Source organism: Saccopteryx bilineata, chromosome 7 (genome assembly GCF_036850765.1).
Source record: "Saccopteryx bilineata isolate mSacBil1 chromosome 7, mSacBil1_pri_phased_curated, whole genome shotgun sequence".
NCBI classification, from domain to species: Eukaryota; Metazoa; Chordata; class Mammalia; order Chiroptera; family Emballonuridae; genus Saccopteryx; species Saccopteryx bilineata.
Window position 1 is genome coordinate 81,371,468 of NC_089496.1, and position 480,773 is coordinate 81,852,240.

General features: G+C 43.7%; 2 protein-coding genes, 2 non-coding genes and 1 pseudogene across 7 annotated transcripts; 3 read left to right on the top strand and 2 right to left on the bottom strand.

Moving 5' to 3' along the window:
• Positions 1-5,647: 5,647 nt before the first annotated feature.
• On the top strand, positions 5,648-421,276 carry PLCE1 (phospholipase C epsilon 1). Of its 4 annotated transcripts, XM_066238785.1 has the most exons (34): positions 5,648-5,954; positions 12,310-12,543; positions 47,381-48,916; positions 175,897-176,185; positions 234,538-234,854; positions 299,649-299,794; positions 304,381-304,639; positions 308,938-309,143; positions 321,553-322,228; positions 336,271-336,453; positions 338,254-338,371; positions 339,856-340,009; positions 343,121-343,243; positions 343,329-343,465; positions 346,096-346,334; positions 347,992-348,053; positions 348,136-348,301; positions 351,853-351,960; positions 353,610-353,726; positions 356,530-356,688; positions 367,758-367,887; positions 375,303-375,424; positions 376,490-376,607; positions 382,520-382,651; positions 383,745-384,035; positions 391,566-391,729; positions 392,943-393,204; positions 396,502-396,620; positions 398,868-398,996; positions 405,781-405,990; positions 412,694-412,852; positions 415,036-415,251; positions 415,581-415,783; positions 419,497-421,276. In XM_066238785.1, exons 3-33 carry the CDS (start codon positions 47,732-47,734, stop codon positions 415,761-415,763), a joined length of 6,879 nt encoding a protein of 2,292 aa, XP_066094882.1. In that variant the 5' UTR covers positions 5,648-5,954; positions 12,310-12,543; positions 47,381-47,731; the 3' UTR covers positions 415,764-415,783; positions 419,497-421,276. The 4 variants fall into 4 exon arrangements, with proteins under 4 accessions (XP_066094882.1, XP_066094881.1, XP_066094885.1 ...); XM_066238784.1 differs by lacking the exon at positions 12,310-12,543; XM_066238788.1 differs by lacking the exon at positions 12,310-12,543 and having other exon boundaries at positions 339,856-339,964.
• Positions 9,758-9,833, top strand: TRNAT-AGU (transfer RNA threonine (anticodon AGU)). Its single transcript has one exon. It is a non-coding gene; the product is annotated as a tRNA-Thr (tRNA).
• Positions 16,855-16,930, bottom strand: TRNAA-GGC (transfer RNA alanine (anticodon GGC)). The gene has a single exon. It is a non-coding gene; the product is annotated as a tRNA-Ala (tRNA).
• Positions 387,537-388,552, top strand: LOC136310667 (large ribosomal subunit protein eL29-like; annotated as a pseudogene).
• Positions 421,277-425,839: 4,563 nt separating the features above from the next.
• Positions 425,840-456,547, bottom strand: NOC3L (NOC3 like DNA replication regulator). The gene is made up of 21 exons (XM_066239304.1): positions 456,432-456,547; positions 455,254-455,461; positions 452,037-452,169; positions 451,113-451,270; positions 450,465-450,518; positions 448,031-448,161; positions 445,661-445,822; positions 445,381-445,474; positions 442,390-442,565; positions 441,877-442,005; positions 438,562-438,693; positions 437,095-437,175; positions 436,007-436,107; positions 434,539-434,611; positions 434,388-434,451; positions 434,229-434,300; positions 433,363-433,544; positions 431,504-431,632; positions 430,199-430,296; positions 428,014-428,098; positions 425,840-427,689 (listed from the first exon to the last, which is right to left on the bottom strand). The coding sequence occupies exons 1-21, from the start codon at positions 456,438-456,440 to the stop codon at positions 427,564-427,566; spliced, it is 2,397 nt and encodes a 798-aa protein (XP_066095401.1). The 5' UTR covers positions 456,441-456,547; the 3' UTR covers positions 425,840-427,563.
• Positions 456,548-480,773: the final 24,226 nt, after the last annotated feature.

Consider the following 480,773-nt stretch of genomic DNA (forward strand, 5'->3'; position numbering starts at 1 on the left):
CAACCGAAGTGTCTCTTGATAGAGGACTAGATAGAGAAGATGTGGCACATATATACAATGGAATACTACTCAGCCATAAGAAAGATGATATATTGCCCTTTATGACGACATGGATGGACCTTGAGAACATTATACTAAGTTAAATAAATAAATCAGTAAAAGCTAAGAACTATATATAATTTCATACATAGGAGGGATAAAAAAACTGAGACTCACAGACATAGATAAAAGTGAAGTGGGCATGGGGGGAGGGGAATAAAGAAGGATAACTATATGGTGATGGAAAATGATTTGACTTTGGCTGATGGGCACACAATGCAATCAACAGTTCAAATGCTATAGAGATGTTTACCTGAAACCCATGTAATCTTATTGATCAATGTCACCCCATTAAATTTAATTTCTAAATGTCAAAAAAATTGTGTTTTGGCCCTGGCCGGTTGGCTCAGCGGTAGAGCGTCGGCCTAGCGTGCGGAGGACCCGGGTTCGATTCCCGGCCAGGGCACATAGGAGAAGCGCCCATTTGCTTCTCCACCCCTCCGCCGCGCCTTCCTCTCTGTCTCTCTCTTCCCCTCCCGCAGCCAGGGCTCCATTGGAGCAAAGATGGCCCGGGCGCTGGGGATAGCTCTGTGGCCTCTGCCCCAGGCGCTAGAGTGGCTCTGGTCGCAACATGGCGACACCCAGGAGGGTCGCAACATGGCGACGCCCAGGATGGGCAGAGCATCGCCCCCTGGTGGACAGAGCGTCGCCCCTGGTGGGCGTGCCGGGTGGATCCCGGTCAGGCGCATGCGGGAGTCTGTCTGTCTCTCCCTGTTTCTTGCTTCAGAAAGATGCAAAGGAAAAAAAAAAAATTGTGTTTTTATAATTTTTAGTTATGGCTCCTTGAGATAGTTGGAGCAGGTCCTACGTTTTGCTGATAGTAACTCTGAACCAAATATTATAATAAGATTCCAGAATGTTTCAAGGAAAAAAAATAGATGCATTTTCTGTTAAAACATTAATAAGATATTTGCAATATTTAAAGGAGGTTATGTTTTTTATTTCATTTATTTTTTTTTTTTCTGAAGTGAGAAGCGGGGAGGCAGACTCCTGCATGTGCCCGACCAGGATCCACCTGGCATGCCCACTAGGGGGCGATGCTATGCCCATCTGGGCCACTGCTCCAATGTGACCAGAGCCATTCTAGCACTTGAGGTGGACGCCATGGAGCTATCCTCAGCGCCCAGGCCAACTTTGCTCCTTGGCTGCGGGAGGGAAAGAGAAAGACAGAGAGAAAGGAGAGAGGGAAGGGTGGAGAAGCAGATGGGCGCACATCGAACCCGGGACATCTACACGCTGGGCCGATGCTCTACCACGGAGCCAACTGGCCAGGGCCAAGGAGGTTATGTTTTTTAAGTACCTTAAGTATAAATGAAAATACAGTTCTGAGTTTTATTTAATTAAGAAACCCAGCTGGCCCTGGCCGGTTGGCTCTGTGGTAGAGCATTGGCCTGGCGTGCAGAAGTCCCGGGTTCGATTCCCAGCCAGGGCACACAGGAGAAGTGCCCATCTGCTTCTCCCCCCCTCTCCTTCCTCTCTGTCTCTCTCTTCCCCTCCCGCAGCGAGGCTCCATTGGAGCAAAGATGGCCCGGGCACTGGGGATGGCTCCTTGGCCTCTGCCCCAGGCACTGGAGTGGCTCTGGTCGCAACAGAGCGACGCCCCGGAGGGGCAGAGCGTCGCCCCCTGGTGGGCGTGCGGGTGGATCCCGGTCGGACGCATGCGGGAGTCTGTCTGACTGTCTCTCCCCGTTTCCAGCTTCAGAAAAATACAAAAAAAAAAAAAAGAAACCCAGCCACGGCTGGTTAGCTCAGTCAGTTAAGAGTGTCATCACAAAACAACAAGGTTGCGGGTTTGATCCCTGGTCAGGGCACACAAGGGAAGAAACCAATGAGTGCATGACTGAGTGGAACAACAAATGAATGCTTCAGCTCCCCTCCCCTCTCTCTCCCTTACTCTATCTCCCTGAAAATAAAAAAGAAATTCAGCCCTGCCTGGATAGCTTGGTCAGCTGGAGCGTCGTCCCAGAGCGTGGAGGTTGCAAGTTCGATTCCCCAGTCAGGGCACATAAATGAGCAGCTCCAGGTTCCTATCTCTCTCCCCCTGCCTCTCTCTCTCTCAAAAGAAAGAGTAACCCTTATATGATCCAAGTGCTTCACATAGTTAACTCATTTAATCCTCACAACTACCCTGAAGGGTAGAAATAGTTTTCAAAAGAGAAAAAGTTAGGCACAGAGAAGTAAGTAAAGTCTCTGAGGGCTCATACCTGAGGGTGAATCTCAAATTTCAACTGAAGTGGTCCCGTGCCAAAGTCTGTGCCCCTAATATGGCTATATGAGAGATAATAGAATTATTTCTCCTTCTTCACTCACTGTTCCCACCCTCCCTCCTCCACCCTCCCTCCTCCACCCTCCCTCCTAACACCTCACAGAAGTAGAGCCACCCATTACTTTAACAAGGTTGTTTTTCACCAACCTCAACATGGAAAGCTCATTTCTGGCCCTCTCCCCACTGTCTGAACTCACTCACTCACGTATTTGTAGACAGCTGGTAAACCTGGTCCAATCTCATGCTGTGACTGAATGGCAGGAAGTTGCAACTCCTAAACTAAGGGCTGCCTTTTTCCTTCAGTTCTGCCTTGGCTTTTTTTTATTTATTTATTTTTTTTATTCATTTTTAGAGATGAGAGGGAGAGAGAGAGAGAGAGAGAGAGAGAGAGACAGAGAGAGAGAAGGGAGGAGGAGCTGGAAGCATCAACTCCCATATGTGCCTTGACCAGGCAAGCCCAGGGTTTTGAACCGGCAACCTCAGCATTTCCAGGTCGACGCTTTATCCACTGTGCCACCACAGGTCAGGCTGCCTTGGCTTTTAAAACGACCCAGATATCTGTTGGCAAATTCCTCCATTTGACAATTAATTAGCTTCTCTTTAACGAAGATCAATACATTTGTCAAAGGTACCTGTACTGAGTACTGAGTTGCTAACCGTGTGTTAGGAAGGTTTGTTTATAAATGGGTTAACTGATGGCTGGCTGGTTGAGTGTGGCAAGGGGCCAATCTTTTTTTTCTGTAATATGTGCAGTAGGAGATGTGGGGCCTCCCATTGGCATCAACAAGCATGAAGTCAGAGACGAGCCCCCCGCCCCCATCTGAAAAATTACAGAATGGAAGAGGAAGAAAGTAGGAATATAATTTTATTTCTTAAAATGATTTTATGACTTAACTTCTGTAGTCCCAACGTTTACAACTTATTAAATCAATTTCCATCGAATGGAGACTATTATGTAACAAGTTCAAAAGAGATGTGTGCTCTCTGCTGAAATTTCAAACATAGACGCAGATATTTAAATCAAGTTCCACAGCATAATTTTTTGGGCTTTTTGTTGTTGTTGTTTTTGAGTGTACAGAAAGGTCTTGTATACAAAGATGCATAACTAAGTTTACTGAAGCTGAATTTTCCATGGAAACTGCCCAGTGCTCCCCCAATTCACAGGCACTTTATCTGACAGTCTTTCTTGCTCCAGATAATGGCTGGCAGCAACCCACAGCATGGAGGTTATAGGCTGTACTTTTGAAAAAGTCTTGAATGGAGCCATTGTTCCCCTGAGATGGTCTGCATGTTTCACTGAACGGAGAGCAGGGTGTAAAAAAGGCACCTTGTATGCAACTGTTGGCGAGGTTGGGGAGTGAATTAAAATCTCCAGAAAGTCTGGGCAGCGCTGTTCAGAGGAGCAATGAACCCTCTGGAAGCACTGTTAGCTCAGACATTCCAATGCGGTGAGGCAACCTCAGGGACTCGGCTCCCTCCACTCTAGTTTGGAGAGGGAGAGAGGGGGCGAGCAGAGAACATTGATCTGGACTTGCTCTCTTTGCAAAGATTTGGGGAAGGTGCCCTTTTCCAGGGATGGGGTGATATTATCACACTCAGATAACTTTCCTGCCCAATGGGCCTAGACTTGCCTTGAGCAATAACGGTGCAATGACTCATTTGGAGGATTCAATGTTAACTGCTTGTGTATTCACCAGTTTGTAACAATCTCCTAATTCCCTTGTGCCTTTTTTTTTTTTTTTTAAATACAATTCACTAGGAACTCCAGGTGATTGATGACATTTGATTTTGATATTACTATTGCTAGATTCATTAAATGCATTATAAAACCATAATATAAAACTTTATAAAATAACCCACCTGATGGACAGTGCAGGCTCAGGAGTTGGAGTGAATGGCAATTTCTGATTGCTCCAAGATCTGAACTCCTAGTGAACAAAGTTTCCTCAGAGTCTTCTGCAGAGACTTTCCGAAACCAGCTCACCAGGGAGGAGGTAATGTTGATATTCATTAAAATTCTAGTGGTAAGAAAATAGCAAAAACAGTTTAAGGACCAAGCTGGCATATTTTTCTTATAGGTGGAATTCTTCGGTGCCCTCCTGTGCATTCTTGCTCCAAAGAGTCATGTGACCTCGAGGCTCCAAGGAAGGGAGGCCACTTTTAACAGTGGCCTGAAAGAAAGGGTCAAACTTGAGCAGGAGGAAAGTGTGTGGGACGAGGTGGTGATGCTCCAGCTTGAAGCTCAGGCCACGGACAGGTAGAGTTGGAAGGGAGAGACATCATGTTGGGTGGTCCATATGAAGAAGGACACACTGGGTCCCTACAGTCAGAGGGAGTTAGTTTGGAAGGCAGTTGGGAGCCATTGGAGGTTTCTGCACAGAATAAAGCTGTAGAAGAGGATGAATAATGTGGCTGCAGTGTGAGAGATGATTCAGTCCAAGGAGAGGACAGATGGGAGGGGTTATGGGCCACAGAAACTGGTCCTGACGGATTGTAGGAGATGGCGTCAGACCTATGGAAGGGTCGTTTGTTATTAGAACAGGTAAAGAAGGAGGTGGAAAAGGTTTGGGGGATAGGGAGGGGGATGACTGATTTTTCTCGAGGTCTCTGGCTCTCCTGACTGCCAACTGGATATAAAAGCCCCCTCAGCGTGCAGGGAAGCTCACGGTGGCAGAGCCCGCCGTTTCCGGTGAGCATCTCCATGCTCGCTTCGGCAATGGAAGGGCACTGGATTTGGAGTCCATACACCTGGGTGGCCACTGTTCGCAGCAAAATGAGTATGTCCAGAGCCTGGCACAGCACCGGGCACTTGTGGTGCTCAATACATATTTGTTAAACGCGTAAACGACCGAACGGAGTGGAGACTTGAGCGCTGCCATTTCCTACAGCAACCTTGGTCAAGTCATTTAACCGCCAGGAGCCTCGTTTTCCTAGCAGCCTATCGAGCAGGGACGGTCCCCTGGGGGTAGGTGTGAGACTAAATTCCCGCGGCCTGAGGTGTCGAGTTCCCGACCTCCCCGGAGCCGGGCGACCCGGCCGCTCTCCCGCGGCCCCCGCCCGCGCCCGGACCAGCCCTGGGCTTTGGGGGCCCACTCCCGGCGGGGGTCGCGCTCCCGGAGGCCCGGCGCGGGGGAGGTCGGGCAGCCGGCCCGCCCCCCGCCCCCGCCGTCTCCGCGCGGCCCGAGCCCGGGGGCGGGTCCGCCTCAGGCCGCTCCCCCGGCCGCCCGGCTGCCCGCGGCGGCGCTCGCGGCCTCTCTCACCCGGGGCGGGCGAGTTCTGGGAAAGCCCGGCCCAGGGCGGGGGCCCGCTGCCGCCGCCGCCCGCGCCGTCCGGGCAGCGCGCAGAGCTCTGCGGGCGCGGAGCGAGGGAGGGCGCCCGGCGGGGCGCGCGCGGGGACGCGGGGCGGGAGCGGCGGCGGGCGGCGCGCCCCGGGCTCTGCCCCGGGCACTTGCCTGCTTCCTGCGCGCTCCTGGCAGCCTCTCGGCCGCTGACACATAGTAGCGGGGACACCCGACGCCGCTAGCGACAGGCGCGTCGCCGAGGGACGCTGCGCTTGGAGACTCTGGCGCGACTGGCCAGAAGAGGAAAGGTGAGGAAACGACTCGGTGGCGCGGCTGGCGAGGCAAGGACAGGGCAGAGGTGGGCTTGTTACCTCTAAGTCCGGCTCCGCAAGCCCGGCGGGTGTGTGATCCCCGACCCCGGCCCCGCGGGGAACTGCGGCGGGCGGCTCCCGAGGGGGTGCAGGTCAGCCCTCGTGGGCTGGGGACACCCCAAGTGCCTCCCCCTTCAGTCCTTCAGACGTTTGCCTCGGGTCACTCCGTGTGCACTGTGTGGACGGAGCTGGCCAGTACAGAGAAGGAAACTGTTAGCCCTTTTTGCAACAGTATTTCAAGGAAGTGCTCAAGAGATTGTTCCTGGAGAGATTTATCTGTATCGAGTCCTAGAAAATACAATACTGGACGTGGGCTCACTTTAACTGGTAACTCCAAGTATGGCTACGTCTGTTTTCTTCAAGTCCTCTAACGCTTTGATCACGAATAACCTACAAGTGGTGGCTAGTGGTAAACTCACAATGTAAACTTACGGGGTTGTTTTCCCCCTCGCCTGGTATTTATAAGCCATGAAACACTTGGTTCAATTGATTCAACCAATTATTCAGTGTCAGAAAGATTCATCATTTAAAGATTTATCAGTCAGCTCAAATAGATGTTAAGTAGGACTCACTTTATTGGGAAGTTTTATTTGTACACGGTTCATCATTTTAATTGCATTATGCAGAATTTGCCAGTAGGTCATTGAGATCCTTGCAGATTAGTGCATTTCCTTGTGTTTCTTGTAGGAGCCCCTTGTAGGGACAGGGTGGGGCCACTGCCACAGAAGGGGCCCAGCTGAGGCCTAGAATGCTAGGGAGGATTTTTGAGAGCCTGCCTTGGGATTTGGATACAGGTGACTGTAGATACCAGTTCAGAGGCCCAATTGTCACTGGGGAAAAGCTGAGGTGGGCTATCTCTGGATGCTGTATGCAGCCACGTCTTTGCAAATTCTTTCTGAAGAATGCCTGATGATGTTGTCATTCCTTTTCCTCAGTGCTGTTCCTGCCCCATGTCACCATTCTAAATCCTAACCAGCCTCTAAACTGAGCTTTGCTGCTACAGTGAGGCCTTCCCTGATATTCTGGCTCCAAACAGTCAACCTTCCCCTCTTCTGATTCCTGCAGCATTTTATTTTCCCAGCCTTTCTCCCCTCTACCTTCTTTGAGGGTTATTTATGTGGACGTCTCATTCTCCCCTTACTGAAGGCATTAACCGTGGCTTTCTGGGCACTGTGCTTGCACCTAGAAGGCCCTCTAGAAATAATTATGGGCTGGTTTGAAAAGGTATGACTTTGGTTCTTCAACACAAATCTCTACTTTGGAGAAGGAGAATATAATCAAAAGGATTTAGAGAAAAAGCATAGTATCTGCCATTCTCACTGTCCTCCACTCACAGTCCCACAGGGGAAATTTTCCTTATGCACAGGAGCCATGTATAATAATTATCTTTGGTCCAGGACTTGAGACCAAGTAAGAGGTGAGATTGAGCTGGAGGGATGTTCTCCCAATCTTTCTAGTAACATAAGCTCCTTGGTTGTGCTCCAAGGTTGATCTGTGTCATTAAAAATTCTTTGCTCAAGGAGGTTGTGGTGAAGCTAGATTCCAGCGAAGGTGGTTAGTTTTCTTTTTCTGTTTACAACTGTTACTAATCACAGTCTTCTCTGGGGTTTTGTTGTATACTTTTAAAAATTCATTCGATGTGTAATTTGTTACCTACAAATTTCTAGATGAATAAAGGAACATTGGGAAAAATTGTGCATGATGTTTTGCAAAGCGGAGAGCAGGGGATGTTTCCCATACCTGGGCAAGAGGAGGCATTTTCACAGAGTAAGGCTGCTGCACACACGTGTGTGTTGCTGGCAATCCCTACCTTGCATACACCTGGCTGGCAAGCAGCCGAGAGAGGATAACAGCTGCTTCGTTTGGGGGCTCCTTCTCTCTGCCTGGGCTACACCTGCTTGGAGAAGGGGGTGTCCAGGGAAGCACAACAATTTAGAGATTCTGGATTCGGAAGGAGAAGGAGAGGGGGAAAGCCAGAAAAAGTAATAGCGTCTTAGAGTGTGAATTTGTTTGAGCAAAGTTGCTTTTGTTCTGACATTTGGTTGAAATACTGGCATTGAGCAAGTGGGAATTTGGTTGGGGAGAGGGAAGACAAGTGATTGGAGGCATGGTAGCCCTGAAGAAGTGCTGGGAAGTATTGGGGGGGCTTGGGGAAGCGTAGAGCCCAGTTATATGCTTCCTAGAAGAGTGTTGCAGATGGGAGTGGAGAGTAGAAAACGAAGAAGGGTGCAGATTGCAGGCTTGGTTGTTTTTTTTTTTGTATTTTTCTGAAGCTGGAAACGGGGAGAGACAGCCAGACAGACTCCCGCATGCGCCCGACCGGGATCCACCCGGCACGCCCACCAGGGGCGACGCTCTGCCCACCAGGGGGCGATGCTCTGCCCCTCCGGGGCGTTGCTCTGCCAAGACCAGAGCCACTCTAGCGCCTGGGGCAGAGGCCAAGGAGCCATCCCCAGCGCCCAGGCCATCTTTGCTCCAATGGAGCCTTGGCTGCGGGAGGGGAAGAGAGAGACAGAGAGGAAGGAGGGGGTGGGGTTGGAGAAGCAAATGGGCGCTTCTCCTATGTGCCCTGGCCAGGAATCGAACCCCGGTCCCGCGCACACCAGGCCAATGCTCTACCGCTGAGCCAAACGGCCAGGGCCTTGCAGGCTTGTTTTTTTTTTTTTTTTATAAACACTTTAATTCGTCTATATTATGGCTTAGATAGATTTTCATGAATCAGATTGGAACCCACCCTTTATTGCTGTGCTGTCCAGTGTGGTAGTTACAGGTCCCATAGACATTTACATTTAAAATTTATTTTTCTCTCCTGGTGAGAACTGTGTACGTATTTTTATTTCAGAAACAATGGACGGACATGTTTGCTGTGTATCTCACCTACAGCGTTTTGTAACATATGGAATATGGACTGTCTTACCATTACAAAAGCCAAAAACTTCTGATTTTGGACTAGAGAGTATGGAGATGGGAAAATAGAGGAACTAACATGTTAAGTAACTTGCATGAAGTCATAGCAAGGAGGTGCCAGAGCCGGCATTTAGTCAGAACAGGCTGTCTCCAGAGTTCATTACCTTGACCACTGTACATCGACCTTTGGGCTCATCACCTAAAACAAATGACTGACTCGTTTTTGGCTGGATGAAACCAAACAGCTTTCACTCAGCTGACTAGAAAGTCTCAGATAGGGCTATGGCTAAATTGTTTCACAGTTGAGGTTTTGAAATGCTATGGATACTTAAACCACTCCAAATAGGCATGCTTAGCAATTGTTTAGCTTGCCCCTTTCTGCCTTGTGCCAATCACAGTTGATTTTGAGCCATTTGCCAAATGAGAAGTGGTAGGTAAGAGGCCGTTCATTTTGGGCATTGGTAAAACACTGGGCCTTTGTTAAAACTTGTGGCACATGGCCTTTTTTGTACACTCATACCTTTTATTTCTTTTACTGAAAGAGGGACAGACAGGGACAGACAGACTGGAAGGGAGAGAGATGAGAAGCAGCGGTTCTTCTTTGTGGCACCTTAGTTGTTCATTGATTGCTTTCTCATGTGTCTTGATGGGGTGGCTCCAGCAGAGCGAGTGACCCCTTGCTCAAGCCAGTGACCATGCAGTCAGGTCTATGAGCCCGAGCTCAAGCTGGGGACCTCAGGTTCTAAACCTGGGTCCTCAGCATCCCAGGCTGATGCTCTGTTCACTGTGCCACCGCCTGATCAGGCTGTAAACTTAAAACTCTTGTGGGGTAGGCCCTGGCCGGTTGGCTCAGTGGTAGAGCGTCGGCCTAGTGTGCGGAGGACCCGGGTTCGATTCCCGGCCAGGGCACACAGGAGAAGCGCCCATTTGCTTCTCCACCCCTCCGCCGCGCCTTCCTCTCTGTCTCTCTCTTCCCCTCCTGCAGCCAAGGCTCCATTGGAGCAAAGATGGCCCGGGCGCTGGGGATGGCTCTGTGGCCTCTGCCTCAGGCGCTAGAGTGGCTCTGGTCGCAACATGGCGACGCCCAGGATGGGCAGAGCATCGCCCCCTGGTGGGCAGAGCGTCGCCCCTGGTGGGCGTGCTGGGTGGATCCCGGTCGGGCGCATGCGGGAGTCTGTCTGACTGTCTCTCCCTGTTTCCAGCTTCAGAAAAATGCAAGGAAAAGGAAAGAAAAAAAAAAAAAAACTCTTGTGGGGTAGAAGTCTGGAGATTGATTGGTTCTGGTGTATACTGACAGTTGAACTATGGGTAGGACTTCTACCAGGAGCCTGAACTCTGGTCACCCGCCAGGGTTCTGATACTTCCTGGTATGGTTTCAGAGGAGCTGGGTCAATCTGACTCTCTGGGAGAGACTGTCAGTTCCTCGCTTCTTTTGGAAGTTTGACTAGAATTGCAGGGCTAGTCAGGGTTGGGGTCAGCAACAGACTTTCCGCTTTATTTACCCAAGTAGTGGCAGGCCTGACTGGTCCCTTTCAAGGCTTTATGATCTATAGCTACACTTGAAGAAATTCTCAAGTAATCCCAAAGTTTCTTCTTTGAATATGAGAAAATGTTCTGAATGTTTAGCCGTCTATGCAGACGTTTTAGTATGAGCTATGCAGGTAGGTCCCCCATCTCTGTACCCAGGCAGCATGTGTACCTCTTGTGGCCCAATCTCCAAGACCAGTAATGATCATGGTACCCCACCCAGTTATAGTGACTTCTAGGTGTAGGGACAGGCACTCTATTGGTCACAAACAAGGGCTCTAGAATCAGAATTACCTGGGTTTACATAGGCTTTGCCACCTACTAGCTGTACAACTTTAGACAAGCAGTTAACCTTTCTGTGAAAGTAATTTTAGGAGGTTGCTATGAGGCCTAAGTAAGATAATTCTATAGTACTTTTCATAGTGCCAGGCATATTGTACTAAAAAAGTTAGCTCCTAATATTGGTGGGTTTTCCCTCTGGTCCTACCTATATCTTGGCAGTCTAATTTTAGGCTTTGGAGAGGCATGTGTGGTAGGCTAAATAATGTCAGTGACCTCCCAAATTGTCTAAATCTTAATCCCTGGAACCTTTAAATATGCTACTTTCTGTGACAAAAGAGACTTATCAGATGTGATTTGAAAGATTTTGAGGCCCTGGCCGGTTGGCTCAGCGGTAGAGCATCGGCCTGGTGTGCGGGGGACCGGGGTTCGATTCCTGGCCAGGGCACATAGGAGAAGCGCCCATCTGCTTCTCCACCCCCCCCCCTTCCTCTCTGTCTCTCTCTTCCCCTCCCGCAGCCAAGGCTCCATTGGAGCAAAGATGGCCCGAGCGCTGGGGATGGCTTCTTGGCCTCTGCCCCAGGCGCTAGAGTGGCTCTGGTCGTGGCAGAGCGACGCCCCGGAGGGGCAGCATTGCCCCCTGGTGGGCAGAGTGTCGCCCCTGGTGGGCGTGCCGGGTGGATCCTGGTCGGGCGCATGCGGGAGTCTGTCTGACTGTCTCTCCCCGTTTCCAGCTTCAGAAAAATACAAAAAAAAAAAAAAAAAGAAAGAAAAGAAAGATTTTGAGGTGAGGGGGTTATCCTGGATTATCTGGGTGGGCCCAATCTGTTCAAGAGGTTTGTTATAAAAGGGAGGCAAGAGGACCCAAGTCTCTAATAGACGGTAAGGGTAACGTGAAGAAGGGGTCACAAGCCAAGGAATACAGGCTACTTCGAATAGCTGGAAAGATAAGACAAGTTTTTCCTTAGAGCCCAGGAGGAATGCAGCCCCGCCAGCCCTGACCCCCAGAACTGTAAGATAAATCTGTATGGTAAACCACTGAGTCTGTGGCAATTTGTCACAGCAGCAATAGGAAACTGATTTGGTATGGAAGAGAAAAAGGAAAGTGGTCGGGGTGAAGTGAAACTAGCAAAATAAGAGAACAATAATAGGCAGCATTTAGTGTAAACCTTGCTGGGTACTGTTCTTTGTATGTTGTACCCATCATCCTCACACAGCCCTCTGAGATTTTATTATCTGCATATCACAGAAGACGAAACCGAGGCACCAAGAGGTTAGGTATCTTGCTGCAGGTTCCACAGCTAGTGCAGGGGGGAGCTGGCGTGCGCATCCGAGCAGTTTGGCACTCTTAGTTTCCCACACTACTCCCAATGGCAGGCATTTCTGTCTGCTAAGTCTGACAGTATCGCACCAAATGGTATGTGACTCTATGTAAGGAAAAAGCAATATATGTGTCTGCAGGAAGGAAGGTGATACATTCCCCCCCCCCCCTGTCCCCCGCCACCACCAAACAAAAACCTGGTTATTGAAGTATTTGGTAAGGTTTGCTATTTCTGTTTCGTGTACTATGCGTGGACAGCTCGAAGCCAGAGGACGCAGGCTCTGGGAGCAGTTCCTGTGCTGGCCTCCTGCTCACGCTCCCACCTCTGTTCCCGCCGCAGCCTCCCTCGCTTACCACAGACCGCTGGCCCCGGTGCCCCGTTGGCTCTGCTTCCTACCTCTGCCTGTTTATTGGATTCGCATCGTTCCTGACTCTCTGTTCCAGCCCGGAATTGCACCTCCTCTGGCCCCTCATATGCTCAAACTTGAGATGGTTAGTGTCAGGGCCCAGATTGTGAGGTACCTCTAGCTGCTGTCGGGGTGGGAGAGGTATTTTTGCCTTTCTCCTTTGGTTTAGCTGGCTATTGTTGGTTTTCCAGTTGTGTTTCTGATGTCTCTCAAGCGCATAATTCAGAGTGATATTGGTTTGGACCAGGGGCTTTCAAATTGTGTTCCAGGAGCGTTTGGGGCCTCGGCTGCCTAAGGGAGATGGTTGGCGGCGGGGACGCCGGCCTTTCACTCTGCTGCCACAAGCAAGCCCTGCTATTCCTCATTTTACGTATTAAGTTCTGCCTCAGATTTTGCATGAAAAGAGGTTTGTAATGCCAGAGAGAGAAGAAGAGGAGTTTGAGAAGAGCCAAACCCAAAGTCAAGACACTATACATAGGACAGCAACTTTAGCCCAAAGACTTGGATGTGTAAGAAATGTAACTCTTTTTTTTCTATAATTGCATTTTACGAGTTTGGGATCTGGAGCCCAGTTGCTTAGATTTGTTTACATCTTGGCTCTACTACTAATATACAATCTGTGTGACCTTGTGCAAAATACTTGGGCTACTTGGTAAACTTCCTCATCTACCTAGTAGAGAGGGTAATAGCAGTACCTACCTAATAAATGAGATAACTCATGTGAAGGGCATGAGTTAGAACACTGCCTATTGTATATCAGAACACTGCCTGATATACAATAAGAATTCAAGAGACGCGAGCTCTCGTGATCACCTTTATTATTACCGAGTCTCCCAAGGCAATGGCAGAAGAAGAATCTAGCCTCGTCTCTTCACAGAGATTGGCTCTTTGGTGATGCTGCAGCTGGGGGTCTCCCATCATTCCTCTCTTTGCCTGGTGTCACTGAAATGCCCGTCGTCCCCGACCACAGGAAACATCAAGTGCAGTGACCCAGGGCTGCTTCTCACGGAGACAGCAGCCTTCACCCAGAAGGCCTCCCTGAGGTCTCACCGCCTTCTGCCAGGACGCAGGGTCCCTTCTGTTTTCAGGACCTTTAGCACTTATCTTTTTTCCTCTCCTGCCTGCCAGCCAAAGGGGCCAGGATGGAGGGAGAGAGGGAAACTCCAGTCTTCTCTCTGCAGCTTTTCTAAGACATTTGGTCTAGAATTCCGATTTACTGCTTTTGAATCATTTCCCCTTTGCCCTTAGGGCATAAGAAAATAATCAAAACAAAACATAAACATAAGCAGGGTGGCTAAAGTTTGACAGAGTTATTGGTCAAACAGTGCCATTATCTACTTAGCGGTGATATTGCTGCTGGCACTGTGGAGGGGTATGCTATGTGGCAGCCCGTTGAAATGTGCTCCATTTATAAAAATGCTGGAAGATCTCCTTCAGAGAGGCTGATTATGTAAACATCAATCCAGAGTTATAACCAAACCTGGTGAACATTTATGTATATTTATGGCTAGGTAGGAACAGCTACATTATAATAATAAAATGGTAAGGTTGCTGTATTCACAATTGAGGAAGAGGCAGAAGCAAAGAGAGACTTTGTTTTGATGACTTCATTTTAGGTTTAAAAACTATGTAATATCACTGACTATGGAAAATCTAGGGAATGGAAAAAAAATGATTGGGAAAAACACATGTGACCAAGTACATACTATACACATCTGGGATTAAAATATCATATAACACAATTTAATTTGGATATCGCTGGAATTGGTTCAAGTTACTGTCATTTCTAAAGAAAGTTTCAATTCATTTGCTATTAGTAACACAAACTCAGATTTCATTGACGAACGTATTTTCACCTGTGAAATGTTTGTCTGGAAGAACTGAAGCGCTCTCTAATAGCCTAGTTTGTCCATCTCAACGAGGTGGATAAAATTCACAGAAGTTAAGTGTTTTGGCATGAAATTGTATTCCTTTTTTGCCTCCCCAAAGGCAGAATGAATTTGGATGACAAGGCCGAGCTTGAACCTCACTTGGTCTGCAGTTATGTTAAATGCTGGGGTCTGAGCCGTTCAGATTCACTTTCTCTGCTACTCGGGCTAATTAGTTCCCAACTCGGCCTGGTTGACTGTGCTTGAGGTTTCTTTTTCATTATGCCTCTGGCACGGTTTTAAAATCCACAGGGGGAGGGATTGGTAAGGCTTAAGGCAGTTGTGAAAGAAATATGCACAATTAAATTATTGTAAGAGAGGAAGTCAAGAACTTCTTGAGCTATAGGTATAGATAGGAATGATAAAAATTTGTAAAAAGAACTCTTAACAAGTGACTTTCCTGTGCCATCAGTGCAATACAGCAGTCAGATAGCCTTGCAGAATCTCTCTTGTCATCGCCTGGATCTTAGTCTTTGACTGCCCTGTGCTGACTGAGAATGGGCCAGGCCTCACCAATGCCAAGTCATGGGATGGCTGACAACAGGTGAAGTGTGTTCCTTACTCAGACAGGCAAGCCCAGATCAAATTAGTTACAGAAGTTAAGAGAGTGTGGTTATTTCTAGCCATGCTGTGTATTTGTAATGAATTATCACTGTATAAGCAGCCAGGTATAAAATATTTATATATCTCTATATAGGAGATATTAGTTTAAAAGAAAAAAGAATCTTTAGTTCCAAAACAACTTTATCAACAAAAATTCTATCCTTTAATTATTAATGCAGACATGTATCTGTTTATGATTCACTCATTACTTTTTTATTGTATCCTCTGACATCCAATATGAAATTGAAGGCCAGAAAGGAGGGGACCCAAGTGTGGCCGTTTAGATTTTAAAGTTGAAGAAACTGGTCTCCTGAGAGACTCAAGGTTTTGACCAAAGTCATGTAGCTGGGAAGTGGCAAAACTGGGACTTTTGTTTGCTTCAAACAAAATTGAGATCATACTGTAGCTATATAATACACAACTGTGGATTTAGAATTCTTTGCTTAATAGTTCTCATTAAGGTGTTCCCACACCAGCCTGACCAGTGGTGGCTCAGTGGATAGAGTGTTGTATGGCCAGTAGTCACCGCCATCATGGCCATTCACATGCAGGTTCTCATTGGATTTGGGCAGATGGTAAAGAAATAGTGGAGCCAAAAAATGGTGGGCCATTCCTTTATTCAAGTCTCATACCTGCCGACGAGCAAACACACAGGGAAAACACTTCCCTCTTCATTCAGAGCTCACAAAGCCCTGACACATAATCCAGTTTCACAACCAGGAGAATCTTCTCCCATTTCTCCTAGAATCAAAGGCCTCACCAGTCCCAAAGTCCCTCACCTCTGGTTCCCCATCTGCACTCACTCTGCCAACATGGCTTCTTTCTCTGCAAAACTGGCTTCTCTCTCTTTCCTTCTCCTTCTTCTTCCTTTTAAAACTTTTCTGGCAGGAAAACCTCTCCTCTAGCAAACCTTAGCATAACAATGGCCCTTCCCAAGCAAGAAGGTAATTTGCAGTTGCACAGGTCACATACCTGGCGCTGCCCAGTGCCATTTTTAACAAAGTGAGCAAACTCAACACAAATTTTACAAACTCATTTGCCCAACAGGTGTTGAGCTGGGACACTGAGGTCCCAGGTTTAGAGCCCTGAGGTCACTGGCTTGAGTGTGGGCTTGCCCAGCTTGAGCACAGGGTCACCAGCACTGGCTTAAGTGTGGAATCATCCACATGATCTGGTGGTTGCTGGCTTAAGCAAGGGGTCACTGGCTTGGGGGAGCCCCCCACCAAGGCACATGGGGGAGCCCCCCCATCAAGGCATATATGAGAAGCAATAAAGAAACCAAGTGCCACAACTATGAGTTGATGCTTCCCATCTTTCTCTCCCTCTCTCTCCCTTTTTCTCCCTCTCGCAAAAAAACAAAAAAGGAAAAGTTTATTTTTAAATAAAAAGATGTTTCCACACCAATGACTGTTTCTAAACCTTGATTTCAGTGGCTGGTTCTTACTCTAATGGAGGGCTTATGCTTTCACCTATCATTGGATGCTTAGTTGTTGATTTTCCAGTGTTTTTTCTACTTAAATAACCCTTCATTGTCCATGTCTCTAATTCTTTATTTATTGCAGAGTCATAGAAGTGGAATTACTAGGTCAACAAGATGATTTTTTTTTTTTTTCCTGAAGCTGGAAACGGGGATAGACAGACAGACTCCCGCATGCGCCCGACCGCAATCCAACCGGCACGCCCACCAGGGGCGGCGCTCTGCCGCGACCAGAGCCACTCTAGCGCTTGGGGCAGAGGCCAAGGAGCCATCTCCAGCGCCCGGGCCATCTTTGCTCCAATGGAGCCTTGGCTGCGGGAGGGGAAGAGAGAGACAGAGAGGAAGGAGAGGGGGAGGGGTGGAGAAGCAAATGGGCGCTTCTCCTGTGTGCCCTGGCCGGGAATCGAACCCGGGTCCCCGGCACGCCAGGCCGACGCTCTACCACTGAGCCAACCAGCCAGGGCCTCTTTATTTATTTTTTATGGCAGAGAGAGAGAGAGAGAGAGAGGAACAGAGAGGGACAGACAGGAAGGGAGAGAGATGAGAAGCATCAATTCCTCACTGTGGTACCTTAGTTGTTCATTGATTGATTTCTCATATGTGCCTTGACCAGGGGGTACAGCAGACTGAATAACCCCTTGCTCGAGCCAGCGACTTTGGGCTTTAAGCCAGCAACCTTTGGGCTCAAGCCAGTTACCGTGGGGTCATATCTATGATCCCACACTCAAGCCAGGGACCCCTCGCTCAAGCTAGTGAGCCTGCGCTCAAGTTGGATGAGCCCACACTCAAGCAGGTGACCTTGCAATTTTGAACCTGGGTCCTCCATGTCCTAGTCCGACTCTGTATCCACTGTGCCGTCTCCTGGTCAAGTGATTACTTCTCTTTTAAATTATAAACTTCTGGACATTAATAACAAAGAATGAAGATAATAGACCTTTTTATTTTATTCTTGAATTTGATGAAAATGTGTAAAGCTAGTAGCCATGGCCACCACCACAGCTGCCTGGCCCGTGCAGGTTTGTATTTGATGCAGACAGACAGTAATGAAACAACAGAGCCAAGAACTGGTGGGCCATTAGCTTTAATCCTAGCTTGCACCCGGTGAGCAAGAAATACACACAGTAGGAAAACACTTCCCTTTCCATTTAAAGCTCCCAAAGCCACTGACTTATCCAAGTTTCCTAGAATCAAAGGTTCCTACCTCACCAGCCTTATTCACCTCTGTTCTCCATCTCCTTCTCTCTTCACAAACTCTGCACAAATTGGCTTCTCCTTCAGCACTCTGCCGTCTTTGCTGCTTTTCCTCTCCTCCACGTGGCCTTTCTCTGCTTTCTTGCATGGGTTCCTCTACCCCATTTTTTCTTTCTTTCCTTTTTTTTTTTTTTTTTTTTTTTTTTTTACAGAGACAGAGTCAGAGAGAGGGATAGATAGGGACAGACAGACAGGAACAGAGAGAGAAGAGAAGCATCAATCATTAGTTTTTCGTTGTGATACCTTAGTTGTTCATTGATTGTTTTCTCATATGTGCCCTGACCGTGGGGCTACAGCAGACCGAGTAACCCCTTGCTCAAGCCAGCCACCTTGGGTCCAAGCTGGTGAGCTTTGCTCATACCAAATGAGCCTGCACTCAAGCTGGCGACCTCGGGGTCTCAACCTGGGTCCCCTGTATCCCAGTCCGATGCTCTATCCACTGTGCCACTGCCTGGTCTGGCCTCTGCCCCATTTTATAGTGTAGAAATCACAACCTTTAATCCAATATACAAACAAGGAAGTCTCTGATACAGAGTCACTTAGGGTGGGAAAGGCTTAGTCTTAAAACTAAGCCTTAGGCTATAACGACCCTGCCTGCTTACAGCCTGTCCCCCACACCCAATGCAAACTAATAGTGAGCAAACATATATATCATATTTACAAACTTATTTGACCAACAAAATGCTTTCCATGTTTACTAATCAGTATGATGTTGGCTTAAAATAGTTTAAATCACTTTGAGGAAATAGTTTTGTAATTATAGATTTTTTTTTAATTAAAGGGAGTTGAATTTTATGAAATGCCAGAAAAGTAACCTTTGAGATGATTGTATGCTTTCTTCACATCTGACCTACTGATGTGTTAACAAATTCCCTGTCATTAATACATATTACATATTTGCAATCTTGTTGTGGCAGGTTATCATTTTGTTAATGAATTATAGCTCTAAAATAGAGATTAATCTAGAACCCATTTAGATTTTACTTTGGATTTTTAAAAACTTAACTTTATTTTCGTGTGGTCATCGAAGGTTAGTATTAAAGTTAGTGGGCTGCTCCTGAGTATGCATAGACTGAATTCCAGGAGACCTTTTGCACTTTTTCGAGAGTGACAGGGGCAGCTTCAGATATAATTAATGAGAAGCTGGGGACTATGCTCAGCTGGGAGACAGTAAGGAGAAAAAAGTGCCCACTATACATTGGTTAATTGGGGATTGTGCTCTTGGAAAAAGTTATAATGTTAATCAAGGGTAGCCTCTAAATCAGGGGTCCCCAAACTTTTTACACAGGGGGCCAGTTCACTGTCCCTCAGACCGTTGGAGGGCCAGACTATAAAAAAAACTATGAACAAATCCCTATGCACACTGCACATATCTTATTTTAAAGTAAAAAAACAAAATGAGAACAAATACAATATTTAAAATAAAGAACAAGTAAATTTAAATCAACAAACTGACCAGTATTTCAATGGGAACTATGCTCCTCTCACTGACCACCAATGAAAGAGGTGCCCCTTCAGGAAGTGCGGTGGGGGCCGGATAAATGGCCTCAGGGGGCCGCATGCGGCCCGCAGGCCGTAGTTTGGGGACCTCTGCTCTAAATCGCTCTTCCTGTGAGATGGAAACGGAATGCCTTATGGAATGCTCTTAAACTGGGACACTTGTATTTTCTGTGCTTCTCTTACGGTAGGATTGGACTCTGCTATTAGAGGGTTAGGCACCATCCTTGAGGATTCCAGACACCGAATGTGGATCTCCTTTCTGTGGTGATGGGAGGTTAAATATTAGGCCAAAGCTTGGGCTACATCATTACCTGTTACAATCTAACAGTAGTCAAATTCAATGTCAACTCTTAGTTTAAGTGAAAGATTAAAATAAAAAAAAAGTGTTTCAAAAAAAAAAGTGTTTCAAAGGCATATAGAAAGGAAGAGAGAAAGCAGTTATAAGACTTAAAAATATTAAAGGCCAAGAAATACCTTAAGGTTTTCTTTTTTTTTGTATTTTTTTTTTTTTCTGAAACTGGAAACGGGGAGAGACAGTCAGACAGACTCCCGCATGCGCCCGACCAGGATCCACCCAGCACGCCCACCAGGGGCGATGCTCTGCCCACCAGAGGGCGATGCTCTGCCCCTCCGGGGCGTCGCTCTGCCGCGACCAGAGCCACTCTAGTGCCTGGGGCAGAGGCCAAGGAGCCATCCCCAGCGCCTGGGCCATCTTTGCTCCAATGGAGCCTCGGCTGCGGGAGGGGAAGAGAGAGACAGAGAGGAAGGAGGGGGTGGGGAGTGGAGAAGCAAATGGGCGCTTCTCCTATGTGCCCTGGCCGGGAATCGAACCCGGGTCCCCTGCACTCCAGGCCGACGCTCTACCGCTGAGCCAACCGGCCAGGGCCCTTAAGGTATTCTTGAACCAGAGCCTGTAGGACTGAGAAACTCACCCAGAGATTTAGCTACAGTGTCAGTGTCTTTGTGGGGAATTTGAGAACCTGGGACTCAGATATAAGGAGGCAGTTGGTTATCTCTTTACCTTAGCTTTCTTCAGACTCTTACTACTTGCATGTTATCCCTCATTCTCTGTTTTCCCTTCTTTTCTACAATTTTATTTTTCCCCAACCTTCTCTTCACATCTCTCCAGTTCTTCTACATTCAGCAGTCATCTTGAGTCACTCCCGTCAGTCACTCTGCTGGCTGATGGGGATGCTGGTGAGCGAGACTCCCCACGGGTACTGCCCACCTGAGTTTACCTGAGCCAGATGCTGGTGCAGGTGAGAGCCTAATAATTTCTGTAATTTGTGAAATAAGAGGCTATTCGCTCTCCTTTTCACAATATTTCAGGCATTTATTTATTTATGGAAGGGTACTATCCAGCATCATGAATGAAGAGTCGTTTATAAGTTGTAAAATCTGACAATATTTCGTTGAAGGGGCTTGGTTAAAACTCTGTGCCTTGATTCTTGAGAAAGAGGCTTCTCTTGCGGCTTCTTGGAGTTTACTCTCGTAAAACATTGTGTCATTTTTTTTTTTTTTTAATTTTTTTTTTTTATTTATTCATTTTTTTTAGAGAGGAGAGGGAGAGACAGAGAGAGAGAAAGGAGAGACAAAGAGAGAAGGGGGGGAGGAGCTGGAAGCATCAACTCCCATATGTGCCTTGACCAGGCAAACCCAGGGTTTCAAACCGGCGACCTCAGCATTTCCAGGTTGACGCTTTATCCACTGCGCCACCACAGGTCAGGCCATTGTGTCATTTTTGAAGATTTTTCCTTTTAATTTGAACGCTGGAAACAGAGCTGCTGGGAGCGAAAACTGTACGTTCCAGAGAATGGAATAGAATTGCACAAGGAGAGGCAGTGCAGAGGCTCAGGGAAAAACGTGAGCGAATGCCCAGGACGTTGGTTGCCACTGTATTGAGGAAGGCATTCAGGTTCACCTGTAGTAACTAGTTCGCACAAATGCTCTGCTACTGATTTATTATTGCTTTATTACACTCTTTGAAATTGAGGACTATTGGTTGTTCCTGTAGAGAGGATATTGTCTGTGTTTCTAATTCTATACCCAGGATTTGCCATTAAAGATTTTCCGTCCAATTAGGGACAGGGTCCAAATACTTGAGATTTTCCCTGTCCTTACCAAGAAATGTCTGAGTCCTGGCCCAGCTGTTTACATGGCTTGAATCCAGGAGAGGGAGCTCTGGGCTGGAGTTTTGTGGTGCGGAGCGATGGCTTGACTAAGGCAAGGTGAGGTGATGAAAAGGATGGGAAGGTGTTCCTGCCCGGGAAGAGGTGAAGCAGTGCTTAGAGTGCCCGCTCACAGGAGAGCAGTCGTTGGCCAGGCTGTTAGGCAGGGTCTCCTCTGAGGCTTTCTCTTTCCTTGTTCGCCCATATATGTTGGGGTCCTTTAGAATTTTGACATTCATCTCCATGAGCTGAGTTTCATCTTTACATCTGTGATTCCAAACCTTTCTGTAGCCTGTTCCTCACTCCTGAGCGCCGACCTATATATCTAGCTGCCTGTGTGGCATCTCCCCCAAACTAGTGTCCCCATTTGAACTCAGTCTTTTCCCAAACCTATTTCTCTAGTGTTCCCCATTGCAGTGAAAACTTTTTTTTTTTATCATCAACCCACTTGCTAAGAGCAGTCGCCTCAACTCTCAGAGGTCACCACCATTGAGTCCATGGTTTCTTAGTGCTGGAGGCTTCTCTGTCCCAGTACTCCTCACACTTCCCTACCTTCCGTTTTAATGTCTGTTTTCCCCACCATACCTGTGGTGGTGCAGTGGATAAAGCATCGGCTTGGAATGCTGAGGTTGCTGGTTTGAAACCTTGGACTTGCCCAGTCAGGACACATACGAGAAGCAATTACTACAAGTTGATGCTTCCCACTCCTTCCCCCACCCCCTTTCTTTCTCTCTGTCCTATCTTTAAAATCAATAAATAATGTCTTTTAAAAAAATTTAATGTCTGTTTTTCCCAATAAAGCAAATGTTCCATCAAGCCAGAGGCAGGGATTTTTGTTGGTATTCACTTCTGTTATCTTCAAGCCCAGCACAATATTGAGTCTGTGACAAAGGTGCTCAGTAAATACATGCTGGTTGACTATGAGTGGAACTTCCTGTCCATTCTGCCTCCTACATATCTCTTTAGTCAGGCAGACCCCAGTTTGAAATCCAGCTTTGCTGTTTACTGGCTAGGTAACCTTTATTAAGTTTTCATTTATTCATTCATTCGTTCATTCATTCATTCATTTATAGGCCCAGTTGATTGGTTCAGTGGATAGAGCGTCAGCCCAGTGTTTGAATGTCCTGAGTTCGATCCTAAGTCAAGGCACACATGAGAAGTGACTATCTGCTTCTCTTCTCCTCTCTCTCCCCTTTCTCTCTCTCTCTTCCCCTCAATTGGTGGCTCAGTTGGTTCAAGCGTCAGCCCAGGTGCTGGGGATAACTCAGTTGGTCCGAGCGTGGCCCCAGGCACTGAGGATAGCTTGGGTGACTCGAGCATTGGCCCCAGACGGAGGTTGCCAGGTGGATCCTGGTCAGGGAAAATGCAGTACTATCTCCCCTCCTCTCACTTAAAAAAAGTTATTTTGAGATAATCTTTCATTTACAGGTTAAACTATTTTTAATCTCAGTAAGCATCAGTTCTAGAATCAGGAAATAGACATAATTGTCATACTTACCTGATACAGATTTGTGGTGAGGATTAAATGAAATAAAGCATGTAAAACATTCTTACCGTGTTTGACACATGCTATGTAGTCTCTCCTGGTATGAATGTATGTCTGCAGCTGGAAGGTGGGAGGCCTTCAATACAGATGAAGAGGTATGTGTTTTATCTTCAGGAAGGTGAAGATCCATGAGACTTTCCAACAGTGTCATGGAAAGACCATGAGCTCTGGAATCAACAGACACGATGTCAGATAAAAACTCTACCATACAATAGTTGTGAGGCTTTTCACAAGTTACCTAACCAGTCTCAACTTCTGTTTTAAAACCTCTAAAATTAGGATAACAAAACCTTGTACCAGGAATTGTTATAAGGTATAAATGAGATGGTTTAAGTTATTTTCTGGAGGGAGGAGGGGAGTAACGAGGGGCAAATATACGATGATGAAAAATGATTTTTTAAAAAGTTACTCTCTTTCCTCCAGTGATAAGCTCTGGGTTCCCTTGAAAAGCGATCTGTAGTCCAGTGATCTGCCTTCGGCTCATTCCACTTTCATATTTTTATTAGGTACTTGGATGAAGGCATAAAGCCTCATTTCCCAAATTTTCAGGTGGCTCAAAGTTGGGAGGATAGCTAATACAATAAGTGAGGCTCAAAATGACTTCAACAGCTGTAAGGCTGGGCCTTCACTAAATGGGAAATCTAGCAGGTAGGTCAAAGCAGTCAGCGGCAAAGAAGACCATTTAGAAGGTGATTCCACTAGTCTAGGTCATGGATGGACAGGATGGGAACTGGGTTGGTGTCAATAGCAATAAATGGGAGTTAACAGTTGGGGAGAACTTTTTAGGAAAATCATCAGTATATGAAAACTAACTGGATGGATGTAGGGATAAAGAAAGCTGGAGCCCTGGCCGGTTGGCTCAGCGGTAGAGCGTTGGCCTAGCGTGCGGAGGACCCGGGTTCGATTCCCGGCCAGGGCACACAGGAGAAGCGCCCATTTGCTTCTCCACCCCTCCGCCGCGCCTTCCTCTCTGTCTCTCTCTTCCCCTCCCGCAGCCAAGGCTCCACTGGAGCAAAGATGGCCCGGGTGCTGGGGATGGCTCCTTGGCCTCTGCCTCAGGCGCTAGAGTGGCTCTGGTCGCAACATGGCGACGCCCAGGATGGGCAGAGCATCGCCCCCTGGTGGGCAGAGCGTCGCCCCTGGTGGGCGTGCCGGGTGGATCCTGGTCGGGCGCATGCGGGAGTCTGACTGTCTCTCCCTGTTTCCAGCTTCAGAAAAATGCAAAAAAAAAAAAAAAAAGAAAGAAAGCTGGAGATGACCAGGAAGTTTCCTTTCTGGGCTCCTGGGAAAACAGAGGTGCTAGTTAATAGAAAGGAGGAAGTGAGGTGGAAAAATTGAATTATGGAGAAGAGGGAGGACAGTGGTCTGATTTTGTGCACGGAGTGTTGGCTCTACTCAACAGGAAATTGGAAAGCAGGCTTGTAGCTTGTGGGAGAGGCTGTGTCTGGAAAGAGGCATTTGGGAGTCAGCCGCAGAGAGGTGATAGTGGAAGCCAGGTGGGAGGGGATGGGAGAGCCAAGGAGTGGCAGCTACTCAGAGTCATTATTAGCATTGTTGGCTCCAACTTAAGATAAGGAGGATAAACAAACCTTTGCCCAAGTGGGGCTAGTTCTACTGCCTGCCTCCGCTCTTTAACTCAGAGCAAAGGTCTACAGGATGAAAAAAACATCTTATATAGTAATTTCAGGTTTTAAAAATTCTATCTATTTTTATTTTTAATTACACAAGTAATACATCGATGCATTCTTGATTGTGAAGAATGTAAACACTACAGATAAAGTAAAAGCTCCTGTTAATCTCTGTCCGATTCTACTTTCTTTTTTAGAAATAATCACTTACTAGTTTGGCAGATGTCCTTACAAACTTTCTGTGTGTGCATTTATATGGTTTGAAACAGACAGACACATGTAGATACACTTGTGTTTTGTTTGGTTTTATGTAAGTGAACTCATAATGTTTTGTTCTTTATTTTTATTTTAAAAAATGAAACTATGTTTTGAAACTTTTTCTAGGTAAATTTATCTAGCTCTAAGTCTTAAAAAAGATCTGTTTTTCTGGGTATGAATGTACCATGTTTTATTAATTATTCCTTTGTTGATGGGATATCCCTTATTTTCCACTTTCGCATCTGTTCTATCCTATAGATATTTATGGCTTTCCATGTTTGGGAGACTGTCAAGGGAAAACTGGGATATGCTGGCAAATAGTGAGCCAGGGGTTTATAAGCTATCCGGGCAACAAGGAGTACCTAAGGAAGAAGGCAGGCAGGAAATGCTGCTTGTTAAAGTTGCCACATGCTGTGGTGACTTCGGGGAGGAGATCTCACTCACTGTGGGAATGCTGAAATAGATGGGGTCGGTAGGATGGACGATTTGTCTAGGTTGTGTAGGATGGAAACATGGATGGATGATTGAAGTGCATTCTACTGCCCCTTAGCGTCCTAGTCCCATCACCTCCTAGGCGGTCAACTGCTAATACCATATTGACCTTAGGACGGGGAATTTCTGTGTCAGGCTCAGCCACTTGCTGTGTTCAACTTTGTCAGAGCTCTCTCAGTGCCATGAAGCTGAAGAAGCTGGAAGTAGTAGGGTGAGTGGGAAAAACGAGACAGGAACTTTCACCTGGATCCCTAGGTCAAAGCCAGTGTTGAAGTGATTGATTGATTTTGGGAAAGAGTGGGTTTTTATTATTTTCTTAAAGATTTTTTTTTTTTTCTAACAGAGGCAGAGATAGACAAGGACAGACAGACAGGAACGGAGAGAGATGAGAAGCATCAATCATCAGTTTCTCTTTGCGCATTGCGACTTCTTAGTTGTTCATTGATTGCTTTCTCACATGTGCCTTGACCGCGGGCCTTCAGCAGACCGAGTAACCCCCTGCTGGGGCCAGCGACCTTGGGTCCAAGCTGGTGAGCTCTTTGCTCAAGCCAGATGAGCCCGCGCTCAAGCTGGCGACCTCGGGGTCTCAAACCTGGGTCCTCCCGCATCCCAGTCCGATGCTCTATCCACTGCGCCGCCACCTGGTCAGGCTTAAAGATTTTATTTATTCATTTTAGAGAGGAGAAAGAGACAGAAAGAAGGGGGAGGAGCAGGAAGCATCAACTCCCATATGTACCTTGACCAGGCAAGCCTGGGGTTTTGAATCAGCAATCTCAACATTCCAGGTCGACGCTTTATCCACCGCGCCACCACAGGTCAGGCAAGAGTGGGCTGGGTTTGACAATTTTTTTTTTTTTTTTTTACAAATATTATCAAAATGAATATATTAAGTTCAAATTTCTCTCTTGAGAGCCCCTAAAAATATATCTTCCTGTGAGAAACTGTACATTGTTCCCTTTTCTTTCGAGTGCATGGGAGTTGAGGCAGGTCCAGACGGTGGCAGCTGGGAAAGGAAAGGAAGGGGAGCCCTCTGTTACACCTGTTTTACCCTCTCTCTCTCTCTCTCTCTCTCTCTCTGTCTTTCTGCTTTGATGCTTGAAATCACAGCATGTCTCATGAGCATATTTGAGGTATAAGTATTTTATGCAGAAACACCAGGGCCCTAATTTGCCTTCGTTTCTGTTGCCTTTACTCAGAGCTCAGAGGAGCTTCCACTTTGGGTTAAAGTGCAGGGAGTCACACTGGTTCTTCTTCCTCCTCTTTCCTGTGTTCAGCACTGCTCAGCAGCTGCACGCTCTGCCAGGCTGTGAAGAAAGCTGCACCATCCCAGGGCGAGGCCGCTGGATGCAGTTCTGAATCAATGACATCTACAGCCCCTGTGCTCCTGCATGTGTGACACGTCTGGCTGGGAAGTTTCTTCCCCTTGGTACCGTATTTCCCCATGTATCCCATGTATAAGACACACCTTAATTTTGGGACCTGAAATTGGAAAAAAAAAAGTATTACATAAAGTTATTGAATTCAAGTTTTATTCATCATAAATTTTATACAAACTCCTCATCACTGTCAAAACTCCCATCCATTAGCTTGTCCTCATCTGTGTCTGATGACGAATCACTGTCTTCAACAATGAGTGGGAAAACAAGCATGAAAAAGTGGGAAATGCAAGTAAAAAAAAATCTACAACCACTGTATAAAATGCACCCAGTTTTTAGACTCCACATTTTTCTTAAAAAGTGCGTTTTATACATGAGGATTTGTTTGGGGTTTTTTTGTATTTTTCTGAAGCCGGAAACGGGGAGAGACAGTCAGACAGACTCCCGCATGCGCCCGACCGGGATCCACCCGGCATGCCCACCAGGGGGCGATGCTCTGCCCACCAGGGGGCGATGCTCTGCCCCTCCAGGGCGTCACTCTGCCCTGACCAGAGCCACTCCAGCGCCTGAGGCAGAGGCCAAGGAGCCATCCCCAGCGCCCGGGCCATCCCTGCTCCAATGGAGCCTTGGCTGCGGGAGGGGAAGAGAGAAACAGAGAGGAAGGAGGAGGGGATGGAGAAGCAAATGGGCGCTTCTCCTATGTGCCCTGGCCGGGAATCGAACCCGGGTCCCCCGCACGCCAGGCCGATGCTCTACCGCTGAGCCAACCGGCCAGGGCCCATGAGGATTTGTTTAATCTACAAGCCTAGCCCTGCCCGACTCAAGTCTTCTGCTTCCAGCACAGTGAAGTCTGGATCATCTTTTTCTTTTCAACTTTTTCTACTCCCAGCCAGAGGGACTGGCCCTCTACATCGCCCCCGCAGACGTGAGTGTGAAACAGCTCTGATCTGCTGCCTGCCCTGGAGTGGCTGATACCACTTCTCTGGGGACATCTCTCAGCCCCTGTCCCCCTGTGCACCCGCCCTTCCTGTCCCCCTGTGCACCCGCCCTTCCTGTCCCCTGCACTCCAGACGCTCCAGGAATCAGTAACCAATGCTCTCACTACTCAGCACTCCCTAAACGCAATGCCTGGCATTTCCATTCTGTGCCTTCCCATGGGCGGCTCACTCTTCCCCAGCCTTCTTTCCTGGTGCTTTAAATTCAGTTTAGATGTCAGTCACTCTAGAATGCCTTCCCTGACTCCCCCCAGGCCAGATTCATCTCATTGACTTTGAGTTTTCAATTTAGTCCCTGTCTCCCCTACTCCACTGTGACAGCCTATCACTTCTCTCTCTCTCTCTCCCTCTCTCTCTCTCTCTCTCTCTCTCTGACTGAGCCCAGACCTGGAACAAACAGGCACTGAGTTCATGCTTGTTAGTCCAGCTGACCCGTCTTCGCGGTTCTTGTAGGTTTGCCTTCCTGGCAGACCCTTGACTTTCTAAGTAGCATCTTGTTATTTGAGCCCCTTTTATGAGAAAACTCACTGAGGGGCCTTCCCTTGTCATAAGTAATTCGGTTGCATTCCGTTTGGATGGATCTGCATGGTGGAGAGTCATCATTTTAGGTTTCGGACCAGTCTGTCTAGGAGGAATAGAGAAGTGAGGAGGGGCCACCCCACTGTGCCAGGGTCACGGAAGCGGCCCCTCAGGCCCTCAGGACTTCCTGAACAGCCCTTCTCTTCACGAACCATAGCCCCACCTTGTGTGGACTCTTTCCTTTTACAAAGCATCTTGGCACACCTGATCCCGTTTGACCTTTTATACAGATCACCTCGGGAGGTAGAAAGGGCCGATCAGACAAGGTGAAACAAATAAGGTTTACTCATTTATTTAACCCACAAATATTTATTGAGTTCCTACTATGTCTCCAGTGAAGCCTTGGGAAGATGGCAGTGAACAAAACCAGTGCATTCCCCGCTCTCACGGGTTCTGGTTCTAGTCAAAGGAGCCCAACAAGTAACTAGTGTACAAATAAATAATAAATATCATTTCCAGTGGTGGTAAATGCTCAGAAGACAGGCAGGCAGGGTACTATTACAGAAAGTGGTGGGTGAGAGAGAGAGGCGGGCAGCTGCTGTAGAGCAGGCAAAGCCTTTCTGAGGAGATGACATTTGAGCTGAAATCTGAAAGGTGAGAAGAAACAGGCCAGGTGATGGCCGAGGGATGTGGGGGACTGCTGAAAGTCCAGGAGGAGCTGGCGCTGGAGCCCTGAGGAAGGCTCTCCCAGTGTGCCTCAGGCTCTTCTCCCCCTCTCTGCCAGGTCTGTGGACACCCAGGAGTATGCCAGGGGCAAGCAGAGGGCAGGCAGGGGATGCAGTGTGCTTAAGTGTGCTGGGAACCCTCACAAAGCCAGCTCAAAGCTGAAGAGGGGCCACCTGAGGACCAGCTTTGGTTCACCTTTGTTCTCAGTCAGCCTTTCCTTTTTTTTTTCTGAAGCTGGAAACGGGGAGAGACAGTCAGACAGACTCCTGCATGCGCCCGACCGGGATCCACCCGGCACGCCCACCAGGGGGCAACGCTCTGCCCACCAGGGGGCGATGCTCTGCCCCTCCGGGGCGTCGCTCTGCCGAGACCAGAGCCACTCTAGTGCCCGGGGCAGAGGCCAAGGAGCCATCCCCAGCGCCCGGGCCATCTTTGCTCCAATGGAGCCTTGGCTGCGGGAGGGGAAGAGAGAGACAGAGAGGAACGAGGGGAGGGGTGGAGAAGCAAATGGGCGCTTCTCCTGTGTGCCCTGGCCAGGAATTGAACCCGGGTCCCCTGCACGCCAGGCCGACGCTCTACCGCTGAGCCAACCGGCCAGGGCCTCAGTCAGCCTTTTCTTAAGGGGTCCCTTAGGACTAAACCTCACCTCTTTCCAGATCAGCAGGAGAGTATCCGAGGCACCTTCCCCAAGGCAGCTAAGAGGTTAGCGTCATGCCATTTTTTTCTTTATTGTGGTAAAATATACATAACTGGATATTTACCATTTGAACCATTTCTGAGTGTACAGTTCAGTGGCATTAAGTCCATGCACATGGTTGTGCAGCCATCACCACCATCCATCAACAGAATGTTCTCATCGTCCTGAACTGACACTGTACCCATTCAACAACACTCCTTTCCACATTTTTTAAAGCCCTTTTGGATTATGGGTGATGAGGACATTAATGCCATCTACAAAAGTCTCTCCCTCTGGTGGATAGTCTTCTGCTGAATGGAGTATCTCTCTGTTTAGTCTGAAGACAACTGGTACAAAAATCTCCTGGTTGAGGGCAGGGAGTGGGAAGGGGTGCCTAGTTAAAATGCAGATCTCCTCTCTCCGCCCTGAATGGGAATCTCTCGGGGTAGCAGTCAAGCAAGTGCATTTTCCCAAGCCCTGCACATGATTCTGACGCCAATGTAAACGTGAGAATCGCTAGTGTCAGCCTCAGAGGAAGAACACATGGGGAAGAATATTAGGCAGGGCCGACACGTCTTGTTACGGGGAGCTGTTGGCCCGGATTTGAGCATCTGCTTCACCTGGATGAATAACTCTGGGCAAGTAGCTTAATCTCTCTAAACCTGTTTTCTGTTCTCTACATTGGAAATGGTGGTCATGGTATATACCTCACCACAGTTATGAAGGTTATGAAAGATTATACAGATGGGGCACTCAAGTTGGTGCTTTACTTGGAAGATGTCAGGTCTTGAGGTAGCATAGAGGTGGTGGAGTGACCCAAGAGACTGCTTTACACTGGTTATGTTTTCATAGTTATGGCTAAAGTGACTCTAACCATACTGTTTTGGAAGTGCTTTTTCTTTAGCTGTCATTCCACCGCAGGAAGGCAACTAAGGGTATTAGTTGGGATAGAAATATATATATATGTGTGTGCCTACAGCAGTTGAGAGGGTAAAGCGTTTTTTTGTTTGTTTGTTTTTTGTTTTTTTGTTTGTTTTTACAGAGACAGAGAGAGAGTCAGAGAGAGGGATAGACAGACAGGAATGGAGAGATGAGAAGCATCAATCATCAGTTTTTTGTTGTGACACCTTAGCTGTTCATTGATTGCTTTCTCATATGTGCCTTGACCGCGGGCCTTCAGCAGACCGAGTAACCCCTTGCTGGAGCCAGCGACCTTGGGTTCAAGCTGGTGGGCTTTTGCTCAAACCAGATGAGCCCGCGCTCAAGCTGGTGACCTCGGGGTCTCGAACCTGGGTCCTTCCTCATCCCAGTCTGACGCTCTATCCCCTGCGCCACCGCCTGGTCAGGCGGTAAAACGTTTTTATTGAAAAATCTTTTCAGAGATGGGTTCACATGGAGAAGTTCCTGAAAGGGATGGCCAGTTGTTTGCTAGTACTGCATGCAGTGCTTCGCGGTGGGCACTAGGAAAGGAGATGAGCTCCCGGCACGGGTCCCAGGTGCTTACCTCCGCCCTACCTGGGAGCAAGGGTGGTTAAAGGTTGTCTAAGAATGTTTTGTAAGGTTGGTGCAGTAGTAGTTTAAGAGTAAGGCTCCCAGCCACTGGACAGAAAAGCTTCCTGAATAGAATGTGGCTCTGCAGAAAGGAAGATGAGAGGTCTCAGGAATGAAGTGAGGGCAGATAGGCAGGTTCAGGGAACAGAGGACTAGACCATCCTGGCTGAGCTGGGTGTGAAATGGGTGGGTTGGAGAGGCTTGTTTTGGTCAAATACTCTCAAACCTGGCTCCATTTGTCCCTCTTAAGTACCATAATCACCTAAACCTCATAAATAGCCCTTCAATAAATTTCAAATGGGCCCAATAGTTTTATGGACCACTTATATGTACTTGGTGTCTACATAAAATCTGGCACATAGCAGTTCAAAAAATATTTGTTGAATAAGTGAATTAATGAATCAAACCCTTTGGTTGACCAGTCCTTGGAAGATAGATGGAGCAATCTAGAAGTTATTCTCCAAGAATAGGGCCATATTTACAAATATAGCAAACAGGTGAGATTATGCATGATTTCAGGGGTCAGGGCATATAATTTTCTGTTATCTCCATTTTAAAATAACATTTTGAACATTGGAAAAGATATTGCTGATGTTATATAGATTTTATGACATCTAAATGTTGTTCCTTTGGACAATATAATATCAAACAAAAGAAGCAAAGTAAAAAATGGGATATACAGTATAATTTCAATCCTCTAAGATGTACATATATTCAATGGGGAGAAAATTGAAAAAAAGTTCTTAACAAAATTAGGACTTACCTAGTTATCTTTTCTACTTTATACTTCTTGGTATTTATTAAATTTTCTATAGTAAATGTGCTGTTTTATTTTTATTTGAGAGAGAGAGAGAAAAGAAGGGAGAGAGTGAGAAATATCAAGTTGTAGTTGCTTTCACTTTTAGTTGTGCATTGATTCCTTCTCCTATTGCCTTGACTGTGCAAAGCCAGTGTGCCCTTGCTCAAGCCAGCGACCTTGGGCCGTTCATGCAAGTGACCTTTGGGCTCAAGCTGGCGAGCTTTGTGATCGTGTGGACAATCCCCTGCTCAAGCCAGTGACCCCACATTGACAAGCTTGTGCTCAGACCCAGCGACTTCGAGGTTTCAAACCAGTGACCTCAGTGTTCCCAGTCACTTGATGCACTGCGACTACGAGTTTAAGCAACTACGAGTTGATGCTTCTCATCTCTCTCCCTTCTTGTCTCTCTCTAAAAATAATAAAGTAAAATGCTTTTCATCTGCTAGGGCTTTGTGAGGGAACCTCTATGAAACTGGAGCATTACTTAGTCTGGAAATGTTTTACTTGGTGTGATGATGAAATACAGGCTAGATATCAGGTGGTAGGGAGTACAGGAAGCACAGCCATGGAGAAAAGAGTTTGCAGGAGTTGAATCATATCTTATTTTGATGAAGTCAGGATCATTTTACTGGGAGACTGTAATGTGAGAATGTGTTAGGGTAGCAGCATGGTTCTATTATGTTTGGCTCATCCAGGGTAAGTTCGTTTTCATCGCATGTATTTTTAATTCTTTGAAAAGACAATTACATTAATTGAGGAATGACGTGTAAATACCAGTTTGAAAAAAAACAACATTTAGCAAATAGGTGTTTTGTTGTTGCCTAACGCAATTCATTAAAAATTGCTTGTAACATGAGCTATAGGTACCCCAGCGAGACGGTGGCCGCTGGCTGCTTGAGGAAACCTGTGGTATTATGGGATGGGTAAGGCAAGGCCTTCCGGGGAGCCCCCCTGGGTCCTTCCTGCTTTTCTCTTCCCCTTCGTTGCAAGGCTTCCAAAATGTGCTGCATTGACCTGGTATGAGAACTTCGCAGCACCTGTCTAGAATGGTTCTACTACTTCTGCTTGCTGGGATTATGTTTAATGAGGGCAGAGTAGCCTGAAGGTGCCAGCCAACTCATGACTTCATCCCAGGTCCAAGAAACAGCCAGGACTCCCTCTCTCCTTAGTTTTCTCTCTGGCCTGTCTTCTCAGGGCAGAGTCCTCATTAATAGACTATTACATTCCCTGGGAAGGCTTTCTGATGACTTGAGTCTATGCTGATTTCTGCCATCTCTGTCTTTATTTTTTACCCATTGCACAGCTAGTATATACATAATTGAGTGATTTCTCTTACTTTTTAACTACCTGGACTATACAATTCAGTATTTTATTTTTATTTCTTTTATTTTTTCAGTATTTTATGATGTTAGTTTATATACTTAGTTTTTTTTTAAATGGTTCTATAATAACAAATGATTTTCCTGTAGACAAGAATTTTCTCTTCTTGTAAAGTCATGTGGTACCTTGCTTATGTGCTAAGCATCCAGTAAACTTGTAAACCTTAAACATTTACTTAGTAGCTTGCACCGGATGAAATAAGGACAGTTATCCATACTAACATACAAATGCTTTTCTACCCAAAGCAATAAGTGAGCAAATATTTACTGAACCTTTTTCATTATTGTAGTGAAAGATGGTTTACAAGAATTGGACATGGTCCTCTATCAGGTAGTAATTTTTGTATAATTACTCTGGAGATAATGATAATTATAATGTGATCAGATCTTTTGCCTGTTTAAAAACAATTAGGTTGATATCTGCTTATTATTGAGTTATAAGGGTTATTTTTTATATGTTCTAGATACAAGAACTTTTCAGGTACATGTACTATGAATATCTTCTCCCAATCTATGGCCTGCCTCTTTGTTTCTTAATGCAATTTTTTTTTTTGAAGAGCAGAAAATTTAAACTTTTATTAAGTTTATTTTACCTTTTTTATAATGGTCTAGTGCCTTTTGTAACTTGTCTGAGAAAAAATTTTCTCTATCCCAAGGTCATAAACATTTCTATTTTCTTCTAGAAGTTGAATAGTTTTAGATTTTATGTTTATGTCTATAATCCATTTTGAATCAATTATTGTGTGTGATGTGATATAGGGGTTGATGTTTGTTTTTTATTTGGATCCAGCACCATTTATTGATTGTCTTTTTGCATTGAACTACCTATCCACCTTTGATGAAAAGCCAATTGAATGTATATGTGTGGGTCTATTTCTGGACTCTATTTTATTTCATTGATCTATTTTTATCCTTATGTTAGTAATACGCAGATTACTGTAGCTTTGTAGTAATCTTGAAATTAGGTAATATTTGCAGTTATTTTGGCTACTGTAGTACCTTTACATTTTCCATGAATTTGCAAGATTGCTTCAATACTTAAAAATCAATATAGTTTACCATGTTAACCTATTAAAAGAGAAATATCATATGGTCATCTCAATAAAAGCAGAAAAAGCATTGGGCAAAACTCATTTTTGATAAAAAGTTCCAGCAAACTAGAAATACAGGGGAATATGCTCAGTTCAATAAAGGACATTTAAAGACACCTGGAGCTATATCGTATTAAAGAGTGATGTATTGAATGCTCTCCCTTTAAGACTGAGGACAAGGCAAGGTTGTGTGCTTGTCACACTTGTATTAGCTTCAAAATTGGAGATCCTAGTTAGTGCACTAGAGCAAGATAATATAATAAAAGGTATACATTTTGGAAACGAAGTAAAACTTTCTTTATTTGAAGACATTGATATCTATGTAGAAAACCCTAAGTCACCTACAAAGTATCTGCTAGTAACAATTGAATTTAGGAAGGGAGAATATAATGTATACTTTCCAATAATCAATTTTATTTCTGCATACTAGCAGCAAACAACTGGAAAGTGAAATGTAACATAATTTCATTTGCAATAGCAGCACTACCATAGGAACACGTTTAACAGGAGATGTGCAAGCCCTCTATACAGATAAATACAAAATACTGCTGAGATAAATTAAAGAAGTGTATGTGGCATGCAAGTGTTGGTGGACACGTGGAGATTGGGGAGAGTTGCATACTCAGAACATGAAAACTCTCACTCTTTCCCCCTACCTTGTCCGATACACCTCCTTCATATGGCCATTCCTGAGCTCTGTCTGTTTATAGTGAATCCATGATCTGTGTTTTAGCTTCTCAGCCATTGCTTTCGAAGCAGCACTCACTGAAACAAAGTGGCAACAACTGTAAGTCTTCCCTCTGGGCTTCCCTGCTCTTCAGTATCATAGCTTTTCAGGTTCTAGCTGCCTTGGTAGCTCCCCAGTACTTTCATGAAAGATCTCAGATGAGCCAAAAATTTTTGAGGGACTATGAGAAAATGTTTGTTTTAATAATCTATTAAGAGTACATATTCAGATTGCAAGACCATGCATGACTTGACCTTCCTGTGTAGACTCCAAGGGGTTGTGTTGTTGACTCTGCCATCACCTGTATACAGTATGGCCAGTTTATACACCACCATCCTCAGCCTCCTGCCAACACACTTAGTTCAGCTGTGTGACTTTCTACAAGTGACACACATGTTGTGAAAACAGCCTGGTAAGTTCGTTCTGATGTAAATGTCACCCACAGCGGAGACAGCTGCTAGGCCCAGCTATCACACAATATGTCGTATTAATAAAAACAATAAGCATACAGACATTAGTTTACCTAAACACAATTTAAAACCAACGTAATTCTAGGGCACATCTCACTCACATTTTTCTTTAAAGACTAGTAGGAGATCATAGAAGTTTTACTATAAAAGTATGTCAACTTAAATATTAGCTCAGAAGATACTAAATATTGTTTTATGCAAAGCTTTTACATGACAGTAAAAACAGTTTTGAAATGGCGAGAAAGAAGATATATGCATTGTACATATACATAGATATGTATTCATATATCTATGGAGAGAGACAGCGCACTAGCGCTAGCTAGCTAAATCATGTTTGCACATTGGAAGCTTCCATATTGTTAAGATGTTATTTTTCTCCAAATTGATAGCCTGATTCCTGCAGGACTTTGTAAAAAAGAAATTGATGATATTCTTGAAGATCAGGTTAAGGTTTGGATTTACTGATGTGGTGAAAAGAGTGTCTGGGGAAGATTTTGCTGAAAATCATATGGGATGGATTGAATTAGGAGGTTAGAATTGGCAGACTGGAAGCCCTTAAGTAATCCAGGTTCTAATGGACCAGGATATTTGGGTTCAAATATCAATGGAAGGGGAGAAGAGAGTAAAATGTCTATGGAGCTCTATTTGCCTTGGGACTGTGCCAGGAATGCAGGGTGCACAGTGTCTATAGAACTCCAATGGAAAGATGCAAGGTCTTTGCTCTTCAGATGTTCTCAATCCGTGCAGGGGGTCTACATAATCCATAGCTGCAGTACAGCGTGCCGTGACATGCTGCGCTGTGAAATGTAGGAAGAACTACAGGAAACATAGATGAGAGCCACTAATGGTGACAGTAAGTCTCAGGGAGGGCTACAGAGAGGAGACACCTTTTAAGCTGAGTAATAGAGTCTTAGTACAGTTAGAAAACAATGGGGAGAGAAACGCACAGAGGTATTAAGCGCTCAGCTGGTTCAGTAAACAGCAAAAAGACCAGTGTACCTGCATATCTCTTCCTTAAGGTCAGAGGTGACGAAAGCTGGAAAAACAGACTGAGACTAAATCATGGAGGGTCTGCTACCATCTTCTCTTGCCCACTTTTCTCTCTTCTCATCCCTCTTATCAAAAATGTGTACCTTGGCCTGACCTGTGGTGGCGCAGTGGATAAAGCGTCGACCTGGAAATGCTGAGGTCGCCGGTTCAAAACCCTGGGCTTGCCTGGTCAAGGCACATATGGGAGTTGATGCTTCCTGCTCCTCCCCCCCTTCTCTCTCTCCTCTTTCTCTCTCCACCCCCTTTTCTAAAAAAAAAACAAAACAAAAAAACGTGTACCTTTGGGTGCATGGGTGTGTGTGCACACACAACTCCAGAATCTCTTGATGTGATTGTACTACAGTGAAGGGGTGGGAGCACTGTGAATGTCACACATCACAACCCTATTTCCCTCCACTCTTAGTGTTTTATGTTCTACTAGTTTCTATAACCCCGTGTTTCTGGGAGAGTACTAGGGAGAGAAGGGCTGATTTGCAAGCTGATTGGAGACTGTGTTTGTAGTGAGGATTTCCTTTCTTTGTGAATTTTATAATTGAGAATTAACCTGTTATAGACAAACGTTTTTTGTGAACCTCCACTTTACTATGTTACCAGTGTATTAGTTCAAAAATATTTGTGTACCTTTCCCATCTACCTACTGGTCAACTCTGATATCTAATATACAAAAAATATAAAGATTAGGGTATCTCTGGGTTTTCCAGGTCACAAGTCTAGCACCTCAGACCGAAATTCTTCTAATAAAAAGAGTAGAAGTCACAAAGGGTTGTCTTTGGGGTCGTGGGAAAGGACCCAGATTAGTATACCAGTGTCTTTGGGGAATGTTTTAAAAGCTTTGTTTCTCTATGAGTGAAGGGATTTTCATCACAATAGTTCAGAGAAAGGAGGTCAGGAGGGAGTGGAAGCGGCAGACGTTCAGTGGTGAAATGAGAGTGAAGACCAACTCATCGTGAAGTGCTCGGGTGTATAGTATGCACACTGACAACTGCGTGCGATGTGAGCATCAGGTAGGAGAACGGGAGGAAAGAGTCATGCAGACAAAATGTTTTCTTTAATCTCTTTGCAGAGAGGGATTTAGGGAAGAGAATGCAAAACTAAATAACTCTGGCGTGGTTGTTTGTCACACAGTACTCAAAGGGACTCAAAAAATTCTGTTTAAAGATGCAAATAGGATTATTAAATTCTGTTACAAGGTTTGACAGTTACCTAGAATTGTTTTTCCATAATAGTGAAATTTCTGAAAATCTTTCTTTTTTTTTTTTTTAAGATTTTACAGAGAGAGAAGATGGGAAGGAGTGAGAAGTATCAACTCATTGCTTCTTCACTTTAGTTGTTTATTGCGTGCTTGTCATATGTGCCTTGACTGTGCAAGCCCAGGGTTTTTTTGTTTGTTTGGTTTGGTTTATGTGGTTTTTTTTTAGCGAGAGAGACAGAGACAGACAGGCAGGAAGGGAGAGAGATGAGAAGCATCAGTTCTTCATTGTGGCTCCTTAGTTGTTCATTGATTGCCATCTCATATGTACCTTGATGGGGGAGGGGGTTCAGCAGAGTGTGTGACCCCTTGCTCAAGCCAGCGATCTTTGGGCTTAAGCCAGCGACCTTGGGGTCATGTCTGTGATTCCATGCTCAAGCCAGTACCCTGCACTCAAGCTGGGAGCCTGTGCTCAAGTGGGCAACCTCAGGGTTTTGATCCTGGGTCCTCTGTATCCCAGACCCAGGCTCTGTCCACTGCACCACCACCTGGTCACAGAAACCCAGGGTTTTGAACTGGTGACCTCAGCATTCTAGGTCAATGCTTTATCCACTGTGCCACCACAGGCTAGGCTCACTTTCTTTAATTGGATGACAAATGTTCCTCTAAGAAGTTAAGATTATTCATAGTTATTGTTTTCCTACCTCTTTATATTTCTTTACATTGTTCCTTCTACTCAAAGTCTCCTTTTTCTCTACAGATGTAATTGCTACCTCTCTGTATAGTTCTAGCTCAAATCCCTCCCCCCCCCATCAAAGCTTTATTAATCTCTTGGTTCATGACCTTCTTGGCTCCTGAACTCTGTAAAATGTATAGATGTATAATAAATAATTGAGAATTGTCCGATAAAATAGTTTTTGTTGTTAAGCCTCACCTCTTTCCAACATCTACAATCAGAAAAGATAATATGGTTGTTCTTAATATTTTTCTAATTTAACTATTCTTTTTTTTTTTTTTACAGAGACAGAGAGAGAGTCAGAGTGAGGGATAGACAGGGACAGACAGACAGGAACAAAGAGATGAGAAGCATCAATCATTAGTTTTTTGTTGTGCATTGCAACACCTTAGTTGTTCATTGATTGCTTTCTCATATGTGCCTTGACCGCGGGCCTTCAGCAGACCGAACAACCCCTTGCTTGAGCCAGCGACCTTGGGTCCAAGCTGGTGAATTTTTGCTCAAACCAGATGAGCCCACGCTCAAGGTGGTGACCTCGGGGTCTCGAACCTGGTTCTTCCGCATCCCAGTCCGACGCTCTATCCACTGCACCACTGCCTGGTCAGGCTAATTTAACTGTTCTTAATGACACGAAGGATTTCATTTGGTTTAGGAACTTAAAATTGGAAACATATTAGGAATTAATAAATATAATTTTTCCCTGCAGTGCAAGAATTTTCCGTACAACTTCCTTATTATATTATATTTCTGTAGTCTTAGAAATGTCATACAAATACTCTGAACCTCATCCATAAAATGGAGACGACAAAAGTACTCACCTTTATTACTTAGGAGAAGTTGGATGCAAATGACAGAAAACCTAAAATAGTTGTGGCTTAAACAAAATAGATTTTTTTTCTCTTCCCCTATAATCCAGAAAAGAGGCCCCAGGCTTCTATCTTGTTTTCTTGATATGTGAGGCATCCAATCTCATCTTTACCTCATGATCTAATATGGCTACTCTAGCTCCAGACACCATGCCTTCCTCTACCAGTGGTCAGCAAACTCATTAGTCAGAAGAGCCAAATATCAACAGTACAACGATTGAAATTTCTTTTGCAAGCCAAATTTTTTAAACTTAAACAATATAGGTAGGTACAATCCTGATCGAGGTAGTGCCCACATGTGGTATTTTGTGGAAGAGCCACACTCAAGGGGCCAAAGAGCCACATGTGGCTTGTGAGCCACAGTTTGCCGACCAGTGCGTCTAGCCAAAGAAAAGAGAAAAAGGAGAAGGAAAAGAACATTTTCTCTCTCTTAGTTGCAAACCACTTTGGCTTATATCTCATTAGTAGTAACTTAGTCACATGACTACATCTAGCTATAAAGGAAGCAGATAAAGGAGTGGCTATCTGCTTGACTAGAATTCAGTGGTTCCATTATCAAATAAAATGATAAGTTTTGAGGATGATTAGCAATCTCTGCCATCTTACTGCTATTGTTGTTTTAAAGATTAAATGAAATACATTAATATGTATACTATGCTTAGAACATGCCTGACACATGATACATGCTCAATAAGTATTAGCTATTGTTTTTTATGATTAATTATTATAGGCAGTCATCATTTACTCTATTGTTTATTTAACACATGTGAACACCTGCTATGCTGATCCTATGCCTCTCTCTATTTAAATCCCTCTATCAACAATCAGAAGGCTACCATCCAAGATGGCTTGTTCTGTGTTGAACAGCTGTAAAAGTTAGGGAGTTCTTTATCAAACTAAGCCCAGACATTTCTACCCGATAATTTATTTGTTTTGGCCTAGATCCTACCTTTTAAAACAATATGAAACAAGGCTATTTCCTTATCTCAGCTCTTCAAATATATGATGATTGCTATTAAGCCTCCCACTTAGTTCTCTTGCTCTAAACAGGCATTTTATTAACTCATTTATCTAGTGATATAGTTTGGCAAATGTTTTCTGTAAACAGCCAGATGGTAAATTTTTTTGGCTTTGTAGCCCCAATAGTCTCTGTCACAATTTTTCAACTCTACCATTGTAATGCAAAGGCTGTCATAGACATTACAGAAATAAGTAGCCATTGACTATAAAATTTTATTTATAAAAACAGATAGCAGTCCAGAATAGGCTTTGGGCTATATATAGTTGGTCAACAAGGTTATTTGTGACTGACATTTCCCTATCCGAAGCTAAAAACTTTATGTTACTAATGATTTTTCTCATACTTTTCATTGATTTTTCTTATCTTACTACTTTGGCTAGGATTTCCAGGAACCCCTACATATTCATAGCTCTACTTCCCAGCCACTAATTTTCCTCAATATATTATTCATCCCATTTCATCTTAGCTTGGAAATACTACTTGACAAGTGTCCTCTCTTGTTGCCATATTCTTGGCCCACACATTCTTTGACCCCTTCCAGGCTGGCCCTTCTCTAATGTTTTCCACAAACCTGTACACATTAAGAAAAGAAGAATCCTGGCCCTGGCCGGTTGGCTCAGCGGTAGAGCATTGGCCTGGCGTGTGGGGGACCTGGGTTCGATTCCCGGCCAGGGCACATAGGAGAAGCGCCCATTTGCTTCTCCACCCCCCCCCTTCCTCTCTGTCTCTCTCTTCCCCTCCCGCAGCCGAGGCTCCATTGGAGCAAGATGGCCCGGGCGCTGGGGATGGCTCCTTGGCCTCTGCCCCAGGCGCTAGAGTGGCTCTGGTCACGGCAGAGCGATGCCCCGGAGGGGCAGAGCATCGCCCCCTGGTGGGCAGAGCGTCGCCCCCTGGTGGGCGTGCCAGGTGCATCCCGGTCAGGCACATGCGGGAGTCTGTCTGACTGTCTCTCCCCGTTTCCAGCTTCAGAAAAAAAAAATACCAAAAAAAAAGGAAAAAAAAAAAAGAAAAGAAAAGAAGAATCCTTTTATCCATCCCTTTCTTCAGCCAACAGTCTAATGTATTGTAGCTATAACTCTAACCTAACCCAGCTTCCCTCAAAAACAACCTAGGGCTACCCAAGAGGAGGTAAGTAGAAAACTAGCATTGATCAGGCACTGCTGTTATATGAAATATGTGTGCGTTTATCCCAGAGTTATAGAAATGGAAAGTATAACTTGAGATTGATCATATAAACAGTTCATTATCATGCAGCTGAAATTGAAGGAGTTAATCCATTATATATCTGAAATTCAAATGCAAGTGGACCTGGTGAGTAGAGTATGCACATATGGCAAAAGTAAATTTAACAGCATGTCATTGATACAACAGCGGATGAACTTTGGTCGTTCTTCTCATAAAGACATTTACAGCCTGACCTGTGGTGGTGCAGTGGATAAAGCGTCGACCTGGAAATGCTGAGGTCGCCAGTTCGAAACCCTGGGCTTGCCTGGTCAAGGCACATATGGGAGTTGATGCTTCCAGCTCCTCCCCCCTGTCTCTCTCTCCTCTCTGTCTCTCTCTCTCCCTCTCTCTCTCTCCTCTCTAAAATGAATAAATAAATAAATAAATAAAAATTAAAAATAAATAAATAAAGACATTTACAAAGCAAAAAATAAGAAATATTTGCCCTGAACTTTTGGTTTTCAGAACATTTCTTTCATAATATTATGAAATAGGCGATTTTATTTCTAATTCACAGGAGAGGAAGTCAGACCCCAAAGTGGTTATAATATTTGCCTAAAGTGCACGGCACCAATGCCTTACTGTTTCTCTGTATGAGAGTGCACATTTGATCTTCTCCAAACAGTCCGCCCCACCTCTTTATCTGGCTAACTCCTTGTCTTTCAAAACTCAGCCCAGTCATCATCATCTCAAGGAAACCCTTCCTGGCAATCACCCTCATCTTGTCCAAACCATCTGATGTAGTGGCTCTTCCTATTTGCATTGTACCTTAAGTGATGTTTTATTAGCTTGTAAGAAAATCAAGGGAAGATCCCTGCCTCATTTAATTTTGAACTCAGTAAATATTTGTTGAAAGATGAAATAATATGAGATGGAGCCAAGTCAGCGCTCCAGAAAGTCAGCTTCCCCTGATGTTGCTCAGTCCTTATTACAGCTGAAGGCAAACCAGAGACCGCAGCCTTCCAGAGACAAATTCAAAAGAGGGTCCTCCCAGAAGCCACGGGTCTGCAGCCAGGGTATATCAGAAATTCAAACTCATGGGTGTCGCACTAGATAGAAAAGAAAGCAGGATAACTCTAGTAAAGAGCATAGTTAAATTTCTTGGGTTTGTATCCTGACTCCACCATTTTTCAGTGGTGTGATCTTTGGCAAACGACTTAACATTTCTATCCTTTGGTTTCTAATCTGTCAAATATGGATAATCATAGACGTTATCTGTACAAGTTATCAACTGTTGTGCCAGAAATTACCCTAAAACTTAGTGCCTCAAAACAATAAGCATTTATAATCTCACAATTTCTGTGGGTCAGAAACTTTGCGGGGGAGGTCAGTTGAGTGGTTTTTGGCTCAGGGTCACTTATGAATTTACAGTCAAGATGTAGACTGTGGCTGCAGTCATGTGAAGCTCTGATTGAGGTTGGAGGATCCCCTTTCAAGGTGGCTTACTCAAGCGGCTTTTGGCAGAAGGCCTCAGTTCTTGCCACAGGGAACACTCCTTATAACATGGCAGTTGATTTCTCCCAAAACAAGCAAGAGAAAGAGCATGGAAGAAACACCAATAAGTTTTATGACCTGGTCTCAGAAGTCATACACATTTACTTCCACCACATTCTATGTGTTAGAAGGAAGTCACTAAGTACAGCCCACATTCAAGGGGAAGGGAATTAGCCTCCACCTTTTGAAGGAGTATCAAAGAATTTGTGGGGAATTAGCCTGCACCTTTTGAAGGAGTATCAAAGAATTTGTGGGGGGGAAATATATATATATATATATACACACACACACACACACACACACACACACACACACACACACAGTGAGAGAAGGGGAGACAGTGAGACAGGCTCCCACATGCACCCTGACCAGGAACCACTTGGCAGTCCCCACCTGGGGCTGATGCCAGATCAACTGAGCTATTTTTAATAGCATCTAAGGCTGATGCTCAGACCAGCTGAGCTATCCTCAGTGCCTGGGGCTGTCACTTGAACCAATTGAGCCACTGGCTGCGAGAAGGGAAGAGGGAGAGAAGAGGGAGAGGAATGGGGAGAGAAAGCAGATGGTTGCTTCTCTTGGGTGCCCTGACTGGGAATAGAAGCCAGGACATCCATATGCTGGGCTGACGCTCTATCTACTGAGCCAACTGCCATGGCCAGTGGATGTATTTTAAAACCTTTACACGATCTTATATGGCTAAGTAATAATTACATGAAATAGTAATAGCAAATGCTTAGAATAGGACTTAAGCAGCACCTATTGAATCACCTTCCTCATGGATAATAAAAGGACAGATTAATGGTCAAGCACTTGAAAAATTATCCTAAAAAAGTAGAGCAAAGATATTGACACCAGGTTAGTGCCATAAGCCATTAACATTATCTATATAGTTCTTGACATGAAAAATTATTCATGTTTTGAATTTTAAAAATCAGGTACAGTATGAACTGATATTTATGTAATTATATACACATATCTCTCTATGTTGATGCATAGGGAGCATTCTGGAAGGAGTTTCCTCAAAGTAGTAATAGTAGTTATCTTTGGGTGGTGAAATTTGTGTTAAAAAAATATTTTTCCTTTGTGTTTCTGCATTGGTTGAATTTACACTGAGCATATATCTACAAAAATAAGAGAGGCATTTTCCAAGGACAATAAAAACCAAGTTGGGCCCTGGCCAGTTGGCTCAGTTGTAGAGCATCAGCCTGGCGTGCAGGAGTCCCGGGTTCGATTCCCGGCCAGGGCACACAGGAGAAGCGCCCATCTGCTTCTCCACCCCTCCCCCTCTCCTTCCTCTCTGTCTCTTCCCCTCCCGCAGCCGAGGCTCCATTGGAGCAAAGATGGCCCGGGCGCTGGGGATGGCTCCTTGGCCTCTGCCCCAGGCACTGGAGTGGCTCTGGTCGCAACAGAGCGACGCCCTGGAGGGGCAGAGCATTGCCCCCTGGTGGGCAGAGCGTTGCCCCCTGGTGGGCGTGCCGGGTGGATCCCAGTCAGGCGCATGCAGGAGTCTGTCTGACTGTCTCTCCCTGTTTCCAGCTTCAGAAAACTAAAAAAAAAAAAAAAAAAAAAAAAAAAAAAAGGGTTACATTGGGACTTATAATATACATCTTTAACTTATGACAGCCTGCCTTTAAGTAATATTATAGCAGTTCATATAGAAAATAATCTTAACAGTACATTTTCATTTCCCTTTTCATGAACTCTCTGTTTTGGTTGCCATATATTTTACTTCTGCATTTGTTAGAAACCCTATAGTATATTGTAATTATTTTAGCTTTAAATGTTCAATTATCTGAAATGATGTGAAAAGTAAGAAAAATCATATTTACCTACACATTTAATATTTTTCATACTCTATTCCTCTGCCTAGATGCTATCTGCTATTATATTCTATCTATCTGTATTTCTATCTGTTATTATTTTTCCTTGGCCTCAAGGACTTCCTTTACCCTTTCTTGTATGTAGATTTTCTAATGATAAATTCTTTCAGCTTTTGTAAGTCAAAAAAATGTATTTTGGTTTTGTTTTCAAGTGACATTTTAGCTGGGTATAGAATTTTAAGTGGACAGTGTTTTTTCTTTGAGTATTTATTCTACTCTCTTCTGGCTTGTGTCATTTCTGATGAGGAGTCTGTTATCATCTTCATCTTTGCCCCTCTCTGCTTAATTTGTCTTCTTTCTCTAGCTTCCTTAGCCTCATTGAACTCTCAACATTTTTTTTTTAGATCAGTCACAGCACTGGGTTCCACCCAAGTTCCATGTCTTTCCCTGTAGCCTAGAAACTCTCAATCTATAAGATAGGGCATATATAGGGCTCACCCAATTCCTTCTCCCCCCCAGGGCTCACTGTTCTGTGTTGACTATTGTTCAATCTCTGAATACCATTTTTTTCTTTTTTCTGATTTTTTTTTGGTCGTTCCAAAAAAAAAGGATAAATTTGATCCTTATTACTCTATTTTGACTGGAAAGAGAAGTCTTGAAATATTAAGTCAGAAAAATAAATACCTGTAAAACATTACAACTAACCTCTTTTTTATCTTAAAAAAATTTTAAAAATTTGTTTATCTGTTTGATAGGCAGGCAGTCCCCAGGTTATGAACAAGATGGGTTCTGTAGGTTTGAAAATGTTTAAGTATTGCACAGAAAGGTAAAAATAAATACTACATGAAGACAAACATCTGTCTTAAGTTGTATTTAATAAGTAAATGCACCTGTTTCAACTTATATACAAATTCAACTTATGGACAAACCTATCTCGTTCATGACCCGAGGACTGCCTGTACAATATTCTATTAGCTCCAGGTGTAAGATATAGTGATTAGACTTTTATGTAACTTATGAAGTGATCACCCCCATAAGTATAGTACCCAGCTGACACTAAGCATACTTATTACAATAATAATAACTATATTCCCTATGCTGTACTTTACATCCCCATGACTGTAAAACAAACTTCTGATTGCAAAAGTCCTTTCCCCAAATTGCTTCATATTTTGCATTTACTTATGAGTTCATTTAAAGAATTCACTCAAGTGGGATAGTTGGGTCAAAAAGGCAGTTCCATTTTTAATTTTTTGAGGAAACTCCATACTGTTTTCCACAGTGGCTGCACCAGTCTGCATTTCACACCCTTGCCAGCACTTACTGTGTGTTAACTTGTTAATGAGAGCCTTTCTGACTGGTATGAGGTGATATCTCATTGTGGTTTTAATTTGCATTTCTCTAATGATTAGTGAGTTGAACATTTTTACATATGCCTATTGGCCATCTGTATGTCCTCTTTGGAGAAGTTTCTATTCAGTTCTTTTGTCCATTTTTAATTGGATTGTTTACCTTCCTGGTGTTGAGTTTTAGAAGTTCTTTATAAATTTTGGTTATTAACCCCTTATCAGATGTATTGGCAAATATGTTCTCCCATTGTATGGGTTATCATTTTATTTTGTTAATGGTGTCTTTTGCTGTGCAAAAGCTTTTTAGTTTGATACAGTCCCATTGAATACCAAATCACTGATTCAAAAGAACAAATGCACCCCATGTTTATTGCAGCATTGTTTACAATATCCAAGATCTGGGAACAGCCCAAGTGTCCATCCATGGATGAGTGGATTAAAGAGCTGTGGTACATATACACAATGGAATACTATGTGTCCATGAACAAGAAGAAAATCTTACCTTTTGTGATGCCATGGATGGACCTGGAGATTATTATGCTAAGTGAAATAAGCCAGGCAGAGAAAGACAAATATCATATGATCTCACTTATATGTGGAATCTAATGAACAAAGTGAACTGAGGAATGGAATAGAGGCAGAAGCAGGTCACAGGGAGCAGAGGGACAGCTGTCAGAAGGAAGGGGGATGAGGGGATGGGCTCAGAGAAGGTGAAGGGATTAGTGAAATTATATATATATATAACACAGAGATACAGATAACAGGACAGCAAATCCCAGAGGGAAGGAAGGAGGGTGTTAGGGGGAGGGAGGTAAAGGGGGTATAGTGGGGGACCTGGGATGGGGTTGAGGGAGTTATATTGAATGGAACACTTGAATACATGTTAACACAATAAATTAAAATTAATAAAACTTTTTTTAAAAAAGAAAAAATGTAATAGAAGCTAATGTTCTATAAAATTAAAAAATTTCATCTAATTCCACAGTGTTTGACATTATACCTTTTTCTTCCAGGAAACATTCAAACTGAATTTTTAAATCATTTAAGTTGGTGTTGGATCAGAAGCTACAGAATGCAATCCCAAATTAAAGTCTTCAGAAAAATTGCTTTAAATAACAGAAGAAAGAAAATTGATCTACCACTATAAAACCCTCATCTAGAAAAACATACTTCACACGATAGGAAGTTAAAACTGGGAAAATTTATCTGGCTCTTATTGCGCCTGAATCAAAGGTACTGTCACTTTTTTTCTCAGAGGAATTTTATATCTGAGATTATTTTAATAATCAATCATTTTACTAAAATCTTGACATGATCACCAGGGACAAGAAACAGCAGTAGGTAAAACCTGTGTGTTGGTCAAGATGACTTCTGAAGAAATGGCAGCTTCTGTTCTCATACCTGTGGCTCAGAGAAAAGTGGTGTCTTCTCAGGCAGCTGTAGAGGAAAGCAGTGAAAAGGCCTCGGACATCAGTGTCAGGCAGAGTGGGCAGACTTCTCATCCCATCTCAAAGCTGAACAAACTTAAAGAACAATCTTCTGGAGACAACAGGCCTAAGATTGTCTCAATAGCAAGGGAGAAAATAATGAGCGATGAGAACAGTAATGAAAAGTGCTGGGAGGAAAGCGTGTCAGATTCGGTGGAAAACCTTAACATTAATTGCAACAACATAATAGAAAATCACCAGTGTGGTCTTCCCCAGAGCCGGCTTTCTGAAACATGCGATTCTGTCACAGAGGAAAGCCTGTGTTTGGAAACTGGAATCCCTTCTTCACTGGAAAGAAAGGTATTCCCTGGAATTCAACTGGAAATGGATGGACCTCCCATGGGCGCTAATCCCGTAGGAAATCAATCAGCGTTCACAGAGGACGATGGGGCACACCCTGACAGCCACATGGAGGGATTTCACTTTCATTATGAGCTTGACAGAAGAATGGCAGACCCTTTCTGTGCCCTATCAGATAACTTGATTTTGGATGATTGTGGAAACTGTGTTCCGCTGCCTGATGTTGGTGAGAAGCAAAAGAAAAACTACATGGCATGTACTTGTAAACTGATGGAATTGGCCAAAAGCTGTGATAACGAGAACAAGCATCTACGGTGTGATCATTGGGACACCGTGAATGCTGAATACTTGTGCTGCAAAGGTTCCTGCCCGAAGGCCAATAGGGTATGTTCGAGCGACAGCTTTTGCAGAGAGAATTTTACCGCTAGTACATCTGCTAAGACCTTTCTGAGCCATTTTGAGGACTTCCCTGAGAATTGTGAAGATGTAGAAGATTTTTATAAAACTAAAAAGGAGCGGTCCACTTTGTTAGTGAGGAGATTTTGTAAAAATGACAAGGAAGTTAAGAAATCTGTGTATACTGGGACAAGGGCAATTGTGAGAACCCTGCCTTCTGGCCACATTGGGCTGGCAGCTTGGAATTACATTGATATGAAGAGAAGCGGTCTCTTACTGCCTTGTGGGAGAGAAACGGGCCAGCTGTCGACAGTGGGGATTAGGCACCATGGGAGTCCGTGTCCGTCAGAAGCCCAGTGGTATTCGGTAAGAGTTAGTCTCTTTTGATCATTTTTTAAAGCCTTGATACTTCAAAATCCAAATATTTATTGTCTTAATTTGTGGAAAATGTTAAGTTCTATCAAATTATGATTCACAGGGGAAGCATTTGTAGATTTTGGAGTCAAGTAGACCCAACAAGATACTCCAGTTGATAGCTGTCAAGATTGAGTTAAATCTGCAACAATATAAGTAACAAAATACACATACATATGTCATCAGGAGTGGAGAAATTATGGAGGCTTCCTGGTTACTGTGTGTGGAATTACAAGACAGAATCCTGATAGTGGAAAACTCCCACTGAACATATAATTGTGTCCTTTAGAGATACATGCCTGTGTCTTCTCTTACCATGTTTTCAGTTTACAAGGCCTAATGGAACTTACAATCTGGTTTCCTCCATTTTCCAGTCAATATTCCCAGTTTCTTCCCTTTTAACCTTCTTTGTGCTGCGGACCGCCACTTTGGCAATTCGTTGAAGCCTATGGACTCAGAATGTTTTCAGATGCATCAGCTGTAATACAAAGTATTATAAAGGACACAGATTATGTGGATATACATTTATCAAGATATTTTTGAAATTGTGACATGGCAGGGTAGGTGCTTCTTGATTCACACACTAAATGATGGTATCCGGTGATGCGCTAACTACCATAATTTCAACGTAGTGATGTATCCAAGGAGGGAATGGTCTGCCTGAGACTTTCCCAGTTTTATCATCCTGAGAGACCTCCTAGTCCTGGGCAAACCAGGGCAGGTGGTCACAGTAAATATAAATACTATTTTAGGGTCTCTACCATGACTATAATGTATGGAACTATCTGTGACTTCTGTTGCTGACAAGATCACAGATACTGCTGCTGAAATTTGTTGCCTATATTCATAATTGAAGGAAATGCTAAATTTCTAACTGTCACAGTTCAGTGTTTTACAGTTCCTTAAAACATGGCCCTGTAGCCTGACCGGGTGGTGGCGCAGTGGATATAGAGTTGGACTGGGATGCGGAGGACCCAGGTTCGAGACCCCGAGGTCATCAGCTTGAGCACGGGCTTATCTGGTTTGAGCAAAGCTCACCAGCTTGGACCCAGAGTCGCTGGCTGGAGCAAGGGGTTACTCGGTCTGCTGTGGCCCCACGAACAAGGCACATATGAGAGAGCAATCAATGAACAACTAAAGTGACGCAATGAAAAACTAATAATTGATGCTTCTCATCTCTCTTCATTCCTGTCTGTCTGTCCCTATCTGTTCCTCTCTCTGACTCTCTGTCACTGTAAAAAAAACAACAAACCCCAAAATAGTGGCCCTATAAATAAATACCGAGTCTAGAAAAACATCCTTTTTATTGAAATATGAATAGCATATGTTTACATTCATCATCATTAATTATGGTAGCTAATATTTATTGTGCATTTTACATGGGCCAGGCATTGGGCCGAATAATTTATTCTTGATTTCATGCAATCATCTCAGTTACCCTGTGGTATTGGGATGATAAGTAACCCCATTGTATTGTTAAGAGAACATAGTCTCAGAGAAGTCATGTGCCTTGTCCAAGTTCACTTAGCTAATAAGTGGTATGACTAGGATTGTAATCCAGGCAGCCCACACTCTTAGTTCCTCAAGATCCAGAAAGAAATGATATTTAGAGTAAGCTTTTAAAGGAACCAATTCTGTTCATTTATGCATCTGTTGACTTAGCAGCCACACTTGCTGATGCTTAGGTATCTCAGACTGTAGCTATGTTTGATATTTACTTATTGGATTTATTGAGGTTCTAACCTTGGTTATTTATATGTTGGGATCAGTATCCAGTCCCAGACCTTCTGAAGATTGCTAGGATAGGGCAGAAAATGAATTTTTTTTTTTCAAAGTTCCACTGGTGAGTCTATGATTCTATGGACTTTGACAAGGAGCTTAAACTGAGCTCTTGGGTCTTCATTAGGACATTTGGGGACTATTTCCTCTGCCGTAAAGACCCTGACACTGTCTGCACTGCCAGGAGTGTCGGGGCTGATCTGGGAGCCTGCCGGAAAAGGGTCAGCTGGCAGGCCCTTCTCTCTGTGCATTAGACCTTCCCTTCACCCTGACAAGTGTCAGCAAGTTTGGTTTTGCATCGTCACCTGATACCCCATGAAACTTGAGTCACAGTCAAGTTGGTGTCAGTTACGCACGTGCTTCCCAGCTCTTCTGACTGAGTGCTGACTTTGTCCATGCAGGAAGAAAGAGGTTCATCACACCAATGTGTCAGCCCCTTTAAAAATGCAACCGTTTTTGCATTCACATTCACCTGAAGTTGAACATTAAGAACACAATAGAAATTTAAATATAGCAAAGTGATTGGAAGTCGATTGCTTGAGAACCACTGGGACAGTTTCCCCCGCACACTTCCACAGGCGTGAGGATCGTGCCTCATGGTGTATATTGCACACACATTCTGGCAAGCCGGGACTCCTCATCCTCCGGTTCCGGGAGCCCAGCCGCTGCTTCTGAGAAGGTCCTTAGCTCAGATCTGCCCTTTTCTGTCCGTCAGAGGCCCTGGGATGTTCATCTCCAGTGAAAAGAACTGAAGAGATGATGCAGATCATCTCCTCCCTTCCAGTCTCTGGGGGCTGGGAGAGGTTGCCACACCTCTGTCAGAGGGAACTCCAGGAATTTCTCTCTCCTCTCTAACCGGGTTTCTGGGAGGCTGCGGCACTGTTTAAAACTTTTATTTATTTATTGAGTTTATTGAGGTGACATTGATTAATACAATTATATAAGTTTCAGGTGTACAGTTCTATAAGACAGCAACTGTACATTGTAGTGTATGTGGTCACCACCCCAGGTCAAATCTCCTTTCCTCGTCACTTATCCCCTTTACACTCCTCTACTTCCCTCCCCACCCCCTTTCCCTCTTGTAATCACCATACAGTTGTCTGTGTCTATGAGTTTTTTGTTTTTCTTTGCTTAATCCCTTCACCTTCTCACCCAGGCTCACCATCCCCGTCCCCTCTGACAGCTGTCAGTTTATTGTGGGCATTTTTATTCATCCTTAACATGAAGCTGGGGGCCAGGCTGGCTGTCTTCCAGTCCTTTCTCTAGGGGAATTTCTGAAAGGGAGAGACCTGTTTGTACGTCTATACCATGGCAGGAATGAATCAGTATTTTCTAAAATATGGTGTTCTCCCTGTTTCTTGTTTTTTAGTTTTGAGTCTGGTGGAATCCTTCTCAAAAGTTGCACAGGAGAATTATAGCCACTTTCCCCCAGCTCCTATAAATTGCTTCTTCAGCTAAAGAATGCAAACTCTAATTCTGTGCTCGTGGTTCGTTTTCTGATTATTTTACATATGTCCCCCAATCAGATTGTAAATGTATTACGAGCAAGAAATGACCCTACCTTTTTTATACTCTCCCTAATGCAAGTCTAATGCCAAGTATAGAAAACAGGACAATGTCATGCTAAGAAACACAGTCCCTGGAAACAGCTGGCACTACCTGGTGAAGAGTGAGTGCCACTGCTCTCATTCTGGTCACTTATTACATGCTTTGTCATGACCATGTCCCCACCCCCCACCCTCTGCTCTGGGTAGCTTCTCACACAGAGAAGTTTACAGCAGTATGAATTTGAATGTATGTCCCTCAGTCTATGACAGGGGTCCCCAAACTACGGCCCGCGGGCCACATGCGGCCCCCCAAGGCCATTTATCCGGCCCCCGCTGCACTTCCGGAAGGGGCACCTCTTTCATTGGTGGTCAGTGAGAGGAGCATAGTTCCCATTGAAATACTGGTCAGTTTGTTGATTTAAATTTACTTGTTCTTTATTTTAAATATTGTATTTGTTCCTGTTTTGTTTTTTTACTTTAAAATAAGATATGTGCAGTGTATGTAGGGATTTGTTCATAGTTTTTTTTATAGTCCGGCCCTCCAACGGTCTGAGGGACAGTGAACTGGCCCCCTGTGTAAAAAAGTTTGGGGACCCCTGGTCTATGATGTGGTCATTTGAACGATCCTTCACACACATTAAAAAAAAATGTGTTATTTGTCCAGTTAGTTCCTTTGCCTCACTTAAAATTTTTTTCTTCTGTGCCTTCATCAAAATGACCCAGTTACTTTATATTTGCACAGCTGGATGGAGGAGAATGAACTTGAATGGGAGACATTAATGAGGATTAATGCTGGCTGACTAACCAGATTAGTGTCCTCCTCCCCCTGCTTGTAAAAAATTAAAACCCTACGCCTTATCCAGTTACAGCCACACTCCCTCTCTCCTGCTTTCAATTTATTGGCTCAACAATACGGTATATTTTGACAAGTGGCTAAAGTGTCCAGGTTAAAGATTGGTTAAGGGTGTTTTTCCTTTAAAAAAAAAATTCTCTCTCTGCCTGAATTTCGGGGAGTTTAGGTACCTGGAGTTATTCTGAATGTGAAGTACGGGAAGTTCCTGCCTCTGCTGGAATCATCCCTGTAACCTGAGTTCTGTGTGCGCTGAGGGATGGAACGTGAGGAAGTGAAGGTAGCCAGGGCAGAAAGTTCTTCAGCTCCTGTAATTATCACTTTATTTCCTTGCTTTGACCCACAAGAGGATTTAATGTACAATAATATGTACAGCAAAATTTTTTAAAAAAATGAAGTTTTGGCCCTAGCCGATTGGCTCAGTGGTAGAGCGTCGGCCCGGTGTGTGGAAGTCCTGGGTTCGATTCCTGGCCAGGGCACATGGGAGAAGCAACCATCTGCTTCTCCACCCCTCCCCCTCTCCTTTCTCTCTCTCTTCCCCTCCCGCAGCCAAGGCTCCATTGGAGCAAAGTTGGCCCGGGCGCTGAGGATGGTTCCATTGCCTCTTCCTCGGGTGCTAGAATGGCTCTGGTTGCAATTGGAGCAACGCCCCAGAGGGGCAGAGCATTGCCCCCTACTGGGCTTGCCAGGTGGATCCAGTTTGGCGCATGTGGGAGTCTGTCTCTGCCTCCCCACTTCTCACTCCATACAAAAATAAAATAAAAATGAAGTTTTATTTTTAAAATCAGAATAGAAAAACTATAAATTAAAAAGGAGAGTCAAAGCCAGCTTCTATGTTGCTAGTTCCTTTTTTGCTTTCTTCCGTCTAAAATGTGTTTCTTCACATTTTTTTCTAATAGAGAAAATTATACTTAGGAGGTAATTAAAATTTTCTTGAGTGTTTAACATAAATACCTTTGTTGGTATTTATGTCCTTGATTCTGTCTTTTCTGTTACATGTGAATTAAAAATTCATTTTCTACGTTGTAACTTTTATGGGTGATCAAATATCCGTTGAGCCTTGCTGTCCAGTGTTATAATAGATGGCTGTTGAAATAGCAACATGTCTTGTTTTCTTGTCTGGAAATTTGGTCTCCCTGCATCTTGGGTACAATTTGAACCTCGAAATAATTAAAATTTTACAAGTGCACAATGCTAAGCTGAAAGCCTATGCTTGGTGACATGCCAGGCCTCCTCTTCCATGACTAAGGGTCATGTCGGGTTCATGTCATGGGTACAGGACGGTGCTAGCCCCTTCCTGCTCAGCACAGTGAAAGGGGATGTAGCTCCCAGACAATCCCTGTGCAGTTTAGTCATGTCTAGTGCATCCGTGGAAAATGTGACAGGTTGTCAGAGGCCAGCTCTGTGATAATTGGATGACTTTCACTTATTAGCTGCATTGAGACAGTTTAGGGTAAATTTACTTCCACACTTTGTCATTATAAGAGCTCTTTTGCTAGGATTTGGCAAAAAAAAAAAAAAAAAAAAAAAAAAAATGAATGAAAAATGCTGGCCCTGGACTCTAGTTTAAGATGAATGTATTCATGGCCACTGTTATTTTCATGTTAGCCTTGGGGCAGGATTGGTATTAGGACTTTTTTTTTTCCCTTTCCTTTTCCCCAGATGTTCTGAATAACGGGAATTGGCAGCTGGCGAGTCTCCACCCCTGGAAGGGCCATGGTTAGAATGAGGCCTGAAAAGAATCGGAATCCGTGGGCAAAGATAAGACCGTTAGACGGGGGGCTGTATCTGAGCCACACCCTGCATCCTTACCCGGGAGGAACTCAGGCTGCCTGTAGTGATGAGTGACACTAGTATACCTCTCCCCTTGGTCCCCTCCTTCAGAGCTGATTCAAGAATAACACTATAAGCCCCTCAGGGCCTATAGGCCTCTGGGAGTGGTACAGAGGTTTCTCAGGTGACCAAATGATTCAGCATTCAAGAATTGATGCATCAAAGGGGGTGACGGGGTGACCATCCCCTGACCCTTCTATCACTAGACCAACTTATGGCTCAGTCAGGGCCTTTCCTGAAAAGCTATTCTCGGACAATAGTGCTGCATCATTTTCTGGCCCTGAAGAGCCCCATGACACCAAAATGGTGCCACGTCCAGTGGTTCTTTGTTCTAGCAGCTGGCTTAGACATATTCAGAGCCTCAGATTAAATAAGGGCCCTACAGAACTCAGGCATCCAGTTCTCAAACCCCAACACTCAGCCGTTGAATTTCACAATTTGGCCATCACCCTCAAAACCTCAGAAAGAAATCAGCAGAAAACCACTCTAGTCTTTAGCGACACAAAGACACACTCATTTTTCAAGGGTTAGGAGACCTTATTCTTTGAAACTCTTGAAGGGAAGGAGAAATGCTTTGATTTCTTGTTGTTGTTTTAACAGCCTTATTGAGACAATTTATATAACCATACAGTTCTAGTTAGAGCATAAAATTCAGTATTTTGGTATATTCACAGGTACATGCAAACATCACCACAATTTTAGAACATTTTCATCACCTCAAAAAGAAACCCATGCCCTGAGCTATATCACCCACCGTTTTCTCAATCCCTTCATCCCTTCCTGTCTCCCCTAGCCCTAAGCATCTCCTAATCTGTGCTGTGTATAGACTTCTCTAATCTGGACTTTCATATGAATGACTCATATAGTCTATGGTCTTTGCGACTAGTTTCTTTCACTTAGCATAATACACACACACACACATATAAATATATAATTTTTTTTTTAAGTGAGAGTAGGGGAGATAGACTCCTGCATGTGCCTCGACCAGGATCCACCTGGTCGAATCAACTGAGCTATCCTCAGTGCTGGAGGCTGACACTTGGATCAACCAAGCTATCCTTAGTGTCTGGGGCCAATGCTCGAACCAGTTGAGCCATTGGCTTCAAATGGGGAAGACAGAGAGAAAGGGGTTGAGGGGGAGAGAAGCAGATGGTTGCTTCTCCTGTGTACCTTGAGTGGGGCTCAAACCTGGTACATCTGCATGCTGGACTGACACTCTATCCACTGATAGGGAGGAATGCCTAATATTTTTAAGAGTTAAGGTTCTATCTATATTGTAGCATGTATTGGTACTTTGTTACTTTTTATCACATTCCGTTGTATGAATATACCACATTTTATCTATTCATTCATCAGTTCTTGGGTATTGGGTTGTTTCTACTTTTTAGTAATACTACTGTTAGTAATAAACTTGTCCATGAACATTCCTGTACGAGTTTTTATGTAGACATATGTTTTCATTTCTCTTGGGTTTATATCTGGGAGTGGAAACTGGGTCTCAGAACTGTGTTTATCCTTTTTTTTTTTTTTTTAAACAGAGTTGTAACTGTTACAACCCTTGAGGATTTTTTTTTAATTTTTAATTTTTAATTTTATTTTATTTATTCATTTTAGAGAAGAGAGAGAAAGGAAGAGAGAGAGAGGAGAGAGAGACAGAGAGAGAAGGTGGGGAGGAGCTGGAAGCATCAACTCCCATATGTGCCTTGACCAGGCAAGCCCAGGGTTTCGAACCGGCGACCTCAGCATTTCCAGGTCGACGCTCTATCCACTGTGCCACCACAGATCAGGCCTGTGTTTATCCTTTTGAGGAACTACCAGACTCTTTACAAAGGTGCTGTGCCTTTTACATTCCCACCAGCAGTGTGAGGGTTCCAGTTGCTCCATATCCTGACCAACAGTTTTTAGTGTCCATCTTTTTGTTTATAGACATTCTAATGGGTATGAAGTGATATTTCATTGTAGTTTTTACTTGCATTTTTCTGAAGTCTTATGATGTTGAACATCTTTTCCTGTGCCCATTGGCCATTAAATCCTTTGCCCATTTTTTTAATTGTTTTTTTATTATTATTGAATTCTTTATATATTCTGGATATAAGTTCATTATCAGATATATAATTGCAATATATATCTAGGTATCAGTATAGATTTAGGAATAGTGAATAAAAGTCAAGAGAATGGCAAAGAAGCTTTACAATTTTAATGCACAGTGAAACTGGTTAACCATTTTCTTTTTCTTTCTCACACTGCACCACCAACAACAACTTTCAAGTAAAATATTTTATCTTCTCTCCTAAATTATCTCCAAACTGTAGCCAGCAGAGTTTTTTCCTCCTCTTCTGCCTGAAGTTGTTTTTCTCATTATCCAAATTCTGTACTCAGGAGCACTGGCAGAGAGCAGAGTGTCATCTGCGAACTTGTGCATTACGAGGAAGGTATCCGAGGCAGCGGTGGTTGAGGAGGGACCACTTCGCAGTCATGGTCTCCAGTGTGCACAGGGAGGAGCAGGGCTAAGCCTAGGGTGAAGCCAGTGAGATTCCTAGGGCGCATAATTTAAGGAGGTACTCACTCTCGGGGTCTCACAACTGCTAACACTCTGTTTACTAGTGAGCACCTCCTTAAATTATGAGGTCTAGGCAGCTCGCTTTTCTCACTCTATTACCAGCTGTGGATATGAGAGTCTGTGGAAATAACTGGTTTAGAAATGCATATCATCTTCTTAGTTCAGGAATCGCCTTGACTAAACCCCCGTATAATCTTAATACAGATAGTCTTAAACTATAAGCTAAGAATGGTTCCTCATTTTTTGTTTGTTTGTTTTTAGTGAGAGAGACGGAGACAGACAGACAGGAAGGGAGAGAGATGAGAAACGACTCATAGTTGCAGCACTTTAGTTGTTCATTGATTGCTTCTCATACGTGCCTTGGGGGGAGGTTGCTCCAGCTGAGCTAGTGACCCCTTGCTCAAGCCAGCAACCTTGGCTCAAGCCAGCAACTTTGGGCTCAAGCCAGTGACTATGGAATCATGTCTATGATCCCACGCTCAAGCCAGTGAGCCTGCGCTCAAGCTGGTGACCTTAGGGTTTCAAACCTGGGTCCTCAGTGTCCCAGGTTAACACTGTATCCACTGTACCCCTCCAGTCAGGCAAATGGTTTCTTATTTTTAAAGGGTTCAAAAGAAGTATAATATTTCATGATGTGTGGGAATTATATGAAATGCAAGTTTCCGTGTTCACACTCATTCTTTTATCTATTTTCTATACCTGCTTTCTTCCTGTAACAGCTGATTTGAGCATCTGTGATCACAACTCTATGGCCTGCAAAGACTAACATACTTATTATCTGGTCCTTTACCCTCATCATAAGCTAAAACGCAGCTCTCTACCCGGCTAATTCCTACACATCCTTCAGTCCTAAACTTGGTTTTCACATTCCTCCGTGGCCCTCGCTGCCAGCCCCTCCCCCACTACAGACCCCAGTTCAGAGTTTCTTGACAGTCGGTGCTCATTGCATATTTCTTGAATTATAAATGAAGAAAGGCGATTCCACCCATTACTGATGTCTCCCTTTCTCCTTCCCCAGACCAAGCGCTTGTGAGCTCTCCTCTCCCTGACCCTGAGAGTTTGGAACCAGTTCCTTTCTGTAATACCTAGGACAGAATGAGAATTTTTTATTGATATTCAGAAAGGTCTTTTTTTTAGTCCTGTGAACCCAGAGATCCATGTTTGTCACCTCCTCAGACATGGCCTAAAAGACAAAGAAGGGACGTGCTTGGTCCTCCTTATTCCTGGCCACCATGTCAGCTGTAAAAACCCTTGGGAGGCCCTGGCCGGTTGGCTCAGCGGTAGAGCGTCGGCCTGGCGTGCGGGGGACCCAGGTTCGATTCCTGGCAGGGCACATAGGAGAAGCGCCCATTTACTTCTCCACCCCCCTTCCTTCCTCTCTGTGTCTCTCTTCCCCTCCCACAGCCGAGGCTCCATTGGAGCAAAGATGGCCCGGGCGCTGAGGATGGCTCCTTGGCCTCTGCCCCAGGCGCTAGAGTGGCTCTGGTCGCAACAGAGCAATGCCCTGGAGGGGCAGAGCATTGCCCCCTGGTGGGCAGAGCGTCGCCCCCTGGTGGGCGTGCCGGGTGGATCCCGGTTGGGCGCATGCGGGAGTCTGTCTGACTGTCTCTCCCTGTTTCCAGCTTCAGAAAAATACAAAAAAAACAAACCAAAACCCTTGGGAGAGTTTCCAAATGGTTTACATTTGTCAGGGGACACCTGAGACTGCTTTCTGCAGTGGGCCGAGGAGGAAATGAAACTCCCTCCTCTCCCTCCTCTCCCTCCTCTCCCAGGATCCCAGAGCTCCGTCCCTGCCTTTCCAAACCCCCGGAAGGAATCAGCGTCTTTCTCTCAGTGGTGGTCAGGGATATGGTTGGCGGTAAAGGGCGGGGGTAGCATGCTGTGTGTTAGTTAGGAAGATCATTCCTGGAGTGTGGGGGGTGTCTGGCCAGTTCCTTCAAACCGTCTGACCCCCTAGTACTCTCATTAGTAGACCTGAGGCAGCACCTCCCTCCCCCAAAAAAGGACCCAAATATCAATTCCAGCTCTGCCACTAACCAGTTGACACGTTTGGGGGTTTTAGTTCCTTTTGGTATAAAAGAAAGTGAGGGCAGACATGAAGTAATTGCCTGCTCTGTGTCAGATAATGTGTATGTAATTTGCATATTTTAGCTTAATAAATTATAAATTACACATTTCCTCTTAACTCCAAAAACCTAGCGTCTATGACTTCCTGATTTAAGTCCTGACCCTGGATTTTGTGTGGAGTGAATATTTTACTTCTGCCAGCAGTGCCTCCAGGAGGCTTGATTTAGAGAGTAACTTGCTACTCTAACACTAAGGGGAAGGTGAGGAGACGCATTTAGCCTGGGCTAAGCTGAAATGCCTGTCCAGTAAAACACAGGCACCCAGTGAGCATTACTGGGTGCCAGACACTGTGCTTCCAGACACCTTTCCTCTTTCTTTTCACCTTTCTTTTTTTTTTTTTTTTTTGCATCTCCTCCGAAGCTGGAAACGGGGAGAGACAGACAGACTCCCGCATGCGCCCGACCGGGATCCACCCGGCACGCCCACCAGGGGGCGATGCTCCGCCCCTCCGGGGTGTCGCTCTGCTGCAACCAGAGCCACTCCAGCGCCTGGGGCAGAGGCCAAGGAGCCATCCCCAGCGCCCGGACCATCTTTGCTCCAATGGAGCCTCGGCTGCGGGAGGGGAAGAGAGAGACAGAGAAGAAGGAGAGGGGGAGGGGCGGAGAAGCAGATGGGCGCCTCTCCTGTGTGCCCTGGCCGGGAATCGAACCTGGGACTTCTGCACGCCAGGCCGACGCTCTACCACTGAGCCAACCGGCCAGGGCCTCTTTTCCCCTTTCATTCTCTTGGCAACTGTCAACAAGGTCGATCCTATGAACATCCCCATTTCATGCCTATTGCAAGTAACGTGACCAAGGTCACCCAGTGTTAGGAATTGAGCCCAGGTCTGGCTGTGTCCAAAGCCCATGCTCACGGTCGCTCTTCAGAAGTTCCTCTGCAAGATTCTGATGCAACTCACCTCTATAAATTGGCAGAGGTTCTGTTCTCTTATTAAATGTGCAAATGTTAAGCTGGATGAGTCCTTGCGCTGTTTTTTTTTTTTTCAGATGTGAGCTGGGCGTGACTCTTGGATGAAATGGGAGACGTGGGGAACAATACCAATTCTTAATGTGAGGGGTTGGTTGGCTATTGAAATGGCTAAGATTTATTTTTATGACTCAGCCTGCTAGGGGAGGAAACCAAGCCCGAAGGTTTGGATTTTTTACCGAATTGCTGTAATTTAGAAGTACATCTTAAAAGTTTTATAAGCAAGTAAGCAAGGACAAAATCCAAAGAAAACTGCACATATCTGACTCAGAATCTATAGCTTATTCATGATCACGCTGAAATGACCAAAACGAGTGGGAACATAATTTAGTGTTTTTCCATTGTAATTTCAAGTTTTCTGTGATCTTTCAAGGATTCTGACCAACTAATCTGAGATGAAAAATACTACTCGGTAACATTTCTTTCCATAGTCACACCATTAAAATGAAGTTTTCACCTACTTCACAAGGTTGTGAGGCTGGAGAAAAAATTGAGCTGGTTTTGTATTCAAGCACTTAACCAACATTATAAAATGTCCCTCCAATTATAACTTTTCTCCTTTTTATTCTCTGAGGATTCAGAATGAGTTACCTGGGAAAAGGGGGTCTTAAAAGCTATTGCCGAGGCAGCTAAGCAAAACCAGAGTCAGCTGTTTCCTCTCATAAGTGCTGCAAGCATTGAGTCGAAGCTGCTTACCAAAACCCGACCCTCTGGTTTCCCTTTCGTGATGCTGGCCTAGTTTTAATCATTTCATTTTCAACTTGATATTAGATACCTTGTATCACCGACACCTACTTCATCTTGTCCCTGTGTTTTAATCAAGAATCAATTTGTCAGTAGACCACGTGGAGTTGCCTAGCTTCAGAAAGATTTAGCACCAAATTATAAACGGTGACACTTGAATAGTGAGTGTGGATGTGTTTTGAGAGCCAGCATGTGGGAGTTTGGCAGTTGGAAAGCCCCATGGCTTCAGTTTTTCCAGATTGTGTACCCTTCCATCAAACAGTAATTTCTTAGCCTCGAAAAACTATCTTCTAGAACAAGGGGAAAGTTCATTTGAGTTCTAAATTGGTGAATCCAAAACTTACATAGTAGCAAACACATTACTTTTCTCTTAATGAGGCCAAAAAAGAGGTCTCAGGCCCTTGGTGGATCAGCCAGTTCTCCGTCTGGTGGCCACAAACCAAATAAGGGCACTGTAATGATGGTGTGACTCTGGCATGGCTGATTTTGGTGAGGGTCATGCTATTATTGTGGCAACCACATTTTCCAAATAAAACGTTGGCTGAGAACTCTTTATTGAGAGGAGAGAGGGGCAGAATATTTGAAATTGAGGCTGACCCAGGAAATCGAGAATGAATAGTCTTGCTGTCTATCAGTGATAATATAAAGGAAAAAGAAAGTCCGTGAACGAGTGCATATCTACTCTACTGCTAGAGAAATCAGAGTCTCAAAACGAGAGACTTGATAGTGGTGGCACCGAATAGTCCACATGTAAAGACCATTAGAAGCCCAGAATGGAATCTACTAAGTGTTTTCCTCAACGGTTTTGTTTTTCTGTATTTTTGGCAAGTACCTCGTTAGCTACCATGCTTTGGAAGTCTGAAGGTAATTAAATGGGTTTATTTAAGTACCAGGACATGCACAGCTAAATAAGAGATTTCCCTTTCTAAGAAGTCACATTGAAAGGCTGTCCGCATTTTCCATTTATGCTTCCATTATGCAAAATATCTTAACCCTTTGAGTTTGGATGGAGATTTTAGAAAGAGAATGCTGGCTTTCATCAGTATTAATGGGTGACTGTAAAGGATAGGGTTCGTTTCATGGAGGGTCTTATAAACTGGAGATGAAAGGGGAGGTGTCTGGAAATGTTTTGAACAAAGGTAAAATGATAAGTTCTGTATTCAACACAATTTGAACACAAATTGGCCATCGCTTCAGAGTCTTGCTCACTGCTCTCCTTCACAATGGAGCCCATTGAGTTCTTTCAGTGTCGATGGATAGTTCAGAGGCACCCACAAACCTGTAATGCACCTTTGGTTTAGACTCAGTCTTGTGAGCACAGGGCAGACTGAAATGTAGCCCTATCGCCCCCACTTGTCTTGGACACGTGCCCTTGTACAGAGTACAACATGCTCAGCTATGCAAGGTGATCCCCGAAGAGAAGGAGAAGAGCTACTGAAACCCAGCCTGGTGGAGTCCATGCAGTTCCAATGTTCTCAAATATAAACAAATTAAAACGGTCCGGTGTGAAATGTTTTTCTGGATTAATATAAACTAAGTCTGTAGATGAGTAAAGAATTCTTGAGCTGGAAGCTCTATCTTCTATAACTTTTTTCCGTCCCTGGTTTTGTGGATAAAGCAGCCAAGGTCTTATACAGGTGCTGTCGCTTGACCAGATTCACCTAGCTAATGACAGAAGACACAGAACAAGAACCTGGGTCTCCATAGACTCAGTCCCCTCATCTCTAAAGTAGGATAAACATGTATGATGCAGACTGTCACAATAGTAGGTGCTCTGTTGACGTCAGAAATGGAATGTCTTTAGATTCTGGGAGGTGGCAGTTCCTGATACAGCAGCTGTCCTGGAGGAGTTCATGCTGAGATAGTGGAAGCCGATGTGCCTATGCTATCTTTCATGTGTTGCACCATTTCCTCAGATTGTCAATTATTATTTACAGTTTTCCCAGATTGGTGGGTTCACAGTTTATCAGTTTTTTTCTGTGCTGTCTGCTCCATCCCAGTTTCCACAGCTTAACCTGTTCCAGTTCTTTAAGAAGCTGGCTCATCTTGTTGCAGTAACATTGTCAGTTCTTTAAGTACTCAGAGATGCCCTTTCAATTTAAATGTAGCCAAGTTTTGTGAGTTCATTTCTCCCCTTAGTCTAATTTCTTTCCATCCTTCACTTGGCAGGTAGCGCTCTCTGGTTAACGACCATAAGTTCTTCAAAGCATTCAGAGCAGTTGTGGGATCCCTCCCAGTCTCTCAGGAGGGTATTTTCCCTTGTTCTTTTTCTCTTATTTATTGGAAGCAGAGCCCAGTGTGAGACACTGAGCCCAGTAGGCGGGGCCAGACCTGGCCCAGGAAGAGCCTGTATGGCCTGGGCTGCAAAGGATTGAGCCAGAAATTCCAGGCTCATAAAACATCAGCACTGGAAGGGCCTTGGAGACCATCAGGTCCAACCCTTTATTTTACAGAGAAGGAAACTGAGGCTCAAAGAGAGGCATTGGCCTTGTCCAAGTCTGGCTAGGCATCAGTTTCAGAGCCAGGTCTGGAACCTTGGTTGCCCTCAAACCAACTTTCTCCTACCCTGTACGAGATGCCAAACACTATGTCTGACTCATAAAAATGGAGCTGAACTGCTTGAATTGTAACTGTTAAGTTATTGACAACTTTAAGTTCAACAGTGGTTAAGTGAGTCCAGGCACCAGGCTGCCTGGGTTCAGATTCTGATCCTGCTGCATACTAGCTCTGTGAACTAGTGAAAGTTACGTAACCCCTCTGTGCCTCTGTTTTCTCATCTCTAAAAAGGGGATGATAACTGAACTTTCTTCTTTGTGTTGTTGTAAAGATGAATAGGTTGTTATACATTAAATTTTAACACGCATTAACAAAAATAGTCTTAAGTTTAAAGCATTTAGACAGTACCTGGTACTACTTTTGTTGTCGGTTCTCAAGCCTCAATTTTTAATCAAAATTCTATTTTATTTCTCTATAACTAGAGATTTTTCTCTAGGGATTCTGTTGGAATAAATTTAAATTGTGGGATACAGTGTCTCAGTCTTGTAAGTGTAGCATGGGGATTTGTATAGTCCGAGAAGGCTTCCTGGAGGAGGAGGTAGAATATCCACCAAGTCCGGCCGGGAGGTAGAATTGTTCACCTTCCTAGTAGTGAGAAGGCAGACTGTTCCATTATAACAAAACTGTCTGCCTTTATCACTTGGTCGAGTCTATGTGACTTATTTCAAATATAACGTTGATTTCAGAGACCTTTTGCTTTTTTTTTTTTTTTTTTTTTTTTTTTACAGAGACAGAGAGAGTCAGAGAGAGGGATAGATAGGGACAGACAGACAGGAACAGAGAGAGATGAGAAGCATCAATCATTAGTTTTTTGTTGCGCATTGCGACACCTTAGTTGTTCATTGATTGCTTTCTCATATGTGCCTTGACCACGGACGGGCCTTCAGCAGACCGGGTAACCCCTTGCTTGAGCCAGTGACCTTGGGCTCAAGCTGGTGAGCTTTTTGCTCAAGCCAGATGAGCCTGCACTCAAGCTGGCGACCTCGGGGTCTCGAACCTGGCTCTTCTGCATCCCAGTCCGAAGCTCTATCCACTGCACCACTGCCTGGTCAGGCTTTTTTTTTTTTTTTTGTATTTTTCTGAAGTTGGAAACACGGAGGCAGGCAGACAGACTCCCACATGCGCCCGACCGGGATCCACCCGGCACGCCCACCAGGGGGCGATACTCTGCCCATCTGGGGCGTTGCTCTGTTGCAACCAGATCCATTCTAGCGCCTGAGGCAGAGGCCATGGAGCCATCCTCAGCGCCCGGGCCAACTTTGGTCCAATGGAGCCTTGGCTGTGGGAGGGGAAGAGAGAGACAGAGAGGAAGGAGAGGGGAAGGGGTGGAGAAGCAGATGAGCGCTTCTCCTGTGTGCCCTGGCCAGGAATCAAACCCAGGACTCCTGCACGCCAGGCCAACGCTCTACCACTGAGCCAATCGGCCAGGACCGCTATTTTGCCTTATACATTATTTTTCCCCTAAAGAAATTATTTCAGCTTGACTTGGGGTGGTGAACACATAGAACATTGTACTTCTGTACTGTAGAATTGTGTACCTGAAACCTGTCTAATTATGTTCACCAATGTCACCCCAATACGTTCAATAAAAAGGGGGGGCAATTATTTTACATAAAATTTAAAGTGATGTCATTTATCTCCATAGAATAGAAATTTTCCTGTTTTATTTTCAAAGTACCTATTGTGAACATTGCTTTCTATACTTTGCAAAAGCTGTTGACACCATGTGTTGATGTGAGGAGGCAAAGAAGGCCAGTACGTTTGTTTGTGTAGTTGGAATATTGCTTAGGCTTAAAAAAGAAGGAAATCTTACTCTTTGTGACAGCATGGAGGAATCTGGAGGGTTATGCTGAGGGAAATAAGCCAGTCAGAGAAAGACAAGTACCATATTATGATTTCAGTCATATGTGGAATCTAATGAACAAAATAAACAAAGTATTGAATAGAAACAGACTCATAAAGAACAGACTGACAGCTGTCAGAAGGGCGGAGGGGTTGTTGGGCTGAGTGAAAAAGGTGAAGGGGTTAAGAAAAAGGTTGAAGGGATTAAAATTGTCTTTTCTTTTTTGTAAGAGTTCTTTTGCTAAAGAAAATTCTTAATTTCTATAGTCAAAAATTTATTAAAGTCTTATTTTATGGTTAGTGGTTTTTGTTTTAAAATTTTTTTTCTCCACCTGAAGTCTAAAAGATACTTCTTCCTTTTTTATTAAATTGAATTTGTTGGGGTAATATTGGTTAATAAAATTATTTAGGTTTTAGATATACTTTTCCATAATACATCATCTGTACACTGCACCATGCATTCACTTTACCAGGACAATAAAAGATATTCACCTATATTTTCTACTAAAAGTTTTATTTTTGACATGAAATTCCCTAATTCATTTAAATCCTTAATTTATACAAGGTGTGAGGCAGGGCTATAATTTTAATCTATTTCCATATTGATATCCATTTTTTAACTCTAAGCTGACTTGCCACCCCTGACACCAAAATTCTATACATCCATTGGCCTTCTCTGAGCCCTTGAGTACAGTTTATTGGTTAACTTATTCATCACTGTGCCAATAACATTAGGAAGTCCTATCCTAACAGGGTTTCTTTTATCAACATGTCCTTACTATTCTTGGCCCTTTACTCTTTACTATTATGATGATGCTGATTGAAGTAGAACACAGATATAGAGAAATATACAAAGCGTACAGCTCAGTGTATTTCACCATGTGAACACAGTGATGTAAGGGGCCCCAGAATCAACAAACGCAACGTTAGCCTCTGGAAGCCTTTCTTATATCCTCTTTCAGTCTCTCTCTATCTGCCTCCCCCCAAAGCAGCTGCTCCAGTCTTCTAACACCATCCATTCATTTGCCCTATTTTTGCACTTTAGATAAATGAATCCATAGTAGGTACTATTTTGCATGTCTTTCTTTACCAACATTATATCCATAAGATTTATCCATATTGTTTCATGTAATTGTAGCTTGTGCATTCTCATTGCTTTTTACTATTTCAGTTTATTTCATGGATATCCTAGTCTTTTATCCATCCTACTGTCAATAGTTATTTGTTTCCCAGTTTGAACCTGTTATGAATAATGTTATTCTGTGCCTGACCTGTGGTGGCACAGAGGATAGATACAGTGTTGACCTGGACGTTGAGGTTGCCGGTTGAAAACTCCAGGCTTGGCTGGTCAAGGAACATATGGGAATTGATGCTTCTGCTCCAACCCCCTTTCTTTTTCTCTTTCTCTCTCCTCTCTCTAAAAGGAATAAAAAAAATCTAAAAAGAAAATACTGCTATTCTGTTCCCTGCCAGCCTTTAATCCTTGCCTGGGTTGGTTCCCTCTTCCTGTCATGCCCCCACTTCCTTAATACTCGGGCCATTTTACCAAACCTTAGTAATTATGCCCCATCCCTTTTGTGCACCTTTCTTAGGCGACCCAATATACCAGGTTATTATTCTCTGTCATGGTATCTAACCTCTAAGCCCAGGAGTTGAACCCTAAGTACAATCCTCAGAAAATTTTTTTTCAAAATAAGTAAATAAATAAAGTTTTACAAAATAATTATCTAGAAAAAGATTATAATAAAGTCTAACTACTTGTCAAGAATGAATCTGAGACATTTTTCCTAACGGTGTAAACATTGAGTTCACTTGTAGGTATATGTAAGGGAAGTAGGGAATAGAAGGCTTCTAAGAGTTCATGTAAGTTAGAGAGAGGATTGGGACGACCAACCTCCATTTCATCCTTCTTCAGGAGAAAGTGTAGGTCGGGGTGGTCAAAGCATGGTGTGGTGGAGAAAATGGCCACGGTTGTCAATGACCTGTGTGCTTCCGCCGTAGTTATTGCCAGTTTATGGGATGAGATACTTGAGAGAAGTTGAAGCAGAAGTTTTTAATGCTGTCACATGGCCAGGCAATGGAAATTGTGGAAAAGGTCTCTACTTTTTCAGATTGAGAAATTTGAAGGACCAAAGGGCTCTGTAAATTAGTAGTGGTTGGAAATGCATCATTTTCTTACTAATAGGATAAGGCATCTGAATACATTGAATTAGAGGATGCTAAGATAAAAGTAAAATCCAACCCAAACAAATAAAAATAATTGTAAATGCTGATTTGTTCAAAAAAGTAAAGATTCTCAAACTCAAATTGGAAACATTTCAACATTCATTGATTGATTTATTCATTCAGCAACTATTTATCAAACACCTACTACTATTATGTACTAGGTATATTAATGAACTAGAGAAACAGTAGTGAATAAAATGGAAATGTCCCTGACTTCCTAAAATATATTAATTGGATTGTAGGTTCTGCTGTCTTGTTAAATGACCAGATATTATATAGTCAGATGCTGATGTGTGATAAATAAAGCAGGATTCAGAAATAGATGATTAAGGGGAAAGAGGTGGTATTTTAATTAGAGAGGTAAAGAGAAGAATTTTCTGATTGGGTGATATTTTATCAGGAAGCATTTGGGGAATGTATAATTTTCCCTTTTTTTTTTTTTTTTTTGTATTTTTCTGAAGCTGGAAACGGGGAGAGACAGTCAGACAGACTCCCGCATGCGCCCGACCGGGATCCACTCGGCACGCCCACCAGGGGCGACACTCTGCCCACCAGGGGGCAATGCTCTGCCCCTCCGGGCATCGCTCTGTTGCGACCAGAGCCACTCTAGCGCCTGGGGCAGAGGCCAAGGAGCCATCCCCAGCGCCCAGGCCATCTTTGCTCCAATGGAGCCTCGGCTGCGGGAGGGGAAGAGAGAGACAGAGAGGAAGGAGAGGGGGAGGGGTGGAGAAGCAGATGGGCGCTTCTCCTGTGTGCCCTGGCCGGGAATCGAACCCAGGACTTCTGCACGCCAGGCCGACGCTCTACCACTGAGCCAATCGGCCAGGGCTAATTTTCCCATTTTTAAATGTTTTTAAGCTCATAGACTTTCAGTTACTTAGAAAAAAATGAAATCATAATTGCAGAAGAGATTCACTGTCTTTCATGAGTAAGGATCATGCTTTAGGTCCTGGCCGTGGCTCAGAGGTAGAGCGTCAGCCCGGTGTATGGACATGCTGGGTTTGATTCCCAGTCAGGGCACACAGGAGAAGTGACCATCTGCTTCTCTCCCCCTCGCTCTCCCTCTTCTCTTCCTCTTTCCCTCCAGCAGACAGTGGCTGTATTGGTTCGAGCATGGCCCTGAGTGCCGAGGATAGCTGGAATGGAGTGTATCAGCCTCAGGAGCTAAAAGTGGCTCGGTACTTGAGCATCCAGATGGGGTTGCTGGGTGGATCCCGGTCAGGGCACATGAAGGTTTCTGTCTCACTGTCTCCCCTCCTCTCACTTAAAAAAAAAAAAAAAAAAAAAAAAAGAAGCATGCTTTAAGCTTTTGCCAGCTGCTTTGGTGTATGTGGTAAACAAACATCTGATTCTTCGTTATTAGTTCATTTTTTTTTTTTTTTTGGTATTTTTGTATTTTTCTGAAGTTGGAAACAGGGAGGCAGTCAGACAGAATCCCACATGCGCCCAACCGGGATCCACCTGGCACGCCCACCAGGGGGCGATGCTCTGCCCATTTGGGGCGTTGCTCTGTTGCGACCAGAGCCACTCTAGCGCCTGGGCCAGAGGCCATGGAGCCATCCCCAGCGCCCGGGCCAACCTTGCTCCAGTGGAGCCTCGGCTGTGGGAGGGGAAGAGAGAGACAGAGGGAAAGGAGAGGGGGAGGGGTGGAGAAGCAGATGGGCGCTTCTCCTGTGTGCCCTGGCTGGGAATTGAACCCGAGACTCCTGCACACCAGGCCAACACTCTACCACTGAGCCAACCGGCCAGGGCCCGTTATTAGTTCATTTTAAGAGAAACTGATCTAGCTGAAAAAAACTATGCTCATCAAAACGAAACACCATTCCATAAATTTTGGAGATAAACACGCATATCCCAGAACTAGTCAGAGATTTTTGATTGTGGTCAAACCAGGGGAACCAATGTTGAAGACCAGTGGGCATTATGAAAGTATTATATTTCTGATTGTAAGAGCCCTAAAAGTAAAATGTAAAGTCACCATTAGTAGAGTAAGCCTAGGGTCAGAATTGAAATGTGCTGTGGCTGAAGACCTCCATACTGCTTGAGAATAGTGAAGAATGCCAAACATTGACATTCTCATCAATGTCATTAAAATTGAATAGAGACAAGCAAACCACAGTAGACCCGTGGGCAGGTAGGCTTGTGGCCATTTGGCTCACTTCTTGGATGCCTTTGTTTGTATTTTTCATATATTATCTCCCTTACTAAGGCTTTAAATTCTAAAATAAGGTAATAAGATATTCCTTGTAAAGAAAAAATGGTGTATAAAACTGTAGAAGGGATTGATTCTTGCTCCAATTACCTCCCACCCCATTCCAAGTTAACAGTTTGTTGGTTCTGGTTCCAACGGTTTTTGTATGAATTCTATGTAGATTTTAAGCTTCTGGGAGGCATGGCTTTCTTATTTTACTTTGCAACCCTTTCTACCTGGAAGAGTGGTTTGCAAAAAACGAGTTCTCAGTACATATTTATTTGACTAACGATTAAATAGGGTTTGGGAGGGAGAACGCCCAAATGGAAACCTAGAGGCTTATGAGAAACCAAAAGCAATGTTTTCAAAGTTCAATTCAGTTTTATTTGACAAAAAATATAGTTAATAACCTTTGAAGGAACACCGATTGGTCTTTTTCTACTTGTTCTTTCCCCCTTAATATGAAATTATGAAGAGATAATAAATAAAACCTTGAGAAAAGAGACCTTTGATTTATTTTCCCACCTCCTCCTTCTCGGAGAGGGAAGAAGAGGTAGAGGGGGAGGCTGGGCAGGACAGGAGAGGGCCCCTTGCACTAGATAGTCTCTTATTCTGTACCAAATTTTATTTTCTAAGATTTGCTGTGCAGTATTTTTATTGGGTAATTTCTTTTACAGATGTTTTTGGAGAAAGTTGAAATTATGCTAGTAAAAGCACATGTAAAACTCCACATTGAATTTAAATGTACTGCATTTTATTTCCTTAAGCACAAGGCAAGGAACTCACCCCTTCCTTCCTTCCTTCCTTCCTTCCTTCCTTCCTTCCTTCCTTCCTTCCTTCCTTCCTTCCTCCCTCCCTTCCTTCCTCCCTCCCTCCCTCCCTCCCTCCCTCCCTTCCTCTCTCCTTCTTCTTTCTTTCTTTCTTTCTTTCTTTCTTTCTTTTTCTTTCTTTCTTTCCCTTCCTTCCTTTCTTTCCCTCCCTCCCTCCCTCCTTCCTTCCTTCCTTCCTTCCTTCCTTCCTTCCTTCCTTCCTTCCTTCCTTCCTTCCTCCCTTCCTTCTTAATTGAGAAACAGAGCAAAAGGGATGAAGAAAGTTCAAAGAATCTTTTACTACCTGGACTGGAAAACTAATTATTGTTCTGGGAATAAAGAGCATGTCTTTTTCCTCATTATCCAGTAGTTGCCTTTATACGAGGAGGAGTAACTTTGGAAGACTAAAAAAAATACAGCCTTAAGGTGTGATTTGTATTATTTCCCCAAGGTTTCATTTTTATTTTATTCTTCTCCAGCTCCATGGTTAAATGGTTATTTGGTGCTTCCAAATTGAAAAAGCCTGGAGTGCAATGAGCCATTTGCCGCTTCTGATAAATGGCCATGGATATACTTTTAATTGCTCCTGGTGAACCTGCTGTGTACTGTCCCAAGGAGTGCTTTCTGAAGGGAAAACTTTGGGAAGGACCTCCATTTCTCTGAGTTTTCATAACAGTGGAATGTGTTACACAGGCAGCCGAACTAGCAGTTAAGAGCTGGGCTCTGGAAGCCATCCCAGCTCCACTGTTAACTCGCACTGGAGCCTTCAGAGATTACTTACTTGATCTCCCTAAAGCCTCCACTTTTCTCACCTATCGAATGAGAATAATGAAAATAACACCTAACACAGGAACTCATGAGGATTTGGATCGCTGAAAAAGCACTAAAGATAGCACATAGAGATTGTTTCAACAAATTTTAGCTGCTGCTATTATGATTATGATCTCTACCACTATGACTACTAAAAACAGGGACTTGTGAAACTCTGTAGTGGAGGAATGTGCGTTCTACAGCTGAGCAAATACACAATCCCAGTACCTTATTTAGCATACGTAATGTTTTTCTCTGCTAAATGGTAGTTGTTTGTAGTTCATTGCCCCTCCTAGACTGTACATCTTCTGACCTCTATTATGCATTAGTCTTTGCTATGCCAAAGATCTTCAGGGTAGCTTGCAGTGAGCAGGTCCTCAAGCAAAGTTTATTGAATTGTGTTGGAAAATTATAGGTGGGGAACTGAGTTCCAGGATGAGGGCTCTGTCTGAGAAATATCCTCACAGTTGTTGTATGAAGGCCAGCCATGGAGGTTTGGGGTTCCGCATTCCAACCGGAAGCTGGGGCTGCCAAGGTGCTAGTCACCGTCGTAAGAACAGCCTTCGAGTTTCGGAATGAAGTCGAAAAGTAGGGCAGATTTGGAAAACAGAATTAGTCCATTTTACATGGTGGCCAATTTCTTTAATTTTTTTCCTAGTAAATATTTTAAATTCTAAAAGTAAATAGTCAAAATCTGAGATTAAGATTTGTAAATTGCCAGAATCCTGGTTGAAGAAACAGGCAGTGAGAGTGTCAGTACAAGTGATCAAATCCTCAAGTGAAAAACGCAAGTCTGAGTGTCTCAGGATGTAATTAAGAATGTCTTACAACCTGAGGTTGGGGACAGTCAGCTCTACGAGCTTCAGCTATAGATGATGTTGGTCTCACTGATCTTTCCAGCCAGTGAAGATAAAATCAAACCTAGGCACACTGAAATAAATCCAAATTCTCTGTCTGGCCTGTAAATGAAGAGGTGACAGGTCCTTCCTGCTAACCCCTTGAAGTCCAAAAAGGGTTTGGGAAGAGAGTTGTTTGTATGGAAAATAACACAATAATTAATAATTAATAATATTTAATAATACAAGAATAAACTCTCATGTATATCTCACATCTTTATCCATTCATCTCTTGATGGACATCTAGGTTACTTATATATCTTAGTTATTACTAGTAATGCTTCAGTGAACAGAAGGGAGCATATATCTCTTCAAATTAGTTTTTTTGTTTTCTTTGAATACCCAGAAATTAAATTGCTAGATTGTATGCCAGCGCTATTCTTAATTTTTTTTATTTATTTTTTTTACACAGAGACAGAGAGAGAGTCAGAGAGAGGGATAGACAGGGACAGACAGACAGGAACGGAGAGAGATGAGAAGCATCAATCGTTAGTTTTTCATTGCGTGTTGCAACACCTTAGTTGTTCATTGATTGCTTTCTCATATGTGCCTTGACCGCGGGCCTTCAGCAGACCCAGTAACCCCTTGCTGGAGCCAGCGACCTTGGGTTCAAGCTGGTGGGCTTTTGCTCAAACCAGATGAGCCCGCGCTCAAGCTGGCGACCTCGGGGTCTCGAACCTGGGTCCTCTGCATCCCAGTCCAACGCTCTAGCCACTGCACCACCGCCTGGTCAGGCAATTTTTATTTTTTTTGAGGAATCTCCACACTGTTTTCCATAGTGATGCACTAATTTACAGTCCCACTGCAAGTGAGTGGTGGTTCCCTTTTCTCCACATCCTCACCAGCACTTCTTATTTGTTGATTCATTGATGAGAGCCATTCTGATAGGTGTGAGGTGATAGCTCATTGTGGTTTTAATTTGCTTTTTCCTGATGCTTAGTGATGTTGACCATCTTTTCATATGTTGGTTTTCTTTCCCAGTTTAGGAGAGTTTTCAGCCATTATTTAAGTTTCTGTTCCTTTTTTGTTTTCTCCTTATGGGATTCCTGTAATGCAAATGTTTCAGTGCTTGATGTTATCCCAGAGGTCCCTTAAACTATCCTTTTTTTAATTTTATTTTTTGGCTGTTTTTTTTTTTCTTCCAAAAATTAACTTTAACAGGGTGACATTGATCAATAAGAGTACATAGGTTTCAGGCAAACACTTCCGTAGCCTTCAAACCGCCAACTATGCTGCACACCCATCACCCAAAGTCAAATCACCCTCCATCACCTTATATTTGTCCCTTTCTACACATTTTTTGGCTGTTTTGATTGTTTGATTTCCACTACTCTGTGTTCCAGGCTACTGATCAGTTCTTCTGATTTAGCTAATATGCTGTAGAACGGTTCCTTCTAATGTATTTTTAATTTCAAGTGCTATATAAACATCAGCGGTTATTATTGGTATATTAATTTGGGGGGAGGTCAGTACAGTCTGTCAGTTCTCTTCCCTTTTCAAGATTGTGCCTGTCTATGGAATCAGAAATTACAAAGGCAGAGATGTCAAGAACTACAACAGCCTTTTCCCCAAGTGTGTTCTGTTGAGCTCCAGGTCTGCAAAGTATTTTTTTGAGCCAAGCATTCCATGATAACCAAATCTGAGAAACACTCCATTTCCTATTTTTGCTCTCCTCTTTGCTCCTATGGAAAGCCATAGTACACATGAATATATGAAAAATTCTTAAGAACTTGTTTGAATTACTAGATTAAGTTTTCCTGGCCAAAGAATAAATAGGCTATGAGCAAAGCTGATTTGTGCATCTTCCTCCTTCCCTTAATCAAATTAAGCAGAATTGAGTGAGTTATCTAGAACATGGGTGATGACCCGGAACCCGAAGGGGCAAGGCTGGAATCTAGAACAAATCACCTAACTTGTCTAGTTCCTCCTCAGTAAAATAAGGATGGAGGATTAATTATGCTTTAAAGCAGGGGTCCCCAAACTTTTTACACAGGGGGCCAGTTCACTGTCCCTCAAGACCGTTGGAGGGCTGCCACATACAGTGCTCCTCTCACTGACCACCAATGAAAGAGGTGCCCCTTCCGGAAGTGCGGCGGGGGCCGGATAAATGGGCTCAGGGGGCCACATGCGGCCCGCGAGCCGTAGTTTGGGGACGCCTGCTTTAAAGTCTCAGTTCTAACATTACTGATTCTATCATTTACTTTATTATAAAAGTCTAACAGAAAAACTTCTCATAAACACAGCTTTGCCAAAAAATTATAACAACAATCTAAACCAAAAAATAATAATCAAGTCTAATCTGCTGGGCCTCTAAGAAACGATTAGGTTTTGGGAATTTTTGAATAGTCCCATAACATGAACATGTGCACATATTGGCATATATCTTGTGTTGATCTAACTGTCTAAATGTCAAGTTCAGGTGTATGCTCCTGTATTAGACCCACAGGGTGGTGAAAATGCGAAAAAGGGAAAGGAAAAAAAGAAGTGTGGCTGAACGCACAGTCATGGTGGAAAGCAAGAAAACTAGAGTGTGGGCCCTGGCCGGTTGGCTCAGTGGTAGAGCGTCGGCCTGGTGTGCAGGGGTCCCGGGTTTGATTCCCGGCCAGGGCATACAGGAGAAGCGCCCATCGGCTTCTCCACCCCTCCCCCTCTCCTTCCTCTCTGTCTCTCTCTTCCCCTCCCGCAGCCGAGGCTCCATTGGAGCAAAGATGGCCCGGGCGCTGGGGATGGCTCCTTGGCCTCTACCCCAGGCGCTAGAGTGGCTCTGGTCGCAACAGAGCGACACCCCAGAGGGGCAGAGCATCGCCCCCTGGTGGGCGTGCCGGGTGGATCCCGGTCGGGCGCATGCGGGAGTCTGTCTGACTGTCTCTCCCTGTTTCTAGCTTCAGAAAAATACAAAAAAAAAAAAAGAAAAAAGAAAAAGAAAACTAGAGTGTGGAAATGAAGGTGTTGAGAACTTTGAATGACATGGGGCTAATAGGCAGGCCCTGGTACTTCCTGAGCTTGGAAATGACATTATGAAAGGCCCGGTGTAGATGAATTTCTTAGCCTGTGACACATGGGATAGATTAGAAGAGAATTGCTGCGAAAGCCAGGACTGGGGCCTTGGTAGCAACTTGATGAGCTCAGCTAGGACTATGCCGGGTGATGAGCAGAGAAGTGTAGAGGGCGGGTTGTTGGAACATGGTAACTCATGAGGTCTGACTGTGGGGGGGGGGGGTGGAGGAACCCGTGGTTCCTCAAGGGTGGAGATCTCAGAAGAGGAAGTGGTACCATTGGCGGTGACAGAGAGAGGGTATGCAGCCGTAGTGATTTATAGATAAAATTATGATTTTCACTAGATACGTTGAGATCTTGAGATGTAGCAAAGCAGCCCAATGGAACTGGCCAGTAAGCAGGGCAGACTTGAGCACATTGTGAAGTATGACTAAGAAAATAAAAATACTCCATTGCCTCTCTTATCTGAAATATTTGTGTCACATGCTAATCTTTTTATTCATTGTACTTGAAAGGTACCTTTGCATTCCATTTACTACCTCTTCCATCTTGTTTGAAGCACTAAATTTATTACAGTGCTTCAAAACGTTTGACATCCTGCTTTTTGAGTTCTATTTTATCTCTTTATGTTTTAGTAAGTATAATGAGTGGTCCCTGTTTCCGCTCAAGTACTGGGCCTTCTTCCCCTGCTCAGGATGGCTTGTTTGTTTGTTTGCTTCCATTGCGGCTTTTGGAGAAGTGTCTGCATTTGGTTAACTTGGGCACACTATTGCATCAATTTATAATAGAAGCATTATTTGCGGAGGGGGGGGGGTTGCCTTCTTAAAATAAAAAGGCTGCTAAAGTAATATATCCATATGGGCACTTTAATTTTCATTATTTTAATGGTTTGTGGAATGTAGGTCAAGCTCCAGTGGTATGAGAGGCAGTGTGGCTTTGAAATAAAGCTTACTACGTGCTCGGTCTTGGTCCAGTTACTTTCTCTCTCTGAGCTTCTGCTTTCTCGGCTGAAGAATGAAGATAATTATACTACTTATTTCCTAATGTGCCTGTAAGACCTGAGTTGATACAAATAAAGGTTTAGCACGCACACATGCACATGCATATACACACTCTCACACACTCATGGTGCCTGGCACCTAGTAAGTACTCAACAAATAGGTACTGTTGTTATTATTATTATTACCATCATCATTATTATTAGCAATGGAAACTATGTAAGGTCTACAGTTGCTAAAACTGGTTAGAAATTTAAATTATTTTTAAAAATAAAGACATATGAAAATAGGAGAATATTGGAAATCAGATTAGTTTGCTCTAAATGTCTGTTTCTTAGTTTTGTGAGCTTGGCAATAATTTACTTTCCCTGTACTTTAAAGAAATGAGTACTTTTGCAGCTTGCCTTACATGAAAATTACAAGGATTAGTGCATTTATATTGAACCTCTGGACTCTGATTGCAAAGTAGGAAATATTTTTTGCAGCTGTGAAGCATTAATGTTAGCATGCACACAGGCACAATTACTAGACTTAGATTTTTTTTTCCTGCCATTTTTTAACTTTTATGAAAACCTTACTGTGTTTTTTGGTTGTGAGACTAAGGAAATCGCGGAGAACGTGCCTGCAAGGGTTCCGGGAGGAAGAAGCCATGGACAAGGGCCCTGGATTCTTAGCATGGCAAGCTGCAATCAAAACCTGTTGTACTTGTTTCTGGTCTGATGAAAATTTCTGCAAAACATGCTTTTCACTGAAAACAAAGCTGGAGAAACCAGTTGTGTAGAAATATTATGACTGGTTGTAGTAAACGTAAAGTTTCTTTACTGGAAATAAAAGATTAGCTTAAGCAGGTCATCTCTAACACGTGGTTCTCCAGGAAATGGAAAAGACCGTAGCAAACCAACACCATGTATCTGCAGAGATGAAGATTGAAGTGTACCAAAGATCTGGTCCTTAAGAAAGGTGCCCACAACAAATGAAAAGCAGTGGTTAACATCACACAAAACAGTAGCTGGATTTTTTTTATGGTGTGTTTGGCAATATCTGACGAAAGAAATTGCCTGGTTTTTGTTTTATTTTATTTTTATTTTATTTTATTTTTTTTAATTTTATTCATTTTTAGAGAGGAGAGAGAGACAGAGAGAGAGAAGGGGGGAGGAGCTGGAAGCATCAACTCCCATTATGTGCCTTGACCAGGCAAGCCCAGGGTTTCGAACCGGTGACCTCAGCATTTCCAGGTTGACGCTTTATCCACTGCGCAACCACAGGTCAGGCTGGTTTTTGTTTTAGATGTTCAGTCTGGGATTATGGGAATGACATGTGGCAATGTGATAGCCAGGATCTCAGACAGATGACATGAACATCCTGTAAGAGTTGGGGAGAAGGTGGTGGTTCATTGTCTACTCTAAGTATAGGGCAATGAGATACCCAAATCTCCTTCTTCCCTACTATGAAGGTGAGGCTTCCACATAGGAAAATAGCAGAGTATGTGATGTGTTAAGTTACGAAACTGCTGTAAAGGACAGGAAGGAGAGTGGTGAATAAGGTAGTGATGCATGGTCTGCTCACAGCAGAGCAAGTGTGAAGAGAGCAGGAGGAAAAAGAGCAGGAAGAAAGCGAGGAGGTAAGGAGGGTCAAGTCCAGGTGAGAAAGCCCTGTGTTTGGGGGCTTGGGCCTAAGGTAGCAGGAGGGGAGGGGGCAAGGACTGGTGGGTGTGATACCAGGGATGAGGCAGCAGTGGAAGGGGTTGCTTCCTTCCATGAGGAGATGAAAGGAAGTGAGGACAACAGAGAAGAAGGATGCTTAGAAGATCTGCTAATAAAATCGCATGTTTTTATGAAGTTGAGAAGTACAGAGCTGAGAATCCCTTGACGATTCATGTGCTTTCCTGGAACCTGATGCGTTGCCAGGACCAGCCATAGAACACTGTGGTCTGGAGAGTGAATGCATAAAGATGGCAATTGACTATGTTGTTCAGAGGCCAACATAAAATCTGGGAAGGGCCTTCCAGCAATGGAAGGTGGAGATTAGCCTCCATAGCTGTCACCCTCAAATTTTTCCATTTTCTTCTTGAAAGCTAAAAATACTGTCTTTGAAATCTGAAGGCAAGAAAAATCAAGAAACCATGAGCTAACACTTACTGAGTGTTTACCATAGACCGGGTATTGTGTCAATTACAATATAATGACACAGTAGACATATAGCAGACATGCTTCTAATATGTGTTGAGCGAACTGGATGAATGAGTGAAGAATGATTGATTCTTCCCAAGGAGTTTTATGAATTGGCACATTTTTGCCTATCCTGACCCCATTTACTTATCATTATTTATTTATTCACTCAACAGATACTTATAGAGATGCTAGGGGTGGTTCATCATTCATAATGAACAAGAAGATGTAATCTTCTGGGGTTTTTTAGACATGCCATTTAGTGAGAGAATGATACATTACATTAATTAGAGTTGTGATAAGTGTTTGAAAAAGTAAAGGGTTCTATGGGGCCTAACCTAGTGGGAAATGGGGTGGTCAGTGAGGGCTTTTGTAAGGAAGTGAGGTTCAGTTGTGTTCCAGGAGGAGGAGGAGTAATTGTTTAAGTCAAGGTGAATGGGAGGAAGCTGAGGAAAGAGTATTCCAGGTAGAGAAAGCAGCTTGTACAAAGGCCCTCAGAAGAGAAAGAATGCAACACACATTGCAATTCTGAAGGAAGACCGGAAGCAGAGCAGCAGGGGTGGTGCCTGAAGATTGTGAGGAGGTAGGCAAGAGCCATGACTGGGAGCCTCGGCATTCGTTTGTATGATCTGTGATATTTCTTAACATCATGGCCATCAACTCTGCACAAGGACATTCTTGCCATATTTTATGTTTCTACACAATTTACATTTTTATCACTATAAAAATTCGTTTGCCTTGTCTCCAACTCAGAATGATCACAATGACCAGACCCCAGAGAAATTAATTTTGGTAAGGAAGGCTACTTTGATGGCTATTCATTGATTGCTTTCTCATATGTGCCATGGCTGGGGGGCTACAGCTGAGCCAGTTACCCCTTGCTCGTGCCAGCAACCTTGGGCTTTAAGCCAGTGACCTTTGGGCCCAAGCCAGAGGTCATATCTATGATCCCATGCTCAAGCCGGCAACCCTGCACTCAAGCTGGTGAGCCCGTGCTCAAGCCGGGGACCTCAGGGTTTTGAACCCTGGGTCCTCTGCATCCCAAGCTGATGCTCTATCCACTGTGCCACAGCCTGCTCAGGTGATGATGATAATCTTTACCATGTGGATTTGATAAAGATAAAAAACGAAACAAAACAAAATGACTGTAATAAAAGCACTGAGCACAGAACTTGGGTCATATTAGTTGCTCATTACATGGCCATGTTTGCTGAAATTTGAAGAGTGTTTGGACCCTCTGTATCATAGGAAATAGTAACCCAGCCTTTTTTCTACTTCTTCTTGACCTTCCTCATCAGAGCCTTGAGCAGTAACTAGAGTGAGAGTTCAGTGTTTTTCATGTTTTGTTCTCCAACTGCTTTCTAAGAGCATGACCAAAAGACTTTTTTCTCATTCCTTGTTCTACTCTCCAAAGCATTTGACATCCATGTTTAGTCCTGGCCTCTGTTTTTCACTCAGCATTCCTTAAGGAAACTATCTGTACTTAGCTCTTTTACTAGCTTTTTCTGTCACTCTCCACGTGTATATTTCCTCCCCCAGCTGTTCACTCACCCTCTGCTTCTACCTGTCCTGTATTCTGGATCTTTGCCTGCCCTGTTCATTGAGATATCTGATTACCATTGTTTCGACTATCCATTAATCTGGTCCCAGACTCTTAGATTACACTGGATTGGTGGTGCCAGCATTCCTTTCCCTCCCTTTCCCCTATTGGCTCTGGAACCAGGCTTGCCTGTGACACCTGCCATCTGGGGAAATGTAAACCTGGTTTTCCAGGCCTAGACCCAGACTCGTGTTCAGCCTTCTCTTGGCCTTCCCTATGTGTAAAATGTCATGCTGTTGCTGTCTTTATTTCTTAAATTAGAGACATGACCTTTGGATTCATGTCACCAATTCTCTGTCAGCACACTGAAGACGGATTTCTCTCTGCATCATTCTTTCTGTACTTTGGTCAGGTTGCAGACACAGAACTTATTGCATCATATTTGCCTGCGCCATTAAATTATTAAATCTCTGAGGACAGTAATTGTCTGTACTTATCTCTGTGTTCCAGCATTTAGTTCAAATCCTGAAAAATAAAAGAAGACCTTTAATTAATGATTTTTCAGAATTAATTGGGAATTGTCAGCCTGCCAGACAAGCCAGGGTCGATCTCCGCCACTGGGGAGGAATAGGACCCTTGGCTGCTAGTGGGCAGCAAGGACCTTGGAACAATTCCGCAGATGGTACTGTCAGCTTCAGATTATTTGCAGGGAGTGGGTTCTACAGAGCAAGTGACATGGCCGCCCTCTCTGGTTGGGGAGGATTTTCTACATACTGGCACAAAACGTAGCGGATCAATGTTCATAGCCTTTCCCCTCCTCTAGACTGTTTCCCCAATGTGCCATTTGCTCTCTCTTCCAAGAAAAGTAGTATTCCGGCTGGCTGAGAGAGAAGCTAAGTTCATCTATAGAATGGTGGACCCCCAGGGGGAAGAAGAAGAAGAACAGAAATCACAGAGATCAATGTGGAGAGAGAGTGAACTTGGGGGAGGTCGTGTTGCATTGAGCACTCTGCAGAAAAGCAAATAAAAGATTTGACTTGGGAATAAACTTTCTCTATATTTTTAATTGCTCTTTCCCTTGCCTGGCACATGGAAAGTTTCTCAAACAAGACTTGTTGAATTAATTCCTTAAGTGTTCCTTAATTATTGGTACTGTATCTTCAACAAATGGTAGTACCCCGACTGTAGGCCTGTATTCACAGCAGTCACAGTACTGTGGAGTTAGAGGCACAATCTTTTGATACCACAAGTCCTGTGTGGTTGTGTGTTACTGAAAAGCAAGGGAACGTGTACTAAAGCAACCCCAACTTCACAGTGAAACGACCGTGCCCTGGTGTGCAGTGTTAGTTCAGGACCAAGGACAGCATCCATTGGACGCTCCCCTTCATGGTTTAGTACTCCCATGGTTGTGAGTTCAACATCCTGGGCCCCTGTCTTTCCATTACACCTACTATGCAACCCTCCCAACTGGAATTACTCCAATTACTGTCTCCTCCATTTCTAGACATGGATTGCCACGCACTGCTGGAGAGCAATGTGTGCCCTTGCATGACAGATACACAAAGTCACTGTCTTATCAGCTTCAGCATGCAGCCCTAAAATATTCCTTGTCATCACTTTCTACCTCACGCCTCAAATGACTATTCCCAACCCACATCACTCTGGCTCTATACCTTCGCCTGCCCTTTTAGTCACAGTATATGACTCTGCCTCCTGCTTCCATGAGAAATTGAAGTTACAGGGTGAGAATTCCTTTGACTTCCTTTTTACACTCATTTTTCTTTGTCCGCTCTCAAAAGAGAAGGTATCATTTGGCCTTCTCAAAACAAATTCCTCTGCCTTTGCTTCTGATTTCTCTCCCCATCTCTCTAGGTCCTCCAGGACCAGACCTTGTTCCATCAGCTCTCCTTCCCTCTGGATCGCGACTGGTTCCTGCCCAACATACTGATCAGTGTTGTGGACAACGGCGGGATTCCATCATAGTCACATGGGGCCCTTTTTAAAGAGATATAGATAGACAGATAGATAGATAGATAGATAGAGATATAGCTAGCTAGATAGATATAAATATATATGCCTATTCCAGGCCTACTGAATCAGAGGTGGTGAGGCCCTGGAATCTATATTTGTAACAAATATCCCAAGGTTGGAAAACACTGTTAAAAACTCAGCCTATATTCTTGCTGCCCCCAAACTATTCTCCACCCAGGAACCAGAAAGACCTCTCTGAAGTGCAAATCTACTCACATCAGTTCCTAGAAAAAACCCCTCAAGAGTTTTTAAAATCAGGATCAAGGCAGGATGCACTTGCCATACTCAAAATGGTTACTTTAAAGAGAGTTTAATAAAGGTGATATTTATACAGGTGGTGGTGAGGAGTAAGCATACAAATCAGAGCTAGGGCAGCACCCCAGGGCTAGCAATGGGCCCTGAAAGGGTAAGAGGAGGGGGAGGGCTGCCTGACCTGAGTTGTAATTACTGGAAAGATGCCTCCAACCTGCAGCAACAACAGGAAAGGAGAAGGGAAAAGAAATATCCCTCCCCTCTCTCCTTCTGAATTTGTCCCAGTGTTCCCCACTGGATGAGGAACAGGAAGCCAGAGTTGTAGTCAGTATTGGTCAGCCTCAAGGGCATGGAGCGTGATGGAGAAGGGAGCGGAGTGGGAACTGAGGAAGTTGGGGAGAGGGGAGGGACACATAAATATAAGTTACTAAGCATGGGTTACTTTTTTTCTTTCTCTTTTCTTTTTTTTTTTTTTTTAATCAGAGAGAGGGCTAGATAGGGACAGACAGACAGGAACGGAGAGATGAGAAGAATCAATCATCAGTTTTTCGTTGTGACACCTTAGTTGTTCATTGATTGCTTTCTTATATGTGTTTTGACCACGGGCCTTCAGCAGACTGAGTGACTCCTTGCTCAAGCCAGAGACCTTGGCTCCAAGCTGGTGAGCTTTTTGCTCAAACCAGATGAGCCCACGCTCAAACTGGCGACCTCAGGGTCTCGAACCTGGGTCCTCCGCATCCTAGTCTGATGCTCTATCTACTGTGCCACCACCTGGTCAGGCTAAGCATGGGTTTCTAACTAGAGCTCGTAGGGGGCAAACCCTCATGGTGGCACATATTGTCCTCTTCTATCAGGCTGTCCCCTCTGCCTCCCGTTCTCCCCTGCAGCCTCTGTTAGGCTACAGGGGCTCTGGGCAGTTACATGCTTTTTCTGGAATGCCCACTCTGTTCTTGTCCACCTAACGACTGCCAAACTTTGTGCAGAAGTGTGCTTGCTTAAGTGACACCATCTCTATGAAGCCTTCCTTAAGCCTTCTTACCAAATAGAATTGGCCACTCCTTCCTTTTTGCTCCCAGAATAACCCACGCATGTTCCATTATTATAATAATAGTAACATGTACAGAGTGCTTACTCTGTGCCAGGCACTGAGAAGTTTGCATACGTCAAGTTTAAATTCTCATGACACATTTATTATCCCCATTTTACAGATGAGTAAACTGGGATATGGTGTTAAGTAAAATTGCACTAGATCACCCTTGCAATCGATGGAGCCCAGATTTGAAGCCAGGCAGTCTGTCTCTAACTGTTAACCACTCTGCCATAGAGCCTCATGGCATCAGTACCATTTGACTGCATTAATTTATTTACATATCTGTCTTCCTCCACTAAACTACAAACTCACCAAGGATAGGATGGTGTTTTATTTATCTTTTCCTCACTACCCCCTTGCCTGACTCCAGTGCTTATTAGCACAGAGCTTGGCAAATGGAAGATATTTAATAGATGATGAATAAGCCTGTCCTGTGGTGGCACAGTGGATAAAGCATTGACCTGGAACGCTGAGATTGCCCGTCTGAAACCCTGGGCTTGCCCAGTCAAGGCATGTATGGGAATACTATGAGTTGATGCTTCCCAATTCTCCTCCCTCTTTCTCTCTCTCTCCCTCTCTGAAAAATAAAATTAAATTAAGATTAGATGATGAATGAAAGGAATGAATGAGGAGTAGAGGAAAAAGAATCTTTTATAAGCATCCTCTCTTTGCAGTTGAGAAGGCTGCAACTGAGAGAAAGCCAAATAAGTTTCACTGTTATAACCTATTCTGTAATTTCAATCCGGCTGTGCGTGACTACAAAGCCCATGTGTCGTCATTGCCCCTCCACCCATCATATCAAGTTGCATTCAAGAGGAATACAAACCTTGAATGCTATACAGTTGTCCCCAGATAAACACATGGCAGCCTCCTGGTTCATTTTATGGAACTGGCATAACTCAGATAGTTCAGTGAAGATTGAATACCATTTGAGGACAAGACCCAAAGCAGAAACTCTACTTAGGAATAATAACCTGACACTGGGGAGTGGACATGGGGATATGGGACAGGAAGAAAGTTCTAGGTCAGAATTCAAGGTAATATTCAAAGAGTTGGTATTTAAGAACTGTAGTTCTAGAAGCCCCAAACTTGCCTCTTTTTGATACCTTGACTTGAGTAAACAAAGGGTGGCCATGATTTAAGGAATGTGTCTTCCAAGGGGTGTGATGGAGTTTGCCCAGAGCCAGATCTACAGGGCAGCTCTCTGGAGGCCCCAGTTCTGTAAGGGGTACTAAAGTATTACTGTCACACACTGGAGATAACATACCAGTTAATTCAGCCTTCCACAGACAGCTCCTAAAATGACTAGAGAAGGCGGAATTTGTTCTTTCTCATGGGTAGTCTTCTTCCATCAAGTAAAAGGTGTTCTATTCAAAAACTGTTTTAAACCATGTTCACCAGTGCTGGCCACTCCCAGAAGTGAGTGAGTGTGCAGGCTGTAACTGCAGCCAGGGGCATCAGCATCAGCTCAGCCAATGGCCAACTATCATCAGCAGGTACCATCAACCAGTTCTGAAACTGTGTAATACAGGGGTCGCAAACCTTTTTGGCTGAGAGAGCCATGAACGCCACATATTTTAAAGTGTAATTCCGTGAGAGCCATACAACGATCCGTGTACATTACGCATTATCCAATAAAAATTTGGTGTTGTCCCGGAGGACAGCTGTGATTGGCTCCAGCCACCCGCAACCATGAACATGAGCGGTAGGAAATGAATGGATTGTAATACATGAGAATGTTTTATATTTTTAATGTTATTATTTTTTTATTAAAGATTTGTCTGCGAGCCAGATGCAGCCATCAAAAGAACCACATCTGGCTTGCGAGCCACAAGTTCTCGACCCCTGGTGTAATGCCTGGCATGATACTGACTTATCTAAATTTTAAACTAAAGTTAAGCTGTCTGGCTGAGAAAAAAAATACATGCCATCAACCAGTATAATAAATCCCACTTTTAGCATAAAGAGTGAGGTGTGCATTTTCTTATTATTTGAAAGTCAGTTTTTGTTCTTGCTCTAACAAATAAATGTTGAGCAAATATGTTAAGAACATCAGTGTAATAAGTGTCCAAATGTCCAATATTCCTGCTGTGAGCCCATACCCTCTGCTAATAACTTCATCCTAAAGAGGAAGAATTAAGCTTCCCTCTCTTTACCAGGAATGTTGATTCCCAGGTTGGGCCAGTTTGTTCTCCTAGTGCCTTACATTTGAGTCCTTTCCTCCCCTTCCTTTATCTCAGTATATGTGCTGCCTAAACAAGAGGTCCCTTTTCTATATCTCAATTCAGGCTGCGATTGTGTAGTTACTAGATCAATTGCCTCTGTGGCATTCTTTTTTTTTTTTTTTAAGTGAGAAGAGGGGAGATAGTGAGACAGACACATGTGTCCCAACCAGGATTCACTGGGGCTGATGCTCAAGTGCTGAGCTATTTTTAGTGCCTGAGGCTGAGACACTCCGACTAACCAAGCTATCCTCAGTGCTCAGGACCACACTGAAACCAGTTGAGACACTGGCTGCGGGAGGAGAAGAGAGAGAGAAGGGGGAGAGGGAGGAGTGAGAGAAGCAGATGATTGCTTCTTCTGTGTGCCTTGACCAGGAATCAGACCCGGGACATCCATACTCTGGGCCAGTGCTCTATCCACTGAATTACTGACCAGGGCTTTCAGGGCATTCTAACAGGTTACTCTTTGGCATAGATTTTTTTTTCTTTTTTAGTGAAAGACAGACAGACAGGAAGGGAGAGAAATGAGAAGCATTAACTTGTTGTGTCACTTTAGTTGTTCATTGATTGCTTCTTATACATGCCTTGACCAGGGTGCTCCAGCTGAGAGCCAGTGACCTTGAGCTTCAAACCAGCGACCATGGGGTCATGTCTATGATCCTACGTTCAAGCCAGTGACCCCACGCTCAAGCTGGTGAGAATGTGCTCAGGCTGGATGAGCTTGCAGTCAAGTAAGCAACCTCAGGGTTTCAAACCTGAGTCCTTACCATCCCAGGTTGACACTCTGTTGATGGCCCTACCACCAGTCAGGCAATACATTTTATCTTTTTTGTAAACAAATATTCACGGCCATTTTATTTTTATTTTTGAAATTTTAAATATTTTAATTTTAATTTATTGTATTGACATGGTTTCAAGCGTCCCATTCAATATAACACCCTCAGCCCCCTGCATTGTGCCTCCCCATGTCCCAGGCAAAGTCTCTTTTCATTCCCATTTCACCTCCTTTGCCTTTACCTCCATCCATCCCCTCTTTCTCTCTGGGACTTGCTTCCTGTTGTCTGTATCCTTGTGTTATGTATATGTAATTTGGCTGATCCCTTCACCTTCTTTGATCCTGTGCCCTCTTCCTTCTTCCCTTGACACCTGTCCCTCTGCTCCCTGTGACCCTGCCTCTCTTTCTATTTTGTTGCTCAGTTTATTGTGTTTGTTAGAGTCTACATATAAGTGAGATCATATGATAGTTGTCTTTTCCTGCCTGGTTTATTTCACTTAGCATAATCTCCAGGTCTATGCATGCCATCGTGAAATGTAAGATTTCTCTTTTCCACAGCCATGTAGTATTTCACTGTGTATATGTACCACAGCTTTTTAATCCACTCGTCCATTGATGGACACTTGGGCTGTTTCCAGATCTTGGCTATTGCAAACAACACTGCAGCGAACATGGGTGTGCATATCTTCTTTTGAATTAGTATTTTGGGATTCTTAGAATATATTCCTAGAAGTGGGATGGCTGGGTCAAAAGGCAGTTCCATTTTTAATTTTTTGAGGAATCTCCATACTGGGTTTTTTTGTGTGTGTGGTTTTTTTTGTGGGTTTTTTTTTTTGTATTTTTCTGAAGCTGGAAACGGGGAGGCAGCCAGACAGACTCCCGCATGCGCCCGACCAGGATCCACCCGGCATGCCCACCAGGGGGCGATGCTCTGCCCATCTGGGGCGTCGCTCTGTTGCGACCAGAGCCATTCTAGCACCTGAGGCAGAGACCACGGAGCCATCTTCAGCGCCCGGGCCATCTTTGCTCCAATGGAGCCTCAGCTGTGGGAGGGGAAGAGAGAGACAGAGAGGAAGGAGAGGGGGAGGGGTGGAGAAGCAGATGGGCGCTTCTCCTGTGTGCCCTGGCCGGGAATTGAACCCGGGACTCCTGCACGCCAGGCCAATGCTCTACCACTGAGCCAACCGGCCAGGGCCCATACTGTTTTTCACAGTGGCTGCACCTGTCTGCATTCCTACCAGCAGTGCAGGAGGGTTCCCTTTTCTCCACATCCTCACCAACACTTGTTCGGTGGTTTGTTAATGAAAGCTATTTGATACGCTTTTTTTTTTTTTTTAAAGCAAAATTTCCAAGCTTTTCCACACTTCATATTAAACATTTTCCCTCACTATTCCTACAGTTCCCTTTAATTGGGAAAGTTTCCACCCAATTGGTCATCACAGAAGTCTGGGCCTTTTGCTTCTGTGCCTTCAAGAACTCTCTCAATTCCCGCCCTCACTTAGTACCAGAGCCTCAATTCCTTTTTCTCATTTTTCTTCAAATCCTACCCATTTTTATGCTCTTCTTTTTCTACAAAGATTTTTTTTTTTTTAGTGTACTGCTGAAGTTCATCCTTTCCTCCTGATGTGACCTTGAATATGCTGTCTGCCAGGCAGTGTGCTAATACTTTATACCCATTGGCATACTTATCTTGCCAGCCAATCTGGCAGGAGACATTACTATCCCCATTTCACCAGTGAACAAAGTGAAGTTTAGGGAGGTTGAGCAACTTGCTTAAGGTCAGATAGCTAGTAAGTGCAGGAGCTGGGATGTAAGCCCCAATCTTGGACTTTTGACGGTTCTAAGAAAAGCTAACACCTTTTTTCCAGGGCAAGGTGTCCTGTGCGGGTTCAAAGGGCTGTGAGGGTTGTCAGTGCTTACATCCTGCTTCCCTGTTCCTCTCACACCTGGAGGGCGTGCTGGCTGGGATAGTGTCCCCTGTGCCAATGGCACCACCTTGAGCTTGGCTCCTGGCTCTTCCTCTTTCTCCCTGTCTGGGGAAAGGTGTCCATTATTATACAATTCCTTCCTCTCCCTCAGCCTTCCATACCTCAGCAGTATTACTTACTGTACATACATACACATTTTCTTATTTTTTTTATTTTTTAATTTTTTTTTAGGGAGAGAGATAAGAAGCATCAACTCTTAGTTGCGGCACCCTAGTTGTTCATTGATTGCTTTCTCATATGGGCCTTGACTGGGGGGCTCCAGCCAAGCCAGTGACCCCTTGCTCAAGCTGGTGACCCCGTGCTCAAGTCAGCGACCCCAGGCTCAAGCCAGATGAGCCCGCGTTCAACCTGGCGACTTCAGGGTTTCGAACCTGGGTCCTCAGCATCCCAGGTCGATACTCTATCCACTGCGCCACCACACCCTTTCTTAACTACCTTTCCTTTCTTTTTACCTCTTTCACCCCATGTCTGATTTCATTAGAAAGTCTTCTTTGCCACCTCATTGCTTCCCTTTCTCTCTGTTATAACTCTTATTTTTTTACCTCTCCCTTTCTTTTACATTAACCGTCTCCTCTTTTACTTCTCTTATTCCGTCTCCTCTTTTACTTCTCTTTTTCTTACCCATTTCATTCCATCGAGGGGCTAAAAATACTTGGGTGGTGGCTGATTTAGACAGACCTTCTCTGGGGCACTGTTTAGGGAGGTGGGATCATTCTGCCTGGATTTGGTTCCCAGCTCTACCACTTTTTTTACCTGGTACAAACGACTGAATCTCTCTTACTCAATTTCCTCTTCTATAAAATGGGCATGAGAGAAGTTGCTGAGGCTGAAATTCAAGATTCCTTTTATGTTTGGCTGTTGTCATTATTGTTTGAGTTTAAATTTGAATGTGAATGTTCTTGGTGGGGGCCCTATCTTTCACCTTCCCCCTTTCCACTTACTTATCTGCTTGGCTCCTGTAGGTATTTGAATTTGTGATCAATACAAACCAAAGCTCACAAACTACTCAGAATTTCTCCGTTTATTTCTTTATTTTCCTACAAAGAAGCCGTTTTCTCTCAAACATTAATAATGACACTTGTGTTATTTTTTATTACACTTGATTCCCAGAATTGCAGTAAGAGTCTTCTGTTTTTTATTTTCTTATGTGATGATGTGGGTTCAGTGAGTGTCACCCGATGTCATTAGGTAGCCCTCCCCTTAGGGTTCTCCCCAGAAGCTGCCACTCTCCACACAGAAGGATCAATGAGCAACAGTGGAGGCTTACTAAGAAGAGGGTTGGCCCCACCTTTCCCTCAGCAACAACTTGATCTCCTCCTCTGGCTTCTCCAAAGGCAACGTCTCCTCTGCTAGGTGGTCCAGTTTTCCCCCCCTCCCTGTTCCCCACCTGCCACCCCAGGGAACACCCAGCTGTCTCATTCCTGTCTTCCCACCCCAGACTTGGGCATTTTCTTGGAGTGTAACTCCTCCCACCCCCAACATACATACACTGAAGCAGAGCACCACAGTTGATTTTTAAATGAACATTCTGGCAAATACACTTCTCCCCATGTCATTACTCAGGTGTTTATAGACTAGCTTAGGCTACTAATCAACCTTCATATATGTTTTCTGTGGGTAAACATGTTATGAATTGTAAATAACTGGTTTTTAAACTTGTAACTGATATGTCTAAAGTCATACGGAGCTCAGTAAGGACTAAAAAATCATCAGGAATGGCCTCATAGAAAGTGGGCCTTGTATTCTACCTGATGGATATGTAGATGTCGTTCAAGGAAGAAAATAATTCCAGGTGGGGGAGTGAAGACACAGAAGCAGAATTGATACAGGTCAGTGAAGAGAGGAGGATGCATGCTGGGAGAGTTTTTACTACTCAATAAATAGACACCAGTTGAATGATTTGATTTGTTTCTCCTTTCCTCAGCTTTCTTTAATTATTTTATTTTATTTTATTTTATTTTTACAGAGACAGAGAGAGAGTCAGAGTGAGGGATAGACAGGGACAGACAGACAGGAATGGAGAGATGAGAAGCATCAATCATTAGTTTTTCGTTGCGCATTGCGACACCTTAGTTGTTCATTGATTGCTTTCTCATATGTGCCTTGACCGTGGGCCTTCAGCAGACCAAGTAACCGCTTGCTGGAGCCAGCGACCTTGGGTTCAAGCTGGCGAGCTTTTTGCGCAAAAGCCAGATGAGCCCGCACTCAAACTGGCAACCTCAGGGTCTCGAACCTGGGTCTTCCGCATCCCAGTCTGACGTTCTATCCACTGCGCCACCACCTGGTCAGGCAGTTTTCTTTAATTTTTAAGTCAGGAACAACAATTCTGCACACATATGCTGTCATTTATCCATTGCACCCATGGCAGACCTCACTACTGATCATTATGACACTTATTTTTGGTGAGCCCAAGCATGGCCTAAAAACTCTTTGTAATGAAACATCACAAGCACTTCTAAAAGTTGATTAGAGCTGGCATGCAATAAGAGACCCATTTGCTATTCGTGTCCTGGGTTTAGTCAACCTGGTGATTTTTATCTCTAAATGGAAATGTGTTATGACTAACTTTATTAAGTGGAAATGTAAATATCCATTTATAATAGCATTAATATAATTTTTAAATATGATACTGTCTTGCTAGGATATAAATTTTATAGTGATACATCAGAGTTCTTTTAAGTGATGCTTAAATCCATTTGCTTTGGAAGGTGACTTTAGGCCAATTACTGATGTTAATAGCTTTATTTCCTCAGATTTCAGTTTTGCATTGATCCATTTTCTAGACATTAACATTGATTTTTTTTTTAAGTAGGAGGAGGGGAGATAGACAGACTCCTGCATGCACCTTGACCAGGATCCACCTGGCAACCCCATCTGGGGCTGATGCTTGAATCAACCAAGCTATCTTCAGTGCCTGAGGCCAATGCTCAGACCATTTGAGCTATTCTCAGTGCCTGGGACCAATGCTTGGACCAATTGAGCCACTGGCTGCAAGAGGAAAAGAGAGAGAGAGAAGGGCGAGAGGGAGGACAAGAGAAGCAGACAGTCTGCTCTCACCAGAGATCGAACCCGAGATATCTGCACACTGAGCTGACACTCTATCCACTGAGCCAACTGGCTAGGTCCACACTGGTTTTTGAAAATAACTTTTTTAATAATACCAAGTGGAAAAGTTATATCAGTAAGTTCTGCTTGCCCTGGCCAGGTAACTCCGTTGATACGCCAAGGTTGCAGGTTCGATCCCTGATCAGGGCACATACAAAACTCAATGAATGCATAAATAAGTGGAACAACAAATTGATATTTTTTCTCTCCCTCCCTCCTCTTTATATCTAAATTCAATAAATATATTTAAAAAATAAGTTCTGTTTTTCTCATCAAATAGACAATTTATGTATGGACAACATAGGTCTCCACATAAGGTTTTCCATAAAGACAGTAGGATTTCAAGTTCCTGGGCCTCTGAATTCCCTTTATTGTCTCCTTTTCCCCCTGCTCCTCCTGGCATTCAGTTCTTATCTATCAAGAATCATGTTCCTGTGAGATCTTTGCTGACCCTCCATACCCACCATCAGAGTGAGTCTTTCTCTCCTCTCAGCTCTGGAACACTTAGCAGAATGGCTAGTTAGCCAGGGACACGCCCACTGCTCCAGTTGGACTTGGAGCCCTTTGAGGGCACAACCATGTGCCTTACCGTCATCACCTGAACAATGTAGGCATCAGATGCATCCTTTATTTTTAATTGCAGCAATAGTCATTCAAAAATATTAGGGTTACTAGAATTTTCATTTTGTTTGAATGTCTCAACGTTTGTGATGCGTTACCTGAGGAAGTAGAACTGGTGTAAAATCAGGTGACAAACCCATAAATGTGAGCTTGGGAAGTCATTCATCTTAGAAGACTGAGTACTTTCTCTGCTGACTAAATTGCTGGCATTCTGTTTCTTACAATAAAAGCACCATGGGTTGAAGGCATTGCTGTTGGTGTCTGACTGTCTCAAGCTGAGCCTACCTTTGTTTGTGCAGAGGGAATGTATTTGGATCATATGACTGGAAACACGCAGGTCATGAGACAAATTTTCCAGCATTTCTGTGATGACAACAGACGATACCTTCTTCCTGAGGGAAGTGGAACAAGCAGGGACTTGAGGGAGGCCTGCGCCATGACCTGGGGGAAGGAGTAGCATTCAGAATGGGTCTCGGTGTCCAAACTTTCCTTCTTCTTGAGCATCACCCTTTGCCTCAGTTTTCCATATGGGAAATGGGTGGAAGCCAGTGGAATTATTGTAGAACACAACCAGCTAGCATTCATTTCCTGAGTCAAGTACAGTGCGGAATACACGAGCTCATCTAATACTAACAGCCCTGTAAAGTGGTACCATCGGAATGGCTTCTTTGCAGGAGAGGAAACAGCAGCTTGGAGAGGTTAAGTGACTTGCACAAGGTCAACTGCCAGTAAATGGAAACATCTGTGACTTGAATCCAGGTCTTTCTGACCTTACAGACCGTGTCTTTTTTTTTTTTTTTTTTTTTTTTAATTTCCATGCTGAGCTGCTTCTGTGGGAACTCCGGAGGGCCTGCCTAAAAGAGCTAAATAAATAGCAGGTGTCAGGGATATCCTTCTTAGAGAGCGTGTTCGGTAGGAAGTTAATGAAAGTAGCATCCTATATTTTCTTGAGAGCTCTCTCAGCCCGGAGTGAAGACAGATATGGTAGAAACTGCACAGTGGTTCATTTGATCATTAACCCAATCTTTTGAATCTAGTTAGCCTTATACTATGGTCAGGAAATTTCTGAGACATTGGTCCCTTGCCATAGGAGTTCAAAGAACCAAGGTACTTTGGAGGCCAGGGCAGGGAGGGGGTCAGTGCGAACTGGATGTCTGAAGTTGTGCGGCCTTTCCTGAACTCCGCATTGTCGTCTTTCTTCCTACCAGTAGGTGGAAACAGAACTGAATCTTTCCGCACTTGCCCTTTCAGCTGAGTCCTGGCAGGATTCCTTTCATTTCTGCCTCAAAAGAACAACAACAGAGAAAGCCCTCAGGAGAAGTCGGAGTGTGCCGTTCCAGGATGGTTATTCTGTGGAATAGCTGTAGTCCGATGGTCAGATCATGGTATCAGCCTCTTACAAGGCAGGGTGCTGTAAGCACCACTGGCAACCACAAGTCTCCTGTGAGCCTTGTGAGACCCCCAGCTTGAGCTGGAGTTTTCTCCGGTCTGTCAGGACCACACGTCCTTTTCCAAGAATTCCCAGTTTTTTGGGGTTTTTTTTTTTGTATTTTTCTGAAGCTGGAAACAGGGAGAGACAGTCAGACAGACTCCCGCATGCGCCCGACCGGGACCCACCCGGCACACCCACCAGGGGCTACGCTCTGCCCACCAGGGGGCGATGCTCTGCCCCTCCGGGGCATCGCTCTGCCACAACCAGAGCCACTCTAGCGCCTGGGGCAGAGGCCAAGGAGCCATTCCCAGCGCCCGGGCCATCTTTGCTCCAATGGAGCCTTGGCTGCGGGAGGGGAAGAGAGAGACAGAGAGGAAGGAGGGGGTGGGGGTGGAGAAGCAAATGGGTGCTTCTCCTATGTGCCCTGGCCGGGAATTGAACCCGGGTCCCCTGCATGCCAGGCCGACGCTCTACCGCTGAGCCAACCAGCCAGGGTCTATTCCCAGTTTTAAACCTTTGCCCACACTGTCAAATTGTGTATTATGATCTAATTTTTCAGAAACTACATTCTGAAATAAAAACTTACCCAGCTGAAACAGTACCTTTATGCGTAAAGTAGAAAAGAAAAGTCTCCCAGCCATCAGTCCCCCCTCCCCCACTTTCCCAAGGCATTCATTATGTCTGTTGTATATAGAGCTATCTAGACCTCTTTCTATATGCATACAATTATATATCTCCATTTAAATAAAATGGGAATTATGCAATAAGTATTATTCTGTATCTTGCTTTTTCCCCCCCACTTATTAATGATTTAGGCTGCCCATGTATGTCATTAACTCTAGAACAATTCTCAACTGGGGACAGTTTTGCCCCCCAGCTGACAGTTGGCAATGACTGGAAGCATCTTTTAGTGTCACAACTCGGGTAGAGGGTAGGGTGTTCCTGGCATCTAGTGGGTAGAGGACAGGGATGCTGCTAAACATCCTATAATGCACAAGACAGCCCCCACTACAAAGAATTCTCTGGCCCCTAACGTCAGTCGTGTCAAGGTGGAGAAGCCCTTCTCTGGAGAGCATCATTCTCTGTGTACAGTGTCCCACCCTGTGGATCAGCCATTTGGTATTAATCCATGCTGCTACTGGCAGTCAGTTAAGGCTGTTTTCTGCACTTTGCTATTAAAAATGATATTGCAATAAAGATTGTTTTACAGTGCTACGTGCTGAAAGATTTTATTCTGTAGCTAAAAACACAAAAGTAGTGGCTGAGTATAGGGACTTGACTTCTAAAGGTCAAGGCCCTAAAAACTGAAAATTTTTTCTTAAGTTCACAGTGAGCTCATTTGGTGGCAAAGCCTAACTTGAACTGACAAAAGGCTACAGGCTTTATTCAATTTAATTCGAATATTTAGATGTTTTGTGATTATGGAATGCTGCCCCAGTCTCTGATGCAGATGTTATATATTATGTGGTAAAAGCACCTCAGTGGGTTTTTTTTTTCTTCTTTTCTGACTGAGAGGAGGGGATACAGAGAGACGGATACAGAATATATGCTCTGACCAGGATACACCTGGCAACCCCTGTCTGGGGCCAATGCTCTGCCCATCTGGGGTCGTGCTCGCAACTGAGCTATTTTAGCAGCTGAGGCAGAGGCTCCATGGAGCCATTCTTAGTACCCTGGTGGATATGTTCAAACCAATTGAGCCATGGCTGTGGGAGGGGGAGGCGTGGAGAAGCAGATAGTCGCTTCTCCTGTGTACCCTGACTGGGAATTGAACCTGGGACATCCACACACTGGGCCGACGCTCTACCACTGCACCACCTGGCCAGGGCCCCATTTTTTAATCTGAAAAAAATGACAGTCCTTTTAACATTTTAATAAATATTATAGTTATGTGCAGCATTGAGTCCCTTGAATCCTTACGTGTTAGAATGAGCAGATAGTGGTGACTTGAATGATTTTTTTTTCACCCTCTAAAAACTCTCCTTTTAAAGGTCCTTTAAAAAAGAAAAAGAATGTTATCAGGTCATAACCGTTAAAAGTGCCTGGTTCTCCATGCAAATTAACCCATCAGAAAACATCAAGCAAGACTTTGAGAAACATTTTTGCCTTGATATTTATGAATAATCTTTAAAATATTAGCAATATTTACAAAAATTGCTCACTGTGCTTCATTCTGAATAAGCGTTACCAAGTGTGACTTTTACAGCAGTGCCTCTGAAGGTAGGCCTTTTAGCTTCACTTATATTTGAGGGAATGAGCTTCAGCAAGTTGATAACTTGGACAAAGTAACATATCTGGGAAGAGGCAGAATCCAATCCTGTAGTGGTATGTGCTGCATCCCTCCCCAGAGTTATTCCAATTCAATTTCCCCCATGTGGACAGAGTTTTAAAATTTCTACATGGTTGGCCATTAAAATTTTTCTGAGGAAAAAAAAATAGTCCCAAGTTGCTTTTTTGTCTCAAGGGGCTACACTTGGACTTGAGGGCAAACAGACGAATGTCACTCAAGTCAAGTGTATATTTTCATCATAACGTTAAGAGAAAAAGTCATTGGAGCAAATCTGAGGTCACACACTCTCCCACCAAAGAACTCCAGCACCAAGCATTGTCTGAGATGAGAAAATGTTAATATCCTCCCTGGAGCCTGGATTTAATAGGATATTAGGGAAAAGCTTTCAGTTACATTTATTTCTCTTGGTTTACTCCCAGGAAGATGTCAGCTTCCATTATGAAAATTACAGGTGTAAAAAATACTATCTTCTGTTCTGTGTGGCAGAGCCAATCCAAGAAACCTCAGAAGAAATTCCTGCCCCAAGCCAACTGGAATTTCTGATTCCTGACACTTTTCTCTGGGACCAGCTTAGGCTGAGGTAGCATCCAAGAAAGATGCTCCTAGGTTATTTTTTTAGCTGCTGCTGACATGATCCACTTTGCTGCCTCCTGGTTCTTGGAGTTACTGCAAAAATCAATATGCAAGCAATTTTCCTATTCCTCATCAGATTCCCATTCCTCAGTGCTCCTTTTCTACTTTGTCCAGTACAGCTCAGCCTACTACTGACTTGCTTTATTTTTTAATTAAAAGAGATATTTTCTCTTTTAATTTTTTTTTTAATGAGAGGAGGGGAGGCAGAAACAGACTCCCTCATGCACCCCAACTGGGATTCATGCAGCAAGCCCACAGGGGGCGATGCTCTGCCCATCTGGGGCTCTTGCTTTCGTTGCAACTGGAGCTATATTTTGGCACCTGAGATAGAGGCCATGGAGCCATCCTCAGCACCTGGGGCCAACTCACTCTAATTGAGCCATGGCTGAAGAAGGGAAGGATAAGAGAGAGAGAAAAAAAGAGAGAGAGAGATGCAAGAGAGGGAGGGGTGGAGAAGCAGATGGGCACTTCTCCTGTGTTCCCTGACTGGGTATCGAACTCAAGACTTCCACACACCGGGCCGATACCCTACCACTAAGCCAACCAGCCAGGGTAAAATTGATTTTTAATTTAATTATTATTTTTTTTATTAGTTTTAGGTGTACAACATAGTGGTTAGACAATTATGTAATTTATGTAGTGATAAGTACCCACCTGGCACCATACATAGGAATTACAATATTATTGACTATATTTCCTATGCTGTAGTTGACCCCATGACTATATTGTAACTATCTACCAATTTGTACTTCTTAGTTCCTTTACCTTTTTCACCTAGCTCCCTACTCACGCCCAATTTGGCAACTCTGTTCTCTGTATCTATGAGTCTGTGTCTGTTTTGTTTGTTCATTTATTTTGTTCAAGTGAAATCATATGATATTTGTCTTCCTCTGTTCAATTTATTTCACTTAGCATAATACCCTCTAGTTCCATCCATGTTATTGTGAATGTTAAGATTTCATTCTTTTTTATTCTAAGTAATATTCCATTGTATATATGTACCACAATTTCTTTATCTGCTAGTCTTTTGATGAGCATTTGGGTTATTTCTATATCTTGGCTATTGTAAATAATGCTGCAAATGATCATAGGGGTATACATACCTTTTTTTTTTTTTGTATTTTTCTGAAGCCGGAAATGGGGAGAGACAGACAGACTCCTGCATGCGCCTGACCGGGATCCACCTGGCACGCCCACCAGGGGGCGACGCTCTGCCCACCAGGGGCGATGCTCTGCCCCTCCAGGGCATCGCTCTGTCGCTACCAGAGCCACTCCAGCACCTGGGGCATAGGCCAAGGAGCCATCCCCAGCACCTGGGCCATCCTTGCTCCATTGGAGCCTCACCGTGGGAGGGGAAGAGAGAGACAGAGAGGAAGGGGGGGGTGTGGAGAAGCAGATGGGTGCTTCTCCTGTGTGCCCTGGCCGGAAATCGAACCCGGGACCTCTGCACACCAGGCCGACGCTCTACCACTGAGCCAACCGGCCAGGGCCTATACATATCTTTTTGAATTAGTGTTTTGGATTTCTTCAGATATATACCCAAATATGGAATTGATGGATTATATGGTAGTTCTATTTTTAATTTTTTGAAGAACTGCCATACTGTGCTCCATCATGATTGGACTAATTTGCAGTCCCACAAACAGTACATGAGGGTTCTCTTTTCTCCACATCCTCACCAAAACTTGCTTATTGATTTATTAATGATAACCATTCAGACAGGGGTGAGATGATACCTCACTGTGGTGGTTTTAATTTACATTTCTCTGATGATTAATGACATTGAGCACCTTTTCTCATGTCTTTGGCCTTCTATATGTTCTCTTTGGAGAAGTATTTATTCAGATCCTATGCCTATTTTTAATTCGGACTTGTTTTTGTTGTTTGTGGTTTTCTTTTTCTTTTTGTGTGTGTTGTATTACTTCTTTATTATTTTTGGATATTAACCACTTACCAGATATATCATTGGTGAATGTCTTCTATCATTCAGTAGGTCGTATTTTCATTTTGTTGATGGTTTCCTTTGCTGTACAAAAAATTTTAGTTTGGTGTAGTCCCATTTGTTTATTTTTTTCTTTTGTTTTTGTTGCCCAATAAGAGATACCAGAAAAAAATACTACTAAGAGCAATGTCGGAGAGTTTACTGCTTATTTTTCTTCTAAGAATTTTATGGTTTCGGGTCTTACATGCAAGTCTGTAATCCATTTTGAGTTTATTCTTGTGTATGGTATAAGGTTGTTTAGTTTCTTTTTCTTTCTTTTTTTTTTTTTTTTGCATGCACCTGTCCAATTTTCTTAACACTATTTATTAGACTGTCTTTACCCCAGTGTGTGTTCTTGCCTCCTTTGTCATATATTAATTGACCATATAGATGTGGGTTTATTTCTGGGCTCTCTATTCTGAGTCATTGATCTATGTATCTGTTTTTATGCCAGTACTATACTTTTTTGATTGCTATAGCCTTGTAGTATAGTTTGATATCCGCTAGTGTGATCTCTCCAACTTTGTTCTTCTTTCTCAAGATTGCTGTGCCTGTTTGGGTTCTATTTAATGTTAGGATAATTTGTTCTAGTTCTGTGGAAAATGCCATTGGTATTTTTTTTTTTTTTTTTTTTTTTTTTTAGAGAGAGGGACAGATAGGGACAGACAGCCTGGAAGGGAGAGAGATGAGAAGCATTAATTCTTGGTTGCAGCACTTTAGTTTCTCATGGATTGCTTTCTCTTATGTGCCTTGACCTGGGGGGCTACAGCAAGCTGAGTGACCCCTTGCTTGAGCCAGAGACCTTGGGCTCAAGCTGGTGAGCCTTGCTCAAACTAGATGAGCTCGCGCTCAAGCTGCGACCTCAGGGTTTCGAATCTGGGCCCTTTGCATCCCAGCCCGACACTCAATCCGCTGCACCACTGCCTGATCAGGCTGCCATTGGTATTTTGATAGGGATTGTGTTGAGTCTGACCATCGCTTTGGGTAGTACAGACACTTTAACAATGTTAACTCTTCCTAGCTATGATCACAGTATAAGCTTCCATTTATTTTTACCTTCTTTAGTTTCTTCAGTGTCTTATAATTTTCCAAGTATAGGCCTTTTACATTCTTGGTTAAATTTATTTCTAAGTCTTTTATTATTTTTATTTTTTCTAGGTATTTTATTGTTTTGATGCAAGTGTAAGTGGGATTGTTTTCTTAATTTCTCTTTCTGATAATTCATTATTGGTGTATAAAAAGACAACTATTTCTGATTATTAATTTTGTTTTCTGCTGCTTTACTGGGATAATTAGTGGGTTTTATTGGTGGAATCTTTAGGATTTTCTATATACAATATCATGTCATCTGCAAAAAATGACAGTTTTCTTCCCAAATTTTATTCCTTTTAGTTTTTCTTCTTGTCTGATTGCTGTGGCTAGGACTTCTAATACGGTTTGAATAAAAGTAGTGAAAGTGGACAACCCTGTCTTTTTCCTGATATTAAGGAAAACACTTTTAGCTTTTCCCCGTTGAGTATGATATTAGCTGTGGGTTTGTGCTACATGGCCTTTATTATGTTGAGGTATGTTCCCTATGTTCCCACTTTGCTGAGAGTTCTTTTTGTTTTGTTTTTAATTGAGAGGAGGGGAGATAGTGAGACAGACTCCTACATGCGCCCCAACTAGGATCCTACGGGTAACCCCCATATGGGGCCGGTGCTCAACTAAACTATCCTCAGTGCCCGAGGCCGATGCTCAGACCAACTGAGCTATCCTGGGGCTGATGCTCAAACCAGTCGAGCCACTGACTGCAGGAAGGGAAGAGGAAGAGAAGGGGGAGAGAGAGGGGGAAAGAAGCAGATGGTTTCTTTCCCTGTCTGCCCTGACTGGGAATTAAACCCAGGACCTCCATATGCCTGGCCTGTGCTCTATCCACTGAGCTAACTGGCCAGGGTTGAAAGTGTTTATCCTACTTGAATGCTAGATTTTGTCAAATGCTTTTTCTTCATTTATTGATATAATTATATGATTTTATTCTTTCTTTTATGTATGTGGTATATACTATTAATTGATTTGCAAGTATTGGACCAACCTTGCATTTCAAGAATAAATCCCACTTGATTGTGTTGTATGATCTTTTTAGTGTATTGCTGAATTTAGTTTGCTAATATTTTGTTGAGGATTTTTGCGTCTAGGTTCATTAGGGATATTGGCCTATAATTTTCATTTTTTCTAATGTCTTTGTCTAGTTTGGGAATTAGGATAATGTTAGCTTTGTTAAATGAGTCTGGGAGGCCCTGGCCGGTTGGCTCAGTGGTACAGCGTCGGCCTGGCATGCAGAAGTCCCAGGTTCGATTCCCGGCCAGGGCACACAAGAGAAGCGCCCATCTGCTTCTCCACCCCTCCCCCTCTCCTTCCTCTCTGTCTCTCTCTTCCCCTCCCGCAGCCGAGGCTCCATTGGAGCAAAGATGGCCCGGGCACTGGGTGATGGCTTCTTGGCCTCTGCCCCAGGCGCTAGAGTGGCTCTGGTCACAACAGAGCGACCCCCCGGAGGGGCAGATCATCGCCCCCTGGTGGGCAGAGCGTTGCCCCTGGTGGGCGTGCCGGGTGGATCCCGGTCGGGCACATGCGGGAGTCTGTCTGACTGTCTCTCCCCGCTTCCAGCCTCAGAAAAATACAAAAAAAAAAAAAAAAAAATGAGTCTGGGAGCCTTCTCTCCTTTTGAATTATTTGGAGTAGTTCGAGAAAGATAGGTATTAATTCTTCTTTGAATGTTTGGTAAAATTCACCTGTGAAGACATCCAGTCCATAACTTTTGGGAGGGGGTAGGGTATTTATTTATTTATCTGTTTGTATTTTTCTGAAGTGAGAAGCAGGGAGGCAGAGAGACAGACTCCCACATGCACCCAACCAAGATCCACTCGGCATGCCCACTAGGGGGCAATGCTCTGCCCATCTGGGGTGTTGCTTCCTTGCAACTAAAGTCATTCTAGTACCTGGGGCAGAAGCCATGGAGCCATCCTCAGCGCCCAGGCCAACTGTGTTCCAATGGAGCTTTGGCTGTGGGAGGGGAAGAGAGAGATAGAAAGGAGAGGTAGAAGGATGAAGAAGCATATGGGCTCTTCTCCTGTGTGTCCTGACCAGGAATCGAACCCAGGACATCCACACACTGGGCCAATGCTCTACTACTGAGCCAACCAGCCAGGACCAATAGTCCAAGACTTTTGTTTAGATTTTTTTTTATTATTGATTTAGCTTCTTTGGTAGACTTTCTGTTCTGTTCAGATTTTCTGTTTCTTCCTGAGTTAGTCTTGGAAGACTGTATACATCTGTTAATCTATCCTTTTTCCCGACTGTTCAATTTGTTAGCATATGATTGTTTATAGTATTTTATAATTTTTTATATTTCTGTAGTGTCAAATAGGTTCTTAATTTCTTACTCTTTCTCTAGTCCTATGATGCAAATGTTGTAATACTTGATATTGTCCCAGAGGTTCATTATGTTTTTAATTTTTGTTCTGTTCCGATTGGGTGTTTTCTGATACTCTTACCTTCCAAATTGCTGATTTGATCCTCTGCTTCATCTCATTCGTTATTGATTCTTTCTAGTATTCTTCACTTGTTATTGTGTTCTTCATTTCTGACTGGTTCTTTTTTTATGGTTCCCATATCCCTTTTTGTGTTTCCTATCTCTCTGTTGAGAGCTCACTGAATTCATCTGTTCTTTCCATAAGCTCCTTGAGCATCCTTATAACCAGCGTTTTGAACTCTCTGATAGATTTTTTTTTACTCTATTTCATTTAGTTCATCTTCTGAAGGTTTCTCCTGTTTTTTCATGTGGGACATGTTTCTTTGCGTCTGTATTTGGTTGCTTCTTTGTGTTTGTTTCACGTCCCAGTCTTGGAACAGTGATCTTATGTAGTAGGTGTCTTGTGAGGCCCAGTAGTGCAGTCTCTCTGATCACCTGAGCTAGGTAATGCAGGAATGTCCTTTATGTGGGTTGTGTGTGCCCTCTTGTGGTAGTTGAGCCTTGATTTCTATTAGTACATCAATGAGTGGGATTGATCCTTGTAAAGCCAGTAGCCGCGGCCACCATCACAGCTGCCTGGCCCATGCAGGTTTGCATTTGATGCGGACAGACGTTAATGAAACAATGGAGTCAAGAACTGGGTGGGCCATTAGCTTTAATCCTAGCTTGCACCCGGTGGGCAAGAAATACACACAGTGGGAAAACACTTCCCTTTCTATTCAGGGCTCCCAAAGCCACTGTCTTATCCGAGTTTTCCTAGGATCAAAGTTTGGTACCTCACCAGCCTTATTCACCTCTGTTCCCCATCTCCTTCGCTCTTCATAAACTCTGCACAAACTGGCTTCTCCTTCAGCACTCCACCATCTTGGCTGCTTCTCCTCTCCTCCATGTGGCCTTTCTCTGCTCTCCTCCTAGAACATAATCCCTCTTCCCCCAGAACAATGTGATCTCTCCTTTTAAAACCTTTCAGCTCGAAAGCCCTCCCCCAACACACATTAACATAATCACGCCCATTCCAAGCAAGAAGGACAACTAATATCATCACCTGGGCGATGGGCTTCCACGTGGGCAGCACCATCTTTAACAAAGTGAGCATAATATATTTTATCTGCCCAATCCTCAGGCTGTCTAGCTGTGAGGATTGGCCACAACCACAGTGTATGAGCTGCTGCGTGGAAGCAGACCCCACGGAGTGGAATTTTCTCCAGTGGGGTCTGTGTCTCCTGGGATCTCCTTTTAGGTATGCCCCTTGTGGAGCTCTGTTGTGGGCTGAAGACAGCCAGCTGGTGCCCTGGTTCTGGGATCTCTTGGGGAGCGGGGGAATCTGGTGCAGGTCAGTGTCAGACATTGTCTTTGACCAGCCCAATTGTTGGTCAGATAAGTTTGTAAATATGATATATATGTTTGCTCGCTTATAGTTTGCATTGGGTGTGGGGGACAGGCTGTAAGCAGGCAGGGTCATTATAGCCTAAGTCTTAAAACTAAGCCTTTCCCACCCTTTTAGTACTAAGATCTTTTCAAGACTTGGCTTTTCCCCACACCTTTGTTGCATGATGTGGGGTGGTGCACTCTCATGAGGGATCTCATTATGCGTCAGATAAGTGAGTTTGTATCAGAGACTTCCTTGTTTGTATATTGGATTAAAGGTTTTGATTTCTACACTATAAAATGGGGCAGAGGAGCCCATGCTGGAGGAGAGTAGAGAAAGGCCACGTGGAGGAGAAGAGAAGCAGCCAAGATGGCAGAGTGCTGAAGGAGAAGCCAGTTTGTGCAGAGTTTGTACAGAGAGAAGGAGATGGGAAACAGAGGTGAATAAGGCTGGTGAGGTACCAAACTTTGATTCTAGGAAACTTGGATAAGTCAGTGATTGGAAGCCCTGAATGGAAAGGGAAGTGTTTTCCCATTGTGTGTATTTCTTGCCCACCAGGTGCAAGCTAGGATTAAAGCGAATGCCCCCCCAGTTCTTGGCTCTATTGTTTCATTACTGTCTGTCCAAATCAAATGCGAATCTGCATGGGCCATGTGGCTGTGATGGTGGCCACAGCTACTGGCTTTACACCATCTATCTGTTAGAATAGGGGTCCCCAAACTTTTTACACAGGGGGCCAGTTCACTGTCCCTCAGACCATTGGAGGGCTGAACTATAAAAAAAAACAAAAACTAAACAAATTCCTATGCACACTGCACATATCTTATTTTAAAGTAAAAAAACAAAACGGGAACAAATACAATATTTAAAATAAAGAACAAGTAAATTTAAATCAAGAAACTGACCAGTATTTCAATGGGAACTATGGGCCTGCTTTTGGCTAATGAGATGGTCAATGTCTGGTTCCATATTTGTCACTGCTAGCCGTAACAAGTGATATGACGCGCTTCCGGAGCCGTGATGCGTGCGTCCCGCATCACCGAAAGTAGCACTGTATGTGAGCGATGCTGCGTTTTGCGGCGCCGCCATATACAGTACTTCAAGAGTACTCCTCTCTCTGACCACCAATGAAAGAGGTGCCCCTTCCAGAAGTGCGGCAGGGCTGGATAAATGGCCTTAGGGGGCCGCATGTGGCCCATAGGCCGTAGTTTGGGGACCCCTGTGTTAGAAGCTACAAAGCAATGTGAAGTTGATAGCTGCCAGTGCTTGGCCTGGATGTGCATGGGAGGGGCCATACTGTGAACTGAGACTTCCTACCACCAGTACCTGGCTGGGGGCAGGTCAGCAAAAGGCCCAAGGCACCTGAGACCTGCTGCTGCTTGCTCACTGTATGGCTGTTCTGTTTGTAAGAGTCAGCTGCTGAAAGAGCCTTGGGCAGTACATTAGTTACATGAGGCAGGGTCTCAGGAAGTCACGAGGGTAGGTCGAGTAGTGTTTACCAGATTAATACAGATTCAGACATGGTGCCGGTGCTGGGCCTTAGGCCACTCAGCAAAAGTCTCAGGGTCCACCAAAGCCAGCCGTCACCCACCTGGGGCCTGCACACTCTAGTGGCGGTGTCAGGGACTCAGAGAGTTGTCAGGGTAGAGCTAGTGGAGTTCACCGAATGAAGATTAAAATTTGGTCACGTGTGGGAATGGCTCAATAAGGAAAGATGGCAGCTGCCCCTCTCGTCCTGACTTCGAAGCCGTACAACTCAGTTTCTTCTTGTGTATCTCTGGCATCTCCCCAGCTTGACTGGAATTTTTTGAATGTTTTAGGAAAGACTGTAACCTGGGCTCAGGCTGGTTGTCTCCAGGAGAGCCTGGGGCCATCCACAGGTTGGGGAGGGCGGGGTCTCAGGGAGTTTTCAGGGCGGAGATGGCAGAGTTCCTCATACTAATGCAGATTCAGATTTGGCCCTGTCAGGGGAGGAGTCAACAGAGGAAAGATGGCGCCCATCAGCCAGGCAGCAGGACGGCTCAAAACAGGAACAGTGGCAGTCGTCCCTCTATCCTTTGTCCTAAAGCCACACAACTCAGTCTCTCCTTGTGTGTCTCCGGTGCCCACCAGGCCATTGCCCCTTCCCCAGAACCCAAGGTGAGTGCTTATGAGCAAGAGTTCGTGTGTTGGCCCTTTAAGGGGGAAGCCTGGATTTCCAGCCACCTTCTGTCTCACCCAGACTGATGGAATCTCTGCTGATTTTTCAGCCAGTTGTTATGTGGGCTCCTCTTCCCAGTACTGTTATTCTGGGCTGGGGAGCCTGGAATGGGGCTGAGGCTCCTTGCTCCTCAGAGGGGATCCCTGCAGTTGAGATGTTCCTTCTGATTCTCAACCACCACAAGTGGGTGCAGAACAGCCTGTTTTACATCTCCGCCCTCCTACCAGTCTCCTTGTGGCTTCTGCTTTATGCATTTAGTTATAAGACTACTGTGCAGCTATTCTTCAGATGGTTATCCAGGTTGATTGTTTTTATAGTAAGTTGTAATTTTGATGTGGTCGTGGGAGGAGGTGACTGCAGCATCCATTTACTCTGTCATCTTGACCTAAACACCTACTGACTTGGCTTAAAGTTCCAAGTTTATAATTGCTTTTACTTCAGTGAAAGGGAGTATCAGGGTATGAAATGAATACAGACCAGTTAAGTACTCCTGTTTTTTCTTTTCCTGCTTAGCTTTTCCTGCTGCTTTTTGCTGTCTTTCAACTTTTTATATATAGTCCTTCATCCTGGATGAGTTCTCTGGTCTTTGAGAGAAAGACATAGGTACACTATCCTTGATCCCTCATTGCAGTGCCCTTCCTCACAGTTCCCCAGGACAGGTCATGGAATTTCTAGATTCTGCACTAACACCTCACAGGCCTAGACTCCTTTCTGCCTCGGGGCCTCTGCACATGCTGGGACATACTTTTCTATCTACTAGCCTCTTTTTATCTGGTCTTTAACTTTAGTTCACAAGCTCAGGGAAGCCTTCCCAGATCACCACACCCCTTCCCCTAACCTGATCATCCATTATTTGTGATTACCATAGTTTCACTCCATAAGATGCACCTGACCATAAGACACACCTAGGGTTTTGTTTGTTTGTTTGTTTGTTTGTTTGTTTTTTAACAGAGACAGAGAGAGAGAGTCAGAGAGAGGGATAGATAGGGACAGACAGACAGGAACGGAGAGAGATGAGAAGCATCAATTATTAGTTTTTCGTTGTGACACCTTAGTTGTTCATTGATCGCTTTTTCATATGTGCCTTGACTGTGGGGCTACAGCAGACCGAATAACCCCTTGCTCGAGCCAGTGTCCTTGGGTCCAAGCTGGTGAGCTTTGCTCAGACCAGATGAGCCCGCGCTCAAGCTGGCGACCTCGGGGTCTCGAACCTGGGTCCTCGGCATCCCAGTTCGACGATCTATCCACTGAGCCACCGCCTAGTCAGGCGACACACCTAGGGTTTTAAGGAGGAAAATAAGAAAAAAAACTATTCTGAACCAAATGATGTGTTAAAATATTTCATAAAATATACCACAATATTTCAACAATGTGAACTCAACAGCAGTATTAACAACCATTCGCAGTGTTATTAACAAATGAGAAGAGACTTTCATGGTCAAATACTCTTCTAGTTGTCCGGGAACCCGCAGCAGCTAAAAAAAAAAAAAAAAAAAGGAACATTCGTTTCATAAGATGCATGGGCATTTCCCCCTCCACTTTTGGGGGGAAAAGTGTGTCTTATGGAGCGAAAAATATGGTATTTTATAATACTGTCTCTATCATAAGAGTAGACATGATATTAGGCCAGAAATTAGGTTAAATGTTCCAATGCAGTAAAGTTGGTATAGTTGAGTGGGCAAGAAAGGCTTTACTTCTGGATTTTCAGATAACTAGTTCCCTCTGCTTTTAGACTTTATTTTCTGAACCAGCCTTTTCTCTAAAATGTGCATCTTTCTTCACATCACTCACTTATCCTTTCCACTGTCCCCATCTGCTGGGCTTTTGCACTGTCCCTCTTTAGAGCATAGTTTCCCATTCTGATCCAGCCAGCCCTCTCAAAAACTTAGGCACTCCTCAGTATCACCAGATTGTTTAGACATAATTTGTTTGCTTGCGTTTATTTATTATGGATATTTCAAGCATATGGGAAAGCACAGAGAAGTTTATGGCAAACAGCTATGTACCCATTGCCCAGAATTGCAACTGTCGATATTTGTCATGTTTGCCTCATACTGTTTTTTAAAGAAATAAAATGTTGCACAGACCACTATGGGTCCCATTCCCCGCTCTTTCCTTCTTCCTCACAGGTAACCATTCTGTGGACAATTGTCACAGATCAGCTATTGGAAAGTCTGTAAGAGGAAGAAAATTTAAAAGCTGTCATTTTGGTTCACCTTATGAATGGAAAATATTATCTCTTATTTTTATTTATGTTTCCCTGATTACTAGTAAGGTTGAACGGTTTTCGTGTTTATTGGCTAGATTGGCTGCTTCTGTGAATTACCTCTCTATCTTTTGCCATTTATCTGTTTGGTTGTTTATCTTTTTCTTACTGGTTTGTAAAGTTCCCTATAGAGTTGTATTATTCCTTTTCCTGTTATATATGTTGTAAATATCTTTTCTAGTCTATAACTTTATCTTTTATCTTTGTTTATATTATCATATTTTTCTGTAGAAGTTTTGGATTTTAATGCTAGCCAATTAACATTTTCTTTTATGACTTCTTCCTTTTAGATTTTGATTAAGGAAATCCTTTCCTACCCTGTGATTGTAAAGATATTCTCCTTAAAATATTTTACATATTTTGATTTAAAATTTTGAATTTTATTTCATCTGTAATTAATTTTTTTAATTAGGGAGAAATCTAATTTTTTTATCAGACTGCCACATACACTTGCTGTCTTTTATAATTCTTGTTTTTTTTTTTTTTATCTTATTATACTGCCTAGTAATTCCAATACAGTTTTAAACAGATGTGTCCTCAGCCCTATGCTAAATGCTAAATCTCATTTAATTTGATTATACTAGTAATCAACAAGGTAGGTGTTAACTTTATAGGTGAAGTAACTGAAACCTGGAGAAGATAAGTAACCTTTCCAGAATCACACACCTAGTAAGTAAATAATAGTTAGGATTCAAACCCAGGTCTGAGTGGCTTCAAGTGGAATTGCTTCTACTGTCTCTGTCACAAATAACTTGGGGTAAAGATACCTCCTTCCTCCTCACTTGCTCCTACCCTGATTCTCTATGTCTAATAAGGGAAGAAAATTTTATTGTAGTGATGCCAGAAAAGCACTTCTCCTGTGTCTGAACAAAGCTAATCGACTTTGTTTAGCTAGACCTGCCAAAAGCAGATTAAAAAAATTTAAGTGTGTATAGTTCTTATTCCAGATGGTCTAAGCATTCACTCAGGTAATAAAATCACATCTTCATGGAACTTCAGAAATAAGGAGTAGACCTTCATTTTAAGTTAACATTCTTAGGGATATTAACAAGTAACTGGAATTTCCTTCCTTCTTTCCTTCCTTCTTTCTTACCTCTTCCTTCCTTCCAAGCCTCTATCCATAAAATATCTGAGGCAGCTTACAAGCTCTACCAAAACCAAGATAAAATAAGAATTTGGGAAAATCAGGGCAAAGAAAAAATAAATATGGCAAAAAAAAAATCTTGATAGTGTCATTTGCTAGAGTTTGGCCACAACATAGCTTTAAGCTTCCTAGCAACTGAAGCAAAAAAAACAACAACAACAAAAAAAAACACCGTGTCCAGCTACACAATTCGCAGTGGGCATGGTATCAAAATAGAATTGTTGCTAAGGGGATACACACGTTTCCTAATTCTGAGACAGAAAAGAACGTCTGCATAGCTCTCTGCAGGCATTCTGTGTGATGGTGTGGGCAGCGCTTACCAGCATCTGCTAGGTAATGGATACGGTTCTACTACTCAACCCTGAGCTCCCTGATGAGGCAGGCACTGTATCTATTTTATTCTTCACTATATGCCACAGCCCAGCACAGTGCCTGACACATAATGGGTGCTCATAATGTCTTTGAATAAATTTCTATCATTTGTACCATGCATCAGTCAACACCAATGGCTAGATACAAGATTAACATACAAAAATCAATTGTATTTTTCTACGCTAGCAATTAACAATTCAAAATGAAATTAAGAAAATACTTTCATTTACAATACCACCAAAAACATTAAACTATTTAGAAATAATTTTAACAAAAGAGGTTTGTACACTGAAAACTACAAAACATCATTAAAAAGGCAATGGCAAAACATTGGAGCAAATTTATTAAAAGCAGCTTTTAATGTGAAGTAAAAATATTAATATTTTAGTTATTTGGCTTTCTGATGATTGATTTGACCAAAAACTATAATTTAAAGTATTGTATTATAATAATTTAAAATATCAAAAGAGATACATAGGCCAAACATACTTTTGATAATTCTTTATGATGACTACTTTTTAAATACAAGGGCCTGGTAGGAAGGAACAGCAGAGAATTTGAGTTTACATTCTTGCTCAAAAATCTGAAGAATAGATATTGCATATTGCCAAAAAAGGTGCTGCTAAGAGCATAGATGAATCATAATATGTGGTACCATGATTGCTTTGCGTATTGGAAAAGTGTATATTAAGTGAAATCAAATCAGTATGTATGCAGAAAATGGGAGACTGCTTCCAGTGTTTAGCAGCATCTAATTCATATTAAGGACAATTAATTGTTACTGATTTCAGCTATTGATCTGTATTCTGCTATCTGCCCTAAAACACCTATCTGCTGTCATTAACTAATTTTAATTGAGCCTGTAAATATGTGCCTGATACTTTTCTAAACAACTTAACTGCTGTTATCTCATGTGAGGCCAGCACTCCATGGCTGAGAGCGGATTTGTGCTGCAGACTCCTAAAGCTACCTGGAAGCTCTCCAGGCCAGACTTAAACATCGTCCATTTATTTTTAACCAAACTCAAAGAAAAGGGATTCCCACAGTGTGAAAGAGGCTGCCATTTCCCAAGGGGAGAGAGATCGAGGGAAGCTTCTTTTTGTTGGTGGAAGAAATGAGAGAGAGGGTGAGAGTTCAGGGTGGGGGAAAGTGCTGGACCGGGGACTCTGAGTGTGGGCCCTGGGCCGGCTGTCTTTTCCAACTCCCTGGCTGCTCTTTCTACTTCAAAAAATACAGGCCCTTCCAGTGCTGACCTTCTGAGAAACCATAAAGCTCTCTCAAACTAGTTTAATGTGAGCCCTTGGCTTTTATGGAGGGGCCTTGTCAGTTTGGGCCCTCGGAAAGATGTCTCCATGTCTTCCAGGCGAGTCCCGGGGAAGGCATTGTCCTGTATGTTCCCCAGTGCCCTGTTTCCCAGCTTATAAATTCCTCTGGAAATTTGGAGCCAGGAAAAAGTTTGTGTCTCTGCTTGATCCCTTACATATTTCTCTGATTGGATGACATCTGTGATACCCCTTCTGTGTGTTTCTCATATTATTCCATTTGCCCAGAAGCTGAGAGCTAAATGCAGTGGTTAGTAATAGTGGCTTCCCTCAGACAAACTCAGGCCTCTAAATCCTTTTTAGAACCGGATGGTGGTGGTGTTTGATTCTTATGTACTTTAATATAGAAACCACACCAGATTCTTCTGTGACATTAAACAGGGCATAAATCACTTGTGCAAAATGACATAGTAAATAAATGCAGAAATAAATGAATAGTCTCCCTTCTGTCAGCTGGGCCCAGTATCTGTCCCCTTCCCCATTCCCAGCGAGTCTGAAACAGCAATGCCAGCTGAGAGGTAGTCGGGACCCACTCTGAACCTGGCACTGCATGAGTCCTTTCTATGTATTTGCTCATTCAACAACCTTGCATTTTGGGATAACGTTATTATCATTTTTTTAAATATATATATTCTTTTATTAATTTTAATGCAGTGACATTGATAAACCAGGGTACATATGTTCTGAAAAAAACATCTCCAGATTATTTTGACATTTGATTATGTTGCATACCCCTCACCCAAAGTCAAATTGTCTTCCGTCACCTTCTGTCTGGTTTTCTTTGTGCCCCTCCCCTCCCCCCACCCTTTCTCTCTCTCCTTCCTCACCCCTTCCCCACCCCTCCACCCCACTCCCTGTTACCATAACATTCTTGTCCATGTCTCTGAGTCTTATTTTTATGTCCCATCTATGTATGGATTCATATAGTTCTTAGTTTTTTCTGATTTACTTATTTCACTCCATATAATGTTATCAAGGTCCATCCATGTTATTGTAAATGATCCGATGTCATCATTTCTTATGGCTGAGTAGTATTCCATAGTATATATGTACCAAAGCTTTTTAATCCACTCATCCACTGACGGACACTTGGGCTGTTTCCAAATCTTCGCTATTGTGAACAATGCTGCCATAAACATGGGGGTGCATTTCTCCTTTTGGGACAGTTCTATGATGTTTTTAGGGTATATTCCTAAAAGTGGGATGGCTGGGTCAAAAGGCAATTCGATTTTTAATTTTTTGAGTAATCTCCATACTGTTTTCCACAGTGGCTGCACCAGTCTGCATTCCCACCAGCAGTGCAGGAGGGTTCCCTTTTCTCCACATCCTCACCAGCACTTATTCTGTGTTGTTTTGTTGATGAGCGCCATTCTGACTAGTGTGAGGTATCATTTCATTGTGGTTTTCATTTGCATTATCTTTTTATAAAGATGAGGAAAACGAGGCTCTGAAAGGTTGAATAGCCAGATAAGGCCTCTCGGCTGGTGAGAGCCCACTCGCGTCCTTCACTAGTGATGGGCAGGCAGGCACAGGGGGTCCCATTAGAATCAAAAGAATTCCTTTAGCCCTGGGATTCCTAGTGGCAGAGAGGCCGTGGTCCATCTCGGATTGGCTTGTTTATGTGTGTAAATAGTAAGCCAACCACAAGCAAATAAACACAAGGAGGAGGAAGGGAAATGGATGGCCACAGAAGACCAGAGAAACCTCTGTGGCTTCTATTCTGAGGTCTGTTCTGAACACCAGTTGGTCCTGTTGATTTGAGGAACCCCTAGTGTCAGAGATGTCAACCCACGTTTTGGGATGTGTAGAGCCAGGCTGTGGTTGGGAGAGGTTTCCTGGGACAGCCCAGGTTCCCCCAGATTTAGAGCTGGTAGGAGGCCAGTGTGGCTGCCCACCTACTGGGGTGGGAGAAGTGCTCTCCCGTGTTGCCTGACTCTCAGATCTGGCACTAAATGAGAAGCCACTTGGCCCATTTGGCCACAGACCCTCAGCAGATCCTATGTGGTGGCATTCGTGCCTTGTGCTCACTGCTCTTTGCACTGAATCACAGGATGGGCAGTTGTTATGGCCAGCCACCCAGCACCTGACCTAATAAAAAGATGGGTAGGTATAGTCTTAATTTGGCCATTGGGCGCAGCTGGGAATGTATCCACAGTGAAAACTGTCAATGTCTAAATGTGACCAATAATACAATTGTTAAAAGCAAATCTAGAATTTTCACCTTCAAACTCTCTCTCATTCAGTCAGTCAACAAATATTGATTGAGCCTCCCCCCATGCCAAGTACCGTGCCAGATGCTGGGGGCACAGCAGCAGCAGGTGTGTCTGGACCTGCTGATAGGCTCTGTAGGCTGTTGCCTCTGTGTGGTCAAGTGCTGTGCTCCGGAAGCTTTGTCTTTTGGAATGGCTTTAGGTGGCTCTCCCTTTAACTTGGAGATGGCATCATTGCTCGAAAAGCTGCCCTTTAGGAATTGCCTTCAGAGCAAGTCTAGGCCACACAGGAAAATCCATCTCACTATTTTATACCTAGCTTGTGACTAAAAATGGTATTGCCCAGCTTGATGACCCGCTTTATTCCCCAGACTTGGCTTTGATTGACTTGCCTGTGAGCCAAAATTACATCCAACCTCTAGGGATGGATATTTACCACCAGTGAGTATAATCTGGATAATTCTGAAATAATTTCTCACTTGCCCAAACTCCTATGTTCTTTGATGCCTCTGTTGTAACACTTAGACCAGTCTCTCTGGTGGCAGAATAATAATACCCTTTTGCCTCCATTCCCCCCATTAATTTGGGAGCCTTTAGAAGGTAGGCCTGTATGTACGCACTCAGTGGTGTCCACCATGGAGCAGATATGCAAAAATGTATATTTACTAACATAGAGTAGTCAGTCTCTAGAGGAGGTTTCCAGAGAGCTTTTCCAGAACTGTGTTGAGTGACAAGAGTGAGGTGGAACAGTGAACAGTGTCATGGTGGTGTATGTGGGCTCTGGAATTGATTGGGGCTGGCTGTATCCCTCCTTGTCCCCTTTACCAGCTGTGTGACTGGTGTCACACAAATTGTTTATTCCTTCTGCACCTCTGTTTCCACATCTGTGAAAGGGGAATAATAATACTGTCTTGTGTGGACTTTTTTTTTTTTTTTTTACAGAGACAGAGAGAGAGTCAGAGAGAGGGATAGATAGGGACAGACAGACAGGAATGGAGAGATGAGAAGCATCAATCATTAGTTTTTCGTTGCAACACCTTAGTTGTTCATTGATTGCTTTCTCATATGTGTGTTGACTGCGGGCCTTCAGCAGACCAAGTAACCCCTTGCTTGAGCCAGTGACCTTGGGCTCAAGCTGGAGAGCTTTGCTCAAACCGGATGAGCCTGCGCTCAAGCTGGCGACCTTGGGGTCTTGAACCTGGGTTCTCGGCTTCCGAGTCTGACGCTCTATCCACTGCGCCACCACTTGGTCAGGCTGCCTTGTGTGGACTTTTATAATATGAGAATATTCATGTAATGCCCTAAGCACATTGCCTATTACATAGTACACTAACTCAATAAAAGGGAGTGATTATATTGTTATTTTTTCCCTAGGGCTTCTGTAACAAAGTACCACAGACTGGGTGGCTGTCGTTGTTATTATTATTACAGCATTATTATATTGGAGTGAACTCTTATTTAGATGGGTAAATTCTGGTTTTTAAAATACATCTCCCCTAGCTTGTGCATCATTTAAAAGCTCGTGTCATAGAAATTTCATGCTGGTCGGAGCCCCAGAGCCATCAAAATCTAACCCTGTAAATTTATAGAGCTCCAGAAAGGGAAGTAAGATGAACAACGTTCACACAACTGGTTCATGATCTAACCGGGTCGGCCCAGAGCTCCTTTTCTGCAGCATTTGATTTTTGTGCTCACATTTGGAGGTTTCACCTCTCTTCCGAGGGTCTTGCAAGCAGGCAGGAGCTGTGGGTGCTTCTGGGCAGCAGCAGTCAGGGTTTTGCTATATGCCTTTGGGGAGCTACAAGCCCACGCTTCCCACAGCGTTGGGTAGTAACACACCGTCACTTTGTTGAATACAGAGCATTCTTAGCTGATATGGTTGTGTAGCTGGTGAAGCTGGCAGCAGCCATAAGCATGGGTGGTTTAGGAGCACAGCAGACAAACCTGGAGCCACTCCTTACCAGTGTACTCACTAGTTAACCTCTCTAAGCATCCATGTCTTCATCTGTAGAGCGGGAACAATGATATGATCTACTCATAGGGCTGTTATGGGGGTTAAATGAGGTATGCATATAAAGTGGTAAATACTTTTTTTTAAATATCCCATCAGGATCAGTAACACATCCAAAGACAAATGGTCTTCTTCTGGCTTCCCCACCAGTCTCAGGCCAACCTCTGATCAGTTCCGAAACTTGACCTGCTCTCCCAGGCAGGGGCTACTGACAAACCCTTTTTCTTTCTCTAATCCCCTTCTCATCCAGCAGCAACGTGGCCTTTCAGCTCTCCCATCCCTCTCCAATCAGGGGGACTATAAGATCTTTGGAGTAATCATTAGTATTATTTGCCCATCAGGAATGGTAGGGATCCCCTGGGTTTTCTTACTCATCAAAAGTTACAGAACGAAAAACAGACCTTTGGCTTAAAGAAGCACTGCCCATCCTGGGAGCTGCCTTTCTTCGAAGGGTTCACACCTCCAGTGCCCTGCAGCGCATCAGGCTCCCACATCCCTGGATTGGTGGCTTCCACCATTTCCCCCCAGACCCACATTTCTGCCCACAAATGCACTTTGGGGTCTGTTTGGTATCGTTTTTCTCTAGAGTAAAAACTGTGGGTATTTGAGAAGTTCTGAATTCTGAACACCAGGTGCTCTCGAGAGACCAGAACAATTCAAATAACCCTAAATGTACAGAAGCCAGATTAATACAACCCAAGGGTGAATTTTTTTTTTTCCGCCTAGAGAAGTTGCATTTCACAGCAGTTCTTGCAATGCCCTGACTCTGGATCGAGGCCCTTCCTTGATTCTGGATATTACATCATTTCATTTCGGCTAATGTAAACACTCATCACCCAGCGCGGTGCAGGATTTTTCAGGACTGTTGGAGATTGGGCTTCACTCCGTGGGTCGTTGTAGTGATTAATGGTTTCAGAAGGAAGTGTAGCAGGAAGAGGCTTTGGGGGAATGGAAGAGGTGAGACAGCTCCATGTGAGATTCTGCAAAGGGATTAAGATTTGGCAACGGGCTTGGTTTCTGTGCAGCCTCTGAGGCAGAGTCTCAGGAGAGGGAAGCAGGCTGTCCAGCTGGGGCTTTGCATCCTCTCAGCCTGCCTTGGGGCTTGCTTGGCTCTTCCCTCTTTCTGCCGGTACCCAATTTTACCTTCTTAAAGGATGGATGTCAATGCTGGAGGCTTAAAGGAGACAAGGTAAGAGTTCCCATTGTCCAAGAAGTCCCCCAGTGTTCTTTAATGCATGGGATCCTGGGGACTGTTCCTTTACTCACTTTGCTGTGCAGCTTTAGCCAAAATGTAATTCCTCTGAGACATTTCACAGAGAGGATCAGAGAAGTTTCTCTCCCAGTTAAAAAAGTTTCTAAAATGTTTTAACCCCAAATACTTAACTACAGAAATGCAGATTTTTCTTTCTTTGAAATCACAGCTGTGAGAGTACTTCTGTGCAGTTTTAATCTACAATATTTGGAAAATAATACTGTGGGTTTATGTTTGTTTTTCTTCCTTTTATAATGGCCCGTCATAGTGAATCAATATCTCGTTAATAAAAACTTTTATATACTTCAGAATACTAGCTTTTGAGTAAATTGGTGTTTTGCAGATTTGATTTATTTATTTTCTTTCTTATATTTTGGCTTTTGTGAATATGATACTGCTCAAGAATATTCTTAAGTATAACTAATTTTTAAGATGAAAAAACTATACTTAGAAGTTCAATGAAATCATATTTGATAGCATCCCTGATTGAAATGAGCTACAGGTTTTCTGATGCTTCAAATATACTTGTTTAAAAATTTTTCAGTGTGAACTTTTCAGTCTATCTGTGTGATTAAGCTATTTTTTAACAAACATTAAAAGCGTGTTAGGCCTTTAATAAGATAGCTCGAGAAGAGATCATTGAAACAGTAGTTTCCTGCTTACCACCAATTCAATTTCATATTCTACTCCTTTTCTTAAAAAAATAAAATAAATCTGGAGTTAAAAATACCCGGAATAAAACTTTAGAACTGTTTTGTTTCTCTATATTTCGCTAACTTCATTGCAAAGTACTGTGTTTAAGGAATTCAAGCTATGAAGACTACAACTCTTGAAATGGCTCATAGTTCTGTCCGTGAATTTCTATGAAAATCAAGAGCATATGATGTTTTAGGAATATTAGGATTACAATTTCAATTAAAGGTGTGTTCATTCTACAACCCTAGGAGATGCATAACAACCCGAAGGAAGTAACAGGGAAAATCCTGTTACTTCCTGACGCAAGCTCATTTTTCTTGTGTCTAACGTGTGAAGTTGTCAAAGTGAGAAAAGAGGGGCATTTGGTACAGAGTGTGTGGTAGCAGTGGAGGCCTGTGGCTGTTGTGGCAGCAGATAGATGCAGGGACTCCTGATCCCTGTTATTTATAGAAAGTAAATGTTTTTGTTAAATGTAGAAGACTCCAAGCCTACAACTTGGTGAGAAGAGTTCTGTTTGTGCACCTAGTTGTTCTTACATTTTGTTTGATGAACACTTTTAGTTCATGCTACCCTCTCTTTTTTTTTTTTAGGAAACAGACTGGCAGTAGAGCCTTTTGCATTTTGTATTAGTTTAACCTAGCATTTTAGCCATTGTGTTTGCTTTTAGTGGCTAATAATCATGCAGGCTTGAGGCTGTTTGAGCAGGTGTGAGAATAGTTGTAATCTTTAGGGGGGAAAAATCATCCAAAGGGTTAAACTCTTAATTGTGTAGTGTTCATTCTTTAAAAATTTTTTTTTTAATTTATTGATTTTAGAGAGAAGGGAAGGGGGAGAGAGAGAGAGAGGGAGAGAGAGAGAGAGAAACTGATTTATTGTTCCATTTATTCATGCATTCATTGGTTGATTCTTATATGTTTCCTGACCGGGGTTCAAACCCTCAACCTTGGCATATTGGGATGATGTCCTTACCAACTGAGCTACCCAGCTAGGGCCATTGTCTTCTGATTATTGAAGACTCTAGACAAGCTATTATTACAAGTGGTTTCTATAGTTGAGTTTTAGAAGAAATCATTCTGTATAGTGTGGAAATGGTAAAGCCTGATGTCCTGAGCATACTCATTGTCCAATCAACATCTTCTTAAGGGATATCTTTAGCCCTCTAATATTTTCAGAAGGCCATAATGAAATTTAATTTTTCTATTTGTTACCTTATCTGCATTTTTTATTCTTCCTCCTTACCTGTCATTTTGGAGAGGAAGAAGTTGTCCAGTTGAACATTTGCCAGGAATGTCCAAAACAATTGTCGTGAGTTATCCCTTCCCTCCTAAAGTGCTCTGGATGAAGGTTCCATTTATTTGTTGTTTTTATTTTTTATTTTTTTTTGTGACAGAGACAGAGTCAGAGAGAGAGACAGATAGGGACAGACAGACAGGAAAGGAGAGAGATGAGAAGCATCAATTCTTCGTTGCGGCACCTTAGTTATTCATTGGTTGCTTCCTCATATGTGCCTTGACCGTGGGGCTACAGCAGACTGAGTGACCCCTTGCTCAAACCAGCGACCTTGGGCTCAAGCTGGTAAGCCTTGCTCAGACCAGATGAGCCTGCACTCAAGGTGGTGACCTCGAGGTCTCGAACCTGGGTCCTCCATGTCCCAGCCCTACGCTCTATACACTGCGCCCCTGCCTGGTCAGGCTATTTGTTGTTTTTATATCTGTTGAAATGGTAAGACATAGGGGTCGCTGAAAAAACTCAAACAGTACAAAAAGATAAATAATAAAAAGCCTCCTGTGAGATTCTAGACACCCAGTCACCCCTAGCCAATGTCTAGAATTGGAAGAAGAGTAAACAGTGCCTTACAGCCCCACCCCCACCCCCATCCCTTATCAGACTTTAGTGTGCATATGAAACTTCTACAGCGTTTGTTAAAACAGTTCCTGGGCTCCACCCCAGAAATTCTGACTCTGGAAGAGTGGCATTAGCCCCTTGAATTTGCACTTCTAGTACTGTAGTTTCCCAGGTGCTGATGCTCCATCGGGACCCCACTCTCAATGGCACTGACTGAAAGTGAAGGCCACCTTCTGCATCCACTTTTCATTTTTCCATCTCTAGATTTCAGAATAGCTTCTGCTGCGATTAATAGCCACAGTTACCCACTGGGGGAAAACTGCAGCAGCAAATCAATTCTGTATCTGTAATTAGAATTTGGATGGAGAGGTAGTGATGAAGGAGGATAGTCTGTGTGAGTAACTATGGCATGTCATGTACATACACTCAGTGAAGAGTGGCTTGGATCATTATAAATTCTAACCTTGATTACAATATAAAAGATTCCATCAACTAAAGTGAGCACAGCCTCCATTAGAAATTTCTTTTGATAGGTTGTAATTTTGAAAACATTTATACTAATTATACTGCTCACAAAAATTAGGGGATATTTTATAGCTTCATATTCCTTTTGAAATATTCCCTAATTTTTGTGAGCAGTATATATGTACACACATGTGCTAGAAAAATGACCCTGCCTCTGCCCCCTTCACCTCTGCATCCCCATGAGTGTCACCACATCTTTGTGCCATGGCAAGTGACACACATGGATCTGTTTGGCACAGATGAACAGGGTGACACTTTGGTATTGGGCAGAGTGTTTTCCATGAGAACAGCCTGAGCTGAAAGTAAGTTTGTTCTCACTGGTGTATTGGCTCAGTAAATGTTCACTGGGGATCTTATGTGCCACACACTGCTGGGCCCTGAGATACAGCTGTGAGTTGGCCAGGCATGGTCCCTGCCCTTGTGAAGCTGTGGATATAGCAGAGATTCTTGGAAAAGGAGGTGAATAGCCCAGAAAGGATGAAGAAAGGGCAGAAAGAGAGGATCATAATGTATGATACATGTGGTAGGTGCTTCAGTGCTGCTTGTATGGATGGATCCCGATCCCTTCCAGGTCATGTTGGATTGAACTAAATAGTTACTCAGTGCAAGTCATAATATTAGAACTATAGCAGATACCCCACAAGGTAAACCCTTGTTCTTACCTTCAAGTAGTTAGCTGTTCAGGGGCAGGTGATCCAGTTTCACCGGCCAGCACTGTACCAGTCAAAGAGCCTCCCCATACATGGCACGATACCCACAGTGACAGTGTGACATGGGTTGGGTAATAAAATATAAGCACTTGTTTCTGGCACCCATTTCTGCCACTTCCCAAAGGAGCTGTTGCTGCAAGAAGAACAAAAAGTAAAACACTTACTGTGTTTTATTTAATGTTCATTTCACACTCTGACATGTTTGGCCACAAGATGCCAATTGAATGCAAACTGCTTAGACAGCTAAACAGCTAATACTAATAATTTTCATGTCCTCAGCAGCAACATGGGCACACACATGGAAACAGCAGGTGTGTGTGTGTGTGTGTGTGTGTGTGTCTTGGTGTGTGTGTTGGGAGAAGAGAGGGGTTTTACCAGGGGCTCTGTATGTTCAGTGATTTCTCCACTGGGGTCCATCCAGCTTAGGAATCCACTGGGGTCAGCAACTTGCACCTGTGAAGAAAGAACTGTGGCAACTATACTTAAGCAGGTGAAGGACTCAGGGAAGCCTTGGGGTATTTCAGAAGAGTGCCTCCATTTTTGCAACAGTTGGCAGAAAGGATGGTTATACTGTGGCACTAATTGGGTAAAGATCCTCTGTTGGAAATGATGAGAAGTAGGAAATCTAGAGGATGGAAGATGTCTTATGTATTATATAATCCTAAGGATAACATGTCCGACTCTTCCCTTTGGTCCCCGTACTACAGCTTGGGAATATATTGTACAATAGGTAGGTTCTAAGGAGTAATTTGAGCAACTGAGAGAGTGAAGATCAGAATCTTTTGTGGTCATTACCTCTGTAATGGACTATGTATAATAGATTTTATATATACACTCGTGCTAGAATACACAGCTCACCTGAAACAGGTAGGATTTGAGGGTCCTAGTAAGAGCAGAGACAGGGTTCAGGAGTTGAAGAGTCTCGTAAGACAGCTGGCAATGAAGGGTCCTAAGCCAGGGTCATGAAATAGTTATCAAAGCAGTGGAGAAATCCAAGGAGACTCAGCATAGAAAAGAGAAAGGCCACCAGGAAATGTCCTAGGGGTGGAAATAACCAACAGTTAATGAAAACATGGCAGTCGAAAGGGGTTATGGGCCACCTGACAAGGATAATGAGATTGAGCTGGAAACTGGAATAGGGCTGGCTGAGCTAAAAAATCAGGCCAATTAGTAATAATGAGGGTGTTTACTAGCTTGTAGATTGGCAAAATACCTCCCTGGGATGAATTAGGACAAATGATCATTTCCTGTGCTAATGATTTTAGAGAAGAAAAGGAGGAGAAACCCCACAGAAGGTGCAGGAGTATCTGTGTGTAACCACTGTAATTGAATGATCCTAATAAGTTTAACAGTCTGGTGCAAGAACAGAAAACCAAGATTATATATACATAACAGGAGAACTGAGAAAAACATGAATAGTAATTATGAAAAAAAATTGTCAGTAAACCTCAAGAATCTTGCCAACTACTTTTTTTTTCTAATTAAAAAAAAGAATAACATTACCAAACACTTTTTGGGGAAAGCACAAGTATGACAAGATTGAAAAAGCCATTTTGGGAGGTGAAATTGAAAAGAACTAGCTTCCTTTTCCTCTCTGACCTTCTTTGGTCAAGATGATAAGAATAAATAAACGTTTGCAAAACACTTACTTTGTCCCAGGCATCAGGCAAAGCACTCCATGTGCTTTACTTCATTTGACCCTCATAGCCCTGGAGGTTGGGATAATAATCGCTATTTACACATGCAGTTCAAAAAGGGTTGCTTAAAGCAAAGATATATTCACAAGAAAGAGACTCTTTAGAAATAATAGAAAGTTAATTCAATTGCAAAAGAAGGGAAACCAACCTAAGAAACCTGTGATAAGGATTCACATATAATTTAAGGAGCATTCTATAAGGATCAGACATGAAAAATATGAGGGTCTTTTAAGGTAATTGGAGTGAAGGAGCCAGCTAAAGGTCTGCTGTAGAACATTTACAGATGACTAGAACAATCCTTTGGATATATGAAAAGGACCCAGCACGGCCTAATAAATTATTTGCCTTGATCTTTTCAGAAAAATTTATTACAATGAATATCACTCTTAAATCATCCTTAGAAGCTGAGAGGTACTAGGTCAAATAGGAATAGATGCGTAGAATTTTCTAGACCTAGCTGACAAACTGGATGTAGATAAATCCCGGGGACAACTTGGCATTTATCCAAGAGTTCTAAAGGAATTTCAAGGGTGAAGTCATAGGGCTGTTGGTTAAAGAAACTAACTTTTAGCTTCAAAAATCCCTCAAACCTTCGTTGTCTGGTAGAATTGCCCAGCTTCAAGTCTGCAGTACGTTCTTTGAACATAAATTATAATATGTACATACAACATGAAATGTCATAAATCAAATAAGAAAACATGTTTTGGACAGCGGTTATGTTGAATTCCCAAACCCTGTGGTGTCACAGTCTTGAAAGCCCTTGTGAACATTTCATTCTTGAAATTGCTGAGAATTAACCCAGCCCCTTTTACGATCATGTAAAATAAGCTTATAATTATCCATGTGAACTCAGTGGCAAAAGCACAAAGAAACAAAAGGGCAGTGACTCTGTTTTTTGAGAAAGTATTCATCATACAGTGTTGCTTCAGGAAAGGAGGTGAAGATTCCTGCAGCCTTAGAAACGGACGTTCATCGTCCATTAATTAGGACGTGCATGTGGAGGATTTGAAAACTAATCAGCTTTTGAGCCCTGACTGCACAGTCCAGCTGCCCAATTTGCGTGGTGGTCTGGCCCTGCTCCCATTTGGCTCAGGCCTTCTTTCCTTTGTGGTCTTGACTCCATCTAACCCTGCTCGATCCACTGGCCTGGATGCCTTGTTCTCAGGTAGTCCTAGGGCCTAGGCTCTATCACTCATGGCCTGCAGCACATAGAGAAGGAGTAGAATGGCAGGGAAGGGGACACAGTCAGCATAGAATTCGTGCCAGGTGAGTGGAGAGGCCAGTACAGGATGTTGGTCAGGGTCAAAGCAAGCTGGTGTGAAGGTCATTCAGTCATTTAACAGGTCTTTTTTTTTTTTTTTTGTATTTTTCTGGAGCTGGAAACGGGGAGAGACAGTCAGACAGACTCCTGCATGCGCCCGACCGGGATCCACCCGGCACGCCCACCAGGGGCGACGCTCTGCCCACCAGGGGGCGATGCTCTGCCCCTCTGGGGCGTCGCTCTGCTGCGACCAGAGCCACTCTAGCGCCTGGGGCAGAGGCCAAGGAGCTATCCCCAGCGCCCGGGCCATCCTTGCTCCAATGGAGCCTTGGCTGTGGGAGAGGAAGAGAGAGACAGAGAGGAAGGAGGGGGGGGTGGAGAAGCAAATGGGCGCTTCTCCTATGTGCCCTGGCCGGGAATCGAACCCGGGTCCCCCCGCACGCCAGGCCGACGCTCCACCGCTGAGCCAACCGGCCAGGGCCTAACAGGTCTTTTTTGAGCACAGAAAATGTGCTTAGTATTGTGCTAAGGATTCAAATATGAATGAGAAAGCCATGGTGAGAAAGATACACGCACGGGCAGGATTTTTCCGCTCCTAGCACAGGTGACATTGTGGACTGGATAACTCGTTGTTATGGAGCTGTTCTGTGCATTGCAGAATATTTAGCAGCATCCCTGGCCTCTACTCACTAAATATCAGTAACATCGTCTCACACACACCATTGCAGCTACCAAAACTGTCTCCAGACATTGCCAAGTGTGCCTTGGAGGCAAAATCATCCAGGTTAACAATCACTGAAGTAGAGGATAAGTGCCTGAATAGAGAAAGAACAGGCAATTATGGGAGTTCCTGGTAGATCTCCTGAACCCAGACCTGGCGGGGAGGGGAGACTTCCTAGAGAAAGTCCTACGCAAGGTGAGACCTGCAGGGTAAGTAGCCCTCAGGTGAATGTTTGGAGAACACAGGTCAAGAAGGGAAGTGCTCCAGGGTGAAGGAATAGCCAGACCTAGAGCCCAGGGGGAGGAAGCCCCAGGCCAGCCAGGTTCTCCTGGGTGATGAACACTCCTGTCAGAGCACGACTCCATCAATCCCCATGAGACAGCGTTCACACCCACGGCCTGCCAGCGGGTTCACACTTCGGATACACACAAGTAGCTGCCCCAGATGAGCAGCAGTGTTGATTCAGGGATGTGTACCCTGGTGCTTACAGGTGCGAGAAGAGGAAGTGGGTATCCAATCATTTTCTCCATGGATTTTCCATAGAAGTAGAATTCTGACTGATTGCTCTTTTCGGGTCTAATGTTTATTTTTGATTAGCCAAGTCTAATCAAATTAGAGCAAAATTCAAAACTTGTTAGCAAAAAACTTCTCACATGGCTCCCCCCCAGGAATTGTTTCCAATTGCTAGTAACTACAGACTGTTTCAGCAGCTGCTTAACAAAAAATAGGTCTTAATGACCTTTAAAATGCCTCTCTTCCCTCTAGTCCCTCTGTAACTGACTCTTGCCAGAGAGACTGGTTTTATTTAAGCTAACAAAGGCCTGTGTGCCACATGCTGGGTCTGTCTCTGGGCTCACAGGAAGATGAGGGCACTGGGGAAAGATGCACTCTGTGTCTCTGTTTTGGTGGTAACATCTCTGCTGCTCACCTCTACTGAGGGCTCCTTAATCACCATGGTAGCTTCTGGGAGCCTCATTCCTTAATAACAATAACTGCCTGACCAGGCGGTGGTACAGTGGATAGAGCATCGGACTGGGATGCAGAGGACCCAGGATCAAGACCCTGGGGTCGCCAGCTTGAGCGTGGGTTCACCTGGTTTGAACAAAAGCTCACCAGCTTGAACCCAGGGTCGCTGGCTCGAGCAAGGGGTTACTCGGTCTGCTGAAGGTCCGCGGTCAAGGCACATATGAGAAAGCAATCAATGAACAACTAAGGTGTCGCAACAAAAAACTGATGATTGATGCTTCTCATCTCTCTCTGTTCCTGTCTGTCTGTCCCTGTCTGTCCCTCTCTGACTCTCTCTCTGTCCCTGTAAATAAAATAAAATAACAATAACTGACACTGAGCCCCTGCTGTGTCTCATGGCTCAGGGCTACACAGAAGAGAAGAAAGAGGCACTAGAAGGCGGAGAAAAGGGAAATAGGTCTGGTACCATACTAGCTGTTTTCATGTAAGATCTTCTCTAAATGGGTGGTATCAGCCTCATTTAGAGATGAGTAACAGGCCTGATTTCACGTAGCTGCTAAGGCGTACAGGCCGGACTCAAATCTATGTGTTAGATTCTGAGCCCATTTTTCTTCCACTTATGTATTCTGGGGAACTACCCCGGCTTGTGGGCCTTGTGGCCCAGCTTCCATGCCATTAGGACTGGCTGGTTGGGGTCTTCACAGGCTGCAAGTGCCCTCCAGCGACGAAAAGTGAGGCTGTCACCTCCGGCTGTTCTTGGGGGCTTCTTATGATCCAGATTCAGTCTTATTTGGGCCATTGCTTCATTTCTTCATTCACAGATTGCTGAGATGGCTTTACAAGCTGGGACCCTGTTCTCTTCACCTTCCCAGCTGTCCTGCTGCCTGCTCCCAGGCACAGTCTGGCATGATGTTGAAGAGTCCAGGCCAGGATTGAGGAGACCCAGATTCTAGGTACCCCTGCCTTTCCCTTGCTGTTTGGCCTTCAGTGTGTTGTTTATCAAGCCGACTCATTTGCCAAATGATGAGCCAACCATAAATTCTATCTGATTGTCTCCACTGGTTGCCCTGGACGTAGAATAACGAACGTGGTTTTAAAGGCAGACTAAGGCCCTGGCCGGTTGGCTCAGCGGTGGAGCGTCGGCCTGGCGTGCGGGGGACCCGGGTTCGATTCCCGGCCAGGGCACATAGGAGAAGCGCCCATTTGCTTCTTCACTCCCACCCCTTCCTTCCTCTCTGTCTCTCTCTTCCCCTCCCGCAGCCAAGGCTCCATTGGAGCAAAGATGGCCCGGGCGCTGGGGATGGCTCCTTGGCCTCTGCCCCAGGTGCTGGAGTGGCTCTGGTCGCGGCGGAGCGACGCCCCGGAGGGGCAGAGCGTCGCCCCCTGGTGGGCAGAGCGTCGCCCCCTGGGGGGCGTGCCGGGTGGATCTTGGTCGGGCGCATGCGGGAGTCTGTCTGACTGTCTCTCCCCGTTTCCAGCTTCAGAAAAATACAAAAAAAAAAAAAGTTAAAAAAAAAAAGGCAGACTAAAAAGATGCCTAACTTACCATTGTCAGGAGGTACCGTGTTAGTGATAGGAGGGACAGATTACCATTGAACTGGCTCATAGTAGGAACTTAATTCATATGTATTGAACAAAAGAATGAAAAAAATTCCATCAGGAGGTGAATTCTACAAAAGAACTTCATACCAGTGAGTCTTATTTTCCTGTCAGGCAAGCAGCTGGAACCTAAAATAAAGAGGAAGATTTCTGAATACTAAAGCATATAACATATTAGGCACAAGGCAAAAAGAAAGTATCAAGAAAATCATAACTGACAGGATCCCATCAATTACACACCGACCCCCTTCTTTGATGGATGGTGAAACTGAGGGTCAGAGACATTGGTGGCCAGATCAAATTCAGGTGTAGATTATTTAGCCCAGTGGTCTCCAGCCTTTTTTGGGCCACAAACCGGTTTAATGTCAGAAAAGATTTTCATGGACCGGCCTTTAGGGTGGGACGGATAAATGTACCACGTGACCGAGAAAAGTGTCAAGAGTGAGTCTTAGACGGATGTAACAGAGGGAATCTGGTCATTTTTTAAAAATAAAACATCGTTCAGACTTAAATATAAATAAAACAGAAATAATGTAAGTTATTTATTCTTTCTCTGCGGACCAGTACCAAATGGCCCACGGACCGGTACTGGTCCGCGGCCCGGAGGTTGCGGACCACTGATTTCACCTATCAATTAAGGCCTGTTTAGACTGTGTATGTAGGAAAAGGGAAACTCTAGAATAGCTTTTATTTAGGTTTTCAAATAACTTTTGATAAGGTCTTCTGACACAAGTTGAAGATTTAGCCATCATGGGCATGGGGTAGACCGTATTAGGACCTATGCTGAAGAGAGCACTTCACAGTTAGACATACATGGAGGGAAAAGTAAAGTTAGTGATTTTGTTTTTCCCACAGTCAAATTCGTTCTCAAATTCGTTCATTCGACCGGCATGTACTGAGCACCCATAACTGTGTGCCAAGCACTGAGCTAAGTGCTAGGAGATAGTAGGGGACAGACAAGCCCCTGCCCACTGAGCTTCCGCTGGTCTAGTTGTAACCAGACTTATTCCGAAGTGGCTGAAGAAGGCGTACAGGGAGCTGCTAAAGGTAATAAGATGGAATTCAACCATAAGAACTCCTGAGAAGGCTATGTAGGTGTACAGGGACAGAACAGATGGGTTTCAAAGTGAGCCAGTCCAATTAAAAGCATCAAGCATGACACTCTGGAGTTTTGTAGAATCCAAGGAAAAGTTCACAGAAAGGAAAAGTTCAAAGGAGGGAAGGAGACCAGCTAGGAAGCCAGTGCAGCAATCTGAGTGTGAGGGGCTGAGGCTTTGGACAGGACTGGAGCAGTCAGAATGGGGAGGAAGGTTGTCTGTCTAAGCTGTGTTGCAAAGTACCATTGGCTGCCTAGCCTAGGGGGTGAGGGGGACATAAAAGGCAAAGGCGATGCTGAGGTTTCTGCCCAAAGAGTAGAAGAAGATGGTAGCAATGGCAGGGCTGGGATAGCGGAGACAGTGAGTGTGGTGTGAGATGGCAAGGTCGGTTCAGAGCAGGCTAATTGGGAAGGGGTGACGGAGTGGTCCAGATGAGCTGTCATCACAACAGGTGCATAACCTCACTTGGATGGGTACATCTGGGACCTTAGGAAGAGGATGACTTTTCATGTCATTGACAAAGCTGAACTCTCGGAAGAACAGTAGATTTCTGGTGATTCACCATTCACTCTTTCTTTAAAAATAATAAAATCTTCTTATGGTGTAAGCTTTCAAACAAACACAGATATATTGAGGAGAGTACAGGTGGGGCAAAAGTAGGTTTATAGTTGTGCGTACCAGAAACCCCAAGTTTATTTTTGTATTATTATTCATTAGTTACATTATTTTACATATGAACAACTATAAACCTGCTTTTGCCCACCCTGTATAATAAACTCCCATGTGCCCATCACCTTCCTTCAACATTTATCAACATTTGCCAATACTATGTATTTCACCATCCTCCCAAGAGTAGTGTATTTTCCCTTTCTGCTGGAGTATTTAAAGTAAACCCCAGATTTATAGCATTTTATCCATAAATACTTCATTATATAATTTTTACAAATGAAGATTTTTTAAAAGTTTAACTACCGTATTATCATACCTAAACAAATAATAATCCAAATTATTATTCAATAACAAGCCCATATTCAAATTTTCTTTTCTTTTTTTTTATTTTTGTGACAGAGACAGAGATTGAGAGACAGAGAGAAGGACAGATAGGGACAGACAGACAGATAGGAAGGGAGAGAGATGAGAAGCATCAATTATTCGTTGCAGCACCTTAGTTGTTCATTGATTGCTTTCTCACGTGCGCCTTGACTGGGGAGCTATGGCAAAGCGAGTGACCCCTTGCTCAAGCCAAGGGTTCAAGCCAGTGACCTTGGGCTTCAAGCCAGTGACCATGGGGTCATTGTCCATGATCCCACGCCCAAGCTGGCAACACTGCTGAAGCTGGTGAGCCTGCACTCCAGCTGGCGACCTTAGGGTTTCGAACCTGGGTCCTCTGAGTCCCAGTCTGATGTTCTATCCACTGCGCCTTGCCTGGTCAGGCTCAAATTTTCTTAACTGCACCCAAAATGGCTTTTAAAGATTGGTTTTGGAGTCAGGTTTAAATATTATATTTGATAGCTATGTCTCTTCAGTCTTTTCATCTCTAACAGATCCCTCTCTTTTTAGGCACCTTTTATTATTGAAGAAGCTATGGAAATTGTCCGGTAGAATGTTCAGTCTTTTTAAAAGCAACTTGATTTACTATTTGAGATTTACTTCTTACAAGCACAATATGAGGAAAATTGTTAGGTGACTCTAGAATCTTTATTTCAGTCTTTCTTTTTTAATAATATTTATTTTATTGATTTTAAAGAGAGATAGGAGGGGAGAGAAAGGGACAGGGACATCAATCTGTTTTGGTATGTGCCCTGATTGGGGATTGAACCGGCAACCTCTGTGCTTTGGGATGATGCTTTAACCAACTGAGCTATCCAGCCAGGGTTGGGATCACTTTCTTGAATCCTTCTGTCTTAGGGGTTTCCATCATCATGGCCAGTACTGCTCACAGTTTTGAAGAGCAAGCAGGTGCCAGGCTGAGCGAGGGCATCAAGTAATTCCTCTACCAGCGATGTGTTGGGAGCACAGCGTGTTTGATGCTGTGCTAGACTATTTAGGAGACACCGGCAAAGTGGAAAGTGCCTTTGCTTGGCTCTGAGCAGTTTACCTATCAGTTAGAAGATGGCAGGAAACTAACAGATCAACAGAGGCAGCATGGTGTTGGAAAGTCAAGGAAAGCTGCACTTGCCTCAACCTGTAGCCTTGACACTCAGCAGCTGTATGATCGTGAACAAATCACTTCACCTTTCTGAACCTAATTCTTTATCTTTACAGTAGGGGCAACAAACCACCTACTTCAGGATGATTATATGAAAAGCAGGCAACATCGGCCCTGGAGTAAAACTAGGGGAGCTGCTTCGAAGCTCTGTGTCTCCATCATAATATTAAGTACTCTCGGTCACCGTGCACTCTACTCTGTGCCGTCGTGGGCTTGGACTTCATGCACATGACCTTGCATTAGGCCTCTCAGCAACCCCGTCTGACAGATCACAGAACTGAGGCTTAGAGAAGCAGACTGCTCACAAAAATTAGGGGATATTTTATCACTTCATATTCATTTTGAAATATCCCCTAATTTTTGTGAGCAGTATGGTTTGTGCACAGTTTACCTGCTTAGTGAACTGGGATCAAACCCAGGCAGACATTCTATTTTTTTTTAATAATTTTATTTTTTAATGGAGCGACATCAATAAATCAGGATACATATATTCAAAGATAACAAGTCCAGGTTATCTTGTCGTTCAATTATGTTGCATACCCATCACCCAAAGTCAGATTGTCCTCTGTCACCTTCAATCTAGTTTTCTTTGTGCCCCTCCCCCTCCCCCTTTCCCTCTCCCCCCTCCCCCCATAACCACCACACTCTTATCAATGTCTCTTAGTTTCACTTTTATGTCCCACCTACGTATGGAATAATGCAGTTCCTGGTATTTTCTGATTTACTTATTTCACTTCGTATCATGTTATCAAGATCCCACCATTTTGCTGTAAATGATCCGATGTCATCATTTCTTATGGCTGAGTAGTATTCCATAGTGTATATGTGCCACATCTTCTTTATCCAGTCATCTATTGATGGGCTTTTTGGTTGTTTTCATGTCCTGGCCACTGTGAACAGTGCTGCAATGAACATGGGGCTGCATGTGTCTTTACGTATCAATGTTTCTGAGTTTTGGGGGTATATACCCAGTAGAGGGATTGCTGGGTCATAAGGTAGTTCTATTTTCAGTTTTTTGAGGAACCACCATACTTTCTTCCATAATGGTTGTACTACTTTACATTCCCACCAACAGCGTATGAGGGTTCCTTTTTCTCCACAGCCAGGCAGACATTCTAAATGGAAGGTTCTGTATACTTTTTTTGAAGAGGGAGATATATTTATTTTATGGAACTATCATGAAAAGTAAGTTTAAAAATATATTCAGCAAATAGCAAATGCTCAGAAATATTTGTTTTCATGTTTGTTGTGTTAACATAAGAAATGTTCAAGCCTATAGAATATTTTATGAGTTTATTTGAGCCAAAATGATGACAGTTGCCAGAAAGAAAAATCTCAATAGATTGAGAAAATACTGCAGAGAATGGCAGATTTTCACTTTATTTTATACATTGCAGTCAAAGGAGGAAGCAGAGGGGGGTCATGGTGGTAGAGTAGGGAGCTGGAAAAAACCAAAGTGGCGAAATCTCTGAGATTAGATAAAAAAATAAAAAGAATGGATGTATACTTCTCTTACCTAGGTGGGTTAATATTTCTTTTTATAGTGAATAATAAGCATGATCATAATAATGAAGGGATTTGTGGTCTCTGCTGTGCTTGTGCTTTAAAGGAGGGGAGAGCACTTTGATATTGCAAAGGCATGTTATCAGGTATGTTATTGTAGATACAAAAAGATGACAGGCTCAGTTAAGGTAACATTGACCTTTTTTTAGGAAAAGAATACCAGCCTAGGACACTACCCACCATGAACTGCTTTTAGTTAGGAAGTTTTCATTTCAGACCATCAACGTGGTTAGTTTAAGGTCTCTGAGTTTGAAAGGCCGCCATGTGGGTCTCCCATGAGTTTGTCAGGTTGAGTATGTGGCTCCGTTTACATCCACAGTTATAAAATTATTATACCTGTGGTGGGACAATTCCGTGAAATAGTGCCTTTTATGGGAGACATACATAAACTTAATAGGAACATGGAAAATGAGAAGGTAACTTTGTGGCACAGGAGGAGGCAGATAGGACCCAGTAGATATTTGATCATCACAGGAGGTAAAGGTTCACTCCAGGAGCTGGGAGCAGCCCAAGCAAGGAGACTGTTCAGAAAGAAGTGTTAGAAACACCTGATTTAAACTTTCTAGCTAGTACAAGTGGATGTTTAAATGGTTCAAGAGAACACACTTGTATACCCTGACCCCTTTGTGAGGACTCTTTAGGAAATTACCAAAGGAGTCAGTGGTTAAGAGCCTGGTGTTCTGGGTGAGTGTCAGCACAATCTCTGACCTGTCTGTGATCTCAGTGAGTTAGTAGACTTTCTATTTCCTTGTTTCTTTCTAGGTAAAATGGAGATAGATCATGAAGGACTTGCATCTTAGGGTGGGGGGTGCATAAGATAACATGGGGAAAGAATCCAGAGAAGTTGATCCCCAGAGTTATTTCATTCCTACCTCCACATCACCCTTTCTGCCTCTGGTGAGGTCCATTATTCCCCTCCTCTGTTCCCCTGACGGGCAGCCAGGCCTCTGGGTCACCCTGGGTCAAAAAAGCCAGTCTACTTAAGGACAGGGTGAAGATGTTCTCAAAGGCTTATTCCTTTCTACAGAATCAGGGCTCTAGATAAGAACAGATATTAATCAAGAAGAAGGGGCTTGGCCCTGGCCGGTTGGCTCAGCGGTAGAGTGTCGGCCTAGCGTGCGGAGGACCGGGGTTCGATTCCCGGCCAGGGCACACAGGAGAAGCGCCCATTTGCTTCTCCACCCCTCTGCCGCGCTTTCCTCTCTGTCTCTCTCTTCCCCTCCCGCAGCCAAGGCTCCATTGGAGCAAAGATGGCCCGGGCGCTGGGGTTGGCTCCTTGGCCTCGGCCCCAGGCGCTAGAGTGGCTCTGGTCGCAACATGGCGATGCCCAGGATGGGCAGAGCATTGCCCCCTGGTGGGCAGAGCGTCGCCCCATGGTGGGCGTGCCGGGTGGATCCCAGTCGGGCGCATGCGGGAGTCTGTCTGACTGTCTCTCCCTGTTTCCAGATTCAGAAAAAAAAAAAAAAAAAGAAGAAGGGGCTTGAGTGTGCTCATCCCAGGGTGGGCCTGGTTAATTGTTTGCTCTCATTTTATGCTTGAAAATTGAAGGGAGGGACATTCAGTCTAAAAAGGTAGCGGTGTCTGTCCTTAGCCTTTTCACTTGGGGCTGTTCACTTCTTCAAGAGCTCAGCCCCTGGGTCTTTGCAGGCAGGAGAGATTTTAAAAGTCACTAACATTTTGGTGTAAGTTAATTGTATCTACTCTCCTTTCCTGCTGCACACAGAGCTCTAGGGAATATGGATGCAAACAGATCATGATCTGTTGCAAGACTAGTGAGCAAGTACCTAGCTCAGACAGAAGGTGTGCAAGGCACCGCTGGGAAAACACGGAGGATCCCCTGCCTGGAATTAGAAGCTCACGTGAGCTTCCTGGAGAAAGCACCTAGAAAATGAATGTGACATGGCCAGAGAAGAAAGAGAGAGAAATGACTCCATGATGTATTCAGGGCACCTGGGAAGACCTATTTATGTAGAGCTTCCCCTCAGAAGGAAATTGTTGGTCAATTTCCTTGTATGTAAACATAAATATGATATGTATGTTTGCTCGCTTATAGTTTGCATTGGGTATGGGGGACAAGCTGTAAGGAGGCAGGGTCGTTCGTTATAGCCTAAGGCTTAGTTTTAAGACTAAGCCTTTCCCACCATAGTGACTTTGTATCAGAGACTTCCTTGTTTGTATATTGGATTAAAGGTTTTGATTTCTACACTATAAAATGGGGCAGACTGGGAGCTTGCTCTCTCTCGGTTCCTGAGATTAGCATTAGAGGAGAGAGCAGAGAAAGGCCACGTGGAGGAAAAGAGAAGCAGCTAAGATGGCGGAATGTTGAGGGAGAAACTAGTTTGTGCAGTTTGTGTAGAGAGAAGGAAGGAGATGGGGAACAGAGGTGAATAAGGCTGGTGAGGTAGAAACCTTTGATTCTAGGAAACTCGGGTAAGTCCGTGGCTTTGGGAGCCCTGAATAGAAAGGGAAATGTTTTCCCACAGTGTGTATTTCTTGCCTGCCGGGTACAAGCTAGGATTAAAGCTAATGGCCCACCAGTTCTTGGCTCTGTTGTTTCATTACCATCTGTCCGAATCAAATGCGAACCTGCATGGGCCAGGCGGCTGTGATGGTGGCCGTGGTTACTGGCTTTACAGAAATGCAGTCACTAACTTGCATTACGGGGGCCTGGTTTATCAAGGAAATGGGCATGTGACGGGCTGAGGGTTAGAAGGACCACTTTCTACTAGTCGGTGCTCTGCTTTCTCTCTCCTGAGTACCTCACGACTATGTGACTACCATGGAATTCAACCCTCGGGACCTCAGTGTTTTCATGAATGAAATGAGAACTCCATGAGTTCCTGTCAGTTCTGTGGTTCCGTGGTCCTCTGAAATTATTTTTAAAGCTGAGAAAAAAAAATTTGAATAACAACTGAAAACAGATTTCATTCAGTCCTTATTAGGTTGCAAAATGGGAACAGAAACAGGACCTGGTATCAAGAAGGAATTCAAAGAAACACTGGAGAAGAGATGTCTTTGATATTGAGTAGATAAAGAATCCATGGCAATTCAAGTCAATGCTGAGTTTGAATAAAAAAACAAACAAACACGAGATGAATCCCAAATAGGCATTTGAAAACAAGTGACTGAGGGCCTCCCCAGGCTGGGGTGAGTTATTTGGTAGATAATAGTGGCCAGAAGCAAACACAGAAGAAGTTTGGGGTAATGGCAGCAGCAGACGTGTGTCAGGTTGAGCTCTTCTCAGGAGGGCCTGGCTTGTGTTTTCTGGGAGGGAGATGCAGGCGGACGTTGTGCTGCACAGGGGAGATGTCATTCCCTGCTGTGTGTGCAGCACTGGAAGGGTGTGGCCGAGAGGCCGGAAGGCTGTTTACGGAACTGAGTGAGTGCCATAGTGGCAGGGCAGGATTGACATCTGACTGGTGGAACTGAGTGAGTGCCATAGTGGCAGGGCAGGATTGACATCTGACTGGCGGAACTGAGTGAGTGCCATAGTGGCAGGGCAGGATTGACATCTGACTGGCGGAACTGAGTGAGTGCCATAGTGGCAGGGCAGGATTGACATCTGACTGGTGTGCGTGCGTGTGTGTGTGTGTGTGTGTGTGCACCTGCGGGGTAGGGAATGTTTGTGTGGGGCATGTACTTGGACGGGCCAGGGATCCTCTGAGACCACAGGTTAGAACACCGTAAGAAGCTATTCAACAGATGAGTGGGGCCTCAGCTGAGCAGCTGTCTGCTCTGCCTGCCTCGGAAAAGTCAGATTCTGACAAGCAATCCAAGGAAGAAGGGGAGAATGGTTTTCTTCTCTAGCGGCCTTATAATATGAGCCAGGCAGAATCAGTCATCATTGTCATTCATCTCCCGCCTCCTCATCTTCTCCTTCACAACAGCAGCAGCAATAAGCAGCATCTGTTATGTGCCGAACATTAGACTGGATCCATCACCAGCAAAGATTTCCTAACCTCACAACAACCCATCAAGTGGGCATTATTTTTTATCATCCCCATTTTAACCACTTTTCCTCCAGTGAGGAAAGGGAGTCTTGAGAAGTGGAGCCTCTGAGTTGCAGAAATGAGAATTCACACCCACGTTTACCTCGTTCTCTTGCGTGAGACACAATAGGGATCGTTTTCCAGTCTCCAGCGGAGCGGTTGTCCCAATTCCCCTGCTCCTAGGAATGCAAAAGATAAGCAACATTGTCTATAAGTTTTTATTTTAATAATGGTAAAAAAAAATGATGCCTTTGTATTCCTATAGTTTGCATTTCTTTTATAACTAGATAACTAGTGAAGGGAATAGTATATATACTGTTGATCCGCCTGAGGGAATTGTCTTCCTGGTTGCCCGTTGTTAGCCCTCTGATGTCTCAAATGGAGGGTGAAGGCCAGAAACTCCTGCTATGGGCTCTCCTCACTGACTCCTCCGCCTGCTGCCCTGGGCTGAGCTCCCAGCACTGCTGCTCCCCATCTCCTCCCGCCACATCCAGGTGCTGGCCAGGGGAAAGAAAGAACGGGACGGGCAGCTCCCTGTCCGGAGCATCCCAACACGAAATCTTTCCTACAAAAGCCCTGGAATCCCTTCTGATAAATAGTAGGCAGCCACGCAGACACACATTAAAATAGCTGATTTGTTCTGATATTTAAAGAAGGAGGAGCAGGGGAAGGGGAGGAAGGGGAGAATAAAGAGTGGAGGAGGCAGATGGCATGTTTTAAAGGAGTTCTCCCTGGGGATTTTAAAAGCTAATATAAAAACCGGCTAATAAACTGCCCATCACAATCCAAAGATGAATATACCTAAGATCTCACAAGGCACTTGGGGACAAGAACAGCTTTTGTGTGTGTGTGTGTGTGTGTGTGTGTGTGTGTGTGTGTGTGTAAGAGAGAGAGAGAGAGAGAAAGGAAGGGAGAGAGATAAGAAGCATAAACTCGCAGTTGTGGCACCTTGGTTGTTTATTGATTGATTGCTTTCTCATATATGCCTTGATGGGGGGGGGAGTCCAGCTGAGCCAGTGACCCCTTGCTCAAGCCAATGACCTTGGGGTCATGTCCACACTCCCACGCTCAAGCTGGCGACCCCACACTCAAGCTGGTGAGCCTGCACTCAAGCTGGCAACCTTGTAGCCTCAAACCTGGGTCCTCAACATCCCAGGCCAATGCTCCATCCACTGCGCCACCACTTGGTCAGGCGAGAACAGCTATTATTTTAATGAGCACTAACTTGTCAGGCATTATGCTAAGTGTTTCTTGAGTATTCTCATTTATTGCTCATAGCCACCTGATAAGTACCATTGTTATCATTATCGCCATTTTACAGATAGGCAAACTGAGGCATAGAGAGGTTCAGATTTTTTTTTTAAGGTCACCAGACAGTTAAGAGGCAAAGCTGGTGTTTGTGCTCTTAATCACTGTGCTACCAGATACCTTATGGTCATGTCTTAGCCAGCAGAGGGGCAGCATCTTGCAGGGGAGCGTTGTTATGAAAACAAATCATACTAGCCCCTTGGAATAATAGGTCTTTATCTGAAAAAGAGCACCCAGGAGACCACTTGTCAACTCTACTTTTCAGTTTCAGTAATTGAGGCTCAAGAAATTAAGTGATTTGTTGTAGATCGCAAGTCTAAGTATTGGAGCTGAAATAACCCAGACTTAAACATTAAATCATCATGTCTCCACCTGGGCTATTATCCTTTCTCCCTGTCGTGTATATGTGCGCGCGCACGCGTGCACACACACACACACACACACAAATACAACTCAACCACTCACACACCAGAACATCTAAGAATAAAATGGGTTCAAATAACTCAAACAGTTGTTTGAACTTACAGACTCTGAGGTTGGCGGGCGCTGTTCCAGGGCATTCTAATTTCATCTCTACCAACAAACTCCTATCTCCTTTTTAAAGAGAGGAGGCATTTTGATTTCATCCATCCAGGCAGGAAGTTTTTTCGTGTAAATTCCTCCCAGCCTTTTCTAAGTAAAAATGAAGAACAGCTGATCCTTGTCTTGGTCTAACATATGGTTTTCCCTGGTACTTTTGTAAGTGAGTAGGATGAGCAAAGAGGAAGTATCCTTTAAGAGAATCAGTGTGTGACTGCTCTCAGCTGCCTTATGTTGCCTCTAGCAACTAAGATTTATTTTATAAACACATATATAGTGCTTACTGTACAGCAGACGCTGTTCAAAGCAGTGTAGAAATAGCAACATCCTCATCACAACACTCTGAGGGGGAAACTGAGCCAGAGAGGAGCTAAGTAACTTGGCCCTAAGTCACTTAGCTGGTGAGCGGCAGAGCTGGGATCAGGGCTCAGGGAGCCTGGCTCCAATACCCGTAACTCATGGGTACAAGGAAGTTATAGTTTCTCTAACACAGAGTTGATTCTTTTCATGCAAGCCTTTTCTCACAGAAAGAGTAAGCCTGAAGTTCACGCATTCCATGACCCTGGGGGGGAAAAGAACCAAACTCCAGCAAGCAATTGGAAATGAGTCAGTCTGTTTATTCTGGTGGTTTGTTTTGTGAGAGCGATTTGTTGAACAAGTGAACAAACGAAAGGTGAGTTTTTTGTGACTTCTCTTTGCCACCTTGATATTCCATAATTTATTTCTTTAGGAATTCTAAGCCACCTAATTTAAATAGCCACACGTTTAGTTAGATATTATGGTTTATAATTGGCCTCCCGCTCCTGTCTGCATCTGGCACAGTGGATTCAACTGTATTTCACCCATGTGCATTTGACCTTTTACTCTAAAAATAAGGGCCAGATGAATGCTCATATTCTTTATGGAACAGATGATGGTCATACTGGATGAGTGTGGTGTATGCCTTAGAACAGCTGCACGTATGGAAGGCAATTATTTGAATAACCCATTTTCAGACCTTGACACATACATTCATTCGGCTTAAAATTCAATATGCACTTTCTCAAAAAAAGAAATGAATGTAAACAATCTTCTCATACATTATCCTGCACATCTCAATCCTGTGTTTTAATGGTTTCTCTTTGACTCTGCTATGTAATCGGTTGGTAATGGGAAAGGGAGTCCCATTTATTCTCCTTTTTTTTTACGACATGAAAACTATAGAATGTTAGACCAAAAAGGGCCCTGAAGATCATCAAGGTGACCCTGTTGTTTTCTATGAAGATTCTGAGGCCCAGGAAAGTTTGGTTCTTCAAGACTCCCTGGGGCAGTGGTGGTGAAGGTGGGACTAGAATCAGGTTACCTGATGATAGACCAGTTGAGTTGATTGATGCTGGGATGCAGTCTGAAAAGTCAGAGGTTCTCTGGCTTACCGCAGCTCCCCGCCCGAAGCACTGCCCTCAGCCACCTTGCCTCTGCTGGGAATCTCCTGTCTGCCATCCAGGCCTTAGACTTCTTTTCCAGGCTTCAGTCCTGAATTCCCTTTCATGTATCAGGCCCTCACTGCTTAACAATGCAATGGCCTCCTGACTGACAGCACCTCAGCATTCCTGATCACCTTCCCCTACACACAGACACAGAACACTTTTTTTTTTTTTTTTGTATTTTTCTGAAGCTGGAAACGGGGAGAGACAGTCAGACAGACTCCCACATGCATCGGACCGGGATCCATCCGGCACGCCCACCAGGGGGCGAGGCTCTGCCCACCAGGGGCGATGCTCTGCCCCTCCGGGGCGTCGCTCTGCCACGACCAGAGCCACTCTAGCGCCTGGGGCAGAGGCCAAGGAGCCATTCCCAGCGCCCGGGCCATCTTTGCTCCAATGGAGCCTCGGCTGCGGGAGGGGAAGAGAGAGACAGAGAGGAAGGAGGGGGGGTTGGAGAAGCAAATGGGCACTTCTCCTATGTGCCCTGGCCGGGAATCGAACCCGGGTCCCCCGCACGCCAGGCCGATGCTCTACCGCTGAGCCAACTGGCCAGGGCCCAGACACAGAACACTTTAAAGACATGCATCCGTTATACCCCCTCAAACCTCAGTGTGGATTACATTGGTACTTTTCTAAAATGCTGTTTTCCACTTCATTCATTGATGTGTCCTGATCAACCATCTAGAGCAGTGTCTGGCACATAGAAGGCACTCAATAAAGATTTGTTGAAAGAAGAACTCTCCATTTCCTACTGAATAAATCAATTAATTCTCACTCCTTAGCCTGGTGTTCAAAGCCCTTTGCCATCTGGCACTAATCTCTTCCCACTTTTCCCCTTCTATCCTCTGGTAATTCAAACTAACAAACAAATTATTCTCCTTTTCTGTGTTTACCAGGCCTTTTCTCACTTCTGTATGTGTACTAACCCATTTAATTTGGCACAACAAGTACCTTATAAGATTGGTACTTTCATTATTATCATTTTATAAATAAGTAAACTGAGTCACAGAGTGATTAAATTACCTGTCACTTGCAGGACAAGGCAGAGCTGGCATTCAAACTCAGGTAGTATGGCTTCAAAGCCCATGCATATAACCACTATGTTATAGCTAGCTCTCCTGTTTATTTTTAATTATGAATTTCAACAATCCAGAAGTACCTAAAGTAATAAGTGACAGTTCTCTACCTCTTCAAAAAAATTTGAGATATTCCTTGTATAACCTTCCAGATGGCTTTCTTATGTTTATATGAATATTTATATAATTTCAAAACTAGAATTGCCTCATACATATTACAACTTAACCTTTTACACCTAATTTTTTTAGATTTTTTTCATGTGAGTATATGTATTGCTACCTCATTCTTTTTTCACTGTTGCCTAGTATTCCACAGTATATACTATAAATTATTTAATCTGTCACTGTTGAGGGTCAGTTGGGCTATTCCCAGTGTTTTCCCCTGAGGAACAGTGCTGGAATGAACATCATTATACATCCATCCATCTGTGCAATGTTAGTGTTTTTATAAATTTAGATATTTTAAAAACAGGATTGCTGAATTGTAGGCTATACACCAGGGGGCCAGTTCACTGTCCCTCAGACCGTTGGAAGGCCGCCACATACAGTGCTCCTCTCACTGACCACCAATGAAAGAGGTACCCCTTCCAGAAGTGTGGCAGGGGGCCGGATAAAGGGCCTCAGGGGGCCTCATGCGGCCCGCGGGCCATAGTTTGGGGATGCCTGCACACTTAAAACTGTGATGGATATTGATAAATTGTCCTCTCAAAGTGTTGTGCCAATTCATCTTCCTGCCAGTAGTGTTTTAAAATTCCCCGTGATTTTTTCCCTCTGCGTATAAGTTCAGAAAGAGAACACCAGCCACCTTCCTAAGAGTTCTAGTCCTTTCCGAGAACTCCTGCTCCCTGCCTCTTCCTGCAGGGAACTTATTCCTTCTTCCTACATTGCTTGGCTGTAACAAGTCCTCCCTACTCTTGTGTCTTCTCCCAGCCCCCCAACCCTCCCCACCCCACCTTTCAGGTCAAGCTTTCTTTGCTACAGTTTTCTTATCAAGGGAATTTAGAAGCTACTAAGATAAGAGCGAACTCTGTCCCTGGCTATAATAATGCTTTACATGCTGTGTTGGAGTTCGTGCTTATAGTCTTGCAGTAGCAGTGTCTGGCTGTGTTGATGAAGTGACTCCATCATCTTGCCTCCCCTCTCCCCCCCCCACTTGGGGCACAACAGTGAGAAAGGTCCAAAGCATTGCAATGAAGGCCAGAACTAGAGAGTTGCTTGTTAAATGATGAAGGAGATGGAAAAGGCAGGATAAAAGCGTCATGCTTGCTGACTCCCCCGCTTTATGCCACCTCTCTTGCTTGGTGTTTTACATACGTTATTGCATTTAATCCTCCAGTGAGAGCAGACTGAACAGATTAGGAATGTTCTGTAGGGAAAGAGGAGGAATACATGAACAAAGTTTCTGAAGTCATAAATAGTTCCAGTGTAAATACTAGGAAGAAGAGACGATAGCCCTTGAAGTTAGAGCCAAGCAAGACTAGGACAAGAGGAAGGCGGTGAGTGGCACTTCTGAGAGCGGCTAGTAAAGAGTGGGCAATGTAGCCTGAAGTGTGATGCCAATGGAAAACTTAGTCGTTGTTGTTGTTTTTAACTTTTAGAAAACTCTGTGGTAATGGTTTGCTATTGCAGTCCTAAGGAGAATTAGAGTGCTTGGGCTCTGTAGCCATTCCTGTTTATGTCACAAGGTTCACCATGCTTCTAGCCCTAGGATCCATGAAAGTATCCAGGGTGGAAGGAAGGCATTCTGGGCTTCCTTCTCTGTTTAACCCAGAATTTCTCTACTCTTTATCTTTTATAAAGTCTGGGCTTCTAAATGACTTTTTTTTTTTCTGAAGCTGGAAACGGGGATAGACAGTCAGACAGACTCCCGTATGCCCCCGACTGGGATCCACCCGGCACGCCCACCAGGGGCGATGCTCTGCCCCTCTGGGGCGTCGCTCTGCTGCGACCAGAGCCACTCTAGCACCTGGGGCAGAGGCCAAGGAGCCATCCCCAGCGCCCGGGCCATCTTTGCTCCAATGGAGCCTCAGCTGCGGGAGGGGAAGAGAGAGACAGAGAGGAAGGAGAGGGGGAGGAGTGGAGAAGCAGATGGGCGCTTCTCCTGTGTGCCCTGGCCGGGAATCGAACCCGGGACTTCTGCACGCCAGGCCAACGCTCTACCACTGAGCAAACCGGCCAGGGCCGGTTTATTTAAAAATACTTTATGTTATTAAAAATAAAGTCCACAAACCAATGCATTAGTTATTTGATTTCACTGTTGGAGATGAGCCCTGGGTTGAATGAACTGTGGGTCTAAACCCACTGTGGCAGATTTTACCCATGAAGCAAAGCTGCACCCTTGTTCCTATCACCTCCATACTGGCCTCCTGCTGGCCTCCTAGTCCATTCCTGACCCAGTTATGAGGGAGGGCAGGAAAGAAAGGGCAACTGTAACAGCAACAACTGTCCTCTGTTACTACAAGAACCATCCCAGTCCACTGGTAAGACCCCCTGGCCATCCCACCCCACCGCAGGTAAGGTGTGAGCCCACCCTACCTGGAGCCTCAGCCTCCACATGGCTCCCAGGTTCACACCTCCTTTCTGAGGTCCCTGCGCTCCTTATTCCATTCCCACTTTTCCCTTGGACTCTGAGAAGACAGGGTTATTTTGCAGCTGTAAGATTTTATATTACATTGAATCTTTCTCAGCCTCAGTCTTGTCTCTGTTTCTGTAACAACTCCTATTGGGCAGTTATGAGGATTGACTGAGATAGTGCAAGTAAAACGCATAGCAGGGTGCCTGGAACATGGTAAACCTTCAGTAAACATTGGCATCAGCAGTCATAGTTGCTGCTGATATATTATTATGTCAACTTTATACCTCCCAGCATCATTGCTAGTATCCAGATTTCCAGAACTGCGACTTAGAAGGGACTTTTGATTTCTGCTGTGATAACTGCTTCTGAAGCACTAACTTCCCACCCAGGCATCTGACTGCCTCTTTCCAGTCCCAGGCTCGCCTGATGAGTGCTGACATTTCTGTCCTTGGTTATACCTTTGCTGACATCATAAAGGATAGTACACGGTACACACGAACACACAATGACAACCCTCTTTGCACTCTTATTGCATTTAGAGAAGTATGTCAATCTTCAAAAGTACTTCACATATACTGTTTTATAATTGATAGTCTTCTTTTTTGAAATTGAACCCTACAAATCTCAGCGACTTGCCCTAAGCCAGTGAGTGGCTCGCTAAGTGGCACAGACAAGTGGAAGCCTAGCTCCTCTGATGTCTGACTTCCTACCATTCCTGCCATCACTGGATTTACACATCAAGACACATTGTTTTGCTTTGATTTATACATACTTGTAGGTTTCCCTTTGAATCTGGGAGCAAGGAGAAAGTGAGAGTTTAACTTCTACTTCTCTGTAGCCATACTGTAATCCGTTGCTAAAACTTAGAAAAACTGTTTGGATGTTAATGAAAAAAAAAATTTTTTTTAAGCTTTGACCTGTTCTTGTTTCAAAATGTTCTGAATTTATGCCAACAAACATGTTTGTCAAAGTAAGTGCATTCCCAAAGGTCTAAGTAAATACCTGAGATAAAGAGAAAATAATAAAACCCAAAATAATAAAATAAAATAGCTAAACCACTTTAATGAACAGAAAATGGCATTTTAATTATAAGAAAGACATTAAAAATAAAATTATTTTGCCTCTGTAGCCAGCAAATCCTGCTGTCATCAAGGCATATTAGTTATGTCTCTGTGCCAAAAATCACAAAACCTTTCATTCTCATTCTCATGATCCGCTACGGTGCTCTATTCAGAAAGTTCTGAGATGAATTTTTTTTCTGGCTCCTTTGATGTTCCTCAGATGGAGACATTGTAAGTTGCAGGTTTGGAGTATGGTTTTAATCAGAGCAGAGCTAGGCTCCAGAGGAACATTTGATGTCAGATAGAATCCTTTGGCAAATTCTGCTTGCCTTTCAGAAATTATGCCAGGAGTATAGACCCTCTCTAAGATTTATAACCACCCTTGCAGAGTTTCATGCACAAATATGTATTCACAACAGCTTTTTAATAGTGAAAAATCTAGAAACAACTTAAATCTATACAAATAGAGATGAGTTAATTATACTGTGGTTTGATCATGGGGAGGAATCTTACATAACAATGAAAGTGATGATGCCTTTTAGTAATATGGACAAAAGATGATTGTTGTATAATTTTTTAATAGGCAGAATATAATCACAGCTATATAAAATATACAGTGACAGTGGTGTCATTTGTTTTTATATTCTAATACTTTTATTATGAGCATGAAATTAGATCATTGGAAGGGAAAAGGTTTTTTGTTTTTCATTTTTACTGCTGACAGAAGCATTCTTCTCTGTAGGTAATTTTTAGTTTGATTTAGTCTACAGGGCTGCAGAAGATGTCTTTGATTTCTCTAGGACGGTGTTTCTCAGTCTCAGCCAGTTTGGGGTTTAACAAGTCTTTGTTGTAGGAGCTGCTCGGTGCACTGCAGGGTGTTTAACAGCATCATAACCCTCTACCCATCAGATGCCAATAGCGTACGCTCAGTTGTGACAACCAAAAAATGCCTCCACACATTGCCTGAAGTCCCTTAGAAGGCAAGATCACGGCCCTGGCCAGTTGGCTCAGCGGTAGAGCGTCGGCCTGGCGTGCGGGGGACCCGGGTTCGATTCCCAGCCAGGGCACATAGGAGAAGCGCCCATCTGCTTCTCCACCCCTCCCCCTCTCCTTCCTCTCTGTCTCTCTCTTCCCCTCCCGCAGCCCAGCCGAGGCTCCATTGGAGCAAAGATGGCCCGGGCGCTGGGAATGGCTCCTTGGCCTCTGCCCCAGGCGCTAGAGTGGCTCTGGTCGCAACAGAGCGACGCCCTGGTGGGCAGAGCATCGTCCCCTGGTGGGCGTGCCGGGTGGATCCCGGTCGGGCGCATGCGGGAGTCTGTCTGACTGTCTCTTCCTGTTTCCAGCTTCAGAAAAAAATACAAAAAAAAAGAAGGCAAGATCACCTCTGGCTGAGAACAGCTGTTCTAGAATCATGTGCTGATACTTTCCCAAATGCCCACTCCCCTGTGCAGTTCATGAATCACTAGAGAGATGGTGAGGCGAGAAAGGGAAGGTCTGGAGGTTGATTGGGGGGGGGGTTGATTTGGGTGAGAGCATTGTGCCTGGAGCTTGTAAGGCCTTCATCAGTGTCGTAAAGAAGGGACAGAGAAAGGGAGGAAGCCTGGAGATCCTTCCAAGGGCAAGCGGGTGTTGGGCACAGCCAGGAAAGCCAGGTTGGTTTTCAAAGCACATTGTTTTCACTAAGAAATCATGGTGGCCAGAAGTCTAAGGAGTCACCTGGCTCAAAGTGACCCACCAAGAGTCAGCAGGGGCGGTGCAATTGTGTACGGATGGAGAAATCTAGGGATTCAGTCATTCATGCAATTCTTGGTTGCCAGAGAGGTGTTTGGCATCAGAAGAGTTTGGCAGTAGGTAGCAGGATTCCTTCTAGCTACAGGGTGGGATTCGAGGAGAAGACTTCAACCCCTCAAAGGCACAGTGGGGTAAGGGAGGAGTCTGGCAAGCCACCAGGCTCAGAAGGACTGAGGTATGAGCAGTTCTGGTCACAGGAAGGAGAGAGAAGCCCCGCTTCCCAGCCTGAGCCGGAAATGAAAGCAGGAATTCAGTTAATTAGACACTGCGGAGCCTGCACCAGAGAAGTAAAGCCCCTTAAATTCCTCTTGACTCGAAACAGGATCGTCCTCAGCACCTGGGGCAGCATGCAGCTCGTGGGTTACGAGAGCAGAGTCTCCGATGAGGAGGCAGAGGGACGCAGGAGAGCCCTGAGAGCCGCCCAGTCAGGAGCGGGGTGTGCGGGCCGCCGGGGTGGACAAAGACGTGGGTACTTGGTCCTCTAACCCAGTGCTCCCCAACCTTTTTTGGGCCACGAACCAGTTTAATGTCAGAAAATATTTTCACGGACTGGCCTTTAGGGTGGGATGGATAAATGTATCACGTGACCAAGACAAGCGTCAAGAGTGAATCTTAGACGGATGTAACAGAGGGAATCTGGTCATTTTTTTTTTTTTTTTACTTTTTTTTTTGTATTTTTCTGAAATTGGAAACAGGGAGGCAGTCAGACAGACTCCCGCATGCGCCCAACCGGGATCCACCCGGCATGTTCACCAGGGGGCGATGCTCTGCCCATCTGAGGCTTCGCTCTGCTGCAATCAGAGCCATTCTAGCGCCTGCGGCAGAGGGCACAGAGCCATCCTCAGCGCCCGGGCAAACTTTGCTCCAGTGGAGCCTTGGCTGCAGGAAGGGAAGAGAGAGACAGAGAGGAAGGAGAGGGGGAGGGGTGGAGAAGCAGATGGGCGCTTCTCCTGTGTGCCTTGGCCAGGAATTGAACCCAGGACGCCTGCACACCAGGCCGACGCTCTACCACTGAGCCAACCGGCCAGGGCTGGTCATTTTTTAAAAATAAAACATCGTTCAGACTTAAATATAAATAAAACGGAAATAATGTAAGATACTTATTCTTTCTCTGCAGACCAGTACCAAATGGCCCACGGACAGGTACCAGTCCACAGCCTGGGGTTTGGGGACCACTGCTCTAAGGGGAGAAAGCAACAGAACCAGTTTTTCTTTAGGAAAGATCACTGAAAGTGAATCAAAGAATATGTACTTTTCGAATTTTGATGAGTAGTACCTTTCAAAATGACAGTATGATGATCAGTGGGTAAAAGTATAATTTTGGCATTTTATGGTACTTGAATAACAAATTTATTACTTTAAGTGTTTATAGAGGTTTACAGCTGTTGCAGCTTTGCTTTCATGACCTGTTGTTGATCATGTGTCTGATTTATAGGCTGTCTCATCAGGACCACAATCCCTAATCATAAAATTTTTCCTATGGGAATATATAACTTACTTTATGACAATCTACTTTATGATGCGCCTTCCAGAAATAATGTGTGGCCAAAGTGAAGGGCATCCATCAAGTTAGTGTTTGTTTTACATGTTTGTGAATCTTCGTGTTTTTATTTCCTTAATGGCTCATTCCTTTTCCATTCTTTACTAAAGATATGTATTGAATAAAGCCTGAAATGTTGTTTTTTAAAAGCATGTGAAGCACAGAGAAGATAACGAGGTGGATTAGAAAAATGGTGGTTCAGACTGAATAGGATGAATCTTTTATTTCAAGAAATAAATGCATTCAATGAGGTTGACTGATATGAAATTTTTATTTATTAATCAAAAAGAGTCAAATATCACCAATTTCATATGGTTCAGTCTTGTAGCAATGTTGACCATAAAGAATATTTTTGTGAAATGAAACCTTTTTTTTTTTTTTTTTATTGCTTTCTTGAAGATTCAGAGATTTGTTTCCCTGAAGACAGAGTTGAAAATTTTGGCTGCTTATCATTTGGGGCATGGCTGGAATTCAGCAAATCTTTCTTGCTTAGAATGGTTGTTTTCATTGGATCAAGAGTTCTCAACCCTGGCTGTTCATTGAATCACATTTTAAAAATGGGGGGACATTTAAAAGAAATTGATGGGCCCCACCCTGGACTCATAAATATGAACAGTAAGAGTGGGGTAGGGTGGGGAGGGGCAGGGTTTATGGCTCAGGACTTTTTGTTCCCCAGGTGACAGTAAGGAACTGCCTGGTTGGAGAATCACTGCCCTGGAATTTTACTTCAAGGAGTCTCAACAAAGCTTTTCTGTGCCTTAGGAAAAGCAAAGGCACAACAGTTCTGCTTCTGATCTATTTGCTGATCTTGCTTTGGCCCAACAAGGTTCCCAAGATGAAATGTGGGGGAAAAAATATATTTAACTGGACATATTTTATTCAACAACATCTAAAGTGCCTGCTATGTGCCTGGCCCTATTGCTGGGTATTTTGGGGGGGAAATAGAGGAACGACAAGTAAAAGAAGAGTTTGACCTCTTTAAAAAGCCAGGGAAATTTGCCCTGGCCGGTTGGCTCAGCGGTAGAGCATCGGCCTAGCATGCGGAGGACCCGGGTTCGATTCCTGGCCAGAGCACACAGGAGAAGCGCCCATTTGATTCTCCACCCCTCTGCCGCGCTTTCCTCTCTGTCTCTCTCTTCCCCTCCCGCAGCCGAGGCTCCATTGGAGCAAAGATGGCCCAGGCGCTGGGGATGGCTCTGTGGCCTCTGCCTCATGCGCTAGAGTGGCTCTGGTCTCAACATGGTGACGCCCAGGATGGGCAGAGCATCGCCCCCTGGTGGGCAGAGCATCGCCCCATGGTGGGCGTGCCGGGTGGATCCTGGTCGGGCACATGCGGGAGTCTGACTGTCTCTCCCTGTTTCCAGCTTCAGAAAAATGCAACAACAACAAAAAAAAAAGCCAGGGAAATTTGTGAAATGTCAGAATAAGTAAGTCTATAGAGAAAGAGAAAATAAATTAGGATTGTCTAGATCTGGGAGGTTGGGGGGAAATGGGGTAAGACTGCTAATGGATACAGGACTTTGTTTATTTTGGAATAATGAAAATGATCTAAAATTGACTGTGGTGATGACTGAACAACTCTGTGACTATAGCAAAAACTATTGATTGTACATTTCAAAAGGGTGAATTGTATGGCTTGGGAGTTATATCTCAATCAAGCTGCTGTCTTTACAAAAAGCTAGAGGCATCCTTCACCAGGAGGACTTGACACTAACTAAGTAAACTAGGAACCACTGAAAAGAAACTCAGTACTATATGCCTCGTTCTTTTCCAAATTGTCAGCTTACAAGGGGGATAATAGCTGAGAGCAAAATAAAGTAAATCCTGCTTGCAAGTATTTCGTTATCACCTATATTCCAGATAGCACGTGAGTGTTCAGAGGGGGAAATGGGCCGGAAGCCAGGCAGATGTCCTGGGACATCCCGTGGGTGAGGAAAAGACAAGAACTTTCACAGAACTCACTGTGTCCCATCACTGCGCTGAGTGCTTTACATATATTAATTCCTTTAATCCTTGCACACTTACCCGCATCTCACCATAGTGGAACCGAGGCACAGAGAAGGCGACTGCCCCAGGCGCACACGACCAGCTGAGTGGTGGATGGTAAGACCGCCTCAGGGAGTGGGTAGGACTCTGGCGGGACTGGGGAGATGAAGGCATGCGAGCTGATGAGGTAAGGAGGCAACAGGCAGGTTTGGGCGTGCTGGGGACGATGGGAAGCAGCTCAGTTTGGCAGGAGTGATGGGTTCATGGGAGCAATAATGGAGGATGAGGCCAGAACGTCAGACAGGGAGAGGGTATTGAGGAGCTCTCACGACAGTGCTGACGCATCAGAGTGCAGTCGGGTGGGCACCACTGAAGGTATTTAAGTCAAAGCAGTGTGTAAGAAGGCCCTGCGTGGTCTTCTCAAGGCCCAGGTATGGGAATGTCAGAATAGCAGCTTTGAATATATTGTCCGGAGCATCACTGTGTTCCCTGCGTCTCACCTGGAGTATTGTAGACACACCACAGGAACTGCCACCCCACCTGGCCCCATGACCGGCCACCAAAAGAAAAGTCACAACAACCTGGGGGAACTAAAAGCCTCCCTAGGACCTACCTGCCTTAGAACCACAAATGCTTTGTCATTACAGTGAAGTCCCAGCCCCAGGGGGCTCCTCAAGCTCAGAATGCTCAGGACATTTGACGTCGAGCCTCCTGGACTAAAAGGTGAACTCTCTCCAAAGCAGGAGGAGAGAGTCCTCACCTCATCCCCTCACTCTCCTCAAAGTAGGAGCAACTTGAGCTTCCAGCCTTTCTCTCCCTTTCCACTGGGACTGAAAGGGAGAGATAGTGATGTGGCTTAACGGGGTGGAGGAGGAAGGGACGTCCAAATCTGCCCAACTTCTCATCCCCATGAACACATTTCCCTCCGCCTTCCTAGCCAGCTTGGCCACCACAGGGCTTAGGTCATTCGGGAATGTTTTCCCATGATCTCTCCCTGTTCCAGTTTCCTGTCATGCTTGATTTTTATACCACGCCTTATAGCACCTCACTTTGTAGGTAGCTTTGCTTAGTATTATAATCTCCACTTTACCCCAGGTCAACAAGAGTTCACAGTACAGATGTTCTTTCCCTATTTCTTCATCCCCCTGCCTCACAATAGGTTAATGCTATTGTGCACTGTCGAATCTTTCGCCCTTGTGTGATTCTAGGCATGCAGTACTGCTCACATCCCAGGGAAGTCAGTCTGTCCCAGATGCCCAAACCTCTCCCTTCTCATTTACTGTTTCCTGTCTCATCCTATTAGTCAACTTTCCCTATTACCTGCCTTGCTTAGCAAACCATCCCTTGTCATGTAGCAGACGCTCAATGAAACAGGGATGAGTCATTGATTAATCGGCAACTGCTTCACATGGCAGGGTGATAATTGTCCTGATGTCCCCAACCAGGGCGAACAGCGGGTGTCTCCAGAGCACACTCACCTCAGACACACTGTCCTCACTTCTCTCCCTGTGGCTCTATCTTCCTCTTCCTGGCCCTGTCTTCACATTTTTATCTTTTTGTTATTCTGGCTGCCCACACACAGCCCAGGTCTCTAACTGCTCACAAGTGGATCTCATTTCTCCTCATTTGCTTAACATATCGCACTTTTCTTATTTTCTGTGCCTTGTGAAAATAATACTGATTTTCTTCAACTTTTTGTGGATGGCCTCTGATTGATTTTGCAAGTAGGGGGTAGAGAAGAGATGGATTTGATAGGGCAAGGTTGCCAAGTCTGTCTCAAGAATTCTTAAGAATGTATGAAGGGGCCCTGGCCGGTTGGCTCAGCGGTAGAGCGTCGGCCTGGTGTGCGGGGGGACCCGGGTTCGATTCCCGGCCAGGGCACACAGGAGAAACGCCCATTTGCTTCTCCACCCCTCCGCCGCGCTTTCCTCTCTGTCTCTCTCTTCCCTTCCCGCAGCCAAGGCTCCATTGGAGCAAAGATGGCCCGGGCGCTGGGGATGGCTCCTTGGCCTCTGCCCCAGGTGCTAGAGTGGCTCTGGTCGCAACATGGTGATGCCCAGGATGGGCAGAGCATCGCCCCCTGGTGGGCAGAGCGTCGCCCCATGGTGGGCGTGCCGGGTGGATCCCGATTGGGCGCATGCGGGAGTCTGTCTGACTGTCTCTCCCTGTTTCCAGCTTCAGAAAAATGCAAAAAAAAAAAAAAAAAAAAAAAAAAGAATGTATGAAGGGCGAAGCACGGGCGAGCTGGCGATGAAAAGCTGTCGGAGACAGAATCAGCCGAGCCCGGGACAGCCAAGCCTGCCTTCCTCACACAGAGTGTGTTCTGCCTCCTGGAAGAGTTTGCCTTTGCCGCCCCAAGGCTGCAAGGGGAGGAATTGGAAAGGAGCAATTTGGAAGGGAATCAAAAGAAAGAGAGCTCCTGGTACCGTTCCTGCACCCCAGCTTTCCAGAGCCTACTTTCTGGAGCCTCTCCCCTCTCCGTTCCCAGTGTCCCTGCTTCCTTTCTTGTAGCACATCAGGGTCACTGCCGGATCACAAATAAGCAAGAGTTGAGAGGTCCTCTGTGGTCCGTGTATCAAGACGGCTCCCTGTGAGGTTCCTGCATGTGCTCCTTCTCCTCCCATCACAGGCACGACAAATAGAGCTCCCTTCCCCTCTTCCTCCTGCAGGGTCGGGGCTCTTATGGTGAGGACCTCTCAATGGACAAGAGGTTGCCTGACTTTTGGGCCACGGATGATAGAATGCAACAGCTGAACCCTCCTTTGTCCCTGGAAAGGCACCCACTCATGTCCAGAGCAGCTACAGAAATGACTGGGATTTACCTGAGGTGTGGTCCTATCAGAAGGTCTCGGCCCTGGCCGGTTGGCTCAGCGGTAGAGCGTCGGCCTGGCGTGCGGGGTACCTGGATTCGATTCCCGGCCAGGGCACATAGGAGAAGCGCCCATTTGCTTCTTCACCCCCCCACCTTCCTCTCTGTCTCTCTCTTCCCCTCCTGCAGCCAAGGCTCCATTGGAGCAAAGATGGCCCGGGCGCTGGGGATGGCTCCTTGGCCTCTGCCCCAGGCGCTAGAGTGGCTCTGGTCGAGGCAGAGCGATGCCCTGGAGGGGCAGAGCATCGCCCCCTGGTGGGCAGAGTGTCACCCCTGGTGGGCGTGCCAGGTGGATCCCAGTCGGGCACATGCGGGGAGTCTGTCTGACTGTCTCTCCCCGTTTCCAGCTTCAGAAAAAAAAAAAAGGTCTCTTCTTAGCTCAGCACCACCTTCACTGTGTCTCCTCTGGTTCCCACCTGCTCTGCTGGAGGTGAGCCTCAGCGACTCTGGCCCTCCATCTAGCCCACCCGACCATGGGCTCATATGCCCAATGCTGGCTGCATCGTCATTTGCCCCCTGCCTTTGACATTACTGCTAATGCCTAGTGCATGCAGATGCCATGAGCCAGCTGAAATCAATTCAAGGAATATTTTCATGAGTTCCAGCTGTACACAATACAATACATCATGGGTTACTGGATCATTGGAAGAAACAAAGAAGAGAAAAATCCTTCGAATACCCACAAATGGTTGATCCCAGAGGGTTTGGTCACAGTGGTAGTGAGTATATACACTGTTGTTGACATTGCCTTGAGTTATGTGTATGTAGTCACATCTGCATAGTGTCCTTAATAAGCTCTTAGAAAATAGTGACTGCAACTGATTGTTTAGGGCTTCCTCACAATGAGGGACAACATTATTTCAGATTGTTGCAAGAAACACAGAGAATCTGGAGACAGGGTAAGCTCTTAAGTCTACTTTTTACACAGTAGAGCTTCATACCATTACTCTGTATATAATCTTTTTACCAAAACACTGTCGCCTATTTCTGTCAACAAAAGACCTCTTGTTTTGATAGCCAAGAAAAACCTTACGCTCTGTACAGACAACAGGCTTTTTAAATGACGAGACATAAGGGCTAACATGCCTTACTTTTGGAATGTAAATTGGAAGCCTTTTTTTTTTTTTAATATGAGCATAGCCCATAGTTTGATCAACTATAGTGGTATTTTGTTTTGTTTTATAAATGATATCCATGGAGTTCTCTGGAATGCAGCTCAGGATAACCAAATCTTCCTTCTCTGACTTCAGGGTAGGCACAGGTGAGGTGGGAGGTAATTACTTTTCTATACCTCTGGGCCCTCTGAACAAGTCGGCTTTGCCTTCAATCTTAGTCATCATTCTACTTCTGAACATATGTGCTCACACACACACAGAGCGCTGAGAGCACTGTGACAGAACAGAAGGACAGTGTCCTGACTCCTTCCCGTGAACTTACAGAGTGTCCTGACTCCTTCCCACGAACTTGAGTGCAATTCTAATACCTGTTTTTTTTGTTTTATTTTGTTTTGAAGTCCACAATATTTTGGAACCATTCTGAAGGCTTACCTTTCCATCATTATCTTCCAAAGATAGAAAGAAAGGCAATGTTTTCTTTGGATCCCTCCCATCTCTTTCTGGCTCTATCCCTCCAACTAGACAATTCCTAATCCACCCACCTCTGGGGTGCCTCTGTCATTTTCACACTGTGGGTATGAATGAAGTTGGTCTCTCTCCTATTCCAGGCTGCTAGGTGATGCTTTACACTTTGTCCCTTCCCATTGGTTTTTGTTAATAGCAAACCATCAAGTTATAGTAAATCATAGAAGTGATCATCCCTGTCTCATTCATGCCCTAAGAGCTAAGACCGGGACTTCCTAATGTTGCAGCCTCAGTATTTAGCATGATACTCCTAGAAGAACAATGGGTAGCCCCAGTCATAGAATATACAACCTCCAGCTATGAACCTTTTCTCTTTCTTCCTGTTTCTTTTTGTTGTTGTTTTTGCAAATGAAGGTATTTCCATGGTGGTTTGCTTAGACAATCCTCACAAAAGGAAATAGTTCTGGGCTAGCATTATAAGCACTTGTAAGGACTCAGAAGGACCTGCTTATCTCCCCAGATTCATTGCTCACGCTCTTGACTCCAACCATAGGGAGCCACTTTTGAACATGTTGTTTCCTCTTTTTAAAACATTTTCCTCTCTCTTATCTTACTCGACCCTCATCTTTGCTAACTCTTACTGACTTTAGGTTATGTCTAGATGTTACCTCTGAGGAGAAGCCTTCCATGGCCTTCTAAGACCCTCTTCTGCATTTCCAAAGCACTTCCTGCTCACACCATTGCGGAATTGAATGCTGTATTATTAGCATTGCCCATTTTCTTGCCTATCTCACCTGATACCTGGTAACTTTCTTGAGGACAAAAATGGTTTCATTTACTGTTTTGTCTGTAGCTTTTGGCACAAAGTAAACATTCAGTAAATATTTGTTGAGTAAGTGCATGAATGGAGTCCAAACAAGAAAGGACATTTGTAGGCATAGATTTCTTCTCCTTCAGAAATTAAAAGGTGGCCAGAGACTTTGTCCATTCCTGTGTCGGATGCTAGTGCAGGCTTCTCAGAGGGTTCCCCCAGGTGAGCACCTGACCCGGGCCCTGGTTGTTCTGTAGGCCCTTCCAGAGGCCGCCCTTCTCTAGATGTGGGCCCCAGGACTTCCCCACCAGGCTGGGCTATATACTCCTGTAGTCCCCCTTCACTCCTCTATCCTGTATAGGCCCCTGCTACCTTTCCCCACGAGACCCAGCAATTCCTCTCCCAGGTCCCGTGTCCCACTCACTGTCTGAGCAATGACGACTCTGGCTCTTGGAAACCTGGTGGTCTCCATCCATCACTACCTCTTCTATTTGCTCTGCCTGAAGCATGTTCACTAACTGCTTCTTAAGCTCGGTTCTATTCTTGGATGAAACCTTAGAGTCTGTTGCTTATTCTAAAAAGAACTCAAGTTCTTTTTTTAAATCCTTAAAAAAATTTTTTTTAATTGATATCAGAGATAGAGAGGAAGGGAGAGAGAGAAATGTTGATTTTGTTGTTCCACTTATTTATTCATTCATTGGTTGATTCTTGTATGTGCCCTGACTGGGGATCGAACCTGAACTGTGGCATATCAGGATGATGCTCTGAGCTAGCCAACCAGCACTCAGCTCTGAAGTCTTATTGGTAGCATGAGGCTCTAAAGTAAATGCCGTCAAAGAACACAGCAAAGAACTTAGTCCAGGCCAGAAACCAACTTACATTGGGTCTTGGGTCCAGTGTTGGCTCAACTACTGAGTTTCTATTCCTTTGGGGTTTGGGGAAAGAATGTTATTAGCTCCTCTCTGGTGATTCACTTGGGTCCCATCAGAAGAGAGACTTTCAGGAATTAATACTGCAGTTTTCCAATAGAAGAAATACAGGGTATTCAGTAATAACCAACAACTGTTCACAGTCAGAGAAGGGTCTCTGCTTGCAGATCCTACTAGTCAGCAATCCTCCCTTGTCCCTACCCTCTTCCTTTGTCCCTGGAACTGAAGCTCAGAGGGTCCCGATCAAAATGAAATGAGAAGAAATAAAGGGTAGAGGAGAGAAGTGGGCAATGGGAGTAAAGGGGAGAGAAACAGAGTGACGAAGCTGGGAAGATCAGGACAGAGCAAGAAAAAACGGGCTGAGAGTAAAAGGAAAGCAAAACAAGGGATACGAAAGTGGGGAGAAATAAAAAATTTTGAGAGTGAAGAAATAATGGGGACACAGAGAAAGCTGGAGAAAACACCTCCAAGCGCAACCTAGAGAGGAAGAAGAGAGGTGAGGGAAAGGAAGAAACCAGGGGTGGAGAGAAACAGTTCATTCTGTGACTTTAATATTAACCGAGAGGATTATTGAACCCCTGTTTATTCAGTGCCACGTACATACCAAGCACCTTGCTAAGGCTTTGCACTTATAATATGTATAGCAGGTGCCATAGCGCAAAATTGAACTCAGGGTGTGGCTGATTGGGGAGCTGCGGACCAGAAAATACTCAGACATCTTCGTGTGCGTAAACATGCAGGAGGCTGGGCAAACTTTCTCCTGAGCATAGGAGAGGCTCTACCACCTTGGAACACCAGTGAATACCCAGGTGGGCCAGGGTGGGGTGATAGCTTTCTAGAGTGGAAAGTTGTCTTAAGTCCTGCAGGCAAGCAGACCTGGCCTTAGAGCTCTAAACATCTAGAGTCTAGATCAGGGGTCCCCAAACTACGGCCCGCGGGCCACATGCGGCCCCCTGAGGCCATTTATCCGGCCCCCGCCGCACTTCCAGAAGGGGCACCTCTTTCATTGGTGGTCAGTGAGAGGAGCATAGTTCCCATTGAAATACTGGTCAGTTTGTTGATTTAAATTTACTTGTTCTTTATTTTAAATATTGTATTTGTTCCCGTTTTGTTTTTTTACTTTAAAATAAGATATGTGCAGTGTGCATAGGGATTTGTTCATAGTTTTTTTTATAGTCCAGCCCTCCAATGGTCTGAGGGACAGTGAACTGGCCCCCTGTGTAAAAAGTTTGGGGACCCCTGGTCTAGATCATTGATGCTAGGATGACCACTTGTATAGCTGGAGACAAAAAAACTCACAGCTACCTTTGCCCACTGAATCCTGGCTTATAACAACCCTGCAATCATCTCTGTTAAAGAAATCCAAGTTGCTTTCTCACTGCTCGTAGATGGTGGTGTTAAGACTGCAACATGATCGGTGTGAAGCAAATACCAGGTTCTTTCCTCTCCACTCTGTGGCCTCTGCTCTACTGTCCCGCCCTAGCGGTTCCTGGAGGGGACCCTCAGATAGTCTTCAGGCAAAGAGTGGAGGAAGGAAATGCAGGGATTCTTGGGTTATGACAGTCTCGACATACGATGGTCTGAGTTAATAACGCTCACTCCCATAAAATGTTTAAAAAATTTAGATGTGAGTGTTTCGGTTTACGCCCTTAGTATCGTACTCACAGACTATGTGGGCGAACTAATTTGGTTGTGTGCAGCGGAAGCACACGCAGCACAGTGTACAGTGCAGTATATTTACGTCCTTTTCCTTGCTCTGTGTTTTTATGTTCTAGATTCTGATTTTACAACTGTGTTAGGATAGGTAAGTGACTTAGACTAGGTGTGTTTCAACTTACACCAAAATTTGGGTTACATCACTCTCATAGGAACAGAACTATGTTGTAACCCGAGGACCCCCTGTATAGTGTTGTTGGTCCAGCAGTGGTGACCCAGGGAGAAAGGGGCCTCTGGGAGCCATGAAGATAGATGGCAACACTGACCCCTGCCTAGACAAGGTGAGCGGGAATTCAGTTGGTGTATAGGAATCACACAACCTGGCCCTCTGGGTTAGCCTTGGTCCCCTCCACCTGTTGTGGACACACAGCAGCCTGGGGCCACAGGATGTGAGGAACGTTCTGTCCCTCACAGCTTCACATGTGCACAGCTTAGCAAGAACACTGCCCCTGAGCCCTGAGCCGGGGTGTCGCAGCCTAGGAGATTTGTACAAGTTTGTTTTTGTCTTGCAGGGGCTTTGCTTCCATGTGATTCATTAATTGACCGGCTGCTCCTCAGAGCTGCGGGGAGCCTGGTAGTTCAGGCCATTAAATCCCTTCTGTTGGCCTAATTCACAGCCTGACATCACAAGCCTCGCAACATAATCCATTTGTCCTGATTTGATTTCTTCTTTTCAAGAGGCTTCCTTGGCAGCCAGGTTTTCTCATTATGATATGATTCATCTGTACGGTAATTCCCATTAGAATTAGTATTTCAGACATGATTCATCTTTGGAAATATTAAGCTAGCAGCATCATTTCACAAAGGCCTGTTACCTTCACAACTACAGGGAATTTCTGCGAGAAATGCCCCCTCGTTCACAGCTAGCATTTATCCATTGTGCCCTGTGCTGTGGACTCTGAGCTAGGGACTCTGGGTAATCTAAAGATGATAAGGCCCTGGCCGGTTGGCTCAGCGGTAGAGGGTCGGCCTGGTGTGCGGGGGACCCGGGTTTGATTCCTGGCCAGGGCACATAAGGAGAAGCGCCCATTTGCTTCTCCACCCCCCCCCCTCCTTCCTCTCTGTCTCTCTCTTCCCCTCCCGCAGCCAAGGCTCCATTGGAGCAAAGATGGCCCGGGCGCTGGGAATGGCTCCTTGGCCTCTGCCCCAGGCGCTAGAGTGGCTCTGGTCGCGGCAGAGCGACGCCCCGGAGGGGCAGAGCGCCCCCCCTGGTGGGCGTGCCGGGTGGATCCCGGTCGGGCGCATGCGGGAGTCTGTCTGACGGTCTCTCCCCGTTTCCAGCTTCAGAAAAAAAAATATAATTAAATAAATAAATAAATAAATATGATAAGACTTCGCCCCTGCCCTCAGGAGCTCCAGTCCTAGAAGAAACATGACATGGATGTGAGTGTTTACGGGATGGATAAGATGAGAAGTGCAGTCAAAGATGAAAGGGAGTGTGTTCTCCTTAAAGTCTCAGGTAGGGGTTCTCAAACTTGAGCAGGAATCACCATCATTTGGAAGGCTTGTTTCAGGACAGATCTCTGGGCCCAGCCCCTGAGGTTTTGATTCAGCGTGTCTGGGGTTGGGGCCCAACAGTTTGCATTTCTAACAAGTTCCCAGGTGATGAAGACGATGCTGCTCCGTGGACACACTTCGAGAACCTGGCTCTGAGGCTTCAGTTACTTCTCCATTGCCTTCAACATGCTAAGCAGTGTGTTCTGAGCTAGAGACAAAATGTTGACTAAGGCATGGCCTCCCGCCTCCCCTCACCCCCTCCCTCAGAACTCACAGCCTGAAAGGGGAGCAAACAGTGACTCTATAGAGAAAGTGCCATTATAGAGTTTACAGTGGGACCCAGAAAAGAAAAGCTTCTTTTTCTCTGGAGCCCCAAGAAGGCTGCATGGAAGAGGCAAATTTGAATGCAGGGGTAAAGTGTGAATTGAAAGAAGTTACGTAGATGGGCATTTCCAGCTGTAAAATGTCCTTGGCCGTCTTCTCATACTTCTTTAGATATTTCCTGCAGTAATAAAGGTAAACTTCCTGTTGAAGCCGGTGGCATAGCTCTGGTTAATTGGCTTCGACTCTGCAAAGCCTTTATTTTTGGCTCTCTGGAGCTGTGTTTGGTCAGCGTCTCGTGCATGGTCTGAACATCCTCAGTGGAAAGGAATTCTCCACACAGGCACTTGAATGGAATGTGGATTCAAGAGCAGAGAAAGCGATGGCTGGCTACTCAAGTCCTGCTCCTCATCCCTGCCCCTCTGGTCTCTAGCCTACCTCAGCTACCACCACCAGAACGGCTTCACCGTTCTTGTTGACTCTTCAGGGAATTTGGCAGTTCTTCTATCATTGCGTTTTGTTTAGACATACACACCATGAGAAATCAAGCTTTCAGCTGTGAGAAATCGAACTTTCAGCATCTTCAATTGTCTAGAACTCTACTTTTATATTTCAAAAGTTAGGAAGGGGGCCCATGAGACCAGTCAAAGGAGTTTTCCAAAGCACAGCTCTCACACTTATTCCATGAGACACGCCCCCACATTCTCACCCAGCCTATGAAGTGACAGCGAACACATAGTTCAAATAAATGTGATTCTTTGTTTTTCTAGCTCAGTCTACTTTAAGTATTACATTATGGGGAGGATAAGGGTAGTATTAGAAGTAGATTTATAGTTACTACTATGAAGAGACAGCTAGTATTGAATGAAAACACTGATTAAGAGAAAGGGAAGCCTGACCTGTGGTGGCGCAGTGGATAAAATGTCGACCTAGGAATGCTGAGGTTGCCGGTTCGAAACCCTGGGCTTGCCTGGTCAAGGCACATATGGGAGTTGATGCTTCCAGCTCCTCCCCACCTTCTCTCTCTGTCTCTCTCTCCTCTCTCTCTCCCTTTCTGTCTCTCTCTCTCCTCTCTAAAATGAATTTAAAAAAAAAGAGAGAGAAAGGGAAACAGAAGACCCTATGTGTATATACTATATTAGAGAATAATGATGATCAAAATTATCATCAAAATTAAGTTTGATTAATATCCTCCATCACCTACTTGAGAAAGCTAGGAAGTATGGGGTCATCCCAGGGTAACGCTAAGAGGGACCTTGGAGATCATGTTGGCTGAACCCTTCGTACTAAAGAAAAGAAACCTCTGGGGGAGGGGTGAGTTTCTGCCACAGGGCAGAGTGTGTCTTTTCCAGTCATCGTTCTCAAGCATCTACCGTAATCTTTGTAATTGCAACTCAACGTTTGTTGAATTAAATTCAATTAGGAGAGTGAATATATGAATTTGTATTCTGATGTTTTTTTTAAGCCCCATAATCCTTTCAAATCACCATTTTTATAAAAAAAAAAAAAATCAGGGTGGAGAATAGATCTGATTAAGCCTCAACTCTAAACCAATCAGTAAATGATAATGGAATAATGGGAAACTATTGGTAGATTTTTCAGAATAGGCCATGTTTGGTTAGTAGCAATGAACAGCCTCATTTGACTACAGCTATTCTGAATATTTTGTAAATATTTTATGCCATTTCATGTGATTTCTGTATCTGGTGTCCAAAAAAATATAGGTGGCAATAGAGTATCATCTGTGGTTTAGATTAACGCAATAGATTCATGACCAAAAAAAAAAAAAAAAAAAAAAAGGGAGGATTCTCGCCAAGTTCTTGGCAAAAATATGAAACAAGATGTTCATTAATTCAATCAATATTTATTGACAAGCTATAATTATGCCAAACACTTCTAGACACTTGGAGATGCATAAATTAAAAAAAGAAATAAAGTCCTAATGAAGCTGACATTCTAGAGAGGGGAGACACAATACATAAAAAACGGAAGAGCCATTATTACAATTAACTCTCTCTTAAAAGTGGTTTCTTTGACAGCTATACTACAGGATTATCTGTTTGGTTTAGTGGTTAGCAGTGCACTGGCTTAGAGATAAGAGTCCTGATGCTGCGTCTGACTTGTGTGGACATTAGTTCCTTATTTTAAAGTAATGGTAATAGCAGGATCTCGTTCTACAGCTGTTCTGAGGTTTCAATGAAATCATGTCTCAGTGCCTGCTTTATTTTAAGCACTCAGTAAATATGGCAGTGACTGCGAGCAATAAGAGTAAATGAGGCCTGACCTGTGGTGGCGCAGTGGATAAAATGTCGACCTAGGAATGCTGAGGTCGCCGGTTCAAAACCTTGGGCTTGCCTGGTCTTTAAAAACAAAACAAAACAACAAAAAAAACAAACCAAAAAAAAAAGAGTAAATAGACACTTAAGTAACAAAATTTTTTATGTTGAAATATTTTAGAATATATGCCATCAATTCTTGGACCATCATAGTTTTCTATAACTCTGACCTTAGAAAGAGAGCTGTTGAAATAGAATAAGTACAAAACTGACTCCCCTTGACAAATATTCTCTTTGACCCCAGTAGAAGTCAAGTTAAGACAAAGTCTTTTTGCCTGATTAGGTGGTGGCACAGTGGATAGAGCGTTGGACTGGGATGTGGAAGACCCAGGTTCGAGACCCCAAGGTCGCCAGCTTGAGCGTGAGCTCATCTGGTTTGAACAAGGCTTACCAGCTTGAGCCCAAGGTTGCTGGCTCGAGCAAGGGGTCACTTGATCTGCTGCAGCCCCCCCCCCATCAAGGCACATATGAGAAAGCAATCAATGAACAACTAAAGAACTGCAATGAAGAATTGATGTTTCTCATCTCTCTCCTTTCCTGTCTGTCTGTTCCTATCTATCCCTCTCTCCAACTGTCTATGTCTCTCCCACAAGAAAAAAAGAAAAAGATAGTCTCTCTGGCTGTGTAGTCCCCAAACCCCGGGCTGCGGACCGGTGCTAATCCATGGGCCATTTGGTACCGGTCTGCAGAGAAAGAATAAATAACTTACATTATTTCCGTTTTATTTCTATTTAAGTCTGAACTATGTTTTATTTTTTAAAAAATGACCAGATTCCCTCTGTTACATCTGTCTAAGACTCACTCTGATGCTTGTCTCAGTCATGTGATACATTTATCCGTCCCACCCTAAAGGCCGGTCCGTGAAAATATTTTCTGACATTAAACTGATCCGTGGCCCAAAAAAGGTTGGGGACCACTGGTGTAGAGGATGCTTTTCTCCTGGGTGAGTGCTGTGGACATGGTGTGTCTGGCTGCCTCATGCCTTTCAGTGCACCAGAGTCTGGTTTTGTCTCCATCTGAATCATCCCAGTTCTCTTCAGATGTGGATGTTTGTTTTGTTTTGGGTCTAAATTCTATGTCCCAGTGCTGGTTTCTACAAGGCATCTCTCTTTGAGTCACAAGGAGCTGCAAGTGTTCTCTTACATGTTGTCCTGGCATTGCTTGCTTTCCTGCAGGTAACTTTATAATACCAAGATCTTTCTGCTCAGACATAGTACTTGCCATAATAGGAGTACTGTAATTCCATAGAGAGAATTCACTCATACTTCACAGTTGTTAAACGGAGGAGCCATGAGGAGCACTTTGTGCAACATTGTTGTATAGCTCTCTATATAAAATCTTAAATATCTAAGAATTTTTAAATGACTAAATATAGAAACCTTGACTCCTTTTATTTCCTCATTCCCAACAACTTCAGCAAGTCCTGTGAAATTTATATCTAAAATACATTTGAACTATATATAACAGTTTGTAATTTTTACTTAACTTACTTGATTCATTTATTTACTATCTTCCTTACCCACTAAAGGAAGCTTTCTTGCTCAGCGTTGGATCCCCAACCATTGGGCTTGACACAATGTATATGTTTAATAAATATGAATCTACTGTTGAGTGAATGAATGGGCACATATCTGTTTGGCAAACTTAGATACCATGTTGTGACATGTGGATTTTATCTCAAAAAAGATACTGGTCTATATTGAGCAGTAGTCTGTCAAGTTTTCAGCACCTTTTATGACCACATTAAACAAGTTAGATAAAGTTTATATATTTTTTTAACCTTGTAATTTTAAACTATAAATTTTCATATAAGGAAACATTTGATCATACATTAATCATTACTTGATTATTTTCAAAAGTAATTTAGGGTAATCATGAAAAGAATTACCATGAATAAAAACAATAATGACAGCAATATAAACATTATTTAAACCTTTTGCCAAATAAGAATGGTTTCTTGACTTCTGCTGTTTGGGCTTTGGGTGTGACCCTGTTTAGTGCAATGGATAAAGTTGGACCACAGAGCTGAACAAACCTAGATGTCAATCCTGGCTTAGACTCTTACTAGCTGTGTAAAGTTAATTGTACTTCTCCACCTCTCTAGGATTACTTTCCCCACCTACCAAATGAATCGACCTCTTTGGGTTAGTGTATGGATTTAAAAAATTCTCATACAGGTAAATACTTGACACATTGCCCAACACATCATCATTATGTCGGTTAACTTTTGCTTTGTAATGAAACACTTCCAAAACCTGGTGACCTTTTACAACAATAATTTATTTAGCTCATATTTCTGTGAATTGGCTTAGTGGTTCTCCTAGTCTGGATCAACTGATCTCTACTGGGCTCTCTCATGTATCTATGATGGCAATTTGGTAATTGAATAATCTAGATTCTAGGATGGCCTCACTGTGTGTCTGGCTATTGGTAGACTTATCAGCCAAGGTGACGGGAATGACTGGGCCATGGTCTCTCATCCTCCAGAAAACTAGCTATGGCTTCTCCACGTGGTCATTAGTGCAGAGTTCCCAGAAACTGTAAGAGAGAACAAGTTTCAATGAACAAGTATTTTTCAGGACTTTGTTTGCATCACATTTACTAAATTCCCCTTGGTTCAGCAAATTCCAAGGCTGGGGATGACGTCAGAGTAATGGCGGAGTAGGAAGCGATACCGATAAATCTCCCCCAAAACTCAACAAGATCTTCAACCAGAAACAGAAAAACCTATACTTGGAGCTTCCAGATTCTTCGCAATACACCCAAAGGTATGATTGAGTGAAAAATTGGCTAAATATATAACCAAACCCCGAAGGAAATAGGGAGTAAGAAATGCTCCGCCTTCCTCACTAACCTAAACAGGGCGGCTTTCTCTGGTAACTGTGAATATAGAAACTGAGGCGGGCAAAGGGGGTGAATAGATCCAGGCCGCCGCAGCAAAAACGGCCGAACCAGGCTGTGGCTCAGAGATCCAAGCCGAGGAAAATCTGATCCTGTGGCAACCCGGGCAATACAAGCTAACACTCGCGCCAAACCCAAACAAAGAAAGACAAGCGGAGCGGCCATTTTACCCGGTCTCCTGGTCGGTGCGCAGTTAGTGGAAGAGAGATTTCTTCCTAAGCCGCGGAAGTGGGTGCCCGTGTTGCCCCACGGAGAGGCAGGGTCAGAGGCCTTTCTGTGGGCTGAGGGCAGAGTCTCTGGGCAGCCCCAGCGCCCTGGGAAAGCCACGCACGGGAGGGAGTGAGAACTACTTCCAACGGTGGAGATTTTCCGTGCTGGTGAGGGTTTCACTCAGAGGGAACCGCGGCCGGCCTCATATCCTGGTGTGCGCGCGCAGATAAGGAGTGAGCGATTCCTCCGAGTGCCTCGGCAGTGCGCACCCGTGTTATCGCACAGAGGGGCAGAGTCAGGGGCCTTTGTGTGGGCCAAAGCGGAATCTCGGGCCGCCCCAGCGCCTTGCAAAAGCCGCACACGGGGACGGAGCGAGACTCAATTCCAACGCTGCAACTTTTCCCTGCGGTTGGGGGTTTCACTCAGAGCGTGAGACTGCTGGCCGGATATCCTGGTTGCAGACAGTGAGTGAGAGTTTCCTCCAAGCGCCCCGGAAGTGGGCGCCCGCTTGTGTTACCGGACAGAGTGGCAGAGCCAGTGGTCTTTGAGTGGGCGGAAAGCCCACCTGATTATGCTAGCAGCTCTGACTGACTGAGCCTTACCCAGAGCCCTGTGCTGAGTGGAAATAGAGTGGGGAGTTGCCAGCAATTTGAGCCTCTTACTATCCAGGCAGAGGCAGCAGCAACCCCATACCTGGACTATCAGGCTACTAATTGAGGAAGGAAAGACTAGGAGAAAGGCTCCAGGAACACGGACTCTCTCACTGTCGGAGCCTATAAATGCTAATGAGCCTCAACTCCCAACGAGAATAAAGCATAATACATGACATTGCCATAGAGACTTATCAACTGCAAACCTCTACCTGAGCGTGCCAAAGGGGCAGAACCCGGGGTACAGAGTCACCGACCAGGAAGAGGGAGAGAAAAGAAAAAGCAAGAAGATAACCTCTCAAAATCAAGAATAATCTGCAGACTTTATAACCTATCCCATTTTATTATATTTGTTCGTTTGTTTCTCTTATCTTCATTCTTGAGACTTTTTTTTCCTCCTCCAATTTGGCCGATTAACTCTCTACCGGTCTTACTCTCTCCTCTCCTTGAACTACACTACCCATAAGTGTTACATCTCCCATTATCATTTCTCTTCTCTTCCTTTCTCTCTATGAGGGTTGCACTCCAAAACCCTTAACTCTTTCTCTCTCTCTCCTTTCTTTTTTCTTCTTTTAGTGGTTCCCTCTTTTTTTCTCTCTCTCTCTTTCTTTTCTCCCTCTATATTAGTTTCTTCCTTTCTCCTTTACATCTCCTCTCATTCAAACCTCAATAACAAACAAATTATCTTATCTGGGACTCAAACCTATGTTTGTGGCATTTTGGGGGGTTTTTACTTCACCTTTTTAACTCACTAGCAGTGCTCCCATCCCTGGCTCTCCATATTATCTAGTTCTTGTTCCACTAAATACAATAGTAAGTTTTTAATTTGTCCCCCCATTTTTCCATTTTCCTCTTATTCCTCTCATCATAACTCTTAGAAAACCAACACCTAAAAGCAAATCATTTTATTCTTGACCCAAATTTTTTCCTTATTTGCTTTTTGTGGGTCCATACGCTCTTTTTTTTTCTTTTTTCTTTTTTTTTTTTTTTCTTTTCCTTTTTTTTTTTTTTCTTTCTCTCTTTTTTGCCCCTTTATTACTTTTCCCCAATTCAGGCCCTCCATCACAGGCATTGTTTGTTATAACTCACAGTCCACCACAAGATTTTCTCAAGAAAGAGGGGAGAGGAGAGGAGAGGAAAAAAAGAGGGGGGGAATAATTTCCTTTTTAAAAAAATTTTTATTTTATTTTATTTTTCTTTATTTCATTATTAATTTTTTTTAAAAAAACAACTCTTTTCGATTTGTTATTTTTTTATTTTTTTTTTAACTTTTTATTCTTTATTAAATCTCATTAATACTATCAACAAAACCACCCTCAGATGCCATTAAGGAAGAGAAAATCGAATATCATGGATACAAAAGAAAGAGAGGTAACACAGCTAGATGAGGAAAAATCTATGGAGAAAAAATTTAATATATTGGAAACCTTGGAGCTAAATGACAGAGAATTCAAGATAGAAATCCTAAAAATCCTCCGAGATATACAAGAAAACACAGAAAGGCAATATAGGGAGCTCAGAAAACAACTCCATGAACACAAAGAATATATGTCCAAGGAAATTGAAACTATAAAAACAAATCAAACAGAGATGAAAAACTCAATTAACGAGCTGAAAAACGAAGTAACAAGCTTAGCTAATAGAACAGGTCAGATAGAAGAGAGGATTAGTGAAATAGAAGACAAGCAACTTGAGGCACAACAGAGAGAAGAAGAAAGAGACTCAAAAATTTAAAAAAATGAGATAGCCCTACAAGAATTATCTGACTCCATCAAAAAGAATAACATAAGAATAATAGGTATATCAGAGGGAGAAGAGAGAGAAAATGGAATGGAGAACATACTTAAACAAATAATTGATGAGAACTTCCCAAGCCTGTGGAAAGAAATAAAGCCTCAAGTTCAAGAAGCAAACAGAACTCCAAGTTTTCTTAACCCCAACAAACCTACTCCAAGGCATATCATAATGAAATTGACACAAACCAACAGCAAAGAAAAAATTCTCAAGGCAGCCAGGGAAAAGAAGAATACAACATATAAAGGAAGGCCCATTAGATTATCATCAGATTTCTCAGCAGAAACTCTACAAGCTAGAAGAGAGTGGACCCCAATATTTAAAGTCCTGAAAGAGAGGAACTTTCAGCCACGAATACTATACCCATCAAAGCTATCCTTCAAATACGAAGGAGAAATAAAAACATTCACAGATACAGAAAAGATGAGGGAATTTATCATCAGAAAACCCCCACTCCAGGAATTACTAAAGGGGGTTCTCCAATCAGATACAAAGAACAAAAAAAAAAACAGAGCCACAAGTAAAAGCTCCAAGAAGAACACAATAAAACCAAATTTAAACTGTGACAACAACAAAAAGAAAGAGGGGGAGAAGACGGAGATTAACAGTAGCAAAGGACGATGGAGTGCAAAAGTACCCACAAAATAGTTCGCTACAATGAACAGGGTAGGGACCCTTTTCATTACTCAAAGGTAACCACCATTGAAAAAACCACCACAGAAGCACATGAGATAAAAAAGATAGCAACAGAGGAAAGATGTATGGAATACAACCAAATAAAAACAAAAGATAGAAAAACGAAAGAGAAGGATCAAACAAGACACAAAACTAACAGAAAGCAAGATATAAAATGGCAATAGGGAACTCACAAGTATCAATAATTACACTAAATGTAAATGGATTAAACTCACCAATAAAAAGGCACAGAGTAGCAGAATGGATTAAAAAAGAAAATCCAACTGTATGCTGCCTACAGGAAACTCATCTAAGTAACAAGGATAAAAACAAATTCAAAGTGAAAGGCTGGAAAACAATACTCCAAGCAAATAACATCCAAAAAAAAGCAGGTGTAGCAATACTCATATCGGATAATGCTGACTACAAGACAGGAAAAGTACTTAGAGACAAAAATGGCCATTTCATAATGGCTAAGGGGACACTGAATCAAGAAGACATAACAATTCTTAATATATATGCACCAAACCAAGGAGCACCAAAATATATAAGACAGCTACTTATTGATCTTAAAACAAAAACTGACAAAAATACAATCATACTTGGAGACCTCAATACACCGCTGACGGTTCTAGATCGGTCATCCAAACAGAGAATCAACAAAGACATAGTGGCCTTAAACAAAACACTAGAGCACCTGGATATGATAGACATCTACAGGACATTTCATCCCAAAGTGACTGAGTATACATTTTTCTCCAGTGTACATGGATCATTCTCAAGAATTGACCATATGTTGGGCCACAAAAACAACATCAGCAAATTCAGAAAAATTGAAGTTGTACCAAGCATATTTTCTGATCATAAAGCCTTGAAATTAGAATTCAACTGCAAAAAAGAGGAAAAAAGTCCCACAAAAATGTGGAAACTAAACAACATACTTTTAAAAAATGAATGGGTCAAAGAAGAAATAAGTGCAGAGATCAAAAGATATATACAGACTAATGAAAATGACAATACGACATATCAGAATCTATGGGATGCAGCAAAAGCAGTGATAAGAGGGAAGTTCATATCACTTCAGGCATATATGAACAAACAAGAGAGAGCCCAAGTGAACCACTTAACTTCCCACCTTAAGGAACTAGAAAAAGAAGAACAAAGACAACCCAAAACCAGCCGAAGAAAGGAGATAATAAAAATCAGAGCAGAAATAAATGAATTAGAGAACAGAAAAACTATAGAAAAAATTAATAGAACAAGGAGCTGTTTCTTTGAAAAGATCAACAAAATTGACAAACCCTTGGCAAGACTTACCAAGGAAAAAAGAGAAAGAACTCATATAAACAAAATCCAAAATGAAAGAGGAGAAATCACCACGGACACCGTAGCTATACAAAGAATTATTGTAGAATACTATGAAAAACTTTATGCCACTAAATTCAACAACCTAGAAGAAATGGATAAATTCCTAGAACAATACAACCTTCCTAGACTGAGTCAAGAAGAAGCAGAAAGCCTAAACAGACCTATCAGTAGAGAAGAAATAGAAAAAACCATTAAAAACCTCCCCAAAAATAAAAGTCCAGGCCCTGACGGCTATACCAGCGAATTTTATCAAACATTCAAAGAAGACTTGGTTCCTATTCTACTCAAAGTCTTCCAAAAAATTGAAGAAGAAGCAATACTTCCAAACACATTTTATGAGGCCAACATAACCCTCATACCAAAACCAGGCAAGGATGGCACAAAAAAAGAAAACTACAGACCAATATCTCTAATGAATACAGATGCTAAAATACTAAACAAAATACTAGCAAATCGAATACAACAACATATTAAAAAAATAATACATCATGATCAAGTGGGATTCATCCCAGAATCTCAAGGATGGTTCAACATACGTAAAACGGTTAATGTAATACACCATATCAACAAAACAAAGAACAAAAACCACATGATCTTATCAATAGACGCAGAAAAGGCTTTCGATAAAATACAACACAATTTTATGTTTAAGACTCTCAACAAAATGGGTATAGAAGGAAAATATCTCAACATGATAAAGGCCATATATGATAAACCATCAGCTAACATCATATTAAATGGCACTAAACTGAAGGCTTTCCCCCTTAAATCAGGAACAAGACAGGGTTGTCCACTCTCTCCACTCTTATTTAATGTGGTACTAGAGGTTCTAGCCAGAGCAATCAGACAAGACAAAGAAATAAAAGGCATCCATATCGGAAAAGAAGAAGTAAAGGTATCACTTTTTGCAGATGATATGATCCTATACATCGAAAACCCCAAAGAATCCACAAAAAGACTACTAGAAACAATAAGCCAATACAGTAAGGTCGCAGGATACAAAATTAACATACAGAAGTCAATAGCCTTTCTATATGCCAACAATGAAACAACTGAGAAGGAACTCAAAAGAATAATCCCCTTCACGATTGCAACAAAAAAAATAAAATACTTAGGAATAAACATAACAAAGAATGTAAAGGACTTATATAATGAAAACTATAAACCATTGTTAAGGGAAATCGAAAAAGATATAATGAGATGGAAGAATATACCTTGTTCTTGGCTAGGAAGAATAAATATAATCAAGATGGCTATATTACCCAAAGCAATATACAAATTTAATGCAATTCCCATCAAAATCCCAATGACATTTTTTAAAGAAATAGAGCAAAAAATCATCAGATTTATATGGAACTATAAAAAACCCCGAATAGCCAAAGCAATCCTAAAGAAAAAGAATGAAGCTGGGGGCATAACAATACCTGACTTCAAACTCTATTATAGGGCCACGACAATCAAAACAGCATGGTATTGGCAGAAAAATAGACACTCAGACCAATGGAACAGAATAGAAAGTCCAGAAATAAAACCACATATATATAGTCAAATAATTTTTGATAAAGGGGCCAACAACACACAATGGAGAAAAGAAAGCCTCTTCAATAAATGGTGCTGGGAAAACTGGAAAGCCACATGCAAAAGAATGAAACTGGACTACAGTCTCTCCCCCTGTACAAAAATTAACTCAAAATGGATCAAAGATCTAAACATAAGACCTGAAACAATTAAGTACATAGAAGAAGACATAGGTACTCAACTCATGGACCTGGGTTTTAAAGAGCATTTTATGAATTTGACTCCAATGGCAAGAGAAGTGAAGGCAAAAATTAATGAATGGGACTACATCAGACTAAGAAGTTTTTGCTCAGCAAGGGAAACTGATAACAAAATAAACAGAAAGCCAACTAAATGGGAAATGATATTTTCAAACAACAGCTCAGATAAGGGCCTAATATCCAAAATATACAAAGAACTCATAAAACTCAACAACAAACAAACAAACAATCCAATAAAAAAATGGGAAGAGGATATGAATAGACACTTCTCCCAGGAAGAAATACAAATGGCCAACAGATATATGAAAAGATGCTCATCTTCTTTAGCTATTAGAGAAATGCAAATCAAAACGGCAATGAGATACCACCTCACACCTGTTCGATTAGCTGTTATTAGCAAGTCAGGTAATAGCAAATGTTGGAGAGGCTGTGGAGAAAAAGGAACCCTCATACACTGTTGGTGGGAATGTAAAGTAGTACAACCATTATGGAAGAAAGTATGGTGGTTCCTCAAAAAACTGCAAATAGAACTACCTTATGACCCAGCAATCCCTCTACTGGGTATATATCCCCAAAACTCAGAAACATTGATACGTAAAGACACATGCAGCCCCATGTTTATTGCAGCATTGTTCACAGTGGCCAGGACATGGAAACAACCAAAAAGCCCATCAATAGATGACTGGATAAAGAAGATGTGGCACATATACACTATGGAATACTACTCAGCCATAAGAAATGATGACTTCGGAACATTTACAGCAAAATGGTGGGATCTTGATAACATGATACGAAGCGAAATAAGTAAATCAGAAAAAAACAGGAACTGTATTATTCCATACGTAGGTGGGACATAATAGTGAAACTAAGAGACATTGATAAGAGTGTGGTGGTTACGGGGGGGAGGGGGGAATGGGAGAGGGATAGGGGGTGGGAGGGGCACAAAGAAAACAAGATAGAAGGTGACAGAGGATAATCTGACTTTGGGTGGTGGGTATGCAACATAATTGAACGACAAGATAACCTGGACTTGTTATCTTTGAATATATGTATCCTGATTTATTGATGTCACCCCATTAAAAAAATAAAATTATAAAAAAAAAAAAAAAAAAAAAAAAATTCCAAGGCTGACTTAGAATCAGTGAAGGAAGTAATTTATGGCTATTTTTCTTGTTTACCACAATCATCATTGTCATCATCATCATCATCACAAAAACCAATATTTGTTGAGCATTGACTAAGCGGCTGGTACTGTTCTAATCTATTTTGTTTATCAAAGCTTGTAATTCTTACCACAACTTTATGAGGCAGATAAGACTGTATCTCCACACTGGAGAAAAGGAAACAGAGGCACAGAATAGCAAAGTAAACTGTCCAAGGGAAGGAGGGGAGCTAGAATTCAAACCAACACTCCACAGCAGCACTCACAATGATTATTCTATACTGCCTCCTCTTCCCATTCTATATATGTGGAATTTTCCATGATTACTTTTTTTTCAGTGGATGATCTAATTAGTGGTTATAGCCTGATTTTAATATGTTCCCTGAAGTTTCCGTGTCTACCACCACGTCATCCACATTTCAGCATTTTTCTAAGAAACACCTTGAATTCGGCTTATCCAGTATTGGTTTCACTAGTGTGTGTTAGTCCATATCTTGGAAGATCCTTTTGATCTTTTTCTGGTCTTTGTGTATGGCGTGTTAGCAATGGTTATGGCAGCTCAGAGCTTTATTCTTAGAGCTCTTCATCTTTTATTTCATCAGACAAGTTTGGGAATGTGGAAAGTGGCTGATAGTAACGCTGAATGATTACTTAATACGTACATAGCATTTATATATGTCGGGGCTGAGCTGCAACATCCCTTGAGAGCAGAGACCATGGCTTTCTCTCTGCCTCCCTGGCAGCTAGCACAGGGAGGAGCACACAGATGACACATTGCGGGGAGTTCAGTACATGTTGTATATGTTTATTGTATGTTTTTATAGCCATGTCCATATCCCATTAAGGCAAGGGTCACAAACACATATGATAATGGTGACCAGATATTGGCCAGGTGTGATTACTAGAGAGTGGTGGGGACTGGTGCCAGCTGGAGAACTTGTGCCCCATCTAAGGTCTAGTCCTTCACACCATATGGCAGTACTTAGTGTTGCCAGATTCTTTCATTTATCAGAAGGTGCTATAACTTCAGACATGTATATAAACTTTCCTGATTTCTAAACAGTCTATGTCAGATGAAGCGGATCTTTGGGGCAAATCTGGCCCACTGCCAGTCAATCTATGACCCTTGACATTAGGCACTTGTTGGCACTTCTCTATTGCATTACAACTATCCTGAAGGCCCGAGGAGGAAAGGGAGCCACAGAATAAGACAGATGGGGCAGTGAGGTGATAATAGAGGCAGGACTTCAAGAAAGGTGGGTAATTGTCTGTTTCGGCGGGTCCACAGAGTTCAAGGAAATGAGAATAGAAAAGGTCGTTCAGTTAGAGCAAATTTTTTAGTGCAATACTATATTCACGGGCTGTAAGTTCTTAAAAAAATTTATGGTCAATTAACACGAGTATGAGTAATAATCATTCAGTTAAACAAAATGAAATAGAGTTCTTCACTCTAAACCTTTCAATTGTCTTTTATATGTAATATATATTCAATGAGAGGAGGGGAGGCAGAGACAGACTCCCATATGCACCCCAACCAAGCCTGGCAAGCCCACTAGGAGGCGATGCTCTGCCCATTTCGGGTGTTGCTCTGTTGCTCAGCAACTGAGCTCTTAGTACCTGAGGCAGAGGCCATGGAGTCATCCTCAGTACCTGGGGCCAACTCGCTCCAGTCAAAGCCATGGCTGCAGAAAAGGAAGAAAGAGAGAGAGAGAGAAGTAAGAGGGGGAGAGGTAGTGAAGCAGATGGTCACTTCTCCTGTGTGCCCTAACTAGGAATCGAACTTGGGACATCCACATGCTGGCCCAATGCTCTACCACTGAACCAACAGGCCAGAGCCAATTGTCTTTAATAGACTACTCACAAAAATTAGAGGATATTTCAAAATGAATATCAAGTGATAAAATGCCCCCTAATGTTTTTGAGCAGTATATTTTAATATGCGCTGTAAATCTTCAAAAGAGCTATTTATTTTTTCAAACTTACATGATCAAGGAGTTCTTATTTCATGCAGCTTCTCTAGATCTAATGATTTGAGGAAAGTCCTTTGGGAAAACAGGGTAAGGGACTGAATAAGACATTGGGAATCTCTGAAGGCATTACATGTATGTGGAAACTGAATAACATAATGAGTGAGGGCATCTGAGCCAATGGAAGAGCTTGGCAAGAAAGAAAGTACATCTACTCATTAGTAACTAAGAACTGTAAGCACATTAATCATTATAAAGTAAAACCTTTTTAGCATTGTTCCTCTGCTAAAACAAATAAACCAAACAACAACAAAAATGAAGACTTCTCACCTCTGATGAGGCAACCTCTTCATTTGACATTCAAGACTGTCCTTTACCAGGCCACCTGACCCTTCTCATTTCTCCTCTGCTCTGAATGCCCCTGGGACACATACATTTCTGCTTACCATGTGAGTTGCCTTCCCCATCTGCTCCAGTTAGAGTCATGCCTGTTTTCCAAGGCATGGCTACAATCTGCTTTTCCTCTGAAGCCTTCTTTAGCTGTCAGACCTCACAGTGGATTCTTTTCCCCGGACTTCTAGAACACTTACTTTTGAAGGACTTGTTTGAGACTTAGTGTGTTGGAGATTGTCTGTATGATTTGGAGCCGAGAGAAGAAGAGCATGTCCTGAGCTCTACCCCTCACAATACACCCAAATTAGGTTAGGATGATATTATCCAGAGGCACATGAGAGCGAGGGTATAACCCCATCGTGGTGAATTTCGTAGACTATGCTCTGTTGTTTCACAACCATCTTCTGAGGATAGAGTTCATTCTCTTCTTGCCCAATAGTAATGGCCACCATTTTTAGATACCAGGCTGTGCACTTTACATTGTCATCTTGGAGAATCGCACAACATCTTAAGAAGGGGCCTTAGTGTCCCCATTTTACAGAAGGGGAGACTGTCTCTAAAGATTCAATACAGCTTGCTTATGCTCGTTTCCAGCTCTCTAGCTGGTCAAGGTAGAGCTAGGTGTCCAACCCCATACACCTGATGGCAAAGCATAAGAACTCTTTCTGTCCCAGCACACCATCTCCAAGGCCACACTGGCCACCAGAAATTTAATGAAAAGAAAGCCAAAGAATTCACATTTTCCCCTCAAGAGAGAAGTATATAGCAATAGGTAGAGAAAAGCACCGTAGCAACCTAACCAGGATCAGTCTGGCTTGAATACTAGGGGTGTGGTAGGTCCATTCTAGGGTCCTAAGGACCTTGCACAGCTCAACAGGAGTCTCTTGAGTCCCTGTGGGCCTTGGCTGGTTAAGGTGAGATTGGAGTGTGCAGTATCATGGGGCACATGGGTGGCCTGGAGGGTACAGGAGGACCTTCTCTTTCCTGAGGGGTGACTTCCTTCTTCATCCTCCTATGAACTCTTATACTTATTGACTGTGACTCTTTCAGGGGAAAAGCTGTCTTATTTACTCAGGCTTGACACATAACTGGTATATAAGCACATCATGATTATTTGTTGATTTGATGAGTGAATAATAAGACAACTACAGCAAGGTCCTCAAGGTGGCATGATTTTAAAAAAAACAACAAAATATAGTTTACCTTTATTCTACCACCAGAGAGCTAGATTAATTCGCCCCATGTTATGTTTCTTCCCTGTTGTTTACACACTACCCAGAAGTTTCTGGCTTCCCAGGGACCTTGGTAAAACCCAAAACCTCCCTCACCATTTGCAGGCCTCATCTTCTAAATTAGACTGGGAAATCCTGCAGTACAAGAGGTGTGTGTTCCTCTTTGCCCAGGCCCCACATCTTTTAACACTGTCCCTCGCACGGAGCAAGATCTATAGAAATGCATGTTGAATGATTGCTTTGGAATGGATTGGAATTATGGTTGGTAACCTTTCCTAATAGGTAAATTTTTTTTGAGATAATTCTTGGTAAATTTAGGTTATGAAGGGGAAAGGAAATCAGGATAGTGACAGAGACAGAAAAGGAAAAATGGGCAGGATCAGTTCAATGGATGTGGGAATTGAAGAAGGAGGAAGAGGAAAAATGATTCAAAGATTTGATCCAAGCTGATAAATGAAGGTTTGTGACCAAGAGAGAAATACAGAATTTTTCCTTTCCCATGACCCTCTCATTCTTACTTTTGTTTGAGCACGGAGGAAAGATTCCTTATAAATGTCAGGTTGAAGTAATTCTTGGAGGCAGACGGACCTAGGACAGTCACATTAGAGAGTCCAAAAGGACAAGAAGGAAAGATTTGGCAGTGTCCCTCTGCAGAAGAGCTTTGCTTTGCTGAGGAGGAGGAGAAGAAGAAATTTGAGCTGAATATATTTCTGGTTGGTACAACTTGTAAGCGCTCTGTTTGATAGCTGGGTTGTTTGAATGGCCTATTTCATAACTACACATAGCTTTCCCAAATAAACGGTGTCTGTAGAATGTTCAGGTTAATACATGAGCCCAGTGCTCAAAAGTGTTTGTGCTTAGAGCGACTGAGCCTTCTTTCTTAATAAGTCATCTTGGCATTTTGTCAACAAGTTAATTTGCTTTTCTAAGAAACTAGATTAATACTTCCTGTACTTTGTGCTATTCACAGATCTACAATGCAGTGAGAAGGGGAGAAGAAACAGAAGATACAATTGGATCTCTTCTCCATTTCTTCTCAAAGCTCCCAGCCTCTGAGACAGCCCATGAAAGAATTAACATTGGTCCCTGCTTAAAGCATTGTGTCCGAGACACCATATGTGACTATCGTGCCACGCTCCAAAGGACTTCCATATCTCAGTACATCACCGGTTCTCTCCTAGAAGCAACCACATCTTTAGGAGCAAGGAGTGGCCTTCTCAGTACTTTCGGAGGATCCACCGGACGAATGATGCTGAAAGGTATGTATGAAATTCACCTTTTTTTTAAAATTGATTTTAGCAAGAGAGGAAGGGAGAGACAGACAGACAGAGAGAGACAGAGACAGGAAACTCACTGTTCCTATATGTGCCCTGACCGGGGATCGAACCAGCAACCTCTGCAATACAGGATGATGCTCTAACCAGCCAAGCTATCTGGACAGGGCTGAAATTTCACATTGCACTTTTAACTTTTTGTGTTTGAGTGCAGAAAAGAATCTAAGTTTACATATACAGTATACATGTCCAGATGAAAAATTGAGGTCACTTATCAGCAAACTTGAAATAAAGGTAGCTGCTTTAAGGGAATATAAAACAGCAGCATTTTTGTCAAAATCCCTTAAGGTATAAATAGTCCATAAAGCATTAAGATTTAAAAATATTTTTCAAGTGAAGCAAATGATTAAAAATCTATCTTCACTTTGTTTATGTTGTTCAGAAGGGTGCTTGCTCCCAGTGGTAGTCTGTGACAGATGTCCATTACTGTGATAAGCTACTCATAAACAAGTGTGGTCACAGTGAAAATGGTGGTCAGGAAGAGAACGAAGTAATTCTGCTTCCTACAAAGAACCATTAGGTTCATGTTCACTGGAAAAGCCAAAGGCCGTCTTCTAATTACTTCCATCTAAAAAGATAGCTCGGGCCCTGGCCGGTTGGCTCAGCGGTAGAGTGTCGGCCTGGCGTGCAGGGGACCCGGGTTCGATTCCCGGCCAGGGCACATAGGAGAAGCGCCCATTTGCTTCTCCCCCCCCCCACCCCCCCTCCTTCCTCTCTGTCTCTCTCTTCCCCTCCTGCAGCCAAGGCTCCATTGAAGCAATGATGGCCTGGGCGCTGGGGATGGCTCCTTGGCCTCTGCCCCAGGCGCTAGAGTGGCTCTGGTCACGGCAGAGCAACACCCCGGAGGGGCAGAGCATCGCCCCCTGGTGGGCAGAGCGTCGCCCCCTGGTGGGCGTGCCGGGTGGATCCCGGTCGGGCGCTTGTGGGAGTCTGTCTGACTGTCTCTCCCCGTTTCCAGCTTCAGAAAAATACAAAAAATAAAATAAAATAAAATAAAAAGTTAGCTCGGCATTCTCCTGAAAAATGAGAGCCAATGGAAAATGGGGTCCCTTAATATCAGAACTTCTCAGCTGCTTCCCACGAGTAGCAGACAGCAGTCAGAAACGTCAGTGCAGCAGACCTCGGAGATTTGCGCACTGCACAGCTGTCACAACCTGCTTGGCAGCCTTCCCTGGCAGGAAGCTGCCAACCAGACGGGGACCACGTAGAGCAGCTTGCCAATGACTGGGGGCTGCCAAGAGCTCGACCTGACGTCCGGCCATTTCTCCCAAGGAGAGCAGCTCTCGTCCCTCCTCAGCAAGCCCCAGACCTGTGACCACCAGGCCAGTGACCTTCCTCCTTGACCCTCGGCCTCCCCACCCCCCACCCCCCACATACACACACCCTGGGCACTGAGAAGTGATGTGCACCTCCCTGAACCATTGGGGGCCATGTCTCTTTGTTTCCTGGAGTCACCTTAATGCTTGCAGATTGGTTATAAATGATGCGGGAACAAAACAAAAGATGTGCCAATGTTTTTCATTCACTCAACCTATGTGTTTTTGAACCCCTACTGGGTGCTAGGTGCTGGGTAGGGGACAAAACACAGTTCCTGCCCTTGTGGAGCTTATAGTCCCTAGGTGGCAGGCAGTTTCCCCTTGCACGGGATTCAAGATTTCTCTGCTCTGATATGGCTCCTGGTGTCTGCCAAGCTTATGTTCTCCGTCCGTACTCTTTCTGGGCGGCTGGGCTGAGATTGGCATGTGGAGCTGGCGTTGCTTCAGCGCTTATAACTCTGTGAGAGGATCTCATCCTGTGAGAAATCAACTCTGTTTGATCAGATGCCCACTCTGTGCCCAGCAGGGTGTAGGTGTTATGGGAGAGCCAAGTGAAGTACAAGTCAATTTACTGGCCTTTAAGTTGCTTCTGATCCTAATGAGGAGGCCAGATTTGCATGCATCAGGTATTCAGAGAATAATACGAGACTGCAGAAAGTTAAGTGCCAAGTAATGCGGAAGCAGCTCTAAATATTCAAAGAGTTTGAAGAGGGAGTTAGTATTCGATGTGACAGATGGGTTGGCCTGAAACATGAAGCCTCAAACAAACAAAGTCAATAAAAGCTGCTTTCTTTCTTCTCTATTAATGGCAAAAGAACACGTCTCCAAGACCAAGGCAAGCTGCCTCCAATCTTACACAGACCTTTGGGGAGAAGAAAGGCAGCTGCTGGTTAGTGTGTCTGTGCCCTGATAGTAACTGGATCTCAGTTGCTATTTGCACTTCCGGTTCAGAACTTCATCGATGAACATTCCCAGCTCTGGGACTCATTGGACCTTATCCAACGAGTTATCTCTCAGTTGGTGTTGGATGCAAGGGTTGGGAGTTTCTTTGTTTTGCAGCTCTATAGGTAGCGTCTGCTGAATAATACAATTAGCTGGTGGCTCTGCTCCAGGCTTACTTCTGTAGCTCTGGCTTGTTCTCCTGGAAACCTTTTTTAACTTCAGTGCCCTCACTATGGGGTTTTCAAAGTCTCTTATGTACCATGAAACATGTTTTTCAACATGCAGTGGAAGAAAATGCATCAAAAATTATATGGATGGTTGAAGTCATGGAGTGTTTATAATGATCTATAGGTTCAGCATATCGACTAGTTGGGTCTTGAACCGTGTTGGCTGTATACTCTGGCAGGGGGTCTGGATAACAGGTTGACTGATGTGACTTGGTTGTCTGATTATCTTCTTGTTCACTGTGTGCCCTGTGGCATTGAGCTGGCCACCGCTTTCAGCTATGTAGTGCTAGTGAAAATCTATGGGAAGCATACAACATACACTCAGTCCCCAGTTTACAAAGGCTTACGTCCCAGCAGGTCAAATCTCAGGAGCTGTGTGCAACTTAGAACACTTTCCTAGAGAACAGTATTAAATGTTGTGATTTGGTTCACAGACTCTAGTTCACAAAAGCCCCTTTAACACATAACACAGTTGAAATCTGCACACCTCTCATGGAATAAAGAGAAAAACACCGTTTTTAGAATACTGAGTATCAGCCTCCAAGAAAAAAGCAATACAAGTGAGTTAAAATACATTTTTTGTTGAAGGGAAATAATTTTAACTAAGATGATAGAAAGTTAAATTTAAACTCATATGGAGAATTTGAAAAGAACTTTAGGCCATCTCAGAGATTTTAGATGTTGGCATCTCTAGCTCTTGTGTTACGGTTTATGACATATAGAAACTCATACCTATATGAAAGAAGCAGAAAATTATCCCAGTAACTTGTCCTTTCTTTTTTCTTCTTTTTTTTTCTTTTTAAATGAGAGGCTTATAAATGGAATGAAGAAGGGAAGAGGGGGTCAGGAAAGAGTTTAAAAATTATTTCCCAGAGGGAAAGGGTAAGGAAGAAGGTGAAAAAGACTGACCTTTTCCATGAGAGAGATCATGTTTGACGTAAATTAAATGGAGTTGGAAAGGTAAAGAAAAAGGAGGGAAGAGACAAATTCTGGATGATTCCATTTATACGAAGTACTCAGAATAGTCAAAATCATTGGGACAAAGGAAAAAGGTGGTTGCCATGGGCTGGTGGTAGGGGGAATGGGAGTTAGTATTTAATGAGTATAAAGTTTCCATTTCAAGATGGAAAGAGTTCTGGAGATGTATTTAATACTACTGAACTGTACACTTAAAAATAGTTAAGATGCTAAATTTTATGTTATCTGTATGTTAGCACCAAAAAAAAAAAAAATAGAAAATTTAAAAAGGAGGAGAAACATGTTATTTGATCTCAGGTCTATCAAGATGTTAGAAAGAACCGAAGTTGTCAAAGAGAAATATGAAGGCAGCTTTTCATGTTACTTCTTGGTGGCTCAAGTCAACTTGTCTTCTGGAAGTGGTTATGATTACAAGATGAGGGTTAGAGCAGCCTGCAGTAGGTGAGAATAGGAGAAGGAAATATCCAACCAGTTGTCCATTATTCAAAACACATTCACAGGTCAGGAACTGGCACCTCAGGATTCATTGGCCAGAGTACTACAGCCTTGCAGCCTGATCATAGTCGACAGAATTCTGCTAACTCTTTAACATTTCCTTGAGCTTGCTTACCTCCTGTGGTACCAGTGACTCTGGAAAGACAGCCAACTATCAGTACAGGCCATTCCCAGTTTTATGCCTGCAGGACCACCGGGGATGATCTGTCTACTAAGTTCAAAGCTTGCCAAATAATGAGAAACATTTTCTGGTATGAAGCAGTGATCATCAAGGCTGTGTCCTTGATTACAAGGGTATGCTTGTTTCCATTTCTCAAAATGGAAAATGGAGAGCTTACACTATTCTGGCAGGAACTTCTACTAGTTTAAATACAATTAAGGCCTTTCTGCTTCCTGTCTGGATCCCCTACTCCCTATTAGCCAATGCTAGACACCCAGGACCGACTCTGTATAGCAGTGGCAGTCAAAAGAATTGTTGACTTCAGTAGTCAGGAAGAAGTTGTCTAAATCTATCGTCTGTTTTTGTTTCTTGAATTTTTTTCTAATGTACTACCTACTAAAAATTACAAAAGTAAAATAAAATGGGAGCGAAAAGAGCAAGATAATTGATAGTAATATAAAGCACTGTAATAGCAAAATTAGAAAAATTAGTGATAAGGAAGAGTATTTTCAGCATAAGGTAGCTAAGTGTTTTCAAATGTGCATATGGTATCCACCAATGAAATATATTTACTACATTAAACTCAATTTTTCCTTCTCAAATTGTTGCTAAGTAAGTTTGTAAATTAAAGGATTAAATATTGATGTATAACCAGGACAAAGCTTAGTTTCCTATATATATATATATATATTTTTTATAATTTTATTTTTTTAATGGGGTGACATCAATAAATCAGGATACATATATTCAAAGATAACAAGACCAGGGTATCTTGTCGTTCAATTATGTTGCATACCCACCACCCAAAGTCAGATTGTCCTCTGTCACCTTCTATCTTGTTTTCTTTGTGCCCCTCCCCACCCCCTATCCCTCTCTCATTCCCCCCTCCCCCCCGTAACCACCACACTCTTGTCAATGTCTCTTAGTTTCAGTATTATGTCCCACCTACGTATGGAATAATACAGTTCCTGGTTTTTTCTGATTTACTTATTTCGCTTCGTATCATGTTATCAAGATCCCACCATTTTGCTGTAAATGTTCCGATGTCATCATTTCTTATGGCTGAGTAGTATTCCATAGTGTATATGTGCCACATCTTCTTTATCCAGTCATCTATTGATGGGCTTTTTGGTTGTTTCCATGTCCTGGCCACTGTGAACAATGCTGCAATAAACATGGGGCTGCATGTGTCTTTACGTATCAATGTTTCTGAGTTTTGGGGATATATACCCAGTAGAGGGATTGCTGGGTCATAAGGTAGTTCTATTTTCAGTTTTTTGAGGAACCACCATACTTTCTTCCATAATGGTTGTACTACTTTACATTCCCACCAACAGTGGATGAGGGTTCCTTTTTCTCCACAGCCTCTCCAACATTTGCTATTACCTGACTTGCTAATAACAGCTAATCGAACAGGTGTGAGGTGGTATCTCATTGCCGTTTTGATTTGCATTTCTCTAATAGCTAAAGAAGATGAGCATCTTTTCATATATCTGTTGGCCATTTGTATTTCTTCCTGGGAGAAGTGTCTATTCATATCCTCTTCCCATTTTTTTATTGGATTGTTTGTTTGTTTGTTGTTGAGTTTTATGAGTTCTTTGTATATTTTGGATATTAGGCCCTTATCTGAGCTGTTGTTTGAAAATATCATTTCCCATTTAGTTGGCTGTCTATTTACTTTGTTATTAGTTTCTCTTGATGAGCAAAAACTTCTTAGTCTGATGTAGTCCCATTCATTAATTTTTGCCTTCACTTCTCTTGCCTGTGGAGTCAAATTCATAAAATGCTCTTTAAAACCCAGGTCCATGAGTTGAGTACCTATGTCTTCTTCTATGTACTTAATTGTTTCAGGTCTTATGTTTAGATCTTTGATCCATTTTGAGTTAATTTTTGTACAGGGAGAGAGACTGTAGTCCAGTTTCATTCTTTTGCATGTGGCTTTCCAGTTTTCCCAGCACCATTTATTGAAGAGGCTTTCTTTTCTCCATTGTGTGTTGTTGGCCCCTTTATCAAAAATTATTTGACTATATATATGTGGTTTTATTTCTGGACTTTCTATTCTGTTCCATTGGTCTGAGTGTCTATTTTTCTGCCAATACCATGCTGTTTTGATTGTCGTGGCCCTATAATAGAGTTTGAAGTCAGGTATTGTTATGCCCCCAGCTTCATTCTTTTTCTTTAGGATTGCTTTGGCTATTCGGGGTTTTTTATAGTTCCATATAAATCTGATGATTTTTTGCTCTATTTCTTTAAAAAAAGTCATTGGAAGTTTGATGGGAATTGCATTAAATTTGTATATTGCTTTGGGTAATATAGCCATCTTGATTATATTTATTCTTCCTAGCCAAGAACAAGGTATATTCTTCCATCTCATTATATCTTTTTCGATTTCCCTTAACAATGGTTTATAGTTTTCATTATATAAGTCCTTTACATTCTTTGTTATGTTTATTCCTAAGTATTTTATTTTTTTTGTTGCAATCGTGAAGGGGATTATTCTTTTGAGTTCCTTCTCAGTTGTTTCATTGTTGGCATATAGAAAGGCTATTGACTTCTGTATGTTAATTTTGTATCCTGCGACCTTACTGTATTGGCTTATTGTTTCTAGTAGTCTTTTTGTGGATTCTTTGGGGTTTTCAATGTATAGGATCATATCATCTGCAAAAAGTGATACCTTTACTTCTTCTTTTCCGATATGGATGCCTTTTATTTCTTTGTCTTGTCTGATTGCTGTGGCGAGAACCTCTAGTACCACATTAAATAAGAGTGGAGAGAGTGGACAACCCTGTCTTGTTCCTGATTTAAGGGGGAAAGCCTTCAGTTTAGTGCCATTTAATATGATGTTAGCTGATGGTTTATCATATATGGCCTTTATCATGTTGAGATATTTTCCTTCTATACCCATTTTGTTGAGAGTCTTAAACATAAAATTGTGTTGTATTTTATCGAAAGCCTTTTCTGCATCTATTGATAAGATCATGTGGTTTTTGTTCTTTGTTTTGTTGATATGGTGTATTACATTAACCGTTTTACGTATGTTGAACCATCCTTGAGATTCTGGGATGAATCCCACTTGATCATGATGTATTATTTTTTTAATATGTTGTTGTATTCGATTTGCTAGTATTTTGTTTAGTATTTTAGCATCTGTATTCATTAGAGATATTGGTCTGTAGTTTTCTTTTTTTGTGCCATCCTTGCCTGGTTTTGGGATGAGGGTTATGTTGGCCTCATAAAATGTGTTTGGAAGTATTGCTTCTTCTTCAATTTTTTGGAAGACTTTGAGTAGAATAGGAACCAAGTCTTCTTTGAATGTTTGATAAAATTCGCTGGTATAGCCGTCAGGGCCTGGACTTTTATTTTTGGGGAGGTTTTTAATGGTTTTTTCTATTTCTTCTCTACTGATAGGTCTGTTTAGGCTTTCTGCTTCTTCTTGACTCAGTCTAGGAAGGTTGTATTTTTCTAGGAATTTATCCATTTCTTCTAGGTTGTTGAATTTAGTGGCATAAAGTTTTTCATAGTATTCTACAATAATTCTTTGTATATCTACAGTGTCCGTGGTGATTTCTCCTCTTTCATTTTGGATTTTGTTTATATGAGTTCTTTCTCTTTTTTCCTTGGTAAGTCTTGCCAAGGGTTTGTCAATTTTGTTGATCTTTTCAAAGAACCAGCTCCTTGTTCTATTAATTTTTTCTATAGTTTTTCTGTTCTCTAATTCATTTATTTCTGCTCTGATTTTTATTATTTCCTTTCTTCGGCTGGTTTTGGGTTGTCTTTGTTCTTCTTTTTCTAGTTCCTTAAGGTGGGAAGTTAAGTGGTTCACTTGGGCTCTCTCTTGTTTGTTCATATATGCCTGAAGCGATATGAACTTCCCTCTTATCACTGCTTTTGCTGCATCCCATAGATTCTGATATGTCGTATTGTCATTTTCATTAGTCTGTATATATCTTTTGATCTCTGCACTTATTTCTTCTTTGACCCATTCATTTTTTAAAAGTATGTTGTTTAGTTTCCACATTTTTGTGGGATTTTTTTCCTCTTTTTTGCAGTTGAATTCTAGTTTCAAGGCTTTATGATCAGAAAATATGCTTGGTACAACTTCAATTTTTCTGAATTTGCTGATGTTGTTTTTGTGGCCCAACATTGAGAATGATCCATGTACACTGGAGAAAAATGTATACTCAGTCACTTTGGGATGAAATGTCCTGTAGATGTCTATCATATCCAGGTGCTCTAGTGTTTTGTTTAAGGCCACTATGTCTTTGTTGATTCTCTGTTTGGATGACCGATCTAGAGCCGTCAGCGGTGTATTGAGGTCTCCAAGTATGATTGTATTTTTGTGAGTTTTTGTTTTAAGGTCAATAAGTAGCTGTCTTATATATTTTGGTGCTCCTTGGTTTGGTGCATATATATTAAGAATTGTTATGTCTTCTTGATTCAGTGTCCCCTTAGCCATTATGAAATGGCCATTTTTATCTCTGAGTACTTTTCCTGTCTTGTAGTCAGCATTATCCGATATGAGTATTGCTACACCTGCTTTTTTTTGGATGTTATTTGCTTGGAGTATTGTTTTCCAGCCTTTCACTTTGAATTTGTTTTTATCCTTGTTACTTAGATGAGTTTCCTGTAGGCAGCATACAGTTGGATTTTCTTTTTTAATCCATTCTGCTACTCTGTGCCTTTTTATTGGTGAGTTTAATCCGTTTACATTTAGTGTAATTATTGATACTTGTGAGTTCCCTATTGCCATTTTATATCTTGCTTTCTGTTAGTTTTGTGTCTTGTTTGATCCTTCTCTTTCGTTTTTCTATCTTTTGTTTTTATTTGGTTGTATTCCATACATCTTTCCTCTGTTGCTATCTTTTTTATCTCATGTGCTTCTGTGGTGGTTTTTTCAATGGTGGTTACCTTTGAGTAATGAAAAGGGTCCCTACCCTGTTCATTGTAGCGAACTATTTTGTGAGTACTTTTGCACTCCATCGTCCTTTGCTACTGTTAATCTCCATCTTCTCCCCCTCTTTCTTTTTGTTGTTGTCACAGTTTAAATTTGGTTTTATTGTGTTCTTCTTGGAGCTTTTACTTGTGGCTCTGTTTTTTTTTTGTTCTTTGTATCTGATTGGAGAACCCCCTTTAGTAATTCCTGGAGTGGGGTTTTCTGATGATAAATTCCCTCATCTTTTCTGTATCTGTGAATGTTTTTATTTCTCCTTCGTATTTGAAGGATAGCTTTGATGGGTATAGTATTCGTGGCTGAAAGTTCCTCTCTTTCAGGACTTTAAATATTGGGGTCCACTCTCTTCTAGCTTGTAGAGTTTCTGCTGAGAAATCTGATGATAATCTAATGGGCCTTCCTTTATATGTTGTATTCTTCTTTTCCCTGGCTGCCTTGAGAATTTTTTCTTTGCTGTTGGTTTGTGTCAATTTCATTATGATATGCCTTGGAGTAGGTTTGTTGGGGTTAAGAAAACTTGGAGTTCTGTTTGCTTCTTGAACTTGAGGCTTTAGTTCTTTCCACAGGCTTGGGAAGTTCTCATCTATTATTTGTTTGAGTATGTTCTCCATTCCATTTTCTCTCTCTTCTCCCTCTGATATACCTATTATTCTTATGTTATTCTTTTTGATGGAGTCAGATAATTCTTGTAGGGCTATCTCATTTTTTTTAATTTTTGAGTCTCTTTCTTCTTCTCTCTGTTGTGCCTCAAGTTGCTTGTCTTCTATTTCACTAATCCTCTCTTCTATCTGACCTGTTCTATTAGCTAAGCTTGTTACTTCGTTTTTCAGCTCGTGAATTGAGTTTTTCATCTCTGTTTGATTTGTTTTTATAGTTTCAATTTCCTTGGACATATATTCTTTGTGTTCATTGAGTTGTTTTCTGAGCTCCCTATATTGCCTTTCTGTGTTTTCTTGTATATCTCGGAGGATTTTTAGTATTTCTATCTTGAATTCTCTGTCATTTAGCTCCAAGGTTTCCAATATATTAAATTTTTTCTCCATAGATTTTTCCTCATCTAGCTGTGTTACCTCTCTTTCTTTTGTATCCATGATATTCGATTTTCTCTTCCTTAATGGCATCTGAGGGTGGTTTTGTTGATAGTATTAATGAGATTTAGTAAAGAATAAAAAGTTAAAAAAAATAAAAATAAATAAAAAATCGAAAAGAGTTGTTTTTTTTAAAAAAAATTAATAATGAAATAAAGAAAAATAAAATAAAATAAAAATTTTTTAAAAAAGGAAATTATTCCCCCCCTCCTTTTTTCCTCTCCTCTCCTCTCCCCTCTTTCTTGAGAAAATCTTGTGGTGGACTGTGAGTTATAACAAACAATGCCTGTGATGGAGGGCCTGAATTGGGGAAAAGTAATAAAGGGGCAAAAAAGAAAAAAAGAAAAAAAAAAAAAGAAAAAAGAAAAAAAAAAGAGCGTATGGACCCACAAAAAGCAAATAAGGAAAAAATTTGGGTCAAGAATAAGCCTGACCTGTGGTGGCGCAGTGGGATAAAGCGTCGACCTGGAACACTGAGGTTGCCGGTTCGAAACCTTGGGCTTGCCCGGTCAAGGCACATATGGGAGTTGATGCTTCCTGCTCCTCCCTCCCCTTCTCTCTCTCTCTCTCCTCTCTCTCTAAAAATTAATAAATAAAATCTAAAAAAAAAAAAGAAAAAAAGAAAAAATGTTTAAAAAAAAAAAAGAATAAAATGATTTGCTTTTAGGTGTTGGTTGTCTAAGAGTTATGATGAGAGGAATAAGAGGAAAACGGAAAAATGGGGGGACAAATTAAAAACTTACTATTGTATTTAGTGGAACAAGAACTAGATAATATGGAGAGCCAGAGATGGGAGCACTGCTAGTGAGTTAAAAAGGTGAAGTAAATACCCCCCAAAATGCCACAAACATAGGTTTGAGTCCCAGATAGGATAATTTGTTTGTTATTGAGGTTTGAATGAGAGGAGATGTAAAGGAGAAAGGAAGAAACTAATATAGAGGGAGAAAAGAAAGAGAGAGAGAGAAAAAAAAGAGGGAACCACTAAAAGAAGAAAAAAGAAAGGAGAGAGAGAGAGAGTTAAGGGTTTTGGAGTGCAACCCTCATAGAGAGAAAGGAAGAGAAGAGAAAAGATAATGGGAGATGTAACACTTATGGGTAGTGTAGTTCAAGGAGAGGAGAGAGTAAGACCAGTAGAGAGTTAATCGGCCAAATTGGACGAAGAAAAAAAAGTATCAAGAATGAAGATAAGAGAAACAAACGAACAAATATAATAAAATGTGATAGGTTATAAAGTCTGCAGATTATTCTTGATTTTGAGAGGTTATCTTCTTGCTTTTTCTTTTCTCTCCCTCTTCCTGGTCGGTGACTCTGTACCCCGGGTTCTGCCCCTTTGGCACGCTCAGGTAGAGGCTTGCAGTTGATAAGTCTCTATGGCAATGTCATGTATTGTGCTTTAGTCTCGTGGGAGTCGAGGCTCATTAGCATTTATAGGCTCCAACAGTGAGAGAGTCCATGTTCCTGGAGCCTTTCTCCTAGTCTTTCCTTCCTCAATTAGTAGCCTGATAATCCAGCTATGGGGTTGCTGCTGCCTCTGCCTGGATAGTAAGAGGCTCAAAGAGCTGGCAACTCCCCACTCTATTTCCACTCAGCACAGGGCTCTGGGTAAGGCTCAGTCAGTCAGAGCTGCTAGCATAATCAGGCGGGCTTTCCGCCCACTCAAAGACCACTGGCTCTGCCACTCTGTCCGGTAACACAAGCAAGCGCCCACTTCTGGGGGGCGCTTGGAGGAAACTCTCACTCACTGTCTGCAACCAGGATATCCAGCCAGCAGTCTCACGCAAACCCCCAACCGCAGGGAAAAGTTGCAGCGTTGGAATTGAGTCTCGCTCTGTCCCCGTGCGCGGCTTTTGCAAGGCGCTGGGGCGGCTCGAGATTCCTCTTTGGCCCACACAAAGGCCCCTGACTCTGCCCCTCTCTGCGATAACACGGGCACGCACTGCGGAGGCACTCGGAGGAATCGCTCACTCCTTATCTGTGCGCGCACACCAGGATATGAGGCCGGCCGCGGTTCCCTCTGAGTGAAACCCTCACCAGCACGGAAAATCTCCACCGTTGGAAGTAGTTCTCACTCCCTGCCGTGCGTGGCTTTCCCAGGGCGCTGGGGCTGCCCAGAGACTCTGTCCTCGGCCCACAGAAAGGCCTCTGACCCTGCCTCTCCGTGGGGCAACACGGGCACCCACTCTCGGGGCCTAGGAAGAAATTCTCGCCCACTAACTGCGCACCGACCAGGAGACCGGGTAAAATGGCCGCTCCGCTTGTCTTTCTTTGTTTGGGTTTGGCGCGAGTGTTAGCTTGTATTGCCCGGGTTGCCACAGGATCAGATTTTCCTCGGCTTGGATCTGTGTGCCACAGCCTGGTTCGGCCGTTTGTGCCGCGGCGGCCTGGATCTATTCACCCCTTTTGCCCGCCTCAGTTTCTATATTCACAGTTACCAGAGAAAGCCGCCCTGTTTAGGTTAGTGAGGAAGGCGGAGCATTTCTTACTCCCTTTTTCCTTCGGGGTTTGGTTATATATTTAGCCAATTTTTCACTCAATCATACCTTTGGGTGTATTGCGAAGCATCTGGAAGCTCCAAGTATAGGTTTTTCTGTTTCTGGTTGAAGATCTTGTTGAGTTTTGGGGGAGATTTATCGGTATCGCTTCCTACCCCGCCATTACTCTCAGTTTCCTATATTTAAATTATGTAGTAGAAAGGAAAATTCCACCGTTCATATTTAACCAGTTTGAGTGCATATTTGTGAAGGTATAAAATAGCTATATTAAAGTTATTGGTCATATATTGATTGTAAATAGAATATTAATATGAAAACAAAAAGTATCCTACATATTTAATATTGTTACTTGAAAGCAGAATACTTTGTTTCTGATAGAAAGGTCTAAAATTTTTTCAACGTATTTTCTTTTACTGCAATAGCATATTTTATTTCTGTCTTTTTTTTTTAAAGTTAATACTTCTGAGTATAAACAATAAGTTGTAATAGGAATATACACACACATTTGAACTAGGTGCCTGTACCTCATAAATAATTTAGTTTATAAAGGCTGTCTTAGTTGACTTCCTTGTAATCAAAACACTCTTAACACGCCTACTAGGCAGGGAAAGGCGTATGCATAATTCTAATTCCGAGATTTAAGTTTACTTAAAGAAGTTCTCTTACTAGTTTTGTGACCTTGAGAATACTTTCTTGATGGTTAAAAGTAGGTGTTCATATAATTTGGGGTATGTTTCTGTACCAGTTAATCAACTAAAAAGTATTCATTCACTGCTCAGGGCCCTGGCCAGTTGGCTCAGCGGTAGAGTGTCGGCCTGGTGTGCGGGGGGACCCGGGTTCGATTCCCGGCCAGGGCACATAGGAGAAGCGCCCATTTGCTTCTCCACCCCCCCTCCTTCCTCTCTGTCTCTCTCTTCCCCTCCTACAGCCAAGGCTCCATTGGAGCAAAGATGGCCCGGGCGCTGGGGATGGCTCCTTGGCCTCTGCCCCAGGCATTAGAGTGGCTCTGGTCGATCAGGGCAGAGCGACGCCCGGAGGGGCAGAGCATCGCCCCTGGTGGGCGTGCCGGGTGGATCCCGGTCGGGCGCATGCGGGAGTCTGTCTGACTGTCTCTCCCCGTTTCCAGCTTCAGAAAAATACAAAAAAAAAAAAAAAATCACTGCTCAGGATGGCTTAGTGCTATGTCACTCTCAGAAGAATGCAAAAGATCACATCTGGAAGTCTTCAACTTGGAAAATAATATTTCTCACCCCAGAGAAATTGTATATTGGGTTTCAAGTCTACTGAGGTAGCCTTTACTACCCCCCAAGAGATTCATAAAGTGCTGGGCTGTTCTGTTGATGGTGGAGCCTGTAGTTCATGGGGCCAGGAAGTTTGGTGAGCATAGGACAAAGCCCTCTGCCACAGGACCACAGGTGGTCAGATGTCATCCAGGAATGTGACTCCATGCCCAGGTGTGACTGAGGAGTGTGACTCCACACCCCTACTCATAACCAGGGTAGCATCTCTAAAACCCCAGTGGAGAGCAGTCACCTACATCACATATTCCCTGGGACTCGATGCTCCTTAAATCAAAACAATGATGTGTATCTGCAGGGGAAAGGGGGAGGCAGGAAGGAGGTAAAGCAGAGGAATTACATATTTTTTTCAAATATTTTCAAGGTGACATCCCCATTTCTGTTTTCTCAGAAGTTTTAAACTCTTTTATGAAAATTAGACATATGGGCAGGTTAGAATTGAATAGAATTACAGCAATACTTGCTGACATTTTTTTTGGTTCTTGCTGAGTGACAGGTATTGCTTGGAGTGTTTTCCACATGTGATTTCATTGGAAACCATTCAGTGGTCCAGTGAGGGAGGTAATGTTTACTAATGTGGAAACTGAGGCCCAGAGACATTACAAAACTTGCCCAAGGATGCATAGGTAGTCAGTGATAGAGTCAATACTTGAAATCCTTATTGTGAGTTGACTTATGTTCCCTGAAAGAGATCTGTTGAAGTCCTAACCCCAGTACTTATGAATGCGACCTTATATGGAAATAAGGTCTTGGCAGATGTAATTAAAATTCAAATGAAATCATTTTCAGTTAGAGCGGGGCCTAAACCCAGTGACTGGCTTTCCTTACTAGAAGAGAAGAGGCATAGGGACAGCCATGTTTTAGTGAACACCGTGTGGTAGGTGAGGCAGAGACTGGGTGTTGCAGCTGCAATCCAAAGACTGTCAAGGACTGCTAGCTACCGCCAGAAGCCAGGAAGAGGCAAGGAAAGATTCTAACCAGAATCTCAGAGGAAACCTGGCCCTACCCACACTTTGATTTTTGACCTCTAGCCTCTAGAATTGTGAGAGAATAAAGTTCTTTTGTTTTATACCGTCTCAGTGGTGTAGTTTGTTACAGCAGCACCAGGAAACTAAGACCGTTCTTTTTTTTCTTTTCTTTTTTTTTTTTTTTTTTGTATTTTTCTGAAGCTGGAAACGGGGAGAGACAGTGAGACAGACTCCCATATGCGCCTGACCGGGATCCACCCGACACGCCCACCAGGGGGCGACGCTCTGCCCACCAGGGGGCGATGCTCTGCCCCTCCAGGGCGTCGCTCTGCCACAACCAGAGCCACTCTAGCGCCTGGGGCAGAGGCCAAGGAGCCATCCCCAGCGCCTGGGCCATCTTTGCTCCAATGGAGCCTTGGCTGCGGGAGGGGAAGAGAGAGACAGAGAGGAAGGCGCAGCGGAGGGGTGGAGAAGCAAATGGGCGCTTCTCCTGTGTGCCCTGGCCGGGAATCGAACCCGGGTCCCCCGCACACCAGGCCAACGCTCTACCGCTGAGCCAACCGGCCAGGGCCTAAGACCGTTCTTTTGATAGTCTTGTAAGGAAGAAATTATTAGCACCAGGAAACTGAAGCTTGGAGAGATGAAGTGACTGGCCCAAGGTCACACACTCGTGTGTGCAGCCAACCCAGACCAAGCTTTTCCAAGGCCCGTTTGCACAGCTGTGATGAGGCCATGTTTGCAGCTCTCCATGAACATTGTCCATTCCTGCCTGGCTTTAACTGTCTCTGGGTTTTTCTGTTCCCAAGGTGGAATTGCACATCCTCCTCTCATACACACCTTGCCTGTCACCGGATAAGGCATGGAAGAGACAGTTCCTAAACCCTGGTGGACTCAAGTGGCAAATTCCTGTTCACAGAATCAGGAACCTATAATCTTTGCTCTTTGGTAACACTTACTTGAATAAGATCATTTTAGAACCAAAGAAATAAAACACTAATATACACTGTAGATTATACTAACATATGAAACTCAAACAAAATGAAAATGTAAATACAGCCATGGCCGGATAGCTCAGTTGGTTAGAGCATCATCCCGAAGAGCAGAGGTTGCTGGTTTGATTCCTGGTCAGGGCACATACTGGAACAGCTCAATCTCTCTGTCTCTCTGTCGCTGTCTCTGTCTCTCTCTCCTCCCTCCTTCTCTTGCTAAAGTCAATAAATAAAATTTTTTTAAAAAAATGGTGAGTTCCTTACCACCAGTCCTCAGCCCAGGTTGGGCACAGGGTGCGCAAGGACGAGGGTGGTTACCTCACTTAAAAAAAAAATGTGGCCCTGGACGGTTGGCTCAGCGGTAGAGTGTCGGCCTGGCGTGCGGGGGGGACCCCGGTTTGATTCCCGGCCAGGGCACATAGGAGAAGCGCCCATTTGCTTCTCCACCCCCCCTCCTTCCTCTCTGTCTCTCTCTTCCCCTCCCGCAGTCAAGGCTCCATTGGAGCAAAGATGGCCCAGGCGCTGGGGATGGCTCCTTGGCCTCTGCCCCAGGCGCTAGAGTGGCTCTGGTCGCGGCAGAGCGACGCCCCGGAGGGGCAGAGCATCGCCCCCTGGTGGGCAGAGCATCGCCCCTGATGGGCGTGCCGGGTGGATCCCGGTCGGGTGCATGCGGGAGTCTGTCTGACTGTCTCTCCCCGTTTCCAGCTTCAGAAAAATACAAAAAAAAAAAAAAAAGTAAATACATTCAGGAAGTTTCCAGGCTGGCACAGATGCCAATTTTCAGTGTCTCAAAAGCTGTTATCAGCACCAGAGCCCTGGACTAGTGGTGGAGTTATCCTTGGGGCCTTCCATCCTCCTTGTCTGAGCTCCTCTCCCCTTTCCCCGGCCCCTGCTGTCGCTGGGGCTCCGGAGTCTCACTAACTGTACCAGCCCACTCGCTCCTCTCTCACTGCCCCATGAAAACATAATCCGCTCTCTCTGCAGTGGATCCCAGCTGACTTTGGGAAAGAGTGACCCGATCAGTTAGAATAGGGATCTGGAGTGTTGACTGATGAGGGAAACTCCCTAAGCAGGCTGGGGACAGATAGAGTAATAACTGGCAGAGTGAATGGAGCACCCAGGTACAGAGGATTGAGACAGGAAAAGGCTCGATGTGTTCAGGGGACAGCTGGTCTACCAGGCTGTTCTGGCCAAAGCTTGGGGAATACTAAAAGGAAGTAGGGAGGCATGGGGCAAGGGGATAAAGTAGGTCTTCAGGGGATCTATTTCATGATAAAGACCTTAGATTTTACCTTGTAAGTAATGAGAGACACTGGAAGGTTCTAAGAAAGAATGTGATTTGATCAGATTGGATTTTTAGAAAGATCTGACTACAGCATGGGGTGAGGCGCCACATAGTGTCACCCTTACCCACCTGCATTAGACTTAAACCAGCATGAGTGTCCAAAATATAGCTTCCTGGGCTCCACCCCCAAACCTACTGAATTAGAATCTCTGGTGCCTCAGGTGAGTAGGTTGGTGTGAAAGGTGGATAGGGACGAAGGGATGGGAGAACTGGAGACATTTAGGAGGCGAATGCTAAGGCAGTGTTCCTGATAGGGTGCTGCTGGCACATTTAGTAACTGGTATCCCACTCTACAAAATGATGCAGTTTCATACCCACGCATATCATTTAGTGCACAGCACGTGGGCTAGATTTCATACTTCTCCTCCATGCCAGTGATCACCTTTGTGCAATGCATAAAATAGTCTCTGTGCCAAAAAAGTTTAAATCCTTGAGGACCATGCAGAGGGAAAGGGGGTGATAGGATGGGATAAACCTGAAGGGAAGGGGGGAGGGTGCTATGGGGAGGAGGTAAGGGGGGTGTTGATGGGAATATGAGGGTGGGGGGAGGGGGGATGCATTTAGGGCAACACTAGAATCTATGTAAACACAAATTAAAATCAATTAAAATATTCAATAAACAAACAAACAAAAAAATTATTGGGGACCAGCAAAGAGGTATATACAAGAGGTAGAATTGCTAGAATGTAGAGATTGAACGGGGTAAAAGGAACTGAATCTAAGATGACTGTTAATTTTATGTTTTAAAAAATCATTTCACTTCCTTCCAATTTGTTGTTAATGGTTAAAATTATTAAGAGAATTATTGGATCATGTACCCATACTCCCTTCCCCACCATTACTTCAAGAAATCAGGAAGTTAAAGGGTTGTTAAATTCTAATTATTGAACCCCAGATAGTCACTTGGGGTTCCCATATTTGAACTGGTCATAAAAATGTCAAGTTCTACTTCTAGAAACTTGGAATGGGCCATATTCCAGAAATTTATTTGCAAGGTAGTTATCTGAAACTCAATATTCAAAGATACAACACTGATTATATTCCAGAGCTGCCCCCCAAAAGCTTGATTAACATGTAAAAATGAACTCCTGAATATTTTAAATGGAAAAAGATAATTTGCAATGTAAGTAATTAAGTGTTCTTCAAAAACAAACTGAAATATGAAATTGTTGTATTTATGCTGAAAGAGTCAGGTTTAATTCAGAAGGATGAAGAGTAAATAGATGGGAAACCCTGGCAGAATCAAGAAATACATAAACAGTAAGAAGAGAGGTTTAAGAATAGTATTTAAAGTTGAAACAGTTGCCAATAGAAAAACAAAACTATATATATATATAACTTGTAGTAATTGAGAGAATGGGCCCAAATTTCTCATCTTTCAAGGCATTTGAATAAGTTCTTCTTTAAAGGGCAGAGAATATAAAGAAATAGGAATGTAAGCCTTTTTTAGAGTAAGGAGAGAACTGGCAAAGACTAGACGCAGAAACATGCAAAAATGCTTACCTCCAAGAGAAGCCTTTTACTTGTTGTCTTCTACCATCACTAGACTGTGTTTGAATGTTAACTTCCATGCGCACATACTATATACATTATACTGTTTTAAAAGAGGCATTTGGAGCCTTTGTGAAGACTCATGGATTCAAGCCCCTTCAATACCATTGTTGTCAGCAGCCGAACAGATGACTATTTGGTGCTCACATTTGAATGATAAGGGAGAAAGATAGGGGAGGACCAGAGGGTTTGTTGAAGTAAGGTAGGAAAAGGGGCTCAGAATGAATAAGACAAGTGTTATTTTGAACTTTATTCTGTTGGGACTGTCAGCATCTGAGTTGCTTCATGGTTGAAAGAAATTGAACATGAACATCGTTCTGCCTTGGGTTTGAGTCTTGACTTCAGCACTGCGTCATCTTGAACACGTGACTTTACTTTCGGAGACTTCAGTGTCTGAATCTGTAAAATGGGAATAGAGTTGTTTTGAGGATTAGGTGAGAAAAGGTATACAAAGAACTTCAGCATAGGGTCTAACACCTAATGTGTGTTTAATAAATGTTATGATGATGAAGGTGATACAGAAGGTGATGGTGGTGGCCGTCGTGATTGCTGCCACTTTTTACTAGCACTTTGACATGCCAGCTCTCCACTGTTCTTAATTCAGATGCTCTGCTCTTAGCTCAGCCACAGACGCACACAAGAAGGAAAAATACCCTCCAGGCGTCTCTGTGAACCCAGAGCAGTAGCATCTTATGAAACATTGGAAAGGAGGTATCTAGAGGCCAGAGGCCTCCCTAATGTAAAATCTTGAGTTAGGTTTTCCTCAAGACTCATGCATCATGCCATTTACTCATTCATTTATTCACTTAACAAATGTTGGTTGAACATCTACTGTGTACCAAGCACTGTGCTAGACCCTAAAGATAAAGCAGTGAATAAGATATAGTCTTAAATTTCAAGGAATTCACCAGCTAGTGGAGGAGATGGACAGATACACATGCAATTCTCAGATGGTATATATGTTATAGTTGAAATAAGGACAGGATCTAGGGGCACAGAAGGAAGTCCCTGTATGAGCCTGAGTGAAGTCTGAGGTTTCTAAAACCATTTAAGAGCCTGGAGAAGACCCATTTCACTGGAGAAAAATGAGCATTCACCTTTATTAGAAACAACTTCTGTTGTTTCTATTTCATCTCTCTTCCCTCCAGAGTAGAAAAGATGCTAAGTATTTATTTCCAGGATTGGGAGCCATATTTAAAAATCTGTAATTGGTTCATAATTTAGTGTTCAAGTTAAAATTTCTACATTTTTATGAAGGTGCATTTCTCGGTACAATAAAACTAAATGAGATTTTTCAGTACTGTACATGTAATTAATCTTGTTGAGTATTTCTAAACTGTTTATTCTTTCAAAAAACAAAAACTCATTTAAATGAGCTATGAGAATTCTTATCCATGGGAACATTTATAGAACATAATGGAACATGCTTATAATGTGTTTATAATAACATGTGAGTCAGTAGCTAATATTTAAGAGGAAAAGGGAGATCTCAAGATGTTGTGACTCATTATTTAAACTTCTTTTGAAATTGAGTTTTAAAACCAAGAAATCATTAAGAAATTAGTAGTGGTTCAGTTAAAGTAGTAAGAGGGCATTTTTAGAGTGTTTTGTTTTTAATGGACTGAATTTTATTTTTATTTATTTATTTTTTTAAATAAATTTTTATTAATGGTAATGGGATGACATTAATAAATCAGGGTACATATATTCAAAGAAAACATGTCTAGGTTATTTTGTCATCAAATTATGTTGCAAACCCCTCGCCCAAAGTCAGATTGTCCTCCGTCACCCTCCATCTAGTTCTCTGTGCCCCTCCCCCTCCCCCTAACTCTCTCCCTCCCTCCCTCCCATGTCCTCCCTCCCCCCCCCACCCTTGGTAACCACCACACTCTTGTCCATGTCTCTTAGTCTCATTTTTATGTTCCACCAATGTATGGAATCATGTAGTTCTTGTTTTTTTCTGTTTTGCTTATTTCACTCTTTATAATGTTATCAAGATCCCACCATTTTGCTGTAAATGATCTGATGTCATCATTTCATATGGCTGAGTAGTATTCCATAGTGTATATGTGCCACATCTTCTTTATCCAGTCTTCTATTGAAGGGCTTTTTGGTTGTTTCCATGTCCTGGCCACTGTGAACAGTGCTGCAATGAACATGGGGCTACATGTGTCTTCACGTATCAATGTTTCTGAGGTTTTGGGGTATATACCCAGTAGAGGGATTGCTGGGTCATAAGGTAGTTCTATTTGCAGTTTTTTGAGGAACCACCATACTTTCCTCCATAATGGTTGTACTACTTTACAGTCCCACCAACAGTGAATGAGGGTTCCTTTTTCTCCACAGCCTCTCCAACATTTGCTATTACCCCTCTTGTTGATAATAGCTAATCTAACAGGAGTGAGGTGGTATCTCATTGTAGTTTTGATTTGCATTTCTCTAATAACTAATGAAGCTGAGCATCTTTTCATATATCTGTTGGCCATTTGTATCTCTTCCTGGGAGAAGTGTCTGTTCATGTCCTCTTCCCATTTTTTTATTGGATTGTTTGTTTGTTTGTTGTTGAGTTTTATGAGTTCTTTGTAAATTTTGGATATTAGGCCCTTATCTGAGCTGTCGTTTGAAAATATCAGTTCCCATATAGTTGGCTGTCTGTTTATTTTGATATCAGTTTCTCTTGCTGAGCAAAAACTTTTAATTCTGATGTAGTCCCATTCATTTATCTTTGCCTTCACTTCTCTTGCCATTGGAGTCAAGTTCATAAAATATTCTTTAAAACCCAGGTCTAATGGACTGAATTTTAACAGACAATTTTGACCATCTTCAGGAAAGTTTAAAATCTTTTGCTAATAGTACATAAACTTGATGTTTGAATCTTTTAACTCTGTATTCTATTATAAGAAACTTTTTAAAAACTTTTTCTATAATATTAATTCCATAAGTGATTGTCTGAAGGCCTGAACAACTGTGTGACCCCTCTGAGGTTTTCCCTGTGGACTTCAGTCACCAGAAACACCCTTGGTAGCGGTGGGGTGGGGATTTTATTTATCCCTGTTTGTACCCAGAATTGCATTTTTGCATTAATAAGCAGACTCATCTAAATCCATTTCAGACAGATATGTTTGAGGATGATCTTGGAATATGGAGGGGAAGTGAGACTGCAGAACGTTTCAGAGACCCTGACAATTCACAGGGTCTAAGGTAATAGACTCCTAAATCTGGAACCAACGCCTCTAACCTGGGTTGATCAGCCAGCAGGGGCAAAGCCCTCATTTCATCCCAAGCCTGTGTGATTTCCAAATCCAAGTTCTTAGCCACAAGGAGAAACTCAGGTCTCAGCCTCTGTGTGCGTGTGTGTATGCTCATGCAAGCACATGTGTGCATGCATATATAAGCACAACATGGAACCCCCAATTGAAACACGGGCCCATCTGACTAAAAAATTGATCATTTTTCTTCATACCTGCTACCTCCTTGACCTCTGAGGACATCAAGGATATCTGAAGCATTCTTTAATATGCACACCTATGAGGATAGAGGGAGGTGTCTTCCCATCTACAGCCAAGTAATCATAGCATAGAAGCAACCAAATGGAAGAAGAGACTCCTAGTAGCTAATGGACCAAGGAAATATACTCCTCTCTTAAAAAAAAGAAAAAAAGCCATACAGGAGCCGGCACATGGAAGGGGCTCAGATGATATTTGTTGAGTGAGTGAGTGGATGAATGAGTGCATACATGCAACTCCAGGCTACCACAGAGTTACCTGTACTAAAACCAGAAAGGCACACTTGCAGTCATTGGTTTTGATTTGTGAACATTGCCAACATCAAAAGTTAATTTATCAGCAAGTGACGGTTTTTCAAACATCATTTACAAAAATGATTTGGGCCGATCCCAGCCCTGCCCAGCGTGTGACTGTAGGCTGCCCAGCGTGTGACTGTAGGTAGACAGCAGAAGACACACCATCTGAGAGCCATATGAAGCACATTTAAACCTTTGATCTTCATTGGCGTCTGAACATGAAAGCCCTGCCCATTTGGAAGGTGCTAACTGGCCATTGGATTATCTCTCTGATCTTTTCTGTGGTTGTTTGATGTGCCCACATACCCCTGGTCCCATTGGCAAGTGATCCCGAGGGTCTTCTCTCTGCAGAGTGGCCCTGCACTGTTGTTGAGAAAAGAAAAAAGGAAAAAAGGGGTAGGAGGTGGCCTCAATCTCTGCCTTAGGCCTGCTTTGGTGGGATTGGAGTCTTTCCTGAGCAAATAGAGTGTTGTAAAGTGCCGTTCCGCCGGGTCTATGTAGAGACACCAAGTCCAAATGAATTTTTAAGGAGTTTTATTAAAAGGAGGAGATTTATTAATAAGCCAGCTGCATATGACAAACATGGGGCATAGCTGACCCAAATCGTGCAGTCCAGACTATAGCCCTGAGGTAAGTTATATACTTTTGATCACACACAGGTTGGCGGGAAAAGGAGGAGGAGGGGAAGATGGCACAATCATTAGCAAGCTTATAACATTCATCTATAGGATTTATAAAATTTATTTCTACATATTAAAACTTACAAGGTAACACAATAGCAAAAAATGTGGTTTTACATATTAAAAGACATTCCCAAATCTTTCAGTGTTCATCTGCCATCCCTTTGTCTGCAGGGGTCTCAAACTCAGGCCCACGGGCCACATGCGGCCCGCCCACCAATTTTGTGCGGCCCGCAGACTGGCCCGCAGACTAATCCATGAAGTTTGATTAGTCTGCGGGCCGCACAAAATTGGTGGGCGGGCCGCGAGTTTGAGACCCCTGGTAGAGGTAGGTACATACATCAACGATATGCCTTCAGGGTGGGAGGGGAGCCTGCATGGTGCCAGGGGACAAGTTTGTGAACGGCCCATTAAAGAAGGAAAGAGAAGAGAAGGAAAGGGGCTCACTTAATCTTTCTTCCCTTCCCCCGCACCTGGCTAGGTGTTTATCCTCCTCCTCACAGGTGTGTGTGTGGGGGAGGAAATCCAAGTTTCCTCTCCACTTCCACTCAAAACCCAGCACAAAACCTCTCTGTTTACAACACAATACTGTCGTCCATCCTGAGTTGGTGCAAATCACACACAAGTATAAAAATCATATTTACAAAATCTTTCTGTATGCTTAGCCCAAATTATAAAATGCCCTTTAAGCTTCCTAGTAAAAGGGTTTTTTTTTTACACAGTATGGAAAAGTCAGGAAATTTTCACATTCCTCTTTCTCCTAAAATATTAATTTTTGCAATTCTTTGATACCTTACCAGAGGGAAGGCCACCTATCTCTCCAGCCCTCAAGCCAGGAAAAGGGGAGTCCCCACTTCCTCTATATCTCTGAGGAAGTCCCTCCTCCCTGTGGCTACCATACCCCAGCACACCAAGAACAGGCCGCTGGTGGTGGAAATTCATTTACTTTACAAGTATTTATTAAATACCTACACGGCTAACAACCAAAAATAGAACAGACATTGTCCCTACCTATGTGGAACTTAAAGACTAGTAGGAAATCAAGTAATTACAAACACAAATGACTAAGTGTAGTCAATGGTATATGCTACAAGGAGAGGGACGTGGCTGTGTGAGACCCTCTGAGAGGGGGATTTGGCCAGGCAAAGAGGAGCTTCCCCGAGGCAGTGATGTTTCAGCTGAGGACTCAAGGCCCAGTAGATATTAACTAAGAGAACTGAGTGTTTGGCAGCCTGTTCTAGATAGCAGTACTTGTATGTGCAAAGGCCTGGTGGTAGAAGGGAGAGTGGCGAGTTTGAGGGTTGGATGGAGAGTTTGGAGATAGAGGGACCATCAGTAAAATCTGGAGAAGTCAGAAGGACAAAGGTGAACAGCTGTTGGGTGCTCACTTGTATTAGGCATCGTAACAAATGTTTTTTAAAGTTTTATATGATTCTCAAATGCCATTCTTACGGATGAAGAAATTAAGGCACAGAAAGGCAAAAAAAAAATATGCCAGATATTACAGGCTCTTGTTAAGGGCCCTTGTCTGTATTCCTAGGAGCAGTGGGAAGCCAGCAGAAATAACACAATAAGATTTATGTATCAAAGGATGATTCTGATAAAAAATAAACTAGAAGCCTGACCAGGCGGTAGCACAGTGGATAGAGCATTGGACTGGGATGTGGAGGACCCAGGTTCGAGACCCCGAGGTCGCCAGCTTGAGCGCGGGCTCATCTGGTTTGAGCAAAAAGCTCACAAGTTTGAGCCCAAGGTCGCTGGCTCAAGCAAGGGGTTACTCGGTCTGCTGAAGGCCCACGGTCAAGGCACATATAAGAAAGCAATCAGTGAACAACTAAGGTGTTGCAACGGGCAATGAAAAACTAATGATTGATGCTTCTCATCTCTCCGTTCCTGTCTGTCTGTCCCTGGCTATCCCTCACTCTGACTCTCTCTCTGTCTCTGAAAAATAAATAAATAAATAAATAAAAATAAACAGACTAGAGATGCCCCCGCCTGCACAGCCCCTTCCAGCCTCTTTGTACCCAAAATAAAAATGTTTACATCTAAAACTTTCCATGGATTTTGAATCTGAAAATAAATGATTGTTCTAAAACAGGGACTCAGATAGTATTAGCTCAAGTTGTTCTGAGGAGGTGGGAAAAGGAGGAATGGCCTAATCACCCAGATCTCTCCACTGTCTGGGAACTGTATTCCCTAAGTTTAGAAGAGACTTGTGATATGAACTAGAGAAGGGGGTTGAAGACACTCCACCTCCAGGTCCAGGGCAACTATTAACACTCCCCGCAACCCCCAGAGCAAGATCACCGAGTACTATGAGTCTAGCAGTGTGGTTGGTACCTACGATATATACCAAAGGAGCAAAGACTTTTTTACAGGCCAAATTCAGGACAGGGGAGTTTTTCTTTGACAGCTGCAATATGTTTAAAGTTAGGAAATTTTGCATTAAAATGTAAAGTTCTCTTCTCTGCAATCCTGGAACCACCATCCCCTCTTGGCCCCACGCACTGACCTGACCCCCACAGCACCTGCCAGGAACCACCATCCCCTCTTGGCCCCACGCACAGACCCTGACCCACACAGCACCTGCCAGCTTCCTACTCCTCCCCGATGCCCCTGGCCCCACCTCCTAGCTCTGCTCTCATTGTCTCACCTGCCTGGCCCTACAGGCATCTGCACTTTGGGACACCTGGATTGTATTCTGAGATTTACACATGTATTTAAGAATTAAAATTTAGAAAGCTGGGCTGGAAATTGGGACAAAGCGGAGAAGGGCTCTGAACACACAAAGACATCTTTTGAACCACATTCTGTTTGGGGGTCATGTTTCAGTCCCGAAAAGCATGTGAGATGAAGTGTCAGGGTGGGAACGAGTGCCTGCTTGGGAAACAGTGTGGAAATGGTTCTCAGCAACTCTCGCACGGTGGAGACAGTGAGACATAAGACATAAGGTTACTCTGGTGATTGTGGTCGCAATTCGGAGAGAACAATGGGAAATTTAGACCTAAAGTCTCAGCAAATCATCAGAGTCTTAAGCAGGTTGAATTTAGGAATGCCAGACCAACAGCAGCATGTTGGGGTCAAGAACCTGGAGGTGAGGACACCCTCTATAGGAAGAAGAGTGGCAGTTAACAACCTGAATGATTATTCCCGATTAGGAATGGTGTGCTCAAAATAAACGGCCAGAAGCTAGGGTGAGTCCATTTAGTTTTCATTGGCACAGAGCAGTGGTTATAGAAAAAAGACTAGCCTTGAAAATTTAGCCCCACCAGGAGAAAAATGAAATGTAGTAAAAATTACGGTTGGTTAAGAATGGAGGCATTTTTACTGTGACACAGCACCATTGTGAAAATCTCCAAACTTGTGCCAAGGGGTAGATGCTGCTAAACTGCTCCCAATGTCAGGGCATTTGAGTGCTCTTGGCGTAGTCGGTTCAGCCACAGGGGCTGGGAGCAGGGCCTCCTCAGGCTTCCAGAAAGCATAGATCTTGCCCAAATGTGGAAAACCTTTAGGGATGTGAAAGTCATTAGGGATCCGTAGCCCTGATTTGAACCAAGCAGAATAAACAAACCCCTGCCCAAATTGGAACTCGCTGGATGCCTTTCAGAGTTATCCAAGGGGAAAGGCTGGAGCCCTCAAGAGCCTTAGAGTAGGTTAATGTCTTGTTTCAGCTGCTTCTATCTAGTCTAATGAGACTGCATGCATTTCAGCCTTTGTCCTTATTTGAAGTCTCTTAACATCTCTATTGCAAAACCATAAATGGATTGCGTTTCGAACCTGTAACATACACAGTACTTTTCTTCTGCTGCTAATGGGACGTTAAAGCCCAAGTTAGTTCTTCTGGAAGTATGTTACATATTCAGGATCAGGCTGGAAAAGCTCCAGAGAGCATTCACATTTTCCATAGACAGGGCCTTGGTAAATTCTCAAACTCCATTTCTATTTTCAATATCCTTTGTCACTCCAGCCTAATAGTTTAGCTATATGCATTTATATGCATAGTGTAGTGTAACTTTCTGTTTCTCTCCCTATAGTAGATAAAAAAAATGTTTTCATTTTTTATCCCATTAAAAAAAATTAGGGAGGCAGATTCATAATTATGGATGTTCATTCATTCACTGATTAATCACCTTAGTGTCTGCTGTGGGCTGGATAGTTAGTCACTGTTTGGGGACAGTGAGGGGAGTGAATTAAAGAAGAATATACAATTGCCCTAACTCTCTGATGATCACAATCTATTAAAAGGTTGATGGACATAGAGTTGGGAAACCACAAAACAGAGCAGCTAAGAACCAGACCCTAGATGGTCAGAAATTCAGAGGACATGGAAACAGGATTTGAACTAGTCTGTAGCTAAACCTGAGCTCTTACCCTGTCTCTAGTCTCCCACTAGGAAACATAATAGGACACAGTATAGAAACCATTTTTTTTTTTTTTAAAGAAGCTGGAAACGGGGAGAGACAGTCAGACTCCCGCATGCGCCCGACCGGGATCCACCCGGCACGCCCACCAGGGGCGATGCTCCGCCCCTCTGGGGGGTCGCTCTGCCGTGACCAGAGCCACTCTAGCGCCTGGGGCAGAGGCCAGGGAGCCATCCCCAGCGCCTGGGCCATCTTTGCTCCAATGGAGCCTTGGCTGTGGGAGGGGAAGAGAGAGACAGAGAGGAAGGAGGGGGGGGTGGAGAAGCAAATGGGCGCCTCTCCTATGTGCCCTGGCCGGGAATCGAACCCGGGTCCCCCGCACGCCAGGCCGACGCTCTACCGCTGAGCCAACAGGCCAGGGCCAGAAACCATTTACTGAGTGCCAGCATGGCTTTGTTCTAGCTGGGGATGAAAAAAAAGCACTTTTTTAATCTCTAGAAATTGGAGATTTAGCTGACAAACTGACATGTGAACATGTGGTTACATTGTACTGTGACACGAAGATATGATGCAAAGATTAGTGATTAAGAGTGTGGCTTTGGTGACAGACAGACCAAAATCCCACATCTACCATGTACAAACTGTTTGACCCCAGGCAGATTACTTAACTCCTCTGTTCCTAAATTTTATCATCTTGCCTGTAAAACGGGGAAAATGCAGATACTTGCCTCAGATAATTATAACAGGATAAAAATAAATCTAATGAATATAAAGTGATTAGCGCAATGTCCAAACAAAGAAAGGTAGATACGGAGCAAAGAAGACATTCCAGAAGTAGCAAGAACAAGGGCTTAGTTAAAGGGTGGTTCTCAAGGGGGAGCAAGTAAGGGGTCAGCTTTGGCAGGAGGGTGGGAACATGAAGAGGACTGTGGGAAATGGAGCTGGATCGGGCGTCCTGGTCTGGAGCTGCCAGTGGACCGTGGGTCAAGCCTGGGTCAAGGCAAACCTCAGGAGGACAGGGATCCAGACAGCAGCTCTTCCTGGCTCTTGACTTCAGAGCTCATTTCTCCCATTTCCACACACTCCTTCCCACGATTTCAAGCCACATCAGCTGCAGACAACACCTCACCTGCCTGGACGGTCTCTCTTGTCCTCCTAGCTAGCTCAGTTGGACAATGCACAGGCATATATTCCTTCTCCTTTTCTAGCTCAGCTATGAAAAAGTTGAATTTTTTGTAATGCACACTTTTCAAAAGAAAAAGAGAGAAATGTTGGGAGGAGGGGAAGAAGGAAAAAAGAGCTGGAAGAAAGGATAAGCAGGAAGTGAACAGAAAGGAAGGCTATAGAGATACATTCAAACAGACATGTTCAGCAAAGCAAAGTTTATTAAAAGTGGGTCACACAGCAACCTCACCAGTGGTCCATTTGTAGGACTTAACTGTTCTCTTCTTTGCTTCTGCCCTGAATATCTGGAGTTAGAGAGATTAAACCAGTTATCTGAGAAAGAATCTGCTGACCTGTCATGTTCCTTCTAGAACTTTCTGACTCACCACAGAGGCCCCCAGGTCTTGGATCCCTTAGGCCAGCCATGGCCAACGTACAGCCCGCGGGCCAGATCCAGCCCGCATAATGAGTTTATGCGGCCCGTGATTAAATTTTTAATATTCTCCGCTACTTTAAAATCTCAGCTACTCAGAAGCGGAAGCGTCTTTGATTATTGGAAATCGAGATATTTAAGAAGATGGTGATACGCGGAAAAGAATTCCGCATGTGACTAATCTGGGGTTAACTTCCAATAATTGGTCGAATGGATTCGCGATACTTCTTTATTTTTTAAAAAATATTCCATTATAAAGATTTACAACTTTTGTACTCGTCTGTACTCAATATGAACTGTTTGACCTTTAGCGGTGATGTGAAACCCACATTCTTTTAGGTGGAGTTTGCCAGTGCGCACCCAAGGTCAAACAATTCGTTATTTTTTTTTTTAATTTTATTTTTTTAGAGAGTCAGAGAGAGGGATAGATAGGGACAGACAGGAATGGAGAGAGATGAGAAGCATCAATCATCAGTTTTTCGTTGCGACACCTTAGTTGTTCATTGATTGCTTTCTCATATGTGCCTAGACCACGAGCCTTCAGCAGACCGAGTAACCCCTTGCTGGAGCCAGCGACCTTGGGTCCAAGATGGTGAGCTTTGCTCAAACCAGATGAGCCCACGTTCAAGCTGGCGACCTTGGGGTCTCGAACCTGGGTCCTTCCTCATCCCAGTCCGATGCTCTATCCACTGCGCCACCGCCTGGTCAGGCCAATTCGTTATTTTTGTGGTCAAGTGTGCTGAATCAAGTGGACAATAGATGCAGTTGATAACTGAAAACGTGTCCAGGCTGTTTGTAAAAGGAAATAATCGTTTTATTTGCAATATAACCCCTTCAAGCTCATTCTATTAATTAAATATTGTTTCGATTTATTGCAATACAGTTTGGATATTTATATGGTATGTAATTATATTTTTATTAAAATATATTTTTATTAAAATAATATTGTGTATTAAATTTTTTCACTCACATTTATTCATAAACAAATTACATAATAAAATTTTGTTTACTTAAACAAGTCGTTTTTGTATTTAACATTTTTTAATTTTAATATTTTGTCCGGCCCATGAAAAAAGTTTTCTTTCTAATCTGGCCCGGGGGCAAAAGCTGTTGGCCAAGCCTGCCTTAAGCCATAGGTTGTGCCACATTTTTTGTGTTTATCAGTTTTTCGTTTGTTCATTAGGTGAGAGCTACTGAGCCCTCCTCTCTGCGGGCCCTCTGCTAGTTGTTGGAGATACAAATATAAGCGCTACTGCCCTGGCCGGTTGGCTCAGTGGTAGAGCATCGGCCTGGCATGCAGGAGTCCCGGGTTCAATTCCCGGCCAGGGCACACAGGAGAAGCGCCCATCTGCTTATCCACCCCTCCCCCTCTCCTTCCTCTCTGTCTCTCTCTTCCCCTCCCGCAGCCAAGGCTCCATTGGAGCAAAGTTGGCCCGGGCGCTGAGGATGGCTCCATGGCCTCTGCCTCAGGTGCTAGAGTGGCTCTGGTCGCAACAGAGCGACGCCACAGATGGGCAGAGCATCACCCCCTGGTGGGTGTGCCGGGTGGATCCCGGTCGGGCGCATGCGGGAGTCTGTCTGAATGCCTCCCCGTTTCCAGCTTCAGAAAAATACAAAAATAAAAAAATAAGCACTACTGACTCAGCCTGACCAGGCGGTGGCACAATGGATAGAGCGTCAACCTGGGACGCTGAGGATCCAGGTTCAAAACCTGGCTTAAGCAAGAGCTCATCTGGTTTGAGTGCGGGCTCACCAGCTTGAGCACAGAGTCTCCGACTTGAGCATGAGATCATAGACATGATCCTACGGTCACTGGCTTGAGCCCAAAGCTTGCTGGCTTGAAGCCCAAGGTCACTGACTTGAGCAAGGGGTCACTGGTTTGGCTGAAGCCCCCCAGTCAAGGCACATATGAGAAGCAATCAATGAACAACTAAAGTGACATAACTATATATGAGTTCATGCTTCTCATCTCTGTCTCCCTTCCTGTCTGTCTGACTTTCCCTCTGTGTCTTTCTCACTAAAAATAAATAAAATTTTTTAAAAATAAGTGCTACTGACTCAGAAGACAGCACCACGAAGGACCCAGGGCTACCCAGAGCACCTTTGTATCATTTATCTTGTAACCAAAGGTGACTGCTTAGTGCTTAAGTTAGACATAAATAAATTCCAGTGATTTTGTGTTTTAAAGAGATCATTCTTGTACCTTTGTCACTTTGAACTAAACAAAAGCCTGCATTGCTTTAAAAATATTGTTAAGACTAACCTTTCCCACTGCTCAGTCCATACAAATCAATGAGAAACTATATATTAATATTTTTGAAGTGGCTTATGGCGTAATAACGTTACTTTAATTTAGGCTTCTATGTTAAAGAATAAAAAAAATTTTTTTTGAGAGAGACAGGAAGGGTGAAAGAGGGTTGAAGCATCAGCATGTGGTCGCTTTCACGTTAGTTGTTCATGGATTACTTCTCATATGGGCCTCGTCAGGGTGAGCCAGTGTCCCCTCGTTCCAGCCAGCAACCTTGAGCTTTTCATGCCAGCAACCTTTGGGCTCAAGCTGGTGAGCTTTGGGATTGTGCGGATGATTCCCCTGCTCAAGGCAGCCGCCCCATGCTGACAAGCTCCCCACCCCCCAACCCCCGTCAGAGCCAGCGACCTTAGTGTTCTGGGTCAATACTTAATCCACTGTGCCACCACTGGTGAGGCTGTTGAATATAAATTTTTGAGGTGCAGTTTTAAAGGGTCATTCTAGGGGATCTCAGACTTGATTATTCAGTCTCTCTGAGCAGTAGTTTTCTGTATCCACAGAGTGAAAGTAATAGGCTTATCCTTTAAATCGAAGGAATGTAGACATTCAATTTGTTGACTGTTGACTATAAGCCTTTATACAAATGTAAGCTTTTGTTGCTACTGTTGCTAATAATTGCAGTGATAATGAATGACTATGGCTGTGGTCCTGGGTTGGGTTCATGAAGCCCATAGGCTCATTCTTAGATATATCTGGATGTTTCTTTCCCTGTGGCCACCCTGTCTATAATGACACCCCTTCAAAGTAGTGCTTCTCAAATAGTAATGTGCATCTGAGTCTCCTAGGGATCTTAATGAAATGCATATTTGGATTTACTTAGTCCTGGATAGGGACTGAGATTCTGAATTTTTAGAGGCTTCCCACATGATGATGTAGTAGCTGCTTCAAGACTAGATCAGTGTTTTCAATTGCCGGTCCTGGCACCGTTCACCAGAAATGTCATGCTGGTCTGCAAAAGAGTTAACCACGCCGATGTTATATGAAGATTATGAACTTTGGTTGAGAACCATTGTTCTAGATTATATTGGAAAGCCTTCTGAAAGGACCTTTCTGTGTCTGATGGCTTCTGTGTCACCCACCTTTGCCTGAGGAAAACTAACTCACCGTCTGAGGGCCAAGAACTTCCAGATAGTGTGCTCAACACTCTCATTGCCACACACAGGATGCAGCTTTTTCATGTCCTCTTGTATGTTTGTTCCACTCTACACAGAGGTCCAATACTCAGCTCTGAAGGTATCTTTGAAGCTTGGTGTGGTCAGTTCACCCAGCCAACTTGAACCAGTCTTTGAGCCCTGGCCTGAACCAGTTAGGTTCATGGAAAACTGACTTTTAAATTCACAGGCACCTTTACCAGTTTCTGAGAGCTACATGCAGCTCAATCAGTGCAAGCAACAGAAATAACAATAATTATTATTATTTCTTGAATTATGAACTACGTGCAAGAAACTTTTCTAAGCTTTACCAACACCAATTCTCTTGCAACTGATAGTGTGATCCTCAGAAACAGCAGACTTCTAAGGCCCCACATGAGACCTCATGAATTAGAATCTGCATTATTGTAACAAGATTCCCAGGTTTAAAAAACAAAAGCAGCCTGACCTGTGGTGGCGCAGTGGGTACAGCGTCAACCTGGAACGCTGAGGTCACAGGTTCGAAACCCTGGGCTTGCCTGGTCAAGGCAGATATGGAAATTGATGCTTCCTGCTCCTACCCCCTTCTCTCTCTCTCCCTCTCTCTCTCTCCCTCTCTCTTTCTCTCTCTCTCCCTCTCTCTTTCTCTCTCTCTCTCTCTCTCTTTCTCTCTCTCTCTCTCTCCTCTCTAAAATGAATAAAGACTTTAAAAAAATTTTTAAAGCAACAGAAAGGTCTGGGTTCAGGTCCCAGCTGTGCCGTTCACTAATCTTACAACCTGAATCTTTCCTCTATGCCTCTCATCTTCAATCCATGGGCTCATTCAGTTACAAGATCAGCTTGAAAAGACCCTCAGCTCCCCTCCATTGATAAAGATGTTTTGGAGTTTCTTTTGTGTCCACGATTGGTGGTCAACAATTGTAAGCCTTACTCATTGGCCAGAAGGGAGTTCTGGTTTACAGTTGTTCCTTCAAAGAGGACAGGGGCGGCCATTTGGGTCCCTTCAGGTGAAGAGATTACAGAGTAATTGGATATGATCCACCAGCTGTCAGGGAATATAATCTCCTTGTATTATTTATATTTATATCTGTAACTGTAGAGAAAAAGGAAGTCAGTCACCCTGAAAGAAATAACAGAGCAGTGAGTAATTGGGCTTTCAACAGCATAAAGGAGCCACATGTTTTATGTGTATTAATGACCTATATCCCCCTTTGCCAACTCTCATGTGCTTATGAGCAAGTAAATACTAACTACTTCCGCTGCACATGACAGTCTGCCCAGAGTTCATGTGGACACATACAGACCTTCCATTAGTGGCCCAGCTAATATGCTGATTGTTGTATATACGTCTCATGTAATTCCAGAAACAACCTGGTGAAGCAGGATCATGATCCCCATTTTAAAGATGAGAAAACTGAGACTTAGAAGCTATTAAACGAGTGCCCCTGTTTTAAAAGGCATTTAGGGGACCTCCTAGTGATTTCACACACACACCCTTCTAACCTCAGAGGTATTTATTCAAGCCACACATATTTTACTTTTGAAGGGTCTAGGAAAATTTATTTTCTCCATTTTTTTATTTTCAATGATTTTTAGCACTCCTTCTAGCTGGGAGTTCACTGGAAGGTGCGTGGTTTGCTCTGGGAGATTAATTGCAGGGTTACGCAACTGGAAAATATCTGAGCAGGGATTTGAACTTGGTTCTATCCCACTTGAGAGCCCAGACACCTGAGCACTCTCGTGTGTTACATCTGGAGCCTGGGGCTCCTCCTTCACCACCCCTGGAGGAGGTACATGAATGAAGGTGCCCCAGGCTCTCAGGCATGCAGCCCTAGTTTACTGCACTGTGAGAGCTGGCAGAAGTCCAGCAACATGGCCAGACACCAGATATTGGTCACTCTGGGTGCCCATGGCCAGCTGTGGGCGCCAGTACCTCCTTCATCTCTGCTGCGCAGGCTCACTTGAGAGACGCCAACAGCTGTTCTTCCAGTCCTGTGACTATTGAATACCAAAGCAGAGAAGAACGGATCTTAGGAAGGAACTGTGAGGTCTCTCCCAGATGCGTAAATACTGTGTGTATTTTCTTCACGCGTTTTATTGGACCGGCCTACACTTCTCTCCCACTTTCCACTGTCAGCATGAACATCACCTTACAGGGCCAAATGGCCATTTCAACTCGAGATGTTAGCCTACAAACGGTTCTGTAGGATTCTTCGTGGCCTCTCACAGGCGAGGACAGTCCAGATGCTTTTGTAGACATTCACAGGAGTTGAGGGAAAGCAATGTGAATGGGCTTGAAGGGACCAATTCTTGAAACAACTGATGGATGTGTTATAAAGTACCATTCTGCCAGGGTTACATAGAGACACCAAGTCCAAATGAATTTTTTTTTTTTTTATTTGCAGAGACAGAGAGTCAGAGAGAGGGATAGACAGGGACAGACAGACAGGAACGGAGAGAGATGAGAAGCATCAATCATCAGTTTTTCGTTGTGACACCTTAGTTGTTCATTGATTGCTTTCTCATATGTGCCTTGACTGTGGGCCTTCAGCACCGAGTAACCCCTTGCTTGAGCCAGCGACCTTGGGTCCAAGCTGGTGGGCTTTGCTCAAACCAGATGAGCCTGTGCTCAAGCTGGCGATCTTGGGGTCTCGAACCTGGGTCCTCCGCATCCCAGTCTGACGCTCTATCCATTGCGCCACCGCTTGGTCAGGCCCAAGTGAATTTTTAAGGAGTTTTATTAAAAGGAGAAAATTTAATATGTTGGCTGCATATGGCTAACATGGGACATAGCTGACCCAAATCATGTGCCCCAACTATAGCCCTGAGGCAGGTTATATACCTTTGATCACACACAGGTTGGTGGGAAAAGGGGGAGGAGGGGAAGATGACACAATTCATTAGCAAGCTTATAGCATTCATCTATAGGATTTATAAAAATATTTCTACACATTAAAACTTACAAGGTAATACAATAGCGGGAAGTGTTCTATATATAAAAAGATATTCCTAAATTTTCCAGTGTTCATTTGCCATTCCCTTGTCTAGAGGTACATACATTGATTACACATTTTCAGGAGGGGGTGGGGAGCCTACATGGCACCAGAGAATAGCGTTTGTAAACGGCCCACTAAAGAAGGAAGAAGAGGAGAGGAAAAGATTCGCTTAATCTCACCCTCCACTCCCCACACCTGGCTAGGTGTTTACTCTGTTTCTCACAGAGGTGGGGGAGGGGGAATCTGAGTCTCCCCAGCACAAAATCTCTTTACAATACAATGTTGTTGTCTATCCTGAGTTGGTGCAAATCACACACAAGTATAAAAATCATATTTATAAAATCTCTCTGTATGCTTAGCCCAAATTATAAAACGCTTTTAAGCTTCCTAGTAAAAAGAAGGTTTTCTACACAATATATCTCTGCAAGCCAGAAAAACTCTCACTTTCCTAAAATATTAATATTAATTTTTTTGTCCTTTGGTACCTTACCACAAATGAATTGATGCCGACACAGTCTAGGACATGGAGGGGTAACAAATGCTTGCAAGACTGTGGACTGGGGGGAAGAAAGGTGGTTCTATTAAAAGGAAGTAAAAAGTTAGATCAAGTTTGGATATCTTGACTTTGAGGTGCTGGATGTTTAAGTAGATACTCCCAATAGAAGCATCAGGATTGGTTCTGAATGAGAGGTCTGAATGGGAATGACACTTCTTCTGCAAGTCATCTGTGTAGCTCTGATGGTTATAGCTTGAGATGAGCCTTCCTGAGAAGGGGAGAGAGATAAGCAGAGGACTGAGACCTGTGGAGTTCAGGCTGAGGGCTGCAAGGAGATCCAGAAACCCACTGCCATGGCTGGAGACTTGGAGGAAAGCTGGAGAGTGTAGTGTCCTGAGCAAAGACTTAAGAAAGCTCCATGGTGTTGGGTTTAGAATTGTAGATTACCAGGCTTCCTCTCCATAGCAATTCTATGGTAATTTTAATTTTAATGCACTAAGTCATAATGTCCTCAGATATATTATTAGCCACTTTGGTATAGCTATTCTTCTCCTGTTAAAAGTGGGTTTGACTTTGTAAGTAAAGATCTGGTTAAATCATCAGTTGCAAAACTGCATAATTAAATACAGTTCCTATGCAGCCTTGTCCACTGTTACATTAGGTACATCACAGAGGTTGAAGTCACATGGTAAGTACTCAAAAAGAACTAGACTTGAAATAGGATTTGTTCAACAAGTAGAACACTATGAATCCTATGATTTCCCAGGTTTGAGTTCCATTTTAGTTTAAAAAGGGAAAGGAACAGTTTTGAGTTTGTGCATGAATTAAACTCTGGTACTCGCTGTAAAGAAGTGGTGAAGAGCCTGGCCACGTGGTGGCGCAGTGGATAGAGCATCAGAGTGGGATGCAGAGGACCCAGGTTCAAATCCCCGAGGTCGCTGGCTTGAGCACAGGCTCATCCAGCTTGAGCACAGGGTTGCTGGCTTGAGTGTGGGATCATAGACATGACTCCATGGTCACTGGATTGAAGCCCAAGGTCACTGGCTTGAGCATGGAGTCACTCACTTTGCTGGAGCTCCCTGGTCAAGGCACATATGAGAAAGCAATCAATGAAGAACCAAGGAGCAGCAACGAAGAATTGATGCTTCTCATCTCTCCCTTCCTGCCTGTCTGTCCCTATCTGTCCGTCTCTCTGTCTCTCTGTCCCTGTCTCTCTCGATAAAAAAAAGAAATGGTAAAGAACATGGACTTTGAAGCAAATGGTTCTGTCAGAATCCTGGCCGCAATACTTCTGACTTGTGAATATCTAGACAAGTTATCTAACCTCTCTGAGTTTCCTTGGCTACAAAGTAGAATACTAATTGTATTTAAGCCACAGAGTTGCTGGTAGGACTAAAGGAACTACTTAAATAAAATATGAGCAAGTCATGCTATCAGTGCTTTTTTTTCCTTGTATTTTTCTGAAGCTGGAAACAGGGAGAGACAGACAGACTCCCGCATGCGCCCGACCGGGATCCACTCGGCACGCCCACCAGGGGGCAACACTCTGCCCACCAGGGGGCGATGCTCTGCCCCTCCGGGGCATCGCTCTGCCGTGACCAGAGCCACTCCAGCACCTGGGGCAGAGACCAAGGAGCCATCCCCAGCGCCCGGGCTATCTTTGCTCCAATGGAGCCTTGGCTGCGGGAGAGGAAGAGAGAGACAGAGAGGAAGGAGGGGGTGGGGGTGGAGAAAGAAGCAAATGGGCGCTTCTCCTATGTGCCCTGGCCGGGAATCGAACCTGGGTCCCCCACACACCAGGCCAACGCTCCACCGCTGAGCCAACTGGCCAGGGCCTCAGTGCTATTTTTAATTGCCTTTTATGGGCAAGAAAATATTCCAGGTTCATATGTGTTTTTCTTATTAAATGACTTTAACCTACCCAAAGTCTAGTACAGGTCATTTCTGCAATAATATGTTCTAAATTAGAAATAACATGCATCAGTTTTCTTTTCAAGTTATACAGCTATTTTAATTGATACTCATATCATCAAGGGTTGAAAATGGGATGATAATAACAAATAATATTAAAGAGTGCATGTTCAACATGAATTTTTAAATATTTTTTCTTTAAAACAAACATAATTTATTAAAAATATTGGAGTGTTTATGATTTGAAGTCATGGTTATAGTCACGCCCCAGTTTTCCATCTGTTCTTATCCAATGTACAGGTCCAACTTACAGCCAGAATTGTGAATACACAGTAGGTGTCTGTTGGTCTTGTACAAAGGTCTCCTCAGTTTGAGTATACTTAAACATGAAATATGGTGATATAAAAATGTATATACAGTTAAACATGAAAATCAAAGTAATATACCATATTAATAGAATAATGTATAATAACCACATAATCATATCAAGAGATGCAGAAAGAGCACTTAACAAAATCCAATAATCTTTTATGATAAAAACCCTGTATAGAAATAGAAGGGCATGTTCCCAGCCTGATGAAGTCTATCTGTGAAAAAACCCCTGGCTAACATAATGCATAATGAGAGGAGACTAGAAGCTTTCCATCTAAAACCAGAAACCAGACAAAGATATCCATTCAACCACTTCTATTTAACATTTACTGAAGATTCTAATCAGGGCAATTAAGCAGGGTAAGGAAATAAAAGGCAAAACACCAGTATCCAGAATAGAAAGAAGTAAAACTAGCTCTATTATCATGTAACACGATCTCATGTAGAAAATCCTAAGGAATCCACTAAAATGCAATTGGACTATGAAATGAGTTCAACAAGGTTGGGTTGCAAAATACAAGCTCAGTTTTATTTCTGTCCACAAGCCATGAATAGCCCAAAAATGAATTTAAGAAAACTATTCCATTAACTAGAGCATAAACAAGAATAAAATACCTAGGAATAAATTTATGAAAGAAGTGAAGACTTGTATACGAAAAACTACAAACTTCGTTGAAAGAAATTTTAAAAATCCTAAATAAATGGAGAGGCATTGTGTTCATGGGTTAAAAGACTTAATATTGTTAAGATAGCAGCATACCCCAAAGCAATCTACTGATTCAGTGCAATCCTGTCAAAATCCCAGCTGCCATTTCTTTTTAAAGAAATCAACTAGTTTATTCTAAAATTCATATGGACTTTTAAGGGTCCCAGCACAGTCAAAATAACATTTTTTTAAAGAAGAATAAAGTTAGAGGGTTTTTTTTTTTTTTTTTTTTGTATTTTTCCGAAGCTGGAAACGGGGAGAGACAGTCAGACAGACTCCCGCATGCACCCAACTGGGATCCACCCGGCACGCCCACCAGGGGCGATGCTCTGCCCACCAGGGAGCAATGCTCTGCCCCTCCGGAGCCTCGCTCTGTCGCAACTCGAGCCACTCTAGTGCCTGGGGCAGAGGCCAAGGAGCCATCCCCAGCTCCCGGACCATCTTTGCTCCAATGGAGCCTCGCTGTGGGAGGGGAAGAGAGAGACAGAGAGGAAGGAGAGGGGGAGGGGTGGAGAAGCAGATGGGCGCTTCTCCTGTGTGCCCTGGCCGGGAATCGAACACGGGACCCCCGCACGCCAGGCCGACGCTCTACCACTGAGCCAACCGGCCAGGGCCACTTCCAGTTTCTAAACTTACGATAAAGCTACACTAATCAAAACTGTGTGGTACTGGCATAGACAGACAGATATATAAACCAACGAATTGATATATAAACCAACGAATTGAATAGAGAGCCCAGAAATAAACCCTGGCATTTGTGGTTAAATAATTTTTGGCAAGGGTGCCAAGACCATTTAATGGGGAAAGGACAATCATTTCAACAAACAGTGCTAGGAAAATTTGATATCCACAGGCAAAATAATAAATTAAGACCCCTACCATACACCATATACTAAAACTAACTGAAAATGGGTCAAAGAGCCAAGTGTAAAACCTAAATCTATGAAACATGGGAAAAGCTTCATAACATTGGATTTGGCAGTGATTTCTTGGATAGGATATCAAAGGCACAGACAACAAAAGAAAAAATAAACCAATTGAGTTTCACCAAAGTGTTCAACTTCTGTGCATCAAAGAACACTTATCAGCGGAGTAAAAGACAACCCACAGAATGAAGTGAAATATTTACACATCACATATGTACGAGATTAATATCTAGAATTTATATAAAACTCAACCACAAAAAAGAAACAACCCAGTTCAAAGATGGGCAAAGAACTTGAATAGTTATTTCTCGAGAAGATAGACAAATCATCAGTAAAAACATGAAAAGAGGCCCTGGCCGGTTGGCTCAGCGGTAGAGCATCGGCCTAGCAAGCGGGGGACCTGGGTTCGATTCCCGGCCAGGGCACACAGGAGAAGCGCCCATCTGCTTCTCCACCCCACCCCCTCCTTCCTCTCTGTCTCTCTCTTCCACTCCCGCAGCCAAGGCTCCATTGGAGCAAGGATGGCCCAGGCACTGGGGATGGCTCCTTGGCCTCTGCCCCAGGCGCTAGAGTGGCTCTGGTCGCAGCAGAGCGATGCCCCGGAGGGGCAGAGCATCGCCCCCTGGTGGGAAGAGCATCGCCCCTGGTGGGTGTGCCGGGTGGATCCCGGTCGGGGGCATACGGGAGTCTGACTGTCTCTCCCCGTTTCCAGCTTCAGAAAAATACAAAAAAAAAAAAAAAAAAAAAAAAAAACCATGAAAAGATAATCAAATCATTAGTCAGTAGGGATATGCAAATCAAAACCATAAGATGCCACTTTGCACCTACTAGCATGGCTATACTTTTTAAAAATTTTTAAATTTATTGTGTTAACATGCTTTCAAGTGTCCCACTCAACATATATAATACCTTTTATACCCCTCATGGTGCCCTCCCATGGCCCAAGGCATGTCTAAATTTAAAAAAAAAATTTTCTAATCAAGGATTTCTCCACCTGCATGTGGGAAATTGGAGCCCGGTACATGGCTGATGGGAATGTGAATTGGTGCAGCCACTGTGGAAGCAATTTGGGCATTCTTCAACACAATGCTGAACATAGTGTTACCATATGATCCAGCGATTTCACTCTTAGGTATTTACCCAATAGAAACGAAGACATATGTTCACACAAAAGTTTTTGCACAAATGTTCATAATAGTATTATTATGATAATGGTAATAGTGTTATTATGATAGCCAAAAAGAAAAAAAAATGTTCATCAATTGATGAATAGATAAGCGAAATTTGATATAAGCATAAAATGGAATTTTTTTTGGCTGTAGAAAGAAACGAAGTACTGATTCATTCTATAACACTGAACCTGAAACATTATGATGAGCATAAGAAGTTAGACACAAGGGCCCTGGCCGGTTGGCTCAGCGGTAGAGCGTCGGCCTGGCGTGCGGGGGACCCTGGTTCGATTCCCAGCCAGGGCACATAGGAGAAGCACCCATTTGCTTCTCCACCCCCACCCCCTCCTTCCTCTCTGTCTCTCTCTTCCCCTCCCGCAGCCAAGGTTCCATTGGAGCAAAGATGGCCCGGGCGCTGGGGATGGCTCCTTGGCCTCTGCCCCAGGCGCTAGAGTGGCTCTGGATGTGGCAAAGCATCGCCCCCTGGTGGGCAGAGCATCGCCCCTGGTGGGCATGCCGGGTGGATCCCAGTCGGGCGCATGCGGGAGTCTGTCTGTCTCTCCCCGTTTCCAGCTTCGGAAAAATACAAAAAAAAAAAAAAAAGAAGTTAGACACAAGAGGCCACATGTTGTATAATTCAGTTATATGGAATGTATAAAAAGGCAAATCCACAGAGAAAAGATAGTAGTTGTCAGGGGCTGATGTGAGGGGGGCTGTGGGAAATGAACGCTAATGTGTAGGGGGCAGTGATAAAAATATTTCAGATTGATTGTAGTGACTGTTGTACAACTCTGAGAATATATTAAAAACCACTGAATTATACACTTTCAAAAATGAACTTTCTGGCATGTAAATTTTATCCCAATTAAAAAAAAAGAAATGACTGTTTCAAGGAAGACATTCAGATGGCCAATCGACATATGAAAACTTGCTCAACATCACTAATCATCAGAGAAATGCAAGTCAAAACCACAATGAGATACCACAATGTCACACCTGTCAGAATGGCTGTCATCAATAAATCAACCAACCAGTGTGGGTGAGGATGTGGAGAGAAGGGAACCTCAGTGTAGACTGGTGCGATCACTATGGAAAGCAGTGTGGAGGTTCTTCAAAAAGTTAAAATGGAACTGCCCTTTGACCCAGTGATTTCACTTCTGGGACTATATCCAAAGAAACCTGAGATAGTAATTTGAAAGAATATATGCATCCCTAAGTTCACTGTACTCTCAGTTTCCTTCTTTACCTCTGGGGCAGATTCCCCCCAAGAGTTTATAGCACCTTAGTTTCTAACCACACCAAGTAGGAGAGGCAGTGGAGTAGAGGGAATACTCTGGATTAGGAGATGAGGGCCTCCCAACAAACTCCAAAGATCTAGTCTAGCTTTGCCACTAATCAGCTCTGTGACCTTGGGCAAAAACCCTCTCAGAGGTATAGTTTCCTGATTTGTTTTTTTGTTTGTTTGGGGTTTTTTTTGTTTTGTTTTATACAAGGACAGAGAGAGAGTCAGAGAGAGGGATAGATAGGGACAGACAGACAGGAATGGAGAGAGATGAGAAGCATCAATCATCAGTTTTTCGTTGCGACACCTTAGTTGTTCATTGATTGCTTTCTCATATGTGCCTTGACCGCGGGCCTTCAGCAGACCAAGTAACCCCTTGCTCAAGCCAGCAACCTTGGGTCCAAGCTGGTGAGCTTTGCTCAAACCAGATGAGCCCGCGCTCAAGCTGACAACCTCGGGGTCTCGAACCTGGGTCCTCCGCATCCCAGTCCGATGCTCTATCCACTGTGCCACTGCCTGGTCAGGCTAGTTTCCTGATTTGTAAAGTGTGGGAAATTTATCTCCACTGTCCCTGTAATTCCTTCCAGCTTAAGTTTTCAGTCTGACTCTTGCCTCATTTGCCTACCATCAAGAAAACATCTGCTTATCAGTTGTATATCAGACACTATTGGAATAAAACCTTCGAGTGAGTGTGGGTGGTGATTTGGGGGCCCTGGGCTTTGCTGTCAGACTGATACAGCACTGGTTCTATTGCTAACCTCACTGTAACATTGGACAAATTCCTGACCCTCTGTCCCCATTCGGTAAAATGGGTATAATAAGAGCATAGAGTGCTATGCGTTTTGCATAAAGAGGTTGTAAGGACCAAGTGAGATCTCTGTAGGGATCTTAGTGCAATTCCTAGCACTCATAAATACTGCTTATTATAATGTGTTTAATAATATGACTTAGTTATGTTTATTATTATCGATGGTTATAATTATAAATAGAGACACAGAATCCCTTAAGGGTAACTAGTGTATGTTTAAGTAACTCAGCCAAGTTGGATTCTGGAGTCCGAGTGGGGCCTACTTAGGCTCGGTTCTAGAACTGTCCGCATCTACTGGGTCAGCCATCCCTCAGGAATGTACCTCCTGTCAAAGGACATTAGATTGTCACCAGTACTTAAGAGTTTCCCTCCTGTTGACTTTGAGTCAGTAACTCAGTTTTCCTCTATGCAGCACAGCACACTGTTATAGCTTACCTTATGAATTTTGGCTCAATAATTTTGTTTACCCAAAGTAATAAAAACGTGATAGGCAATCAATGGGATATTGATAAAACAGTTGCTATGAAAAGAAAAGAAACTACTACTCTCTAAACATTTCCAAATGTGGGTGGAGAATTTTTCTCCCTTTTAATGTTATTAGATAACATAATAAGCACATATAATGATATATTCACAATACTCTTTATAACAGTTTATTTATAATGGCAAAAAATTTGCAGATATAACATGGACTACTGAAAAGCCTTTAAAGTGAAATATTAGAAAACAAGTTTTAGGTTTGGAAATGTGTACTCTAGAGTGTCTTTTTTTAAAAAGGTAGAAAAAAGTATGTGTTTTTATCCTGATTTTGGAAATATTGTGTATCTATAGAAAATTTTCTGTCAGTACATATAAATTTTGCTCACTTCGTTTTATACATGAAATGTTGCAACAAAAATACAAACAGATTATCTCCAGTGTGGGAGTATTTTCTTTATACTTTTCTAAATTTTTTATACTTTTAGTAAGAACATTTTGGAAATCAGAACGCAAAAGTTATATTTTATTAATAAGAATTCTGTCATGCTTTTTTTCTGTATGAGGCTAAGTATAGTAACTATTTTGTCTGAACATGGCTTACTATTCAGCCTAGGCCTATTGTTTCTTTTTTTATTTTTTAAATACTTAGAAATAATATGCTTTATTGAGCACTTTTCCTCCCAGGAGCACACCCCTGCCATCCTTCTCTTCCTCCTCCCCCTCTTCTTCCCCCTCCTGCCTCCCTCTTTCCTTGCCACTCTTTTTCTCCTAAGCTCTAAAAGACTCCACAAGATATACAATAAGGGAGCAATGAGCAGTGGCTACTCATCCTGGGCTAACCCCCAAACCTTTCTCAAAGGCCTCCTTTTCTTTGCCCACTCAAGTCCCTTCTGAGGGTATTCCTGCACAGCCAATAAATTCTTTCTTTAGGCCCTGGCCGGTTGGTTCAGTGGTAGAGCGTCGGCCTGGCGTGCAGGAGTCCTGGGTTCGATTCCCAGCCAGGGCACACAGGAGAAGCGCCCATCTGCTTCTCCCCCCCTCCTTCCTCTCTGTCTCTCTCTTCCCCTCCTGCAGCCAAGGCTCCATTGGAGCAAAGTTGGCCCAGGCGCTGAGGATGGATCCATGGCCTCTGCCTCAGGCGCTAGAATGGCTCTGGTTGCAACAGAGTGATGCCCCGGATGGGCAGAGCATCGCCCCCTGGTGGGCGTGCTGGGTGGATCCCGGTCGGACACATGCAGGTGTCTGTCTGACTGCCTCCCCGTTTCCAACTTAAGAAAAATACAAAAAAAAAAATTCTTTCTTTACTTGCTGGGGGAGGGGGGAATACACACACACACACACACACACACACACACACACACACATATATATTTAACTAATCTTTTTCATGTAGTATTGAGGACAAGCCAGATACATTTGTTGCAAGATTGCTTTGTTACTCTGAAAACCAGTAACTGATAATGAGAAAAAAGCACCAATTAACTGCCTTTCTCTATACCCGTTACTTCCCTGTTGAAAAGCAATTTTCAGCTCTATCTGAAACTAAGTATTTTTAAGACAACTCTGAATATTTTATAATAAGAAACCTAGGTCTTTTCTCTCCTTTTCTTCTTTTATATAATTGAAATTACACCATTCCAACTATTAAATGTGCAATTGAATCTAACGTTTAACTTAAAATAAAGGGACTGTCTACAAAATTTTATTTATTTATTTTTTAAAGACTTTATTCATTTTTTTAGAGAGGAGAGAGAGAGAGAAGGGGGAAGGAGCAGGAAGTATCAACTCCCATACGGTCCTTGACCCCGCAAGCCCAGGATTTCAAACTGGTGACCTCAGTATTCCAGGTTGACGCTTTATCCACTGTGCCATCATAGGTCAGACTGTCTACAAAATTAATTAAAATTTTTTCCTACTTCCTTCCCTAATATAATTTGAAATAACTTTTCAAAAACAATATTGCTGTATTTATTAGAAAAAAATCTGAAAAGCTCAAATGCTGAGCCTATTTGTGTCCATCAGAAGATTGGGATTTTGTTCTCTGAGTGAGTTATTCAGATATTTTAATATATATATTTTTATTTTATTTAGAAAATTAAATTTAACAGGGTGACTTTGATCAATAAGAGTACATAGCTTTCAGGTACACATTTCTATAGCATTTGAGCTGTTGTATATCCATCACCAAAGTCAAATCCTTTTCCATCACTGTATATTTATCCCTCTTTATACCCTTCCCCCACCCTTCCGACATCCCTCTCCCAAAACCCCCTTCCCTCTCGTAACCACTTCATTTTTATCTATGTCCATGAGTCTCAGTTTTATATCCCACCTATCTGTGAAATTATACAGTTCTTAGCTTTTTCTGATTTACTTAATTCACTCAGTATAATGTTCTCAAGATCCATCCATGTTGTAAATGGCAATATGGCATCATTTCTTATGGCTGAGTAGTATTCCACTGTATATATGTACCACATCTTCTTTATCCAGTCTTCTATTGAGGGACACTGGTTGTTTCCCTGTCTTGGGCCCTGTAAATAATGTCACAATGAACATGGGGCTGCATGTGTTTTCACACACCAGTGTTTTCAAGTTTTGAGGGTAGATCCCCAATAGAGGGATTGCTGAGTCATACGGTAATTCTATTCTTAATTTTTTAAGGAACCACCATACTTTCTTTCATAATGGTTGTACTAATTTACATTCCCACCAGCAGTAAATGAGGGTTCCTTTTTCTCTACCACCTCTCCAACACTTATTACCTATCTTTTCTTTTTCTTTTTTTTTTCATTTTTCCGAAGCTGGAAACGGGAGGCAGTCAGACAGCCTCCCACATGCGCCCGACCGGGATCCACCCTGGCACGCCCACCAGGGGGCAATGCTCTGCCTCTCTGGGGCATCGCTCTGTTGCATCCAGAGCCATTCTAGTGCCTGAGGCAGAGGCCACAGAGCCATCCTCAGCACCTGGACCATCTTTGCTCCAATGGAGCCTCGGCTGCGGGAGGGGAAGAGAGAGACAGAGAGGAAGGAGGGGGGGGGTATGGAGAAGCAGATGGGCACTTCTCCTGTGTGTCCTGGCCGGGAATTGAACCCGGGACTCCTGCACGCCAGGCCAACGCTCTACCGCTGAGCCAGCTGGCCAGGGCCATTACCTGTCTTGTTGATAATAGCTAATCTAACAGGTGTGAGGTGATATCTCATTGTAGTTTTGATTTGCATTTCTCTAATAGCTAATGAAGATGAGCGTCTTTTCATATATCTGTTGGCCATTTGTATGTCCTCTTGGGAGAAGTGTCTGTTCAGGTTCTATCCCCATTTTTTTAATTTGATTGTTTGCTTGTTTGTTGCTGAGCGCTGTGAGTTCTTTATGTATTTTGGATATTCACCCCTCATCAGAGCTGTTGTTCTGCAAATACCATCTCCCATTTAGTTGGCTACTTATTTGTTTTGTTGTCAGTTTCTTTTGTTGTGCAGGAGCTTTTTAGTTTGATATAGTCCCATTCATTTATTTTTGCCTTTACTTTCCTTGCCTTTGAGTTGAATTTATAAACTGTTTCCTACAGCCAAGGTCCATGAGTTTAGTACCTATGTTTTCTTCTATGTAATTTATTGTTTCATATCTTATATTTACATCTTTGATCCATTTTGAATTAATTCTTGTGCAGGGGGACAATATGTAGTCAAGTTTCGTTCTTTTGCATGTGGCTTACCAATTTTCCCGGTACCATTTATTCAAGAGGCTTTCTTTTCTTCATTGTGTGTTTTTGGCTCCTTTGTCAAAGATGATTTGACCATATATATGTGGTTTTATTTCCAGGCTCTCGATTCTGTTCCATTGGTCTGTATGTCTGTTTTTCTGCCAATACCATGCTGTTTTGATTGTCATGGCTCTGTAGTATAATTTAAAGTCAAGCAGTGTGATACCTCCAGTTTTTTTCTTTTTCCTCAGGATTGCTTTGGCTATTTGGCATTTTTTTATGGCTCCATACCAACCTGGTGATTTTTTGTTCTATTTCTTTAAACAATAACGTTGGGATTTTGATGGGAATTACATTAAATTTGTATATTGCTGTTGGTAATATGACCATTTTTGCTATTTGATTATTTCAATCCATGAACATGGAATATTTTTTTCATTTCATGGTGTCTTTTTCCATTTCTTTCAATAATGTTTTGTAGTTTTCAGTATGTAGGTCCTTCACATCCTCTGTTAAGTTTATTCCTAGTATTTTTTGTTGTTGTTCTTGCAGTTGTAAAAGGAATTGTTTTTTGAGTTCATTTTTCAATGTTTCATTGTTGGCATAAAAGAAAGCAATAGGCTTTTGTATATTGATTTTGTATCCTGCAACTTTACTGTATTGGTTTATTGTTTCTAATAGTTTTTTGGTGGAGTCTTTGGGGTTTTCCATGTACAGGATTATGTCATCTGCAAAAAGTGATACCTTTACTTCTTCTTTTCTGATATGGATGCCTTTTATTTCTTTCTCTTGCCTGATTTCTCTGGCTGAAAATTCCAGAACTATGTTAAATAAGAGTGGAGAGAGTGAATAGCCTTGTCTTGTTCCTGATTTTAGAGGAAAAACCTTCATTTTTTTCACTGTTTAGTATGATATTAGCTGGTGGTTTGTCATATATGGCCTTTATTGTGTTGAGGTACTTTCCTTCTATTCCGATATTATTAAGTGTTTTAAACATAAAGGAATGTTGTATCTTATTGAATGCCTTTTCTACATCTATTGATAGGATTATATGATTTTTTGTTCTCTGTTTTATTGATGTAGTGTATTGCATTGATTGATTTATGTATGTTGAGCCATCTTTGTGCTCCTGTCATATGTATGTTAAAAAAATTTAAATAAAACAGAACTATGCAATATATAGAAACCATTATTAGTTTGGTGTGTACTGGACAGATATACAGACATTACCCACATTTAGAACATTCTTTTTCCTCCCATGAGTTCATATTTCATTGTTCCCAACTTTTATTTTTAACCTAAATTTATCATGAAAAAAATTTTAATGTCAATACATATAAATTTTCCTCACTTTGTCTATATTTCTGCAAGTATTTCTGCCAGATAAAATCCTAAAAATGGCATTGCTCAGACAAAAGGTGTGCTGTTTAAATTTTATTCAATTTTTTTAGCAAGAGATAGAGAGGGAGAGACAGGAAAGGAAAGAGATAAGAAGTATCAGCTAGTAGTTGTGGCACTTTTAGTTGTTCATTGATGGCTTCTCATATGTGCCTTGACCAGGGGAATGCAGGCAAGCCAGTGACCCTTTGCTCAAGCCTGCCCCTGGACACAGAGGACCCCAAAGATAGCTCAGGCTGGGCTTCGGGTAGTGCAGAGTGCTAGACCAGGAGCCAGAATCTTCTGATTCTCTGTCAACTTTTGCCAGTTCCATGGCTGACCACTCACAAACTGGATTCTTGGGCGAGTCACGGAGCTACTTAACTCAAGTTTTATAAAAATTGAGATTAGCCATGACTACCTGTCATGGCTCCCTAACATTATGCAAATTTTGTGAGATTTTTTGGGAAACTCTAGATTTTTATGAGGCACAGCAAGATAAACCAAATGCTTTTAGTTTTTATAAGAACCAAAAAAAAAAACAAAAAAAAAAAAGATAAATAAATGGGAATTAACAGGTTTTAAGGTTCTAGCCCAAGCTCATGCCTCTTCCATGGGCATGGACCTAAACTCATGTCTCTGGACAAGTGCTAACCCTCAAGGAGGGGACAGAATTCTCGGGTAGGGCGTTCCCCAAAGTCACTGTACCCCAGGACATTGGGTGAACAATTATTAAGGAAAAGTGCTCATCAAGTTAAGAGGCTTTTCTGAATATTTCTGGGCTGCACAATTTGTGGATAGCTTCTGGGAATGGCAACTTATAGACAAGATCAGGGGCTTTCTGGTCACCAGAAAGGAAGGAAGGAAGCAAGGAATGAGAGGAGTCTATGGGGGTGGGATGAGAGGATGCCTGTTAGAGCAGCATTTGTCAGGAAAACTTGGCCCAGATCCTCCCCTCTCGAGGTAGGCTGGTTTCCTAGCTTTGCCCAGAGACCCCAAACTCTCAGGTGACATTTCTTCATGTATATGTTTTGATCCCCTCACTACCTCCACCTGCCTTTGTGTTTCTTCATGAGCCGCATCACTACTCCAGTGCTTTCTGGAAAATAAAGCTTTCTTCCTCACTTTCTACAGTGATGCTCCATCTCTCTTAAATATGCTCAAGCCATTGGGAATGACATATAGTTTTCTAAATAAGCCTTTCTCATCCTTTGGCCTTTACACGGGGTTCCAGTAACATGGCAGACTGAACTTTTGGGGAAACTAACATGAGCTTCCTTGGAAACTAACTAACCTCCTGAACACCTTGGGCCCCATTCCTCCATTTGGATTGCTGAGTGTGATGACCGAAGTTCTAAAGGGACTGCCTTTCCCATGTCAGTGACATAGAGACAGACAACAAGGTTGAGGAGAGCTATGATAATATAGTCCCCTTGTGGGAATTATTAAAGGCTCTGAGAAGTCCTGCAGTTAAAATATGAAAGAAGCCTGACCAGGCGGTGGCGCAGTGGATAGAGCATTGAACTGGGATGCGGAAGACCCAGGTTCGAGACCCCGAGGTCACCAGATTGAGCGTGGGCTCATCTGGTTTGAGCAAAAGCCCACCAGCTTGAACCCAAGGTTGCTCGCTCCAGCAAGGGGTTACTCGGTCTGCGGAAGGCCCACGGTCAAGGCACATATGAGAAAACAATCAATGAACAACTCAGGTGTTGCAATGCACAACGAAAAACTAATGATTGATGCTTCTCATCTCTCCGTTCCTGTCTGTCTGTCCCTATCTATCCCTCTCTCTGTCTCTCTCTCTCTCTGTCTCTGTAAAAAAAAAAAAATGAAAGAAAAAAAAAGGAGAGCTTGTTTAATTTTGTTTAGCTTGGTATGTCTCTAAATTATTAACCAAGGAACCATGTTTTGCATAAATTCAATGTAACATGCTTTGACAAATACTGGTTTAAAACATGGGAACATTCTTACGAACTTATAAGAAGGAAAGAAGAGGGCACTTCTAAGTTTCTGTGTGCTCCATTCTAATGTGGTGTGATGTAGTGTTTGAAATGATGGTTTCAGGCTCACAAAGGAAGGGAGCTATTCACCCTCTAGGGTCAAATTCTTACCTTTGGGGTTTGAAGAGTTCACTTTATCAGATACACCAAATGAACAAGTACACAAGAACTTGGTTATATTAACTAAAATCACTTGAATTGCATCTAAGAACTAGAATGTCAATGTGGTATTTTGTTGCTACACAGGTAATATGCTGAATGATCAGGAACATGAGCTCTCGAGTCAAACAGACCCTGATTGGAATCCCAGCTCCCTAGCTTACTATTTATGTGACCTTATATGACAGGGATCGGCAAACCTATGGCTCGCGAGCCAGATGTGGCTCTTTTGATGACTGCATCTGGCTCGCAGACAAATCTTTAATAAAAATAATAACGTTAAAAATATAAAACATCCTCATGTATTACAATCCATTCATTTCCTACTGCTCATGTTCATGGTTGCGGGTGGCTGGAGCCAATCACAGCTGTCCTCTGGGACAACACCAAATTTTTATTGGATAATGCATAATGTACATGGGTCATTGTATGGCTCTCACGGAATTACATTTTAAAATATGTGGCATTCATGGCTCTCAGCCAAAAAGGTTCCCGACCCCTGTTATATGAGCTTCACATAATGTACTGCTTACGTTCTGAATTATTCCATATAAATTGCTTTGTTCAGGAAGCTTTTATTTGAGCAGAGAATTAGAACTTGAAGATACTATGTCTCACTACATATTTCTAGGCTGTGACAGTGTCTAAAGCAGGGGTAGTCAACCTTTTTATACCTACCTCCCACTTTTGTATCTCTGTTAGTAGTAAAATTTTCTAACCACCCACCAGTTCCACAGTAATGGTGATTTATAAAGTAGGGGAGTAACTTTACTTTATAAAATTTATAAAGCAGAGTTACAGCAAGTTAAAGCATATAATAATAATTACTTACCAAGTACTTTATGTCGGATTTTTGCTGTTTGTCAGAATAAATCTTTATAAAATAACTTACTATAGTTAAATCTATCTTTTTATTTATACTTTGGTTGCTCCACTACCACCCACCATGAAAGCTGGAATGCCCACTAGTGGGCGCTAGGGACCAGGTTGACCACCACTCTTCTAGAGCATGGGACTGAGAGCAAACAATGACCATAGATGAGGTGGATATTTTATTCATCAGAAATTTTCTAAATTTTTTTTTTTAACAATAAAAGAACTAAAGTTTTCAGTGGGCTTTGTGAATTTTGCTCCAGAAATAGTGAGGAAGAATCTGGGATTATAGAGCTATTGGGTCTTGAACCCATCGTGGAGTTGCCCATATTATAAAGAGGAAGGGTGATGGTGATGTCTAGCTGAAAGTTGGGGTAACATGGCATGTGAAGCGGAAGGAGGAAGTAGTAAGAAGAGGTCAGCAAGAATGATAGTTGGAAATATGTTTTTCCAGTTTTATTGAGATATAATTGACATACATCACTGTATAAGTTTAAGGTGTAGAGCATAATGATTTGACTTAGGTATAGTGTGAAATGATTACCACAATAAGTTCAGTTAGCATCCATCATCTCATAGAGATATACACAATAAAAAGAAAAAGAAAGAATAATTATTTTCCTTGTAATGAGAACTCTTAGGATGTACTCTGTTGACAACTTTAACATGTATCATACAGCAGTGTTAACTATCATCATCATGTTATACATTACATCCCTAGAACTTATTTATCTTGTAACTGGAAGCTTGTACACTTTGACCACCTTTCTCCGGTTCCCCTGCCTCGACCTGTCATAACCACAAATCTGGTCTCTTTTTCTGAGTTTGTTTTTTTAACAGCTGCTAAAGTGTAGAACTTAGAGGACCGAAAATTATGTCCTAAGAAGATTTCAGGGATGTTTCTTTGTGGTGCATGGCAAAAAATTCTTGAGTAATCTGCTTTAAGGACACCTACACTAAAGGTCTACATTATGCTTCAAGGTTTCTAACATCGATTTGTGTTTTCTTTGAGTGTGATGTCACGTATACTAAGACACATGGGCTGTTGCCAGTTGGTCCAGTGATAGAGCATTGTCACAGTGTATGGATGTTCCTGGTACAATTCCCAGTCAAGGCATATAGGAGAAGTGACCATCTGCTTCTCTACCCCTCCTCTCCACTCTCTCTATCTCTCTCTTCCCTTCCTGCAGCCATGGCTCGAATGGTTCGAGCAGAGTTGGCCCTGGGATCTAAGGATGGATCCATGGCCCCTCCTCAGGCACTGAAATAGCTTGGTTGCCAAGCAACAGAGCAACGACCCCAGATGGGCACAGCATCACCTGCTAGTGGGCTTGCCAGATGGATCCTGGTTGGGGAGCATGTGGGAGTCTGTTTCTCTGCCTCCTCACTTCTCACTTAAGGAAAAAAAAATTTTTTTTAAAGATACATGGGGCCACTACATTTGTTAGAGTTATACTGACCAGGCTTCTTTTTCTTCTTTTATTCAATTTTTTAGGTCTCCTTTATTAGTATTTTCCAAACAGCATGTGATCTATATCTTAAGATATATTACAGTTTATAATATATCATTTTATCTTATATTACTTACATGTTTTATTGTATTATCTCTTGTCGTACATATTAAATAAGAGTTTCATATATTTGGGAGTTAGTTTTATTTCCTTCACAGGTTGCTTTACTTTGAAAACATGTCTTAGAGCTGGTTATTCCTGCAAAGACTTCCGATATATGGCTAATTCCATTGTACATAAAATTATTTGTATACAGAAACTATAGTCTGCCTCTGTCACCAGGCCACATTGTGACTCGTTTTTCAGGAAATCCAGTCACTTTGTAAACTATTCAGAAAGTTGAAGAGTGAGACCACAGAGACCGTATAGGCCGTATAGATCTGAGCTTCTACTTTATTTTTAATTGCTTTCAAATATGAGCTTAGAGCAAACCAAATATACTTTGGTAGTCTTTGTTCTTTTTGCTGCAGTCAATTTTTGATAGCTTGGTCCAAAAGATGGATAAAAATTGTTAGACTAAGTCACTGTATTTTTTATTCCCCTGTTCACCTTTTAGAATCAAAGAGAAATGATAATTTGGACACTTTAGTTTTTGTACAGAAAAGAAAACAAGGTTCTGACTAGAATATATAAATATATTTAAAACAAGTTCAGGCTTGCATCAGTGGAGAGCCATGTGACTCAAATTGTAAAGCTTTCTCCTCACAATTTTTTTTAGCTTGTCACTGAAAGCATTCCTCCAAAAAAGGAAGCACCTCACTTAATTAAACTGCAGATCCCACCAAGAGCTTTTCCTGCGCTCTGCTCCAGAGCAGGTGGGCTGCTTAGGAGAGTAGAGGGGAAAACATCAGAGCCCAACCATCAACAGATGAGATGGCCTCGTCAACACGGTGATCTAAAAACTAGGAGCTCCCAGGACAGACCCAGTTTTCCTCTTTCCCTCCCACCACCCTTATTGGTTTGTTAATTCAAACAGACTGGCCTGCTCTTTTAACCAGAAGATATGGTCACCATACTTACAGAAGTAGGGACCAGAAAATATAGGCTACCCTTTAAAGAAGGCCCATAATAAAAGAGAGGCTAGGGATGACCCAAAGTTGAAGGGTGAAGGGAAGTGTTATTGGCCTGTTTTTAAGGATAAGGGAAATTAAACACTGGGGTAGGCAAAGAAGAGTTAGTGGAAAGAAAGGGACTGGATGTGGAGAGAACCACCGAGCCAGCTCTGTTGAGGCGGGAGCACACACCATTCTCAGATAAGGAGAAAGTGGAGGAAATAGAAGCATTTGAACTAATTGAGGGAGTTCCTGACAGTTGGCAATGATCACAGTGCAGGAAGTTAAGAAGGGATAGAATGAAAATGAGGAAAATAAAAGCGGTCTTGAGAGTATGGGAAGAATAGAAAAACCTAGGCTGCCAAGGTAAAGAAGACAGTGAGTTATTTAGGGGAAAATAAGTACATTTATGTCAGCTTTGAAGCTGCCTTGAGGGCCTACCTGAAGTAAGGGAACACAATTCAGCGTCAGTCCCATCACTAAATACATGATTGTCGTTGTCCTCATGTAGCCTCCGGGAAGTCAGTATGGATGGTTGAGTTTGCCTGGGATTGAGGACTGGGAAGTGCATGTGGTGGTAAGCCCAGGTGACTTGTAAGGGAATCCTGGGAGTTCGTGGGCACCATGTTAAAATGCTCACCGTGAACCCAGACCGAGACCAAGCAACGGGAAGTCTGCTGAGGGCAGAGAAAGTTCAACAGAAAAGGGCAGAAGGCAAAAAGAGGTCAATTCAGGGATGGTGACTTCAGAATTCAGTAATACAGAGACGGAGCACTTTGAGGTGACGTTTCCAAAGTTTTCTGCAATAAAGATAAAAAAAAGAGTCAAGGTATATTGAGGTCTGAGTGTTGAGGAAGGCTTTGTTTTTAATTTAATTTATCGGGGTGACATTGGTTAATAAAATCACATAGGTGTCAGGTGTACAGTTCTGTAATACATCGTCTCTATATTGTATTGTGTGCTCACCACCCCAAGTCATGTCTCCTTCCCTCACTGTTCATCCCCCTCATACCCTGTTCCGCCTCCCTCCACTCTCGTTTCCCTTTGGTACAATCACCATACAGTTGTCCGTGTTTATGAGTTTTGTTTTTGATTTCGCTTCATCCTTTCTCCTTTATATGGACTTTGCTGTTGCTTAGTGTCTGGTCCAGTGTCCAGTGTCAATGCTGAAGAATACAGTGTCGTCAGAAGACATATGGGTTCTATTCTGTCTGAGGGTCAATATGGGAGTTTAAGAAATCAGGAATTTAAGAAAGTCTCTGGGAAAATAGAATGTGGTCCCCTACCATGAAGCACCATGAGAAACACGAAGGAGGGCCGGCCAGGGAGGGGTGCCGGGAAGGAAATGATGTGAACTGGATGGGGAGCAAGAACAGTTTGGCCCTCTGGGCAGCGTTTCCTGAAGTGGTTCCAACCAACACTGGTCACACAGAATGGCATGATATATAAAGCATGGCTCTGGAGAAACGGCTGGGTTAAGCAATGTAAATGGATTTTTTACTGGCAGACCCCTTTGAACCTTTAATGGTGTACCCATGTGTCCCGTGTAATTCCAGGAATAGAATTTGTGACAAGAATATTTGACATTTGCCCAACTTATCATTCTTTGGGAAATTCTGTTCTAGGATGCATCATAGATTTTCAGTTTTTTGAATGAACTGATGGATGACTGGTTGAGTAGATGAATAAAAGAATGGCATAGGTAGGAAGTTACAAATAGTAGTCAAAATAAAGTGAATTTGTGCTAAGGGAATAATATTGAGACTACAAATGCATTTGCTACTTCTATATTTTGCCACTTTCTCTCCCGCACCATCTTCTTACTACCAGTCATAAGGCAGAAAGGAAGATTTATTTATTTTATTTATTTAGGTATATCTCTTTATTACCTGTTCCTTTATTACTTTTTTTTTTTTTTTTCCTGAAGCTGGAAACGGGGAGAGACAGACAGACTCCTGCATGCGCCCGACTGGGATCCACCCGGCACGCCCACCAGGGGCGACGCTCTGCCCACCAGGGGGCGATGCTCTGCCCCTCTGAGGGGTCGCGCTGCCGTGACCAGAGCCACTCTAGCGCCTGGGGCAGAGGCCAAGGAGCCATCCCCAGCGCCCGGGCCACCTTTGCTCCAATGGAGCCTTGGCTGCGGGAGGGGAAGAGAGAGACAGAGAGGATGGAGGGGGGGGTGGAGAAGCAAATGGGCTCTTCTTCTATGTGCCCTGGCCGGGAATCGAACCCAGGTCCCCCGCACGCCAGGCCGACGCTCTACCGCTGAGCCAACCGGCCAGGGCCTCCTTTCTTACTTTTATAGGTGGTTCTATCCCCAAATCTATCTCACTGGAATCAGAGTTTTGAGGATGGGATGTTCACAGAGTAGACCATGAAGTTTTGAAACCTTGAGTGCAGAGTCCCTGGTTCTCCGGCATGTTGACACACGTGCATATCCATGTATGATACATGCCTCCTCCCCCTGCAGCCTTCCCTCTTCCATCTCAATTGCTGTGCCCACACTCACCCTCAGTTCTCTTTACCCTGATGGTTAGCACCAAAGGATGAGGAAGCAAGTGGAATATTTTATCTCCTTACTACTCTGCGGTGTCATAGTGAAGTGGTGAGGGCAGTGATTCTCAAACGTTTTGAAGTTGGGGCGCATTTAAAATCCTACAAATAATTGTAGGCACACTCCATACAAATCTCTGAAAAATATGTTTATGATAATTAAGTCAAATATTAGAAAAAAATATAAAGTCCAAGTGTGCTTTTATGGTAATTAAACAAAATAAATATGACAAAATTAAATTTATTCTGACATGAGAAAACATTTTTATTTTACAGTTTTTGAGTTATGCTTTTTAGAATTCATAAAAAAAGAGGGGTTAAAAAATAAAAAAAATGACAAAAAAAGTTATCTTTTTATATATATAGATACATTCTTAGTAAGATTTAGTCAATTCGGCAGGTCCCTGCACGAATGTGTTAAGAGTTTCATTCTTGTGTTTATGAGAAACATGAGCCTGATGTGTCCTAGCGATTTCTTCAATGTTTGGGCATATATTTGAAAGGCAAACTCTCATTTCCTTGTCAATACATTGAAGAATTCCTCTCTTTTTACTCTTAATTGTGTTGAGTGCAGAAAACCCCCACCATATATATCATCCTAACTTTACACCAAACAAAGGATAGAAGAAACTTGCCTCCAGTCTTTCGAGGGAACATGGGGGTAGTGTAAACAATCCAGCACCACAGCTTAGCAGCCTTTTGCAACCTAATCAGGCAAATGAGGTGGGAAGTTGGGCGGACTGTCAGCTTACAGCCAATTCCCCACACCTCTGTCCCCCAAAGGTCTAAACTCCAAAAACCCTGTTGGTTTTTTGGTCCCCAACAGGCACATATTTCTCTGGAATACCATAGGGCGCACCAGTGAGCCCTGGTGCACACTTTGAGAACCACTGGGTTAGGGTATGGTGTGCTAGATCAGTTTTGCTTCTGAAAATGGGGAACTATTGCCTACCCCTGGCCCAAGAGGCAGGGGAGGGGCAGGAGGAAACAGGTAGAGCAAATATCAGATCTTTGCTACTTCTATATAATACATCGCCACTTTCTCTCCCATGCCAAGAAAGATAGTATAAAGATAGTATAAAGTAACAAGAAAAAGAGTTATAAAACCATTCATCAGAGTCTTTGGTTAAGAAACCTACAGGATTTTTAGTGGCTCTCTAGTGAATATCTGTTGTGAGGGATACCAACCTCGGTGTGACCATGACTTTTGTGGCTTTATTTTAGAACGTCAACCAGGCCCCTCTGTGGCCAATTCCAGTGCCCTCCCTTCCAGTGCAGCTGGGATCAGCAAGGAACTGATTGATCTTCAGCCCCTCATCCAGTTCCCTGAGGAAGTCGCCAGCATCCTGATGGAGCAGGAACAGAATATTTACCGAAGGGTCTTGCCAGTTGACTATCTTTGCTTCTTGACCCAGAACTTGAGCACTCCAGAATGTCAGAAGTCCCTGCCCCACCTCAAAGCATCCATCTCAGCGTCAATTCTTAACTCCCACAATGGAGAGCACAATGCCTTGGAAGATCTTGTTATGAGATTTAATGAGGTAAGAAGCCACCTTTTAAGAATTGCTAGTTAAGTGATTTTTAAACAGATTTCTCCTTTTAGGTTTGTCTGTTATTGATCTCCCATCTCCCTGTCTGTCTTGCCACTTCCATCAAGGCTGCTTTCTTTTCAGGCAGTGAGATAGACAGCACATTGTCGTCCCCCCTCACTTCACTCTAACCGACCCTGCAGCCTGATAAATGCTGCCTCCACCCCACATCGTTACCAAGACCACGCGCCCTCTCCCTTTGGACTACCAGTCTCCACCTTTCCTCTTGCCACTTGCCAAAATATTCTCCCTGGGCCCATTTTCAAATATCCTCCCCTGGTTCCTCCAGGTGCTTTTAAGACCAGATGTCTCGCCCTGACCGGTTGGCTCAGTGGTAGAGCGTTGGCCTGGCGTGAAGGAGTCCCCAGTTCAATTCCCGGCCAGGGCACATAGGAGAAGCACCCATCTGCTTCTCCACCCCTCCCCCTCTCCTTCCTCTCTGTCTCTCTCTTCCCCTCCTGCAACCAATGCTCCACTGGAGCAAAGATGGCCCGGGCACTGGGGATGGCTCCTTGGCCTCTGCCCCAGGCGCTGGAGTGACTCTGGTCATAGCAGAAAGACGCCCTGGAGGGGCAGAGCATCGCCCCCTGGTGGGCATGCCGGGTGGATCCCGGTCGGGCGCATGCAGGAGTCTGACTGTCTCTCCTCGTTTCCAGCTTCAGAAAAATACCAAAAAAAAAAAAAAAAAAAAAAAAAAAAAAAAAAAATATATATATATATATATATATATATATATATATATATATATATATATATATATATATAAAAAACCAGATGTCTCAGTTTTAATTCGGACAATATGATCTGTGGCCACGAGCTCTGTCTAGCCTACCCCCATTCTTCCACTTTCAGGTCTCCTAAGCAAACACTAAACACCAACACCGGGGTCAGAAAAACGGGGTGTACCTGGACTTGAGGGACAATGAATCACCCTACTCCTGCTCTCTGCATCCCATCAAGATCCCCAACCACCAAAAAGTCCCCCCAGGGTCTCTGAGGCCCTTACCAGAAATCAGTTCTGAAAAGGACAGCTGTGACCGGAGCCCGGGAACACTTAGGAGGGAGGTGCTGTAAGAGGTCTGGTGGCTCACTGGGAGGAAAAGGGCCAGTGGCTGACATGCTGTGGCCCTGGAGTGAGAACGAGGGACAGGAAGGAGGAGAGGCAGGTCTCCATGCAGGGCTGGGGTCAGAAACGCTGTGCTCTTGGGCTTAAAGCACACTCTTCCTCCGTAGTATGGCCCCACACCCAGACTTTTCTGTTCTACATCTTCTGTCTTTTAGACTAAATTTCTTTTTTCTTACATATTAAAACACAAATTTTCAATCCTATACTTGGTGATTGGTTTAACTCCACAAATATAGTGGTTTCCTAGTCAACCACCTAAATGCTAAGAGGATCCTCCCGTTCCAGTTCTGTGTATCTCTAATGGATAGAGGATCAATCAGCCTTTGTTACTTAAACACTTTCTAATGATAGCAGCTCACCTCTCAGTCTCCATAACCTGCTGGTCATGACCCTGGTGGTGGATGTAAATGTCAGTGGCCATGGTAAGGGCCAGTGGATGCAGAGAGTGTTAGAGGCTCAGCTCAAACGGTTAGTTCTGTGCCCAGACATACTCCTCAAAGGGAGATCCGTCATTCATAGGACTTGCTGATCTCCAGCTAGCACTGCCATGCTAATCAGTTCTGTGTTCTATATATTTGCTCATCACAACAGCACTGGGAGACAGATACTGTCATTAGCCCGACCTTATCACTGGGGAAATTGAGGCACAAGGAGATGAAGTTATTTGTCTAAGATCATATAGGTGGTGGGTGACAATTCAAATCTACATTTGTCAGACCCCCAGAGCCTAGGCTTGGAACCACTGTGGTATTCTGCCTCCCACCGGTGTCGAGGCTCATGCTGGGGGAGGTGGCACCTGATTAAAATGCAGATTCCTAGTCCCACCCCAAGTTGAGTAAGACAGACTCTCTGGGAGTCCGCCTGAGAGCTTGTGAAGCACACTGCCCCAACATTTTTTAAAATCAATCTCCTGACGTTCTTGATTTCCCTTACTGATAAAACTGGATGGGAAATGAAAGTTCCAGTAAACTGAGTGACTTCATATGTGGATTTTACTGTATTTCACGAATTATTTTAAACTTCGGGATCTAGTCATGCTCACGTAACTTAGGACCGGTTCCTTGCCCTTCGTTGTTGTTATTCTTGTTTTAGATTCCACCTGAACTTAATAGGGATCTGCTCAAACTTATAAAGTTTACTTCTAAATTAATTTTGGAGAAGGAAAACTTGAATTTCTTCCATTTACTACCGTATCCTGGAGAATCGAAGACGAATCGGTGATTTCACTAGTTCAGAGTTAGTGACGACAGAAACCACAGCCGGGGTGAGGCACGCTTTGGACTGTCTCTGAAAATAGTTTAGCTAAGCAACTTCAGAACGTAAACAAGATTTCTGGGAAAACACTTAAACTACTTAAAAGAACAGTCTGTTTCTAAGTATTCTCAAGCATCTATTTTCATACAAATTATGGGTATGCTGATTAAAAATCAATCTTATAGAGTCATTACAGGCAGATTTCAAATGACCTACACTGGACAGCACTGGGATGGCTAAATTCTTGTTGTTTATATAACTTAGGGTAGAAAAGCTGCATTACATGAAAGGAGAAATCTTAAATCAGATTACCTATTAAGAATGGTTTTGGGCCCTGGCCAGTTGGCTCAGCGGTAGAGCGTCGGCCTGGCGTGCAGGGGACCCAGGTTCGATTCCCGGCCAGGGCACATAAGAGAAGCGCCCATTTGCTTCTCCACCCCTCCCCCTCCTTCCTCTCTGTCTCTCTCTTCCCCTCCCGCAGCCAAGGCTCCATTGGAGCAAAGATGGCCCGGGCGCTGGGGATGGCTCCTTGGCCTCTGCCCCAGGCGCTAGAGTGGCTCTGGTCGCGGCAGAGCGACGCCCCGGAGGGGCAGAGCATCGCCCCCTGGTGGGCAGAGCGTCCGCCCCTGGTGGGCATGCCAGGTGGATCCCAGTCGGGCGCATGCAGGAGTCTGTCTGACTGTTTCTCCCCGTTTCCAGCTTCAGAAAAATACAAAAAAAAAAAAAGAAGAAGAATGGTTGTGCATGATTTGCAAATTAGCAAATTAGCATGATTTGTAAAGAAAAGGAAGGAAAGGAGCTAGCATTTATTTACTAGGTGCTCTGAACTGGATATTTTCACTCTTTTTTTTTTCTGAAGTGAGAAGCGGGGAGGCAGAGAGACAGCCTCCCACATGCACCCGACTGGGATCCACACAGCAAATCCCCTATAGGGCAAGGCTCTGCCCATCTGATGCTGTTGCTCTGTTGCTTGGCAAACAAACTACTTTAGTGCCTGAGGCGAGGCCATGGAGCTATCATCAGCGCTTAAGGCCAACTGGCTCCAACCAAGCCATGGCTGCAGGAGGGGAAGAGAGAAATAGAGAGAGAATGGAGAGAGGGAGGGGTGGAGAAGCAGGTAGTCATTTCTTCTGTGTGCCCTGACCAGGATTCAAATCCAGCACATCCACACACCGGGCCAATGCTCTTACCACTGACCCAACTGGCCAGGGCTTATTTTCATATTTTTAATCCTGTTTAATTTTAGGACAGTATTGTAAGGCAGTTGTTATTATCCCTGTCTCACAGATAAAAAAGTGAAAATTAAAAAACAAAATAAATAATCGGAGTTCTGTAGATTATTTATCTGTGGATTATGGTTCTGTGGATTATGATCTGTAGAATAAAATAAATAATCATGAGTTCATACTGATATGAACAATTAAATAAATATATCAATGGGAGGAGAGGGTAAGGTACAGCTCTTACTAATAAAAGAATTTTAATAAATATTAAAGGAATGAAGGAAATAGGAAATTACCATTAGGGTATCCCAATAATCAATTTTTACAGGCAAGAACCACTGATGAATGCTAAAATTTTTGCCCAACATTATTATGAGAAACAAGATATTTGCATAGTTTAAAAGTATCTGTTCACAAAATTGTTATTAGTCACAGAAGGAAAAATAGAGTGTGGAGAAACACAGCAGTGGACACCACCTCAGGTAAGTACTCAAAGTCACCACGATCAGATAAGACGTGAAGCACTAAGAAGGGCATGACATCATTTCTTTTGTTTTAGCCACAAAAAAAAATGTATAACTTAAGTTTAATCATGACTAAAAACCATTGGACAACCTCAAATTGAGGGGCATTTTACTATTGAAAAGTGTCAAGGTGATGAAAGGTTAAGAAAGACTGAGGAATTGTCAAAGACTACAGGAGACAAGGACACATGACAACTAAATGCAGTGTGGGAACCTATTAGGTCCTGAACTAAAAAAAAACAAAAAAAAAAAACGATATTAATGAGAAAACTGGTGAACTTCTAATAAGGAATGTAGTTTAATTAGTATTAGTGTGTTGGTGTTAATTGATAATGATGCTAATGTTAAGAGAAGCTGGATGAATTGTATATAAGAACTATGTATTTTTAGCCTGACCTGTGGTGGCGCAGTGGATAAAGCGTCGACCTGGAAATGCTGAGGTCGCCGGTTTGAAACCCTGGGCTTGCCTGGTCAAGGCACATATGGGAGTTGATGCTTCCAGCTCCTCCCCACCTTCTCTCTCTTTCTCTCTCCTCTCTCCCTCCCTCTCTCTCTCTCTCTCTCCCTTTCTCTCTCCTCTCTAAAATGAATTTTAAAAAATTAAAAAAAAAAAGAACTCTGTATTTTAAAATTTTTTTAATCTAAAAACACTTGAAAATAAAGTTAAAAAATAGTGAAGCTCAGAGAGGTTGAATCACTTGTTCAAGTCACACAGTAATGGAGTATATGCAAGAATCCAGTTATCTCTCTTCCAAATCTGTTACCGTTTCACCCAACTGCCTTGCCTTTCTATTTGTTAAATTATCATGTGTAAGTCTGTAGTAAAACCAGATTGCTGATTTAGAACTTAGTTAGATTTGTATTTCATTTCCCTCTTCTCTCCCTCTCTACTTTTCTAAATTTTCTATGTATCTATCCTTTTTCTACCCCTCTTTCTGTTCTTATTTTTATCCAATTTTCTATTACCACTCAGGTACTCATTCATTCATTCACTCAAGACATTTACTGAGCACCAGCTATGCTATGTAGCCTTTTCTTTGTTTCAAGAATACTCTTTTAAATAAGGAATTAGCAATATATGGTGAACATTTGCCTTATTACAAGCCCATACTTGGATTCTGTCAAACTAGATACACAAATTAAATGTACTTTCTTCAGGAAAGGAAGATACTTTTTGTTTTTTTGAAACACTGGAGACTCTGAAAGACAAAAGAAAGCGTGTTAGCTCCATTGCAGACGTGTCATTCATTAGGGGAGAGACCATTGCATTTATCCATGCAGGCAGTCATTCAGTTAACATGTTGACAGCACTTCTCAGGAGCAGCACACCGTGATGGATAAGCACTACGGAAAGTGAGGAACAGTCTGCAGCCGCCAGGAGCTACCAGTCTTAAACTGTAGTCAGGCACAGGCACAAACCACTACCAAAAAAGGCAGCAAGTGCATGCAGTGTGAGTGTCAGAGATGGCGGGAGCCGCAGCGTCCGGCTGGGTGACCGGAGTGCTCTCTGCTCGCTCTGGAGTGTGGGGCTGGGCCTTCAGGCATGGCTGCGGTAGAGGAGAGACAGCAGGGAAGGGAGGACACCCTGGAAAGAAGGCAACAAGTTCTTGTCCTGAGAAAGACTCATGTCTATGGAGTCAGCTTGCTCCTGATTTTCAGTAGAACATGATCAAGAACTAGAAGTTTCCTGAATTTTAACAACTTCTTACATGATGACTTAACTGCAGTGTGGGGAAAGGGAAGAAAAACCCCTATGCCTTTCGGGCAGTGTTGCATAATGTTTATTCTTAAGAAAATATGGTTAAAATGCAATTAGAAGTACAGTCATGAAATATCTGAAAGGGTTTGGCTTACATTAAGAAATTTAAAATTCTTAATATAATAGTATAAGTCGTTTAAAATCAATTCAGATTGTGGTTTGGAAGCACTGCTTGTCCCCATTCCCTCTTCTCCTGCCAGATGTTGAGGCTGGTACACGCCAGAGTACCTTCTGAAAAGGAGGTCATCTTTTTACCCTTGCAAGTACACAGAAGCGCATGCAGGGGGTCTGCCCTCAAGCCTCGGCAGTCAAGGTCTGTGCCAGGGGCAGGCTCGGGCCTGCTTTGCTTGGTTAGGAGGCAGGCCTTCCTGAACCCTTTTGATCTGGACACCTCTTAGTAGTCATATTTTCGAGCTAACACTCCAGGAAACCAGAGGTCTCTCCTTCCCCTTTCAGATTGAGTCACCTCACTTCCCAGCCACCCACCCCATCTCTTGCTTTAACAATCTCAAGTCACATTGTCATTCCCCCCCCCCCGTTTTCTTCCTCTCTTCAGCCTCTACCTCTAGCCCACATTCCTTTTGATCCTACTGCTTTTTAACTCCCTTAGAATAAACTGCAGAGCCATTTTTCTTTTCAAGAGGCATTTTTTTTGTAGATAATTTCATCCGAGAGGTCACATACTTTAGCACACGTGGTTGTGAAGAGATGAGAGGCAACTAGAGATTGAAGATCATCCTTACTCCCTCTGCTTTCGCATCTCATTCTTGTGAAGCTGTGTGGTGACACACGTGGTGGAGGGGTGCGTTCTGGAATCACAGTTCTGAGTCACTACATCGCAAACCTTAAGCCTTCTGGATGTGGCCCCTGCAGCTTCTGTCCTGTTGTTCACCCACTGATGACCTTTGTGGTTGGAACTTGTCATGGTCTGGTCCTCAGGATCTGACAACAGAGTGAATTTTTGGCTCCATAACCACCCACTGCCCACACCACTGACAGACACTCTTTTGTGGAACAGAGAATTGATTTCCTAAGAACTGGTTTTTGGGTTCAAGAGCCTATTAATAGGTTCACGTTTTCCTGTGCTCTACAAAGCAGTATTTGCTTGTTGAATAGTTCTTAGCAAGACCATATGTCTGGACTTCTCTTTCACACTAGTTGGTCCAAAGGCAGGTCTTGAGCCTGAGATGGAGCCCAGTTATGAGACCCCAGAAGACTCTAGAGGGATTTCACCTGGCTCTTTGTCCTCAGTGACCTTTTTCTAACCCCTTCTGTTTGGTCAACTTAATCAGTCATCAACCTGCTTCTCTAGCCACACAAACGTGGGCAAACCAAAGTGACAGTTGTTGCTTGTTCCTTTTATCTGGTAGGTTTACCAGATATCGGTTCAACAGTTTAAAGGCTACTCCCTCTATGAAGAATGCCAAGATGCAGCTTGACTCCCTGGTAAAGAGTTGTGTGACTGAATAAACCCTCTACTCAGAAAAGGGCTGTTTGAGCCTGTTCCTTTCAGCCAGAATCCCTTATAAAGTATACTTCATAAGTCATATCCCACTTTGGCACATTCCAGCATCCAGAGTCTGTCTGGTCAGAGCCAAGGGAAGACCACCTCAGCACAATAAAGAAAAACTGTGACATGTGATAATGGGAAGGAGAGGAGCAGTGACTTCATGTTCAAATGTGTTCCTTCACTTCGAAATATTTTGGAAAAAATATTGTTTTAAATTGGTGCATTCAACCATGTTAGAAAACTTTCCTTTCAAGGCTCCCCCCCTCCTCCCTTTTATGCAGACAGCCAAGGAAAGTGTCTGTTCAGGGCTGCTCTACAAACTTTCTTCCTCATACGTGAAGACTCACGGGATAAGTTGCTAGTAAAGCCCGTCAGGGTAAGGGAAATGGCAGCTCACTTTAGAAAACGAAATTTCTGCCTGACCAGGCGGTGGCGCAGTGGATAGAGCGTCGGACTGGGATGCAGAGGACCCTGGTTCGCGACCCCGAGGTCGCCAGCTTGAGTGAGGGCTCATCTGGTTTGAAGAAAGGCCCACTGGCTTGAACCCAAAGTCGCTGGCTCCAGCAAGGGGTTACTCGGTCTGCTGAAGGCCCGCGGTCAAGGCACATATGAGAAAGCAATCAATGAACAACTAAGGTGTTGCAATGTGCAATGAAAACCTAATGATTGATGCTTCTCATCTCTCTCCGTTCCTGTCTGTCCTTGTCTATCCCTCTCTGTGACTCACTCTCTGTCTCTCTAAAAAATAATAAATAAATAAATAAAAATTAAAAAAAAAAGGAGTAGATCCCGTTGTTTTTTTAAAAAAAAAAAAAAAAAGAAAGAAAAGAAAATGAAATTTCTCCTTGGTAGAGCGTGTCCCCAGAGGCGCACCTCTGAGAGCAGGCTGTGTCTTCCTTCCCCAGAGCAGCTCACTGCACGTTCCCGAGGTAACCGAGATCTTGGTCCAGACATTTCTGGACTAAAAAGTATAATAGGTAGTCAAACCACAGAGACTGAGCTGTGCAAGGCAGTGTTGTAAGAGCAAGGTGGTTCATAGGGGGCTCATCTGCCCTGGAGCCAGCTGACAGCCCATCGTGTTCAGTGGCAATCTGCACGCACAGGGCTCTGCCCACGCAGAGTCGCGCTGAGAAGCGGCCGGCAGAGACGAGGCGGGCCACGCTCACACTGTCACTCAGGGTGCAGCTCCGGAGCCTGCCCGTCTGGGTTCTCATCCACCATTCCCAGCTGTGTGACCCAGAGCCAACTACCTAAAACCCTGAGCTTTCGGTGGGAATGATAATAGTACCTACCTCCAATGGTGTCTGTGACTGTTAAGAGAGAGATGACAGGGGTAAAGCCCTCAGTGAGGACCCAAGACACAGTAACAGTTCAATGTTGATTTTAAAAAAAAAACACCCTAAAATAACTGCCGTTTTAGAATAATTAATAACAGGTCTCATTTTAAAATATTATTTTCCTCCCCACTTAACAGATGAGAATACTGAGGCTCAGAGAGACTTTGGTTTCAGAGCTAGGATTTGAACCCAGGTGATCTGGCTTTCATAGCCAATATTCTTGGCTTATCTACCTGGAGCTGCAAGAGTTTTTGTCCCCCTGCCCCCAACTTGGTTCTCTTGCTAGGAATAGAACCCTTTTATTTTCATTGCACAGTACAAAATACTATGATTTCAACGTGTAGAACAGTGCGACCTCCTTGGACTTTAGCCCACGTGCTCAGTTCCTGATATTGAAAATGTTACTTCTCTTTTGAATTGGGAGATTTTAGTCCCTGAAATGGGGAGGACAGTGGCATTACAAGGTATCTGAGAATATTGTCCCAGGAGTCTATTGTCCCAGAAGGATATTAAGATACGTTGTCATTTCTACAGGCACAAGCAAAAGAAAGATTTATGGTCTTCGACTTTTAAAGTTTCCCTCTTGACTTTGAGGTACTGGATGCCTAAGAATGTAGGATGCCCCCAAAATTCAAATGTTATTTTATTTCTTTATCTTCCTCTCTTGCGGTCCCTTGACCACACCATCTCTGCTATATTTTTCCTCCTCTCTCTCTATTTCTATTTTGCATGAAACCTCCAAAAGGTATGGCTTTTGACATTCAAAATCTTAAGTCTTCCCTGTACCTCTGGGAAGAGCCGGAGGGAGGGAGGCTGTGCTCAGTTGGGGCTGAGAGACAGTGGAGAAGGGCTGCCGGGCCCCTTGGGAACCAGGATTTCCATGTCCGTGCTTGTGTTTAAACATCTCGTGTGATTTTCTTGAAGAGTGATTTTTTTTTTTACTGATCAGTTTAATAAGCACAAGGACTTTAAAATATCAGAATATTTTAAATATATACAGATGCTACCTGACCAGGTGGTGGCGCAGTGGATAGATAGAGCATCAGACTGGGACTCAGCTGGCTTAAGCGTGGGCTCACCAGCTTGAGTGCGGGGTTGCTGGCTTGAGTGTGGGATCATAGACATGACCCCAGGGTCGCTAGCTGGAGCCCAGAGGTAACTGGCTTGAAGCCCAAGGTTGCTGGCTTGACCAAGGGGTCACTCACTCTGCTATAGCCCCCCCAGCCCCTCGGGTAGCAATGCCAGCCGTGCTGGCAGCCCAGCCTGCCGTGCGTGCCCCCCAGTCAGGAACTCTCCAGGCTGATCCCCTCCCTCCTCCCAGCAACTAAGAGCCCAGCCCGACAGCAACCACCTTGGCCTGGATTCGCCCAGGTCAGGCAGTAGCACTTCAATGTGGCTGCGGGGGGTAGGGTGGGGCTGGGGGGGCAGGCAATGGCTGGTTTAAAAATGAACAAGGAGCAAAATCAGTAACAGTGACAAATATACCAGAGAAGGTGAAGCAGAAGCTCTGGATGTTCATGCAGTCAAACTGCTCTGAGTCCTTTTTTCAGATCCCCCCCACCCAGTAGTGAACCCTGAATCCCCTTCCTGCGGCTCCTGGGAAAGCCATCCCGTGCTGCAGGACTGAGGCTCTGCAGTTGAGATGCCTTCCACTGAACACACTCCAAGCTGTTCCTGGTTGTCCTGGGCCTTGTGACTGTGACCATGGAGCAGGACAGGAGGGTCACCACACAGCCCATCTGAGCAGGGCTGTTTGCTCCATCCCGTGTCCTCAGAGTCTGAATGAGAAAGCAATCAATGAACAACTAAAGAGCTGCAACAAAGAATTGATGCTTCTCATCTCTCTTCCTTCCTGTCTGTCTGACCCTCTCTGTCTCTCTGTCTCTGTCACACACAAAACACACACCACATACCACACACACACACACACACACACACCACATACCACACACACACACACACACACACACACACACACACACCCCTGGAGCCCGTTCCCAGGAATGTCTAGCTCTGAGGATACATGGTGGGTGCAGAGATCTGTATTTTTTTTTTTTTACAGAGACAGATAGAGTTAGAGAGAGGGATAGACAGGGACAGGCAGATAGGAACGGAGAGAGATGAGAAGCATCAATCATCAGTTTTTTGTTGTAAGACTTTAGTTGTTCATTGATTGCTTTCTCATATGTGCCTTGACCGCGGGCCTTCAGTAGACCGAGTAACCCCTTGCTCAAGCCAGCGACCTTGGGTCCAAGCTGGTGAGCTTTTGCTCAAACCAGATGAACCCGCGCTCAAGCTGGCGACCTCGGGGTCTCGAACCTGGGTCCTTTGCATCCCAGTCCGATGCTCTATCCACTGTGCCACCGCCTGGTCAGGCAGGGATCTGTATTTTTACAAGGTCCACAAGCTCATTCTGATACCAGTAGTGGTTGAGAATCACGGCTCTAGACTGTCAAAGCCACACTAGTATTCAAACTGAAAAAGAAAGCTGTATCCAATGGGTCATCCATTAGTACAGACAGTGGAGAACTGGCCAAGGTAAATTTAAATAAATGTGGTGCCTTGCTTGCTTTCTTTCTCTTTCCCTTTCCTTCTTTCCTTCCTTCCTTTTTTCTTTCTGTATTTTTTTAAAAACTAACTGTTCCTCGTGCTACAATGGAACACTTGGTTGTTTGTTTGTTTTTTTATAAATAAATTTTTATTTTAATGGGGTGACATCAATAAATCAGGGTGTATATATTCAAAGAAAACATTTCCAGGTTATCTTGTCATTTAGTTCTGTTGCATACCTATCACCCAAAGAGAGATCGTCCTCCGTCACCCTCTATCCAGTTTTCTTTGTACCCCTCCCCCTCCCCCTCTCCCTCCTCCTCTTCTCCCACCTCCTGTAACCACCCCACGCCTGTCCATGTCTCTTAGTCTCATTTTTATGTCCCACCAATGTATGGAATCCTACAGTTCTTGTTTTTTTCTGATTCACTTATTACACTCCGCATAATGTTATCAAGATTCCACCATTCTGCTGTAAGTGATCCGATGTCATCATTTCTTCCAGCTGAATAGTATACCATGGTGTATATGTGCCCCATCTTCTTTATCCAGTCTTCTATTTTTTTTTACAGTGATTAAAAGCCTTTAAGCAACCTCTTGGCCAATACAGCAAGAATCCATAAAAGAGTAGTGTCTTTAACATGTTCACCAAGTCCAAGTCGGCCCCATCACCATGCCAAATTCCTGAAAAATGCAACCCAACCACAGTTCAGTCTGTTAGGAGCTGTCACAGGGAGCAGGAGTCCAGGAAAAGTCCGCATCCAGGAAAAGTCCTCATGGCACTGGAATTGTTGTCACCATTCTATACTTTGCAGCTCATGTCCAAGTCCCAATGACCGCTGCTTCTAGCTGGTAATGATTCAGGCAGACTGGAATGGAACACTTGGTTTTAAAATCTGAACTATCCAAACTATTTTATTACTATGACAGGATATTTTTATTCTCTTAGCCTTTTTGAAGTTCACATGATGTGCTAGGATTTATCCAACCCAGAAAGAAATCTGCCAAAGCCTTTGGCCTATTGGTGGCCTGTTTTGTTCTGTTTAAGGCAGGCATCGACTTAGCACTTCAGTCCCGGGACTACTAGAAGTTAGAATGAATTCAATAGAAATTGGCAAATGGACAAATAAGAATTTTGACATAATTAAGAAGTGTTATTATTATTATTAAAAATAGTAAACATGACTCAGAGAAACAGTCTAGTAGCTCCTCAAAGTCATTCTTTGCTATCAAATATGTCATTTAAATGACACTGAACACTGTGGGAAAGATTAGGTATGCCTTAGTCAGCAACTGGGATTTTGAGCCTCTCTCCAGGACTGCTATAACTGACCCTATTAGGATGTTTAATTTGACTCTTTGAAAAACCACTCTTAGACATCTTCGTGTACACATAGGAACCAAGGAGGAAAGTATTTATGGTTTGCCAAGAATCTACATTTGCCCAAGAGATTCAAACATTCATAAATCCAGATGCCTTCTCAATACCTCTCCTTGGCTTATTTTCATTCAACAAGATTTTATTGAGTACCAACTTATATACTAGATGTTGTTTTGTGCACTGGGGATGCAGCACAGAACAAGACAGAGCCCCTGCCCTCATTCTAACAGTGAGGCTTACATTCTAATGTCTAAAAGGCATCTTAAATATGCCCCGAATAGAAGAAGTATTAACTTCTCCCTCCCCTCGGTTGCATACCACCCAATGTCTCTCTGCCTACCCACACTATCCTCCCATCTCAGCATCTACCCTGGTGCTCAGGCTAACAATCTAGGAGTCATCTTTGATGTACTCCCTTTTCCTAAACTCCAGCACCCAAACCATCAGCAAGTCCCATTTGCTTTACTTACAAACTACATTCTGAAGGAGACCACTCCTTAGTGTTTCACCTGCTACCACTTTGGCGGCAGCCACCATTGCACCACCTCCAGTACTGCTTTCATGCTTGCATACCCTATAATCCATTATCCTCCCGGAAGCCAGAGTGATCTTTTATAAACAGAAAGCAATCAAGTCACTCTCCCTGCTGAAAATCCCCCAATGGCTTCTCTTTGAATTTGGAATAAAATCTAAAACATCAAGACCTTGCAGGTTTTGGCCCCAGTCCATTTCTCCAACCTACCTCTGTGCCACCCACACCTCTCTCCTGCTTTGTTCCGGCCACACTGAGCTCTATACCGTTCCCGAACTTGCCTAGCTAGCTTTTCCCATATGGCCTTTGCACTTGGCTGTCCCCTCTGCCTAAGACCTTCTTCCCCGCTCATACCACAGCTGCTGTCTTCTCTTGGTCATGTCTCAAGTCATAAGTCAGGGAAGCGTTTGCCTTGTTTACTTTTTACATTTACCCATTTACTTGTTTGCTTTTTTCCTCAGAAACTTAACTTGTTCATTTCTATATGTCTGGTTCTTTGCAAAGTGCCAGCTAAATAGCAGATGCTCAGTAAATAAATACTTAATGAATGACTAATGCTAGTTGGTGTTAAAAATTGTTCACTGAAATAGACACTGTTAGAAATGCAAAGAGCCTGACCTGTGGTGGTGCAGTGGATAAAGCATCGACCTGGAAATGCTGAGGTCGCCGGTTCGAAACCCTGGGCTTGCCTGGTCAAGGCACATATGGGAGTTGATGCTTTCCAGCTCCTCCCCCCTGTCTCTCTCTGTCTCTCCTCTCTCTCTCTCTCTGTCTCTCCCTCTCTTCTCTAAAAAAAATAAAAAGAAATGCAAAGAAAAGCATGGTCCTTTGTTCGAGAAATTCACAATGTAGTACAAGGCATATGAAACATAAACTACTGAATAAACATATACATAACAAAGGCAATGCAAAGCATTAATGAACAAGTGGAGATCGTTGTTCAAGAAGTGCCATGGGTTCGTGGACAGAGTATGATTCTGTGGTTTAATCTAGATTTGAGTCCAGTTTCTGCCACCTCCCCGCTATGAGACTTGGGGCAAGTAATGATATAAACTGCTTTCAGCTTCCTATTTCTCACCTGAAAGTGGGATAATTTATCAATTTCACATGGTTATTGGGACAGGTAAGCAAGATCATGTGTAAAATGACCCATCGCAAGATAAAGTATTCAATAAATGGTAACTAGTGTGACCCATGCCAGATGGGAGACAAAGACTGGCCGCGCCCGGAGAGCGGAGGAGAGAGCTCCCAGGCACGTCGCCCTGGAGGACGGCCAGAGGCTTCAGAACGCTGGACGTTCAAAGGGCTTTTGCCAGACACAGTAATGAACTTTATCATTGCTAAGGTTCCAGATACTATGTTATGGACTCCTGCCTGTAACGTGCTGTCGAGTTAGCTCCATGTCCTGGTGACCCTGCGAAAGAGGGCTGTCCACGGTGCCCTGTCCTCGGTGCCCTGTCCACGGTGCCCTGTCCACGGTGCCCTGTTCACGGTGCCCTGTCCACAGTGCCCTGTCCACGGTGCCCTGTCCTCAGTAGCCCTGTTCAGCTCCTGTGGACTCATGCCTTTGTCTTATTTTATGGAGGCAATTTATTTCATATTTGATCTTCCTTTTTGTCTTGCTGCCTTCTGGTTTTCCCAGCATTATAGTCTTTTCCAAAGAACCCTGCCTTCTCACAATGTGCCCAACCTAGGACAGCTTCAGTTTTGTCCTTTTTGCCTCCAGTGGTTTCAGGACCTGCTTGTCCATCTTTCTGGCGGTCCAGCGTATTTGTAGAGCTCCTACTCCCATCCATCAGCCACCAAACGTAAGACTCGCCCCCTTGCAGATTCTCACACAGAGAGAATGTGAGAATCTCTAAAAACTTTCAAAGACAAAGTTATGCTAAAAACTTTCAAAGACAAAGTTCACTCCATTTCAATGAGCCTATCATGTTTATGAGTTCCCAGGGAAATAACAGAGATTGTGTGTTGCTTTGGTTTGGTTCTCTTTTATTTATTTACTTATTTATTTATTTTGTATTTTTCTGAAGCTGGAAACGGGGAGAGACAGTCAGACAGACTCCTGCATGCACCCGACCCACCAGGGGCGAAGCTCTGCCCACCAGGGGGCAATGCTCTGCCCCTCCGGGGCATCGTTCTGCCGCGACCAGAGCCACTCTAGCGCCTCGGGCAGAGGCCAAGGAGCCATCCCCAGCGCCCGGGCCATCTTTGCTCCAATGGAGCCTTGGCTGTGGGAGGAGAAGAGAGAGACAGAGAGGAAGGAGGGGGGAGGGTGGAGAAGCAAATGGGCGCTTCTCCTATGTGCCCTGGCCGGGAATCGAACCTGGGTCCCCTGCACGCCAGGCCGACGCTCTACCGCTGAGCCAACCAGCCAGGGCCGGTTTGGTTCTCTTGAGGCTAGATATTCCCCATATCATCAAAACTTACATCATTTTTCAATATTCTTCTTAAAACTGAGGCTGCCACCCTAGTCTGATGGCTCAGTTGGTTAGAGCATTGTCCCAAAGTACAGAGATTGCTGGTTTGATCCCTGGTGAGGGCACATACAAGAACAGAGCAGCGATATTCTTGTCTCACTTTCTCTCTCTCTCTTCCTCTCTCTTTCTCCCTTCCTCTCTGTCTAAAATCAATTTAAAAAATTAAAAAAAATTTTTTGTGGCTGCCTAATCTATTCTGAGATGCCTCCTTCTTACAATTAGATAATTCTCCTGCTCTTAATACCTGCTAATTTTATTGTTTTCTTCCATCAGCAGTGTCTAATCATAGCCCATTTAAAGGCCAGCTGAAACCCCTAGACAAATGGCTATCAAGCTCATCTTTTCTCTGTGCATGGGTTACTTTATTATTTTCTCATATGGATGTAATATTTTATATCTAAGTCCACTAAATTTTATCTTTTTGAACACTCAAGCCTATCAAAATAATTTTAAATCTTAATTCAGTTATGTATTGAATTAGCTAACACTCCTGGTTTTTTTTAATATTCAGGTTTGGTAAAATGTATCTCATGTATATTTATTCAAATTGTTGTAAAAAATATCAAACCAAACAGGAACTAATAGAATGCCTTATGGCACATCACTAGGTACCGCTCATTAGGTTGGCATTGAACCATTAGTCCTTCTTTGCTAAGTGTTTTTAAGCTAGACGTGCTTTTCCTCAACTCTCCAATCATCCAGCAGATGCTTCTCAGATCTGTCTGGCTACAGCTTGAGATGCTCTGTGGAATAACTTCCTTAAACCAGGACACATTCTCAATATTCAAGTCAAATCATCTTCTCAGAGGAAAAGAAAAAAATAAGTTAATTCGACAGCTGCTTGAGGATATCTCATTTTTCTTCCATTTATTTAGATGATGGTGGTAGAGAGATTAATGATGTAGATACTGTTAATTCCGTGCCTTGTGCTGGGGACTGTGCCAGATACTTTATATACCCAACCACAAACCCTCAATTTAGCTTTCACAAAACCCAGAAAGCATTGCTTTATTTTACAAATACGAAAATTGAGTTTCAGAAAGGCTACAGAATTTGCCCAATATAACTTGGCTAGAAAGTGGCTAAACCGAGATGAAACTTAGGCTCTGGTGAGCCCCAAAGCCCCAGCCTCTTCATTATGTTGCTGTACATATAGTATTCTGCATCCATTTGCACAATAAACAGTTATACCATGGGGGAAATACCATGAATGAAGAAACAGAGGCATAACATGCTGTTTTGAGGGGTTTAGGGGATAAATGAGTAACACCAGAGCAGCATTTCCCACAGGGAGCTGTAAGGGAGGTCAGTGTGCATTCTGTGGGAAAATAGTGTCCCCTAGTCTAACACATATGCCACATGATGGGCAAACAATTATAACTAAGGGGTTTTTTTCACTGCAGAATTTCCCAGGTCATTTATTGTGCTAGTGTACATTGAGACACTCTCAGAATGCCGCCTTTCACAAACATACTTGAGTACCGAGTGCCTGTAGGCCTGGTATCTCTTACGGAGCCTGCTTTGGGAAACTGCCGTGTATAGGAGATAGATGGATCTGTCCTATAGGGGAGAGGACAGGGTGGGGGGGGGGCCTTGATGCCCGAGGCTCCTCAAGAGCTGGAGAAGGAGCAGGGAAGGAAGGAAGGATTCAGTTCTAGGTCAAATCAGGACAGATGGGGAAGGTGAGGTCTAGGTCCCTCCAGGCCTGGCATGTGGGGTCAGAGCCATATGGATTTACAAGGTGAGGCCTTAATTTCATCATCCGTATTCCACAAGCCTCATACAAACACAAGTTCCATTCCTTCATCATTACACCTCATACTTTAAAAACTATACAGACACTAAAATTGTGTATAAACTATTAGGGTAAAAACATACAGGGCTGGCCCTAGACAAACAAATGCAGCTAAGAAATCTGTTGGCGTTGTCAGCCAACACGCCATGTCGTCTTGTCTCTGCCCCTCCCCCTTCCCTAGGAACCCACAGCCTCCCTGTCGCTCAGGACCCTTCAGCCACTCCAAGTCGTGTTAAAGTTGCCTTACCTTATGGTTATGAGTTCTTTTTCTAATTTGTAAAATGTTCTCCTCAGTGAAAAGTAATATCATCATCTATAATTTGTGGCAGTTCTTTATTTGGACTAATTAAATATGTAAATGCAAAAAATCCTTTCTAGAAGTAGAAAATTTAAAAATCTGTGTATTTTATAGTCCTTCGATCTAGAGCTTTGTAAGAAGCTCTCTATTTATATATAAAATATGATTTCTTAATCTTTAGGTAAATCTTGGAGGAAATTTTTAAGATATTCTTAAAACTCTTATCAAATCATATGCACATTAATACCGCGCCGTTACACTTCTTACGCATTACCTTGATTGACCCTCGGAGGGCCACCCTGACTTGGGATCTGGGCTTTAATCCGTCCTCCTGACTGTAAGTCCAGGGCTGCTGTCCCTTCGTCACCTCCGCCTTTCACTTCTGCTGCGTGTCTGGCACTCAGATAGGCACTCCTCGAGTAGCTTTTCCTAAAAATTGTGCTGTGGAACCCTGGTTTCTCAACCTGCTCTAGAAGAGAAAGGAAAAAAAAAAAAGATTCAGGGTTCCGTCCCTTCCAGAAACATCTTGTCAGCTCCCTTCCCCTTGCGTGCTGACTCTTCCATCCGTATTAGCATATGGAAGCCTGGAGAAGTCCAGCAAGAAGAACGTGCACGACTCACCAGCCTTGCTCACATCTTTCACTCACCTGCATCTTCCTTTTCCTGCTCTTTCTCTAGTTTGCAGAACACACTACTCTTGAAATGACCGAAGACAAAAAAATATGCAGGAACCGAAAGTACACATGTGAAATATATTCATATATTCCAGCCTTTCTCCTCTCCTCCCCTAGAATGAGGGCTCCAGGTCAGTTCGGGCTGGACGGTTTCAAGATGGGTCGGATGAATGAATGGCAAAGTGGTAGGTGGCACGGAGGACCTTTCAAGTGAGAGACCCAGCTTGATCCAGCGTATGCTGGGCAGAATCCTACAGGACAGATGTAGGAAGACCCATCAGGAAAGAGTTGCAGTAAATAACAGGAGATGACAAGGAATCTGGTGAGAATAAAAGGGGAAAATGGCTCCCAATTGTTTAGAAAAAGAGTTTCGGTAGGTAGTGCAGTGACTGATTGGATAGGGAGGTTGAAAACTAAACTTCAAGACTGACTTCAGGCCTTCCAGGCAGGGCTTGTGGAATAATACACGGAGTACCTGTGGCAACATCTGAGCAACTCCAAAGACCACCAGTGTGGTCAAGAGCACATGGTCTCATTCATACATGAGCACGTGGTTTGACTCAGGATTCAAATCCTGACCCTGTTACATAGTAGCTCAGTGGATTTGACCACATCGCTTTACCTCTCTGAGCCTATTTCCCCAACTATAAAAGGGGGTAAGTGTCGTTTCTTCATGTGTTGTTGTAAAGCTTACTGAGACAGTGAATCTTTAGCTTAGGATAGTGCCTAACACAATGTAGGTGCTCAATAAGCGTTGTTACTTCTATTATTACCACTATTATTATCATCATTTTGTGAGGAGATATTTACTTTGGGACACGTAGGTTTCAGGGTGAGAATAAAGTAAGATCTTTCTTTAAGTGGGTGCCTTCTAGGCAGCGGCAGGAGCCTGGAGCTCATGTACTAGATCAAGGCTACAGCTACAACCTGGGAATAGTCCCTATAAAAGGGACAGCTGAGCCATGAGTTTTAATCTGTTTCCTATGGCATCAAGTGTGGGAGGCTCCCAGGATCAAGCTCTGGTGACACCATTGTCAGAGAAGATAAAAGGGTCAAGTCAGAAGAATGCGGACATCACAAAAGAATCAGGCAGTGTGGGTGATAAAAACCAGGGAAAAGAGTTTCCAAGATGAGCACTTCTCCTGAACCAGAGAAGTTGAGAAGGGCACGCTGGGGAGTCCAGAACAGGGAACAGAGGGCCGAATGACATAGCATTACTCACCTCTCCCCTAAACTGGGCACACCTGGAGGGTTGTCTTCTGAGGCCAAACTTGCCGAAGGATTTCTACAGACTGAAGAAGCAGAGAGGACACTGAAAAACATGTTGTACAATCAATATTTGAAGAAACTTGGACTGAGGCCCTGGCCAGTTGGCTCAGTGGTAGAGCTTCGGCACACAGGAGAAGCGCCCATCTGCTTCTCCACCCCTCCCCCTCTCCTTCCTCTCTGTCTCTCTCTTCCCCTCCTGCAGCCAAGGCTCCATTGGAGCAAAGTTGGCCTGGGAGCTGAGGATGGCTCTGTGGCTTCTACCTCAGGCGCTAGAATGGCTCTGGTTGCAACAGAGCAATGCCCCAGATGGGCAGAGCATCGCCCCCTGGTGGGCATGCCGGGTGGATCCTGGTTGGGCACATGCAGGAGTCTGTCTGACTGCCTCCCCGTTTCCAACTTCAGAAAAATACAAAAACAAACAAACAAACAAACAAAACCAGAAACTTGGACTGTTTTGCCACGGTGGTCAGATAGGTACATTTCAGGACTTGAAGGGTTGGCACGAAGCTCAACTTGAGTTATTCTTTTTGTGTTTAGCTGCAGAACTAGGTCCAGCCATTTCGTTTCAGCCTTAAAACAGTATGTTCCTGAGGTACTGAGCATCTTATAACTGGAGAAATCTCACAGAGAGCCTGGCTGACTGGCCGTGAAGCTGGGAAGAAACTTCTGGTGGGTGGGGAGGTTTACTTAGACAAGCTCTGATCTATGAGGTCGAATCCATCCCACTATTTATTTTAGCTTCTGAGCTAAGAATGGTTTTTACATTTCTTAATGATTTTTTTAAAGTCAAAAGGAGAATAATATTTCATGTTAGGTGAAAATATATAAAATTCAGGTTTCAGTGTCAATAAATCAATTTCTTTTGGAACACAGACGTGCATTCGCCAATGTACTGTCTGTGGCTGCTTTCACGCTACAGTGGCGAGGCCGACCAGCTACAACAAAAAATTGAATGGCTCGACCTGTGGTGGCACAGTGGATAAAGCGTCGACCTGGAAATGCTGAGGTCGCCGGTTCGAAACCCTGGGCTTGCCTGGTCAAGGCACATATGGGAGTCGATGCTTCCAGCTCCTCCCCCCTTCTCTCTCTCTCTCTCTCTCTCTCTGACTCCTTCTCTCTCCTCTCTAAAATGAATAAATAAAAATAAAAAAATTAAAAAAATTAAAAAAAAATTAAAAAAAAAAAATTGAATGGCTCACAGAGCCTGAAATATTCATCATCTGGCCATTTACAGGAAAAGTTTGCCAAAAAAAAGTTTGAGATCATCTAGTGGCCTTTTTTCAACTGGGAGATTCTGTGAGGGAGAAAAGTGTTTGCCTTAGATTTGGATGGGAGGTCATATGTCACTTGGAGACCAACCACCGTTGCAATGGCCCTGTAGGGACAGAAAACCAGGGTGCAGAGGTGAGAAAATGTAGATAGCGGACTGGGAACACCTGTGTAAGAAGTCTGACCGAAGACGGGTGAGAACTTGGATGGTGGCTCATCGGGTCAGCATGGTACAGGAAGGTATTTTGGCGTGGAGAGGAAGACACATTTATATGTTCGTGTCAGAAGAGCCACGTAAAACCTTTTCCTGTGCTTGATCAACCCAATGATATTCTTTGTATCTGCTTTATTTTATGGCACAGTTAAATCTATCTGTTGTCATATCTCTCAACAAGAGGGGATTTTCTAAATGTTCTTGTTTATAAATGTGCAGAAAACTTTTGCAGAGAGTCATGCTTTTGTTGGCCAAAGAAAGTGAACACTTGCTGATTTTCTGGCTATCCTAACAAAAATACTGAAGTGTATTTATACTCTGGGGGCCAAAATGAATTTCAAAATGACAGTGCTCAGATACATAATCAGCCCAGCTTTCCTCTTGTGCCTCCACTGGCTTTAACAACTTTGTCAAATCCCTTCCTCCGAAATCCACTTCAGCAAGTGAGTTGAAATTCATTCTCTCGATTGCCTGTAAATACAAGGCAGGCTTTCCTGCTGGGACTCTCAAAAGCTTGGTCCCCAACCAATGGATGAGATAAGCAGGCTAAATCCACCAAAAGTGTAGTATGAAACTGTCTTTTTTAGAAAGCAAAATTTTTATTGCTTCTTACAGTGTGCTTTTCTTATTAATGTCTCATAATCATCTCAAACATGTTTATTCACACTGCTTTGAAGCATATTGGTAGTCCAGTAGAATTTCAAGCCAAACACAGAAACTTCGTTACTCTTCTTATTCCAAACAAGACAAGATGCTTATTATAAATATGTATTTCATATTTTATATAAGTAACAGTATCTGTGCCACTGAGGGAGCCAGCTATTCTGCTAATAAAAATCCACATAGAACCAAATATCCTACTTTGGCTGATAGCATTGCCATTCTTTCCCAGGGACAGCTATTAACAAGTGCTACATTCACTGTTTGGGCTTCACATTTATTCTTTGTCCCTGTGGCGATACCAAGAGATAGCTCTCTGCTCTTCATTCTTCCGTAGCTCCCACTGCCAACCAAATAGCGTTCAGGCATCTTAGCTGCATTCAAGAGGCCCTAAACCGTACCTGTCCAGTTTTCTCTTCCATTAACACCTCCATGTCCCTTTCACATCCGTCAAACTGGATGACTCAAAGCTGCACTCTATGGGAAGTGGCAGAGACTGCACCATCCCAAGGGACACCATTTACATGGGGCACAATGTACAGCTCTGGATGATAGCACTGGCCCATTCTGATTTGAATTCAGATCCCAGCTCTAGCATTCACTCTGTGGGACCCCAGGCAAGTTTTTTTAACCATTCTACACCTCAGTTTCCTCATCTGTAAAATGGTGCTACTAAAACCAACCCAACAAATAGGAATCCACAAGAGTTAAAAGATGATTTGGGGAAATGTATTTGCCACAGTGGTTATCCCAGACTCAAGAACTCAATAAATAAAATAAATAACTAATGACAAAGATAATGATTCTAGAAAATGAATAACTTTGAATCACTTACTTTTAGAACAGATAAAATTTTCCTGGCTTTCAATACCATAACATTTTATGATCACCATTTACAAGCTATTGAGAAGTTTGGAAGAAATGGTGGTCACCATTTTGAACAGTTCAACACACTTATGTGGGCTCTTTGAATTATTTAAAGGTGGTAGACAGAGGTAGTGACATTTAATTAGTTCTGTTGTCTGTATCTGGATTCATAAAATAAAGAAACTACATCTAAAGTAAAATTTTCTAACATTTTTCACCCATGCCTTCTCTCACAATGTTTGAAAAAGAACTCATACCCACATATTTTGAAATTTTAAAATTTAGTTGATCACCTGCCTAAAAGCATTTATAATATTGAATGCACAATTTAAAAATGTTACATGTTCTCCTCTCTCTTACCTGCTGTACCCCAACCCTGGCCAACCATCATTTCCTTCCTCCCTGCGGGAAGAATCACAGAGAGAAAGATGGTAGGCTGGTCCCAATGCCACAATCCTCTAACAGGGCTCTTTGAGTCTAAGGAGTTTATGATTTAGGGGCTAAACATCCAAAACATCAGAGTTGCAAGCCCTCCACTAGCATGCAGGAAGTCCTGTATAAAGGGACACAATGAAAAGAGAAATAGGAACAGAAGTTTGGGTTTAGGGATATCGCCCTAAGAATTGTGGGCCTTTTAATTTTTTTGGCAGAGGAGTGACATGACATGTTTGAGGAGAACACCAAACCCAGTGATTCCCTTTCTCTTGGAAAGAGGGAGTGGTGGACGGGTACAGAGAGGAAGACATTTTACCAGCAATATAACTCCCTGAAAATTGTGAAAACTACTTTCTCAGAAATCCTTAAGGAAACATTATACATCCATACATCTTGGGATAGTTTCAGGACTCGGGTCAGCTAACTCTGGACTGTGGCTGTGAGACCCTGACTTCAGGAAATCTCTTCCATATCTGTACCATGAATCAAAAACCGGCCAGGGAAACTTTTAACAAGATCATGAGTTTGGAATCTTAGTTCTGCCTCTAGCCGGCCATTTGACATTGAGCAAGTCTTTTAGTCTCTGAGCATCAGTTTCTGCCCCATAAGACTAAGAATTAGACCGGATGATCTCCAGTGTACCTTAGAACTTGAGCTTTGAGTCTGGTCTCCCCAAGTTTGAATCCCAGCTGCACTGTTTACTTGACCTAAGTTACTAAGTCTTTCTAAGCCTCCCTATAGCCATCTGTCACATGAGGATAATACTTCCGTCTAGATAGGGTTGTTATGATCAATAAATACCATCTGTTATTATAATCCTGATGCTTAATGTATGAGTGAATTAAGTTTAATATTGAATGCAAAATCCTGTATGCACTTACCCACTGCTCTACCCCTATTTGTGGGGAAGCAAGGGGCGGAACTGAGTCTGCCAGTCAAAAGCCAAGGCCCTGGGCTCAAGGGCTTGCTTGGGTCTGCAGATTGGGGTGACAGTTAGGGTTCTGCTATTGCCATATCCTATATATTTTAGCATGAACTGTTCTGTTCACTCCTTTCAAGTAGCTGATTTCTTGTCTGTATTACCCTCAGCGTGGTGTTCAGCTGGGCAGAGCCCCCAGAAGGAGAAGCAGCTACACCTCCAGCTCAAAGGGGAAACTTCTTAGGATGCAGGGTGGCGGGAAGGGGTCTCCAGCTTGCCTTTCGTGGGAAAAGTTTAGGGAGAAAGAGCCACACTGAGGCAGAGTAAGGTAGAACTGCTCAGCCCAGAATGCCCGGTCTCCCTCCTCGTGTGCTTTCTCTACTCTTGGCCACACTTTTTTTTTATTTGTTTGCATGATGACTTTTGTAACAGCTTTATTGAGGTAGAACTCATATACCACACAATACACGTATTTAAAGTTTACAGTTCGGTGGTTTTTTAGTATATTCATAGAGTTGTGTAACCATCACCACAATCGATTTTAGAACACCTTCATGGCTCTGACAAGAAACTTCAGACACATCAATAGTCACTCCTGTTTCTCACTAATGTAGCTCACTGTCCCTATGGATTTGCCTATTCTGGACGTTTCATACAAGTGCAGTCATACAGTTTGAGGGCATTTGTATGTGGCTTCTTTCACTTAGCATGTTTTCCAAGTTCATCCACATTATAGCATGTATCAGTACTTCATTTTCTTATGGCCAAATAAAATATTATTGCATGGAATGCCTCGTTTTGTTTATTCATTTATCAGTTGATAGACATTTTGTGATGTTTTCACTTTTTAGTTATTATAGATAATGCTGCTATGAACATCTATGTATTAATTTTTGTATGGATGTGTTTTCATTTCTGCTGAATATATACTTAGTGAAATTGCTGGGTTTTGTGTAACTCAGTTGTAGCATTTTAAGAAACTGCCAAATTGTGCTCCAAAGTGGCATTCCCAACAGAAACGTGTAAGGGTTATGATTTCTCCACATCCTTGTCTGCACTTTTTATTCTCTTTTTTTTTTTTTTTTTTTTGCCATTTTAGTAAGTGTGAAGGAATAGCTCTGTGGTTTTGATTTGATTTTCCTAAATGGCTAATGGAGTTCATTGTGCTCCTATTTGTATATTTTCTTTAGAGAAATCTCCATTCAAATCCTTTCTTACAATATTTATGGCAGTAAAATATGACATTAAGATATAGTCTCGCCCTGGCTGGTTGGCTCAGCGGTAGAGCGTCGGCCTGGTGTGCGGGGGACCCGGGTTCGATTCCTGGCCAGGGCACATAGGAGAAGCGCCCATTTGCTTCTCCACCCCCACCCCCTCCTTCCTCTCTGTCTCTCTCTTCCCCTCCTGCAGCCCAAGGCTCCATTGGAGCAAAAGATGGCCTGGGCACTGGGGATGGCTCCTTGGCCTCTGCCCCAGGCACTAGAGTAGCTCTGGTCGCGACAGAGTGATCCCGGGAAGGGCAGAGCATCGCCCCCTGGTGGGCAGAGCGCCGCCCCTGGTGGGCGTGCCGGGTGGATCCCAGTCGGGCGCATGCGGGAGTCTGTCTGACTGTCTCTCCTCGTTTCCAGCTTCAGAAAAATACAAAAAAAAAAAAAAGATATAGTCTCATCCTTCATAGATTGTCTATTGTCATTCTGTGTCCTTGAGTATAAATGTGTGCCTTAGTTAGGGAAAGTGAGAGCTCTTCTTCCAAGTGTGGACAAGAAGAGAGGGGTCAGCACTTGGGGTTCTCTCTATAACAAGGATTATGTCTATAAGCAGAAGGAACAGAAAACCAGTGGTTTTCTTGACCTGGACTTGAAGGTGAAACACTTGGGTTCTATTCCTGGCTCTGCTTTAATGGCCATGAACAAGTTGCTCAGTTGAAAATCGCTTGTTTAAACCTCCTTTCAACTCCTCCTTTTCATTTATCTTCTCTTTATTTTTAAATGGAGGTATAATTTACATACCAAAAGGAACTCATCCTTTTGGTGTACCGTTGGAGTTTTGAAAAATGTGTGCAGTTATATAATGACCGCCACAACCAAGATAGGGAATATTTCCGCTGTTCCAAAAGTTTCTTTTGTCCCTTTGTAGTCAGTCTCCTCTGCTGCAGACCTCTGGGAATTACAGATCTGATTTCTCTCTTTATCTTTTGCTTTCAAGACTATCATACAAATGGAATCTTACAGTAGATAGCCTTTTGAGCTTGGCTTTTTCATGTAGCATAATGCACTGGAAATTTATTATGCTAAATGAATCATTATGATTGCACATATCAGTAATTTGTTCTGCGTAGTATTCTATACCCATCCCAGTTTATTTATTCATATATCCGTTGAAGGACATTTGGGTTATTTTTAGTTTTTGGGTTTTTGTGGGGGGGGGGTTTGGGGGGGTTGCAATTACAAATTGAGTCACTAAAAACATTCTAAAACAGGTTGCTACAGGTTTTCATTTCTCTTGGGTAAATACTAAGCCTTTTTGCAAAGTGTTGTGCAGTGTTTGTATCATTTGCCATTTCCAACAATGTGTGAGTTTCAGCTGCTCCACATCCTCACCAGCCATCCCCGCAATCTCAGTTTTTTCATCTGTAAATGGAGCAACAATCTCTGTCTTACTTCTCTCTCAGGATTGTTAGAAATAAAAGTGAAACAGCATAAGCAGACGTGTTTTGTGCACTCTGAAGTGCTAACCTAAGTAAGAAGGACTGATACCTCTGATGATAATGATCAGGCTCACTTATATGTATAACTTGTTTCCCACACGTGAGCTGAATGTTTCATTTTTCTCCCTGCATCTTCGCAGAATAAGAGTTATGGCAAGTCTAAAGCAGGAAGAGGCTTTGCCTTAAATGCATTCTAAAGTTTGTTTTGGCTCCAGTTTGTGAACTTTTCACAGAAACAGATAAATGACCAAGATGTGAATAAATCATCAAGTGTGAGTCAGTTTTGTAAAGAAAAATGACCCTCTGTGATGGATGTCAACAGGAGTAGAGTCAGCAGGACAGACAGTATGACGTGCTGTGGGAGAAATAAATACAGGCCTAACCAGGCAGGGTCCCCAGGGTAAGGCGTTCAGCCTAACTGCAGCTCTTAAGAGGACGGGCTGTCTTAACTGCCCTGCTACAGTGGGGGTGGGAAGGGTGGGTAATAAAATTGACAATAGCCCTGGCCGGTTGGCTCAGTGGTAGAGCGTCGGCCTGGCGTGCAGAAGTCCCGGGTTCGATTCCCGGCCAGGGCACACAGGAGAGGCGCCCATCTGCTTCTCCACCCCTCCCCCTCTCCTTCCTCTCTGTCTCTCTCTTCCCCTCCCGCAGCCGAGGCTCCATTGGAGCAAAGATGGCCCGGGCGCTGGGGATGGCTCCTTGGCCTCTGCCCCAAGCGCTAGAGTGGCAACAGAGCGATGCCCCGGAGGGGCAGAGCATCGCCCCTTGGTGGGCAGAGCATCGCCCCCTGGTGGGCGTGCCGGGTGGATCCCGGTCGGGCGCATGCGGGAGTCTGACTGTCTCTCCCCGTTTCCAGCTTCAGAAAAATTAAAAAAAAAAAGGAAAATTGACAATAAAAGTCATCACTTCAACTTACTTTTTTATTTTTTTTATTGTATTTAGAATATTAAATTTAACAGGGTGACATTGATCAATAAGAGCACATAGGTTTCAGGTAAACATTTCTGTAGCATCTGAACCGTTGATTATGTTGTATACCCATCACCCAAAGTCAAATCATTTTTTGTCTCCTGATATTTGTCCCTCTTTCTACCATTACTCCCACTCCCTCTTCTATCTCCCTCCCCTGGTAACCACTTTACTTTTATCTGTGTCCATGAGTCTCAGTTTTATATCCCACCTATGTGTGAAATCATAGTTCTTAGATTTTACTGATTTACTTATTTTACTCTGAATAATGTTCTTAAGGTCCATCCATGTTGTTGTAAATGTCACTATACCATCATTTCTTATGGCTGAGTAGTATTACACTGTATATGTACCATATCTTCTTTACCCAGTCTTCTATCAAGGAATATTGTGGTGTCCATGTCTTGGCCACTGTGAATAATGCTGAGATGACCATGGAGGTGCATGTGTCTTTATATACCAATGTTTCCAAGTTTTTGGATTGTTCGGTCATGTGGTAGTTTATTCTTAATTTTTTGAGGAACCACCATACTTTCTTCCATAATGGTTGTACTAATTTGCATTCCCAGCAAATCAACAGTGAATGAGGGTTTCCTTTTCTCCACAGCCTCTCCAATACTTGTTATTACCTGTCTTGTTTTGTTGTTGTTGTTTTACAGAGGTAGAGAGGGTCAGAGAGAGGGATAGATAGGGACAGACAGACAGGAACGGAGAGAGATGAGAAGCATCAATCATCAGTTTTTCGTTGTGGCACTTTAGTTGTTCATTGATTGCTTCTTCATATGTGCCTTGACCGTGGGGCTACAGCAGACCGAGTAAGCCCTTGCTCAAGCCAGTGACCTTGGGTCCAAGCTGGTGAACTTTGCTCAAATCAGATGAGCTCACGCTCAAGCTGGCGGCCTCGGGGTCTCGAACCTGGGTCCTCCGCATCCCAGTCCGACATTCTATCCACTGCACCACCGCCTGGTCAGGCATTACCTGTCTTGTTAATAATAGCCAATCTAGCAGGTGGGAGGTGATATCTCAGTGTGGTTTTGACTTGAATTTCTCAAATAGCTAGTGAGGATGAGCATCTTTTCATATATCTGTTGGCTATTTGTATGTCCTCTTAGGAAAATTGTCTGTTCAGGTCCTCTCCCTGTTTTTTAATTGGACTGTTTGTTTGTTGCTGAGTGCTGTGAGTTCTTTGTATATTTTGGATATTAACCTCTTATCAGAACTGTTGTTTGCAAATATCATCTTTCCTTTAGTTGGCTGCCTATTTGTTTTGTTGTCAGTTTCTTTTGCTGTGCAGAAGCTTTTTAATTTAATGTAATTCCATTCGTTTATTTTTGCCTTTGCTTTCCTTGCCTTTAGGGTCAAATTCATAAATTGTTCTCTACAGCCAAGGTCCCTTTATGTTTAAAACACTTAATAAAATCAGAATAGAAGGAATATACCTCAACATAATAAAGGCCATATATGACAAACCACCAGCTAATATTGTACTAAATGGTGAAAAAATGAAGGCTTTTCCTCTAAAATCAGGAACAAGACAAGGCTGTCTACTGTCTCCATTCTTATTCAACATAGTTCTGGAAGTTTTAGCCAGAGCAATCAGGCAAGAGAAAGTAATAAAAGGCATCCATATCAGGAAAGAAGAAGTAAAGGTATCACTTTTTTCAGATGACATGATCCTGCATGTAGAAAACCCCAAAGACTCCACCAAAAAACTATTAGAAACAATAACCCAATACTGTAAAGTCATAGGATATAAAATCAGTACATAAAAGTCTATTGCTTTTCTATATGCCAACAATGAAACTTCAGAAAATGAACTCAAAAATACAGTTGCAACAACAAAAAAATAAAATACCTTGGAATAAACTTAACAAAGGATGTAAAGGACCTATGTATATACTGAAAACTACAAAACATTTTTGAGAGAAATTGAAAAAGACACAATGAAATGGAAAAATAATCTATGTTCATGAATTGAAAGAATCAACATAGTTAAAATGGCCATATTACCTAAAGCAACATACAAATTTAATGCAATCTTCATCAAAATCCCAATGTCATTGTTTAAAGAAATAGAACAAAAAAATCACCAGGTTTGTATGGAGCCATAAAAAACCCCAAATAGCCAATGCCATCCTGAGGAAGAAGAATCACACTGCCTGAGATATCATACTGCCTGACTTCAAATTATATTACAGAGCCATAATGATCAAAACAGCATGGTATTGGCAGAAAAATCTACATAAAGACAAATGGAAGAGAATCAAGAGCCCAGAAATAAAATCACATGAATATGAAGAAATAATCTTTGACAAAGGAGCCAAAAACACACAATGGAGAAAAGAGAGCTTCTTCAATAAATGGTGCTGGGAAAATTGGAAAGCAACATGCAAAAGACAGAAACTTGATGACCTATTATCCCCATGCACAAAAATTAATTTAGAGTGGATCAAAGACCTATATATAATAAGATCTGACACTTATTTTTTTCAAACTTGAAATTTACTTTATTCCATTTCTATGTTAGAAACAGAAAAGCATAAGAAACAAATAAAAGGTTTCTCCTTGACATCAGTATGAACTAATGGTTAATGTAATATACAAATGGTTACATGTAGAAATATTTATAGATACATAGACATTCACAGGTATACACATATATATTTCCTTGCTCTGTCATCTGAAAGGTCCTAGAAGCAACTGACACCTCAAGAGCAATAAGGACACCTAGCCCCTAAATCTTGGTTTCTAATACCATTCTCCAATGGTTTCTAATACCATTCTCCAATGGTCTTCCTGGAGAAATGGTTGATTCTGAGACTGGGGCAGGAAATACACAAGATGAACGTGAAATACCTGGTGGTGTTAGAATGTAAGGAAGTAGTTCCCACCCCTCAAAACAAAACCACAATGGAGAGGAATTTTCAAAGAGACACAGGAGCTAACGCTGAAAGAGTTTGAGCTACAAAATAAAATAGTATTACATTATAACATGTTGTGACTTTGTTAAATTAACTTTCGTCATATAGAGCCTGGGCTGTCCTTGGTGAACCCTGGTTCAACAAAAGACAGCAAGGAAAAGTGAAATAGAGAAGTTTATTTCTCAAAGGTCCTGGAGTAGGTGCTCTATACACCTCAAGGTGCCACATGGGGAAGTCAAGATTGGGTGCAGGTAGAGTGTGGTAAAACAATATTGATAGCTTATTTTTAAAATGAGTCAAACCTGACCAGGCAATGGTGCAGTGGCTAGAGCGTTGGCCTGGGATGCTGCAGACCCAGGTTCAAAACCTCAAGGTCACCGGCTTGAGCAAGGGGTTACTGGCTCAGCTGGAGCCCCCCCCCAACCAAAGCACATATGAGAAAGCAATCAATGAACAACTAAGGTGTCACCAACTAGGTGTCGATGCTTCTCATCACTCTGCCTTTCTCTCTCTCTCTCTCTCTCTCCCTCGCTTAAAAAAAAAGTAAACAGGCCTGACCTGTGGTGGTGCAGTGGATAAAGCATCGACCTGGAATGCTGAGGTTGCCGGTTCAAAACCCTGGCTTTGCCCGGTCAAGGCACATATGGGAGTTGAAGCTTCCTGCTCCTCCCCCCTTCTCTCTTTCTCTCTCTCTCTCTCTCTCTCTCTCCTCTAAAATGAATAAATAAATAAAAATAATTTTAAAAAAGTAAACATTGTATTTTAGAATATTTTTTTATTTACAGAAAAATAGCAAGTATAGTATAGAGAATTTCCTACCTGTGGCCAAATTTTCCCCTTTATTAATGTTTTCAGTTAATATGGTACATATGTCACAATTAATAAAACAATATTGATAGATTATTATTAACTAAATTTCATACTTGACTTTTTTTTAAGATAAAGAAAGAGAGAGAGAGAGGGACAGACATACAGGAAGGGAGAGAGATGAGAAGCATTAACTTATAGTTGCAGCACCTTAGTTGTTCATTGATTGCTTTCTCATATGTGCCTTCACCATGGGGCTACAGCAGAGTGACTGACCCCTTGCTCAAGCCAGCGGCCCTGGGCTTCAGGCCAGCGACCACAGGTCATGTCTATGATCCCACACTCAATCAAGCCCATGGCTGGGGAGCCTACGCTCAAGCTAGCTACCTCAGGGTTTCTAACCTGGTCCTCAGCATCCCAGGCCAACGCTCTATCCACTGCACCACCACCTGGTCAGGCAACAAAGTTTACTTTTTAAAAAGTTATCTCCTCACAAAATGAAAATACAAAGATCAAAAATTTGTTTATATAATACTTTGCCCCACTGAAAATTATCCTCTGAAGAATTTCAGTTTACTCTTGATAAAATTTTAAACAATTTCTTTCAAAAGGTGCATGATAGGAATTAAGTGAGCTGCAAATGAAACATGTGTCATGCTCATTGAGCTACCCAAAGAGAAGGATAACTGGATATTTGGGGGGCATTTCTTTTCTAAAACTTAAAGAAATATGGAGAAGAAATTGTTTAAAAATAATCCAATAGATGATTATTCAGAATATCAAGCACAAAATCAAAGGCCTCTCTTTCTCCCAAGTTAATAAAAAATAAGTCCAACCTGGTTTTAGTTCTCTTAAATGTTATTTAGTTTTGTTTTTATATTAACAAATTTAAGAGCAACTGTACAAATAATATCAATGTACAAATCTTATAGAACCCAATATTTTTATAATGTGACCATGGTGTGTAGAATATGTCCATATGTCCATATACAAACATCTGGACCATCTTGGTCAGTCAATCAAGATGTCTTATGTATGTCTCCCATATTCCTTTAATCAACTTAATTTATTCCTGGTCATGAATACCCTTACCCCCTCCCTAAGAAAATTATAATACCTTTGAAGGATATGTAGCTGTTTAATTGTTCATTGCTTTCTAGTGAACTTCCTATAACAGTTTCTGGCTAGATTTTTTTTTTTTTTTTTTTCATTCAGATCCAAGTTATTATCTGTGACAAAACTGAGCCAAGAACTCTATCCCCACCCCCAAAGAAGCTAATGCTCCCCATCCTCAAACTTCAAGACTCAGGGCTGCCAACCTCTCAGCTTTTGAAGGTATTTTTCTCCTTGGTCTCTGCCCTAAGGATTGTAGACTTTCCCCATTATCACTCTCCAGGGGCTCTTGGGTCTATTATTTGCTCAGCTGGCCATTTGTGACTTACTGACAATGTGAAGAAACACCGGTCCCTTAGCTACACACTAAGTCCAGCAAAATTAAGACAATTACCAGGTACAGAATTTATTCATTGATTTGATTTATCCTAGTGTAAGTCTGGCTTATCACAATTTCAGCGTGAAACTGTCATCTGTGCAGCTGCCTCCATCCCACAGTGTCAAGAACCAGCACAACTAGTAATTCAAGGTCTCGAGTGGGAACGGTGCGGTATTAAGAAAATACGCTTAAAGAATTAAAGAATGGGTTTGGAAAGACTCTACAATTGTTGCTGGCAAGAAGAGAGCGCGCCCAAAAACTGCATCTTGCTTTATTTATAGGGCAAAGTGGGCCACTAGCAAATCAATGAGACCTCTGATCACGTTTCCAATGCAACTCAAGAATTTTTACCAAGTGCAGGAAACCCCCACCATACATAACATCTTAACTTCACACAAAACAGGATAGAAGAAACTTGCCTCCAGTCTTTCCAGGGGACATGAGGGATAGGACGAGTAAAAACAATCCAGCACCACAGCTTAACAGCCTTCTGCAACCTAATCAGGCAAGTGAGGTGGGCAGACTGTCAGCTTACAGCTCATTCCCCACACCTCTGTCCCCCCAAAATCTAAACTGCAAAAACCCTGTTGGTTTTTCAGTTCCCAACACCAGAGGGTGAAGTCTGTCCTTCGTTAAATGTCCCGAGAGTCTCCTTCAGTACGTTTCATGAGTATTGTGTCCTCTTAGGTTTTTCTTGACAACTCTTGCCTTGCTGGTTAAGTAAAATGGTTACTGACTGTCTATATAGTGCCTCTAACTTGTCTTAGTAACGGTAGTGCTACACCTCATGGGCATTTAAGTCAGTACTACACTGTGTGCTTTATACATACAGCCTTATTAAGTCCTGCAAGTCCTGGGGGGTAGGTCCTGTTGTTACCATTCTATAGATGGAAACACTGAAGTGCAAAGAACTGAGAAAATGTGCTGGAGTTCCCCCAGCTGGTACGTAGGAGAGCGGGGTCCCAATCTGTGTGCGCCACGCAGTGGTGCTCCTGGCAGACTGTGACCCCTCACTTTCCGGCTCCTCCCACTGTGGCCTCTCCTCCACAGCACTTATGGACACCTGTCCACCTGTCAGTCCACCCCGAGTATTTGTTCAGCTTCACACTCCTAGACCCCTTTTTAGACTTGCCATATTTTTCCATGCAAGAAAACATAAAAGTAAAAATAGAAATTTTTACTTCATATTAATGTTTTGGGTGGAAATGATTACGTTAAATTCAATCAATCACACTTACTTTGAGAATATGTATAAACTTCCATATTTTAAACTTCAAAATGTAGGGTTATATTTTTCTCATTATCTGAAGAGAAGCATGGCAATGAGGAAAAAGAAAAGGAAGGAGAGAAAGAAGGCAAAGCAGCAGCAGCATACACATCACCAGAAAATCCAAGCTAAGCTCTGGAAGGAATTGTTGTGTGTGTTCTTGTGTCCTTGGCTCCTTCAAGAGCGGTTATGAGGACAAAAATATTTGCAGAAGCAATCTCCTTCTGGCCATATTTTATATTGACCCTTCATGAAAAGACATAATTAAAAGGGTTGGCTCTTTGTAGGTATGCATGCAGGGAGCTAAGATAATCTAGTCCAGGTGTGTTGCTCCCTGGAAGTCTTACTTGACATGGAGTAAAACTTAGAAAATCTAAGGAATGAATGTCTGGTATGACCCACAGCATTCTTGAATACCAGTTGCCTCAGCCAAGCTTTTGACAAGCCTGAAGGACTATAGGCAGTTGAAAATTGAGATTCCTGGCAAGTCCTTTTACATAGAAAAGTAATTCAGGATTGTGAAAATTATTCTCCCCTTTACCGCCTCTCTATTCCCCAAAGGACTCTCACCTACCTACTGGTAGAGAGAACTGATAAATTTTATTATGATGGTGACACATAGTGAGGAAAGGAGGGAGAAAATTTCTTTCTGTACTACATAAATGCTATTTTGTTGGATTTTCTTCTTGCAACAAACATGTATTGCTTAAAATAATAAATATCAAGCCAGGACCATGGGAGGGGGAAAGTAAAAGAAGAAAAGGGGGGGGGGGAGAGACAGAGAGAGAAAATCAAGGTGAAATACAATTGTATACAAATAAATTTGAAAAGGTCTGTTTAACAGAATAAAGTTTGGCACGTAAAGCCTTGGTGCATTCTGGTCACTTAGATGTTACTCCACAAATGTTTGTTGAGTGACTAATTAATAGAGCACAGAAGAGAGGATGAAGTTGCCAGTTGGCCATCTCGACAAGGAAATAAATGTACTGTGGCTTCTTTAAAAAGTTTTATTGTGAGGAGGTAAGCATCCTAACACCCTTTCCAGGTTGAGCAGCCCCAAAATGCATCCCCCAGATTCCTAAATGGATTCCTAAATGGTTTTATCTGTCAGCTAGAATTATGTCAGAGGCAGGCTGCCAGAAATGACTCTTCTGGTCCAGCATAATTGGAAATGATGTCTTCCTCCTGTCATCAGTCAGCCAGCACTTTTATTTGCTTCCTGATACCTCTTGAAATAGCATTCATTTGTTCACTCAGTCTTTCATCCAGAAATAGCTCTTGAGTGCCTACTGTGTGCTAGGCACTGTTCTCAGGTGTGGAGATGCTGCAGTAGAAAAACTGACAAAATTTTCTACACACAGGGGTTCTATTCTCATGAAGTGGAGACAGATGATAAGTAAAACATATGGTGTGATAAATGCTAGGGAGAAAACAAAACGAAGTAGAGGAATGAGGGTGGCTATTGTAACCCGCAGGGTAGTAAGTGAAGTCCTCACCGAAACACTTGTATTAGAGCAAAGACAGGCAGGGGAAGAGAGAGCTATCTGGATCTCTGAAGGAAGAGCAGTCCAGGCAGAGGGAACAGTAAGTGCAAATGCCCTGGGAGATGGGAGTAGGATGGGACCATGATTAGCACATTCAGGGAATAGCAAGGTCAGGGTGACTAGGGTGAAGAAAGCTGTGGTGGGGTGGAGGGGAGTGGTAGGAGGTGGGGACAGACAGACTGACAGTAGGGACTTTTGTAGGACATTGTAAGGACTTTCAGTTTTAACCAAAATCAATGATATGGGAAATCATTGGAAGGTTTTGACCAAATTGTGTGTATTCTTTTCTGATTTGTTCTTTCACTCAAGCTTGTTTTTGAAGTTCATCCATGTTAATATGGGTGGCTATGGTTGATTCATTTTCATTACTCTATATTAATATATTCTCTTGGATACCCTTTACCCGTCTACCACTGAAAGACAATTGAGTTGTTCCTTTTTTTTTCTGTCATGTAGATAATGTCTCTTTGTACTTGCAGTTGTGGGGAGTATAGAGATATATATTCTATTCACCTCAATGCCATACTAAAAGATTTGAGAAGTTAAAAGATGGAGATCGCCCTGGCCAGTTGGCTCAGCGGTAGAGCGTCGGCCTAGCATGCGGGGGACCCGGGTTCGATTCCCGGCCAGGGCACACAGGAGAAGCGCCCATTTGCTTCTCCATCCCTCCGCCGCGCTTTCCTCTCTGTCTCTCTCTTCCCCTCCCGCAGCCAAGGCTCCATTGGAGCAAAGATGGCCCGGGCGCTGGGGATGGCTCTGTGGCCTCTGCCCCAGGCGCTAGAGTGGCTCTGGTCGCAACATGGCGACGGCCAGGATGGGCAGAGCATCGCCCCTGGTGGGCAGAGCATCGCCCCTGGTGGGCGTGCCGGGTGGATCCCAGTCGGGCGCATGCGGGAGTCTGTCTGACTGTCTCTCCCTGTTTCCAGCTTCAGAAAAATGAAAAAAAATAAAATAAAAAATAAATAAATAAAAAATAAAAGATGGAGATCTAGGTCATCCTTTCTCCTGTGAACAGCTGGAATTTGGGCTATCAATGGATCAATACTATGCAATGCATTTTTTTTTTCAGTATACCAGTTTGACCCTGAAAATAACCTGGTGATAAAATGTGGCCTCTATTAAGCACATCATTGTAGGGATGAAGGAAAGCATAAATTAGTGCTTATCTTTTTTATTAATATAATTTATATAAGTATATAACTTACATATTCACTCAAAACTTTGAACATCCCCATTTTATTTTTTTAATATTTTAATTACAGTTTACTGTCAGTATTATATTGTGATATCCCTTCATAATGATTCAGAAGAAATGTGAGAAATGTCAGGACACCTGTTGCAATACACAGCTTAGCCCCATGGGTTGTTCCTGGCCATGTAATAACCAGCAGTAGACAGTGAACAAATCTATGTGGCTAAACATTTGAAATTGCTGTTAGTAACTAGCAAAGCAGTCTGTAAAGTGTGCCTTCTCCTAGGTTAGAGTTGGAGGGGTTGGAGCAGGCTGGTGGTATTGAAGTGATGTTCTGAGGAGCCCTAGGGAATATTCCTTGAAGAGACTCTGCCCCACTTCTTACTCAGGCTCTCTTCATCCAGGACAGCTGTGTTTACTCAAATGTTGTATCCTAGGCATCCCCATAAAGTCTTGGGGTCCCAAAACTTAAAACCATTTGACTAAGTGACCTGTAAAGGTCTTTACAACTTTAAAGTTCAGTGGTCTCTCTCTCTCTCTCTCTCTCTCTCTCTCTCTCTCTCTCTCTCACACACACACACACACACACACACACATACACACACGCGCACACAGACTATTTAAAGTGTTTTCATGTTTATTTTTCTTATTTAAATTTTTTTTTGTATTTTTCTAACGTTGAAAACGGGGAGGCAGACAGACTCCCGCATGCACCCGACCGGGATCCACCCAGCATGCCCACCAGGGGGCAATGCTCTGCCCATCTGGGCCGTCGCTCTGTTGCAACCAGAGCCATTCTAGCGCCTGAGGCAGAGGCCATAGAGCCACCCCCAGCGCCTGGGCCAACTTTGCTCCAATGGAGCCTCGGCTGTGGAAGGGGAAGAGAGAGACAGAGAGGAAGGAGAGGGGGAGGGGTGGAGAAGCAGATGGGCGCTTCTCTTGTGTGCCCTGGCCGGGAATCGAACCCGGGACTCCTGCATACCAGGCTGACGGTCTACCACTGAGCCAACCGTTATTAAATGTTTTAATTTAAAAAGGTCAAATTAATTTCACAATTATGGATTTACTAACCATTGTAGCTTAAACATAAGGCACCATTGGACCATTTAGAAAAGATGACTAGCCTTCTCTAGGAAAATTAAGGGTAAGTGTGAAACATCTTGTTAGATCAAGGAGTAAGAAGATGCTCAAATGTGATGATGGAGATATGTCAAAAAGAGCAAGGAGCCACTTTGAGATGATTTGAGCTTCATTATGATATTCATAAATTCTAATATAGTGAAAAAAAATGTCAATCCATGACTCTTCATATTTAAAAATCTATACATACATACATAAATGAAAAGGAAAGTTTGTTCTTATAAGGAATGCAACTAATACTATGAATACCATGGTGGAAATATAAATCACCATTTGGCAGCCATCATGGAGGTAGGTGGTTGATCCAGGTGGTAATCCTCAATAGAATGCAGGTGGACAGAAGGTTGATGTGGAGCAGGATTTTGTTGCAATATTCTAAATAACCCTTCACAAAGTAATAATCGATTATCAGAGGCAAATGGTGATTTTCTGGTACAGAAACCTGGCTACATGATCAAGATACATATGACCAACTAGTAAGAAGTGTTGCCATCCTGTGCCCTCTGATGTGATGCGCCGTGCCAAGCACAGCTTTGTTCTGGGGCATCCCTGCCAAAACAGCGTAACCCAAGTCTGCCGATGAGGAAACACGCGATGGACCCAGGGTGAGGACCCTCCTACAGAATGCATGGCCTGAAATCTTTGAAACTACAGAGGACATGAAAGGGAAATGTGGAATGCCTATGCCAGTATGGAACAGACTGAGGAGACAGGAAGGCAGTGTGTGGCTCCCCAGACCAGCAGCTGGGAAGCTTGTTGGGAATACAGAATCTTTGACCCCCACTCACACCCCAGACCTATGCATCGAAAGCTCCATTTTAACAAAATACTCAATGATTCCTATGCACATTTAAGCAAACCTAAAAGAATGGCCAGGGCCCTTGATCAGCAGTTCTAAGCTCTATTAGAATCACTTTAGGAGAACTTTGTAAAAGGACAGATTCTACCTCCTTTAACTCAGATCTGCTGAATTAGGCACTCCATGATGAAGTCTGCAATTGGTTATCTTAAAGAAACTCTCATGGGTAGTTCTAATACCAAGCCATATCTAGAAACCATCAAGCTCTAAATAGAATTGTCATATGTAGAAGTAACCAAAGTAGGATTCCTTCCATGTGGACCTTGAAACACAGATTAGATAATCAAGCTAATCATCACCATGACTCCTACCCCAAGCGCCAAGACATAACCCCAAACTCTACTCCAGTGCAGAGGTGGAATGTAAATAAATATTGCTGGTTCGCATTTCAGGAGTTTTCCAGAACATTTAAGTGGACTTGAAAGATACTTTTTAAAAGATTGTACAAACACCATACTCTTTCCAGTTCTTGTTTGGCATAGAATTTAATCGGATTTTAAATGGTGAGTGTTCTTTGTAAGGTTGTATGTTTCTTTTCCTCCGTAGCATGTAAAACAACACATCTGGGTTTTATCATTAAAATAATAAAACATGCCCAGCATTTTAGTAAATCTGGACCTGAATTTATATGCTACAGGTGTTAAATATAGTTGATAAAAGGCTTTAGTCCATTCATTTAGAGTTAAAAGAAAAATATTATGCATACCAATTTTGTTTCAGAAAAATAATTGACAAAAAAAATTACATAATTTTTTTAATAAAGTCTCAAACATTGGAGAATGAGACCTGGACCAGGCAAACAAGTCACTGGTAATTTTTTTTGTGTGTGAGGCAGACTCCTGCATGCACCCCAACTGCAGTCCACTCAGCAACCCCCATCTGGGGCTGATGCTTGAGTACCAAACTATTTTTAATGCCTGAGGCTGATGCACTCCAATGGAGCTATCCCTAGCACCCAGGGCCTCGCTCAGACCAATCAAGTCACTGGCTGCAGGAAGGGAAGAGAGAGAGAAAAGGGAGAGGAAGGGGAGAGAAGCAGATGGTTGCTTCTCCTGTGTGCCCTAACCAGGAATCAAGCCCAGGACGTCCATATGCTGGGCCAATGCTCTATCCACCAAGTCATGGGCCAGGGCTTTTTTTTTTTTTTTTAGTGAGAGAGAGAGAGAAACATCAATTTGTTGTTTCATTTTATATATATATATATATATATATATATATATATACACACACACACACACACACACACACACACACACACGGACAGAGATAGAGTCAGAAAGAGGGATAGATAGGGACCGACAGACAGGAATGGAGAGAGATGAGAAGCATCAATCATCAGTTTTTTGTTGTGATACCTTAGTTTTTCATTGATTGCTTTCTCATATGTTCCTTGACCGCGGGCCTTCAGCAGACCGAGTAACCCCTTGCTCGAGCCAGCGACCTTGGGTCCAAGCTGGTGAGTTTTTTGCTCAAGCCAGATGAGCCTGCACTCAAGCTGGCTACCTTGGGGTCTCGAACCTGGGTCCTGTGCATCCCAATCCGATACTCTATCCACTGCGCCACCACCTGGTCAGGCTATTTCACTTATTTATGCATTCATTGATTGATTCCTATATGTGCCCTGACCAAGATCCAATCTGCAACCTTGGCGTATCGGGATGATGCTCTAACCAACTGAGCTGCCCAGCCAGAGCTAAAGCATTTAAGTTTTTGACTATGTTTTCCAGCACTTAGAAAATTAGGAGAAAATAGAAACAAATATTTTTGTTAACCCTTTATAAAAATATATGGTCGTCAGATATTCTTTGTTTTATATATTCAACTCTCATCGACTCATAGCAAAATTTGCTTTTGTTCTCTTATAAGCACCTGACAATTTATCTGTAGTACATCACGGACATAAAGGCATCTTTATTTACTTACTAATTTCTTCTCTGTCCCAGGATAGACAATATAAAAATATGGAATTTTAAGAGTGAGTGTGGGTGTAATGTAGACTTATTCTCTATGTGAGTCTAAGACACGATGCTTTCCCGTTCTCCAAGGAGCTGAGTCCAGGGAGGGGCTGCATAGTGGGATGGTGAGGGAAACATAATGAAGCATTAATAAAAATTAGTATTTCTAAGTTCAAAGAAATACATTAACTGTAGTTCTCTCACAAAATCGAATGCCATATCTCCTAATCATCAAATACGTTCCCATTGGCTAACCTTCATGATGCTTATAAGGATATAAAGCACTTTTGCCTTATTTCCGTTAAGCCTACAATCCTATAAAGTAGGTGTTGCTCATAGGCCTGCTTTAAATGGAAGGAATCGAACAGAAACTAAGTAATTGGCCCAGTATCCCATAGTTAGTAAATGTTAGAATCCAGCGCCTGTGACTTCAAACACAGGCTAACCCCCACTGCATCTGGAAAAGAATATTTGTCCGTGAATATCCCCAAACCATGATCTTGTTTTGTTTTGGTTTCGTTTCGGGGGTTTTCAGATATAAGATATGTGCCTTTCTAATACTTGAGTGGTGTTTTTACTTTTCAGTCTCTGCCACCTACATCCTAAACACTTTACAAGTAAATATTTCTCTAAAGCACTTTCTCAGCCAGATACAAAATGTGCCCTTGCCCCTGTGGAGTGGAAACTCACCAGCTCTCTACAGGAGAATCGAGGCTTGTTTGGCCCCCACTTCCTCTTGCCATAGCTCCATAAAGCCTTTAAATAACTGTCCCCCCACCCCCGACCCCAAACAGGCCTGTCACTTTTACAGGACTATAAACACACCCTCAAAAACTGTCAATACCCACAAACTTCTTTAACTGACTCTCCTGAAGAAAATGAGCAGGCTTTCACTTCAGCCCATTCACCAAAATCACTCCCAAGTCCCATCAACCACATGGGCTCGTCTCCAAAATAAATCTCTTCTCATTTCAGCTTCTAAAGTTGTGAATTTCTGCAACTTCTATCCTTTGGTTTGTGCCCGTGGAGTTGTTAATCAGGGCCCCCAGCCCAGCCCTGCTGCTGCTGCTGCCACTGGTGAGCAGCCGCTGTCTCTGCTCTGGAAGCAGATTCTGGCAGGAATTTTCCCAGGAGGGCTCTTCCTGCCAGCCCCCTCGCCTCACAGAAGCAGAGGAGGTTTCTTGCCTCTTCCTCTGACTTCTCCTTTCATCCCTAATGAAGACAAATAGCAACCGTGCCAACTGTTGTTATTTCTCTCCTGTGTTCCTTCCTGCCTGCCTTCTATGTAGAATTCTGCCCCACATCTGCATTCTTCTGGGCCTTTTCCTCAGGCACAGCTGGAATCCCCTCTTAAGTGGAGCTCAAGCCTCAGTGTATCTGAAACTGCAGGCAGGTCTGGGGCCCGTTGAGGGCTGTGACATGGCAGGCTCTGTCCCAAGCACTCTAATTTATATTGTCCTCACTCTTTGAGTTTTGCCCAACTAGAACCCACTGCCACCAATCGGTTAGGCTACCTGAGTTAATTAATGTCTTCAGCAATTCCTGCAGCTCCCAGCTCTCCTTCTCACCATCAAACCAGGCTAGCTCCTGCCTCTGAGGGCCCACAGACAGAGGGAGTGAGTGAGGGTAGAGACACATCAGATCCTCTTTACGACATAATGGAAACCCAGCAGGTGGTGACTATAGGATGATTTGAAGTCGGGAGATCTGGGGTCTAGTCCTGGCCCTGGCACTGACTAGCCGAGTGACCTTAAGCAAGTCACCTACCCTCTCTGGTTCTTGGATTTCTTCACCTATTGAATAAGTGAAACAGGCTAAATAACTATAAGGTTCTTCGGTTTATTAGTTGTCACATTATGTAGTGGAACCTCTCAGCTATTTCCTCACGCCACCCTGGCAGTTGTACACATGCCTAAATCTCATTTTGGATTATAAGAAAAACCTTCCTGTATATTGGTTTTAGAATTCCTCCAATGATATAGTGATGCAGAATTTATGACACCAGTTATGAAACCATACGCTGCCAGTTCTGACTGTTTCTGCCTCCCAAAGCCCACTCACACCATCCAGTGTCTAGAGGCGAAGGGGTGTGTTCGCAGGTGGGGTGAACGCAGGGAAAGGTGTCCAGCACTGCCAGTGGACACGAATCTCTGGCTGTGTTTGCTCCAGGCCAATGGAGCATAGGGAGACCCAGTGCCAATATTACGTGATCAAAAGAATATGGAAAACTCTAAATATCAGCTCCTTCTTGGAGATTTACCATGTGCATTAGCATATTTAAAGCTCCAAGAAATCCTGCCAGTGAAGAAATCTTAATTTATCCTAGCATTTCCCAAACTAACATGCCCCCAGATACTTTTTTTGCACAAAATATTTAACATCTGGTAAAAACATGTCCCCAGAACACAGTTTGGGAAACATTACCACTACACATTGCTGACCTCGCTCTGTGGGAGTCTTCAGAGCAGAACGGGATCATGACAGCTGCTGGGATATTTATTGAGCACCTACTGTATGCAAAACACATGGGAATAATTCAGAATTGGCAGATCAAGTATTTGGCAGTGATGATTTCAAAATCTAAAGCTGTAGAGGTCTAGGCGTGCTGGATAAGCATGGCAGTCAACAAACAAGACAGATGAAGTGTCAAGTAATACAGCTTGAAAGTGCCCAGGCCACTGGGCAATTGTTGGACATCCGAGCTGAATTTCCATGCTATCAGCTGTCACTCTCAAGTTCTTTGCTTTGCTCCACCAGGGCAGTGACCATTCAGCCAGTTTGATGATATCATTGCACAGCACTCATTGTTCATTTTTATAGCTTAAGTAGTCGGTGAGGCACACCAAGTAATTTTATCCTGTGCTGAACATCCTAAAATGTCTGCCTTACACGTACTATGTTGGTTTTTGTTCAGAGTTGGGATCTGTTCTTTCCCCAGAAAAGATCACCTCCTTTTCTCAAATTGGGAAAGGTGCTGAAATGGCCAATGTCACATGCTATTGCTTAATCCCACTCAGAATTGATGTGACTGCAGCCTGGTGTACCTGACATTTCCTGGACAGAGGGCCTTGGGCTCTCAGGGCAGCTGCCCCGTTGGAACCTATTTACGACTCTCTGCTATTTTCCCAAGCATTTCCCCTCCCCCACACCATGTCCATGTGCCCTCACGTCCTCAGACAGCCCTCGCCCCAGTCCTCCTTCCTCATCTGTTTCCCACCCCTCCCTGCCAACTTTCTTTAGACTTTCTATTGATAGGGTGGTGTTTTTTTTTCTGAAAATTTTTCTTGCCCCTTTTCTACCTTCCTTCTTTCTCTCCTTTCTGGCATCTTGAAAAGAAATAAAGACTCGTTTATTTGAGTGTTGAATCCTTGGGAAGTCCCTCTCTGCTAAACAAAGAAGCCAAGCTGCCACTATAATAAGAAGGCCAGCATTGTTTCAACAAGACTACCTCTTAAAGAAAGGGCTGCTTATCATTGGGTTTCATTTATCAATATTAGTTGACATTCACTGAGTATGTACTCTGCTCCAAGCACTAGAGCGCTTTACTTACATTATCTATTTTTTTGTCACCACACGCTTTATGATATGGAATATTTATTATTCCCATTTTATGGGTGAGAAATTGAGTCTCAGGGAAGGTAAGAAACTTTTTCAAGGTCACAGAAGTAGTTAAAAAATAAAATAAATAAAATAAAATAAATGCCAAGGAACAAAGCTGGATTTCTTTGGCTTCAAATCCCTCCTGTCCTTCGCCCATTCCCATTGGGGCAAGGAAGTTGAAGAGACAGAATTCTGGGTTTCATCAGATTTATTCCCTAACAAGTTTCATTCAGAGAAGCTTGCTTACACCTATGCACAGGTACTGCAGACAGCAGATTTAATTATCTTCTCTTTTACTTTTTATTGCATTTATTAGGGTGACACTAGTTAACAAAATCATGCAGGTTTCAGGTGCACAATTTTACAACACATCATCTGTACACTGTATTGTGTGTTCACCACCTCAAGTCAAGTCTCCATCCATCACCATTCATCCCCCTCAGACCCTCCTCCACCTCTCTCCAGTCCCCTAATTATCTTTTTTTTTTTTTTTTTTTTTTTTTTTTTTGTATTTTTCTGAAGTTGGAAACGGGGAGGCAGTCAGACAGACTCCCGCATGCGCCCGACCGGGATCCACCTGGCACACCCACCAGGGGGCGATGCTCTGTCCATCTGGGGCATTGCTCTGTTGCAACCAGAGCCATTCTAGCGCCTGAGGCAGAGGCTATAGAGCCATCCTCAGCGCCCGGGCCATCTTTGCTCCAATGGAGCCTTGGCTGCGGGAGGGGAAGAGAGAGACAGAGAGGAAGGAGAGGGGGAGGGGTGGAGAAGCAGATGGGCATTTCTCCTGTGTGCCCTGGCTGGGAATCGAACCCAGGACTCCTGCACACCAGGCCGATGCTCTACCACTGAGCCAACCAGCCAGGGCCTCCCTAATTATCTTTGTAACACTCTCTCATACCCACGGTGTCCAGCGGGGCCAGGATGTAACTGACCTGGGTGGGATGCCATTATCCTTTGTTTCTGCACACGGATTTGTCTTCAGGGAAACTTGTGCCAACATATGCAAACCATTTGATTCCCTCGTCTCTCCCTCTTGCTTGATCATTAGTGTCAATTTAGTTGTTAGGTTCCTGTTACCTGCTCACCATCCTCATTGCAGTTAGCAAGCATTTGCCATTGGATCCTACAGGTGAAATAGTGATTTTTATTTTTATTTAATTTATTGTGTTTACATAGAGCTAGTGTTGTCCCGAATGCTTCCCCCCCCCCATATTCCTCTCAACATCTCCCTTGCCCCCCTCCCCACAGCGCTCTCCCCCCTTCCCTTCAGATTTGTCCCATTCTGTCATCAGGGAAAGGGGAAGTAGCGATCTGTGGGCTTGCTTTTTGTTTTCTGTAACAGGTAGGAGGATGCCTACCTAGCGCCTAGAGTTATCCACAGCATGTTTCAGAACCTCTTAGACCTTCTTAGTGGCCCTGAAAGACAACCTTTACTCTTCCTCATTTTCCCAAGCAGTGTGGCCTGTGGCCAGTGACTTCCACATCCAGGGGACTTAAGTAACTGGAGAGGTCATTTCCTGTCCATCCCTCCTGAGAACGGGCCCTGCCCGTTCCAGAGCAGATGAGAAGGCCACCACTACCCTTCCTCTCTGATGCCCAGTTATCTCAGGGAAAATAGAATCTTCCAATCATGAGCCAAATTACCAGTAAGCCTTCTGTGTCACGGCTTCCTGGTACCTTCCCAGCACGGGCCTCTTGAGCCTGTTGGGTGAAGGGCAAGCTGACAGTGATTATAGGATGGGGCTGTCAGCCTCACTTCTCCTGCTGCAGCCCCCAGAAGCCTTGGGCACTCAGGTGCCTGGACACACCTCTGAGAAGGGCAGCACCAGCAGGGAGTGGTGTGGTTGCTGTAATTTGTGCCTGGCTCAGAACAAGAAGTTCTTGAGCACCTACCACTCACAACAGACCTGGTGCTGGGAAATGGGTGAGTAAAACAATGCCTGCCTCCAAGGAGCTTGAACTGCAGCGGCAAGGACCAGGAGGGAAGTGGTCACTGTTCAGTGATAAGTTATGCAATGCTGAGGGTTCATTAACCATGGGAGAGTTCAGGAAAGGCTTCCTGGAGCAGGCAACATCTGGGCTACTTGGCTATCTATTGAATGTGGGGATGGAAGGTGGAAGAGGAGTCAAGGAATAGGGTCAGGTGGGCTTTTGGAGCTTTGGAGCCTTCTAAGGGGAAATGGCCCGTTAATTCTTGGATATACAGGACAAGAGATAGCTCTTCAGAGACAGCCGTCAAGAGGTGAGTAAAATCAGGCAGGTAAAGAAAGTCATCTAAGGAGAGGAGGTATCATCGGAATAGATCCAAGAAAGGCCAAGGACAGAGCCCTAGGAAATGCCAGCAATCAAAAACTAACTTTCTAGGCCCTGGCTGGTTGGCTCAGTGGTGGAGCGTTGGCCTGGTGTGCGGAAGTCCCGGGTTTGATTCCTGGCCAGGGCACACAGGAGGGGTGCCCATCTGCTTCTCCACCCCTCCCCCTCTCCTTCCTCTCTGTCTCTCTCTTCCCCTCCCACAGCGAGGCTCCATTGGAGCAAAGATGGCCCGGGCGCTGGGGATGGCTCCTTGGCCTCTGCCTCAGGTGCTAGAGTGGTTCTGGTCGTGATGGAGCGACGCCCCGGATGGGCAGAGCATCGCCCCCTTGTGGGTGTGCTGGGTGGATCCTGGTTAGGCGCATGCAGGAGTCTGTCTGACTGCCTCCCCGTTTCTAGCTTCAGAAAAATACAAAAAAAAAAAACCCTAACTTTCTAGAGCAGAGAACAATATTATCAGCATGGCTCTGGGGCTAGGCTGCCTGGGTTGGGATCCCCTGTCCACAGCTTACTAGCTGTTGTGTCCCTGAGCAAGTGACTAAGCCTCTCTTCCATTTGATCTATAAAATGGGGTGATAATGACATACCTCATTAGGTTGTTGAAGGATTAAATGAATACATGTTATGTACTTAAAGCCTAGTTAAGGAGGCTGTATAGAGCATTTGACAGCGTTATTTCACTGATGTCGGAAAAGAACAAACAACCCCCCAGAGAGAGATGATACCATTGGCCCTGCCCAGTTGAGATTCCCAGTGAGAAGTGAAAGGGATCCCCCATGGGAGCCAGATCACAGCTGGGACCTGAAGGGACCAGTCATGCTGGGTGGTGCAGATGCCACCATTTCCTGGGAGGTCAGGGACAGTGCCTGCCATGCCCCAGAGCCCAGAGCAGTGCCCAGTGGAGTACGAGCTCCTTGAGGGTGGGAAGTCAGTGAAGATTTGCTCCATGAGCATATATTTGCTGAAGGTCCTGGAACTTACTTAGCTGTAGTGAAGAGGCTCCTAGGGCCAGGGAAAGCAGGTGGGCCACTACAATGGTGACAGCAGCTCAGGGAGCAGGTTTGGGGAGCCATCTCCTGAGTCTCTGGAACTTTTGCCTGGAACACCTAGCTGTCTCCAAGAGTGACCTGCAGGGATCGATTCCTTCATTCAGGAAGGCCCTGTCCTATTCTCTGTATCATAGATAACTTGGAAATTTAGACAGGTGCCAGAACAGAAACATTGATAAACAACTGGCAGGCACCTCACATTGTCTGTGACTTCTCAGAATACTAGCGTTCTCTTTCTAAAGGGGATGTGATTCAGCTGCTCAGAGCTTTGAGCTGAACTCCCTGAAGCTTTTGCTAAGGCATCTCTTTGCTCCGTAAATCAGGCTAACAGCTATAATTAATTCAGTCTTTGGTCTAATGCTTATTAGAGCAAATGGAAAGTAGTAAAGCATAGTAATTTAAAGACACAGGCATTGGGAACATTAAAAAAAAAAAAAGACACAGGCTTTTGATTTGGCTCATTCCTAGTTGACAGGTTTTGCAACTTCGGGCAAGCTAACTTAGCCAAGTATTATTAAAATCTTGCAAAAAAAGAACAGAAATTGATTCATAAATGACCCAGAAACCTTACAATCAGGATAATTAGGAGCTAACAACTCATTTATATCTAGACTTCTTATGTAACTGCTAGCCATGGATTTTAATCCCGTTGTTGAAATGGGATAAAATAACAACCCTATTCTAGGACTACCAATAAATACTTTTACAAAAAGGAAGAATATGCATGAAATGAGGTTTACTCCTGAATAACATTTAATATTTGGTTTCAGAATAAATGATCCATTCAACTAGATATGATTAAGAGAGGGGGTAACACATTTTGCATGGCTGTTGGCAATTTTCAGAAGTTCATTTAACAAAAAATAGCATTTGCATATCTAAATCAAAATATTTTCCCTAATTGATTTTAAAATAGTAAATAGCCATAGAAAAGGACAAAAATCTTGCCATTTCTGGCAATGTGAATGGATTTTGAAGGTATTGTGCTAAGTGAGATAAATCAGACAGAAAGACAATGGTATAGTCTCACTTATATGTGGAATTTAAAAAATAAGAAGGGCGGCAAGATGGCGATGGAGTAGGCAGACGTTCCAACTTCCACCTCCCAGAACCAAAGTGGATTACAACTTAATTTTAAGAAAAATCATCTGGAAAAAACAATTTTGGGCTAAACCAAGAGGAATCCATAACCAAAGATCACCAAAGAAGCCACACTGAGACTGGTAGGAAAAGCGGAAACACGGAGAGGGCTGTCCAGCTCCTAGGAGTGAGCAGCAGCCCGCAGGGACTCATGTGGTGAGAGGGAAGTTTCCTAGAGAGGGGATGGTCCTGGGCCCCAGGACCAATGCCCCAACCTGCAGCCCCAGAGCCTAGAAGAGGCATATGAACAGTATTTAGCTGTGAAACAAGGCAGAATACTGTTTGAGAGAAAGAGACAGATTTCTTAGACCCAGGATTTGTCTTAAAGGGACTGTGTAGAAAACTTCTTTCACAACCACTCACCCGGGGCTCCAGGGGACGGGGTGAGCTGAGAGGACCAGAGTAGCAGGAAAAGAGTATAATCTAGGAGGCACAGGGAGAAACACTTTAAGGAACAGCCACCCTATACCCTGGGCTGAGTCACTCCCCAAATCTAAAGTGAATATTTTTCCTGGAACCAGCAATACCAGCAAAGGGAAGCAGATCACCAGCCAAACAGAAGCTCTCCTGCTGCAATCAGAGCAAAGAACTGCTTAGAAGCAGGAAGCCATCAGAGATACAGTATTGAGTGCTGAGGTCTGAGCTACATCGCCACTACCACACTGCTAAGTGCTCGCCAGAGGGTGGGCAGCAGCGGGTCGCACAGTCCCAGCGGCATGGGCGGAAGCCGGGGGCTGACTGCTGCCGTGGCTGTGTCTGCAGCCCAGGCGCACAAACATAGTCCTGCCCACGGTGACAAAAGCCGGGGGCCAGCTGCGGCTGTGGTCAGGGCACACGAAAGCGGTCCGACCTCGGCTGGGGGCCAGGCATGTGAGAGCAGTCCCGCCTGCAGTCCAGCCCATGGGGGCAAAGCAGAAGCCAGGGAACCAGCTGAGGTTTGCGGCTGGGTATGCTAGCACAGCCCTTCCCGTGGGGCCAAGGATTGCAGCTCAGTGCACAAGCACAGTCCCACCCATGGGGGTGTGGCAGAGGCTGGGGGCAGCCAAAGCTTGCAGCCCAAATGCAGGAGCGCAGTCCCACCCACAGGGGCCAGGTGAGGCCGGGGCCCACCAGGTCTTGCAGCCCAAATGCATGAATGCTGTCCTGCCTGTTGGGGTGGTGCAGAGGCCAGGGGTCGGCCAAGGCTTGCAACCCAGGCATGCAATGCAGTCCCACCTGTGGAGGTGAGGCGGAAGCCGCAGCAGCAGAACAACACCTGTAATACCCGTGCCTGAATGCTCGAGGTGGCGGCAGAAGGGGTGGCTGGCCTGCAGACAGACCATACCTAGGGAACACAGAGGCCACACCCTTTGGACTCCTGTGGCTACATCCTTCTTATACACAGGCAAAATGGGAAGGCAGAGAAATGCAACCCAAATGAGTCAACAAAAGAAATCCCCAGAGAAAAGATCTGAATGAGATGGAAATAACCAAATTACCAGATGCAGAGTTTAAAATAATGATTGTTAGGATGCTCAAAGATCTTAAAGCCAACAATGGATGGACATAACAAGATATCTCTAAATAAAGAGATAGCAAGTATCAAAAAGAACATTGAAATAATAAAAAAGAACCAGTCAGAATGACAAATACAATATCAGAAATGAAGACTACACTAGAAGGAATTAAAAGCAGAATGGATGAAGCTGAGGATTGAATCAGCAATTTAGAGGTCAAGATAAACGAAAGCACGAAGGCAGAGCAGCAAAAAGAAAAGAGGCTCAGAATGTCTGAAAAAACTCTAAGAGAACTCTGACAACATGAAGAGAAACAACATCCACTGTGATCAAAGGAGTTTCTGAGGGAGAAGAGAAAGATCAAGAGATAGCGAATCTGATTGAAGAAATCAGCTGAAAACTTCCCTAAATTGATGAAGGAAAGAGTCAGACAAGTTCAAGAAGCACAGAGAGTCCCATTAAGGATGAACCCAAAAAGGCCCACACAAAGACACATCATAACTAAAATACAAAAATTAAGAGATAAAGAAAGAATACTAAAATCTGTAAGAGAAAAGCAGTCAATTACCTACAGAGGAGCCCCCATAGGATGACATCTGACTTCTCAACAGAAACATTAGAGGCCAGAAGGGAATGGCAAGAAATATTTAAAGCAATGGAAAACAGCCTACAACCAAGACTTCTCTATCCAGCAAGGCTGTCGTTTAAAATTGAAGGAGAAATAAAAGCTTCCCAGACAAAAAAAAAAAAACAAAACTCAAGGAATTCATTACAACCAAACCAATGCTACAAGAAATGTTAAGGGGCCTGCTGTAAATAGAACAAAGGGGGAATAAATCTAGTAAAAGAGAAATGTAGATTTAAAGAATAAAATGGCAATAAACAACTACATATCAATAATAACCTTAAATGTAAATGAATTAAATGCTCCAATCAAAAGGCATAGGGTAGCTGCATGGATAAGAAAACAGGACCAGTACATATGCTGTCTACAAGAGACCCACCTCAAAACAAAATATACACATAGACTGAAAGTAAAGGGATGGAAAAAAATATTTCATGAAAATAGAAATGAAAAAAAAGCTGGGTTAGCAATACTTTATCTGACAAAATAGACTTTAAAACAAAGGCTATAGGCCTGACCAGGCGGTGGCGCAGTGGATAGAGTGTCAGACTGGGATGCAGAGGACCCAGGTTCGAGACCCCGAGGTTGCCAACTTGAGCGTGGGCTCATCTGGTTTGAGCAAAGCTCTCCAGCTTGGACCCAGGGTCACTGGCTTGGGCAAGGGGCTACTCAGTCTGTTGTAGCCCCATGGTCAAGGCACATATGAGAAAGCAATCAATGAACAACTAAGGTGTTGCAACGTGCAACAAGAAACTAATAATTGATGCTTCTCATCTCTCTCCCTTCCTGTCTGTCTGTCCCTATCTATCCCTCTCTCTGACTCTCTCTGTCTCTGAAGAAAAAAAAAAGCTATAGTAAGAGATAAAGAAGGTCACTACATAATGATAAAGGGAGCAATCCAACAGGAAGATATAACCATTATAAACATATATACACCTAATATAGGAGCACCTAAATATATAAAGCAGATTTTGATGGACATAAAGGGCAAGATCAATGGCAATACTATAATAATAGGGGACATTAATACCCCAATAACATCACTGGGTAGATCCTCAAGAAAGAGAATTAACAAAGAAACAGAAGACTTAAAGGACACACTAGATCAACTGGATGTAAAAGACATCTCTAGAACCTTTCACCCTAAAGCAGCAGAATATACATTATTTTCAAGTGCTCATGGTACATTCTCTAGGATAGACCACATGTTAGGACACAAAACGAGTCTCAATAAATTTAAGAAGATTGAAATCATATCAGCATCTTCTCAGATTGCAATGGCATGAAACTAGAAATCAACTACAATGAAAAACTGAAAGACGCCCTGGCCGGTTGGCTCAGCGGTAGAGTGTCGGCCTAGCGTGCGGAGGACCCGGGTTCGATTCCCGGCCAGGGCACACAGGAGAAGCGCCCATTTGCTTCTCCACCCCTCCGCCGCGCTTTCCCTCTCTGTCTCTCTCTTCCCCTCCCGCAGCCAAGGCTCCGTTGGAGCAAAGATGGCCCGGGCGCTGGGGATGGCTCTGTGGCCTCTGCCCCAGGCGCTAGAGTGGCTCTGGTCGCAACATGGCGACGCCCAGGATGGGCAGAGCATCGCCCCCTGGTGGGCAGAGCGTCGCCCCTGGTGGGCGTGCCGGGTGGATCCCGGTCGGGCGCATGCGGGAGTCTGTCTGGCTGTCTCTCCCTGTTTCCAGCTTCAGAAAAATGAAGAAAAAAAAAAAAAGAAAAGAAAAACTGAAAGACACTTAAACACTGGGAAACTAAATACCATGTTATTAAATAACGAATGGGTAAAAAATGAAATCAAGAAAGAAATAAAAAATTTCCTTGAAACAAATGAAAATGAACATACAACAACTCAAAATTTGTGGGGCACAGCAAAAGCAGTTCTGAGAGGGAAGTTCATAGCACTACAGGCATACCTTAAGAACCTATAAAAAGCTCAAATAAACAATTTAACCCAGCATCTAAAAGAACTAGAAAAAAAAAGCAAGTAAAACCCAGAGGAAGTAGAAGGAAGGAAATAATAAAGATCAGAGCAAAAATAAGTGACATAGAGGCTAAAAAAACAATACAGAGGATCAATGAAACCAAGAGCTGGTTCTTTGAAAAGGTAAACAAGATAGATGAACCTTTAACCAGACTCAGCAAGAAAAAAAGAGAGAGGACTCAAATAAATAAAATTAGAAATGAAAGAGGAAAAGTAACAACCGACACAGCAGAAATACAAGAATTGTAAGAAAATACTATGAAGAACTGTATGCCATAAAATTAGACAACCTAGGGAAAATGGACAAATTCCTCAAAACATAATCTTTCAAAAATCAATATAGAAGAATCAGAAATCTAAGTAGACCGATTTCATCAAATGAGATTGAAACAGTTATAAAAAAACTCCCAACAAACAAAAGTCCTGGGCCAGATGGCTTCACAGGCAAAATTTACCAAATATTCAAAGAAGAACTAACTCCTATCCTTCTCAAGCTATTTTGAAATATTCAAGAGGAGGTAAGACTTCCAAGCTCCTTTTATGAGGTGAGCATAATACTAATTCCAAAACCAGGCAAAGACAACACAAAGAAAGAAATCTATAGACCAATATCCCTGATGAACTTAGATGCTAAAATTCTCAACAAAATATTAGCAAACTGGATCCAGCAATACCTGAAAAAAATCATACATTATGATCAGATAGGATTTATTCTGGGGATACAAGGCTGGTACAATATTTACAAATCAATCAATGTGATTCAACACATAAACAAAAGAAAAGATAAAAATCACATGATAATTTCAATAGATGCAGAAAAAGCATTTGATAAAATCCAGCACCCCTTTATGATCAAAATTCTCAGCAAAGTGGGGATACAGGGATCATACCTCAACATGATAAAGGCCATCTATGACAAACCCAAAGCCAACATCATAATCAATGGGCAAAAATTTAAAGAAATTCCCTTAAGATCAGGAACAAGGCAGGGGTGCCCCCTTTCACCACTCATATTCAACATAGTTCTGGAAGTCCTAGCCACAGCAATCAGACAAGAAGAAGAGATAAAAGGCATCCAGATTGGAAAAGAAGAGATAAAAGGCATCCAGATTGGAAAAGAAGAAATAAAACTATCATTATTTGCTGATGATATGATACTGTATATAGAAAACCCTAAAGTCTCAGCCAAAAAAACTATTGGACCTGATAAATGAATTCAGCAAGGTGACAGGGTATAAGATCACAGTCAAGACACATTTGAGAAAGCAATCAATGAACACCTAAGGTGCCGCAACTATGAGTTGATGCACCATCATCTCTCTCCCTTCCTCTCTGTCTGTCCTTGTCTGTCTGTCTCTCTCTCGATTCTTCTTTCTCTCTTCCTCCCCCCCATCACTGAAAAATAAGAAGAAGACCAAAAACCCAAGCCCATAGATGCTGAGAACAGATAGATGGCTGCCAAAGAGATGGGGAGGGTGTACAAACTTCTAGCTATACAATGAATTGGTCATGGGAAAGTAACAAGCAACATGGTGACAGTACTTAATACTGTATTACATATTTGAAAGTTGCTAAGAGAATAAATCTTAAAAGTCCTCATTATAAGAAAAAAATTGTAACTGTAAATTAATGGATGCTAATTAGATTTATTGTGGTGATCATTTGCAATATAGACAAATATAGAAGCATTCAGGTATATATAACTAACAGAATGTTATGTGTCAATTATTCCTTGATTTTAAAAAAGTAATGCAATGTCACAAAGAGTGGAAGAGCAAAATATTTTTAAAACTTTGAATAAATTTATTCTTCATACAAAAAGACAGTTTAAAGTAAGTATATCATGTAAAATTGAGGACTTCTCAAAACTTCTAGAGTTCACATCTTGGGAATATTTACATGTAACTTATGACACTAACTGTTGATTAAATGGAACCAAAATAAAGAAAAACATTTTTTTTAAAAAAGTAAATAATTCTAGTGAATTTAGAATCTAATTTTTGAGTAGTTCGGAAATTTTTAGTTGAAGTATTTGAGAATAAGCAATTATCATTTACAAACTATGGGGAAGACATTCTATAAACAATAGGAAAATGGCCAGAATAATATGGTCTCTATCCTCAAGGAGTTGACAGCTTAGAGAAGGTGGTAACATATATAACCGACTTAACTGTAAGCAGAGCGTGCTATCTTACTTTTCCTGTACTTGCTCCCACTGCACCCCACTCCTGCCCCCATGCCTAGCATAGTTCCTGGCAATTTTACAGTCATGCAGTCACTGTGGAAAGAGTAAGCCCTGTTACAGAGATATAAATAAAGTGCTTTGGGAGGGCAACTGGGACCAAGCAGTGGTACAAAGACCAGACTTCCAAAGATGGTAGCGTATGAGTGGGTGATGTTGGCCTTGTCCTAACCCAATCATGGTATTACCCCTACTGCTATTTAATTATTTGCTTATGCTATTTTTTCACCACAAGGTTCCAAGCTCCCCAAGGTCCGGTCCAGTATGGTACATAATCGATACCCAGTGTATGACAGAGGAAGGAGGGTCATCACATGTATTTATCAAGGCTTTTTATTGCTTTTTTCCAGTTGCAAGTTAACAGCAACTCTATTCGAACATACTCAAACAAAATAAGGGATTTTTTGGTTTCTCTATATGGAATCTTCATTGGCTGGCGGTTTGGCTGGATCTAGAAATCTGACCGTCTTCAGGAATCTATCTCCACTGTGTGTGTGTGTGTGTCATTAGCTTCATTCTCAGACAGACTCTGCTGATATTGTGGCAAAGACAGGTCAAGTCTGTCTTTTTTTTTTTTTTTTTTTCCCAGGCAGAGGGGAAAGGGAGAGAAAGAGAGAGATCAATTTGTTGTTCCACCTATTCCTGCTTTCTTTGGTTGATTCTCATAGGTGCCCTGACCAGGGATCAAACTTGGCAACCTTGGTGCATCAGGTTGATTTTCTAACCAACTGAACCACCCAGCCAGGGTCAGGTCACAAGTTTATAACTTACCTTTATTTATAAACTATATCATTATGGTTATGATTCCAACAAAGAGATTGTCTTTTTCCCTGAAAGTTTCAGGAAAGGACTCAAGGTCTCTGGTTGGCCTGGCTTGGGTCACATACCCACCTGAACAGATCGCTAAGACCAAGCCTGAAAGCAGGGAAGGAGCAGCCCCATGTAATCTGTATAAATTAAGATTGAGAAAGGTGGCCTGACCTGTGGTGGCGCAGTGGATAAAATGTCGACCAGGAACTCTGAGGTTACCTGTTCGAAACCTTGGGCTTGCCTAGTCAAGGCACATATGGGAGTTGATACTTCCTGCTCCCCAACCCCAAAATGAATAATAATAAAAATCTTCTTTTAAAAAGCATTAAAAAAAAAGATGGAGAAAGCTGGTTCCACAAGAGGTGTTGGAGATAGCCAAAGCAAAACAAACAGGTAAACAGAAGCCCCTGTGTATTCACAGCACAAGGAAACAGACTGACCAGTCCCATAGAGCAGTGGTCCCCAACCCCCAGGCCGCGGACTGGTACCGGGTCCGTGGGCCATTTGGTACTGGTCCACAGAGAAAGAATAAATAACTTACATTATTTTCGTTTTATTTATATTTAAGTCTGAACGATGTTTTATTTTTAAAAAATGACCAGATTCCCTCTGTTACATCCGTCTAAGACTCACTCTTGACGCTTGTCTCGGTCACGTGATACATTTATCCGTCCCACCCTAAAGGCCGGTCCGTGAAAATATTTTCTGACATTAAACCGGTCCGTGGCCCAAAAAAGGTTGGGGACCACTGCCATAGAGGTAGGAATAGGAGGAGAAGAGAAAATGATAGAAAACTGAGTGGGATGTCAGACAGACGAGTGGTAGACAACACTGAAGGTTAGTACTGGAAATGTCAAGTTAGATGGGATGGTGTCAGGTTTAAGGGGCAAAAAAAAAAAAAAGAGGTTTAGCATTTGTTCTGTAGACAATTGTGATATAATTTGAGAGGAAGGAGAGAGGTACAATCAAAGATATATATATATATATATAGGACCTCTCAAGAACCCTAGGTGCCTCTTTTAGGTACCTCCCTTTCCCCTCTATGTCCCTCCTAAACAAGGAGTCATTGGTAGAACCATAAAACCAGACAAGAAGTTCAAGAGACTCTTCAGTGTCCACCTTATATCAAGGAGGATGCGTGTGGAACTTACTGGCCATTACGTACTCAGTACTGAGGCCCCAGCACGAATAAGACATGGCCTTTACCGTTAAGGAGCTTACAGTTGGGGGAGATCGGTCTAAAACAAGATACTAGAAATATACCTATATGTATACACATATAAATATGTATACATGTATATATATATGGGATTGGGTGATTTAAATAGGAAAAAAACAACCTTATTTTATCCCTAATAAGGGGTCAGGGATGCCTTCAGAGAACAGGAGTTATGCCTCGCCCTTCTGTTAGGTAAGGCTGTGCCCGGGGTACAGACGCTGCTCAAGGCAATCACACAACAGATTCCTCCTGGCCCAGCCTTGGACTTCTTTCCTCCTCATAGTCAAGAGCTGGTACCTAGAGATTCCTTTCTTCTGGTTTTCTGTGTTCTGTTTACAGGAATTCAGCTCTCTACAACTCAGGGAATGATATTAATAAAAGTAGTAGCAGTAGCCCAGGCTGGATTGCTCAGAGTGTCACCCGAAGTGCAGAGGTTGCTGGTTCAATCCCCGGTCAAGGCACATAGAGGAACAGATCGATGTTCCTGTCTCTCTCTCCTTTCCTCTCTCACTAAAATCAATAAATTAAAAAAAATTTTTTTTAAAGTAGTAGCAGCAGCAGTAGTCACAGTGGTAAACATTTATTGAGCCTTTAACTACAAACTAAGCATCGTGTTGAGATTATTAGATACAATCTTCAATTTCACCCTTATAATAATTTTTTTTTTGACAGAGAGAGAGTCAGAGAGGGACAGATAGGGACAGACAGACAGGAAGGGAGATGAGAAGTGTCAATTCTTCATTGCGGCTCCTTAGTTTCTTTAGTTGTTCATTGATTGCTTTCTCTCGTGTGCCTTGACTGGGGGGGCTTCAGCAGAGTGAGTGACCCCTTGCTCAAGCCAGTGACCTTGGGCTTCAAGCCAGCCACCATGGGGTCACATCTATGATCCCACGCTCAAGCCAGCCACCCCGTGCTCAAGCTGGCGAGCCCATGCTCAAGCTGGTGAGTCCTCATTCAAGCCAGCAACCTTGGGGATCCTCCGCATCCCAGTTCCACGCTCTATCCACTGTGCCACCGCCTGGTCAGGCCACCCTTATAATAATTTTATGAGGTCAATATTATTGTTCCAATGTTACTGAAAAGGGCATTGAGCCTGATAGATTAGGTGGTTTGCCTCAGGGACCTGCACAAGGGAACAGCAGACCTGGGAGTTGAACACAGGTCCGCTCAGCCGTGTGCATGTTCGCCACCACTGTGCTGCCTCCCCGGCTCCTCCTTCCTGATTCCAGATGGGTTACAGTCCGGTCTCAGGCACGGTGACGGGGATGGAGGTTTATAGTATTGGTCAGAAAAGATGCTCGAGCAAGACTCAGGAATGCAAAAAGGAATGTTGAACCCCTGGGAGAGTTCTCAACCTAAGCATGAATAAGAAACGCCAGGGTGTTGTCTAAAATGCAGATTCTTGGGCCCCGCTCTTAGAGAATTCATTTTATAGGTCTGGGTGAGACCTTGGAATCTGCATTTGAGCAAACACCTTGCCACCACCAGCAGAGATTCTGATACCAGTGCTCCACATTTGGAAGAGTGCTGCCTAGGTGGGGTGTGTGTGTGTGTGTGAATTGTGTGGCATGCCTGTGCATACCCACATGCTCTGGTTCAAGGGAAGGCAAATGTACACTGCACATAAACTATTTGAGAGTAATTTTGTCTAGACTTTTCATTGTCTTCTTTAGATATTATCATTTGAGCCCAGCCTTTGCAATTAGGGTAACCGGATACTCATTACAAAGGGTCATTTTTCTATGAAAACTTCTGCTCAGCATATTCAAAAAAACTTTTTGGCAGAAAGTCACTTGTCTCCTTTTTCTGGACCTGGGAACAGCAGTAGGAAGTGTTCAGGCTTCTTCTCAAATATAATCCCTGACCATTTGGAGGCTGAGAATCCTCTCTGCCCACGGCCTCCTGGGACTCCGGTGGCCTGCCTCTCCGTCAGAGGCACCGTGCATCTCCACACTGGAGATGTGGGAACGATGGTCTCTGTCCTTGAGGACATGAGGTCCGGTGGGGGAGAGAGAACAGGCCCATGTGAAAGAGTCAGGCACACAAATATAACAAAAACAAATCAGATGCAAACTCATGCAGTGGGGAGAATCCAAGTGCAGGCGTCACTTTGGACTCGTGGTCCAACACTGAGTCAGAAAGGATCAGGAGGAAGTTGCATGTGCAATGCTAGGTCATCAGAAAAGCCTTCCTAGAAGAGGTCACGTGCACTTATTTGTCAACTCTCCTGCAGCTTTTGCATGGTGGGTACCGCTCCCGGCGAGCACAGTAGACCTGATGTCTGCCTTTTGGGAAACACAGTGCAGGGAGGCTGGGGTCACAGAGACACAGGGACATCATGTCACACACACTGCATGGACCTGGCTTGGGTGGGAAGTCAGAGCAGGCCTCCTCAAGAAAATGATGCTTTCATCAGATCCCTGAAGGCAGCCCTGCCCCTGATTTCAGCTAGAAACCCAGGAAGAAGTACAAAGGACACCCCAGCCTGTGCCTGCCTACTTTCTCTTTCCATCTTAACATGTGTGCCTATATGTGGGCACCTCGGGCCTCAAGTTCAAACTCTGTCCACATACCACCTCCCTACTGTCTCTTGGCCAGCCTTCAGGCCTAGAGTTACGCTCTACCCTCAGGACGACTGATCTAGATAAAAGGACGTAACAGGCCCAGAAGTGGGCTTGGGCTCTTTGGACAGGGATTCAGGAGTCCTGAGTCTACAGGGGTAAGTGATCTGGAAGTGGGTGCACAGCCAGTAGGCTGACATGTTCCCTCCATCCCCCTGGCTTCTCACTTGCTGGAGAAGGGGCATGGTTGGATCAGCCAGCCTGAGGCTCAAGGCTGGGATCCTGACTGCAGGGTCTCAGGACATTTCTGTTTTAAGGGTAAGTAGGTGTTAGCTAATCGGTGGTGGGGGTTGGGGGGCAAGTAAGCCTTCTCCTAGAAGGAACAACCAGTACAAGATCCTTGAGATGGAACAGAAGCATCGGTCACCTTCCTAAAAACAGGGGGTCAGGGGAGGGAGCCCGGGTGAGGCAAGTACATGGTGGACCAGAGAAAGGTCATTCTGAATGGAACAAGAGCATTCATTCCAGACTGAGCTTGTGTGATGCCAATAAGGTATTTGATGTGAGACAAGAAAGCAAGCTGTTCGGTTTGGCCAGGCCTAAGAGTACTGAGAAAGGCAAGAGCAGGAGGAAGGAAAACATCTGGAGCAGAGCAGCTGTGGAGGAGCTGTGGGCACATACCCATGGGTCAGGGTCGTCCGGGTAAGCACAGAGCCTGTGAGAGTGGCTCGCACAGAACTGGGCTGGGGGCCAGGTTCTTCCCCTGATGCCATGCTGGCCGTGGACATAAAAGACAAAATAATCAGCCACATTTTACCCCTTTCCACTTTAGGGATGCTTCCGCTGCTCGAGTCATCATACTTTATATGTATGTGATTTGTGTGTTTTTCTGTGTGATTTATGTACTGGAAACCTTTCTGGATTGGCAACACATTGCATTTTCCACTTAGTAAACGTGACCACCGTCTATGCTTTGAGCAACATTTTAGAGTCGTTGCCAAATCCTTGTTACTTTTTTGTGTCGTTTATTTTTCATAATTAGTAATGACACTCCCATCAATGAATGCCTGTGAAGTTATGAATACATTATGAGTTGGCCCTGAAGTCTGCAGCAAGCACTTGGTGTGTGTGTGTGTGTGTGTGTGTGTGTGTGTGTGTGTGTTTATGATAACAGTGCTTACGTAATCTCAATAACCAGGCCCTAGGGACTCACACTCGGAGATGGAACAGTTGGTTTAAATTAGGTTTCCATGTGAAACATGGTATCACTGTTTTTTTCCTAGCATTGTGGGAAAGTATATGGAAAATCATTTGACTGATAGGAAATAAATCTGGATGCTTGATCAGGATGGAGGCACAAACTACGTGCTGGTCTGCGCCTGCTCTGTGAAACAGGACTTTCCAAGGAAGATGCGTTAACTCTTCCAGAAGTCACAGTGTGATACCAGAGTGGCCTGAAAGAACCACAACTTTCTAGAGACGGGATTTGCCATCACTTTCAACAACAGAAAAAAGCTCTAAGGCCACGAAGATATAGCCAGAGACCTCAAACACGAATGCATCGGTGTCTTTGAGGAACCATTCTAACTTCTCAGGATTTTGTTTTTATTTGTAAGAAGATGAGTTTGAATTTCTAGCTCAGAGAGTAGATGATCTGATGATTCTAAGTGTGTGTTGGTGATTTCCCAGAGCAGGATAGTATTCATCAAAAGCTAATCATACTGCCCGGTCGGTAACTCAGTTGGTTAGAGCATTGTCCTGGCGTGCGGGGTACCCGGGTTTGATTCCCGGCCAGGGCACATAGGAGAAGTGCCCATTTGCTTCTCCACCCTCCCCCTCCTTCCTCTCTGTCTCTCTCTTCCCCTCCCGCAGCCAAGGCTCCACTGGAGCAAAGATGGCCCGGGCGCTGGGGATGGCTCCTTGGCCTCTGCTCCAGGCGCTAGAGTGGCTCTGGTCGCGGCAGAGCGACGCCCCGGAGGGGCAGAGCATCGCCCCCTGGTGGGCAGAGCGTCGCCCCTGGTGGGTGTGCCGGGTGGATCCCCGTCGGGTGCATGCGGGAGTCTGTCTGACTGTCTCTCCCCGTTTCCAGCTTCAGAAAAATACAAAAAAAAAAAAAAAAAAGCAAATCATACTGCCATGGTCGGTAACTCAGTTGGTTAGAGCATCGTCCTGAGGCGCAGAGGTTGCTGTCTGGCACCAGTCAGGGCACATATAGGAACAGAGTGATGTTCTTGTCTTTTTCTCTCTCTTCTTCCCTATCTATCTAAATTCAGTGAATTTTTTGGAAAAAAAAAATGTTTTTTTTAAAGAGCAAATCACACTGAAGGAAGAGTTGGATGGAAGCACCAATAACTCTCAGTCTCTATTCGCAAAATAATATCTTGCTCTAGCGAGCCAGGGTTTCATGCAGATGACTGTTAGCCGGGTACCCGGGTAAAGGGACAAGACGTGGAGATGATGAGCCAGGGCTTGCTGACAGCTGCAGGGGAGAGCTTGGCTCTGCAAATCCCAGAGGGAGCCTGTGCGCTCCAAGCCGTCCCGGAAGACTGGAATGAATGCTTATCTCTTTCCCAAAAGGCTCTGCATTGCTTGCAGGGTAATCTATACCAGGACTCGTGCTAGGAGTGTGATGCCAAATCTGTTCTCCTGATGTTGCCTGAGGACCCAGCACAGTCCAGAGCAGGCAGAGAACAGAGGAGGATGCTCAGAGCCCACTGGGCTGTACTGGACCCAGGCATGGCCAGTGGACCAGCACATTTTTGCTTAAGCTGATCTCAGAAAGGAAGAGGTACTCCTAGCTGGTACCAGAGTATAACCCTGTCTTATCATTGAAACTCCCTGTGGCTACCATTTCCCTATTTGTTCCTGTGTAGAGAGAAGAAAAGGGTGTTCAGCATCAATCTCTTCTGTTCTGTTCTGCTCTGCTCTGCTCTGCTCATTTCTCTAACAGTTTTTTGGTACTCTTACTGGTATCTTCTGCTTTTATTCCAGCTCTGCCCCCTTACTGAGTGCTTAGAAGGACCTACCCAATGCCAAGTTGAAAAAAACTCACTCTTCACCAGATGAAAGAGCACCAGACTAGGAGTTCTAGTTCTGACATCAACAAGAATTGTGACCTTAGAAAGTCGCTTCTCCCATGAGCCATAGATTCCTGATCTGGAAAATGGGATTGGACTGCCCTCCGTGGTTGCTGTTAGCACTAAATGCCATTTATTTAATAAATAGCATTTATTCCTATCATTTTATAGCCGTATAAAATGGACCTCCTTGTTCCTGCATTTCTCATGTGTCACCATGAATTTATCATGTGTCACCTGTGTTCAGGCCTCCCTCTCACCCAGGCCAGGGGAATATGTGCCTCCCCACCCCCGCCCCAACTTTCAACATTGTTGCTGAACTGTGGGCAACTAATGGTCCCTGTGGGGTTAAGACCAAAGCTTTAGTTTGTTAAAAACGGAGCTTAGCAGCCCAGACATTAGCCAGGATGGAGAAAGGAACTTAAGTGAATACTAGTGTCCAAGCAACAAAGTATAGCAGCAGCAAAATAATCTTAAAGATTAAGCAGAGGATTTTGAGGCTGCATATCATAAAGAGGTTCTTCGTACTAGGTTATTCTTAAATATCATACTTCAGTTTGTATAGTGAAAGAAATAAACACATTAGAATAAATTTAAGCGCAGAGCTAAAGAACATTCGGGTTTGTGTATACACATTAGGCATTTAGTGAGTGGTTAATAGTGCCACCCCTGGGGCACACACCTAAGTTCAAATCTAGGCTTTGCCACCTCTTTATTGGAGGGCTTGAGCCAGTCTCTTAGGCCCTCTTTCTCTCGGTTTTCTCCTCTATAAGATGAGGATAATAATAGTCCCTGGATCTTTGGATTGTTGTGACAAATGAGTTAACATACAAAAAGTGCTTAGACCAGTTTCTGGCACATAGTAAGTGCTATATGAATATTTGTTCTCATTATTATTTAGGCATTTGAGAAGCATAATAGATAATGCATTTGTAAAAGATAGTTCAAAAATATGTAATTTTTTGCCTGACGAGGTGGTGGCGCAGTGGATAAGCATCAGACTGGGACATAGAAGACCCAGGTTCGAAAAGCCGAGGTAACCGGCTTGAGCGCAGGCTCACTGGCTTGGGGAGGGGGAGTCTCTAGCTTGAGTGTGGGATCATAGACATGACCCCATGATCTCTGGCTTGAGCTCCTAGGTCACTGGCTTGAAGCCCAAGGTTGCTGGCTTGAGTAAGGGGTCACTGGCTTAGCTGGAGTGCCCCCCCCATCAAGGCACATATAAGAAAGCAATCAATGAACAACTAAGGAGCTGCAACAAAGAAGTAATGCTTCTCATCTCTCTCCCTTCCTGTCTGTTTGTCCTTAACTGTCTCTCTCTCTCTCTGTCTCTGTTACAAAAAAAAGAATGTAAATTTTTTGTGGTTATTTTTCATTTGATGTTATGTATTTTACTACTGATAAGTGTCTTTCATTTATGGGCTAAATACACTGATTGCATTTAATCTTGCTGTCTATCAGTCAAATATATTTAAATCATTATTCATAAGGCCTTATTTTCTTACAATGTCATAGCATTGTATAGATCAAGAGAGATACTGTGAATTACTATTTAGCCTCCTTATTTTTTAAAATAAAGATAAAGAATACAGAGAGGTTAAGTGACTTAAAGAAAGAAGTTTTTTGTCAAAAAAAAAAAAAAGTATTTATCAAGCTTCCAGGCCATGGTTTCAGTCGGTGCCCCTCTGCCTTGCACAGGTGAGCTCCTGGGTGACGTGGCTGATCCTCACAGCAGGCTCCATGGAGGAGAAGCGGGAGGTCTTCTCATACTTGGTGCACGTGGCCAAATGCTGCTGGAACATGGGCAACTACAACACCGTCATGGAGTTCTTGGCCGGCCTCAGGTATGTGCGGTGGGCGATACAGTCATCTGGGCACAGTTTCCTCTTACTAGCTGAATGACACTGAATTCATTGCCCTGGTAAAAAAACATTTACCCCGCATAGGCGATTGGTAATGACAAGCAATATAAATTATTCAATCTAGTATCTACTGATCTTGAGGGATTTCTTTTTTTCCTTTTATTTTTTTAAATTGAAGAGGAGTTCATGTATTATTACTCATGTTTCAGAATCTCTGCCTTTTTGGTTGGTGATTGTTTTAAGAATACAGAGGAAATATATTATCCACTGCTAGCACTATAAGCCCTGGCATCTCAAAGATGCCTGACCTGTGGTGGCGTAGTGGATAAAGCGTCCACCTGGAAATGCTGAGGTTGCCGGTTCGAAACCCTGGGCTTGCCTGGTCAAGGCACATATGGGAGTTGATGCTTCCAGCTCCTCCCCTTGTCTCTCTCTGTCTCTCCTCTCTCTCTCTCTCTCTCTCTCTCTCTCTCTCTCTCTCTCTCTGTCTCTCCCTCTCCTAAAATGAATAAATAAAAAATTTAAAAAAAAAAAGATGCTGCAAAATTCAGCCCCTGTGGGCCATTCACAGTCCTAATTAGCTATGTCTGCTCTGATCCTGTGTTCTTGGGCCAGCTGAGTGGAATGACCTGTTTGCATCCCTCTGTCAGCCTCTCTCCTCCCCTTTCTGCCCTGGGAACCCCGCTGTTGTCTATGTCTTCTCGGCTCTGCCTTTTGAGTTCCCTCAGCCCTGTAAGCTCCAAACCACTGACTGCCCTTAGTAATGGTAGTGGCTAACGTTGATAAGAAGCATTCCAAAATTTTAACTCTTATCTTTACTGAACACTTACTATGTGTGAAGCATTCGACTAAGCAAGTTTTATGAATTAAATCTTTCCCTTCTCAGAATAATTTTTGAGGTAGATACTATTATTATTACAATATGCAAAAGAAGAAACTAAAGTTAGCAGAAGTTAAGTCATTTGCCCAAGGTCACCTGGCCTCTGGGATATTCTGCTCTTATGCCTTCTCCATCAAGCTAGTAATAAGATCATCATTCTGTCAATAAAGTCTCTCCCACTTTATTCTCTTTCAACCTCAGTTACCTGCGTAGAGTAACTGCCCCTCCGTCTGCGGGAGGCAGTGTGGTGCGAGGAGAGCAGCATGGCTATCAAGTCAGAGTAACAGAATCAAAACCTGGTTCCCCATGGAATAGCTGTGTGATCTGGGTGGGTTACTTGATCCCATTGAGCCTCTGTTTCTTCATCTGTAAAATGGGGATAAAAATAAAAAGCAGGCCCTGACCGGTTGGCTCAGCGGTAGAGCGTCGGCCTGGCGTGCGAGGGACCCGGGTTCGATTCCCGGCCAGGGCACACAGGAGAAGCACCCATTTGCTTCTCGACTCCCCCCTCCTTCCTCTCTGTCTCTCTCTTCCCCTCCCGCAGCCAAGGCTCCATTGGAGCAAAGATGGCCCAGGCGCTGGGGATGGCTCCTTGGCCTCTGCCCCAGGCGCTAGAGTGGCTCTGGTCGCGACAGAGCGATGCCCGGAGGGGCAGAGCATCGCCCCCTGGTGGGCAGAACGTCGCCCCCTGGTGGGCGTGTCGGGTGGATCCCGGTCGGGCGCATGCGGGAGTCTGTCTGACTGTCTCTCCCCGTTTCCAGCTTCAGAAAAATACAAAAAAATAAAAAATAAATAAATAAATAAATAAATAAAAAGCACCTACCTCTTAGTGAGATAATGTGAAGTATTTAGCAGGTGTATCTGGCGTATAGTTAGGCTTCATAAAGAGAACTGTTATTGTTGTTATTGTCTGGGATTCACCTTCCCAATGAGAGTTCCGACTTTATATAGATCTTGCATTATAACATTACCAAGATTTTTCTTTAATTCTCCAGTGATGGGATTTAGGTTTGGGGAAGGAAAAGAAAATTCTCCGAGTGGACATTTTTTTTGTCCTTTTGAACTTTCTTAACTAAGAATAAATTCAAGTGATCATGTCACTGATTTTTTTTTTTTTTTTCATTTTTCTGAAGCTGGAAACAGGGAGAGACAGTCAGACAGACTCCCGCATGCGCCTGACCGGGATCCACCTGGCACGCCCACCAGGGGCAACGCTCTGCCCACCAGGGGGCGATGCTCTGCCCATCCTGGGCGTCGCCATGTTGCGACCAGAGCCACTCTAGCGCCTGAGGCAGAGGCCACAGAGCCATCCCCAGCGCCCGGGCCATCTTTGCTCCATTGGAGCCTCGGCTGCGGGAGGGGAAGAGAGAGACAGAGAGGAAAGCGTGGCGGAGGGGTGGAGAAGCAAATGGGCGCTTCTCCTGTGTGCCCTGGCCGGGAATCGAACCCGGGTCCTCCGCACGCTAGGCCGACGCTCTACCACTGAGCCAACCGGCCAGGGCATGTCATTGATATTTAAAATGGTCATACAAATGTACCAGGCGGGGCTCAGGAGAAGAGAAAAATAGAGAAAAAATACTGGAAGAACAGGGAGCTATGTGATTCGGTTCACTTTGTGATAGATCTTTCTACAAAGAACCTGTGTTACTTTTCTTTGTGCGTTGCCAGTATTGTAGCCAATGGGGTTTATCCAAGTTGTGATTATTGCTAATTGAAAAAAAAAAAAAAGAATGGTCATATTATGATAAAGTAGTTCTATTTTAATGATGCTTATCCTCCTGTGTTTGACTGTCCAAGTTGGTGCTTGCTGTGGGTGGGACTTCACTTTCTTTCTTCATTGTCCTCACAGCATGTTGCCTGGCTCTTTCCAAAGTAAATGATATAAGTGAGCAAGGCAGTAACTATAATGCTTTAAATCCTAGTCGCAGACGCCACTAGCTGTCACTTCTGCCATATTGTGCTAGTCACAAAGGACCTGTACTGGTTCACTGTGAGTGGGACTACATTGCACCAGGAGGTGTGAATCATTGGGCCATCTTGGAGCCTGGCTGCCACATATCCTGCATTAGAAATTCTCATGATACAAAAATGGCCTCAGAATGACCCATGGAGGCCTTGGGTGAATGTGGCTTTCAGGCACAACTTAGTTTGAATTCAAAAGCCAAGAAGGCCGTAGAACCAAATGATCCTCTCTTACCCGAGGAATAACTTCAAACCAAGCTAAACCTCACCACTCATCCCTGTGCATTTTGTATTCTACCCCTAGACCCACTGCCATCTAGTTTAGAAGATGGGGACAGTGTCACCTCTTGTTCTTAGCAATTTCAAATATCATCTTCACATCCTTTATGCAAATAATACTTCAAGGTAGGCCCTGGCCGGTCGGCTCAGCGGTAGAGCGTTGGCCTGGCGTGCGGGGGACCCAGGTTCGATTCCCGGCCAGGGCACATAGGAGAGGCGCCCATTTGCTTCTCCACCCCCACCCCCTCCTTCCTCTCTGTCTCTCTCTTCCCCTCCCGCAACCAAGGCTCCATTGGAGCAAAGATGGCCCGGGCGCTGGGGATAGCTCCTTGGCCTCTGCCCCAGGCGCTAGAGTGGCTCTGGTCACAGCAGAGCGACACCCCGGAGGGGCAGAGCATCGCCCCCTGGTAGGCAGAGCGTCGCCCCTGGTGGGCGTGCCAGGTCGATCCCGGTCGGGCGCATGCGGGAGTCTGTCTGACTGTCTCTCCCCATTTCCAGCTTCAGAGAAATACAAAAAAAAAAAAAATACTTCAAGGTAATGTCCCTTAGGATGAGCCAGCGGCTTAATGTCAAAGCTGGGTTCAGTAAAAGCCAAGAGGCTAATGCAGGCTTCCTGTGTATGACTGAGGGACTGGCATACTCCAAAGACAGCATGAAAGATATCGAGAGGAGTGGACGGACCACCTTCTCTGCAGGCAATCCTCCACAAAAGTCCATACAAGCCCCATGCTCCTCGCTGCGTTTCCCTTTCGGCTGTAGCTGCTAGGAAAGCTCAAACCTAAGCTTAGCACCCACCTTCCACAGTGCACTCCACCCACAGGAGTTTCTGTATGCCTCCTACTTCATTTTGCATGTCAACTTATGAAAATAATGCTAAACATCATCTGCAGAAGTAGCCGGAAATATGGATCCTAAGTCAATATTAAAACAGAGAGCAAAAAGAATGAATTTGTATAGAACTTAGGCTATTTACAGTAACCATATTATGTCTCCTTCGATCTGAAAAATAAAAAAATGTCATTTAGGCCCTGGCCGGTTGGCTCAGCGGTAGAGCGTTGGCCTGGCGTGCAGGGGACCCGGGTTCGATTCCCGGCCAGGGCACATAGGAGAAGCGCCCATTTGCTTCTCCACCCCCACCCTCCTTCCTCTCTGTCTCTCTCTTCCCCTCCCGCAGCCGAGGCTCCATTGGAGCAAAGATGGCCTAGGCACTGGGGATGGCTCCTTGGCCTCTGCCCCAGGCGCTAGAGTGGCTCTGGTCGCAACAGAGCGACGCCCCGGAGGGGCAGAGCGTCACCTCCTGGTGGGCAGAGCGTCGCCCCCTGGTTGGCGTGCCGGGTGGATCCCGGTCGGGCGCATGCGGGAGTCTGTCTGACTGTCTCTCCCCGTTTCCAGCTTCAGAAAAATACAAAAAAAAAATAAAAATAAAAATGTCATTTACTTGTAATAGGTCAAGGAAAGTTTTAAAAATGTGGCAGTTCATGGACCAGTCTGACCTGGAGACCATGAGGAGCCTGAAGGACGCCATGGCCCAGCACGAGTCCTCCTGCGAGTACAGGAAGGTGGTGACGCGGGCCCTGCACATCCCCGGCTGCAGGGTGGTGCCGTTCTGCGGGGTGTTTCTGAAGGAGCTCTGCGAAGCCCTGGACGGAGCCTCCGGCCTCGTGAAGCTCTGCCCGAGATACAATTCCCAAGAGGAGACTCTGGAGGTGAGGCCTTTGCAGATCCTGGTGATCTGGAGAGTCACTGTTGTCCCTGGCTGGTCACTAACTAAAGCGAGCAGGGTCATTAAGTGAACCCAGGTTATCCGCTGTACCTGTTGTGTTGGATAACTGTTAGGTCCTTAAAAGTTCCAGAATAAAGAATGCCAGCTAGCACCGTTTTGGGGGCTGGATATGGTTAAGTTAGCTTTAATGGGGCAATGTGAAGGTACAAGTGGAAATGGATGTTGCTTTCTGATTTTTGTTAAGATTGATAGGTTTCCTTTTCTCTTATTGATGGGAGTGTCTGGATGCAGGGGATAAGAGAAGTCAAGTGAGAGCATTCACTTTCCCGCATCATTAGGAGACAGACTGCGGAGAGTCATCAGGGCCTGGGCCTCCGCTCCTCCTCCGTGGGGGCGCTGGAGAAGCTGGTGTCATCTGCAGGTGGGCTCCAGGCCTCTGGCCGCAGCCACTCCAGCTCCTCCTCTGTGGGGGCGCTGGAGAAGCTGGTGTCATCTGCAGGTGGGCTCCAGGCCTCTGGCCGCAGCCACTCCAGCTCCTCCTCCGTGGGGGCGCTGGAGAAGCTGGTGTCATCTGCAGGTGGGCTCCAGGCCTCTGACTGCAGCCACTCCAGCTCCTCCTCCGTGGGGGCGCTGGAGAAGCTGGTGTCATCTGCAGGTGGGCTCCAGGCCTCTGGCCGCAGCCACTCCAGCTCCTCCTCTGTGGGGGCGCTGGAGAAGCTGGTGTCATCTGCAGGTGGGCTCCAGGCCTCTGACCGCAGCCACTCCAGCTCCTCCTCCGTGGGGGCGCTGGAGAAGCTGGTGTCATCTGCAGGTGGGCTCCAGGCCTCTGACCGCAGCCACTCCAGCTCCTCCTCTGTGGGGGCGCTGGAGAAGCTGGTGTCATCTGCAGGTGGGCTCCAGGCCTCTGACTGCAGCCACTCCAGCTCCTCCTCCGTGGGGGCGCTGGAGAAGCTGGTGTCATCTGCAGGTGGGCTCCAGGCCTCTGGCCGCAGCCACTCCAGCTCCTCCTCTGTGGGGGCGCTGGAGAAGCTGGTGTCATCTGCAGGTGGGCTCCAGGCCTCTGGCCGCAGCCACTCCAGCTCCTCCTCTGTGGGGGCGCTGGAGAAGCTGGTGTCATCTGCAGGTGGGCTCCAGGCCTCTGACTGCAGCCACTCCAGCTCCTCCTCCGTGGGGGCGCTGGAGAAGCTGGTGTCATCTGCAGGTGGGCTCCAGGCCTCTGGCCGCAGCCACTCCAGCTCCTCCTCCGTGGGGGCGCTGGAGAAGCTGGTGTCATCTGCAGGTGGGCTCCAGGCCTCTGGCCGCAGCCACTCCAGCTCCTCCTCCGTGGGGGCGCTGGAGAAGCTGGTGTCATCTGCAGGTGGGCTCCAGGCCTCTGACTGCAGCCACTCCAGCTCCTCCTCCGTGGGGGCGCTGGAGAAGCTGGTGTCATCTGCAGGTGGGCTCCAGGCCTCTGACTGCAGCCACTCCAGCTCCTCCTCCGTGGGGGCGCTGGAGAAGCTGGTGTCATCTGCAGGTGGGCTCCAGGCCTCTGACTGCAGCCACTCCAGCTCCTCCTCTGTGGGGGCGCTGGAGAAGCTGGTGTCATCTGCAGGTGGGCTCCAGGCCTCTGGCCGCAGCCACTCCAGCTCCTCCTCTGTGGGGGCGCTGGAGAAGCTGGTGTCATCTGCAGGTGGGCTCCAGGCCTCTGGCCGCAGCCACTCCAGCTCCTCCTCTGTGGGGGCGCTGGAGAAGCTGGTGTCATCTGCAGGTGGGCTCCAGGCCTCTGACTGCAGCCACTCCAGCTCCTCCTCTGTGGGGGCGCTGGAGAAGCTGGTGTCATCTGCAGGTGGGCTCCAGGCCTCTGGCCGCAGCCACTCCAGCTCCTCCTCCGTGGGGGCGCTGGAGAAGCTGGTGTCATCTGCAGGTGGGCTCCAGGCCTCTGACTGCAGCCACTCCAGCTCCTCCTCCGTGGGGGCGCTGGAGAAGCTGGTGTCATCTGCAGGTGGGCTCCAGGCCTCTGACTGCAGCCACTCCAGCTCCTCCTCTGTGGGGGCGCTGGAGAAGCTGGTGTCATCTGCAGGTGGGCTCCAGGCCTCTGACTGCAGCCACTCCAGCTCCTCCTCCGTGGGGGCGCTGGAGAAGTTGGTGTCATCTGCAGGTGGGCTCCAGGCCTCTGGCCGCAGCCACTCCAGCTCCTCCTCCGTGGGGGCGCTGGAGAAGTTGGTGTCATCTGCAGGTGGGCTCCAGGCCTCTGACTGCAGCCACTCCAGCTCCTCCTTTGTAGGGGCGCTGGAGAAGCTGGTGTCATCTGCAGGTGGGCTCCAGGCCTCTGGCCGCAGCCACTCCAGCTTCCCCAGGCCCATTGCTTCTCGTTCAGGAGAGGGAAGGACCATGTGAGCTTTGCCTCTGGGCACTGAGCACTGCAGAGGAGGACATTGAGAACGTGGAGGAAGATCAGAAAACCTCCCTCTATCAGGTGTAGAAATGGAAGAAGGGATTAAACTAGGGGGAACTTCATGGAGAATTTTGAAGAGTCCGGTACGTAGAAGTCCCACACCCAAATCTAGGGTCATTCTTACCATGGTGGCTGTGTGCACTGCTGATCTTACACACACACACACACACACACACACACACTCACTCATATATACCCCTTCTCGGTGGCAGTGGGAAGACTATTCTAAAACTTCAGCCTTCTCTATGTCACTGGGAACAAAGGCATCACCGGGTATCGGCAGACTGGCGAGCCTCCGATGGACACAGGCACTGTTACCGGCTTGCATCTCTCTGGCTTCTTTAAGGGGAATGAAAGTGCGAGACATGAGGGGAAAGCGGGAAGCAAATCCCCGACACCACACCCACCCCGCTCCCTGGGGCTTCAGAAGGAGGGCACACACACCTCAAGGGCCTGCTGCAGTGGGGTAGAGGGAGAGAATCCTGATCAAGATACACACAGTAGGAGCTTCAGCACCACCACGAAGCCTCTGTGTTACCATGAGATAAATGGGAAATAAAGCAAAATGTCACCTTTCAGACCTTTCTCGGTGACTCTTCTCTGGTCTCATAGTACAGGATACTTTTTCATGGTTTTTCTTCATTCTCCCTGCAAGGATTAAAATAACCTGCCCTTTCTCTCTGTAAAGTGGCTAATCTGTGCCCTAGGGAACCTTGAATAATATTGCTTTTTGTGTTTTCTATTTGAAATGTAGTGTGGGTTCCTAGAGGGACTAAAGTTGTCTTAGTGAAACGTAGAACTCCAGCCCGCTGGGAACTACCAGTGTCACCTGGAAAAAACCTACTCAAGACACAAACTTCTGTCAAGAGGAAGAGGGGGAGGCCTGCCAAGGGAGGCAAAGAAGACCTCCTGAATCTCCTTTAGCTTTTATTATCAGAAGCAGAACAGAGGTAACAGGATTACAGGGAGGGAGGCCAGGTGATAGGAGGAAAGAATGACTAAAGGCCATTTTGCTGACCTGGAGAAAGGTCAGTACATTCTTTTTCTTTTGCTAATTAACAAGCACAAAGGAAGAAGCAATGTAGGACCTCTAGGCTAATTTTCTAAAGCCCGTGCACATGCATGCCTTTGTGTCTGCGCAAAGGTCACTCACTCACACAGCTTCTTGGAGTTTGCACCAGAGAGACATTCACTCAGGGCTTTTAACTAAAGTTCCTCAATCCAAGTCATAGAAGGTTCAAGGTTAGATGGGTGATTCCCTGCAGTGAAAACAAGAGTAAGTTTTGATATTTCATGTGGTGAAAGGAAAAAAATGTTTTTCCTGGAGGGTTTTTTTTTTTTCACCATAAAATAGGCACAAATAGCCCTGGCCAGTTGGCTCAGCGGTAGAGCGTCGGCCTGGCGTGCGGGGGACCCGGGTTCGATTCCCAGCCAGGGCACATAGGAGAAGCTCCCATTTGCTTCTCCACCCCCCCCTTCCTCTCTGTCTCTCTCTTCCCCTCCCGCAGCCAAGGCTCCATTGGAACAAGGATGGCCCGGGCACTGGGGATGGCTTCTTGGCCTCTGCCACAGGCGCTAGAGTGGCTCTGGTCGCAGCAGAGCGACGCCCCGGAGGGGCAGAGCATCGCCTCCTGGTGGGCAGAGCGTCACCCCTGGTGGGCGTGCCGAGTGGATCCCGGTCGGGCGCATGCGGGAGTCTGTCTGACTGTCTCTCCCCGTTTCCAGCTTAAAAAAAAAAAAAATAGGCACAAATACCATTATTTATGACTATCATGATTTTTCATTTCTGTAGCCAAGTAGACTATTTATTATATGAAGTCACAATAACAAACTCTTATTTTCTGTAGTTTGTAGCCGACTACAGTGGACAAGATAATTTTTTACAACGGGTGGGACAGAATGGCTTAAAGAATCCAGAGAAAGAGTCCACCGTCAACAGCATCTTCCAGGTCATCCGCAGCTGCAGCCGGAGTCTGGAGGCAGACGACGAGGACAGCCCCAGTGAAGGGGACGGCTCGAGGAAAAACTCCTTGAAGGATAAAGCACGGTGCCAGTAAGTATTACATCTTAACAAGATGGAGGATGTTCGTTGTCTTTTTTTCCTACTTCAGTTTAGTTTCAGATAGATACCTAATAAAAACCCATCACCTTTATCAGTAAGCCATGCTTCTTTAAAAAAAAAATTATTGATTGATTTTAGAGAAAAAGGAAAGGAAAGAGAAAGAGAGAAACATCAATTTGTTGTTCTACTTTTTTTTTTTTTTTTTTTTCATTTTTCTGAAGCTGGAAACAGGGAGAGACAGTCAGACAGACTCCCGCATGCGCCCGACCGGGATCCACCCGGCACGCCCACCAGGGGCGATGCTCTGCCCACCAGGGGGCGATGCTCTGCCCATCCTGGGTGTCGCCATGTTGCGACCAGAGCCACTCTAGCGCCTGGGGCAGAGGCCACAGAGCCATCCCCAGCACCCGGGCCATCTTTGCTCCAATGGAGCCTCGGCTGCGGGAGGGGAAGAGAGAGACAGAGAGGAAAGCGCGGCTGAGGGGTGGAGAAGCAAATGGGTGCTTCTCCTGTGTGCCCTGGCCGGGAATCGAACCCGGGTCCTCCGCACGCTAGGCCAACGCTCTACCACTGAGCCAACCGGCCAGGGCTGTTCTACTTATTTATGCCTTCATCAGTTGATTCTTATATGTGCCTGTATGGGCAGACTTTAAAGAAACAGTGAAGCCAAAAAGTGGTGGGCCAGTCCTTGATTAAAGTCTCATACCAGCCAACAAGCAACACACACAGGGAAAACCCTTCCCTTTCACTCAGGCTCCCGAAGCCACTGACACATTCTCCAGTTCCACAACCAGGAGAATCTTCTCCGGTTTCTCCTAGAATCAAAGGCCTCACCAATCTCAACGGTGCTCACAAAAGCCCCTCACCTCTGGTTCCCAGTCTGCATATCTTCTTCCTTCTCTCTGCACAAACTCTGCAAAAACATGGCTTCCTCCCTTCTCTTTTCAATACTTTCTGGCACAAAAACCTCTCCTCCAGCAAACAGTAGCAAGACAATAGCCCTTCCTAAGCAGGAAGGTAATTTGCAGTTACACAGATCACATACCTGGTGCTGCCCAGCACCATTTTTTAACACTAAAAGTGAGAAAACTAAAAAAAATACAAATTCTACAAATTCATTTGCCCAACAGTGCCCTACCTGGGTGTAAGGCCAGTAGCCGCGGCCACCATCACAGCCGCCTGGCCCATGCAGGTTTGCATTTGATTCAGACAGACAGTAATGAAGCAACAGAGCCAATAACTGGTGGGCCATCCTTTATCTCTGATCACAACCGGTGGGCGAGAAAATACACCCAGTGGGAAAACCCTTCTCTTTTCATTCAGGGCTCCCAAAGCCACTGACTTTCTCCAGTTCTTTCCTAGAATCAAAGTCCCACTGGTCTTACTCAGTCCCCTCTGCCTGCCTCCATTTTGGCTGCCTGCCTTCTCTACCACAATGTGGCCTCTCTCCCCTACAACAACATGATCTCCTCCTCCCAAAATGGCCTCCTAGCTCCTCCTTGTAAAACCTTTCAGCGTGACAATCCCTCCCCCAGCACACATTAGCATAACCAAGCCCCTTCCCAAGCAGGAAGGTAATTAATATTATCACCTAGGTGATGGCCATCCATGTGGGCAGTGCCATCTTAACAATAAGTGAGCATAAAAATCACATTAAATGGCCCCGGCCAGTTGGCTCAGTGGTAGAGCATCGGCCTGGCGTGCAGGAGTCCCGGGTTCAAATCCCAGCCAGGGCACACAGGAGAAGCGCCCATTTGCTTCTCCACCCCTCCCCCTCTCCTTCCTCTCTGTCTCTCTCTTCCCCTCCCGCAGCCAAGGCTCCATTGGAGCAAAGTTGGCCCGGGCACTGGGGATGGCTCTATGGCCTCTGCCTCAGGCGCTAGAATGGCTCTGGTTGCAACAGAGCAATGCCCCAGATGGGCAGAGCATCGCCCCCTGGTGGGCATGCCAGGTGGATCCCCATCGGGCGCATGCAGGAGTCTGTCTGACTGCCTCCCTGTTTCCAACTTCAGAAAAATACAAAAAAAAAAAAAATCACATTAAACTTATTTGCCCAACATTGGGGATTAAATCCACCACCTTGGTGTATCAGGATGATGCTCTAACCAAATGAACTACCTGGCCAGGGCATACGCCATGCTTTTTTATCTTTATTCTTTACCAATTCTGAATTGGAATTTATCTTTTTTTTAATTTGGCTGCATTGTTCTAAAATTACTGCTTATAGTCTGACCAGTGGTGGTGCTGTGAATAGAGCATCTACCTGGATGCTGAGGTCCCAGTTTCAAAACCCTGAGGTTGGCAGCTTGAGCACAGGCTCACCAGCTTGAGTGTGGGGTTACTGATTTGGGTGTGGGATCAGAGACATGACCCCGTGGTCACTGGCTTAAGCAAGGGGTCATTGGCTCAGCTTGAGCCCCATGGTGAAGGCACATGTGAGAGGCAAACATTGAATGACCAAAGCAACGCAACTGCGAGTTGATGCTTCTCATCTCTCTCCCTCTCTTGCTTGCAAAAAAATAAAATAAAATAAAATATAAAATTACTGCTTATAATTTAACTTTTTACCATTGGTTAACCCTTTTAAAAAAAAACTAGCACTTTCCTGCCATTTCTAAAAATTCAGCTTAAAATTAAGTTTCAGGATTAGAACCATGACCTCTTATTTATTTCATAGCTTCTATAAAAATGGTTTTTAGTAATCACTGAGTGAGACACAGGGTGGCTATTAACATACTTTTTAAGGAAATATAGTGGTTTAGTAGGGGTAGAGACCTAGAAATCAGTACTTTCTGCAGCTCCCCCCAACCTCTGGGTGATCCTAAGTCGGATGGTCAAGGACCTCACTTTCAGAAACATGGCTCTGTGAGGGGGCGACCTCAGCTTGGTAACTGTTTCATTGTTCCTAGTGCTGTCTATCAGCAGGCATTGCAACCTAGCCAGATGTGCTTACTTACCCACAACCAAATGCAAAGATCAGAAACCAATGGTCTTGGGGCATGTGGTACATATCTTCAAGGTCTTTTACTCACGGTCAAGTCTAACTCAAATGGCAGAGCCTGGCCCAGCTGGAAGAATCCTTTAGGACCTCCAAAACTGTCACGTCTGCTGGCTTTGACATCTTGGCCATGAAAAGTTTTATTTGTAGTGAGTACTCATGAGCCAGACCTGGCAGTTATCTTGGAGTCATCATAGACTCAGGTGTGTTTGTAAGACATCACTGCTTGTTTTGCAAAGCCTTTCTCAGTTGTCTCTGTGTGTGTGAGCCTACAATGGGAAGGGCGGTTGTGTTTTCAGAAAATCATTTCTTTGGAGTTGGAGTACTAGATATTTTGAATCGGTAGTGAATACAGAATGAATGCCTTATATTGGAAACCCTAATGCTGTTATACTTGAAAGAGGTAAACCTATATATTCCGAGTTTCTCCAAAGTCTTCGGCTTTCTTCCAGACCTCGTTTCCTTGCCCATTCCCCCACAGAGGACCCAGGTGCTCCAAGATGAACTGGTGGTGCCCTCGCTGGGACAGTGTCCCAGTGTCCAAGCTCAAATGTCTCACAGGTGGCTTTATTTTATCTCAGTTCAAAGATTATTTGAAAGTTTTCTAACAATTTGTTGACATCAGTATTATAAACATAGCATTATATATAATATATATAATAACATATATATGTGTCATAGTATATATAGTATTATTATAGTGTGTATATATATATAGAATGGTGAGAGGTGGGGTGGTATGTCTACACAAGAAGCATCCATAGCCATTTATGTCCTGTTTACCCTTCTATCTATAGGTATCTGTGTTCATATCTACCTCCTTCCGCAAAAGATTTTGTAGATGCTTATGAGAATAAATAGAAATAATTGAAGATATTTAGGAAGAAATAATACAGAAGTGTAAACTCTACAGTCTCTACAGTGACCAAATTTTGTTCTGAGATTCTTAGTGGCCAAAGGAAAGAGGGAATCACGATTTATTATAAGTTTCACAATATTTGTGAGAAAAACCAAACAGATGTTTGGGATAAACCTTTTCTTCATACTGAGATCTGGCCAAAATTCCTTCCTTAAATCCTACTATAAGGGGAACATCACCCCAGAGTAGATAAAATAATGAATTTCATATGGCTCTTTTTTATCAAATCTTCACTTGTTAGGGGTTGGGGTATTCATTCAAAGTGATAACCTTTCTACAATACTTTTAAGAGCGTTGCCTTTGGATGAGCCTCAGAAATCTGGCCTCTGAGCTTTCCCTTGACCATCTTTTTCCTTTTGCTGGGGGTTCCTTCAAGTGATAAATGTCTTACCTGATCCTGTCACCTCTCATGAAACTTTTATGTCCAGTTGTCTGCTTATTCTCTTACCTCTTCCTAATTGTTTCGTCATCTACATCGTAAGAACATTTCTCTTCCACTTCCCGTTTTCCAGACCCTGTTTCTAAGTGCTCTTAGAAGAGAGGGAAACCACAAAAATGCAAATATTTCTTTTACAAAGCCTGTGAAGCCATATTGAAATGCTCCCATTGACACCAATGTGTCTCAGTAACAGCAATAGTTTCCTTACCCCAAGTGGCTGCTCCACTGAAATGAAGCACTGAGCACACAGTGTGGGAGCTGGTGTTGAATAGAACTCACTGAAACCAGATCAGCAAGCACTGTTCCAGGAATGGGAATCCCTTCCTGATCCAGAGCCTCATATTGACTTTGTAAATACAATCCTGACAAGAATAATATCAGTAATATTTAACGTGCTATTATTATTTATTGAGAGCCACTTTTAAGGAAATGCTGTCGTAATACTTTACATAGATTAAACTATTTAATCCTCACAACTGTTCCATTTTACTGAGGATCTTACGCCGCGCAGGGGCAAGATTTAACCTCAGGCTTCCTGGATCCGAAATACACACTTTCCTGTTGAGGAAAGTGCTAGGTTAATTAAAAGCAAGAATTTGCCAGAAGCGAGCTTAAAACTCTGGATTTTATTACTGAGAACAGCCACGGTTAGTCCTTTGGAAAAGCTGTACGTTTTCTTCTATCTTACAAAATTAATTTCAGCCCTGGCCAGTTGGCTCAGTGGTAGAGCGTCGGCCTGGCGTGCAGAAGTCCTGGCTTTGATTCCCGGCCAGGGCACACAGGAGAGGCGCCCATCTGCTTCTCCACCCCTCCACCCCTCCTTCCTCTCTGTCTCTCTCTTCCCCTCCCGCAGCCAAGGCTCCCTTGGAGCAAAGATGGCCCGGGCGCTGGGGATGGCTCCTTGGCCTCTGCCCCAGGCGCTAAAGTGGCTCTGGTCACGACAGAGCGACGCCCCGGAGGGGCAGAGCATTGCCCCCTGGTGGGCAGAGCGTCGCCCCCTGGTAGGCGTGCCGGGTGGATCCCGGTCGGGTGCATGCGGGAGTCTGTCTGTCTATCCCTGTTTCCAGCTTCAGAAAAATACAAAAAAAAATAATTAATTTCAGCTTCTCACTTGGTGAATTATGTTCATGTAATCATATTAACTTTGTAAGAAATAATGAATAGTTAGTAAGAAAATACATTTGTCCCCTAATAGATTTTCATCAGAAATATTTTTTTTATATATATTTTTTAAGATTTTATTTTTATTTATTCATTATAGAGAGGGCAGAGAGAGAGAGAGAAGGGGGAAGGAGCAGAAAGCATCAACTCCCATATGTGCCTTGACCAGGCAAGCCCAGGGTTTTGAACCGGCAACCTCAGTGTTTCCAGGTTGACACTTTATCCACTGCGCCACCACAGGTCAGGCTCATCAGAAATATTTTTTAAAATGTTTATCAATTTAAGGTTTCTTAACTGAGAGATGTTACAGAACTCCTTCTGGGGGTTTGTCAGATACAAACTTTCCTTTTGTTTTTGCTCTGCGGTCCTCTCCTGAAGACATATGACCTCAGTTTGACAAGGGAGTTTCATTGCTGGTAAACCACATCTTTGACATTCGGTTAATGTTATCTGGTTTCTAAGTAAATCTTTAGGTTCCACTTTATTTCTTTTAGTAAACCTACATGAACTTGTCTCCCGAGAGGATGAGGCACAGAAAGCTCATAGAATTCACGGTATGATCTAAGAGACAAAGCTACTGGTATCCTTCTTTTTTTTTTTTTTCCATTTTTCTGAAACTGGAAACAGGGAGAGACAGTCAGACAGACTCCCGCATGCGCCCGACCGGGATCCACCCGGCACGCCCACCAGGGGCGATGCTCTGCCCACCAGGGGGCGATGCTCTGCCCATCCTAGGCGTCGCCATGTTGCGACCAGAGCCACTCTAGCGCCTGGGGCAGAGGCCACAGAGCCATCCCCAGCACCCGGGCCATCTTTGCTCCAATGGAGCCTTGGCTGCGGGAGGGGAAGAGAGAGACAGAGAGGAAAGCGCGGCGGAGGGGTGGAGAAGCAAATGGGCGCTTCTCCTGTGTGCCCTGGCCGGGAATCGAACCCAGGTCCTCCGCACGCTAGGCCGACGGGTATCCTTCTTGAAAGGAACTTATTTCATTACAAACAGCTGTCAGTTTTATCCGGGCATTCGTTCCTGGAAGAATGGTTTTTAATGGAATTATTAACACTGGAATTATTAACATTATTTTTGTGTTCTAAAAAAGACGCCGATGTGAAGAAAGACGGTGTCTGCTCTCTCCCAGCTTACATCATCTCTGAGTAGCAGGAGCGGGCTCCAGAAAAGCCTCATAATTTTTCTTTCTAGACACTATTTTTCATAATGCTTGTATAATGCTTGTAGTTTGTTTTTTTAACTGGAAAATACTTGATTTAGGTCAGAACTTAAACAGAATATGGGAAACAGCATTTCTCTTGCTCAATTAAAATCAGAAATTCTATGTCCAGATTAACATGTTATATTTCATGGGTACTGACACTCACCAATTGAATCCTTTTTGTATTAAAAAAAAAAAAACACAAGAAATATGACATGGAGAATGTGGAAATGGTGCCAGAGAAAGGAAATAAAAAGATCGACAGGCTTGGATGTGACCTAAAAAAAGCCCCTCTAGAGGAACAGCGGGTTTAGCCTCAGGAAAAGAAATGGGGAGGAGAAGTGGGAGGGATGAAACCTCAGTCTTCCCATAGTTAATCATATTGGTATACTTCACTGAGCCAGGTGCTGTGTGAGTGCTTTACAGGTATTCTCTTATTTGATCTTCAACAATATCCTGGGAAACGGGCATTGTCTTTTTACCATTAACTGATAGGTAAAGTGAGGCTCAGAGAAGTAGAGTGATTTCACACAGCAAATAGGTGGTGGAGCTGCACATTAAACCCAGGGTGGTTCTAGAGGGCATGTTCCTAATCACCATGCTATATGTGGGAAGTATGGGTACAAGGATTATATAAGGAAGAGAATGTAAGTATTTGTTTTCTGCTAGTACCGAGAGCAATTTCAGAAGGATGGAACTATGTTAGACACAGGACTTTTATTCTTTCTTTCTTTTTTCCTCCACTTTTTATGTTGAAATGGAATATCAGATGCATAAAATAGAATGTATTTTTGTGCATAGAAACCAGATCTTGATTTCTAATATTCTTCAATAAAAGAAAGCAAAATTGGCCCTGGCCGGTTGGCTCAGCGGTAGAGCGTCGGCCTGGCGTGCGGAGGACCTGGGTTCGATTCCCGGCCAGGGCACATAGGAGAAGCGCCCATTTGCTTCTCCAACCCCCCCTCCTTCCTCTCTGTCTCTCTCTTCCCCTCCCGCAGCCAAGGCTCCATTGGAGCAAAGATGGCCCGGGCGCTGGGGATGGCTCCTTGGCCTCTGCCCCAGGCGCTAGAGTGGCTCTGGTCGCGGCAAAGCGACGCCCCAGAGGGGCAGAGCATCGCCCCCTGGTGGGCAGAGCATCGCCCCTGGTAGGCGTGCCAGGTAGATCCCAGTCGGGCGCATGTGGGAGTCTGTCTGACTGTCTCTCCCGTTTCCAGCTTCAGAAAAATACAAAGAAAAAAAAAAAAAGAAAGCAAAGCTCCTTGGAGAAATGGCCGATTCTAGGATTGGGGCAGGAAATACACAAGATGAGCCTGGAACATCCTGTGCCAGAAAGTAAAGAAGTACTAAAAAAAAAGTTAAAACCTCACAATAATGGGGTTATATATCTAGCACACAAGAAACAACTGGAAAAGCTCCCAATGGCCAATTTGAGCAACAAAATAGAGTAGCTTAGATCATAACCCAAAGTATTAAATAAATATTCATGAGTGCATATATATATATATATATATATGTATGTAAATGGTAAAGAAACAAACAAATCGAGGAGAAGAAATAAATCTCCCACATGGAAGAATTCCAAATAGCTTATTAGATACTCTGCCATCTCAGAGGTAGAGCATAACTCCTTACTACTTCAATGTGGGTTGCACCGAGTGACTTCCTTCCAAAGAGGACAGTATAGAAAGGAGTTTTGGTGGGAGTTTTTTGAGAGAGAGAAACAGGAAGGAAGAAAGAGAGGAGGAGGGATGAGAAGCATGCATCAGCTCATAGTTGCATCATTTTAGTTGTTCACTGATTAGGGGGCACGGGGGCTCAAGCTGAGCCAGTGACCCCTTGCTCAAGCCAACCACCTTTATGTTCAAGCCAGCTTGGGATCGTGTTGATGATCCCACACTCCAGCTGGCAAGCCTGTGCTCAAGCCAGCCACCTTGGGGTTTTGAACTGAGTCTTCATTCCAGGTCAACACTCTATCCACTGCACCACCGCCGGTCAGTCAGGGAGCCGTGTGTTTGTTTTTTTTTAAGTTACTTTGCAGTGGGACGTGACTGACACTACCACAGCCAAGCCAACATCAACAGCAGGAAGTCTTGTTGACAGTATGTTCCCTGTACGTGATATGATGAGAATGGCACTCTTCCTCTGTGGTCTTCCTGCCCAGAACCTCAAACCCTAGTCTAATGGTAAGAAAAATATCAGGCAAATTTTACTTGAGGGACATTCTGCAAGATACCTGACCAGTGCTTCTCAAAACTGTCAAGTTCATCAAAAACAAAGAAAGTCGCCTGACCTGTGGTGGCGCAGTGGATAAAGCGTCAACCTGGAAATGCTGAGGTCGCCGGTTCGAAACCCTGGGCTTGCCTGGTCAAGGCACACATGGGAGTTGATGCTTCCAGCTCCCTCCCCCTTCTCTCTCTCTGTCTCTCCTCTCTCTCTCTCTCTCTCTCTCTCTCTCCTCTCTAAAAAAATAAAATAAATTAAATAAATGAATAAATAAATAAATAAAAACAAACAGAGCAGATATGCTCAAATTGTTAAAAAAAAAAAAAAAAAAGTCTGAGAAACCATCATATCTAAGAGGAACCTAAAGAAAACAAGACAACTAACTGTAATGTGGTATCCTGGATGAGTCCTGGAACAGAAAAAGGACAGAGGTAAAAACTAAGGAAACTAAATAGAGTATGGACTTTCCTGAATAATCATGTTTCGGTATTGGTTCATGAATTGTGTCAAATATACTGTCCTAATATAAGATGTTAATAACAGAGAAAAGTGGACATGGGGGTAGACTATCTTTGCAATAGTAATAAATCTACATATCTAAAAACAATTCTAAAATGAAAGGTTTTTAAAGAAGCTAATGTAACTGAGTAATTATCAGGTGAATATGTGCGTGACTACCACCCAGAGAGACACCGTTGCCAGCAGCGCCCTCAAGCCCCATATTTTCCTTCTTAATTACGTCACGAATTTTCCCCTAGAGGAAAATTCACTGCTGACAATTCTATGATCATACATCTTGCTTTATTTTATAATATTTCTACTATTTTGCATTTCTATATAATATAGTATAGTTTTTCCTGATGTAGAAATTTACATGTATGTAAAGTTACAAGTACATAAATATAGTATTTACTCTTGTGTGTCCTGCTTAAGATTTGTCCATGTTGTTGCATGTAGTTAGCTATTGTGTGTTATTTTTATTGCTGTGAAGAACTACATTATATGAACACATCAAACTTATTTGCGTATATATTTTATTGTTGCTGGACATTTGGGCTGTTTCCATTGTGGATTATCTGAAAAGGGTTCTTTTGACCATCAGATTTGTGTGATCTCCTGAGGTCTCTTTTCTTTTTTAAGGATATCTATTTATGTGAGGCAAGGAGGAAGAACCTGCTGTTGGAAAGTAGGGGTGGGATTTTGCTCAGGGACCAAGATCTAAACTGAATCCAGGAAGCCCAGTGCTGCCACTCATGCTTTCCCAAGAGGCAGCAGGCTGCCCAGGTACCTCAAGACCAGGGGTCTCAAACTCGCGGCCCGCCGAACAATTTTGTGCGGCTCGCAGACTAATCCACGAAGTTCAAAATATTTTGTATAAAATTAAGTAAGCCTAGGGGCCTACTTGTATTTTTCATTTCTCTAGCATCCTAGCTAGATATTAGCTTAGTTAACAGCAGTTGTGATGCAAACTACAGTTTCTGGTCGTTTTGTAACACTGAAAAGTGTTGTGTAACAGTTGCCTTTTGTAGACCTAGTGCGGCCCGCCTAACGGCTGTGATCTTGCTCTGCGGCCCACATGCTGAGTTGAGTTTGAGACCCCTGCTCAAGACGGTGGGAACACCCCTTCCCAGAAATGTGTGGACCAGCTCCTCCTCAACTGTACTCACCACTTTGCTACTAATACTTATGGAGCAAACAGCAGAAACCTGGATCTTTCTAACAAGTCCTCATGCTTTGAAGAGAATGAATCTCTCTTGGGCATGTTCCTACCAAGGCAGCAGCTAGAAAGGAGACAGTCAAGTCCCCCTTGCCTTCCCCGCCGTTTCTTCTGGCCCTAGTAACACAGCTTCCTGACTCAGGGAGGGCATCTTGCTAAATTTTCCAGGCTGACAAGTCCACTATGTGCACATGTGTGTGCTCTTTTTTCTCCTCTGACCACCGTGACTGTATTTCCCAGTGAGTGTCTTTAAACTAATTGTATTTTTTCTTTTTCTTTTTTCTAACAGAGAGAAAGTCAGAGAGAGGGACAGATGGGGACAGACAGACAGGAAGGGAGAGAGATGAGAAGCACCAGTTTGTTTCAGCTCCTTAATTGTTCACTGACTGCTTTCTCATATGTGCCTTTATGGGGTGGGGGGCCTCCAACAGAGCAAGTGACCCCTTGCTCAATCCAGTGACCTTGGACTCAAGTCAGCAACCTTGGGCTTCAAGCCAGCAACCTTTGGGCTCAAGCCAGTGACCATGGGGGCATGTCTATGATCCCACACTCAAACTGGTGACCCCACGCTCAAGCCTGGTGAGCCCACACTCAAGCTGAATGAGTCCCTACTCAAGCCAGCGACCTCGGGGTTTCAAACCTGGGTCCTCCACATCCCAGTCCAAGGCTTTATTCACTGTGCCACCGCCTGGTCAGGCAATCGTATTTTACTTTTAACAGGGGCTTTTCTCAGGCCAGCTTAGTAAGCCTTATTTTGCCTAGTGTAGCCCCATTGTATTCAGGTCATAACTTTTTTTAATGATCAAATAGAAGGTAAATGAGCCTAGTGATGGAGATCCCAGACTAAAGAGTCAAACAGACCAGAATCCTGCCTTGGGATAGGCCTCCTCTGAGCTGGGTAACCTGGAGCAAGTTATGTACCCCTTCGGAGCCTCAGGTATCCTCATGGGGTAAAACAATGAATAAGAAAACTTACTTCACAAGTAGGTCGAATTAAGTGCAAAATGTATGTAAAATATTTAACACACTTCCTGACATAAGAGGGAAAATTACTACATTATGAAGATTTGTTGCTGTTGATATTTAAAATACAATAAATAGGCCCTGGCCGTTTGGCTCAGCGGTAGAGCATCGGCCTGGCGTGTGGGGGGACCCTGGTTCGATTCCCGGCCAGGGCACATAGGAGAAGTGCCCATTTGCTTCTCCACCCCTCCCCCTCTCCTTCCTCTCTGTCTCTCTCTTCCCCTCCCGCAGCGAGGCTCCATTGGAGCAAAGATGGCCCGGGCGCTGGGGATGGCTCCTTGGCCTCTGCCCCAGGTGCTAGAGTGACTCTGGTCACAGCAGAGCGACGCCCCAGAGGGGCAGAGCATCGCCCCCCCCCGGAGGGGCAGAGCATTGCCCCTGGTGGGCGTGCCAGGTGGATCCCAGTCGGGCGCATGCGGGAGTCTGTCTGACTGTCTCTCCCCATTTCCAGCTTCAGAAAAATACAATAAATAAATAAATAATGCAATAAATAATCTAGTAATTTCTTTCCTTATGCCTGCGATCACAATATTGCTAAATATAAAGTTTTAGAATACAGCTATAAAAATTACTCTGTGGCTTTTAACATTGTATATTTCCTATGATAATTTGAATTCGTAATAAAATGAAAACTGATGTCCAGTGTCGGCGAAAGACTTTGTGTTGTTCTCATTTCTGATTATAAGACATACAAATTTGTATCTCTTCCCATCAGGTTTATAATCGGAGATTTGCTGGATACTGAAAATGATATCTTTGAGCAGCCCAAAGAGTGGGACCCTCATGGATTAGAAGAGCCACAGAAGGCCTTCGACCATGGGACAGAGCTCATCCCGTGGTACGTCCTGTCCATCCGAGCGGATGTGCACCAGTTCCTGCTGCAGGGGGCCACGGTTATCCACTACGACCAGGACACTCACCTCTCTGCCCGCTGCTTCCTCCAGCTCCAGCCCGACAATAGCACCTTGACCTGGGTAAAGCCCACCACCGCCTCCCCAACCAGTGCTAAAGCAAAACTTGGTATGCTTAGTAATGCATCTGAGCCTGGCAAATTCCCGTTGTTGGGCAATGCTGGATTAAGTGGCCTCGTGGAGGGGGTCTTGGATCTTTTTTCAGCAAAGGCTGTGTACATGGGACACCCTAGCATTGATATACACACTGTGTGTGTTCAGAACAAACTGAGCAGCATGTTTCTCTCGGAGACTGGTGTGACCCTGCTCTATGGGCTTCAGACCACTGACAATAGATTATTGCACTTTGTGGCACCAAAGCACACAGCTAAAATGCTCTTCAACGGATTGTTGGAACTCACCAGAGCTGTGAGAAAAATGAGGAAGTTCCCTGACCAAAGACAGCAGTGGCTGCGGAAACAATACGTCAGCCTCTATCAGGTAAGGGGTACAGCCTTCCCTCTTTCCTCGATAGCATAATTCTCAAGACATAAATCTTGTAAAAGCATTCTTGCCAACTAGACCACTAGGGCTCACTCTCTCAGCTCTTCCACTTCCTATGTGAGTGATAGTGGACAGCTTTTACTTAGCCCAGGCGTCCCCAAACTACGGCCCCGCGGGCTGCATTTGGCCCCCTGAGGCCATTTATCCAGCCCCTACCCCCCCCCCCCCCGCCGCACTTCCGGAAGGGGCACCTCTTTCATTGTGGTCAGTGAGAGGAGCACTGTATGTGGCGGCCCTCCAACGGTCTGAGGGACAGTGAACTGGCCCCTTGTGTAAAAAGTTTGGGGACCCCGATTAGCCCCTCTGTGCTCAGTCTTTTATCTGTAAAAGGAGGATAACAACAATACCTATTCATAGAGTGGCTATGGGGTTTAACTGAGTTAATATGTGTAAAGTTATCATGTAAATTCATATGTATAAAGAATAGTGGATCATAGTAGGTCCTATTATTATTTTGTATGAAAATAGTAATTGTGGTCATTGGATTTCTCATATCTGGAAAGAAACCAGTTAATGTAAAAACATTTTTACATAAAGTTTCCATTGAAAGCATTATAATCTGAATGCCTTGAGCCCTGGCTGGTTTGCTCAGTGGATAGAATGTCGGCCCAGCATGTGGACATCCCAGGTTCAATCCCCGGTCAGGGCACACATGAGAAGTGCCCATCTGCTTCTCTTCCTTCCCTCTCCCCCTTCTCTCTCTCTTCCCCTCTCGCATCAGTGGCTCGGTTGGTCCAAGCATGGACCCTAGGCACTGAGGAGAGCTCTGTTGACTCAAGCATTAGCCCCAGACAGGGGTTGCCGGGTAGATCCTGGTCAGGGCACATGCAGGAGTCTGTCTCTCTGTCTCCCTTACTCTCACTTATAATAATAATAATAATAATTATAACAGTCTGAATGCCTTTGTTACTAATTAGGGACTGATACATTGGAAACCTTCACTTTGGGAATAGAAATCCTGCTTCATCACTTAATGTGGTACGTGACTCTCAGAGAGTTATTTAACTGACTGTCTATTTCTGTCTAACTGTAGAATTTCTAAGGTCAAAAGAAACTTTCTCAAGTGTGAGGTAACTCACGCATGCAGTTCTTCCTAACCAGGTTTATAGTGGCATTAGCCCTTAGGAGACAGTTTCTCGGTCAGCTGCTGAAACTGAGTTTCTCGTTAACCCTAAATTATCAGGGACTGTAACACCCCCACTGTGTTCAGTACGGCAGCAGGACCAGCTGAAGACGGTGGTGAGAAGAGACAGCCTGCTTGTGGAGGAAGGAGGACAGAGATTGGAAACCAAGTCAAAACCCCTCCACGAGGCAACGCTGCTGACAGCACTGTCAGATGAGTTGTAGCAAAGCATTTAGTTCCTCTTTTTTATCCTTTCCCATCCTTGGGGAAAAAACTTTTTTTTGCTAATGTCACAGAACAAATATAACTATGACTCAAATTACTAAAATGACCAATTTCATGTACTTTTCACAGTTCTAACATGTTTCTGACAAGTGAAAACATTTCCCCTCTGGCATATAATGCGCCGTCTTACCCTTTTCCTCATGTCCCTGCAACACTGATGAGGAGAGACCTATCCTGAATAAGGAACTTGATTAATTAATTAATAAGCAGGTAGGTCTACATGCACAATTATGCTAATGCTGCATGAAAACAAAACCAGTTTTAGTTAACTCATCTAAAATGGAAACAAAATAACTGTTTTCTATCTCTACAGAGAGCTTTCAATACAGTCAGCTTCTTGGAAGAAAGGTTTTCAGGAGCTATTACGAATATTAACTTTTTTTTTTTTTTTACAGAGACAGAGAGAGGGATAGACAGGGACAGACAGACAGGAATGGAGAGATGAAAGCATAATCATTAGTTTTTCGTTGTGACACCTTAGTTGTTCATTGATTGCTTTCTCATATGTGCCTTGAACGGGGGCCTACAGCAGACCGAGTAACCCCTTGCTCGAGCCAGCAACCTTGGGTCCAAGCTGGTGAGCTTTGCTCAAACCACATGAGCCCTCACTCAAGCTGGCGACCTCGGGGTCTCAAACCTGGGTCCTCCGCATCCCAGTCGACGCTCTATCCACTGCGCCACCGCCTGGTCAGGCTAAATATTGATTTTTAATTACAGTCATTTTATAGCCACCTTCTTCATTTTATTTATTTATTTGTTTGTTTCTTTGTTTGTTTGTTTGTTTGTTTAATTAATTTTTTAGAGAGAGGGACAGCCAGACAGAAAGGGAGAGAGAGATGTGAAGCATCAACTTGTTGCAGCATCTTAGTTGTTCACTGATTGCTTTCTCATATGTGCCTTGACCAGGGGACTCCATCTGAGTCAGTGACCCCTTGCTCAAGCCAGCAACCATGGGGTCATGTCTGTGAGCCCATGCTCAAGCTGGTGAGCCCTCGCTCAAGCCAGATGAGCCCACACTCAAGCTGATGACCTTGGGGTTTCAAACCTGGGTCCTTGGTGTCCCAGATTAACGCTCTATTCACTGTACCACCACCTGGTCAGGCAGATAGCCTTCTATAATCATGAAAATGTATTCAACCTGGCCATAAACCAGAGTTTTTTACCTCAATTACAACCACTGTCACAAAGCCTGTGTGGTTTATTTGCTTTATTTGTTTCCTTCCCAAGTAACCGAATTAACCCATAAAGTGTACTTGGTTTCTCATTTATCCTGTCAACCTTCAGTTGTTGCTGAAGGAGGCACCAGCTGAAACCATGAACAGCTTGTAAGAAGAGGTACGAGGTGTTGCTAGAACAAAGACACAGGAAGTGACCTGGAACAGAATCAGTCCCACCCAGCTGCAAACCCAGATAACCCCTCCCTTTCCCCCTACCAAACCCTCTTCCTGATGGAACCAAGTGGTTACAGTGTAAAGGCATAACAATGCCATATACTTCAGTCACTTCTGAAAACATAGGTGATGTTCTTACTCAAAACATTGTTCTAGCCTGGCCTGTGGTGGCACAGTGGGTAGAACATCAACCTGGTTCAAAACCTTGGGCTTGCCCGCTGAAGGCACATATGACTAGCAAGCAGTGAACAACTAAAGCAAAGCAACTATGAGTTGATCCTTCTCGTTCCTCACCCCTCTCCCTGTAAAATCAATAAATAAAATCTTAAAAACAAAACAAGGCCCTGGCTGGTTGGCTCAGTGGTAGAGCATCAGCCTGGCGTGCAGGAGTCCTGGGTTCGATTCCCAGCCAGGGCACACAGGAGAAGCGCCCATCTGCTTCTCCACTCCTCCCCCTCTCCTTCCTCTCTGTCTCTCTCTCCCCCTCCTGCAGCCAAGGCTCCATTGGAGCAAAGTTGGCCCGGGCACTGAGGATGGCTCTATGGCCTCTGCCTCAGGCGCTAGAATGGCTCTGGTTACAACAGAGCAACGCCCCAGATGGGCAGAACATCGCCCCCTGGTGGGCATGCCGGGTGGATCCCGGTTGGGCGCATATGGGAGTCTGTCTGACTGCCTCCCCGTTTCCAACTTCAGAAAAATACAAAAAAAACAAACAAAAAAAAAACCACGTTCTACATGAGCTGCCCCAAAAGACAGGCAACATGTCTTAGAAACAAACACTCAAGATTTTTTGCGAAGAGTGAAAAAAGTCAACGAACTGACAGTTTTTCTATCATATAGACCAGGTCTCAAACTATCTCAAGGAATATGAAAATGATGCTAATTTGGTACTTGGCGAACAAAAAGTAAAATAGGCATGTTAGTTGCCCTTTTTGGTGACTTATAATAAGTCTTAGCACAGTAAGGCTCCGAGAAGTCCTAAATACAAAAGAAACTTACTTAAATGTACTCATACATTAAAAATATTTATAAAAAAGTCTTGGGCTCTTCCAAACTATTTTTAATGGCCTTACAAGAGATTTTTTTTTTCATTTAATTTACAGAGAGAGGAAGGGAGAGAGAGAAACATTGATTTGTTCATCTGTTTTATTTATGCATTGATTGATTGATTCATTGGTTGATTCTTATATGTGCCCTGACTGGGGATCAAACCCACAACCTTGGTGTATCAGATGATACTAACCAACTAAGCTTCCCACCCAGGGCAAGACTATTGCTTTATCCCTAATTTGAAGAGGAATTATATAGAAAATAATATTTCAAACATTAAAGTCCTCCTTGTGTGATGAATGCATGTGAAGTTACCTTCAAATACAAGTATTTTAATATTAGTAAATGTAAATTGATCTAATAGAAATAGTAACAGAAGATAAAGCAAAGACAAAAAGAAATAGTGACATTTGTAATAAAGCTTAGAAATACAAGAAAGTAAAAGAAAATAAACATGCCTGACTGTGATGTCACAGTAGATAAGGGGTCGGCCAGAAACACTGCGGTCGTTCGTTTGAAACCCTGGGTTTGCTGGTCAAGGCACATATGAGAGTTGATACTTCCTGCTCCCTCCCCCCTTCTCTCTCTCTCTCTCTGTCCTCTCTAAAATGAATAAATAAAATCTTTTTTAAAAAAAGAACATAATAAACCATCTAGAGATTTGACACCCAGTTCTTTTTTTTTTTTTCTTGTATTCTCTGAAGTTGGAAACGGGGAGTCAATCAGACAGACTCCCACATGCGCCTGACCAGGATCCACCCGGCACGCCCACCAGGGGGCGATGCTCTGCCCATCTGGGGCGCCGCTCTGTTGCAACCAGAGCCATTCTAGCGCCTGAGGCAGAGGCCATAGAGCCATCCTCAGCGCGAGCCAAGTTTGCTCCCAGTGGAGCCTCGGCTGCGGGAGGGGAAGAGAGAGACAGAGAGGAAGGAGAGGGGGAGGGGTGGAGAAGCAGATGGGCGCTTCTCCTGTGTGCCCTGGCCAGGAATCGAACCCGGGACTCCTGCACGCCAGGCCGACGCTCTACCACTGAGCCAACTGGCCAGGGCCACCATCTAGAGATTTGATGTGGAGTGTAGAGGAAGACTGGTATATAAGCTTTGGCTAAAGGTTATCATGGGCAGAGCTAAGAGCTCATGATCCTGGGTTTTGGGAAGATCTCTGGGAAGCTGAGAAGGTGAAATACAGGATTATCAGGTAAAGTTTGGTAGTAAGCAACAGATTCAAGTACATGAATATGTTTCAAGGACTTGATTTCCTAGTCCTCAGCTTCCACATGAACTTTTTTCTAAAACAGAATGTGTTTTCACTCACAGTAGTTCTTCCAAATTAAAAATAGAAGATATGTCCTTCATCCATTCCAAACAAGTTATTGTTTTGTATTAAATGAAGGAAAGGCTCTAACTACATTTTAGTTCTCAAAAAATCTTCTTTAAAGATTAAACAAAGGCATCCTGCCCTTTTCAGAACTAAAATATTTTCATTAAGAGTAAAGTCTGGCAGTCCTGGCCAGGTGGCTCGAGTGGGATAGAGCGTTGTCCCAAAATGCCAAGGTTGTGGGTCTGATCCCCAGTCAGGGCACATACAAGAATCGAGCAGTGAGCGCATAGATGAAGTGAACCAACAAAGTGAAGTTTCTCTTTCTCTTTCTCCTTTCCTCTCTCTCTCTCTCTCTCTCTCTCTCTCCCTCCCTCCCTCCCTCCCTCTCTCTCTCTCTTAAAAAAAAAAAGGTAAGCTTGGCCCATGTTGTGATGTTTCGATTTAGAAAAACCAAAGCAGTAAAGGCTGATTCTTTTATATGAAGAATTGGGTCTACTAAATTTTTTATTAAAGACTTTATTTTGGCCCTGGTCAGTGGCTCAGTGGATAGAGTGGCAGCGTTGTATATGAACGTCCCAGGTTCGAATCCTAGTCAGAGCACACATGAGACCATATCTGCTTCTTCCCCCACTTCCTCTCTCCCCCTTCTCTCCCTCTTCCCCACCCACAGCCAGTGGTTTGATTGGTTTGAGCATGGCCCTGGGCATGGAAGAGAGCTCTGTTGGAACATATCAGCTTCCAGCACTAAAAATAGCTCAGTATTTGAGCATTAGCCCAAGACAGGGTTGCTGGGTGGATCCTGGTCAGGATGCATGTGGGATTCTGCCTCACTATCTCCCTTCCTCTCACCTAAAAAAAAAAAAATCTTTTTTAGAGTAGTTTTAAGTTTACAATAAAACAGAGGATGATACAGAGATTTTCCGTAAAACTCCCACTGCCACACATGCATAAGCTCCCCCATTATCAACATCACTCACCAAAATGGTACATTTTTCACAAAGGATGAATGTACACTGACACATCATAATCACCCAAAGTCTATAGTTTACCTTAGAGTTCACTTTAGTTGTGTTTACTTGCCATCTGTGTGTCCTCTTAGCTGAAGTGTCTGTTAAGGTCTTTGGCCCATTTTCTTTAATCAGGTTTTTTGCCTTCTTAGTGTTGACTGAGTGTTAAGATTTCTTTGTATGACCATGGTCAGGTAGCTCAGTTGATTAGAGTGTTGTCCCGATACACCAAGGTTATGGGTTCAATCCCCAGTCAGGGCACATATAAGAGTCAACAAATAAATGCATAGATAAGTAGAACAACAAATCAATGTTTCTCTCTCTTTCTCTCCCTTCCTTTCTTTCTAAAATCAATAAATAATTGTTTTCTAAGATTTATTTTTATATTTTATTTTTTTTTCTTTTTTTTTTTTTTTTTAATAAATTTTTATTAATGGTAATGGGATGACATTAATAAATCAGGGTACATATATTCAAAGAAAACATGTCTAGGTTATTTTGTCATTAAATTATGTTGCGTACCTCTCGCCCAAAGTCAGATTGCCCTCCGCCACCCTCTATCTAGTTCTCTGTGCCCCTCCCCCTCCCCCTAACTCTCTCCCTCCCTCCCTCCCATGTCCTCCCTCCCCCCCCACCCTTGGTAACCACCACACTCTTGTCCATGTCTCTTAGTCTCGTTTTTATGTTCCACCAATGTATGGAATCATGTAGTTCTTGTTTTTTTCTGATTTACTTATTTCACTCCGTATAATGTTATCCAGATCCCACCATTTTGCTGTAAATGATCTGATGTCATCATTTCTTATGGCTGAGTAGTATTCCATAGTGTATATGTGTCACATCTTCTTTATCCAGTCTTCTATTGAAGGGCTTTTTGGTTGTTTCCATGTCTTGGCCACTGTGAACAGTGCTGCAATGAACATGGGGCTACATGTGTCTTCACGTATCAATGTTTCTGAGGTTTTGGGGTATATACCCAGTAGAGGGATTGCTGGGTCATAAGGTAGTTCCATTTGCAGTTTTTTGAGGAACCACCATACTTTCCTCCATAATGGTTGTACTACTTTACAGTCCCACCAACAGTGAATGAGGGTTCCTTTTTCTCCACAGCCTCTCCAACATTTGCTATTACCCGTCTTGTTGATAATAGCTAATCTAACAAGAGTGAGGTGGTATCTCATTGTAGTTTTGATTTGCATTTCTCTAATAACTAATGAAGCTGAGCATCTTTTCATATATCTGTTGGCCATTTGTATCTCTTCCTGGGAGAAGTGTCTGTTCATGTCCTCTTCCCATTTTTTAATTGGATTGTTTGTTTGTTTGTTGTTGAGTTTTATGAGTTCTTTGTAAATTTTGGATATTAGGCCCTTATCTGAGCTGTCCTTTGAAAATATCAGTTCCCATATAGTTGGCTGTCTGTTTATTTTGATATCAGTTTCTCTTGCTGAGCAAAAACTTTTAATTCTGATGTAGTCCCATTCATTTATCTTTGCCTTCACTTCTCTTGCCATTGGAATCAAGTTCATAAAATGTTCTTTAAAACCCAGGTCCATGATTTTAGTACCTATGTCTTCTTCTATGTACTTTATTGTTTCATGTCTTATATTTAGGTCTTTGATCGATTTTGAATTAATTTTAGTACACGGGGACAGGCTGTAGTCGAGTTTCATTCTTTTGCATGTGGCTTTCCAGTTTTCCCAACACCATTTGTTGAAGAGGCTTTCTTTTCTCCATTGTGTGTTGTTGGCCCCTTTATCAAAGATTATTTGACCATATATATGTGGTTTTATTTCTGGGCTTTCTATTCTGTTCCATTGGTCTGAGTGTCTATTTTTCTGCCAATACCATGCTGTTTTGATTATCGTGGCCCTATAATATAGTTTAAAGTCAGGTATTGTAATGCCCCCAGCTTCATTCTTTTTCCTTAGGATTGTTTTGGCTATTCGGGGTTTTTTATAGTTCCATATAAATCTGATGATTTTTTGTTCCATTTCTTTAAAAAATCTCATAGGGATTTTGATGGGAATTGCATTAAATTTGTATATTGCTTTGGGTAATATGGCCATTTTGATTATATTTATTCTTCCTATCCAAGAACAAGGAATATTTTTCCATCTCATTGTATCTTTTTCGATTTCCCTTAACAATGCTTTGTAATTTTCATTATATAGGTCCTTTACGTTCTTTGTTATGTTTATTCCTAGGTATTTTATTTTTTTTGTTGCAATCGTGAAGGGGATTATTTTTTTGAGTTCGTTTTCTAATATTTCATTGTTGGCATATAGAAAGGCTATGGACTTTTGTATGTTAATTTTGTATCCTGCGACCTTACTGTATTGGTTTATTGTTTCTAATAATCTTTTTGTGGAGTCCTTCGGGTTTTCGATGTATAGGATCATATCATCAGCAAAAAGTGATAGCTTTACTTCTTCTTTTCCGATATGGATGCCTTTTATTTCTTTGTCTTGTCTGATTGCTTTGGCCAGAACTTCTAGCACCACGTTGAATAAGAGTGGAGAGAGTGGACAACCCTGTCTTGTTCCTGATTTAAGGTAGAAAGTCCTCAGTTTTATGCCGTTTAATAGGATGTTGGCTGATGGTTTATCATATATGGCCTTTATCATGTTGAGATATTTTCCTTCTATACCCATTTTGTTGAGAGTCTTAAACATAAAATTGTGTTGTATTTTATCAAAAGCCTTTTCTGCATCTATTGATAAGATCATGTGGTTTTTGTTCTTTGTTTTGTTGATATGGTGTATTACGTTAACCGTTTTGCGTATGTTGAACCATCCTTGAGATTCTGGGATGAATCCCACTTGATCATGATGTATTATTTTTTTAATATGTTGTTGTATTCGGTTTGCCAGTATTTTGTTTAGTATTTTAGCATCTGTATTCATTAGAGATATTGGTCTGTAGTTTTCTTTCTTTGTGCCATCCTTGCCAGGTTTTGGTATGAGGGTTATGTTGGCCTCATAAAATGTGTTTGGAAGTATTGCTTCTTCTTCAATTTTTTGGAAGACTTTGAGTAGAATAGGAACCAAGTCTTCTTTGAATGTTTGATAGAATTCACTAGTATAACCGTCTGGGCCTGGACTTTTATTTTTGGGGAGATTTTTAATAGTTTTTTCTATTTCCTCCCTGCTGATTGGTCTGTTTAGGCTTTCTGCTTCTTCATGACTCAGTCTAGGAAGGTTGTATTGTTCTAGGAATTTATCCATTTCTTCTAGATTGTTGTATTTGGTGGCATATAATTTTTCATAGTATTCTACAATAATTCTTTGTATTTCTATGATGTCTGTGGTGATCTCTCCTCTTTCATTTTGGATTTTATTTATTTGAGTCCTGTGTCTTTTTTCCTTGGTGAGTCTTGCCAAGGGTTTGTCAATTTTGTTGATCTTTTCAAAGAACCAGCTCCTTGTTTTATTGATTTTTTCTATAGTTTTTCTGTTCTCTATTTCATTTATTTCTGCTCTGATTTTTATTATCTCCTTTCTTCGGCTGGTTTTGGGTTGTCTTTGTTCTTCTTTTTCTAGTTCCTTAAGGTGTGAAGTTAAGTGGTTTACTTCGGCTCTCTCTTGTTTGTTCATATAGGCCTGAAGTGATATGAACTTTCCTCTTATTACTGCTTTTGCTGCATCCCAGAGATTCTGATATGTCGTATTTTCATTTTCATTTGTCTGTATATATCTTTTGATTTCTGTGCTTATTTCTTCTTTGACCCATTCATTTTTTAGAAGTATGTTGTTTAGTTTCCACATTTTTGTGGGTTTTTCCCCCTCTTTTTTGCAGTTGAATTCTAGTTTCAAGGCTTTATGATCAGAAAATATGCTTGGTACAATTTCAATTTTTCTAAATTTGCTGATATTGTCTTTGTGGCCCAACATATGGTCAATTCTTGAGAATGTTCCATGTACACTAGAGAAAAATGTATACTCTGTCGCTTTGGGATGAAGTGTCCTGTAGATGTCTATCATATCCAGGTGTTCTAGTATTTCGTTTAAGGCCACTATATCTTTATTGATTCTCTGTTTGGATGACCGATCTAGAGCCGTCAGCGATGTATTGAGGTCTCCAAGTATGATTGTATTTTTGTTAGTTTTTGTTTTAAGGTCAATAAGTAGCTGTCTTATATATTTTGGTGCTCCTTGGTTTGGTGCATATATATTAAGGATTGTTATGTCTTCTTGATTCATCTTCCCCTTAATCATTATGAAATGACCATTTTTGTCTCTGAGTACTTTTTCTGTCTTGTAGTCAGCATTATTAGATATGAGTATTGCTACACCTGCTTTTTTTTGGGTGTTGTTTGCTTGGAGTATTGTTTTCCAGCCTTTCACTTTGAATTTGTTTTTATCCTTGTTGCTTAGATGTGTTTCTTGTAGGCAGCATATAGTTGGATTTTCTTTTTTAATCCATTCTGCTACTCTGTGTCTTTTTATTGGTAAGTTTAATCCATTTACATTTAGTGTAATTATTGACACTTGTGGGTTCCCTACTGCCATTTTATAAATTGCTTTCTGTTAGTTTTGTATCTAGTTTGATTCTTCTCTTTTGTTTTTCTATCATTTGTTTTTGTTTGTTTGTGTTCCATACTTCTTTCCTCTGTTGCTACCTTTTTTAAGTCAAGTGTTTTTGTGGTGGTTTTTTTAAGGGTGGTTACCATTAAGTAATGAAAAGGGTACCTACCATATTCATTGTAGTACCCTATCTTATAAGTATTTCTGCACTTCATCATCCTTTGCTACTGTTAATCTCCATCCTCTCCCCCCTTTTTTTCCTTTGTTGTCACAGTTTAAGTTTGGTTTTATTGTGTTCTTGGTGGAGCTGTTACTTGTGGTGTTGTTTTCTTTTGTTCTTTGAATCTGGTTGGAAAACCCCCCTTAGTATTTCCTGGAGTGGGGGCTTTCTGTTGATAAATTCTCTCATCTTTTCTGTATTTGTGAATGTTTTTATATCTCCTTCATACTTGAAGGATAGCTTTGATGGGTATAGTATTCTTGGCTGAAAGTTCCTCTCTTTCAGGGCTTTAAATATTGGGGTCCACTCTCTTCTAGCTTGTAGAGTTTCTGCTGAGAAATCTGATGATAATCTAATAGGCCTTCCTTTATATGTTGTACTCTTCTTTTCCCTGGCTGCCTTGAGAATTTTTTCTTTGTCATTGGTTTGTGTCATCTTTATTATGATGTGCCTTGGAGTGGGTTTGTTGGGGTTAAGAAAACTTGGTGTTCTGTTTGCTTCTTGAATTTGAGGCTTTAGTTCCTTCCACAGGCTTGGGAAGTTCTCGTCTATTATTTGTTTGAGTATATTCTCCATTCCATTTTCTTTCTCTTCTCCCTCTGATATACCTATTATTCTTATGTTATTCTTTCTGATGGAGTCAGACAATTCCTGTAGGGCTTTCTCATTTTTTATTATTTTTGAGTCTCTTTCTTCTTCTCTCTGTTGTGCCTCAAGTTGTTTGTCTTCTATTTCACTAATCCTATCTTCAATCTGGGCTGTTCTGTTAGCTAAGCTTGTTACCTCGTTTTTTAGCTCGTGAATTGAGTTTTTCATTTCTGTTTGATTTGTTTTTATAGTTTCAATTTCCTTGGTAATATATTCTTTGTGTTCATTGAGTTGTTTTCTGATCTCCCTATATTGCCTTTCTGTGTTTTCTTGTATATCTCTGAGTATTTTTAAGATTTCTATTTTAAATTCTCTGTCATTTAGCTCCAAGGCTTCCAATATGTTAAGTCTTTTCTCCATAGATTTTTCCACATCTATTTGTGTTACTTCTCTTTCTTTTGTATCCATAATATTCGATTTCCTCTTTCTTATCGGCATCTGAGGGTGGTCTTATTGATAGCACGCAGGCGCACTCCCTCGCGGCTTGAATGAGCGTCGCTGCGGTAGCTTCCTCCACACCCTCGTCTCTCAGATTCAAGTGATAACAGTCCTTTTGCTTTCAGTTTGTGTGGAACTCCGGAATGCTCCGAGGATAAATTTTTCTGTTTCTAGTTGATAAATTTGTTGTGATTTCGGGGAGAGCTGTCGGACGCGCTTCTCACGGCGCCATTTCCGTGACGTCACTCCTATTTTTATATTTTATATAACAGTCCCTTTATGAGCTGTTTCCTTTGCAAACTGTTTTCTCCCAGTCTGTGACTTGTCTTCTGATTCTCTTGATAATGTCTTTTGCAGAGCAGAAGTTTTAAACTTTAATGAAGCGGTTATTAAATTTTTTTTTTAAATGTGCTAGTAAAAACCCATAGATAAAATTTTTACAAAATTTATTTTAGATTTAGAGTATGTTATTTAATAAGGCTTGAACTACCTATTGAATAACATACTCATGAAATCGGGTCATGAAATGTTTATTCCCCTTTGGAGCCAATTGTAGTGACTTGTTAGCCGGGACTCTCTTCGGTAGGCCTGCACCAAGTGGATTGGTCTCCAACCATTTCATTCACGGCATCACTGCATTCAAGATTCTTCTTCCAGAGAGGGAGGTTCTGCTCGATTTATTTGGAACCGGTGTCAACTATTGGTCAAGGGATGTGGCACTGTGGTTGATAGACTGTGTCCAGGGGAGGAATAAAGTAAAATTAGGGTGTTGTTAAAGGACAAAGAAATGATTAATGGACAGGTATAAATCACAGATATCCACTACAAGGGAGCACCAAAAGGCTTCCCACATCAAGCACCCAATTTGCTCAGCATCCTAGGATCAATCCTGAATAGGACGCAGGAAACGGAAGGTCACAACTCAAGTCATAAAATCAGGTAATCATTGAACAGTAAGATGAAGGAGCAGGCAAACCTGCACAGAGCCTCTGTATTATTTACAAAGCAGAATCCACTTCCAACCACTTCTTTTTTTACAAAGGAGGACTAGCCTTAAATGTTTGCAGAAAGTAAAGATAGTAAATGGTAAATAATTTTTAAAGAGTTCTTTTATACAACCTGTGAACTATCAATATCTTTAATTCATATGCAACTTCTTGTAGTCTTATTAACTGGCTTTCCTGACTTATAGGGAGAATTTTTGACCATTGTTAATTCAACAATTACTATTTAATTCAGTAAATAAATAAACCCTTGCTGCTACTCACGGCACGTCATATAGAGTTGCCTTAGGAGAAGCAGCTGTCGTAGATCATTGCCTGACCTTCGAGTGTGCCTTTGCTCCTCATGGGCATTATGTTGTGCATGGTTTTCTGAGTCCCTTGCACTCTCTATCCTTGGGTATTAGTCACTAGAGAGGATGGCAACCGAACTATTTGAGATACTCCCCAGAGCCCTCCAAAGTGAATTGTAGGTGTGCCACATACCCTAAATCTCAAATCAGAGTACCCCAAGTATCAAACCTTGTGAAATAAACCTAGAGTGAAACAACAACAAATAGGATTAATTTTACTTAAATAAATTCACACACGTACACACACGCACCCCAAGTCCTCCAAAGCCCTAATCTGCAAAATACATCCTAATCATTTTTTTTACATTGGTAACTCTGAAAAATAACCTCTAAAACTGGCAAGGGAAATTCCTTTTTGTTAATCCCAGTTGAACATGGCCCTGTTAAAGCACATCACTAGAACTCAGTGAGGATGTGACCAGGACTACAGAAGATGTGAGGAAATTCCCAACAAAGAGTCCTGACAATTAGAACACAGGGCTACTTGGTGGTCAGATTGGTATTGTTCAGTGGCTGCCTGTGCTTTTCCACCTCTGGGAATTTACTGGGAAGCTGTTCTTATATTTCCTTCCCCATTGTTTGCTGTTTCCTTCTGTGTTCAGCACATGGTTCTTTTACAGGAGGATGGACGATATGAAGGCCCAACCTTGGCTCACGCTGTGGAGTTGTTTGGTGGCAGACGATGGAGTACTCGAAACCCCAGCCCTGGGACATCAGCAAAGAGTGCCGAGAAGCCCAACGTGCAGAGGAACAACACCTTGGGCATCAGCACTGCCAAGAAAAAGAAGAAAATCCTTATGAGGGTAGAGTGTTACTTGTTTTTTTTGTGTGTGTGTGTGTGTGTGTTTTCTGAAGCTGGAAATGGGGAGAGACAGTCAGACAGACTCCCGCATGCGCCCGACCGGGATCCACCCTGCAGGCCCACCAGGGGCGATGCTCTGCCCACCAAGGGGCAATGCTCTGCCCCTCTGGGGCATCGCTCTGCCGAGACCAGAGCCACTCTAGCGCCTGGGGCAGAGGCCAAGGAGCCATCCCCAGCGCCCGGGCCATCTTTGTTCCAATGGAGCCTTGGCTGCGGGAGGGGAAGAGAGAGACAGAGAGAAAGCGGGGGGGGGGGGGGGTGGAGAAGCAGATGGGCGCTTCTCCCGTGTGCCCTGGCCAGGAATTGAACCAGGGACTTCTGCACGCCAGGCCGACGCTCTACCACTGAGCCAACCGGCCAAGGCCGTTATTTGTTTATTAAGCATCAAACCAAATCATCTGAGACCATTGTATGGATGTCATCACCATAAATGATCTCAGGTCATTTGGGTTGGGGACAAGAGAAGGTATAAAATAAGCGCCTCCTGGGTACTAGCCCCAGTGCTAGGAACTGAGTTAACACCCAGACCCAGAAAAGGTCAGGGTCCATAGAATGACATAGATGTGTTAACAAACTCAGTGAGATATAAATAAGTCATTGTCAAGCCACCTGCAAGTGCTGTGGGAACAGAGAGGAGAAGATAGAGGACTGAGAGGCAGGGAAGATTTCACAGTGAAACTGACAGATGGATCTTGAAGGTTGGTTAGGAGTTGACCAAATAGACAACACAGGTAAAAGCATCCTGGGCAGATGAGGTCGCAGAGAGAGAGGAAAGATTTGGCTTGTTCAGGAAAGCACAAACTTCTGCATTCCTGCTCCAAGATGGAGCAGGGGTTCCGTGGTGGGCAAGCAAGGCTAGACAGGAGGAGGGATCAGATTATAAAGGACTTAGAGGAGGACCAGCTAAATGTAGCACAGAATGTAAACTATATTATCCAAAGAAGCCACTTAAAAGTTCATCCATGAATAAAGGATGAAGAAAAGGTGATGCATACCGACCATGAAATATTATTCAACTTTGAAAAAGAAAGAAAATTCTTTCATACGCTGCAATATGGGTGAATCTTAAGGACATTATCCTAGTTGAAATAAGCCAGTCACAAAAGGACAAGGACTGTGCGATTCCACTATAGAAGGTGCCTAGAGTGGTCGGACCCTCAGCAGCTGGTGGTGGCCAGGGACTGTGGAGTGTTTAATGGGTACAGAGTTTCAGTTTTACAAGATGAGACAGTTCTAGAGATCTGTTGCACAGTGAGGCACATACTACTCTACTGTAACTTAAAATACATAGTTAAAATGGCAAATTTTATGTTATGCTTTTTATCACAGAAAGTATACATATTTGTCACTCTATATTGTCTATTTATATATTATCCACTATAACATGACAATATATTTTCTCCATACTTGTCTAGAAAAAGCCTCACTCTCTGCAGATGTGAGGCTGTTGTTGCCTAAATTGAACATTACCTGCTTTATAATTCTGTCTCGACATGGAGATTCCAGGGGCCAGATGCCTCCTTTTATGGGCCCCCGCCCCTAAGGAGTGGGGCTTCGTAGTGAAGGACAAAGGGGAAAGTATTTCATGAGAACACTCCGTCGGACTTCGTGTGGGGCTTTACTGGCTTCACCGGGGGAAGCCACATTGCAGCTGGGTCCATCGGGAAATAGGGACCTGCCCGAACTGAAGCAGCGAGGGGCGAGGTACAGAAGGAGAAATACTGTGCGTCTGTGTTCCCAGGGGGAGAGTGGAGAGGTGACCGACGATGAGATGGCCACCCGGAAATCCAAAATACACAAAGAGTGTCGAAGCTGGAGTGGCTCTGATCCTCAAGACATTAATGAACAAGAAGAATCAGGTGAAACAGCATATTCACAGCAGAATTCTTTTTATGGGAAAAATATGCATTTGGGTTTAAAGTGTGATTTAAGTATGGTGGGCACTTTTCCTCCATTGCTTTGAGAGAGAGAGGAAGGGGGAGAAAGAGAGAGAGAATCATCAACTCGATGTTCCACTTAGTTATTGCATTTGGTTGTGCACTCATTGGTTGCTTCTTATATGTGCTGTGACCTCTGATTGAACCCACAACTTCAGCATGCTGAGATGGCAGTATCCATTGAGCCACCCAGCCAGGTCTGGTGGGCATTTTTTTTTTAATGTAAATTAAATTCATTGCTCCGCTTTTTTTTTTTTTTTTTTTTTTTTACAGAGACAGAGAGAGAATCAGAGAGAGGGATAGATAGGGACAGACAGACAAGAACGGAGAGAGATGAGAAGCATCAATCATCAGTTTTTCGTTGCGACACCTTAGTTGTTCATTGATTGCTTTCTCATATGTGCCTTGACCGGGGGCCTTTAGCAGACCGAGTAAGTCCTTGCTCGAGCCAGCGACCTTGGGTCCAAGCTGGTGAGCTTTGCTCAAACCAGATGAGCCTGCGCTCAAGCTGGCGACCTCAGGATCTCAAACCTGGGTCCTCCGCTTCCCAGTCCAACACTATCCACTGCACCACCGCTTGGTCAGGCACCTGGTGGGCATTTTTAAGAGAACTCTTTATCTTGTTAAATATACTTACCTTTGTTTTAACTGGATAATGGAACCCAAGAGGTATTTGTGCAAGCACAGTGTACTTGGAAGAAAATTCTCATTACTGAACTTGCCATTATTGACAGGGAATATTAGATATACAGGATACAATTTGACAGGTTAGACGAATGTTTCTCAACCCTGGCTATATATTAGAGCTTTTAAAAAATTATCTGGATGCTCTGGTCAAACCCCAGTCACTGCTTCGGACGCTGTGGTTAGGACCCGAACATCTATATACTTTGTAAGCTCCCCAGATAATTCTCATGTGTAGCAGGGTTGAGAACCCACCAGATGAGTCCATTCATCAGAATATTTTTTTTTAATAGTTGTGATAGAATAGGAGGATTATAGGGGATATTTTTCTCTTTTTTTTTAATTTTTTTCTTTTAATTTTTAGAGAGGAGAGAGAGTGAGAGAGAGAGAGAGAGAGAGAGAGAGAGAGAGAGAGAGAGAGGAGAGAGAGAGAGAGAAGGAGGAGGGAGGAGCAGGAAGCATCAACTCCCATATGTGCCTTGACCAGGCAAGCCCAGGGTTTTGAACCGGCAACCTCAGCATTCCAGGTCGACGCTTTATCCACTGCGCCACCATAGGTCAGGCTATTCATCAGAATATTTTGATGCTACCTGTATAGAAATTGCCTGTGTGGAGTGATATGCTCAGACATTCAGAAGCATCTTTGGTTTTTTTTTATTTGATTTCTGAAGGAAAGTATAATTGGGGTCATTATCTCATTTCTGTCTTTTACTCTCACACAGAGGCAAATGCCATCGCAAGCCCGCCTAACCCTCTCCCTTCCAGAAGAGCCCACTCTCTGACCACGTCTGGGTCCCCTAACTTGGCTGCCGGGACATCATCTCCCATAAGGCCAGTGTCCTCCCCTGTGCTGTCTTCAAACAAGAGCCCGTCCAGGTGGGGCCTTAACATGCTAAAACAGAAGGACCCTTCACGTCACTCAAGTTGTGCAGAGGGGTCCCTGTCCTCTTCTTCCAATGCCCTATGGAAAGGCTGGCTCTAATTCTGACTTAACAATTGCACTGCGAACTGAAAGACCCCAAGTTTTTAAAGGCTCCTAATTTTCCTGATGTTATACTTCTATCTTCTCATATTACTATAACTACTCCTAATCGTCTGACACACTAACCCTTCAAAAGTCAATAGCAGTAATAAACCTGAGCTGTGATTTTCTAAATTAGTGCTCTACAATATAGTAGCCAGTAGCCATGGAGGGTGAGGGGTTGGCTACTTAAATAAATTAAAATTAAATAAAATAAAACTCTGTTCCTCAGTCACACTAACCACATTAAAAGTGTCTCATGCTCCTAAGTGGCTGGGCAGCTACTCTACTGAACAGTGGAGAAGCAGAATGTTTCTGTCACTGCAAAAAGTTCTATTGGAAGTCACTGCTCTAAAAGAAGAATAAGTTAAGTTTTAAAGGAGGCTGCTTGACCCTTTGCTAATGGGAGAGATATACTTAATATTCTTCTCATATATAAGATAAGATATACATGTCTGGAGAAATGAATTATTATAGCAAGGTAGATATGTTTAGGTAATTTCAAAGCTGGTATCATAGTAAATTATTTTATAAGATCCATGCAAATTATAGATTTGAAACATCTACTCTCTCAGAAGAAATAATATCACAATGAAAGCCTTCCAGGAATCAGAATGCCACACCACCTCTCTCAGCCCCACACTAAAGTTTAAGATACACAGAGATTCCAGACACAACCAAGATAAAACAGGCACTCCACTTTATCAAAGAGAAGAGTGGGAGGAGGAAACGGGTCTCTGCAGACATTGGCTTTGGAAACATGAATTACACAAATACACACACACTACAGTAAATCATTTTTCAAAGGGAAGCAGTGTGAAAGCACAGTGTGAATAATGAACATAATTTATGCTTTATGCATTCATATTTCTATACTTGGTGAAACTGGGACAAGGGTATATAGGAGTTCTTTGTGCTACATAGAATCAGAATTCTTTACATTATATTTCAGCCTCTACAGCATCCCAGGTAAATTGAATAGTCAGGTAGCTGAGAGTAAGTAGCCTATCCTTTTATTTCAATCCCTCGTGAGCAGGAAAAGGAAGGACGGAATAAAGGAGGAAAATCTTTTTTTTTTTTCTTTTCTTTCATTTTTCTGAAGCTGGAAACAGGGAGAGACAGACAGACTCCCGCGTGCGCCCGACCGGGATCCGCCCGACCGGGATCCACCCGGCACGCCCACCAGGGGCGACGCTCTGCCCACCAGGGGGCGATGCTCTGCCCATCCTGGGCGTCGCCATGTTGCGACCAGAGCCACTCTAGCACCTGAGGCAGAGGCCACAGAGCCATCCCCAGCGCCCGGGCCATCTTTGCTCCAATGGAGCCTTGGCTGCGGGAGGGGAAGAGAGAGACAGAGAGGAAGGTGCGGGGGAGGGGTGGAGAAGCAAATGGGCGCTTCTGTGTGCCCTGGCCGGGAATCGAACCCGGGTCCTCCGCACGCTAGGCTGACGCTCTACCGCTGAGCCAACCGGCCAGGGCGGAAGAAAATCTTTTTAAAGAAGTAGGAGTAAAGAAACTAACATGTTGGATGCAAGATCACAGGGCCCCATAGGAAAGCAGGGACCCCAGCCCACCAAGTACTCTGAAACAGAAAGAAAAGACAAGACAGGAGGGAAAAAAATCAGCCTGAATGCTGTTGAAGGAAAAAGCAAGACGGAGCCCCAGAAAGGGAAAGAGTGGACCAAGGAAGTTTCCTACAGTCAGAGAGAGTGGGTCCTACTGGCTAGAAGGAAGACAGGGATTCCTTATAAATGCAAAGGAGAAACCACTTTATGGGGCATCTTGCCTCTTTCTGAACCTTCCCCCTCTCCCATCCCTCGTTTCCCACACTACATGCGGGATCAACAACATTTTCCCTCAAAATAATAGAAATCTAGCCTTTTGTAATACGTTTTCTTTAACCTTCAGATATCAACACAAAATAATTTTCCATGAGTAAACACTGTTGAGGGTAACGGGCTACTTGTTACAATACTCTCTATACTTTTCTTATATATTTGAAGTATTTCTAAAGTGAAAAATCAGAGACAAAAATGAAAGAAGAAGAAAGATCCTATTCATTGATTTGGTTAACAGCCAGTCAAAACATTTCTCATACTATTCTGTCAGGGAACCAGTATAGAAAGTAAAAAAAAATGTTGTGAAAACAGCCAGACTGAATTTTTGATCTAGTTGACTGATATTTTTATATTGAATAGATACAGCGTTGGAGGTGCAGATATAATCCTAGACAGAGTTGGCTCCTTTCCATTCTGAATATTTTTCTGACTCACATTTTCCATTAGTATTACAAGCCCTTCCTTGATTTCATCTAAAAACTGGTTAAAAAAGGAAAAAGAGAAGACACTGATACCATACACTTTGGGGTCGTCAAACTTTTTATAAAAACCGCCCACTTTTGCAGTGCTGGTCAACCTGGTCCCTACCGCCCACTAGTGGGCGGTCCAGCTTTCATGGTGGGCCAATCGCAGCGCTGTTTGGTTGCACGGTAGGGACCAGGTTGACCAGCACTGCAAAAGTGGGCGGTTTTTATAAAAAGTTTGAAGACCCCTGCCGGGAAGACCTTCTCCTTAAATGTGTTTCTGTAATTCAGAACATAGGAAAAACATGCATAAGTTTCTATAGATTATATATACTAGAGTAATTTGGGGCTCTTTTTTAAATCATTTTTCTTCAAAGAAACCAAATTTATATCCTTCCCCATTGATCTATGATTTCAAAGAACTTTTGATTAGTAGGAAAATATTAACCTCAGCCTTATGCCCTTATTAAATAAAGTGGTTCAATGAGTAATATGTTTCATCTCCTCTGACATAATATAGATTAACATTGAGAGAATGAAGATAGTCTGCACCTTAAATGACTTGCATTCCATCTTTTGGCCATACTGCTAGCCAGAGAACGCTGGGCGGGGCAGAATGACAGAGCAGCCCCTTTCTGCCCTTAACGCCATGTCTTTGTTGCAGTGCTTGGAGCAGCAGCAGCTGGCACGGGCGCATCAAAGGAGGAATGAAAGGCTTTCAGAGCTTCATGGTTTCAGACAGTAACATGAGTTTTGTCGAATTTGTTGAGCTGTTCAAATCCTTCAGGTACAGCATGCTTTCTTCTTGCTCTTTCTCGGCCCCACATTTTCACAACAATACTATGTGTGAAACATTTTCATTCATTACCTAGTGTAAGGAGCCGCAAGGACCTGAAGGATCTCTTTGACCTCTATGCTGTGCCCTGCAACCGATCAGGCTCTGAGTCCGCCCCACTCTACACCCACCTAACCATTGACGAAAACACCAGCGGTCTTCAGCCTGACCTAGGTTTGTGTAACAAATTTAATCTTTCTCTTTGCGACCTTTCTATCTAAAAAGCCAGGGTGAGAGAGTCAATCACACAAACCTCAGCCTGTCCTACGTGGTGTGCATGGCGAAACACTTGGAGAATTTTTTAAAGATGTCACTGGCATTTGAGACAAGGAAATTCATCATTGCTGAGTCTGCCCATATTTCAGGATATTTGACCCAGAGAGCTCTCCAGTCATCTCAGAAACCAAAAACCATTTCCCGCTCATTTCCAAATGTCCACTGGTGTATAGTGGCCCCAGTTGAGAACCACCAGTCTCCTCCCTGCCTGCGGGCAGATGGGTGCTCAGCCCCAGGGTGGGAGTGATCTGCCCTTCAACAGTGAGAGTCTTTAGTGACCTCAGCAGACCACTCCCATCTGAATAGCCAGGAAACTGTCCTGAATATGTAAACCGGAAGGTCTAGTTCTATCCTCCTCACCACCAGCACCAGCACCTGACCACCCATACATTTTAAAGGCTGTTATTTTCCTCTCTGTTCCTTCTGGAAAATATAAACACAAAAAAAGCATTAACAAAAAAAGCTGTCCTCTTTCATATAGTGGCCTTTTTAATTAAAACCTATATTGTCCTTAAGCTAAGAATATTAACCTTTTTCAACTTTAGTCATAAGATGTGCATAACTATTATTAGGCAACCAGTTACACTTTTTCAAAACTTAATAGTTTTTTTTTTAGAGCACTTTTAGATTTACAGAAAAATGAGTGCAAAGAACAGTGATCCTTCTCACAGCTTCCCCTATTAATACCTTGCATATTTGTTACAGGGAGCCAATACTGATATATTGCTATTAACTACAGTCCGTAGTTTACATTAGTGTTCACTGTGTTGTACACTCTATGGGCTTTGACATAAGTATTAGGACATGTGCCCACCGTTATAGTATTATACAGAATAGTTTCACTACCCTAAAAATCCCCTGTGCTCCAGCTACTCATCCCACCCACCCTCCATCTGAATCCCTGGCAATTATTGATTTTTTTAAATTTATTGATTTAGAGAGAGAAAACATAGATTTGCTGTTCCACTTATTCATTCATTGGTTGGTTTATTTATTTATTTATTTATTTAATGAAAGTGAGAGAGTCAGGAAAGAAGAGAGATGAGAAACATCCACTTGTAGTTGTAGCACTTTAGTTGTTCATTGATTGTTCTCATATGTGCCTTGACATGGGGGGCAGAGGGCTCCAGCTGAGCCAGTAACCCTTTGCTCAATCAAGCCAGCAGCCTTTGGGCTCAAGCCAGCGACCATGGGATCGTGTCGATGATCCCATGATCAAGCCAATAACCCTCTGCTCAAGCTGGTGAGCCTGCACTCAAGCCTGATGAGCCTGTACTCAAACCAGATATGCCTGCATTCAAACCAGATGAGCCCACACTCAAGCCAGTGACCTCAGGGTTTTAAACCTGGGTCCTCAGCGTCCCAGATTGATGCTCTATCCACTAAACCACCACCAGTCTGGCTTATTGGTTGATTCTTGTATGTGCCTGACCGGGGATTGAACCTGAAACCTTGGTGTATCAGGGTGATTCTCTAACCAACTGAGCTACATGGCAGGGCTCATTGATTTTTTTTTAATGGCCTCCATAGTATTTCCTTTTTCAGAAAGTTATATATTCAGGATCAAAAGTATATAGCCTTTCCAAACCGGTTCTTTTACCTAGCAATACACATATAAGGTTCCTCCAGTTCTTTTAATGGCTTGATAGCTCATTTCTGTTTATAGCTGAATAATATGCCATTGTATGGATTTATCACAGTCCGTTTATTCATTCACCTATGGAAGGACTCCCAGTTGCATTCAAGTTTTAGCAATTATAAATAAAGCTGCTCTAAATATTTGTGTGTAGGTTTTAGTTTGCACATAAGTTTTCCCCTCATGTGGGTAAACACCTAGGAACACAATCGCTGGATCGTGTGATAAACCTATGTTTAGCTCTGTAGGAAGCTGCCAGACTGTCTTCCAGAGTGGCTAGAATTAAAATGACTGGCTGTACCCAAGTTGGTGTCGGCATCGAGCAGCTGGAGCCTTGCTGATGGGAATGTAAAAGATGGTACAGCCACTTCGAAAGGGAGTTGGGCAGTTTCTTACAAAACTAAATATACTCTTAACATATGATCCACCAATTGCATTCCTGGTATTTACCCAAGTGAATGGAAAACTTATGTATACACAGAAACCTGCACACAAATATTTATTGTTACACTTTTAAAGTAAAAAACACCTGTAATTTAAGGGTTCATCTGCACTCTCTGAAAATATAAAAATGTAAAAGTAATTTTCAAAAACCAAAGTCCAACTTCAGCCTAAAATCCCCATTTGAATGTATGTGTAGTTCTCCTCTAATACCGAAGCTCACGGGTTTTCAAGATCGATCTAGCTCTCTCTTTTATTTTTTCATTGATTGCTTTTTTTTATTCCTCTGCTACGTGAAACCAGGAGTAAGCACTGAGTTTGATGGCTTGTTTAGACAGATTAGTGAAGAGTTACTACAGGCTAAGAATGCCACAACACCGTTATCTCCCAAATGAACTTTGTGAAAGATGTTGGCTGGTTTGTCCATGTTCTGTGGATGGTTCTGTTTCAGATTTGTTGACCAGAAATGTTTCGGATTTGGGGTTGTTTATTAAGAGTAAACAGCAGCTGTCGGACAACCAGAGGCAGATCTCTGATGCCATTGCTGCTGCAAGTATTGTGACAAATGGCACTGGGGTTGAGAGCACATCCCTGGGCATATTTGGAGTTGGCATACTGCAGCTCAATGACTTTCTAGTAAATTGCCAAGGAGAACACTGTACTTATGATGAAATCCTCAGCATAATCCAGGTATGTACTTGTTTCGTGTGCACACATGTGTAAAGCCTCTGACTATGCTAATTATTTCCTGCTAAACATTTATTCTTTCTATACTTCTTTCCAATGGCTTAAATTCGGGGCAGAAACAGAGGGTATTTTGTTCGTTTGTTTGTAATATCAAATACATAAGTGTCATTCTTCAATATCTAATTACCATAGGTCCCAAATCTTCTCTTCCTCAGTGACTATGATAAGGAATCAGTGCATTAGTAGTCTGGGTTTTCGACCCCTTTCACAAATATTTGTTAGCTTCTACTATGGGCCTGGCTCTGTTGCAAGACCTGGGAATATAGTAGCACATGAGGTCAGGTTCTGGCCCTCAGTGCAGCTTACATTCAAGTGGGTGAGGCAGACAGTAAACAAATAGAGGGTGGGCAAACATAGGTTGACAGTTGTTTGTACGGAGAATAATGCAATAACTAATAAATAGTAATACAAGGATAAACTCGGTCTCATGTGCTCACAACTGTAAACCTAACTTTTGCCCCACCTTGCAGAATGTAGTTTCAGGTCTCAGTGGGTTCTGGAAAATACTGAGCAGAGTTAAGGGGATGGAGTGGTGCGAGGAGGGCTGAGGGGAATAAACAAAGGCCACTCGGAGGAGGTGACTCTCGGGCTGAGCCCTGAGTGAGTTAAGCTATTGAAGGTCGGAGGAAGGAACATTCCAGGCAGAGAGTAGCAAGCTCAAGGGCCAAGGCAGCAGCAAGCTCGGGGTTTATGAGAGACAGTAAAAAAGCCGTGTTTAGGGAGCCACGTCAGCCCGAGGGACAGCAGTGAACGTGGTTTCAGACAGATAAGCAAGGACCCATCCTTCTAGGCAGTTAGGCCACGGTAAGGAGTTGGACTTCAGTCCATGAGAAATGAGAAGCTGACAGACATTTCTGAGCAGAGGAATGAGAAACATGACTTGATTTCTGTTTGTAAGAGGTCACTCTGACTCCACTGGAGAAGGAACAGAGCTGGGGAAGGAGGGAAAGCAGAGAGACCACGGAGGAAGCTTTCACACGTAACCCAGGCCAGATACGGCGATGGCTGCAGCCCGAGGGTGGTAGGCAGTCGTGGGCTGAGACTGCTCGTTGTGGTGCCGCCGCGTGCAACAGCATTAGTGTGGGCTTTCAATCTCCCTTCTCCGCCAATTGGGAATCAGTGGGTTAGCTCTCCAGGAGTTGGATTTGATCATCGGAAATACTTAAAATATAAGATTATTATTATGTGCAGAGTGCTCACTGTAATGTTTCAGAGTATAAGCACTATAGGAAGTGTTCTGTGAGAATAATCTCATTTCACCTCTTACCAACTGTATGGTAGCTGCTACTGCTATCCCCATTTTCACCTGGATAAACTGATACCATATGTTTTCATATAAATCAGCCTTATTCTTTTCTCTTGCTCTCCTTTTTTTCTCTTAAGTAAATATGCTTCGTATAATAAACTCACTTATAATAAATGTTTTCTTTTGGACTAAAAAACTACATCTTAGCACTACATAACTAAATTAAATTAGTTCAAATATTTGGTTTAGATGTTTCCTGATGAAAACAGAACAGCTTTAAAAAATGATGTGGTGGGGGTTTTTTTCCCCTTAGTTTCCTTTACCTAAATAACACATTTTCTGTATCCCTTGCAGAAGTTTGAGCCTAGCATCAGTATGTGTCATCAGGGCCTAATGTCATTTGAAGGATTTGCAAGGTAACTTTAAAATATCTTTTGCCCATTATTTAAGAGTATATATTTTTCCAATGCAATCCTAAGAAAATTTGTTTTCTCCCAGGTTTCTGATGGATAAAGATAATTTCGCCTCAAAAAATGATGAGTCACAGGAGAACGTTAAAGAATTGCAGCTGCCCCTCTCCTACTATTACATTGAGTCTTCACACAATACCTACCTCACAGGCCATCAGCTCAAAGGAGAATCCTCAGTAGAACTCTACAGCCAGGTACTGAGAATTCCACTTGGAATGTGGTTTTCATTAAATCTTGTTTATGTAACCCCCAAAGTCACAAAAACCTGACCCCAAACTCCTATGAAGAACTTACAAACTACTACATGTGAAATGATGTGTGGGAAAGCAACCTATACATACAGTTGGGGTTTTTTTTACTTCTTTTTTGTTTTCTTTTCCCCCCCATCTATACTTAACCTTTATTCCGGACAACCAAAAAAAAAAAAAAAGAAGTATTTGTTTGAGACTCATAGCTCTTAGATCTTGGTCAGCTTGCCCTACTCCTACTAAAATTAGATTTTCCCATGGGAAAGTTATCTAATCGCTTCCCTAAATACTAAATAAATCAATATATTGTAGTGGGAAAGCATAGTAGAAAATGTAACTCTCTATGAAGTTATTCTCAAAATATTGGTTGTTTAGCTTTGTAGTTTGTTAGACTGTCCATCCCTATGGTAACCAACTTAAGGGGAAAAAAATCTGTACAGACTGTAGGCACCGTCCCTGTACACTGAACTCAGGGGATGTCCTGGGAAACTCAGCAGGTTTTCTGGACTAGAAAAAGCATATATTTTTTAACTAAACATCCAACTCTCAATGATCTGCATGTCATTTGCCTCCCTGTTGTATTTTCTGCAACTTCCTATTCCAAGTGTGTGCTGCCTATTTTCTGCCCTCCTCCAAGAAGAGGTAATCGGTCAGGAAGGAGCTAGGTTAGGTCCAGGGAATATAAGCGTGTGATTGAGCGGGAGGGGGCAGTCCAAGTGTGAAAATTGCCATTGTATTGTTTATACACTCAGCAAACCGGAGATTCCTTTGTTCTCCAGATTAGTCGAGATATGTGTCAAACCTCTGTCCCAAAGTTTATCTAGTATGGAATATGTGTCCTAAACTCTAAAATCTAAGCAACTTTTATTATGAAATGGAGGCATGTCCTTAGATTAGTGATTTTCAAAATAGAAGTACTGTCAAGGGGCCTCAGCTGCTGACCCTGAGATGAGCAAGCAGTAGGGCAGGATGCGTGCCATACCCCCCCCCCCACTGCAGCTAGAAGTCCTGCTCTTTTATGTGCTGCACATACTGGCCCTGTGTTTGCACAGAGAAGTCCAGGGTTCAAAAAGTTCTAAATCCATTGTTCTAGGGGGGAAAAATGAAGAAAGAGAGAATTTCTCCCAAGAAAATAAGCAAACACCAATTTCCTAGCTTTTATCCCTACTTCACTCCCCTGTTTGATTTCAAAGAGTTTTTAACTCCTTAAGATTACACACCAAGTAGAGATCGTCACAGCTTTTGAATAAGGCACAGAAACTCCTCAGACAGACTCACAGAGATGATGAAACCTTGTAAAAAATCTCCCTTAGATTTTATTTCTTACCACTCTTTCCCCCAGCCCTTCTAATGACCTGCTAACATTACTGTATGTGACAGATGGGAACAGAGAAACAGTCCTGTTTTCACCTGGAATTTCCAGGGCGGGTTTTCCTTTTCTAGCCATAGATGGAGGTCTGAAGGTCATGTAGACTCTTTTTTTTTTTTTTTTTTTTTGTATTTTTCTGAAGCTGGAAACGGGAAGAGACAGTCAGACAGACTCCCGCATGCACCCACCAGGGGCGATGCTCTGCCCACCAGGGGGCGATGCTCTGCCCCTCTGGGGCGTTGCTCTGCCGCGACCAGAGCCACTCTAGCGCCTGGGGCAGAGGCCAAGGAGCCATCCCCAGCGCACGGGCCATCTTTGCTCCAATGGAGCCTTGGCTGCGGGAGGGGAAGAGAGAGACAGAGAGGAAGGAAGAGGGGGGAGTGGAGAAGCAAATGGGCGCTTCTCCTGTGTGCCCTGGCCGGGAATCGAACCCGGGTCCCCCGCACGCCAGGCCGACGCACTACCGCTGAGCCAACCGGCCAGGGCCTGAAGGTCATGTAGACTTTGACAAAGACCATTATTAGACTTTTCATGCTGAAAAATCATCTCGTCTGCAGAGATGAAGCAGCCTGGTGTTTCAGCTGGTAGATTACCCAGCACTTTCAGCCCGAACAGCACACCTCTGGAAACTCCAGCCGCGGGAAGAAGCCGGTAGCCTTGGGAGGCTAGGCCACAGGACAGGCACAACCTGGGAGGGTCGGGCACCCAGCAAGACTGGGTCCTGCGTGCTGTGCGATGGAAAGAATCCAGAAAATATTTTGTATGAAATATTTTTTCAACTTTTGTTTTTAATTGATTGTGTTGCCATGATTTCAAGTGTCCCACTCAATATAACCATCCTCTACCCACAGCATCATGCCCCCCACGACAAAAATATTAAAATAAGGGGGATTCCACTATCTGAGTTTTGTTGTAGCAGTTCTAGTGGCCCCTAGCCCCCAGTTTTGGAATGCTGTCACATGGTCATAATTATGTGGATTCTTAAATCAGGGGCTTAGCCCATTCACAGATATGTAGTGCTCTTGGTGTGGTTACCCTTTCAATATCCTTTCAAGACTATTCTAAACAACAGCCTGTAAGCCGATTCTACGGAAGAAGAGGTTGCTTCAAGCAGACATTACAGAGCTACAGTCCACACACACTTTGTCAGGAACTCTGCTTCCAACTCTAGGTCCGGGATAGCAAATAGGCATCATCTCCTCTGATTCGCTGGTAGTGTTTCCTGGAGCACTTTGCTGAAGAGGTAGTGAGATAACATATCAAAGTTTAGGGATTAAGTGTGCTGTGATTGATTACTGATGTCTGTTAATGGTTTGGGAGAGGCAAGTTTATGGATTATTTTCCATCTCTGCTCTAGATGATGTTCCAGGATCAAACAGCAAGGCACATCCTTGAGAACTCCTTGCTTGTACTCTTCTTACCTGCTACATGCCCATAGCAAGTATAATAATAGCCGGTGGCAGAATCTGGATCTAAATGGAGAGTTGATCCTATTTGGCTTCTTATAAATGTTTGGTCAGTTAATTAAAAAATCAGTGTCCCCATTTCCTCTGGGGTGTGGCATCACCTCCACTGACATCTGCCTAATCAGGCATCCCCAAACTACGGTCCGCGGGCTGCATGCAGCCCCCTGAGGCCATTTATCCGGCCCCCCACCGCACTTCCGGAAGGGCCACCTCTTTCATTGGTGGTCAGTGAGAGGAGCACTGTATGTGGCGGCCCTCCAACGGTCTGAGGGACAGTGAACTGGCCCTCTGTGTAAAAAGTTTGGGGACCCCTGGATAGAGCACCAGCCTGGATCTTTGATTTCAACATGTACCATGTATGTCTAGGTCCTTTGAGGGACTAAAGTTGCTGGGGAAATGGTCCAATGTTTTTACTACCAAATTCTACTTTCCAATGGTGTTCAGCTCTGCTAAGCACTCTCCACCTTCATCGGTTCTTTGTCTTCCTCACCCCTAATGGACTGTGGCGCCTTTGGTCAGGATGCAGTGTTTATTTTAGATCGCATGCCTTTCTGCTTTAGCCCGGAATGTGAACACCTATATATAGAATCATGTGCTGGGTTAAATTTGAGGCTTTGTCTCTATTTGCTCATCTGGAGTGGATTTATTCATTGATCACACAGGTCCTCCTGCAAGGCTGTAGGAGCGTAGAGTTGGACTGCTGGGACGGAGATGATGGGATGCCCATCATTTATCATGGACATACACTGACAACCAAGATCCCCTTCAAGGTAATGCTTTACAACTTTCTTTAAATCACATCCCCAAGAGTCATTCTCTTCATTCGTCATTTAAATCAGTGACTTCCAGATTATATCTTAGGCCGGAGGTTCTTATCCTTACTCTGAAGACCACAGAATTGTTTAGTGTTGTGCAGGATGCACACGTGTTTGTTTTTCTGGGAGTTGGTCCAGAACTCTTACTAGATACTCATTCAACCAAACTTTAGCTACCATTACCTTAAACTAGTTTTCACATAATAATACAGGGGTTGGCAAAAGTAGGTTTACAGTTGTGAGTACATAAAACACAGAGTTTATCCTTCTGTTCTATTGTTTGTCTTCTTGCCATACAAACAACTGTAAAACAACTTTTGCCTACACCTGTATTATAATTTTTACATCATATATGATATATAAAATTCAGGGGCTGTTCCTTTTTTTATAGAAATTAAATGTCATTTGTCCTGTTGTCCTGCTAACAGAGGCCAATAACATATGTAAAGAGATGATTCAATAATTAACATTATAAAATAATAAGAATGGTTCTACTTGGGAGTTGGTCACCCAGTAAGACTGGTCTCATTTAATTATTATTTCAAATTATAAGTAGTTTATTAGCTAATTATGTAATTATTATCCTCATTCAGAGGGTCTTTTTTTTTTTAACAAAGATTTCTTTTTTTTTTTTTAATTTTACTTATTTTTTACAGAGACAGAGAGTGAGTCAGAGAGAGGGATAGACAGGGCCAGACAGACGGGAACGGAGAGAGATGAGAAGCATCAATCATTAGTTTTTCATTGCGCATTGTAACACCTTAGTTGTTCATTGATTGCTTTCTCATATGTACCTTGACCGCGGGCCTTCAGCAGACCGAGTAACCCCTTGATGGAGCCAGTGACCTTGGGTTCAAGCTGGTGGGCTTTTTTTTTTTTTGCTCAAACCAGATGAGCCTGCGCTCAAGCTGGCAACCTCGGGGTCTCGAACCTGGGTCCTCTGCATCCAAGTCCGACGCTGTATCCACTGCGCCACCGCCTGGTCAGGCTCAGAGGGTCTTTGACTGTGTAACATCATTTTTCTCTGAACTGTAGCTTGCCTGGTAAAGAACATTATTCTTTCTGTCATATGTGAGATGATGGGCTAAATTGCATTTTCTCTTGAACTCATTTTCCTATTTCAACTCTTAAACTTTACATTGAGGGGATGAGGCATTGATGATTGTGTTTACATACACACATAAATATATGTAGTGTATGTCTTATTGCCCCAAGTAGTAGATTATAAACTCCTTGATTGCAAGAAGGTATTTATGCCTACTATGATATTTTTGATGCTGTAACTAGAACAGTCTATTTTACCTACAACATATGTAATATACATATATTGATTTGTTAAATTCAGCACACTGATGACTGTTCCTTATAGTATGTGAACAAAACTCAATATGATCAGTTTAATATCTTTTAAAAAATAGCTCTATCCTCTTGTTAATTTGAAAGCACATTTGAAAATATAAAAACCACTTTGTCCAGAGCCTTCTGGAAACAGTAATTTAGATGCTTCCTGACGCTGTAAGTGCCTTGCCTTGCGGCACCCTGAACAGAGATCTAATGAGGTATCTAATAAGACAGACTCCGATGAGCTGTTTTGTCTCCCATAGGAAGTGGTCGAAGCCATTGATCGCAGTGCCTTCGTCAACTCTGACCTGCCAATCATCATATCAATCGAGAACCACTGTTCATTGCCTCAGCAACGAAAAATGGCAGAAATTTTCAAGGTCAGTTTAGCTAAGAAGCAGGGTGATATCTTTGGTCTTTGTCTTGCCATTGCAATTGAGTTTTATATGGCTCCACCCTGGACCACACCACAACTGGACCTCAACCGTGAAGCATGTACGGTTAGGATCGCGAGGACCTGAGAAGTGGGGTTCCCTGGAAGCCTGTGCTTTCTCCTGGCCAATCCATTGTTTCAGCTGCAGGAACAGAAGCACTGTTCTGTGGTCTTCTCTGGAGGTAAAGAGAGGCCAACTCTCCAGTGCTTCTGGAACCACAGATCAGGAATGCCAGGATATGCCAGTTGTTTGTGGAAAAGCAGAAAATATATCAGGCAAGTAAATCAGATCTTGTGGCCCACACCACAGGTACGGGGATCTGGGTATGGGGATCCAAGTTAGCAAAGAGCTCACAGCAGCTGCTCTGTTCACACTCAGCCCTGCCTTATACAAGGAAACTATGAGGCAGGGTCAGGGGCAAACAGTCCATCATCCTTTCCCTTCCTCCCCTGGTAGAGGCATTTGTGGAAACATGGCTCTCAGTGGGAGGAATGGACATAGCCAGCAGGGAATGTCCTCAACACTAATGCCAACATACTGATATTTCATACTGTCTTTACTTTGTCATCATTTAGAACAGGGGTCCCCAAACTACGGCCCGCAGGCCGCATGCAGTCCCCTGAGGCCATTTATCCGGCCCCCGCCGCACTTCCGGAAGGGGCACCTCTTTCATTGGTGGTCAGTGAGAGGAGCATAGTTCCCATTGAAATACGGGTCAGTTTGTTGATTTAAATTTACTTGTTCTTTATTTTAAATATTGTATTTATTCCCGTTTTGTTTTTTTACTTTAAAATAAGTGCATTGTGCACAGGGATTTGTTCATAGTTTTTTTTATAGTCCGGCCCTCCAATGGTCTGAGGGACAGTGAACTGGCTCCCTGTGTAAAAAGTTTGGGGACTCCTGATTTAGAAGAATGCTCTCTAAACATTTTTGGTCATATACTCCTAACAGTAAAACACTAAAACATGTATTCCTGTTGTACATTTATTTGTATATATAATATATTGTATATATTATATCCTACTTAATAACATATTTTATATATTAATAAAACATACAAAAAGTAGAACATAAAGGGGAATAACAAAAGATAAAGTTAAAAAATAATTTTAAGTACTATTACTTATTAATGGTTAAAAAAAACCCTTTTTGGTCTCATTAAAAAACATTGAAGTGGCCCTGGCCAGTTGGCTCAGCGGTAGAGCGTCGGCCTAGCGTGCAGAGAACCCGGGTTCGATTCCCGGCCAGGGCACACAGGAGAAGCGCCCATTTGCTTCTCCACCCCTCCGCCGCACCTTCCTCTCTGTCTCTCTCTTCCCCTCCCGCAGCCAAGGCTCCATTGGAGCAAAGATGGCCCGGGCGCTGGGGATGGCTCTGTGGCCTCTTCCTCAGGCGCTAGAGTGGCTCTGGTCGCAACATGGCGACACCCAGGATGGGCAGAGCGTCGCCCCTGGTGGGCGTGCCGAGTGGATCCCGGTCGGGCGCATGCAGGAGTCGGTCTGACTATCTCTCCCTGTTTCCAGCTTCAGGAAAAAAATGCAAAAAAAAAACCAAAACAAACAAAAAAAAACATTGAAGTGAATTTATTATTTATTGTCTAAAGTTTTCATGTGATTGACTGACTATGCTTCATTATTTCTGAAATTTTGAATGCCTTGCATCAGGAGATTCTCCTCATCCTCAGGGACCTTCATGAATAGCTTCTGACATGCGGACTGAGTGAGGGAGCCATTTTCAATCTGTGCATTCAACATTAATAAGCTTCCATTTTTGCTTTTTTTTTTTTAAATTAAAAACAACTAGATATATCAACTGCCGTATTTCCCACCATCGCCCCAGTGGATCATTCTGTGCCTGCCCCCACTACCCATTTCCTTGAAGGACACACTTTCCACTTTGCAGACCAGTGCTCAAAATCTTTGTGAGAATGGTGTCTGGTTTTGTGTTTGTTTGTTTGTTTTTACCAAATGGTAAATTCTCCTTATCTTTCATCTCTGTCCCTACTCCCTACCTACTTCAAGGTTTCTATCCTTTTGACTTCTTACCCACATCTGGAATGGACCATATTCTACAAACCACAGTCTCTAACTGAATCTCTATTTTCTTCTTTACTATTGATACATCAGACCCAGAATGTTTTCCTAAAGAATTAGAGCTTGCCCTGGCCGGTTGGCTCAGCGGTAGAGCGTTGGCCTGGCTTGGGGGGGACCCCGGTTCGATTCCCGGCCAGGGCACATAGGGGAAGCGCCCATTTGCTTCTTCACCCCCACCCCCTCCTTCCTCTCTGTCTCTCTCTTCCCCTCCCGCAGCCAAGGCTCCATTGGAGCAAAGATGGCCCGGGCGCTGGGGATGGCTCCTTGGCCTCTGCCCCAGGCGCTATAGTGGCTCTGGTCCCGGCAGAGCGACACCCCGGAGCGTCCGCCCTTGGTGGGCATGCCGGGTGGATCCCAGTCAGGCGCATGTGGGAGTCTGTCTGACTGTCTCTCCCCGTTTCCAGCTTCAGAAAAATACCAAAAAAAAAAAAAAAGAATTAGAGCTGGCTCTGTCTAGAGAATGGCGAGACCTCTCCTCCTTTCCTTCCAACCCCCTCCCTTCCTCCCAGTGAGAAACTATTGGGGGCAGGAGTTCACAACTTCTTTCCTACTTCCACTTCCTAAGATTTTAAAAACAGTTCAACGGTGCTGAAATAATTCAACTGTATCTCAGATAAAAAGCGTTGATTATATTTTTTTTTCTTTATTCTTTTTAGACTGTGTTTGGAGAAAAACTGGTGGCAAAATTCTTATTTGAGAGTGATTTCTCAGATGATCCGATGCTTCCTTCACCTGACCAACTTAGAAGGAAAGTGCTTCTTAAAAATAAGAAGCTAAAAGCCCATCAGACGCCGGTGGATATCTTAAAGCAAAAGGTAATCTCTTGTTAAAGAGGTTATGAGTATGCGGTGGGCGCAGAACAAAGATATTAATGCCATTCGAAGCTTTCAGATGACCTGCTAGGAAACTAGTTTTTGAAGATTGAGTTTCCTTGAATATTTGGCTTTGACTTGCCATTTTATAGACCATTCACCTAAAATTTTATTTTTGTGAAATTAATTTCCCGTGTAGAATGTACCTCTGTTGTTACATTTATTGTGAGTGGCACAATGTCTGACTCTTGTCTCTAGACCTGGGCTTCATGACTGTCAGCCCCACAGTGGTTGTCGTAGTCCCCGTAGGGAGAGCCTCCTGTTGGTAGAACACTTGGACCTGGGGCCGGAAGTCCTGAGGTCGGCATTGGAACCCTATTAGCAGTAGCCCTGTGGTCCCAGCATGGAATTGGCACAGTGCATCACTTGTGGACTTCAGGGCACTCCCATGCCTGCCCTGCCGTGGAAATCCATGCGATGCCACAAGCGGCACAAACCCACCAAGTAGGATGGCCCTCACCTAAGGATCCCTGAAAAAGTTCAGTCCAGGACCGCTGCGTCCGTATTCCAGGTTGCACTTACTTGTCCCACAGAATGACAGCTGCCAAAACTCCGCCCACTTTTGAAACTTAGAGCAACCACAAGTTGCTATGCCAACCTCAGCATCCCACAGAAGAAGAATGACACAGTTCCAGCAGCAGGGACAGCTCAGAACTAAAACTAGATTGTGTCCTATAGTTTTAATTTCTCTCTGTGTCATCACCTCCAAGCCTCTAGGCCCTGTTCCAGTCCCATGTTAGCGGTTCCCAGAAAACAGAAAATTTAGCAGAAGGATTCTATAAGCCCAACAAATTTGGAACCTTTGTCCTAAGTCATTAATAAAAGTATGAAGTCAAATTGAATCAAATGTCCAGTTTGATCTAGCTGAGTAATCAATTTGAAGCAATCATAAAATCTTCTACACGTTCTGATTTGTACAACTCACATGTGTAGCATGCTGCTGGAGAAAGAACTTTAGGCAGGGTTCTAGCCACTGGCTCTTTCACAAGCCCACCACGTGGCCATGGGTCGATCTTTCTGGGCATCCATTTATTCAACTGTAAAATGAGACTGTTACGGTAGCTAACCTCAAAGGAATCTCCAGACACTAAAATCTCACAAAATCTTTCCCAAGATGAATCATGAGACCCCTGTCAGAACTGCAGACCACTCTGTAAACCTTTTTTTTTTTTTTTTTTTGTATTTTTCTGAAGCTGGAAACGGGGAGAGACAGTCAGACAGACTCCCGCATGCGCCCCACCGGGATCCACCCGGCACGCCCACCAGGGGGTGATGCTCTGCCCACCAGGGGGCGATGCTCTGCCCCTCCGGGGCATCGCTCTGCCACGACCAGAGCCACTCTAGTGCCTGGGGCAGAGGCCAAGGAGCCATCCCCAGCACCCGGGCCATCTTTGCTCCAATGGAGCCTTGGCTGCAGGAGGGGAAGAGAGAGTTAGAGAGGAAGGAGAGAGGGGGTGGAGAAGCAAATGGGCGCTTCTCCTATGTGCCCTGGCCAGGAATTGAACCTGGGTCCCCCGCACACCAGGCCAACGCTCTACCACTGAGCCAACCGGCCAGGGCCTGTAAACATTTTATTATTCCACTTCTCAGGCTCATTTCCAGTGTTTCTTGCCATTCTAGAATGTTATTGCTTCTCCAAGGGGCTCCTTGGAGCATCTTGTCATCAGCTCTTCTAATAAATACCAGGGAGTTCTCAGATTGTCCAGCTCACCTGCAATGGGATTCCAGGTGGTCCAAAGTGCAGGCTGAGTTAGGGGCTTACCGTATTTCCCCATGTAGAAGACGCACCGTTTTCCAAAATATTTGGTGTCAAAAAACCGGGTGTGTCTTATACAGTGCTCTTAGATTTTTTTACTTGCATTTCCTGATTTTTCGTGCGCTCATAGTCGAAGACAGTGATTTGTCATCAGACACAGATGAGGACAAGCTAATGGATGGGAGTTTTGACAGTGATGAGGAGTTGTATGAATTTTATGATGAATAAAACTTGAGTTCAATAACTGTATGTAATTTTTTTTTCTTCAAATTTTGGGCCCCAAAATTAAGGTGTGTCTTATACACAGGATTGTCTTATACATGGGGAAATACGCTATGTTGAATCTCCTGCTAATCTTGGTGATTCCCCAACAACCTAATTGCTCCTTCCAGGGTGGAGGGAAGGTGAGGCCAGAGATTCCATTGTCTTTAGACTTACTCTCCCGAGCGGGAAAGTAGGTGTTCACAGAAAGTACCTGGAACCAGTCCCGCCCAGCAGATCGCTGCTGGTCAGGTCTGCCCTAACTGGGGCAGCTCAGGATTACTGTGGATCATCTATGGTCATCAAACATACTTGATTCAAGTATCCTTTAAAAGAATTTTTTTAATTGATTTTAATTTATTGTGTTTACATAGATTCTAGTGTCAAGAATTTTTTAGGCCCTGGCCGGTTGGCTCAGTGGTAGAGCGTTGGCCTGGCATGCAGAAGTCCCGGGTTCGATTCCCGGCCAGGGCACACAGGAGAAGCCCCCATCTCCTTCTCCACCCCCCCCTTCCTCTCTGTCTCTCTCTTCCCCTCCCGCAGCCGAGGCTCCATTGGAGCAAATATGGCCCGGGCGCTGGGGATGGCTCCTTGGCCTCTGCCCCAGGCGCTAGAGTGGCTCTGGTCGCAACAGAGCGACACCCCGGAGGGGCAGAGCATCGCCCCCTGGTGGGCAGAGCGTCACCCCCTGGTGAGCATGCCAGGTGGATCCTGGTCGGGCGCATGTGGGAGTCTGTCTGATTGTCTCTCCCCGTTTCCAGCTTCATAAAAATACAAAAAAAAAAAAAAAAAAAGAATTTTTTAGATTATGTACTTCTCTCATACATTTCCCCCCTCACACTGTTTAAGTACCCAATCAGCCAGTCTTACATTTGGTCAGAAAAAGTCTTCTTTTTTTTTTTTTTAATTCAAATAAGTATTGTATTATTATTTCTGGGATGACGATCTCACTTTTGAATTTTAATTCTACAGTAGGTGTGTGAATGGACAGGCAGAGGAAAACAGGGAGGGAAGGAAAGAAAGATAGGTGAATGGATAGACAGACGGACAGAGATACAGACAGACAGACAGATAAGGCATGGAGCCTGGCACATGTTGGGCACCTGGATGACACACGAAGCTGCCCTCTCTGCTTCTCAGGACTCTCCTAGGAGCTCCAGATTCTCAGCTGTCCCCTTGCTGCGTTGGGTGGTGTCTCAGCTTGTCTCAAGCATTATATTGATACTAAGGTTGTTACTTGATAAGTGAGAGTTATGTTTTTGCTTGTAAAGTAGAAGAGGGGCAGTTATGAAAAGAGGATGGAAAGGGAGAACTAGCCAACCGTAAGCTCAGGCAAGCATGTTTTGAAGAATGCAAATAGCTTGAAAATCTTGAATTTAGAATTTTTTTTTTAAATATATGAACCTGCATATCCTTAGAAGTCTTTGCGTATCCTAGGGGTACACCTGGCCCATTTTGAAGATCACACACAGCCCTAAGCCAAGAATTACAATTCAGCTACCTTTAGGGGCCAAGAAACAAATACGAGGAGCCAGCTGGACCCATATATGACAGTGGAAGTGGCGAGGACAGGAGTGGGTCACGCATGCTCTCGTAAATGAACAGCTCTAATTATATTCTTTTAAAAACACTGTACCAGCCAAACAAATCTAGTCTGGAAATTAAGTTGGCCCTGAGGGCCACCAGTTTGAGACTTCTGCTAGGTCTTTGTTCAGATATTCACTCTCAAAACTGCTCCAGAAGGTGTGGCATTTACTTGGGTCAGAGACCATGTTACAAAAGCCACTCAATTATAGCCGACCCTTTGACTATACAGGTTTGAACTGCATGGGTGCATTTATATGGGGCCTTTTTTTTCAATACTGTAAATGTATTTTCTCCTCTGTATGATTTTCTTAGTAACATTTTCTTTTCTCTAGTTTATTGTATTGTAAGAATATAGCATATAATACATATAACATATAATATGTGTTAATTGGCTGTTTATGTTATTGATAAGGCTTTGTATCAATGGTAAGCAATTAATGGTTAAGTTTTTGGAAAGTCAAAAGTTATACTGGCTTTTCAACTGTACAGGAAGTCAGCACCCCTACCTCCCATGTTGTTCAAGGGTCAACTGTATACTACAGTGTGTTCGTAAAGTCATGATGCACTTTTGACTGGTCACAGGAAAGCAACAAAAGACGATAGAGGCCCTGGCCGGTTGGCTCAGTGATAAGAGTGTCAGCCTGGCGTGCAGGAGTCCTGGGTTCGATTCCCGGCCAGGGCACACAGGAGAAGCGTCCATCTGCTTCTCCACTCCTCCCCCTCTCCTTCTTCTCTGTCTCTTTCTTCCCCTCCTGCAGCCAAGGCTCCATTGGAGCAAAGTTGGCCCAGGCGCTGAGGATGGCTCCTTGGCCTCTGCCCCAGGTGCTAGAGTGGCTCTGGTTGCAATGGAGCAATGCCCCAGATGGGCAGAGCATCGCCCCCTGGTGGGCATGCCGGGTGGATCCTGGTCAGGCGCATGCGGGAGTCTGTCTGTCTGACTGCCTCCCCATTTTCAACTTCAGAAAAATACACACACACAAAAAAAAGACGATAGAAATGTGAAATCTGCACCAAATAAAAGGAAAACCCTCCCAGTTTCTGTAGGATGATGTGGCAGCATGTGCGCATGCGCAGATGATGACGTAACACCGTGTATACAGTGGAGCAGCCCATGGTCATGCCAGTCGAGATGTGGACGGTATAGAGGAAAGTTCAGTGTGTTCTGTGGCTCGCTAAATTCGAATCTGTGACCAAAGTGCAATGTGAATATCGGCGCATTTATAACGAAGCGCCACCACCACATAGGAATAACACTACTCAGTGGGATAAGCAGTTGAAGGAAACCGGCAGTTTGGTGGAGAAACCCCGTTCTGGTAGGCCATCAGTCAGTGACGAGTCTGTAGAGGCTCTACGGGATAGCTACCTAAGGAGCCCTAAAAAATCTGTGCATGAGCCCACATCGAACTGCACTGAATAGGTATAAAACTGTAGAGTTTTTCTTTTATTTGGTGCAGATTTCACATTTCTATCGTCTTTTGTTGCTTTCCTGTGACTGGTCAAAAGTGCACCATGACTTTACGGACACACTGTATTAGCACTAGCGCCTGGCCCTCCTCAAACGCTGCATCACCAACTCACTACCTAGTATTTGAGGCTTATTTTCCAACAACACTGTTCCTCTGTGCTATTTTCTTTACCCAGCAACTCCTGCCCACTTCTCCCTGCCAAGCACACACAGCTGCCCTGCGCAGGCCTCTATGATCTTCCAGATGTGTTTGAAGGTTCTCGGAGCTGTCACTTTTCCTGCAGACAGCCATTTGCAGTTACTGTGCGGCCTCCATCCCACTAATGAATAGATCGTGTTGTCACAGAAGTCTTCTTTATGTTGAGCCCAAATCCTCCTTCCTGTTCCTCCTCCTCTTTGGCAGTACTTTGTCCTTCCGCAGCTGTGCGGGCTAATTGCATATCTAGAAAGCTAGCATGTGTCTCCCCTCCAGCTTTCTCTTCTCCAAGCTAAACATTCTTGTTGTGTCAGCCGTTCCCCACAGGATATGACTGCTAAGACTTTTCACTTTTCGTTAAGAATATTTTGGATAGTCTTAAATCTGTGGATATTCTTGAATTTGCCAGGCTTCTAACATGATTTCCAGAACTAAGTCAATGCTCTACTAGAGTCTGACAGTATGAGGACAGTGAAATCATTACCTCTCTTAATTTGAACTTTATAGCCCTGGCCGGTTGGCTCAGCAGTAGAGCGTCGGCCTAGCGTGCGGAGGACCCGGGTTCGATTCCCGGCCAGGGCACACAGGAGAAGCTCCCATTTGCTTCTCCACCCCTCCGCCGCGCTTTCCTCTCTGTCTCTCTCTTCCCCTCCCGCAGCCAAGGCTCCATTGGAGCAAAAATGGCCCGGGCGCTGGGGATGGCTCTGTGGCCTCTGCCTCAGGCGCTAGAGTGGCTCTGGTCGCAATATGGCGACGCCCAGGATGGGCCGAGCATCGCCCCCTGGTGGGCAGAGCTCGCCCCTGGTGGGCGTGCCAGGTGAATCCCGGTCGGGCGCATGCGGGAGTCTGTCTGACTGTCTCTCCCCTTTCCAGCTTCAGAAAAATGAAAAAAAAAAAATAATAATAATAATAATAATAATTTGAACTTTATACCTAAGCTAATATAGCCTAGAACTCTTCTCACTTTTAAAAGGTTTTAAGATTTTTTTTTTTTTTTGATTTACAAAGACAGAGTCAGAGAGAGGGATAGATAGGGACAGACAGACAGGAATGGAGAGAGATGAGAAGTATCATTAGTTTTTCGTTATGACACCTTAGTTGTTCATTGATTGCTTTCTCATATGTGCCTTGACCGTGGGCCTTCAGCAGGCCGAGTAACCCCTTGCTCTAGCCTGCGACCTTGGGTCCAAGCTGGTGAGCTTTTTTGCTCAAACCAGATGAGCCCGCACTCAAGCTGGCGACCTCGTGGTCTTGAACCTGGGTCCTCAGCATCCCAGTCCGACGCTCTATCCACTGCACCACCACCTGGTCAGGAGACTTTTAAAAGGCTTTAATGCATACCAGGCTCATAGTGAGTGTGGGAAACAAAAAGGGGTCAGTTATTTTCACAGGGACTGTTCTTCTGCCTCGTCTCCCCATTTTTCCAGGTTTCTAGTTCATTTTAAACTTCCATGTGCAGGAGCCTCACATTTATCTCTGTTAAATTCACTCTTCTAGGTTTTGGTATGTCATCGCAGCATACGAGATTCTTTGTGAATTTTGACATCTGTAATCAATGTCTTTATCGGCAGTTTCTCAAACTGTGCCTTCATCCCAGGTTGCACTTGAGCCAGAGAGCCAACCAGAGAGCGCTGGGGTCCTTCTCACAGACACTCCCTGGAGTTGAGTGCTTATCACCCCCGGCTGGTGCTCTCCTTTCTTGTAGCCCACATTTCTCCAGAGTCTCCTTCAGCTTCTTTATTTGTGGAATGGAAAACGAAGATCTGCCTGGCCATTTATGTGACTTTTTCGAGGCCACCCCTCTCCTAGTGGCAGAGCAGGATTCAGACTCAGGTCCTCAGGAAAGACCCTCTCAAACCTAACACAGAAGGCAGAATACACTGATGGAGGCCCTGGCTGGTTGGCTCAGCGGTAGAGCATTGGCCTGGCGTGCGGGGGACCCAGGTTCGATTCCCGGCCAGGGCACATAGGAGAAGCGCCCATTTGCTTCTCCACCTCCACCCCCACCCCCTCCTTCCTCTCTGTCTCTCTCTTCCCCTCCCGCAGCCAAGGCTCCATTGGAGCAAGGGTGGCCCGGGCGCTGGGGATGGCTCCTTGGCCTCTGCCCCAGGCGCTAGAGTGGCTCTGGTCGCGGCAGAGCGATGCCCCGGAGGGGCAGAGCATCGCCCCCTGGTGGGCAGAGTGTTGCCCCTGGTGGGCGTGCCGGGTGGATCCCGGTGGGGCGCATGCGGGAGTCTGTCTGACTGTCTCTCCCCGTTTCCAGCTTCAGAAAAATACAAAAAAAAATTAATTAATTAATTAATTTAAAAAAATACACTGATGAAATCACTGGAACACTTTTACAAACAGATTCTTAGGTCTCAAATCTGCCCAATGAAAGTGAGAATTCTCAAGTAATCTATTTCAAAATCATTCTTATCCTCCTGGAAGTTTGAAAGCACTGTTTATCTGTTATTTTCCACAAAATGAATTACCTTATCCAAAAAGCCTACGGAGATTACTGTGTGAGAGGTTTGTTAGTAAAACCACGCTAATGCCTTCTGAACACCTCCTTACTCTCTGTGCTCCAACCACCAACTAATTAACCATCCATTCTGAAATTTTGTCAGGTAACTTGGCATTTTCTACCATATAATTTCCACAACTTACCTCTTCAATGTAATCCCATTTCCAGTCTGTTAAGACTGCTTTGAAACCCTCCTTCCCTCCTGCTCTGAGTTCCCGAGGAAGATTGACAGTCCGACTTGGGAGGTCTTCGTGCCTGGCAGGTTGTGGGTGTGGGACTGGTGATCTGTGTTCACACCAGGCTGGGCTAATGGATGCCCCCAGCTCCAGTGTGCTCAGACCCAGCCCCTAACTCAAAAGGCCCGGGTCATTTCCAAAAGAGGAACTCATGCTCAACAAGCATGGACTGAGTCAGAGCGGGATTTCAGAAGCCCTCCCTCTGCCTCAGGCTGTTGCTGAGGCTCTTACTGAACTCCCCTAAGGACACTCCACCAGCTCTCCAGTGTTCCGGCCGTGGTCTCCTGAACTCCAGCTCGCGAGTTCACACTAAATAACGGGCACTATGCTAGGGTCTGTGGGAACAGAGCAGAGTAAGACCTGCCTCCTGCCAAGCCCCGTCTCCTCATCTGACTCCTCACTCTAACCCCCTGACCTATATCTGATTGTTGTTTTTTTGTGTTTTTTTGTTGGGTTGTGTTTTTTTTGTATTTTTCTGAAGTTGGAAACGGGGAGGCAGTCAGACAGACTCCTGCATGCGCCTGACCGGGATCCACCCCGCACGCCCACCAGGGGGCGATGCTCTGCCCATCTGGGGGCATTGCTCTATTGCAACCAGAGCCATTCTAGCGCCTGAGGCAGAGGCCACAGAGCCATCCTCAGCACCCGGGCCAATTTTGCTCCAATGGAGCCTTGGCTGCAGGAGGGAAAGAGAGAGACAGAGAGGAAGGAGGGGGGAGGGGTGGAGAAGCAGATGGGCGCTTCTCCTATGTGCCCTGGCCGGGAATCGAACCCGGGACTCCTGCACGCCAGGCCAATGCTCTACCACTGAGCCAACTGGCCAGGGCTTGAATTGTTTTTGTTCAAGGGTTAGGATCCTGTTTTTCTGCCTCAGAATAAGATATTGCAAAGCACAGGGATGTCAGCTTAGACTACCTCTCCCACACCTTCACTGCTGGCAGTATTCGAACATCTAAAGGACCTTAGTCTTTGCGTGGCCCCACTCCTAGCATATAGTTCTCACGTTTTTCTGCCAGTAGGCCAACCAGGATCTTGGTATCATCATTCCCAGCACTGGCTTTACCTAGAATGCTTGCTGCGTGGAAACCCTTCTCTTATCCGTGACAAACAGACATGCATTTGTGCTCACTGGTGCTTAGAGAAGAGTCCCCAAAGCTAGGAAGAATGCTAATTCTATGAGACACTCAGAAAAGAGATTTAAAATTCCCTGATTAAATAAGTATGGGAAATGCTGTACTGGAAATCTAAGTAAAGGCCCTGTGAGTCTCCACAGTAGGAATGTGTTTCAATTTGTTTAAGCTGCTGTTTCCAAGCTTCCATGGTGTTTTGTGGTTACTGTAATTGTCAGTTTTTACATAACAGCTAGTGTTCCATAAAACCCACTTTGAGAAATCCCAGCTTAGACAATGTTCAGTTATCCAGACTGGGTATAAATACAGACACAGCCTAAACTCTATCTTCCTTATGTATATATTTCTATTATCAAGGTAATATAACCACAATCCAAGAAGATTAGGAAATAGAGAATTATTTTTAAATATATATAATTCCAAGGCCAAAACAACCTGTAATATAGAGATTCTCAACCTTAATAATATCCAGAAATAGAATTCAGGGCTCCAGGGAACTGCAATGAAAAAAAATTTGCGTCTTCATTTTCATTAACCTTTAACTGAAATTTAGCATTTCCTCCGATTATAAACGGTAGGGAACAAACCACAATGACATTGGCAGTCCCATGCCTTTGTCATCAATACAAATTGCAGATTTTTCATATTATGTCACAGTTGTTGCTACTGTCTCCAAGAATTATGTATCCTATCACTATTTCAAAAATGTTACTTGTCTTAACATTATTTATGTTTTTACTATGTTAATAAAGAAATGCATGTTCCTATGGCACGAATTTATTTCTTCAACATTTGGTAACTGTATTCAACATTCTTTTTCTTTTATATATAATCTCATATATTTGATTTTATGCATTTAAAACATCATTCTGAGAAGGGATGATGTTTTACCAGAATGCCAAAGGGGCCTGTGCCACAAAAACAGGTCAAGAATCCTGTTGTGTTTACATTTAATAGTTAGCCTTTTATGCATGTCATTTTATATCACTGTGTGAGTCATACAGATATTTCACAAGGGATGTAGAAATGTACAGGGATGGGAAGAAGTAGGTTTACAGTTTGTTTGTATGGAAAAGACATACAGGTTATGATTATTATAATAGCATTATTAATTCGAAAGACTGTCACAGTGCGACTGTAAACCTACTTTTGCCCACCCTTTTATATTATATATTTTTATATCCATACATGTTTATATTTACATGCACAAATATTATATACACACATAACTTTTTCTCTATTTCTGATTATTTCCTTATACTAGGTGCCCAGACATCTATTTATTCCTGTGTCCTGTGAAATCGCCTGACAGTACTTCTAGTCAAATATAAGGCACATGATCTCCCTAGCAGCACATAACAACTTTTTGGAAGTTTCTAAGCCCATTTTGTTCATCTAATGGATGGTTCAGATAAAAATGTTATTTAAATCAACAACTATTCTTTCGGTCTGTTCATATAAATTCTAACATTCTTCTCAAGGTCAGAGGCCTGTAGATATTATTTTAAGAAGGAAAAAGAAAAATGACTTCTTAGCAGAGATTTATGTTCCCTAAATTGATGGACTGGTTCACTTCATCATTGGGGATTGTTGGGGATTCTCTGAAGCGCCGCGGTGTCTCCTGGGTGGCTTCCTCGGGGAGCCATGATCCATTGGGATTTTTCCTGAAAATCCCAGGATGCCTCTTGTAGAGATGGTAAGATTCATCTGATGAGTCACCTGGTACTTCAAGTGAATTTAGATTTTTGTTTCCTTTCCAAATGAATCAAATAGGATAAGCCACTTCTAATGACTCTTGTAAGCATAAGATGGCCATTTTGAAAGCTTTAAAGGAAAGTTTATCATCTTCCGTCTGTAATTATTGATGTCTTACAGGCTCATCAGTTAGCATCGATGCAAGCTCAGGCTTATAATGGTGGGAATGCCAACCTCCCACCTGCTGCTAATGAGGAGGACGAAGATGAAGAGGACGAGTATGATTATGACTACGAATCCCTCTCTGATGGTAAGAGAAACAGACCCTATGTTGTGTGCAGGGAAGTGCCTGGATGATTTTCTATTGGAGTTTTTTGGTGGTTTTTTTTCCCCCAAAAAAATAAGTTTGGCACTCCAGAGAGCAACATACAGATTATTGTAATATATTGTCCAAGAGTTTCTGAATCACATCATTTAATAAGGAGAACCAAGTGAGCCACTATAGCCACCACTCAAAGAAGAAGAAGGTCTGGGAAGCAACACAGGGGGCATTCCTAAGTGGGTTTCCAGAGGAAGAGGTGAGATTGGGATTTCTCTACTGTTTCAGATTCTGGCTTGACTGATGCTCTTGGCAGAAATTGTGGACTGTGGCTGAATCTTGGCTGTCTCCTGCACCACCTGCAGGGGGCAGCATCATGTTTTGTACTCTGCTCCTCCTTTTCACAGCTTTCACTCCTGCTTCCTAGGAGTATGGAGAAGAAAGAAGAAGCATTGCTTCCTTACCCCACTACTCCCCTTCTCTCATTACTAAGCAAACAAGATATTTTCTTCCAGTCCCACCAATAGGACAAGACATGGGTGATGGCTAATGGTGCAAAACAAAAATGTCACATGAATGATGTTACCTAGAGGTTACAGGTGAAGGATTCTTCTTACATGAGAATTAAGTTTCAGATGTGTTTTATTTACACTAAATTAGTATCATTTATGATAGATTGCAAAATGTTTTCTCAGGTACCATTGCTGATGGTAGACTGTTTTATTTTGGCAACTTCTGAAAGACAACAATGTATTATATAGTAAGGAAAAGATGCCAAAGTTCCTATTTACATAAACATATGTGTAGAATACATCACTTCTCTGCAGGATAATTATTTTGCTAATTTGCAGATATGCACAGACCAGAACCACTTGCCACTGGTATGGAGACAGCCAGCTGCCCTTTCAGTAGCCGCTTCTCTCCCAGCAGAACTGTCTCTGTCAGGTTTGGTTCCATGGACCTCCATCATGGCTGGCAGTTACAGTCTATCTCTTTGTGTACCCCCCCCTACAATATTAATCTGTCCGTTTTCTTTTTTTTTTTTTTTTTTTTTTTTTGTATTTTTCTGAAGCTGGAAACGGGAAGAGACAGACAGACTCCCGCATGCACCCAACCGGGATCCACCCGGCACGCCCACCAGGGGCAACGCTCTGCCCACCAGGGGGCGATGCTCTGCCCCTCTGGGGCATCGCTCTGCCGCGACCAGAGCCACTCTAGCGCCTGGGGCAGAGGCCAAGGAGCCATCCCCAGCGCCCGGGCCATCTTTGCTCCAATGGAGCCTTGGCTGTGGGAGGGGAAGAGAGAGACAGAGAGGAAGGGGGGGTTGGAGAAGCAGATGGGGGTTGGAGAAGCAGATGGGCGCTTCTTCTGTGTGCCCTGGCCGGGAATCGAACCTGGGTCCCCCGCACGCCAGGCTGACGCTCTACCGCTGAGCCAACCGGCCAGGGCCTGTCCATTTTCTTAATTAGAGTACAGGACAGACAATATTATATTAGTTTCAGGTGAGCAACATAGCGATTCAACATTTATATTCCTTATGACGTGATCACCACAGTAAGTCCATACCGTCTGTCACCATACAAAGTTACTATGACAATATTGACTATTTTTTCTATGCTATTCATTACATTATATACATACATCATGACTTTTTTTTTTAATAACTGGAGGTTTGTGCCTCTTATTCCCTCTCTTTGCTCAACCCCGGTCCCTAACTACCTCCTGCCTGGCAACCACCAGTTCGTTCTTTATATCTGTGAGTCTCTTTCTGCTTTGTTTTGTCTGTTTTTATTTTTTTAGATTTTACGTATAAGTGAAATAATACGGTATTTGTCTTTCTCTGTCTGACTTATTTCACTTAGTGTAATACCCTTTCGGTCCATTCATATTGTCACCAACTGCAAGATTTCATTCTTGTTTATGACTGAGTAATATTTCATTGTATACATGTCCCACACCTTTTTTCATCCTTTCACCTATCCATGAACATTTGGGTTGCTTCCATATCTTGGCTATTGTGGATAATGCAGCAATGAACATCGGGATGCGTCTACCTTTTCAAATCACTGTTTCGGCTGTCTTCAGATAGGTATCCAGAAGTGGAATTGCTATTTCCACTTACTATAGTATTTGTCCTTGGTAATAGATGATTGCTTCATACCAACAATTAAAAACCAGTTTACTCGACCTGAAATCCCATCAAATAATACAAGGGGCATATTCTGTAAGGGGGAGGTCAAACAAATGGAATAAAATGAAAAGAGGCTCAAAATAATTCTTATATTTTATTCCTGAAAAGTTGTGGGAATATGAATACGTTTATATTGACTTATTCTTCCTTGTCATCACAGTCGTGGTGATGTTTTCCCATTGAACAAATTCATTCAGATATGAAATGAAAACCACATTTAAGAAATCAATTTAGCTGTCATTTGCTTCTGTGAAAAGTTAGTGCACAGGAAGATAAATTTACTCTCTATCATAAATCATCCTGTGTTGTTTTATTTTCTGTACTTTTGATAACAAGAAAATAAACAGCTTTTCTTAATTATTAGTTTATTATTTTAGGTGGGGTTTTTTGTATGCAAATAACAAAATGAACAGGTAGCCCTGGCCAGTTGGCTCAGTGGTAGAGCGTTGGCCTGGCGTGCAGAAGTCCCGGGTTCGATTCCCAGCCAGGGCACACAGGAGAAGCGCCCATCTGTTTCTCCACCCCTCCCCCTCTCCTTCCTCTCTGTCTCTCTCTTCCCCTCCCGCAGCTGAGGCTCCACTGGAGCAAAGATGGCCCGGGCGCTGGGGATGGCTCCTCGGCCTCTGCCCCAGGCGCTAGAGTGGCTCTGGTCGCAACAGAGCGATGCCCCTGAAGGGCAGAGCATTGCCCCCTGGTGGGCAGAGCGTCGCCCCCTGGTGGACGTGCCGGGTGGATCCTGGTCGAGCGCATGCGGGAGTCTGTCTGACTGTCTCTCTCTGTTTCCAGCTTCAGAAAAATACAGAGAAAAAAAAAATGAACAGGTAGGGGAAGGCTCTTTCTGATTTGCAGGCATACCTTGGAGATAATGTGGTTGGGCTTCAGACTGCCACAAAAAAGCGAGGCATAGCCCTGGCCAGTTGGCTCAGTGGTAGAGCATTGGCCTGGCGTGCAGGAGTCCTGGATTCAATTCCTGGCCAGGGCACACAGGAGAAGCGCCCATCTGCTCCTCCACCCCTCCCCCCTCCTTCCTCTCTGTCTCTCTTTTCCCCTCCTGCAGCCAAGGCTCCATTAGAGCAGAGTTGGCCTGGGCGCTGAGGATGGCTCCGTGGCCTCTGCCTCAGGCGCTAGAATGGCTCTGGTTGCAACAGAGTGACGCCCCAGATGGGCAGAGCATCGCCCCCTGGTGGGCATGCCGGGTGGATCCCAGTCGGGCGCATGCGGGAGTCTATCTGACTGCCTCCCCGTTTCCATCTTCAGAAAAATACAAAAAACAAAACAAAACAAAAAACCTGTTAGCTCAGTGGTAGAGCATCGGCCTGGTGTGCAGGAGTCCCAGGTTCAATTCCCAGCCAGGGCACACAGGAGGGGCACCCATCTGCTTCTCCACCCCTCCTCCTCCCCCTCTCTGTCTCTCTCCTTCCCTCTCTCTCTCTCTTTCCCTCTCTCTCTCTAAAAAAAAAGCAAGGCATAATTTTTTTTCTGGTGGAGAGTCTCATAAAAATAATGCAATTTGTAAAAAAAAAAAAGCAAAATCTGCAAAGCACAATAAAATGAGGTATGCCTATATTTTCAGAAGAGTAAAATTTAAACTCTAGCCCACTGATTTTCTGTAATAATTGAGTGCTTTTTGAAAACGCTCATGTGCTGGGGTGGGGTACGCACAGAAACGGGGCCCCGCCAGGTTCTGCCCAATGGACTGTGGGACTCGGGCAATGTCCATACACTGCTCTGGGCCGTGGGCCCCTCTGATATGCAGTGAGAAAGTTTTGTTACGTGTCGACTGATGTTCTCCCTTCTTCCAGCACTAACATCTAGGCTCTGTAACAATTAAATCCACTGCTACCACGTGATTATTTCCATTTGATTGAAGGATTCCTCTGACTGGCTGATTCCCAAACAGGCATTGTATAACGTCCACCAGAAAGTTCTGTCCGTTTCTATCACAACAAGTTTCGACATGTAAGCACATGTTTATTTAGCACATGTGTGCCTCTCTATTTTTATCACTTAATGTATACATACTGACGTAGCAAGTTAACTAAAACAAAGTTGATTCACGTTAGTCTTATGTGTGAAGCGATAGTGTACCCATGGCTACTGATAAAGTTCAATTACGCCACTGTAATTTTTACAAATTTCAACAAGGAAGAAATGCTACAGAAGCATGTCTGTCGCATCCACCATATTCCCCGGACTTAGCACCCTCTGACTATCACTTGTTTTTGTCCTTACAAAATTTTTTGAAAGGCAAAAATTTCAAAAATGAAGAAGATATCAAACAAGCACTGGTTCAATTTTTTGCATCAAAAGATAAAACAGCCCTGGCTGGTTGGCTCAGTGGTAGAGCGTCGGCCTGGCGTGCAGAAGTCCCGGGTTCGATTCCTGGCCAGGGCACACAGGAGAAGCGCCCATCTGTTTCTCCACCCCTCCCCCTCTCCTTCCTCTCTGTCTCTCTCTTCCCCTCCCGCAGGGAGGCTCCATTGGAGCAAAGATGGCCCGAGCGCTGGGAATGGCTCCTTGGCCTCTGCCCCAGCGCTAGAATGGCTCTGGTTGCAACAGAACAACACCCCAGATGGGCAGAGCATCGCCCCCTGGTGGGCGTGCCGGGTGGATCCCGGTGGGGCGCATGCGGGAGTCTGTCTGACTGTCTCTCCCCGTTTCCAGCTTCAGAAAAATACAAAAAAATAATAATAATAAAAAAGATAAAACATTTTTCAAAAATGGGATATACAAATTGCCCTCATGCTGGCAAGAAATCATTAATAATAATGGCAATTATATTATTTAATAAAGTTTATTGACGGTAAGAAAAATTTGTATTTTGTTTTATTCCAAAAACGGACAGAACTTTCTGGTAGACCTTATAGTTTTGCCGTGACTTGTTTAGTTCTGTCCTGTTCTGGCTTCTTGATTCCGCTCGCTCTTGAGTGCCTGTCAGTCTTGCTCCTCTGCTCGTGGTCCTCTCTGCTCCCCTCCACCGTCTTCACCGCCAGCTGAGAGGAGAGGGGAGCAGACCTGCCTGATGAAGGGAGAGCTATCCCCAGCTTCGGAAGTGGACCGCAAAGCTTTCTAAGCTTCTTATAATTAGGGTCCCTTTGAGGATGAGATGGAAGCTGTGGTCAGCCCCCTCAGAGAAATAAACATACTTTTCTGCATAAAAGCATGAGAGTGTTTTCAGGCCGTTTAAGGCGCTCCCAAGCAGCCCGGGTTGAGAACCCATCTCTAGAATCCGGGTGGCTCGGGGTATCACCCTGACCCTCTAGTCCTCCATTTTTACATCTATAAAATGAATTAGTCTGAAGCCTCTTTTAGCTCTAAAATGCGATGATTCCAAAGTTACATCCAGAAAATCTGAAGGAAGTTGCAAATGAGGTCAATGTATTTCAGGAAGCACTACTCTGCCTCTTAGCCAGCAAGTTCTACATAGCTATTTATTTAATTTTTATTAAATAAACATAGATGAGTATTTCCCAACCTTGCTATTTATCCTGACTAACTTTGTATGTGCAAGAGTACAGATTTGGATTGGCAACATAATATAGAAACATTCTATGACAATAACTACATGATTCTAACGAATTAATCAATGTATATCCACTTGACATAATGTATTATTGGCAGTATTAATATGAACTGTGAATGTGGCAGCATGATAAACATTAACAATGTTTGAGCTTCCTTTTTTTTTTTTTTTTTTGCTAGCTTGCATCCCTGCATAGTCAAAATATTAAATCGATGGAAAATCTCTTATTTCTTTTATCTTTCCACCTAAGTTATTGTTATTTATGCTTTGCTTCATACCTTGGTTTAATTTATCTGGCTTTTTGTCTTAATTTTTCTTACTTTTATCAACTTTCTGATTCTGTTTTCTGTAGCAGATATTTTTACTGCTTCTCTTGCTCCTAACTGTCAGGAAGGGAAAGCCAGTCGAATTGGGCATTTTACCTGCATGAATGTCGACATCTGTTTCCAGTTCCTTAGGCCTGATTAGCAGGAAGCTGTGACACTTATGTGAATAAAAATGTAATAAAATGATTGATCTCACTTACTTCCTGGCAGCCTGCATGGCCCTGATTTGGTATAAGGATATTTTGGTATAAGCATTTGTGGTCTGATTGAGATAGTAAATCTGAGGTGAGAAATGTGCTTTCTTATTTTTCATTTTAAAAGAACATAATCATGATATACCACTAACGCCTTTAAAGTCATTTTGAAAAGGAATTCAAAACAAGAGCAAAGTATAAAAGCATCTCTCATACTCTACATATTTTTAGATACATTTAATTGCTATCCCTAAGATTCTTATGTAATAAGTTGGTGAAGGATTATGAAAACTTTACTTTCCAATTAAGTATAATTGTGAGAACTGCATTGCAAATGACAATGTCTTTTTTCTTCTGGTTTTGACATTTCTAGGGGTAAAGGAAGCTAATAGCCTCATTTTAAGTGAGAGTGATAAAATCATGTATGCACGATCTAGAAGTGCTTCACCCACTAAATCCTTCTTAAACTTGTGTGCTGAGAGCTTCTTGACAAGGGTATCTTCCATAATCTTTGCACAGTTCCAGTAATCTATATGAAAATAAGCCTTCTCGGCCCTGGCCAGTTGGCTCAGTGGTAGAGCATCGGCCTGGCATGTAGAAGTCCAGGGTTCAATTCACAGTCAGAGCACAAAAGAGAAGCGCCCATCTGCTTCTCCACTCCTCCCCCTCTCCTTCCTCTCTGTCTCTCTCTTCCCTTCTCACAGCCAAGGTCCATTGGAGCAGGGTTGGCTCGGGAGCTGAGGATGACTCAATGGCCTCTGCCCCAGGCGCTATAATGGCTCTAGCCGCGGCAGAGCAACACCCTAGATGGGCAGAGCATTGCCCCCTGGTGGGCATGCCAGGTGGATCCTGGTCAGGTGCATGCGGGAGTCTATCTGACTGCCTCCTTGCTTCTAACTTCAGAAAAATACAAAAAAATAAATAAATAAAATAAGCCTCCTCATTTAGATTATATCTGTATGATACCAAAACTACTAGTAAATGAATCCATTCAATCAAAACTAAACACATAATTTAACAAAATTAAAAATTATCCTTCAAACCATCATGTTGGTAACACGTAGCCAGCCTCATCTTACAGACAAGCGCAAGTAGCTGGATATCATTGCAATGATGTAGACATAGCCCTTAAGTAAAGCATTGTTTGCTGAAGCCTGCCAACTCATTTTCAGACAACATTCTAGAAGACAGACCTGAAAATAAATCGTGTAATGACAAGCTTCAGTTTGAGTATAACGAAGAAATCCCCAAGAGGATAAAGAAAGCAGATAACTCCGCCTGCAACAAAGGAAAGGTAGGTGCACCGTTTCTGTTAAATTGTACTTGGACCGTGGTACTCCCGCCAGTTCCAGGTGGGATTTCAGTTCCTCCCTCTCCCTTCCCTTCACCTTTCCCCTCACTTTCCCTTAGATGCCAAAGCCCACATGGTGATGCTATGGGACACCCACCTGCCTTTTGTAGAAGGTTAGTCATTTATTCATCCAACCAATACCTACTGAAGATGAACCCTGTAGCGGATGCTGCGGTAGCACAGGAGGTGGTTTAGTGATGAGGCCAGCCTGTAAACAGTGTGTGCAGACAAGTAGAAAGAACAGTAATTACACCGTGTGATCAGAGCGTCAGGGAAGAGGATGCTGGAGAAGGAAGATTTGGCCAAGCAGACAAAAACAGGGCATGCAGGGCTAGAGGATAGCTAGGTAAATTCAAGGAATTGCTAGGATGTTTAAAGGTGTTTGAGATGACCCAGATTAATAGGTGCCAGATTGTGAGGTGTTAACAGAGGCGTGCCACTGAGAACAGCAGGATAAATGAGATACCCAGACCCAACCCTCACATGCCTCACAGTATTGGACTCTGAGTAAATCTAGTATAGATATAGTTGCAGTGACATGGTTAGAGAACAAAGTAATAAAATATATCAGAAACGTGAGCCACAGCCCTGGCCGTCGGCACAGTGGATAGAGCGTTGCTCTGAGGTGACACATCCAACCTGCTCAAGCCCTGGTCCCTGCACGTTTGAGAAGCAATCAATGGCACAACTAAATGAACAATGAATTGATACTTCTCTCAAAAAAAAAGAAGAAGAAAAGTAGACCACAGCACATACTTATTCAATTATCTACTCATTCCACAAATAGGCATTGACTGTTCCCCGTTTACCATGCTGGGCTATATCCCATGAGTTAGACTCATTTCTTGCTCTCAGAAAGTTTTTACTCTAGAAAAGGTGTTAAGACATCAGGAAAACATAGAGCAAGGGGAAACACACTGGTGACCTAAGAAAGGAAAAAGGAGCAGGTCAAGAACTTTTGGGGGCATATACCATTCATGTCAACTGCTATGATTTTTCCCTTGATAGGTGTATGACATGGAATTGGGAGAAGAATTTTATCTTCCTCAGAATAAAAAGGAGAGCAGACAGATTGCACCAGAGCTTTCTGACCTTGTCATCTATTGCCAAGCAGTAAAATTCCCAGGTAAGAATTGGAAAAATCATCTAAAACATTTAAAGATAACAAAAGATGAAAATATACTATTTATTTAATTGGGCATTGTGAAGACTCTCAAAATAACTAAATTATGTTACTGAAGTTATTGTTATAATACCTCTTAAATATTTGTTATTATAATTTGCTGTGATGCTCATGAGGAAAATACCATAAAATGTTTATTTTTAAGATCATATTATGGGCCTGACCTGTGGTGGCGCAGTGGATAAAGTGTTGACCTGGAATGCTGAGGTCAACGGTTCAAAACCCTGGGCTTGGCTGGTCAAGGCACGTATGGGAGTTGATGCTTCCTGCTCCTCCCCCTTCTCTCTCTCTCTGTCTCTCTTTCTCTCTGTCTCTCTTCTCTAAAATGAATAAATAAATAAAAATAATTTAAAAAAAAAAAAAAAAAAAAGATCATATTATGTCTTTTCATAATAATTAATAATGATAATAATATTCAGTCTGACCGGGTGGTGGCACAGTGAATAGAGCATCAGCCTGGGATGCTAAGGACCCTGGTTCGAAACCCCGAGGTCGCTGGCTTGAGCATGGGATCATAGACATGACCCCATGGTCACTGGCTCGAGCCCAAAGGTCACTGGCTTGAGCAAGGGGTCATTGGCTCAGCTGGAGCCCCCTGGTCAAGGCACATATGAGAAAGCAATCAATAAACAACTCAAGTGCCACAACTATGAGTTGATGCTTCTCATCTCTCTCCCTTCCTGTCTGTCCTTGTTTATCCCTCTCTCAATCACTAGAAATAATCATAATCATAACATCTAGTAGCTAAAATTTATTAAGCATTTAAGTACCAGGATTTGCATAATTATATTACATACATCATCTTATTACCTTCATAATTTCATGAGGTAGTGAATATATTCCCAGTTAAAAACAAACGGTCTGACCAGGTGGTGGCGCAGTGGATAGAGCGTCAGACTGGGATGCAAAAGACCCAGGTTCGAGACCCCAAGGTCGCCAGCTTGAGCGAGGGCTCATCTGGTTTGAGCAAAAGCTCACCAGCTTGGACCCAAGGTCGCTGGCTCCAGCAAGGGGTTACTTGGTCTGCTGAAGGCCCGCGGTCAAGGCACATATGAGAAAGCAATCAATGAACAATTAAGGTGTTGCAACGTGCAAAGAAAAACTAATGATTGATGCTTCTCATCTCTTCTTTTCCTGTCTGTCTGTCCCTGTCTATCCCTCTGTATGACTCTCTCTCTGTCTCTTTAAAAAAAAACCAAAAAAAAAAAACCAGAGAGATAAAGTAATTGGCCCTAGGTTTCAGAGTGTAGCTGTTAAGATCCTTTTGTTTGAAAGTGGCAGCAGCTGACGTAGGCAAAGAGGACATGTGTTGGCTCGTGGATTGGAAACTGAAGGGATACAGGAGTGTGAGGTACAGCTGGAGCCAGGGCTTCCCTCTCCCCGTCTCCCGCTCTGTCTCTGCTGTGCTGGCTCCAGTCCTTCTGTGGCTGGAAGGCCAGTGCAGCAGGGTAGCACTCCATGTTTCCAGATTCAGTGTAAGAATCTCTTCCAGAACTTTCAGCAGAGGTTTGATTGTTTTTCATGGGGCTCTTTGCCCATCTCTGAACCAGTCTCTGTAGCCAGGAGCAAGCAGTGCTCTTACAGTGTCAGGCCTGTGTCCCATGCCCCGTCCCTAAGCTGGGCAGCAAGAGTCCACCCAAACCACAAGGACCAAGGACGGAGTTCCAGCGAGAGAAAAAGTGTCCCCAGTTGGCCACTTCTAGAACTACAGTGCTGATAAACCACTTCCAGAAGAACAAAGCTTCACTCCAGTTCATAAGTGGCAGAAATAGAAATCTGAAGCCTGCCTGTCTCATTGCACTGCCTTGCCTGTCTTGTCAGGGTGTGTCATCCGTGAGCTCACTCAATTGTGTGTCCCACAAAGGGGACAGCAGGAGGTGAAGGGCAAACGGGAAACTCTGTAAATAAATGGAAGTCGGAAAAATTCACTTCCTTATACTAAGAAAAAGGATTCCCTTTTACAAGATGTCTGAGAACAGGAAAGCCTGGAGTTGGGGGGTTATCTAAACATTAGTAACAGGGATATAAACTTGGCCCAGACAGGGACTTTAATGCCAGCCCTCACTTTTTTCCACACGGTCTGAATGCAGATCCTGACTTCCAGAAGTTTATCTTAAACACCATTTCTTACGCTCTGCCCTGAATTTGGGACAAAGGTATTGGGTATTTAAAAATTAGGTAGTAGTGAGCTTTTTACACAGCAGAGGTTAGAAAAAAAAAATCGTAGATAGCACTTTCTCAATTTTAAGCTTTCTCCCCTAAACAGCTTGGAATTTGGGGCAGCTGCTGTTGCTTGCCCACCAGCGGATTCTGTTGAGGAGGGTATGAAAGAATAAGTCGCGAGCAAAGAATTCAAGGAAATGCAGGAACCTAGCCATTTCGGTTTAGTTTCAGAGATCAAGACTTTCTCTCACAGAAGTGCATGACCATATCTGCAGCTGGTGAAACTGTTCTTACGATGAGGAAAAATCCTTTTCCTGTCAGAAGAGCCTCGTGTCCTGCATGTCCCCGTCATGGGAGCAAATGGGAAGGCCACTTCAGTCAAGGACCACCCTTTCTTGTTCTTTAGAAACCCAGCTGACCCTACACCCTAACCATCCCCCAGGCTTTGTATTTCCTCACACACTGAGCAAAGGGTTTTGAAGTCACTGAAAGGTAAGCGTGGTGTGCGGTTAGAGTCCCAAGTCTGTTCGGTCCAGCTTCTGACTCAAGGCACAGGCTAAGCATGGCTCATTTGGCTTATTTTTTAAATTCCCAATATGCTGTTCTTTTAAAGTGTTTATATGGCACACATTCTTTATAAATATACCATATTTTAATGCTTTTAATAATTGAAGTTTTACACATTTTTCCTTCCCCAAATTTATTATTCCCTTTCCCAAAATAACTAAATTCTGTTGCCAGAATCATTGTTACAATACCTTCTATATATTTATTGTGATTAGGATTTGTTTTGGTGCTCCTGGGAAAAATATCATAAAATTTTATTGCTTTTAATTTTGCCACATTATCCATTTCAATGCATCTCACCCTTCACCATCCCAAGTCCCTTCCAAGGAGCCACGTGCAGACACGTCTTCAGAGCAGCGAGGCAGCATGAAGACCACGTGGCACGACCTTCCGCAAGGTCACAAGCCCGCTTCAGTGGTAGGACTCGATTCCTCGATGACCTTGACGAGGACAATTAGCTAACTCCTCTGCACTTCAGTTTCCTTATCTATACAAGAGACGTTAACAGTCCTACCTTACAGGGTTGTTGTAAAAATTAACAGTAAAGTACATAATGTGACTAGTATCCTATCTACAAATAACTGGCTCCCTGGAAATGGTGGTGGTTGCTGTTCTTACTGGTGAATGGGCCGCCAGGGCAGACGGAAGTTCTTTGTTGCTCCCGCGCTTACTCCCCAGCCTCACCGAGTTCCTCCTCTGTCCTGATCACCCAGCCCTGGTCTTGCTTCCCTGCCCACCCTGAGAGAGTAGGCAGGCTCTTCACAGAAGGCCCCACATCTCCCTAGGGCAGGGGTCCCCAAACTTTTTACACAGAGGGCCAGTTCACTGTCCCTCAGACCATTGGAGGGCCGGACTATAAAATAATCTATGAACAAATCCCTATGCACACTGCACATATCTTATTTTAAAGTAAAAAAACAAAACGGGAACAAATACAATATTTAAAATAAAGAACAAGTAAATTTAAATCAACAAACTGACCAGTATTTCAATCGGAACTATGCTCCTCTCACTGACCACCAATGAAAGAGGTGCCCCTTCCGGAAGTGCGGAGGGGGCCAGATAAATGGCCTCAGGGGGCCGCATGTGGCCCGCGGGCCGTAGTTTGGGGACCCCTGCCCTAGGGAATGTCGACACGTGCCAGGTGTGTGCAAGAAGCCCAGAATGAATACAGGACCTCGCTCTGGCCCCTCGCTGGTTTTACTCGGGAGAAAATCTACTGTTACATCATCGTGTAGAGGCAAAAGTTCACACAAAATGTTAAGATAAAGCATGAGAACTCACTAGTCCAAGTCTGTACATCTTTACAGTTATGGATACTTCAGAGAGAAAAAATAAAGATGGCCCACAGCTGCTATGAACTGAGCTCTTTCTTTGAATGAGACACTCTATTAAGTATGTATATACACATTATCTCATTTAATCGGAACCACAGCCCTTTTACAGATGAAGAAGCAGTGGAGTTGATTCAGTGACTTGTGTGAGGTCACACCACCAGAAACTGGATTTTTTTTTTTTTTTTTTTCATTTTTCTGAAGCTGGAAACAGGGAGAGACAGTCAGACAGACTCCCGCATGCGCCCGACCGGGATCCACCCGGCACGCCCACCAGGGGCGACGCTCTGCCCACCAGGGGGCGATGCTCTGCCCATCCTGGGCGTCGCCATGTTGCGACCAGAGCCACTCTAGCGCCTGGGGCAGAGGCCACAGAGCCATCCCCAGCGCCCGGGCCATCTTTGCTCCATTGGAGCCTTGGCTGCGGGAGGGGAAGAGAGAGACAGAGAGGAAAGCGCGGCGGAGGGGTGGAGAAGCAAATGGGCGCTTCTCCTATGTGCCCTGGCCGGGAATCGAACCTGGGTCCTCCGCACGCTAGGCCGACGCTCTACTGCTAAGCCAACCGGCCAGGGCCAGAAACTGGATTTAAACCCCAAAGTCTACGCTTTTGTTAAACACTACTTTATCCTATCTTCTCTGATGTATTTTTGGAAGGTGCATTTTCACCTCAAAGAGGACCTGCTGGATGCTGCTCCAGCTGAAGAAATTACTATCTAATGGTAAAACTGTACACAGTAGAAACAGTTTGGAGGCAACCCTGGCTTCACTGATGCCTTTAATCCACTTGCCCTGCACCAGATCCAGGTCCTCATGGTGCGCCTGCCTCTCCTCGTTCAGCAGATATCTATTAAATCGCTGCGTGCCAGGCAGGAAGGATCCAGGGAGTGGTTGGACCAGGAGTAAGAAAGAAAAGCCACAAACACACTATCATAAAATATGTTTCCCACTTAATCCTCAGACTAACCCTGTGAGTCCCTCTCATTACACCTATTTTGTAGATAAGGAAACTGAGGAACAGGGGAAGGTAGATATTTAGTCAAGGCTCAGACTGGCAGAATTCAGCCCAGACCATCTGACACTAAAACTCAGGCTCCTTTTTTTTTTTTTTTTTTTTTTTTTTTACAGAGACAGAGAGAGAGATAGGGACAGACAGACAGGAACAGAGAGATGAGAAGCATTAATCATCAGTTTTTCGTTGCGACACCTTAATTCATTGACTGCTTTCTCATATGTGCCTTGACCAGGGTGCCTTCAGCAGACCAAGTGACCCCTTGCTCGAGCCAGCAACCTTGGGTCCAAGCTGATGAACTTTGTTCAAACCAGATGAGCCCGCGCTCAAGCTGGCGACCTTGGGGTCTTGAACCTGGGTCCTCCGCATCCCAGTCCGACGCTCTATCCACTGCGCTACTGCCTGGTCAGGCTAAAACTTGGGCTCTTAACCATTCTTTCATCTCTCCAAATTGAGCAATTAAGTCCTGATAATTAAACCTTGACCGGAGCACTTTCTTTTTATGCAGTTTTTCGAAGTCTTCCTGGTGCAGCATCAAGTAGCCGTGGTGGTCATCCTGTCATAGTCATGCAGTTCTTGTCACACTTCCTCCGGAGATAAAAACTTCATTCTAAATATTGCCTATAATACTACTATTAACAGTGCTAAAAATGCTAGTGGGTCTTCTGTACTGGGTTACAAGGAAGTAGTAGGACTTCAAAATAAACATTAACAGGGATGGAAAATGTTGAGTTCCCTCTCTTGTAGTTTTTGGCTTATTTATTTTCGTTTTATGGGAACAGGCCTGTCAACTCTAAATGCATCTGGCTCTAGCAGAGGAAAAGAAAGGAAAAGCAGGAAGTCCATTTTTGGCAACAATCCAGGCAGAATGAGCCCTGGGGAGACAGCATCATTTAACAAAACATCTGGAAAAAGTAAAGTCACCTTCTTACAATATCTTTGCTTGATTCTGCATGCTGGATAAGTCCAATATTTTATTGTCTAAGCACTTCCCTTGAACTTTTTATTCTTTTTTTTTTTATTATTTTCATGAATGTTTATATTATCTAAGTGCGGTTAAAATATTTTTTAAATTTACATTTTTAACTTCCTGAAAAATAGTATTTCCCTGAAGCTGTTCTAACAGTGTTTGCCTCAAAAGGAAAAAAAAATTGGAACTACCTTGGAACATTCTAGTGGTTTTTGGAACTGTTCTCTTTACCATTATAACTCCAGAAGATATGTCCATTTTATAGCTAGTTACTTTTTATTATAAAAGCAATAAATTTTCATAGTTAAAAAAACTCTAACAATACACGGTATTATTAAAATTCCTTGCCATTCTCAATGGCTTAGTTCTATTCCTCTGAGGTAACCACTGTTAAGTTTGTTGTGTTTTGTTTAAGAAAAATAAGATCCTTTTTAAGATGATCCAAATGGGATATAGCTGTACTTGTATAACGTTTATATTACTGTAACTTTTCAAATAGCTTTCTGTACATATATCTACTTTACTCTCCTAATGTCTCTGTGGTATTCCATTGTGTATAGAGTCATTTATTTAACCACCTTTTCACTGGCTGAACATTTGAGTTGTTTCCTGGGTTTTTTGTTAACCTGTTTTATTTGTTTGTTTTTTATCGTTTGTTTGTTTTGCTATAAAAATGCTAGAGTAAACACCCTTGTACATATATTGTTATGTATTGTGCAAATATATCCACAGGACAGATGAGGTACTGAGGCAAAGGATTTCAGGCTTTTGATTTAAATTGATGTTTCTACATTCATTTTAAAACTTAGTAACTATCATTCTGTCTCAAGTTGGTAGACTAACTCACAAATAACGCTATTATAGTATAACACTGTTATAGTGTACACTTAATAGTTTAACACTAAGTAACACTATTAAGAGCTATTCCGATGTGTTACCTGGTTATAATTGTTTACGGGGATATCGTGCAGGTTTATCTTTCTAAAACGTTTCAAGTTTTCCACACTAACCTGAGGCTAATCTTTTGGGGGGTTTAGGTTCCTATGAAGGAATGCGACAGGCCTGGGAGGAATCTTCCTCCCCCCTCAGCCCAACCACGTCCCTCAGCGCTATCATTAGAACTCCCAAATGTTACCATATCTCATCGCTGAATGAAAATGCCGCCAAACGTCTGTGTCGCAGGTATTCTCAGAAACTGATCCAGCACACCACCTGTCAGCTGCTGAGGACTTACCCGGCTGCCACCCGCATCGACTCGTCCAACCCCAACCCCCTCATGTTCTGGCTGCACGGGATACAGCTCGTGGCTCTGAACTACCAGACAGACGGTAACGGGCCTGCGGCACGCGGGGGCCCTCACCTCTCTCCTTTGAGCCTTATATTTCAGTAGCTGTCATCCAGCAGCTTTTTAAAAGGGCGAGATTCCAGACGGGGGCACACCCTCTGTAAGAGTAAAAATACAAGTGAATCTGATACCAAATTGTGCCCTCAATGTCTCAGAGTTCAGACAATAGAAAAGAATCTTAACTAGGTCCCTAATAATAGTCTCCTGTTCTTGCTCCCTTTTTAAACATAAGGCCGTGCTTGTGTATCTATGAACAAGACACTGTTTAGGACTCTTGTCTGGTTTGTTTCTAAAGATCTTTGGGGCAGAGCATTCCTAAGACCTCTTAGCTGTCTTGCGAAGCTATTCTTTGCAGTCGAAAAGTTGTCACTCCAAATAAATTGCAAGTTTAAAACCATTGTAGCTTCTTCTCACCCCTTTGAGATTGAAATGGAGGAGAATGGTCATTGCTGTAAGAGTAGCTAACATGACATGGAGAAACGTGAATGATGTGAACTGAGAAAGTAGTGTCTGTGTTTCTCCACTGTTGGTGAAATTCATTAACAGCAATAACTGATGAGGCCCCAAAGTCAGAATAAAAAGCTACCATTTAGGCCCTGGCCGGTTGGCTCAGTGGTAGAGCGTCGGCCTGGCGTGCAGAAGTCCCAGGTTTGATTCCCAGCCAGGGCACATAGGAGAAGCGCCCATCTGCTTCTCCGCCCCTCCACCCCTCCTTCCTCTCTGTCTCTCTCTTCCCCTCCCGCAGCGAGGCTCCATTGGAGCAAAGATGGCCCGGGCGCTGGGGATGGCTCGTTGGCCTCTCCCCCAGGCGCTAGAGTGGCTCTGGTCGCAACAGAGCGATGCCCCGGAGGGGCAGAGCATCGCCCCCTGGTGGGCAGAGCGTCGCCCCCTGGTGGGTGTGCCAGGTGGATCCCAGTCGGGCGCATGCGGGAGTCTGTCTGACTGTCTCTCCCCGTATCCAGCTTCAGAAAAATACAAAAAAAAAAAAAAAAAAGCTACCATTTATTGCACACTCACTGTGCACCAGGCACTGAGATGAATTTTCCTTGACCCCTATGACCTCATTTCATCTTTGCAGCAACCCCAAGTGGTGGGTACCTTTCTGATCCCCATTCCTCAGATGAGCAAACCAAGGCACAGAGCGATTGATTTACTCAAGGTCCCAGAATGATTTATAGTAATAAATTCAAGGACTCATAGTTTAGAGGAAAAAGTATTTCGTTTCCATTTGGTTATGGGGACCAGAGGGCAGCTGCAGAAGATAAAGAAAGAGTAGCTGAGCAATGTTTCCTCGAAGCACATTCAAAAGCCACAGCCTTTCCTTTGAACAGCCAAGCGGCTTCTCATTCTTCTCACGTGAAATGAATCAGATGCTAACTAACTGTGGCCCCGTCACCCACAGCGCAGCCCTGCCTCCAGCCGAGGTCAAACTACACCTTTAACTCTGGGACCAGCTAGCCACCTGGAACTGGTACCAACAGTGCCCATTTGTGGCTGACCCTGCAGACTTTTTGTTTGTTTGTTTGTTTTGTTGGAGGGGAGGGTTGCCCTTGTTATATTTGCTTCTTTCAGCTGAAACTGAGTAACACAATGCAGGTGAAGTACCATACTTAGCATAGTGCCTGGAACGTGGAGAGCATTCCACAGACCTTAATGATGATTAAGTGTTTTTGATAAGTTATGAAAACAGTATGATTTGGACTTACAAGTGGAAATAATAATTGAAGTATTTTCAAAGTTGTAAAAATTTCTTTTCAATCTGTCCCAAGTGGCTTGTGGGCTCACATCTCTGACCCTGTCTGTAGCCCTGTGTCCACTGGCGCCCTTGCTTATTATGATACCGAAATATTTCAAGTAAACCGAAATAACTAGCAACATGGTTTTCGCAAGGAAATGGAAATGCATTTGATTTGGGGTGTGCCCTTTCTCCTGAAGTGCCGAGGCTGATGCAGACACACCGGCTCCACCTATGGCAAAGGGAGCCACCACGGAAAGGAAGTGCCCCTTCTGGGGCCACCCTGAGTGCAGAAGCACACACAGAGGTTGCGGCTCGGCCTTCGCTCACCCCGGAAGGCTTCGCCTCTCCCCCAGGTCAAGCCGGCAGTACATGCTCCAGCTGCCCGCCCAGGGGAGGCAGATGGCTGGGTTGATGGGCCATCATCCTCAGGTCTCTCTGCACAAAACCTGTCTTGATTCAATGTAGCAAGCAATGATTAAACATCTCCCCACGCTGTACGAAGCACAAGCTACCTGCAGTTCCAGCACGTTCATCTGTAAACATGGTCTTCATTTGGACAAACCGGAGCCGGAGCCGGAGCCGGAGCCAGGTCAATGAATAATAAACGCACACCGAGCTGAAACAGACCGTCCCTGTCAGCCCCGCTGAAGTCTGACCTGCGCTTCTTGATTTGTGGTCCTGCTCTCTTCTGGGGACTTGTCTATGGATTCCAAGTCCAGATAGATACGAGTCAACATTGGAATCATTTTTTATTTTTACAAAGAAATCTCAGGTTAGCCAGTGCTTGATTTTTCATGAACCATCCCAACCGAATAACAGAGAACATTCTCCTAGTCTCCCTCTGGCCTCCAGCTGTGTTCCCTGGATCGTCTGTCTTACCACCTACTGAGTTTCAGGGGACCCTGATGCCTCCAAGGGGTGTCCATGGACTAAGGATCCTCTCTTCCCAGGATTTCTAATGGCTCCATCAACTCCAGGAAGGTCAGCAGTGATCTGAAACCAGGAATAGTCCAGCTCTACACTCAATAAAACCAACTCTTGAGTTTGGAAACAGACTGGAGCCTGGTATGCAAACCCTGGTTATTGCTGCCAACAAACAGTCCCTAACATTCTTTCCATCTGGGACAGAACAATTTCTGCCTTGTGTCCCAGGACCTACAAGTATGTAGACATGTGGCCCCACTCAAAAGAAAAGCTTCGGCCCTGGCCGGTTGGCTCAGCGGTAGAGCGTCGGCCTAGCGTGCGGAGGACCCGGGTTCGATTCCCGGCCAGGGCACATAGGAGAAGCGCCCATTTGCTTCTCCACCCCTCCGCCGCGCTTTCCTCTCTGTCTCTCTCTTCCCCTCCCGCAGCCGAGGCTCCATTGGAGCAAAGATGGCCCGGGCGCTGGGGATGGCTCTGTGGCCTCTGCCTCAGGCGCTAGAGTGGCTCTGGTCGCAACATGGCGACGCCCAGGATGGGCAGAGCATCGCCCCCTGGTGGGCAGAGCATCGCCCCTGGTGGGCGTGCCGGGTGGATCCCGGTCGGGCGCATGCGGGAGTCTGTCTGACTGTCTCTCCCTGTTTCCAGCTTCAGAAAAATGAAAAAAAAAAAAAAAGAAAAGCTTCTCTCACTATTTATCATGCTTTCTTTATACCGACTTTACTGAGGGGGTGATCGGGTGACATGGATTCATGTACACTCTTCCACATGGTTGTAACAGGCGTTTTAAAACTATAGCCTCAGCCCAAGTGCTTCGGTGCAGATATGGCCAAGTCGAAGAACCACACCACACCCAACCAGTTTGGAAAATGGACATAAATGGCATCAAGAAACCCCAGTCGTGGGCACTGGCTGGTTGGCTCAGTGGATACAGTGTTAGCCTGGCATGTGGACATCCCGGGTTCAATGCCCGGTCAGGGCACACATGAGAAGCGACCATCTGCTTCCTCTCCCTCTTCCCCTCCCTCTCGCTCTTCTCCTCCCCTTCCCACAGCCAGTGGCTCGATTGGTTCGAGCATAGGCCCTGAGCACTGAAGATGGCTCGGTTGATTCGAGAGCATCAATGAGGGTTGCCAGGTGGATCCCAGTCAGGGCACATGTGGGACTCTGTCTCACTATCTTGCCTCTTCTCACTTAAAAAAGAAAGAAAGAAAGAAAAAGAAAAACCCAATTGCAAAGATACGAATCTCTTAAGGGATTAGACCCCAAGTTCCTGAGGAACACGCACTTTGCCAAGAAACACAACAAGAAGTGCCTGAAGTGGTGGCGCAGTGGATAAAGCGTCGACTTGGAATGCTGAGGTCGCCGGTTCGAAACCCTGCACTTGTCTGGTCAAGGCACATATGGGAGTTGATGCTTTCTGCTCCTCCCCCCTTTCTTTCTCTCTCTCTCTCTCTCTCTCTCTCTCTAAAATGAATAAATAAATAAATTTTTTAAAAAAAAGGAGGGCAGATGCAGGCCGACAACACCAAGGCCATGAGTGCGCATGCTGAAGCTCTCAAGGCCCCCGTAAGCCCGAGGAGGTCAAGCCCAAGATCCCAAAGGGCAGCCGCCGCAAGTCCCACTGACTCACCTGCATCCCTCACTCCAAGCTTGGGAAACACGCTTGAGCCCGCATTGCCAAGGCTCCCGGGCTCCGATGGCCGAGGCCCAAGGCTAAGGCTCAAACCAAGACCCAGGCTGCAGCTGCGGCTCAGGTTCAGGCTGAGGCTCCCAAAGGTGCTGCGGCCCCCACGAAGGCTCCACAACAGAGGTCTCTGTCTGCCAGTGTGAGGGTGTGACCTCTGGGCTGCTGTCTGCATGGTGCTGCTGTCTTCCTGTGCCATTTATATAAATCTGAGGCAGGATCTGTTTTCAGAACAAAACAAACAAAACTTGACAGCCCCAGATGAAGTTCTGGGACCACCCCTAGGGGGCAGTAGGCTAGATCTGAGGTCCCACCTTTATTCCAAACTGAGCAGCTCCACCTAGATCTGGTTTACCTGTTGGATTACTAAATAAGATTGTAGTAAAGAAAAAAGTGCTACTGAGTGAAATAAGTAAATCAGAAAAAGCTAAGAACTAGATGATTTCACACATAGGCAGGATATAAAACTGAGACTCATGGACACAGATACAAGTGAAGTGACCAGGGAAGGGGAACATGGAGGAGGGGGATATGGGGGAAAGATGGGGAAGGGGTGGGGGGAAGGGTGTAAGGAGGGACAAATATAAGGTGACGGAAAATGATTTGACTTCGGGTGATGAGTACACAACATAATCAATAGTTCAAATGCTATAGAAATGTTCACCTGAAACCTATGTACTCTTATTGATCAATGTCACCCTGTTAAATTTAATTTTCTAAATAAAATTTTAAGCCTGACCTGTGGTGGCGCAGTGGATAAAGCACCGACCCAGAAATGCTGAGGTCGCCGGTTCGAAACCCTGGGCTTGCCTGGTCAAGGCACATATGGGAGTTGATGCTTCCAGCTCCTCCCCCCTGTCTCTCTCTCCTTTCTCTCTCTCTCTCTCTCTCTCTCTCTCTCTCTCTCTCTCTCTCCTCTCTAAAATGAATAAATAAATAAATAATTTGTTTAAATAAAATTTTAAAAAAAGAAAAAGTGTTTTAAAGTTTTGGAAAGCTACAAGGATAGACACAGATCTCAAGAATTCAGACTTCAAGCCCAAATGGATGTTGACACCATAATCATAATTTTTTAAAAGATTTTATTTATTGATTTTACAGAGAGGGAAGGGGTAGAATGAGAAGTTGATGCTTCACTCTAGCTTTTCATTGGTTGCTTGTCATATGTGCCTTAACTGGGCAAGCTTAGTGTTTCAAACCAGCAACCTCAACATTTCAGGTCAGCCCTCTGTCCACTGAGCCACCACAAGCCAGGCCATAATTATAATCTGGAATTTATCTTTTTTTTTACAGGGACAGAGAGAGGGATAGATAGGGACAGACAGACAGGAACGGAGAGAGATGAGAAGCATCAATCATCAGTTTTTTGTTGCGACACCTTAGTTGTTCATTGATTGCTTTCTCATATGTGCCTTGACTGTGGGCCTTCAGCAGACCGACTAACCCCTTGCTTGAGCCAGCGACCTTGGGCTCAAGCTGGTGAGCTTTTTGCTCAAGCCAGATGAGCCTGCGCTCAAGCTGGCGACCTCGGGGTCTCGAACCTGGGTCTTCCGCATCCCAGTCTGACGCTCTATCCACTGTGCCACTGCCTGGTCAGACCCATAATTATAATTTAATAGCTACTGTTTATTGAGACCTTCTGCGTACCAAATGCTGGGGTAGGGGCTTGCACACATTACCTCATTTATGACACCCTGGGAGAGGTACGTTCTATGGCTTGGTTGTTAAGACCGAGAACCAAGGATTGAGCTGCTGGGGTTTAAACCCTCGCATCCACCACTTACTAACTGTATGCCTTGAGTTCTTTTACTTCTTGTGCCTTAGTTTCCTCATTTATTCAAATGAGAACAAACACCTTGTGGGTTACTGGGACGCACTGATGCACTTAGAGTGCTTAGAATGGGGCCTGGTACACAGTAAGAGCGTAGTTAAGTGTAATTTTTGGTAATATCTATCCATTTCACATTCATCATCTCTGCATGAGCTAGTTGGCTCCACTCTTCTACCCAGGCTAGCTCAGGTCTATGTCCCTCTGTCACAGAGTAACCTGGGGACAGAATTCTCTCTTACTGTAGGCAAGACCCCTCGCCTCAATGCATCAGTCACAGCAGGACTGCAAGGGGTCTGAGAGAAGGGGTCCAGTGCGCCGATTTTATAGATACTGACCCAAGTAGCTTTCATATGTCTAAGACATCTTACCCTAAGAATTCCTGCACACAATCCGAGCCAACCCCACAGACACGGAAATATTTTACACACGAGACATGTGGAAGCCAACTTCTTATTCCACGGTCCTTACCACACTTTTCTTGATGTCAGTCCATGTAGCAAAGTTCACTCTGCACATGGAAGGAATCTATTAGAGGGAACATTTGTCAGTGCGTCTTATAAACTCTTTGTTCATTTGGGCAAACTTTTTACAGACTTGTGACATCAGATGAGCATTTGAGTGTGTCAGAGTCCAAAGCAGTGCAGGAATCCAATCATTCATCAAAGAACTGTGCCAAATAACATCTGGCCACAGAAGACAGGGAGCTGTTGTGAGGATTCCCAGAGTTTACAATGGAGGGATCATGAATCTGATATGAATCATATGTGATAATAATTTTTTTTATATATTTAACTACAATTAAAAAAGAGGTAGAAGTGTTGTAATTTATGGGTTGAAATTGAAATTTCATGGGAAGATATATTTTTCTGGCTCTTCTCCTAGTCTTTCTTGGATTATTAAGATTTTTATCTTATATTTGCAAAAGCAAGAATTGGTCATACATTTATATGCATGGTTGACGTTTGGGGATAAGAAAATGCTATTACTATTCCTCTCTAAAATTCAGTATAAAATGAGGTATTTCAAAGATTTTTTTTTTTTGGATGGATGTTGTAAACTTTCTTTTGAAAAAAAGAGTTTTTAAGTGCCAGATCCTGGTTTGGAGTGAGAATACTGGGCTTTTCCTGTGAAGACAGGACTTGTGTGTCTCCTTACCTTTTGCATCTCTGGTGTCTAACACAACCTGGTGCCTAGTAGCCACTCAGTCAGTCTGTGGAATGAATGGATGGATACCTCTTCTTCATGTTTCACCTTGGGGAAAATTGATGGAAAGTTCTTTTGAACTTCAAATGAATCAGCAACAAAGTAACAGGCAATCTCGATTTGGTTTTTGCAGACCTCCCTTTCCATTTAAACGCTGCCATGTTTGAGGCCAATGGCGGCTGTGGCTACGTTCTGAAACCTCCAGTTCTGTGGGACAAAAACTGTCCCATGTATCAGAAGTTTTCCCCCCTGGAAAGAGACCTGGACAACATGGAACCCGCCGTCTATTCTCTGACCGTAAGTGCGGCTCCGGTCATCGGAAGATAGCAAGGTGCTTCAGCCTTGCCCAGTATGAGCTGGTGGGAATTGGCGGCATGACAGAGTTCTCATGTCGCAGCTTCGTTCCTGTAGATTTAGTTCTTCACCTCCTAGCGTGGCTGCGGTTTAGGTGTGCTGTCCCCAGGCACTGCGTGGGCCCCTGCCCTGGAGGTGGGGTATGAGTTGCCTGCTTCACCTGCATACGGGTGATGGTAATTCTGTCTTCCAGGCAGGCCCTCGCCATCATCACTCCGAGTGCCTCTCGTAAAAGTGGGGCTCCCTGTTAGAGCAGGTCCTCTTAAACTCTCACAGGCATCCACACACAAATCAACTAAATATCTTTCCTCCTTACAGTTTACACTTTATCATTCCTGAACCTTTCCTTTTTCCTTTTGTTGTCTGATTAGCTGAATCAAAACTCCACAGGCTGTCCTTAACAATAGCCCCTGGGAGCTCGTCGCTCAACCTGATTGGGGGACATTCTCTTGCGCCCTCTTAGCAGCCGGAGAAAAGACAGTTGGGTGGTGAGAGGAGAGAAGGACGAGGTGACTTCTGTCCCACACTGGAGCCTGTCCGTTTCCCTCCACAGGGAGGGTGCGAGCAGCCTCCACTCGAGCCCTGGAGGACCCACCCTCAGGTCTTCTCTCCACCCCAGCTGCGGGTCTCCCTCCCTGAGACGAGGGCGGGGGCCCCTCTCCTGTCTGACCATCTTACCTAGACTCCAGTAGCGTTCCATCTGTTTACAGAAGGCTATCAATTAATTTTTAACAGCTTCCCTGTGACTCGCTGCAAAACCATTCAAGAAACTGACTTGGAAGTGATAAAATACACACCGAGAACATCCTGAACAGAATGTAACAAATTTGTGATGACATTGCATAAGGTCTCCCTCTTCCCTCGCCTTTTTATTTGAGGAAATTTCATCTTAATTGCTTGGTTTTTAAAGATATTTGAACATTTTAATGGTTGAAAGGTAACAGGTGAATGCTGTGGACAAAATAAGCTTTTCCCATGAATCCAGTCTTGGGATTGCCTGATAACGATCACTTAATTCTTTTGAACAGATGTATTAATCGTTTACCCGTCCGTTCCAGAGTGTTCTCTGTGGAGGGAAGCGGTGAGGGGCAGAGGTGGCCTCGCCTCCGTTTCCTTTCCATCTTCCGTGACTTTGATCCTTGTTTTCCTCCCTCAGATCGTCTCCGGTCAAAACGTGTGCCCGAGTAACAGCACGGGAAGCCCCTGCATCGAAGTCGACGTCCTGGGCATGCCGCTGGACAGCTGCCACTTCCGCACGAAGCCCATCCATCGAAACACTCTGAACCCCATGTGGAACGAGCAGTTTTTCTTCCGGGTTCACTTTGAAGATCTCGTATTTCTCCGCTTTGCAGTTGTGGAAAACAACAGCTCCGCGGTCACTGCCCAGAGAATCATCCCTCTCAGAGCTTTAAAGCGAGGTAGAATAACGGTGTCATCCTGCTAATGAGGACGGGGGGCTTGAGTGACAGATGCCCAAAGCTCATAAAACTGCTCTCGGCCCTGGCCAGTTGGCTCAGTGGTAGAGCGTCGGCCTAGCGTGCAGAAATCCCAGGTTCGATTCCCGGCCAGGGCATACAGGAGAAGCGCCCATCTGCTTCTCCACCCCTCCCCCTCTCCTTCCTCTCTGTCTCTCTCTTCCCCTCCCACAGCCGAGGTTCCACTGGAGCAAAGATGGCCCCGGGCACTGGGGATGGCTCCTTGGCCTCTGCCCCAGGTGCTAGAGTGGCTCTGGTCGCGGCAGAGCGAAGCCCCAGAGGGGCAGAGCATCGCCCCCTGGTGGGCGTGCCGGGTGGATCCCGGTCGAGCGCATGCGGGAGTCTGTCTGACTGTCTCTCCCCGTTTCCCGCTTCAGAAAAATACAGAAAAAAAAAAAAAAAGACTCTGCTCTCTACTTTGGTGTAGGTTTGAAACTGTCATGTTAAAAAATTAAAATAAGAGGCAGGAAGGAATAATGCAAATCTGAACCCTGCTTGAGCGCATTTCACAATAGGATTTTCTTTTACGTTATATCCTAAAATCTGAGCTATTCACATTTCTTAGAAAGCACGGCCTCCCCCGCTGTGGCTGATGTGAGGAGCAGTGGTGGTTGGCTCTCATCCCTCACACTCCTCCCAAATAGTGCCCACTGGCACTTTTATTTTCTTTATTGATTTTTAGAGATAAGAGAGAGAGAGAAAAACTTTGATTTTGTTGTTCCACTTATTTATGCATCCATTGATTGATTCTTGTATGTGCCCTGACCAGGGATCAAAACTGCAACCTTGGCATATTGAGATGACACTCTAACCAACTGAGCTACCCAACCAGGGCCACCCCTGGCATTTTTAAAGAAAATTTTTATTTTTTGCCTGACTGGTGGTGGCACAGTGGCTAGAGCATCAGTCTGAGATGCTGGGGACCCAGGTTTGAAAATCCAAGGTTGCCAGCTTGAGCAGAGGCTCATCGACTCAAGCACAGGCTCACCAGATTGAGCGCGGGGTCGCAGGCCTGAGCGTGGGATCATAGACTTGATCCCGTAAGTCACTGGCTTGAGCCCAAAGGACACTGTCTCTCTCTCTCTCTCTCTCCCCCTCCTCGCTAAAAAAATTTAAATTAAAAGAGATTTTATTGATTGATTTTACAGAGAGAGGAGAGAGGGAGTGAGAAGTATCAACACATAGTTGCTTTACTTTAGTTCATTAATTGCTTGTCGTATGTTCCTTGACCAGGCAAGCCCAGGGCTTTGAACTGGCGACCTCAGCATTCCAGGTCAATGATTTACCTACTATGCCACCACAGACCCATGCCATTTTTTTTTCAAGTGAGAAGCAGGGAGGCAGAGAGACAGACTTCCACATGCACCCGACCAGGATCCACCCGGCATGCCCACCAGAAGGCTCTGCCCATCTGGGGCATTGCGCCATTGCAACCGGAGCCATTCTGACGCCTGAGGTGGAGGCTATGGAGCCATCCTCAGTGCCCGGGCCAACTTTGCTCCAATGGGGCCTTAGCTGCAGGAGAGGAAGGGACAGACAGAGAGAAAGGAGAGGGGAAACAGTGGAGAAGCAGATGGATGTTTCTCCTATGTGCCCTGGCCAAGAATTGAACCTGGGACTTCCACACGCTGGGCCGACGCTCTACCACTGAGCCAACCAGCCAGGGCCCAGACCCATGACATTTTTAAAATAGAGATTCAAGTGAGGAAAGAAAACCAAGAGGAGGGAGGGTTGGGGCATGGTGGTGGCTCAGTGGGCCCAGTCTGGAATCAGTTCAGTGTCAGAAGCCAGGGTTGGGTGTTGGGGGCCGAGCAGGGAGAATGGAGAATCCTAAGAAAAGGCCGGAACTGTTGACTGGTGGATTGGCTTCGCTGTGGGCCTCCGGGAACTTCCGCCAGCCGCACCTGTCCAGCCCGTCTGTGCACTTCCTCTCAGACTTTGGTGTGCATGGGAGTTGCCTGGGGCTCTTGGTGGTAAAATGGAGACTGATGCAGTAGGGATCTGGAGTGGGGCTTGGGAGTCTGCATTTTGAACAAACTCCAGAAATGCTGGCCCGGTGGTCTACTTTGAGTACCGAAGTTCTAGTACATACTTCCTCCCACGACCACACCCAAACCGCCGGCCTCTGCGCTCCACAGACCCATCCTGCTCTCCTACAGTGTGTTCTTTTCCTGGCTCTTGTTTCACATGATCACTGTGCGGTCAGCTCACACAGCCATAACAATACCACAGACGGCGAGGCGTCAACCACTGAAATCGTATGTTCCCGCGGATCTGGAAGCTAGGGTCTGTACGATCAGGTGTCTGCAGGTCTGGGTTTTTCTAAAGTCAGTCTCCTTGGCTTGTGGATATCTGCCTTCCCACTGTGTTCTCAGTCTGTGCGCATGGCCTCTGGTATCTCTTTGTCTAGTGCTGATCTCTTCTGATAGGGACACTTTATTTTGGATAGGGATACCCTAATGGTCCATCTTAACTTCCTTGCTTCTTTAAAGGCCCTGTCTCCAGATATAGTCACATTCTGAGTTCACCATATGAATTCTAGAAAGACACAATTCAACCTCTATATAAGAGTTATTACAAAAATATGTGAAGCAAAGTTAATCTTATAAATCTATTTTTTTTTTTTTATCTTTCCAACAATAATTACTTTTGGTGTATATCTTTTGCGGCTTTATTTCTCTGCCCATGTATATACACATGAGTATATAGTATATATTTTTAACAAATAGGCTTTCTACTCATCTTAGTGTTTTGTAACTGCTGGCTTTCACTTACTAAGGTATGTACTGAGCCACTTTTAGTGTTAATAACTATGCATCTGCATTATCACTTCTACTGGCTGCATAGCATTCCGTTTTGCACTTAAACAGATATTCACGCGGTAACATTTAACCAAGTTCCTTTGTTGTGATTATTCATTATCACTCAAGCTGTTCTAAGATGGGATATTTGTAAAACAGCGGCTATAGATGCAAAAATGATTAGGCTTTCCTACTATATTTTGTTCAAGTTACAAACAGTAGCTAGACAAGTTAATTGCCGCTAGGTGGCCCAAAACTATTCCCAGGAGCCGCGTGCTCCCGGTGACAAGGCGTCAGCTGGTTGCGTGCCCGTCGCCATCCCCTGCTCATCGTCAGGTCATATTTCTCCCTCCCGTTTCCTGACTTCCCCGGGGCATCTTCTTAGCAGAGCTCTGCAGTGCACGGCTGACGAGCTTTTCCCAATTTTGCGTTATTCCAGGATATCGACATCTTCAGCTGCGAAACCTCCACAACGAAGTCTTGGAAATCTCGAGTTTATTCATAAACAGCAGGAGGATGGAAGAAAATTCCTCTGGCAGTGCTGTGCCGGCCTCTTTGGTAATTCAACTCTATTTCCCTCAGCGTATTTGTGGGGATGGCTAGGCTGGAGGTAGGCTTACTTGTGATACAGCAAAGTGATAGTGAGGTAGCTACGGGAATAATAATAATGGCTAACACTCAGCACTTTCTAAGCACTTTACATAAATATTAATTCACCCAATCCTATCAGTAACTTTATGAAAGAGCTGTGAGTATCGTCTCCATGTTACAGGTGAGGAAGGCAAGAGCTCAGTGCCTCTGAGGTCACACAACTAGAAACCCAACTTCATCGAGAGCCACAGCCCAGCTTCTTCATGTGAGCCAGAAATAACATGTGGGGGCGGAGCTAATTAAGCAAACTTGCTAGGACCTAGCTTTCGATGCCTCTAGAAACTTTCAGTTAGGCCAGGAACATCCTTTGCTTCTTCAGTGGTCCAGGGGCAGGTGTCAAGTGAGCAGGGTTGGGGTGGCAGCCAGCTGTTGCCGTTGACCCGGGGTTTGCCCCCGAGCAGGTGGGGAGATACAGAATCGGCACCTTGGGAACAGGAGAGGGACACTGCAAATAGAAAATTCCACCGCTGCGGACTCGGTGTGTTAACAGGTTCCCTGGCTGAGTTCTTCAGCCCCTTGAAGTTAGAGAGCCATAGAACCTGAGCTCGCTCCAGTAACCCAAGATTGTTTACCTAGATAAGCAACACTGTTTTAATAAATGGGTTCATTCCATTATGCTTGCTCTTTAAAAATTAATTTAAAAGGGTCTCAATCAGCGACCCCTTTACATGTTTAATAGGCTTTAGACTCCTCTTAGTGTTTGATCTAAGATAACAGTCTGATCACTGTTGTATAATTCTTATACTTCAACATAGTTCTAACGCTGAGAGAGGCACTTTCTGTGCTCACAATGGCACTGGCTTGCCCACTGCCACCTCCAGACAGCCAGGCTTTCTGTCTCCCTCACCTTGTCAGCTTCTTCTCTCTCTGTCCCTGACCCTGTTTTCCTAAGCTCTCCTCTTCATTTGAATATGTGGCCAAGATTTAGAATAGCATTTTGGCCAGAGTGGGAAGAGGTATTGCCTCTGTCTTGTGCAGAGGATTGGGAGTCAGGGCCGAGGCTCCTGGCACCGACGAACAAGAATCAGATGCTTTCCGGAAATCAAGGCAGGGCTTCCTGCCCAGCTCCGAGTTAGTTGCCCTCAATACCCGTCAGAGCCGAAGATTCGGCACACGCCGTGAAAGAACTGTTTCCTCGCAACACTTACTGCACCACATGCGCTCTGTCTTTGCCAGCGTGACTGCTCCAGCATTCTGGCACCAGCCGGCAGTCCTACCTGTCAGTTCGTTCTGACACTCTCCACCTGGAGTTAGCCTCAGCTCCTACCAGTTAAAGGCTCCATCCCACAAGGCTACGCACATTTCAGATGCCATTCACAAGTTCCTCCTCAGGTTCGGTAATGTGCTAGAATGACTCACAGATCTCAGGGAAGTGATTTACTTACCAGACTATTTCAGTCACCTTACCATCCAAAATTCTAGTCCGGTGCCCACAAGAGAGATGACACTCAGTAGACACTGTCAGGTCAGAAGTAAGGACTTAGGCCCTGGCCAGTTGGCTCAGTGGTAGAGCGTCAGCCTGGCGTGCAGGAGTCCCGGGTTCGATTCCTGGCCAGGGCACACAGGAGAAGCGCCCATCTGCTTCTCCACCCCTCCCCCTCTCCTTCTTCTCTGTCTCTCTCTTCCCTTCCCACAGCCAAGGCTCCATTGGAGCAAAGTTGGCCCGGGCACTGGGGATGGCTCTATGGCCTCCACCTCAGGCGCTAGAATGGCTCTGGTTGCAACAGAGCATCGCCCCCTGGTGGGCATGCTAGGTGGATCCCGGTGGGGCGCATGCGGGAGTCTGACTGCCTCCCCATTTCCAAATTCAGAAAAATAAAAAAATAAAAATAAATCAAAATAAAAGAAGTAAGAACTTAACGTACATTTCAGATGATAGCAGTCCCATAATTATAACAGAAAGAGATACTGTTATGTAAAGTGAACCAGCCTTTGGGTAATATACTCCTAAATGTCCTCATGAGGTTATCGAAGAAGATGCAGCATTGCTCCTCCAACCACAAAAAGATGGGCCAGCGTGTAAAAGGATGCTCTGCTTTTACATTTACGTGTCCCTGTACATACCTCTAAGAACTAGCACTTCTGTGTTGAATATAGCCTAGAAATCGCATGAAAATAAGAGTGAATAAGAAACCGTGTGATCTTCCTTGACAGATGTTTAACACAGAAGAAAGAAAGTGTTTGCAGACTCACAGAGTCACCGTGCATGGGGTCCCAGGTCCAGAGCCCTTTACTGTGTTCCCCATGAGTGAAGGTATGAAGGCAAAGCAACTTCTCCAACAGGTAGGTTCACGGAGCTGCATGTGTGCGACTACACACACACACAAAAGTCTGTGTTCGTGATTTGCTTTTCAATTACTTGTGATATTCAACATAGAGATCCACCTGAGCATGACCTGAGAGATCGTGGTGCCACTAACCAAACTACCTTAACCTGTAGAGAAGGATTTTTAAGAATTCTTCAGCCACATAAAAATCACTCTGCTCAAGAAGGACAAAGACCAGGATGAGTGGCTCTCAGCTGTCTGTGCTGTTTCCCTCTGAGCCTCCACACACCCTCTTAATACAGACATACTCATCAGCCAGAATTTGCACACAAACTAAGTGAAGTCTGCTTGTCCATCTATGAGCTAGATCAAATTCTCAGAGCATCAGGGTGGACCATATAGTCCAAGAAGATCCCTTCTGCCCCTCTAGCCGTAGGTCTTTTTGTTTTGTTTTGTTTTGGGGTGTTTTTTTGTTGTTGTTGTTGTTGTTGTTTACAGAGACAAAGAGAGAGTCGGAGAGAGGGATAGACAGGGACAGACAGACAGGAACGGAGAGAAATGAGAAGCATCAATCATTAGTTTTTCGTTGCGCATTGCGACACCTTAGTTGTTCATTGATTGCTTTCTCATATGTGCCTTGACCGTGGGCCTTCAACAGACTGAGTAACTCCTTGCTTGAGCCAGCGACCTTGGGTCCAAGCTGGTGAGCTTTTGCTCAAACCAGATAAGCCCGAGACCAGATGATCCTGCACTCAAGCTGGTGACCTCGGGGTCTCGAACCTGGGTCCTCCACATCCCAGTCCGACGCTCTATCCACTGCGCCACCGCCTGGTCAGGCTAGCCATAGGTCTTGATGTGCATGTTGAGCAGCCCCTCGTTCCCACCTTCCCTGGCTCTTGCTCTTGACCTTTGAGGTCCTAGCCCTCTCGCAGTATGCAGGGGCCTGGAGGGCCCAGAACAAGAGGGTGAAAGCCTGGTGCCCCGGCCCTTGCAGCAGAACTGGCCTCAGTCTTCTCAGGCTGGGCTGCTTCTGCTCTGGCCCCGGGAATCCCTGTGGCCTTCTGCAGGCAGGGACACTGCCCCGTGGGAGGACTCGTAAGAGGGAGAAAGCCAGAAACAAAGGGCAGCATCCAGGGAGAGAGGCAGCTGTGCAAAGAGCGAGGCAGGCCATGTGTAATTCCTGTTCTCGTCCCACTAGAAGCTCCACTCCTGCTTGGGGCAGTGGCCTAACCTCCCTGCAGACTGTTCTAGCCTTAGCCCCTGTTGGAATGCCTTCCTCCACTTGGGGACAGGGCACGGCGGGCAGTGACCCAGGGGAGCGACTGTCGGTCTCCGTGAGAAGTTAGGGCGCATGATCAGCTGTAGCTGGGATCATAGAACGGTTGTGGGATTAAAAATAATGTGTAGTTCTGTCTTTGAAGGGAAATCTCTATGGACAGGACAGTTTTTCCCCAACATCTTATAATTAACTTAGACTCAGAGGTTAACGGCTTAGGTGTCAAATTTCATAGATTATCAAACAGAAGCTACTACCAAGTTGGGGGGCTTTCAGATTTAACTTTCGTGTCTGCTGTCACAAAGCTCTGTTGGGGTTCCGGAGACTGTGAAATGAGAAGATGCAAAGCAAGGAAACATTTCCACGGACCCCCCATAAAAAGTAGCCCAGTACTTTATTTCACCCGTGTGAATAACCACATGGGTGTAAAGTGGGACTGAGGGGGACGGACGCTGGAGCCCCGTGGAGGGGACAGTGCCCCTGCCGCCTGACCCGCTCCTGGACTGTTCCTGTGGTGCTAGCTGCCTTGCCCTGCTGAATTCAGAGCCCTGCACCCGTCCCCGACCAAGGGCTGGGTGCAGGGAGCAGAGCCCTCCTGGGACCTCCCCCTCCCACCCCCACCCTCCTCAGCTCACTCTTCCTCCCAGTGAGATGCAGCAGGGACAGGTGTTGGGGTGCAGGGAGCAGAGCCCTCCTGGGGCTCCCTGCCCCCGCCCTCCTCAGTTCTCTCTTCCTCCCAGGGAGACGCAGCAGTGACAGGTGTTGGGGTGCAGGGAGCAGAGCCCTCCTGGGGCTCCCCCGTCCCCGCCCTCCTCAGCTCACTCTTCCTCCCAGTGAGACGCAGCAGAGACAGGGGTTGGGGTGCAGGGAGCAGAGCCCTCCTGGGGCTCCCCTGCCCCCACCCTCCTCAGTTCACTCTTCCTCCCAGTGAGACGCAGCAGGGACAGGTGTTGGGGTGCAGGGAGCAGAGCCCTCCTGGGGCTCCCCTGCCCTCCTCAGTTCACTCTTCCACCCAGTGAGACGCAGCAGGGACAGGGGTTGGGGTGCAGGGAGCAGAGCCCTCCTGGGGCTCCCCCGCCCTCCTCAGTTCACTCTTCCACCCAGTGAGACGCAGCAGGGACAGGGGTTGGGGTGCAGGGAGCAGAGCCCTCCTGGGGCTCCCCCGCCCCCGCCCTCCTCAGCTCACTCTTCCTCCCAGTGAGACGCAGCAGAGACAGGGGTTGGGGTGCAGGGAGCAGAGCCCTCCTGGGGCTTCCCCACCCCCCGCCCTCCTCAGTTCACTCTTCCTCCCAGTGAGACGCAGCAGGGACAGGTGTTGGGGTGCAGGGAGCAGAGCCCTCCTGGGACTCCCCCGCCCCCGCCCTCCTCAGTTCTCTCTTCCTCCCAGTGAGACGCAGCAGTGACAGGTGTTGAGGAGAAGGGTGCTGACTTTATCCAGGACAGTGGGTGGCAGGCAGCCTTCTCTCATCACCCACTTCAAGTTTAGCCTTTTATCAGTAACCTGTACAATCTGAGTATGAAAGATACATCACTAAGAATAACTCTAATAAGGGCTTCTGTTTTGTTTTGTTTTTTTGTGGGAGAGACAGAGAGAGGGACAGATAGGGACAGACAGAAAGGTAGGAAGGGAGAGAGATGAGAAGCATCAATTCTTTGTTGCGGCTCCTTAGTCTCCTTAGTTGTTCATTGATTGCTTTTTCATATGTGCCTTGATGGGGGGCTGCAGCAGAATGAGTGACCTCTTGCTCAAGCCAGCGACCTTGGGCTCAAGCCAGCGACCTCGTGCTCAAGGCAGATGAGCCTGCACTCAAGCCAGCGACCTCAGGGTTTCAAACCTGGGTCCTCCATGTCCCAGTCCAATGCTCTATCCACTGCACCACTGCCTGGTCAGGCCCAGTGTGTGGATGTCCCAGGTTTGATTCCAGCCAGGGCACACAGGAGAAATACCCATCTGCTTCTCTACCCTTCCCCCTCTTATTTTTCTCTCTCTCTCTCTCTCTCTTCTCCTCCCACAGCCAAGACTCCATTGGAGCAAAGTTGGCTTGGGTGCTGGGGATGGCTCCATGGCCTCTGCCTCAGGCGCTAGAATGGCTCTGGTTGCAATGGAGCAACACCCCAGATGGGCAGAGCATCGCCCTCTAGTGGGCATGCCGGGTGGATCCCAGTCGGGCACATGTGGGATGTGTCTCTGCCTCCTCACTTCTCACTTCAGAAAAATACACACAAAAAAGACTGGTTAACAGAAGAAAATGACCAATTTTATTACATATGCATACATGGGGTTCTATAAGAATCTGAGACCTGTCCTAGCTGGATGGCTCCATTGATTGGAGCATCATCCCAAAGTGCAGAGGTTGCCAGTGTGATCCCTGCTTAGGGCACATACAGGAACAGATTGATGTTCCTGCTTCTCTCTCTCTCTCTCTCTTCTTTCCCCCTTCAGCTCTCACTAAAATCAATCAATTATATATATATATATATATATATATATATATATATTTTTTTTTTTTTTTTTTTTTTTTTTTTTTTTAGAGAGAAAGAGAGAGACAGAGACAGACAGACAGGAAGGGAGAGAGAGATGAGAAGCATCAACTCATAGTTGTGGCACTTTTAGTTGTTCATTGATTGCTTTTCATACATGCCTTGACCAGGGGGCTCCAGCTGACCCATTGACCCCTTGCTCAAGCCAGTGACCATGGGATCATACCTATGATCCCACGCTCAAGATGGCAACCCCACCTTCAAGATGGCCAGTCAGTGCTCAAGCTAGGTGAGCCCATACTTAAGCCAGCAACCTCAGGGTTTCAAACCTGGGTCCTCAATGTCCCAGGTTGATGCTCTATTCACTACCCCACCTCCAATTCAAGCAAAAACATATTTTTTTCTTAATCTTTAAAGAAAAAAATAAGATAAGACCAGAAGACTGAGGAAGGCTCATATGCCATCTTGCACTAAAGAGAAGGAAAGTTGTATTTTGTAACTTACAAGGGCAGAAAGGAAGTTCACATGGAGATGGAAAAGCAAATGTTTGGTAAATAAATGTTTACTGGACCATCTTTTCTTTTTGTATTTTTCTGAAGTGGAAAGCGGGGAGGCAGTCAGACAGACTCCCGCATATGCCTGACTGGGATCCACCTGGCATGCCCACCAGGGGGCGATGCTCTGCCCATCTGGGGTGTTGCTCCGTCACAACCGGAGCCATTCTAGCGCCTGGGGCAGAGGCCACAGAGCCATCCCCAGCGCCCGGGCCAACTTTGCTCCAATGGAGCCTTGGCTGTGGGAGAAGAAGAGAGAGACAGAGAGGAAGGAGAGGGGGAGGGGTGGAGAAGCAGATGGGCGCTTCTCCTGTGTGCCCTGGCCGGGAATTGAACCCAGGACATCCACACACTGGGCCGACACTACCGCTGAGCTAGCCAGCCAGGGCTACTGGGCCATCTTTAACAATGGGGCACAGAGGACTTTGAACAAACGGGCCTTGCTGGGTTCTGTCCTATCACACACCAGTTTTTATTAAACTATAGTTACCTGTGATGCTATCTCATTTCCTGGAGCAGATTCTCTAGCTAAATATTTTTAGGCAGTCAGAGGGAAAGTTGATGATTCTTTCTGAGTTTTTGTTTCTTGAAACTAATCAGCCTTGAGCCTGGCTGGTTGGCTCAGCGATAGAGTTGGCCTGGCGTATGGAAGTCCTGGATTAGATTTCTGGTCAAGGCACACAGGAGAAGTGCTCATCTGCTTCTCCACCCCTCCTCCTCTCACTTCTCTCTCTTTCTTTATCTCTCTCTCTCTCTTCCTCTCCCACAGCCATGGCTTGGTTTGAGCAAAGTTGGCCACAGGCACTGAAGATGGCTCTGTGGCCTCACCTCAGGTGCTAAAATAGCTCAGTTGCTGAACAACAGAGCATTAGCCCCAGATGGGAAGAACATCCCCCCCTAGAGGGCTTGCCAAGTGGATCCCAGTTGGGATGCATGTGGGAGTCTCTCTCTCTCTGCCTCCTGCCTCTCACTTAATAAAAAAGAAAGGACCAGCCTAGCCTGACCAGACAGTAGCATAGTGGATGGAGCATTGACTTGGGAGACAGCCTGGCCTGACCACGCGGTGGCACAGTGGACAGAGCATTGACTTGGGAGACAGCCTGGCCTGACCAAGCGGTGGCACAGTGGACGGAGCATTGACTTGGGAGACAGCCTGGCCTGACCAAGCGGTGGCACAGTGGACGGAGCATTGACTTGGGAGACAGCCTGGCCTGACCAAGCGGTGGCACAGTGGACGGAGCATTGACTTGGGAGACAGCCTGGCCTGACCAAGCGGTGGCACAGTGGACAGAGCATTGACTTGGGAGACAGCCTGGCCTGACCACGCGGTGGCACAGTGGACAGAGCATTGACTTGGGAGACAGCCCGGCCTGACCACGTGGTGGCACAGTGGACAGAGCATTGACTTGGGAGACTGAGGTCCCAGGTTTGAAACCCAAGGTCTGCATTGAGAATGGGCTCATCTCCTTGAGCGCAGGGTCACCGACTTGAGTGTGAGATCATAGACATGACCCCATGGTCACCGGCTTGAGCCTAAGGTCACTGGCTTGAACAAGGGGTCACTTGCTCTGCTGAAGCCCCCCAGTCAAGGCACATATGAGAAAACCGTCAATGAACAACTCAGGTGGCACAACTACCAATTGATGTTTCTCATCTCTCTCCTTTCCTGCCTGTCTGTCCCTGTCTGTCTGTCTCTCTCTCTCTCTCTCTCTCTTTCTCTCTCGCTAAAGAAAAAAAGAAAATAACCAGCCTAAAATAATATCCCAAAAATAATATTTTGGGGTGGCACACTCTGCTTGCCCTCATTGCTCTTACTGGTCCCACTTTATAGAAGGGGAAATGAATCTCTACAGGGTTAAATACCTTGTCCAACACCTCACAGCCAGTAAGTACTAAAGACAGACATCGGACCCAGGTCTGTCTGGCTCCCCAGCCCTGTCTCAGCCACTCTGTTTGACTGCCAGGGTCATTAGCCAACAAAGAAAACAGGCCTCTAGGCACACAGTCAAGCGTTGAATGAAAGGAGAATTCCCTGAAACTTAGATCAGATGAGATTAAATTGATCGAGAGATTATCTTGGTAAAGTCTGGATTAGATTCTCTTTCTAGTCCTGTGTTGCAAGATTACAAAGAGCTAAATTCGTAGATTTAAAAACTTAAAAGTTTTCTGACCCGTGGTGGCACAGTGGATAAAAACTTAAAGTTGTTAATTCAGTAGGAGTTCTCGTTCCAGCAATGGGAAAAGTAGTTATGCTGTCTGGGGATTATGAATAAATTGTGTCATTGCCCAGAATGGACATAAACAATTCTTTTTGGCCATAAGAATTCTTAGACCTTCCAGAAAGAATTATGCAACACTCCAGAGTAGGTTTCACTTAAAACTGCACGTCAAAGCCATCTGAACCCCGTGAAAATAGACTTGTTTTGAATTACAGCTTTTGCCCACTCCTCAGAGGTGTGCTAATGTTATTGCCTTTGCTTTATCTTTAGATTCTGACCACTGTGCAGGACACCAAGCCTATTGCCACAGACTATTTTCTGATGGAAGAAAAATATTTTATATCTAAAGAAAAGAATGAATGCAGAAAACAACCGTTCCAGAGAGCGATTGGTCCCGAAGAAGAGCTCCTGCAGATATTAAACAGCTGGTTTCCGGAGGAGGGCTACGTTGGCAGGATCATCTTGAAGACGCAGCAGGAAGTAAGTGTGCCCCCGCCCAGCCTGCGCAGCAGCGGCTCAGCGCGCAGTTGACCACCTTGTCCCGGGCCGCCTCCCTCAGAACCAGAATTTCTTGTAATTCCAACTTGATTTCTATTATTCTTCTTCAGTGAACGTGAAGAAATGATTTTATTCACTGTACGGATTCATGTTACCTATAAATCACAGAAATTCAGCCTAAAAATCATCCTTTATGAAATAAAGCAAGAGAACTGCTTGTCCAGTATTTTATTTGTGATGATTTTTATAATTATTTTTGAGCATTGTGTCAATGTTCATTTTTTTAAGGGATCATATCTTTTTTTTAATTTCGTTTCTTATTTTACTTTTTAATTACAGTTTACATTCAATATTATTTTGTATTAGTTTCAGGTATATAACATAGTTGTTAAACAATCATATACTTTACAGTATCAATATTCATTTCAATGTGACTTACCCCCAGCCATTGTTTCTTGTGTATTTTGTTCATTTAACCTGGCTGAATGTCAGTTTCATGTTCCACATTTTAGATGTCTAGCTTTTTTTTTTTTTTTTTTTTTTTTTAGTGAGAGAGACAGAGAGAGGAACAGATACGGATAGACAGGCAGGAAGGGAGAGATGAGAAATATCAATTCTTCGTCGCAACACCTTCATTGTTCATTGATTGCTGTCTCATATGCCCTGACTGGGGGGCTACAGCAGAGCAAGTGACCCCTTGCTCAAGCCAGCGACCTTGGGCTCAAGCCAGTGACCAGGGGGTCATGTCTATGATCCCACGCTCAAGCCAATGAACTGGCACTCAAGCTGGTGAGCTTGCACTGAAGCCAGATGAGCCCATGCTCAAGCCGGCAGCCTTGGGGTTTCAAACCTGGGTCCTCTGCGTCCCAGTCTGACACTATCCACTGTGCCACTGCCTGTGCAGGCTGTCTAGCATTTCTTTTTTTTATTATTATTGTATTTTTCTGAACTGAGAAGCAGGGAGGCAGACAGACAGACTCCCGCATGCGCCCAACCAGGATCCACTCGGCATGCCCATTGGAGGCGATGCTCTGCCCATCTGGGCTGTTGCTCCGATATAACTGGAGCCATTCTAGCACCTGAGGCAGAGGCCATGGAGCCATCCTCAGTGCCCGGGCCAACTTTGCCCCAATGGAGCCTGGGCTGTGGGAGGGGAAGAGAGAGACAGAAAGAAAGGAGAGGGGGAAGGGTGGAGAAGCAGATGGGCGCTTCTCCTGTGTGCCCTGTCCGGGAATTGAACCCGGGACTCCTGCACGCCAAGACAACGCTGTACCGCTTAACCAACCAGCCAGGACCTGTCTAGCATTTCTTTTTTTTTTTTTTTTTTTTTTTTTCTTCATTTTTTCATTTTTCTGAAGCTGGAAACGGGGAGAGACAGTCAGACAGACTCCCGCATGCGCCTGACCGGGATCCACCCGGCACACCCACCAGGGGCGACGCTCTGCCCACCAGGGGGCAATGCTCTGCCCATCCTGGGCGTCGCCATATTGCGACCAGAGCCACTCTAGCGCCTGAGGCAGAGGCCACAGAGCCATCCCCAGCGCCCGGGCCATCTCTGCTCCAATGGAGCCTTGGCTGCGGGAGGGGAAGAGAGAGACAGAGAGGAAAGCGCGGCGGAGGGGTGGAGAAGCAAATGGGCGCTTCTCCTGTGTGCCCTGGCCGGGAATCGAACCCGGGTCCTCCGCTGTCTAGCATTTCTTAAAGACTCAAGGTCTGTGTGAGAATGGGTGTGCTTGCTTGCTTGCTTCCTGGTCTTCAGGGCCCTGAGATTATAAAGTATGTCCTGTGAATGATCACCTAACACCCCTTTCCAATTGGTTGTCTGTCAGGGTCACAGAACTGTGATCGAGGTCTATAATTATTATGCATTTGTGGGTTGGTTGCGTTCCTATTCAAGTTTTAGCTAATACAAGATTCAGTGCTTATAAATAAATCAACAATATTTTAATATATATATATATATATATTCTGATTTCATACAGAGTAAGAAAAATCTCTCAGCTTTGGTCAGAATTTGTATTAAATTACATTATGTTCACTAATACTCTCATGATAGTTCCTGCGAAGGAAACAGTACAATATTGACTGCAGATTGGTTGGCTTCTGTTGGGGTTTGTTGATGGAGCCCCTTTTATTTTCCTGAATAACCTGATACAAGCCCACTAACTTACTGCCTCTTTATTATTTATTTATTTTATTTTAAAATTTTTATTAAATGAGAGGTGAGGAGGTAGAGACAGACTTCTGCATGCTCCCCAACCGGGATCCACCTGACAAGCCTCTAATAGGCAAATGCTCTGCCCAGCTGGGTCGCTGCTCCGTTGCTCAGCAACTGAGCTATTTTAGTGCCTGAGGCTGAAGCCATGGAGCCATCCTCATCGCCCAGGCCAACTTTGCTCAAACCATTCAAGCCATGGCTGCAGGAGGGGAAGAGAAAGATGGAGGAAGGGGGCGTAGAGAAGCAGATGGTCACTTCTCCTGTGTGCCCTGACCAGGAATCAAACCCAGGATTTCTCCTCGCTGGCCTGACACTCTACTGCTGAGCCAAATGGCCAGGACCACTTTTTTCAATGACAGTAAATTTAAAATAAGGTCATTGCTCCAAGCAGAGACAGTCATGACTCATGCTATGCCAATAATGAAGCGGTTGAGTCTGTTTAACAATTTTATTAAATAAATATTTATTGAGCACCTGATATGTGCCAGGCTCCATTCTGAGTATGTGATCTTCTCCTTTGGGGCATGTAATAGACCTGACTGGTTCAGTGCTGGTAGTTCACGCTTCCTGGGACACAATGGAGGCAATGAAGAGCCCGTTTTCAGCATTATCTATTAGTTTTTCACTCTGTACTGTACTGTGAACGTGTCCTGCAGCCTCTCCTATGGGGACCAGAGCCCACTCACTGCCTTCCCTTGTAACCTTACTTTATTTAGACCAGAAACAGACACTTCATTTAAGCAAAGAAATATTTCTCCCCAGCTTCTTTTCCCTATCAGACATGCACATTTCTAAGCCGGAGAAAAAGCAGTTCCAATAATAATAGTCTTATGAGGAAATAGAGAGCTTAGCTAGACTTTTAAAGCCATCTTTAGCTTCTGATTTTTTTCCCAGTTTCTAATTGTCTTTGCCATATGTAAAAAAACAAAAAGTAATCTGTGACAATTTCAATGAATTCTTTAAATCGTATATTTGCATAATGATTTACAGTGTCTAAAGCCCTCAAATACCCACTATTTTGAATCATCTCATGATATAGTGGAAACCATTCTACATAGAAGGAAACGGAGGTTCGGGAGGTTAAATCATGGCAGGGTGAGCAGTAGAAAGAACTCAGTCTTTTGGCTTCCAGGTCAGTTTGTTCCCATCACACCGCGCTGCCCAGGCGTGCGCTGTGTCAGTCCCCCTGGGTCACCACGCCCAGCAGTGTGGGAGGCAGTGAAAAGCAGGAAACGTGGCCGGCTGCTGAGTGTCACATGGGCCTTCATCACATGTTTGGAAGGGCTGGGGAGGTTAGGGATGCCCATATGCAATTTAAAATGTACAGGCAGTAAAGACCTCACAAATAAATGTTTAATAAGGGCTGGTGGAAAAGAAGCATTCTGATGGAAAAGGGGATAAATTAGAAATCTAGCAAATATTTTCTGAGAATTCAGCAAGCTCTATATGCCCTTGTTAGGAGGCAATTTTTGAAATGACTGAACTGTACCTCAAAAGGTAACAAATCACATGTAATGTATCTAGGTTTACCTGGTACATAATGACACACAGTACATACTTACTGATTGAATAAATCAACCCAGCAGTTACTGAATGCAAGTAGACACGGGCATAATCGATAGATTAAAGCTATCAGTATTTTCATTTATTTTACTATTTGGAACTAGTAAGATCTATAATCAGTTTGCCCATATATTAAAAGTCCCCAAACTGCTATTTGTGACCTCCGATCTCTCCTGCCTGCCTTAGAATTTTCTTGTCTCCTGGGCTGTCACCCTGTCAGGTATCACATCTTCCTGTGGTCAATATGCCCTCCTCTGACACCTGCTGGATTTGAAACCAGACAGACCTGGCACTGCCACATATTAGATGACCTGGGACAGCTCATCTGACTTCTGTAAACCTCTGTGTCCTAATGTGTAAAATCTGTAATAGAAACTACCACACTGCTTAACTCAAAAAGATCATCCATCGTGAGACTCGTGCTAAGCATGGAGACAATATGTAGAAAAATGCTTAGTAAACTGTAAAGGGTGATACAACTGAAGACTATTGTTATGGTCATTATTTGTGGCTTCTAATGCTACTGAAAACTCCTTAAAAATAAACAAGCTCTCAGTGAGGCTCCAAGAAGCTCTTTTAAAAATAAAAGTACATAGCTGTTGGGAGATTTTATGTGGCAATTAGAACCTTTTTTGTTTCTTGCTTGTTTGCTTGTTTGCTTCCTGGTTTTCAGGGCCCTGAGATTATAAAGTATGTCATGCGAATGACCACCTAACACCGCTTTCCAATTGGTTAAATATATTATGTTCAGTGCCATGACATATATATAATGCAGCAAAATCTCTAAGGATTGACAAGAAATTACCACAATCTGTGAAGTGGAGAGAAAAAAACAAATTGTAGAACACTAAATGTAGTAGATTACAGTCTCATTTTATGTAGTAAGCATAGACAACAACTCTCCCCCCAGCCCATAATAGAATGAATGGGGTCCAAAAACCACAATCATGTAAACTGTAGGTACCGCGGCTGCAAAGTTAATGAACTGATTGTTGGTGAGCCTCTGTGGGTGGTTGGCTAGTCCTTTCAGGTCCTGGCTACAGTTTGGCGCCACCTGGTGGCAGTTGCCCATTTGATTTTAATATTAATGGGGACAATTCTGGGTCCTGGGGCTGACTTTTAACTTCCAGGATAGTGACAACAGTTCTTGGGTCTGGCTAGTTAGCACCACTTCAGTGCCTTAATCTGTGGAGAGGAGAATGCTGGGGGTCAGAGGACCTCCCTGCCAAATCCTTGCCTCCTGTTTACTTGACCGCCTCTCCTCCCCCTTACTACTGATGTTGTTCAGAGAACTGTAAACTACCCTCATTTGAGAATGGGGCTAACAAAGAACCAGAGTCATTTGACAATCACTTTATATCTAAATTCACATAGTTCCAGGGTTTCTTCTTATCTATCGATTCACGTGTACAAAAATACACTTTTTATACATAGCAGATGTTTAGAAGGATTTGTAACCTAACAACAGCAGGGGTTTTTTGTGAGGAATGAAATGGCAGAGAGAAGGGAAAAGGATGAGAGTGGGAAAAGTTTGCCATTTTATTGATATATTTCTGTACTGCTTGAAAATTTTAATGATACATATAACTCTATAGAATAGATCTATCTCGCCTGACCTGTGGTGGTGCAGTGGATAAAGTGTCAACCTGGAAATGCTGAGGGTGCCGGTTCGAAACCCTGGGCTTGCCTGGTCAAGGCACATATGGGAGTTGATGCTTCCTGCTCCTCCCCTCTTCTCTCTCTCTCTCTCTCTCACTCTCTCTCCAATAAAAATGAATAAATAAAATCTAAAAAAAAAAAGACTAGATCTATCTACCTATATAGGTAATTCTATAATTACATATGTAAACTCACTGGAAGCCAATTCACCAAAAGCCAACCAACATGATGATTTTTTTTTTTTTACAGGGACAGAGAGAGTCAGAGAGAGGGACAGACAGGGACGGACAGACAGACAGGAACAGAGAGATGAGAAGCATCAATCATCAGTTTTTCGTTGCAGCACCTTAGTTGTTCATTGATTGCTTTCTCATATGTGCCTTGACTGCGGGCCTTCAGCAGACCAAGTAACCCCTTGCTCAAGCCAGCGACCTTGGTTCCACGCTGGTGAGCTTTGCTCAAACCAGATGAGCCCGCGCTCAAACTGGTGACCTCGGAGTCTTGAACCTGGGTCCTTCCACATCCCAGTCTGACGTTCTATCCACTGTGCCACCGCCTGGTCAGGCCCAACATAATGATTAATGCTCATAATTATTATTTTGTCAATGTCCATTTTTTTAAGGGATCATATCTTTTTGTTTGTTTCTTATTTTACTCTTTAATTACAGTTTACATTCAATATTATTTTGTATTAGTTTCAGGTGTACAGCATAGTTTGTTAAATGATCATATACTTTACAAAGTATCAATATTCATTTCTCTGTGACTTACCCCCAGCCATTGTTTCTGCTTTTCTCTGTGTATTTTGTTCATTTAACCCGGCTGAATATCAGTTTCATGTTTCACATTTTAGATGCCTAGCATTTCTTAAAGGCTCAAGGTCTATGTGAGAATAGATGGGCTTTTTCGTGTATTTGCTGTGTTCTTATTTGGCTTTTGGTAATTGAAAAAATGCTGTACTACAGTTGATTTGGAGTCAAAATCGACAGCTAACAGGAGCACATCTACTAGTTTGTTCTGGGCCAGACCTTATCAATCGGTCTACATCAGCAGAAACACAGTACTTTCTTTCTCTAAGATATATATGTCCTTTTAGGATAATTTATGAAATATTAACTAGTGTATAAACTATAAATCTAAGATGTTATTTCCACATTATCAAGATACATCTCAAAATTTTTGTTAGGCTTTCTTTCTTTACATCATCTCACCATGTACTCATTTTCTTTTTCTTTTTAAACATAGAACCTAGAGGAGAAAAGCATTGTTCAGGATGACAAGGAGGTGATCTTGAGCTCAGAAGAGGAGAGTTTCTTTGTCCAAGTGCACGACGTGTCTCCAGAGCAGCCGCGGACGGTCATCAAAGCGCCCCGCGTCAGCACGGCGCAGGACGTCATCCAGCAGGTGAGAGCCCCTCCCTCCCTCCCCTCAGTCCTGTCCTCTGTGTGAATTATCGGGACAAATCAGATGTCAGCCCATTTTATCAGTGAAGTTCCTCCACCAGAGGGGACCTACCAAGGGAGAGTGGGAAACAGCAGTTCATCCCTCCAGCGGAAACGTATGCAGTATCTCCTGGGAGCAGCTCCCTGGGAAGCACGTGGAGTAACGGATGTAGGGGATGGCGCTGCAGACAATTTCCGTGTCCCGGGTATGCCTACGCCAACACCTAGGGACCGTCTCCAGAGGACAAGCAGGCAGGAGGCCTCCTCTCGCGCTTCTGGGCCATGCTTCTCTGTACATGGTTTCAGAAACTAGACTTCCTTCCTTCAAAGCATGTTTCGCATTTATCAAACAGCCTGAGGCCCTGCGTCGGCCTGGCGTGCGGGGGACCCGGGTTCGATTCCCGGCCAGGGCACACAGGAGAAGCGCCCATTTGCTTCTCCCCCCCCCCCTTCCTCTCTGTCTCTCTCTTCCCCTCCCGCAGCCAAGGCTCCATTGGAGCAAAGATGGCCCGGGCGCTAGGGATGGCTCCTTGGCCTCTGCCCCAGGCGCTAGAGTGGCTCTGGTCGCGGCAGAGCGACGCCCCGGAGGGGCAGAGCATCGCCCCCTGGTGGGCAGAGCGTCGCCCCTGGTGGGCGTGCCGGGTGGATCCCGGTCGGGCGCATGCGGGAGTCTGTCTGTCTCGCCCCGTTTCCGGCTTCAGAAAAATACAAAAAACAAACAAACAAACAAAACAGCCTGAGAAGTGGAACAGCATAATGCTTAGTGGCACAGACTCTAGGTCAAAAGGCTCAAAGTTCCAATCCCAGCTCTACTTCTTACTAGCTCAGAGGTCTTAGGCGAGCTATTCAACCATCTGTGCCTTAGTTACAGTGGTATGGTTAAAAAGATTTTTTTTTTTTAACTCTGATATGTAGCATTTGCCAGTTTCTGTTGGGTCAGTGCTCCCACCATGTGTGAGTTCACTAGTCTGTTCCATTTGGCTCCAACATGCTACCATGTGGTAAGTTACCACTTAGATAACCTGGAGATAGTGTGACAACAGTACTTCGCTCAGAGTTGTTGTGAAGATTGTCAGCAATGTTGTAAATTGTAAAATGCCTAGCGTACGGAAAGCAATGTTTAAGTGCTGTTTGCTGTTATTGCATGGTGATTTGGTCAGTATAGACTTTGAACTTAGTTTGTGTCCCCAAAGTATCAGAGACATAGTAGGTCCTCACTAAACATTTGAGGAGTGAATAAATGCATAAATGAAAGATAATCTTGTACAAAATGACAAGGGAGGCCAACTAAGTTCTGAAGTGCCTTAACGTCCCTCCCTCTGTGGCGAAGAGGCAGCCGAGCGCAGAGAGGCGTCTGAGGGCCGGGAGTCTGTCCCTCACTGTCCACGCGACCTTCATGTCTGTGAGCTGTGGTGTATGCAGACAGTCCGGCTCAGGTCTTCGTTCTGTCACTTCTTTGCTGTGCATCCTCTGGAGCCTGCTTAAGTTCCGTCTAAAATTGGGGCTAACGGCCCTGGCCAGTTGGCTCAGCGGTAGAGCATCGGCCTGGCGTGCAGGGGACCCGGGTTCGATTCCCGGCCAGGGCACATAGGAGAAGCGCCCATTTGCTTCTCCACCCCCCCCTCCTTCCTCTCTGTCTCTCTCTTCCCCTCCCGCAGCCAAGGCTCCATTGGAGCAAAGATGGCCCGGGCGCTGGGAATGACTCCTTGGCCTCTGCCCCAGGCACTAGAGTGGCTCTGGTCGCGGCAGAGCAACTCCCCGGAGGGGCAGAGCATTGCCCCCTGGTGGGCAGAGCATCACCCCTGGTGGGCGTGCCGGGTGGATCCCGGTCGGGCGCATGCGGGAGTCTGTCTGACTGTCTCTCCCCATTTCCAGCTTTGGAAAAATACAAAAAAAAAAAAAAATTAAAATTGGGGCTAACAATAACTAACTCATAGAATGTCGTGGAGCTAAACAAGGGAACGTGGGAGAGTATGGTACGAGCCTCAACTAGGCAAATATACAGTGAGGAGTGGGAGACTTTGATTTGAAAGATCTCCATCATCTCTAAAAGCCTAACGGTTTTCCCCCTTAAGGTTCCATTCACAATGAACGCAGCTATAGGAGGCATTGTCTTTATTCAGTTGATGATAACTTATCTTTCAGACCTTATGCAAAGCCAAGTACTCCTATAGCATCCTGAGCAACCCCAACCCAATTGACTATGTACTTTTGGAAGAGGTGGTGAAAGACACAGCCAACAAGAAGTCAACCCCCAAGTCCTCCCAGCGGGTCCTTCTGGATCAGGAGTGTGTGTTTCAAGCCCAAAGCAAGTGGAAAGGTGCAGGAAAATTCATCCTTAAGCTGAAGGAGCAGGTGCAGGTAAAGTTCAAGGTTATTTTGCTCTCTTCAATTATTTGATATTCATAACTACACTGTAAGCGAATTTGGGAGACAGTGAAATCTAGGAGGAAGTTTCTTTGTCAAGAAATGCAGGGAGGAGAAAATTGTTTGGCTTTGTTCTCACTATGGGGAAAGAAATGTATTCCCCTCTTTGGTTAAGCAGTCCTGATAGTGAAGTATGTCAATCTTCCTTTCCAAAGCTCTACTCACCAGAAAGGGAAGAGGGAAGAGCTCTCTCCAATACAGCGCCCTGTGACTGAGGATCCTAACTTTACCCTAACACCCATGGAGAGTTCTTTTTCCCGCAGGCATCCCGAGAAGACAAAAGAAAAGGCATTTCTTTTGCAAGTGAACTGAAGAAGCTCACCAAGTCAACTAAACAGCCCCGAGGACTCACGCCAGCTCCTCAAGCCTCAGAAAGTGTCCAAAGCAAAGAGGAGAGACCTGTGGGCAGCTTGTCCTCCAGTGACCCGATAGACTATCGACAGTGACCTGGGGGCATGTTTAACCAGGTATGCTAAATCCCTGCACCGCTTTCTGAAACGGGGGTCAACGTGCACTCCTTTGTAAGGCATAATTTGTCCAGTATCTTTTATCTTTTCCAAATGGAGGTGTCCCAAGGGCGGTGGGCATGGTACCAGAGCAGGAAAAGGGCTCTGAAGATATATGTGCCTTCAGAAGTTATCATTTTAGACCTCCTTAATTTTTCAATAATTCGACAAAGGGTCCAAGAAGACAACCCACTTCCCCGAACTGCGTCAGCCTCATTTCACCAGACGTGCGCGGTTGTAATTATTAGTAACTCGCACGAGCCCGAGGGGCTGCTGCAGGTCACCCGCTCTCACTCCTGGGGGGTCCCAGTTTTCTGTTTCTCTGACTTAAGTTTAATTTGGCCTCAACAACCTCAACTTCTGCCTTGTTTGAAAAATTAAAATCTGGCATTCAGGATGTGATGAGTAAAAAGAAAGCAAAATAACATAACCACCTCCATCTTGAAACTGCAGTAAATTGAGTAAATTGGGCCTCGGGCTGCCAGCCCACCACATACAGAGTAAATGTCATTCGATCTTAAAACACTTTGTGTATATGAAACCTGAATCTTTTTTCAAGCAGCAGATCAGGAAACCAAACATACGATTTCTTCTTTTCACTTAGTTTCCTCATGAACCTCAGGGACTATTAAAGACTTTTCACCTATTGTGTTGTAGTTCTAAGAATTAAAATTCACAAGAAAAATAAGTAAAAACTAAACTTCACAAGAGACCACAATGAAGGCATCGCTGCCCGCGCTTCTAGGGCCTCATCGCCTGTCTCTGTCACAACCCTCACTTTCTCATATTAAATTGCGGTTCAGAATTAAAACTCCTTGCGGTGTGGCCTGTGGTGGCACAGCAGATGGAGCGTCAGCCTAGAATGCTGATGTCACCAGTTAGAAACCCTGGGCTTGCCTGGTCAGGGCACATATGAGAAGCAACCAGCAAACAGCTCAAGTGAAGCAACTGTGAGTTGCTCTCTTCAATTATTTGATATTCAGTTTGAGCCCCCCAGCCAAGGCACGTATGAGAAGCAATCAATGAACAACTAAGGTGCAGCAACTACCACTTGATGCTTCTCATCCCTCTCCCTTCCTGTCTCTCTCTAAAAAAAAAAAAAACCTCATTGATACTTCTTGACAGGGCCAATTTTGATTTGTAACAGCCCAAAAGAAAGCCTGATACATAGAACCCATATTTCTTTTTCTTTTTTTTTAAGCACTTTCACTTATTGATTTTAAAGAGGAGAGAGAAAGGAAGGTAGGGAGGAGCGGGAAGCATCAACTCGTAGCAGTTGCTTCTCGCATGGGCCTTGACCAGACAAGCCCAGGGTTTTGAACCGGCAACCTCAGCATTCCAGGTTGACACTCTATCCACTGCGCCACCACAGGTCGGGCAGAGGCCATACTGTATTTCTACATTTAAAGACCAACTCCTAAAGCAATTGGTGCCCATACCACACTTAAAAGAGCTCTTTCAAAACAAGAGACAAGGCCCCACACAGGAAGCCACTTCCTTCAGAATGCCAGAGCCAGCTATTCCCAGGGAGTCACGGTTGGTTGGGTCCTACAAGCAGACTCATCAGAAAGAAATCTCAGAACTGCGGCAGCAGTCCACGCTGCGCAGCATCAGACCACGGTGCCTGCGCGCGGAGCTCTGAAGCCCCGCTGTCAGGTCCCGAGAAGGTTCAGCTCCCATTTTTCTGTTGACATACAGTCGGTATCCAAACTTTTTTTAAAAATCCAGACTTACTTCCTTTTCTGCCCCAGTCACTGAGACATTCATTCAGTGCCTTCTCCAAAAGGCAAGTGAGCTTTAGGACTCAGCAAGCACCCATGTCGAGCCTCTCCAACTTTTAGAAAATGACTCACCATGGTAGTGGGTCAGCAAGCAGGCCGTAAGGACAGTGATCAAAACTGAAAATATGGTTTTCCGTATCAAGAACTTAGCATCAAATAAATCACAGATGTGATGTTATACACACCTCTATATTATAACCTCCATAACGAAACGGCGAAATTACACTCTGCCAGTAAAGAGCCCTCATGTGCTACAAGATTACATTAAGTGCCTGACCAGGTGATGGCGCAGTGGATAGAGTGTGGGACTGGGATGCAGAGGACCCAGGTTCCAGATCCCGAGGTCGCCAGCTTGAGTGCCGGCTCATCTGCTTTGAGCAAATCTTACCAGCTGGGACCCAAGGTCACTGGCTCGAGCAAGGGGTTACTCGGTCTGCTGTAGGCCCACAGTCAAGGCACATATGAGAAAGCAATCAATGAACAACTAAGGTGTCACAACGAAAAACTAATGATTGATGCTTCTCATCTCTCTCTGTTCCTGTCTGTCCCTATCCCTCTCTCTGTAAAAAAAAAAATTACATAAGTATGTAAGATTACAACTCCACCAGAAATTTGACTTTAAAACAATATGCTTGCTATAATGAGCATTGCTAGTGGCTTATATTTTAGGAGTAGGGAGGATGATGATTTAGATAAATGTCCTTGGCCTCCTGTTCTACAGCAGGCATTCAGAGTCATTCAGCTGGCTGCAGCTTTCCTGAAACCCGGGGAAGCTTCTCTTTAAAAACTGCCTTTGCTGCACCTGTGGGAATAAACATCCTTGTTACAAATTCCTTTACAAATGGTGTTTCCCAGAAAGAGCACGTGTGAAACAGAAGGGACCTTTCTGAAGATACTCGTAAGAAAGCAAGCTTGCTATTTTTACAGCTTTCTGATGACCGTATTTCATGTCGCTTGTTCTAAAAGTTTCAGCTTTGAAGTGTCAAGTTACCCATTAATAATACTTGAAGATTTTCTAAACAAGTAATTATTTACCTTACTCTTACCTGAAGTAATAAATATGGTTGTTGGAGAAATTCTATCTTAAAAAAAAGTTGAAGTTTGTGATAAAGGGAAAAAAATCTTTCTAAAGAATATGGTGTTCCAGACAGAAATAGCCTACCTACTATTCCCTCCTGGGAACATCGTGTTATAACACTGAGCGCACAGGAAATAGTCTCTCCCCAGCCGCCACAGCTGTGGGCTTCTGTTGGTTGAAGACTACAGCCCTGCCACACTATAAATGTTTCTGCTTCTTCATTTAAAATATACTAATGATGGCCCTGGCCGGTTGGCTAAGTGGTAGAGCGTCAGCCTGGCGTGCAGGAGTCCCGGGTTCGATTCCCGGCCAGGGCACACAGGAGAAGCACCCATCTGCTTCTCCACTCCTCCCCCTCTCCTTCCTCTCTGTCTCTCTCTTCCCCTCCCGCAGCCAAGGCTCCATTGGAGCAAAATTGGCCCAGGCGCTGAGGATGGCTCTGTGGCCTCTGCCTCAGGCGCTAGAATGGCTCTGATTGCGGCAGAGTGAAGCCCCAAGATGGGCAGAACATCGCCCCCTGGTGGGCATGCCGGGTGGGTCCCGGTTGGGCGTATGCGGGAGTCTGACTGCCTCCCCGTTTCCAACTTCGGAAAAACACAAAAAATAATAATAAAAATAATAATAATAAAATATACTAATGAGCCTGACCTGTGGTGGCGCAGTGGATAAACCGTTGACTTGGAACGCTGAGGTTGCACATGAGAAGCAACTACTACTAAGAGTTGATGCTTCCCGCTCTTCCCCCTGCCTTTCCCTCTCCCTAAAAAGTGAGTAAATAAAATATACTAACAAGCCTATGGATACAACTTTACAGGGTGAAGATCTTTTGGCAAGAAGTTAAAAGTCACGAATGAACATGGTGGAAACAAATATAATTTCCTTGTTTTCATTCAACTTAAACTGGAAATTGATGATTTCTGGACTGAAGTTTTCTTCACACATGATGTGAGGTCCACACTGAGGACAAGCAGAATGACACAGGACCAGCTACCAACCGTCTTCCTGGTGAACGAAGCAAAGCCCAGATGACTGCCATTTTACAGATGTCAACAGTTCAGTTATTTTTTTTAAATGGCTAAGCTTGCAATAATTGACTTAGAACAGGAGTCAGCAAACTTTGTAAGGGCCGGACGGTAAATACCGTATTTTAAGCTCTATGGGTCATATGGTCTCTGTTGTAGCTACTTAGCTCAGCCGTCCCAGTGCAAACGCAGCCAGGGACAATACATACATGAATGAGCGTGGCTGGTTCCAATAAAACTATTTACAGGCACTGAAATTGGAACATCATATAATTTTCAGATGTCACCAATGTTCCTCCTTTGTTTCTTCTCAACTACTCACTTACAAATGTAAAAACTATTCTTAGTTCAAGAACTATACAAAAACAGGTGGTAGGTTGGATTTGGCCCAAGCACTGTAGTTTGCTGATCTAACTTAGGAAACTGGGAGAAGCTAATTGTCATACATTTTACGGCTGAGAGTTGGAAGCTTTTGGGCATTGCAAATGTAAATATGTCCTGTACGATTCATTAAAGAAGAATTCGATTTAGTTTCCATATCATGTACCGTAATGTACTCTTCTTTAGGAATTCTTTTTACATATAGAATGATGGTTTTTAAAAAAATGTTTATTGCCTATATATTCACAGATTATTCCACTCTTGGTTTTCACAAAATTAATATAGAATGATGTGTAATTTAATATCTACTGAGTTGTGATGTCTTAACAAGAAACTTAACCATTTTTTTAAAGCAAAAGTAGATTGAGTTGGTGTTTAAATTTATTTATTTTGCAAGGTTTGTACTGACACTGTACTTAGATATTTATTATACATAGCTTTCCTGATATCGTTTATGGATTAAAAACATTATAGTGATTCTGTCTTACTATCTGAAGACAATCTCCGGGAAAAAAAATGTACACCATGAATACCTGAAATGGGCCAGAATTTCATTTTTAAAAAGCTTCATTTTCATTTCTAGTTAACTGAAGAGCTATTAATCCAAGTCATACTTGCCATTTAATGTAAATTATTTTTAAAAACTTGCTGTATAAAACTATCAGGTAAGTGTAAAGGATTCTTCTCGGTATGAAGCAAATTACGACTTTTAAAAAGAAATGTGTGTTCTTCTAAAGTAAAACCCATTTTCCTTCAAATTATAAAACACACTAAAAATCCAAAACTTTGCCTTGAGAAGTTATTTTTTAAACCAATTATAAAAACGGAAATGTTACAAACATGGCGCACTGCTTTCACGTGACCGGAAGTTCTTCCCGAGTTAAAGCCTTTTTTGCTAAAAGAACCTTTATCTGCTTGTCAGCAGAATTCAGGCTGTTCCAGTCTGATGTTTGTACAGAGCTACGGGTTTCCTTTTAAATCAAATAATCAGTCTAGAACAAATGCACGATGCTGTCCATTTAAAACAATATTCCAGAAATATTTTATCGAGCTCCTATAAATTAATAGGCATCTTTTTTTTCATCTGGTTTGGTGTACCATGTATTGAAAACTAGTTACTGGCCTACCTGGCGGAAGTCAAATAAAAACTGTGCAGAGTAATAAAGAGCAAAACTGGTCTCCCTAGGTTTATCCTCTGGCCTTGACTCTCTTTCAGCTCCGCCCCACCCCACGCAACAGCCTTTCCCACAGCTGACTCGGCTGCAGCACACGGTCTGAAACACCGCGAGACAAGGTGAGACGAGGTGTTAGCAAGTGAGGAAACCCAGCTAGCTGAAGGCCTGTGTTGCAGCTCAACTTGCTTGTTTATCTCTTTTGAGGTAAAAGTACATACTCTATTGTATTTGAGTCTTTGGGATTTTAAGGACACATTACTCAAAAATATAAAAGGCCTATTCTACAATTACAAATAACCAGCACAAACTTGGTGTTGACCAAAAACAGGAAACTTTTTATTTATGGCTTATCTGAATTATACAGCTATACTAGAATACCAAACAAAATTATCCTATTAATTAGAATACATCTAAAATAGCCACCCAGACTGTATAAGATGTGAAGGGAAATATTTTAAGTTGCTTCACTAAAGAACAAAAGGAAAATTTTTGCATGAGTTCAGTCACTGTCAGGTGGTGCTAATTTCTAAGAAACCTGTAGCTGGCAAGAAGGTGTCAGAGGAGAAACCCGCCGCATCTGTGCCGCCCGAATAGATCCGCTTCCTCTCACTCAGCCGTTTTTCTGGAATTGCTTGTTCTGCACAATGTAACATTGTACATACGAGGGTGGCGAGGAATGGAGGGCGAGTCTGGAAAGATCTGTGGGAAGTAATACTATTTGGGCAGGAAGTGCCCTCTTGCAGGAACAGCTCTCGTCATGTCCCTCCTTGGTAAAGAAAAGTTTTTCATAAGTTCTCCAGTTGGAGGTATATATGGGGCCAAGACTTAACCAGTGAGTTACAGGTGCCTGGTTTCTCATCAAACTCACTCTCATACAGGTCTCCCATCTCGATAGCTGAGGACACTGGAGGCTGGGTAATGAGAGGGGCCCCCTACTGCTATCCGGGTACCCTCCCCCGTCCTGTTCTCTCACTTTCCAGGAGCCCTGCTGACCTCTGACCCTCGGCCTGACACCGCCTTTGCTTAGTTCTGAAAAGGAATCAGAGCTTGTACACCAGCCTGGTAAGCTAGAATTAACTGTCAGACACAAAACTCCACAACCTGCTCCCACGCCAGTAGAAGCGGGCAGTTCTCCAGGCTGGTGTCTGGGCGAAGCTTGGCTGCGAGGGCGCCTGGAGGAAAGCGCCCTCTAGGTGGCGCCTCTGACTCCTTTCAGTTGCTTCTCTCACATCAGCAGTGAGGCAAGAGGTGAATTCTGGGTCCTTCAAAACGTGATTAGAAAAGGGAAATTGGAGATTGCCTCCTACACAATGTCCATACTTGGGTCAACGTTTCCATGATGTTGCTGTAGTGCTTGTTAATATTTGTGTGTTCCACCTGACCTGTGGTGGTGCAGTGCATGAAGCATCAACCTGGAATGCTGAGGTCTCTGGTTCAAACTGTGTGGCCCTGGCCAGTTGGCTCAGTGGTAGAGAGCATCGGCCTGGCATGTGGATGTCCCAGGTTCGATTCCCGGCCAGGGCACAAAGCACCCATCTACTTCTCCACCCCTCCCCCTCTTGATTCTCTCTCCCCCTCCCGCTCCTCCCTTCTCCTGCAACCATGGCTCGATTGGAGGGAGTCAGCCCTGGGTGCTGAAGATGGCTCCATGGCCTCCACCTCTGGCACTAAAAAATGGCTCTGGTTATAAAGGAACAAGGGCCTAGATGGGCAGAGCATCACACCCTAGTGGGCTTGCCGGGTGGATTGCGGTCTCGCACATGTGGGAGTCTGTCTCTGCCTCCCCTCCTCTTACTAGATAAATTTTAAAAATCTTTTTAAAAAAGGCAAAACCCCAGGCTTGCCCAGTCAAGGCACATACAAAAAACAACTAGGGCCTGACCAGGCAGTGGTACAGTGGATAGAGCAACAGACTGGGATGCAGAGGACCCAGGTTCGAAGCCCTGAGGTTGCCAGTTTGAGCACGGGCTCATCCGGCTTGAGCACAGGCTCACTAGCTTGAGGGCAGGGTCACTGGCTTGAGTGTGGGATCAAAGACATGACCCCAAGTTTGCTGGCATAAGCCCCAAGTCGCTGGCTTGAGCAAGGGGTCACTCGCTCTGCTGTAGCCCGTGGTCAAGGCACATATGAGAAAGCAATCAGTGAACAAGTAAGCTGCAATAAAGAGCCACAATTGGCCCTGGCCAGTTTGCTCAGTGGTAGAGCATCGGCCTGGCGTGCAGGAGTCCCAGGTTTGATTCCCGGCCAGGGCACACAGGAGAAGCGCCCATCTGCTTCTTCACCCCTCCCCCTCCTTCCTCTCTGTCTCTCTTCCCCTCCCGCAGCCAAGGCTCCATTGGAGCAAAGTTAGCCTGGGCGCTGAGGATGGCTCTGTGGCCTCTGCCTCAGGCGCTAGAATGGCTCTGGTTGCAGCAGAGCGACACCCTGGATGGGCAGAGCATTGCCCCTGGTGGGCATGCCGGGTGGATCCTGGTCGGGTGCATGCGGGAGTCTGTCTGACTGCCTCCCTGTTTCCAACTTCAGAAAAATACAAAAAAAAAAAAAAAGAAAGCGCCACAATGAAGCATTGATGCTTCTCTTGCCTGACCAGGCAGTGGCGCAGTGGATAGAGCGTCGGACTGGGATGCGGAGGACCCAGGTTCAAGACCCCAAGGTTGCCAGCTTGAGCACAGGCTCATCTGGCTTGAGCAAAACAAAAGCTCACCAGCTTGGACCCAAGGTCGCTGGCTCGAGCAAGGGGTTACTCAGTCTGCTGAAGGCCCGCGGTCAAGGCACATATGAGAAAGCAATCAATGAACGACTAAGGTGTCACAACGAAAAACTGCTCTGTTCCTGTCTGTCTGTCCCTATCTATCCCTCTCTCTGTCTCTGTAAAAAAAAAAAAAATTTGATGCTTCTCATCTCTTCCCTTTGTCTGGCCCTCTCTCTGTCTCTGTCACAAAAAAGAAAAAAAGCAACTAGTTGATGCTCCCCATTCCCGCCTGCCCCCCTCTCCACTCCCTCTCTCCTCTATAAAATCAATAAATAAAAACTTTAAAAAAAAACTGTGTGGTCTCTGTCATTTCTATGTATCTACTTCCTAAAAGCAATCCTTGACTGATGACTAAGTATTCTAATAACTGAAATGAGTATTTTTGAAATACTTGCTGAACCTCCATGATTATCAAACTATTCATAACGTCTCTCAGATTCGAAACATACTATGCTCAAGCCTGCCCTCACAGAGGCCTCTGAAACCATCCCTACTGCAGATGACAGAGGTCTCTGAACTTGGAAACAACTCACTGTCACAATTAGGTCATGTCCTACTTTGTTTAGCGTGTGAACGACTTGACTCGGCTTGCACGGTCCCGGAAGACTGAGGCTGTCTTACTCCCTCCACTTCACCTCAGTGCTGAACACGGTGCCAAGCACATAGTAGGTGCTCAATATCTGTCTAGTTAAAAAAAAAAGAATAAGGCTGTAGCTCAGTATAGCTGAGGGTGTGTGTGTGTCTGTCTGTTATTAGTAATGACTACTACTATTCAGTTCTGAAAATGAAACTCAATACAAGGCAATTTAAGTTAATGCACAAATATATTTTATCCTCAAATTCATATAGGTAGTTCAAAAACTACATATATAATTTTGTGGTCCCACTGTAATTATATAGGTAACAAAAGGTTAAAAGTGTAAGTGTGAAATAGTTGATGAATTCCTATTTTAAGTTATTTTTCACCTAAACTACAGTCTTTACTGCCAAAATAGAATATAAATGTATTTGTACATGTTTGGAAAATAAGTGATTTCTGGCATGTATTGGTGGCTGTGCTCTGCGAAGGGAAGAAGACCCTCTGGTCATCCAAACTATTTATAACATTCCTGAACTTTGTTTTACATCTGCAAAGTGGGCTATCAAATATTTATATGCTGAATGGTACTTTTCTCATCATTAAATGATCAAGCCTAAAAAAAAAACCGACCTTAGAAACACGTAAAAATCACAAATAAGAAAATGCTAGGCGAGTACAGGCACTGTGAGAGGTGGTGTTTTCCTCTGCCAGAAGAGTAAAGGAACTTCCTTTTCATTTTGTTTATGACAAAAAAATATAAGAGCTTTAAGCTCTGGAGACCGAAATCATTGTCTTCTCTAGCTCTGAAGCAGTAACAGATCTATACTGCTCACAACAATTAGGGGATATTTTATTGCTTCATATTCACTTTTGAAATATCCCCTAATTTTTGTGAGCAGTATATTTAATTGGACTGCTGTGTTTTTACAAATTCTCACATTACAAGAATAGGAAGAAAAAAAAGAAAAAAAACCCAGCTGTTTTATTCAGCTATTCACTGGAGACATTTTTATAACCTGACCATTAAAACATTTATTTCATTGGCCAATCTTAGAATACTGCAACAGCTGCTACATAAAATAGTGCTTTATTATAAGAATAAGGCATTTCACCTGTACAGGGGAGGGAGTCTTCACTGGGCGCCCTTTATCCTTAAACAGAACGGGAAACTCTCGGGATGGTGTTTTCCACCCCCATCACCCTCCAGAGCATGGCAGAAAATGCAAAGAACTTCAAAGAGGCTAGAGTCACATTCAAACTTCCTTTGAAAGTAGCCATAATGAACACTCATTCTTTTTTACAAAGGCCAAATATTTCTTGAAGTGTACCACCCAGCAAGAGCCAATGAATCTGGTGTCCAATTTCAAGCTGTTTTTTCTTTTCTCAAAAATCTTCAACCCTGGGCCCTGGCTGGTTGGCTCTACGGATAGAGCATTGGCCCGGCATGTGGATGTCCTGGGTTCAACTCTTGGTCAGGGCACACAAAGGAAGTGACCATCTGCTTCTCCCCGCTGTCATCTCCCTCTTCTCTCTCCTCTTGCCGCAGCCAGTGGCTCGATTTGTGGTTCAAGTGTCACCCCAGGTGCTGAGCTCAGTTGGTCTAAGAGTCACCCTCAGGTGCTAAGAATAGCTCAGCTGATTCGAGCATCAGCCCAAGACAGGTTCCCCAGGGGCTGCCAGGTAGATCCAGGTTGGGGTGCATTCAGGACTCTACTTCCCCTCCTCTCACTTAAAAAAACTTCAGCCCTGGCTGGAGAACTCAGTTGGTTAGAACATCATCTCAGAGAACAGAGGTTGCTGCTTCATTCCTCGGTCAGGGCACATACAGGCACATACAGATCTATGTTCCTGTCTCTCTCCCCCCATTCCTTCCTCTCTCAATAAAATCAATAAATAAATATTTTTAAAAAAAATCTTCAGAGGGCCTAACCTGTGGATCGATCTGGTACACTGAGGTCACCGGTTCAAAATCCTGGGTTTGCCTGGTCAAGGCACATATGGGACTTGATGCTTCCTGTCCCTCCCCCCACTTCTCTCTCTCTTTCTCCTCTCTCTAAAATGAAAAAAAAAATTAATAAGAAATTCTTCATAAAAAATATTCAAATTTAGATTTTGTCTTGCTTCCAACTAGGGTAGTACAAAAACAGATTTATATGCTTATAAAGCGTAGCTGAACTGTAAATACCACCTCACACTCTTTTCTCTCTTCTCACTGCCCTCATTTTAATCTAGCTACTGAATTTCAAAAAATTCAGTCCAAAGATATTTTTTAAATTGTAACTTAATAAGTACATTAAATTTTAAAAAGGCAACATCATTAAGAAAGAAGATTCCAAATATTAGGGGAGGAAAAGGTTTTTGATTCTTTTTTTTTATTTTTTTATTTTTTTGTATTTTTCTGAAGCTGGAAACGGGGAGAGACAGTCAGACAGACTCCCGCATGCGCCCGACCGGGATCCACCCGGCACGCCCACCAGGGGCGATGCTCTGCCCACCAGGAGGCGATGCTCTGCCCCTCCGGGGCGTCGCTCTGCAGCGACCAGAGCCACTCTAGCGTCTGGGGCAGAGACCAAGGAGCCATCCCCAGCGCCCGGGCCATCTTTGCTCCAATGGAGCCTTGGCTGCAGGAGGGGAAGAGAGAGACAGAGGAGGGGGTGGGGGTAGAGAAGCAAATGGGCGCTTCTCCTATGTGCCCTGGTCGGGAATCGAACCCGGGTCCCCCGCACGCCAGGCCGACGCTCTACCGCTGAGCAAACCGGCCAGGGCCGTGATTCTCCTTTCTTAATGAAAGGACATTTTCAGAATCAGGGCAGCATCCTGTGCCATGCAAAGGGTAATTCTTCCTCCTCCGCTAATTTTCTTAGGAAGTTTCCCTTGTACACAAAGAAGGCCCTAAATTAGCCATTATCTTTATGTGCACCTGAACAAATACACAAATGTACAGGAAAGCCACTGGCTCTTCATTCTTCTATTACCGTGATGTTTTCAAATATTCGGTGAAATCCAGAGGCAACTGAGTAGCAACCTCATTGCAAAGTCTTTCAGTTAGTTGATTTAAATCTTCATTCAAAAATGAATCCCGTTGTAAAACTTTATCCTGAAAAAAAATATTAAAAGTATGAACTAAAAGTTCTTCTGCTATCGGCAAAATCCAAGTGTGAGCAAAGCTGAAAATGGCCACAAGCAACACCAAACCAACATATGAAACAATGCCAGGTGCTGGGTCAGGTGCAGACAGGCCTACACTGAATGACACCGGCTTAGGGCTGTCCATACAGAATTCCCACCCCAGAGATCCATCCTACCATCAACTCTGAACATGAAAAAATAATCTACCTATGAGACAATAAGGCAAATTGGAATCAGATATATTTAGTTTATTTACCATCTTTTCAAAAAAAAAAAGAAAAGTATCACATACCTTCCTTTTGGAGACTGAAGTTTCAACAGGAGGATTGAATGTCATTGTCGCCATGCTATAAGCCTCAAAAAGTTCTACAGCAGATCTGTAGTCACAAAGAGAAATCTACCATCACAAAAGACACCCCCATGCCTGTATAACTTAACTGTACCCAGAGAATGACTCATTCTAAACTCATATATTAAGCTATAACATAATCCTGCTTTTGAAACCAACAAATCAACACACAAAATAAATCCTAAATTCCCACGTATTGACAACATCATCCTACCAAATCCACCTCACAGAAGTCTGGTATACATCTAGAAACACAGGCATGAACAGAGAGAAGGCTGAGGAGAAGAGCTCAAGCTCAATGCGATCAAATCCCAGCTCAACCAGTATGTAAACAATAATGCAATTACGTTCAACTTTGTCCTGGGAGCCAGACCAGTGAAGCATGGAGATATCCTCCTTCAAACAGCTCAACCCTTCAGTTGTTGTCCTGGATTAAAATCAAGGAGAACCATTCTCCAGACAGAATAAATGTCTAGAACCACGGCATATAGACGAACCGTTAGATTTGGGGTCGGTACCCACTCTTCAAAGGAGACCGATTGGCAAGGGCCTGCAAGGACTGTGATTAGGGCCCCATCCCAAGCGAACTCTTCAGGGGAGGACAGCATGAGTCTCCTTTCTCAAGCCTTTGGGATGAACCGGTTCCCCATCTTCCTCTGGCAAAGGAAACCTCTGGCATAAATGAGGCAGATGTTCAAGATCTCTGATGCAAACTTGCCAGAAAAAGATTGTGGGGGGAAAAAGGTGACAATTGTTTCCTTTTTTTTCCTTTTAAAAACAAGGTTAGGAGACAGGTGGGAAGACTGAGGGAAGAAAAAGGTAAATGGCCATTTTATGATTTTATGGCCAAAGTTATCTAGCCTACCCGGGAGGAGAAGGGTTTATGGGAAACTACAGAATTTATCCTCATTCAGAGGGGTAAGCAGCTAACTACTGCCATGTAAAAAAAAAATAGACCTATTTTGTCAAACCGCCAAGTATTTTAAGAGAAGCTAGATTTTTAGGTGAATTCTTCCAATATTAAAAAGATGACAACTAACTTAATTTCTGTTCACACTCTGAAGAGGCCAGAAAATCAGCCTGCTTGCTTACAGGTCATTTGCCTGTGATCTCTGAATTTAAAAAACCAGTGTGTTTGGAAAGGAGAAAAATCAACAGCAAAATATTAATTCTGAGTGGTGGGTTTATTACAAGAGTGTCTTTTAGACCGTTTTTCTCTTCTTTTCTGTATAACTGAGGTGCTTCCTAACTGATTTTGTGCGGGCAAAAAGGTAATTCCTATTTTTTTTAAACTTTCTTGTACTTGAACATTTTTTTCAGAATAAACAGGTAGGGGAAAGGACATCCTGAGGAGGGCCCAGTCCCCATCTGGAAGAGCGTAAGGTGAAGGAGAGTGCCGGGGGCCGGAGGCCAGGGGAGAAGCAGCCGCCCTCTGGGGGCAGTGTTCCAAAGCAGCTCTCTCCTCTGCACTCTCCCTTCTCTCCTTGCCGGACCAGCCAAGGGGAGAAGCGGCCGCCCTCTGGGGGCGGTGTTCCAAAGCAGCTATCTCCTCTGCATTCTCGCTTCTCTCCTTGCCAGACCAGCCAAGGGGAGAAGCGGCCGCCCTCTGGGGGCTGTGTTCCAAAGCAGTTCTCTCCTCTGCATTCTCCCTTCTCTCCTTGCCGGACCAGCCAAGGGGAGAAGCGGCCGCCCTCTGGGGGCGGTGTTCCAAAGCAGTTCTCTCCTCTGCATTCTCGCTTCTCTCCTTGCCGGACCATTCAAGAAAAATAAAGGAATTTCACTGTAGCTGGAATCGTGGTTCATCATTAAAGCCAAATATGGTATTATCTTGTTAACTGCTGAACTTGAGTTATGGACATACGGGGATTGACTGTTCTTCCTACTTACCTGTATGTATAAAAATGTTTATGACAAAAAAAAGATGTTATGATTACCCAAAACAAACTAATAAAATTACAGTCGGCAAGACTCCTCTTTAGAACAATTCAGGACAATGAAGTGAGACCAAATCCAGATAACCAACCAGCTACTTGACAATTTAAAATCTATTATGTTATAAAACAGACACCTCACAGTAAAAGGTATCAACTGAAACCTAGTTTTATAACCAGGCAATGCTAAACACTACCTTCGACTCAACTCTGGCTTGAGTGCTTCGGAGCCTTCCAGAGGGGCTCCAGCGATGAGGTGCGCTGCGAATCTCTGCACTACGGGATGGTAATGTCGCTAGAAGGAAAACAGGACAACCACATTTTGTACAGGTCAGTATTTTATAAAATGCTAGCTATAGTGAAGATTTTATTTAATAAACACTAATTTTTATTTTTGCTATTTTTAGCAAGAGAGAGAGATGAAAAGCATCAATTCATAGTTGTAGCACTTCAGTTATTCACTGATTGCTTTCTCATATGTGCGCCTTGACCAGGGGGCTGCAGCCCAGCCAGTGACCCCTTGCTAAAGCCAGCGACCTTGGGCTCAAGCCGGAAACCCTGGGCTTCAAGCCAGCAACCATGGGGTCATGTCTATGATCCCACACTCTAGCCAGTGACCCTGCATCTCAAGCCTGATGAGCCCGTGCTCAAGCCAGTGACTTTGGGTTTTCAAACCTGGCTCCTCAGCATCCCAGGTCAACGCTCTATACACTGCGCCACCACTGGTCTGGCATAAATCCTAATATTAAAAAAATATATAGATGTTTATGTAATTCATACGAACCATATAACTATAAGAAAAATACTATCTTTGCTCACAGGGTTAATGACAACACAAATCTGACTAATGAACATGTGAACAGTGACAGAGCTCAGTCTCACTCTTACAATATGAAAAGTCAGAAAGCAACTTCTTTTTCAGAGTGAAAAAGTTAGTTTACAAGAGGCTTCCTAAAACAGTTCTTTAAATTTTATTTACTTAGTGATTTTAGAGAGAGAAAAACATCAATTTGTTATTCCAGTTATGCATTCATTGGTGGATTATTGTACGTGTCTTGAATGAGGACTGAACCCACAAACTTGGCTTATCGGGAAAATGCTCTAACCAAGTGAGCGTTTTCTAACCTGGCCAGGACCCATGAAACACATTTTCTGAGTCTCACTCTAACGCTGTCCACGCTATAGGGTCACAACAGCGGTGAAACCCTCCTAAAACTGGCAGGCCTATCAAAGTCTCCTTGAATAGGAGCCAATACAAATGTGTCCGGGAAGGAAATGATTTCAATACATCTTACCCAGCAAAATTCATTTCCAGTTTCCTTAGAAAATGTATTTCAACATCTTAAAGGGTACTAACAGCAAAGTGAAATACAAACTGTTGAAACACAAATTCTAGGAAAGGAGGTCTCAGAACACAACATGTATATTAAGTACTCTGGCAGTAACTCCCGGGGAAAAGCTGGAGCAAAGTGCTCACCAGATCAAAGGGAGGGCGCTCTTACCCGCAGTGCGTGCAGCTCCCAGAGCGCTGTGTTCTGAGCGTTACAGTACTCGGGCTCGTCCAGCTCAGGAAGGAAAACCCCACTGCCCTGAGATTCGTTGTCAAGCAACAGATCTGTTTTGGGGAACGTCTACAAAAATGTCACATAAAAAGGATTAATTAAATCTTAGTTTAAAGGTTACTGAGTGCTGCACTTTTATTTATACATAAATTTCATTTGATTTTACAGTTATATAAGAGCTATAAGCATATACCATCATAATTTTGTAAATTTAAGCTTATACTGTAAGAGTACAGCAATTGCAAAACATTATTTTGTCTTTAGAATATTCTTTTCACACAGCAATCCTACTTTTAAGAATCTGTCCTATAGAAAGAATTATATTAGCTACACATAAGGATATGCTCTACAGCATTATTTGTAACAGCAAAAACAACCTATCTGTCCATGAAAAGAAAAACGCAAAAAAAAGGGAAGAAAAACACAAAGTATAAAAGCTTCAGATGGCCTGAACTGGAATCCACCTCTGCCATTCTTAGTAGTAGCGTCACTTTAGGCAAGTTACTCCTTCTCTCTGGATCTCACTTTTCCCGTTATAGTAGGTACTTCACAAAGTGGTTATGAAAATTAAGTAAGTTTTGTAAAGCACTTTTATAGTGGTAGGCACATATTAATAACTATGTAAGTGATAAATAACCATATTTACTCATTTAAGAGATAACGTAGTTATATTTCTACTGATACAAAAATGAGTTCATCACTATTAAGTATTAAAAATACTGTAGAACCCATTATTAGCAAGACAGGTAATAGCAAATGTTGGAGAGGCTGTGGAGAAAAGGGAACCCTCATACACTGTTGGTGGGAATGTAAAGTAGTACAACCATTATGGAAGAAAGTATGGTGGTTCCTCAAAAAACTGAAAATGGAACTACCTTATGACCCAGCAATCCCTCTACTGGGTATATACCCCAAAAACTCAGAAACATTGATACGTAAAGACACATGCAGCCCCATGTTCATTGCAGCATTGTTCACAGTGGCCAGGACATGGAAACAACCAAAAATCCCGTCAATAGATGACTGGATAAAGAAGATGTGGCACATATACACTATGGAATACTACTCAGCCATAAGAAATGATGACATCGGAACATTTACAGCAAAATGGTGGGATCTTGATAACATGATACGAAGCGAAATAAGTAAATCAGAAAAAACCAGGAACTGCATTATTCCATACGTAGGTGGGACATAAAAGTGAAACTAAGAGACATTGATAAGAGTGTGGTGGTTACGGGGGGGAGGGGGGAATGGGAGGGGGAAAGGGGGAGGGGAGGGGCACAAAGAAAACAAGATAGAAGGTAACAGAGGACAATCTGACTTTGGGTGATGGGTATGCAACATAATTGAATGACAAGATAACCTGGACTTGTTATCTTTGAATATATGTATCCTGATTTATTGATGTCACCCCATTAAAAAAATAAAATTATTAAAAAAAAAAATACTGTAGAACAATATATCATAATCTTTGCAACCCCCTTCCCATTGGAAAAGAAAGGCTATGTTGTTTGTGTGTTTGATGTATGTGTTTATACATGAATTAAAAAAAAAACTCAGCTGGAAGGATACCCACCAAGTGGTCAAGTAGTAAAAATGGTCACCTCTAGAGAGCATCAATAGGGGTGGAATGTCTTCCTTTTGTAATTTTATGTACTTCCTTCATCACCTGATTCTGTTACAAGTATGAATTACTTTTATAATTAAAGAATAATGCAGGGGGGGAAGACACGCCTGAAACGAAGCAGCACACTGTACTTCCAGACTTGGCTGTCTTCATTCGGATCACTACTCACGTGCATGAGGATTCTGTCAGTTGCTAACAGGCCGATGCTTGAGCTGGGGAGAACATGAAGAGCGAGCGTGCAGAGGCGCTTGACGAAGGCCAGAGCTCGCTGCTGAGAAACTTGCTTCCTGCGCTTCGTTAGCATGACATCCAGACACTGGAGCACAATCTCGACTCCTTCGTTGGTAGCACCTAGAACAACAGACACCCTTTCATTACTCATCCCTGATGCAACTTTGCTTATCTCCAGAAAAACCCAAGATCCACTGTCGTACCTGTCCCAAATCACTGCCCTGACCCATGAGGTAGGGCCACACTGCTCAAGAGTGGTGGTGGGCTTCCTGACCAGGTGGTGGCGCAGTGGATAGAGTATCGGACTGGGATGCCAAGGACCCAGGTTCGAGACCCCGAGGTCACCAGCTTGAGCGCAGGCTCATCTGGTTTGAGCAAAAGCTCACCAGCTTGGACCCAAGGTCGCTGGCTCGAGCAAGGGGTTACTCGGTCTGCTGAAGGCCCGTGGTCAAGGCACATATGAGAAAGCAATCAATGAACAACTAAGGTGTCACAATGAAAAACTGATGATTGATGCTTCTCATCTCTCTCCGTTCCTGTCTGTCTGTCCCTGTCTAACCCTCTCTCTGACTCTCTCTCTGTCCCTGTAAAAAAAAAAAGAAAAAAAAAAAAGAGTGGTGGTGGGCTGTACACATTGCCAGAGTCCCGCCCTCCCCACCCTGCAGGGGCTTAAACACAGATGTGTGGCCCAGGCGGCCGCACTTAGTATTCCAGCTCCTATTTCTCATTTTTCACTGACTATCATTCTGGTCACAACATACTCTTAAAAGAAATATCAAAGACACATTATCTAAACATACATACCTGCATGTAACTTGAACAGTGTTTTGTAAAGATGTGTATAGAATTTCATTGGATCAATATTTAGAACATCACCTTTGAAAAATGACAACAAACGCCAATTAGATATGTTACAGACTCCAAAGGTAAAGCAAACCAAACTCGATTAAGAAGATCTCTAACCTTGCCCAGAAAGAATATGAAAAGCAGTCTGGACACAATGAAGACTTTCTTGATAGCTTAGGTCCTAACAGAAAAAAAAAAAAAAAAAAGATATTAAGAATAATAATCCCATTTATATCTTTAAAAATAATTCATTAATAGAATGACTTACACCAGACTCAATGAGACGATGTAGAACTACTAGTAAATCATCAAAAAACTCCACATTTATAAGGTGAGCAAACCTAAAATCAAACAAAGCTTAGTTAAAAGGTACCCTAAAAATAGAAATAAAGCAGCCAAAAATTAAAAAATTAAACTTGGCTTAAAACTGTATATACTTTAAATATTCCTTATTCCAAAATGTTAGCTATGATAGATGATAGAGCTCATTTTTCTCACTAATTCAGACTGGCCTTTTTGACAATCCACACTGGACACTATATTCAGCAGGAATATATGAGACGCTAAGCAAACTACCATAGTATATCAGAAATACTCTGCCCTGAGAAAGGAGCTGAAGAGCACAGAGCTTCCCCAAGGAAGGTTTCCCGGGTGCTCAGCATGGCTCTGCCATACAGGACAAGCCGCATCAGCTTCTAGGAAAAGGGGTGGCAGGAAAGAGGAAGGAGGAAAGATTCTGCTAGTTTTAAACAAAATGGACCCTATAAAGGCTTTAAAAATAAAAAGGAGAAGACTGACCAGGTGGTGGAACAGGGAATACAGCATTGGCCTAGGACGCAGAGGACCTACGTTTGAAACCCCGAGGTCGCTGGCTTGAGCAGGGGCTCATCCGGCTTGAGCACAGGGTCACTGGCTTGAGCCCAAAGGTCGCTGGCTTGAAACCCAAGGTTGCTGGCTTAAGCTCGAGGTCACTGGCTTGAGCAAGGGGTCATTTGCCCTCCGGTAGCCACCCTATCCCAGTCAAGGCACATATGAGAAAGCAATCAATGAACAACTGAGGTGTCGCAACAAAGAATTGATGCTTCTCATCTCTCCCTTCCTGTTCCTGCTTGTCGTCCCCCCTGCTCCCACTAAAAAAATAAAAATTAAAAGGAGAAGGTGGAGCTGGTGTCCAGTTCAGGCTCTGCAATGACTTAGCTTTATAATCCTAGGTAAGTCCCTTGACTGGCCTGGGCCTCTATTTCTAGAAATAACTGATCACCCAATAGAGCTCAAGAGAGAATCATGGGAACTACTAAATATCAGAACACCTTGTACACTACAGAATAGGAGGCAGTGAAGTATTAATGGATTTCTTTTCAGCATTAGTAGTGCAAGAGCCTTTGACGCTTTGTAAATCCTAGTACAAGAAAGGGCCTTAGAAGTCACACATTCCCATCTACTGCTGCAATCGCTTTGGGAAGCAATTTGACAATAGTTCCCAAAATTTAAAATGAGCAAACTGTTTGGCCTGGCAATAATATGAACTCTAGTACATGAAAATACTTCCAGGGCAGCAAAATGGACTAGCCAGATAAAAATAAAACAAGCAAAGGCTGGTGACAAAAGGAAAAGAGACAGAACTGAGAAGGACACTGGGTTATCATTAGTAAGCCCGGTTTAAAATGCATGGTTACTTCAGTCTTACTTACTTACTTAGAAAGAATCTAAAAGGTTTCAACCTACACAGCCCTTACTTGGCAAGACCTTCTAGAACTGCTGGCAGGAGAGGTGATCTCTGGGCCTTCTTCAATATTCGGAAGTAGGTTACAAACACAATATTCAGAGTCTCTGTGTGCTGGCCGAAGAAACAGAAAGCATGGCTTTAGTATGACCTAGTACACCTTCTTCTGTATTACCATGTCACTTTCAGAGTTTTGTCCCTTTCCATCTCTCCCAACAATTCAATCTTAGGAACTCTAACTGAAGATACATGTCCTGTGATTTCATAAAACCAGCACTGTTCACATATTTCTTGTACATCTCATTTCTAAGCCTCATTAAACAAACCAAAATTCTAAAGCCGTAAGCTGAAACAATAAATACCTAGTGAACTTATTTAACAAAACATTTAAAAAGCAGAGGATAGCGATTCTCAACCTTTTTCATCTCATGGCACACATACACTAATTACTAAAATTCTGTGGCACACCAAAATATTATTTTTTCAGATTTGACCCCCCCCAAAAAAAATAGGTATAATTTTGATTCATTCACACAGGATGGCTATTGTTGTGTTAGCTGTTGTCATTTTTTTATTTGACAACCTAAGGGAAAGAGGTCAGCGCCTGGATGAAATACTCAAACATTTCACATTTTAAAAACTCTTGCAGGCCCTGGCCGGTTGGCTCAGCAGTAGAGCGTCGGCCTGGCACGCGGGGGACCTGGGTTCGATTTCCGGCCAGGGCACATAGGAGAAGCGCCCATTTGCTTCTCCACCCCCCCCCCTCCTTCTTCTCTGTCTCTCTCTTCCCCTCCCGCAGCCAAGGTTCCATTGGAGCAGAGATGGCCCGGGCGCCGGGGATGGCTCCTTGGCCTCTGCCCCAGGCGCTAGAGTGACTCTGGTTGTGACAGAGCGACGCCCCAGAGGGGCAGAGCATCGCCCCCTGGTGGGCAGAGCGTCGCCCCTGGTGGGCGGGCCGGGTGGATCCCGGTCAGGCGCATGCGGGAGTCTGTCTGACTGTCTCTCCCCGTTTCCAGCTTCAGAAAAATACAACAACAAAAAAAAACTCTTGCAGCACACGGGCTGGAAATCGCTGGCACAGGAGAATGTGAAACTGCCTACCAGTTTAAGTTTCCTCTCAGTACTCTCTGAAGCTTCTGCCTCCCGAAGCTCTCGCTCTAGTTTCTCTTCTGCTTTTTTCCACTGAAAATAAATAAAAAAATAAAGTGAGAGAGCATACCACTGAGTGAAAACAGCAAGCTTCAGAGAAGTGTAACACGTCAATATTATGAAACACATACAATAATACTACAGATTATCTATGAACACAGGTATAATCAAAAGTAGAAAAACAGAGATAAGAAGCATACACAAACCAAACCTATGACAGGTGCCCCGTGGAAGGAAGGAACAGAACGAAGTAGACCAAAGGGCATTCTAACTATAACACCAATGCCTATTTCTTCGCAAGAAAATATATGGAAGTAAGTCTATTAATATTTGCTCATTCAGAAAGGTGGCTTTACTATTCTCTGTAGTTTTCTACATTTAAGTTAAAATTTTTCAAAAAAGAAAAAAGGGAAGAGCATGCTGAACCCAGAAATAATTCTTGTTGTTCAATCATCTATGACACAGAAGTCGGTCATCACCAAAACTTCCCAAACTCATTTATATACAATGCGTAAAACCTGACACTACAGTGAAATTCAACAAAATAGCAATTTGTTTGTGCTTCCTTCTGCTGTAAAAGCCACAGACAATGGTTGCCAAGCTGCCTGACACGGGACTGGTTGTTCAAGAGCTGCCCATTCTTACTGGGCCTTTGCTTCCCCACCACAACTGCACATTCTACTTCTGTTAGGATAGTATGGAATAAGCAATGAAAACATTTTAATTCATTTGTGTACAGTTATTAAGTCTAATTTGATATTCCTATCACATTTCCAGAATTACTAGCTACATTCAAAAATGAATATCCTGGAAATTACTTTTTGTTTTCTTTTCGTAAGAGATTTGGTGATCCTAATAAACTGCTTAGCAATGTTTGGGGAGATGATAACAGTAACGAGAGTGGTGGTGGGAAGCAGTGTTTACAAAGCACGCCGGTGTTTTGCACTCGGCTGAGTGCTTTACGTACATTATCTTAAACTGCACAATGACTCTGCCAGGTAGGTACTATCAATTAGCTCCACTTCTCAAAACTAAAAAAAAAAAAAGTGCCCAGAGTCTCATAGTAAATAAACAAAAGGTTTCAAATACAAACCAATAAAGAAACATGATTCAATTAATGAAAACCCACTTTGTTACTAACTTCACATGAATACATCCTTTCTGTTAAGGAAAGAATCGTATGTGTCACAAATGAGTCTAAGATAAAAAGCACGCATGGCAAAAAAATCTTGCTCTTTGTCAATGAATTGTCAGTTTCAATTGATTTAATAAAATATTTCTTTGTAATAACTAGGAAAATTAAATTCTCTAAATGGAAGATTTTAAAATATTTATAATTATGACTTAACAATGATTTTTACCTGTTTCTATACTATCATTTTAATCTAAAATCAAAACAAAAGAGGAAACCAATCAAACCTTTCTCTGCATTCTTGACAGACTTTTTCTTTTTTCCTTGAAAGTCATGAACTTTTTTGGTTTATTAATATCCTCTGTATCTTTCTTCACTTCTACTTCCTTGATTCTTAGGCACAAGAATGTTCTTAACATCTAATATTGAAGAAAACACAAATACACAACTCAACATTTATACTGCTGTCAAAACCTTTATACAGAAAAGTAAGCATTGAACAGTATTATTTCCTGCCTTATTAAAAAAACAATATCAAAACTTTGAAACATCTCCTATTACATTTTACACAAAAATCTATAATCTTTTTGCTCAACATATATGGTAATTTATGTCTATGAAAGGACAATTAGCATTTGGCTAAATACACGTACTGTTATTTTGCAGTTCAGTGACAGGAAGGAATAGAGACCATACTACTTGGCATTGGTAGGCAGGGTTACTATGGGCATACAGGATAGAAGAAAGTTCGAACCAGTATTGGAGGACAGGATATAAATTAGGTTTTTCTAAACTAGCTTTAATTTAACAAACCAGCTTCAGTTTTACAGCAAATGGTTCAAATCTTCATCTTTCCCCCACCCCCCCAAAAATAAATAACATGAAGATCAGTGTTATTTGTCAAGACAACTTATTTTCCTTCAAGTCAGTGGGTCTCCAACTTGAGCAAACATAAAACCCCTGGCAGGTCCGTTAAAACACTACTAGCTGGGTTCGGCCCAGAGTTTCTGATTCTACCAGTCTAGAGTGCGTCCCAGGACTCATCATTTTCATTCCCACTGCTGCTGCTTCAGGAACCTCAATGAGAACTACTGCCTTAAGCCATTCAAAAAGTTCAGAAGCTAATTAGAAAACTGGTGTTTTGTGTGCTACAGCGACCATCCAAACACAAAGACAAAGGGGGTTTAAAAGTCACCATGTTCTTGGGAAGAAACCACTCTACCAGCCTCCTGCAGACACAAGCATTCCTGGAAAAATACTTGAGAACTACAGCTTTGTATTATTCCAATATGCACATCTGGAAGAAAACTTGAGTATTTCCGCTTACAGAGCTTAAAGCAAAAAGGAAAGAGGGAAGAACTAAAAGCATATAGTTAACCTATGCCTGACCTACGGTGGTGAAGTGGAAAGAGCGCTGACAGGAAATGCTGAGTCCGAAACCCAGTGCTTGCCTGGTCAAGGCATATACAACAAACAACTACTATGAGCACACGCTTCCGCTCCTCCCCACACCCTCTCTCTCTTTCTTCTCTCTAAAATCGATAAATAAATCTGGGGGAGGGAAGCATATAGTGAACCTAAAGTAGTTCTACCTATCAGAAAGATTAATTTGAGTATTATGTATTCTATATGCTCATTAAATGTTACTCACAAATGAAAAACAGAGCCTGACCTGTGGTGGCGCAGTGGATAAAGTGTTGACCTGGAAATGCTGAGGTCGCTGGTTCGAAACCCTGGGCTTGCCTGGTCAAGGCACATATGGGAGTTGATGCTTCCAGCTCCTCCCCCCTTCTCTCTCTCTGTCTCTCTCTCCTCTCTCTCCCTCTCTGTCTCTCTCTCCTCTTTAAAAATGAATAAATAAAATAAAAATAAAAATAAATTTAAAAAAAAAATGAAAAACAACTCCAAATTAAAGAATGTAGTATATGGTCAATTAATCTTTGGGATGATACACAATGGGAAAAGATACTCTTCAAGCAAAAATAAACAAGTGGGACTATATCAAGCTGACACCTCTGCACAGCAAACCATCAATAGAATAAAAAGACAATCTATGGGATGCAAAATAGTACTTGCAAACCATTATCTGGTTAAGGGGTTAATATCCAAAATACACAAGGAGCTCATATAACTCAACAGCAAAAAACAGATAACCCAATTAAAAAATGGCCATAGGATCTGAAGAGACATTTTAAAAAAAAAGACACACAGGCCCTGGCCGGCTGGCTCAGTGGTAGAGCACTGACCCAGCGTGTGGAAGTCCCAGGTTCAGGTCCCAGTCAGGGCACCAGGAGAAGCGCCCATCTGCTTCTCCATCCTTTCCCCTTTCCTTCCTCTCTTCCCCTCCCACAGCCAAGGCTCCACTGGAGCAAAGCTGGCCGGGGCGCTGAGGATGGCTCCATGGCCTCTGCCTCAGGCACTAGACGGCTCCAGTTGCAGCAAGCAGAACAATGCCCAAGACATGCAGAGCATCACCCCCTGGTGGGCATACCAGCTAGATCCCGGTCGGAGTCTGTCTGTCTGCCACCCCCCACTTCTCACTTCAGAAAAATACAAAAACAAACAAAAAAACCACTAGAATTATCATACAACCCAGCAATCCCACTTCTGAGTATATATCCAAAGGAAATAAAATTAGTATCTCAAAGAGATATCTGCACTCCTATGCTCACTGCATTGTCCGTAACTAAATCAATAGAGAAAATGGTATATACATGCAGTTGAATACTACTTTATTATTAAAAGGACCACCTCTATGATAACATGCATGAAACTGAAAGATGCTAAGTGAAATAAACCAGACACAAAAGACTAATATTGTACAATTTCACTTATATGTGGAATCTAAAGAAATGGAACACATAGAACCAGAGAGAATAGTGATTGCCAGGGAATGGAGGAAATGGAAATATGTTGATCAAATAATACAAACTTTCAGTTATAAGACGTGTAAGTTCTGGAGATCTAAAATACAGCATGGTGATTATAGTAAATAATACTGTATCATATACTTGAAATTTGCTAAGAGAATAGATCTTAATTATTCTCACCACACACACGGTAACTATGAGACATAATGGATGTATCAATTAAATTGTGTTAATCATTTCACAATGTATAAACATATTAAATCATTACATTGTACACCTTAAAAAATCACAATGTACAACCTAAATATATACCCAAAAAAAACTCCAAAATTAAAGAATGTAGTTTATAATTCTAACATCACTAAAATGAGTTTCCCTATGATCAAGTTTCATGGTCAAGCCTTATGATCTGATCTCTCTACAATTCTGAATAAAGACAGTAAATATTTTCTCTTACATAAAATATTTATAATTTTTGAATTTCAACTAAAATTATCAGCTCTAATGCCATAGATCCGATGGCAAAGCAAGATTCTGAAATTAGGAAGTAAAACACAAACCTGTGAGCTGAGCAATCAAAACTCTATGAATGGAAGGCTACATTTGGGGAATTGAGAATTTTCCCTTTCTACTTTGCACACTTCTAAAAGGAATGAATTCCTCCTGACAACTGAAAATTAATTTTGTAATTTCAAAACAAATACAATGTAAACTAAAAAAGGAAAGGCTTACCTCTGGCCTAACGTCATAATTTCTGCCCTTCACAAAACCAGAAATCACTTTAATTACTCCAAGGGAAGCTTGGCCTAATTTATCTTGTTTAAAAAGCTTCTTTACTGCCTCACAGCACATTTCAGATACCTGAAAAACAAAATGTTACACTAAACTGGTGTTTCTCAACCATAGCACTTTGGGGACAGAATTCTTCATTGTGGGGGGCTATCCTGTGCATTGAAGGACGTTTAGAAGTCTGGCCTTTCCCCACTACATGGCAGTCAACACGCCCATCCCTGTAGTCCTGACAATCAGCGTGTCTGCTGACACAGCCTCATGTTCCCAGAAAAGAAAAAACTGCCAAATGTCCAGAACCAGTGCACTCAACTTATGGTCAAATGGTTTTCTTAAAGATACAGTGTTTAGCAAAGTGCCTCCATTTGAGCAATAAATAACTCCAAAAAGATTTTGAGAGAAAAAAATTATGATTTTCTGTTAAGCACAACAGCACAATCACTTAGAGCAACCCACCGACTTTGACACGTCATTCATGAGCGGGACGATCAATACGATGATGTTGTTGTGAAAGTTGAAGTGAGGTAGCGCCACCAACAGCTCGCACAGGCTCCTCACAGCCACTTCGGCCAGTCCTCTGTACGCCTTTAAGGAAACTACATTACTTTTCTTCAGCTTCCTTTGCTTCCAGTCTAATCAAATGACAACGCAAGTTACTAACTTTACTCATTGGTCAAAACTTCAACTAATTGCCTGACCAGGCGGTGGTGCAGTGGATAGTGTCAGAATGGGATGCGGAGGACCCAGGTTCAAGACCCCGAGGTCGCCAGCTTGAGCGCGGGCTCATCTGGTTTGAGCAAAGCTCACCAGCTTGGACCCAAGGTCACTGGCTTGAGCAAGGGGTTACTTGGTTTGCTGTAGCCCCACGGTCAAGGCACATATGAGAAAGCAATCAATGAACAACTAAGGTGTCGCAACAAAAACTAATGTTTGATGCTTCTCATCTCTCTCCATTCCTGTCTGTCTGTCCCTATCTATCCCTCTCTCTGACTCTGTCTCTGTAAAAAAAAACAAACTTCAACTAATTATCTTTCTTTTATAGTAACATGCAATAATATGAAAACTCATCATACCACCCAAATGCTTATATAAGTTGTATCTATACTTAGACAAGTATAAAGGTTATCATTAAAATATTTCTACAGCCTGGCCAGGCAGTGGCCCAGTGGGTTGAGTTTCAGACTAGGAAACTGAGGACCCAATTTCGAGACCCCCGAGGTCACCAGCTTGAGCATGGGCTCATGCAACTTGAGCATGGGCTCATAGACATGACCTCATGGTTGCTGGCTTGAGCCCAGAGGTGGCCAGCTTGAAGCTCAAGGTCTCTGGCTTGAGCCCAAGGTCACTGGCTTGAGCAAGGGATCACTCGCTCTTCTGGAGCCGCCCTGGCAAGGCACATATGAGAAAGCAATCAATGAACAACTAAGGAGCCACAACAAAGAATGAATGCTTCTCCTCTCTATTCCTTCCTGTCTGTCTGTCCCTCTCTGTCTTTCTTGCTAAATAAATGAAAGAATGAAAGAAAAGAAAGAAAGAAAGAAAATAAGAAAGAAAGAAAGAAAGAAAGAAAGAAAGAAAGAAAGAAAGAAAGAAAGAAAGAAATTTTTCCTATACCCTTCCTTTTCTATATTTTCTTTTCTTTTTTTTCAGATAGGAAGGGAGAGAGATGAGAAGCAACAATTCTTGGTTGCGGCACCTTAGTTGTTCACTGATTGCTTTCTCATATGTGCCTTGATCGGGGGGGGAGAGGGGCTACAGCTGAGCCATTGACCCCTTGCTCAAGCCAGTGACCTTGGGCTCAAGCCAACGACCATGGGGTCATGTCTATGATCCCACACTCAAGCTGGCAACCCCATGCTCAAGCTGGTAAGCCTGCACTCAAGCCAGCAACCTCAAGCTTTTGAACCTAGGTCCTCAGCATCCTAAGCCAACACTCGATGCCAGTGGTAGTCAACCTGGTCCCTACCGCCCACTAGTGGGCGTTCCAGCTTTCATAGTGGGCAGTAGCGGAGCAAACAAAGTATAAATAAAATGATAGATTTAACTATAGTAAGTTGTTTTATAAAGATTTATTCTGCCAAACTTAGCGAAAATCCGACATAAAGTATTTGGTAAGTAAGTATTATTATATGCTTTAACTTGCTGTAACTCTGCTTTATAAATTTTATAAAGTAACTTCCCTACTTTATAAATCACCATTACTGTGGAACTGGTGGGCGGTTAGAAAATGTTACTATTGTACTAACAGATACAGAAGTGGGCGGTAGGTATAAAAAGGTTGACTACCCCTGCTCTATGCAGTTCTCCACCACCTAGTCAGGCACCCTTCCATTTCTAAACAAAGAAAAGGAGACCAAGGGTTTGACAGAAGAGTTTATCATCCTAAATAACTGACTCACAAGAATTTTCAAAATATTCATTACAAGTTATTCTTTCCCCAACTACTCACTCCAAAAACAATATAAAACAAAAACATAGAATAAATTTCAACCATTCATGAACTTAAGACAGACACAACTACTTTCTAGGTAAAGGCCTACAGCAACAACACTAGAAACTGATCAAATACAGACTTTAATACAGGCTCAGCATAGTTATAAATGCTTTATATCTATGAATTCATTTACTTTTACACAACATTCCTATGAGGTAAGTACTATTATTATTCCCATAGTATAACTAGAAAAATTGAAGCACAGAGAGATAAAATGATTAGCCCATCACACAGGTATTAAGTGATGAGCCAAGATGTGAGCTCAGAATATCTGACTCTAGACCAGGGGTCCCCAAACTTTTTACACAGGGGGCCAGTTCACTGTCCCTCAGACCATTGGAGGGCTAGACTATAAAAAAAACTATGAACAAATCCCTATGCACACTGCACATATCTTATTTTAAAGTAAAAAAACAAAACAGGAACAAATACAATATTTAAAATAAAGAACAAGTAAATTTAAATCAACAAACTGACCAGTATTTCAATGGGAACTATGGGCCTGCTTTTGGCTAATGAGATGGTCAATGTCCGGTTCCATATTTGTCACTGCTAGCCGTTAACAAGTGATATGACATGCTTCCGGAGCCGTGACTCACGTGTCCTGCATCACTGGAAGTAGTACACTACGTAAGCGACACTGCACTTTGTGGCACAGCCACATACAGTACTCCAGGAGCACAGGAGCGGATGCATCCTGTGCTCCTCTCACTAACCACCAATGAAAGAGGTGCCCCTTCCGGAAGTGCAGCGAGGGCGGATAAATGGCGGCCCGTAGGCCGTAGTTTGGGGACCCCTGCTCTAGACTGCTCCTGACCACATACTGTAATAACAGCCAGACTGCTCCTGACCACATACTGTAATAATAACAGCCAGCACACAGCACAGAATAGAGAATTCACCTTCCTGATCAAAGCTAAGGATGTTACACACTTCTAAGATGGTCACTATACCTTTAACCATTTGCTCCAGATTCTCCAAATAAAATCTATATTGGCTAACCAGGCCTTCTTCAAATTCTCTTAACTTTTGGGTTTCTTTGCGGATCTGAAAAGACCAAAATATCAATCACATTTTAACTTCAAACCATTGAAATCTGAAAATTACCACAAAATGTTGACTGCCTCGGATATATGCAGTCATGTAAAACTAAATAAATAAATAACCTGTTTCTCCCATCTCTAGCTCTCCAAAATTTCAGTTGATTTTGTGTAGTAATTATATTTAGCATACCTTGGCAGATTTTTCTGCTTCTGTTAGGGGCCGGATTTTATACGAAGGAGTGATATCCTTAAATAACTCCATCAGAGAGACTATGACCAGCTTTCGGACAGTAACAGCCACATCGGGATCCTGTTCCATCAGCATGGACCGTAATTCTTTCAACTTTTTCACCTGTTAAAGAAAACACTTGTAAGGCTAGAAAAATAATGGCAAAACAATTATGACCAAAAGCAGCAGTCCCACATCCGGCACCGTGAGTAGAACTGATACAATGACTCACTGTCTAGTCAAGCCACGCACAACCCCAGACACTGCTCCTATTACGGATGGATCACTCAAGTTACAGATTAAACGTGTTTTGTTAAGTAAGTAGCTGGAAGAAATATGGACTAAAAATAGTTTAAATTTGTTAATTTACCTATTTTTAGAAAATCTTTTTAATTGGCTATTGTTTTTTTTTAAGATTTTATTTATTAATTTTTAGAGGAGAGAGAGAAAGGGGAGAGCGGAGTGGGAAGCATCAATTCATAGTAGTTTCTTGTATGTGCCTTGACCAGGAAAGTCCAGGGTTTTAAACCAGCAACCTCAGCATTCCAGGTTGATGCTTTATCCACTGCACCACCACAGGTTAGGCTAATTGGCTATTCTTAAAGCATGTGTGTCCTATTTCTCTAAAAACACTTTTTGAAACAGTTATATATGACTAGCTCAGTGGCAGAGCGTCAGCCCAGCATGTGGATGTCCTGGGTTCAATTCCTGGTCAGGGCACACAGGAGAAGCACCCATTTTCCACCCTTTCCCCTCTCACTTCTCTCTCTCTTTCTCTTCCCCTCCTGCAGCCATGGTTCCATTGGAGCGAGCTGGCCCTGAGCACTGAGGATTGCTCCATGGCCTCTGCCTCAGGCACTAAGAAGAACTCAGTTGTTGAGCAATGGTGCAGCAGCCCCAGGTGAGCAGAGCATCACCCCCTAGTAGGCTTGCCAGGTGGATCCCAGTTGGGGTGCATGCAGGAATCTGTCTCTCTGCCTCCACTCCTCTCACTGAATAAAATAGATGAGAACAGTAATATATATATATATATATATATATATATATATATATATCTCAATCATATTTAATCTATAAATACACAACTTAATCAGGAAATAATATAACATATCCACGTTAGCTTAAGCTTCAAAGTTACTCATATAATCATTTGTATGATGTAATACAGAAGGGGAAAACTGGCTTCAACTAATGTCCTTGCTTTGATGAGCTACCATTGCCCACTGTAGTGACACCTTGAGAAGCAACCCCCGGCTGACTAACAATGTTTCCCGTACAGGAGCAGGACAAGTATGTCAGCTCCTATTTGCTCTCCCTAACTTTTGACAGGAGCATGAGAAGATCTGGGTTCCAATCCAGTGGCTGCTAAAATCTTAAACAAATCACTTGAGTTTTTAAAGGGTCTATTTTTCAGGTGTAAAATGATCAGCAGCTCTCATCTCTATGGTTTCACAATGATTAAATGAGATAATACAGAGAGAAATATTCCAAATTCCTCAACCTGCTCCTGCTCAGATCTTCCCCTTACTTTGTTAGTAAAAGACAGGAACCACTCCAAAGCACACACACATGAAAGTTTTTCAATAAATGTCAATAATCTATTTAATTGTGCAATAAACAAATATGTCACAGTAGGATGCTGGGGACACCAATATAACAAAAAATAGTAGTAACACTTTATATATCTTCATGTATATTATATCATTTAATCCTCACAACAAAGTATTAATATAGGATCCAATCTCCCTTTAGAGATGAAGAAAATTAGTCCTGGGTGAAAGAACTTACCCAAAGGCTAACAGACAGTACTTAGCAGAGCCACGACCAAGCCTTGGTTTCCTGAGTTGACATGTGTAACTATCATAACCTCCACTACTGTATCCATGACCCAATGGTAATTCATTACAACGTTCGGATCTATTTCACTTAAAATAGTTTACACTTACAAGGATTCCTAAATTAATCTTTTGTGTGCATGTTCCTTACTAAAAACTCCACAATCGGTCAAGCAAGTTTGCAAGTAGGTTCCTCCTTCCTAGTATAATTCATTTTTATAGACTTAACACTATAAGTTATATAACATTAAGTCCAATATCTTCATTTACAGACTCAGGACTTAAGAGACTTTTCTAAGATGACAGGAAAAATTAAGCTCAGGTGTAGAACTAGGCTAAGGTTCTCTCAATTCTCTAATTATTACTATCTTACTCAGTTATTATGTTTTACTAATGCTTTCCCTTTCTTTGTGTACTGATAGGTAACGAGAAACTCTTATTAGACATTTAGACTATATCTAATATGAAGAACCCTAAGAAATGTATTACTACTTACATTACTTTCTGGATCTGATAATACAGCAGATGCCAAGGCTGCGATATGCATTTTCTTCTCCCGTAATTTTTTCTTTCTCTCAATTAAATGCTCTTCTAAAGTCAGCTCTCGAATAGGATCTTCCATAATCTCTGAAACAAATTAGGTTTTCCCTCTTAAACCTTCGTTGATTTATAAGTGTCCATGAACCTTATTTCATTCATCTTCTCAACAATCATATGAGGCAGGTACTACCCCCTACCCCATTTTATGTATCAGGAAACTAAGGCAAAGGAAAAATAACTTGCCTATTCCCATAAACCTGGCAGAAATGGGATTCAAACCCAAGCAGTCTGACTTGAGAGCTCATAATCTTAATGACTATGCTAATAACCCCATAAGAATTCATATTAGCCCTGACCGGTTGGCTCAGCGGTAGAGCGTCGGCCTAGCGTGCGGAGGACCCGGGTTCAATTCCCGGCCAGGGCACACAGGAGAAGCGCCCATTTCCTTCTCCACCCCTCCGCCGCGATTTCCTCTCTGTCTCTCTCTTCCCCTCCCGCAGCCAAGGCTCCATTGGAGCAAAGATGGCCCGGGCGCTGGGGATGGCTCTGTGGCCTCTGCCTCAGGCGCTAGAGTGGCTCTGGTTGCAACATGGCGACGCCCAGGATGGGCAGAGCATCGCCCCTTGGTGGGCAGAGCATCGCCCCATGGTGGGCGTGCCGGCTGGATCCCGGTCGGGCGCATGCGGGAGTCTGTCTGACTGTCTCTCCCTGTTTCCAGCTTCAGAAAAATGAAAAAAAAAAAAAAAAAAAGAATTCATATTAATTGAGAAGGGCAATCTGATTTAGTTGTTTTAAAAACTACAGAATATTCTTTGTTTTCAACTCTACACAGTCCTTTGAACTACCCAAAATGTTCACATTAAGAAAGTCATGCCTGACCTGTGGTGGCGCAGTGGATAAAGTGTTAACCTGGAATGCTGAGGTCATGGGTCTGAAACCCCAGGCTTGCCCACAGGCACATATGAGAAGCAACTACAAGTTGAGGCTTCCCGTTCCTCCCCCTCTGCCTTTCTCTCTCTCTCTAATATCTCTCTCTCCCCTCTAATATCAATAAATAATTTTTTTAATCTAAAAAAAATTTTTTTCCTAAAAATAAAAAAGAAATTCATAGGGAACTAGATTTAATAAACACATAAGCATAATCTGCAATAAGCCTATGAAGAATAACTGAAAACAATAACATACTTGACCATTTTTTTCATGACAAAGAGAGACAGAGAGAGGGACAGACAGGGACAGACAGACAGGAAGGGAGAGAGATGAGAAGCACCAACTCACAGTTGTGGCACCTGAGTTGTTCATTGGTTGCTTTCTCATATGCGCCTCGCTGGGGCGCTCCAGAAGAGCAACTGACCCCCTGCTCACGCTAGCAACCCAGCCAATAACATACTTCACCTTAATCTCATTTACTATTAATGAGGTTTGCTAAGCAGAAGTAATTTTTTTTTTAATTGATTTTAGTGAGAGAGGAAGAGGGAGAGAGATAGGAATGTTGAGCTGTTCCTGTGTGTGCCCTGACCTGGGATCAAACCAGCACCCTCTGCACTTCGGGACAATGCTCTAACCCAGTGGTCCCCAACCCCCGGGCCGCGGACCAGTACCGGTCCACAGAGAAAGAATAAATAACTTACATTATTTCCATTTTATTTATATTTAAGTCTGAACAATGTTTTATTTTTAAAAAATGATCAGATTCCCTGTTACATCCGTCTAAGACTCACTCTTAACACTTGTCTCGGTCACGTGATACATTTATCCGTCCCACCCTAAAGGCCAGTCCATGAAAATATTTTCTGACATTAAACCAGTCCATGGCCCAAAAAAGGTTCGGGACCACTAACCAACCGAACTATCCATCCAGGGCAGCAGAAGTAAAATTTAACCAGCTTGTTCTGTCATGAATTCCAAACCAATAAAGTTTCAACAAAATATGTTCTTTCAACTTAACTTTGATTGGAACGATGCTTGTTTAGAAACCCACATTTAATTATCTAAAGCAGATATACAAAAAGTATAATTGCTCTCAAGAACCAAAATGATTTCATATCACAAAATCATTTCTGTAATTTAAAGCTAAACAGTTAAGTTATTTGTACACAAGTCCTTCACTTACTACTAAAAAGAATTCAAAGCAGTACAATTAACAAGACTCTTTACGCATGCCTACACATTACAAAGATTACTTGCATAAATTCTTCCATAATAAACACCAACAAATTCCACAAGGTGAAACTTTCAAAATGTGGAAAATTGGTTTAAATGACCTTGAAATGGCAGTTCTTCAAACTGCACATTCCAGATTTTATCTACAATTAACTAACTTACATTATGCAAAAACAAATGTAATTTTCCATTAACAATTCAGTACCTATAAAGATGTATCCCATTACCTTCCTCAAGTTCCACCTCTTCTTGATCCTCTTCATCTTGGTTAGTGTCAATAACTATGGAAAATATGGACATTAAAGATGTGATAATATACTTAAGTGGTGAAACAACAAAGAAAAGCATGGAAGTGATTAACATAATACTCAGGAAAGTAGTTACATTTGTAAGGAGGCAGCAATTAGTGACTGAGGGGAACACGGGCAGTTTCTGGGTGCTGGTGGTATTCGTTTCTTGCCCAAATGCTAGCTTTATGAGTATGTTTTTTGTGATAAACCATATACACTTCACATCTTTGATTTCTGGACTTTTCAGTACGTTTTATTTCACATGAAAAAAAGATACCTATACAAAAAAAAGGCTAATAAAGAATGACTAATATACTCTAATTTTTAAAACAACAGAATTTGTTGAACTACTCTGAAAAAAATAAACTACCTTAATCTTGTAGCTTCACTTGTACTCACAGTACAACAGACACCTAAGATAATCAACTGTATTTCTACACAAAATCATCAAGCTTGTTATAGGACTAACTGTAGTGACCTCTATTTTGTACATATGGGTAAAAGTCAAAATAAAATTTTTAATGAAATATGTGATATTATTAAAAAGCTAAAATTATAACTAATACACGTGCTGATCAAATTCACCTGGCTTCTCCCGAGTCTGCGGGATTATACCACTTTTATCTTTGATAGGAAGCAAGTGAATCAATTCCTTCTCCGGAGCAGTTTGCAGAGACCTTGGTATTTTTTCGTATTTATCTATAACGTGCTCATGCTTTCGTTTCTTGGTGTGAACAGGCTCACTGTATAAAAAAATTTTAATTTTCAGTTTTAATATATTAAAAAGAAACCTTGAGACTTAACATTTTTAAAGCACAGAAAAATAAACCACTAGCCAAACCTTCAATAGGTACATATAATAGATATTAGCACCTAGCCCAGGCACACAGCAGGCACTGAAATAGTGAGTCAATTAATAGTGTAGTCTAACACAAGGACTCAAATTATGGCTGTATCCGGTTTTCCCTTTAGATGCAAATGAAGGTGAAAGTCACAGAGGATTCTTTTTGAAGACTATGCCACAGAGCCAAAAGGGACATCATGGTATTCTGCATTCCCAAATCCTTCAGAGCATAGCATGGACTTCGGAGTTAAAAAGATGTAAGTTTAAATTTCAGGTCTATTACTTGTGACTGTGGGGAAGCATCAGTTTCCTCTCTGTAAATGGGAACAATACCTACCTACCAGGGCAGCGAGGGCTGAGATCATGGCCATAAAGAACTCAGGACTGTTCTGCCAATTCCTCAAACAAAGAACAGCATTCTTCCCCATTCACGCTACTTCACTATTCAGACTCAAACGAAATAAAGATGTACACTAAATAAAATCAGCCTGTTTTATTCATGAACTTCTTTTATTTAGGAAATAAACTGAATAATAAATAGGGCTTAGTCTCTGTAAACATTGTGTTCAAAACTGAAGTTTTGCACTAACCACCAAAGTAAAATTCAGAACCAAGTTTTTAACACTGAAAGGATGTGCATGATTATAATCCAAATGAAGTATTACCTAGAAGAAAGATCTCTCGTTAGAAAAGATGCTCTTTGTCCCAAATCCTTCATTAACTGTAAGTCATCTTCATCCATCATATCTAAAGGAAGGGCTTCCTCTTCTTCCTCCTCTTCCCTCTCAATCCTTTTAACTGTTCCATGAAAAAAAAAATCAGAAATAAACATTAGAGATGTAGGAGTCTGCATATTTATGTCTACAACAGGAAAAACTTACGCTTTTCTAATACCTTAGCCCAGTGTTTCTAAATGGGAGCACCACTCACATGTTGGGAAGGAGAATTCTTTGTTATATTGGGGTGCCCTGAGCTATCATCTCTGACCCCGAAACCTAAATAAATGCCAGGACCAATCCCAGGTCACTGTGTAACAATTTAAAAAATAAATGTCTGCTTTGGCAGGGTGGCTCAGTAGATAAGAGCTTTGTCCCTACACTCCAAGGTCGCAGGTTCGACCGTGGGTCACAGCACATAGGAGAAGCAATCAACGAGTACAAAACTAAGTGGAACAACTCAGTGGAACAATGAGTTGCTGGTTCTCTTTCTCTTTCTGCCCTGGCCTCTCGCTCTCAAATCAACGAAGAAAAAAAAGTTTTTTAAAATGTCTCCACACTTTCTATAACGTCTTTCAGCACATTTCAGAACCAAAGACTTAGCTCCTCAGCCCTGTCTGAGCACCAGTGACTTCCACGTCCACTCTGCTTCAGCCAACCGCTCTGAAGGCCACACCCCAAACCTGGGTGCTCGCCCTACTCTGACCACAACCCTTTGCCCTGCCAGCTCTCATTCAGTTACTTCCACTGTACTTTCTGACCAAACAGTGAGACCTTCAATCCTTTGACCACTCTACTTTTTTCTATCTACTAATGTGTTCTATATTCATATCAGACACACTATACGAAATTATAGGTGATGGCCTATAATTTCAAGTGGGGAAAACTTCAATACACACTACTTTTCACCTTTTTAAAATTAACAATTTATTTTGTACACTTATGTTAGAACATAAAGTTTCCTTCTTTTTGTGTGTGTGACAGAGACAGAGAAAGGGACAGATAGGGACAGACAGGGAGAGAGATGAGAAGCATCAATTCTTTGTTGTGGCACCGTAGTTGTTCGTTGATTGCTCCCTCATAAGTGCCTTCATGCAGGGGGCTACAGCAGAGCGAGTGACCCCTTGCTCAAGCCAGCGACCCTGGAATAAAGCCAGTGACCTTGGGCTTGAAGGCAGCTACCCTGCGCTCAAGCTGGTGAGCCCACACTCAAGCCGGTGACCTCGGGGTTTCAAACCTGGGTACTGAGAGTGAGTCCAATGCTCTATCCACTGTGTCACTGACTGGTCAGGCGAGTTTCCTTCTTTCTTGAAACATTGTTCTTTGATTTGTAAAACACTGTGCAATTCTGATTTTCTTCCTAATTCTCTGGTTCCTTCTCAAATCCCATTATAGGTTTTACTTCCTCTGCCCATTTCTTAAGTGCTGGAGTCCCTTAAGATTCTATTTCAGGTTCTCTCCTTATAATGCACAGTCTCTATGATGATTTTACCAAAGACTGCAGCTTCAACTACCATATATGTGCTGATAATTCCCCAGATTAGTCTCTCTAATCCAGGTCTTTCACTTGACCCTCATGCTCTTTTTTTTTGGGGGGGGGGCATTGTTTAACAAAACCATATAGGTTTCAAGTGTACAACTCAACAAAAAGTCACCTGCATTACTGCATTGAGTGCCCATCACCTGAAGTAAAGTCTCGTTCCATCCTTTTATCCTCCCTTGCCCTCCTCCACCTTCCTCAACCCCTTTTTTCCTCTGTTGTCTGTATCTATGTATTTTATTTTATTTTATTAATTTTTTTTTTTTTTGTGGCAGAAACAGAGAGTCAGAGAGAGGGACAGATAGGAACAGACAGACAGGACCAGCGAGAGACGAGAAACATCAATTCTTCGTTGCCGTTTCTTAGTTGTTCATTGATTGATTTCTCATATGTGCCTTGACCAGGGACTACAGCAGACCAAGTGACCCCTTGCTCCGGCCAGCTGGGGGTCAAGCTGGTGAGCTTTTTGCTCAAACCAGATGAGCTCACGCTCAAGATGGTGACCTCAGGGTCTCGAACCTGGGTCCTCCACATCCAAGTCCAACGCTCTATCCACTGTGCCACCACCTGGTCAGGCTGTGTCTATGTATTTTAAATAAATATTTAGTTTTTGGTTTTGCTTAATCCCTTCACCACTTTTCACCCAGTCCTTCGACCCCCCTCCCTCTGACAGCTGTCAGTCTGTTCTATTTATCTATGCTTGTTTCTGTTTTAAATTATTTTTAAACCTTATACTCTTATATCCAACTGCCTGACAGACTTCAACATTTAAAAAGGAAGAAATCTTTTGCTTATTTTTAATATATAATTAACACATCAGGCTTTTTAAAATTCTACTAAAATTTAAATAGCGATCTTCAAAAGGGTCCAATTCAATCATCACATTTTTTTACAGATTAAGTATGGAAACTAAGCAACTAAGGCCACATTGCTATTAAGTAACAAAAATCAAGAGAAAAGCCAGAAGTTTCATGACTTCCATTTACATATCACAATAATATGTTGCCAAGAGATCAGAATAAATAGGTCAGGATTAAAAGAATGAGATGCACAGGGGAAGACTGAAGATTCAGATACAGTCAAATATTAGTGCCCTGAAAGTGTCAGTAACATCTTAGAACCCGTCATATTCTCTACCTGTTTTGAGTTCTTGGATAGGTTTACAAAAGAATAACCCTAACAATTACAGGAGAGCTTAATTTTACTCCAAGTTTCCAAATGAAAAGAAAGTCAGATGTCTAGAATATTAAATGAATTTTGGCAATACTGTGAAGAATGCACCAGAGAAAAGCAATGTTTCTTTACCTTAGCTGACTGTCAGTGAATGGGAAAGGGGCAGGCATGCTGCCTGACATTTATTTACAGGGCGATTCTGAGTTTGTTATCCCGAGTATTGTATCTTCAGATATGCTTTCTAGACATATTAAAAGCAGAGGCTATCTGTTTCTCACAATGAACACTGTATTGAAATGTTTTCTTACTCTGACTGTGATAAAACATATAGGATTACTATCCTTACCTACTCAGGAAGATCTGTGGCCAAGGAGAATGATTACTAGAATGCAGTTATTTGAATAATGAAGACTATTTTGGAATTAGAACACATGAAAATGCTTTCACAATTACCTGGTCGTTTTTTCTTTGGGTCCTCCAGTGGAATGACTTTCTTAGACACAGCATCTTTCACAGCTTGCCTTAGTTTCCTCTGTTCCTTTCGGTACTTCTTGAGATTGCTTTGTTGTTTAAATTGCTTATTTTTTAGCTTGTTTTCAAGTTTGACTTTACTAGTTTTTAGCAACTTCCTAAAGCTTGGGACCTGTTTTTTATTTCTTCTCTGGAAAACAACAGGAATAATGCTGCATAACCAAATATTTATACTATTTTATTTTAAAAATCAGATTAAAGAGCACTGATTATAAATTTTATTAGACCAATTCCACAATTCTAATGTCTCATAGCAAGAAACTTGCATTTAAGAGCTATAATCAAACTATGGCATTAATCCTCCAGAATGGTCTGAGAGCATCAGTTATTCAACCAAGGATCTTACTGTGGCCAAAATCCACAGCCACTCAAAAAGGTCTAAGACCCCCCCAAAAAAAAGAGGTTAAGAATCACTGCTGGAGTAGTGTTAAATAGTTAGTCAAGACTCTTAACTAGTTTAGCATACTCAGAGCAAAATCCTGGCTGTCTTTAACAATAATTGACATCTACATATTGCTTTACCGTTTACAAAGTTCAACACACTACTTCCAACAATCTAGTTAAGCAATGATTGCTGTTATCCTCACATTACTGACGATGCTAAAGCTTAGATATAATCTGACTTGTCAAAGACCCTTAAATCAAGGAAGACACTACGACTTCGGATCTTTGTATTCCAACACTCTTGTTGGCGACCCTTATTCAGAAATCCAAATCCTAGGGATAGCTCTGACTTTCTGTGAGAACCGTAACAAATCACTTGTTTTCCCATCTTCTTACTGAGAGCAGGCCCCTGCTTCTCATCCGTAAAATGGGGGGTTCGAAAGATAGTCTTGAGGAACCCTTCAATGTCAGCTAGGGATGCAAGACTCGGTGCTCTTCCCATCGTGGCTCCTGAAGCCGAGCGCGAGCACCGTGAGCAATAAAGAGAGATCAGGTGTAAGACCCGGGAAGGACAGCGCACAGAACCAAGAGGGAGCCCGAATCTAGGCCACCGCCCCCTAAATAAGGGAGAAAACCTGTCGGAAAACTACACCAGGCAGCGCCTCTGAGCCAAAGGAGCCCTAAACCTCAAGGATCGGGCTTCTGAGAACCCTTACCGCCTTCATCTTGAAATCTGAAGGGGTTCCGGAGCGAGAAGTTGACCAAGGGTAGGGACAGCCCAAGAATCCCGACGAAGAGACACACGCGGCCCATCCGCTACACTACAAACCGGAAGCTGCCGCTAGGCCCGCCCATTATCCGCCACCGGAAGTGGAGGCGGGACTTCCGCAGACAGGATCCAGGACACGCCCTCTCGCGGCGACAGTCTCCCGGCTGTGGGTCGATGTCACCCGGGCGTGTGGCAAAGTCGGGTGTCCCCGGGCGGATGCTTCACAAGGTTTGGGAATCTTTGGCTCGTTCCGGATTTCCTTGAAGGTATTTCGGAAATAGGGCTCCTCATCTCAAAACGAAAGGACTCGATTTTTTCAGTCATTTCACTACATTTTTTGCCTTTTCTCACGTAGCTTATATCATAGTTCTGTTACACTGATTTTGTAGTCTGTTTCCTCCTTTTAAATCTTGAGGGCCAAGAAAAACTTACTCCTTTAGTGTAATGCCCGCCCCTCTCCTGACCGTCAGCCAGCACTCTGGGCGTGTTGGTGGAATGCTAAATTTTCATGAATAAATTTAAGAATTCCACTTAAGTTTGCCTGACCAGGCAGTGGCCCAGTGGATAGAGTGTGGGATTGGGATGCGGTGGACCCAGGTTCGAGACCCCCGAGGTCGCCAGCCTGATCGCAGGATCATCTGGTTTGAGCAAAGCTCACCAGCTTGAGCCCTAGATCGCTGGATGGAGCAAGGGGTCACTTGGTCTTCTGTAGCCCCCTGGCCAAGGCACATATGAGAAATCAATCAATGAACAACTTAAGGAGCTGCAACAAAGAATTGATGTTTCTCATCTCTCTCCCTATCTGTTCTTCTCTCTGTCTCTCTCTGCCTCTGTCACACACACACACAAAAATTCCACTTAAGTTTTTTAAAAAACTATTATTCCTGAGCACATTGCTAAAACTGAGTGGCCTGGCAGCTGGGAACCAAGTAGGAAAAGCCCTCAGATGCTCAAAAGATTCTGAACTTCCCCTGGGTGTTGGTTTTTGTTGGAATCCATGGGAGTCCGAAAGACTAGAGTAACAGGCTTTATTGAAAGAAAGAAAGGAACCCTGCCGGGCACTTCTCCTGGGGGGAGAAGAGCACCAGTTACAGACTAGGGGTGAGTTATATAGTGTTTGGGAGAGCCTGAGGGGATACTGAGGCAAAAGTCCTGGTATGTCCGGAATGCTCCTCCTTGGGGGCTTGGAGCATGTGGGTGTTGAATCAAAAGTTCTGGTGTGTCCGGAGCCCCTCCTTGGGGCGGCTTGTCAGCTTTTTGGAATTCCTCTGTCTCAGGGGCGATAGTCCAGTAAGGGTGAGGTCTGACAGATAAGCGGAACATCAAGAGGGCAGTTTGGAATTTACATATCTATCAGTTTTAAAGAGAGTGAGAAGATACTTTTCAATTTCTGGATCCCACTTCAAAATCTGTTGGTCAAATAAGTTTGTAAAATACGATTTTTTTTGTTTTGTTTTTGTATTTTTCCGAAGCTGGAAACGGGGAGGCAGTCAGAGAGACTGCCCCGACCAGGATCCACCCGGGATGCCCACCAGGGGGCGATGCTCTGCCCATCTGGGGCCTCACTCTGCCGCAATCAGAGCCATTCTAGCACCTGAGGCAGAGGCCACAGAGCCATCCTCGGCGCCGAGGCAAACTTTGCTCCAGTGGAGCCTCGGCTGCGGGAGGGGAAGAAAGAGACAGAGAGGAAGGAGAGGGGGAGGGATGGAGAAGCAGATGGGCGCTTCTCCTGTGTGCCCAGGCCGGGAATCGAACCTGGGACTCCTGCACGCCAGGCCAACACTCTACCACTGAGCCAACCAGCCAGGGCCTAAAATACAATTTTTATGTTTGCTCGCTTCTAGTTCACATTGGGGGCTGGGCAGCGCCAGGTATATGTGGTCTGTGAGATTGCAAATTACCTTTCTGCTTGGGAAGGGCCATTGTTTTGCTAATCTTTGCTAGAGGAGAGGCTTTTCACACCAGAAAGTTTTGAAAAGAGCAAAAGGAGAAGAAGAAGAAAGAAGAAAGAAGCCGTGCCTGACCAGGCGGTGGCGCAGTGGATAGAGCGTCGGACTGGGATGTGGAAGACCCAGGTTCGAGACCCCAGGTCACCAGCTTGAGCGCGGGCTCATCTGGTTTGAGCAAAAGCCCACCAGCTTGAACCCAAGGTCGCTGGCTCCAGCAAGGGGTTACTCGGTCTGCTGAAGACCCACAGTCAAGGCACATATGAGAAAGCAATCAATGAACAACTAAGGTGGCCTGACCTGTGGTGGCGCAGTGGATAAAGCGTCGACCTGGAAATGCTGAGGTTGCCGGTTCAAAACCCTGGGCTTGCCTGGTCAAGGCACATATGGGAGTTGATGCTTCCTGCTCCTTCCCCTTCTCTCTCTCTGTCTCTCTCTTCTCTCCCTCTCTCTCTCCTTTCTAAAATAAATAAATAAATAAAATTATTTAAAAAAAAAAAAGAACAACTAAGGTGTTGCAATGCGCAATGAAAAACTAATGATTGATGCTTCTCATCTCTCTCCATTCCTGTCTGTCTGTCCCTGTCTATCCCTCTCTCTGACTCACTCTGTCTCTGTAAAAAAAAAAAAAAAAAAAGAAAAAAAGAAAGAAGCCGTGTTTGTAGGGGAGGGCAGAGAGAATGCAGAGTGCTGAAAAAGAAGCGAGTTTGTGCAGAGAGAAAAGGTGGGCAGATGGGGAACCAGAGATGAGGGGCTTTGCGAGCTCCGCTAAGACTGGTGAGGCCTTTGATTCTAGGAGAAACCGAAGATGTCGGGGCTTTGGGAGTTCTGAATGAGTGAAAGGGAAGTGTTTTCTCTGCTTGTTTGCTGTTGGCCTGTGCAAGACTTTAATAAAGGAATGACCCACCATTTTTTGGCTCCACTGTGTCTTTACTGTCTGCCCAAATCCAATGAGAACCTGCATGTGCATGGCCATGACGGCGATGACTACTGGCCCTACAAAAACCAAGAATCTGGCCCTGGCTGGTTGGCTCAGTGGTAGAGCGTCGGCCTGGCGTGCAGGAGTCCCGGGTTCGATTCCCGGCCAGGGCACACAGGAGAAGCGCCCATCTGCTGCTCCACCCCTCCCCCTCTCCTTCCTCTCTGTCTCTCTCTTCCCTTCCTGCAGCCAGGGCTCCACTGGAGCAAGGTTGGCCCGAGCACTGAGGATGGCTCTGTGGCCTCTGCCTCAGGTGCTAGAATGGCTCTGATTGCGACAGAGTGAGGCCCCAGATGGGCAGAGCATCGCCCCCTGGTGGGCATGCCGGGTGGATCCCGGTTAGGCGCATGCGGGAGTCTGACTGCCTCCCCATTTCCAACTTCAGGAAAATACAAAACAAAAAACACAAGAATCCCATTCTCTCTGGAATTCTTTCCATCCCTTCCAATTTCCCATTTCCCATTGCTCTCTCTACTAACACACACGCTCTCAGAAATGGCAGCGCCTGTCCCACTGGAGTATTACTTCATCAGGCAAATTGGAAACATTTGCCTGTGGTCTTCCCAAGTGCCTGAATTCCTTTCCAAAGAACTTATCCGTGGTTACTCCCATCCTTTTTCAGCCTTCCCTCCAGTCTCTTCAAGGGTGAGGCAACGCTCATTTCAGCTGAAAACCAAATTCCAGCTTCATCAGACTCCTCTATCACTAATTACCCCTTCTTTCCTGTGTTCTTTCTCTCCTTAATGGATCCTTCCCCTTGACCTATAAACATATTCATGTCTCTTCCATCCTTAAATTTCTTTTCTAATGACCCTATCTCCTTTTTAACTGTTGTTTCATTTTTCTCCTTCCCTGCTTGTCCTTACCTCCAAACAAGTACTATTCTCCTGGAGTTTCCATTTCCTCTTTTCTATTATCACAGTCCAAGCCTGTCCTAGCCCTTTGGGGAATTAAGTCATACTCTTGGCCTATTTTAAGTTTAAAATCAACTAAAATCTTTGGATCATTTCTAAGCAATTGCTGCCAAGCTACATTTCTCCCATCTTGAATTTGAGCAATCTATTATTTAAACGTAAACTTAAAAATGGAAGTTTACTGCTTGACCACGTGGTGGCATAGTGATAGCATAGTGGATAGAGCGTCGGACTGGGATGCAGAGGACCCAGGTTCAAGACCCCAAGGTCGCCAGTTTAAGCGCGGGCTCATCTGGTTTGAGCAAAGCTCACCAGCTTGGACCCAAGGTCACTGGCTCGAGCAAGGGGTTACTCGGTCTGCTGAAGGCCCTGGTCAAGGCACATATGAGAAAGCAATCAATGAACAACTAAGGTGTCACAACGAAAAACTGATGATTGATGCTTCTCATCTCTCTCTGTTCCTGTCTGTCCCTATCTATCCCTCTCTCTGACTCTCTGTCTCTGTAAAAAAAAAAAAAAGTTTACTAACTTGATCTTACTGGTTTTTCAGCTTTGTATCATTTCCAGTTTATTCAATCCCCTGCTAAGCTCAGTTTGAGCAGTGGATCTTCTTGGATCCTCCAGAGCTTTCCTGGACAGTTGGGCTGGGAGGAGCCATTGGGCTAACCCAAACTAGCTTCATAAGGATGGTACCCAGAGATCCCTGTGAGGCCTTTTCTTTTGAGAGGTCTGTTAACCCATCTGGCTTTGCTCCTAATATTCCACTGAAACTGCTCTCATTAAGGTCATCAAGAACCTTCAAGTTGTGGATTTTTTTTCTTTTTTAATTGTGCACTGAATTGTCATTTCTTTGTCTTTCTTTTTAACCTCACTAGATCTCTCTACTCCATTTCTCCTTTCTCACATTAGAATTTGATTCTCTTGGCTCCCCTAACAGCCTCTTCCCCAAGTTCTCCTACCTCTACTCCTTCTTCATCTGGCCTCTTCCATGTTTGTTGACTCTCAGGATACTACTCTTAGCCCACTTTGCTACTTTTCTTTTTTTGTTCTACTTGCTCTTTCAGCATGATCTCATTCATCTACCTATTGAAGAGATTCTCAAATCCCTTCTCCAGTTCATATCTTTCCCTCTAGCTTCAGTCCTGCAGCCACCTGCCTCCTGGAAATCTCCACTAGGTAACCACGGAACTTCAATTTACCATGTTTAAAACCAACCTCCAAACTATTTTCTTTTCACTTGTGACTTCCAACATTTCCTATTTCATTTTATTTACCCTCTGCTAAACTCCAGAGATCTTTGAAAAGCCATGGATTTCTTTGATCACACACATATTACAATTCTTTTGTTTTCTATAAAACTGCGTTGAAATTGTCGCTAAATGAACATGGTACAATGAGGTTGCTAATGTTCCAATCTCACAACATAGTTCATATGTTATAACAAGGGACCTTCAAGAAACTAAAAATTCATAATAGGCTTAAAGTAAATGCTTTATATTTTCCAATGAAAAATAACTAAATGATGCCAGATTATAAATGTAAATTTCCAAAATCACAACATTATGACTTTGAAAATATATATGTCATGGTCTTTGACATTGTTAAAAAATATAGTTAAGAAAAATAGACACGGGAAAGAATTATGCATGACCTAATAGAGGTTACTAAAAGAGATTACGTAGGTGTTTTTAAAAATAAAGAAAAGGTGATTTGGAGGAAGTGACAGCAATGTATGCTTAAATGTACCCTTGAAGAAAAGATCAAGTTCAAATGGGTGGAATAGTATTTTCTAAGCAAAGTCACACACATAGTGCAAATAATTTATATTTTGGTCCATTAGGAAATTAGATTAAAATAGCTAGCAACAATAATTATAACTGATGATTAATTATTAAAATTAATTGCTAATAAAATAATAACAAAAATAATAGTAATATAGCAGACATTATTGGTGTCCCATCAACATCCTCTCAGGACTTCCCATTCTATACATGCCCAAAAAAGTCCTCTATGAGAGCTTGTAGCTAATTTATTTTAATTTATTGATTGATTTTAGAGCAAGAAGAAGGGAGAAAGAGAAAAAAAATCAAAAATAAATTTGCTATTCCACTCATCCATGCATTCATTGGTTGATTCTTGTATGTACCATAACGGGATCAAACCCACATCATTGGCCTATCAGGATGATGCTCCGACCAACTAAGCTACCTGGCCAGGGCAAGAGCTTGTAACTTTGAACCTGAGGACTTTTTCTCCACCCCTGCAGGGCAGACCAGAATGCCAAGGAATTTTCACCTTCAACCAATGACAAATATGAGTAAAGGATAAATATACCAATTATGGTAGACTGAAAAATGTCCTCCAAAGGTATCAGTTCCTAATCCTCAAAAGCTGTAAATATTAGCTTAAATGGCCAAAGGTGTAATTAAGTTAAGGATCTGATAATGATTTTGGATTTCTGGCTTCTAGAACTACTGTTTTCTGGTACCAAATCTGAGGTAATTTGTTACAGCACCCGTAGAAAACTAATACACCAATATTTATACGAATATAGATACCAACGTCCTCACTCCTCAGAGCTAAAGTAATTCTGAGATGCATTCCATATTGGCTTCTGGAGGTTCACAAAAGGATTGAGTCCCACCTGCAGCAGTAACCACACGTCAGCCCACTCTATTATTGTCCTTCTCAGTCTCACTTGTCCCTGCTACTATCCATGGTTCCTGCACTCTCCTTCAAAATAAACCACTTATACTCTGATCCTTGTCTATTAGTTTCCTGGGGCTGCCCTAGGAATGTACCACAAATTACACGACTTACAACAACAGAATATTATTCTCTTATACTTCTAGAGGTTAGAAATAAAGGTGTTGTCAAAGTTGATTTCTCTTTTAGGGGATCTGTTCCATGTTTCTCTCCTAGCTTCTTGTGATGGCTGGCAATTGTTGGCATTCTTTAGCTGGTTGGTACATCACTCCAATCTCTGCCTCCATCTTTACATAGCATTCTCCTTGTGTCTCTGGGTCTTTACATGGACATCTTCCCCTCATATAAGGACACTCGTTATATTGGGTTAAGAGTCCACTCTATTGGCCTGACCTGTGGTGGCTCAGTGGCTCAAGCACCAGCCTGGAATGCTGAGGTTGGCGGTTCAAAACCTTGGGCTTGCCCGGTCAAGGCACATATGGGAATTGATGCTTCCTGCTCCTTCTCCCTTCTTTCTCTCTCTCTCTCTCTCCTCTAAGATGAATAAATAAGTAAAAATAAAATATTTTTAAAAAGAATTGCCATAAATGTTAAAAAAAAAAAAAAAAAGAGTCCCCTCTATTGACCTCATCACAACTTGATTACATCAGCAAAGACCCTATATCTAAATAAGGTCACATTTTTAGGTACTGAGGGTTACGATTTTGGGGGGGGGGGTTTTTGTATTTTTCTGAAGTTGGAAACGGAGAGGCAGTCAGACAGACTCCCGAATGTGCCTGACCGGGATCCACCCGGCATGCCTACCAGGGGGCGATACTCTGCCCATCTGGGGTGCCGCTCTGTTGTGACCAGAGCCATTCTAGCGCCTGAGGCAGAGGCCATGGAGCCATTCTCAGCGCCCGGGCCAACTTTGCTCCAATGGAGCCTCGGCTGTGGAAGGGGAAGAGAGAGACAGAGAGGAAGGAGAGGGGAAAGGGTGGAGAAGCAGATGGGCACTTCTCCTGTGTGCCCTGGCCAGGAATCGAACCCAGGACTCCTGCATGCCAGGCCGACGCTCTACCACTGAGCCAACCGGCCAGGGCCAAGGGTTAAGATTTTTTTTTTATAAATAAATTTTTATTTTAATGGGGTGACATCAGTAAATCAGGATACATATATTCAAAGAAAACATTTCCAGGTTATCTTGTCATTTAGTTCTGTTGCATACCCATCACCCAAGGAGAGATCGTCTTCCTTCACCCTCTATCCAGTTTTCTTTGTACCCCTCCCCTTCTCCCTCCCTCCCTCCCCCCCCCCCCCCGTAACCACCACACTCCTGTCCATGTCTCTTAGTCTCGCTTTTATGTCCCACCAATGTATGGAATCCTGCAGTTCTTGTTTTTTTCTGATTCACTTATTTCACTCCGCATAATGTTTTCAAGATTCCACCATTCTACTGTAAGTGATCCGATGTCATCATTTCTTCTAGCTGAATAGTATACCATGGTGTATATGTGTCCCATCTTCTTTATCCAATCTTCTATTTTTTTTACAGTGATTAAAAGCCTTTAAGCAAACTCTTGGCCAATACAGCAAGAATCCATAAAAGAGTACCAAGGGTTAAGATTTTAACACTTGTTGGGGGGGGTAGGGATACACAGTTCAACCCATAACTCTTTTTTTTTTTTAAGTGAGAGGAGGGGAGATAGAGGGACAGACTCCTGCATGTGCCCCAACCAGGATCCACCTGGCAACCCCCATCTGGGGTCGAAGCTTGAATCAACTGAGCTATCCTCAGTGCCTGGGCCAACATTCAAACCAGTCGAGCCACTGACTCTGAGAGGGGAAGAGAAGGGGGAGAGAAAGGGGAAGAAAAGCAGATGGTTGTTTCTCATGTGTGCCCTGACCAAGATCAAACCCGGGACATCCACACACTGGGCCGACACTGTATCCACTGAGCCAACCAGCCAGGGCCTCAACCCATAACACTCTGAAACAGGGTCAAATTCAGGGTCCCCCAAGGTAGGACTGTTATGACTTATTAATTACTTTTTTTTTTTTAGCGAGAAAGAGAGAAAGGGAGAGAGATAAGACGCATTAACTCATAGTTGCAGCACTTTAGTTGTTCGTTGATTGCTTTCTCATATGTGCCTTGACCTGGGGGCTCCAACTGAGCCAGTGACCCCTTGCTCAGGCCAGGGACCTTGGGCTCAAGCTAACAACCTTGGGCTTCAAGCCAGTGAGCTTTGGGCTCAAACCAGCCACTGTGGGGTCATGTCTATGAGCCTGTGCTCAAGCTGGCAACCTCGGGGTTTCGAACCTGGGTCCTCCGAGTCCCAGGTCAATGCTCTATCTGCTGCACTGACACTTCATTAGGCACTTATTCAGCACTGTTTACAGTTCCCTAAATTATCTCTTTTTTTTTTTTCAATTTTTTTTTTTTTTCATTTTTCTGAAGCTGGAAACAGGGAGAGACAGTCAGACAGACTCCCGCATGCGCCCGACCGGGATCCACCCGGCACGCCCACCAGGGGCGAGGCTCTGCCCACCAGGGGGCGATGCTCTGCCCATCCTGGGCGTCGCCATGTTGCGACCAGAGCCACTCTAGCGCCTGGGGCAGAGGCCACAGAGCCATCCCCAGCGCCCAGGCCATCTTTTGCTCCAATGGAGCCTTGGCTGCGGGAGGGGAAGAGAGAGACAGAGAGGGAAAGCGCGGCGGAGGGGTGGAGAAGCAAATGGGCGCTTCTCCTGTGTGCCCTGGCCGGGAATCGAACCCGGGTCCTCCGCACGCTAGGCCGACGCTCTACCGCTGAGCCAACCGGCCAGGGCCCTAAATTATCTCATTTTATCCTCGATAATCTTACGAGATAAATATTAGCTTCATTTTCAAATTAATGAATCTGAGGCTTAGATTAGATATAGTTTAGCACAGTCTGTGTTTATTTACACTGGCTAGGAAATGTAATAACTTACGAGCCCCAAAATGAGAGTGTTTTTCAGCCAAAGGGATCAAACGGCTTGAGCTCTTTTTCTAATCTGCAATATTATAGATTGGGGAAAAAATTAAAGAGAGGTTTTTTTCTAGAGTTGTGATATAGTATGTTATTTTATATTTAAGTTTTTTTAAACTTCTAAGTTTAATTTCTTAGAAGTTTAAAGACATTAAACTTCTAAGACATGACATTTCCTCTTTCTTTACTTGCATTGGCTGTTCAGAGCCATTCTTTATTTACTCATTGCTTTTCAAACTCTCTAGGGAAGGGAAAGGAGACTCCACACACGAAGTCATGTCCAGTTCCTGCTAGTCCCTTTAGCAGCAGTCGTTCCTCACTCTCCTCTCTGTACCAGACTCTGCTAGGAGTTCTCCGAAAGAATGTTCTGTAAAACAAAGATGCTTTGTCTGTAGGCCTCGACTCTAAAGCTGTGGGGAAGAATAGCTGAGCAGGGAAGAGATTAGAGAATGAAACTAACATCTAAAGCAGGGGTCCCCAAACTTTTTACACAGGGGGCCAGTCCACTGTCCCTCAGACCGTTGGAGGGCCGGACTATAAAAAAAACTATGAACAAATTCCTATGCACACTGCACATATCTTATTTTAAAGTAAAAAAACAAAACGGGAACAAATACAATATTTAAAATAAAGAACAAGTAAGTTTAAATCAACAAACTGACCAATATTTCAATGGGAACTATGCTCCTCTCACTGACCACCAATGAAAGAGGTGCCCCTTCCGGAAGTGCGGTGGGGGCCGGATAAATGGCCTCAGGGGGCCACATGTGGCCCGCGGGCCGTAGTTTGGGGACCCCTGATCTAAAGTATGGTGTATGTTTCGACTGCTGGTTCGCAGACTGGTGCTTGTCTGCCAAAAATTTCGTGCCAGTTCACTAAAGAGTTAACCACCCTGATGTATGAAGATTATAGATCCAAAGATCTTAGTCAAATTTGTTTGTGCTCAGCGTAATCTCTGACTTTGTGGTCCCGAAAATAATTCTGTTTTCACCCGTCCCAAAGTGTAAAAGGTTGAAAACCACTGGTGTATGTCATTTTCACACCTCTACAATGCTGTCCCTGCTTTTTCTAATGTTCCGTACTCCACCACCACCAAAGCTCCAGTCCTTCCTTTGGTTACAAGTCTGGAAATACTTCTGCTCATGGACTTATCCACATATACTCCCAAGTCCTACTTAGGTGGCATTTATGCTTCTGATTGCTTTCTTCATGTTCCAACTGATGCTACTGGTTATAATAAAAATCTACTTGGATGAATAAATGGGTATGTAAATGAAATAAATAAATTATCTGTGACTATATCAAGGAGAGCTCTGGATAATACAAAATATCTCTTCCTACGTCTATCATACTGAGAAGAAGCTAACAATTTGCCTTTAAGGAATCTCTTTTGGGGGCCTGTTAGGGGCAAAAAAACTTTTTACTATTCTATTTAGGCCTTTTAAAATCCAGAAGAGCCTGACCAGGCAGTGGCGCAGTGGATAGAGTGTCAGACTGGGATGCAGAGAACCCAGGTTCGAGACCTCAAGGTTGCCAGCTTGAGCGCGGGCTCATCTGGTTTGAGAAAAGCTCACCAGCTTGGACCCAAGGTCACTGGCTCCAGCAAGGGGTTACTCGGTCTGCTGAAGGCCTGCGATCAAGACACATATGAGAAAGGAATCAATGAATAACTAAGTTATCGCAATGCGCATTGAGAAACTAATGATTGATGCTTCTCATCTCTCCGTTCCTGTCTGTCTGTTCCTGTCTATCCCTCTCTCTGACTCTCTCTCTGTCTCTGTAATAAATAAATAAATAAATAAATAAATAAATAAATAAATAAATAAATCCAGAAGAAAGGGGAATTGGTGGCTTCTGGAGAAGACAAAAATGGGAAGTGGAGGAGGGGGAAGGATGTAAGTGAAAAAAGCCAAGCTCCAAAACAGCTAGCTTTGATGGATTGATTTTAGAGAGAGGAAGAAAGGGAGGGAGAGAGAAATGCTGATTTGTTGTTCCACTTATTTATGCATTCATTGGTAACACGCAACCTTGGTGTATCCAGACAATGCTCTCACCAATTGAGCTACCCAGCAAGGGCCAAAACAGCTAGCCTTTAAACATAATATAATAATGTATGTATATATCATACTATAAAGATTGTTTCAGTGGGCATATGAATTATCTATTTCTGCTTCACAAATTACCCTAAAACTTAGCACCTTAAAACAGTAATATACATTATTTCACACAGTTTCTGTGAATCAGGAATTTAGAAGTGGCTTAACAGGACGGTTCTGATTCTGGGGCTTGCAATCTAGACATTGGATAAGGCTACAGTCATGTGAAGATTTTACTGAGACCCAAGGATTAACTTCTTTTTAAAAAAATTTTTTTCATTGATTGATGAGAGAGAGACATCAATTTGTTGTTCCACTTATTTATGCATTCATTGATTGATTTTTTTTTTTTTAAGTGAGAGGAAGGGAGATAGACAGAGTCCCAAATGTGCACTGACCGGGATCCACCTGGCAATCCCTGTATGGGGCCTCTGCTTGAATCAACCAAGGTATCCTTAGCACCTGAGGCCAACACTCAGACAAACTGAGCTATCCGCAGCACCTGGGGCTGATGCTCATACCAATTAAGCCACTGGCTGCAAGAAGGGGAGAGGGAAAGAAGGGGGAGAGGGAGGGAAAGAAAAGTAGAAGGTTGCTTCTCATGTGTACCCTGACCAAGGATTGAACTAGGAACGTTGCACACTGGGCCAAAGCCCTATCCACTGAGCCAATGGGCCAGGGCCTATCGGTTGATTCTTGTATATGTCCTGACTAGGGATTGAACCTGCAACCTTGATATGTCAGGATAATGCTGTAACCAACTGAACTACCTGGCCAGGGCCCAACACTTAATTTCTAACATGGCTCACCATATGGCTCTTAGTAAGAAGCCTCAATTCCTTACTGGCTGTTGGCAGGAAGCTTTTTTTTCTCTCTATCTGAACTTCTCCACAGGTTTGCTTGAGTGTCTTCATGACCTAGCAGCTGGCTTCCCCCAGAGCAAGTTATCTAAGAGAGCAAGGGGAAGACTAATGCTTTTTAAAACCTACTCTTAAAAGTCATCACTTCCACTATTCAGTTTATTAGAAGTGAGTTATTTAATTCAGACCACACTCAAAGATAGGGGTATTAGAGTTCACTTTTTGAAGGCAGGAATATCAAAGAATTTGTGGACATATTTAAAAACCATTGGTGTTGGGTTCAATGCACATTTATTGAACATCTTTATTGGGGTCTGAGTAGGCACTGGATTTCAAACACAAGTTATTTTCCTATCATCTATAACTAAATAAATCAGAAATTTTATGTATACAGGCAAGAAGCAATTTTAGAATATAGGACATTACAGGACTATGATAGGTTTAAAGCTAGATGGACATAAGGCAAGATTTATATCATGTACAGCATAAGGGACTGACTTCTACTGAGCAGAGGAGAGCAGTTCTTTTGGAACCTGTGTGACTGCCCATTCTTGAACGTTGTAGGACCTGAACTGACAACTAAATACCAGAATCCAGAGATAGTGACTTACTCTATCTAGCAATACCTGACACTTGAGTCATTTTTTTAAATCTATTTACTGGCTTGTTTCATTAAATTTAACTGGTGAATTAAACTGAATTTTTAGACTCATGTATCTCATTGAGTTGTTGTAATTTTTATTACTATAGTTCTACTGGGTGTTTTCTGTTACCTGTTTCTTTGACACAGTCAGCTCTTTTCTCTAGAATTTAGAGTGGTCACGGGATAACAAACTAAAGGCCATAGACCAAACGTTGCCAGTGGACTTGTTTGGTTTGGTTAAAACAGTGTGTGTGAGTGATGTTTTAATTGATCTTAAGTACTTTTCGGTGGGACATACACTCAGTTCCCCACAGGCCCCACCACTTTCTGTTGTCTAATACCCATCAGTTTTATTGGTCCCTAAATGCAGTTGAGTGTGAGACCCATGCATCTAGGTTTTACAAGATTTGTTTTTAATTTTTCTAAATTTATTTTAGAGAGAGTGAGTAAAGGAGAGAGACAGACAGACATAGATCTGTTCCTGTATGTGTCCTGACCAGGGATCAAAATGGCAACCTCTGTGCTTCAGGACAGTGCTCTAAGCAGCCACGCTATCCAGCCAGGGCCGTGCATCTAGATGTTAAATTATAGGATTACATTATGTAATACTAGTTCAGCCTGTTCTTACTTTCCATAATAAGGGTGTCTTGTAGATCGCTTTTGGCTTTATGTCAAAAGTGCCGTTTTGATAGCCATCTCTCCTTTTTAATTTAGTAAGTATTCCCCTGCATTCTGTTAAACCCCTGTTTTCTCTCTGTCTTCCTTCCTTCCCCCATAGTCAGCATTCTTGGTAAGTCTCCTTATGCTACTTCTCTCAATGCCTGCATCCTAAGTGGTATATGGGGAAAGGCAGAAATATTGAGGGCAGAGAGACTTAGTTTTTACTAATTTTTAAAATGGGGATAACATGCCTGGACAGGTGGTGGCACAGTGGATAGAGCATCGACCTGGGATGCTGAGGACCCAGATTTGAAACCCCGAGGTTGCTGGCTCATCAGCTTGAGTGGGGATCATAGACATGACCCCATGGTTGCTGGCTTGAAGCCCAAGGTCACTGGCTTGAGCAAGGGGTCGCTGGCTCAGCTGGAGCCCCCTCCCCTAGTCAAGACACATAAGAGAAATCAATCAATGAAAAACTAAAGTTCTGTAACAAGTTGATGTTTCTCATCTTTCTCCCTGTTTGTCCCTGTCTGTCCCCTCCCTCGCTAAAAAAATTAATAATAAATAATAAATAAATAAATAAATAAATAAATAAAGTGGGGATAACAATGCCTCCTTGTGAATAAGATTGTCTATATATAATGCCTGGCATGCAAAAGGCGTGGGAAACTTAAAAAACATTCCTCCTCTTCTTTCTGGCAAGGACTTTCAAGGCCTTTTGGCTATTTACACAGACTTTCCACTTTGTCTTTTCCAGTCTTTATTTTTCTCAGTTCATTGATTGACCCTTTTATTAATGCACTTATTCAACAAATATTAATTGGTCGCTTACTCTATATCAGTCATTGTGTCAGGGGCTCAGAAGAGGAGAATGATGCCATTCCTGCACTTGCCAAGCTTTACGGTGTACAGGCAGGAAGCACAGGAGGACAGGGCCTCATCAGAGAGTCATAGAAAGCTTTTCCTGAAGAAATAAAGACTGAGCTGAAATCCGAAGGAAATAGAAGTGTGTGTGTGTGTGTGTGTGTGGTGTGTGTGTGTGGTGTGTGTGTGTGTGGTGTGTGTGTGTGTGTGTTGGTGATTATAATTTCTAGCATACAAAACAGCATATTCAAAGCCCTATGACCAAAGGGAGCATACAGGCTTACTACTGGTCAGAGATTGCAGCCTTTTCTATTTCTCTCTTTTCTGACTGCCTCCCACTGCCCTTCCTTCTTCCTTCTTTTCCTTTTTTCTTCCTTCCTTTCTTTCTCCTTGAATGTGGAGAGTGAGCACCTTCCTCAGCTCTTGACACATGATCATCATTCATTCATGCAAAAACTATCTGTTGCATTTTTATTTATCAGTATTACAGGGGTCCTTGGGTTATGACACAGTTCCATTCCTATGACAGTGATGTAACCCAAATTTTGGTGTAAGTTGAAACACACTTTAGCCTAACACAAAAGGAACACTTGTGCTTTTAACAGTCCAAAATGGCACAGGTAAGCGTACTGGGGATGTCAAATCCCTCACTTATATGCCATGTTACTGCATATTCTTCTGCCACACACAACCAAACGAGCTCGCCCATGTAGTCCATAAGTACAACACTAATGGCATAAGCCAAAATACTCACGTCTCAAATTTTATTTTATTTTATTTTATTTTTTACAGGGACAGAGAGAGAATCAGAGACAGGGATAGATAGGGACAGACAGGCAGAAACGGAGAGAGATGAGAAGCATCAATCATTAGTTTTTTGTAGCAACAACCCGGTTGTTCATTCATTGCTCTCTCATATGTGCCTTGACCACGGGCCTTCAGCAGACCGAGTAACCCCTTGCTGGAGCCAGCGACCTTGGGTCCAAGCTGGTGAGCTTTTTGCTCAAGCCAGATGAGCCAGCGCTCAAGCTGGCAATCTCGGGGTCTTGAACCTGGGTCCTCCGCATCCCAGTCCGACGCTCTATCCACTGCGCCACCGCCTGGTCAGTCACTCACGTCTCAATTTTTTAAAGTTTTTATAGGAGTGAGCATAGTAAACTCAAAACGTTGTATGTGGAGACTGTTGTAACCCGAGGACTCCCGTATTCAGTTTTATACCTTTTCAGCAATTCCTCTCTTCTCTCTTCCATAAGGCAACTATTTTAATGCATGCAACAGATTTTTATTTTTTCCTGTTTTTTTTTATTTATTTTTATTCATTTTAGAGAGGAGAGGGAGAGACAGAAAGAGAGAAGGGGTGGAGGAGCTGGAAGCATCAACTCCCATATGTGCCTTGACCAGGCAAGCCCAGGGTTTCGAACCGGCGACCTCAGCATTTCCAGGTCTATGCTTTATCCACTGCGCCACCACAGGTCAGGCATATGCAACAGATTTTTAAAATTTATTTGTGTTCTTGTAAAATTGTGCACTTATGGTTTTTGTATATGTACTTTTTTTTTCAGTGAGAGGAGATAGGGAGGCAGACTCCCTCATGTGCCCCAGCCAGGATCCACCTGGCAACCCCATGTGGGGTTGATGCTCAAGTACCAAGCTATTTTTAGCATCTGAGGCTGTGGTGCTCTGACAGAGCTATCCTCAGCACCCAGGGCCACACTCAAATCAATTGAGCCACTGGCTGCGGGATGGGAAGAGGGAGAAAAGGGGGAGAGGGAGGAGAGTGAAGAAGATGGTCACTTCTCCTGTGTGCCCTGACCGGGAATCAAACCTGGGATGTCCATATGCCAGGCCAATATTGTATCCACTGAGCCACTGGCCAGGGCCTGTATATGTACTTTTAACTTATGTAAGTGATATTGTATTATCATTTTTCTTTTTCACTTGGCAGTATGTTCTTAATATCCACCCAAGTTGTTCCGTGTATATCTAATCTGTTGTTTCTGATTGTTACATCATTCTCTGTCATGGCTCATCTGCTACTTATTGTATATTTACTTCAGTTCTGGACTGACTCCAATTCCTTCTGGCCTCAGACAATAACACTTGCACAATTTAATGAGCATCTTCAAGCATGTCCTCTGAGGTACCGGCAAGAAAATTCCTTTGAAGGGCTTCTGCAAAAAAAAAAAAAAAACCTCTTTGAAGAGTATAACCAGGAGTGGAATTGCTCTGTCATAGGTATGCATACATTTAATTTGACTTAGTCATGCCAGCTGGGTCTCCAGAACAGCTGAAGTCCTCAGAGGTTTCCTGTTATATGGTTATCTCATCTCCATTGCTCTCCAATGCGTCCTGGGGTCTTCTTTTCCATTATTTTTCCCCTTCTCCCTTTTATACTTCACAAACTCATTGTGAGTAAACCACCAGGGTTCCGTTCTTCTCCCGCAGCCTAGATCCAGATTCAGTTTACCATGTCCCCTTCAGGAATTCACAATACACAGTTACATAATGAAGATAATCACTGTCTTCTCAAGGAGGTTTCTGTTGTCTTTTCCTAAACATTTAAAGTACTTTAAAATTACCTCTTAGCCTATAATTGTACACTTTCAATTCACAAATATTTCTAAGAATTATCTAGTCAGTAAGGGGGACTGGAAGCAGGTGGAAACAAAGAAAAAATTTTTTTTCTTTTCTTTTCTGAAGTTGTTAACAGGGAGGCAGTCAGACAGACTCCCGCATGTGCCCAACCGGGATCCACCCAGCACGCCCACCAGGGGGCGATGCTCTGCCCATCTTGGGGCGTAGCTCTGCCACAATCAGAGCCATTCTAGCACCTGAGGCAAAGGCCACAGAGCCTTCCTCAGCGCCAGGGCCATCTTTGCTCCAATGGAGCCTTGGCTGTGGGAGGGGAAGAGAGGAGGGAGAGGGGAAGGGGTGGAGAGGCAGATGGTCGCTTCTCCTGTGTACCCTGGCCGGGAATCGAACCCAGGACTCCCGCACGCCAGGCCGACACTCTACCACTGAGCCAACCAACCAGGGCCAAGAAATTTTTGACTTATTCTCAAAAGAAGAAAAATAAATGGCTATGTAATATGGAAGTTGGATGGAAGAAGGAGTTCAGCTTCATTAATAGTAAAAAAAAAAAGTAATTTGAAATCATTAAAAGTCCTTTTACTCATACAAAATTGGGAAATCTTTAAAATTAAACTATGCCCTGGCTGAGTGGTTCAGTTAATGGAGCCTCTTCCCAGCACTCTGAGGTCATGGCTTTGATCCCCCGTCAGGGCACGTACGAGAAGCAACCAAAGTACACAACTAATGGAACAGTGAGTTGATGCTTCTCTCTCTCTCTCTCTCTCTCTCTCTCTCAAATCAATGGAAAAAAGAAATAAAAAATAAGTTAAATCACAAAGGTGGTTGTCATAGTAAACAGTAGGAAACCATCAAAATGTCTATATAATGGAATTGGTTAGTTATATACTTTATTTCATCAACAGAATGGGAACAAAGCAAAGTAAATAATCTGTAAGAGTATTCAGCTAGCCTGACCAGGCTGTGGCGCAGTGGATAGAGCATCGGACTGGGATGCAGAAGGACCCAGGTTCGAGACCCCAAGGTCCCCAGCTTGAGCGCAGGCTCATCTGGTTTGAGCAAGGCTCACCAGCTTGGACCCAAGGTCGCTGGCTCGAGCAAGGGGTTACTCAGTCGGCTAAAGGCCTGCGGTCAAGGCACATATGAGAAAGCAATCAATGAACAACTAAGGTGTTACAATGCGCAACAAAAAACTAATGGTTGATGCTTCTCATCTCTCTCTTCCTGTCTGTCTGTCCCTGTCTATCCCTCTACCTCTGTAAAAAAAAAAAAAAAAAAAAAAAAGAGTATTCAGCTAATATTAAAACTGATTATTTATGGGTGATGGAATAGTGACTTTTTAAAAATTTCTATATTCTGTTATACTGCCAAATGGCATTCTGTTATATATTTGTAATGAAAATAATAATATCATTGGGAAAATATATATCAGTTTGCTTCCCCAGGGACCAGTGTGCATTTCTAAAGTATTTCATCTGTCTTTAGGCTTGTGGCTGTCTCGCTGTGGCTTACCAAACAGCAGCTGCTTTGTGATCTTACTCTCATTCATTTCCTACACATATCTCACCCTACTGAGTTAATTTGCAATACACATCCTTTCAATACTTGTAATCTAACTATAATCCACAACTTTAATCCTACTCACCCTCTCTTACCAGCTGAGGCTTTACCAGGCATCCATGGAATTTAAACCATTTGTGGAAATTGAAGATAATTTCAGTAGCAATCCAAGTCACATAGTTCTACAGAACATTGTTCATTCCCATTGCTTTATAGACTTTTCATTTAGATTTTTATACCAATTTTCAAATAGACATAATCACATTTTTGTTTAATCACTTGATCATGAAAGACTCTCAGCTTTCAGATCAGTATATAGTGAGGACAACCTATAGTTATTTTAGGTTTCAGTAGTGCATACTCATATAAAACAAATTACATTTAGGTTAAACATTCATCCATAGATAATGAAATGGCATGTGTCTAAGAGTATAAATAGAAATCATCATCAGGCAGTTTTTGAATCATGGTCTTAAGGATAATAGATATGCTTAAACTGTTGAGTTGGGAATTACCTGGGGACTAGACACATATTTTGATAGTTTTATTAATCTGTTTATTCATGTATTCCTTTATTATTATTATTTTATTTTATTTAGCCAGAGAGATAGGCAGGGGGACAGGCAGAGAAAAAACACAGGAAGGGAGAGAGATGAGAAGCATCAACTTTTTGCAGCACTTCAGTTGTTCACTGATTGCTTTCTCATACGTGCCTTGACCAGGGCCTTCAGCTGAGCCAGTGACCTTGGGCTTCAAACCAGAGACCTTTGAGCTCAAGCCAGTGACCATGAAGTCATGTCTATGATCCCATGCTCAAGTTGATGACCCTGTGCTCAAGCTGGTGAGCCTGTGCTCAAGCCGGTGACCGCAGGGTTTTGAACCTGGGTCCTCTGCGTCCCAGATCAATGCTCTATCCACTGTGCCACTGCCTGGTCAGACTTGTGTATTCCTTTAATAAATGCTTATTGAATAGCTACTATGTGCTTGGCACTGTGCTAAATAATATTGCCAAGAAGATGGAAAAAAAAAGAAACAGACACATCCCCTCTCTCTGCAGAGCTTTAATTGTACTGTATGTGTACAAATACTAGCCAAAACCCCCCCATAAAATTACACCTGTAATACTGACTACAAAAAAATGGGTGTTATAAAAACATATCATTGGAGCCCTGGCCGGTTGGCTCAGTGGTAGAGCGTCGGCCTGGCGTGCAGAAGTCCCGGGTTCGATTCTGGGCCAGGGCACACAGGAGAAGTGCCCATCTGCTCCACCCCTCCCCTTCACCTTTCTCTCTGTCTCTCTCTTCCCCTCCTGCAGCGAGGCTCCATTGGAGCAAGGATGGCCCGGGCGCTGGGGATGGCTCCTTGGCCTCTGCCCCAGGCGCTAGAGTGGCTCTTGTAGCGACAGAGCGACGCCCCGGAGGGGCAGAGCATCGCCCCCTGGTGGGCGTGCCGGGTGGATCCCGGTGGGCTGCATGCGGGAGTCTGTCTGACTGTCTATCCCCGTTTCCAGCTTCGGAAAAATACAAAAAAACAAACAAACAAAAAAAACACAACATATCATTGGAATTTAAGCAATTGGAGCAGAGGTCAAAGGAGGCTCCTCTGAGAAGCTGACATTAAAACTGAGTCCTGAAGAAAGAGCAGGAGTTAGATTGACAAGGTGGGGAAAAGCGCTCTAGGCAGGGAGACAAACATGCACGAAGACCCTTAGGGAGAAAAGGCTCACTTAGCGCATAATTTCAGAAACAGAGAAATGGGCAACATGTCCGAAACATGATGAGAAGATAGAGATGTGGCTAGAGATGTGGACAACAAAGACCCAGATCGTCATGGAGAACATTCTAGATATAAAGGCTTGCAGAAGGAGCTTTGTAGTAGCTAGGATAAAAAGAAGGCCAATGCAACTGAAATCAGGGAGTTTGGGAGAGAAGGGAGAGTGGAGTCCAGACAAGTGGACGGACCATGAAGAGTTTCGTAGGTCATGAAAAAGATTTTGTCTTTGGTCTTAAGAAAATAGATAAAGAGACTTGGCTTGGGGTGGTGAACAAACAATACGACGTACAGATAATGTATTCTAGAATTGTACACTGGCAACTATAATTTTATTTATCAATGTCACCCCAATTCAATAAAAATGCAAAAAAAGAAAGAAAAGACAATAGAAAACCACTACATTTTGGTTAGGGAAGAAGAACTCCCCCTCTCCAAAGAGTACTTAAAAGAAACAGCTAGGCCCTGGCCAGTTGGCTCACCGGTAGAGCGTCGGCCTGGCGTGTGGGGGACCCGGGTTCGATTCCCGGCCAGGGCACACAGGAGAAGCGCCCATTTTCTTCTCCACCCCCCCCTCCTTCCTCTCTGTCTCTCTCTTCCCCTCCTGCAGCCAAGGCTCCATTGGAGCAAAGATGGCCCGTGCGCTGGGGTTGGCTCCTTGGCCTTTGCCCCAGGCGCTACAGTAGCTCTGGATGCAACAGAGCAATGCCCCAGATGGACAGAGCATCGCCCCCTGGTGGGCAGAGCGTCGCCCCTGGTGGGCGTGCCGGGTGGATCCCGGTCGGGCGCATGCGGGAGTCTGTTTGACTGTCTCTGCCCGTTTCCAGCTTCAGAAAAATACAAAAAAAAAAAAAAAAAAGAAAAGAAAGAAACAGCTAAAAATGTAGAAGAAACAATGAAAACGATAGAGTAATGGAAAACCAAAGAAAAAGTGTTTCTTTTAAAAGGTTGCAAGGTTCAAGAGCCCTGTCCAGGTAGCTCAGTTGGTTAGGGCATCTTCCTAATATGCCAAGGGTACAGGTTCAGTCTCTCATTTGGGCACATACAAGAATCAACTAATAAATACATAAATAAGCGAAATAACAAATTGAAGTTTCTCTCTCTCTCTCAAATAAATAAATAGTTGAAAGATTAATATGATGATGACTAAAAAAAGCAGGACACTGACTCTTGGATTTGTGTTTATAAAAAATACTTGGGCGCCTGTCCAGGCGCCAACGCAGCGGATAGAGCGTTGGAAGGGGATGTGTTTGTTCCCTGGCTCGTAGATGCTCCACTCCAGTCTCCGGCCCTATCGTCACCTGGACTCCCGTGTCTCTTTTATGAAGACACCCATCACAACTAGTTATTAGCTCTGTAAGGACAGGGGGTGTGTCCAATCCAGGATGAGCTCATTTTGAGAGCCTTACCTTAATTACATCTGTACAGACCCTTTTCTAAATAGAGTCACAGGTACTAGGGTTTAGGACTTAGACATATATTTTTGAGGGACACAATTCAAACCACTTGGCTAATGGGATAAGCAAAAGGGAGGTATGAAGGATGACTCCGGGGTTTTAGGTTTGTGCAATTAGATATATAATACTGTCATTCACTGATATATGAACTGTTATAATAGGAACAGATTCAAAGGAGACCATTATTTTTTTAAGCTTTTTTTTTTTTTTTCTTTTTTGAAGGAGGCAATTATAAGTTTAAACTTGGATGTAGTGAATTTGAGGTGACTTTGAAAGCAACAAGCAGAGATGTTGGGTACAGAGTTAGCATGTAAGGTCTGGAAAAGCTGAGTAGATGTATAAAGAGCAAGAATGCTGGAACACTGGGACAAACTCATTTTAGTCATGTTAATGTCTATGATGCCTAGAATATCAGTATGGAAGTATCAAGAAGGCATTTGGATTATAATGTAGAAGCTGTAGAAACAAATTCTAGAGCCATCAGTTTATAGATGACCATTAAATCATGAGAATTGAGGAGATTGCCTGGGTAAAGCGGGTTGAGTGAGAGAAGAAAGAGGGTCAGAACTATTTCATTAGGGAATGTCAGTTAAGGAGAAATTCCTTCCCCTGAAGAAACAGATAAGTATTGGCCAAAGAAAGAGGGAAACTGAGAGAGTGTTGTGACAATAAAGTAATAAAAACTAAGGAAAAACTGTTTCTTTTAAAAGGTGAAAGGATGTTTCAAAATGGAGGGAGTCATCAACAGAATAAATGCTATCGAGAAATCAAGCAAGATGGAGACTGAAAACTTGCCATTGGGTTAGGGACAGGGAAGTCATTATTGAGAGTAAAGAATTGTAAACAGAAGCTAGAAAGTACTAAATGGGGGGTGAGGAAATGGAAATTTCTTTTTAAAAAAAAGGAAAAATCTTAAACTTACAAAAAATTGTAAACATAAAAATAGTACAAGGAACACATATATCTTTCCTAGATTTACCTAATATTAACATTTTACCCCATTTACTTTGTTTTGTGTGTATTTGTTTGTATACATATTTTTTGAGTCACTTGACAGTAAATTACATATAACATGGACCTTTATCTTAACTACTTCAGTGTGGACCTGTGGTGGTGCAGTGGATAGAGTGTTGACCTAGAACACTGAGGTCGCTGGTCTGAACCCCGGGCTTGCCTGGTCAAGGCACATATGGGAGTTGATGCTTCCTGCTCCTCCCCCCTTCTCTCTTTCTCTCTCCTACTAAAATAAATTAAATACTCCAGTGTGCATTTCCTTAGTAATATTTTCTTATAGAACTGATATAGCAACTATCCATTGTAAATATCAATATTTACATCAACACCTTTATTTAATCCACTGTGCATACAATAGTAGTGTCAGTTGCTAAAAATTTCCATCATAGAATTTTTTCTTTTTAGTACAAAATTCAGTTTAGAGGCAGGTACTGCATGTAATTGTCATGTTGTTTTAATCTTCTTTAATCTTGAATGTGTCCACAGCTTTTCTTTGCCTTTTATGGTATTGACACTTTTTGAAGAACAGGGTCTCTCCATTTCATTTTTTAAAACAGAATTTTCTCTTCTTCAAGTTTGCCTGATGATTTTGTGCCATTGAGTTGAGCTTATACATTCTCAACCACATTGTATCGTTCTCACTATCACATCTGGAGTTGCAAAATGCGTAAGCATCTTTTCAAAGAAGCTTGCTTGTTCACGAAAGCAAAAGATAAGGTTGTAGCTATAAGGCAGTATTTCTCAGCCTTGGCACAAATCAGAATTACTCAAGTAGCTTTTAATCCAGTGTAAAGTCCCCTCCGAGTAGCTTTTAATACCAGTGTAAAGTCCCTTCTTGCAGAGATATTGACTTAACTTGTCTAGGGTGGAGCAATAGACATCAGCATTTTATAAAACATCTACAATGTTACTAATGTGCAGCTAAGTTTGACTGAATTTGCTGTAAGGGTATATGGGTGGTGATGATGGTGATTTAACATGATAGAAGGTAAAGCATGTTTGAATGCTATTTAGAAATTCAGTATAACAAGCAAAAGGCTGAGGATTAAAGAAAGATATGAGGAGTTCTGAAACCTTTTGTTTAAATCCTTTGTACTTTCCTTGAGTACAACTGTAGCAAAATAATATGAGATAATGGTATATTTCACCTTCGATAATGAGGATTAGATCATACATATAGAATCTGACCAATTATATGTATTTTGAGAATTTCTGTGAAAGTTAAATTTTCTTAGAAAATA

What these genes read in the sequence shown, in the direction of transcription:
- PLCE1 (XM_066238785.1), top strand. Translation starts at nt 47,732, where the DNA reads ATGACTTCTGAAGAAATGGCAGCTTCTGTTCTCATACCTGTGGCTCAG. An exon ending in AGAAGAAAATCCTTATGAGG is followed by an intron (nt 336,454 to 338,253) that starts GTAGAGTGTTAC and finishes CTGTGTTCCCAG; the next exon opens with GGGGAGAGTGGAGAGGTGAC. An exon ending in CCGCCTGCAACAAAGGAAAG is followed by an intron (nt 375,425 to 376,489) that starts GTAGGTGCACCG and finishes TTCCCTTGATAG; the next exon opens with GTGTATGACATGGAATTGGG.
- NOC3L (XM_066239304.1), bottom strand. An exon ending in GTTCTAGAAGGTCTTGCCAA is followed by an intron (nt 434,612 to 436,006) that starts GTAAGGGCTGTG and finishes GTTTGATTTTAG; the next exon opens with GTTTGCTCACCTTATAAATG. An exon ending in CTGACAGAATCCTCATGCAC is followed by an intron (nt 431,633 to 433,362) that starts GTGAGTAGTGAT and finishes ACATTTTTGTAG; the next exon opens with ACGTTCCCCAAAACAGATCT.